This window comes from Aptenodytes patagonicus, chromosome 1 (assembly GCF_965638725.1).
Source record: "Aptenodytes patagonicus chromosome 1, bAptPat1.pri.cur, whole genome shotgun sequence".
NCBI lineage: Eukaryota > Metazoa > Chordata > Aves > Sphenisciformes > Spheniscidae > Aptenodytes > Aptenodytes patagonicus.
Window position 1 is genome coordinate 33,395,145 of NC_134949.1, and position 576,716 is coordinate 33,971,860.

At 40.0% G+C, this 576,716-nt stretch overlaps 6 protein-coding genes across 18 annotated transcripts in view; 2 read left to right on the forward strand and 4 right to left on the reverse strand.

The window, feature by feature from the left end:
• Nucleotides 1-25,075: 25,075 nt before the first annotated feature.
• On the forward strand, nt 25,076-360,437 carry IRAK4 (interleukin 1 receptor associated kinase 4). Of its 5 annotated transcripts, none has more exons than XM_076331593.1 (12): nt 345,087-345,138; nt 345,450-345,637; nt 347,272-347,417; nt 347,746-347,943; nt 348,754-348,914; nt 349,619-349,683; nt 349,990-350,104; nt 352,184-352,293; nt 354,803-354,986; nt 355,948-356,010; nt 357,801-357,959; nt 358,053-360,437. In XM_076331593.1, exons 2-12 carry the CDS (start codon nt 345,459-345,461, stop codon nt 358,083-358,085), a joined length of 1,413 nt encoding a protein of 470 aa, XP_076187708.1. In that variant the 5' UTR covers nt 345,087-345,138; nt 345,450-345,458; the 3' UTR covers nt 358,086-360,437. The 5 variants fall into 5 exon arrangements, with proteins under 5 accessions (XP_076187746.1, XP_076187708.1, XP_076187737.1 ...); XM_076331622.1 differs by having other exon boundaries at nt 345,450-345,619; XM_076331613.1 differs by having other exon boundaries at nt 345,096-345,143.
• On the reverse strand, nt 171,125-272,896 carry ADAMTS20 (ADAM metallopeptidase with thrombospondin type 1 motif 20). 5 transcript variants are annotated; one of them, XM_076331527.1, is made up of 39 exons: nt 272,738-272,896; nt 271,986-272,332; nt 258,611-258,773; nt 254,521-254,780; nt 242,400-242,483; nt 241,576-241,700; nt 240,578-240,618; nt 240,157-240,262; nt 238,899-239,045; nt 238,197-238,338; nt 236,719-236,823; nt 226,124-226,269; nt 224,556-224,737; nt 224,323-224,459; nt 223,041-223,158; nt 220,145-220,240; nt 218,719-218,885; nt 218,480-218,609; nt 217,235-217,361; nt 216,374-216,584; nt 215,677-215,841; nt 214,802-214,966; nt 212,976-213,098; nt 211,541-211,648; nt 210,180-210,344; nt 209,669-209,959; nt 209,186-209,347; nt 207,544-207,720; nt 183,387-183,554; nt 182,110-182,283; nt 177,889-178,059; nt 176,999-177,199; nt 176,735-176,864; nt 176,483-176,577; nt 176,290-176,384; nt 175,750-175,883; nt 174,897-174,988; nt 171,946-172,050; nt 171,125-171,289 (listed from the first exon to the last, which is right to left on the reverse strand). In XM_076331527.1, exons 1-39 carry the CDS (start codon nt 272,826-272,828, stop codon nt 171,200-171,202), a joined length of 5,736 nt encoding a protein of 1,911 aa, XP_076187642.1. In that variant the 5' UTR covers nt 272,829-272,896; the 3' UTR covers nt 171,125-171,199. The 5 variants fall into 5 exon arrangements, with proteins under 5 accessions (XP_076187642.1, XP_076187651.1, XP_076187633.1 ...); XM_076331536.1 differs by having other exon boundaries at nt 223,065-223,158; nt 240,157-240,277; XM_076331518.1 differs by having other exon boundaries at nt 240,157-240,277.
• PUS7L (pseudouridine synthase 7 like) lies at nt 332,206-344,893 on the reverse strand. Of its 2 annotated transcripts, none has more exons than XM_076331579.1 (9): nt 344,844-344,893; nt 343,607-344,544; nt 342,760-342,919; nt 340,932-341,127; nt 339,173-339,271; nt 337,551-337,632; nt 335,788-336,065; nt 334,017-334,070; nt 332,206-333,376 (listed from the first exon to the last, which is right to left on the reverse strand). In XM_076331579.1, the coding sequence occupies exons 2-9, from the start codon at nt 344,499-344,501 to the stop codon at nt 333,053-333,055; spliced, it is 2,088 nt and encodes a 695-aa protein (XP_076187694.1). In that variant the 5' UTR covers nt 344,502-344,544; nt 344,844-344,893; the 3' UTR covers nt 332,206-333,052. The 2 variants fall into 2 exon arrangements, with proteins under 2 accessions (XP_076187694.1, XP_076187683.1); XM_076331568.1 differs by having other exon boundaries at nt 344,848-344,868.
• A 4,099-nt stretch (nt 360,438-364,536) lies between the features above and the next one.
• On the reverse strand, nt 364,537-384,193 carry TWF1 (twinfilin actin binding protein 1). Its single transcript, XM_076331644.1, has 9 exons — nt 384,103-384,193; nt 380,759-380,836; nt 378,093-378,271; nt 376,633-376,728; nt 373,986-374,090; nt 370,608-370,733; nt 370,261-370,411; nt 369,713-369,834; nt 364,537-367,716 (listed from the first exon to the last, which is right to left on the reverse strand). The coding sequence occupies exons 1-9, from the start codon at nt 384,125-384,127 to the stop codon at nt 367,546-367,548; spliced, it is 1,053 nt and encodes a 350-aa protein (XP_076187759.1). The 5' UTR covers nt 384,128-384,193; the 3' UTR covers nt 364,537-367,545.
• A 17,404-nt stretch (nt 384,194-401,597) lies between these two features.
• Nucleotides 401,598-576,716, forward strand: part of TMEM117 (transmembrane protein 117) — a 230,294-nt gene continuing 55,175 nt past the window's right edge. The window contains exons 1-5 of one of the 4 annotated variants that reach the window (XM_076331658.1): nt 401,598-401,631; nt 403,643-403,947; nt 435,816-435,948; nt 501,841-501,940; nt 547,594-547,691. In XM_076331658.1, coding sequence (XP_076187773.1) covers nt 403,671-403,947; nt 435,816-435,948; nt 501,841-501,940; nt 547,594-547,691 — 608 coding nt within the window. In that variant the 5' untranslated portion in view covers nt 401,598-401,631; nt 403,643-403,670. Of the gene's footprint in view, nt 401,632-402,027; nt 402,039-403,642; nt 403,948-435,815; nt 435,949-464,114; nt 464,148-490,797; nt 490,860-501,840; nt 501,941-547,593; nt 547,692-576,716 lie in introns of those variants that run through there. The other 3 variants (XM_076331685.1, XM_076331676.1, XM_076331667.1) reach the window with 3 other exon arrangements.
• LOC143155684 (P2Y purinoceptor 1-like) lies at nt 425,007-430,953 on the reverse strand. Its single transcript, XM_076328649.1, has 2 exons — nt 430,884-430,953; nt 425,007-426,028 (listed from the first exon to the last, which is right to left on the reverse strand). Exons 1-2 carry the CDS (start codon nt 430,951-430,953, stop codon nt 425,007-425,009), a joined length of 1,092 nt encoding a protein of 363 aa, XP_076184764.1.

The following is a 576,716-nucleotide window of genomic DNA, read 5'->3' on the forward strand; positions in this document are numbered from 1 at the left end:
TCCCTTCCCTTCACATAAACACGTGGAAAGACAGCAACGTTTGGATAGACATTTTAATCCCAACTTTCCAGCATCTGCTGAAAAACTCACAATTAATTGTAGTGTGCGGGTGCTTGCCCATCTCAATTATCAAGCAATGAGTAGGTAGCAGAGGATGGTAGAGCACTCTCCCGGGGAGTTAAAGATGTCCAAATGAACAATAGGAAGGCTTTCCCACCCCCATCCGTAGCACAGCAGAGTGCAACAAACGTAGCCATGGTTATACTAATCAATACACATTTAATTATTGAACCTTCCTGCCTGATGTTGGCCTATCAGATTAGAGAACTCTTAAAAAAATTTCTTGTCAAAAGCTAGATGGATAAGTTTCCCTCTGGATGGATGGATTGTCCCTAAAACAGGCAGTAATTCAGACAAAGGGACATACATCATTTTTAATTGACGAACGCTGGTCCCTGAACACGATTAATCGAAGCTTAGTGCCAACTAATGAATCTGCAGTGCAACACCATTGTAGCACTTTGGCTTGAAGTTAGTGCTTCTAAACTACCACTTAATTGTTTCAGCTCATATAATTTGGATTTATGAATAAACATGTATTTTCCTTGGGGCTTTTCTAACCCTTTCTTGCTGTGGTGAACAAAGTAAAACTTCTTTTCAATTTTGGTACTTCCGCGGTGTTTTGACTGAAGGACTGCTCGTTTTCTAAATTCTAATAAGAAATTCTCAGGGTAACATCACTGTCACTACGAGGACTCTGTTTGCTGAAATCTGTGATTAAAAGTGCAAATGGAAAATATGATTCAATGTGTTGTTTTTCTTAAACTCCCTGCTGCTTCTACAAGTTCATAATTTAAATCCTGTTAGCTTTATTTGAAAACATTTCTGTCCAGAAATACAGTATACAAGAGCATACAATATTCTTTGCCAGAGAAATGTCTTTATCACAATTTTTAATTAACTTTAATTAATTAACATTAATATTTTGAACAGAAATTCAGATTACCTAGTAGTTGTCTGTTTATTCTTTTGCCACTTTTCTAGGACTTTTTTCTAGCCCTCTTTTCAAATTCAGTATCTGAAAAATAAATTATAATTCAAAAATGGTAAGACTAATTTTAAAGATATAAGCTGTCATGGACTGAGTACGCAAATATTCTTGCTTTGCCCTAAACTGCACGTTGACAGGAGAAGGTACACGCTAACCAGCTAAGCTTGCAAGTCTCAACTTGTGCATTTTAGGCTTTTTTTCTGGATTTTGCTATAAAAAGTAAATGAAGCATTGATTTTGAAAATCTTGTTGTGTAGGCAAAAGCTGGTGATGATTTGGGTCATGTTACTTCCAAGAACATCCAAATCATGCACTGGTAGTTTATAAACATCAACAGAGCCATCTGCAACCTTTGATCCAGGTTGAGAACTTGAAAGCCAAAGGGTTTGGCTCATAAGCAACCTCCTCATAAGCAGCAGGTGAGAAACTGAGCTTCGATGAACTGGGTTTTTAAGTTGATCACTTAACATTACGAATAGAGTCTGGGGGAAAAAAAAAGGTGTGTAAATTTTTTGTACACATACCGCTGAACAGACTTAAATGATGTTTGGCACATCTCTGCTTAGTTTGAAAGCTGAAACTTGGCTTGTGTATTAGAAAAAGCACAAAAAATATGGGTGAGTTCATCAATTCATTTTTCATATGACAGATGTTGGAGATAACCTGTATGTATTAGTCACATTCCTTTATTGAAATGGTATGGATTTGGAAAAAAATTATTTGGCAATAAGTAGAGCCATATGAATCAAAAAACTACATATTGAGATATTTTTGAGTAAGACTGTGGATTTTAAACCGGTGTTTTTTGCTGGGAAGACACGGTAAAAAGGGAAGTACAGGCACAGGAAAAGGTGGTTTTACATAGACCTGAAGATCATTTTGAGGGTCATTAAAGCAGATGTTCAGTCCTGACAGGGTAGGATATCCTAAAAGTAAAATGACTGGTTTCAATTACAAATGCATACTGTGATTCAGTTAAAATTAGACCACGAGAAATCGCAGCTGCTTGAAGTAGGATAGCCAACTGCACTCCAGCCCATCTGCCAACCTCCACTGTTTTCTTTCAGGGATAAAACAAAATATATGTGAGATAAGAGAAGTTATTCAAGATAAGGAATGACACAGTTCCTTTCCTCATCAGTCACGGCCAACACCACTTCACTGTGGCTGTCACGGTGTGTAATATATCCCTCTTTCCATCACGTCCCCAAGTCATAGGTGTGGGGCCTCTCTCACCAGGAGAGATGCGGTTGGCCCCATGGGTACCAGCACTGCAAGGTATTTATTCGCTGTCCTGAATACAGCTGGTGAGACGCCTGCAGCTGTTGTATAATTGTGTTATCTAATATGGGTAAAAAAGAGCATCATCTGGACGCTAGCCCATCCCAAGAGGGGTTTTTTTTTTTAGTTTAACTTTCGTTTGGGGTTTGTTTGGGCCTTTTTTGATTGCTTGTTTTCAATTTTGTTTGGTTTGTTGTTTTTTGTTTTGTTTGGGGTTTTTTCCTGAGTGTGTGGAAGATATCCTAGTCACTTTATTTATAATAATTATCTTCTCAAATGGTTTGTCCTACAAAGACTCCTTAGTCTTACTCTGAGGCATGGATGACTATATATTTCAGGAATTACACTGAAAAAAATATATGTGCTGCATGTCAAAGGAAAACTGTTTTTGTGTTTAATGTTGCAAGGACAGTGTTTGCACAGGAGACAGTGCATTCACAGAGAATGCATTGCCCAGTCTGTTCAGGAGTTGCACTGAATCAGCCCTTGCCTTTGCTTCTTTAAGCAGATGTTGCTTATGGGTGTACGACTGCAGGAAGGGTCACTACCTTTGCAATGCATATTCGATTTTCAAGCTCAGAGTGAGGGGAAAGGCAGTTCTACTGCTTGGGATGGGCCCATCTCAACCAGCTTCAGAGATTTTCATAATCATTACTGAGGAAGCTCAGAGAGTACTCAGGCTTCCTAATGACCACGTTAAAAAAAAAACCCAAAACCCAAACCTACCCACAATACAAAGTGCTCTGAAAGGATTTGGGAAGAGGAGGATTTGTGTTACAGCTGGATACCAGACAACAGTGGTGAAAGGGAAATAGAAAACAGGAGTGACATCAGCATGGGAAGGGCTGAAATTAAAAAGTAGAGAAAAGACTGTGAGAAACATATATATATATATGCATAATTTAAAAGTGAGAAAGTGGAGGAGTCAGCAACATATGGAAAACTGTAGTTTCCATAAATTAATGTGTCTTGGTGGTACTTATTCCAAGAATATTATTAAACATTATGCATTAAAGTACACTTTCATGCATACACAGGTATGAGTATGGAGTGTACAAAAGAATGCAGGAGGGTGTTGCTAGAAACGTCGTCTGAATATTTGGAGAAGCTGCTTTTCTGCTTCTGTGTTCCCCAGTTAGACTTGTGCAAGAGTCCTAGGTGATCCTTCAGGTTTTCTGACATCCCTGTAACTATACCAATGGCAATGGCAGTGTAGCAGGCAGCTGTGTGCTGCCCGTTGGGCAAGTGCATCTGCAGGAGTGTGCAGCTAGCATCCTTCCACTCTCCCCAATGAAGACAAGGTGCTAGCACTCACAGCTCATCAGCAAAAAGCACCCGACCCCCAAAACGCTGGAGAACAAACCTCAAACAGCTGTACAAACAAGGAGCTGACAACCAGTTTCCATAATGGGTGCTGAACTTGGTCGACCTGACCACACAAGCAGGACTACTGAGTTCAACACTGACAGTAAGGGTAGAAGGAGCTATTACTGTCACCCTGGCAAATCTGGCTGAAAATGCCAACTAGTTAGATTTATAGATGCAATTCAAATGTGCTTTTTAGACTCCTTCTCGGTTAACCCCAAATACAAGGAGTTGAAGAAACATTTTCAACTACCCTTTTAAGGACGATTTGACATGAAGGATCAAGGGCATGTCCGGTCTTTGAGAAAAGTGATGGTGTTTTCAAACACAGCTCTGCCTGGGGTAGATAGAGCTTTTCAGTACTTTAGAAAACAACATTAAAACAGCTGGCTATCACTAGGTTAGGGAGAAGCCAGCCACAAAGCTGGTGCAGGCAGAAGGTTCTGCACCGCCGAGGGACCTCAGGATGCGGCCTCCAGTCTTGATTCAGAAGGATACCTGATTAACAGGCAATAGCGTTTACTGTAAACAGCCGTGTGGTTGTCTGGGGGAGCCGCTGTCTGCAAAACTGTCTACAAGAGCTAATGTATTCTTTATATGTTTTGTCTCCAGGTTGTGCAACACATTTTGTGAAACTCATAAAAATCTCTGGACCATACCTGGTGTATCATAAAGGCAGCCACCACAGGATGGGGAATGACAACTAGGCTGCAGGAGCAGGTTTGAGCACTCTGCATGCCTGCCAAGATTTCAAAGAGAAAACAACAGGCAGGCTTTTCAAACTTCTGCCAGCTCCTGCTCTATCAGGTCACTCTATTTATTTTTCCTTTATAATATCTTCAGTAACTTTAATAAAGCTCTTCTTATGACTAACAGCTTGAAGGGATCAGGGTATTAGAGGAAATACAAAGGGAAAGACAACACTAAGTAGGCCCCTCCCTTGTTTCAGTGCTGTCTCTCAAATAAATGTATGCAATCTGTGATCTTTTAAATAATTACCTGGTGTTCCATTACCTACTCCCTCTTTGCAAACCTGTTTTTGTGCTCCTGCAAACCCAGATCCCACCCAAATGCTGCCAGGCTCATTCCAGGGTGTAACAATAGCTGAAATGCTGAAACAGATTGATGTTAAACTTCCATTGATTACTGTAAGGTGATATATTAAGAATTATTGATACTAATACAAATGAGAATCAAGCATAGAAGAAAGTCCAGAGGACAGAGGGGGAAGGTGACTTTGTGACTGTATGCATCCATGTGCGCAGAGTGGTGTGGTACATTAATCTATTCATTTCAAAGCAACTAAACTGGTATTAGTGCTTGTGCTTCTCTGCTGTTTTGAACGAAGATGTCGTAAACCAACACTAGAATAGCTTTCTGTGCTGTATCTCCATGGATACTAATGTTACACGGGAGGTATAGATTTTTCTAGTTAAAGAAAATTACATTTTTTTCTAACTAAGTTTAATCATAAATGTGCAAATGCAAGAGATCCAGTTCATCAAAGGTACCTTTGTGGCTATGGCACATACAGCTCCTCGTAGCTCCTCTGCCCAGGGCTCCTGCTGTACTATGAAAGCACAGTTCCCAAAAACAAATATTCCTGTGTTACAAATGTATGTGCTTGGTATGTGGATGGGAATTTAGGAATAGCCACAGATATCTGCAGAAATTGGAGACAGTGAAATCTCTGTGCAGAACCCCGTAATTGTTTACTCTAGGCCTTACCTTTAGCTTGGCACAATGTGCATGGCAGCACTGACAGGGAATAATTGGTAATAAATGACCTCTCTCTTCTGGCATACATTTTAGCATGATTTTCACCCCGGAGTTGTTTTCAATGTGAGCAAGGCGCATCTCACTGGCTGATGACTCAAATGAACCCGTCCTCCCACTCCTGACCACACACAGTCCAACTCCCAGGACCGTATTGCATTGCTCAAGTTAGTTTGGAGACAAAAAATCAGCTTCAACTATCTATATATTTGTCTGGAAATGGGCCATGTGGCTGCCACAGGGCTCCCAGGGCCACTGTTTCCAGCCTACTGATGGAGGGACAGAGGCCCTGCATTGCCTGCAGCCTGCTAGCAGTGGTGAAGCCAGGGATGGATGTCCCCTCTGGTCTCCATATGCTGAACCCAGGAGACCCAGGGTACAGAAAAGAGAGCAGGGACTGGCTTCATGAGGGCCAAAGCCGGTGCTCTAGGGAAACGTTGGTTGGCACCAGGTGAGTTTTGCTCATGAGGAAGAGCCTTGAGGTCCTGCCCTACGTTCCTCCCACAAAGGGTGGGTGCGTGAGGCCTGCTCTGCATGGTCTCCTCCGCCCCACTTGGCTGGAGGTCAGGAGGAGACACAGCCTCTCAGCGGGGCAGGGTGCCACCGATCCACCGGTGGTAACTTGGGTCAGCAGCACCCGTGTAAGGGCAGTGGTGCATGAAGCAGGACTGGGACCGGCCTCAGCAGCCCTGGTTGAGGCGGGATGCTGAGTGTGCTCGTGTGCACCCGCTCTGGGCGCTTGGGCTCTGCTGGTGGCCATCTCCCTGCTCTGCTGAAGCCAGGGTCCGGCAGCATCCAGGGTCTCCCCCCTCGTTTGTAAACAAGCTGTCACCGACCAATGCAGGGGATGTATTTTTAACGCGTTGGAGGCAGTCTCCTAGCTACAGCTTGAAGAGTTCAGCTGGGCAGGGGCTGGCAGTTCTCAGCCTGCACAAAAGCAAACACCACTGATGAATCCTGGTGTTCAGGCCAAATCCTGCCCCAGGCTTGCTGCTGTGTCCGTCCCCCCCCCGCCTGCCCCTTAGCTTGGCTTTCAGGGTTTGGTAGAAACGTTGCCCAAGTATTCCTGTGGGTTCCTAGAGCGCGGCTGGTGACCAGCGTTGTTTACATCCTCTGCAGAGCTAGAAATGGTCTTTTGTTCAAGTACAGAGATGTACGCTCCCTGCTGCCAGGATAAAAGACCAAATATTGTTTATGTTGTATGTAGTAATCTATCTCACATCTGCCAGAGTCTGGCTTTATGTAAAGATGTGAAAGAGCATTCATTAATTCCTCTTTAAGGGCAAGGCTATTAAAAAGTTATTTTAATTTTGGGCACGAATTCAGAATTTCCACTCTTTCTGAAGTTGCTTGTCTTCCTTAAATTGCTATCTGTCTCAGAACTGTTTATAGATAATAAAATGTCTTTAAAGATTCTCTTTTGTTTTGGAAAAAGCTTGGAGCTAATTTGTCTGGCATCTCCTGGATGTTTCGCAGACACTGCATGGTTGTTGTTGGGCTGTTACTAGGATGACTGGAAGTCAGGCAGGGTTACCTAAGCCTCCAACTTTCTTTGTACTACTGAAACAGGCAACGTAACTGCTGCAAAGTGCAGAGCACCCATGTAACTCAATAAAAGCCAAGCATTAGAGAAGACCGGGCTTTGAGACTGACCAATTCTTGTTTGTGAGCAAAATGTCTAACTGTGCCTTGAATTAATCAATTTAATTTCTTTTTTTCCCCATTTTGCCTTCCTTTTGCTCTTTGGAAAGCCTACATTTGCTCTCTGAGAGCTAAATGACTTTTTCCTACACTTTACTCTGATATGTGCTGCATAGGAACAATGAAACCTCTTGTTCAACTTTCAGGAAAATTCCCCCGGGGCCTGGACTTCTTTTGCTGCTGCCATTGTTTCCATTTGCCATTTACAATTTCATCTTGTACGTGCACAGATCTCGTCAACATTTATTAAAGAGTGGGACAAACTCTGAATTTGCACTATTGCAAAAACGTGGGATGGGTGGAACATAATCACAGACCGGGGGTGATGTACTTGCACCTGTACCATGCAAGGGTTTTGTATGGAACAGGCACCAGTGTTGTAGTCCAAGGAATTTTTCTGAAAATTATTTCCCTCTATGGTTTCACCAACCAATCTTTCTTCTCCAATTGCAAGGAGTTCTACATCTCCAAGATAAAAAGTGCACATTTACAGGTGCAATTTAATCGATTCCCATGTTACTAAAAAAGAAGGAACAGAAGCCCTCTACAACAAAAATTGGACATGCTTATGCACCTTATATAGGGGCTATTCATAAGCTGATGAACAAATGTGTTTGGAGGCTTCTATTTTATATAGCTTAGAAAGAAACAGAGAGTCTTTTCATGTCTTTTATAAGTTTAGGAATTACTATTAACAAAAAAAAAGAACAAAGAAAATTCCTTCCAGAAAGCTTGCATACGTGATTACAGCAAAGCTCTCTTATAGGATAAATGTGGTTATGTCCTCTTCTCTGAGCTGTTTCTTTCTGTTTTGGTGGAAATTAACTGTTATAACTCTTACACTCAAAAAAAGGTATTTTTTCATATGCACTGGAGCAATCCCCAAATTCGTTGGGAACTACTCTAAAGAACACAGTAAGGTCGTGGTGCTCTGGCCTATCTAATACCATATCTAATGCTGTAATCTCATATTCCCCCTTTCCTTGAGTAAGCCTAGCCCTAAGGTGTTTTCCATGGAGTCAGCTGAAGTAGGAAGTAATTTCCCTTGTGACTACGGAGAATTTGAAATCAAGCTTTTTGAGATAAACTGAAGTTTTCTATGACATTCAAATGTCTCTACCTTTCTCTAGACAGAAATGATGGACGAAGGTACTGTAGCTGCCACAAACTAATTTTCAGCCAGGCTGGGTCTTCCGGAATTGCAGTATGTGCACTAGAGTGAAGTAGTGCGTTGCTGGAGTGTCCCGTCCAGCTGGGAGCTGCTGTCGTCGTCAGCAGTGGCGTGTAACCAAGATACATTTGGGAACACTTGAAGCAAGCGATGAATCACGGGCTGTCATGTGTAATTATATGTCACTGGATAACGTAATGTTGGTGTTGGAGTGCATGTGGGCTAGTAAACCTTTGCTGGAATGGATGGACTCTAACAAGACTGTAAGGGCCAAGAGACCCACTTCTTCCCTGTTGAAGTTTTCAGACTGAGGCTGGAGGTGCCCCTGGGGAGCATACTGCTCTTGCCAGCACACAAGTCATTACTGAATGGAAGGAGGAGCATGAATTTTTATGGCCTGTGCTATGAAGGAAGTAAAACTAGAAGATCTAATAGTCCTTTCTGAGTTTCAAATCCATGAAAACATATGTGGTGTCATAAGACCCTCCCTGCTAACAGCAAAGTCTTTTCCCTTTGGTTCAAATGGCAGCAATCAGTTGCTACTTGCTGGCTGTAATGCATTGTTTACTTGTCTCTAGAGGTATGCAACTGATGTATTATTGTGCTTTGTTAATTTTCTTTTCTTTTCATACTGTCACATACTTTTTTCCTGAATTGTTTCTTTCATAGCTTTACTAAGTGCTGCCTCTTCTGGGAAATAACTCTGTGTTTGAGGCTCAGCCCTTCAAGGTGTTGAGAGCTCTGGACCTTCTCCAAGAAAGCTCTTAAGAGAACGGTCAGCTTTAGGTGTACGAGTAGTCTGGGCTAAGAAGCACCGTGTTTTTAGATGGAGCCTCCAGAGCATAGTGGCCGCTTTGCCAGAAGTCAATTGATTTAAACATATATAAAGTCATTATTTTGACAATTATCTATTGAAGGTTCCCTTAGAGCATCCCTGAAGTATTAGGGCAGCCACGGAGTGCTTGTTATTAACACACTATTGATTAGCTATGACTCTAAAGTGGCCTAGGAAAAAAAAAAAAGAGAGGCAAAAAAGTCCTGTTAGATAATTCTGTATTCAGATTTTTTCAGAAGGAAAAATTAAAAGCTCAGACTTCGGGTGTTTATCTCCTTTAAGACGTCCAGAGAAATCCACATTCCAGCTAAGAGATAAAAAGATATAACAAGAACAAGAAGAGGGGAATAAAGAATGTTTGAAAAGAAACAGCAGAGCCGGGACTGATATATTTGAGCAAGAGCTGATGTTAGGAATTTCCATGTAGAATAAGCAAAATAAAATGTCATCTCATGGTTTAAATACTGCCAGATGATTCAATATACTTTTCACAGCATTCTTTTACCATGTGATATTCTCTTATGTTTGTTGAAGTCAGGAAATGAGAAACTGCTTGAAAGGGAAAGGTTAGGCCTCGTGTGATGGTGTAATATATGCCCACAAGCCCATTGTATTAACAGAGCTGCTTAAGATAATTCAGAATGGAAGATGGAGTTCATTTCTACCACAGTATATTCTTACTGTGATCTGCTGACAGAAATCAGTGTATCATACACTTGTTAAATTAAGGTTTATGAGGAATAGAGCCTATGAGGAAATTGTATTTTTTTCTTGGGAAAGTTGACATTTGAAAAAAAGGTTTTAGCTTGAATCAGGATGAAAAATCGAACTCTTACACATGTTCATTGTAGCAATCTATTAACTGAGACATAAAATGTGGATTTGAGTAAATTAAAACATTGTATGTCAATATTTGTAGACTTTTCATTTAGATTCTCTCATTTACATTTTTTACTAGAATTAGTTTGAAGTTCTGAAAGATTATTTGAACCAAAGATGAATTTTTATATTAAAAATGTTGAAATTGGACATTTTGATAATTTTTTAAATAGGCTTTGGGAATAAGTAATTTGAGAAAAATGACTATTTGCAACAGACATTTTTCTTTTCAAAGCACAGGTATTTCCTAAAGGAAAAATATTTTGTCCAAAAAACTCTCAGCCACCCATAATGATGAATTAAGCAATACATGTTTTAATTACCTTGCTGTTTACTTTCTCCGTAGTTTCCCAGACTTTAAGGAAACTATTAAAGCAAGGGTAGAGAGGATTGTCTGTTCTGCTCGCACTCATAAAACTCAAATATTGTGGTCTGGTCCAATGTCAGCCTGGTTCAGATGTTCTCCTGCCTGCCATGTTAGAGGCTCTGTTCATGACCAGAGGCACATACAAGGCATTAACCTATCAGTATCGCACATAGTCTGCACCGTGTGCGGAAGGGGCTCAGACGGGAAGGAAGGATCATTCACTAGCTGCATTTCTTCAATTCACGTGCTTGACTGTCACTTTAGATGGGAAAATCCAGTGAAATTTGGTCAGTTCTGGTTCTGGTTGGTATAAAAAATTGTATCTTTTTAATAAATCTTGTGAAGTTTTCAGTTGTCTCTGGGTTTAGCAACAGTTCTGACCCCCACCTCTAAATTAAAAAGGGTTGAGAGGTGCTGCCTCTTTCTTACTCCTTTGGCTTTAAGATGTAATTCAAGAATTAAATGTTTAACATGCAGTTTACAGGAAGAACTTTAAATGCACATGAATGGGCTCTACTGTTAGCGAACGTGAGGTGGAAAATAGCAATGAATTATAAGTGAAGGGCTTAATAGGATTTTAAAATCAGCAGAGCCTGGCCTAACACATGCAAACATTTTGAGGCAATTCATTTTTTAACAAATCCTGCCAGTATGTTCGTTCATTCACCTTGCTGCTGCGTTGGTGTTGCTATAGCTGCCAAGGCAGAAGCTGGCTTGTGGCTGCTTTTCCTGTGCCTGGCAGCCCTTGCCCGTGGGCACTGCTGCCTGGTGAGGGCCCGCGCAACTCCACGCAGGCAGGCACCCCTGCCCTCTCCCATCATCCTGCCTGGGGAGGGGGCTTGGGTCTTCCCCACGGCGGGATCGCAGGTCCCCCCGTCCTTCTGAAAAGGTCCCTGTGCCACCCCCAGACCCTGCAGGGGAGCTGGGCTGGGGGAGCTGCACTGGGTTCAACCCTTGGGATTTCACAGCCCTCGGTGTGCTACAGGATGGTCTGTTGAAACCTGCTGAATGCGTTTTGGTAAATAACCCTCAGAAAGACCTATACTTCAGTGTGTGCTTTACCTAGCAAAGTATCTCTCCTTTCCCTGAGTATAACCCATGAGCATTGGTACATGGCAAGCAAGCAGATCATGGTTGGAAATGGGGATTTTACCAGTCTGGACTCATCCACGTTTATTTTTTTTACCTCTTCTCTATTGCATTATTCACATCTATGCAAATGTTCTGTTCTGTATTACTGCGTTTATCACATCTTTGCTGCGATTTGGCAAGGATGCGGGGTGTACTTACACTTTCCATACAGATATGAAAAACTTCCATACTAGCTATGAAAAACATAGCTAGTACAAGCTAGCTCAGCTGCTTTCAATGTGAAGGCCCATCCATAACTCAAGAAGACCAACGAGAGGTGTTTCTAAGGGCATTTTAGTTCAACACACTCCATTTTATGTCTCAGAGGGACCTGGAAATGTGCAGTAACGGTCCTGCAACTCTTCCTTTACAGAATCATTTCTGCTACTTGGGGCAGGACACATGGCTTTCTTGTTAGTCTTTGGGTCTCCTACAGGACTAGGACTTCTTCAGGCTTTATACAACCTTCATACATTTAAATCTTTCAAAGGGGTGAAAGGAGAGGAGGAACCATTGTAGACTGTGGTCACCTTTATAACCTTCATTCCAAATACCAGAGAAGATAGCAAAGTCCACAGTTTTTCTGTGCTGAGGATTGTAAATAATTCACTAAAAATCTTGGAAAGAATCATAACCCATTGCATTTTCCAGAGATGACAGAAAAAGGAAGGGACTTTCAAAGGCATGAAGTATGAGCTCATTTCCATGATCTTATGACCATAAAAGAAGAATGCATATGTGAAACTGTTGCATCCAGTTTGTCCTCTGTTGGCTGCCCACTGATTTATGCAAGCACATAAATTACTCAGCATCAGAGGACTGTATATTGTATGGCCTCAAGTCAGCAAGACAAACAAGTACATGCCTAATTTTAAGCAGATGAGTTGTTCCAAGAGAAAGGGCTTTCGTGAAAAATTAGAATTAAGCATTTTCTACAAAGAACTGAAACATATACATTGCTTCCAGATGAGCCTCCTTACAGAATCCAAACATCCTGACATCTGAATATGCTGATGTACCGTACTCCATCCCAACCAGACCCAATACAGTTGACTTTTCAACTGAGAATACCTCAGAATGGTGGAACCATTGTCTCAGGACGGAAGAAGCTGGACTTGCTCACAGGCTTCTGGAGTTTCTGTTCTGGAGGGCAGCAAAGCAGCTCTGGGAACAGAATTTATTCAGTTTTCCAAAGCAGTTGGCTTCTTCAGCCTGTGTTTCAAAAAAATGCCTTTTGAGTATTCCTGTCAAAGTCTTGTATTAAAATTTTATTTCTCCTGTCAAAGGCAATAATTCGTATGGTAGCAAGCCACAAACATTGCCTTACAAACGGCATTGTGAAAATATGTAGACAACATCCTACTTTCCTCAAATCAGGCACGCTAAGGACAACAGCTGCTGCCTTTCTAGCTTGGGGAGCAGGTGTTTGACCACCTACAAGCAGGATGTTTTCTCCTTGTATGAAAATCATGCAGGTTTACTCAGCGATGCCAAAGAATCAAGGCAATGCAGTAGTCAAAAAGTTAAAATACTGACAGTCTTCCTCCTACTGCACAACTTGGTCCAGCGCCATGGAAAAATACATCAAATTAATAAAAACAAAACAGAGAGTTTTGTCCTTGTATGTGCTGTTGAGGCTTTATGAAGCCACCTTTCTTGTTCTGCTGTTTGTTTATTTATTTTATGGCACCCTGGAAAAGTCTATATGGTGAATAATTAACTTGGGAAATCTTGGGAGCCTGGTATCTCTGAAGAAACACAAATGTCTCTGAGCTTCCTCCCAGTTTAATGGATTCTAAGGAAATTGTTGGAGTTGGTCCACTGACTGAACAGTATTGGCCCAAACCCTTAATTTTGAGTAGCATAAAGATATTATTTGGCAAAAAAAAAGTTTTTTAATGAAAGTGGTTAAAAACTTATGACAAGAAAGTCGTAAATTAAATCTCTTGCCTCAGTAAAACAGTAGGAACTGATAGGAAGAACTGCAGGAGAGCAGCAGGAATGGATAGAGGCAGACAGAGTCCAACAGCTGAAGCAAGGAAACATAAAGCATTTTGTAGGCTAGCCTAAGGTGGGAACTGAAACTTGTTTCTCTGTGGCACAGATTGACTGGGGCTTAGGAAGAGGAGCGATGGAGCTGCTTTCACATGTTTTCTAGCTGGGGAGGAAAGATATTCACGAAAGACCCTTAGCTTTTTATTTTGGGAACTGAAGGAAGATCAAAATAGACCATATGCTTAGTGCAGACAGTACCGGTGTTTGATGAAATGGCTGTAAACCTTTCAGAATTTGCTGAGGAAATTAGCAGGAAATGAAAAAAACCTCCTCCAGTTCTATTTTTGCCTTTCATGACATTGTATTAAATTATCCTGTTTTAGTACAGAGAAATCATGGCTTAAGTATTGAAAAAGGCGGTTCTTGAAATATCAAGGAAAAAAGCTTTCTCAAGAGCAGAAAACCTGAAAGAACATTTCATACAGGTGCAGGTGCTCAGAGGAGCTTTTTGTTTCACATAATTAAGTCTGTAAAGATCTCAGCCACTTTGCGTTTAAAATAACTTTTAATATCCAGCACTGAAAGCCAAAGTTCTGGTTTAATGTAAGGTGAATCCAATGTTCCTTAAAATCAAGGGGTTTCTCTTTATCATGGTTAGCAATCTCTAGCTGATATATTTTTGTCTGTATTTGCGTGTTTCAAAAGGTGTGCCACTGCTCTAGCAATCATGGAACTGAAAATAAGAGAAAGCTGAGATTTTGCATGTACTAAGGAAAAAAGTTTAGTTGCCTAAAGTACTCTCCTCACCCCAGCCATGAAGGGGACCCAGTGAACTGGTCTGACATGTGGCATCTGTGACTCAACACTGGCTCTGATTGAAATAAACACAGTTCTTCTAGAAGATGAGTCAGAGGAAAATGGCATCTGGGAAGACTTTTCTCAAGGATAAGACTTGCATCTGCTCAGTGTGACACTTTTCTCCTGACTGCTATTTTGAATGGCCATCTGGTGTGAGTCTGTTCCAGCCACGTACACGTTCTGAGCAGTTTCTCCATCTACCTCCAGTACTTTGGAGGCAGAGGCTCCACAGGCCAGTGTAGATACTATCTGGGAAGCAAGCCGAACCATATTGCACTTGAACATCACTGCATCTCCAAAGCAGCCAAAGGAACTGGCTGAAGAAGTGGTTTCCAAGACACCAGATGCTGTTGCAAACCAGCCATGCAGAGCTTGTTGTTTTCTTTTTGAGAGCTTGTTTCTATCCTCCTGCAATGGGTAGGCACAGAGAGAGGGATGGCCCAAGTAAGTTGCAACTCTACTCTATGAGAGGTGTGCATACTGTGTTTTGCTCTCCAAAAACAAGGTGTCTCTTGTTCATGACAAACATGAAAGCTCTCTCCACATTTTGATGTTTGTATCCCCTCCTCTCCTGAAGTCACTGCAGGAAAGAGGTGTCAAAAGTTGTTAATTCTTGTAATGTGACTTTCTAGCAATATGTTTTTAGCTTCAGAGCAGGAGATTCGCAGTTTCAAAGCTGCCCTTGTATCATGATTCCCTCCTAGTCTCCTAGTCTCTCCTTTCCTTTTTTAGTTCACCATTTCTTTCATCACTCTCTCTCCTGTCTCCACCCTACAGCCTCCTGTTTGTTGTATTTTCTTTAAATAGTAACTTGGAGCACTACAACGCAATATATATTACACCACTATTCTTGAGGATCTTTGTGGATGTGTAACAGGCTTGTGTATCTTCCCAGTGATTTTTTTAAATCCACACTCATCAAACTAGGGAGTAGCTGCTACTGATGTATAATCTGTTCTTCATCTTCTTCCTAATACTGCACCCAAATTCTTTGGCAGCTTGCAAACACTTAGTGCTTGTTTTGGAATGTCTTTGATCACTGAGTTGGGGCCGGGACATGACATTCACAGCTAAGCTGTACCTTCTGCACTTGCCTTTTCTGCATCCACAGTGATGATTTTGATCAGTCTTTAAGTTTGGTTTGGTTGTGTTGCCCTGAAGCTGTTGATCAGAGAGCCTCAGTTCTCTAGTAGCCAGCAGTGTCCCCCACCACTGATGGGGGACAAGAGGAATAGTCCATTTTCTATTAAATGAAAGTCTCCAAGTGCTTCTTGGTATTGCACAATAGATCGCAATCCATGATTTCAGAGCTTGTATGTACAAAATCTTGGAGCAATAGCCTCAGCTGTGCACTCCTGCTTGGTCAGTTTATGTGGGATCAGAAACACAGTAGCTCAAGCTACAGGCTGAATGGAGAACGGGCAGTTAAATACCTGTTTTGCCATTACTCATTCCTCCGCCAGCTTCACTGAACAGGTTTAATTCTGTATTACTCAGAAGAATTACATATGAATAAAATGAGTTTCTGTGGTTTGGGAATCGATTCCCTGGTTTCTCAAAAATCTTCTTAATCAGATACACATTTCTCACATTATTCTAAATTTCTTTAACCCCATTAAAATGAGGTTAAAGCTGACTTATTTCAAATTTTATTAACGTCAGAAAAAAACCCGTCTTAGAATTTTTTCAATCAAAAACTGCTTAATACCAAACTAGGTGAAATAGTTAATTATGTATAAGCTATTTTTTAAAAGTGTTATGCTTCAGCTTTCTTTAAATAGTTTTTTCCACTGTAAAATTAATACATACATTCCCTATGACTTTATGATAAACATTTTTATTTTCCCACTAAAATATGGGAAATTATATTTTTCTTTTCTGCTGTAGCATCCTTTTTTCTTTCTCGTGTGTAGCATTTCCAAATAAATATAGCAGAGCAATCAGTGGATCTTTAGAAAATACACAAAGGGCTAAAACAAACACATCAATGAACCGTAGGCCTGTTGGTCTATTTCCTGCTCCACATGATATTTTTAGCACTCATCAAGCTTTCAAAAGTTAATTGGAAGTCCTAAGTATTTCCCTAATTTCGGATTTCATTCTCCTGATGCAATGAGAAACTAACAACACTGAGAAACAGAAACTCCACTTGGCTTAGCACAGTGGGTTGCACAAATGCATGTATTTAAGTAGGTGGACCCTCAACCTCAATGTATTTAAAATCAGTTTTCTTTTAATGTAATTGCAAACTAGAAACCAAACAGATGCAAACACATGCAGTACAAGATGCAGCAGTTCTGTGAGTGGAAGACTGTTGAGTCCCTCTTTGGGTGTTGGCAGTATTCAGACCTGGAGCTGATGGTATTGTCTCCTTAAGCTATTAAAGGTAACTGATAGCAGCAGTATGGCTCTATAAGGGTCGGGCATCGAAGGAGATGTATCAGATCCCATTAGCCAGGTACACAACGCTGGAGCCTGCAGAAGCTCAGCGGTCCTGAGCCTGCTTTGAAGTTCGGGGGTGCTGTCCTCCTCTGCTCCTATCCGAACCCCATTCTCCAGTTCCTGCCCTCTCCCTTGTTCCCTCCACCACTTCCCCTTTCCTTCCAGCACTCCTCGCAAACCCTTCTGATATGAGGCAGCTTCTTCCTTCTCTTTCAGGGAGCTGGAAGCCATCAGGAAAAGTAGTGGGAACATACGGGAGAGTTTTCTTGCATGTGGTTTGAGTCACTGGGTCACACATCCTTGAGTGCCTGCAGGACTAATTGCAGGGGAACAAATTCTTGTGCCTTTCCACACCGTGATGGAGCACGCTAAACAAACAGAGATTCTTGGGGAAATGCAGGCACCAACCTCTAACATGTGATCTATTATCAGGGGCAAACAGAATTTTCACAATTTTATATTTTAACCAAATTTGGGCAGATTTCCCAAGGAATGACTTAATGCCAAGATCTTATACACACAGCCCTGACATATTTCAGATCCCAGACCCAAATCAGTAAGACATTGGAACTTCTCCGATAAATAATGTTATTTTTAACATGGGTAAAATAGCATTATCTCCTTAATGTCATTCTGAGAAATGGGTGAACCCTTTCAATTGAAACTTCCAAATAAAATTCATCCTGTGGCAAATGTTTTTAGGCTCTGTTCTAACAATTAAAGCTGAGCAAAGTAAGAAGGATTTAAAAACCGTCATCTTAAAATTTTAAGAGTTGGAGATTTTTAATTATAGGCCTTTTTACCTGAATTCCTTGTAGTTACATCTTCTGTTCTTGGTTTTAGAATGATAATCATCCTGTCAAAACTTCTTGATATGAAGAAGGCAAAAGGGTGCTCATACAATAAACACAATAGATGTTTACCCAGTAAGTGGCATAGTTACTCATCTTACAGTGTTTTCACCTTTTCTCCTAGCTGATCTTCCCCTGGCAGCTTAATTCAGAGTACCTACTTAAAGTAGCCCTCAACTACTGAGTTACAAGTAATTCCCGTGCTTCTGCTTGATACTCTGTAGCTGTGGGTTAACCCGTCCCAGCCAGATCCAGTACATCCGTAAATAGGAAATGCTTGAAGAAGCTTAGAAAATTTTAAATAATAGTTTATTCAGGTTGCTGAGAGTTTAAAACTGCATAATCTTGCAGAAGTATATGACTGCATTCCTCACTTTATTCTTGGAAGGCAGCACAGGAAAGAGAGTAGTAGAATTAGCCATCATCTGAAGATTAAAAATTACATTGATCTGAAATATGTGCCATGTAACAAAGGTGACCTTAGTTGTTGGCTAACAAGACACCAGCAAGGTTGAAAACGAAAAGCAGGAACAGGCTGTAAGCAGCATGTGAATTTACAAGAATGCTACCCAGTATGAGTCTCTCCCAAGCAGATGGATGAGAGGTTTACTTCTTCATCAGAGAGCGCCAATGGAGAGAACAATGCGAAAAGCAGCTCAGCTTTACTATAAAACCTTGCCAGAAATGCTTGAATCAGACTGAGTTTGTGCTAAAGTACTTGTGAGGTATCTATCTGTAGTTTCTAGTTACTAATGGTGCTTAGTCACACTCTCTTACACAATTTTACTTAACAGACTTCAAGAACAGCAAAGTGCTCTTTTTTCCCCTATGAATTCCTGCATTGATCATATTTTCACACTTTGTTGTTTTGAACAAGTAGTGCACAGCAGCTACCACTTGCCTTAAATTTTATCAGCTGTCAGAGAGTCTTTGACAACATGAACAGAGAGACTATGTGACACATACTGGAAATTTATAGATTACTGTGCAAAGCTGTCTGGATTTTGAAGGATTTTTGTTAAGAAGGAAAATGTGCCCTCTTCTATCCTTCTATTCCCTCTATTTCCTCCCCACTGTCCTGATCTCTCCATCTCTACTGCTGCTAGTCAGAACTGATCCTCTCACCCTGGAGTGTGTAGCGGTACAGCGATTTTGCTAATGATAGTCACTGCCTGGGAACTGCAAAAGGTGCTTGGAGAGAATCACTGAGAACAAGCAGGTCGCACAACTTGCAAGCCAAAAACCTGAGAACTATGGAGGTCCATACTCAAGTCTGTGTGATCTGGGTAATCCCAGATGACCTCTCCTGGTGACTTTCTTACAGGCTGGTATTCTTCCCAAGTCTTGTCATTTTATCTGTAAGACAGTGGATTGATCAAATGGTAAAAATGCTGGTTTTCAGATGCTTCTGTGCTGTCCAAGTCCAACATCACTGGCATCAGCACGAAGTTCGGTATCCTTAGTGGCGATGTGCTAAACAGTGCATTTTTAGCTACAGGAGAGCAATACATCTATCCAATGGATGACAGATAAGTTTTTGGCATGAATGTGTGCTCCAGATAATAAGAATGAAATGGCCAAAAATTTTGAAATCCTGAGGATGTATCTGGCATTGCATGCAGGCAAAGGGGCTTACCCTGGCCGACTGGTGTTTTGATGACCCTGAAATCTACAGAAAGAGAGACCAGGTTAGTAACACCTATCATGTCATGATTTTACTGAAGCAGCAGCTTTGCAGGTCAATAACTTCAACGAGCTCACCTAATACTCTTGGTAATGTCTGATGTGGTTTACATTGGCCACCAACAAGAAAGAAGGTGGCCATTACAGCCTTACAGATTGAAATTACGAAACTTTTCTAAATTGTGCTAAGTTTCGTATTGTATTTTGTTCAGAGCCCAAAAGAATATATTTGTTGTCATGTCGGGATCAAGCTTAGTAATTCTCAATAATACACTGATCCTGATACTTACTCAACATGATAACAAATCTTACCATCAATACATACTCCTTTTGACAGTAAACTTCCAAAGAAACGTGATTCTTTGTGAAAATATCCCACCAAATTAAGGAAGGAAAACAAGAAAGGAAACCTACCAGCTCTTACTAATGAAAATAGAGTACCTAGAAATGGCATCATGAAGTTAAGAAAGTGTGTGCCCATTGGGTATTCAATAATCTAGGGGTCAAAACAAAATTTCTCTTTGCAAAAAGAACTATTGGACAGTTTTCTGAATGTGAAGTAGCATTTTCTAAATGTGCATGCATTTTTTCTGACTTCTAGCCTTTGGAGGAAGAGTACAATAAATTTTTGTTTTACCTGATCACATGTCGGAAACTTAACCTTCAAAGATGAGATTGAGAGTAGATCAACTACAGTGTGATATACAGCACAAGTAATCAATTTGTTTTGAAAACAGAATGTTCTTTGCATTTTGAAAATAAAGATTTTCCATGTGGTTGTTTCTCAAAGATAAAAAACACAAGCACTGTTTTTAGAATATCAGGAAAAGCAATAATGATGCATGTTCATTCTATTTTGCAAGTTTATCTGTATCTTCTCCAGTATAAATGCTGACTGTATTGTCATGCCAAACTATCAGAGTATACTTGATACCTCATGGCAACAAGTTTAACACGTTACATCTTATTCTTCAATTTTATATGTAAACAAATATAGTACTTTGATTTGGCACCAAAATTCCTCATCAACATTTTCCCCTTTTTTTATTTGCTAGTGGGGATTGCATTTTCCATAAACTTCCATCGTGTTTGAAGATGAGAATCACACTGTTTGACTCATATACGATATTTTTTACAGTACACTGTGAGGCTGATGCATTGCAAGAAATACTGTTGCTAGATAATTGTCAATGTATCATTTTATTAGTGAATATTAGCTGCTTTTTACAGTAAATATGTGGGTAGAAAAATTTAAACCTTGTGCCAAGAACAGATATGTGAACTGTATTAACTACTAAGCCAAGAGTTTAATAACTAGCATGAAAGTTTAAACTGATTTTTAAGTAGTATTTACACATATAATAAAAATGAAAGTCTTCAGTTGTTTACATGAGAATGTCAGGAAGTATCCACAAATCTCAGTCTTTTATATTAAAAAAATAAAACCTCCCTAAAGTATTTAAACAAATGTATAGCATGCAACAACTGCTAAAGTAAGCAGCCCAAAAGCAAGTAGCAGTGAAAAGCAGAAGCCCTGTGTAACACAGCACATAGATTATCGAACACGAGTGATATGCAAGGGTAAAACATTTTTCTTCTGACCACAAAGAAGGCACAATAATACAATACATTCTTAACACGAACAAGTGAATGAGATCAAAGTGCCTTTTGTTAACATTTCTGGCAGATTCAGTATTTGGCAGCCATTGTGTCAGTGTTAAAACTAATCTGTAAGAACAAGGAGGGATCACATTCGTTTGGAGAGACCTCCCATCCTGAGAGCTGTTCGGGCTCTACCTCGCACTAGCAGGACTCTGCTCTGGTGGGCCTGGCGTAGTTCCAGTTTGCTACATGAATCTCAGTCAGTTCAAACCGGGGCTGCCTATAAAGTTAATACAGTTATTTACACTGAATGAGCAAGTATAAGCAGCGCCACCAAGTAAAGCGCTATCTTCTAAACATACCCTCAGAGAGCGGTGGAGAGCCATGGTGGGAGAGAAAGCAGTGGGACAGCTTGGGAGACCTCCACCCACGGTCTGCTCCAGAGGAGAGGCCAAAGCAGATTTTCCTGCACATGGCATCTCTCTCTCAGCTTCTGCAGAAAGAGAGTTTGCTGAGACCAGAGTTCACCTTTCCTATAGATAACAGGCGTATTAGCAGAAGTGAGTCTGCTCCCAGGTTTGTAAAATCAGGGTGAAGATGCCTGAAAGCTTTGCTGCTTCAATGCCTGCTTTCTGCTGTTGTCACTGTGCCCCCTCCCCACCAGCAGCATGGTGGGAGGTTTGGTTTTAGAGCACTGATTGATGGATTTAAAAATACCCCCGCCGTGTAAACACATTTTCTGCCCAGCTATCTGCACGGTTCTCGTACTGCACCTGCCTTGGCCCTTTCCCAGGTCTTTCTACCAGATGCCTCAGACTCCCAGTGCATCAGGTTCAGGGTCTGCAGATGTTGCCCCCTTACTCTGTGAGTTGCCTCTAGCCATGCCCTTTCTCTTCCACCTGGAGGGTCACAGGGCTCAGACCTTTTCTTGATAGGCCAAATCTTACATTTGAAATACAATAACCTATGGTGGGCCAAGAGCTCTGAGGTGGCCCCACCAAGTGGCCAATAACACCTGGTGGAAGTCTCACGTGTTGGCTTTGCCTTGCTCTTATTCCTGGCCTGCAGTGCCTCGCTGGCTCTGGCTTTTCCAGCATCCAGGCCCACTTGGCTGAACTTCCTTTTGCTTAGGTGAAGAAACACCTTTGCTGAGCTGGAACAGGATCATCTCATCCAGCATGTGAAAGCCAGAGCCGTCCTTAATGGGGCAATTAGCCACTGCTCTTGCACAGCACTGGTCCCAGGCTCAGCTGGGGCTTTCCCCTGAACAGAAGTCCTTCATTTAGATTTGCTCCTGTGTCCTCCTCACCCTCCATAAACACCCCAGGTCCTGCAGACACAGCTCCTACCACCATGAGCACACAACCTTCTGCTCCCCCACCATGTGTCTTTCTCTTGGATGCCAATTAAAACCAAAGTTTCTTTTCCCCTCCTGAGTCAGAGAGATCCCTACACCATGAGCAGGAAGGTGGAGTCATGCTGGGAGAGAGGGGCTGACAATGGCAAGCCTTAAAAGTCAGGAAGAGAAGCTCCTGCCCCTCTGCAAGTGAAGGGAACAGGGACCGCTTTCACTTCCCTGTGCTCGGAGTCGCAGCACCTGTGGGTGAATCCAGACTGTCCGTGACATGACTGCATGCCAGAGCCAAGAGGATGGTGAATGTGATCCAGTATAAACAGGGAAGAGGGAAAGGAGGCTGGCAGCTTTCAAAGCGGTGCTGCAAACTGCCAGCGTGCAGGAGTAGGAGGAGTGAGGCAGCCAAATGTGGCGCACAGCCGAGCACCTCTGGGTCCATGAAGCCAGCCAGCTCTGTGGCCAGGCCAGGAGGGATGAGAGATGAACACTGTGAGAACTGGTACAGGCAGCTGCAAGCAGCCAGTGGCTATTTGCAGCCTCTTTGGATTATACGCTACATGGACATCTCTGCGTCCATTTTCCATGTGCCAGCCAGGTGCCCTTGAGCCAGCCTCCTGGTGATCTGACGGCAGGAAACAAGGAGCACTCTATAGCCAAGCACAGACCTGCTGAGCCTAGAGACCTCACAGTGATCCCGGCTACCTCCCCTCGTTCCCATGGCTGAAATCTCTGTAAATATCTGCACACTCTTGTTCCCAGCACCGAGATGAATTCTCAGTTCCCCCCGCCCCCCCTTGCAGGTTTCTTTCATTCACCAGATTAAGTTTAGTTTCATTCACCAGATTAAGTTTAGTAGTGTTTTCCTCAATCCCTACAGTGGCAGGGAAGAATACTGAAAGGAACAGGAAAACACACCTGATCAACACGTGGCTCAGGGGCTGGTGCCATCAGAGGAATTTTGGCTTTTTTGATCACGGGGAGGTTTACACGGCACCGGGCCGGCTGGCGACAGATGGAGTCCAGCTGTCTCACAGGGGGAAAAGGATCATTGCTCATGAATTGGCAAGGCTCATTGAGAGGGCTTTAAACTAGGTTTGAAGGGGGAAGGGGATAAAACCAGGCTCGCTAGAGATGAGCCTAGGGGTGGCGTGCCGATGCTGGGGGTGAAATCGATAGCCCAGCTCAAGTGCATCTACCCCAATGCACACAGCATGGGCGGCAAACAGGAGGAACTGGAAGCCATTGTGCAGTGGGAGAGATATGACTTAGTCGCCATCACAGAAACATGGTGGGGTGACTCTCATGATTGGAGTGCTGCAATGGATGGCTATAGACTCTTCAGAAGGGACAGGCGAGGAAGGAGAGGCAGTGGGGTGGCCCTGTATGTTAGGGAGTGTTTCGATTGTCTAGAGCTCAACGATTGTGATGATGATACGGTCGAGTGTTTATGGGTAAGGATGAGGGGGAAGGCCAACGAGGCAGATATCCTGCTGAGAGTCTGTTATAGACCACCCAACCAGGTTGAAGGGGCGGATGAAGCGTTCTACAAGCGGCTGGCAGAAGTCTCTCAATCGCTAGCCCTTGTTCTCATGGGGGACTTCAACTTCCCGGACATCTGCTGGCAATACAACACGGCAGAGAGGAAGCAGCCTAGGAGGTTCCTGGAGTGTGTGGAAGACAACTTCCTGACACAGCTGGTGAGTGAGCCTACCAGGGGAGGTGCCTCGCTCGACCTGCTGTTTACAAACAGAGAAGGACTGGTGGGAGATGTGGTGGTCGGAGGCCGTCTTGGGCTTAGCGACCATGAAATGGTAGAGTTCTCAATTCTTGGTGAAGTTAGGAGGGGGGCCAGCAAAACCACAACCATGGACTTCTGGAGGGCAGACTTTGGCCTGTTCAGGACGCTGGTTGGGAGAGTCCCGTGGGAGACGGTCCTGAAGGGCAAAGGGGTCCAGGAAGGCTGGACGATCTTCAAGAAGGAAGTCTTAAAGGTGCAGGAGCAGGCTGTCCCTGTACGGCGTAAGAAGAATGGGCGGGGAAGACGACCGGCCTGGCTGAACGGGGAGCTCTTGCTGGGACTCAGGAAAACAAGGAGAGTTTACTGCTTGTGGAAGAAGGGGCAGGCAACTCAAGAAGAGTACAGGGATCTCGTTAGGTCTTGCAGAGAGGAAATGAGAAAGGCAAAAGCCCAGCTAGAACGCAATCTGGCCGCTGTTGTTAGAGACAACAAAAAAAGTTTTTACAAATATATTAATGACAAGAAGAGAGCCAAGGAGAATCTCCATCCTTTATTGGATGCAGGGGGGAACATTGTCACCGAGGATGAGGAAAAGCCTGAGGTACTTAATGCCTTGTTGTGGTTTAACCTCAGCCAGCAACTAAGCACCACCCAGCCACTCACTCACTCCCCCTGCAGTGGGATGGGGGAGAAAATCGGAAGGGTAAAAGTGAGAAAACTCATGGGTTGAGATAAAGACAGTTTAATAGGTAAAGCAAAAGCTGCGCACGCAAGCAAAGCAAAACAAGGAACTCATTCACTACTTCCCATCGGCAGGCAGGTGTTCAGCCATCTCCAGGAAAGCAGGGCTCCATCACGCGTAATGGTTACTTGGGAAGACAAATGCCACCACTCCAAACATCCCCCCCTTCCTTCTTCTTCCTCTAGTCTTATGAGGAGCGGCTGAGGGAGCTGGGGTTGTTTAGCCTGGAGAAAAGGAGGTTGAGGGGAGACCTCATCGCTCTCTACAACTACCTGAAAGGAGGTTGTAGCGAGGTGGGTGTTGGTCTCTTCTCCCAAGTAACTAGTGATAGGACAAAAGGAAATGGCCTCAAGTTGTGCCAGGAGAGGTTTAGATTAGATATCAGGAAAAATTTATTTACTGAAAGAGTGGTGAAACATTGGAACAGGCTGCCCAGGGAAGTGGTTGCGTCACCATCCCTGGAGGTATTTAAAAGACGTGTAGATGAGGCGCTTAGGGACACGGTTTAGTGGGCATGGTGGTGTTGGGTTGACGGTTGGACTCGATGATCTTAGAGGTCTTTTCCAACCTTAATGATTCTATGATTCTAAGTTTCCACCAATGTTTCTGAGGGAAACACTACATTAGCTCCTTTAAACCTGGGATGCCGGGGCTGCCAGAGGAAAGGAGCCCTCACAGTGCAGCGGGTGAATAAAGGAAATACTGGTCTTTGGGAAGAGCTGTCAAGGACTGTGGACCTTGGCTGTCAGCAGTGAGAGCAAGTTGCAGAAAGCAGGACTGGAACCAAGAGGTGATAGAGCGGCCATTTGTTACTTTCGTGGAAAGTAGCAATTTCACTGCACAGCAAGCCACAAGCAGAGATTTTGTGGAGAATATTCCGCCAGTTGTCCCTCCTGGTTTGCTCCTTCCAAGTCTCACAGGAAAGTGAGAGAGCCACGTAAGGAATGATGGCAGTTCTAGCTTCAGCAAGGCTTCATTTCCTGTTCTTCCTCCATCTGCTCCCCCTTGCTGTTGGAAATGCTGCGCAGGACATGTACCAGACGAGAAGGCCCTGGTGTGAAAGTCAGACTGCAGCATGTCAATGCAGTCCTTCCTCAAGGATGGCTGAGTGCCCACTCCTCTGCTATCCAGCAGATGCTCAGGTGATAGTGGCGGAGATCCTGGCCATGGCTGAGATAGCTAGTGAGGGTTCCTCACCTGCAGGAGGCCAGGGGGATAAACAGCCCTAAATAGCAAGAGAAGAGCAATGAATTCATGATGTCTACACAATTTGCCTGCTGGACTGTTTCCATGGCTGTTACCAGGCAAGAACTGTGGAAAGCCGGGGCAGATCAGCCAGAAATGTCAGCAGTAAAGCATTCATGGTGAACCACAGAGGCCTGCAGAATAATAGAAATAAGAAAAAATGCCCCTTCTTATTGATGAAAAGTAATCTGGGTTTAGAGACATTGATCCATAGATGACTAAAGGAAATAGCAAAGAAAAGTACTCTGTCCTCTTCTGTGTCTGTCACAAATGAAAAGAACACGGGGCAAGGACCTTCCAAGTGCCAAATCTCAACTCTTTCTGCATGTAACGACACTCTCATGTCAGCCTTGGCAACCAAAAAATATACAGCAGGAATATTGCCTTTCATTTCCTGCTGTTAGCCTTCATGGCTGTCACTCCCAAATCTGGAGCACCTGTTTAGTTCTTTTTATAGTTGTAGCACTGAAAAGGAGCCAGTCCCTTTGGGAGGATAACTCATAGTTATCACCAGGAAAAAAAAAATGGAGAAAACGTGTCCTTGTTGCTAAGTATCATCCAAACCTTCTGAGAGCACCCCTGTGTGCATGTAGTCTCAAATGGTCAGTCAAGATATTCTCACCAGGGTTGGTTAAGTTGTATGGAGAGGATGAATAATTTGCTCTTAAAATGTCAGCGTCCCCAGTGATTAACAGATGTGATCTGTTGTAGTGCTTTGGTACCAGAGGAGTTTGGGACTGTTAGAGCTTAAATTTAGTGACGATTCAGAGGCATGGAAATGTGAAACGTCATGGAGATGATTCAGTGCTTTCAACAATGCGCTGATCTCAGTGATGGCATTCCCTTTTTCTGCTCCACAGAGAAGACGGCACATGGTATGGAGGGATGGCTAAGGGGAAAATCACTAAGTCGGTCCTCTTAACACATGAAAGAACTAAGGACCTCCCTCTTGCTTAGTGTGGGACCACTACTGAGGTATACAGAATGGAACATCTGCTTAGACCATGGCCAGTTAAAGGAGCTTTACCATAGAGGACAAAGATACTGGGTCTTCAAAGATAAGATTTGCGTGCTTTGGGATTGATTTCCAGGTGCATGAACAGCCAATTCAGAAGAGACCAAGTCCTCATAAACTGGTCTCCTGATGGGTTACATAGGATCTGAATTAGGCTACCAGTATGGCTTAATGCCCAGCTGGTGAGTTGTGGCTACAGGGCTCTGCCTGGGGCCTTGCTGAGACCCATAAGCACAGCTCATAATCAGGGCTCATCAAAGAGGATGACACTGGGGCTTCATTTATCGGACAAATGCATTTAGCCCACGAGCAGACAGGTTGCCCATGATAAAACATCAGCAGATAATTTCAGTGCAAGGTGATGCTGGGTAAAATCAGATATAATCCAAGCTCTGATTATACCCAGAATCAGAGGCTGTGAGTCTGAACCAAAGCATCCTTGAGCTGAAAAACAACAGCCTTGAAAGTCTTTAAGCAGCATGCAGGACATTTTTGTGGTCCTCTGTGCCTCTTCCTTTTGATGTGTATAGAAGGGCTAAAATATTACATGGAAGTTTGATAATCTTGACAGTGTTTTTTTGGCCTGACTGGAAATGCTGAAATGCTTGGGTTTTGACGGACCAGTTTCTCTAAGATTTTGCAGTTGATTTCAACTAGCCCCGGAGGCTGTCGCAATTAAGATGAGGTTCAGGCAAGCCTCCACGCTTGTATCTCCTTTGCCAAATTGACTGCTGGAACCTCTGCTCACATTCCTGGAGTTTCCTACTGAAACTGATTTTTTCACATATGCTCTCTTCATCCATCTCTGCTCTAGGACGCCATTATACCCTCACCTTAGCTCAAGTATGCTGAGTTTCTCTCTTTTTTCAGCCAGAGAAATAGTTTCTGGCCATTTCAGCAAAATGACCTGTTGCTGAAAATTGCTAGTGGAGGTTTCTCCTCATTACCTCAGCTGGTATCAGAAATAATTGAACAACCAGCCTATATGGTAGACGTTCTGTCTTATTCAATCCCTTGGCATGTTCAATACTCTTACAAAAAATAAGTCTCCATGAATAAGACTGTAAATGGTTTTTGTCTGGTTAACATCAGTTTACTCATTTTCATTGCTAATTGATAGATGGAAAGGTGAGTCACAGGAATATGCTGCTGACAGGCAACAGGTCATTTCTCAGAGTAAGTTGGGGCAGTGGAAGCTGATGGTTTGCTGGATGATGCAGATGGTCCTGCTGTGAAGTATGAGGTGAAAACTGGGCTGGCTGAGTGGCAAGCAACTTGAAAAAAGCAGAGAGAAAATAATTTTGGTTGAGGGAGTTTGAAATGTTATAGAGGTAAAAGGCTTTAAAATCCACTTTGTACCTTGTAATTCCAAGCATGCAGTCATCAGTGGTGCCACAGATCAGTTGAGCTAAGTAGACAGAAACAGGGTTCAGGAAAGAAAAATAACAAAAATGGTCCAGCTTGTGAATTCAAGCACAGATTATTTTATTTATCCAGATCAGAACTCTGGAGAGGACAGAATAAATTTGCAAATCACATTAGGAACAGGAAGCATTATTTGAAATGAAAAGAACTGATTTGGCTGCTAATAATCGATACTGAGTACAGTGCAAACAAAAACCACAGAAGAAAAAGAATTCACATAACTTGTATTCACCCCATTTGCAGCCCTGCCTTAAAAGAGAGATTACTCACAGCACTTCTACCTTCCTAACAGGCCTTCATACAAGGGTTATGGTGCCCAGCTTATCTACATAAAATAGCTTTATTTTTAGATGCATTGGATAATTGTCGTCAAGGAGAGCTTTTGATGCTCAGTATCTCTGAAAATCAAGAAAACTTCAGTTGGTGCATGCTTACAATTTGCAAGCCTGCAGTAAGGCTCACAACTTGGGAAAGGCGATGCAGCCGACTTCCGTGATTTTAAACGTGACTCTCATGATTGTTTTTGTTGCTCTTCAAGCACCACTTTGTGGTACTTCTTTCAATCAGCAGAGTGTCTCAGCTTTGTTTTTATCTTTTTTTAGAGAAAGTCCCTGGTGTGGCTGGAAAGAAAAATCTCAAAAATGTGACCCCTAATGTTTCAGAAACCAGACTACACATAAGAAGACTTAAAATGATTATTTTTCTAATCATCTTATTTCAAGGTCAGTATCATGATATGGTGATCATGAAACAAATTTAGGAAGTCTAGAGTTGACACTAACTAAAACATTAACCATAGTTACATCAAAAATTGTTATCCAAAACAGGACAATAAATTATACTACTAAAATGTAAGTACATTCTGTCTTTCAAGAATATGTAACCTAAATTGGACTCTATTTACAATGAAGAAATAAACAGTGAAGCCACAGAAAATACCATTGCTGGCTTTCTTTTTTTGTGTAAAGAGAAGAAATAGAGTAACCAAGTAGATAAATAGCAATAGATAATACATGAAGAGAGCATTTGTTTAGAATCACTTGTATTTTCAGACTTTGTGGTGGGTTGACCCTGGCTGGATGCCAGGTGCCCACCAAGCTGCCCTATCCCTCCCCTCTTCAGCTGGACAGGGGAGAGAAAATATAATGAAAGGCTCGTGGGTCGAGATAAGGACAGGGAGAGATCATTCACCAATTACCATCACGGGTAAAACAGACTTGACTTGGTGAAATTAATTTATTACCAATCAAATCAGAGTAGGGTAATGAAAAAATAAAAACCAAATCTTAAAACATCTTCCCCCCACGCCTCCCTTCTTCCTAGGCTTACCTTTAGTCCCAAATTCTCTACCTCCTCCCCCCACAGAGGCGCAGGGGGATGGGGAATGAGGGTTGTGGTCAGTTCATCACATGTTGTCTCTGCCGCTCCTTCCTCCTCAGAGGGAGGACTCCTCACACTCTTCCCCTGCTCCAGTGTGGGGTCCCTCCCATGGGAGACAGTCCTCCACGAACTTCTCCAACATGAGTCCTTCCCACAGGCTGCAGTTCTTCATGAACTGCTCCAGCGTGGGTCCTTTCCACGGGGTGCAGTCCTTCAGGAACAGACTGCTCCAGCGTGGGTCCCCCACGGGGTCACAAGTCCTGCCAGCAAACCTGCTCCAGCGTGGGCTCCTCTCTCCACAGGGTCACAGGTCCTGCCAGGAGCCTGTTCCAGTGCGGGCTTCCCTCAGGGTCACAGCATCCTTCGGGCATCTACCTGCTCCATTGTGGGGTCCTCCATGGGCTGCAGGTGGATATCTGCTCCAGTGTTAACCTCCATGGGCTGCAGGGGGACAGCCCGCCTCACCATGGTCTTCACCACGGGCTGCAGGGGAATCTCTGCTCCGGCACCTGTAGCACCTCCTCCCCCTCCTTCTTCACTGTCCTTGGTGTCTGCAGAGTTGTTTCTCTCACATATTCACTCCTCTCTCTGGCTGCAGTTGCGTAGGTTTTTTTTTTTTCCCTTCTTAAATATGTTATCCCAGAGGCACTACCACCGTCACTGATGGGCTCGGCCTTGGCCAGTGGCGGGTCCACCCTGGAGCCAACTGGCATTGGCTCTATCGGGCATAGGGGAAGCTTCTAGCAGCTTCTCACAGAAACCACCCCTGTAGCCCCCCCGCTACCAAAACCTTGCCAGGCAAACCCCATACAGACTTCCTTACTTGTTAACTGTTTCAAAGTAAGTAAGTTTGTTGTTGTAAAGTACCCAGATCAATGAATAAGTTAGGTGTGATCTTAAGTGAAATGAAAAAAGTAGATAAAAAATAATGGAAACTGATTTGAGTAACTGCAGCTGCAAAGGCAACGTGTAGAGGAGGGAGATTTTTCTTACTTTAAATGTCAATTAATTGTATCCCAGAGAAGGAAATGGCAAGATGGAAATCTGCAGCTGGAGAAGGTATGAAAGGGATTTTGACTTTGAAGTATGGATTAATTAACTCTAGAATTCTATCTTTACAAATGAGGATAGCGTAAGTGGTGGAAAGCAGAAAAATGAGGAGTCGTGTCATTTTAAACACGTTACTCCAAGTTAGGCTCAGATGTCTGGGCATTAGCGAAGGCAACTCTTCCTGAAAGCAACAACATTTTTGATGAATAAAATGAGAATTTATTTTAAAAATCCTTATAAAGCAACATTTTCTCCCATTTGATGCTGAAGGAGTTGGAACTCTCGAAGCAATCTTGGATCTTTACCTACACACGGAATTAACACATTAGATGTCAGAAATGACATCAACGCTAGTAAATTAAACATGCCAAGCAGTGCTCTCGCGCATGTAGGCCAGCTGGCCAGAAGCGGCCGTGTCTGTGCTACAAGACTCCTCAGCCACCAAACTGGGGCGACCATGCACAAGCTTCCTCCCAAGAACCAGCCTTGGAAAATTTTGTTGCCAAAACTGTGCCTGGGAATCGCCTGACAGAATGAGACAGCCAAAATGTTCACGGGAGGAATATTAGCAGTTCAGCAGTGTGACAGTGATGCTTCGGCGCCCAGGCATGGTTAAATTTGCTTGTATGGACATATGCAGGTTGCCCAAAAGCTACATTCAGAAGCCCAGTCAAAGCACTCAAATGGCTTTAGGCATCTAAAAGAGAGCAATTCAGACTGCCTTCTTTGCAGGGCAATATGTCTTCTGGCTCCGTGTTCAGCTAAAGGAGGGAAACATGCACTCTATGCACTGCCCCATTTCATTGCTTCCTACACCTCAGGAGCCAGAGGGCAGCCCCTGAGAACAGCCTGCCTAAATCTCTCATCGCCCTCTTAACGGGAGATATCACACCGGGTACCTAACTCCATGCACGGCGGGCTGCCTGGCAGCAACCCGCAATAACCGCGGTGCCCCCGGCACCGATGTGGCATGGGAGCCTAATTAGGTAGCAGCAATATGCTTCAGGCAGAAGTCCTCTTTTGCTACTTCTGTAACTTTTTGTATTTGCTTCTGAAAAAGAGATATTGCCCTCTTTCTCTTTCAGATTTTTCATGTGTTGTCTGTTGAAGCAAAAAAAAGACTGCATGATGGTATTCTGTAGTTAAATAATTGCTTGGACATGTATCCCAGTTTTTTCCAACATATAAAAATGCAGACTGAAGGATGCTATGCTCAGCAGAAGGTTATTTTCCTCCAACGACTACTGGCTACTTTGGAGGCAAGGGGTCAGGCACTTGATTAGATGAATTACAACTTAAAGTCCCCTAGTATAAACTATGTCATGCCCCAGGCTTCTCAAAACAAGGCACTCTATTTTAACTCATAATGGGTAGCTGGATTCAGTAAATGGCCTAATCACAGCAACATAAATATTTATGGAAGAATTTTTCTAATTAAGGTATGAGCTTGTTTAGATGTTATCAGTTAGAAACGGCTTTCCCAACAAGAAAATGGCTGTTAGGAGACATTAGGAAATGGTTAAACTCCAAGGGATTAAAAGGTCATTGAAGTGGCAACATGCAGAGTCTATTACGGTTGAAATTTAGCTTGCATTCATGTCTTATATGTCTCCTACATCTGGAATTAAAAGAGCATCTTCCATGCAGAAAAACAAAATGGTAATTTTGTTTATTCTTTGAAAAATAAAGTAACATTACAGAAGATTGCCTAAGCTATGTATTTATGATCATTTTAGAAATTAAATGCTCTCAAAAGAAACATGCTTTTTAATTCTTGTTTCATGCTTTGCTCCATGAAAACCTGTATTTACCTCAGTAGTGATGTTTGCAAAGTGAAGATTTAATAACGGCTGAAGATCTCAGAATTTGTCCCCAGTATCTCAGCTACACAGTGACTTTAGATTTAGAAAAATTCCATCTAGCATAGTTGTCCTTTAGTGCTGTTGTTCTTTGCTGATGTTGTGAGTGCTGATGGTGTAAACATGGATAATAAATTCAGGGTAAGTGACATTTTGGTAACTATGTTTTTCAGGTCTCCTACTACAAGCACTAACTAACAATATGTAGATCACATTCAGAGCCTTGTTATGCCAACATAAATCTTAAGTAACTTCAGTGCCTTCAAGAAAATTGCTCTAGGTTTACTCCAGTATAAGTATCAGTAGAATTCATCCCTTAAAGTAAAATTTGTGAGTTGTCTTGCAGGGAAAGAGCTGTATAAAATTGGCTATGTGAAGTACAGGCAGAACTATTCCCTGGGGAAAAAGTATGTAATCTCTGTGGGACTTCATTATTCTACTAAGTGTGTGTGTTTCTGCCATATGGTATTTCACTGTGAAGGTATAACTCAGAAGGAAAACTCAGAAAAAGAAAAGAGAATGTTCTACAAACCTTCTGCCTTTGAGCAAAATCTATGTATTTTAAAACATTTCAATGAGAAAGTATAAAGTATAGAAATCTAAATGATGTCAACAAGGTTATTAATTATCTCTGTCTACCTTTTTGAAGTCAGCATCTGCAGGAAGTTTAAAGACCAGGCAGAAGGAGTTAAACATTACTGCTTTCCTGAAATAATGAAGTCTGTACTGTTTGGTAGTTGATATTAGCTGCAACCAAACTGGACATAAAACTAGAGTTTCATGTGAAGGCAACTTTGTTCATTTAGAATGCCATCCTAGCCCAAAACATGAAAAATACCTCCTAAACATCACAGCTGTAACTTTGCTTAACGCATCTACACAGCTGAGACCACATGAGCTACTGCTGCAAACCATAAAAAGGCATGTTCAGAGGGTGGTGGCATTCAAATGTTGAATAAATCAGGTTCTAGGCTTTATCCCTCTCCTTTAACTAACCATATCACTGATGAACACTCCCTTCCTATACACAAGTGCAGTGACTTAGAGGATCAGGGGCTGAGGGTGGCAGTTCAAATGGCACAGATCATTGCAAATGCTCCATGGCAAAGAAGAATATTTGGAGGAAAGCAGCATGGTATGGGATGGTGTTGATCTCCTGTTTGATTGAGATGGGTCTGAACATGGCAGAAAAATAAAATGTAAGGAAGCCAAAAGTAGCTGGTTTGGGGGCCTGGGAGTTTGGGGAGCTTGTTGGATGCTGTCCAAGCCCCAGTGGCCTCGGTCACAAGAACCTGTGTGATGCTCATGCTCACGCTGCGGCTCCACAGCCATTAGTTGGAGGCCTATGTGCTGACTGATCTCCCAGAAGTACAAATTTGATCTGGCTCAAGAATGGGCACATGATCACATTTCTGTCAAATTAGCCAGAACACACCACATGGAGCTTACACGGAGTTTATGTTGGCTTTATACCAGCTGGGGGAGGATGGATGACATTCAGTACAGCTTAAGTTAGAGTGGTGTGGACCAGCAATACCTGGTCTGAGCTGAGGTCTGCTTGATACAGATAATCCATTAGCATTTCTGGATGGATTTGAATGGGTGCTATTATGTCCGAATAATGCATTTTGTCTTATGGTTGCAGCATTTCTGATGCAGTAGTAGGAGTTTCAAAGGGTAGATGTACTTCCCTGCTGAACCGCAGTTTCAGTTTTATAGCCGCTCTCCTACAGAGAAGAAATGTGATGATTTGCTTTCCTCTTTCTGAAGGACAGTCTTTCTATGGGTGGAGTGGTACCCAATCATGTATGCTGAAAAATACTATTGAGATACCAAAAGTGAATTGAGCCTGAGGCTCCTATCTCCCTGACATCTCCAGTGATCCCCGATCACAAATGACTGTGTTAATGGGCAGCTGTTGCCCACAGTGCTGGAATTCTACAGATAGGCTTACTGAGTGTCTCTGGGGCCTATGTATAGGGTGAGCAGTGTTTTTCCCTTCACGGAAAATAAAGGTGTTTTAGTTTTCAAAAAGGTTATCCGGGAAAGAGTCAATGTGTTAAAATAATGATGCCTTATTGTCCGAGTGCAACATGAGAAAAGACAAGAGGGCAAATAGTGCTTGAGGGACAACTGTCACAGCACAGGAGTAAAATGTGACGTGATATGCGTGCACTTTGTCATATGGCTGTAAGGCCTACATGGACAGGGTCATGTAACTGCAGCTCCCACCCCTTGACTGGATGTGCAGTCAAGGAGTTATACCTTTCCTTAGGTCCAACTCTCACCCTGGCCAGCAGTTTCTCAGTAGAATTCTTAGAAGTATTGCTGTGCTTCAGGCATTTTTAAATAAAACCAAACTCTGACTAGAGACCATCTCATTTTGCAAGCCCACTTCATTTTCTAGACATATGGTTCCCATAATGTTTTAGTATTATGTAGTGTTCCTGTGAGGGGATGTGACTGGGCACATGGATGGTGGGAGGAGGAGGAGGTTGGGCAGGGAGCCAGTTCAACAGGAGTGAGATAGCTTTTACCGCACTGTGCCCACCATATAAAGAGAGACGGTCCAACAGTAAACAATTTGCCACTGGAAGATTATCATTGGTAGCAGGCACCCCCAAAGCCTCAGACAATACAATTTCCCTGGGTACAATGGAAGCGATCAGTCATCTTTAGGTTGCTCTGGAGCTTTATGACAGTAATTTTCTGGGAGTTGGCAATTATACTCCATTGCAATAATTTATTGCACCTCTAAAAGCACCCAGCCTTCCTTCAGGACACAAATGTGTGGGGCTGTCCCTTCAGGAAGAGAGGGTGCTCCTGTCCACAGCCTCAGCATCAGGAAGCTAGCTTCCTGGAATTCTTGCTTGTATGGTGGGTGAAACCTGATGCCATGTTTGTTCTGACGTCTCCTTGAGACATACTTATTCCTGCCTAAGTCTTTCCAGAAGAATATAAAATGCTAGACCTAGCTTTTCAAAAGAAATGTATGATTTTGAGTGTTTCAAGTTTTGCCCAACTTTTACTCATTTTGAGACAATTATAAAGAGCCTGGCTTTCCAATCTGTATTGTTTCCAAACAACTAGAGGAACCCCACAGACAGAGTTGCCCAGACTTCTTAGTCACGTTTAAATATCTTGGACTCAGTAAACAGCTGCTTTGTCTGAAATTTGACTTCAAAAGCACAAAATATTATTATGAAGAGACAGTAGTGGGAACAGCTAAATGGTGGTCGTCTAAAGTCCTTCTAGGGGTAAAGCATCCTTAGAGGGTTGGTTTCAATATCTATTTATTTTTCAGGAATGGACAGCTTATCTGACAGTGATGTTGCAAGTGAAGATTTAGATTGTGCCCTGAGTAAGAAAGCTGGAAAGCAGCAGCTTTCTCTGCTAAAATGCATTTCAGATGAAACCTGGAGGAGCAAAACAGCAATTGTGCACAAGGCACATATCCCCACATTACATAGCAGCAGAAAATGAGTGAAAACAGGAAAAGCAGACTGATCAAAGAGCAGAACATATGTCAGAGTATTAAATTAAATGCAGCATTTCTATTAGGAGAGCAAAGAGAGAAATCAGGAACAGTGACCTTTTAAAACGTTGACAGAGGTATGGCCCCTTGAAGACAGTGTGTTTGGGTATGATGGTACGGTTTACCTTCATAGAGACTGCACCAGGAACCAAGTCTTCTCCTGCACGATGGAGTATGTATGTAGAAGGAAAGGTGGCAGCTCCATCTCTGTGTAAAGGTGAAGAAGGATGGACATCTCTGATGCTTGGGCACTAGGATGCCTCAGAAAGCCCAGAAACCTACAATTTTGATAGAAGAGGTTTATGTAAATGATGCAGCAGACCTACAGTTATCAAATTAGCCAGTTAGAGCTGTAGCTGCTGAAAGGAAGAGCTGCAGCCCTGATGCAGAGGTAGCCTGTGCTCCTGCATGCTCTATGCTTTACCACATAGCAGATTGGTAAGTCATGAAATTTCAATATTTAAAATCAAGTCCATTTTTTTAAATTTCTTCTCAAAATGTGACATTTTGACTCTCTTATTTAAATTGCAACCAGTTAATTTTAGCAATATGCTTTTTCTCAGGAACCCTTCCCAGAATTTCTATAGGCGCTTAATCCAAGCCTAAGATGAGAGGCTACCAGTGGTAGCTTCTCTTAACTGTAACAGCATGAACTGCTCACTGTAATTCATTACATCATACTTGGGTGTGAAAGAATTCATACTACTAACCTTTCCCCCCAGAATGCAATGCGTATTACACTGATAAAAGCAGTGGAGAGATTTGCACCGCACTGCAATTTCCCAATGCCTTGCTAAACTCCTGAAGATAAGTAGACACCTGGGGGTCCCCCTCCTATGCTGCGAAGGCAAAAGCCCTTCACCAGTTTGTACCCACAGAGACAGCTTCTTCACTTTCAGCAGTTTTTCCATTACCTTGTGGAAGTGCTGAGAGTTTTCAGTGGAGTATGAAGAAACTGACTGCTCTAGAAATTGTTTACTTTTACACGGCAGATAAACCAGGTTGTCGTTTACACCTTCCTAACCTGTGGGGAATAAAGCAGAGGCAGTGATAGTTGAATTCACCAATGTTTTCAAAGTGTTTTGAGATCTTCGTTTTGAAGGAGGTGCTACACAAATGGATAAAAACAAGATCGTTTATGTGATATTACAGGCACATGCAAAATAGGATTTTGTTTTGATGGTAACAGCGATGATGACACAATCCTCTGCCTTGTGTGCTAATTGATCCATCAACAGACTGCACCACACCTCTGCTTTTCCTCCATATGGTGTATTAGTAATTAGGCCATTTGAATCTATTTTATGGAGGTGGCTCAATACCTCTAAGTCAATTAAACTGTTTTAATTATTCAAAGACTTCTTATAGATTCACTTTTTATGAGACTTTTTAAAGAAAAATATCAACTATATGGAAAATAATTTTGAGGATGATGATGCAATTGTTTATGCTTGGATTAACCTGTCAGTTGGTAGAAAGCAAAACAGCACAAGAGGATCAGAGGAAGGGTGTAAGTCTTATGCAGATGCTTTTGTTAGAGAAACTCCCAATCTTCTTAACACGTCAGTCAACTCAGAAATTGGCATGAAAAGCCTTAGCCTCTTTTTTCCTTTTTATTTCTCTCCTGATATCTTAAAACTGGCAATTCAAGGATTGAAACATTTCTGAGCTCTAGGAAAAAAAAAAGGGGAGGGTGGGATAAAAAGGACTAAAAATCGTCCTACAATTAATATGTAAATCAGGCTGATAATGTCTGGCTAAGACAACAGCAACGAGCTATCACAAGCGTGGCTGCTGTAAGCAGCGTGCCACTGCCGTGCCGGCCTTCAGCAGCCTCCCATCAAAGCTAGAAGACTAAAGCCTCAGCAGGGCCAAGGACGCATGTCTGTGCTTGTGTCTCTTCTGCCTATGATGGCTTTGTGTTTGGATAAACGCCTCTTCGAGGGCCTGGCTGTGGTCCTGGGGTGAGCCCTGCTGCAGGAGTTGCTGCCTGACACTGATAAGCTGCAAGGAGGCAGGGACCTGGCCCCCGAGCCCCGGCGGCTTGCAGCACATTCAGCCCTGCTACAGGTGCTGGCTAATTAGCCTTATTAAAGCAACTTCATTTGCCCCTCCAGCAGTTAATATCTCAATTTCAAACCTTCATTACTAGGGGTTAATAACTCAGGCAAAGAAATGCACTTGGGACTTCAATTTGATATAACATGGAGACTGTTTTTTCTTCCCAGTTGAAATAAATATTGTGAATGTGAAATCCTACCAGACACAGCCTAAAGTCACCCAAATCCACTCCTGGGTACTCACATCACTCATGGGTGCTGTGGCGGGGAGATGCCTGAATATCATTTGGGGGGTCGGACTCTTGTGTGGGGTATGCATTTTCCCGTGACTCGAAAGGCCATGTTGTTAGCCCCAGAGAAAGCACATTTAAATGAGAAAGCTCATTTCCCTCAGGGGTTACAGACAATTAGCACCACAACATTTGGATCACATTTCTGACATTTAGAATAACAGTACAGAAGTTGCAGAAACTTCATTTCTCCGTACAACTCATTTGGGTTAGGAAAGTGTTTTAAAATGAAAAAATGTTCACTGAAGAAATTCCTCCTGCCCTGCCAGCTGCGGCAGGCAGAGCCCGGCTGGTCCCTGCTCCCTGCCATCCCTGCCAGTTGTTTGCAGCAAGGACTAGTTTTCTCGGGAAGGCCCTCTAACATCTGGTCTGCATCTCTCAGGACTGGGGACCCGCGGGGCTTTCACAACAAGTTTTGAGCCCTTCACAACAAGGAGTAAACCACTATTGAAACTGCGTTCATTAGCTATTTTCCTTCCACTGGCTCCGTTGCTGGAATCAACTCCAAAACAACAGAAATCAGAGATTTCTTTTTATTATTTTTATTTTCTGGCACAATTATCGCCACTGGTTTAGGCAGGGAACATGTTGTGGAAATTGTCTGCTCCCTGGATCCCACTTCCCTTTTGTTCACTCCCACCGAGTTGGCACGGCTCGCCGGCTGTGGGCTCCCGGGGCTGCAGGGGAACGCCGCGCTGCCGACACTCCCCACACTCCCTCCTGGAGCCTCTGGAGTCGTTTTTGGCCTTTTCAACCCTGGCTTGTTTCTGTCAGTCCAGTCAAGCTGAGGGCAGCGCTCTGATTGCAAAGTTTGCTTTCTGAGTTGGTCTTCGGGAATGCTTAGGGCTTGCAATGTACATCACCTCTGCAAAAAAATGGGGCGTGTGGCAGGTCATCCACATAATTACCCTTTGAAATAGGTTGGAAAATAGCAGGTAATAAATATCGTGAATGTCTGCAGAAGGATCTCATTTAGACTGTACTTTTGGAAATGAACTCCGAACTTTGGTTTGGTGTCTCTTTTTGCAATTGATATTTTGAACAAATCTCTTAGCAGTTTTGTGGCTTATTGGCCCCACGCACATGAGGAATATTTGTGACATGGAGCAGCAAAATATGTCTCCAGCTGAGGTGTCAAGAACATCCAGAACTGGAGAGACTGCTCACAGGGCTCTGCTGATTTATTTATCCTGATTTCTCTTGACAGCCATAGACAAAAATGGATCACAAATAACACCAAAATCGCTACAGTTCCTGAAAGAGAAAGAACCTCCTTTCTTCCCTTATCTCACCCTTGCTGTCTGTCACCACCTAGCAGGTGACATTTCAAGCTGGGAAACAGTCCCGCCTCCCATCTCTCCCCAACTGCAGAAAGCAAATGAGCAACACCTCACCGTGCCACCAGGTCCCAGGTTCTGGGTGGGAAATGGTCTCCTCTCTTCCACAGTATATTGTCACTGCCTGTAATTAGCTCTTACCTTGTTTTTAAACTGCTGCATGCTCCGACAATCTGTTACAATTGGATAACAGATGGGAATAATTTCATGGCTCTATGGTTAACATCTAGCGCTATATGTTGCTTTTTTTGGTGATCAGACCTTTCTTCTTTCATGGTGCTTATCTGTGCTGCAGAGCCTCTGTAAGGAGGAGGAAGCCCCACAGTGAAGGCATGAGCCTTGCCAGCAGCCTGCACTGTGATAGCTGCACCATCACATTTCTAACAATGCAAACAACCTGAAAAAACCAGCCTGTTGTTATCAGATATGTCTGGAGCAGGGACTTGCTGATATTACGTTGCTGGAAGGGATGTATGATCTTGAGGTATCTAGCCCAGCTATGCCCATTGACACTTTGTACCATGAGTAGAGTGGTTTTCCACCAGTTGCCAGCTGATTCCCCAGAGACACGGTCTGTTTCCCAGGTGTCCACTGTCGTGGTTTAACCCCAGATAGCAACTAAGCCCCACACAGCCGCTCACTCACTCCCCCCCAGGTGGGATGGGGGAGAGAATCGGAAGAGTAAAAGTGAGAAAACTCGTGGATTGAAATAAAGACAGTTTAATAAGTAAAGTAAAAGTCACGCACACAAGCAAAGTAAAATAAGGAATTCATTTGCTGCTTCCCTTCAGCAGGCAGGTGTTCAGCCATCTCCAGGAAAGCAGGACTCCATCACACGTAATGGTTACTTGGGAAGACAAACGCCATCACTCCGAACATCCCCCCCTTCCTTCTTCTTCCCCCAGCTTTATATGCTGAGCATGACGTCATATGGTATGGAATATCCCTTTGGTCAGTTGGGGTCAGCTGTCCCGGCTGTGCCCCCTCCCAACTCCTTGTGCACCCCCAGCCTACTCGCTGGTGGGGTGGTGTGAGAAGCAGAAAAGGCCTTGACTCTGTGTAAGCTCTGCTCAGCAGTAGCGAAAACATCCCTGTGTTATCAGCACTGTTTCCAGAACAAATCCCAAACACAGCCCCATACTAGCTTCTATGAAGAAAATTAACTCTATCCCAGCCAAAACCAGCATATCCACAAAAGGAGAGGATGCAAAACAGTTTTTTGAGGTCTGTATATAGCACTGATGTGCATTTATAAGGAAGCTAGCATGTTCCTTGGAGATCCACAAATGGAGAGAGGTTGGAAGCTGTGGGTGCTGACCAAATCTGATAGTCTTTGGATGGAGGGCCCATTCCCCTTGAAGGCAGTGGCAACTCAGTTAGTGATTTCAATGGAAGAAGACCCCTCACTCTATAGATCTTCAGGGGGTATTTCTCATGGTTCAGAGTTGGTGAAGTGCTGCAAATCCTCAAGCATCAAGGCCCTCTGCCTGGTAACTAGGCATTGGGAAGGGGGCGAGGTGGGGTGACCCCAGCTTGCCCACACACTATGACAACGAGACTGGAGCCCTTTCTCCCTTTTGCATTTTTGTTTTTCCCCAGTCTGTTTTGTTAGTACAGATTATAAACAGTTTCATGGCAAGGTCTTACTGCGACAGCTAACGTGTCTGGTACAGAGAGCGGGGTGGCTTCTAAATCCAACTGCATTAGACTATAATGCAGCTGAATACATAATCTGGGAGCCAAAAGAGCCACCAGCATATTTACTTTGTAAGAGTTAGAATGGAATAGTAGAGATAGATAGTCAACTAGAACAAGAGTCTTTAAAAGAAGGTGAGGGGAAAAAATGCTTCTATACGTGCTTCCTGTGCTCATACCAATCAAAGAATATCCATATATATATATGTAGTTTCCAAAGAAAGTCTCATCTGATTAATAAAGGTGAGAACATATTGCACTGCCTGGTACACATATGATCAACCATTCCATTCTGCTGGAAGAGGTAGGTGGGGTTTTTTTGCTCTTACAGATTTATTTTAAATCAGACCAATTACAGTAAAAATTCTTTTCTGAAAATTTCACCCTCCTCTGTGCATAGTAAGGTGATACCATGGTTCACTCTTACTTTATATTACTGCCTCCTCCATTTGTCTTTTAAGATGTAAAGGTATTTCTCAAATTCATAGGCTTTTACATGAAGAGAGCACACTGTTCTCTTCAATATCAACAGCAAAATCTACAGTGTTCCTTTGAATTTCCAGCCATTCAAAAGAGTTTTCAGACATGAAAATAAGAAGATTGAGGTGGCTGGTAATGCAACATTAAAAACAGATTTTAACTCAGAATCTTTATAGGTTTTACTTGATTTCTGGAAATAACACAATGGCGTCTTATGTCAATGTTTCTAGCTGAATCTTTTAATATATAATGTAATTTGCAACCTTTCCATCGTGGGATTCAGCTACTGAAATGGTATGTGGGAGTGTTCTCACTGGGCAGCAAAAAGAGCATGATGGATAATCTCCATCAAGCATATCATTGCTTCCAGGTGTTGGCTCATTTTTGTTACTTACTCGTGGGCTTACCTACCTTCACAGAATGTTTTCCTTCTCAAAATGGCAATTCCCAAAAAAGGAGCTGCCATCCAAGGCACAGCTAGATCTGTTAAGGTGCTTGTGATGCATTGCTTGATTCTGCTTTCCAGGAATAGTCTAGATCTGACTTACAGGAAATTCCTGAGAAAAAGCAACAAAAGTTAGTTTTCTAACTGCAGATCTCTTCGCAAAAGTAATAAATGTATTCCTTCCCTCCCACAATTTTCCTTTAATGCATAAATTAGAAGATATCTTAGCATTATTTTGTAAATATTTTTGATGATATGCCACTTTTTGTGAAACAGAATAACACTGAAGGCCACTGATTCTGAAAATCCATTTCCTGTCTGGGCAACTCTAGTTAAAAGTAGTATCTAAAATTACCATAATTGAAAATTATGAAGAGAATTTTTTTTTTCCAAATTACTCACCATCTATGGATTGACAGCAGTTTGTGAACAGCCTGTGTCCTGATTTTGCAAGTCACCTTCCTCAGTGATGGATGGATATCAAGAAAACATAACCCCCTTAGAAGCATTTAAAATATTTGTTTGTCTTTAAAAAGATATATTTCTAAAAAACGGCATGTTACAAGTCGGAGCTCAAAACAAACTGGTGCTGGACAATTCAAAATAATGCGAGGGAAACTAGGAGTAGAGTTTCTGCTTAAGTGTTTCAAACATTTTGGCACTGCCAAAGCCATTCTGAAAACCAACTAGAACACGTTCATCAGGTTGAATGAAAGCTGATGGGATTCAAGTGCTCTGTGTTCTTGGACAAATTACTCTTCCCAGACCCACAGAAAATAGCTTCTAGATGGTGGTCTTAAAGTCAAAAGATGAATATTTGATTCTGCCTTAGAAATCTGTAGAAAAATGTCTTTAATTAAAAACATGCAAATTATAGAAGTTGCAGATAAGTGTTTCAAACACCAGAAAGGGTTTTATAAACTCCCTGATTTCATATAGCTATATTTTAGCTGAGCGATTACATTTTAATAATAACTCCGTGCAGAAATGTGCTTTGGGCCCATGTCAGGTTATAAAGGTTGTGGACGAAGACACTGGGAGCTTTCACTGTTATATTCAACACTTGCTTATATTCTGGCAGTTTTTTATTAAGATTCCTGGGGTGCGTGGGCACCCACAGCACCTCAGCTGGATACGAAGCGGGAGAGGGACCCTCTGGGTTTGCTCTTGGGTCATCAATGTCACGTGGTTTTTCTTCCCCACCTTTACAGTTATGCTGTCTGTTGTGGATGTTGTAAATGCATGTTGTTACTCATTTTTATCTCCCTCTGGCTTGTGTCAGAGATAATGGCTGGCTGCCTGGCCAACAGCTCCACTTCTCTGGATGTGACAATCCTGAACACCAGGGTCCTGGGACACTTGTGAGCCCCCAGAGCCACAGGCACATTTCTGAAGGCAGGTCTTGGTGACTGGAGTAGCAATGCCGCAGCCCGTGAAGGACAGCAGTTCTATGAAGGATGCATCTCCCAGGGACTGGCCATCAAGCCAAGAATCCTTGGCTTGCAGCAAACTGGGACAGGGGACGTCCCAACCCAAAGGGAGCTCCACAGCTCCCATTGCTTCGTCTCTCAAGCCAGGGGTGGCTGGAGCTGAGAACAGCAATTTAATGCAGCTGGGAGGAGTTAGATGTCCTTTACTGCCAGATAATTAAAGCAATTATTTCTTCTTTCTCCTGGTTTCCTGGAGCCACAGGCCCTAGATGTGTGTCATAACATCCTATCAATCATTCAGGCGTACAGATTTCTGGACAAATGGGACCAGTATGTGTACACGCTCCTCTCTGCTGTACACCGGGGTTAGTTTCTGCGGCAGCCCCGAAATCTGCAGCCCACACTTCTTGTTCTTCCTCTCCTCATCTCACTGAAAACCCCAACACCGGTGTGACATGGACAGGATTTGCAGAGGCAGAAGGACAAAGAGTTGCTGGGAACCGGATCATTTTCATCCCATGCTTAGAGGTAGGTGGGCCAGAGTTGGGCTGGATTTTTTCCGAGGGTGAGGAAGAGGAATGATTTTGAGATGCTAAAGCTCACTGACAGCCCATTAGGCAAAGGTAGCCCTTGCCAGGTCCAGTGATTTTCTTTAAAAGTCTACCAGAGCTCAAAGCAAATTCCCAGACACTTTCTGGCACTGTAAGACACAAACTTTTCTTCAAGCTTGCTTTGAATGTACTAAAGCTATGCCAGTTATAAAAGCTGCTGCTGGAGCTGAAGCAAAGTCTTGGCTTTCACATTTTTCACATCCATAACTGCTTGAGAACAGTGTGACATTCTGTCTTCGGCAAGCGGGAAGAATTTCGGCAGAAGGGAGGCTGACCTGACAGGCGCCCTTGGCAGCCTCTCCCCTGCTGCATGCATCTCAGCAGGCCAGGGGGGCAGAGAGCTGCAGCTTAGGTGAAATTCAGGTGTGGGATGCAGAAGGGCTGGTGAGAGACCGCGTCTTTCACTGTGGCAAAGGACGAGGGTCCCAAAAAGCTAAACTTCATCACCCACAGGCTCTGATTATTTTAGAAACCAGAATTAATTAACAACAGCATCAGCTGATGGTTAATGTCAGAAAAACAGTTCTGATTCCATTGATTATGGTGAGAAAGTAATTGAAGAAAGGATATAAGGGTCTGGTCCTCAATAAATATATTCGTTCCCTTGCTAGAATGACCCTAATGATGCAAACTGCATTAGGAAATTCACCCTCTCATGCATGTCAAGAAGTTTTGCCCATATAAAAGTTGCAAGACCAGACAAGTTGTTTCAAAAATAAAACATCTGGTTTGCATATTTCTTGCAGGGATGCCCTGCTTTATTCAGAAGCAACATAAAACGCATTTTAATACAAAGATTCACCAGTTAAATATGCAAGCCCCAAACAAGGCTTAACTGCTAGAATTCAAGAGCCTTTCTATCCCTGTGAACTCCCCAAATGAATCATAGCCCTAGGATACATTTCGTTGCATGCATATGTTTAGAATGTAGAAAAATTAACCCTTGGGCTGCCATTGCTTTGGCAGGCAAAGGCGTGCTATGTGTGAAGTGGGACTGTGAACATTTTATGCTTGTTTATTACGGTAGTCAGAGTGTTAAAATGAAAACCACTAACTAAGAGCAGAACAATTACAGTGTTATTTCATTTTGTAAAGAATGTGTTACTTGACACAGGAAGTTCAGCTTATAGTGCATAGGATGCAGAAAGCAAGAGATGGGATCTATACAATCAGGATTAGATGAAAGCTTAATGGGGTTCCCAGCCCACAATTAACAGAACTACCCCCCTATTATAGACTTTCTTTTCCAAACCCTCAGGTGAATATGTCCTGTTTCCTTCCCACGTGGTTCTGTGTTTTTCTACAAATGCACCAGCCGGATCTGCTGTGCCCTCCTACTGGTGCTGGTGGCCATCAGCTCGATGCAGTGCGGTTACCCCTTCTCCTTCCTGTGCCCAAACTCCCTGTCACTGCTGGCCCATAGTTCATAGGCCTACAGTCCTTAATATGACCCCAGGTGAGGCACAGGGCATCGTTCCTAGTGGAAAATAATAAACAAGACCATCAAATACTACGGAGCAATTATTTTTTCTTTATCAAAGTTGTCCTTGATGGAAAGAATGCACATTGGGCAGCTGCCAGCATATCAGGAAGAATGAACTGAGACACGTATATCCCCAGACAGACTTCTTACATTGGCTTAAACATTTTCCTTCAGTCTGAAATTCTGTCTTTATTTTCTATGAATTGCTTCTTTATATTTCCAGGGTGTCTAACCATATGTGAACGCCTCCCAGCTCCTGGATACTGTATATACACTGTCATGAAAGCATGGTCAGGGTTTTGTGCTGTTGTCCTAGTCCCTCTGGTTGTGGACTGAAAGATAGTACAGGCCAGATCACAGGCCCTACAAACTCCAACATACCCAAATCATGTCAGATATGGATGTGAGGAGTCCCGAACTGCCACATAGCCAGGGTGGGGAGACAGAAGGCAGTGCCATGAGGTCTCAAGGATATGGGGCCCTTGGTCAGCCTCTGCAGGGACCATAGTCTTATCGCTAACAGACTCTCAGCAACAATATCAGAAAGGAGCCACAGAGCTGGCTTGAGGACATCTTCACCAGAACTGACAAGTACTATTGCTTTAGGTTAAAGAAACTGAAACTAGCCTGTCTCCAGAGGAGAGACAAGAACCTGCTTTTACATGCATCTGCCATGAAATGGGTGTTGGAGGGAAGCCCAAGGGCCTCCACGGAGTGCACCACTCAGGGTGAGAGCTCTTGCCCTGAGATTTGTGTCTCTGTTTTGTCATCTGAGGTCACCAGTCAAAATCTGTTCAGTTACTAATCCTAACAAAACATCTACCCACATGATTTGTGGCTGCCCTGTCTGTGTTTCCAGTTAAGAGCACCTCAACAAAGGCAGTTGGTTTCCTTTGTGGGGATGAGGGGGGCAGGCATGCAGCGGCCTCTTGACTTTTAGCTTATCTACAGGTTCCCATGGCTCCTCACTTGCTGCTCACTTCCCCTAACAAAGCCTGGGACAAGAGGAAGAGGGACAGTTTTCCTCCCTAAATCTGGAAGTCCAGTACCCCTGCTCTGGATGTTTTGTGCTGCTGTGCACAGACACAGTAGTCATGTCTTCCAAGGAGGGTAGGTTGGATTCCCCTGGAGGCAAAAGCCTAGCAGCTTCATCGCAGTGTGGCTTGGAGACCAGCTCTGGAGGATACCTGCAAGCAGGTTTCTGACCAGCTGGGGGAACCTGCTCTCACTCTGGTTTGAAAAAGGACTGGCTGGTGGTAGTGGGGCCAGAAGTTAGGCGAGGAGCCAGACAGCCCGTACCAGCGCTCACGCCTGCGACAGCCTCCTGGGAGCTCTGGCAATGGAGGGAACAGTGAAGTCACGCAGCGTTGCTGACCTCTCTAACCAGAGCACCACTGTCTTCAGTCGCCGCCATGGTGTGATCCCAACAGGTCACCATCCGCTAGTGACACCGACTGGAAATCTTTTGCTGCTGCTTCACATAAACAGTCAGTCTTTTTCTTTCTGTATTTTAGACTCTTATACAGCTACTCAGCACTGTGCCTCCCTTGTAAAATCAATGGTAATGTGGAATAAAGGCAATTCTAGCCCACTTCCCCTCCTAAGGGGAAAAATCTGCTTATTGTTGGGTATTACCTGGAGATATTTGTGCATTCACAGATGCAAATATATGTATGGATATACATACATACACACACACATATTGTGTATGTATACGTGTGTGTGTGTGCTTTATACTCATATGCAGACAAAAAGCATGTATCATGGTATGGATTTATTAGGCATGAAATACAGGTTTATATATCAAATATATATATATGAGTAGTTTACGTTCTTTCTCTTTTCTTTAAAAAACAAAATTAGCTGACGTTGCATGAGTGCTGGGAGTTGTAGAGAGCTAGTTCAATTCACCGAGAGCACCAGGAGCATACCTCAGAAACACTCAAAGCTGCAGCACATTAACAAAATAGTCTGATTTGCGAAGCTGTTGCTCGCAGACATCTGCAGCCATGTCTCTAATAGAGCAGGAAGCACTGCTGTCTGACAATAGCTCTGTTTTCAATTTGGTACCTCCTTCAGAGTTTATAACTCCGAGAAAAAGATGCCCATTGTACTGGAAACAACAAGATTTTCACAATGGCTTGCGCCTTGTCCCATCTTGTATTTGTAGGTGTCAGATTATAGATGTAGAAAGGGTGTTCCTTTTGAGACTTCTGCTTTGAGGAACTGAGTTATGTTGAATTTTTCTCTTCAGAGTTTCAGCTCTTTTTTCCTTCACTTAATGGTCTCTGAATGTTGCAATGATGTTCAGAACTTTTTGTCCTCAGCCATTAGCCCTTTGAAACACACTCTAAGGTAAGAAGTAGGCAAAATAAAACTCAAGTTCCTGTATTTTCCTCCAACCTCCATATTTTCATTACTTTCAGACTTTTCACTCAAAGAGATAATCCTTCTCATTTTCACTATCTGGTCTGTCTTTCTCAGACATAGCTCCAGGAAAAAAAAAGAAAGAAAGAAAAAAAAAGCAGCATGGTAAAGTTCTGCTTAAACCCATGTAGTTGGCTTAGCTAGCGATCTAAATCCGAGATACATTAAACCCCGAGGACATAAAAGTTCTGTTATATATTGCCATGTTTTTTCTAGATGATATAAGGTAAAACCCAGCTCACATCAATTTATGTCCCACTTAGAAGAGCTAAATATTTTCCGTATCACCTTTCTTGGCGACCTCTGCCAGATGGGCTCTAACAGAGCCAACAGCACTTTTCAACGGCTGCTGTCTGTGCCATGCTCCCATAGGCAGGAGCTCATCTAATTCAAATACGGATGTCTAAAAATTAGATTTCTAAATCACAATTAATGACTGTCCACTCCTTTTATAATCAGCAGAGAGAAAAAGACACCTTTGTAGAGAGATGCATCTGACTTAAACACATATTTTGGAGTGAGATTAGCAACAGGTTTTTTTCAGGTGGCTATTTCTGTCCAGCGAAGGCTGCTGGATCACATGTGTTCCTCCACTGATGTGCAGCGTAGGAACACTACACTGGTGTAGGTCCTCTTTGCCTTCCTTCTCTTCCTCTGCTTTGAAACTAAATTATTACTTAAATAAAGGTACACAAAGCCTTCTGTATAAGATGGAAGCTTGGTGGGGTGAATTTGATTCAGCATAATTATAACACTATCTAACCTTAAGCAGGCTTTTAAGAAACTTTTAAAATAATTTGTTTGTTCTTTGTTTTATACCGTTGTTGTTAAACACTACCACTACAAGGGAAACCATGGTATTGTATGCAAATTATTGAAATGCAAATATCCAGGGAACAGAAAAACTCTACTTAAATGTACATTGTTCTTTCCCACTATGTTTAAAATAGAGCATTAGTATAATAATTTTTTTGTTTTGTTTTGTTGATATGTGCCGTTATCTTAATGGTATTTAAATGTGTTTGCGAAATATCCTGGGCGGATATGAGTAGGCAGAGGTCCACTGGCTTCAGCATTGCATTGGCAGGCCAGCATTTGTCCATTTGTATTTACCTGACTTAGCAACAAACTCTGTAAATTTTTAGAAAGAAAACAGAACTGTAGTATAAGGATAGGTCAAAATGAAATGTTAACAGTCTGTTGCAAAGGCAAATGGGACCACTTTGCTGTTTAACCACATTCCTCATTACAAAACATATCTCTACAGACTTTGTGCTAGTAATTAAAAACGTCTGTTTTAGCATTTGATGTGTATTAGGCAAAGTTTCAAGTCATGCAGTCTTCAGCAGAAACGAATGTCCCCCACGATTAAAAAACTCTTTGGATTCCAAGAGAGAAAAGTGGAGAACATTTAATTAGACATGCTTTCATATTGTCTTGTGAATAAAATAAAAAAAATCTCTTATACGGGAAGATATTGCTTTACAATGTGATATGATTGATGTTGCTCATATATATTCGTGCTAGACAGCTATGTAGAAACTATTAAGCACTGAATGCCAGGAACAGATCACGGGCACAGATTTGTCATAACAGTGCATGGATATGCTTCTGAGACAAATGTGTTAATAATTTACAGCTCCCAACCAGTTGGAGTTTGGCTCCTGAGGTCTTTCCTGAGGATGGAATCCCATCTCTGGGAGATGTTTGTGTTATCTCAAGTTGCCTCTTGTCTCCCTATCTACATGTTTTGAAATTTTTTTCCTATTCTTTTCTCTTTGATTTCCAAGCAGCTCCGTTTCACACCAACAACCACTGATATTTCCATTTTTCAAAGCCTATTTTAAAAGCATGGTTGGACCTGCCACATCTCGGGGTAAGGAGAACGCTTTTAGCAATGGGTAACTATAGTCAAGTTGGAAACATGGCAGCGCTTTCCAAACTATGGTCAATAGACCACAGAGGGAAAAGGATGCAATGCAGGAGACTATAGCTAGTGATCCTATGAGACTGTATGATTTAAATCTTTTCTGTATGGTTTGAAACAAAGCATGATGAGGATAGAGGTGCCTAATGATTGGGGAGAAATCTCAGGGCTGACAAACTTCAAAGAAAAGGAAAAGAGAATTAGTAATGAATTAAAGTATTCATTTGCTGTGCATCACTAATATTTTCCTCAAAATGAATCCTGTGCACTCTGTGGTACTTCCTAAGTAAAAAACGTTATTTTAAGCAGTGTATGTGCATTAAACCAGTGTTTACAGGAGCTTATATCTAAGTTGACTTGTATAAAATGAATGCATCTGCAAAATCATTGGAAAGAAACACTCTACATGCACATTCAACTGTGCAATTAAGGGTTTGATACCTTACATATGCATCTTTGAACTTTTATCTTGATTTGTGGGCCTGTTACCACCAGACTCTTTCTTCAGATTAAAGTATTTCAAAGTTAGATGAAGCTACGTTCCTCATGTTACCTTGCTTCCGGTATAATGACACCTTTTTGTTTAAGCCACAGACAATCATACAACCCTTTGCTTGAATAGGAAGTGCATTTCTGCCTAACTGTGCACTTTAAACGTTAATATTCCTTGCACGTTTGATCGTGTTTGGAGATAAATAAAAAGTTTAAACTGCATTGCACATGTCCTCTGGGAAAAGTCAAAGCAAGTTCAGTTTATATATAAAAGTTTAAATCTAAGCTTGTACGTTAACATACTTTGACTTAGCTGAAATGGAAATTATAACTGCCCCATTATCGTAGGTCTGGGTCATGCCAGATATTTAGTAATAGTGCATATCTGAGCTTTATATATCTCTATACAAAATATATCTGATCAGATTTTTTTTTTTCCCAGAGGATATTCCTATCAGTCTTCTCGCAGCCTAATTTGCACTTCCTAGATCAGATTAGCACCAGTGAAGGGACACACTTTAATTTGAATATATCCATAAGCAGGAACACCGTGCCTCGGAAGTTCTCCTGAAAGCCATATTCTCTCTGAGAAGTCTTTTCCCCTTCAGAAGCTATTACTTGAGTCAAATAATATTTCAAAAACCATTTTTAAACCTTTTGGGGCTGTTGTGGTTTAACCTCAGCCGGTAACTGAGCACCACACAGCCGCTCACTCACTCCCCCCGCCCCGGTGGGATGGGGGAGAGAATCGCAAGAGTAAAAGTGAGAAAACTCGTGGATTGAGATAAGAACAGTTTAATAATTGAAATAAAATAAAGTAAAATAGTAATAATAATGATAATGATAAAAATAATAATAGAATATATAAAGCAAGTGATGCACAATGCAATTGCTCACCACCCGCCGACCGATGCCCAGCCAGTCCCTGAGCACAGGCCCCCCCGGGCCAGCTTTCCCCCAGTTTATGTACTGAGCATGACGTCACATGGTATGGAATGTCCCTTTGGCCAGTTTGGGTCAGCTGTCCTGGCTGTGCCCCCTCCCAGCTTCTTGTGCACCTCCAGCCTTCTCAGTCAGTAGAGCAGGGGAAGCTGAAAAGTCCTTGACTAGTGTAAGCACTGCTTAGCAACAACTAAAGCATCGGTGTGTTATCAACATTGTTCTCACCCTAAATCCAAAACACAGCACTGTACCAGCTACTAGGAAGAAAATTAACTCTATCCCAGCCAAAACCAGGACAGGGGCATTTGCAGCCATGGCTGGAACGTGCTGCTCAGGTACTCAATGTAGCTCCAGCAGCTGGCTTTTGGCCAGCTGCAAACAGTGACATTGCATCTTTCCTTTTGCTTCATCAGGTGTGAAACTGCAAGTGCCGACTCAGAGAGGCAGGATGGGGTTAAACTTTGGACTGAGAATCCAGGATGCCCTCTCTGAGAGTAAGGCATGATCCTGAGACAGAAGCCAATCTCTTTTTGCTCTGGATGGGCCACATTTTTTGGGGAAATTTTTACCTAGCCAACAAACTATCAATAACCAAAGAAGCTTCTCCTGCCTCCCTACTTCTTAAATTCTTGTTCCCTGCTTGAGGTACCAAGGACTATTAATCCTTCCAACATCTTTTGAATTGGACCCAAGTTTAGCATGTGCCGGTGCAGCTCAGTGAGGTGCAGGCAATCCCATGGATGTTGTCTGTTGCTGCAAGCCAGTCTCAAATTCCTTAGCAGTTGCAGTGATCCACAGTGAAGTTGTTGCCTCATTGATGATTGTGCCCCATTGTCATGGTGAAGCAATGTTGGAATTTCCCTTGTTAGAACTACATCCACTAAAATGTCTCTATTTGCCTCCTGAAGTAACAAGAGGGATATAAGAAAATAGCATAATAAAAGAGTTTTGTAGTAGATAATAAGTATTTTAATAGCAACAGGAGGGAGAATGAAAGAGTCTAATTATAGTGTGTGCAGGAAATGCATATTTTAAAGTGCTGTAGAAAGATGTGTGGGCAGGGAGCTATCTCAGCTGAGCCTTTGCAGTGTGATATTTCCCCAGTCAGAGGTCCCATGTTAGCTACCGAACACCCGAAGTCAAACACAGGAAATAATCAATCCAAGAAATTCTGGACATTTAAAAGCAGAAAATAATACCTTGGCTACATGTGATCCCAGACTATAGCTCTGTTTCTGAACTGATTTGACGTATCTGGGACAAAAACAGTTTGAACACAGTCAAGTCTAGCAGTTTTATTTGCTTGGGTTTCACAGGTGAGGCCAAAGAAAGAAGGGAGTGACAGAGTGGACCTTTTGGGCTTAATTTTGCCTTTATATATCTCACCTTCATATTGCTCGATTATTTCAAAGAAATCTGGCACTCTTCTTTCAAAGAGAAGTCAACAAGCAAGCCATGGCACTTCAGGAGCCATCCAGAGCCATTTTACGGTTGCAGAGGAGTTACGGGAAAGGATAGGGGCAAGAACTGACCAAACATGAGAGTTATGCGCATGGGTAACATGTTCTGAATTCCTGGAAAAATTGGATGTGCAACTAATGTGTCCAGGCAGACCTCACTGATGTAAACAGCACTCACTCAGGGGATCTGTACAGGTGTCACTGCCCTCAGCACTTCGGGGATCAGACTTCAACAGTGAAAGTGCTTTTGGCTGCTCCTTGGCAAGAACCCTATAAAGTCAATGCCACCCACCTAGGGCACAGAGATCAGCAAGGGAGGCAAAATATATTCATGGCCATTAAAAACATCTGCAAGTGGCTTCCCACGCAGAATCTTGCTTCAGTCCTTCTGTGCGAACATGTCTCAGGAAAAGCTGGAGAACTGGATTTGTCATGCTAGCAGGTGACACAGTAAACCTCTCTGAGACCAGAGCATCACCTCAGATAGATAGAGAAATGACCTCTCTCTCATTTTAATATACACATGGGGAAAAGATGAAATGTTGATGCTGTGAAACTGTTTCGCAGCTCTTAGCTTTCTGTCTTTACAGTTATAAAATTTCACAATGTAACTAAATTCCTGAGGAGGTCATGATGCAGTAATAAAAACCCCTTAAATTGAAGTAGACAAGAACTAAGGCAAGACAGCCATTGGAACAGAATCTTGCTTCTTAAAGTATTTGGCATTCAAAAAAAAAAAAAAAATCAGGGGCTGACTTTCATTTATGCTTTACTACTTTATGTATGTATGACTCCTTTGTTTATGTATTCTTTTTTTTCCCTAGAAAAATCAGCATCAAAGTCATGCCTAGAGGACATATATAAAATTTAAAACCAAAGCAGACAAGAATAAACAAAATCCATGTGTATCTGTGTCAGTCACTTGCAGGATGCTCAGGAGATACTGTCTGTAAATACTCTTTCAGAAGCGGAGTGGGATTTATCCAAAAAGTGGCCAAAAAATATTGCACTTTATAGAGCATTTAGCAAATGGGTATGCTCCAGTACTTCCTGGCATGAGGTTGGCCATTCTTGGGAACCTCAGCCCTTACCTCTGAGGCATTCCTCTGAAAATGCTTCTGGGGCAGAAAAAACAACAGCTACTTTGAGTCCATTTCTGGCTGGAGCCAGCGTGCTGATCCATTCTGGCACTTCTCGGGGCAGGGCAGCCTTTGGAAGCCCTTGCTGCAATGGGGCCCTGCCACTGGCAAGGAGGACCCTGATGCCTGGCACCCCTCCAAGCTGGGTTATTCAAAGTCAGTGCTGTTCCTTTTCTCTAGGTAGTGGTTTCACATGAGACAGGAGGTGGGGAGACAATTTCATGCCTGTGTCTTTGGATCAAAATATCGCTTTAATATAGATCTGCCCAAAAATGTTCCTTACCAAAATGCCGAGAGTGCAATAGCCCAATAAGGCTATTTGCACAGATCGAAGTCTCTGCAGAGAACAGGGATTGGACCCGTAGAATTTATTTTGGATGACTGTATGAAAAATTTACTGACAAAAAGTCTTTTGTATCTGTACATAATGGCTTTCAACCTACATTTACTTTGCTTTTTAGTCTTGAAACATTTGACTGTCTTTAAGGGTAATTATTCTTAAGTAAGTAATAAATAATCTGCAACTCATTGACCAAGAAATGAGTGCTGTTTTGTAGAGAAATTCTTAAAGAGCTCCTGCAGTTACAAAGAAGAGGTTGTATTGCTTTAAAAGAGGGGTAGCATACAGGTATGGCCTGTAAATTTGCCATGTGAAAGCACGCTCAGTCACTCTTCAAATGCAGCTCAGAAAGTTACTGTTCTGCCATTGTCAGGCTTAATTCTGAACTTCACTAAGACAGCTTTATGACACTGTAAATGCACTGAATTAATAGCGGTACAGTGGTGGTACCTCAGCACGACATCAGAGTAAAGGAGTGGAGAGTTACAGGGATTTAAGACCAATTTTACCAGATTAGACCAAAGGTCCATCCATAACAGTGTCCCATGTGTGATAGTTTCCAGTGGCAGATGCTTAGAGAAAAGGTAGACAAACCCAGCAAGTCTGTAGTCATATTTTTTCCTTGTACATTGCCATCATCCAGCAGCCAACTAGCTGGTACTTTCCCAGGAAGACATGGTAGTTTTGTATAAACAGATCTTGTGAGTTTTTACTTCCATGGATATATTTCATCACTTTCTGCACCTATATAGCTTCAAGCATCCAAAATCCAGACTATGAAGTCTTACGTCATCCACTTTGAAGCGTCACTGTCAATGGGAGAATTGTAATTTCTGTCTTGTGAAAATAACATAAGGATATAACACATAGGGAAGTGATAAAATATCTCAAAACTCAGCATTATATTTGATAACAAAACCCAAATTATTTCCTAAAGTAACTTTCTTGGACTGGAGGTGCCTCTTGTCTTTTTTTCCAGTGAAAGAAAGAGGTTAGTGATTTCTAATGCTTCCAAATTTAAGTGAGATGTGACAAAGTAGATCTAGGCATACCAATGATACATATGACATTGGGAGGTGGGGTAGTAGGTCATTGGATCCCTTCTTGCAGGCCCCAAAGATTTGGCAGCTCCTACATCTGATTGCTAACAACAACTGCTGCAGGATGCATTCAGTTCTGGGACATCACATGCTCTCCCAATGTCTCCAATGAGATAGACACACTTCTGGACACTTGTAGCTAGAATTCCTAGCCTATTCACGTGGTAAAAGTGAAGGGCCTGGAGACATCACTCTGGAAGGTGCTAAACCAAGTGCATAAGGCCCAAGAATCTACGAAGTGCCCCAGAGCCCTCTAATCTCACTCCCACCATCCACATAGACGTGTCTCAGAGGCTGGTGGCTACACCAAAGGACAGCAGAAGATATTCAGCTGTTGGGCTTCACCTACATACTGTCCCACAAAGCTGGTTGCTGATTCCTCTGAAGCAAAAGCAGCAGCTGGTTCCCCAGCCTAGGGGTTACTCTCAGCAGAGTCATAAACTGTATTTCAGATAACTCTCTGTGGAACATTCCAAATTTTATAGACACTCAGGATCTATCAACTTTATGACTTCCAGCTGAAAGTCTCATCTGGAGGATATCTTTTCTCCCCAGACAGCTTCCTGGTGATTTCTTGATATTAGATAATTGATAAGCAAATAAGGATGGACAGGATCCTGAGAAAAGACTGTACATCAACTTATTGTAAGTACGCTATTGTGATGGCAAGTGCAGAAAGAGGCACCAGCAGAAGAATGTGAGGAAAGCAGACAACGAGAATACAATGCAGATTTCCAGAGCAGATAATCATAAATCATTCAGTTTAATCAGATGTCTACAAGAAGAAACACTTGGATAGCTGACTTGGATATGAGCATCTACAAAGCTGCTTTGTACCGTGACTAATAGCAATGTATATCAAGTACTACTTCTGCTATACAAGTGCATGCTTGCTTGCTCTGGAAAGGTGACTAAAACCACCAAACATTTTTTCCCTATGACCTAAGCTGGACAAGGGAACAGGTTTTTGGATTTGGAAGAGTGATGCGTTTTTACGCATTTTTTTCCTCCTCCCAATGTAAATGGAAGACAAACCTCATCAGATCAAGAAAGCAAACTGCATAGTGGATGTGATATCAAGAGAAAAAATCTTGCATCTCACACAAAGAACAGAAGCAGTTCTGTATTAGTGTTAAATCTAGTGCTAGGATAACTTTGGTTCATCAGAGAAATTAAGAACAAAGCCTAGTGTTTGAAGGGGCATGTATTCCACCTTCACCTACAAAGCCTGAGAGACAAGTAACACTCAGCTGCACATAAAGCAAGCTGTTGTGAAATCCAGAAATGCGGAGGGAGAAGATTGTAGTGCTCTTTGAGCTTGTCTTAGATATGCAGCTAAACAGACTTCAAGGTTTAATGTCTCAATTTGCACTACTATTGAAATAATATTAAAAAGGGCAAATTAAGAAAAGAACAAGCCTGGAGAAAAATACTGTGACAAACTATTGGTGATGGGGAAATGAGAACTGAAGAATCTGTGCAGACCTCTTCCAGCAGAACACCCTCACGAAATTAAATTCATGCTTCCCTGGCCAAAAGAAGTCAGTGGAATAGGTAGAAAGAAGTATGTCTAAGTTTCCTTAAAGTTATCCCACGTGGTCAGAGATAGAGGACCCCAAAAGCTCTGTCAGATCATGCCTGATACAAGAGGAAAAGAATGAGAGCAGTCAAGACTGGGACATGGTTGTTATACAAGTTGCAACCAATACTATAGTGACTTCTTATAGAAAAAAACTTACTTTTCCCCACAATTGTGAGAAACTAGAAGACAAAATATGTGCAGCCAGTTGTATATTTAAATAACGATGCCTCTTACAGAAAACTAGTGCTGGTTATAAATAAAAAAATCCTGAAAATATGATAATCCTATAGTATGAACGATCAATGTGGTTGGACATTTTTTAGTCCCTTGTTTAACTCCCTTGACAAATATAACTTAACCTATCAACATTTTTAGTTCCCATTTCTGTAATCTTCACAGAAGTCCAGATTCACAGAGTCTAAATTCTACATTTTTTTACTAGCTGGGTTTCAGCCTTCAAAGCTGTTTGGATAAGTAGGAAGGAGAGCTTACGTGGGATGGTAGGCCATGTGAATCTGGAGCGCAGACTTTTTTTAGTCCAAAAACTCAGTGAACATCTTGGAATTTTTGGCCTAATATAGTGTTAAAATATGAAAGTGATGCCTTAGGCTTTTCCTACCTTTACTTGATTGACTGGTTAGAAATTGAACTAATAAAAAAAAGTAGAATAAATATTATTGACACAGTACAGCATAATATTATCAGTACAGTACATTTATGCTGGTTAAACCACTTGAAAACCTGTCACACATCCACCAAAATCAGCTGCCACACTGCATCTTGCCTGCTTAAATTACAGCCCTTGACACAACAAATATTTGTGGGAGGTATCAGAAGAGTTTTTGGTGTGTTTAATAACCTGTGGGCTCAGGCTACACTTGTGTCTGATGAGTGGACCTGACAGCAGGGACTGGGTCTTTCCGACCCTGGGGCTGCTCAGGGGCACCGGCAGGACTGGGCAGTGGGAAGTCTCCAGGCACGAGCTCCCGGGGCTGAGCCCACAGCTGCGGTTCCTGCAGAGAATGAGCGGCAGCATCCCTGGAGAGTGGGATACTCCAGAGAAATGTCAGCCCTCTGTGTGCCAGAAGGAGGTCCTACAGTCCATGCTGCTTGTTTTCAGTGTGGATAGTACAAAACAGATTATGTGGGCCTTGGCTTACTCTAACTTTGCTTTGGAGAGTCAGCTGAGTCAGGATGCTGGCTGTCCTGTCTGGCCTGCTAGGAGAGGTGGGACTTTCATGAGACAAGTCAGCCCCTCTAAGATCTGTTTCCTGCACCGACCCAAAGCCTTGGTTTCTGTGATGAGAATTCACAGGCTTCAGGATGGGTTGTATTAGCACATTTGCAGAATTGGCACATCATAACCATACAGTACAATGGGGCCTTGTTTTATTTCTCCAAAGTGTTTAATTTTTTCACGTTTGAAGATAATTATATAACACATAAGATAGGTATATGACAGTGTATAAGATATAAGATATAAGATAAGTATATACATGTCAGTAAGTACCTTAGAGAACAGAATTTATTCAAAGTGTTTTTAACAGAATGCTATGAATAGCGAGAAAATATTTTTTTTTTTACCTCTGTGCACTTGTTTAAGGAATTTACTGATTTTTTAACATGTATTTTTGTTTTAAGTATGCACTGTATGAGGTTTTACCTGGTCTATGTGAACATACTTCCATTGCATTTTTAGCTTATTGTCTTTAACTGTCTTTGGGATAGTTTTACTTTTGGGTTGTACCCAGAGAAATACTTTTAGACAAAAACTATACATTGGTTGCTTTCTTTTGTCAGTGTGTAGTTTTGCTCGAGCACTGGAGGAACATTTTATTCCCGGTCACTCTCTAAAGGAGATGCATGGCTGTTAAACTCCACGCCGTCTTCTAGCCCCATCAGGAAGACACCGTGTTGTTTTCCTTAGCACTAACAAGCCCTGCCTCCCACTGCTAACACTGATTTGCCTGGAAGAGAAGAGAGGGCGCTCCCTGTGATAACCCAGTGTTAGGCCCTCTGTTCAACAGCTGTGCTAAATGAACCTATACTTGATTACGTATTAAAACCCATCAATCTTGCACAGGGTTTCCAAACCCTCCACAACCTCCTCAGCAGGCATAGTGGCAATCACCGTGTTTAAAGGTCATGGTTAGGAGCTTAATTTAAAGCTCTTATAATAATGCAATTTAATTCTGGAAAATGCCATAGTATCGCTCTCTGAGGACTCCTGTCAGACAGAATACACTTACTGCTTGCTCACGGCTTTGATTTATTTATTCCTTTGAATAACATTTATGTCGTTATCTTTTTAACTTACTAATGTTTCCACTTACTAGGTGGTAGGCAGACTTTCATAGCAGCAGTAAATTTCAAATTAAAAACATCAGTTTCATTTTAATTTCTACTATGGAAAAATGTTGGGTTTTTTTTAAGCAAAAGCAGATAATGCACATGTTGTGTAGCTAAAAAATTGAGATTGACTACCACAAGGTTTTGTCTTGCTTTAAAAAAGACTTTCACATCTAATGAAGCATAAACCCATAATAAATAGATTTGCAACATGTGGTTTATTTTGATAGCAGTAGCAGCAGCTGAATAAAGCTGAAGAGGTGGTTTAGTGGTGTAAGCACCATGCTTGAAACACCTAGACTCTCTGGAACCCCTGGCTTAAATCTCAGCAGGGTTGACTCAGCCCTTCAGCTCCTTAGGCAGACACTGAGTTTCATGCGTCTGCCACGCAGAGAGGTGAGACTTCATGAACTAAGGCCCTGGCTTCTATGCACAAAACTTGCATCGCTTGTTCTGTTCTTAGTGACACTGGTGTTAATTGTTTTTCTCCTTATGCGTATGAGGTTTTCTCGGTGCTGGTGGCTGCTGGGCTCTGCTCTACAGCAGTCTGCAGACTGGCAGGGGTGTATGCAGCCAGCTTCAATCGCCCTGAGATGCCTGCAAGACTTGAAACTCTGGACAACAGAAAACAAAATTGATCCTCAACCCACACTTACCCTTCATAAGACCAGCTTATTAACTGGGGCACAGTGCTATGCAGCCTCAGCAGGGCCGTGAGGTGCTCCCAGAGCCAGGGGAGTGCGAGGCCAATGCCACAGAGCCATCTCGGTGCCTCTGCATGGCTCCTGCATGCTTCTTGCCCATCCAGGGAAGGTGTCCTTCTCCCACAGCAGTCAGAGACCTGAGCTGGCTATGTGCACCTGAGCAGAGCTGAAAGTAGGGTAAGAAACCATTAGGAATCACTGGAAGCAGAAAAGCCCAGTGCATAGGGTTAATCAGAGTTGCTAGGCTTGTCTGTGAGATGCTAGAAGATATCTCTGGCTTATATTATCATTTATCTTAAACCAGAACAGTTGTCCACAGGTGATGGAAAGCTCACTGTACAACACTCAGGCACAACTTTCTTAGAGAGTTTAGGGAAAGCTAGAAGAGTTTGGCACATGTCAGTGGCACATGCCATTTTATCACGTGAAGGGCTTGAATTTTTCCACAAAGAACTTACCTTTCCTACCTCTCTAATGCATGACATGGAAAAGGGAAGGAAAAACATCAGTAAATACATTCACAGCTAATTAATCACAGTGAGGAACATAGGTTATAAAAATGCTGAATTTCTAAAAAGATTGTTCTAACTCTGATGTGACATGCCATAAAAACTATTTTCATTGCATTAATATACTCTGGAGAAAGAGCCAGGTGGCTTTTCATGGGCCTTCAGAAACCTGCCCATTGCAACAGAGCAAAGTGGCAAGTTACAGCACAGCATGGGGGAGAACCAAAATAAGTGGCTCTGGCGCAGCACTGCAACTTCAGCAGACAGCGTTATTTGAAAGTAGGTCATTGCATAAAATTCAGAGTAGCCGAATTGCTCTGGATGGCCTCGGAGGACTGTGGCGGGCCTGATTCAATGCCCTGCTATGGCTCTTTGTTGTCCTATTGTGTCCTATAGCGTTGTCTTATTGGCTTAAAACCAGTGTAACTGTGCAAAGAGTCAGGTCCCATCTTATGATCATCAAAAAGTAAATACTGTTAAAGATACCCTTATTTTACTGTAATAGAATCTACATGGACAATTCAACGATTTCCTTTTTCTTCATACAATATTTAGAGCCTAACCCAAAGTCCAGTGAAATCTGTGTGTCTTCCCATTGACTCCGTGGACTTTGGATCACACCCCTAAAGAGTAGAGAAGTGCATGAATAATAACAGAGAGCCAAGCACATCAAAAACTATCTATCTTCCAAGTAAGTATGTGTTCCCATTTAAATCCCTGAACTCAAATTACAGGGTTTTTAAAGAGCAGTTTTCTTAAAAGCCAGGAACAAAGTATTTATATTAGCTACACTGAAATGAAAAGGGAAACTAACAGAAGAAAGCTACACTATTCATCTGCTATTTAAAATCAAAATGACTGTTATTTTAAAAGCTAATATCTGCCTTAAATGTTCCATCTGATTTAAGTAAAAGTAAAAATACTACATCTTTCAGCATTAAAAAGACATCTTTAAATAAAAGATGTAATAATCATAACACAAAAAGTAAGAAGGAAATGGAGATCTCTGGCTGTACTCAGCTGAGAAGGTGTGGTACAGAGAATAGGAAATCATTTGGTTCTTACTGATTATAGCTCTTTGTATCAAAATACTCGAGGCTGAAATTAGTGCGATCCACAAGAGCAGGTGTTTTGAATTTTAATCTAAGATATAATTAGAGTCTGTAAAAAACACTATGTGATGCAGTAATTGAAAGGGCTAATCATGGGATGCTTTATTTTTAAAAATATTTAAAAATAGATCTACAAGCCATAAAAAAAATTCCTATTCCACAAATCTTTATTTTGACTACATATAAAGCTGCAATCCATTAAGATTTTTATTTGAAAGACTTAAACAATTCACTTGTATCTTTAAAACTGATATGTAATTATCAAGTTCTTCATCTTGCATTTCATGTTGTTTATATAAACATTGTTAAAATTTCTAATGGTTGCACAATCACTCTGTGGGAATAATTGTCAAGGCCAAATATTGGTTTAAATGCCACCTGGATTAAAGGATTATATATAGATGAGCTAAAAGTTTTCCTTTTACTGTTGCTTATTTTTTGCAAATGATATTTCTTCGGACTTCAGGTATCTGATATCTTACTCTAGTGTTTATAGTGAGAGGATGCCAAATTCAGCAGCAATTCTTGTTCATAAAGAAGAGTAGAATACAGTCCTATGGCTTTGCCTGTCACTGTTTTATAGTCAAGGTTGATAACCAAAGGAACTGATGCTGGTAAGAAAGTCATTTGATGGCTCCCATCTTCTTAGCTATTATGTCTGATTTTGAGCTAAAATGGCAATGCAATCAAGCAAGACAGGAATGAATCAATTAGATAGTGATCACAGTGATATGAGTGAGTCCTTAACTTTTTAGTGTGCAAACTGAGACAGCCTTAAAGAATTTGCACGAAATTGATCATGCTAGTCCTCCAAATGTCTGCGGGCTGGTGCAGTGCAATTCAAATGAAGCCAGCTGAAATAAGGCATCTGAAAGGATCAGTTGCTGAAAAATGCTGGCTGATATAATTGTGATGCACTGTTCTCTCTTTACCTGGAAGCTGGGAAAATCAATGTATGTGGAGCACAACTGCCTGTGGGCCCAGTACTGTTTTGGACTGTATGCCATAGCACTCATATTGATGCTACTTTCTCCTACTGAAGAGGCGTAAATAAGAATGAGGCCCATTGTCAACTAATAAGGAGCAAAATCCATATCTGATAATATATATCTATTATTAAAATATTATAAGTATGAATATTAGCAAACCAAAATACTTCAGAAAGTCTGTCTTTTCTGTAGTCCTGTTTGTTAAAGCCAGATATAAGCAATAAAATTTGTAATACATTAAACAGTTATCTCCCAGACAGTCTGAATGCCAGAGAAATGTGTGTTTCATTAGTGCAGTGAAATGTTTCACTTTACCTGCAGTTCAGGTGACAACTTGCCTTCAGGTCTTCAGGACTGAGATAATGCCAGGATTCCTCAGATCCGTTGCCAGTACGTCTCGTGGTGGAGTGGGGTCGGAGGGCCCATGGGCCTGGTAATTAATGCAATGTCAATCCCGCCATGGGGTCTCTGCCAGCAACCTTACAATGGAACCAGACGGCTCGATCTCTGCGAGACTTTCCCTCCGCTGGAGCATGCTGGAAGGGTTTCTTCCTTGTTCAAAGAGAAAACCTTTCATTCTGAAGGTGTTTTGAACTCATTCGAAAGTGCAGATGTTATTTATATGCTGTGTTACAGGAGAAAATATTCCTTTTTTCATGTTTTCTAAACTTATTATTGAGGGGAAAAAAAAAACTGGGCAAGGTTCAAGTTTGCTAAGTGCCAAATTCTTCAAACTTTGTAATTTAAATCATCATCCCACGTACGTATTGGAAAGCCAGATGCTTTGTATCCTTTTTATCTCCTGTTCTATCTGTCAGGCACAAAGATTTCTGTGTGCCGGAGAAAGTGCTGCTTCTCAGCGTGGCATTGCAGAGAGAGAGGCAAAGAGAGATGTTTTCATTAGGTTCCCATTCCCCTGTTCTGATAGCATTTTTGTTTCTGAGCTTCAAGCAAAACTCGTAATAGGAATGCTTTCTATTTTTAGTCTCAAAGGCTTGTTTCTGCTATCACAGTTAGTAGTTACCCATGAGAAATGTGTTAAATGAAATCTCGGTTACTTCAATAGACTTCTTAATGTGATTAATTGCTGAGTGAAGTAGATTTCACCCAGATACATGTGTGTGTGTATCCTCTATAGCATTTTCTTCTGCTTTCATAGTATCCTGTCAATACTAGTCACTGGCTGACTCAGACTCAAGGCATCTGCTGTAATTGTAAGCCTCCAGACCTCCATTTTCATAACCTTAAAGCTTAACTTTGACCAAACACAGCAATACCAAAAAATGTCTGTTTCAATATTGATATACAATTACATCTAGTAGAATGGCCTGCCGAATCTTAATTTTCAAAAGATAAAAGTTAATAAAGCTTGCTGCAGTTTTTAATTACACGAAGCCATACTACCTTCTCCACAGAAGTCATGATTTAAAGAGGAACACAGAACAGACAGTGCTTAGTGAATGAATTTTCAGCCTTGTGTTTAAGCATCGTGATTCCATGAAGAGCTCTGTCCCTTTACATTATCCAAGCCCTGATCTGAGTAGTAAATTGCTGATTTCCTCAGAGAGTTTTCTAATGCTTATAAAAATAATACCTGAGCAATTCATAAGCAATCTTTAACCCCTACCTGTGAACTGTGTTGGCATTATTTGCTCCATTTTATAGGTGCAGTGTTTAAATGTAATATTTTCAAAAGTTCCAAATATTTTTGGGCACTGAGCAGAAAATCTCTGATTTTTCTGAGTACATTTCTGTTCAAGGCAGAGCTCCTAGTGACTGCAGTGGCAGTCACAGTCTGAGAATAATTCTGGTTAGAAGGCACCATCTGATCCACCCCCCTGCTCAAAGCAGGGCCAATTTTGAAGTTATACCCAACTTTGAAATCAGGTCAGGTCTCTCAGGGTCATATCTAGTCAAATCTGGATTATCTTCAAGGATGGAGATTTCAAAACCATTTGAATACTTAACACTGCTGCAAATCAGGACATGGAAACCCAAACCAAAGCCCTCAGAAAAAGGGATTCTGCAAGTTGCTGCCGCAGAGAGAGCATGGATAACACTGAAAAGACAATCTTCTGTGTCTTTCTGAGTGCTGAACATCCTGGTGGTCTCGTGCTGCTGGTAGGTGATGTGTGGTGAAGTCCCCTTTGGCTCATTTCTTTATGCACAGCCCCCCAACATGACAGCCGCTCAGTTTCTCATAAGCAGGAGGAGACTGCACATATCTGCACTTAGTCCAGTGCCCTGAAGGAAATGAATGTCTGTCAACACTTAAGGGCTCTTAGCAAGTCCCAGCTGTCTTTGAACACTTGTAGGCTGTATACCCTGTAATGGAGAATATGAGCCGTCTGTGGGTGACCAAGGAGAACTGAGCTGCTGCCATCTAACAGCAGGCTGCAGTCCTGGACTCTTTTGTGAGCCCTCCTTCCTGCAGGAGCAATGCCATCCACACCTGAGGGACAATGCTGGAGAATATTGTAAGAGCTACTGTGGCCTTGAAATAAGTCATGACCTTGTACAGATAGGTTCCCTACATTTCTTCGTGTGTCCATGGGTTCTGGCTGGCACTGGGGAGGAAGAGAGGAGAGAGCTGGGGAAGAAGGGAAAGGGCAGCACAGACTGTGATAAGCTAACTCCCAAGTGTCTGTGTGTTTTCAAAGTGTGCTTAATTGCAATGTATGAATGAATAGGCAATATTTTAAGTAATTTGCCCTTTTTTTTCTGTGGTCAACACATGAAAAAGAAAATGTGCCAGCCATGGCTGCATGGAGGGCTGGGGAGCTGCATGATGGCTGTGAAGCATGCCCTTGGACCGGTTTCTCAGGAATTGTCTTCTCTGAGAAAGGACCTGGCTGCATCCCACCACAGAATGCTTGGTCACGAGGCTGCAAAGTGGAGCCGTATAGAATCATAGAATCATAGAATCATTGAGGTTGGAAAAGACCTCTAAGATCATCGAGTCCAACCGTCAACCCAACACCACCATGCCCACTAAACCATGTCCCTAAGCGCCTCATCTACACGTCTTTTAAATACTATGCTCCAGCGAGGGAGCTTTGAGTGCACAGCCTCTCATGGTGACACTTCTCCAGCCACAGGACAGTGATGCGGCTTCTCTCTCCATCTGTGATGCCCCGAGTTGGATGCTGCTGAGTTTGCCAGGGCAGGCAGGAGGCCAGGTGTGGTGCTTGAGGTGCCAGTGGGAGGGAGCTCACTGGGAGCACTGCATTCAGGGAGGGAAATCGGGCAGGTCCGAGACACCAGTGGAAAGTTGACAGGGCCACTTGTGTATCCTCTCCTGGCAAAAGACTCCAGCTCTGGGGACCTCCTAGGATGGTTTGCAAAAAGGAGGGTGTAGGAGTGCTGGCTATGCTGGCCTGTGCCATGGTGGCACCTCAGGTGCCACGGCACTTCCAGAGTCTCATGCAAGTGGCTGCCAGCCAGGGTGAAACTGCGCTGGCAGCCAGAGGCACCTCGTGGCAGCCCTGTGTCCACTTCTGCACCCAACTAGGGGTTGGGTTTCCCCTCTTAAATTCAGTGGGAGCTTGGGGTACACAAGGAGTGGAAAATACCAACATTAACTGTCCTAAGGATAGTCTAAGCAAAGAACGGCAAAGAACAAAAGAGTCAGGTGTCATTGATTCACAGAAGAGAGTCAAGAGTGTTATGCATAAAGTAACTGCTCAGCAAAAATTTTGGTTTTGTTTTACTTTTAATATAACATTTCAAAAAAATCCCAAACCTTGAGCTTTCTGTTGGAGAAAAGCAGACCTAATACAGAAGGGTGTGCTACAGGCAGTGGTCCAAGAGCGCACAAGAGATTTGTAAAAGTAATGCTTCAGGAAGCTTGGTCCAAAAGCATGTTCCAGCAAATGATTGCGCTGAAATTAATCACAAAGGAAAGCTACAGGAGCCAGCTAACACTTTAACTCTAGCATAAACTGGCATTGCTTTTTTGGAATGACTAGAGCTGTGCTGATTTATACCAGCTGATGATCTAGTCCACAAACGTTTTCTTATTCCAACTTTAATTATTTCCCAGAGTGCAAGAGTGTCTATGTCTATCTCTGTTCATTTAAGATTTCCAGATGCTAGTCTGGAAGTATGCTTACAGCAAGCATTAAATTGGTCAGTTTGGATGGAGTACAGGCTTCCTGACATCCTCATTGGATACTTTTATTTCAACTTACGAATGTGCTGGTTGATTATGAGAATCTTTTTTTTTCTTTTCTTTTTTGGTATTGAAATTCTCAGTGAACATAAATGAAAAGGGCCTGTTCTCACAATCCATGAGGGCAGGCTATGTTAATGGTAGTTACATGTGTACATTGAATATATTTGTACATGAGGGTGGCTCCTTATATTTAGATTTGCAGTCCTAAGTAAAAAATAGCTCCCTATTTATGAGCTACCAAAACCTTTGATTTCAAACAATTTGAAGTGGCATTTCTCAAGTCCTGTCTTTATGAATACGCCCTCTGAGTCTTTTTCACTGCACCTGTACAAACAGCAACAAAGAGAAAACATATGAGTGTGAAAAGGGCCTTCAGCTTCTCCCACCTACTTAATGAAACTTCCTTGCTTTTTTGCAAGCAAATGAAAGACAATAAATTACGTGAGATGCTTTTTCAATGGCAGCAGGAGGGATAGGAGTGTCCTTATTTGATGCTCTAAGGGGTTAAGACTTATAAATGGTGCCATAAAAAGTCTTTCTGGGATGTGAAAGCTTGCAGAGAATGAGGCAGTTCAGCAAACTCTGTAGTTTAGTTTAAACCAAAGTGTGCTGTGCTTGTCATGTGTCTGATCTGGTTTGTCATGACAAAGAGCCTGCTTAAATTTGTGTAGCTCAACTAGATTTCAGCAGAGAAACACAGATTTATACCAACTCAGATTCTGGATAGAAACCTCTGCATTACCATTAGAATTAGAAGTATTACCAAGAATTGTGCTACTGTCAGAGTCTTTTAATATCCCAGATAGCTGACAGCCTTTTTCACCAAATGAACTTTAAACCAGACAGATACAGATCATTCAATTCGATGCAGTTTGGATTACTACTTTGGACACTGGAGAAGAACTGGTTGTACCAGAAACCTTGGATCAAGAGACCTTGACTTGATTAATTTTAAATTAAATGTAAAGATAAAAACAGGTAGTTCTACTTGAAAGTGAAACTACTGTTGTCACTTTTAAAAATGCAGTTCACTGAACTGGGAGACTCCTGGACTTCAATGTAAAAGAGAGCTGGAGTTTCTGAATGACAAAGGTACAGCATTTCTCTGGGTTCTCTACTGAAATGAAGGGAAGGGATCTAGACCTAGCTGGATGATTACCCAGCTCAAAAATAACCTATTCAGAATGAGTAGACATCCTATAAAGAATGGAAAAAGAGAGTAATGTTCAGCTAACGTGATTAAGTCTTAGAGGTCAGGAAGTGTATGGATAAAATGAGAATTGCCAAAAGACAAGCTAAGTTGGATTTTTCAAACACAGCTAAATCAAATAGAGGTTATTTTAGCCACACAAACAAAAAGATGATTTATAGCCACTGCACAGCGAAGATGGTGATGAAGTTAAGGATAATACAGATATGGCCCCAAGATGAATACTTTGGCTCAGTTTTCAACAGGGATGATGATGTTAAACAAGGCTGTGTTGCTAATGGGAATACGAGAATGGAAATAGAATTAACCACATCTAAGGTGGACACCAAACTCTAAAGAGATTAATGTGACTGAGTCAGCTTGCAGTGGAGGTACATCCTCGAAGAACTATGAAAGAACCGGTTTAAGAAACTGCAAGTCTGCTAACAGAGATTTTGAATGTGTTTATCAGAGATGATAGCTCTTCCTTGAAAAAGCAAGCATTGGATCTAACTTAAGTGAAAAAGAGGAAAAGTCTGGACAACCACAGGTCTGGCTTCAAGAATATGTGAAATTTCAAAATACACATTGGAGAAAAAACAGGTAAGGACATGAAGATGGAAATGAAATGTCACTCACTTTAGCAAGAGTAGATTATGTCTGAATAACCTGACAAATTATTTTTATTACTAAGAGAATGATATGCAACTCAGTTACCAGGAAAGGTTTTGACACAGTGCTGCATAGGAAATTGCTCGTTAAGCTGGAGAAAATTTGGATTAGCAGAAGAATTGTGAGGTGGAAAAAAATGAAAGATCATGTAGAAAAGAGAAATACCAAACTGAAAGGAAGTTACTAGTGGAGTTCTTCCAAGATGTGTCTAGGGACTGATCCTATTTAACATTTTTAACAACTTTGGCAGAAAAAGTAGTACTGTGCTCATGAAATTTTCTGATAATGCAATATGTAGTGCGAGTGTGGAGGAGGACAGTATACAGGAAGAATTGGATAAGCTTCAGGACTGGAATAATAGAAATGGGATGAATTTGAATAACCCAAAAGGTGAGGTCAGGCACTTTAGGAGTCATAATTTTTCCCCAAGCAGGAAGCTTTGAAAAAAGACATGGGAATGGACTATTTGATCACCAGATGACACAATATGTCATGAGACTGTGGAGAATACAAATGTGGTCCTCGAATGTATCAGGTGGAGAATCGCCAGCAAAGATAAGTACCAATGCCATTTTGTGACACAGATCACTTCAACTGGAAATTAGGACATTTCTAACCAGAAGAGCCATACGCTTCGGGAACAGCCATCCATCAACCCAAATATGCTGTTCCAGAACCTTATCAGTTTATGGAAACTGGTACAGCGAGGCAGTTGGGGGAGACTAGAGGCAGCAGTCCGGGAGACCTCTTCTGGATCTGACTTCCTTTATAGCTCATGCAGAGCTCAGACACTCATCTTGGTAGAATCACCCAAAGGCCAGCTTGAGCCTGAATTCTACTTTTGATGAAAAAGTAAGCCCAAATTTGTATGAAATATCAGTAGCTGTTAATCATTTGACTGGCTCAATCCCCAAATACATATTTGTCTCTGCAGTGACAAATGATCCTCATTAATAACGTATCCCCTATCATCATCTGTGACAAATCCTGTTAGCTAGTGACTCTCTTGATTTTCGGGCAACTTCGACAGCGCATCTGGCTGCAGTTAGTAAATTTTATTATTAAATCACATTTTTTCTTTTTGTAGGTAATTTTCACCAGATATCCCCCAAAACATGCTGAATAGGTTCTATGGAATCTTAATCCCTACAATTCTCATGTAGTATTATCAAAATATGAGACATATTTTCAGTAGCTGGGCTTTCCAACTGCTTACAGTCATTTTTGCTCTGCACAGGGGCCTCTGCAGCTCTGACCCATAGACTGGTGAAGGCCAACGGTGAAGGTCTGTGCCCTGTCCCCCACCCCAGGGGCTTGGGAGAGCCTTGTTTGCCAGAATTTTGATTTCTACTAAACTTATTTCTCTGCAGTTCATAATCAAGACAAAAGAGCCCTCACTTGATAAGTCCTCTCTATTTAGCTGTGATGAAGTGCTCAGATGAAGGTTTCTGTTGTGCTCCGCTTAGTGTATGCAGGACTGCTCCGTGAACCTATTAACTTATTATTTAGACACTGGATGGGCACATTTCCAGTAGATGACTGGATGTTCACATTTTTTATTTGCTAAAGATTTCTTTGACCTTGGTGAAAACTGAAAGAGAGGAAATAGCATTCAAGGAGGCAGAACTTAAAATGAAAAACACATGAAACAGGAACTCCCTGAGGAACAGAGGAATGGAGCACTGGCCGAACTTGGGGGTGTTTGCTGTTCAGCAGCCTTGCCAGGACATATGTAGAGCAATATTTGAACTTTAAATTCCCCATGTGCAAAGGAAAAAAAAAAAACCAAACAAACTAAAAAGTTTAACAATGGAGGTTGCATCCCTGAGATGCAAACCTTTTCTTCTTTTAATAACAATTAAAAAAATGTGGGCTATTTGGTGAATTCACTAATGGAAGCTGGGTCCACATATGTCTTTCATTTTAAGATACCAAATTAAATTGCAACTGATTTCTATGGTCACCTTATTTTTTATGAGAGTGAGAGGCTGCTTAGTGAAAGGCATGTATTTATGACTAATTTAAAGTATAGAAGATTTGTTACAGTGGCCCACACCTGTCACAGACATTGATTTATACATGTACTGACTTGCCATGTTTGCCTATGGGTAGCTTAAAATTACAGACCTGGTACACATAAACTACACAATTACAATACCAAAAAATAGCATCAGAAAAAATTAGAATTTTCTACATACCACAGTCCAAAAAACTTTATAGCGTGGGAGCTTTCAGCCTGAGCTCCCACTGCATTTTTGTACAGGCATGTACTTGAGATCCACCTTCTCTGGTATATAAGGCTTATTTAAGAAGAGAAAAAAAAAGAAATACTTTGCTGACTGGAATAGTGAGTATGGTTCTGATTTGCTGCTAACGTAGACTCATCCTTTTGAGGCTCAAACCAATTTCAAGTCAGGAAAGAAAGGTGATGGAAAAACCTTTTTAAAATCTCTGACAGAGCACCCGGAACATGGCTCATGACATTGCAGCAGTATAATGGTGACAGGGTACTGCGGATCCGTTGTCTGCCACTGACTCATGCCCCACAAAGGACCGTCTGCAGAAGACAGTTTGGGAACTGCTGATCTCAATCATAAATATTGCCTGTCTATGGTCTTGAAACAAAAACTTTTCCCTTTCGGTGAATAATTTTAACAGTTTTAATTATTTTAATAATTTTCTGTAAATAATTTTAAATTTAACTTCCTTCAGCTGAAGTAGTTAAGTTTTGCTTCCAGTGGTCCTAGCAGGCTCTAAAAGTGTTCAGCCTTGGCTATTTTCTATCCTATGGGGAGGTAGACCTGTGGATCCCATACTGATGATGATAACATGTGAGGAAGAGGGCAGGGATGGGACAGAGCCAGGACTGGAGAGTAGACATGGCGTGTGCAGCCTGGTGCTGCTGGCAACATCCAGTCTAACATCACGCCCTACTAACTGGAGGGTTGTAACACCATTAATGTCCACGATAAATCCTTGTATGATTGTCCTGGTTTTGTCTGGGATAAAGTTAATTTTCTTCCTAGTAGCTGGTATAGTGCTGTGTTTTGGATTTAGGATGAGAATAGTGTTGATGATAACCCACTGGTGTTTTAGTTGTTGCTTAGTGTTTACACTAGTCAAGGACTTTTCAGCTTCTCATGCCCTGCCAGCGAGAAGCTGGGAGGGGCCACAGCCAGGACAGCTGACCCAAACTGGCCAAAGGGATATTGCATACCATGTGACGTCATGCTCAGTATATTAACTGGGGGGAGTTGGCCGGGGATGGTGACCACTGCTCGGGAACCGGCTGGGCATCGGTTGGCGGGTGGTGAACAATTGCATCGTGCATCACTTACTTCTTTTGTATATTCTTTTATCATCATCATTATTATTATTATTATTATTATTTTCCCTTCCTTTTCTGTCTTATTAAACTGTCTCTATCTCAACCCACAAATTTTACTTCCCCCCCCCCCCCCCAAATGTCTCCCCCATCCCACTGGGGAGGGGGGGAGCGAGCAAACGGCTGTGTGTTGTTTAGCTGCCTGCCGGGTTAAACCACAACAATGATGCAACAGAAACCAATCCCACTTCATTTCTTTGCGGTAGTGGAGTAGAATGTAGAAGATCCATCCCTATCTCCTGCCCCAGCCTCCCTGCTCCCTCCAGACTGTGGATCCCATGGAGACCCTGGAACAAATTGCCCCATTCAGTAGACAACTGGTTGCCTGCCTGGAGACCCACCACCACCAAGCAAAGACAGAAAGTCACTGCTAACACCATCTCCCTGAACTGGTATTTTTTGAGGGGTTTAATACTACACACATCCTGGAGAAGAAAGGTATAAAATAAAACATTGCATGCAAGTAATAAAACAAAACAAAACAGAAAAAACAATCTTTTTCCCCTAAAAAAAATATGACTTCCTATTGTAAAGATGATTGCCATTTTTTCTTATGGATATCAAATGAACTGTCTTTTTACCAAGCTTTATGGAACTAAACAGACTTATGAAACATCCCTGGTTGACTCAAGGTGCAATTCTGGCTTGTACAACTCCCATGATCTGTCCTTTCTGCTTTTCCCATTCCCCTCTCCATTGCCTTCACCCCTGCTTCATGGACATACAAGGCTCTGGAGACTTGGGGTTTCCTTTCCTTTTTCTGCAGTAGCAAACTTATTTTCTTACTCTTCCATCATCTTCCTACATGCAGGGTCACAGGGGAGGAATGCTCAAGGTCTGTGGCAGTTTATTTAGTTCAGTCTTTATGGGAAAAATATCTGGGAATCATTTTTCTGGGTTCAGACAATTACCTGTACATTATTTGCAGTTTTCTTGTTGATATGACATGTGTATAACATTTAGGTTTTTTAGACAGTTACATCATGTTATTTGATATATACATAGCATCTGTAATGTAATTCATAAAACAAGCCGTGGCACCTCACATACTTCGATATTTACTGCACCTCAAAATACAAAGACTTGTCTTTAAAGCCTTGTTTACTTTTGTCTGCATAAAACTTAAGAAAAACCTCACGAGTCTAGATATTAATACAAAACTTAGATGCGAGTAAACATAAAGCAACACCTCTAAGTCTGTATCCACAGTAAAAACTCAGATGTAGCTAAATAAATGAAAAGCAAAACATTTTTTAACATAAATAAAAGTTTCAAATTAAGGAATATGGATATCTTGTTTAACTGAGTGAGGCTGGAAGCCAGCTCGAACTTTAATTTGGATTTTTTCTTTTGTGTCTCTTCAAAATGTTCTTATTATTGAATATCATATGTCTTGCTGTGTTTCTAAATTCATGCACATTTCCTGCTAAGAACATATGGAAAAGAGTAGATGGTTCAGAGTGAAATCTGGATGACATAATAAACCGTGAGAGAGAAACTTGAAGGATTAATACAGATCCAAAGACTGAAACTATGTCTACTGTTAAGAACACACCACCATTTTTTATAGTACAGACTTTTATGAGGCAGAAATAGGAAAATGTAAAAATCAGACTTCTACAGAATGTTAGGATTTTGTATATGGATATTCTGGACGTGACGACAATTTAGAAATGACAATTCTTTAAACATTTCCTCATTTTAGTCAATTTTAAGAGTGGGCAGAGCCTGTCTAAATTTCCAGTGTAATCTTGGCCCATTATCTTCTCTTTCTCTAGAGTCTGGTTTCTTCTCAGCAAATGGACAATTACCGGCACTCCCCCTCGCTAAGGCAGGTGAAAAATGCAATGTGCACAGATTTGCTGCTGACAGCAGTGTCAGGTAGGCTAGTGAACACTGCAGCCATAAGCATGGAATTAATAAGAGAGGTGGTGTTTCTTCTCATTACATTCATGCCTAGAAATACGTTTCTGGCCAGACCCTCAACTAGTAGAAAATTTTGTATTTAAATGTCTGATTTCCAGAGAGATGTAGAGATTAACTCTAAAGGAAGGGGCCACAGCTCGTCTCACTGTGTGTCTGTGCAGAGTTGGGCTCTGCAGAGGGCTGACGTGGGCTCACCGCTCAGCCTTCTTCAGCCAGCCGCGGTCACTAAGAATGCCACCGTCACCTGGGGCTACTGCCAGGCTTGCTTCCAGGAATGCGTAGCATGCAAGCCCACCCTGGTACGGCTGTACTTACACCTACTCTTAACCTGACACACCGGTCACTCCCATGACTGTTTTCTATGATGATGTAGGAAAATCACAAAGGATTCCTCTCAACAAACTAAGGATATTTCCAAGGTATTCTGCAAGATCTGTACCAGTCACCTGTGGCTCCTTAGATGGTCTACGGAGAGAAGGTAATTTGTGAGACCAGTTTTAGACTCCTCTCTTCACGTGCAGTGGTTCACCATCAGGAGGTGCCTGTTTCTCTCAATGACTATCAAGGAAGCATAGGGCTACAAGCCTTGTCCTGATCCAAACCATTCATCTAACTTTCAAACTCCTCAACTAGAAGAGATGAACCTCACTGCAAGTTTTCCTAAAAGTGTAATATGTATTGAACTGAATTAAAATGTGCACCAAAAAAGGCTTTTTAATAGAGTACTTTTAAATTTCCTTACCGAGATTGTTCTCATGGTTGTGAGGGCACCGTGTGGCTGCGCTGTCCTGGCAGAGGACGATGGTAGCACCCACTAAGAAGCCAGCAGCTGGTTGTTCCTGAGAAGCAACTCAGGGAGTGCAAGCCCTGCTAGGAAATGCAATGAGGATTTTCTAAGACAAGCTCCTTCCTCCACTGGAGACAGCACAGGGCTTGGAGAAGACGTGATGTGACTTCTTCCCAAGCAGAGCTGAGGAAGTTGTCTGGGAGGGTGCTGTGGGAAAGGCCCAAGGGAGATCAGGAAGGCACAGAAGAGGTAAGCATTTGTCTGGATCATGGTCTGCCAGGAGCTTGAGGATTAAGGGATTAAAATTTGGATGTGCAGAGTAAGCAGGAGAAGAAAAAGGCTTGAGCTACACAAGGCAATTTGGCAATCTGAGTCCTTCTGTGTGAGGACTAGGAGAGTATGGCAGCACCCCATCCCTTCCTTAGCCCAGCTAAGGAAAAGCCCAGGGCTATGTGAGCAAAGGTCTACCTAGTTTAGAGAGGGAGAAGAGCTATGGATATGTAAAAGAAGGCTTTTTCTCTTTGTCAGGAAGGCTAGACCACCTCATGTGACCATTGCAGGTAAAAGGGAGATGTAATCTGCGTGAGGAGAGAAAAACATGGGCAAGGAGGGAAGCTGAGGCCTTATGTTGAAAGCAAGCTTATGCCTGACAGAAATATCTGTACATGCAAACTTAAATCTGCTCTCAAATGGTAATGAGTGGACATCTACTCAGTTTTCTCTATGTTATGTGCTTTAATGCATGTAATCATGTCACTAGGGGAAAAAAGACTGATGTGGTTATTTCATACTGTTGCTCATGGAGTAAGTGGTGTTTAATAGCTCCTCGCTGTAGGAACAGCAGTTCAACATATGCTGTAAACCCGAGAGATTGAGACTTTTAAAATATTTAACTATTCACTTTTTAAAATGAGAACCAACAAGATATCTTCTTGTAATAAATGCCTTTCTTTCTGTGCACATCCCGGGCTAAGGATAATAAGGCCCCTTACAAGTGAAGGCACTAACAGGCAAAACTTGAAGCTGTTACGAATAATATAGTGGAAAATTTCCCCAGGCAGCTGATCTAATTTTGATTGTCAAAAAAATCTGTGTTCAGCATGAAACCGCCTGTAATTGTAGCCCTAGAGATCTTTTTCACAAGTTATTAAAATGAGTTTTTAGTCACATCATGGTAAAGTTGGCAATAAAGACATTGGAAAGAAGGGAAAAAAAGATCATTCTTATCTGTCCGCCTTCTTAGAGTCCCTCAGTCAAATTTTAACACTGCAGCAATAAAAATATTCTATTATTTCCTGCTGGTCGGCAAAAGGAAGCTGTCCTGCAGAATCTGTTTCCTGGCCATCAGAAAACACTGGCATGGAAACACATCTAAGTTTGCACAAGAGAGGATTGATTAGTATTAATCTTTTTGCAGCTCACTAGTGTTGCCCAAATCCTTTACTGAGTTTTGAGGAGTATTTCATGGAGTTGAAGTATAGAAATAAAGTATTAAAAGGTTGGATGTCTTTAATTACCAGTCTATTTTCCTGAATACAATTATCCATAATTTTAACTTCCATTCCTTGCGCCAGAGCTATGTCAGCATGGACTCAGTCCTCACTGCAGCAAAATGTCTGTTTTCTTAAGTGGTCATTTTGCCTGAGGAGGGTCTAAAGGATTGTATCCTTGAAATTGTTTATCTGTGCTGATTACAGTAGAGAAACAAAAAATAGCCATAAAATCAGAAGTTAATCTTAGCCAGGAAATAAGTAATATTGAGTCACTAAACCTGGCAAAGGTGGCTGTTTAACAGAAGATATTCTGAGCCAATTCCTGTATATACTCCACTGAAGCATAGCCATGGCATTTAATTTAGGTACAAGTGCCAAATTAAACATTTAATTGACTTTTCTTTTACACTAAGTTGTCTTAACTTTGGCTATACATTGCTATAGGTACTGCTATAGATACTATTAAACCGAGTATGAAGCCCAGACAGTGTTAGTTTCTGTGGGAAAAGAGCACCATTTCAATGCTATTCTTTCTGCTGCAATAAAAAATAATAACAAAAAAAATCCCTTACAGTAAACGTCCACATTGAGAACTTACAGAATTTTTGTTTCTTTTCTACATCCAAGGGTGGGAAGTCATACAATATTTGGTTAACTGTCATTGTGGTGAAAATGCTTTCGGGAACATAATTTTCTATCAGGCTATAGACTTTTAAGTCTGTTTTAACGTTTTATTCTTGGATGTGTAAACAAATTCTGAGAAGCAGGCCTCCTAAACCTTTCATTCCTCTGTCATCCTACTAATGCATCACAGAGAAGTTATTCTCAGCTTTCACTGAAGCCATTGTATCTCTAATCCTCTTCAGTCTGGGAAAATAACACCCTGCTTTAATTAAGAGAGCAACGAATGTAAACTGACTTCAGAGAAGAGCTAAACTCTTTCTCCCCTCCCCCGAAAATTCATATGCTGAGTGATGTGCAGCAGAAATCTTTTATACCTGTCCTGGATGACATGTTAGCACTGACTTGCTATGAGAGGATGAGAGTCTGACGTTATGGGTGCAACTCCATTAAGTTCACCATGATTTACACGCACGACCCCGAGAGGAGAATCTGGTCCCTGGTTTCTCCACTGCTTCTCAGCTGTTATCAAAGACAGTACATTTTGCTATTCTGACATCTCAGTAGCATGAAAAAGGATGTTTTCTGAAAAGTGTGTCCACAGGCTTCACTCTGTTTCTGCTTTCCCTGAAGATCTCACAGTATTACAAATAAAATGCTGTTCTTGAAATATCTTTGGGGGATAGGAAAGGGTATATGCACATTTATTAATTCTCTGAATCCTATTTGCAATGGAGTAGCCGCACATTTTCTGAGGCAAAAAGCTGAAGAAAAAGGACACCTAGTAAAGAAACCTTAAGCAGACTTTAGACAGGCAGAATGCAAGTAGAGCATGGCTCGGCCTCTGAAGTTGCTTTCCCTAGTCTTAAAAAATAAACACACAGAAGAGGTCATAACAGCTGTTTCATGTTTCTCCTGCAAGATGCTTCCAGGAGATCATGGTTTCTTTTAGCCCCGTGAGTTTGGTCCAGAAGCATTATGGGCAGCAAGGGCTGTAAGCTGAAGCTGGCGCAGACCATGGCAGATCACTTCTTAGGGATCAGAGTGCAACAAGAAGCACTCTGAGGAAGGGGAGTGTGTGTTCCTTGGCGTATTTACAGATACCACTCTCAGGTGTGGCCTCTCTCATCAGAGATGGACGCTGCCTGAGGAGGTAATTCAGGAAGTAAGCCTGGAAGCATGTGGGTGTGATTCCTGCCCCAGGGAAAAAGTGGAATTGTTTATTCCAGCAGCAGGAAAAGAGCTGGCTCTCCATTAGGGTTAGACCATTTATTTCCAACAAATAGATTATTCACTGAAAAATGCAATTTTTGTTGGCCTGAAAATATCCTTGAATTCAATCCACATCTGCAGAGCTGTTTAAGCTGTTTGTTTTTTTCTTTCTTCAGGGGTAGATGTGTATAAATTTATGTCCTCAGGGCTAGGTGTGAGTTTGTGGAGAGGATGGCCTCCCCAGACACCTAGCGATTTGGATGGTCATCGAGTCTGTGCAAAACTCAGCTTCAGCTCTATCTTCTGCCTGAGGAGATCTGAACGTGTCAGTCCCACTGACCCAGTAATTGATTCCACCACCATGGTCTAGGGTAGGGATTTCTACGGTGAGTACCACCCATAGCACACACGTTGCTTCAAAGTGAGGTGTGCAAAATCTAGCCCAACAACACATGCCCAGAGAAAGGGGTTTTGGGGTATGTACACAAGAAAAATCTCTGGGAGTAGTGATGAAGGAGCTCCTTGGAAATCTCTGCTCTTGCTACAAGCTCGTTTCACAAGTACTGGTCAAGAGAGGATGGGTCCAGAGCTTGTGCCTTTTGGGTATTCACTGAAGAGGCAAGGCGTTTGTAGTCCAGGCCTTGTGCTGGTGGCTTTTTAAGTTGTTTCATACAAAATGACACGGTGACATCAGGATCAGCACAAGTGTTCCCCTCTAGTTTGGGAGCCGGGCGCAATGCTTGGATGGTGGTTCCTGTCTCCCATGCACGGGCAGGATGAAGCGAGCCGGGCGGCAAGGAGGAAGGAGGCTGCTGTCTCACCTCCTCCATCACGGCTCTGTAGGCTCCCTCAGTCTCATCCATGGCTTTTCTTTTCATAAAGATGCCTCAAATGAAGCTGAAACACTTTTTAATTGACATGAAACAACTTTATACTGAAATGAACCCTTATGACATTTTTCTTATTTTTGGTTGATGGGGTTCAAAGTGAAAACCACATAGTTTTGTTTTAGTTCTGAAGTCTGAGCTGTCTAATTTGGGGTTCTGTATTTAATTTCATTTGCTTCAGTAGCCAAACTGAAAAAAAAAATCTTATAACCCTAATCACTGTATGAATTTATTTCCACTAAATGAGCCTTATCCGGACTCCATCATTTTTGTGCCCAGTTGCACTGAGCCAGCAATCAATTGACTGAGCTTGTGTAACAATATTTTTCTGTAAGCTTGTAAGATCTGTGTCCCGTGATTTTGGTTGGTTTCTTGGCTGGATGTTAAGGTATTGTTAAGTTCTGCCTTACTGTTTCTTTCAGATTTCACTGACATAACCAATCCTGGTGTCACCAGAGGGATGCAAGCATGAGTCCCCTCAGTTTAAAAGAGAGGAAAAGTTTCAAACACAATCTTTTGACCTTTAAAGCGTACTACAAAGACTGTCTATTTCCTAAGGCTTTTTGGGAAGAATTGAGGGAATGAATGGGACAGGATATATTTTACTGCTTTGAATTACTAGCTGGCTAAGTTAATTTAATTTTGTTTTCTGTGAGCTCTGTTGTGTTGGACTTGTATTTTAAATAATTGGTAATGTGCCGAAAGCTATGGATAGTCATTGTCCTTTGTATTTTAATTGTACTAAATAAAATAAGAACAATGGGAGCAAAAAAGAACTAGAGGTGAGTCATAAATAAGCATTATTTGGTTTCTAACAGACATGGTTTAGTTTCCAAGTTATAATGGGAGACATAAGCAAGACATTTAAATATGTACTGAACAACTGAGAAACAAATAGACCTAGGTTCGTTACTGTCTGAAATAAAGACTTTTTTTTCCTGAGCCACTAATAAAAATTAATCTTTACTGTTCAAGTGATGTTTATTTTGTTAATAGAATAAACAAAAGAACTAATGACAAATTAGCAGGGTCTCCAATGGAAACTATTGATATGTGACAGCTGGTCAGCTGAACAGAGTAATGTTTTGAGCCAGTTGAGAGAAGCAAGGAAGATCATACTATATTTGACACTAACAGGAAAACAGAGAAAAATCTCAGTGAATCTTCAAAGGAGAACTTGGTTTTGAAATTTTACATTGAGCCAAAGAGCCTCCCGTGATTGGTATGCACAATGCTTGTGCTAAAATAGCACCATTAATTTCCTTTAAGCTTTGCATCTAAAGCCAAATAGGTTATGGGGGTGGGTTTTAAGTGTTTTCTGAAGGAGAAAATACTGACGCTTCCACCTGTCAGTACTGCCATTTTGTGGGCAAATTTCATCTGTTCCCATCTGTCATATTCCTATCTCCCAGCAGCCTAGATGCGTTACAGGATGCTCCGTCTCCCTCAGATGTACTGTTACCCACAGCCAGCTTGCCCTGACCTCTGTAAAAACCCTGTCAAGTCTGACAACAGCCTGCAGTACTGGCATGTTCCCCTGTGTTTGTTCTACTTCTTTTTCTCAGTAATTTGTTGCCCAAATCGTGTACTTCATTGAAGCCCATCCAAGCTGGTACAATTTCATAGAATCATAGAATCATAGAATAGTTTGGGCTGGAAGGGACCTCTAAAGGCCATCTAGTCCAACCCCCCTGCCGTGGGCAGGGACATCTTCAACTAGATCAGGTTGCTCAGAGCCCCCTCCAACCTCACCTTGAATGTTTCCAGGGATGGGGCATCCACCACCTCCCTGGGTAACCTGTGCCAGTGTTTCACCACCCTCAGCGTAAAAAATGTCTTCCTTATATCTAGTCTAAATCTACCACCCTTTAGTTTAAAGCCATTCCCCCTTGTCCTGTCGCAACAGGCCCTGCTAAAAAGTTTGCCACCATCTTTTTTATAAGCCCCCTTTAAGTACTGAAAGGCCGCAATAAGGTCTCCCCAGAACCTTCTCTTCTCTAGGCTGAACAACCCCAACTCTCTCAGCCTTTCTTCATAGGAGAGGTGTTCCATCCCCCTGATCGTTTTCATGGCCCTCCTCTGGACCTGCTCCAACAGGTCCGTGTCTTTCTTATGCTGAGGGCTCCAGAGCTGGACGCAGTACTCCAGGTGGGGTCTCACCAGAGCAGAGTAGAGGGGCAGAATCCCCTCCCTCGACCTGCTGGCCACGCTTCTTTTGATGCAGCCCAGGATACAGCTGGCCGCCTGGGCTGTGAGCGCACATTGCCAGCTCATGTGCAGCTTTTCATCCACCAGTACCCCCAAGTCCTTCTCGGCAGGGCTGCTCTCAATCCCTTCATCCCCCAGCCTGTATTGATACCGGGGGTTGCCCTGACCCAGGTGCAGGACCTTGCACTTGGCCTTGTTGAACCTCATGAGGTTCACACGGGCCCACTTCTCAAGCTTGTCCAGGTCCCTCTGGATGGCATCCTGTCCCTCTGGTGTGTCAACCGCACCACTCAGCTTGGTGTCATCTGCAAAGTTGCTGAGGGTGCACTCGACCCCACTGTCTACGTCATTGATGAAGATATTAAACAGGACCGGTCCCAATACGGACCCCTGCGGGATGCCACTCATCACCAGTCTCCATCTGGACATTGAGCCGTTGACCACTACCTGCTGGATGCGACCATCTAACCAATTCCTCACCCACCGGACAGTCCACCCATCAAATCCATACCTCTCCAGTTTAGAGAGAAGGATGTTGTGGGGGACCGTGTCAAAGGCCTTACAGAGGTCCAGATAGACGACATCCATAGCCCTTCCCATGTCCACTGATGTAGTCACTCCATCACAGAAGGCCACTAGGTTAGTCAGGCAGGACTTGCCCTTGGTGAAGCCATGCTGGCTGTCTCGAATCACCTCCCTGTCCTCCATGTGCCTTACTATAGCTTCCAGGAGGATCTGTTCCATGATCTTCCCAGGCACAGAGGTGAGACTGACTGGCCTGTACTTCCCCGGGTCTTCCTTTTTTCCCTTTTTAAAAATGGGGGTTATGTTTCCCCTTTTCCAGCCAGTGGGAACTTCACCAGACTGCCACGACTTCTCAAATATGATGGATAGTGGCTTAGCAACTTCATCTGCCAGTTCCTTCAGGACCCGCAGATGGATCTCATTGGGTCCCATGGACTTGTGCACCTTCAGGTGCCTTAGATGGTCTCAAACCTGATGTTCTCCCATAGTGGGCGGCTCTTCATTCTCCCAGTCCCCGCCTTTGCCTTCTGCGGCTTGGGCGGTGAGGCTCGAGCACTTGCCGGTGAAGACCGAGGCAAAAAAGTCATTGAGTACCTCCGCCCTCTCCATATCCCGGGTAACCACGTCTCCATTTCGTTCCAGAGAGGGCCCACATTTTTCCTCATCTTCCTTTTATTCGTGACATACCTATACAATCTTTTCTTGTTGCCCTTGACATCCCTGGCCAGATTTAATTCTATCAGGGCTTTAGCTTTCCTAACCTGATCCCTGGCTGTTCGGACAATTTCTCTGTATTCCTCCCAGGCTACTTGTCCTTGCTTCCACCCTCTGTAGGCTTCCTTTTTGTGTTTGAGTTTATCCAGGAGCTCCTTGTTCATCCATGCAGGCCTCCTGGTGTTTTTGCCTGACTTCCTCTTTGTTGGGATGCATCGCTCCTGAGCTTGAAGGAGGTGATCCTTGAATATTTCCCAGCTTTCTTGGGGCCCTCTTCCCTCCAGGGCTTTGTCCCATGGCACTCTACCAAGCAGATCCCTGAAGAGGCCAAAGTCTGCTCTCCTGAAGTCCAGGGTAGTGAGCTTGCTGTGCGCCCTCCTCGGTGTCCTAAGGATCTTGAACTCCACCATTTCGTGCTCACTGCAGCCCAGGCTGCCTTTGAGCTTCACATTCCCCACCAGCCCCTCCTTGTTGGTGAGAACAAGGTCCAGCATAGCACCCCTCCTCGTTGGCTCCTCTACCACTTGGGGAAGTGGTAGAGGATAGATACCACTTGTTATCATCGACACATTCCAGGAACCTCCTGGATTGCTTATGCCCTGCCGTGTTGTCCCTCCAACAGATGTTGGGGTGGTTGAAGTCCCCCATGAGGACCAGGGCTTGTGAGCGTGAGGCTGCTCCTATCTGTCTATAGAGGGCCTCATGCGCTCGGTCTTTCTGGTCAGGTAAGGAATCTGATTTCATAGAGATCAGTTTTGCTGCATTGGCATGGAGGGTCCTTACACATATTTATTGGTTGCTCAGTCACCTATGGAGGAGGGCCTCTAGAAATCCGTGTCTAGCACCTCTGAGAGACTGCTTTGCACTTCCCTAGTGATTTCTATAGCAAACTCTCACATTATTTGTGGTCTCAAATTATTTGTGAATAAAATATGAGGACAAACAATCTATTGTGTGGCAGGAAGTATGTAGTCTGCACAAATGCCCTCAAGTTTTCTGTTGGTTCTTTTCATCGGGAGCACCTGTATATTGCTAAACAGCATATAAATCTTAGGCTATTTGCATTTTATCCCCAAAGACTTCTAATGAGTCTATGTTTTATTTTTATAAACAATTTCTAAGCTGCCTGGAGGCTTATATGTGCTGGCAGACATAATTTTTGGTTGAAATCATCTCACATTTCTTTAAAAAACAAAAAGGAAGTTCCCCATTGATATTCTAAGAATGAATTTTCATCTTTGTTACATGGTTCATCAAACAAATGGTTCCAATTCTTCAGATTTAATGCTAGACAGATGTCGCATTAGACAGATATTACCACACTTTTTGGAATTCTACATGTTAAAGGATATATTTTTGCAGGCTGTGCTGCACATCAGACAAAAACCTTGTCCAAAAAGAAGTAAAATAACACTTGTGAAGCCTTAGTATTCCAAAACCAGAGATGCTATTGCACACTCTTGGCCAAAGTCAAATGAGAAGGCAAGCAGCACACTGGAGCAGCTGGGATTTAAGTTCCTCATTACGAGCTCAGGACTGCAAGTTGATTAGCACACTGGCCCCAATCCAGAAAAGCACTTAGACTGAGAAAGTCTATAGGAGTTGGGTGTTTAATTCCTTCAAACCTATTTTGAAAACCTTGACCTTAAGCATCTACTGCCATAGGTGTATTCACATGTCTAAATTAAGCAGGTTGCTGGCAGGGAGCTTGAAGGCTTATCACCGTGTAGCTTCAAGTCCTATTCACCAGGCTCCTCTTGCTGCGGGGAGTTCCAGCAATGCTGGACACTGCTGACATCTGCCTTGAAGGCAGAAGATCTCTTCAGGATCAGCGAGGTGGCAGAGCCTGATGACAAGCACTGAGCGCTAGGTGACTTTGTGAGAGAAGCAAAGAAGGTAGAAAGCCAGGCAAGTGAAGAGAGGGAACAAGAGTTTCCCAGAGCCAGGACTCACCCTCAGAACTGCACGTAGCCCCCTGCCCATCCTGATACGGTTTTGAGACAAGTACTTTAGCTTCTAAAGCTCACCCACACTCTCCAAGACAAGGATGTTATTTCTTTCTCTTTAACTCCTCTTTTTTTTGTCTTCAATCATCCCTTATTCCATTGTTGTTTCCTCACACGGATGGAGCTCATCAACTCTGATGCCTTCTAAATTACAACCTTTTGCCCCCACACGCCATGTGGTGACCAGTCCTCAAGGAAATGGGACTTTTGCAGCTCTCATGTTTCCCCACATTGGTTTGTTTGATGGCTAGAGATAAAGCCAGGATTGGTGGTATATTAATATAAAATTTTGAAGACGTCTGGTCATGGGCTATAGTTCTGCACATGGAAGTGGTCTTCTCCTACCTGTGAGTGTAGATGCACCCCGAGGGCAAAGGCAAGTGCTCCTCTCTGGTGCAGTGAAATGCACGCAGTGCTGTGGGTCCTTTTAATAGTTTCCTACTTTTCAACTGGAAATATATCCCTTGAGGGTATGTCTAGAGAAGGTAGCTTGGGTATCACGATCTTATATTGCACTCCACTGAAGCTAATATATTCCTTTTCTCCCCAGGACTAATTAACTCAGATATAATTCTGAGCTAGCAGAGATGCATAGCTTCCAACACTTGAGTTAGCTCTTTCACAGGTAGCTCGGGTATCTCTACGAGCTGCTGAATTATGCCAGTGAGACATATTCTGAGATCCTAAGCAATCCTTTTTAAAGAAATACAAAGCAAGGAAACTACAGAATGTAAATGGCGTAAAGTGCTGCATACAGCTGTTGAATTTTGTCTAGATAATTTGATCTGTTCCCAGTCAATTTTAATAAACTAACATCTATTTTTGAATTAGTCTCTTTGTGGCTTACAAAATCTGTTCTAAGCTACAAGATCTTCGTGAAACTGAAAATTAAATAAGAAATACCCACAGGAAACTTGCAGGTTTTTGCTAACATCTTAATTAAATCCCACAGGTTGAGGAAAATTAATTGAAGAATTTTACCACTTTCCCCACTAACTTTTCCTACTCCAGGGATTCAAATAAATGGAGTTTACAAATTCACCCACTGTTCTGCTTTAAAACTTCATGAAACTTTGCTTTTTAGTAGGAAGTTAATTAGGAATAGTTCTTATTTTACCTTTAATGTGGGTAAGACTCCTGAGGCACTGTAAACATTAATTAAGCCCCATAGTACCCTCTGAAGTAGATAGTACTTACCCACAGTTATACTGAAAATAAAGCCTCCCCTCCTCACTTGAACTGATCATACACTCTATCCCAATATCAGCAAACCTACTTTAAATAGTAAGAAGTGAATATGTTGAAAAAAGAGGGAAAAGAGCACTACAAAATATTTTCCTGTGCTTTCATTTTGCCTGGAGACCATTTTTGAAGGCCGTGAAGTTAAGGTATTCGGTGCAATGCTATTTGCAGCCTACTGTTATTTAGGTCTTCACCATACAAAAATTTGTTACCTGTTACATGACATTTTACGTGTCTATATAAAATAAAGCCATACTTCAAAAAAGGAGCTTGGATTTTCTTCAGTTCGCCTGCCAAAAATTATTTTGGATGGTCTAGACATTTTTGGTCAATACCTTACAAGGTGAATTTTTCTGGGACTTGAAAATGTTTGGACCATTCAGGGATTCTTTGAAGACCTGAGTACAACTGTACCTACGTGTCTCTTCTGTTAGTATACTTCAGTAGAAACAGGGATGTAATAGCTTAATACATCTGCATCACATTAATATTGTACTGGAATACTGGTACAGCAGTGCTGTCGTAACATGATACAATAGACAAATCGCAATGGCTGTGAGACTTTCATATGGTTCTGGTGTATGAAAGCCATCAGCGTCAGCTGCAGTTTGTAGGGCTGTTGCTTGTGAGCACTAGGCAACAGCGAATACTGCAGTTGGTGCCTTTGAGTGTTGTAAACTGCTGCATTATCAACTCCAGTGCTGCATTCCCCTGATAAGGAAAACAGATCCAGAAATGAGTAATCACTTTAAACTCCCACTTTTTCCATCCTAAAAGTTGCTTCCCTTAAGTTTCATTGATTTTTGGCATCTCTTAGACAGTAGCCCACAAATCATTTGTTAAAATGCCTGGTATACCTATATGCTTCAGGTCAGTGCCTTTGCTCCTCACAGAACTGATAGATAGGTTTTGTGTAGGATTTTTGTTTTTAGGATTTCTGTAGCTCCAAACACCAACCTGACTGGGCACAGCAGGCCTGGTCCAAACCCCATCAACACAAAAGGAAAGACTCCTTTTGCCTTCAGTGGGTTCTCAGCCCATCTTCTGTTCTGCAAACAGTAATTGCATCTAGACTTACAGGCTGCACCTAAACTGGCAAATCAAATGGGACTTGCGTCTGCATAGGAAAACTCTCTCCCCCTCCCAAAGGGGGTGTCTACATGCACGCTGCCAGGGTGCAGTCCCTGGCCGGCGTTACCCATGTTCCTGGCACAGCTTGGGCCAAAATCAGTCAGGGCTGTTTCTCCTGGGAGTCACTGCACTGCTGTGCCTCAGCCTCTGCCTTGAGTCTGTTCAGTTTCATAACGAGATGTGCTCTGCATGGGGAGCAAATATAGACACAATGAGCACATCATCTGTCAGATACCGAAATCTAGGTGTGAGCGAGGAAGAGGAGGAGCATGGCAAGGTCACTTACTGGACCAGTGGCAGAGTTGGGTACCTGGCTCCAGATCTCAGGAGCCCCAGGCACTGCCCTTGCTGTAAAGTACATAGGTTTATTGTTTCATATTTTATCTGACAGACTGGGGTTTTAGGAACACTTACACATACACTGCAAATAATTTCACCAAAACAAAGCCAGCCAATGGAGGCATTAAAACTCAGATTAGGATTTTTTTTTTTTTTCTGCCGAAAGGGATAGGAATCAAGCTGCAGACTTGGGACACAAACCTCCCACCTCCTGGCTGTGTTCCACCAGTTATTTCTCAGATCTGCTTCATACTACAGTGCAGTAATAAGAAAGCTAAGCATGTGGGCAGGTTAGTAAAAGAAATTAAGTGTAGCCAAGTGAAAAGTGGGAAACAGCTTGAATAGGATAATTTCAGTTACTTTTAACATATCAATAATCAGAAAAATAAGTATGTGCCTGCCTTCAATTATGTATTTATTGCAGTAGATCACACTCACTTACACAAATTATAAATTTTACTCAAACGTCATAGCTTTGGCCCGGGTTCTCTGAAGATTATGGGACTACAAGAATAACCATAAACTGGATAGATCAGAGGTCCAGGAGCCTGTATCCAAGACTGTCAAATAGAAGATGCTTAAGAAAAGGCATAAAAACAGGACAAGCATATAATGAAACTACCCTGGCCCAGTCTTGCAGCTTCAGTGATTTGTGGTGCAGGTGCTTCCTGAGCCAGCAGTAGTTTCTTGCTATTTAATAGTGCAAGATGGGTTTTTCATCCATGAATTCATCCAATTTCTTTGTGAACTTGTGTAAGCTGCTATCATCTACAATGGCCTGTGGTCATAAGGGAATGCGGACTGTCGTCTTTTGTTCAATTTGAATTTACCACCTAGCTTTACCTGGTCCTTTAGTTTTGTTTGACACTCTGTAGATCTTGCACTGGAAAAGACTGTGATTTTTTTTCCCTGTTGGCCTCCTGCATCTTACCACTGCTTTTGGAGAGCTTTTGGAAAGACGGCATAGGCGTTGTCCTGCTCTAATCACCGGGCTCTGCTGCGGGGCTTCGGCCATGTTGCTGCCTCCTTGGAGAGGACCACACCCCAGGGCAGGTGAGAACTGGCATTTCCCACCCCACAGGACCCTCTCCCTGACCTACCACCAGACACATGGGGACAGGGATGCCCATCCTCAAGTGCTGCGTTGCAGCTACCAGCAGCTGCGGCCAGTGGGAACTACCTCCTGGACCAGGCGTTACCACTGCTGCTGGTGCCTCAGGTCAGAAACCCAAACTCCCTCCTCCAGATACCCCATTCCCCAGTCTGCTGTGCTTTTTCCAAAGGGGGAAGCTCTTAATCATCATTGTTGGACAAAATCTGGCATAACTGCTAAGGCTTGGCAGATGCTTTCATGAAATGCATTTTTTCCAAAAGCTCTGAAGGTGGTGGGCTTCCATCAGCGAGGGATAAGCAGTGCTTGGCACAGTGTCTTTGCCATGATCTCTGATACAGCTGCAGGAGTGTTTTGCATTCTGACTGGGAAAAGGTAACCGCTGTACTTTTTCCACCCACATCAGCATTCTTCCCTTTCTGCGTGTGTACTGCTTAGCCACAGAAAATGACAAAAAATCCCCAGTGTGAGAGGATTTAGCGAAAGTAACACCACCAACAGTCTTTTATCTATGCTGACTGAAAGTTAATCCATATATGCAAGAATCTGATGCTTCAGCTTACTGGGAGAGACAGACACATAATAGAATCTCTTGAGCGTTATCGCTTCGCAATAACAGAGCTTTGTCATCTTTTGTCTGACTCTGGCCTATACAGGCCTTTTGGTGAGGTTAAAATTCCTAGCACAAACTACAGGAATCTACCTCAAAGCTGTCGTAGAAAAATGGATTAGATACAGATAAAAAAAATCTAAACAGGCTTTGAGGTCTCAGGGAGCCGTGCTCATTAATTATTTGAAAGTGATGCTATGCACAGGCTGAAAAATCAAGAATCTGGGTAAGGATGGAGTTTTGCACTAAATAATGTATATTTATGTAGAGTTGATGGCTCTTTATCTCTTCTTTCATTGTAAGCCTCATATTTCTTTTTTTATGATACTGGCCAGTTGTAGCTCATCCCAAATTTCTGATCCTTGCTTTTCATTTTGAATCTTGGACCCTACCAAATCCGTATACACAAAGTGAAACCTGGTGAAATTTCAAATAGTCTGTAGTTTCAGAAAGACACAATGCAAAAGGCAATGAGTCACTGAAAATACTCTCTAGGCAAAAGGAAAACACCTTGCTGAGCTCAGGGGCAGACAGGGACCCGGCGAAAGTGCTTATTCTAGCTGTTGCTGTACCTTTGGCAGATGTACTGTGAAAAGGCATGGACTTTGCTGTGTGGTCTGAAAACATAGAACAAACGAATTCCTGCCATTTTCTGAAATTTCTGTAAAGAGAGGGGACCAGTTAGCCTGTCTTGGAAGATAAGAGATTGGAGGGAGGACAGTGGCCAAAAGCTTTCCCTTTTCTTGTCCCCAGTTCAGCAACATCTGTAAAATGTCACTTAAACATTCATTGGAGCAGTCTTCTGATATGCTTAGATACATGCCTGAGATACGTTGCCTTCCTGAGAAAGCATAAACTGAGCAGATTAGAGGGAGAAAATATCTGTGGTTCGTAACTCAGCAGTACTGGAGATTTCTGTCATAAACTACATTCTACTAGTTTCATTTTGACAATTTCTGCCAAAACCTACATTTTTGGCAGTGCCAAAAAGAAATATAGGAAGCCTTAACCAGAGGATTTTGTGTCAAAGAAGATGAACCTACAGATTTTTAAAATCTAGATGAGCAACTCTGTTTAGTTGGAAAGTAACCCTGTGCTGGTTCAAAAACATGTGAAATTTTCAATTCATCTGACCTGAGTTTCAAGTTTGCAGTGAGATCATCTCCTGAAGAACAACAGTGACGCTGGATGTTGCCTGTGGCCTTGCAGCAGCCATGCAGACCTCTGGAGTACACCTGATTATGGAGCAAATGAAGAGGATCTGAAGACCTGAAGGTGTGGTGCTGATGGGCTGGTATGGCCTTTTCCATGACACATGACACTTGCCAGAAAAACGTACTCACTAATTTTTGCACTGTGCTCAGAACTCCTCTTTGAAGCTCTGTCATTTAGGAAAATGGATGGTCTTTGTCTGCAGGAATTTACTCATCCCTGCGCACATTATTCTAGTAGTTAATCACTCTGGCAGCTTAAGTTCAGAGTCTTATTTCTAGAATGAATTTTATCAACATTCAGCTTCTAGGCATTGGATCTTATTATAGCTTTCTCTCCTGCTAGGTTGCAGACCCATCACGCATCAGATTCTGCTGGATACATTACTAAAATTAAGCCTGCTACAATATTTAGCTCATACCTAATTTCAGTCTTCAAGCCCTACCGTGAAGACTGCGGGACTCTGGCAGTACCAGCTTGCTCCTGTCTCACCTGCTCTTTGCAGAGCCTCGCCAGCAAGGCCTGCCTCCTATACTAAGAAGTACAACCCTGAAGGATGGGTTTTTCATAACTACTTTTACATGAACTTAATTTTTATAGAACTTTTCTGTAACCCAGGTGCTGATGCTGTTTTTACCTCCTTGCTGCCCCACACAAATCTTTTATCACTAATGGTTCAAGACATTCTGATTTCAGGTTAGCGGATATATCATAAAATACAGGAGTTGCCTATGTTGCCTGAATCAAACAGTCCCCAGTATGTATTTTATATTAGCTGAGACAAAACTAATTGGCTTTTCTGCATATCTGCACTCTTACTCTCACATCAGCTGTGCCCACAGTGCGCTTTGTGGGAGGCAGTTTCTAAAGCAGCATGTATCAAGCTATCTTTAGTGCCACACTGGCTGCAGCGTTGTTTAATGACTATTAAACCATTTATCTCAGTGTCCAAAGAATGGCAATAAAAAATGAGGTACCCAAAGTGGATGCCAGGAAATAGCTGAAGAAAATTTGATCTGAAAAGTGATAAGAGACACCTCAGAGCAGAAACACTGAGGAGAGAGGTAACAAAGATACTGGGCGGTTATAAAACTTCTTCAGATACCACTCCTTAAGGCAAATACTCTCTGGGAACCAGACTTGTGTCTGGAATATCTGGCCGATGTCCAGCTCTATATGTACAGAAGATATAGCCATTGATTCCCAGTCGTATATTATACATCACGCTTTATCTTTAAGAAGTGGAACAGAATTTATTTAACTCTACGGGTGGGGGAAATTCTAATCATATATTATGAAACCCTATAAAGCTTTTTTAATAACACTTGTAAGAGAGGCACGGAATAAAATAAATATTAATGCTAAGCTTAGCAATACAGAACAGGATCAGTAGTACAAAACTGGATCACCTGGTTCTTCATTGCTTTCTTTTGATTGCTACTACAGCACTTCCTACCTGGGGGCAGGTACAGTCGCTGTCCTTACCTACTTCAGATCTTACCCCTATCAGCTTCTTAGCCTCTCCCTCGCCTTTCGGCACTGATCATTGATCCTACTTTCCTCTGGTGAGACCCACAGCAACAGTGCGTTATAATGCTCCAGCCATGCAGGATCTGACATAGAATTAATGGGAAGTAAAGGATCTTTTGGACCCCTACTATTTGTTGGAGGCCTGCCCTCTTTCTAGGAAAGGTTTTTCCCCCTTTAAAAAAGACACAGATCATCTTTTTCATATTATTTTTCTTTTCTTTCTTCTTAAATGTTAGTGATGGAGAAACAGCCTATTCTTATCAAAATAAATAAAGGCCCAAAACCTGATCTTAAATATCAGCTTGCGTGACTGTGTCATGAATTTGATCTTGGACAGAGTTGGTAATGTTTCAAAATAAAGTAAGTGATGATACATATTTTGATCTTGCATTTTTAAAAGGAATTGAAGCATCTGTCTTGAAAGGGCCTTTTGGCAAGTACAATTAATTTTTCAAATATTAACAATGAGTGCAGCTGGCACTTCTCCAACATGAATAAAATTTCTGAACAACCTTCATTGCCATTCATCTTGAACATTCTTCAGAAAGACTTGGCCTTCCTCTCCAACCCTGCTCTTTAGATATATATCTTTAAGTGCTAAGTGAAGACACAGGACACATTTCTGGGGATGTAGGAGGGGAGATTTATTTTCTGATGGTTTAGTGAAAGACATTGATGGGTTTGTTAGTTCTTATTTCAGTAGCTCCTATGCACAGTACACAGAACTAAACAGAATCCAAGATATTAGAGGCCACCTAGTATTTTCACTCTTATAGATTTGCTATTTTCTCTTTGCTTGCTTCAGCTCTCATACAGTGTTTCTTATATTGTTGAAGTTGTTTCTGTCCTTACAAACCTCAGTGATTCAGTTAATAAGGCAGTGGTCAACATTAACATGTATATAATTACCATCTGCAAGTATTTAAAGTTGCCATGGTACCTTAGCATAGATAATACCATGGTAACTCTAATCAGGCAGAAGGCAAAATTTTATATACCTTAATGGTGACCACTATAATTGGCATTTTTATAACACTTTTTATTTGTAGGTATTTACAGACATGAACTGGTTAATCTCTACAACAGCTTTTTGAGATCAGTATCAGAGTCTTACATGGCTCAGTCCAACATTATATACTTGGGGGCTGGGGAGAGTTGGAAGACAAATACCGTAAAATTGAAGATGTTTTTAAAAGGTGATTGACTAGGACATTAATAAGGAGCACTGTAAGCTGCAAGCTAAAAATCATCACTCTGGTTCAAAATTCCTGCAACTGGCATAGGGATCACGATATTCACGAAAGTAATTGTGCATGTTTTATTTGCCTCTGGGCTCTTTAGCTATTAGGGTACACTTGGGTCTTGTTTCTCGCTTCTCTCTCCTACCAAGAAAGCTTGTAGCTTTGCTCTACAAGTAGAAGCTGAAAGTTTCACCCACACATGCCCCAAGGAGTTGAAGCTATGAGGAAAACAGCTAATATCACAGGTCTCACATAAAGCCACAAGAGCTGGCAACAGTGAGCAAAGCAAGGAGGCTCCTTTTTGCATATTGTCTCCATTTCACAGAAGGACAAAGTTGCACAAATGCCCTCACGTTAGCCAAAACCACTCCACTCCTCCTTTCCCGTGCCCGCCCCTTCCTGGAGGTGGAGTATTGAAGATACTTCTTCTTAGAAGAAGAAAACACTGCTGTTTCCTTGCTTTCCACATCTTCCTCAGCTCTTAATATCTCATACCCTTTTGGGTAGGAACACCACCATTGTAGCATACCTATCTCTACAGAAGAAATTATTTTGAATAAGGCAGAGGGCAGGCAATGTGCCTCCAGTTGTTTTCCCCACAGATCATGCCTAAACAGACTGACTTTCTCTTAAAAACTTTTGTTGATTCAGCCATAAATTTCTTTCTGTAACAACTGAAAATGCAAGGGCTAAATGAAGAGAAACAAAACATTTAAACTGACATAAACAATAGCTGTGATACAAATACAAATGCAATGAAAGCCATAAATTTAGGAAGGGCTGAAACTTATTCAGATGAGACTAATTTATAGAGTGGCTGAAGTGAAATATTCAGCAATATTCAAAACAAAGTTTCTGTAGTACGAGAGAGATGAGAAAATAATCTACCTGGATACTGTTGAAATTCTGTGTTCTTTATGGTGGGAATAATAAGTAGCATCACTAATTTTTGATAGTTGCATCCCAAGAGAAGTCAGAATATCTCTTCAGTGATTTTAACACTTCTAGGAAAACAAACAGTATAGGGGAAAAAAAAAAAATCAAGTTTTTCTTCCTGAATATGGACTTTAAAGAGGCATTCTTCAAAGAGGAATTTATTAATGCTGTGAGTGCTATAGAGTGACACTACTGCCAAGAGAAAATTCTCTGCTCTGATGCTCAGCACAGTTGTTATTACAGCCTTTGCTCTCCCTTGCTGCACAGTGCTCCCCTGGTGTCGCCAGGGCTGGCCTCCTGTGGAGGAGGAGGAGCAGAATACCGGGGCAAGAGAGAGGTTGCATTTTAGTTACAAAAGTCAGGACATATGTGGGGGTCTTTAGTGCTCCAAACCCAGCTCTGGGATGTTTTCCTGTTTTACATGAGACTACCACTGCATAACCCCCACCCCAGCCAGTTTTGACATAGGTCTGCCTCTCCCACCCACCCCAGCTCCTGAGCGAGTGCTTGACCTGCCAGCTTGTATCCCCAGGCTCAGACCCTTTCTAACTAGCAGCTGGAAGATTTTACTGGGGAGATAGTCATGGTTTACCTGTCATGTTCTTCAGATCTTCCCAGCCCATCTACTACTGGCCAGTGTGTGTGTGATAGAGAGGCATGGTTCAAAACGGCTATCCCTCGGGCAGTGGTGGGCTCCTGTGGGATTTTCCCCAGGCACTGTGCCTGCCCGCTGGTCACCCCTGGATAGCATGAGGGTTTGGTTGTCCCCTGGGGCACCCTGTGCTCTGGCGTTGGGAGCATTTGCCCGGAGGGTGGGCATGTGTATTTCCACTCCCCAAGCAGAGCCCAGGGCCCATTGCCTGACTCCAGTCCCCAGCCTGCAGCAGGGATCATGCTGCAGCATCTCGCTATGGCACGCTCATCAAGGTCCTTTGAAGAAGGTCATGAAGACTGGCTTTTGGAAGCCAGAGACACCTGGAAATTGCTGCTGGTTCCTCATATCCTCAGGTGAAGATAAAAGCTTGGAAGGACTGGATCTCCCTTGAAGTGTTCATGAGCTCCTCTGAAGATGGAAGAAATGAAAGAAGCTGAACATGGTGGGATATGTTTTCTGAAGTGCTCTCCTTGCGTAAAGCAAATTTAGATGCAATGAATCAGTCCTTTCCGTGCCTCCAATAACCCTGACACAACATGCCTAAAGTATCGGTTAGGTAGACTAGATTCCACCCTCTGCTTTACTCTGTAAACACTTTGACTTGACTGGCCAAGACCTGTTACTCATTGCCACTGATCACATGAGAAAGAAAACCAAAGTCTGTAAGTGTTCGCAGGATGGAGTCATTAGAGTGGGAGTGAACACGATTTACACGAACTTATGTTCTTCCTGAGAAAATGACATGGACAGATTAAGTGTTGCAATTTACTGTAGATCTGCCACGTTAGTTTAGTGTGTATCTACAGCATCTGTCAAGCTGCTACAGCTTTATTGATCCAGATTATTTTTTCTCCATTAATTTGAGGATTAAAGAGAAAAGGTTTGGATTATGTGATGATTAATCACAGGTTAGATGTTTACAGTTTGAACGCATAGATAGGATTAAAAAAGTTGTGTCTTACATCCCAGTGCAGTATTTCAATCTGAATAAGTTTTTTTTTTTCCCATGTCACTATTTCCACCTGTTCCGGTTAAAAGTAGAGACCTTAATTTTTCTTTTTAAAGCTGATAATGCTGTTGTAATTACAATATGCCAACACTGTGTACATTTGGTCATAACATACCTTAGCATATCCTTCCTTAGCTAGAAGACAGAAGGTACCTGGAGTGTTTTCTGGACTTGAAAAGAATGTATCCTAAATCACGTAGCTAACTGAAAGAAGCTGGAGAAGATAGGTTGTTTAACATCCTCCTTTATTGAAATGCTCTTGGTACTGCTATGTTTTTAATTTCAGGGGGAGCCTAGCTGTTGCATGATTTTTGATGATCTCTGCTTTGATTTGGGTGGGTTTGTCCTTGGGAAGTGTAATTACAAATCTGATATGGATCTGTTCAAACAAGGTAATTCATAGTCTACTTTAGATCCTGCAAAGCTGCCAAATACAGAGATGTCTAAAATTACCCTTTCCTTTTTCTGATCAAGAACATAATAATGTGCAGGTTATTTTGTATACAGACCATTGTCTTCTTCCTTCTGAAGAACCGGATGAGGTATTATAAGAAAATCTTACCTGACAATCACGGTGGTTTATGCATCAGGTTTTAGAAAGCGGTAAAGCTTTCTTCCTTACCAGTGAAAACACTGGGTAAATTAAGGCTCATGATAGTTTTGTTTTGGATACAAATAAATGTTAAAAGTACTCTAAGATTGCCTTTAAAAAAAATCTTTAATCTATTTTGCTGATAAGAACTTTTCATTCTCATTTGAGTATTGGCCAAATTGTGATTTTCTTACTCACACAGTAACAAATGTTTTTTTCCACTATTGGGCCTACTAATATCTACAGGATTACTCATGGTATAAAGCTTTATTCACTGTATAGGTATCTCAGTCCTGCCTGTGGTGTTTATCTGGTTTCACACCTTGAAGTCTTTCCTTTATCTACTCATCTTTGTCTTCTCTCTTTTTTTTCTCTCTCCCTTTACTTTGGGAACATACACATCTATCTGGGGACATTTCAGCAGGTGGATAGCCTGAACCTTGGATGATTAGTGTGGCATTTGTCAGACTTTGTCTTTGATCCCTTTGTTATTTAAAACTAACAAATGTTCTCATATTCCTTAAGAGGGGAGTGGGAATCATTTGAATTTGGTCTTAAATGGATAAACTCCAGCTCCAATTAGAGTATTAAAAAAAGAAAAGGTTGAATTTTAACTATTAGTTTGTTATGACAGGTGGGTCCAAAACTGTAAAACAAATGAGTACCCCATGCGTTGGATTTACATGGCTGATTGACACAGTGCAGTGTCTGCTCTGAAGTCAGAGACCAAAATGAGATTTCCATCTGCAGGGACCGCGCGGCATCTGTCAGAGAGGAGTCCCTGCTGTTGGGTTGCTCTCATCAGCCTCTGCTCACCCTTAATCTACAGCATGGCTTAGCATCGGGTCAGTCAGAGAAGCACCCTGACTGCCAACATTTTCTTTTGCTACACTACAAAATCCCATGAGAATAATCTCAGGCGGCTATTTCAGACTTCATGGGCCAAAGGATCAGAGTACCTCCCTCCTCCACTTCCTTCCCCCAGCGTGAACTTCACCTTAGCTCCCTGCTTCACTGTCCAGCTCTTCCAGCAACAACATCTCTGGGTGATGGCAGCAGTGCAGGATTCACGTATATCTTCCAAGTTTGCTGCTGTGGTTTAGCAGGCTGCCACCAGGGCTACTTTGACATCCGAGTCACGTTTTGGTGTCCCATATGTTCTCCATCTCCTGGCTCCAGCAGCTATACAAACACTATGCAGTTGTTCCTGGGAAAGGGCTGGCAGGTTGAAAACTCAGAAGATAATGAGGTAAGGACTCCTTGCTCTCCAGCAGGCTCAGCCAGCCCCCTGAAGGCTGCACACTCACAGCCCTTGACTTTGGGGCAGACATGACGTCTTGTCAATCAGCTGAGGCAGTTGTCTGTATTCCTGTTACATGCACACCTGCCACAACCAGCAGACCAATGGAATTCTAGTTTCAAGCACTCCTATTGCTCTGAGAAGGAGCTAGTTGATGTACACTAACATCCCAGAGAAAACTATCAGTGTCAGATCTTTGGGGCACAGTCTGTTTTTTTGTTAAACAGGACGATGCACACTGCAAGCTGAGCCTCAGGCATGGCAGGGGGCTGTTTCGCAGTTACCACTGCAGTTTGCACAGTGAGCTGTGGTGGTGGTGGTCTTCCTTGGGTGTGAGCATGAACCCTGGCCTCTTGGAGCACGGCTGCCCGGGATTTTTTCCCCTCTCCTTTCCACCTCTGTCCTTTTCTTCTCCATTGACTGACAAGCAGGTGGAGGAACTCGCGGTATCAATACAGGCTGGGGGATGAAGGGATTGAGAGCAGCCCTGCCGAGAAGGACTTGGGGGTACTGGTGGATGAAAAGCTGGACATGAGCTAGCAATGTGCACGCGCAGCCCAGAAGGCCAATTGTATCCTGGGCTGCATCAAAAGAAGCGTGGCCAGCAGGTCGAGGGAGGCGATTCTGCCCCTCTACTCTGCTCTGGTGAGACCCCACCTGGAGTACTGCGTCCAGCTGTGTACAGGAAAGACATGGACCTGTTGGAGCGGGTCCAGAGGAGGGCCACGAAAATGATCAGGGAGATGGAACACCTCTCCTGTGAAGAAAGGCTGAGAGAGCTGGGGTTGTTCAGCCTGAAGAAGAGAAGGCTCCAGGGAGACCTTATTGCGGCCTTTCAGTACTTAAAGGGGGCTTATAAAAAAGATGGGGACAAACTTCTTAGTAGGGCCTGTTGCGATAGGACAAGGGGTGATGGTTTTAAACTAAAAGAGGGTAGATTTAGACTAGATATAAGGAAGAAATTTTTTATGCTGAGGATGGTGAAACACTGGCACAGGTTGCCCAGAGAGATGGTGGATGCCCCATCCCTGGAAACATTCAAGGTGAGGTTGGAGGGGGCTCTGAGCAACCTGATCTAGTTGAAGATGTCCCTGCTCATTGCAGAGGAGGTTGGACTAGATGGCCTTTAAAGGTCCCTTCCAACCTAACTATTCTATGATCCTATGATTCTATTCCCAAAGAGGCCAGTGCTTGTGTTGCTGTCTGGTATATAACTGTATTTCACATTGGCCACAGACAACTTGGAGTTCCACACAAGATGTTAAGAGGAAGAGCCCTGGCTTATTTATTTATGTGTTTTTAATTTATCTGCTTTTAAAGTCAGCAGAGGGAGAAAGAGGGATCCCTAAAAAGGATAGCTGAGACTGCCGAAGTCAAGTCTCGATGTGAAATTACCCCCAAAAAAGACGACCAGGGAGACAGTTTAATTTCACTAAGGTGGGCAACTACATTTGAGGAGCAGGAATACCATCCTCCTTGCCCTGCTTCACTATGCACAAGAAACCTTTCCGGTCTGTTTAGGAGCAAAAGGGTACACTTAGGGTACCATACGCACTGGGAGCAGTGCCAACTTGGGGGACCTTTGAGTTCTACCAGGGTACTATATAGGGAACCTCCCAAGGTGCTGTATGGGGAACATACCTGCCAGAGGGGCATGAGCACACTATGCCTGCAACGAGGACCTGGGAATTAGGCATTCCTGGCCTCTGCATAGCCCTTCCATTACCATGGCAGCTGCATCTTCTAAATGTAGATAAATATTGACTTGTTCTCAGAAGAATGATAGTTTCACATGATTTTCCAACACTGCATTAATAAGCAACTTGCAATCCAGTTAGACAAACTGTCAGTAGTGCCAGCCAAACAATTTACATGGCAACAGCATGTAACAGATTCTAACACAACAAAATTCTTTACCCAAGATCAACAATGTAATTTATACACAGATCTGACTGCTTTTATAGAAGCATATGAGGTGTATCTGACCATCCAGGTTACTTTATGATTTTCTGATGTTACTGTTTTTTTTTTTTAAAATGAAGGAAATATAAAGCTTTTTGTTCAGTTGACATTTTCCCCCTTCTCTCATTGATAAAAACCCTGCCAATCAAAAAGCAGTGGTAAAGCACTTCCAAGTCTAAAATGAAGATGCAACACAATCAATTCCAGGATGAAATACATAATTATAAAATTATATGAAAGGAGAATGCATAGTACTTGTAAAATTTTTTTGATTGTAAATGTTATACTAAATTAGTATCTTGTCTGCAATACATGGAGGAATTATCTGTTCTAAATACATCTCCTAGGGTATCAACTGTCTCAGCTGGTTGAGGACAATGTCTTGAGGCCTTTTTCAAGCTAAATTCCAACCGAGTTCAAAAGCATCTAGTTGAAATTTGTCTTGTGACATTTGGTTGTATGTTTGTCAGAAGATATGTGCAAACCACCTAACTTAGATAAGATAGGCTCCTTATTTTCCTAAGTCCTAGCTAGTGGGGAAAGACTTAGCTCCTATAGAGTGTGGAAGCTTTCTGAATTGCCCCCGACCTGATCCTCTTGGTAAAAGGAGAAGCCTAGGAGACAACTAAATTAGGTGCTTAAAATTCAGTACAGCTAATAGCCTTGCAATGTGTTCACTCCTTGTAAAACACCTTGCACAGCCAAAGGCCAAATTCTGCAGCTTCCAGCTTCCAACAAATTCTGCAGAATTTCAGCTTGTGCTTCAGTGGCTGTGATCAATGACTCAGAGTGGACTTCAGAGCCAGTAACAGCTCCTGGCTGTGCTGGGGATGAAAAGCCTGCCAAGGGGTATCTGTATTGCATGACCCAGGGTGTGCATGCTGCATATAACATGATAATAAGCCCACCGAGCCCCTCCAATAAAACTGTATTTGTTTGAATTAGCATGCCTTTCAAATATATCTCTTTGCCTCCTGAAGTCAAATTTGAGAGAGTTCACAGTTCATGATCATAATATGCTGTTCTCTGGTCTCCAAGCAAGTGTCTCTGTGCTGGTCTGTTGCGAGATATGCTGAGAGATGAATATGAAACATTACATCCCAGCAAGATCAACTGAAGAAGCATGATCAAGGTCATAGAAATCACTCCAGGAGGTCTGAGCTGAACATCTGACGAAGTATTACAAAAAGTATGTTTTTTTCCAGAAAACACAACAGAAGAATTTAGGTCAGATTACTGAACTGGAAATCAAAGGTCCCAATGATTCCTCAGACTTGGAAAGTCTTGCAGAGACATGATAAAAACAAGAACAAATGCATTAACTTTTAAACTAGGATACCCTATGGGTGAATGCAACACTGGTTTAAGGGGGGGTTGCTGCATGGACATCTGAATGTGCACCATGGTGGCTAGTACTAATGGGAGGTAGCTGAAAAAGCTCAGGCCCACAGTGAATCAGCACTCGACACTCCCACATCTGCAGGTAGAGGAAAAAATGACTCATACCACATCTGATGCTATGTGGAGGGATATGGTTTTGGCTTGGACTCACCTGAACTCTGTGGGTTCCAAGTGAACAAATGCAAGCAAACTTCATGAATGCCTCCATTATTGGTGTGTGGCTTTGACATTTTCTGGAGCCTTGAGACTCCAATTTAGAATGGTTAATTGACATCTTAGTTGCCAAAAATTTCAAAGCAGCATGCTAACTGGATCAGAAATCACCCACTAAAAGGACATTGCTGTCAAAAGAGGAACAGCTAACTTTGATAGAAAGCAGCTAATATAATTAGCTATAATAAAAATCTTCTATAATTAATAGAAGATACCCTGGTGGCAGAAAAGAAGAAAACGTCCTAAAAGGTGTTAGAAGAAGCCTTGTTCATAAGAAGAGAGAGGACATTGAGAAAGGCATCAGACAACTCGTAAAAGAAGGGATCCTTCAAGTCACCGAGAAAAAAAGTTGCCTTTTTCCCCTTTTGCTTAAAATTGTGGGCAGCAGCTGACAACATCAAATCTGCCTGGGAACTCAAGCCAGGAAACTGGGAGACAGCCAAGAAATTCTAAAATGCCATCTTTTAATAAAGTTGAAGAAGTTTAAGTCAGGAGAACTTTAATTTTACTCGTGGAAAATTTATAAACAGCAGAGTCTCAACTGTCATATTCACTGTACATTGTTACTCAGCTTCAGTCTGGAATCATGCAGTGAGCTGAAGCCATGGCAGAAAGAAATAAAATACCTGATTTCCAAGTGTGTTCAGCCTAGTGCAGTCTGTGCTACTTAAAGATCCTCGTGCACGCCGTGAAGCCCAGCTAGCCGGCGTCAACAGGAATTTCTCAGGGGACCACAGGCAGAAGGGGTCTGGGGGTTCACTGGGGACACAAGCCCAAAGATGTCTGCTAAGCAATGATCAACTGAACAAATTTCTACAGGTAGACATGGGTGCAACTCCATCCACTGTCATTGTTTCACCATCCTGTGGCTGCGGATGCACATTACAGAGAGATGTATCTGGTGTCTACAGGGAGATAAAAATGAGATAACGCTACATGACACCAGAAGGAGCTTTTGCTAGCATGGCAGTGCTTATCAAGAAGGGCTTGGGGGGTTGTGTTTGGTAAATAGGAGTGTATTGCTTATCTAAGCTAGTAAAAACCTAAAGGCAGGCATTATCATATTGGCAAATACACATCAAACAGTGGCAAGATAGCTTGGTTTGTTTGTGAGACTGATGAATGTAGCACAGGCGTAAACAATTTACGCTGATAAGCTGCACCTGTACTAAGAGGGATTCTAAACAAGTGTTTTCTAATTTGTACCTTGGCCAAAAGGTGCCTTCCAGGATGATGGGCTTGTTAAATGCTAGAAGAAGTGACTATACCACTGAGGATTTTTGCCTCTTAGAAGCATGGATGGTCTCCTATCACAGATTTGTTCCTTGCCTGGATATTCTTTAACTCTAGTTGTTTTTAAATGTTTTCTTGATATTTATTATATTTCTCATTTCTAGATATTTGCCTGTGAGGGCGCACCACCCCCAGGGGTTTCTGTGCTGATCCGTGTCTGGGCAGCTCCAGCTCCAAAGGCAGAAGCGATGCTGGGAGGAGCGGGGGCCTCGTTGGCACCCTGCAGCAACAGGTTCCCCTCGCTCCCGCTGCCTGTTCGTGGCCTCGTGCGAGGGCCTTTCTCCCTTTGCCCACTTTGCTCCTTCAACATCTGGGTTGTCTGTTTGAAATGGTCTTTCTCTGTGGGGAGTTTCTTGGTGTTACTGAAAAGTGGTAACAAAAATGTGTTACAGACAGCATTGGTCAAATCTGGCAATAAGTGATGTTCACTTTTGCTCAGCCTTAGATTTTCCCCTTGGTTATAACTCTTTCATTTTCCATTTTCATACTAAAATAATTTTTTCAGAGAACTGGATTATCCATGCAATTGAATTAAAAGGACTAGGATCTGGCTTTCAGTTAATCGCTTAATCTTGAAGATGCTTTACTGTCTGCTGGAAAAATATTCTCTTTCAAACAGTACATACTTTCAGACTCTCTTACTGAAAGAGCACCCATAGTTAATCTTCTTATAATTCATACGATGCTTTCTCCATATCTTTTGTACTAATAATAAAAATAAAAAGCTCACTTTTGTACAAAGCCAGATTCTGTTACCTTAAGTGGAGTTATGGAACTTGCCTGCATTTTTTTAAAGGTAGCTTATAATACCTAAAATTATCTAAATCATCTAAATGAAAACCCTCAAATTTGTCAGGATCTGAAGAGCTAGCTAAGCAGCGATCGCTGGATAGGGAAATAAAAGGCTTAAATTTACTTTAGATTATAGATAGGAGCATATTTATAAGCTTGCATAAAAATGGCTTTGGTACGGGAAGAAAGTCAGGGAAGTTGATTCTTGTGGGTTTTGATCCTGCAGCATGCAATTCTCTGTGATCGGGATCAGCCACTTAATGAGACGGAGCATTCCAGGACAAAGCAAGAGTAATTGAAAAAATGCCTTGGGCAGAGCACATCCATGTTTGTTTTTAATAGTAAGAAGTTTTGGTGGCCAACATGAATTAGCAGTTATTGGAGACCTACTTTCACTTTGCACTAGAGTCCATTATTTCATCCTTAACAGTTTATACTTCTGATTTAACAGTTCTTTACAATTAATCCCTTGACTCTGCAAATTCTTCTTCAGCTTTCTTGCCCAGTATAACATAAAATTTTCCTTGGGCTTTGGACACCTTTGAGACAGAGTTAAACACTGACAAACTGAAGATGTTCAGAGTTGGAATTCCCATTTATTTTCACACAGAGCTAGAATCCAGCTCTGGGATCATCGCAGCAGAAAACAGCTTACAGGTCAGATTGCATGTGCATGTGTGTGTGCATGAGTGTGTAAATACCTCCTTGTGAAAAAAAAAGGGGAGGGGGGGACTTTCAGAACAGAATACAGACACAGAAAAGTAGTCTCATATAAAAAGCACAGTAAATTCTGCTAGGAAATTACAGATAGTACACTAGACAGCTAGCCAAAAACAGGGAAAAAAACCCGAACACACCACGTTTCATCAGCCTATATCGAAAAAGGTAATCTACAAATTCATACAAAAATGAATCCAGAAAATATACTGAAAAAAACAACCAGAAGGCAAACCCCAGTCCATCTCCAGTTCTTAATATTGCTCATAAAGCAAAGAATCCAGCACATGAGTTATAGAAGAAAACCATTGTTATTCAATAGCCAAATAGCCAAATTCTTATAAGTATTAATAAAATTTCCAAGTTAAGTTTACTTCATGAGATTCAAAACAGACCCTTAGTATTAGGTGAATTTCAGGAATTTTTGTCTAAAATGGTTGAATCCTTTTTTTGTTACTAGTTTTCTGATAAAAAAGTAGGTTTTATAAACATGAATGTTTTATGGGGGTTCTGGCTGGAAATTTAATAATATGAAATGCTTAGAAAAGCAAAATTATTTTCTTTTTTAAAAAAGTGAATACTGAAGAGTTTCTTTTTTATTTGAAATATTTCATGCAGCACCATGATATATGTTGTGGCAACACAGGGAAGAAAATCAGAATTAATACTTGTCAGGAGTAAATACTAGGAAAGTTGAAAGTAAAACTTAACTTCTGTCTTGTTAAACAGCAGTTCATGGTTTCAGCACTTCCTTCATGATGCGATAGCTATCACCTGGTGCTTTCAAACAGCCTTTACTCATTAGTCAACAAATAATTATTAGCTACACAGAATTTTAATGGTATCCTGTAAACTTTCACCATCTTTGAAGGAGGGTCAGTTTCAAACAATCAAAGCTTACAAAATACCACCATCAGCTTTAAAAGACAATATGTTCTGTTAATATACTCACTGGGGTCCAGATAATTCTTGGTATTTTCAGATGGACACTGAAGTGCTATAGATTTAGTAGAATACTTTTTAGCATAAACTACTCTCACCATAGGGTTTTTTTTTCATGTAGTTATTCATGCTTTCTAAATTTTCAGGTTCAAAAATTGCCACCTGAATGAAATGAGGTTGAAAATATGGCACATAAGCAGTGGAACAAAATCTTGGACATAATCTTGCTTGATTTGGCAGCTCACTGGCCTCGCATAGATCCAGCGTTAGATTTCCTGAAAATTTCATCTTCTCAGAAGTCACGTTTTAGGCATGCACTGGTGCAGTCTGCAATGCATTCATTTACGTTATCTATAACGTATTAACTACCGTATATAAAGAAACAGAAACCATTAGCAATTCCCACTGCAAACATTAGAGCAAGAAATATACTGATTTTGTGCAGAAGTCTGAGTGTGCAAACAGAAGGGCTTCTTTCACACTTGGGCTCAGCTCTGCAACAGGCCCCTAAAGGATAAGAAGGGAAGCAGATAAAATCCTCATGCCTCATCACATCCTAATTTAAGGAAAATAAATAGAGAGTAGCAACTAGGAAATGTAAACTGGACCTACAGTATATGACAGCGGCCACTGTCTTTGGTTTATATATCCACAGTGCGCTGACCAGAGGCACTGGCTGATCCAGCAGATGATCATGCCCAGTTTCTTTCCAGACTGGTTTTTTTTGTGTTTCAGCAGCAAGTTTCTCTGTCACTCCATATTTGCCTCTGTCAAAGGACAGCACCGTGTTACAAAGGCAGATATTGTGTCTCCCTGCTTCTCACCATTACCTACTGGGTTTTGCAAACTCTGTTTATTTCAGATAACGTTCTTCACATTCTTGCATAAGCCATAAGGGCCTTGGGAAGATGAAGATACTTTTATTATTGTTTGTTTGTGGTTATGTTAAAATTATAGGGTCTCATCTCAGAAGTTTAAAGAATTTCCTATATCTGAGGTTATTCAGTCAAACAGAAATTTAAAACTGAACTTCTCTGAACCTTCCCAGGCTCTACATGTATTTAATCCTGAATCTCGTACATGCTCAGAAGAATTCACTGTGTAAATAAGTGTAAGATCAGAAAGGGAATTGTTTCCTTCGGACCCATACCCTGGACCATGCAACATGGTTTGTTATTCAAGTAAACTTCATTCAAAAAGAATCCAGTTAACAGATTTTCAGGAGTCTATTTTGGGAACAACCTTACACCCTTAATGATTGACTACTTTTTTGTTGTCAGTAGTAAATATTTACATGCATTTTCTCACAATATCAACCCAAGACTGCTTTGAGAGGTTACTGGTTTAGTTATCCTGATGTGGAGTGCTGCCATGATTTTCTCGCCTATGTCCACTGACACAAGATACTAAAAACCCTGGCTACTGAAGCAAAAGTTTAAGTTTAAGCTTAAGTTAAGAGTGACTCTACTGAAGCTAGGCACATGCTTGACTACCTTGCTGAACTGGAGCCTAGTAAATACAGTAATTAATGGTGACGTTATATAGCTATTTCAGATCATCAGCTTTATGGACTAAAAGTATAAGGCAGCACCTTGAAACATGTTCTATTTTTGTTGCTTATGTGCTGGTGATTTAATTTCCTTAGCCAGTTATCATGCTCTGTAAGGATAAAAATATCCTTAACATATAGTCAGATTTTAAAATCTAGCAGCATGGCAATGCATGCGGGGCCCAATGCCGTCCCTTTTGTAGGAAGCAATTCTCATGTTGTAAGCAGCTAAGATAAAAGCAACGCATGACTCATTTAGGTAGTGCTGCAGACAGACTCAGGTTAACTACAAAGGGCAGCTCGGCATGTCACCCACGGTCTCCCAGATTCCTTCAGCTGCCTGTCTGCAGCTGGAGAGGCTTTGTAAACTACGGATAAAAATAGAGATAGACAGTATTCCCAGAACATTCTGTAATCTTGAAAAGCACTTTAACAATGCTGGGAGGAAAAAAAATATTGAGAAAAAAGAATGATTTTGACCACAATTATCTCTGGATGATTATTTCACACAGTTTGATATTTGTATTTCACTTAAGCTACCTCTACTCCTTCCCCTTCGAACGATCTCTTTGGGTACAATAGAAATAGTGCCATTTATTTCATGGACCTGGTACGAAACACAAATCTAACTCATTACAGTTTGAATCTCATTCAAGATATTGTTACATGCTAAATTTGCTTAACGCAAGAAATATGATGCCAGCTATAGCGTAGTTTAGCTACATTCCTGTTCAATACAGCATATGCTAACCATACATCAAGCTTTCTATGGGGCTTTGTGGTAAGTACTTACAAATGTACAGTTCTTTAGCTATGCATATTTATTGCTACTATTTTAGCAAGAAATGAATTGAAAGTTCCTTAAGGAAAAGTAGTACTTTTGTCAAGTATCTGATAACGAAACTTTCCAGTTCCTCCTGCAAGATATGTCTCTCCCGCTGTTGTCACTGTTAATTTAGAGCGAACTTGCGTGGGTTGAGCTCTGACTGCGTATTCAGTCAGGCTTATTACACCACAGGGCCGTGAGTCATGACTGGGGCTGATAAAGGCAGATGCTGTACTTTCCTTTCTGTACTGAGATTAGTTTATATTTTAATTATGTTTTGACAGTATAGGTGGCCTTTCATTAACGTTACAGGACTGCAACATCACCCAAAGGTGGAACCAGCACACAGTTTCCATCACATGTGGGTTTCCTTTGATACTGCCCTGGCAGCGTGGGGATGGAACCACATTCTGCATTCAGGTCGTAAAGGAGCAACCCCGTTGGGCTCGACGGGGCTCCGCTTCTGACAGCTGACCGGTACTTCCTCCTTCCCGTTAAGGCATAAAGGGGTGAAAAATGCAATCTAAGCATCTGTGCAGGTTATTCATATGCAGACCATGCTGTGGATAGATGCTGGAGCATTCACTCGCCTCGGCTGCCGGGTGGTGTTGGGTCATCAGATGCAAGAACTGGTAGAAACTTGTTGATATATCACCAGGAAAACGAGAAGCGCGGCAGAGCTGGTGCGATGTGGAGAACTATTTGCTATTACAGACAAGTAACGCTACTTCTTCCTCTAGATCCACAGAGAAAGAAGGTGTGATGCTCAGAAACCTTTCCCTCCCTTGACTACTCCTACTGCAATGTGCCTTCATGTTATTTTTTCTGGGGGTTTCTTTAACCCTAAATGATCGCAGAAGTCCAGCTCCACCCAATCATCCTCGCAGACTGCTGCAAAGAGCTCTAAAAGCAGCTTAGAATTGTTTTCAGAGAGAGGAATGGTTGGCAGTAGATATAGATCCCAGCTTTACAAATCCCAACTAGCTTAATTAATAAAACCCACACAAAAATCTTTTTTTGTTTTCCACATGTTCAATGTAAATATCTGTACCCTTATACTTGTATGGGATTTTCCTGCTGAATAATGCTATTTTTCATCTTCCAATAAACTTGTTAAATATATGAAACATAGACATTTTTGGTAAGGCTCAGGGATTCAGATGGAGATACAACATGAGGAACAAAATTATTTTCCTTTACATTATACTACAATTTAAATTACATTTGATTAGATTTGATTTAGAGCCAAATAATGTGAGTTAAAAATCACATTCAATGCATCACTCATTCAGGTAAATTTTGCTCTTATGAAATAATCTGCCATCTGTTGGATGTGTTATTAATAACTTTGGATTTGGGGTGTGATTTTTAACAATCAGTTGCACTGAGTAAAATCACAGCAGAAATTCCCCGACACAACCTAAACTACAAGATAGACAATGGAAATCTGCATCTAACATTTGTCAAGTTGGACACAGGCCTTCTATTGTCTGGCTGTCTGCACAAAGTTTGTGCTAGGCATGATTCAAAGCCTGTTTGTTATGAACTGGACTATCTGCAAAGCAGATTCTTTTTAAAGTATGCCTTAAAATTTAAATAAGAAATGTGACGGAATTGGAAACAACACTGCGTTTGCATGAAAGGTTTGTAACAATGCAAATTACAGCCCTTTTCAAAGTGCAGCAGTTGCCAATTAAAATAAAAATTCTGTATGTTCAAAAACACCAAATGGTTTTCATTCTGAGAATGAACTGATATGTTAAATGAGAGAGAAATTACACAAACAACCTCTGCTCTCCTGAAATCCTGTAAACCAGCTAATACAGAAGAGCTACAACAGTCTAACCTGAAAAATGCAGCAGGTCGGTGCACTGAAGGCTATACCATGGACCCTTAGCTTCTCCCATCTTGCTCAGTGTTTCTTGTAGGACATTAAAAGACTGTGTGAGAGGGAGCAGTATGTTGGAAAGAACAAATCTTTTAAATTCACGATGATACATATGTAAGAGAAAAATATTTGGAATACCTCTAAGGAAAATAGGAGCTGCATGCTTTTCTTCAGTTGTCAAAAAAGAAAAAGTTGAACAGTAGCCACCTAAAAATGGGGAAAGATTAATTATTACAGAGGGAGTACATAATGCTGAAGGGGGAAAGTATCTGCAGAAAAAATCTGTACAATCACAGAAATAAAACCCCACATAATTAGCATGTGCCTTTACTTGGACTTGACACTTGAGACAACATCAAACTCAAAATTGACATGAGAAATCAAAGGCAATCTTGTTGCCTAACGAAAAGAAATGTGCAAACGAATGACCAGTCAGGTATCAGGAAAAACAGGGAAGATTTTCATCTGTTAATTATGCAAGAGTTATGAACCAATGACAGATGAAAGCTTCAGCGATTTTTTATTCTCTAAAAAAGCTTGTACACTCTTTTCTATACCCACCGTCCCCACACAGAAAACACAGCTAACCCTACTGACAAAATGGGAAGAGAGCCTGCTTCAAAATAACCTGTTGACATATGGAGAATGATGGAAACAAATGCTGCCGAGAAGTAAGCAGACAGAACATCTGAAATGAATCATTTGAAAGCTGAGCATATGTAGGTGGATCTGGCCAAATTAGACTTTGCTAAAGGGGAAAAAAACCCTTTGGGAAAATAAAGGAGAAAGCAGAATGAAATAATTGTTAGGAAAGATAGTACTGTAATACTTACGGGGAATGGGAATACTTCAGTTTACAAAGCAAAAGACAGAATTTATGTAGGCAGAATAAAATCTTCATCTGGGCAAAAAATCTACTAATTCTTTCTCTTGATTTAATTGCAATTCTATTAGATACTTTTTAAAGCATATCCCAGTTAAGCTTAGGCAGCCTGTTTACTATATGTATAGACTTACAAAAGGATTAACAAATAGACATTGTTTGCCAAAAATATAAATTCAAAACATATCGTGTTGTATACAGGAATCATTTAGTCACCTGTGCTGTTAGCTTGACTAGGTGATTGCTCATGAAATGCTGTAGCAGTTCTTGGTTGCATACCATGAGTGACCACCAGAACGGCTGAAACCCCCAATGCCTTCAGCACCAGCGCAACAGTACTGTATTTGACTACAGATAAAAAGATTTTCCTTCTGCAGTAACCTCTGCAATAAGTTGCAAGAAAACTGACCTAATTTTAGTTTCTAAAAATTCCTCGAGTTATTCTGAGAAAAAAATATCGGCTGAGTATATATAGACATGGATATATCAATACACAGATATTTTTGTCTGTGAAAAATTTACTCACAAGGTATCAGCTAATATGAAATTTATCAGAAGGCAAGACACGGGATTTTGTAATGTTTTTGTTCAATGTAACCGAAATGTATCATTTTTTCATGAAGTTTTATGTAGAGATTAGGCCAACTTCAAATGAACTGTGCAGAAATGAACAGAAGCAGCAAATCAGTGCAAATGACACAAATACAGAACCTCCTAAGAATCCAGTTTGAATCACTGCATCTAGTTTCCAAAATGGTGTGCTCTGAAAAGCAATAAGGTTCTCCTTATACTGTTAATTCTCATAAGTACTCTGAAATTTGTTTAGTAAATTCCTTTCATATTGGGCCTAAACATTTATGGTGTCTGCAATGTCTCCAGGAAAGCCATGATCATATCAATGTAATTTCAAAGCGGTTCTGCTTATATCAGGTACATGAAATCTTTCCAAAAAGTTGACTAACAAGTCAAAGTTGAATAAGTATATTATTTTATTTATCTGTTTAAACATTGGTTGGAAAGTGGCTGCCTTCTAAGTTGTTAATAAAAAGTCCTCTGAAAGATATAAAAAAGACACGCAATTTAAAAGTTATCCAAAAACCCAATTATTTTTAACTCTTGCAGGTTGAGATATATAGGCAGCATATGACACCAAACAAAAACCCCTGAAATGAATGGAATTAACTCTCGTTTTCCAGACATGAAGTATCTGCTGCAGCCCTGATCTTTTCTGACATCTTGAAATGTAGAATTTTTATCTAGTGGACTCTTGAACTCTGCTATCTGCCAAGAAGAAACTTGGTCCTTCAAGTTTTCTTTCATTCTAGAATAAGATCTCTAGATGTTATCTAGATAGAATCATATCCCTATCCACCCTTTGGAAATCTGGATAACAGATTTCAGGAAGGTGTCTGGTGCCAATTTTGTTATTACAATGTGAATTATAACCGTCTGAACCATCTGCACCAGTTATAAATCCTAAATATCAGACATTCTTTTTCTTTGAGATTTTTCTTCCACCTGCATCATCTCACAAGCTTAAAGGACATCAGTTTTACTGAGTTCTTCTATGAAATTAAGAAGTTATTCCACACATGCATTAAGTCTCACTTCAAAATACCCAGGACTTGTCATATTGCCTAATTTTTTGGTAAAGTGTGAATCGCAGTTTCACAGCATGTGATAGTTGTAAGAGTTCCCATTTGGACTAGATTTTCCAGGTCTGATGTAGTCTTTGATCCAATAAAAAATAATGTTCCTCTTGGTGGTCTGCAGTGGGATTTTCAGAGACCTCTGCTTCATAGCAGAAGTAGGCTTTGACAAAGCTGCAATTAGACCTTGCTCAGCGTGCTGGTTTTGGCTGGGATAGAGTTAATTTTCTTCACAGTAGCTAGTATGGGGCTGTGTTTTGGATTTGTTCTGGAAACAGTGTTGATAACACAGGGATGTTTTAGTTACTGCTGAGCAGTGCTTACACAGAGTCAAGGCCTTTTCTGCTTCTCACAGCACCCCACCAGTGAGTAGGCTGGGGGTGCACAAGGAGTTGGGAGGGGACACAGCCGGGACAGCTGACCCCAACTGACCAAAGGGATATTCCATACCATATGACGTCATGCTCAGCATATAAAGCTGGGGGAAGAAGAAGGAAGGGGGGGACGTTTGGAGTGATGGCGTTTGTCTTCCCAAGTAACCGTTACGCGTGATGGAGCCCTGCTTTCCTGGAGATGGCTGAACACCTGCCTGCCGATGGGAAGGAGTGAATGAATTCCTGGTTTTGCTTTGCTTGCGTGCACGGCTTTTGCTTTACCTATGAAACTGTCTTTATCTCAGCCCACAAGTTTTCTCACTTTTACTCTTTTGATTCTCTCCCCGATCCCACCTTGGGGGGAGTGAGTGAGCGGCTGTGTGGGGCTTAGTTTCCAGCTGGGGTTAAACCATGACACTCAGCATTGTTTGAAATGATTGATTCAGCATATTTCAAAGCCAGGTTGGCTCCAGTAGGAATGGATATTCACTCTTCACCAAATTCTGTACAAATGCAGCTTTTTTCCACAGAGGATCATTCAGATGATGATAGCTCATTGCCTTGAATAGGTATTATGGTCATTAACTTGTTTCTAAACATCTGCATCACAGCTTTGGTAGATCACAGGAGACAGTGACTACCTAAGTTTGCTGGAATGAACATACTTTCAGATGCACATGATACCAAGGCTTAGGTATTTATTTCCACCTGAAAAATCAGTCCTGTGTGCAAAACTCCATGCAAAATCACTAGCACTGCACAGCCATGTAGAAGCATTTTTGAAATGAGAGGAGTATTTTTGGGAATGAGTGAGCAGTAGACAGCAGTCAGACCAAAGTCAGCTCCATGGTGCAATACTGTGTTCAGAAACAGAGATGACAAATAATCAAAATTTATATATGCTTAAGTAAGTTAATGATGTGTCCTATACTACCACATGGTAGTTTCCAAAACTCCAAATTTACTCTTTTTTAAAAAAAGTGTTCTTTCTTATTTCTTGAACAGGCAACACTGCTTTTCTCTGTCCCAGATGGAGCATTAAGACATGCAACATGGTGTTGGACTGCTTTGAAAAGTACTTTTTAACTTGAACAGTGTGTCTAAAAACTTTAAGCTCCCCTAAAAATGAGGCAAGAATATAAGTCATATCTGTCCAAGGAAATCCTAGCTTGCAAACCAGCTTTGCTTGCAAAATTTTTGTGGGATGATACCCAACGTGCTCACATTGGAATAGAGTTTAGACCAGGGCTGCTCCAAAATACATTAGTGTGGTGAATTCTAAATGACTGTTTGTCAGTTGTATCTGTGGCATTATTTCTGATAAACATGATTTTCCAGCAATATTTACTATTCTTTTACTAACGTGCTAGGTGAGCACCTCATTTTAAGTCTTCAGAGTAAATCTTTATACCTAAAAAATAATTTTCTCTTACCTTTCTCCAGACCTCACCAACAGACATTGAGTTTTCCTCATTCAATATTGTTATTTCTCTTACATACTCATTTGTTTCTTTTGCTATTTTATTATGGCAATACCTCTATATACAGTACATGGCAGCAACACCCTGTTATGATGGCTACTGTAAAAATATACTGTCACAATTCCTAATCTAAAGTGGTTTTGATTTAAAAAGGACAAAGGCAGAGAGTAGGAAGTTATTTAAGCAATAAAGGTAAGCTTCATGCATTGTACACATTTGCATCTGTGGATTGCCAGAGTTTCAATGGCTCCTTGTGGTTGCAAGGAAAGAGATGAAGGACATTACACAAGTAAAAAATATGAAGGGACAGAGAAGGGAATTAGGTGCTGGAGAATGGGAAGCAGAGTGGACAGAGTGAATGAGACTCAGCTGAAAGCTGAGAAGAAACGTCCAACAACCAAGGTCAGTGGCACAAAGACAGAGGTTTTTCATGCCCAGAGGCACTAAACCATGGAGTAGTAATGCAATGCTACGTTTGCAATGCAAATAGAAGGATCTTCCAGGTAACATGAACTGACAAAATGTGCAACGAGTGACTGGTAAGCAGAAACATGTCTGTCTGTTTTCCACACTGTAGTCTCCATATTGATGTAATCCTTTAGCGTTCTCAGTGGAAGTGCAACCATGCAACTGATGCTGTGTGTCCTGCATTCTCACAGTTTGTCTGTATCTCGGTAGGATACTCACCTAAACTTCTTACATTTCTTGCAGTTCTGCTTTTGAGACATTGTGCTGTTAATGTTTCATCCAGGAAATTTTTTTATGAATCTCTCACGTACTTTTCAGCAAATGCTTGTGTACCTTGGCTGGCTTCCTGGAATAGTTTTAAATATGTTCCTTCTGAAGGGCATCTCCTTACCACTTAAAATGTGTCTTATAACAATAAAACTGCAATCTCAACTCTTACCTTCCTAAAGTATGAAACATGCATCTCAATTTATTGATGGGTAAATCCCAAAAAGGCAATTCCAGAAGGCCCAGTGAGCTCTAGAATTATTTAAGAGATCATTAATGTAGCATTGGTCGCTAAGGTCTGCCACCTTACTTTCCAATTAAAATGTGTGTTTCAAATTTGTTCTTCCTGGTTAGACATAACTGAACTACAGTTATTGCATGACAACAACCTGGAAACCTTCCAGCTTTCACTCATCCATTGGAAGACTAATTATATTGTAATGCAAAATGGGCCCCTATAAAGTCTGTCATCATTATCAGAGTCCGTATTTCATATTAAATGTTTAACCCCATTCCATTGTTCATAAAAATCAAACACATGAACAAAATAGCCTGCTGTCCAATGATTCATTCCCTTTTAAATGAACCCATCGAAATGCCAGCATGCAGGTTAGTTCAGCAAACATCCCTTCTGGTGACAGCCAGCCTCCCCCTGATATCTCTGCTTTTACTCATCAAATGCTTTGTTCATTCACAGCTTTTTGGACGCAGTTATTTAAATCACACCAACTCGGTTGCCAGTGGGTTGGCAGCTCATCCACCTTCTTGTAGAGGTCTGCCAGGCTCAATCCAGGGGAGCCTGGAGAGCAGCCCTTGCCAGAGGCTCTGCGATATTAACCGCTGGAGGCTTCTGGGGCCGAGGCATGGAGCAAGAGAAATCCCCTGCAGGCAAATGGTAGGTTGTCCATGAGGTATCCTGTAGGTGGAAGGCAGCTGTATCATGGCCTGTACTGTGATTATGACTGCTTTCACAGCTGTCTGTAAATAGGACTTGAGATATAACCTAAAGATCCCTAGCGGAGATGATCTCTGATGCAGATGCATACAAGTAGACAACCAGAATAATATTACACCTCATTGCAGCCAGGACTTTGGAGCACTCTCAAAATGATCAGACTGACTGCTATGTACTGTCTAGATCACGCTCCCATTTCCCGCTTTATTGAGGAGCATCTGGGAAAATGGCCAGGAACAAGCTGGTTTCTCCAAAAGAGACATTCAAGGAGCTTATTCTGGCTGCCAGCTTCCTCAAGGGCTCCTGAGACACAGGCAGGAAGAGGGCTGAAAGTTGCATACCTTGCTGCAGCCCTCTCCCACATAACACCTTTCCTGAAGGCTCCTCAACCCCCTCTCAGCATCTGTCCAAATGTGCACTCATCACATTCCTGGGTCAGGTGTAGTGCCCCCAGGAAAGATCTGTAGGAGTCCTAAAACTAAACTATTCAGCAGAGGCCTTTTAAAATCCAAATTATATGAAAACAAAAGGGCTGAATCTCAGAAATCCCAAGCCCAAGTAGAAAACATGGAGTTGTTGAGGTTTCAGCCTCCCTTCCAAATCCTTTCCATGGTAGCCCAGTTCATGGGGGAGCTGTGTTTCAGCAGACCCCCACATTGCTCTTGCTCCATTTCCCTGATGGCAGTGACTGTGGGTGCATACGTGTATCCGGTTTGCCTGGCAAGGTTTTGGTAGCGGGGGGGCTACAGGGGTGGTTTCTGTGAGAAGCTGCTAGAAGCTTCCCCTATGCCCGATAGAGCCAATGCCAGTCGGCTCCAGGATGGACCTGCCGCTGGCCAAGACCGAGCCCATCAGTGACGGTGGTAGTGCCTCTGGGATAACATATTTAAGAAGGGGAAAAAAAAACCCAGCAATTGCAGCTGGAGAGAGGAGTGAGACTATGTGAGAGAAATAACTCTGCAGACACCAAGGTCAGGGAAGAAGGAGGGGGAGGCGGTGCTACAGGCGCCAGAGGAGAGATTCCCCTGCAGCCCGTGGTGAAGATCGTGGTGAGGCAGGCTGTCCCCCTGCAGCCCATGGAGGTTAACACTGGAGCAGATATCCACCTGCAGCCTATGGAGGACCCCACAACGGAGCAAGTGGATGTGCCCAGAGCAGGCTGTGACCCCATGGGAAGCCCGCACTGGAACAGGCTCCTGGCAGGACCTGTGGCCCTGTGGAGAGAGAGGAGCCCACGCTGGAGCAGGTTTGCTGGCAGGACTTGTGACCCCGTGGGGGACCCACGCTGGAGCAGTCTATTCCTGAAGGACTGCACCCCGTGGAAAGGACCCACGCTGGAGCAGTTCATGAAGAACTGCAGCCTGTGGGAAGAACTCACATTGGAGAAGTTCGTGGAGAACTGTCTCCTGTGGGAGGGACCCCATGCTGGAGCAGGGGAAGAGTGTGAGGAGTCCTCCCCCCGAGGAGGACGGAGCGGCAGAGACAATGTGTGATGAACTGACCACAACCCCCATTCCCCATCCCCCTGCGCCTCTGTGGCGGGAGGAGGTAGAGAATTTGGGAGTAAAGGTAAGCCTGGGAAGAAGGGAAGGGTGGGGGGAAGGTGTTTTAAGATTTAGTTTTTATTTTCTCATTGCCCTACTCTGATTTGATTGGTAATAAATTAAATTCATTTCCCCCAAGTCGAGTCTGTTTTACCTGCGACTGTAATTGGTGAATGATCTCTCCCTGTCCTTATCTCGACCCACGAGCCTTTCATTATATTTTCTCTCCCCTGTCCAGCTGAAGAGGGGAGGGATAGGGCAGCTTGGTGGGCACCTGGCGTCCAGCCTGAGTCAACCCACCTCAATATGCACAGCCCAGCCGTAGGCAGGAGGAGCCTACCAGACATCAGCTCTCCTGGCCACACCACATGCAGGACATCACCTTTCAGGGGAACTCAGGTAAATGTTAACTTGCAATGAAGTCTGCAGTTACTAATCAATCCCCCACTTTAGATACTCCATTTGTACTTTGTAGGCACACATTTCAGGCCTATTGCAGCTACCAGGATGAAACTTTAAAAAAAAAAAAGTTGCCAAAATCTACCTCTGAATATGCTCAAACCTAAAGAAGTATCATAATTGTAGGTGTTTGTTACAGAGCTAAACCACCTCAATCAAGAATAATTCTTTCTTATGTTGAGACTGTGCTTTCAGAGTTTGCCAGCTGCCTCGTCCTGGGAAAATGCGTCTCCTGGCTAGAAAGGAGTCCCTGGTGCACTTGAGCCCATCAGTGTCTTTGGAAACTATGGCCCAGGTCTCTTACTGGCAGCAGAATGGGATGGAAGTCACGACAGTGGCTGCACCACTGCTCATTTATTCATAGCAGCTCCTTCAAACAGAGACAAGTTAATACATTGTGCTCATGCTAGAAATCTAGGGTTACTTACAGCAAGGTCTAGTAATGCAGACAGGGAAGGACGCACATGTGGATCTCACTAGCAGGAGGAGGTGAGTTTCCTGCAAGCCTAATCAAAGGAAGAGAAATCACACGATGTGATACTTATTACACTTGTGCTCTGTGAAACAAGAAAACACGTACGCTTTGTACTCAGCTTGGAGAATGATGTGTGTGAGCAGAAACAACTGTGCCACAGCTCCTCAGTGTCTGCTCACCAGGACTCTGTTCAACACGAGATGATAACAAGCTAATAGGTATTTCCTGCTTAACAATTACATGAATGAAAAGCAGAGCAGCACATGCCAGACAACAGCAAAATATGGCCAGCTCCCAGCCAGGGAAATACACCCTAGCAACAGGTCATAAACTCATAAACCAAACACAGGAGCAGCAACACTGCTGACCAGAGAGAGACAAAAGCTTGTGTAAGTAACGGAGACACTTGGCGTACCCGTGTGACAGTCAGCCTTCAAGATGGCAAGTACCTCCTCTGCAGCTATCAAACGAACTGACTGAAAACCAAGTGCAGGAAAACACCCAGGGTTTTTTTTTCAGGGAGAAGGATTATTATGAGGCACTCCAAATCCAAATGACTACATATGGGAGAAAACAGCTGTACCAAGAAAAACAAATAGCTTCCTCTCAGCCCCAAACCGACTGGCCCTGCACATGCTGTAATAGCATCCCAGTTCTACCATCATGATTTATTTTTTGTATTTTCACTACATCAAAGAAGTGATTTAAGAGGTAACACTTGCTGGAGTGATTGCTGCCAGAAAATGTACTGCGTCCTCTCCCTTGGACTAACACTAACTGAAGCTGTGGCAGAACCTAAAGCAGTATTTTTGAGAGAGATAAGTCACCTCCCTTATGGCTGTCCAGTGAAAAAGTTTGGGATGTTAAATGTCATTAACTTGTCACTGCTTAAATTCTGCAAAATGGCAGAGGGGAGATGACAGCTAGGAATGGAGGAACAATCACTGCCCTGACACTGCCATGTAGGGAGAAGGGAAAGCTCCATTCTGGGTCTGTGAATAGCTTCAGCTGAAAAAGTTTGAACATTTTATTTCGAGAGACTAAAAATTAACATTTTGATATTTCATTTTGAAATGGCATATTTCCTTTTGAAATCAACCTATATCTTACAGAAAAGAAAAACACATGGAACACATCAGTAGGAAATCCAAGCAGTATTACAAAATGTTGCACTTTGGGTCTGAAAAAAAATAATTACTATACATCTTTGCATTGACAGGCCTGAAATTATACTGGCTATTGAGTTTGCTTGGGAAGAAAAGAAAAAGTCCTGAATATTTTTCACGTTAAGCTCAACTGGAAAAATTCTTTCAACCATTTCCTTCCAATTTAGCTTAAAAGTCCAGTGTTCCCCTGGTTTTAATGGAGACCTGAACAACTGAGTGTAGTGACATGCCATCCAAGGTGTGCAGATTTGGAAGAGAAATGCTGGTTCTCCCCATTTTTTTTGCACCTGATCTTTGCCCAGAAAAAAAAACCAGCAGACCTTACGGCCTCCCAATGCAATGAGGAGCATGCGAGCTCGCCGGCCAAGCCCAGCGACACCACTCAGTCTGGGGAGCTAAACCCTTCGTTCCTGTCCCTCCTGCCCACACTGCCACCTGGGGGTGGTGCCTGAGCTGGGCGGCCCCGTGCAGGGGGTCCATGGGCAAACAGGGGAGCAGACCAAGGTGGGGTCAGCCTCTAGCTTCATTTCCAGGAGCAAACGGAGCGGCAGGTCGCAGCGAGGGGGATCGGCGGCAGTGGGGCACAGAGGGCAGCAAGATTGCAGAGCCACCTTGACCTGCCAGGGCTGCACCGTCCCCCCTGTGTCAGGGGCTCCTGGGCAGGACTGTGTTTGCAAAGTGAGCTTGACAGACCACCACTATCTTTCCTCCCCCCCTCAACAGCTAAAATTACAATGTTAAAAAGGATGATGAAGAAGTAAGGAAAACAGCAAAATAAGCAAGTAAGAGCAACCAAAAACAAGCTGATGTTTTCCGATCAGCCAAAAAGATCCCCAACCGCCAGTTTTTCCTATGCTCTGCCTTCACGTGTCCAGCTCCTCCTCTCATGCTCGCTGGTCAGAAAGGCAGCCAGTGGGGATGTCCCCAGTGGGACGGTGCAAGGACACTGCTGAAGTTACCAAAACTCAACTTTGGAGACCAGAACCCGCCATTGGTTCACTCATAAGCTTATGAGTGGCTGCAGGCATTTCCCAGGTCTCATTTCATTAAAGTCATTCCCCAGGAACTGAACTTAATTACTTCAGTGGGATTCACGTATGTTCTTAAGTATTTTCCTGAATCAGGACCTTAATTGCTCTGTGCCTTTGCTCCCCATCTGCAAGATAGGTTTAATGTTTGCTTTCTCTCGCTCTCTGACTAGATTTACGTTCTTCCAGTCAAAGCCTGTCTTGCGGTCCCTCTCTGCTCAGCACTTTGTCCGATAAGGCTGCAGTTCCACTCGAGCTATTATTGGACCTTGTCACATTTCACACTTACAGAAGCCATGCTCCAAAACCTGGTGGCCTTTGTGTGTTTTTTGTGTCTCTAACAGTAGCAAAATAAGTTGCTTGTTGATTTGGGAGCAAAGCAGCAAGCAGTATTTTTTACTTTAACTCCATCACAAATAGAATAATTACGTGGCACTTTGAGACAATTTGCTAAAGATGCTCACACATTTCAAGAGGGTAAAATTACTTTATCCAAAGCAATTACAAAATAGCTAATTAGTGAAACTGTGAGCTCTTACAAATGTGTTATGTGGAGATGTTGCTTCTAATGTCAGACAACAAGCCTCCAGTTTATGAGTTATTTTCAGGTAATGAAGAAACTCTTCCAATGCAACAAATATGTTGTTTTCAACTGAGACTTTCTTAGCCAAGGTATGCATAGATCCCCAAATTAATAAGTCTGTGTTCCTGCCACGTGCCTTCCCTACAGCCTCATCGCACCGTAACTTTGTCTTTGTCAGGTGAGTAGCAAGGTAATTACTGGAGCAGCTGGACAGCAGCTTCACGTGAGGAAAGGCAGCCAGGACATTAGCACACTTGTCATAAAACAAACCTCGGGTACCTCCCGGGTGAATGCGCTCGCTGCTGCGCTCTCCCCAGAGGAACTTCGCTGCGTACTCCAGGACCAGCGGCCACAGAAAGCAGCTTTGAAAGAGCTTTCTAATTCTGATATAAGGATTAATCACCAATTAATTCTTTCTGCCATCTCCCTGCAAGCTGACAAAAGACCTGTGGGGAAAAAAGCAGTTATCTTGGCCCAGCTGGTTGTTAGGTGGTTTGCCGTGTGAGACAGTGGGATCCGTGAAAACAGAAGAGACTGCAGTTCAGTGATTCATGTTTAGATTCCACTAGCTGATAAAAAATGAACAGATTATGGACAATATGTCTTTCACAAAAACACTTCTTTAAAATTCTATGGGGAGAACAATCTCGTGTGAAGCAAAATGCAATTTCTGGGTTGTTGGAATTTTCCTTTTATTTTCAGACAAAAGGTATCCATTATGTATGAAGTAATTGTTGCAGGCTGTGAAATTAGTCTTAAACATAAGTGATGGACAGGAGAGACATAGCTTTACAGAGTTAATAAAATACAAACCGGAGATAAAGTGAATCCCTGGGTTTTTTTGTTGGAGAGCTGTTAAAGCAATTGCTGGCAGAACATTACACCTCAGTGTAAATCTAGGGACGTTTTGCAATAAATAACTTTTAGAAAAAAATCCAGACTGTGAATTTAGCATAGAATTTTAAACCATCTGTGCATTGTCACTCTAACACTGAGATCTCACTTATTTGTGTATTTTACCCATATGATCTGATGTAAGTGGGAATAGGAAGGAAACACTAAAGACTCCATTAAAATCGGAGATAACGCAGATAAGAATTTCATTCTTTGTAGGCATAAAATTTCTGCCATTTAGCTTTAAAACCACATCCACATTTCGGTTCCTCTTCATCTGTGTCATAAAAGTTAGAATTTATGTTTATAAAGACACAATAGATTGGATATTTTGTACACTAAACCTCACAAAGTGGAAAAATGAACAATTTATTCCTTCTGCCGATAAGACTAGGGAAGAAACTATGCAATATACAGGTGTGTTCTTTCAGTATAACTTATGTTTTACAAGTTCACTTGTTTTTTGGATTGATCTTTCTCTTACAAATGAATGAAACTGTAGCACATCTGTTTCAAAACCAAATGCCTTCATTTGGCCATCTCTTACTCTATGCAGGTCTTTGATAGCACTGTGTTAATGCCATAACTGAAATGCAAGAGCATTATGCAAATCTGATATACAGATATATAACAAACTCCTGTTCTTAATAACTGAGGACTCCAAATGTGACCTCCACATTTCTGAATATCCAAATTATAAGTAGGTGATAGACCTGAGGTGAATTCAGTATATGAAAACAGAATGAGATGAACTAAAACCACGGATTGCAAGGTGTTAGATGTTAGCTCTTACCACTGACATCTCCCTTTGCTGGTTCAGCCATCGCTCCAAGCAGTAATATAATAATGTTGCCTCCATTAAAACAGTTGGTTACCTCGGATAGACTCTGGACTTGCTTACAGTGTATATGCCTTAGACCAAAAGGGAATGATTTTTGCAACCTGCCTGCTGTTTTCATAAAGAAGACCTCAGTCCTTATTTTAAGTGCATCAAACAGCCTTTTTTTAGTATTTAGCTAATAAATTTATTTAAGACTCCTCAGTCATGATACATAAATAGCTACATATTTCCAGATACACTACTAACCACTCTTTTAAAATCTTTTGCAAGGAGCTGACCTTCATACCTTCACAGTTACCGCTGCATTAAGTAGCATAGCTCATTCCTATTGACAGCCATGGCATGATTTCCAAGGAAGACTGGTTGACTGGTGGGCATCAACAGCAAACTATGGTCTGGAGGATTTTCCTCCCCATTTTCTTACTGTCTTGGCAGTTTTTTTAACTAGCTGTTGATAAGAAGCAATAAATCTACTCAAGTGCTGACAGGGATAATCCAGACAATTGTTGCTCTCTGACAGAGGTGGAACAGGTTTTCTTTGGTTTGTTTATTTGTCGAACATAATCTAACACTTACCCCCTTCTGCATGTGAGAAATTTATTATGTGTTCCCCTCTGGCAGATGTTTGAGACAATGTCATCCTACATGAAAGCTGTATATTTGGAGATGCAGCAGAGTCCAGACTTGGTAATCACCATTAATCTCTGTGTCAGCCTGTGTTTTATGTGCCTGCTCCAGCATAATGGATACTCTCTCACCCAGATGGGAGGCCCAGGAGGCATTGTGTGTCTAGGAGTCCTCTTAACCCTAGAACATCACTAAATCACAGAGATGCTATACCTGCTAGGTCTTCCCTGTCAGTCCTGGAAAAGATATAGCATATGCTGGTCTCACTAGGCTACCATTCCTGACACCCTTTCCATAGCTAAGGCCATCTCTTTCCAACCCCTTTTCAGGTGGCCCCATCATGAGACGGGTAGCTGGTAGCTGGAGAAAGCATGTCCCTGTGCCTTAGCCTTGGGCAGCAAGATGCACACCTTGCGTGTTCCCTCCTCAACACCTGTATAAAAGCTGGGATTGACAAAATGCTCAGACTGAATTGTTTATGTTCAATAGATACATCATGGCAATGTGTGTGATCATGGAAGTACAAAAGACTGTATATAACGAGTAAACTTAAAAATTAGTTTAAGATTCTGGAAATTTTGCATACATGAAAGGTAAGTAAAATTGTTCTCTACCATTTCTAAAGGTGTAGATCCATTCTTGTGCTCTTGCGGTCATTATAGTCTCTGATTTGTCAGAATTACACTTGTTACAACATGACCTTATTTGAGTTCATTGCCAAACCTGACCATCTTTGTGTCCTTCTGCTGCTCCATCCTACTTCTGTTTCCCACCACTCACCAAAATGTACTGCCATGGGATGCAAACAGCTGAAAATATTTAAGCAATAGTCCCCAAACTGCAGATGCCTCTGACAAGATAATTAACTACAATGACAGCTGAACGCTGAGGAGAGGCACAAAAATAAAGATGGCAGTCTTTGACTTGTACGTCAAGTAAGAAACATTTGCTGCTTTCATTTCTGAGGATTAGAAAACATTCTCAAATATTTTGGAAAGAAAGGCTGTTATTTCTTGGAGGGTGATATTGTCTCTTCATTCTAGGAGATTGATTGTGCTGGGGGAAATCTCATGGAACGAGAGACTGCCTGATGGTGGGAAGCCATCCAGCCAGTAACACCTCACTGCCAGTTATTTAGGCGCTCTTAAATCTAAAAATGGGATTTCCCCAAGTGCCCTGTTGGCTGCTAACCTCTTCTTTGGTGCCATCAAAGTGTGTAAGTATCTGAGTTTTACCAGCAAAGCCCAGAGAGTCTGAATTTCCTGCCGCTGCACACAAAGAAATTGCCTAGAGTTGTGACAGCGTTGAGGAGCCAGGTGGGTGGCCACCTCAGCCTGATGCCTGTCTGAGGTACATCATGCACATCCTCCCCCACCGTACTGGGCAATCGAGCACCCCCAAACTTGTCTCCCGGGATAGAGGACTGCTCCCTGTCCCCATTGCATAATACCCTGGATTCGAAGGGTTAGAGCATTCACCTCAAGCGTAGGAAACATGAAGATTTATTACTTTGTAATAAAGGCACAAGTACTAATTGGAAGAATCATTAGTATCCAGGTCTCTTGCATCTCTGATAAGAGCTGTCCTCCCAGCTACAGACTCCTGTGGGCTCTGACCCAAGATAGTTATAATGAATGTATAATTAATCCATGCAAAATGAAAGAGGGACTACAACCTGCACAGCTACAGCCCAGCAGTTAGGAGATGGCAAAGAAGGGCAGTGGGGAAGACTGAAAGAAAAGGGAGATTTGAACTTGAGTTCTGCTAAGGAAAGGATGGAAATCTAAATTTTTGGAACAGGAGATGGTGAGAGAGATCTTTTCTGGCTGCGCTTTATAAGAAGGGCTTGGCAAGAGGTCAAACCCCTAGGAGAGGCTGCACATTTGAAAACTGCACTCTGGTGGAGGGATGTGCTTCTCTGCAGTCTGTACTCAGGGATGTGGCTCTCCTGAGCTGCTCTGTCTTCCACAGCACTTCCACTGGAGTGACTAAGAAAGATGACTCCTCCCTGCTCAGCTTGCAAGTGTTTGTGTATTCTGTCTTTGGTGCTAAATCCTCCAGTACGCTGTAAGGAGCCTATGGGTCTAACTTAATCTGTAGATTCCACTGCAAACAGCGTATTTAACAACAAGGTACTGACATACTTCAAATAGCAATGCTGAAGTCTTTTTGAGGAGCTAGCCCAAAACATAATTTCGCTCATTTTTCTGGTAGGAATGTCTAGTTTTCAAATACCAAAGATTTTTAGCTTAGCTTATTCTTTGAACTAGCAATGCTGACATTTCATTTTCCCAGTTAGCTTAAGGTGATGTCTGCAGCATGAATTCTTCCCTTTCTCTAACCATCCAAAGCACCATTGATCCAGTCCTACAAAATTGCACAGTCAGCAGCAAGGCTCAACCCATATGCAAAAGAGTAGGACAATGTGCACACTGTTGTAATAGTTGTTGTCACAGACAAGTCATCTCTTCCTAAGCCAACTTTTTCCACTGTTTTCTTCTACTGCTTTTTTCCTCTCTCTCCTTGGGATGTGATAAAGAAATGAAGAGAGTTAGAGCACTTACTCTCTATAAGCTGCTTTCCTTTCTAGTTTAAAACAAGAACAACTTTATTTTAACTTTCTTTCCAGCTCAGAATAGCAGCCTCAGGCTCCACTACTTTGTCAGGCTGCTCTACAGTGGTCAAAATATCTACTAAAATACACAATTATTTTTTAGTTATTTTAGAGCTTGAACTTTATTTTAATAAGAAGTATTGTTTGGTTCCTGTTTTTCACATAAATCAACTGTTATAAATTCCAAGTTTAGTTTTATTGGGTATTTTTATTTTTCCAAATACCACAGTAAAAGCAGCTCAGATATCAGAAACTGCATTCTGTTTCATCACCTTACAAATGCCAACAGCACATATGGATGTTCCATAAGCTGCTATCACCAAGGCATTCGTCTGTAACGGGTTGCCTTGTAAACACAAGTTGTGTGTATTTTACTTTCTGAAGTCAGGTGAAGTTCTTTCATCTCAATTCAGATGTGATTTACTGTAAATAACTGACGTTGCTAAGAGACAGCTTTCAAAACAAGTCTCAACCACAACAGTGTTAATATTAAAAATCTTAAAGAAAATGTTCATAGTGTGCAGAAGTGATACACTTTATCATCCTCTGGTAAGGCCAAGTAACTTTTTGAGGGAAGCTGACTTGCCAACACTGGCAGGTCAAAGGACAGTAGGTCTGACATGCCCCATAGTGTACCTATTGCACATGCTTGAGTGATCCCTGCACTCGCAGTAGCTGCTTCTCTGTATGTCTAGCAGCGCAGGCTGCTGAAATCCAGGAAATTGGTGCACTTGAGAGGTCTAGGGAAGAATATATTTTTTTGCACATAAAAGTTGTTTTATGTTTTCATTGTCTTCAAAGACAAGATTAATCTCACTACTAATCCAGGGGATGATTTGCTGAAATAAGGTTGTTCAACATGAAGTACGGAAATTAGACACTGAAAATACAATGTGAGAGTATGTCTGCTGGAAGGAGAAAAAAGCCACTGAAACTTCAAGCTGGGGCATTAAATGTTGCTTTTTGGTAAAGAATCTAAAACCAATACTCCCTCATTTCATCCCTTTCTCCTTTTCCAACACATATACAACCTTGCCTGACCTTGGAGGGCAAGAAACACAAGGTAGGGAATAAACTCAAACCTTTGCCTGAGTTAGGGTAACAATGTAGATACTATCCAGGGAGATTCAATCAAGCTTTCTAAAGTTGAATTATTGGAAAAGATGCATGGTGAGTAAGAGAGACAGTCTGATGGGAAAGAGAAGAAATAGGTAAGTCAGCTTTCTAGGTGTCTGTGTGAAAGCCTTCAAGTGATACATGCTTTATCTAACAGCATTATAATATGTATTCACTCAGTTTTCATGTATCCATTTAAATATAATGGAATAATGTACCTTAGTAGTTATTGAATAGACGTGGGTGTGGTTTCCAAAGACACTCATTTTAATTAATCCAAAGGTGCTAATTGGTTCTCAAGAGAATGAGAAATTAACTCATGTCTAGGGGTTTGGGAGGGTATTGAGGAAGCAGAGCACTGAGAACCGAGGGAAGTTTCCTGAAGTCAGGCTATGGGCACTTTGAAACTCAACAATCCTGATATACCTCGGTTCTTTTTGGAAGTTGTTGTTCGTGCTTGACCTACATTGCGAACACAACCCTCTTCACCCTGTTAGTTTCTTCAGAGAGTGTAGAGTTTGTACTTCTAAAAGAAAACAGACATTTTAAAATTAACGTTAGTGTTAGTGACGGGGCCAGGCAGCTAACATGGATGCTGGCCAAGGGAGGGTGCAGCCGCAGCCACGAGATCTGGGGGGAGCAGGTTCCCCTGTCGTGAGAACAAACACAGGGAAAGGGATATATGGAAGATGAAGGGAGCAAAGCAATGAGAAGGAAGAAAATTATAAGAAAGGTATAAAGAGGGAAAATGGGAGGATCAGACCACGTTGTCATTATTTTAATTACACTGACTATAATAATAGTAAAATTAATTGGCAGTACATGCAGCTCATGGAGTTTGGACTGGCTTATCCCTAGAGCCAATGAAGCAGATGAAGAAAAAAGTACATGTAGTTTTAGAGTGCTCAAATCAGACTACACAAAGTGCCTGAAAATACATGAGAGGCTGGAAAATTACACCGGCTTTTGCTGCAGCAAGAAACTTCATTTACAGTGTTGTTCAAGTCAGCTGTGAAAAGACAGGAAGTAAATGAACCCAAGTTGTATAATATTGGACAGACCTGCTCCGAGAGACCTTTCTGAGCTTTGGCAAGCTTTGGTGAGCAGGTACTTCTTGCAGTCTGTTGCCCACAGTTATAGGATGCCAACTACGTAAGTCTTGTGTATCCTTCAGCAAGTGCTCCTCCACCATACGAAATGTTCAGGGTGGTTTTGAATGAACCAGGTTTCATGACAGTAGCAATAGGAATAAAACTAATTGCATCTGTTTGATGGTAGGACCTACTTTGCGATAATTTGCAACAAGCTCCCTAGGGAAGTTTTCCCCTTTGAAGTGCTTCTTACTCCAGGGTTCCCTTTTGAAGTAACTCCCCCTCTCGATTGCTTTTGAAGTGCTACTTTTCCTTTTCTTAGGTCTTCTTTGGGTTCTGCTTTGTTGCACCTTTCACACTGAAGGTTCACAGATGAAGATTAGTGGGTAGAAGGGGAGACTTTTGATTTAGACCAGTTTCTCTCTCACACCATCAAGAGGAAGGCCTCGCTGCAACTCCACAGAAGTAGCCATACAGGGAGGATTAAGAAAGCTACTGCAATTCATTAATCTCTTCACTGGCACCAGCTTCACGTCTAAACTGGCCACCATCCAGACTGAGATGCAGAAATGTCTCCAGCTGTCTGAAATGCCTGTTTTGCATGAGTGCAGAACAAACCTTTTTTTTTTTCCTTTCTCCCACCAGCTTAGACATCCGGCCCTCTCCTCTCCTTCCTTGCATGGTATAAGTCTCCACCTGCCACCTGGAAAGCCCTTAATTCTGAGGGAGTTCATAACGCCATTAGCTGCGATGGACAGTTTGGAAACAACACTTTACGCTGGCAGCGAGACATATCCACCACTAGAAAAGTATCGGCTCCCACACCTTCATCCTGACCTGAGTGTTTGCAAGTGCTGCGAGCAGAGACACAGGAAGCAAAGCTTTAAGGCTGCAGGAGGTTTTTAGATCAGATAAAGCTGAGATAAGAAATGAGATCAGGAGGCGCTCACTAAGTAGGGCTTAGTAGAAACACAAGAGGTCTAGCACTGACCTAAGAGAAGCTTCTCTATCCCCTCAAAGTGCCCTATCAATGCCTCACTACATGCTGCGGCAGTGGCCCACAGTATTTATGTCACGCTGCATTGCACATCCCACCAACTCTCCTCCCAGCCTTTTGGCCCCAGTGGTTTCCCTAATTTGGAAACCACCTTTTTGTCTCCAGGTGAGATGTCCCAGTGTGCAATTTAGAAGCCTGTATGTACTTGCATCTCCCAGAGTAACAACCAGCTATATGAACCGCTGCTTCCCTCCATGACCAGACACTGCTCCTGGCTAACACTGAAGCTGACCTGGGGCTGGAAGCACTTGACACTGCTGCAACCCTGGGGCCAGGGACCAGGGGGCATTTTTGATGTGGCCAGAGATATTCGTGAGGGAGAATTTGGATGCAATTCCTCATTGCTGTGCTCCCTCCCTGCGTCGTATCTGTAAAGAAAGGGCAGGTAAGAAGGCATAGATGCTACAGTGGGATCGATAGTGGGCAGCTGTCTCCTCAAGGCATCATTTCCCTTCCTCTTTCCCCAACCCTGTACAGCAGCACTCCTAAGCCATGCCTCCTTCTTCCTAATGTGGGCATCAGCGTGTGGTACTGACCATCTAACAGGGGTACGGGCGCTGCACCCACAACCACGCACTGTTGTGAGTGACGGGTCTCTTCTGATGCTGGTCCAGAAGGGCAAGGTTAACCATGGAAGTGGACCAACGCTGCTGACATCAGGCGCTTTGCAAGCTGCCCAGCAAACCAGTCTGAAATAGAAATGCATTTGTTAAAGATGAGGGTATAACTGCTCTTTGAACAAGAAGGTGAACAGACCGCCTGGCAAAACAGCAAGTGATTTGGGAATTACTAATAGCACTTTTCTCAAGTAATTTAGGGGAGATGAAATCAGGCTCAGCAGTCTAGATTGTCGGTGTAATAACATGAAAAGTGCATAGCTGGCTAACGTTAATTTAAGAACACTGTGCTGTCCAAAGCAGATTTTTAAAACCTAGAAAATGTTTGTATTTTAACAGGGTCATAATTGAAACAGAAACAAATGTGCCCCATGAGCATATCAGTCCAAAAGAAATGAGAGTGGGAAATTTTCTTGGCTCTGCAGAAAATCAGGTTAAATTAAATCAGAATAGCTGAAAATACTGAAACAAATGGTGAAGAGACAGTTTGAGCATGATTTAAAATTATATGAGATCAGTGGAAATCCCTCTGAAATACTGTCATCCTCATTATCATACGAGTAAAATACTATTTATGGAAATACTGGGGCCTTTCAAACATAGAATGATGCTGACAACACCACATTGTGCCTCAGTGTAGGCAGCCTTCCCTTTTTTGCTATGCTGGTGTCCTCCATAACTCAGAATTGAGAATCTTCCAGTTCATCTTGCTAGCAATCCTATTTAGCACCAATGTAAACTTGCAGATAAGTTGTATCTTTCTACCACCATAATGACTGTTTATTAGGTATTTCTGTGGTTATATGTCATAGAAAGTTTAGTCATTCAGACTCGTGTATTTAAACTCAAGCTTTGGTTTCATGTTATGTTTTTCCCAATACTAGTGCTAGTGTGAGGAGAGTATTCCCTCCCTGTTCCTGTCCCTGTCCCTGTCCCTGCCCCTGCCCCTGTCCCTGTCCCTGTCCCTGTCCCTGTCCCCGTCTCTGTCTTCATGCACCCTCACTAGGCTGAATGAAATGTTTGTGGGTCCACAAGAAGGTCAATGAAGTGATCTGATGGTTTTGGGTTGGGGGGAGGCCAGTCACTCTGGCACTCTGGCACTGTCACCAGAGAAAACTTCATATGAATCCATAGCCTCCGAGATTATTCAACGCTTTCCATCGGCATTTGTAAAGCAGTGATACATGTGTGTATTATGAATGAATTATCTATTGACAGTGAAATGATAACACTTTCTGGGCCACCCAGGGTGAGGTAGAGTTTCAAAAGCATTTTTGCATATCAAAAGCTAACATTGTATCAAGCAGCTTTTCACTGGAAGAAGATCATAAATTGATATCCTAATTAAACTAATTATCAAGTCTTTGGGCTGCAGGAAATCCCCAGTGTGGCATTTACACTTGGTCAAATTCCCAGGGAGAGGATGGGTTCACAGGGCTTTGCCCCGAGTACAGGAGCTTGACGTTAGAGGGATTAGGCTGTTTGGGAGCGCAGTTGCACGTGCCTCAGAGCTGGCACACAGTTTGCTGCACAGCGGGGAAGGCAGGCTTCACTACCCTCTGTCCTATGCCTACCACCACGCTCCTCCCCGCTCCCTTCCCCAGCCATGGTACCCCCCCCGGATGTCCTGCCAAGCCAAATGACCTCACTGACACCTCAGACAACTGTTTACCTCCCTTTCCTCCTTCTGGGATTAGTTTTCTGCTGTTTCAGTGAGTTAAATCAGCTCATGAAAGGCTTCAGCAAGGTCCAGAGCTGGTCCAAGGGACACACAGCTGAGTGGCCAGGGGCAGGCACGGGGATGGGGTATGTGAGGTCAGAGCAGGATCTGCCCTTTGTTTCTTTGCACCTGTTTTCCAAATCTAGCAGGCTTTTTAAAATTGTTTCTAGCGTAGCAGAATAAAACTTGTTTTATTTTTTTGCCTCAGCAGGATAATTTGTGAAATGCTGGGATGTCATCCTGCACCAGGAGCGATGCGCAAAGAGGAATCGCTTTGGGAGTGCTTCGTACCCTGTGCAAGCCTTGGGTACTCAGGGATTTTCCTGCCACCGAGCTGTGAGGACCTCCTCAGAGGTCTCTAACACTGACAGCCAAGTTGTGGGGAGCAGGACCTCACTGGGAAGGCTTAGACAAACTCAGTGGCATGAAATCAAATGACAGGGATGAGTAGCGAACCTAAGCATCAGGATCCACCTACCCACTTGTGGCACCCCCTGATTAGCTGACAAATTGCTCAGAAACCTGCTGTTGGCCCTCTTACATGCTGTCCTTGGTGTTATTAATACAAGTGGTGCTGGAGCAGTAACAGCAATAGGAAGAGTGACCACAAATCTTTCTGAGTCACTGGGTAGGACTCACCACCCCTAATTTGAGCCCGTCTGGGGTTAAGCGCCTGCTCTGCGCCAGTTGCCTCAGCTCCCCCAGGCGACTGGGGGCTGCAGGGCCATGGGCTCTTCCACTAACTGTGGAGGGGGCCTTGGGGAGCAGATCAGACTAGGTATCTGACAGAGGTGCCAGAGACCATTTCCAGCTGATTCTCACATGTGTTCCCATTCTGTCTCTTCAAAACATTTACACTGCAACACAAGCAAGGATAAGGCAGAACAAACTCTGTTTTCTACCTTTTACAATCATTGACACAGAAGCTGAACCAAGTTACGGTCATCACTTGGACATGGGCAGCTAAGCACTAGGTAAAGATAGAGAGTTTCAAAGCAAAACAAAAAGATCTTGGTTCTTTTCCTGATGATGAAATTATTTGAATTTATGAATTCTAGTTATTTCACAAAATGGTTCAAAATGTATTTGTTATTTGTCTCAAGGCATTGTGAATCAGCCAGGAGCTGACACAGACCCTGAGACACATCGCTCATCGTGGCCAGAAAAAGCTGCAGAACAAACAGCAGAGCTCATAAACCATATCCATTGGGCTCTGGCCAAACAGTGACTGTGATAAGGGAGGTGACTGAGTGGGAAAATTAGTTTGATTAACTTTATCAGCAGGAAGGTGAGGAGTGGAAAATCCCTAAACAGGAGAACAAAGGGGCAGAGGTGATAGAGCAGCAGTTTGAAGAGCGAGGCGGCTTTGGGCAAAAAGGAGGAACAAAGGCGCACGCCTTCACAGAGAGGGCTTTTCTCCTCTGCACCATCAGCCAAGGAAAGAGAAAACTAGCTGGAGAAGAGAAGGCTCCAGGGAGAGGGCAGGAGGAGAGTGTCTATGTGCTTCAGGTGAAGGTTGAGGAGAAGGGGTAGGTAAAGGGAGATGAGGATTCCTGGATTTACTGTTGGTTTTCAGCCAAAACATCTCTGGATTTTCCCAGACATGCCCACTTTTCTTCTCTACCCAGAAACTTTGTCAGGAGAAAGAAAGAGCTTTTTGGCCTATTAAAGATGTCTGGCCATGCAAAGAGAAGGAGAAAGAGAAATAATGCTAATGGAGTTGCCAGATTTCCAGAAGTCCCAGACACAGGGCCATTACACATGGCAGATTGACTATGCAGCACATAAAACATGGTGTTGGGATATCCCAGACACACTGGACTTCTTAAATAGGCCCTGTACAGTTATCCTGAACATGCACTCACCACCAGCACAACTCATGCTCCAGAGTATGGAGGCATCATTTGCGTTGTCCTGGGAGGTGTTTGGAGGATCTTCCAAAGGATGCTCCAGAAAGATGCAGAATCCCAGGTCTTGCTCTCTTGAGATCTGTTTCTCCTGTGCAGTCTACAGTCAAGTAGAATTGTGCCAGAGTCCTTCGCAGAGCCTGGGTGCCACCACTTACTTCAAATTGCTTCAAATATCATATTGCATCAAATATCAATCATCTATTATAAGCTAAACTATAAATTAAAACTCTAATGCTAAACTTTTTGGCAAAGAGTGTGTTTGCCTACCAAGGGTGCTATGATGGGACTTAGGATGGACAGAGTATTACGGCCCATTTTTATGAGGAGTAAGAAACACAAATATTGTGCCCAAGAAGTATAAGAGAGAGGCTAAGAAAAAAGAAAATAAATAGTGCCTCAGTGTATCTGCAAGCATGAGAGCACACAAATCGAGCACTCTCTCAGCAGACAGCAGTCTGACAGATAACTAGGAAGGGAAATTGTATTATGGCTTAGCTAATTGCTTTTCATCAAGAAATATTAAATATCTCTTCCTACATATGAGGAGACTGAAGCAAAGAACTGGGAACAGACTCCTCCAAGGTGACCCACTAAGCGAAGCAACAGAGATAAGAATAGACTCTGCCTCCCAAATCTTGACATAGACTGACCTGCAAATATCCATCACTTGTGCAATCACCTTAGCAAGGCTAAGGACACCTCAAGGTCACTGTGGGGAACTAAAGGTGACTTGAAAGATAGTACTGTGACTATTGAGGCACAAGGCTCAGGGATTTTTTCAGGGATTGCCATGAAAAAGGAGATCCCAAGATAAACGTGATTAAAACAAGAGTGGACTGTAGTGTATTAGCACAAGAAACAAATAGAAGAATATGGAACAAATGTGCTGGAGAGCGTGAACCTGTCACAACAACTTAACCTGCTACAGGGGAAAGCGAGGCACCGTCTGAGGTGAACTGCTGCTCTGACTAAGATGTGCTGTGTCTCAAAAGAACCTTTCCCAGGCAGATTCCCCATCTGAGGAGGACACTGATATGTGGCCAGTGATGCTGTTGATTTTTTCAGCCAGTTGCCAGGAAAATATTCTTGTCTTTCACTCTGTACAAATGACCACAACATTGCAACTACCTCACTTCAGTAGTTTTGAAAAGACATTTCACCCCTGAGTAGTTCTTAATTGTCCATGCACATACCTCACGTCTGTCCCAGCTCACGTGTTGTTTTCTACAAACAGAGCTTTTTGGACATAGTCCTGGTTATACGGAGAAAGAAATTTTGTGCTCTGCCGCTGCTGAGAATGACTCCTGGCTTTGGAGACAGCGAGTGCCAGATAATTGGTACAAAGCATGACAGAGTGAACAGTAAAAGCAGGAACACATTCAGGACTAAGACAAAAACTAGCAACAAACAGCCAACAGCAAGCCATAAAGATACAGATGGACACAGTGCTGTCTGCAGTTTACATGTCCGTGGTTCCTCTGGTTGTGTGAAAACATCTGAAGTACATGTAGTTGCTCTCCAGTTTTGACAAAATGGATTTTAGACTCAGAGAAATGCAAAAGCACACCTGAGGAGTGTAAAAGAAAGTACCAGGTTAAGGCTGGACCTTAAGAGACCAAGAACAGCAGAATGACGGAGGCCGTGAGCTCCTCAGGACAAATCAGAAAAGTAAATGACTGGGTGAAGCTGGGGCCTCCATCACCTCACAGAAGAAGGAGACGGGGTTTGGAGTCTCCATACTGCTCATCAGACACAGTGCGCGCTGATCTATGGCCCGGTTCTCTTTCAATAAACAGATTGCTCAGAAAGATTGCGACTGCTTACTGCAGTAAGGCAGTGAGATCATTTATTCCAGCGATGTCATTGCATGCCACCACAAGGATAGCGTTCCTACAGCACAGTCTCTTTGCAATACCATTCTGTTATCAAGCATCATAAATCTTTTTGATGAAGGGCAAGCTATTAAATGTGCAGAGCTTAGCTAGTAATGCACTAAAAGTGTATGGGCGGTGTTCACTGCTTCCTGAGCTCTTTCCCGGGATGCCTGTGTAACCTTTCCTGGTGTCAGCTTTCCTTCAACCTTGCAGTATCTTAGCAGCAAATAAAATATTGCGGAGTGACTTCATTCATTGCCTTTTACCTCTGGGAGTCTACGGTGAATTTATCTCGAGTCTTTAAAGGCTGTGTTCTTGGTGGATGGATGGAGAACAGGTGTACTAAACTCACCCTGTTTTCCTTTATGTGCTTTATCCTACAGCTGAAAGTGTTCAGCTTGGAGCTGTATGTCAACATCTCAAATCACGAAAATCTGACAGGTTGGGAATCACACACGCTCCCAGAATAATCAGTTAGCCATAGTGATTAAGTATGTGCTGCGGCTGGGAAAGGGACTTACAGGGACAGACTTTGGGAAGCACAGATGGTCTTCTAGGAATCACTCAAATTCACAGCATTTCATTTCGGTTAGCAGAGCTAGTGCTGAAGAAGGAAGTAATTTTAATGAAGGCTTTGGCTTCCAAGAATGTGATCAAATAGTGAGTCCAGAGCCTTGGCCCACTGCATCACCTGATTTACTCTAGTTTTGTCCAAGTGAATACACAGTTAGGAATGGAGCCTTACCAAGAAGGATGGCAAAAAATAACTTTAAAATGGTTCTTTTAACCTTTTTCAGCTATCCTTCATTCTTGTGCAAAACCAAATGGATTAATTTAAAGCACTGTCACTTTCTGTTTTAACCTCTTTGGTTTTGCACTGGAATGAAACGGTTACAACTGAAAAGTGGTTTTAGAGGAAATTTCTGCCCCTTAGCTATTATTTGCTGAAGTTTAGCACAGCTTTCCGTCCACACTGCACACAGGAAGCTCTCCCGGCCAGGCTGGCCCTCCACTGATGCTCGGCTCCTGCTCGCTTAGCAGGCATCATGAGAGCAGGCAGCAGCGTCGGGGTTCGGAGGTTTAGGAGTTTATTTGACTCTGAATCAGCAGCTAAGCTGGGGCTTAACCAACAGTGTGACCATCCCTTTAGCTTCCAGTGAGCTACGGACATGTGTCATTAACAGGGATTTGTGTGAGAGTGAGCTGGGCTCTTGCGAATGGAAATGGAAATAAACAACTGTAAGTAAATCTTGGCCAAATGCAAAATAACACAACAGTGCTCAGGAAACCCTTCTTAGAGATCATTTGTTTATTTACTCCCCTCAAAAATTAAAGGAGATGCAATGGGTCCTTCAGAGAATTTTTTCCCAAATTTAGCTCTAAAATTACTTCACCTGAATTAAAAGGGGTCCTTGCCTTCACAGTGGGTCAGCTCTTGCCTGGCTGCCAGTCAACGGGCTGTGTGGCTCTGGAGAGGCAGGAAAGGGAAGGAAAACAAGGATGACTCTAAGCCTCCAGGATCAGCTCAGTCTTCAGTATAAAACAGAGGAGCCTGTTCTCCTCCTGATCCTGCTCAGGTGATCACCAGGGCATGGAAATCACTTATATTTTTCATCTTGAAAATGAGTGAGCTGGCTGTGGAGATGCACTGTATTTGAGGAGCGGCAGAAAGCCATCACTCTTGTGGTATTTAGAGCCCTCTAGATAAATTTGGATTTCTAGATGAATAATTTAGGTTTCTAGATAAAATAATCTAGAGATTCATCTAGAGTAAAATCATCTGTTCATGTCTGCTAATGTCACACACATTTTCCTGACACCTAGAGAGGTGTCATCAGTTTGGACAGTATATTTGCTTTGAAGGGGAACAGTAACAATTTCATTTAGAACTATCCACACTTAATGTAAGAATTAATTACTTACTTAAAAATTTTAAATGGGAGCACTCGTATTGAGTAAAACAAAATCAAAACTAGCATCAGTTCTACTGTCACATGGTTTCAATGAAATGCGTTCATCAGTCATTGAGCACAGCCATTGCCCACCTTCCTATCGTGGTCTTGTTCCTGCAAGGTCACAGGGCAGTATGTAGACTTTGGAAGGTACCTGCAGGGAGCCCTGAGTGATGTGAGCTGTCTTGTTTCTACACCTCCATCTAATTTATAGTCCTTCACTCCACTTCCAGCCTGTGTCTTTAATGCAGCTAAGAGCCGGGACCGCAAATTTTTAAATGAAGGGCATTCAAAAATTATTTTTGTCTCATTTTTTAAAATATTAACAAACTCTATCAATACTTTAAAAATCCATACCCTTTCATTCTTTGCTTCTTGAATGTTAATTTTCAAGAATGCTGAACTAATATGACAGCATTGCAGCTGTGCAAAAGGAAGATGGTTAAAAATAGCTCTAGCGCTATATCTGCAAATAACAACCATTTGCTCATCACCTCCATGTCCAGCATGACAGCGCCAGGCCAACCGCATCATTTCCATGCAAGATGCCTTGTGCAAGTGCACGCTTGTGCTGAATGAGGAATAGAGTCCCAGAGGAAAGGGAATCCCGCAGATGAGGGTAGGAATTGCACCGCGGGAAGATGAGAGGAGTGATTTGTGCAGGAAAGGTGCCAGTGGGAAAGCAGAGATCGGTGCTTGGCAGAGAGCAAAGAGAGACACACAGAGGTGGGGAAGGCGATGTTCACCTACCACAGGCAAGGTCTGACTGGGAAAAGGATGGCCAGAGCTGAGGTGCTGGGGTCTTAGTGTCTGTCCCCATGATAGATCCCCCATGTGCCTCAGGCCTTAGACAACTTTGGGATGTAAAGCTCCCTGTCAAGGTGGCTCAGAGTCTCACAAGTCTGTGACAGGGGAGGGACATGAAATTGGCCCTCCCTAGGCTGAGTCCAGCATCAATAACCACCAGACCATCCTCCCTCTCTACAACAAATGCTAACAGTCATTTCTTGCTTCACAGCACGGTTAAGTAATTGAATTTTTTAGCAGATGTTCACATGCTAGCATCAAGAATGTTCACGTACGTGTAGAAACATATACAGATAACAGAATTGTGTTCATTACATTGCTTGGATATTACATTCTTTTGATGGGCAAATTATTTGGCTTGAGTTTTGTTTTTATGTTTCCTGCCCTTCTTGTTCGCTGCTCAGGGCATGCCAAAGCTACCGCACTGTTTAAAATACTAAAACTTTGAGAGCTGCATGCCTTATATCTAACGATCTAGCTAATGATCTAACAAATAGATCATTAAAAAACCCTACTGTACGCATTTGTGTTAAGGCGATGGAAATTGCAAGCACGATCATTTGCATTTTTTGTTTTGTCTGAATTGAAAGTATTCCCCCTCCTCCCTCCTCCTCTTTAAACACCAAAGAAAAAAACCACATATTATTGTCCAGATATCAGAGAGTAAGGGAAGTTAGCTTCTGGTCAAAACCTGCTTAAAAGATTTATGTCATCAAATACATAAAGATGGAGCTTGGGGCAAGAAAATGATGAGTTGTAGGAAAGGGTTGGTTGTAAGAAAGTGTTAACACATTTATTATAGCTCTAGGGAAAGGTGTATTTTACATTCTTATCAGACCAGCTGTTAAACTATAAAGGCACTAAATTTTGCATCTGGTTTTGAAAGCCCAGACAGAGTCACATGATTGACGCAATACTGAGTTGATCACATCTATTTTTTAACTATAACATGCCTTGTTACATTAGACATCAAACTGAGGAGTCTGGTCATTATGGCCTACACACAGCAGTGGTGTTTTGGCTTGTATTAATTTTGTTGTCAAAGATACAGCTGTTGTAGGAAATATTTTGAATTTTTAGTACCATCTGGTGTGCTGAAAGAAGAAGAAGTGCTTTAAACGTTGGCATAAATCCATTTTCTAAGTGGGTAATATTGGTGCTTTGAGAAAGGGGCTGTCAGAGCAGGAGATGAGAGGACTTGTTAATCGGGGCTGTTTTCATCATTCTATTGCACTACAAACCCTACCCTATGTCGATTAAAACAAACATGTTTATGACTTTTACAGGGTCCTCAGAATGGCTTGTCATTACTAAATACGTTTGCATTATCAAATATTTTTTTCAGGGTTCGACATTTAGCTATGCTGGGAAATGACAGGCTTGGGGATTGCACAAGGCAGAGAGCGGAGGAAGCCGAGACCTTATGCTGAGGCAGTTATAGTAGCTCCCCGTGGGGGTGAGTACCTGCTTGATGGCCCCTCTGTAGTGCTTGTACCTCTGTTTGCTTCTCCACACTGTCGATGCAAGCAAAAATCTTACTGCTTTAGCCTGCTTTTGTTGTGCAGATAGCTGGTCGTGAGATCGACCTTTGTCATACCATTAGCTCAGAGAGAAATAACGAAGTTTCTGTAGAAATGTTAGATAAGTGTCTATATGTAATGTCTCCCACCCAGGAGTCATTTCCTATCATGATGACTTGGGTTAGTGGAGAAGCAGCAACTCTGCTGCAATAGTGCGTTTCTACATGGGTGTCCTGAAATCTTCATTCATGGAGTCTCCAGCGTAACTAGGAGCATTAAGACAATCGTAAAACCACAGAAACTGAAGACGACAAAAATTAAGCAATTTGTTCCAGGACAAAAAATGAAATGAAAAGTCCCACACACAAACATTTTCATACAGTCACCAAAAGTCCTTTTGGAGGCAAAACACAGACCTTGGTATCCGGGTGCTTAAATCTGTGGAGTTGATGTTATAAGTGTCTTTTCAGTAAGGGAGATTTTGCAGTTGCAGGCCGTCAGTGTTGCTCAAATCCTACAGAGTTTTGGGGAAAAGCTGCTGTAAACCCATGGAGGCCAGGAACCATGTGTGTGGAGACTGCAGCTCCACTGTGAGCTGCATGTTTGTCTGTCCTGGGGGACACTCAGAAGCGACGTCACACAGAGCAAGGGGAGTTACTGAGGGCCGACTGCTTTTCTGTCAAAAAAATCAATGTACATTTTTGGGAGAATCATGCAAAAAGTCAGTTTTCCTTCTTTCCACAAACGACTGGTTTTGTACAACATCTCCTTGTTGCACCATTAATCTCACCAAACTATTATATTATTTTTTGCTGAAATACTACTAAAACCTGTTAGTATTATCTCTCACTATTCCACAAACGATTCTTTGTGCAGACAACGGGTTTCCTGAGAGACATCAGCTTATATCCTGCCTCTCTGTGGGATACTTTCTCCTTCACCAATACTGAGCTGTGAGTTAACTTTATTGCGTCTACGGTACTGAAGACCTTTAACACTTAATGGTGAGCATATATTTTATTTTTCCCTTCTATTCCCCACCTTTTACAAAGCCATACTTTGGATACACATCCTTCTTCTCACGCAAATCTCTATGGTGGGGGCAGAGGAGATGTTTTGAATACCACTTTTAATAAACATTAGGACTGGATGCTCTTACTCTCAGTGCTCAGTACAATTTAAAGTCTGCCCAAATGAGAGCTGTATCACCACACCGTAGAGTGGAAATCAAGTCCAGGAACTGAAAACAGGGCTGAGACTCATCATAATTATCTCCCCTTGGAAAAATACTTGGTTTTGCTCTGGCATTTTGTAGCAGCAGGAGACCATCCTGTGATGATATGCCCTTCCACCAACATTATCACTTAATTCCCTTCTTTTTGAAGGTTTTTATAGGGATTGGGTGCAGCTGTTTTTCATCAGTCCCTTCTTATTAGAGTTTCTAAGAATCCTGATTAATTTAGAGCCTGTTTCAGCTGCTGCTTAAGGAGATTGAACATTTTGCCCTCACCCTTCTTGGCCTGCTTTCCCAATAGCTTTTAAAACATTATGATGTGCTGTATTACGAATTTCCTTCTGTTGTTTATGGGCAAATATATGCATAAATTTCTCTCTATTGGAGACATTTGTCTTATTCTCAGGGGCTTAATTGTTTCTTTCTTCTTCCCCATCTTTTAATTTCTTAAAATATGTCTAATTTGTAGCATAGTACAAAAATGCGTGGGAGTACATTTAAGCTCTGAGGAGACTGTTACATAGCCCGATGCTGGAAGGGGTTGAGTAATGCTAAGCTCTGCCTGAAAGCAGGTCACTCACAATACCTTGCAGGACTTTCCATGGTTCTTCCCCAATTGGTTGCCTGTGAGTTTTCAGGGATTTAGCATGAAACAGTTCTTAGGGAAAAGGGTGTCTCCTTTCCCAAATAGTCATTTAGCTATCCTGTAAAGGATTTCGACACCTTTTTGTGTTACTTCCCCGAGGAACAGTTTTGATCTCCCTCTTCTTGGAAGTTGCTGTGGTTCTGCTTGTTGCTGCGGTTGAAACCAAGTCTGAGGACTCCATCGCAGGGCTACCACCTCCCGGGGCTTGAGCTTGGGCACATTCACAATGTTCTGCAAACCTCCTTCTCTTACTCTTGAAGCAAAGGGATTGAGTGGCAGGAAAAGGGACAAGGCACAGGGAGAGACAGGTTGCCAGAGGCAGAGAGACATGAGGGGATGAGAGCATGGCTGCATTGGGTCACCAGCTCCCAAGGGAGACTGGTGAATGCTGTGCTGCATCTGCACTTCTGGTAGCTTTACAAGTATACAGTGACCCTGGGCAAACCAGAGGGTTTGTGACACCGAGAACATAGCTCCAATGTTACGGGGTTAGAAGAGCAGAGGATGGTGCCTTGAAGACCAGGAGGGCTATGGCTGGGTAAAAATGTAAAAGGAAAATCTTTGCAAGTGTTGAAGAGAGGGTTTTAGAAAGCTGGTTGCCTGGAAGCAGGGACATAAATCCTAGGTGAGTCCTCTCTGTAGGCTATGAGCATTTCAAAAGCCTCTTTGCTTTAAATGGCAACTAACTGCCCTACAAATATAAATAAATAAAATATGTAGTTATTTTGTTGATTTCCTGCAGGTAATTATAGGGATAAGGAAAGTCATTTTAGTCTGATAGACTTAAGACTTCTGGTTTGGTCCTGGTTTGGTTTCTTAAACTCATCCCTTAGGTATGTTTCAGAAAATGTCATTTCTTTTCTCCAGAAAGAGCCTCCTGATTGTTTAGTATAGCACGGCCTTGTTCTCGGCATCTTTTACAGATGAGACAAATGCCTCAGAGTTAGCCATCCCATAAAGCCTTTTGAAGCATTATGCCCAGACCTTAAGATGGTTTGAAAGCTAGTTGGCTCCTGGATTGGGCGAATTTTCTCTGAATCCAGGAGCAAGTTCAGTGTTAAAATGCCTGAAGAATTCATTCACCAATAAATTTCAAATGTTGTTTCCTTGTAATAAAGTAAACAATATTTCTGCTGTTGTTTACTCTGCTTTTGGGGCAATGGGAGTTTACAACAATGAATATGAAGGTAGTACAAAACTGTTACACAAAAAGGTTGAAGAAATAGTTTAATTATTAATTATGTGGTGTGATGCAGCCTATAGGCCTCAACCCAGTTGTCTTCTACTTTATAAATGCTGTATATTGTGTAAAACTTCTACCAGCTTATTGGGGGAAAAGGGTTAATTAAGGAGAGAACAGTTTTCTTCTTAGATTGCTGAAAAGGCTATGCAGAACCATCACAAGATTCTTGTTTTATGTACTGTTTACGGTTTCCTTAAGTGATCCATGTAGTTAGTAATATCTTAGTTTTATACAGGGTATCTAATCAGTCTTATACAATGAATGTGTTATACAGAGAATACACATTGCCTCTAAACTAGGGGATAGGATCATGGAGCTTGAAGTTCTGTAACCTTTTAGGCCACATTTGGGGTTTGTAACTTTCAGAAATCTAATTTCAGCCTGCCTTTTCTCCCCAAACAGGAGTTTAGCTCTTTTTTAAAGTGAATGTCCTAAACATCTCAGTGTTACTGCAATTCTTTCATTTTCTCATTGGGTTGCTCCTCCCACTTTCACATTCCTGTGGAGTTTCCACTAAGAGTCGTGGAAACTGAGTAATGCTCAATTTAGAGTTACATTTCCAAACCCATCTTGTTAAAATAGATTAGAAATTTTCTAAAGGAAGCCTGATATTTTCCCCTTTCCAAAGGGAAAATGTGACCCTTGAGGACATTAACGCATTTGTGGCTAGGATGTTCTAGGGAAAAGTCTGCTGTAGGACTTTATTTTCAACAGTAGAGTAGTTCCATGAAAAATCCATTTACATATGGCCATTAATTTTTAAAAAAATTCAGACCTATAATGCTATCACATCTATGCTGTACAATATTTCCTTGTCTAATCTAATTTCATCCTCAGGTAATGATTTGGTGCAAGGTGTCTGAAGTGACTAGTGAAACTCACTTGCTTAGAAAATCCTGGTCTTGGTTTTAATGAGCATTCTACAAAGTTGTAGTGGGGAACTGATGATTTTCAGAAGTCGCTTACAGTTCAGGTTTCCTTGTGAAGAAGGTACACTTCACAAACTAGTGTCCACAAGCACATACTGACCGCAGCCAGTTCCCTTATTTTTGTTTCACTTATTTAGTTGTAGCATCAGAAATTCTTCATTCATACAGCAGAGTAAACCTCTTGAAGAGCCTGGGATGATGATGATGCAATGGGGAAAGCCTACAAAAGATAAAAAAGACACAAGTATGGCTCATTTTACTGGTACAAAAACAAAAAGTTGAGGAGCTTCTGATGGCGAGCTAAGGGAAGAGAGGGGAAGCTTACTGGGCAAGGCAGAGTTTTTGATTGACTGATGTTTCGCTTGACTGAGCAAATGAATAGTTTTTAATAAAAGAATTAGTTATGTTTCTGATAATATCACTGTCCAGTAATTTAGTTAAATTATGTTAGTTAAAAGTTAATTCATAGTTAATTGACTGCTGTTTGCAGCAGGAATATGGTTCAGTTCCAGTCGGGGTGCCCACAGAGAAACGTGGGCAGCAAAAGGGACTTGCAGTGGCACAGCAAACAGCGTGAGGTTTGTACTTAGTTGCCATAACACACTTTCTGCTCCTTACAGGCTTTTGCAGCTAAGGTTGTTAGATGATATTTACAATGCATGATAAACTTTATTTTTCTATCTGAGTAGCTTTGGATTTTCTGCTGCTAAAAACAAAGACAGACAATAGATGCAGGACTAATTTCCTAACTGGATGTTTATTCTCCCTCCATCTTGTTTTACTTTTCTATCAAACCATATTTTGTTTCTGCTAATCTAGAAAATTAAGCTGTAGTAATCTAAGGCTATTTACCCTGAATGAAACTATTCACACGGAGCTTTAATATGCTATAACTTATATAAGTTGACTTCACACCTTTAGCTGATTGATTTATTTAACTTTCCTGAGTGACCCTGTGTAGGCAGCCCAAACTGTTTCATTAGTAAAATGAGGACTGCCCTTGAAGCTGTATCTCTTACAGCTATGCTCAGCCCCTATCCTGCCCTTTTTCATTAGTCTGAAAATTTAAAAGCTTGCAAGGGGCCTGAGGCCAGCTTTAGCTCACTGCTGTGGACTACACTTTAGACCCAGCCTTTCTTTCACCCCCATAGGAGCTTTGCTTCCACCTCCGCTTCTGCAACACCTCGTCCTCCCACCTAAGCAGATTTGCAGTCAGGCCTCCCAGCGCGGGGCACCAGGATGTCTTCTAACATTACCCACGCACCTCCATTTTTCTTCTTTCCCTTTCTGACAATTTTGCTGCTTCTTTATGGTGTTATGTTAATTTGGTATTTTCCCTGCAACCTTTTTCAACAAGGACTCTCTCAGATACATTTCCTACCAACTAACATAGCGTAAACCAAAAGCCCTCATGTAGGAAATGCATGAGTGCCCCCTCTTGTCTGCTCTCAGGTAAAGACAGCTCCCTCACCTTTTCCACGGAGGGAGAGTGGAATAAAGTAATTTTGCTTAATCAGTCCATTTGCATTTCTTTACAGACTGAGATGGAATAAAATAGAGACGTTCGCAGCCTGATAAGTGTAGATGTGTGCACATGCTTGCAGACTGAAAGGCTGTGCTGTTCTTTTTTAGGTGGGGAGGGGGGTTCAGAAGTACAGTCACACATATTATTGAATGAGCATTAAGTTTTCTGCCTACTCCACATTCTTCATTGTTTTCTCTGCAGACAGAGAAATGCTTTTGGTATTGCTTTGATCAGAGAGCATAGATAATAAAATATTCTCCTTTTTCTCAGCCCTGCTTGAACCTTGGGATTCAATTTTCCTTGAAACAGGATCTTCAAAATGGTTACGCTGTGATATGAAGAAGTCTGATTTCCCAGCTAGTCAGACCCATAAATATTAACATTCTCACAGCCCCTCTAGAATAATTTAGGAAAAGAAAATATGTCTATCCTTTTGAAACGTCCTAGGTGATAAGAATGGAAGTGGCAAATGGAGGCCACACAAAAGAACTACCAGGAGGACGGATCCACCCGCGGTTACTGTAGCTGTGCTGTCATCTTCAGGACGTCTGCAGAGCTAGCAGGGCTGCTCGCAGGGTGCTGCGCTGCAGGGTTGGTCTGGACAGAGAAGGCTGCAGGGTAGGATCCATTGGGAAGTGGATCCATGCAACGATCTGTATGTTCAGGGACAGCCCCCAGGTGGGAAACCATCAGCTCCTTGCAGTTACATGAATGTGGAGGGATTGAACATGAAAATCCTAACCTGTGGGTTTACGTATTTCCCCATAAAAAGCCCTGAAAGGTTTTCTTATCTTAAATTGAAGGTCTGCAACACAGCCTGATTTTTTTTTTCCTCTCTTTGCCTTGTTTTCGTTCTCCTGCACAGCTTTTGGTTTGCTGGCTGGAAAGTGACCCCTAGAGACAAAATTAATCTTATTTCAGGAGCTGTGCCTGCAAAACAGGGAGATGACTGTTGAGTTCTGGGTAATATTAAAGAAAAACAAAACACAATGCAGCATTAAAGTCCATGTGAAGGCAGTGCTTGCAAGCAGCGCCACGCTGACAGTTAGAGAGAATAAAGGCTCTAATTTATCCGGGTAACATGCAAGCCAAGTGCTATGTTATCCTGCTAGCACATCTAGATGTCAGGGCTGTGTCTCTACCATCTAATCAATATGGCACTGTGCCTGGCCTAATTAGCTCCATTTCTTTAATTAGGCCAGGCAGGATGCTATGCTGATGTGGCCATGCTGCTTTGGGACCTCGGCGAGTGTCTCTGCAGAGCACAGCACTGCGCCACAGGGGCCTGCCAGCTTGCTGGGTTTTGAGATCCCCCCCCGCGCTGCGCGGGACGCGGTAGGTGTCCTGGTGGTGTTTGTTCAGTGTTCAGCCCTTGCTGAACCCCCGGTAGTTGGTCAATGACTGAGGAGCTTGTGTGCTTTGTTTGTGCTGGAGTCCTCTCCTGGGGAAACGAATGATCCTGTAGCAATTGGTGGGCCCTGCTCTGTGGAAAGCACGTTTCAGGGCTTTGCCTTATTAATCTCCAAATAATTGACTCCTCGGTCACAGTTTCTCTCTCCTGGGTAGGTTCCACTGAGGAGAGAGTTCATGCCTCGCTCCTATTATAATCGAGTTAAAAAGTCAGTCAGCCACGAAACGCAAGTCCAACAGAAACGGGGCTTGATGAGTCCCAGAGGCTGGAGGAAGGACCTCTGTCCCAGGCCTGCCGGCGCCTGGGGCGGGCTGACACCATCTTCCTCCTTGTCCGTCTTGCCCAAGTCACCGGGTGAGGAGATTCACTTATCTCTGATCTAGTCTGGTTTTTCATTCAAGCCCTTCAATGCTAACTTATTATTTTTATTTTCTTTACAGCTTCGGGATATTTTTGCTTTCCTAGGACACTGTTCCCAGATGAGACTACACTGTATTGCCTCGGATTTCTGCCAGAAAGAATTACAGATGTTTCAAAGGAAATGTGCAGAAACCATGCAGCTGAAACAGAATAAATTATGCTTAAAATCAAGGAAATGTCCTAATAAGTGAGAAATGCACCAATTTCTCTGAGAGCTTTTTTCCCTGCCTCTACCACCTGTGTTTATTTTTGTTTTTTACTTTACTATGTGATACAACAGCTGGTTCTTCCACATGAAAAAGACTGCAGTAAGGCCGAAGTTTTAAAGGATTTTTAGAATTTCTGAAATTTTCTAACTTCAGAGCACTTTAGTAAAATGTGCAGACGCATTTCTTTGTCTGTACAACAAGAAAACATGGTTCTGAAGCAGCTGTTAGAATTGCACGCCCTCCCTGACAAACCACAGATCTAGCATTTCACCCAGTCACCAAGCAAAGCCCCAAGTGTTGGCGGAAGTGTTCCACACCTTGAACCAGTGGAGTGAAATGGGTCCCTGCACTCAGCTGGATGACACGACTCATTTTCCATCTGCAACGTGCTGTATTCAGAGAGGAGCATTTCTAATTTTTTGCCTCCCCATAGCTGTATCCCAGATGAATCTGCAAACTTGGGTGGTGTGCCTTGGCTCTTTGCTTTCCAATGAGCTTTTCCCTTACTTAGCAATGCCCGTTGCCTGCACGTACAAGTACTCCAGCAATGTAAAATACTTCTCGTCTGCTAATTTTAGACTATTCTTTTTTTACCAGTTTCCCCTTGGAAACACTCAAACAAAAACCCTACTTGAAAAGCCTGGCCCAAAATCTCAGAAAACCTGGTCCAACAGTAGGTACCAGATTTTTACACCTTCCTTGACAAACCACAGTTATTAATCAAATATCTGATGGGATCTTCACGTAGTCACCTGTTTCAACACTTGCTCATTCCCTTCAAGTCCTTCTGGAGAAAAGGCATTTCCACCGATTTCAGGCAGGAAAATACGTCTTAGATTAAAGTTTATCTGAAGAGACAGAAGATATTTTTCTACACAGTTGTACTGTTTGCTGGATTTTCCTCTTCTGTGTTTGGTTTCTTCAACTTACCATATACTCATACTATCTAACCATACCTGAAGCTCACTGTGTCTTCTGAACTTCCCTGGAGAACTGTGGTAGTCACAGTAATAACATGAGATGAGATCATCTGGCCTGTCATGGAAGAAATATGTAATTCCACAGGAATTTTATTGTAATTTAGCATGCATTTATGTCTGCTTATTTGAAAGTTTATCTGGATAATGAATTGTATCCCTTAGGCATTCCATAATAGTTCTTATTTTAGTAATAGTATATTTTCAGTGCATTTCTAATACCAAAAAGTCCTTGTCAAGCAAAATGATCAAAACTGAATGTAGTTTCCTCAGTGTAATTTAGCCCAAATTTGAATTCCTTTCTAGCTATGTATTTTAATTATGCAAACTAGGGACTCAAAATAATTTTCCAGTGTTAATGGAAAGCACAAGAGATTTTCCCAATGCTGAAAAATGCAAATCTCCTCAGCCTTTGCTTGGCTCCCAGACTTACTGTATTTCAATGCATCTTTGTCCTTAAAGCTCTGTCGTACCACATGCATAGCATCACCTCTCACAAAACCAGGATCTCGCTATCCTGAGTTTGGTTTGTAAATATGTAGTTTGTTTTTTGTAGTTCATGAGTAAGCTATAGCTGTCGTTGTAACGTGTGACCCCTGGTCATCTGGTCTGTGTTTAGAAAGAGGTTGAGCTTCTTTTCACAGAAGACCAATGCATTTGAAACCACTGAGTCAAAATGAGTCATGAGCCTGTTCTCAGTGCTCCCTGTCCATAGCATAACGGTAACCACTGTGCCCAGTTAGGGCTTTTATGCCGCCAAGATCCGCGCATGACCAATGTTACCCCGTGCCACTTCACACACTGCAAACTATTATCTCCCCATGTCCCCCCCGACAGCAGCTGCAATCACGCCTTCCCCATGGCCACATGGATTGTTTTCCTTTGGACTCCAATAATAAGTCAATTAGAGCAGGATTAGCCTCTGGGAAATGAAACCAGTTACTCCCCCTCTCCCAGGATGAGGACCTTAAATGATCTGCCTGAACATTTTGATTTCCTTCATTTGTTTTTCCTGCAATCCAGCAAATCCCTTCTCTTTTAATTAGCTTGCCAGTAGGCATCTATCAAATGTTTCTCCTGTTAACTTACTGCCAGAGGAGTGCTTTGTAGCATCTTGTTAGGGTACAGCCATGTTTGGTGTCTGGTAGGGCTGGAAAGCAAACAAACAACTCCCCCTACCCCCAAAAAATCTCTGCCTGACTCTGTGCTGAGTTTCCACACAGGAACAGGCTCATTTTCCTCGCTGGCTGAAACTCTCATTTCACTCCGCAGGCAATTGGGAAGAATCATGGTGGAGTCCTTTTTTCTAAACACCGGCATGCCAGTGTTTAGACAAGGGGACTACACTTCTGGTCACGGTTTTCATTTCCTGGATTAAGACAGGCAAAAAATGTGGTTTGCCAATATAAATGAGTTTTGGCCTTGTTCTGTGTTAAAAGGTAAGAAAACTCAAAATATCAGCCAGCCTGCTGTGCTTAGAATTCAATGGATCAGCACCAGCTCCTTGCCATCCCATCCAGCCCTTGCCCCAACCCCAGGACAACCCAATCCTCAATCTGTTGGCCAGGCTGGTCTTGAGGGCCGTTGTCCCAATGGAGCATCATTTGTGCTGGAAGGCCCTTGGGGTTATGAATTGCCTGAATTCAGTTTCCCACGAGCCTCCGTACCCCCAGGAGCGGCAGCTGAGACCGGGAGCAGCAGCTACAGGAAAGGCATGGAAAAAGCCAGGGAGGTACTCCAGCTGTGAGCACAGCTGTGCGAGGTCTCCCTGCATCCCCTGCTGCTGTCCCAAGCCACATAGTGGCTTCTCCATGGTGTTTAGGACTTCTGCACTCACGTTAACTATGAGATGCGTGATGCGGGTTTTGCTGCAGGGCCACAACCATCAATAAGCAAGAAGAGGAAGCAGAGCATGACAAAAAAATCTGCTGGCAAATGAGCTTGTTAGGAGCTGTAAGAAAAAAACCTGGAAAGACCCCGGGGCCTGGCTGTGGACCCCTTTTTGGTGATTCCTCTGAGCCCCAGAAAATGCACATCTTGTTTCCAAACAGATCACGGTAACTGTAGTGCTATAAAAACCTGGCTGTAATGTGGGCCCTGATTTATGCAAAAAGCATAGCAGAAGAGTTTTAGATTAAGATAATCACAGCATGGATTTTTGCAAGCAAGGCTGCTGAGAAATCTATTTGTTCTCAAATCTGGAAATACAGCTTCTGATTTTAGCTCTTCTACTTGCTGTCTGCTCCCTGCAAGGAGCTTGCAGATTTAGCTGAATGCTCTGGGTGCTTTGCTTGGTACCGTGCTCTGAATTGCACACTCATGAATCTTCATCTTCTGAACTGCAAAATGTGTCCTATATTTTAAAGTTAATAAAGCAAATATCCGTTGACAAGGAATGAGAGGTTCATGTCAGGTGGAGCCAGTAAGACAGACAAATGTGGAGATGTGCATGCAGAAAATATTCAGGCAGTCACCAAGCACCACTTAATTACTCCGATGATGGCTTTGCGCATGGTGTTCAGCAGCGCTAGCACCCAGCGCGGCTCTCCCCGCAAAAGAGCTCCCAGCCGTCCGGGCTGGACTCGCCGTGCATCGGGCTCTTCTCAGCATCCTCCTCCTGGCAGCGGGGCTGTGATTAACAGCCTGGCCAGGCTGGGCTGGGGGCCTCTTGATAAATCCAGTGCTTTAGAACAAAGCCATCATTCTCCAGAGCAGTTGAATGTGCCGTAATGAACTGAAATAAGGCAGAATGTAAAGGCAGGGAGATACAGGCACTCTGCTGGAAAGCAAAGTCATTAAAAATAATGAGCAGTCTTTCACTTCCTTCTTTTTATTAACTTTCTGCAGAGGACAACCTGGCACTTTATTTTTAACACAGTCTCCACTTCACTAATATCCGTTAGACAGATGGCTAAAATTTTTCCACAACATGCCCCACAATATTTAGAAAAACAGTAAAAAAAAAAAAGCAAAACTGAGCCCCCCCTCCCCAATGCTTCTTCTCTATATTCCTCAGCCAATTATTTTTTTCAATAACCTCTCTGAATTTAACAACACGCTCTGCGGTGATCACATGAAAAGCGGTGCACAAAGGTGTCACGTCCAGCGGCGTTTGAAGCATGTGTATAGAATCATAGAATCATAGAATCATTGAGGTTGGAAAAGACCTCTAAGATCATCGAGTCCAACCGTCAACCCAACACCACCATGTCCACTAAACCATGTCCCTAAGTGCCTCATCTACTTGTCTTTTAAATACCTCCAGGGATGGGGACTCCACCACTTCCCTGGGCAGCCTGTGCCAATGTTTCACCACTCTTTCAGTAAAGAAATTTTTCCTTACATCCAATCTAAACCTCCCCTGGTGCAACTTGAGGCCATTTCCTCTTGTCCTATCGCTTGTTACTTGGGAGAAGAGACCGACACCCACCTCGCTACAACCTCCTTTCAGGTAGTTGTAGAGAGCGATGAGGTCTCCCCTCAGCCTCCTTTTCTCCAGGCTAAACAACCCCAGTTCCCTCAGCCGCTCCTCATAAGACTTGTTCTCCAGACCCCTCACCAGCCTCGTTGCCCTTCTCTGGACACGCTCCAGCACCTCAACGTCCTTCTTGTAGTGAGGGGCCCAAAACTGAACACAGTATTTGAGGTGCGGCCTCACCAGGGCCGAGTCCAGGGGCACGATCACTTCCCTAGTCCTACTGGCCACACTATTGCTGATACAGGCCAGGATGCCATTGGCCTTCTTGGCCGCCTGGGCACACTGCCAGCTCATGTTCAGCCGGCTGTCGACCAACATCCCCAGGTCCTTCTCTGCTGGGCAGCTTTCCAGCCACTCTTCCCCAAGCCTGTAGCGCTGCATGGGGTTGTTGTGGCCGAAGTGCAGGACCCGGCACTTGGCCTTGTTGAACCTCATAGAGTTGGCCTGGGCCCATCGACCCAGCCTGTCCAGGTCCCTCTGCAGAACCTTCCTACCCTTGAGCAGATCAACACTCCCGCCCAACTTGGTGTCGTCTGCAAACTCACTGAGGGTGCACTCAATCCCCTCATCCAGATCATCGATAAAGATATTGAACAAGACCGGCCCCAGTACTGAGCCCTGGGGAACACCGCTCATGACCGGCCGCCAACTGGATGTAACTCCATTCACCACAACTCTCTGGGCCCGGCCATCCAGCCAGTTTTGACCCAGCGCAGAGTCCACCTGTCTAAGCCGTGAGCCGCCAGCTTCTCTAGGAGAATGCTGTGGGAGACAGTGTCAAAGGCCTTACTGAAGTCCAGGTAGACCACATCCACAGCCTTTCCCTCGTCCACTAGGCGGGTCACCTGGTCATAGAAGGAGATCAGGTTGGTCAAGCAGGACCTGCCTTTCATGAATCCGTGCTGGCTAGGCCGGATCCCCTGGTTGTCCCGCTCATGCCTTGTGAGCGCCCTCAAGATGAACCGCTTCATAATCTTCCCCGGCACCGAGGTCAGGCTGACAGGCCTGTAGTTCCCCGGATCCTCCTTCCGGCCCTTCTTGTAGATGGGCATCACATTGGCAAGCCTCCAGTCGTCCGGGACCTCCCCCGTCAACCAGGACTGCTGTTAAATGATGGAGAGCGGCTTGGCGAGCACCTCCGCCAGCTCCCTCAGCACTCTCGGATGGATCCCATCTGGCCCCATAGACTTGTGAGCATCCAGGTGGCATAGCAGGTCATTGACTGCTTCCTCTTGGATTATGGGGGGTTCATCCTGCTCGCCGTCCCTGTCTTCCAGCTTGGGGGGCCGAGTACCCTGAGGATAACTGGTCTGCCTGTTAAAGACTGAGGCAAAGAAGGCATTGAGTACCTCAGCCTTTTCCTCATCCTCGGTGACAATGTTCCCCCCTGCATCCAATAAAGGATGGAGATTCTCCTTGGCTCTCTTCTTGTCATTAATATATTTGTAAAAACTTTTTTTGTTGTCTTTAACGACAGCGGCCAGATTGCGTTCTAGCTGGGCTTTTGCCTTTCTCATTTCTTCTCTGCACGACCTAACGAGATCATTTCTATGATTCTATGACGTGTGTGGTAGAACCCACTGAGCATTGCACAGCTCAGGCTGTTTTTGAAATGGCTGCTCAGGCTCGTCTCCCCGGCCGGTAGAAAGGTCTGCTCACCAGAAACCAGGCTGTTAATTGCTCTAGCAGCTCTCTCTTCCCCTATAACAGCAGAAACCTTCGGCCTCTGCTCAGAACCAGAAGGTCTGATCCTGCCCCCGTTCCCCGGACTAACACCGCCCTCAGGCTCCTCTCCCCAGACCAGCTGCCCAGGCTTGCAATGCGGACACTGCCCTTTGTAGACACTGAGGTACAGAGTACGGTGAAGATTGAGCTTGGTTACAAGTAATGTTAAAATATGCCATGACTATAATCAGACATGTGTCTCAAATTATTGCCCCAGATCTTAAGAGCTGTCGAGTAGGATTTAGGCTTCTAATTTACACTCGTAACTTGTCTTCACTGCAGCTTTAAACTGAATTTTTTATTTATAACTGCTATTCTACCACCCGGGTCGGGGCCCCCTGGGCTCCTAAAACCCAAAGCAGCTCCCCAAGGCCCCTTGGGTGAGATGGGTCCCTGCTGCCCCCCAAACAGGCTCTCAATTTCTGCTGCTTCCCTCCCTGCACCCCCACACGGCACCTTTGCACTTGGATCACAAAAATCTGCAACGAGGCCAGAAATGAAAATTTAAGAAGGGTATGAGATAAACTGAATGTAACATCAAAATAAATAAAGAACGCATTTGCATCAAGCTTGAGAAGGGGGTGGGCGGGGAGGGGGAGGGAACCAGCTGGAGATGGAGAGCAGTATTGCACAGCCCTGCACTACCTGCTGGCTACAGTCCGAAGCACTGGGAAAGCCTCAGAGGTTTGGGTATGGCGGGCAAACGGAGCCATGAGCAGCACATTAGCACTCTCCAGGTCTGTTCAGGCATGTACAGCCCCAGCTGAATTTAGCATCAGCAGACCGAACCAGGCCTGCACCCAAAGAGCATCCTTTACAAGCACCACCACAAGTTGTTGCAGGGCAATTCGGGGACGATGGTCTCATGGTCTAAGTTTGTAAAACTTGCACAGTCTTTGTGATTTCTCTGGTGCAAATGTTCAGAGAAGTGATTGAAATACTGCTCTTGACCTCCAACTTTGGCCCAAAAGCTGAAGTGGAGTAATTGATGGTAACACTCATCCAGAGGATTTCAACTGTTTTTTATGTCGCTTTGACATGTCAGTTCCTCTGTACCTTACAAACCCCGGGTTGTGTCTCACATCAGTTAACTCATGACAAATCACTGGCTACTCTTAGTCTCCCTCTTCTGACACATTTCTGAGCAGACTGTGATTTCTGCTTACTCAAAGCTATTGCTGGCGTTTAGCAGAAGGAGTAAACCATAACGCAGGAGGAAACCGTTTCAAAACCATGGGCTGAGGATGCATCTGCCATGCGCCCTTCTCTGAGGTGCATTTGTGGCTGGGGCTGCTCAGACATCCCTGTCAGTGGCAGGTCTGGGCTAAGCAACCCCCTGCCCAGGTCGCATCCCAGACCCAGGACCCCTCGCACGCCTTCGCTGGCACCACCAAGGTGATGCCAGCTGGAGCATGTGCTGCTGCCTCCCAGCAGGGCAACACACAGGGGATGCCGAGATCTGCATCCCCCTAATGACAGCCTGCAACATTTCTCAGACTGCCCTATGGACCTGGGGTGTCTATTAAGTATTTATAGTCCTTTTGATCTGTTGTTGCCAGAGGAGGCTTTGGAGCCTGGTGGGAGCCTGAAGGATGGAGCTTTTACAGTCACGGCTCAGCTCCTAACAAACCCAAAGCGTGTGCTGGTCGAGGACGGCTCTCAAGTCATTACTTTTCAATCGTTCTCCAACATTAAGCCCATGTATTCCCGCAGAAAAATTCCCAGTACTTGTCCCAATGTTTTGTATAACCTAATCAAGTCAACATGGCATTTTCCTACACAACTGCAGCGCAGGTCCCCATCGTTCACGTTAGCCATGATAGTCTGGATTTACACGGCTGTCACGATGACCTAGCACTGATCACCTGATAACAGAACAAATATTTAAGTCTGGGTTGGTTGCAAATATTTGCACTCAAGCTCTGTTTCCCAGTTGTAACTGATAAAATGCATGCTGTCGTTTCTGTCAAGGAAGGTCTGGTGACTTTTTCAGGTTTCCTTCCAGTGTGATTTCTCTCTGAGTTTGCTATCCATACTCTGGCTAGCTTTATAGCCACCACCAGCAGCAGCAGAATGGACAAGACCATACACCATCAATAGGTCTGCATTTCATATCGGATATTCAGTTTTCCAAGTTAAATATTTTTAGAATTTCCTATTCGTATCTGCATTATACATGCAGTTCTGTGTAAAGATTATGTCTGTCCTGATTGGGACTGAGTCAAATTTCCAAAAAACTTGAACTTTTCATGAACAGCATGAAACAGCAGAGCCTTTGTTTCGGTCAGTTCACTACAGAAGGCCAGAGGAAATTCAATTAAGAGAAAAATATTCTTTGTGTTTGCGTATCATCATATATTAGTCTTCTTCCTCCTATTCTACAAATTGCTGCAGGCTATGCTGGTATACAAGGTATACACCAGCTGAGGATTTGTTTTTGTAAATCCCTTTTGGATTTGCACTCCAGCAGGGCCTGTGCCAGTGACTATCTCTGACAGCCCAGAAGAGATATGAACTGTAACTGATTGTGCCCCTGAGAGCTTTTCTTCCTATTTGTCTATGTGTGTGTGTGCACGAAAGAGAGAGAGAGACTGTCTTTTATCTTTTGCCAAAAGTGTCTTTAATCCAACACTGAGCTTTTCTTCTTCATGCATGTTCCCAAATGCTGTAACATTTTGTGTTTTCAGCATGGGATCAGGAAAGGCAGCTTTCAGAGAACATCTTGCTCCAGAAATTTAAGAAAGCAGCCTTTTTTCTTTAGAAGAGAGGCGTGGGAGGTGACAGAAGTGATGACAGAGCTCAGTTTTGAAGACACGGAGGGAATGGCATCGCCGCACCATGCCAGGCTGTCTGCCGTGCCAAAGAGCTCCGGCAGCAGAGCTCTGCCAGATCCTGCCAAGGCGGTTAGAGAGGTCACAACTGCCCTCCCTCCATCCCTGACCTCCCCTTCCCCTGCCAGAAGTCCCTGTCCCAGTACAGGGTGCCATGGAGCAGAGGGGACTGCATTTCACATCCCATCTGCCAGCCGGTGAGGAGTAGGTTGATCTTTTCACCAGGCTGCAAAGCACAGTGGAGGGATGTGAACTGCTTTCCCCACTGCCATGTCTCCTGCAGAGGCCATGGTGTTTGAAGAGAAGTGCCATTCCTCAGCCCATGCCTGTTCCCCTCGCCATCACTCCCCAGGGCCCAGGGGCTGCAGTTACGTATTGACTTGCAAAAGCGGCTCATACACCCCCCCAGACTGTAGTTGTCCTCCACTTCTGCTCTAATTAGCAATTTCCAGCTCAAGCAGACCTGTGCTGATAGAAACTGATATCAGGAATAACATCTGCTGGAAGTGAATAGACTATGTATCACACTGTCCACAAGGGGGAAAGGAATAATGGTCAAAAAATATTTTGCCACATTTTTGGATAAAGCAGTGACATGGAACTCAGGACATTCATGTCTTTTCCTGATTCTGGTCTAATTTTACTCTATAGCTGTCTTAAAAACTCATAAATTAAGTAATTACAAATCACACATTCTCTTAGTGCCTGTAAGTTAGAAACATAGACTCATAGAATCATAGAATAGTTTGGGTTGGAAGGGACCTTAAAGATCATCTAGTACATAGGACAGCACAGGTTGGAAAGGATCTTGAAAGATCATCTGGTCCAACCTTTTGTGGGAAAGGGAGACTAGATGAGGTTATCTAGCACCCTCTCCAGTTGCATCCTGAAAACCTCCAGTGATGGGGACTCTACCACGTCCCTGGAGAGGTTATTCCAGTGAATGATTGTTCTCACTGTAAAAAATGTCTTCCTTGTATCAAGATGAAACTTTTCCTGGTCCAACTTGTACCCATTGTCCTTTGTCTTCTCTATGTGGCTCCTTGTGAAGAGAGAGCCTCCATCCTCTTTGTAGCTGCCCTTTAAGTACTGGAATACTGTGATGAGGTCTCCCCTGAGCCTTTTCTTCTCCCTTGAGAAAAGAAGGCTCGGGGGGACCTCATCACAGTATTCTCTTCTTAAAGGAGAATAGACCCAACTCCTACAGTCTTTCCTCACAGGGCAGGTTCTACAGCCTCTTGATTGTCTTTGTGGCCCTCCTTTGGGCTCTGTCCACTCTGTCTGCATCTTTTTTGAATTGTGTGGACCAGAACTGGACACAGTACTCCAGGTGCGGCCTGATAACTACTGAGTAGAGTGGGATGATCATGTCTGTATCTCTGCTAGTAATGCCCCTGCAGATGCAGCCCAGGATCCAACGCTGCAAAAGGACGTCCAGGTCCTTTTCAGCAAGGCTGCTCCCCAGCAACACAGATCCTAGCCTGTACTGGACTCTTTGGTGATTTCATCCCAGGTGCAGAACCTTGTACTTATCTTTGTTAAACTTCATACTGTTCTTGCTAGACCACTCTTCCAGATTGTCCAGGTCTGTCTGTAAGATGGTTCTCCCTTCTGACATGTCAACCTCACCACCCAGTTTAGTGTCATCAGCAAACTTGATGAGAGTACTTTCAATCCCATCACCCAGATCGTTTATGAAGAGGTTGAACAGGAGTATTAGGAGTGGTTTCCAGTGTAGAGAAATATTCAGACTTTCATTTTATTCTGAGGCTAAAGAGACCATTTTGTCTCAGTCCCAGGAAGTTTATGGAGCAGACCCCCCCTGGAAGCCATTTCCAAGGACATAAAAGATGGGAAAGTGCTTGAGAACAGCCAGAGTGGGTTTGCCAGAGGTGATGACCAACCTGATAGCCCTCTGTGATGAGGTGGCTGGCAGTTGGACAAGGGGAGAGCAGGACATATAGTTTACTTTGACATTAGCAAGGCTTTCTACAGTATCCTTATAGCCAAACTGCTGAGACATGGGCAAGAGACCTGGACTACAGGATAGGTGGAAATTGGCTAGATGGACAGTGACCAGCAAGACTAAGGATGGTGAGCAGCAGAGCAAAGTCCATCGGCGTCTGGTTAATAGTGGCATCCTCACGGATCAACACTGAAGACAATGCAGTTCAACATCTTTATTAAAAATCTAGACAACAGGATGAGGTACACTCTCAGTGGTTTTGCAGATATTAAGTTCCCCTATATTTGGCACTTGTGAAACCAGCTTTGGCATACTTTGTCCAGTTTTGGTCCTCTCCAGTACAAGAAAGACATTGACAAAATGGAGCAAGTGCAGCGGAGGGCCACCAAGATGGTCAGGGGCTGGAGCACAAGGCATATAAGGAGAGGCTGGGAGAGCTGGGCTTGTTCAGTCCAGAGAAGAGGTGGCTTTGGGGGGACCTTATTGCTATCTACAAAAATTTAATGGGTGTATAGAGAAGAAACCATACTCTTTTTGGTGGTGCATAAGGCAGCAGACACAAATTGCAACACAGAAAATTTTAATTAGTTAGTAAGATATAATTTTTTTCCCAACTATGAGGGTAGTCAAACACTGGAAGAGGGTGCCCAGAGACTGAAATCGCCATTGTTGGAGATGTTCAAAACTCAACTATATGAGGAGATCCTGAGCAACCTGATCTAGTTGGCCTTCTAGTTGGAAAGCCAACTAAGAATGGAGGGGTGGGGCTCTGCATTTTCTGTGGCATTTTTTATTCATAGCTTAGTGATTTTCCCCCCTCATTGCTGTACAGGGCCAAGAACCAGTCCCTGTGGGGCCTGACTAGAAAAACAGTCCTCTGAGGAATTTTTTTCTTCTACAGTTGCATTTTTGTTGCTTCTGCTAATGAAAAAAACACAATGATTGTGTTAAATGCCCTGCAGAAGCCTAAATAAATTTTATCAGTTTTAAAACCTTTATCAACTAACCTTATTTTGTTAAAACATCCGTGTTAAAACAGCTTGAAAAATGATACCAGGTGAGTCTGACAAGAGCTGTTTTCCATAAAACCGTATCAACTGGCATGGCTGATAGCATTCTGCTGCAAAGACAACTCTTTATCAGTAACTCTGATATTTTGCCCAGGATTGATGGTAAGGCCAGAAGCTCACTTTCAGATCACTGTATTTATGCTTTTAAAATAATGGCACATAAATGAGGTTTCTTACAAGCCTCTGGAAACATAAGCCAAAACTTTCCCAGTTGGGTGCCAAAGATTGCACGTTTAAATAATGTCTGCAAAGGCCATGGGAATGGCAGATGCTTAAAATTAAGTCATGTTTATTTATATGTTGAACATGGGTTTAGGCATCTAGCTTCTTATTTAAAAAATTATACAAGTGTGAATAGCTTACTGCCAGACAACCATGGTTATGCTTGTGATCATCCACTTTGCTTATATGTAAAAGCCTGCTAAAAGTGGGTGTAGACAGCAGGAACTCGTTCAGCGTGGCCGTGCCGGCAGGGGAGGGGAGGGTTTCCTCCACTGCCAGGTGTCAAACTCAGCATCAGACAATAGCGGAGGTGTAGAATAATGTACAACATGAAGATGCACCTGCATGGAAATTTGCCACGGAGCAGGTCTGAGATGGAGATTACATGGCATTTGAAGAAAGACAGAGAGGGAGGGAGAAGGAGAGATGGAGAGAGAGGGAATAACCCTTAAAATTAGAATTAAAGTGGGAAAATGATAAGTCCCGCCAAGTCCTACTAAGCTACTGCTGCTGAGGACAGGGCTGTCCGAGTTCAAACCATTTTACTTGCTGCCACTTACACTGCCATCAAAGAGTGCTTTTCCAACTGGCTACATCCCGTCTCCCAGGGTAGGAGCTAAATGTTGCTACAATAAATCCAACTGAATCTTATATGTAGTATTAAAAATTACAAGTGCATTGCAATCAGCCTGTGTTGCTTGTGGCCAAAATCCATAGGAAAGAAATTCACAGCAAATGTCTTTGCAGTGCTGAGGGCGGGAGGTGAGATTTTGAAGATGATCTAAGTACCTGCCTCAGCAGGGCTGATTTTCCTGGGTGGGCTGCCATGCTCACGTGAGTGCACCACTTCTGATAGCCAAACAAGCTTGCTCAGAACAAGCTGGGCGTCTCTGCACAGCCCTACTTTATCACACAAGCTTTGCATTTAACATTGGCTCCTGAACGCATAAATCATTTTTAAGTGGTACTTCTGGCCAGAAATGGAACATATTTAGACACCAAGTTCATATTTAAATCACTGGGAATTAGATGTCTTAAACACCTTTGAAAATCTGGTCCCATGGCTTTCAAGCCACTGAAATGCATTTGTAAGCCTTAGCCAAAGGACTAGTCTGATCTTGCCATCTATTGATAGAAACCCACGGCTACAGCTGGAAATGTATTTTCTTTACAAACTTTTTCAGGCACCTAAAGGGCTGGAGCCATTCAGTCTATGAAAATCAGCTCCTGCCTTCACCAAAATGAAGAGCTAGTATTTACAGCGTATTTCTATTGTCCCTTGACAGGCTAAAAAAAGGCTTTGTCTCCTTTATTGTTTCTAAAGCAGTAGGACCCAGGGAAGCAACTGCTTCTAATAGTGGACAATACATTTACCTGCAAAAGACAAGCAGTTTGTAAAGTGGGGTGCCTGCTCTGTCTCCAGTGCCCAGTTTGAGGGCATGATTTTCAAGAGGTGAGTTCTGCAGTTCAGGCCTCTTTCAGTTTCTCAACTTGGTTGCCCAAAAAAACAAATAGCCAAAACCGTCCATAGTTTAAAAAAAAAAAAGAAAGAAAAAAAAAAGAAGAAAGTCTAATAAACTATCTGGGGGCTAAGGGTAGGGGAGGTGATTTCCAGCCATTCTGTGGTTCTGGAGCCTCAGTTCTTCCCCATCATGTTTGTTCCCGGCCTTGCCTCTGGAGATCATGTACCTGCTCTACAGTGGCCACCTTTCTTATGCTTAATTTACTAAGCCATTTTTTTTCACGCTTAATTCAAAAAGGAAAGAATTTATGGACCATAAGACCTCACACAAAAAAATCACAGAGGGAGGGAAGGGAAGCAGTCTGGCAAAGGGATGGATCAGAAGCAATAAAAGTGCTTTTCCTTCTCCATCATCTAGGGAACTTTTGACTCCTACTGTGGGAGGACTGAAACTCGCTATGTAGTCCTGAAGTTAATTTAAAATATAATCAACAAAATCCTTAAAAGAATGAACGTCTGCCAAATGAGTAAGCCATTAAAATATGCCCAAAGTGTGTTATATAAGCAGAGTTTAATGCAACTGCATGGTAAGAAAATATTTGGAGTCGCTAAGTCTGTATGTACCACAAATCAAAGTGTTATGTAATTAGAATTATTTTGTCACCATCTTGTGGGACAATAGGGTAACATCTGGCATGCTTCTGATTTCAGCTTGTGGGTCCAACATGTGCCGAAGAGAATGGTGAGGAAGTGATTGCTCTAAATATTACACCGGTGTCAGTGCACATGATACTGTAAAATGAGCATTTTAGAACTCCTGCAGTTTTACTGTACTGCTGAGCAAACTTTCCCGTTTGCAGGCCAAATATTTCTCCCAAAGGCTGTATGCAGATTCTTATAAACGTTGGCACAAAAAAGGGGGAAGAGAAATCAGATTGCTAACGTAAACAGTTATGTCTTCTCAGAGAAAGTCTCTGTTTCAGCCATCTGATTTCAAATGGTTTCCTTAAGCCCTAATTTATTACTTCAAGTTCAGAAACTGTGCCTAGTCTGAAGATGCTTGAGAAATACACTCCCTCTCTGCATCGGCCCAAGCAGTTGGTGTCTGATGCAAACTTTTCTGGGTAAATGTGAACCAGATGTTCCCCAGTCCTGACTTGTGAACTTCTGTCCCGGGTTTCTACCCTGAGCCAGTGTGAGTCAGTTGGAGAGCTGCAAAGCGGCAACGGGGCTGTCTGGGTAAGCGCGCCACTCCAGATCCCCGTTCGCAGAGCTGTCGTAGCGCTCCTCCCTCGCTACCCACGTCCACCAAAATACGGAGCACGGTCTTTCCAGGGCCACTGTACAGCACCCAGCACAGCAAAACAGATTTGTAGCGAACAAACACATCGTGTTGTGAGCTTCTAAGAGAGGTGCCACAGCAATCCCCCTGTGCCAGCTCTGCTCATGGACGCCTCGCAGCCAGCCCCCCTGATGCTGCTGCGTTAGCCGAGGACGTCGTATCTGAGAGGTCTGTGATAGAGAAATCTGGAGTCAGATTATGTTTCCCAACTGTTAATAAAATTTCCCCTGGAATAAAAGTAGAGGAGCTGGCGCCACTTTATGTTATTCAAAACCACAAATTTCCTCTCCCTTGCAATCTGCCAGAGTTACAGACTCTTTTGCAACTACTTAAAAATTCAAGATGTTTTCCTCAAGTGAGCATCCCCCTCCTTCAAAACGCACCCAGGGCAAACTGGTGATCCAATTTGTCATTGCTGCTAATGAGGAGAGGGAAGGGTGATAGTGAACCAGCACGACAGCCCTATGCATGGGAGTACATTATCAAGTGTTTCATCCTTGCACCTTCCCTGCCTGGGGATGTTAAAGGTTTCTGCAGCGAAAGGAAATGTTGATATGAATGATGATGCTGCGGCCGAGACGAGGAGCGTAAGCTATGTGTGAGAGGGACGAGGAGGGTCTCTTCACTCTCAGCTTCAGGGCTGCTCCGGGGTCAGTAAATTAAACAGGGCTGGGGCATGGGCCAACCTCTGCCTCACTGGCTGTGGCATTAAATTGTTGCCACATTTCTTGGTGCTGTTTTGGCCTGTACTGCTCTCCAGATGGCATGTGGGCACATTTCGGAGCAGCACGCGCCAGAGGCTCCCTGCAGCAAGCAGGGGCCCCTGCCTCAGAGGAGGAATTTATACCTGTAGACGTATGGAGGTGAACTATGTTGTGCCGCTACTTTGTACGGTAGATGTAGCCATGAAGGCAAGACTTTATTTGCTGCCTGACAAGACCTGTTTAAATTTCTTGTCTGGATTGATAGCCACATTTTCTTGTTAAGAATGACCTTTGACTCTAACGCAGGCACGTAGGGAGCTGGATGGGAAATCATGAAACAGATTATTTCCCAGTTTTTGACAGCATATGTCACCTTGTGTCTTTCATTGTTCAGTGTGTTACTGTCCTCCTGCCCTGAGGCCTCTGGTTGTATAGGCCATTATAAAATAGACCACTGATGTCAGTTGGAGCCTGTTGTTATTCCAGTAATGAACTTGTGAAATGTGTTACAGATAATAAATGCTAAGAACAGTCAAGAACCCTAAACCAGACAATTGGAGATTTGAAGAAGACATCTTTCATATTTGATTTGTCTTACTGTTTCCAGTAGGCTGAAAGACAGGTGGCTCCTGAACTTCAGCAGGAGTCCTGAGCGGGACACAGCAGACACCCCAGCGCCGAGCCTCAGAGATGCCCTGCCATGTCGTGTGAGCCACAGCTGCACACAGGATACCCAGGCTCCTTGATGGCACCTGTGGAAAAAATAGGGCTCGGTTATGAGATTTAGAGAAGGCAGTTCTGGGGAACCAGCTATCCACATTGCCTCCAGGAGATGCTAAGGCACGAGCCCTGCGCTGACCACTGAAGTCCACGTCGGAGGGAAGCAGCTCCCTCCTTTGCGGCTCATGGACGAGTCCTTTCCTGATAACAAAGGATCAGCGCACTATCACTGGAGCAAGGACTGGGTCAACCAGGTGAGTGAGGGAAAGTAAATCACTTCCCAGCCAAACAAGCAGGGGGTTTATATATGCAAGGGAGATTCTTTGACATGCTCTGTAATTCAGCAATTAGGAGCATGCGCTTTTTAGGAAGAAGATCTAGGTTTGAGACTATCATCTGCTAGTTGCAGCTATGTAGGGGTGACAGCCTGTCTCCTGTATGCCAAGAGATCATTTTAATGTCCTCATATCTAATATTCTGATAATTTTAGCTCATACTTGGCATGGCACTGATCACATCATCTAGCTTTGGCTCACATGGTAAAGGCAGTGTGAATTAGCAGCACAGCATACAACTAGACAGACCTTTAAAGAAAATATGACTCAGATTTGCATGAAATTTCTGCTTTCAGAGTAAGTGATTCTTGCGTAGCTATGGGGAATTTAACTGGCAACATTTCTAATAAGACAGAAATTCTGAATAGCAACTCCTGATTAAAAAAAACCCAAAAAACCCACAAGAGTTAGTGTTACACCATTTCTCCTGTATTCCTATTAGTAATAGTATATTTTGAAAAATAACCACATGCTTTGTCCTGGACAAAATGCTAGAGAAAGACACATGGCCAGGAACAAACGTCAAAAAACCCCCACAGCCTGAGGTCTCAAGCATGGGGAACTGAATCCCCACACTAGATCCGTGCACCAGCGCAGAATTACATGCATATTATTGGGATTCAGTGAAGGGCTAGAAATACACGCTGGTATGGTGACTTGTGGGATCAGAGCCAGAAGTCTTTTATTGTACTGAACAGTGGTCACACCAATTCACATAAATTTTTTTGTAACGTACCACATTACAAAAAAACCCAAAAAACTTTGCCAAGCTGCTTCTTATGCTTGTGCCAACCTTCTGCCTTCTGACATGGAAAATGCCACTGGCTTGATGAGGAGTGTGTATGTGGGGGGTGGGTAGAAATATTTAAATACACAGTTGTTTGAATGTGTGTTTCTAGGGCAATGACATTAAAATATGATACCTCACTTTTTTTCAGCAAGTAAAGCAGAAAGAAAAAAATTTGAAGAACTAATTTCTCCAGAAGAAGGTTGTTTTGGTTAGAAAATTCAGGTTCATCCAAAAGATAGGAAACAATGTTTGTGGTGCACGGAACAAAACACACAGAGAGAAAAAAGACACTGCACAGCACGGAATTGCCTGTAGATATATTATTTTAATTAAAATTTTATGATTAAAAGTTTATATATAATTTATTATGGCAGTAACAACACAGCACTGATAACAATGGTGGAATTTTTGTTTGAATATGGGCTAGGTAAGCTTTTCAGGTAGCCAGAAGCTTGTTTTCATTTTAGGGATAAAACCCTCCCTGTCCCTCTGCTTAGACAGGGGTGTGAGTTACTGCTCGAAACAGTGCTCCAGAGTTCACTTCCTTCACTGCTTTGAAAATATTCTGAACGTTGAATTTCATATGAAGCAATGCTGTCGACAGCTGGCCAGGCAAACACATTGCAGGAGGGTGTACTTCCAATCCAAAGAAAATCTCCCTCCTTTATGCCTGTCCATCTGCATTCTCCATAGATCCGTCTCAAAATAATCCCTCTGAGTAAATATTTGGCAGCATAACACCAAAAATATACCCGGCAACATAAGAAAGAGCAGCAATGACTCTCTAATCCTGGCATGGAAGGGAGGACTCTAGAAGTAGAATCTTTTTTTTACTGTTCACTTTCTAGTACTGCCTTTATGTTAGCACACGGGTTGTGTGTTTTCCCTTTGAGGTAACAACTACAAGTTTACTCCTGTTTTTCCCTCCTCTCTCAGAAGTTGCAAGCAGGAATTTAGTTAAGGAACTGGGGACTGTGTTACTTTTCTGGCAAAAGTAGTAATAAACCTGAGACAGAATACAATAATTGCAGGGCAAAAGAATTCTTAGCTAAATACCTTGTAAACCCTGATGAAAGGGGCTACTGGTGGCAGCTTTCTTCGCCCTGAGTTGCAGACCTTCCAGGAACACAAATACTAGCAGGGCTGCTGTTTTCTTTACTGAGGTGTTAAATAAATGTTTTTACAACAAGCTTTTTCTGCAAGACATTTTAAATACAAAGCACTGAAAAGAAACTTTCTGCCCCCTGATTTTACAAGCACAAATTTCAATTTGTTTTCTCTGCAACCACATTTTTAATTATTCCAGCTTCCAGAGGAACATCAAAAAACTCATGGAGAATGATGAACTGACCATGAATATCATTACCATGATCAATGAATGACTGCCAGAGACAACTAAAGTGCAAAAAAAGATTTCATCCCACCAGGTGTAAATATATGCTGCTGCTATGAATCACTCTAGCCTTTTGCATATAGAAAATTCATGAGCTCTTCTTGAGTGTTCCTTGCTTCTGTAAATCGGACTGTAAAATAAGACCATACAGTGATTTCAAAAAGAGTCTTTCAGTATTCATAAATGCGGGGTTTTGCTTTCCAAAACAAAATAGAACGGTGTGCAAGACAGAAATAGCTTGTTTTATTTCAGCTACTCGGGGAGAGAGTAGTTCTCTACCGTTTACAGCACGGGTTCTCCCTGTTGCATGCTTTGTTTAATTATACAAATAAGATTTGAAAAACATATGCGGACAAGAAAATTGTGTTGCAGGAACAGAGATAAAACACACACACACAGATTAAAGAAGGAAACATTTGTTTATTAAAAAGGAAAAGGTTCTGGATGGCAGCACAGAGTCAGACATGAGACAGATGAATGTATGCACAGCTGTTCATGTTTAAAGGCAGAATATAGACATAAATACAGTTAGATCTTTGCTCTGCTCTGCTGCTACAGTATTTTTATACAGTCGATTCAAAGGAATATCTGTCATAACTGAACACAAGGAGAAATTTATCAGAAACAGAACACAGATTGCTTCTCTAAAGCCAGGATAAACAAAGCCCAGAAAAGCCTCTTAAGCTGTGGTATTGCAAAATAAACTTAATTGTGCAAAAGAAAACCACCTTCTGTGGAGGAGAAGATTAAATGTCAGATTCAACTCCAAGTCAGATAGCTCGTTCTTCTGTTTGACTAAAATGCAGGTAATTTTCCCCTGCTATCATCACAGTTACCGCTCTGTCTGAAGGAAACCCAGTACTCTGAAGCAGGAATGCACTTTAAAATCAATACCTTACTTTTTCTATGATCTATTCAGCCTATTTCCAAAGCACACCAGAGAGAGAGGCTGATGAGGCCCCCCTCAAAGGTTTTTTTTTTTAATGCATAGATGCAACGAGACCATCATGAAAAATCAGAAAGGCTCAGGAAAAGATGGCCAAGTACTACAGGAGAGCAAAGCAGGCCTTGCAAGAGACACCATGAGCTGGTCCGTAGGATACGAATGCTTCCCCAGGGTTGCCAGTCTCTAGCCTGGAAGACATTATCTCATATCAGTTTGGCCAAGCTGACCTCCAGTCCTACTTTTACCTGCATTAAGTGAGTGAGATACCACGTAACTGTTCAATACATGAGTAAGTATAAAGGCATTTAAGTGCAGCCTTTGGCATTTCATGTTCAATTTCTAGAAAAGTAGAACTATGGAAGTCTATTGTATCATGAAAGTTAATTTTTGGAAAATATTTTTGCAAAATAGTAATATTTTATTCAGATTGTGAATTTCTCAGGGATCTCATGTGTTACTACAATAAAACTGCAATGACATAAGTGTCCTCCTTGTTACGTGTAACTTTTATTTCAAATAGTCAACAAAACTGAGACGTTGTGCTAAACGTATTCCAGGTTACAGAAGTAGAAGAAAAACCCTAGAGCTTTCCCTCATCTTTTCAAGTATGTCTTGGATATTATAGCCTTTCAGTTAGATAAGAAAAATACATGACCATCTATCAGAAACCTGCATAGACACGTACACGTGCTGAAATCAGTCTCAACTCTTCCCATGAATGTGGGATTGGCTGATTGTACAACACACTTATGCGTGTCCTGGATCAAACGCCTGGGTATATTCTGCTCCTCTTTACAGGGAGAGTGGCACAACAGACCATGCCAGGATGGATTCAGCTACGATGGAGACCTGTTAGTGGACCCACAGCCAGGGTTTCCAGCTCCTGTGCTACCTCCCCAATATCACCTTAGGGGAAATACAGGTAAAAGACATCTAGACGATGTCTTCATCAAGAGAGGTCACCGGTACTGCCATATGGCAGTACACCATTTCATAGCACGCTGAGTGACATTTTGTTAGATAAATGTGAGCAGCAAGGTTTTTTACATCTATTCCATCTTCAGCATTCAATATTCAGATAAGCACTATATGTGTGTATGTGTGTACATACACACAAGCAAGTAAGTGCAGTTGTGTTACCTAATACTTGATGCTATCATTGATGGGATTGAAAGTGTCCTAGAAGACATCTAACAAAGTATTGTTACAATCATCTTTAACTATTACCATTCCTTAATTATTTTTTTTTCCCCTATATGGAATAGCGACAGGACAGTTGAGCACTTCATTCCCTAAGCATCAACCAAAGCTGGAGAGCTGTGTGACTGTGACCAGGCGTGGGCAGCTCAGCACAAGCAGACCCACGAGGTGGAGCTCACAGCCCTCTCACGGAGGACCTCGCTACTCCGGCGGGCATCTCAGCTGCCCAGTGCAATGGAAATCCACAGCACTGTCAATTAAAGGAGATGGAAACATAATACTGCAACTACAACCCATGATTGTCATTTTATTGCATGGACCTTCTAACGTGTCAGCATCATCACGTCTCCAAATTCATCAGAGCTGACCATCAGGCTCATGTTTTCCTTAAATTGCCCTCAGGATGAAAAGTTAGTAAGTTGAAATGGGGTGATTGAGCAAGCCCTTTTTCTCAACAAAATCAAAATCCTAACACAAGGAATTCACAAAATGCCAGAACACACAAGTTCGTTCTCCCTACACCAGGGCTGAAACTCCAAAGCAAGGGTAAAAGAAAGAAAAGATGCAAAAACCTACAATACAATACAGTGCTGTTTTATGCAGAAGCTGACTCTGGGCCACAGGGTTTGCTGTCATTATAGAAAATACATTTTTACTCAAAAATCACTACCATTACCCAATAAAAACATTCTGTGTTGAAAATTGGGTTAAAAGTCACTTTGTTTGGTAGTGGATTTTCAGACTGACTCTGTGGCAGCAGAGCCGAGCACTTCCTAGCCCTTAAGTGGAGTTTCAGGGCTGAAAAGAAAATGGTCCTCCTGGGGATGGAGACAGACTGCAGATCCCCTTCTGCCAAAGCAGTTGTTTAGGGACCATGCTATAAATGAATGGACGTGAGTTTAGCACAAGAAGGAGGAAGATTATTTCAGATTTCTACATTATTTCAGTGAACGATTTACAGAGCAACCCCCCCAGGAAATATATAGGTGAACATGGGGGGACGACTGGAAAGAGCACACAGACATGGAGTTTGTACCGCTGAAGCAGGATTTGCTTCCATGGAAAATATTCCCATGACAATAACCTGCTTGTTTGGCAGTTATTCCAGTATAAGTCAATGTATATTACTGTGAAGAGGTATTAAGAATGTAGTCATTCCGTGCATAAACAAGTTGAAGTGTTTTTGCAACATTTTGTACTAAGTGTTTGATACCAAAAAAAGGCAAAAGTACTCTGGTACCATTCACACAAGCATATTTATTATATAAATATTTTATAAATTACAAGATTTTAATTATAAATGTAAACATTTCTAGGAAAATAATGTTTTATATTCTTATTAATGTTTACAACTAATATAAGGCACATAGTGCAAAAATACATTTCTGATGCAGAGATCACAAAATAATTACCTACATGTGTTATCTAAAAAGTAGCTGCTTACACTTCTGTGGTACAGTATTGTTTTTAATTAATACATATTGCTAATTCATGGCTAACTCTTTGTGGCTAAAAATATGATATAGCTGCCATTTGATCTACCAATTGTACTGGCATGCAAAACAAGTATTTGGTTTACAGAATGCATATTGTCAGAAAAAGCATGTATAGTTATCTGGTACATAATGTATGTTATTACGCATGTAGAAAATTTTATCCTGAATACCTGAGAGTTGGCCCTGAAATGCATTATCTTTATATGCATATATTTCTATAGTTCTGGACTGTAAAGTAATACAAAACAACAAATCAAAGAACTAGATCGTTTTTTTTAAACCTTGTAATTCTTTCATACGCTTGCTTTTCTGGAAGAAATAATTTTAACTAGCAGATGTTAGGACTGTATTTACAAACACTGAAAAATTAAACTGAGTCAAAGATGGACACCAAAACTGCTCTGGGGCTTGATGCTGCCTCTGCCCAGGGTTTTCACTAAGGTTATTGAAAATTACTTTGAATTGGAATATAAGAGGGACACACACTACAGCCTTTACTAATATGCCATTGGCCAGTATAAAGGAGTAAGGTGTATATGGGAAGTGTTTAAGTAAATACATATTCATACAATCACATACAAGATGCTACGGTAAACAGAATACACTGCTTTTACAGTATACTTGAACGAAAGGCAGGGATTTAAAATCAGATTTCCAAGCAATTTGTTTCCTTATTTTCTTTTCCTGTAACCACAACAAAACTAAGCCTAGATGTTTAACACGTGCTATAGAGACTACAGAGGGTAAACCACACTTCTCAGGATTACTGCTAGTATTTGAGCACCACCAAGAATATAATGAAAGGGATGGGGAAAAAAAAATGCTTTTACTGACAGAGAAACACACAGATCTATAGAAACTATCTCAAGTATGTTGATTATATACTTTTCCGCTGTAAGTTGTTGACAGATAATTCCTAAAAGGCTTCACAAAATTGGAAGTATTTGAAATTATTACCTGCCTTATCTATATAGCAATAACTCTTTCCTTTCTATATTTTAGTACCAGTTTATTTCAGTTGATCGAGAAAACCAGTAAAGTATAAATTTTACTGAACACTGCATAAAGAATTGCACTGGTTAGTTGCAGGTAAACTATTACAATTATGGTACAATTTAGAGTGTTACCCATGGTAGTAACCTCAGTGCAATTTACTTGCTAATATATACTGTACATTGAATTAATGCCTCTCCATTAAAACCTGAAGGTTTATGATTGTGATTTATGCACTTGCTAGCCCACAAACAGATAATACATCCCTGAATAAACACTGGAGAAGACAGGAATTCTTAGTAGTGAGCATTACAGTAATAAGCATTACAGAGATGAAAGAATTAAAAGATATATATATATATATATACACAGCACCTACAATTTGCACCTAAATGGCAGATGTCCCTGCTTTGATGCTCTCACCACATTAGAGTTCTCACTGTATCTGAAGTTGGAGACCAATAAGTGTGTTAGGAATACACTTTCCACAAAATCCTCCACATCTTCCATATATTTTAGTACCATCCTGGGAATTACACAAAGAGAACAGTCAATCAAGAAAAGCGATTGAAATCACAGTTGTACAAAAAGCTCCTTGAGGTTTGCACACAATAGACCTTTTGACAAATCGTACCTACAAATACTAAATCAAGAGACAGCATCAAATTAGCAAAACGGGTACAGAGATCCTTTATCAGTACCGCTGTATACTTTCTTTCCCGGCTTACTATCCAATGTTGTCTTAAACTGTGCATGCTTACTGTTCTTGTTCAACTGGTCTTTTGGTTTCCCACGCGAATCAAGTTGGAGGCGAGCAATCCGTAAGGATCCTCTGTAGTAGGGTATCTTTAATAAAATGGTTTTTGGGGGTGCTGTACTTTTTTTTTTAAAGTATTATTAGGCATCTTCAAAACTTTTAAAAAAACTGCTTAATGTAACAATAGGCTCTTAAAAATCAGTAAGAGAACGGTAGGCAGGCAGTGTTGATCTGGATTAGATTCTGGGTGGTGTGATTAAACATAGTTTTTACATTACATTTGGAAGATGACTTAGATGGGTCAGAGACCTTGAGCACTATTTTTGATTTACAACTAGCTTTCACTAGAGAGTCATCACTTGCACCTCTGGAGGCATAATATTCCAAGCCATAAGAGCAGGTAAAGGAAAACAACATCGACTTACGTGGGATTTGTGTATGTCAGCAGTTGCATAGTTGCCCTGAGCAATCCACCTAACTGTACTGGATAATCTCAGACCTGTACCAGCCAAATTAATGCTGAACTGTCCCTAACAAAAAAAAAAAGCAAAAGGTAAAATACAGAGCTGATAAACAGAGTTCAAAACACTAGAACACTTTACATCGGCAGATCTGCACATATCACAGGGTATATCTAGACATTAAGTACTTAAAGGTGTGTACTTAACCTGGGTTAGTTACACTGCATTACACCCTTTTTTTGAACACTCAGGACACAGACACATGACCGAGCTATCCTGCAGTCAGTAGCACCTGTGCATCAGCTGATCTGTAGCATCTGTCTGCAGAGTCTGAATACAGAACTAACATCAGACCATTCGAATTATTTTAGCCTCCTTGCTACATATTAAATTTTAATTTACAAAAAGTACAGACTTGCAACATGCAAGAATGAGGCTGGCTTTCTTGAAAGACTTTTTCTTTTTTTTTTTTTTTTAAAGTGCCTGAACTTTTTGGAAATAACATGGTCAGGACCTACTGCTACCTGGAAATTACAGACTAATCACTTAGCCACCTAATTCTCAAATTTTTGCAAGCACACTGTTCAAGCATCATCATCTTATCTTCCATTTCTTTTTCAGTATACCAAATAACATAATTGAACATAAACATAAGTGGAGGTTAAAATAAATAAATTTATGGCTAAATGGAATGTTTTGCAATACAAACCATTCAAAACAGTTTATTGATTCTAAAATATTTGCCTATGCAAATACATACTCTGAAAACTAGCTTTAAAACAGAGTCAGTTCATATGAGAATAAGAAATATATTAAACCCAACAAACTGCACTGCCTTGGTAAACAAACTGGGGTACATAAAATGATTAAATTGCTTTCACGCAGAAGTGCAGTGTGTTGGAAAGAAGTACTATCTCCACAAAGAGCCTAATGGTCAGTTTAGGCAGCACTAGAATCAGGATACTCCTGCACACCTCCATACAATTCACTGAAGGCCCGAATTTCTGTATTTGGACCTAGTTAAAATTGCCTAAATCCTTAGATCAAAGCTTTAGCAAAAATAACATTTCTATTGCATATGGTAGCTTCTGTATTTTATTGCTTAATATCATCATGGTTTCTGTGGGTATATGTATGTGTGCATGTATAAAAACACAGCATTCAGCCTTTATTCTTGTGATTGACTGAAATTCCTTCATAAAAATTCAGTCTTATATTGTTCAGTATGGCAGATTTGTTTTGAGAGCACTTCTGTGTAAAGTTGCTGTGTTTATAGCACTCTCATACTCAGGATGAGCTAACGTAAGCTCATATGGATAGGGTAGGTTGTTCTTCAAGTGCCCAAGAAGTGGAAGATTTCCATTTAATGAATAAAGCATCTGGAGGAAATTCATACAAATGGTGTGGAACACCTTCCAAAATTAACAGGCCCAAAGTAACTTCACACACAGTGATATCATTTTGCAAAAATAAATGAGAAGTGCTATGTACAATTATAACGACAGCTTAACAGCTCTCTGTCATGTCATGCAGCATACTCAAGGCCAGGAACAGATTTCAAGGACAGAGTGCAGCACCTGAGGCCTTTTTACTGCATTAAAAGTGTTAGTTTCAGTGCAGATCTTACAGATGGAAATGCATGAGTGTAAAACCATGTAAGCAGAATGACTTCCCAACAGAAATTACAGATGGCAAATAGATGTGTATTGTACTGAGCCCAAAGAGTTTGCGGGTTGAAGATATCCAATACTGTAATGAACTCCAACTGTTTTCTTGTCAGGGATTAAGTCTGCCTAACTCAGGTACTTCATTTGTACTTAAATTGTACATAAATTGTCTCTAGCTGCCCTTGAACGCGTCCACCCACATAGCCTGTCTTAAGTTTAAGCACCTAGGATAGATGGACAACAGGGATTCACCTCCATGCAAGTCTGAGCTAGTTGATCTTAACTTCTTTTATAATCGGTGAAAAGAAATATGCACTTCCAGAGGACAGCTGACCTTATCCTAAGGTGTCGAATAGGGTAAGATTAGCTGAACTGTTTTCTAGGGGATCTCATTTCTGCCAATGGACTCCAAAGGCAGCCTAGGTTGACAGGTTCAGACTAGGGCTATATCTGCATTAGCAAGGAGGACACTGCAGTATAAGCAGATCTGTAGAGTGAAAACGTTGGGCCAGAGAGCCCAATGTCTGTATACAGTACACAGATGGGGTTTTTACTTTGGACTAACTCTCATCTAGTCCCGTAGACTGAATCCTCATTAGCAGTTGGGAGTGCATTAAGGCCCTTCTGGATCTCATTGTTTGATTTAGTTTTATCCAGAAGGCATTCTGTTCATGTCTGCCAAGAATGCTCTGTGATGTGAACCAACAGTAAACTGGAACAATACAGAGATTCACTTAAAAAGCACCATCCAATCCAAATTAAAACACGAATGTAGATGCACCAATGGACGTATAAGTTTTAAATTATGCTGCTAAACCAGGATTGGTTTCCTCTGGTAGTCTTCAAAGATATGAAGAGTCAGGAGAGAAACAGAGAAAAGAAAAATTCTGCAGGATTATTGAAAAGGAAAGTCACTGGAGGAGATTGAGAAGGGATTAGGGGAAACAAAGGATACATTGCGTCCAGAGGGAAGGAGAGCAGTATCTGAAATATGTAGAAAGCTGATTATACAAACATGGAGCCTAGAGGGAAAGTGTGGAGTAAACAATTTGAGGGAGAAACAGGAAAAAAAAAAAAATGGTGGAACAGGAGAGAAAGGAGTAAGAATAAAACTACTTATTAATTTAATAGACTAGACAGAATAGGAGATTGTTTTAGAACCTTACAGTTCTAAACCAGTGACACAGATTTTTTTTTTTTTTTCCCCTCTTACATGCACATTTCAAGGGGATAAGAAATCATAACTACCTGTGGGCATCTGGCAGCACTGTAGCAGTCTCCAGCTGTAGCAAACGGAACTGCTCTCCCAAGTATAGTCTGAGCAAAAAGAAAATCTGTGGCTAGAAAACAGAAAATTACTCAACACTGAAACTGCTGCATTAGAAGGTCAGGTGAAAACAGTGTGAAAAAGCATTAACATGGGAGGTTTTTGGTTTGTTTTGGGTGGGGTTTTTTTGTGTGTGGTTTGGCGTTTGGGGTTTTTTGTTTGGTTGGTTTTGTTTGGGTTTTTTTTTTTTTTTAACACAAACTATGTTTTAAATAGTCCATTTTGGTTAATGCAACATCAAAACAACCTATCAGCCCAGTTTCCTTTCCGAGATAGGAGGGGGTTAGGAGGAGGACGGGTGTGCGCTTGGATGCAGCTCCAAGGAAGCTGGTTGTAGGCCACCTTGCCACCCGCAGGCAGAGGCTTGAAAGTGCTGCAAGATTCCCCATCCATTTAGTACAGCTATCAAGGTCTGAGACAGGACTAACTACAGCATAGGAAGACTTTCTCTAGAAAAATATGCCAGGGACTAAAAGGAAATGGAATAATGGGAACAAAACCTTAGAAACTGAAGCTAGTTCACATGTAAAACACAAATCTGCAAGATTCACGCCACTTGACCACTTGGGACAAACTAACAAGGGAAGTAGTGGTGGCTCCTCCTTTTTTTTTTTTTCCTTTGAAATTCCCATTGAATTCCTAAAGGAAATAAGAATTGTTTGTCCAAAAATGGTATAATTGGATCTATAATTAGGTCAAATGATAATTTTGGAATCACGACCAGTGTAAGTTCAAGAGAATGCTCACATTGGCTAAAACTGCCAAAATGCTTACTTTTAATTTGCATGGAGGCTACATCAAATCTTATTTTGCTAAAAACTGTGAAGCCAGCTGCAAGGTAATCATTTCGACAGGCACAGTCTTGCCTTCTGCTTCCATTGAAAGGACATTCATATGGATTCTGCAACCTACAGAATAGCAAAGATTTAGTTTTCCTTTTAGCATTTTTCCATAACATAGCATTGTAGTGAAAAATAATGCATCGCATTATGCTGCATAAAAAATATTAAACAACAGTTACCGAACAGGAAGCTCAGCTATTAATCTTGGCCCAACTGAAACACTACTTTCTACACCATTTCTACTAAAGCCAAGATAGAAAATTTTTTATAATCATTTAGAGCAGTTAACACAATTTCAGCCTGGAAGTATCCACATTTCTGCATTTCTGTATTCATATACCTGGATATTCAAAACAGAAAATCAAGGAAAAAAATTTCTACTCATCTGTTCTCACAAAAGTAAGTATTACTTTATTCTTTTATTTTGGAAGAAATAAATGCACTTCATAAAGTTACAAAATCATTTTTGTACCTGAATCCATATACTTCAGAAAAGTTGTCTGCTTCACTTTTTACCAATGTCAAATATTCTTTGGGATTCTCTAAGTGCATGCCTGAGCAGTAAATCTGCAAGAGAAAGTACAACCCTTTAGCAAAATCTTTATTAGAAAAGTATTATTTCATAAAAATATGCACTCATAAAAGCTCATAAATATTAAGAGTACCTTTATCATCCTTCCCTTAATGTTAAGTAGGTATTCACCATCCTTTCTCATCCCTTTTTTAATCTGGATATCTTTGCAGGTGGTAAAAATTTCACCTTCAAAATGAATGATTAAATCACATTAATATTTCACAAATAGAGCTTAGTTTTAGGACCTACTTTTGCATAATTGTGCTCCGAATAAATTGATAGCTTTTATGTAAATAACCTGGGAAAACATTAAGTTCAGCTGAAAATTGCAGCTGTCACTTACATTCTTCCTCATGGCAGATCTTTCTGGCATCTGGTTTTAAACGTGGCAGGCACAAGTCACTGGATAAGCCACTTTCAGTCATACATTCTACGGTTCTCTCCTTTACCCCCACTCCACAAGACACTGAGCACTAGACGTGGATAGCCATCAAGAGTTAGTTTAGAAGGTAGTAAACAATTAACATAATTATATCAGCAAATTAGTCTTGGCATTCATTTGTGTTTGAGGCAGCTATCAAAAATGAGCTTGCACGTCTGTACTCACCTCGGTCCACTTTCCCACTCTCCAGGTAGCTGCTTGTGAACATCCTTTGATATTACATTTATAAATGTATGGGGATGGCTCTACCGGGCATTCTCGGTACGCTACAGTTCGAAGGCCATGGGCGTGCTCATTTTGAACAGAATGGATTCCAACACAGTACGTGATCCTCTGCCGGTAACCAAACCCACAGCTAGCTGAGCACTGAAATAAAATCCCCAAGCACAGGCATTATTTCTATGAAACTGAACCTTTCTGCAGCGTTGCAGTTACAGATAAGTCGGCTCTGATCCTCGCTTTGGCAAAAGCCTGTAATCCTACGCGTGCCACCTCAGGGCTGGTACATCAGTGTGCAGAAGTGAAGGTCTACAATAGTTACGCACGCAAGGAGATGGGAAGTCCCATGCTGCCCCTTTTCTCAGAGCTCACAGAGGTTCCAGAGCGGTTCCCTCTCAGCTGCCGTACACACACACAGACACGCACACACACAGGTAGTGCAGATGTGCAAGGGAAACAAGGCACTGATCCATCGCTTCACTGAAATCAAAGAAAAGATTTTTGTTTACTTCAGTGAGATCAGCTTGCAAGAGAGTTTCCTGGGAACCAGCAGAGGAATCCTGTGGCAGGGGCAGCTGTCCTCAGCTGGTGTTCATAGGTGTTCATAGGTCCCCGGGGAGCTACCAGTGTACTGGTAACAGTCACTACAATAAATCATGGCTGAGCGGAAGGTTCAGTGTGGAGAAAGTTTAGGCACCCATGTTCAGATGAAAATATAAATATTTTAAATATTATAATTATTTTTTTCTCTGCATAATAATGTACGTTTTACAGTAATATAACATTCTTAAAAGTAAAGTTATATAAAAGATGTGTGAACAGTAAAATTAGTTTACCTGTGACAGTTCTCCTGTAAGCACAACATATTTAGAAGGAGCTATCCTGCAGTTTTTGGCTGATGGAGGCTTTGTGGCAGGATCACAGAAGCTTTCATCCACTTGGAGCTGGTTTTCATCCACACACTTAACTTTCCGGTATATTTCCTTTCTTCTATATGATACTGAGCACTGAGAGTGAGAAAAACAGTCACAGTTTTTGTACTTAAACTAGCCATTAGGAGAACAAAGTTTTTTTACTGATTGCCACACACCAGTAAAACCCAGACAGCAACACCTTTTATGACATCTGCTATCAGTGTCGGACCGAATTATTCACTGAATCAAAATCCTTTACTTTGTTTTCAAAGTTCAGGTACCTCTAATCAGCTGAAAAAACAATAGCGTACAATGACATGACACTGTCATGGGTGAGATGGAGGAGAAAATGAAAACATCGGGCCAAGGTGATAGGTTGAGTGTAAAAGCTCTTCTGTATGAAAAGGGAAGAGCCAAAAAAATATTTCAGTGAAATATGAAAGGAATAAGTTGGTCTTGAAAACAAAACAAAAAGAATCCCTGGAAGCATGTACATTATATTACACTGATAAAAGAAAAGAAAACAAAACTGCCTATTAATGAAGCCAGTGGCAGCTTTGGGCAGCAGTATTTGTTGAGCCTGTGCCTTTGCCCTGAGTGTCCTCAGACCTGTCCCCATGGCAAGCTGGTGGGATGTAGTCATCACATTTCTTCCAGGACAGGATGAGAACCTTGCTGCCACCAGAATCCAGAAAAGTGGAGGTACAGACTAAGTAATACATGTCAACAGCGTGTCCCCAGCTACGGGTGCCTCAACTAACCCGTTTGAACTTGCTGCAATAAAGAAGGAAGGCTCAAATACACAAACTCCAGTCTCAGCAGAGGCAATAATCAATAACACCACCTATTACAGTCAGACCTGAACCTAACTTGATAGTAATTTGGACTCAATAACAGTCAATTAGAATACTCATCAGGGTCTGACACATAGATCAAGCCTATTGTTCAAATATTATTATTATTGACTCAAAGAAGCAACTTGAAGTACAAAAAACAGGTGCTGTACAGTAAAACAGCTCTGCTAGAGGAAGCCTCTAACTTCATCGAGTTGGATCTTGAAAACCTCAGAGGATGGAGACTGCACAAATTCCCCGGGCAGCCCATTTCACTGCCTGAATTGTCCTCATGGAGAAAAAGTTTTTCATAATATCCAGTTTGAACCTCTTCTTAGTAGTAAGGCTTTACCTTACTCCTGTTGCCTCTTGCCTTCCCACCATACGACACTGTGGAGAGCCTGGCTCCATCTTCTTGGTAACTTCCTTGCTGATACTGGAAGGCTGCTGCTAGATCTGCCCAAAGCTGTCTCTTCTCCAGGCTGAACAAACCCAGTTCCTTCAGCCTCTCCTCACAGGGCAAGCGCTTCAGCCCCCAACCTGCTTGGGTGTCCTTTGCTGAATATGCTCTAGTTTGTCAATCTCTTTCTTGCACTGGGGAACCAAAATTGGATGTAGAAGCTAGACGTGATCTAACAAGTGCTGAGAAACAGAAGACGATGATCACTCCCCTTGATCTACTGGCTGCATCCCTGTTTGTACTGCCCAGGAGGCTGCTGGCCGTCCTTGCTGCCAGGACACACAGCTGGCCCATGCTCAGCTGCCCACAAGGATCCCAGGGCCGTTCATCCCCAGCCCGGGCTGCTGCAGGAGTGCTTCCTTCTTGGGGCAGCACTTTGTATTTGTCCTCGTTGCGTCACATGAAGTTCCTGTGGGCCCATTCCTACAGCATGTCTGGGTCCCCTGGATGGCAGCCCTGCCTTCCAGCACACTAAACAGTCTCCCCAGTTTGGCATCATCTGCAAACTTGATGAGCAAGCACTGAGCCCCAAGGAACTGCTCTACAAATTTCACTGACATAAGTACACTGTTGAAAGAAGCTGCAAAATATACACCTGGGCTTACAAACATTTCACCTGAAAGCTCTAAAATTGCAGAGACCCAGATAAACAATCGTTCAGACAAAAAGCTTTAGCTTTTTATTCTCTTCACATGAGCAACAAATTAATAGGCAAAACAACCAGTAATATCACGTTATTGATGTGGAAAAATAACAGTCATTACATCTGAGGAAAAGCCTGTCATCACTCTTTGTAGTGGGGAGTTTTCTGAGGGGAAAAAAAAAATCTGACAGGAATTCACTTGCATTAGGTAGAAGTAAGGTCTTAGGATCTGAAGGAGAAATTTAAGCACTGACTCATGATTAGGGTATTAAGTGCTTATAATCCCCCAGTCTTGCCGAGTGATTGCCTTCTTTCTTGAAAAGGTGAGGTGACAAAGAGGATGGCAGGAAATCAGAGAGCAATGAAAGCAAATCAGCGAGAGGCTTACCTACCCGTTCAGAACATCCACAAGAGACTGTGGCCCAGCAGCGGAAGCCATACATGCATTAAGCCTTTAAAGAAACCTAGTCACTTAGAGAATGAAAATGTTGTGTGGACTTATATCAGGGGATGGCGTGTGGATACAGTTGGCTGGTGTAACTTACAGAAACACCTGATCTTTTAATGGCATGGAGCTGCTCAGAATATTAGGCACATAAGGAATAACCCAGTCATGAAGTAATGGGGACAGGCAGAAGAATCCTTTTCATTATGCTTTATACATTAATCTTGTAGACATTCTTCTCTTTAGTATGAAAATGCATGTTTGGTAGGAGAAGGCTGGCTGCTGCTATCAGCCAGCCTCCCCGCTGCAAGCTGGAGAAATGCTAGATCTGGAAATTTTTAGGAATTGACACACGAGTATTCAGAGCTGAGACAGCTGGGCAAAATATCGTGAGTTCGGTGGAGGTCGTACTGCACCAGGAGTGGAATACAGATGAATAAACACTTGAGCTACTATTAATACTAGATGTACAGGGCTATATCTGAATCTGGTCAGAGAAGGGAACTGAATACAGGAATTTCAAGCAAACAGCAATATCTACGTGGAAGAAGTTATGAACTAGCCGGAAGATGTAGTGAAACGCAACGCATTTGTAGCGGAGAGCTCCGAATACCCAGCTGGAATATACAAATGTTTGACAGGAAAGGAAAATTCACCCTCATTCTCTGACAGTGCATATTTGTGTTAAAAGGACATTCTGAGCCACTTCCACTAATTCCTGATTTTATCAGCTTCATATGAGGTGAGAACACTTGGAAGAAACATATATTGTCAGCTTTCCCTCAATATAGCTTAACAGAGGAATATATATGTCTGAACTGCATGAATATAATCCAGGTTTTGCAGAGCACCAACAAGTGGTTTATATATTAACAGTAGTCACTTCTACACCATTGTGTCCCTGAGACTTCTGAGTCTTCATATTCAAAGTTTTAGGGGGGTTGCCCTAGGAAATTTAACAGTGCAGATTATTAAGATGCCACAACTGCACAAACTGGGTTTTTCTTTAATGTTACAGTAAGAGACAGGCTCTTCTGTACACCGTTTCAGGTATTATACATAATTTTTGGTTTTCTCTCTCTCTTTATATATGTTTGTATGTTTGCATACGTGGCTACAAAAGTTATTAAATTTTTAGCATGTAGAAAATAGTCATCACATCTTTAAAAATGACAGCGTTCTCCTGAAGGTACCTTTAGATTTTCTTAAATATGAAAATACATAACTGGTAGGAGAATGCCGAGTTCTATTTTCTTATCTTGCTTCATATTTGGTAGGAGAATGCTGAGTTTTATTTTGCTTCTTATCTTTTCTAAGTCTTCCATATAGATCTTCTTGAAAACATTGTTGTCCAAAGGTTTTACCTCTGAGGTTTTTACTTCCAGCTGACATTTTATTTTTATTCCTATTCTTAAAAAGTGATTTTTAATGATATTGCATAATGAGGTTCTATTAAACATTTTATGCAATAAAGAGACTTGTATTCAAATTACACAGTTCTATCAACAGGGACCTGCTCAGAGCTCCACCAGAGCTTTTGCCTACAACAGTAGACAAGCAAATCCTGTATAAGAGAGCAAACAAAGCGTCTGACATTTTTTGTCGCTCTTCAGTTTTGCAAGCTTGACCTTCAAAATATCCAGCATACTTGTTATTCTGCAACGTAACAGCTATTCGAAATGTATCCAAATGTGGGGGGGGAAAAAAAAAAGAAAACGTGACATCACTCAGTTACTTCCTACAAGTTGAAAGCCTTACTTACATCTTCCCATTCATCTGCCAACCACTGGTACTGCATGCAGGCAGGCAGCCAGCAATGCCTCTTGCTAGCGGGCCGGGTATCACGATTGCACACTGCTTCACTCACTTGACCCAGGCCCTTCAGCTGACAGGAGATGTCCCTTTGCTGGATCCCCACTCCACAGGATACAGAACACTAAAATTGATCAAAATTAGTTATGTCGGTGTGAGATGAGGCAGTCCCCAGAATGTGGTACAGCTGCCATTATTACAAGTTCTTAGGATATTATTTAAAAATATATTTCACAGTCCCTACCATACTAGTGTTTCATTGTATCTGAAGAAATTTATGTTGAAAATATAAAACTACAATTAAAATCAAAATTTGTAAGAAATACAGAAAATAAATGCATCCGAGTTACCTAGACTGATCTTTCTGCTTATCTTAATTCACAGGAGGAACAATCACTATAGGCATACACAAAGCAAAAGTTTACATTTTTGCAAGATCAAACAGTTGAAGTTCTGAGTTTACATCATTCCTTTAGAGACTGACAGTCTTGTCTGTTGTTTTAAAATGCAAATATTAAAAAACCCTTAGTATTTCAGGTTAGAAAAATGTTGCAAATGGTGCAGTATTTTGAAGATACTTCTCTTTCTTTTGCAGGTAGTGCTAAGGATTTTGAATTCCGAGGAGCTTAAGAAGGTTCAAATCCTTCCTGCCACATGCCTCTCTTCCTCCTTCCTGGCCAAAGTTATTTCACTACAACAGTAAGGCTTGCTGAGATAGACAGCCCCCTTTTACCCCAGTCAGAAGCACAGTTAGGTCCCAAAGCCTACCTAAAGACTCAAGCCTAATCATAAAGTGGATATTGCTCTATCAAGTGTGGCCAAATTGTGGAGAGAGGTAACGTGTCTTTATCAATGTGGGGAATTATATTTTGAAAGAGTGAGTGAAATGCAAAATGTTGCCATGCGCTCAGTTACACACAATTTCACAACAAGGTAAGAGATCTTTTACAAGGCCAAACCAGGGAAGAGGCCAGTATTTCTGCCCACAAGCCCTTTTTCTTGTCCTTCCCCCACAAACCTGGCTTCACTTCAATATTCAGACTATGATAGCAATTACAGTGAAAAGAAAGAAAAAGAAAATATAATGAACTACTTTCTAATTTGTAGATTTCATTGCAATGTGCGTATAAAAAATTTCCTGACAATTATTTCCATTGAAGCAGTGTGTCATGAATATGATCTTGTCTTGTACTCTCAGAGAACATAATTATAGCAGATTTTACCTACCTCTTTCCATCTGCTGGCCTTCCAAGCAGGACATCTTCCAGCTCTACATATTTTGTATGTCCGTGGTTTTTTCAAATGTCTGCAGTTTCCTTCTTCTATTTTAGCTTGGAAGCTATTAAAACAATGCACATCACGAAACTTCAAACCTTTTCCACAGGAAACAGAACACTGAAAAGAGAAGTGTATTTCATTACTTTTCTAAAAATCTCAAAGTAGTAAGAAAACCAGAAGAAGCTGTGGCCTCGCCCAAAATGGACTCTATGATTATAGGAATAATTTCTGTATTATGACACAACATCTACTGTACGTATCTGAAATTTCTGTGTAAGCTCTCTCTTACTGAGCATTACTGATCAGATGCCAAACATCTCTCACCTCTTGTTCATTCATTGATGTCGTCATTGACAAATACCTGAGCTCCACCATCCGTATCCACGCAGGAGACAGCTTGATATTACAATCGCACAAGAACATGCTTTAGCAGCCTTCTGTTACCAGGATGCATATTGCTATTTTCATGTAAGCACGATGCTTATCATAAGCATTAAAGAAAGGAAAATGCAAAATCGTGGTTATGCATGTTTCCAGCTATTAGGCTACGAAGTCATGTTTGCTCTGGCACCTCCCTTCCATGAGCTTTGGGTATCTTGCTGTATGTGACAAAGAGGCAAGAGAAGAGGTATAAAGTAAACACTACAGGTTATGGTGCAGTCCTTGGAGGCATGGCCTTGCCCCGCCGCCCTGGTATTCTGTTTCCTCCAGAAAGTTGCTACGATATACACGACTGGCTCTAGGGCTTCCCTCCCTCCCTCCAACGTAAAACCAACGGGGCTGCAGATACATTTTGTGAAACCCACCCTGGCAGTACGCACTAGCCATGATGTGAGCATATCTGACAGATCGGTCTCTTCTGGAGAAAGGGCCATTCCTCTCCTAAATTGCTGGACTGCTGTGAGACTTTAGTGAGGTTTGAGTTTTGTTCTTCAAATCAGGGCTGTCCTATTCACCTGCAGAGCAGATCTGCACATCCTAGGGAACCTTCAGCCAAACAAAGAACATCTGAAGCACTTCCAAATTAGGTGGCTACTCAGCTGACTTATCTTGGAATGTAAGCACCTAAGTTTTGGGGTTTTTTTTTTTCATCTTGTAATTAAACTTATTTTACATCATCCTATCAAAAAGTTTTGATCAATGGAGACAATTCCTTTTCCGTCTGGAAAGAGAACATAACATGCTTAATTTGTTCTAGGATTTCCTCCGTACTTTATTTTACACTTGGACAAACATTTCCTACACAATCAGGTAGAGAATTAATATTCAAATAAAAATTTGATTTCTAAGTGGATGTGAAAAAAAAAAAAAGGATTTAAATATAGACTTTCTTCAAAAGCACCGAAGATATTTCTCTTCCTTTTATGTTACATGGTCATCTATGTCACCAGCATTACACACTAACTTAACCAAGCACTTTTAAATACATATATCTTCTATTTTCAGGACATGAAGTTCAGATCATACAGCTTTCAGTCCAAACCCTGGCAAATATTTGCCTGAGAACAATCGCAGGAGAGAAGTTTTTAAAATATAGAACACGCAACTATACTAAATTAACCTGCTAGGTAAGAAACATTTTTCACAATACTACACTTTGTTAAACAGAATCTCAGCTGACTCACTTATGCTCAATACCAAAGGGATTCCTATGGGTCCTTAAACACTTATGTGTCCTTAAACATTTATACGTGTAATCTTAAAGGTTTAATTGAAGCTGCCAATGTGTTTAAAATTAAACCTTTGCAGAATAAAGCAATAAATTTAGTTTATCACGGAATACAATGGTAGCATGTTTCTCTTACGCAACTATAATTATTTTTGCAAAAAGATAAGAGTACTGATTTGGCCACAACTTGCCTTTTACATGTCTGCCATACAATTCCAGTAAATAAGAATGTTTGTTTCTAAATTAAATAATTTTGCTCTCAGAAAAACCTTTCAATTTATCATTTTAAAATACTGTTCATGTAGTTTTACAATTTATGTTTCATTAATTTAGAAACTACTTTGAGATAGGAAGATAACAAATTACCTGAAACTTTTATCTATGAATAATGTAGATCAGAAAACAAACTCTGCAAACCGTATCATTATAAAAGTCTTTCAGAAAACTCAGCTCTGAATTCAGAGGACTTAATTATCAAAGCAGGTAAGATAATATGTATGCATGAAAACTAAAATACCGATAGCTTGATAATTGATTCTACTCTCCCTTAAAGCTTTTTTTCAGGAATTTCAACCATAAAATGTAGACATAAAGGATCCCTAAACTCTAGAGATTCTTCCTTTTTATTCTTCCGTAGTATGTAAGTGAGATGCAGCACAGAATTACTTAACCTCCTCCTACAATGTGTTAGGAAAACACCACATGCCCTCCTTCCTCAGTGGCTTTCCCCTGTGAAGCATAAATTAGGCTCCAGAGGGCTGTCAGAGCCCTTCTAGTCCTTGTGGGGACGGCATTCCAGGCTGAGAACTGCAACCAAAGAAGGTGTCCTAAGAAGTCTCCACTTCAGAAGATGAGGCTACCACAGCATAGAATAATCTCACAGCACAGAAGAATCTCACTCCTTAATTTCTCATTGCCCTCAACATTAAGTATTAAGACAACACTTTTCTGCATATATACATATTTGTTTATACAGCTCGTGCAGATATCTTTTATTCAACAAAAATGAGATTAATGGTACAGGGCTAATGGCTGCTAATAGCAATAGAATATGCAAAGAAATCTCTTACCCTGCATCTCCGTCTTCTGAAGATCTTCCAATAATATCTCTACCCACTAGATAAAACGTTATAAATTTACTTCTGCACAGGTTAGATTTGGGTCTGGGGAGGGTTGTTTGGTCTTTTTTTTCCCCCCTTCCTCATTGGTCCAAACTCAACTGAGATACATCTCTTATATTTAAATGGCCTAACTGAATCTTTATAATTTGTGCTATTCTTTTTTCTAAAGAAAAGAATTGAAGATTTGTGTGTTAAGTTAGCCTATTATAAAATATTTTTAATAGTTACAGAGCAATGACTATATAAAGAGATTATTTGCGTTTCTCCTCCATAAAGATGTTCTACTGAATTTTGTAATTAGAGTACAATTATACAGGAATTAAGAGAATCCACATTTGTTTTCAATCATATTAGATGGGAAGCTGAAGAGGGAGTTCAGAAAGGAAAATACCAGTTCGGATGTTAGGAATAACAAAGGCTTTATGAACAGTTATTTCAAATGCTACTTAAACTTTCTTTCACTCAAATACTGTTTAGCTTTGATGACTCAAGCTAGCTGAAACCTATTGTTATCTTAATGTTAAATGCAGAAACACAAATGAAAGATACTTAAAATTTGTAGGTAGAAATTATTTTCAATTATTTAAAAAAAATTTTTGTATTTTAAAAAATTCATTTAATTATAAGGAATAGAATTTAACTTTCCAGTAATGTAACTTTGGATAAGTGATCTGATTTTTTTTTTCTTGCTGTAAGAGACAATAAGTTACAGAATGTTGCCAACTCATACCAAGAAAAAAATCCACATTTAAATAACTTTTTCCAGGGAGTTTTTTCACTCCATGTTAATCTAATGTTATCTTTAGCAACTTAAAAAGACATGTTCAACAGGTTGGGATTATGTTGGAAAATCTTAAATCTTACAAAGTGTAAGTTTTCCAGAAATACAGACACAGCATTTCTGTATATAGATTTGTTATCTTATTCTTTCACATATTCATCAAGTTACAGATCTGATCCTGTGTTTCCATGTATCCAAATCTCCTGTTGAATAGATCTTATATTGACAAAAGAAACTTCACTGTGCAAGAGGTAATTCACTAGTATCCTAATATTACGGGTTTCAGCTTATGAGCTTTCAAAGTTGTTGGGGTTTTTTGTTGTTGTTTTGTGGTTATGTTGTTTTTTTTTTTTACTTAAGTCATGAAAGAACACTGAAGTTTAATTTATTAGGTTAATGTGTGTGTGTTGTTTCACTGAAGGAATGAAAGATCCTGATACTTTTAAAAGCTAACCCCCCCACCAGAGATTACGCAGCTGTAAACCTCTGCTTAAATACGATTGCCCAAACTTAAAAACACATACACTGCCAAACTAAGAAGTACCTCCAAGCAGCTTTGCTTGAATCAGGTGCTTGGGGTACTGCGTCTCCTGGAATTGTGTGGAGCACCTCCTGCCCGCTTCAGCGCGGTTCCACAGGGCCAGATTCTTACATCTGCTGCAGTAAGCATCTCCCACCAACATCAGTGTGAGGAAGAGAAACCTGAATATCTCTAAGGATCAGACCCTTTACAATTTCAATGGGATCTTGATAAAATTTAGGCAACTAATTCCAGGATTGTTATTCTTAAAGCCTTGCATACGTACCAGTTACAGAAGCACCTAGGCTGCCCTGAGCCGCAGTCAAAGACCTTAAAAAGTTCCTTTGGTGCTGAACAGTCTAATTCTACAAGCATGCACAATCCTTTTAACAGACTGACCAACTCAGCGCTTTACATGTCCATAAGGACTATCAGCATCCTGAAAACAGATTTTCCTCTATTTCCACTAACGAGTTAAGAGAAGAAAGCAATTGCTCTAAGAGTACACTGAGCGCACAGCAGGCGAATGAGGCACATTACAAAACACAGTGATAGATGATATTTCTAATGCAATCAAAAAAAGATAAGTGCTCCTGATTTTTTTTTCCAAAAAAAAAGTGCTAACGCACTCACCCTGGATGTAGATGATCCAGGATCATCAATGGAGAGTTCAAGAGGGCACATTATTCTGTAGGTACAGTATTCTTCTGAAACTGGACATATTCTGGCTTCATTCCTTAGATAATATATAAAAATAGTTCTTAAACGGACTGTTTCCTCCCAGAATGCCTTGGCATCAGATGCAGGCAGGCTCAGCTGGTGTTCTTTCCTGGATAGTGACCCACCTTCAGCAAGAGAAATGAAGACTACTCCTGTCCAATACAGCTTTTCTCACTGGCGACTCCTGACAAGTAGATAAGGGTTGCCTGTCCTCCAGCACAGAGAATGAATAGCAAAGAAAGGAAACCAGGTCTCTCAAATGCTGAATCAAAAGCTTTAATCGATATAAAGTGGGGATGCCTCTTTTAACTTTTCTGTAAGGGCAGAGCATAGCTCCTGCTCAGTTCTTTGAATGAAAATTATAGGTTCCATAGAAGACCCCCGAGTGGGACTCTCAAGTGGCTAAAGGCATCTAAATACAGCTTACAGGAAGGCATCTTGCTTTGAGCTCCATCCCCACCATCAGTGTTTTCCTTGGAGAACTGCATATTGCACACACTGAGCTAAGACACCTGCCTGACTAGCTTCCTTTCAGCTTTGTATCATCAGTAAACAGCGTCAAATTCTCACTTGTACAGTAGCAAGGCCTTGTTTTGTGCTCTGGAAGCCACTCGTGTCCTTTTAGTGCATCTAGCTTATAGCGCATTTCTTACAAGGCTGAATTTTGCCCTTCATAAGCCTGTGTTCCTTCTTGGAGCTCCTAACACATTATTACATGCTGTCTGTGGAATATGGTCCTCTCACTGCTTGGTGCCCACTCTGTTCTGTGAGATGCTCTGGTAGTGATCTTCCCAAGGCTTAACTCTCCCGATTGGGGAAAGTACAACTGCACTTAACTCTCTTGCTGCTTGACCTCCTTCTAGTCAAACTTGAACATGGTCAAGAACAAGGTAGTCCTTACGGCTCAACATGTCTATAATGTGGCTTCACTTGTACGACATTCCACACAACTGGAGGCTTACGGAAAGTACATTTTCTGTATATTTTCTGCAGATTGCATGTGTAGGAAAAAAAAAAAATCCATAAGAACTTTAAATCTCAAAAGAAATGCGAACCTTTCTTTAAAAAAATGCAAGTTGAAAAAAACCATCCTGTAACAATTTCACACAGAAATTCTAGCACTTGTCTCAACACTGGCTAAAGTAATATTTCCCATATGTCAGGTTCTTTTTAAAAAAATAAGACTACAGTAAAAAGCTGGACTTGATTACTGTTGTTCAAAGTCATTCCACAATGCTGGTAACTAGGATTCATCTGTTTGGTGTTTTTTCATAGTAATAAAGTTCTGTGAGGATCAGCCTGACACAACTCCTGGTGCTTTCTGTGGCACAGACGGACTCAGACAGGCATGCCATCATCGGTTCCTACCAAATTAAGGCTTTTTCTGCAGCTGACATGCAGAGTTTCACCAAAAGCTTTTTGATTCTTTTGCTATTGTTATTATTTCATTGAAAAGTTGAAGAGCTTGGATTATATGGTGGATTTTGTTCTGAATTTTCTTAACCTTTTCTTTCAAGGGAGCATTTTCTGTAGCTTAGCTGGTAGCTCAGTGGGCTTCTGGATCTGAAAAACAGACCAGTAAATGCAAAGCATATAGTAGTTTCTCTTTGTATTCATATTAGCTATAAAGGGACTTAAAATATAAATGACTGACTAAACAAGTAGTACTGTAACTGTACTGGTTTTGGCTGGGATAGAGTTAATTTTCTTCACAGTAGCTAGTATGGTGCAAGGTTTTGGATTTGTGACTAAGTGTTGGTAACACGTGGATATTTTATTTATTTTTGAACAGCGCTTACACAGAGTCAAGGCCTTTTCTGCTCCTCACGCTGCCCTGCCAGCGAGTAGGCTGGGGGTGCACAAGAGGTTGGGAGGGGACACAGCCAGGACAGCTGACCCCAACTGACTGAAGGGATATCCCAGACCATATGACATTGTGTTCAGCAATAAAAGCTGTGGGGAAGGAGGAAGGGGGATGTTCGTAGTGATGGCGTTTGTCTTCCCAAGTAACCGTTACGCTTGATGGAGCCCTGCTTTCCTGGAGATGGCTGAACACCTGCCTGCCGAAGGGAAGTAGTGAATGAATTCCTTGTGTTGCTTTGCTTGTTGGTGCAGCTTTTGCTTTTTACCTATTAAAATGACTGTCTCAAGCCATGAATTTTCTCACTTTTATCCTTCCCCATATCCCCGCCCCCCATCCCACCAGGGGGGAGTGAGTGAGCGGCTGTGTGGGGCTTAACTGCCACAGCAGTAGCGCTGAAAAAAGATAAAACATATTACAAATGTTAAAACATATATTCTCTCTTTTTTTTTTTGTCAGGCACTTCCATGTCTGGACAGGAAGATCAGTTCAAAAAAAATGACAAATTTATATAATGGATCAGAATAATTACAAACCTACAGGGTTAAACACAGTAGTTGCTTGAGTTGTCTGACAAACTGCATTTTGATGACCTCTGGCCCAAAAGTCTGTCTGGGCTCTTTTAAAACTATGCTAGAAGTAGACTGTGACCACTACTGCACAAGACACTAGTAAAACATTACTTTGAGCATTACTTAGTTGAGAGTTACTTCAACTTTTTGTTTGCCATATTAGAACTAGCTCTTCTTGTGCCTGCCTCTTCCCTATTAGCTGCATCTCCCCAGGGGTCCTTGCGATGCTTGAGCATGACATAGGCATTTTTCAGCTAAAAGTATTCAAAAAGTTGTTCTTTCCTTTAAGTACGTAGACTACTGTCAAGAAGCAACACAGACTCTGTAATTAGGGCCTACTGAATTCTTTGATTCAGTCAGTAAGTCTTCACTAAAACAAGTACAAACACTTGTGCCATTAGCTCAAGCACTCAGGACGGACTGTGGTTACAAGAGACCAAACACTCCATCACTCCTGAGAAGAGTGGATTGAACTCCAAGAGGTATGTGTATGATTTACTGTTACATCTAAGTTACACCTATGTTAACTACAGAAGTTACACTGAAGATATTTTTAAGTCACTTCATTGAGTATAGCTTCGTTTCAAAAGTTCAGTGTTATATCAACATTCCTCTGGTGTTCAGAAAATGTCTTGATTTGATGAAGTCCTCCTTGCAGCTGCAGTCTGTAAGTCTGCTTTGCCACACTTCTAAATGTGCTTTTGCAGCTATAGCAATGAAAAGGAGGAAGGCTAGACTAAGAAGGACTCAAAGACTTCATCCAATCCATCATGCTGCTCAGAGTTTGGATCAGCTACACCTGCACCATTCCTGACAGCAGTTTGTCTTATCTTCAATGACAGGGATGCTACAGCCTCCTTTGCACGCTTTTTTCCACTGTATAACCATCCTTAGAGTTAGAAAAAAAAAAAATCTTAGGATTTAATGACAGTCTCTCTTACTGCTAAATAAGATGGTTACTTCTCATTCTACCCTCAGTACACTCAGAAACACTCACCTCTTTATAACCACTGATTATGTGCTGGAAGAATACCTCATTAAGTCCATTCTTCTATAGACTTGGTCTTGAAAAACACAGCTACCCCAGCCTTTCCTCATTTGTCACTTTGTCCAAGTCTCTTACCATTCATATTGCTGTCCTCTGAACACTCCAACTGTCTGCATGTTTTTTACAAGGAGGTATCCAAGACTGTATGCTGTGTATCAACTGAAGCACTAGAGTTAAATTATGGCACAACAAAAAGCATATACCCAACAAGCATATACCCAGTATTATTATTCTTTGCTTAAGTTCTTTGTGGCCTTCCCACGTTGCAGAGTTCTAGATGACATTTGGAAGATAAGATCTAGAGTCAAAACTACTTTCTGCAGTAATATTTGCAATCATACTGCAAACATCATGGGATCTTTGATGTAAATTAATAATAAACACACTTCCCTCCAAAAGTGTGAACCGTATTCCCACTAGGGCTGCAATGCCACCCTGTGATCCAAACACCACCTAGATGACATTCCTACTGCACAATTTGACTGGATCTCTAAGATCAGTAACATTTTTTTTAAAAATTAAGCAAGACCGTACTTCTAATGACCAAAAGCACAGATGAGTGATGTCTAACTTGTAGAACACTCCAAATAGCCTCCACAGTTACTACAAATTCCTCTGTCTGTTGCCTTTGCATAAGGAAATACAGCACCCCTTGAATCTGTTTGATCTCTTCTGTATCAAAATGTGAAAGGTGAGAAACTAGCACTCCCCATGTTTCAGTAAGATGCAACACAAGCATCATCCCGAAAACACTTTGCAAAGTTCAGTCCACAGCACAGGTTTGGCTCACATGACACTGACAGATGGTCCCCCGAGGTCTATGACACAGGGTAAATCTCCATATTCCTGCTGCTGGACTCCTCAAAACTATTTGCAAAGTGTGCCATGAGGTACTGTAGCACATCTGAAAACCAAACCAGGTATAGACCCATCAATGCATGCTCCAACCACACCTCTCTAAGCCAAACAGGTAATCATGATGTTTAACTGTTGTTCTTTCCCAGGCTTTAGGCAGAGAGAGGTCAAAAATACAGATATTCTTCTGTTCAAGCTCTACAGTGAGACTTCACAGTGCAGGTTTCCAGTTCTGTGCCACAAAAAAAAAAAGCCACAATTTTTAGCTGTTGCAATTACTACCACCTACAAAAATACAAATTTGGATTAACTGTCCAAGACCGAATCTTCCATGAACTTGTTAGAGCTGCCTGAAGTCCTTTCTGATTCCTTGCTAAGCCTGGATGGCCCACAATTCCGCAACCACCTGCCCTCACCTAAATTATTGAGAAGATTTATTACTGCCTCTGAAATGAAGTGTCATCCCCAAATCCTTCTGCATCCAATATAAGCAACAATACTGCTGTGACTTGTAGGGGTATTTTTATGAATAGACATGTAAGTAGGCTCAAGAGTCTCAGAGCCTCTTATTCTAACACATGAAGAAAGCCATCCTTCTTTCTCTGTGACTGGATCCTCCAAGAATACCCTAGCATTTCAATTGCAATACTTAGCACCTGAGTAGTTATAGCTAGATTCTGCAGATAACAATCATGTTTTTCTAGTTAACATTGAGCTAAACTTCACCCAGAAAGTATCACTTCATATCATTTTAATACATAAATCAGTTTTCATCAGTTACAGTACTTATGAGAACACATCCTCTGTATTCCGAGTTTTCAAGTAAAAGTACTGTTCTGAGTTAAACTTATTGACAGCGTTACTTCAAAATCTTCAATTTGAAGACCGTTTTTCCTCCCCAACATTTTCATCTCAATTACTTGTAATGAATAAAAAATTGGTAAATTTGAAGTAGAATACATGATAGATGTTTATAAAGAAAACTAGCATTAAAGGTCAGTTCCCTTATTATCTTGCATGACAGTAAGTTTGCCTTTCAGAAGCCATTCTCTTCAACCCAGAAGCTCAGGAAGGATGACCCTCATGCAAAGTAAGTGCCATTACCTACTGCTCTCAGTGGAATGGAAGCCAGAGAACAATCTTCTCCAAGTATCATCTGCAGCCAGTATCATCATCTAATGCTGAAATTTCTTAACTTCACTCCTCTCAGCAACAAAAGGAGGCAGTAATCATTTTCTCTAAGGTCAGCCCAAGAAGCACTTCCCCATTTTTGGTCTGGCTACATACTCTGGCTGCATAACAGGGTGTGAACCAGGCACACACCAAGTTTCCACCATTCATATGTTGGTTTCCAGGGCTTCCAGGTACGTATCGTGGATGTGAACACCAGTGCTCTCCAAACCGATCCCAGTGTGGGTGTAGGAGACTCTGGAGTGCACTGAAGTACGACCTAACAGCTAGTCTGCATGTGGCAGCTGAGAACAGTGAGAGACAGCAGCGACTCCTTTGAGGTCATCTAACCTGTTCACTGTCCATAGCCATGCCTCTTCTGACAGGACTGAGTACTCTGTGCTCCATAAAAAGGCAGCCTTTGTCGGATTCTTTTTAAGATAATAATTTTGTTTCAACTTTCACCTCAAGGATAACAGAAAACTCCCGAATAATTATTTTCCAAGCGTGCTGAAGCATATCTATTTAATAGGTGGTCATAAATGAGAAACCGCTTATACATACATACATAAAGTAGGAATGAAGAAGGAATAAAGAGGATTAAAGACGTATTTTAGGATTGATGTGGATAATAGGAAGGTAAAACTGCTATGAGAGGATATATACAGCATCTACTAGGAAAGTGTTAAAGTATTCTTCTTAAAAAAAGACATCCTGATTAAAACAAACACAACCCAAACAAACCCTTCCATTATATTAAAGTCAGAACCATCAGGACAGACCTTGAAGGTAAGATGATTTAATGTCTGCAAAAGTCAAACTCTACTGATGATGTTACAGAGGAATTTGACAATATTTAAAGTTGCCACCACACGGTCTGAATTTTTTTGTCCTGTGCATCTGGCAGTAGCCTTAATGAGGGAAACCTCTCAGCAAAACAGCAATCTGTCTGGATGGCAGCAATCTGCCTGGATGGCAGATGAACAACCATACTCTTTACAGCTGTTGGAAAAATCAAAGCTAGAACTCTTGAAATTCCACTTAATGATCACATTCACAGAATTTCATTTATTCATTCTAGTTAGATTTGTGAGTAAGTCTCAAATTGGCCTATCTCTCTGACATCTCAAAGCACTATCCATTACCCCAAGCTTAGCACAACTAAAACAGATGACCAAGTCCTCCCTTGAAAACCCTGTCATGTCTTTCCCCCTCACGATGAACACCACCGTTCTGCTCATCACTGCCTGAAGCCTGGAATCCTTTTTGATGCCAACTACAGAGCATTTGAAAAACAGGCTGTTACCATGCTCAGCTCCCCACCTACCGTGATACTCAGCCAGGCTTCTCTATGCCACGTATTCCCAATCTGTCTACATACATCTCATCACGAGACTGTAAGCTTTTCCAGTCACCAATCTTCGTTTTACGTACCTAGCACACAGCACAATTAGATCTTCAAACAAGCTTTTAGCTATTACAGTAACACAAGAACAGTAGAACTGCCAAAACAGCTGCAACATTATTTTAGCAATTGTAGGATTTGGCTTTTACACTACCTGTATCTTTAGATCCTGGTGGATATTCAGTTATATTCAAGTCCTTTTCAAGGGCATGCTCAGATAATAATTCAGTGCCCAAAGAACCGTATTTCACAGGTGCTACTTCAGGTATCCTCGTTAAAGAAACTTTCAGAAACTTTTTCCTGTAAATGACTGATCATACTTTACATATTATGCAACTACTTTTCCTGCATTTTCTATTTTTTTCTAAAATTTTAAAAGTCTTATTACTCATTTTAAGAAATAAATTAATTTACAACTTACAAGAGACAAGGTTTTGTTTCTAGACAAAGTTCTATCCTTTTTCTTTCAAAAGAAAAATTGTCTGACTTGTTTGGAGGTGACTCCAGTACTCTGCTGCTATAAAGAGTGAAAATTCCTGATGCCAGGTAAAAATCTCAAGCTTTAGGTGGACTGAGAACTGATAAATAAAACAAAAGCCTTTCATAAAAGTTCACTGTAAAGCCTAAAAAATACTAATTGCATAATTCAGAAAGGAAAATCTCAGCTCAAGCAATATTCAAGTCTAAGTTTCATAACAAGGAACCAAATTTGTCTCAAATTTGGACAAGAATAAGTCAACATGGCATACAGGGAGGAGACTACCATCTTCCCATTTTCTGTAAGAGTATAATCCAAGGCATCAGAGAACAATTATGTTGTATTCCATGTTGTGGCAAAGCCATTTCACACAGATTATGGAGATATTAGTGTGGGTGTTGATGGAAGGTTGTGTGGCACAGTGGAAGAGGAGGAAAATAAAACAAAATGAGCAGAACAGTGGCAAAAATACAAGAAAGGCTAGAAAAAGAGGGAAATTCTTCACAGAAAATTAATATCATAACATTATTGGACTCAAACATGAATAGTTGAGTCAAAGTCCAAAATCAGACTCAGTTGTCATGACCTGTCCCCCAGATATTTCTTTCAGGTTTCTTTCTTTCAGGTTTCAGCTTCTCTGGAAGAAGAGCTCACTATTAGACACAAGAGTTAACCCAACAGAGAACCATCTACCAGTGGCAGGCATGCTAACACTGCTACATGACAGCATCAGTGAGATGCAAAAACAAGCCACGTGCTAATTTAAGATATTTTGTATTTCTGTTAATGTCTGCTTGGTATTTTTGAAAATTTAAAAGTAATAATCACAATTTCATGAGTTAATGATTAATATGTTCTCCTTCAACAGTAATGACATATCACATTTGGTATCTCATTTAACACTTCCTTTATAGGTTCTATTTCATCTCTCAATTACAATAAAAAATTGAATTGTATAGTTATTCTTCCTGCCTTAGTTGCTCTTGATTTGAATCCATTGCATCTGGTTACCACCTGAGAATCAGAAAAACCATAGGTATTTCTGCCTCCTTTCAGCAGCCATTTGGCAGGCTCTGCTACCTCATGTGCAGGTCTTAAGTGTCACTGAAGAGTCTGCATGTACCTCTGCTAAGAACTTCACCATCAGCCCTCATTCAAGCAACATTATCACTGTAATTAATGACAGTATATATTAAAACAATGAGAAGTATGGTCAGCTTATTAATTGCTGGGAGGGAGGAAACTGATAAACTACATTGCTCAGACAGCATTCCTGAAACAACATACCTGGTACGTGTACCTAACTCTTATCTTTCAGTTGAATGATATATACAACAGACAGATGGCTGAGGCAAATCACAATTAAAAACACAGGAACAGTGGTAAATTAAAAAAACCAAAAACACAAACCAACCCCAACAGACAATTCTGCCTTACCTCTCCTTCTGAAATCAGTGGCAAACAGGAACAGAGCTAGACCCTCACTAGGTCTTTCTGAAAATCTTAATCTACAAGTATAAATTTGTATCAAATTTACAAGACTGAACAGCAATCCTGCTCATTGCCTTTGATACCTCCTAGAAAGTATTTGGTACAGGCACTTTTACCATTACACCACTGCAGATGTCAAGTTGCTGACTTGGCCAGACTTCACGTCTCATCTTTATTCCACAGTCATATAACACTAGTAACACCTTTAAGCAATTACATGAAGGCAGCAGCACTGGAGACAAACAGTGAGTAAAGTGCAAGCATCAAGAAAGACGGGCAGCAGAAATGGAGATAGGAGACCTCGGGGAAATTCAGTGTGAGCAAAAGAAATGCTGGGGTTTTTTTTCCTGTTTCCAATAAATGGATAAATTTCCTGACACATTTCCCAACTGGAGAACAGCAGATGTATCTGTGTCCATCCAGCAGTTGTGTTCACAAAGCTCCACTAAAAGCAAACAGCAACCCAAAGTGAACCCATTGTTGCTTCCAACAACGAAACACAATTTAACAGACTGCATCACAGGGAGGACAGCCTTCTGCCTCTTGTGAAGCTCAGGAAAACTGAACAAATGCATGGGAATGACATAATCTGCATTCTCACTGAAAAGTAATGTTCACCCCTTGAGAGTGACATTTTATTCATAGGTCTTCACAATAAAAGTTGGACCATATTTTTAACATGATGGAGGATCTCTGGTGTAGAAGCTACATTTGCACAAAGGGGTTTGCACAGAAAAAAGCATTTGTTTATATATTTTTCACCATTTAGAACGTCATTTTATGGATTATTCTTTTTTTATTTTCAGAGATAGGGTCCTTTCAATTAACCAATTACAAAAGTAACTAGAGATAATACAGTCTTACAATGGTAGACCAATTAGTTTTAGCTGATTTTGCAAAAACCTAAACATAAGCAGAAGAAACAATCTTCTGCAATCTCTAATTTATCATTTTTATCATGTTAGCGGCAGCAAAACAGTAGCTCAGAAATTAAAGGAATAACAGATATATGAGCTCTGTGTGTCTGTCTGCTCTATAAAAAGTATCACTTCACTTTTTTCATTTGATTAAAAACTAAGGTTTTGTATTTGAACTTTAAAGAAAACTGGAAATACAAAGCAATATACTGGAATGATACAGTATTGTCAAATTTTTCAGACTTCTTAGAAGCGTACAAAAATATAACTCTTTCTATGGCACTTAACTAAATATCAGCTAAAGAATTAAGAAAAATAACACATTATTTTAAATATTAATTGGGCATGAAAATGTGTTTATATTTTAGATAATAAGAAATACAACATTTTACCTACCTTCACATGTTGAATTCCAGTTTGTTTTTGACCTAAGCCACTCTTCTGTGTATTTTCAATTTACTTACAGATCAATCTTTCCAACATTACAGTCATGTGCATAAATATGAGCATGCATGCAAGCTTCTGAAGGACTGATTCAGCAGGAAATCTAAGTGCCCAATCCTGCTCTCACTGAAGTGAAAGGGCCATAGATAGATGCATGCTAGAACATATACTGATCAATATAGCGGTCTGTCTTAGTGGAGTCGCCCGTCTCCCACAGTTACCAGTTTTCAAAGAAAGGACTAGGAACACCCATAATAGAGAACTACAGAACATTTTGTTCTTTTCCTAACCCATGCCAGGTAACCAAAATATTTGTGTATTAACCATTGCTAATACTTTAATATATGTTTAATAACTTTTAAATTTGGGTCTCAAAACCACTTTGAACCAATATTTATGAGTTGTGACTGGGGTTTTCAAAATTGCCACATATATACAGGCAGCTCAGAATGGTTTTCACACGCATCTGACCACCCATAACCCTTCAGCTTTTCTGAAAGTTCTAACTCTGCAAAAAAGAAATAAATACATCAGTAGCTTCACATTCCTTTCATTCTCATTAAATGGCTGTATGTATTTAGCCATTTAGGAATGGTATTAAGGACCACCTGCTTTTTTTCCCCTTCCATGATATTTTGGTGTTCCATTTTGTTTGGTTTTTCTTTTTTTACTTCGACTTTGATCCCCTCTTACTTGTCCTCTTTCTAAATGGAGGGTCTGAAAGTTCTGCAAACCTCCTCATGCAGAAGTGTTTTAGGAATGTAAAATGTAAAAAATTATGTTATGCCTTTGAGATTAAGAGTTCAGCATTATGTTACAATCCTCAGTTTTCTATGTCTTTTGTAACTGACTAAGTGGGAGCAGGACTGGAACATAAAATTACAGCTCCAGCAAAAGGTTCAACAGCTAATATCTTTAAGATTTATCATCCAAGATCATGTGTCAAGTCCAGTTGTCTAATGGCATCAATTGCTGCTTTTATCAGTAACATGTTTATATATATATATTTTTTTTCTGTTCATGAGCTTCCCTTCATGAAAACTATGCCACTAAAATATCACATGAAGTTCGTTGCAACACACAGATTACTCAATGGTAAAAAACCTCACTTTTGGCAAAAGTAGTTAGTTCCCATCTCCCCCCCCCCCCCCTTTAAAAATTTTTTAAAGGACTTTAAACATTAGCATTCCTTAATAAAGGACACATTAAATATAAACACAAAGCCACACAACATGCATAAAAAAGAGGGGTTAAAATGCAACTGTATTTCACAGACACAAGTCATAGTCATTAAATTAAATTATCACACATACATTATAACTTATTTATTATTTCAAGCTATACAGGCAACATAGCACCAAAATGGAGAAATTTCCTCTAAACTTGATGAACAGTACACAAATATTTGTTTTTGAATTTTGGAAACACGTATTTTCTTTCATTTTTATCAGAATTACCCTAAATGAAATCCACTATCCCAAGTCTGGTTTATGACATTATTTGGGTAGTGACATATGTTATCAGTTATCTCTAAAAAGGCACCCCCCATTTCCAAAGTTTTAAAAAATGAATAGCATATGCTAACATTAAGATTTCAGCCAGTGGAATATTAAATAAATGTGCTGTATTGGTAATGAGGTATTTTGAAGTTCGACATTAGGCAGCAGCAGAAGTAGAGGTAAAAGACTGAAGCTGGTTTTGAAAACCAAGTTCACTGATTCTGAATTCCCTTTTAATATAAAAGATTATCTTTAAAGATATAAATACTTTTTACACATTAGAAAAAGTGAATGAAGGCACTTATCATACATAGCAAGATTTTTTGCATTAAAATGAAAACAAATAAATATTTTACTTATGCAAGTTTGGGCTGCTTCTGCTACTGCAGAAGTCAATGGGATGCCTGGCAGCAACAACACTGGAAGGGGACTGGGATGTCCATTCTTAAAATTAAATTTATATTCATTAAAAGTAATAATAGATTTCTTCCACTAGTGCAAAGACAGAATTACACTGAAATTATTCTGGAGCAACTAAAAAGAAAACTGATGAACTAGGAAATCAGCCACTTTAAAGAATATTACATTATGTGTCCGAAGAGCAGTAAGTAATAGCAGTAAGATATTTCTGACACTTAAAGGTAACTTAGAAGATGAGCTGATCCACTCTTTTTATGCTTATTTTCTCTGAAATCACAAGTAATACCTATTAAATGACAAAAAAATCCTAAGGGGGGGGGGGGGAATCTTTACTTTATCAACATTTCAGACAAACAAAATATAATTATCTTCTGTAATGGTCAAATCTTGCCTGTATCACTGACCATAAAGATACCTCAGCACAATCAGATTTAGTCCGTTCCCAAAGAACTCAGAAAAACTAACATTCTTAAACTGTAGTTTTGTGGGACTTCTTTTTAGTGAAACACTTGTCTGTGATACTCAATTTCTTGACTAACAATAAAGTACAATTGACATGACTAGTTTCTTGTCAGTGTTTTGTTCTTTAAATAGTGTTAGAACAGCGTAAAAGCACTCTGCACAAGTACTGTTCTTGGGAAAGTTGTGTCTGTCCACTTTTAATCTAAGGTCCCTTTAATTACAGAAAGTACCTTTAAAAACTTTAAAGTAATTAAAAGAAGAACTCTACAGTTATTATCTGACTTCACAACTGGTATATGGCAAAATTTTAGGACAAACTCTTCATAAGTATTAACTTTGAAAAGAACTGGATGTATCATAACCTCAGCTCACAATATAAAGGTGAAGTAAGAGCATGAAGCCCAACATACTAAGAAAACAAATGTAAGAAAACAAAGTGCTAATGAGTGCACTACAATTAACTCACACTAGAGAGTATAAATCCTCTTCCATTAGGATGATAAAATTCCAAATGTAGATGTTTTCAAGAAAACCTAACAGAAAATAAAAACCTCAAGATAGACCTTAACTTCGCTATGCTCTGAACCGTAACTGGTAGTGCTTAGCAACAAAGCTGTACAATGACTATATGTGAAACTGTTCAGATGAGGAAACTAGAACACCTCAGAAAGACTTATTGCTTTAGGTAAAGGAGGCAAGAGCAAAGGTGTAACTGTTTGCTTTTGTGGTAATACTTACTACCTTCAAGTTACAGCAGCTTTCTGCGCTGCATCTGCTCAGACAAGACATGCACACAGTAAGCTATATGGTTTCAAATGTGCTGTGAAGATTTACTGATAATAGACTACCACAACAACCTCTAGGTAACACTCAGTTACAATCTGGATTCAGTAATCCAGCTATGTATTCTTTCTAAAGGAATGAGAAAGGATAAGAAGCAAACATATTTCAAGTTATGACATACCTGGTTAAAATGTCTGATAAAATTTAGGTTGCTAGCCACACTCATACAAGAATGAAAGTCCTAATGAAATATAAAGCTTCCAAGGTAACATCATCTGCTACCACCAACTGCCTAAGCAGGAACCTTGCTGTTTGGCTACCTGGCTCTCCAAGGGGTTTGGTAAGCACTGAAAAAACTATGGGGGACCAAAAATAAAATCAAACTCCTAAAAATATCAAAATTCTTGTCACCCAAAAATGCAAACAAACTTTCCTCACTATATGAAGCTGGAAGGTATTGTCTTCCCATTTATGAATAGCCTATTTTATTCTTCCAGTATAATTCTTCCTCACACTCCATAAAACCTTTAAGAAAATATATAAAAAGAAAGGTACACAACACAGTAAAAGCATATATGTATCAGGAATTTTGAGAAACTTACACTTTGTTTTCTATTGTGCAGCAACAACCTAGGAGGCATAGAAAAAGAGACTAGAAAGGAAGATATGACCATTTAACCAAGAGATAAATACCAAAATCTTAAAAGAAACTGAGATAAAAAAGGGGAAGCTTCACATAGTAGTCAAATACAATCCTTGAAGGCACCATAAAAAGCCTCCATTAAGAAAAGCATACTAGATGAGTAAAAGAGTTATCACCTGTTGAACTGCAGAAGGAAGAGTAAAACAAAACATATGTTCACACTACACATTTTGCCCAGGTACCAGGCCAGGGCTTTGGCACTGGAAATCTCCTAACTTGCTACTGTGTGTCAAATTATTTCCCAGCTAAGTTGTCCTGGTTTCAGCAGGGATAGAGTTAATTTCCTTTCTAGTAGCTGGTACAGTGTTTTGGATTTAGGATGAGAACAAAGTTGATAACACACCGGTGTTTTAGTTGTTGCTAGGTAATGCTTACACTAGCCAAGGACTTTTCAGCTTCCCATGCTCTACCGACTGAGAAGGCTGGAGGTGCACAAGAAGCTGGGAGGGGGCACAGCCAAACTGCCCAAAGGGACATTCCATACCATGTGCCATCATGCTCAGTACATAGACTGGGGAAAGCTGGCCGGGGGGGCCGCTGCTCGGGGACTGGCTGGGCATCGGTCGGCGGGTGGTGAGCAATTGTACTGTGCATCACTTGCTTTGTTTATTATTATTATCATCATCATATTATTATCATATTATTTCAATTAAACTGTTTTTATCTCAACCCATGAGTTTCTCACTTGTGCTCTTCCAATTCTCTCCCCCATCCCACCGGGTGGGGGGGGAGTGAGCGAGTGGCTGCGTGGTGCTTAGTTGCTGACTGAGATTAAACCACGACATAAGTACTGCTAAAAATAATACTTTATTCTCTAGTATAGCTACCTTACATTGGTGCTATACATGAAAGCTTTGCAAGATTGTATACGTATCTGCACTACATATCTGAAGATTTGTTGTACCTAAACATCACCACTGATCCAACTAACAGTTGATTTGATTATATTCCCACATAACTTTTTGTCAGGTAACAGATGATAGTTTGGCTAAGAATACCAAAGCATGTGGATATGGGAAATGCTGTTCAAAGGAAGAAAAAGTTTAGTACTGAAAGTAACAAAGCAGCATTTTTGAACTCAATTAAGATAGATTATTCTACAACTCTTCTAGCACAAAATTGTTAAATCCAGTAATTACGGTTTATTTTTAAAGCCTTATGGTATCTTTGCATATTTGTAATACTCTCTCTTTTCATGCTTTAAGTAAAAAACAACTTCTTGTCATCAGGGTCAAAGAACCCGAACCACTCTGATGAAAATTAATACAATAAACCAGAAGTCTTGCTGCATGGACTAAACACAAAAACCCACTAATACACTGTGGAAAGAAGGGATACAATAAAAATCTATGCTAGAACAAAGTACTCTTAGCCAGCTGTCAGAATGCTATGGAATTTTTCTTGACATTATATAGTGTGACATATGGTTTCCATACTTTTTAGCTTGTAATTTATTCATTCTTTCATGAAGTTTTGGATCATTGCCTCAATCCCTTCACCAATGAAACTAGAGTAGTCCAGAAGAAAAATATCCAAGATATATGGGCCAAATTTACTGGTGGTGCAACTCCATTAAAATAAGCAGTTTTATTTACCTCAAGTACTATTTAACTTATAAATACATTATAAATATGTATATATCAAAATATATACATCTGTATTGTAATTTTTGTATCTCAAAAAAGAGGTAGTGTATATTGGCATGTAATACATGCCAATTAGGCAATGAAATCTTGAAATCAAATGTTTCAAACTTTGAAACACTTGAATTTAGGAACATTTGTATAATATTTATCAGTCTCTTTTACATTAAGAATTGACACCAATATTCTTTGAAAACAAGGCAGAGTCCCTCAGGATGCACGGACTGGGTGTAAACCCACTCCATTTCCTTTGGGTTTTGATACAAAGGCAGAAAAAAAGAAAGATGAGCATGATACAGTTCTTACTAAAGAAAATTCCCTTAGAAACTTGCACAAAACTAAGAGGGTGGAAGATGTAAGTTACACTCTAAAAAGATCATTGTCAGAGTCTCTCAATGACCTCCAGATCAAATTAATTCAAGTTACAGGCAAAAGGATGAGTTTCCTAGCCACCCTCCCTGTAAAACTTCAGAGCGTCTTTCTGGCTTGGATATCATGATATGAAAATTCTGGACTGAATTAAAGTTTCAGAGATTCAAAGAATCAAAGCTTCTGAATATGCATAATATTTCTGAGAAAGTGCCCTGGAGTGGTACGAGCCTTTAGAACTTGAGATTTACTTGCCTCACATCCCTTTGGACAGCTGCAGAAGCTGGCAACAGAGGAGTGCGTAGCCTTTAAGCTTTGTAACGGTCAGCTCCGGTAGCCATAGACAGGAACTATAAAGTGTAACAGCCCATAGCTGCTAAAACTGCAGAAAGCATCAACCAGAATTCTGACTTCAAATCATAAACAGAGCCTTCCTTGCAACTGCCCTATTGTGCATTTACAAGATACGTTTTATTTTAATTACATTGTATAAAATGAATCAAAAACTGAAAGAAATGGACTTACAAGGCATATTGCTAAGTCATCTATCCTCAAACATATAGTGATAGCTAGTGGAAGAAGTTAGAATGCCCCAAACTCTTTCTATGGAAGAGAGTATAAAAGACGCTGACACCTGATAAACTAGAACAATCCTACGTGGTGGATCAGGTTCTTGACTCAGGATTCTGAATTAGTCTTAGCTAATTTGACTTTTTCTGAATCTATTTCTGCTGGAATCTAAAATCCAAGAGGAAACTAGCTGGCTATGTAAAAGCTGGAATAATCTGTAAGCGAAGCTTTTAGTTCAGACATGGTTTAGACAAAGCTACATCAGAATGAGGAAAAGTTTTTTTTTTTTTTAAGCAGTTTTGATAAGCATTTCTGAACTGGCTGGGCCAGAGACAGGGCCAATATTCAAGGAGGTCAAGGATTTGTTCCAGGTAAAGCAATTGCTCAGAAATTCCCTTCCTTCTGCTCACCCTCTCCATGTATTACATTTGTGCCATGCATGCCAGAAGTAAAAGACAGCAGAATCTATTATGGCAAGTTACACTACATGTGGGAAGTCTCACATTTCAGTTTCTACTTCAGTTTTGACATTGGAATCTCACTAGTAGATATAAAAGTGTAATGCATTGCTGTCCAGACATATAAATATTACTCAATACTTTTATCAAAAATATAAATAGTGTTTTATCTGGTTCTTGCTGTCTTTATAAAGAAGGGAATAAGTATGGATGTGACATGCTTGATGACTTCAGCCTCCAGAGCGTGTCCAGTCATTAACAGTCCCCTATATTAGACCATATTGTATGCCAGAAAGGCATAAGATAGGCAGAGCCATGATCTTTTGCCAAACTATCACATCACTAGTCAACCACCCATAGCCGAAGGCTAAACAAAGCTGCTTGTGTGAGGCTACAACAGTGTTTCTGTGAATACAGCCTTTACTGCTCTTTCATAATAGTCATCCTCAACGAGTAAGTTTTGCTCTGTTTAAACAGCAACAAAAATTAACTGAAGTTTGTGTGTTGATAGCATTCAAACTAGCTAAATTACTAAAAAGTGACTCATATTTAATATGTGAGCCTGCTTTTATTTCCTGAATCTGCTACGTTTGCTTCTGCACAACACCATATGACAGTGTGATGAAATTAAAACTATTACTGAATAACCATAGAGCTTGCAATCCTATATAAAACGGAGGCCACAAACTCTGATAACTAGACTCCATTCTAAACTTAGTTTTTGAAGGATTAAAATAGCTTTTTATGTCAATTGAGATATAAACCAACATGAAAATCTTTGCAAAGCTAAGCCATATGTAATGTTTACAATACGTTACAATAGCTTACAGGTAACCTATTAATGCAGGACAAACTGCATCACTCAGGGAATGAACAGGCTGTGAATAACTTTCAGTCTAAAAGGAAAATGTTGAGTTCAAAGGCAACAGTGTGCTGAACACCCTGCTTGTCTTCTCAGCACCTGAAGTACATACATTAATTAAGCATTAGCAAGTCACCACTAATTATTTGGTTAATGGCTAAATAAGATACTCTGGTGCCTGTTAAACACAAACCCAAAACTGTTTTGCACAGTGGAAGAAATGTGGTAAATTATTAATTCAAACTTTCATTTTAAAGTCTATTTGCAATAAATTAGAATAGATTATATAAACACTAATACATTATTTAAAGTTGAAATTGGACAATACTTTAAAAAATGTTTCCATGTTAATTCAAAGAACCAAATTACATAATTTTATTAATTAAAAAAAAAAAAAAAAAAAAAAAAAGAACTGTTGTCCTAGCCCATCTCCCAGGGATGTTAATGACAGGTTTTTAACCTATTTCAGTGGAACCAGAACTGGATCCAACCTCCTTTGATTGCCATTATTCTACTTAGAATTGAGCACAATAATAAATATTGTTGTTAAATTCACAGCTTGGGAAATATAATGTACTCTATATTGTAGAGCTTGCTATGATTACTTCAGTATGTTAATAATCTGCTAGTAGCAATTTTAAAGATTAATGGTGATTACTGTAGGCATTTTTACACATTAATAGACAGTGACATGTAGACAATAACATATTATAGTTACATACATAATTATACATAGACAGCTTTAGTCACTGTTTTAAAACCACAAATATAAACTTTTATACACAAATGTACACATAATACGGAGTAAAATGTTTGATGACAGAGTGTAATATACATGTGTGAGTTATTTTATACTTAAATATACTATTAGAAAAAAGTTATGCATGAAAGCTTTTTTTTTTTTACAAATATAAATATGTAGATAATACTACAGTATAAATTACAGCATATACTTTTAAATTTAAACAGAGATCAAATCATAATCCTTCAAAATAGAACAAACTATTAGGTATTGCTATTGGCTATGATGATTTCTGGTAATTTTCAAAATATTCTCTATGATGTTTTACAGAGCACAATACTGTTCCCACTGAAGTAAATGGCTGTTTCCTATTTAATTCAATGACTGCAGGAACAACTGCTTAATAAAACTACACAGACTATATTCCACATGCATTATTATTTCACTGTTATCAAATAAAATAATATAATTTTTAAAAGGCAAGGGGAAATAGAGTGACAGAAAGAACAAGAAAGCGAAAAATATTAGTGAATGCTATCGTACCGATTTCCATGGTCCCCGATGCCATGAAACATCACCAGGGCAAGAATGCACATTACATTGTGCCATATTAGGTGGCTTGTCTAGAATTTCACAGTTTTGATCACCCAACATTTGGCCAGTAGGAAGCTGACAAATCACCAGTCTTGTCTTTATTCCATCTCCACAAGTTTGAGTACACTGAAATACAGAATTTTATATGCAATATTTTTATTAAAAGAGTCCTCACGTACCATTAAACCAAAAAGATATAGCAATAATCAGTACATGTTATTATTTACTATGTCTATTTTCATATTCCCTGGACACTCGATTCAAGAATAAGGACTTACAGTCTAATCTCACACAATGAAAAAACAATTCTCTCACCAAAAAGTTTACCAAACTGCATTTTTACAGTTTATCAAGTAATTTTCTACAAAAAGTCTCAGTTACAGAGAATCTACTCTATCAAGGAGAAGTAACCATTTGTGAGAATAAATGTGCACATATATCTCTCTTTGATATGAGAAGATGGAAATTGGTCCTAAACTAGTTCTCCCTGCCAGAAAAGAGAAAACTCAGACACTGGGCACACTCTCTCATAGTCTAACTTATACAGACTAAGTGCAAAATACTTATAGGATGTGTTTTCTGGGTTTCAGTTTTCCTGTAATTCTGCAATACCAGACAAAAATACCAATTCTCATTTCTAATGAACTATTAAAAACAATCTGATCAAAAGTGAGCATGTTCCAATATTTTATAGCTTTTTACTGTATTTCAGAGGCTTCTAAATTAGACAAAAACTGCAGCATCAGCATTAACTGTATCCCAAGCCTGCAGCTATGGACAGAGAAAACATGACACTTAGACTGGCCTTGAGAACTAAACGGCTAGATCTGGCCAAAATGAGGGGGGAAAAAAAAATAAAAAAAAAGTCACTCAATTTTTCTTCTTTTCCCAGCTCTAGTTATTGATGTATCAAGAATAAGAAAAGAGGGCAGGAATCACAAGAGGTTAGGTTAGAATGAATGTCAAACTAATCAGCTTTAACTCTTTCTGTAGTGTTTGAGCAAGAATGCGTGGTCAAGATATGACATTACATGGCATGGAGAAACTGTTCGTTGTCCAGTAATGTATGTTTCATCAAAACACTCTATCCCAGGCACACCTTTTAGATGCATGATCCTATCTTCATACTTCTATTTGTAACTACAACCCAATAGATACTACTACTTGCAGTTATTCTAGTCAGTACCTATGAAATTTGATGTAATAAATTTTCTTTATAACTTCTTGTGCTCATTTTTTTCTTAGACTAGCCATTACTCTGAGGGCTTTTCCGCATACAGTTAATCTTTTTGTAACAGAAAATAATTTTGTACGTCTCAAGATTCAAGACACTACAGCAACACTCAATTATATGTTGTACATCCTCAGCCTCACATAATACTTCTTTTGGATGTATGTTTAGACTACTCCTATTTACACTGCAGTTCTGGATTTGATCAAAGAACAAAGTTTAGATAAATAGGTTAAAACTCATGCTTTTTAAATAAGTAAAAAAATGGTGTTCAGTTCGATTCACAGTCAAATAATTATGTTACTATTTCTAAGCTTATGTGGTAAGTAATGTTTCCCTTTGAAAATGAAATGATCTTACTTCTCCCCAGTTCCCATAGTTCCATCGTGGGCAGGGTCCAGAATCACAGTGTCTTGACTCTGGAGGTTTTGTTGCCTCATCACAATAACTAGCACTTCTTCCTTCCTCATCTTGACATACTACAACTCGACGGTGAAATCCACCTGCACAAGTACTAGAGCACTACCAAAACATGTAAACATATGTATCACCATTGCATAATCAGAAAAATGTAAAACATATTGGTTAAAACAACTTAAAATTATTATTTTTTAATGTTAACTTTCAAAACTGAAATTTGCAAATAAAAATTACTACTATGTAGAAGTATTTTAAAGTTGAAATCGCAGAAAAAATACATTTTGAATTTAATATATTCTTCATAATAATATTTTTTAAAATAAATGTGCTTCTCTTTTGACCAAATCTGTACTGCGAGAACGTTTCTAGAAATGTCAACACACCTGTAAGAGAACAAATTAGTATCTTAAAAAAAATTCTTACTGCTCCCCAGGGTCCTGTTCTCCACTGATATCCTCCTACAGAGGGACGGTTCCACTGGTTTATATTGTCTTGTGGATGGTGTATTGGAAGGTAACCTATTTCTGGAAAATGGCTTGGATGGTCATGTATTTTCGGAATATGACGATAAACTGGTGGACATGGTGGCATGTTACATTCTTGTTCTTTGGAAGGTTGGCCTTCAGGATCACAGTAATTCTCGTTGATTTGTTGATGATAGTTGACACAGATAACTTGCCTTGTTACTATTCCACTATCACACGTAACTGTGCACTGACCAAAAATTAACCCAACATTTTTAACAGAACGTTGATAATTAATAACCAAAGACATTTATATTTACTTTTGACAATAAGAAATATATACTTTGGTTTTTTTGAGGGATGCAATTTCAATCACATTTGCACAGAATATGAAGTCCCAGTTTCTAACCAGAGACTTTGGCCAATAACGTAAATAGACACATTAAAAAAAAATTACAGTTAATACTTACAGGGGACCAATTTCCAACTTGCCACTCTCCACATGGGGTAAAGCAGCTTGAAATTTCAGCTGGTCGTGGTAAATGAGCACAGAAAGATTCATCTGCTATTCCTCCATAAGCATCTCTACAACTCACATAGCGAGCACGATCACCCTTCCCACAGGATGCAGAGCACTGTCAGAGAACAATCCAAGCTCATCGCACTTTAGGAGACCAAAACAAGATCATGCAAGCATCTAAAATACTAACACAGCTTAGTATCAGCTTGACTTTAGAATTCAATGCTGAGAACCAGATTTCTGTCTCACACTGATAGAGCCATGCATTCAGAAAGGAAAGTGAAATACTGCTGGATGGTTTAGGCCTTAAGAATTCCCATTGGCTTGGAACTGAATTGCATGGCCTTAATTCTTGTGAAGCAATTCAGCGTATCTGAACAGGTAGCATTTCAACTGTAACACGGAATCATTATACAGTTGCAAAGGCAATTTTTTTATTCGTTAACAATGGAAACATTAGAGAGTAACTTCCAGAACATTTTAGTTATTACACAATGATGCAATATTTACATCAACTGATATAATAAAAACTGATATTCACAATCCATTTGCCATTCTATTTTATATTAGAATATTCCATTGAGCCCCTTCTGATGCCTTTATAGCTGAGAAGTTCAAGGTGGATTTAGTGAAGAGTTTCTGAATAGCCTCAGTCTATGCACTCTTTACCGCTATTTAATTTAAATAGTTGTGCAGTGATGTAAGTGTATTATATGCTTTGTTAAGAACCTCAAGGGATTAACAGACACACCCACATTTTTATAGATAATTTTAATTCTCACATCACTGTCAAGTAAAACTAATTTTCAACACTATCAAAATCAAATACTCTTCCATTAAACAAAGTTTGTGTAGAAACCATTTTTTATAATGCTTATTTTACAAATTATGTAAAATTAGACCTTTAAAGACCCAAACTATTTAATATTGCTATTCACATAAAAGATTTAAATCATTTTAGAATGAAAGATGTTCTCCATACTCAGAAACTGATAAATTATTTTAGAAAAACACTTCCTTGCACACTCTCAATCATATGAAAGCTATTTTGCTCAGAACCCCAGCTCCCAGAATCCTGGTTTTTTTTCCCCTCCTCATTTTCCCTGGCTAGATTTGAAGCACACAGAATTTGCTGGGAGTGTCTATCTCCTCCTTAAGAAACAGGTTCTTAAAAAAAAAAAATTAAAATTCCTTTAAAGTTTATCCCAAGCAGATTTCAGTCTGAAAAATATCTTAATGAGAGCTTTATGGAAAAATGGGTGAGGGAATGGAGGACTACTCTGCAAGATGTGACCACATTACATTACATACTGGGGTCCATGATCCATATCTCCATTGGGTCACCTTCCCCACTTGAACTAGAGGAAGCGATGTAGTCCATAATTTTGTATTTTCTGGACAAGAGGGCAATTCACATTCCTGTGGGGATGAGAAAAAAGGTTTCAAAATACACATTTTGGAAGAGCCAAATGTAAAGCAAATGGCTCCCACAGACATAGATCCTACCATTACAATAAACCAGCATTAACAAACAAGTAAATACCATCTTCTAACTTTTCCCTGACATTATTCAAAGGCTTTTCATTGAATTGTTTTGTTTCAAATCGAGAGGCAAAAAAAAGTATTTGATATTAAAACTGTATTAGTAATAGCTAATAATATTTGCACTTTGAGAAAGAACTGTGTTGGGCAACTTGCTGGAGACAAGGGGCATAGACATTACTGTGTCCTGTTTCATAGCCACATGCAGTACAGAAGAACTGAGTGAAGATACTGGCTGTGCTGTCCTGTCCTTTATACCTTCAGCTACTGAGAACACAAAATTGCCCAGTTTCAGTCAACAGCCGAACAGGTACCACAATTCAAAATACAAAGCATACTCAAACCCAGTGTTTTCACATGTAAGTGGAAATAAATTTGTACCAATTATTTGGCTTTTATATTTTGAAATCTTATTCAAGAAGCCATCAGAGGGGTGGTAACTTGTGACTGGTTTACTCTGGACCATAGAATCCTTCTTTTTTCCTTTTCTCCTTGAGACAAGCAGCAGAGTATGCCCTCAAGGAGGTATGTGGTTAACAGCTTAGCTGGATATAAATGAGATGTATTAATCTGGTGGCCAGATCAACATATTAATACATAGCACCTAAGACACCAATTGCTTTTAGTTAACCGTAAACCCACTAACTGTATTAAAAACATTTCTTCTGAAAAGTGATAGATTTAAATTAAGGGAAGTGATGAAGTAAGTAAACTGAGACAAGCAAAAAAGGTAGAGAACCATATTAATATCATATTGAATCATAATTCATGTCTACACAGTTTTGAATTAGTATTATTCCAACAACTGAAGCTTTCTTCAAGTAACCATGTCATTCTTTTAAAAACTATATACAAGCAGAATTTTAGAGAATACCAAGCCAGTTAGGTGCTATTATTAAGCATCATGGCAAGCAGTCTCCTTATAATATTCTACATTTGGAGCTGCCCCCCTCCCCCAAATAATCAAAGGCCTTTGGACCCCTTCAATCATATACCAAATTTTCAAATCTCCAATCTCCAAATTACTGTTCTTTTACTTAATTCCCTAGGCCAAATTTGAAGTTCAGGAAAAAAGCAGATAGTTTCACTATTTTTTTTTTCTCATTTTAGAACTCATTTCCTGCAAGTTTCTTCAAAGAGTCAGTAGACAACACTTGTATTTAACTAAAAAGAAAAAATACCTTTCAGTTGATTGCAAACTTACTTGGCTGTCTCTAGGACGAGTAGCAGCATTACATTCCCTGTCATCATCCAAAATAACTCTGTAAGTCCCAGTAACACATTTGACTGCACGCATCTGGTATCCGCGTCCACATGTTACAGCACACTGTTAAAGTCAATAGTTTCACACACTTGAAACAGCACTATTTATAATCAAATTTCATTTTAAATTCAATTTTCTATTTTAAAACTCTCTCTCTAGAATGAATAGGAATGACTACTGGGATGGTGTTAACCTTCTTCATGGCAGACCATATGATGCTTAAACAGCATCCATAACACACCAATATTTTGGCTATTGCTGAACAGTGCTTGTGTAGGATAAAGGCTTTGTCTTTTTCCCCCCCTCCTACCCCCTGCAGCGAGTAGGCTGGAGGTGGGCAAGAGACTGGGAGGGAACACAGCCAGGATAGCTGACCTGAACTGATCAAAGGGACAATCCATGCTATATAATGTCATGCTCAGCAATAAAAACTGGGGTAGAGGAAGTGGGGGGGAAGGGAGTTAGGGGTAGCTTCCAAATGAATCACCAGCTGCAGCTGTTAAATGTCTTCTCCCTCACTATAGTTTGCAAGAGCACACTCAAAGAAGGCACCTAAAACATTAGATGGCTGAAAATATTATGACATAAATACCATCCTATAAATGTTGTGGTTCAAGCACAAATACTGGTAAAAACCCAGGTTGTGAATAGCTATTACCAGATGGTACAGTGGAAAAACTGCAATGGAAAGCTCTGCTCCAGTGACATGGATTGGTAAATTGCTTGTACAAGCTATTCTAGCAAGGCCATACACAGTGATTTTTTATTCAGAAGAATTATATCATGGGACTGAATTAATTTTTTATTTCATTTTTGCATTTAGCTTATAGGAATGGAAAGCCAGCACCTTGTGGTTAAAAGATTACTCAAAAGGAATTCAACATTATGTTAGACAACAGTGTGGTTATCTCTAACGTGAAAAAATATTACATGAGAAAAGTTCTATACAAAAGAAATGTTTAAGTTAAAAATATACTTAATTTCCAAAGGTATGTTTATTCTGTATTTTACTAACAGGTTATATGTTAAAAAAATAAATAATCAGCTGCTATTCAGTTATGAATTCTCACTAACATCCAGGAAACACTGAATAATCCAACACTTCTGTTGGTTTGAGTAACCTGATCTTATGAAAGCCCCATGAAATTGAGTACCTTATTTTTTAATTAATTCTAATCTGTTTGGTGACAAAAGTTTCCTTCGCAAATTAATTCACTTTTTTCCAGAATTTTGAAGCCACTCTGGTATACGTTAGATGAGCATCATTACACACAGGAACATATTTTTCAACAGCACTTTCACATAAAGAGATAGCAGATCTTTTACCACTGAAGGTCAAAACAAAACATAACAACAAAATACTAAGTCTTTTTGCCTGCTATTATTAGCATATACACTTCTATGATCTTAATTAAAGCTACCACTTAAATATGCCCACACACCTATAAATATTTGGTCTTTTACCTGTCTCATTCATCTGAATGGTTTGCTATCTACATTTTCATTATTCTGGAGATGTAATACATTCATGTGTAAAAGCATCTTTGATATTAAGGCTCAGGGTCAATGACTATTTTAGGCATTTAACTTATATGTGGGTGTTCCTAAATTACAGGTTAGATAGCCAATAGGAGCAAACAAACATGTGAATCAATTCAACTAAAGTAACTGCTTAAGATCCAATTAAAATGTTTAAAAGGTGTTGTTTTGTGATCACTCATAGTCTGAACTAGAAGAGAAGAAGCCAGGAATCCTTATGTACTCACTGATCCCCAAGGTCCTACTTGCCAAGATGCACATTCATGAAGTTCACACGGTGTTATTGAGTCTGGTCTATCATTTGGATTACAGAAATCATCTCTCAGTTGTTCATCATTAAGTTGGCACCATACTTGACGATGCTTCATTCCTTTGCCACATGTCACAGGACACTGTAAAGTTATTAGAGTCATCAGTTTGTAAAGACATGAATCTACATTAATGGCTTCACTTTCTTTTAGTAATCTGTTGGATTTTAAAAGATCACAAAACCACCAAAAATATTCTATGAATGTAATCAGTCCAACAAAAGTAGTTCTTCTATGAACTCTCCATATCCTGTACACATCAACCCAAATGCTAATACAAAGGAATGACTATTAAGTTTCTAAAGCTACAAAAATACGAGAACAATGTACAAATAATTTATTTCCATTAGAATAAAGAATACTTGTTTAAAATATGAGTGCACATATCACAGCTTTCACAGAAAAAAATGTTTAAACTATCCATGATTCTTTTATACCCATATAATTATAATAAAACGGATATAATTCTGTTCTTCAGTTGCCTGGATGGTTCTCATTGCTTCATAAAAAAGGAAGATATGCATATTACTGTAAATAGATTTACTTTAAGTAGCTTCACTACCTGATTTTAACGTAACAAAATTCAGAGAAAAAGGAATTCTAGGTGTGTTTTTCAGAAGTTCTCATGCTGTTTGTACATCTGGGATGTATATCAGCCAAATCCTAGGACTTCAGAATTTTTATTATCGTGTGCCCCAAAATAGCCAGAACAAAAAACCAAAACACTTAAAGCAGCTTATTTTAATATTGATGACCAGGACCAAAGGCATCTTAAGTTTTACATGGTTCATTACCTCGCTCCACTCACTAACAGACCAGCCTGGACATAAGAATTCATTGCAACTCTGTGTTACAACTCTTGGAATTTCCTGGCATTCTCTGTCAGGAAGATGACGACCCAAATTGTTCATACAAAAAGCTTCTCTGGTTCTGACACCTCTTTCACAGCTCCTGGAACACTGCGGTGTATAGACAATATTATGAAACGGGAAACACAACATGATAAAACCAGGTCAAAATACATTATCAGTCTTAAAGGCAAAAGACATTAATGATTGTTAGACAACCGTATCCTACGTTTAATCCACAGACTGCTAATATGTTCACGTGAGATAAATTTGGCACTTCGTTTAGTAGTTCCAAGATAAAACTCTAATGAAGATTAAAGCTGAAATTGTACTTACTCCTTTTCTCCAAAATACTCTTAGAACTAAATTAAGACTGTAAATAAAATACACACCTTTAACCACCAGATCTTCTCTGCTGACTTCCAAAACTAAGCTGCAAACAATTTAGCTACCGTTTCTCACAAAAATATGAGGAAGTTGATGAAATATAAAGATTGGTATTAGCTCCTCCTACAACTCTGCATTTGTCAAACATTATTTTCTCTTAGTTACTTAAACTAAAAGAATGGATATAGAAGTAAAAATTTGATACGAATGTTAACCAGAACTATAATGGTACAATTACAAGTTTTTGAATTTGTACCTCTGACCATTCTGTGTAGTGCCAACTTGTTAACATACAGTCACCATGGCAGGGCTCTCTGGTTGGTGGTTTCTGCTGATCAGCACAGTACTTATCATCCACTGGAGCACTGAGTCCTTTTGAAACAGAGTACTTCATGCAGTGGATCTCTATAGACCGATATCCTGGGCCACACTTTGATGTGCAGTCACTTTTGCCAACATTGTGCCACCTACAAGGATAAACTATAGGTGAATAAAGCACCCAGAGAATGTACCAGGAATTGCCATGTAAACATAGATATGCATTTTAGGGAACAGATATAACTGTAAAATCTATCTCATGACTGGAATTTTCAAAGCAATATAAAAGAATTTGACTCATAGGCTTAAAAACATATTTTTAAATTTAAAGGATCTTTTGTCTTAATCTCCTACATGACTTTGAAAAATGTAAGCTAGAATTCTAACTCTTCATTCTCTGAACACTTCAGCATGGGCTTTCTTGGAGTGCAAAAACACAGGTCTGTTCCAAATTAGTTCCGGTTATGGGTACAATTCTGGTGAAATACGTATTCTGCCCAGCAATACAAGTTTTTGCGCCAGGATATGTAGAACAGATTCACAATCCTAACAAAAGACTTTGTACTTTTCCAAGAAAAATTAGGTAAGTATACTAGTTCTACTGAGATTCAGAGGTCTAAACCTAATGTATAAACCCATTATACAAATATATTTGAGGAAAGGAGAGAGAGACGGGAGGGATGAGGGAAGTAGAGAGGGGTGGAGGGACAAAGGTTAAAGCAATCTGAATTATTTTGTTTCAATCTATCAACAATATGTAAGACCACAATAGCTCCATCAGTTAGGAACCTCTTTTTACCTTAATTCACACTCTGTATTACACTCCTCAAAGACATCTGATACAGTGGGTGTAAGTTCACATCTTTGATCAGACACTACCACATGATCACTTTTACGTATGCATGTCATTCTTCTTCTTCGAATACCTTGAAAAGGAACCAAAAAAGATAATAAAGGGCTAAAATAAGAGTGCCTTTTTACACTAATAGATTCCATTCATCATTTAGAAATTTAACTGAGACACCCCATTAACACTAATCTTTGTATACAGCAGATTCTGTACAAACATGCTGCTCTGTGCAGCTGACTATATTCCAGGTGGAGAACAACCTTGTTCCCGTCACCCCTGCCATCTCCCCGCTGTACTACAGTGATCTCACGAGGATGTCAACTTCCAGAAAACTGCAGAAGTGCAACAGTCCATTTACTCATCAGGTTAAGTATTCCAAATGCATCCCGTCTGTCCTTTGCTAATTACCAAATTACCAAACCACCGTGTTAACTTAGAGGTTGTGATCCTTTTCTTTAAGGAAGCAGAAAATTTGATCACAAGGTACCTAAAAGATCTGGAGTGTGGGAACTATCATAGTTGACAGATGCTCTGCTTTTCTAACACGTGAGTATGTCTACAGCCTGACTCAAAACCAGAAGAAACTCAATCACCTACCTCAAGTACAGGCATTTCTAGCACCTGCTAACACAAATATCTATCAAAATTCTGTGTACATACACTTTATATATACACTTCATACATATTGCGGTTTTATTTTGACACTGGAATGGCCTATAGAATAACAAAATTGTAAATACTTATAAAGAATATCTTCAAATAGCTTCAGGCCAAGTAGCAGATAACCAAAAAAGACGAAAAAATATATATAAAAGATACTAGACGAATCAGTAGTGACCATCTGGAAACATGATAATGGAAGCCTAATACATATTAGTAGATATACAATACTGCTTTCTAAGGATGCATTAGACTTGATTCAACTTTTTTTTTTTTATAAACCACTCCTATGGCTACAAAAGAAAGGAACGCAAATGTAGTTTTGAATATAGAATGGCGTTGCATAAATACTGAAAATAGCAAATCTAAATCAGAAGCCATTCTGCCCTTAAAGGCTCTGTGCACCTAAAGTTTACTGAGAGTGCTGAGTTTTTTTCCTTACAAGTAGGGGTGGAAAAATCTGAGTACTTAAGACTAGTCTCTTCCTAAAAGCCATCAGGTCTTTGGTTCTGGTGAAAAAAAAAATCACAGTACCTTGGCACATCCTGCTGCAGTCTTGCCAGGGTCCGTAAGGATCCCACGTAAACAGATCAGTTCTGTCTTCTATCGGGATATTGAATGAATAATGCACATCAGGGTTGTATAAATTCCCTACACACAAAACCTTAATTGAGATAAAATGATAGCTGTTTTTCAGTGAATTTGAACATAAAGTTATGAACATAATGATCATATAGCAAATTTTCAAATTTATGAAAAAAGTAAACATGCACCTGTAAGGTTAGCTCTTCTTCGATTCTATCAGTGCTGTTAATTCGTTCTATCGTATTGTTTGAACCACTGTACTCAAAAATGGCTCCTTGTATATTGATTTCTCTTTTTGACATGCTTACAACAAAATTCCCATTCAAGATAAAATTTCCATGAATATCAGATAAAGCTATAAGTAAAATAAAATATTGAAAATAAAGCATCTATTTAATTAAAAGATTCTATCTATAAAAATTCTTAATAATATATCTTCTCATCAACACTTATCTTTATTTTAGTCCATGTGTAATACTTCAAAGTTGTATCAAACTGTTTTTAATACATGAATACAAGCCTAACCATCAGTAACTGTCACCTGAGCAGTTATCATGGATTTTCTCTGCATTAACAACACAACTTTAATAATATTTGTTCTGCTGAAAGGTTGACTGCAGTCATCGCTTAAATTTGGTTAGGTTCTGCTACTGTAGAAGAAAACCATTATCATCTATATTTCTGGCCTATTCTACAGCCCACATTCTTGTATTTGCTAGAGCTACTTCTAGTGAAATGGCTTTTAAAAGTTAATTTTAAAGTAAAAATAATTAAGCATTTATAATAATTTAACAACCGATTTATTATAATAATAAGTTAAAAATTAAATTTAAAAATAAAGTTTTTAGTAAAAGCATGCTATTCAGGCATTACTACATTTGAAATGGTAGCTAGCGTGAGGGGGTGAGGGCTGTTTCTGTGTCCTGTGAGATGCATGTGCAACAACAGGGCAACAGGTGGCAAGGAAAATACTTTGAATATGCTGAAGTTTGTTGAGTAGGATGGTAATGGAAGAAGAGACAGAAGGAAAATATGCACCAATATTCTCTCAGGCACCTTCAGATATAACATAAGTACTGTGAAATAGAACCACCAAGATTTTTGGTATAATGCGCTTGTGAATTCTTTGTTCCTCTCACACACTTGCAAATCTATCAACATGCGATCTTTATACTCAGACATGACAGAAAAAGAGAAATGTGAGACAACTGATAAGTCTGCTGAAGGTCAGACTGCTCCATTTATAAACAAAGTGTATGCTTCCAAGATTTAAAACCACAAATACCTGCATTATTCCTGAGTTCACTTGTGGAGTTTTAACTAACATTGCCACAAAGTCAAAAATTGACAAAATGATGCAACGTGCTATAATTCTTATTCTCCAACAAATGAATTTAATCACACATTTAAGAATTAGAAACATAACAGCATCTCACTCATTTTTCCTAAAACTAATACCTACAGAGAGACCTAGGCAAATGATGATACAATGTAATTAGAAATTAGATATTTGCTCTAAAGACTTTGTAAGACTTCTGACAATATACGTCTAGAGCAGACCTCCGGGAAGAGCACAAAAACTATCCATTAATGTTATACACAGGAGGCTTTTACCAAGGTAGTTGTCATCTTCTGGTTTCCCTGAGTAGCTGTGCTGCCGAATATCAATGTTTGTTGCTCCTTTGGGAATATTTACTACAACATTGTAACCTGCAATGTAATTATTCACAAATTTATTATATACAAAAATAGTCAAATACTAGTAAGTGTGAACATACATTTAACTACTTTTATTCACAAAAAACTCTACAGTGCACCAGTGACAACCACTGCTGAATGCCCTCATGTTTTAGAAAGGAAATGTGAATATCTTCATGCATATTAAATTTCTTTGTTAATGGTTTTTGTTTTGTTTTTTAATCACTTGAACTGAACTTATTTTCATAACTCATTAAAATTCTGTTTTAAAAAGCTGTTTCTCACAAATGTTAATCACAAGTTCAAAAGGATTCTTACGTCTAAGAAAAACTCAATATGGCAAACATTGGAAACAAATAAACATACATGTGCAATCTGAAGCATTAATATAATCTTTGCTAACATTCCACTTATTTTGCTGTGTTTAACAGTCTTGCCGGGATTTATCTTTAGTTAGTTGACTCACCTCTGTGGGTAAAAATTTAAATGGCAATATCCTTTTCAATTTTGTAATTCAGTAACTTCCCAGTGCTTTTAATCTATTAAAACTATGCCATGCATTTAAATGAACATTTAATCTAATCACAGGTCCATCACATTTACCAGCTGGGGGCAGCACTGCAATTGCAAATTGACACTGCATGCTCTGGATAAACACACAGCATTTGGTCAATCTGCCAACATACTGGGAAGAAAACCAAAACACACTCAAAAAAGCCCCTCATCTCACACACTGAAGACCTTGTGGTAATAGAATGAAAGACGACAAAATATGGGAGGAAAGTATAAACAAAACTGCATAGCATGTTGTCAAGGATACACAGGAGACTAGATCACATACTAAGGCACTGAGAATGACCATTTTCCAGGAAATCCTCAGATACTCTAGTTTGATGCAATAATAATAGCCAACATAATTATTATGTGTACATAATTAGATTACCATTTCCTAAATTGGGAGCTAAGGAAGTTAGTATTCCATTGTAATGAATTTCTGATGATTGTTTCACTACTGTTTAAAGACTTAATGACAACATTGTAACTGTATGAATACAAGCACGCACCACAGGCTGCTATTGCATAATTCCAAATTCTGCCTCAGCAACACGGCTCATGTCAGTATGGAAGGGGACCGGGTGAAGTTAAAAGATGATCACCAAGTGCACAGATTTTGACATACTTACCTTGTGATGTGTAACTCATAACTCTTTGGAAAAGAACATTTCCTCAGTGTTTTCAGTCATTAGCCTAGGGATGTCATAGGCCTCCCACAGACACTGAAGTTTTAGTGATCGGCTAGCTACAACCTCTTGTTTACATTGCTCCTACCTGAGCTCCTACCTGAGCACAGCTGAGTGATAATCCCAGATGTTTAGCATACTGTCCAGTAGTATAATTCAGTATCATCTTTTATATGCTATAAATCCAACAATTCGAACATAATTTAAATCATTCAACTAAGTCTAAAACCAAAATAATAAACTAAGTTGTTTTTTTTTTTTTTCCTCCAACTTCAGTTAGGAGCAAATAAGTCTATGATGATACAGAGCTGATAAACAGCAGAATGACAGTCTCAACCATATTTGTATATATGGCAGTTTCAGTATAATGGTCACTTGTAGCATATGTATTGGTGATATAATTTATGTGCTACCTATAAGCAAAAAGAGCTTTCACAGTGGTGGAAAACAAGAACACTGACAGTCCTTTACTCAGAATTATCAAAATAATACATTCTTTTCCTTCAGTGTTTTGACCACATGTTCAGAAATCCAATCGCTAAGAATAGTTGATTGCATCTTTCTTCCAACATCTCAGGACAGACACATACCAGAAAAGTTACGTGTAATTTGTATGGGAAGGGTAGCTGTATCCCACCTTTAAGTTTTTTTGGTACTTTTTGCTTGGCACAAGCCCTCTGCTAGGAAAAAAAATCCAGCAGGACACTGGGCATACTTTCCTCTTTGACCAGCAATTCCTTTGTTCTATGAAGACCCTATTTGGCAGCTCTCCAGGTATAATTTTCACTTCATCTGAGGTCTCTTTCAACCAGTGAAGCAGCATGAAGGAGCCTTTGGGAATCTGATATTAGCCTGGAGATTTCTGTCCTTATGTTCTATGCTCTAACTACTGAACTGCACTGCTCCACGCATACAATAGTCTCTCCATACTTCCCAGAAAGGACTACATATAGGAGAACTATCAGTAGCTCCATTAGAGAAACTAAATCAAAGAAATAGAAATTACTGGAGTTATTCAGAAGAGTTTCTCATTCACTACATGCCAATGAAGAAAGAAAGAACATAAACGTTGCTGCCCATGTTCTCTGGAAAGAGAAGGCTCACGTTTCACAGGCTATCTTTTTCACTATAGGAAAAAAGGAACCTCATCAGCTGCTCACACCACAGACTTCTCACTATCTCTTTACACAACCAAAAGGAGATGTTGGAGTAAGTCCTTCAGCTGCATAGTTCCAGATGAAAGAATAAAAAGTGCAAAGCAGGAAGCATTCTTTCTCTTAAAGTACTTTTACCCTCATTGTATCTTTTATTTGTGCCTTTGGTTGTGACCTTAGAGCAGACTGATTTCCACCCACTCCCCCCCCCCCCCCAAATGGGTCAGTGTGTCACAGTGTTTGCCTCTGCATCCTTGAGAGGGCACATGTGACTGAAAATCAGGTATTTTTTGTTGGCAGAGGCCCTAAAGACCATACACTGAAATCCTACTTCCTCAAATGTAAAACAATTTCTAAGCCATAGTGAAATGTACATTGAGTTAAAAAAAAAAGAAAACAAAACCAAAACAAACATACCATAACGAGCACTGTTGAAAGTACCTGCAAGAGTCTTACATGAAGAATTATCACCACCACAGATTCCACATTTGTCTCTCCTTGCCTTGGAATTCAAAACGTGATCACAGCCTGCTTGCTACAAAAAAAAAAAAAAAAAATATATACACAATAGCCCTGTGTCACTCAGCCTAATGGAAAACAATGAAAACAATGTAAGTTTCCCACTCCCCCAAAATATTCTTATTCACTGTATATATCTGGTCTTCCTTGGCAATTCATGAAAAGCCTTTTATGTTTTTGGGAGCTGTGATATAAGGGCAAAACACAATAGTGCTGTTGTACTAAGAATGCACAATCCAGATACACTTAATATGTCAAGAACTGTATAAGAATACATAACAGTATGTAAAGATTTTGTATAAAAATATCAACATAGCATATAAATTTTAAGTTATATTTACATTAAAAAGTCTTGGAATCCTAAAAGCGGTATGTATGTGTACATGGTCATCAATTCTTTTAAAGTCTGTCATTACTGCAAAATAAGCAAAGGAATACACATAGACTATGCTGGTTAAACTAGCATAAGCAAATTTTTGTTTATGTATCTTTACTTAAACTTTTTTTTTTTTAGAATTATGATAAAGAGGACAATTCTCTGGTATTTCCTCTTTCCTCTTGATTCAACATTATAAAAAAGGCTACATTTTCTCCTCATCATGAATTTACTCAGTTTCACTGCAATCAGCAAAACAACCCAGGCTTGACAAAAAAGTCTTGAGTTTACAACACATCAGTTTGCTTCTCCCAACAAAATTTAGGGCACTTCCATAACTGCTATTAAGCAAAGAGTGCTGAAATGATCCCTTTCAGGGAAGGGTCAGTTCCTCCTGACTTCGCAATGAAATAAAAAATACATAATCTAGCTACCCTTGGATTTTTTTTTTTTTACTTCTTTGATAGCAGAAATATGACAGCAATAAACACACAGCATGCTTCTTTCCTCCCTTTATGCCAATTTTGGATCAGTTTCTCTCTGCTTACTTGGACAATATTAATTCTCTCACATATCAGGCTTAGTGAGGAAAGACTGCGGGTCTTCAGATTCAACTGCATGTTCTTCACTTAATTGCCTCAATTTCCAGATCTTTAATTTGGTAGGGATTAAAATTAACTTAAGTAAATTCAAAACATCTTGCTTTACATATTTTCAGTAACATTTATTTGGATGAATATTTAATATCTACTTTACCATCTGTTAAAATTGATTTTAATAATTAATAAGTTTAGATTTAAATACCCTGCATAAGCCTTGAACACAAAGGTCATTGGTTTCTGCTCCACAGGGAGTACCATCAGCAACTCTGTCCTTCAGCTGATAGTAGGAAGTTGTTCCAGAAACTCGGCAAAAAAGTTTACAGCGATCTTTCATAGAAACTGGAAAGAAAATCCAACAGGTTTCTTGTCTGTTTTAAAACTTTAATTAAAGTAACATTTTTATTTCATTAATTGAAAAAAATTATAATTACTTACTACCACTGTATTTTGGAAGCCAGCGAACAGCAGATGTAAGACCATTGATGTTAAAGTGTTTGCCATCAAATTCAGAGCACTGTTGCTCCCGGAAATCTTTTTTGCCTTTTGGACATGAATCAGTATTACATGATCGAAATTTCATCCTGCGGCCAACACAGTACTTTCCTCCATTTCTTGGTCTAACAAAAATAGGTAAATGTAAAACACACTCAGTTTCTAAAATTGCTGTTTTCCATGAAGAGTGGCTTGAGTCACTGATCTAAAGGTGAAAACCTTACACAGCATTCTGCCATCTTTCACTGACTTTCCCCCCTACACTCTTGTCTTCTATTGCACTGTGCATACATTTATACCCATGTGAAGAAAATAAAAAGTCCACGTAAAATACTACTGCTGAGGAAGGTAGTAATCAAGCTACTGATGTTTATTAATGTCTATTACATTTTTATTTCTCTTACACTTATAATTACTTTGCCTGGGAAAAAGCATTATTAATTTTAATGCTTTCATCAACTTAGCTGGAATTACAGCCCTATTTTTACAGAAGCAGCACCTCCCTCAGTAATTTGAAATTATTATTTTACAGAGTGACAAAGAAAGGAGACAGCGTTAGGAGCTGACACACTCTTTTCTGTAGTCCTAATATTTGTTTTAGTTTGGGGATCAAAAGAACTAGGAAGGGAAAATTGTGGAAAACAGCCCATTTACTGTAAAGTCTAAAATAAATTTCCTAACTATTATAAACTCTGCTACACAACACTTCAGTATTAGCAGGGGAAGAAAAAAAAGAATAAATCAATGACATATTGATACTATCAGTTACTACAGACTGACAGAGGCATATCTAATGGGAATCTAGTCTACCACCTCTTACTCAAAGAAAATAAATTAACCTGGGGTTGTCTGACTGAGGTTCATTTATCCCACTGATAATATCAAGATTACACGACTTCCTAGAAAAACGCTGAAACTACCCAGGCTGGAGCTATGGTTCTGCTTCTGGAGAAGTTAAGGGTAAAGTTCTCATTGACTTTTATTACAGAGAATGAAATCACATTGAATTATTTGGTCAATGGAAATTTCTCATTATAAAGGTAAGTTGTAAATGAGACTGCTGTAACCAGTGTAACTTGTGGGCATTACTAGTGGTGATGTTGTAAAAAAAGCCTTAAATCAAAGCAAATCAAGTGTTTCACCAAAAAGATGAGCAGGGAACACACTGATTTCTTTTTGCAGCTTTTAATCCAAAGAAAGCATCTCAATGTTATAAGAAACCACCAGCATTTAGAGTAAAGCTAGAAAAAAAGACCCTACCAAAATAAGTCTTTAGAAATCTCTATAAATATGAATGAAATAGTGGAGACGATTAATCTAAAAGTTCTCTGCGTATTAGAGTCTGTAGACTTATCTCTCTTTTCAAACATGGCTGAGACAAGCATTTTTATTGGTGCTTTGTACTAACTCGCACAACCCACAATACCTTCATTTTGTTTTGAACCAATCCATTATGTTGTAATATCTTCATTATGCACTAATGTAAACCACAATAAAAAAACCCCACATACTCTGGTCTATTACACAGCCTGGTGGTGCTCTTGATTCCACCTCCACAAGTTCTTGAACATGAGCTATAAGGTCCCCATGGTCCCCATTCTCCATCTACAGGACGCGTCTCCATTTCTCTGCTCACACAAATTCCATGGCGGCAGTGCTGCACAGTTGACAAACAAAATAAAATTTCTAAGTCAAGCAAAAGGTTACTGTATATTTTAGGCACAGAAAGAACAAAATCTAAGAGCTCACTGCTCTTAATCTGGGCCTGGACATTTTCTAAAGTGCTGAAATTCCTTTAAGAAATCTTACCCAGTAGTCATATTTTCAAAAATGCTGCCTAGAGTTCTTTTCAGCATCCGGTAGCTTTCATAGAGAGCATATATCTTTAAGTCTTGCCACTTTATTCAAATGCTTATGTAAGAATCTCAAAATCCTGATCTTGAATTCCTGATATGTTTTCATGCACAAACTTCAAAAATAGATTTACAGTCATCTTGCAGGTATGAGATTCTTCCAGTTTAATTTGGAAATTCATGCTGATACAAAAAGTAAAAAGGTATGATAAACCACCAAGAAATTCAGGGTGTTCTGAGCATCCCGAAAGCTAAGACAGCTAGTGGGATTGTTCGGGAAAAGCACACAAATTTTCAGGCATTTAAGACCTTGTTTATGCTAAAGCAAGACGATGCTATAGATTCAAGCTTAAACTCAGACTTTCACACCTATAACAATAGGTGTAAAGTATTTTTTATTTATATTTTACAATAATTTTATATTTACTACTAATGTAACAAATTTACTATTACCATTAAAACTGAATTAATATTTAAAAAATAATAATTCTTAGAGCAAGATACTACATGGCAATGTCTATTGTGTTACTTCAGATTTTATTCCTGCTGAAGAACTACCTATTTTCAACTAAAAACTTAAAGGTGCAATTTTCATTTCATCTGCTGGGATTTACATTATTAAGACGACAAAGATTGCAAGACTATTCCGTTGTGGTCATGTCAGTTATGAGACTTCACCACCCCATATCTGTAAACTATTATAGAAAGTTGTAATTACCAGCTATTTTTTTTCAGAAGAATCAAGTGATCAATCTCTTGCTTCTAATATTTACTATCTAAGTCTGACTCTGCAAATATTTATCCACTTCAGTGGTTACTCAAGAAGTACGTGACTAAAAAGTCTAAATGAGAATCTTATGATTGGTGCATGTGCGACTTTTTCCAAAGAACCTGCAGGAATTACCAGCACTAATCCTATTGATGACTTATGGCAGTTGGAATTCTAATTCACTTGTATGCTTTAGAAAATCCCAAGTGATATATTTGATCACAACATAGTGGAATAGTTTACATACTAAAATAGAATATTTACAAGATACTATAATGTCAGCACTATGTCTCCTGCTGACTTCTATGTAGATAATGCATCCTCAACTTTGTCCTTGACTCCAAATATCCTCTGAAGCATCAAAGACTGCCCACATCTGGAGACAAGACACTGGGCAGGATGGACTACATGGGGTCAGTGCTCATACACAATAGAGAGAATTCTTTATTTTAGAAGACTGTTTGCAGACTCAGGATTAGACTGATCATTAGGAAGGATTCTCCTAGTCGTATTGACAGGGAGTGGCTTATTCCATCTTTCCCTGCAGTACATACATGGATCAGTCACTAGAATAATTGGAACAGATTATATCAACTCAACTGCTTGTTATTTCCGAAGCTTAGGCTTTGCCTCTGCTCTCTGTGACACAAAACAGCTTCGAGTTACTGAAACCCTTCTAGACTTTAAAGTAACTGAAGTCTCCAGTACATAAAACAATTTAAGAACCTCTGATACACAGAAGGTAAAATAATTCAAGGATTCCACCCCTTTTTAAAACTAATTTAAATGTTACACAGAATTTCTCAAGAGTTATTATGACGTTACAAATTTATTGTAGGAACTATCAATTAACACAAATTTTGCTGAACACACAGAAATGATGTGTGCAATCTTTCTGAATATACCTGAATGACACAAAACTCAAATATTGCTCAGTGGTTTTATCACTGCATAAAATAATTCCTAGAAGCATTTTTTTCCTAATTAATATATGCTTTTATTATATTGATACTTATGCTCATATGCTAACATCATTTTGCTCTCAAAATAGGAATGTGTCACAGAATCAGATTCTCCTTTCTGAGTTCTGCCTGAGTTCCTAATCCAACTTGCCAATAAAGTTGCCTGCCTGTATAATTCTTCGTCACACCGACTCTTGCACATGGGCCATATCTTTTAAGCCCTGAATGCCTTCTCTAAGAATATGACTATTCAAGGTGATTTTCAAGACCAAAGCAAACACAGAACAAAAACTAGATCTATCTTGTCATACAACCATTTAAATAATCCAGCAAACCGGCCAGATCATCACTCGCTTGGTGCTAAGACTAATGCTTTAACTTAACACCAAAAAGACACCTTTATTTCACTGCATATCTGCATATGATTTCTCACTGCAGTGCTTACTGTTAGTTTTTATTACTTTTTTCAAGATGCCCTTAGGGTACCTTTGTACCGAAACCTTCTAGTACCTAGTAATAAAAGATAGACTTTTACATAGTGCAGCCATAAGGTAAATATGAGGAAACATTAAGACCTTGCCTTTCCAAGAACTGTCATTAGCATCTTAGGAAATAATTTTTGACTACTATAGGCTGAAGATTCTAAATTCCCTTTCAAAAAATGAATACCGCATCAAAATATGGGACAGTGACCTAAAGTTTAGGTTCTTCTTCCATCCACAAGAACATTTACAATAACTTGAAGGGAGATTTCAGGAAAAGACAGAGTTGTAAAATGAAATTTTATACCCACAACAACATTATTTTGATCCATAAAAATGCAAAGCACATGTTCACATCTGGGATTTTAATAGCTTATTCAACAAACTTGTCTCAACTATTATTCTGCTGCATTCCTACAGAAGCAACATGATGAAGTCACAGTAGAAAACTCTGGCACCAGATGCATTCCAGATGTTCCTCTGCTTGCTTGAATCATTGCTTCACTGAGAATAATTTGATATACAGAACTTTCATAAACTTAAATATAATCACCAACAATTTTTCTTCCTACATTTGCTATGGCAAATATAATGTATGCATCATGTAAAGTGGGTATTGCTCATAATTCCAAACATACTGATTGCAGCAAGTGGCAATTCTGCTCTAGCCAAGGTCAACAGTTGGTTTGGCAGAAATTCTGACTCAAAACAACATGTAATTATTACATCTTCAGAGATAAGAGGGAGGGTTAATGGTTCAAATTTGGGATCAATGAACCTACAGGTACCCAGATTTGTATTTATTAATCACCTGCTTGTAATAAGCAGTTTGACTCTTGCCTATGGATTAAACTATGATTTGATAAACTAATTTCAGGTACTTCCAACTTATCTCATAGCTTATTGAACTTGCTAAATTTCCAGGAAAGCAATTTTGAAAGAAGTTAAAGCGTTAATTGCCAGGCTATGCTCGATTTCAACTGAATCAAGGAGAGCAACAGATACACGCAGAACAGGACTAGAGCTCTTCTGAAATCAAGTACTTCATACACAGCCTGGTACGACTCACAGCAGGAAAAGGACTCCAAGTTCACTCTTACTGCCTATATTTTCCAGGCTACTCCCAGAGATACACATAATTTTTTAAGATCTTGGGGCAAAAATTAAAACACTGATGCTCAGTGTATGAGGACATAGTTTCATGCGTTGGAGCCCCATGTAGCCTTGCAGAAAAGGAGCTCAAGAAAAAAACTTTTCATCTATTTCCAGACACCAACATGTTTCCATGGATGTTGCTGGTAGCTGCTGGTGCTTCTGAAAGGAAAGGTGATTGGACACTGAAGACAAGTATGAGGAGAAAATGAAAAGGACAAAGCATTGCAGAAGTGGACATGATAGTCTGTATTTTGCCTTCCAAATATCCAATTTTATTGTTCTGATTTCTTTTTGTCTTATAAAATAAAATTTCTTCACTCCTGATATCCAGACAGGATATATCCTATATAGGATGACTATATATATATATATATATATATATATAGAATGACTATAAGCTAGTGAATAGCACAGGAAGAGAAAGTTGCAGTGGATTGAATGCGGGAAAGGAAAATGGGCGTAGCTGGTGCCACAAAACAGATAAACACTAAACGCAGTGCTGCAGCACCAGACCAGTTCACTATAAAGCATCTGGCCTGTAGCTGAGGTCTGAGGATAAACTGTCTCAAAGTAGATTCCAATCACACAGAGCTGGGAAAGGAGTATGAATCTTAGAAGCTACATAGATTCAGCACATAACCCCATGAGCAAGAGAGTGAAGACAAGAACACCCACTCAGATGAATGCCACCACTCAGTCCACAGATCTCAGAGCTGTTGTTTCTGGCTGTATTTATGTCTATGGGGTGTTCCCATTCATTCCCTTGACTGCTACAGATCTCCCTCTGCCTCATCTGCTGCAGGTGGATGTAAGGAAACATTTTGCTGCACATTAGACCTATGCCTGCTCTCCATCTTCTTCCTATAATACACATAGTCAAGAAAGCACATTGCTCAGAGAACCAAGACAAGAAGTGGGGCCTAAAGCATATAATAACAGTGAAAACAGAGCAGTTAGTAAAATGAGTATACCAGAGAGAAGAAATAGAGCTTGGAGAAATGTCTAACTGAAGTTGTAACTATGGCATCTCAGGTCTCTATCTCTGTGGCATGGATTCTCAGACAAGGCTACATTTATTACTCAGATGACATTAATTATCTACAAAACCCACAATATTTTAATAATTTTTCAACATTTTCAATTTTTTCCTTGGAAAAATCTACATACTTTATTTCTCCCTTGATATATTCCCCACAGAAAACTTTTAATTTTTCTGAAATCACATTTAATCAGAAAAGTAATTTACAAAAATCCCAGTTTATAGCAAGAATTCTTGGTTTGAGCCCTTAAATACACTTTACTCCATTTTTACAGTTCAAAAGGTCAGATCTGCTGCTGCTTCCCAGATGGTTAACATATTCCCCTATCACCCAACTCTGTTAAAATCCATGAGGTTTTGATACTTACTTTACATATATATACACATATAATGAATTATTCTTTCAGATTAACTATCTTCATGTATTACATTCTGAGGTATTCAAGCAATGCAATGGTTTTTAGAAGAAATCAACACATGGGTAGTAACCTACAACTGAGGAGCAGCAAACATACTTCAGAATCAGAGACTGCTACTTCTTTTAGTGATCAAAAGCAATCCTTTGTTGGTCTGCATCCACATTCTCAATTGTCCCTGTATACCTCTCCTTATGTGGCTGAAATCTTAATTCACTTGATTAGCTATTCTAAATGTTTTTTAGAGACACTAGGCTCAATGTACAATATACATCTACAGTGAATAGAAGTAATAACCATTTCTCTCACACACACACAAGGCACATGCTTTCCAATCAAACTGTTATTTATATCATGTGGATTCCTTCTTGCTGTTAAACAGCTTTTTCCAGACTTCTCTGACATTTGTTTTTTCAGTGGTGCTTAAGTAGCAAACTGCCATTATGTAGAACACTGGGAGAGCTCCGGGACATGGAAAAGTTTGGGTCAGAATCACATAGCTACCTCCTACCCCTCCCTTCTCATGTCCAAAGAATCAGTGGAATACGGGCATATTTGTATACTGCTCAGGAATCCAGGAAGGATCAGAGATCCGAGTGCCTCAAAAAATAATTAAAAAACCCCACTTTATTGGGTATTTTTGCTGTTACTTTCATAGCAAAAAAAGACTTGTTCTGAGAATGCCACTCCTAGAAGATAGATGGTTTCACCATTTTCTTTGATTCTTCTTCGGAGGTGGGTTTTTTGGCTCAGATGAGCATCACCAACTCCAGCAGATGAGTTACCATTACTTGAATATCGTGTAAACTACACTGCTAAAAACTGCATGGCTTCATTATACAGAAGCCATGATTCTGATCCAGGTGTAAGTTGGAGATGGATATGTGTAAGGAGAGTTTGTGTACCAGTTGGCTTGTAACCAATTTGGTAACACATAATGGTATAGATATTTCTTTTCCATACTACTAGCTTACTACTCCTTTTAATTAGGTCCTCCATAAAATGGGATTAAGTATTTTCTGTGAATGACATTAACCACACTGAAAACTGGTACCCTGTAGATTTAGAATTATGAACAAATCCAGTGAATCTAGGGATTCTACCTACTAATATTATTTTGTGTTTGTTTGTTTTTTTAAATCTGAACAAACATTTAGATCTGAACAACATGGCAAAACCTCCAAACTCACTTCTTTGGAATTTCAAAAAGAAAGGAAAAAACCACCCTTCAAAACCTCCTATGAGTGCGAGGAGAAGTCTTTTGTACTATCTCAGAGTACAAATGCAAGTAAATTCCTCACTACAGAAACCCTTGAATAGAGTAGTCTCCCAAAAAAATAAAACAAATGGGTAGTAAAAGAAAACAAAGCAATTGAAAACATAACTTAAACAGATGATACCGAGAGCCTGCTGGTCTGTAGAAATTTCAAAGCACAAAGAAATTTCTGACTGGAATGCAACAAGAAAACCTAAGAGGAAGCAGGGCAAAAAGATCTACTCTAAGTTGTTCACATTTCCGAAATATCCACCAAATTAGCTCCTACCTGGAACGTGATGGCAACAAGAATTATGACAGTTAAGAGAAGGAAACTGAGCCAATTAAAGCATTCCAGTTTCTGTCCTAATGGAAAATAACACTCTCATATCTCGTAATACATAGGGGCCTCCTCTGATACCTTGGTCCTCAATGCAGCATATAAATACTTTCCTTATTGTGATTATGTTTTTTAATTTGTACATATAGTTTATACGATAGCAACAAAAAGTTACAACTGTATATATGAAATTCATTGTGGCATCCACTGAGCAGGCTACGTCCACCTAATCATATGCCATAGTTCTTAATTCTGAAGATAATCCCATGGTAACTTTGATTACAGAGACAACACATGAAAAAGCACTAACCACTTAATATTTTTCATGTCATTGTGCCTCATTACACAATAAAAGTAACATTTTAATAAAAACTTTATGTTCTGGTTATATCATATAACTGAATTTAGGAAGACAATCCAGGAATGTTTACCTTTGTATTTAATAATATCTCTCACAAAAAAACACCAGAAACTTTCAAGAAATAACTAATACAGCCCTATGGTGTGTAGAAATTCACCACTGCAAAGCTAGTAAATGTTTACATATGGCATGTCTAGGTATATTTACTATCATTTTGTCTCTGAAGCACCAATTAGGCCAAAGAACTTAAAGGCTGCATCCTCTGCTTCAGGGAAGGTCTGTGTGATGTTAGAAGAGCTGGCAGAAGCTTAGATTTCCTATGGATCTTTGTGAAGCCAGATAGGCGAACAAAAAGCAACTAAAGTGATGAGACACAACGTGAATATCAATGGAGTGAGAAACTGTTCTTAGACACAGCAGAATCGCTACCTGTAGGCTACTGTCAGACTTAAGCACTCAGAATGTATAAAGAGAGGAGGTGAACAGAAATTTTCAGATGCTACAGTAGAGGCCCAACAAGAAAATATAATTAATTTTTGCAGGTAACTCTAGGATGAGCAAAGTACAGTTTGATCAGCTCAAAGAAATTGGACTAGACAGCAAATTGAAGTAAAAGTGAAAGTTTTCTATTTTAGTAATATTAATCCTAGATAATTAATAATATTAACTCTATAGAATTAATACAGGAAATGTTCAAATTCCCAAGAAAATATTTTCTTTATTTTCTATAAGACACTGAAGTGTTAGGCTGCATTTTCCCTTTAATGTTTTAAGAAAATGCTACCCGTGCCTACTACTAATATTATATATAATATATTAAGAAGTCACTGAGCTCTACAGGTGTGTGCACCATGAGAAACACAATTCTCTTTCAAAATGCGTGCACGCTGACAGATTGCATAAGGCAAGAAGATATTCCATTAGGAAGTGCAGGCACTCAGGAAAAGCTGTTTGCTCATTCACTTGAGAGTCTTTGATATTATTAGATTTCTATCTTCTTGTGTTTTGGGGAAGGAAAGATAAAAGGACTGTTAGAGCAGTCCATAGAGTAAGATCCACTAATCAGACACACAACCTGAAGAAAAACTAAAGATTACTGTGAAAATAAACTCACATGTCAAATCTAAGCTTAAAAAGTTGATACTAAAATTAAATGCCTTAAATGGATCTTTTCTGTATTCATCACAGCCATAATGCTGCAAATGCCAAATATAAGTTTATTTAGCTTGCCTGCAAATATTAATTACAATAACTAGTCACCATGTCTTATTCCTATTAACATCAACAGAAGCTTGCTGACTGAGCTTGAAAGGAGCTGTCCATTAGACAGGAACAGATGACAATTTGTCAGATTAATTGCTGTTCGTTCTTACATCTTTCAGAGGTAATGACTGTAATTAGCTCTTCACTTCCTACAGAAAACTAGTTTCACTGCAGTAATTGCATAAGATAAGTTTTTGTATTCTTATATAAAAGAAGTCCTCTGAAGTTGGCAAATTAGTCAAGTCAATTGAACTAAAGATTACACATGAAGTTTATACAAAAGATGAACTTCCTTTCTGATCAGTGATTGACTGAAGAAAGGGTTAAACATTATAACACCAGCCGCAGGCATAGGATTTAATCAAGCAAAGCTTCCACCACAACCTTCAAATAACTTTTCCTAATCTTGCAAGAGAGAAAGAAACAGTTTCAGACAGTTTACCCACTAAATTGTTATCCACTAAGACAGTATTTTCAAATTCCTCACTACTACTGTCTTACCAAATACAGAAAAAGAAAAAATCTGTAGAGATGAAAAGTTAATGGGGGAATTTAGTAACAACTGAGTGAAATGTAGCAGCCTATTATACACAGAAATTAGACCAGATATTTTTTAATCATCTTTGAACCTACAAAACTATCAGAAGAAAAAATTAACATTGCTCTCACAGCCACTGAAGCTGCCAAAGCACACTACTATTAAAAGCAGCTCAACATAATAAACCAGACGTACTTAAGATAATCACTGTCATATCTGAGCATGTGAAAAATCTCTGAAATATTTATTCTCACAATCCCAACAGGTAAGAAAATAATTCTATTTGCTGGCGGTGAACTGAGACATGGAGAAGCTAAAGACTAGATCAGTGAACAACTCAAGCACCTAATTTCTGTTCACTTCCCAAACTACATACAAATCCAAAACTGAAAACCTCAAATCTTCACTGATAACTCTGGATTCAACTAGCCTCCATCATTACTTTTTCTATCAAGATTCTGCAAGTGCCTTGACTATATCTACTAATTAGATATTCATGACCCTTATGGAAAACCCAAGAAAGGTTGTATCAGAGAATACAGATTAAGACCTGCACTCAAAAACAGCCTGCCGGATGAGGAACTAGTGAGCTGAACTCTCATCACCCAAACACTCTTTACCAAACAAACCAATGAGCAGGGTGTAGGAAGTCCAGCTTGCATTTCTTTTTTTATGTGTCAAAGCATTCAATTCATACCTCATACAGCCAGGTAGAGTTCTACACATTTAGGGTGTAAGTGAGAAGAGAGCTCCTAGTTTTTAGCACTGAACAGATCCAAGTATCCTGAATTATGTTAAAATAGGCAAGACAGAATATCCGGTGAGTTATGTGTGGCTAAGGCACTTACTGGAGTAGATGAAGAGGTACTGAGAGATGCTTTCATAGAATCATAGGATATCTCAAGCAGGAAGTTGGAAGGGACCCATAAGGATCATCGAGTCCAACTCCCTGCTCCTTGCAGGACTACCTAAAACTAAACCATATGACTAGGAGCATCGTCCAGATGCTCCTTAAACTCTGACAGGGTTGGTGCCATGACCGCTTCCCTGAGGAGCCTGTTCCAGTGACCGACCAGCCTCTCAGTGAAGAACCTTTTCCTAACGCCAATCTGAACTTCCCCTGACACAGTTTCATACTGTTCATACTTTGTCTGAAACAGATACAACACAAATATCTACTGGAATCAGGATACTAATCCAAAGACCCTCCCCTTCCAAAGTAGTATAGTGCTGTATCTGAGTCACTCGTACTTAATTCATTTTGGTTCAGTGAAACAGCCTCAGCAAGACAAACTGGGGGAAACACTTTTGGGATGTCTTGTTTCCAGGAAATTCATCTTTGGAACACTACTGATGAGGAAAAAACCCAACTTGTTATAAGTGATGTGAAGTTCTCAAACAGAAGAGATGGCAGCTTTCCCCTGAGGTCTTCCACCTATTTTTAACCAGTGTCGCATCTGTAAACTTTTATCATTATTCTGAACAGACAACCTATGTTATTTATGTCACAACATTACAGGACTAAGAGAAACTGCAGGTAAAAATCAGGTAGATACCGTTTACACAATCAGTATGCTACAGGTGCAGTACTGCCACACAGCAAGCACTGATCATTCTTATCTACATCAACCATTTTGCCATATGCAAGTACCAAGAAATATGTGAAGGCTTACCATTCCCACGCCACAAACTGTTCCATCAGCCAAAGGCATGTGCTGAGTACGACAACCCTTGTGAACACCTTCTGTGCTTGTGCACCATAAGCGTTTGCATTGTTTCTAAAAAGAAAACAAGATTACCTTTGTTGTACCTGTAACACCATTTTAGACATTAGTTGGTATATTTATATTGGTTTCTCATACTATGTGAGTTTAGTGTTTGCTACTAGTAATACAGGTTTGTTTGTTTTTTTTTTTTACAGATAAAACCCAACCAAAAAACCTCAAAATTTAAAAAAAATTGATTTTGCATAAGGCCAGACAGGAATGTGGAGTATTTGCAACTGATCTCATTAGAAGTAATAGATAACTTCATTTTCTAATTCAGTAGATAATTTAATAAAAAAGCATGTAAGATTACGGCTGATACTATGCAGCACAGTGAGTATAATCCCCAGATAAAGACACTAACTGGAATTTTTAAATATACACTGACTAAAAAATTAAGAAGAAAGCCTCCTTTTCAAATTGTTAAGATTCTTAATGGACAAATAACCTTTATGGATCACAAAATTTACAAAGCAGTCTTCAGTAACACCATCTTCAGGTCTTTGAACGCCCCTTTACTTTTCTATAATATTCCCATAAAGCCTGACTCCTCCCAAACAACACTTTACCTCACCAACAGCTCCTCTTAATCCAGTCTGAATCTGATCTTAAATTCTCTCCTTTAAACAGCTCCAACAAGCCATGCAATACTAGTAGAGGTATTTGACAAGTTGGTCCAAAATCTAACTGTGTGACATCTCAACAGTAATGAATGAAGTCATAATGTTATATTTCTATTTATTTTATATTGCAATGGCCACATTAAGTTTTCAAAGTACAACTTAAGTGCATTAATCTACTCAAGTTTTCTTTCCAGATCCCAGTTTTCCTTTACAGAAATTTTTGGTTAAGTATAGAAAATGTACACTCTAACAGCCTTGAAAATATTTTCTAACACTTTGACAAAGTACAGGGAATCTACACTTTGGACCAAACATTTGGAACAAATATTTGAATTAATATATTAATTTTAAAGTTATCAATTTGTAAAAGGTACTAAAAGAAGCACATAAGAAAGACCTGTTAATGTAAGATAGGGGCTATAATGTGAAAACATTTGTAAAAGCGTTGAAATAATTCCCTTTCAGTAGTTGCAGAAAGCCTTAATTTATGTAGCTTTAGATCTTTTGAAGGAATTATAATCACATTTACAGATGTGCAAATCAAAATGAATTAATCCTACTTTTTAATTCTATGTATTTCTAGCACATGGAGCTTCAATACTCTCCAATGTACTCTTTCCCTTTCAACAAAATAGAACCTGAACTCTGACATATTTCAGGATAAAATTCTTCCAAAACCAGAAGTCCTGAGATTTCATTTCTAAACCTACCTTTCAGTAATTTTTTAGTACAGATTGACATGACTCTGTGTTGTTCACTTACCAGATACGGGCACACTTGTGACCCAAGACCAAACATAAGTTCACACTGCTTGTTGACATCATACATTGACCCAGGCAGCTGAGAGGAAAGATCGTATATTCTTCCACTTGGTTTGTCTAGGAGACATTCACCATAACCAGTACTGTTGTAAAAACAGGAACAAAATGTGAATAAATCGCTCCTAATTAATTCATTGGGAGCTTACTCACATAACACACCTGCATATCTCAGTGGACTTACGGGTTTGCATGCCTACCTGCCTATATAATGACTTTAATTAAAATTAATAAAATAAATCAGGTCATTTGATTTTCCTTTATTGGATTTTGCATTATATCCACCAAACAAAGCTTAAGGCTCTTTTTGCTTTATGGCTGTCATTTCCCATTTTCACATTCTTACAGGAAAAAAAATATGGTACTGCCTAAATTATACCTACCACTTATTTTTTAAATAATAATTTCCTAAAATAAAGTTTGGCTGTTCTGACCTAATAAAATCATATAAAAAGACTTTATCAATAACCAACGTCACTATAGTAAAAAAAAAATTCAAAGATTATTTTTCTGGAGGACTGAGGCCCTACAAATCAGTGGTTAAACCTAACAACAACACAAAATTGGTATTTAAGCAACACCTTTAAATATTTCTCAGAAAGACATTAAATTGAAAAAAACAACATAGCATTATATTGATACTTACTCAAGAAATTCAGTGATATATTTTTGACTACATTTTGACCAGGTCCATGGACTTGTATGGTAATTTAAAGTTGGAGCCATCACATGGTATTGATGTTTAATTCCAGCTTCCTTACATTTAAAGCTGTCATCATGAGGCACATTAAATCTAAGAAGCAAAACAGGCAAACTCCAAAACAAATTCAGCAATAATTAATTGAAACTCTTTTTGTTGTAGCAGCAAAATGCTTGAGTTTTGAGTTTGAAAATGCCTTAAAATTTAATGGGACTCACTTAATATGATTATTTGACATTATGGCAATAGATATTTTAAAAATACCTTACAAAATTCCCTCCTTTTCTAAAATGCTCCTAATTATATAATGCTGGGCACAGTAAGAATTTTACAATTACATAGTTCTTTAGCCCACCAGAAAAATTCCAGTGTTTTGGGAGTATGCCACTTTATTTAAACAACACATCTCCTCGACTGAATATACAGGCCTTCACTAGACTGTCCATAACATTCTACCCCGCTATTCACTTCACAATTCTTATAATTCAGTAACAAAAACAAACTACAGAGCACATCAACATCATATTATGCAACTAATACATCGTCTTATTTTATATCTCAGTTTAAGTACCATGACAAATGGCACGTATCTAAATGAACTTCCAGGCACATGAAAATCAACAAGCTAGCTACTGAGCTCTGTAACGTCGTCGTTACCTACACTGTGGCATGCCTCATGGAGCTAGAGTATAGCACCTTTCTGCCATCACTGATGAGGTATGCTTCATAAAATAAAATGCTGTCATCTCCTCTTATTTTTCTGTGTAAAGTATTTCTCTTTGTGTTACTCTATTGTATTCTGAAAGGATCAAACACAAGGAAGAATATTTCTGCGTTATATTAACAATTGTCTTTTCTTAAAGATAAATTCCTATCAGGGCTAGAATGCAGTTGGAGTTAACAGGACTATGTTACACATCTAAGATATCTGTCCCAGTGTCCCAACCAGTTCATATGACAACAGGACAGAACACAGCTGTATGGCCAGTATTTCCCATAATTCAGGATACCAACCAGGTTATAAAATTCACAATTTCTCTACCTCTAGGTGGTGGGCAGAGCTGGCTCACTGCAAGGGGCAAAAATAATGACTCTAAAGGACGTAGCAGACTGCACCCTCTTAGAAACGTAGAGCCCATCACTGGAAATCGGTCATATTCAGAAGGAAATAAAAAAATTTACCTGCTGGGAAATAGGTACTTACACATGTCCAAGCTCATGCGCTATTGTAAAAGCGGCACTCAATCCATTTTCTTCGCTTATAGAACAGCTGCGTAGTGGGTCACACATTGTACCTAGCTCTGCTAAACCTGCAAAATTGAATCCTTATATAAAAGCTTAACAGAATGAGTTCTCATGTAGGAGTGACTCTACAAATGAATACTACGGCACCCGAGTTGAAAGTCATGCCTCAACTATACAGCAAGTTTACACAAAATGATCAACCACCTGGCACCAAGGTACATGCCAGGGCAGAACAGCATTGAGAAGTTGATTTTTTTTGTCTGTGTGACTTAAGTTTTCATCTATTTTCTGATTTATTCCTAACTGAGTTTTCTCCCTACAGTGAAATTGTTATATATTTTCTGTTATAAAATCATACTGATTAAAAAAGAATAACTCACCAAGAGTATCACACTTCTCTCTAGCTCTGCAGATATCTTCCCTTGAAGGAAAAGATTTATTTAAAATTATTACAGAAAATAAAAGAACATTTTTAAAGTATTTCACTGTTACTATATTAATTACAGCAATTGCAAATCAGATTCTCAATTTTTAATCTTACAGTCCATTCAAACAATCTGCATTCTAGTGAAAGAAGTAATTTAAATTCACCAGACTAAGCTCACAGTATTGCTTTCTATCTAGCTTGCGAAGAATAAAAATTCAATACTATGTTATTTCTCTACAATGCAGAAGGTAGATCAAGCACGAAATGCTGCTGAAAAACGTGCAGATTGCAGTATACTTGAAACTACCTTATGTAGTGGACCATCTGCCAAAATAACAACGTAAAATTCAGGACAAATATGAAACAGTTTGAAGTACTGGAGTGTGTCCAACTTGAACACTGGGGGAAGAAAAATAATGAAAAAGAACAGCAAAAGAGAATATATTTCAGTGAATGAACATCAGAACCTTCGCTGAGGCGATCAACATACAGGAAGAGTATATACAAATATTTAAGTGTTTTCCATTTGTAAGCTTTTGGTAGTTCTAATTACTCCTGGGCTATCATGAGCTGACCATCACTGCATCCTTCAGCTGATTCTACTATGTACAACACCCCGTCCCTATCACATATATGTACAACGGTTAAAGACTTCATTTCCTTGTAACAATTTCAGGAAATTAACTCTATACCTGCTGAAACCAGGACACAGGTCTAAGTAATTTCCATCATCTTTAACAAAAGGTTCATCAGCTGGTTAGCTACCAACATAGCACTGTCAGTAATTGCTCATGTATTGATAATCAGTGGTTTGGGACACGCAAGATGGTCTTTATTCACTTCAATTATCTACAAACTGTATCAGTGGAATGGTTAAAAAATGATGTAAAAAAGAAACTGAAGCATTTGTCTCACCTAGCTGAGTAATTATGGCTATTTCAGATACTGTACCTAGTGATAAGAACAGCAGTATCATGATGAGAAGGGTGAGCATCATCCAAAGTGTTTTGTGCTTGCTGCCATAAGCAAAAATTACGAAGAGTGGTAGCTGCATTGAAAGTGATAGCTGGTCCTTCCTAAGCAAGAAATGGCCAAGAAAACCAAATAAGGGTTTTAATATTCATGCACTTGCACTTACTACTTTGTCATTTGTGCCCCTAATCTGCAAAACAATGACTGTGCCTGGAAAGGAAGTCAGCAGCATGCCACATAAGTTCACTCACAGACTTGTTTGTAGGATCAGGTCTTAATTTAGCTACAAGTCATCAGTCATGAGAACCCATTATTTTTATCAGTGTATGTGAGCATGCACCATGTGTTAAATATTAAAAAAAATAGCATGACAAGACATTTATGACAAATAAATATGAAAACGTATTTGAAAAGTGTATACTTGTTACAATCTTAAAATATTACAGTTGTGAGGGCTGAAACCCTCCATCAAAACCCTCTATAAAAGCTGTCATTTCCCTTTCATGTTTCAATGTGTATAACCACACTTTAGGTAGTTATGCCATAAGCTTTCATATACTACCTGATTTATGTCCATTTAGGTCAACAGAAGGTGCTAATAGAGAAGTGGGGAAATACAGGCATTAAATAGAGGGTCCACAGTTAACCTCACATTTGACATTTAGTCTCCTATTTTAAAACAAAATTTTATAGTCAAAGAAAGTATTTTGTATTTAAAACTAAAAAAATTTTAAACTTTGGAAATTCATGTATTTTATTTCTTCTATTAAGAAAGAAATCTTTTTAATATTTGTTTTTCCTACCTGTTCATTGTGAATTACAATTAATTTTACAATAACTATATTTATAAGATTTCCAATACTTGAATCTTTATAGATTGCTGCAACCTAAAGAGAAAACAAGTCAGAAGATTAGAATATTAAACTCATCTGATAAACCATATCTTTTTGTCATGCAAACAAGTTAAAGAAAAACAAGTTGTTACACGTCTCATACATCCACTGTACCTTTCTACCCAAGGATATGGTGACACACCCAAAATAGTTGCCCAGTTTTTAATATCCAAATAGCTATAATTTTATATTCGTTTCCAAACGCTTAGACACCATGTTGAAATGCTAGTGTAAAAAGTATACTTATTATACACTGTAAAACCTGTAGTTTAGTGATAAAATATCAAAGAAAGAACAAAAGTAATGTCACTGCGACTGTCATAGACATAAGCTGGTTTATGTGGATGATTTGTAGAATTAATACCTAAAATATGAGAGGGTTTTAGAAAGGAACTTTGAACCAGTAAGTTTTTGCCCTTGCTTTTAATGGAAGTTGGACCAAGTTGTAAACCTGTATTGAAAATACACAACACATACAAAAGGTTTCTTTACTCACTCATAAAATTTGTATTTACATACCCAAGAGGCATTTTTATATATAATCCTGCAGCCAGATAGTAAAAATCATGAGTCAACTCCATACACCAACACTTTGGAAGTTATTCTTCATAAAAGCAGTAAAAAAGTTTATTAATTCTCAATAATAGCTTCATTCATCCCATCCATATGGATTCTACAATTTGGCTTAAAGCAGTTGTTGAATGACAGCCTTATCTAAACAAGAGCTGCCACCAAACACAGAAGTACTGGCTTTCCTCCCTTCTGGCTTGTGCTAAAGCTGCAAGGCTACCAAAGTAACAGGATCAAGGAACTGATCCAGCTACAGAACAATTTTTTTTTTTTTTTTTTTCTTTTTTTGTATCATGTTATGTTGATCAACATGATCTCATTCCTGGTGCAGCCCCTTCGACACAGGTGCTAACAGAGAAAGGTGCAGAAGAACAGACTTCTTTCAAAAGTAGCCTACACTTGAACCAGCTGAAATTGCTTGTGAAACCACAGCCTTGCTGTGTATGAATCCTATGCACCTGAGACCGAGTCATTCTGCTAAAGTTGGAACTGACAGAGCACTGGCTCTCACTGACTCATACCCTCCCTTCCTCTAAACTGGAGAGAGCACAATGCGCAGCGTTGTCCTTCCTTCTTTTGTTGATATACAAGCTGGTAATAGAGGATTTGATAAGGGCAGGGAAGGAGGCTGAGTTTTGGAATCCATGTGGAGAACACATTTCAGAGTAGCACAGCTATTGTCTGCTTCCTTCCATACAGACTCCATTCTTGGTTCCTAACCAGCAAGCGTCCAATTATTCTGAGGTGGGAATAAGCAGCATCTCAAGCACTCAATGAAGAGTTCAATTAGGCATAGACACATTCAGAATATCTTTATCAAAGAAAAGGTGCCTGTAAAGGCTCAAGCACCATTTAGGCAGAAGGGGTTACCTGAATTTGAATGGAATAAGCTACCATTTTGCTATTATCAAAACCACTTTTAAACTACCACAAACTATCAAGCTCATAATGTGTTCTTACAGTTTGAGATCCACTTTGATAAACCTAGAAAGGCTATTTCTGGATATTTATCCTCCCCTTGAAATATCACAAACAGTCAAGGTATGTTCCTGAATGAACTGTCATCTTAGAATAACATAACAATTATCACATTCATCTCACCTCATGTGAGCTAAATTCCTTCAGTCAATGGAGAAGGAAAAGGATGAACTGTTGTGTAGACATGCCTATCCGAAGATACACATTTAGATATATGTATTTTCATACAAGACTAAGATATTTCATTTCTTCATCCCTTTAGTATGGAGGGAGACGAGATGTCAAATTTTCAGATGTATGAGGCTAGGGGAGATTAATTCCAGCCCAACTATTTCAAGTTTTATTTCTCTTTAGCAAAGAAGAAACAGAAGACAGGTTCATATGGCATTCCAAAATCGTATCAGAGAGGAATCTGAAATGAGATCTGTGAGGATCTTTGGCTTATAATGTGAAGACACTTGTCCCGAGGATTGACTGTCCTACCACTTAAGCTGATATAAAAGCCACTTACAACAGAGAATTTCTAACAGCATAAATCTATACAAGAAGACTACATGCATATAGTGTTAACAGAAAGATCTTTTATGGAACAGGTAACAAAGCCAGACTGCTTCATGTCTAGATTATAATGTTGAAACAGACACTGCTATAGAAATACAGTAAACAGAATCCTAGAATGATTTGGGTTGGAAGAGACCCTTAAAGATCATCTAGTCCAATCCCCCTGGCTACGGGCAGGGACATCTTTCACTAGATCAGGTTGCTCAAAGTCCCATCCAACCTGACCTTCAACTCTTCCAAGGATGGGGCACATCCACAACTTCTCTGGACAACCTGTTCTAGTATATTATCACCCTCATCATAAAAACTTTCTTCCTTATATCGAATCTAAATCTACCCTCTTCCAGTTTAAAACTGTTACCCCTTGTTCTGTCAACTACAGGCCTTAGTAAAAAGTCTCTCTTGATCTTATGAGTCCTCTTTACATACTGAAAGGCTGCAATAAAGTCTCCCTGGAGCCTTCTCTTCTGCAGGCTGAACAACCCTAACTCTCTCAGCCTTTCCTTACAGGAGAGGTGTTCCAGCCCTCTGATCATTTTTGTGGCCCTCCTCTGGACCCGCTCCAACAGGTCCACATCTTTCTTGTACCAGGTGACCCAGAGCTGGACGCAGTACTCCAGGTGGGGCCTCATGAGAGCAGAGTAGAGGGGCAAAATCACCTCCCTCAACCTGCTAGTTATGCTTCTTTTTATGCGGCCCAGGATACAGTTGGCTTTCTGGGCTGCGAGTGCACATTGCTGGCTCATGTCCCATTTTTCATCCACCAGTATCCCCAAGTCCTTCTCCACTGGGCTGCTCTCAATCCATTTATCTCCCAGTCTGTATTGATACTGGGGGTTGCCCCGACCCAGCTACAAGACCTTGCACTTGGCCCTGTTGATCTTCATGAGGTTCACATGGGCCCACTCCTCAAGCCTGTCAAGGTCACTCTGGGTGGCATCCCTTCCCTCAAGCAGATCAACTGAATCACTCAGCTTGGTGTCATCTGCAAACTTGCTGAGGGTGCACTCAATCCCACTGTCTATGTCATTGATGAAGATATTAAACAGTATTGGTCCCAATATGGACTCTTGAGGGACACCACTCGTTACTGGTTTCCACTTGGACATTGAGCCATTGACTATAACTCTTTGGACATGGCCATCCAGCCAATTCCTTATCCATCTAACAGTCCACCCATCAAACCCATATCTCTCCAATTTAGCAGCCAGAATGTTGTGGGGGACCATACCAAAGGCCTTACAGAAGTCCAGGTAGATGACATCTGTAGCTCTTCCCTTGTTCACTGATGCAGTCACTCCATCATAGAAAGCCACTAGATTAGTCAGAAACATCTTTCTATTAACTTGTAAATCAGTCTAGTTAGCATCTTGTTTTGGAACAGAAAGCTCTGAAATTCAGGGAACAGCTGCATTTCACTGTCTTTCAAGTAAAGAGCATGCAGGTCATATGAGGTACTGACACCTGACACAGTGGACAAAAACCAGTACAGGGTTTGTCCAGTTCTACAAGGGTATATATCAGGCAGAATAGGCAAAGGGATTGAGAACTGGATGGGGGGGTTAACTAGGTTCAGCTAACACCAAATAATACCAAGAATGCAACTATCAACCTTCAGTGCAACATTACCCCTCAGTTTCTTAAAGGCCTCCTGTACCATAGTATGTGAGAGACTCATTTCTGATCCAGGGTGATTAGAATGATCTGGGCAAGGAGTCCAAGCTGGAGCCTTCTTGGGATTAAAACTTAACCATAAACAAGAACAAGAAATGCTATTACTGTAGTTGATCGATGTTCCATCGTGTACACTAATAGTCCCTTGAGAAAAAAAATCTGTTATTGTTGTGCAAGTGCTGTCTGTTGAGGTTATCTGCTAACAAAAAACTGAAAACTTAGAGGAGGCAAAGAAACCAACACAAAACCCAGAGTCAGGTGTCCTCCATCCTGCCTGTTGACACAATGTCCATTTAAAATATTTGAGCAAAAGTATTTCTTCAAAACCTATACCTCAGAGGAGATGCATTAGACTAAGTATAAGAAGAGAGAAGAATAGCTCATTGCACACCTGAAGAGAATCTGTGGCAGGACCTTGCAACACCTTATCCATGCACTATCTGAATTATTACTGGGTGTCTCTGTCTGGTGAACAGCTGAGGCCTGAAGTCATGTCACTTAGATGCCCAAGGCCAGCAGTTCTTGCCAAAATCTAAAGCATGCTTTCTCTCATACTAGAGACAGGTAAGCTCCTGCTAAACCTAAAAGTAACACTGCTCTCATTAACCCTACATTTGAGTCAAAGTATGGATCCTTTGTCTCATGGGCACTTTCATGACCTCCAAACATTTAGTTATTACCACTGCTTTCAAAAGATCGAAGAGCAAGACTCTGTGCTGATAATGAGATGCCCTTACCAGTGAAGTAAGGTATATTATGGCTGAACACGTGTGAAGAGAAAAATCCTGAGAGTTGAAAACCACAAATCAAACTTGAAGATTTACCTATGGAACTGTACAGGCTAAAGTTATCAACTGAGACTTGAAATGATAGATCAATGCAGAGAAGTATCAAAGATCTGGAATATGAGATTCTTATTTTTAGCGGAAAAAATAAAGGGATAAGTACTCCCTACTCCTGTATTCTAAGGATACCCCTTTCAATGCTCTCTTATTGGAAGCATTCATGAAAGAGGATGATGAAATGGGATAGGAATTTGATATAATACACCATTTCTTTACAATTTCCAGATCTACTTGCTTTACAGTGATCTAAATCCAGGCTTCACAGAAGTAGGAGATAATAGCCAAGACAAAGGGAAATTAGTTTCAAGAGATTTTTCAGACTCTTAAAACCAGCATCCACACCACAGAACAGTTCAAACCGCACAGTAACAAAGAAAGGAAAAAAAGAAATATATAAATGAAGCTAGTTACCCTTCAGTAGAAGGAGCACAGCTTTTATTTTCATGAAATTCTCAAAGATTAAGTCAGATCTTGTCATCAACACAGCTGTGGCTGCCAGGTGACTGGAAGCAACTTGGTCACAACAAAGTTTAGTTTCTCTCGATATTCCTGTTGTAACTGTCCATTAAACTGGGACTATGAATTGTGGCAAAATGCCCTATTTAGAAAAGGGGCTAGTAAACAAGCAAGTACATCTAGAGGCTGGAAGATAAATAAATGATATATCCAAATCAAATTGGACTTCAGCTCTTTTTTCCTAAATGTTGTATCACAATATCAGGAGAATACATTCATATCCCTTGAAAGAAACATGATATCACTTCTTAGCTCACAGGTCTTTTGCAGGCTCCACTAATCTCTTATTTATCACTGTAGTGCTGAAAGGATGCAAGATATCCAGGATCCGGGAGAATTCACCTTCACCTCTTCCATTGTCATATATTTCATAAGAGCCCAGAATTGTCTGAAGTCATGAGATAAAGAAGTCATCACAGCATTTACTGCTTTACTGAGAGAATGAGAAAGCTGTGTTATTTTTCCTGGTGTTACTCCTATTCTGTTCCATCCATATTTCTGTACAAACCTGTGCTTTCACCAGTGGAACCAATGCCAGCAGAGACTTCTCATGCGAACTTGCACAAGTATACCTACACACCTCAGAATTACCATTTTTCCCCCGCTATGAGTTTTAGGTTATCTCCTGTCCCCTCATCCAGGTTCTCTTCAATCTACCATCCCCTGAGTTAACCAAGTAGAAGTTCCAGATGACTCCCTGTTGTGCTCTAGTGGAGGGAAAAAGAAAGAATACATCCTTTTTTAAAAGGCTGAGTCACCCTGCCAGGAATGCCTGTGCTTTGTCTTATTTCTAACTTGGGACTGAGTTGGTTACAAAGATATCCCTTTAATACTGCAATAACTCCATAAATGGTGACTTAGTCATCATCATCTTCAGCCTTTGGATGAAAATATGCACCAAGGCTACAGTCAGATAAATGCAATCACGTACAGCTCAGATGTCAGAGCATCCTTCCTTTCAGTATCTGAAAGAAGCTACCTGAAAAGATCATTTCACAAGGCACAACCATAGCCAGGCTTCTCTGGCCATTAGAAGCTACTCAGAGAAATACATATGATTGTTGCTTGGCGAAATGTCTCTTTCTTATACACAAGATGAGTCCCTGGTAGCTTAGAGCAAGGCCTTTGTCATAATTAAATAATACCAAGGCTTCACTATAGGGACAGACCTTGAACCTTGTACTACTAAAGAGAAAGTCATAGAGACAAGTACTAGTCTAATCATTAAATATCTAATTAACAACAACCACCACCAGCTAGATAACAAAAGTAGTAAATAGCACTAACACCAGTGAAGTGTAAAGATGGGCAAGTATGTGCCTGCCTACATTCTGCAAAATTTCATAGAAACATAGAATCATTTAGGTTGGAAAAGACCTTTAAGATCATCGAGTCCAACTGTTAACCTAACACTGCCAAGTCCACCACTAAAACCATGTCCCTAAGCACCACATCTTTTAAATACCTCCAGGGATGGTGACTCAACCACCTCCCTGGGCAGCCTGTTCCAATGCTTGACAACCCTTTCAGTGAAGAAATGTTCCCTAATATCCAATCTAAACCTCCCCTGGCACAACTCGAGACAGTTTCCTCTTGTCCTATTGCTTGTTACTTGGAAGAAGAGACAACACCCACCTCGCTACAACCTCCTTTCAGGTAGTTGTAGAGAGTGATAAGGTCTCCCCTCAGCCTCCTTTTCTCCAGGCTAAACAACCCCAGTTCCCTCAGCCGCTCCTCGTAAGACTTGTTCTCCAGACCCCTCACGAGCTTCGTTGCCCTTCTCTGCACATGCTCCAGCACCTCAATGTCCTTCTTGTAGTGAGGGGCCCAAAACTGAACACAGTATTTGAGGTACGGCCTCACCAGTGCCGAGTACAGGGGGACAATCACTTCCCTAGTCCTGCTGGCCACAGTACTTCTGATACAGGCCAGGATGCCATTGGCCTTCTTGACCACCTGGGCACACTGCTGGCTCTCATACCTCTGTATTAGCTGGTGGACCTCAAGATGCAGTGAGGTATAAGGCATTATGACTTTTAATATACAGGCACCCTGGAGCTGGAATACAAGGACAGTCACAATTTAAAAGATAGTAGGGTTTTTTATACCCATATAGATATCTACATGTCAAGATAAGCAACAAGACTAGCTCAGAGAATTTTGTATGAATGATACTTTGAAAATAAATGTTTCCCGCTATGTATATTCACTGGTGTATAACCAAATACCCATTTTCATTTTAACCACGTCAAAGTGCACAAGATCATGTGGTTTTACATATACAGAAGAAGAAACATAAGGTATAGAGCTTAAGCAAGAAACAAATGGCTTTGTGCTGGTTCTCCAGATTTCACTGAATGAGAGATAAAAAGCACTGAACATTCCTGCAGCATTAGTACTAAGACACTGATCTGAGTGGAAAAGGGGTAAAATACAAGCTTAGTAGTCTAAGTAGAAGATGCAAGGAGCAATATACTCATCACTAAATTTTGAATTTAAAAATATTTATTGCCTTTCAGATGCTAGTCATATAAATGAAATGATTAACCTACAAATTACTCAAGTCTATTACCTATTTTAAAATGATGACTATATGGCAGAATCAGTAATGTCATATTCTTAAATGCTAGTATGCATCTATGTTTTCCCAGTGTTATGGAAGGATGAACTGTTAACACTTGTATGGTATGAACTGCAAATAAAGTATAAAAACATTCTTTAAATTTGTCCATATATACTAGGATAAAATCATTTGGCTGTTTTTTAATGATGGGGGCAGCACACTGGTACATGGGATCTTTCCACATTGAAAATATTTCACTATCAATGCTGATGATTAGCTGTCAGAATGGCAAAAAAAAAAAGTATAAACAAGACTACAACTAGAAAAATTTTTTGCTGTTAAGACCTGTTACTTACTGCCTTACATTTTACATCTCGGTGAATTAAGGTAGTCACAAAACATTACTAAAACAATAGTAACTATTTCAAGGTACTTCAACGGCAGCTTGATTTGCACAGATCTGAAAGACTACACAAAGAACAAAACAATGGAGAGTCAAAGCCATTTATGTGCAGTCCAAGTTAGGAACCTGTCTTGATAAAAATTAAAAATACCAGCTTTTAATACCATTTTATAATGGCACTATTTTACCATTATATAATGCCATTTTATGATTCCACAGTCTCACTGCAAGTTAAATGATCTAAATTGATGCTGTCTCAATCCTCTCCTTGAATGCAGGGCTGCCCCCTTCCTATGCTCCAACTCTAGCACTCACATGACTAGGCAGTCAGCCAAGTTCATGATCTGAGCTGATCAACATAGGCCTACCACGGTGGTTTTACATGTCAAGTTTTCTTTGCAGAAAGGCAAGATTACTAAGTTCTTTCTGCAAGCAGACTAAGAACAGACCAAGAAGTTTTTTTACTATCAAACTAACTATATAAGCAGTGCATTTCTTAAAAAGATGTCAATAATCAGGTACCTGATTCAGAAAATGAGGACAGTACCTCAAAATGTATCATGGAACCAGATTTGATGAGGTTTTGGTGCTTTTACAGTAAACTCCAGTGTCTTAAAGAATTATTTCAGTTGTTGAGATCAAGCCTTTGTGTTAGGGACTTCAAACTGTCACAACATAATGTGCCTAAGATAGAATCCTCCAGCTACTAAATCTATTAAGGCATTACCTACTGCCTGCTCTGCTGATGCAACGCTTGGAGGAACAAGAAAGAACATTGCGAGTTAAAACAGAGAAATCTGTGATTGCTTATTTATCATTTCACATTAAATAATGTCATTCTTTATTGTATTTCACTACAAAAGTTTTGATAAAGTCCTATGGCAAAGGTACTCCTTGTACTTTTAAATACATACTTCAATCGGAACTAGTATTTCCAAGACAGTGTAAATACTGTGAATACTCATCTTGGCAAGATTTATGCTATTTTAAAGAAATGAGAAAATGCATTCCAGTTCAATGGAATTACTTGCATGCTGAGAGCTAAGCCTTTTCAGGTTGAATTGGATGAGTGACAAGACACTTAAAACCCTAAAAATATTTAGCAGTATATTTCAGTTCTTATTTTCCACTCATAAAACAGTATCCTATAGCAGCAAGTTTACTTTGGTGGCTTTGTTGATGCTAAAAAAAAAAGGAAGAAAAGAAAAGAAAAAAGGGCCAGGATTTCAAAGGTTCTTCTGGGAGCTAGATGTCTAAGTTTCATTAAAATTTAATGGGATTTATATGCTTAAACTTTTTAGGTTTCTTTAAAATCCATGCCAAAACTGAATATCCTTAAAAGTTTCAGAATGATAAGAGTAGAGTATAACACTTAATTCATTTAAAACACCAGCAACCTGACAATTTCCTATAACAGAAGTTGCTTGACCAGACACAAGTACCAGTTAAATTTAATAATCAAAGCTATATGTATAATGGCAGAAAGGATAAAATTTAATAATTTCATTTCTTCCCTTTATGGGTAATGAAATAAGACTAATAATGGTTCTATTTCAACCACTAATAGGCTGTGGGTCAAGAAATGACCCACCTGCATACTGATGAATTCTAATACAGATTACATAGGAAAGAGTGGTAGTCATTTGTTTTCCTATTCTTCACATTTATTACTAGCTTACTGAAAAATAACTATTATGGGGAAGGAGAAGGAAGAGGAAAAAAAGAGACTGAAGACTGTATCTTCATATGCATTATTTGATTTGTTTGACAAAGCAATATGTATGTCAGTAGAGGGTTGGACCAGATGACTTCCAAAGGTCCCTTACAACTTATAATTTTTCTGTGATTCTATGACATCTCTGGAATGCTTCAAGGAGAGGGGATATGAGCCGGGATATGTATTCTTGGGGGGTGGGGAGGAAATTCTTCTGAAAGAAAATCTTTCAGAATTAAGATCTGATTTTATATTTTTAAGAAAATCTGCATTTATAAAATCTGCATTTATAAAAGCTAAACATTTCTAGAAATGTCTTAAACTTTTGTTTCAAGATTACCTTCAGAAGTAGCAGATGTACATGTGGAATAAGAGCTACCAGAAGATGCCAGCTATACATCTTACTATCTACTGTGGTATTCAAAGATATTAAATTCACATTAAAGATGTAATGTCTTATTGTATGCCATTACCTCAAAGCCAGCAATAACTAGTCTAAGCGCTAGTTTTACAGTATAGACAGGAAAGCGCAAGAATGAAATCACAAGCTTAGCAAAGAACTGGTATTCTTTCACTCATACATGTATATGTCAAATGCTAGATCTTAGAAACAGTTCATATAGACTCTCTTTAGCAGCAATTATACAATGCATATCCTATTTACCTAGTAGAAGTCCAGTTATGTAAGTAAAGAGACACAAGAAACATTGCACTGTAAGGAATAGTGGTTGAACGTACAACATCTACAGAAGCAGGAACAATGTTTGTTCTTAAAAAGAACATCAGGAATTACATTAGCTATAATCACAACAGTGCCTCATGAAAATTATACAATAAATGTTCCATTTCATCTTATTGTAAAGTTTTTTTACAAAACAGCTTCCACTTTAAAATAATGTTTTGACCACTTCATTTTGGTTCTTAGTACAGCTCTGTATTAAAAAAGTAACTTTATAAAAAATGGCATCTTTGGGATCAGTTGTTTCTAATTTGGAATTCTTCTGAGTCTGTACTATAAGTTAAAGAAAAAATCCCCCTTTCAATACTGATTTTTTTTGTAATACGTGAACTTTCAGATCTTCACACCACTGCCAGTAGAAAAATTCAGAAGACTATCAAATTAAAGTATGCTAATCTCCCTTAAAATGTCATTATTTTTCTTATAAACCAATTAAAGAAAATTCCATCTTCTAAATTTAAGTGCCTACATCTGTGTAATAGGTGACAGCACCTCTACTGCCATCAGCTGGAGATCTAGACATTAGAGCAAGCAGAACTCAGTTCAGTTGCCTAGCTACACATTATCTAGTGTCACTTCAGATGCTACAGGTTATCAGACACCTACACAGAACTGGCAGATACGACATGATCTACAGGAGACTTGCACACCTGTGTGAAGCTGCAGCTGAGACCAAGTCAGATGTCCTATGGCATCTTAAATGGCACTAGACTTTTCTATGAAGCAAATTAATTGATCCCAGTGGAAACTAGAGAGCTATTCTGTTCATCCAAAAGTAGATGTCTATAACTGGTCAAGTGCATAGCTCTCTATTAAAGCAGGTATCTCCACAGATACCTATATGCAGATGTCTTAATTTGCAAGCCTAAAGTTAGATGCAGTTTCATATAAATTAAGCTTCTTGAATAGATGGAAGCACAGAAATTTAGAAATAATTACTATGCAGAATATTTTAACATGTTTTTTCCTAAAAAATGGTTCAACAGATGTCATGGTAAACCTTTTCATTTTACAGAGCTTATTGTACTAGATCCTGAATCAATACAAGAATTGACTTTCGGTTCAAGAAAGAATTCACCACAAAGAGCTCAACTAAATGATGCCAACTCAAAGTCTGACCCATATTAATTTGAAATTACTTGAAAAACTAGGATTACTATAACCAAGCATTTTTTCACAATGCCTTTTAACCTCCATCTGCTGTAATTAACCCATATGTTTAACTCACTGAAGCTTAATTCTTCTAATGCAACAACAAATCACGAAATAGGTCACAGCATTTCACCTACACACCTTACTGCATTAAACTGAGAAGATCCATAATCGGAAGTTTTGGCCCTACTTTTTTTATGTTTATGGAATCTTTCTTTTAATACAGAATTCAGTCAAAGCAGAAGACAGGGAAGTTGCAGAAGAGAGAACAGAAATAACTGAAATTGTTAATACTTATGAACTTAAGTTTACTTACTATTGACATCAGTGTTAGTATGTAGTGCTGTAAATTCTGTCCATGGTGACGAACCATTTTGGTGTCAGCTGTAACCATCACTTCTACATATCTTGGATAGGAAAGAAAACGTTTTTTCCTGGAATGTGCATTGCCACCATCCTCTAGAGATAGGTTATTTAAAGCATACTCTAAACTGAGAGACTTCTGTAAAACATTGCTCTCTTCCTTTAAACTGCTGAAGGTTGGATGTAGAACAGTGCTGCTTTTCAACTCTTTTTCTGTAAAGTAAAAGAGATTTGTTGTTGAATGCAGTTTCTAAACTTAAAAAAGAGAAACGGGCAAAAGGCTGCCCAAAATAGACAAAACGAACTTATATTTATGATCTTATTTCCAAGAGAACCAGTGCAAGAATTAAAAATATATTAAACATGGAAGGCTGTAATAGGAACATCAAATTAGATGTCTTGTACATTATTATATAATTCTATCATATATGATTCATTGTTAAAAATTAGTTAAGAGATAGCAATATTGTACAGTTCCTAGAATGCAGTATAATCCAAACAGGCAGGCTGGAGGGAGATAAGCACTACAGCTTAAGCAGTGAAACAAGGAAGCAAGCTAATTAAACAAAATACATTATTTTTACACACAAACCTTTGACACCAACAGAACCAATCAAAACAAACCATAACAAAAGACTAGGCTTGAGTCCTGAATTCAAGTCCCTATTGACTTTTTCATTTATATAACATTATATTTATATAAATATGGCATTCACTTCACAAGCAAGTACTCATCAAAAGCCTTAAGTGACTTCCTTGACAGCTTTGTCAATATTCATTATGTAGGATCAGGTTCTAAAGGAAATATAAAACCTACTCAGATACCTCCAAACTAAGGACTGTAATACTTCCAATTGTGCTGTATAGTCCAGCCACCAGAGGCTTCTGATGCCTGATACATAAAATCCACACATTGATCAGGGAGTCACCTGAGCAATAGCCCACATAAAAACACTGAGAAGCATATCTGAATTCTCACTACTCTCCAGAATTTAAACACCTAACTAGACACTTCAGTCCCCTCAGAACAAACCTCCACTGTCTTTCTGGAAGGTAGATTTCCTCTTAAAAAGTAGTGCTAAAGGATATGTGTCCTAATCCTTTTATTCTAATGACTTAGTGACAACAGCACTGACTCAAGAATTCAGAGATCCCAACTCTGTCACCCTCAACTTGAGAGGATTTAAATCTATGCATTCCGTATTTCAAGGGAAGAGCCCTCATCCGTAAACTTTAAGCTACTTTTGACAGGTCAATAGTCTGTCCTCTTTAAAGTTAGGGCACAATACAGACAGAAAGCAACAGTAGAGGGACAACAGCAAGCACCTTAAAGTTTAATGAGTAATCATCTAAAAGTCAGTCACAAAATATAGCTGTAATAATTACAAAAACTATTAGCACTAACAATAACAAGGGGAGAATTTGGGGACTGGCTTTGAAAAGGAACTTGTTCATGACTACCTACACATATTAGATGTGTTCAGACTGACTGAGTTTCCTTCAGCTAGTTCTCTTCAGTGCATCAATCTCATATGCACACTATCTTTACTAGGTCATGGAAGGTGTCTGAGATTTCAGAGTACTGGCAAAATGGGAAACAGCACCTATATTTAAAGTGGGAGTTTAAAGATGACCTAAATTTATGGACCAGCCAAGACAAATTCAATACCAGAACAAATAAAATTGTTTATAAACACCAGAAATCAACACGTGGATGAGTAATAGCTATCATATTTATCAAAATCATATTATGGCAAACTCAGATGAGCTTCCCTGTATTAAGGAAAAAGGATTTATGGATAGAGGAAATGTGGTGGATGTCCTATCCTGACTTGATTAAGGCTTGTACCAGGGTTTCCAATTAATTTTTCATCAGCACATTAGTTTAGAAGAAACCAGTACAAACTGAGAAAAAGATTAGTTAGACAATTTTAGAAGTAATTATCATGGTCCTATTTCAAGCTAAAAAGATGTACTGAATGCTATGCTTCTCCATCTCCTCTGTCAAGGTTCACTTACTAGAGAAAGAGAAACTCATGATCACAAGAATTGCTAGATATACTCTATTCCTCCTTGAAGGGAGGATGTGAATAACCAGGCAAGACTATCATTAAAGGACACAAATCTCTTCTTTAGAAGGACAGAAATATAACACAAGGTTTTTCTCCATGAACATTTCTGCAGCTTCGCTCCCCCAAAAATGACAGTAATCCCTGGCTCACAATCTTTTGTAGTTGCTCCAATAAATGAAAAGGGGGAAGTTACCATAATTCTTAATGCTGGGAGCCTTTTTCTCACACTAGGTTGCTTATATTATTAGAATTCTCATGTAAGACATAGGAAAAAAAAAAAACACACAACAAACTGAAAGACCTCTACTTTGGTTCAGTACATATTATTCATCATTAATAAAGAATCAGGAACAATAACACTTGCTTGATTTTCAAACAAAGTACTAACTCCTTGTTCTGCAATGACAATCAACAAATAGATAGCATCAGCTTCCTAAAATAGAGCTAAAGAAAAGAAATACCTTTCACTAGAATTTGTTGAATGCAAGATGATCATAATGGTTGCTTTCTGGCCTTAGTATCTACGGAAAAGCAGAATTCTCAACATATTGTTTCTGAGTATAATATGCTTTAAGAATTTTCCAAAATTAAAAACACTAGCCACACAAGCTACACCATTATTTTTGCAGTTTGTTTTCAAACATCTGGACAGATATCCCTTAAGAAAATAAAGTTGAAATTTTATTATTTTCTTTTTCTTCAGATAGTCCTATTTATGCACTCAGCCTTGCTTAAACATTCCTGAAGCGCAAGTACATTCAAAATGCATAAATGCAGATTTCAATCTCATGAAAGGTGTAGAATTCTAATTAGACAGGATGTTTCTAAATGCCAAGCTGCTTTCTCCTATTGCGAATCTCCACCCATTTCTGTGTTCTTTGAAGCCTAGTAAACGAAGCCCATACGCTTCTATCAAAAGCAAAAGAAAAGCATTTTTGTCACTAGCCTTAAAAAAACCCCTGTGTTTCCAACACAATGAAAAATATTTTTAAAATGGCACTAGTATAATAGTAAAGGTTAAGAAGTGCATTGCTCAGGCAGGATCTTCAAAGGCTTCTACATCATTATATCGCAAAGCAGATGGTATCTCAGTGTTTAGAATGAGTCTATGGACACCTACAATTTCAAATAAATCCTCTCTAATCCCACTCTTTTGTCTAGTTTTTGTACTTTGATGGTAGCTGCAGGTGCCTTTCTCGCATCATACTATTTTCTGACTACAAAGATGCATGCATAACTATGAAAAACTACTGAAAGTTTTCTGCCCCACTAAAAAACGTATTAGCTTAAAGTACAGTGCTTTCTACTCACTGCTTCATGGTATTAATAAAGCTTTTTTGTCTTTCATAGTCACTTTCATTGCATATGTTCTCACTCTTAAGTTACTTGCTTAATGATTAACCTATATACTGTGAAGCTATGAAAGTACAACCATTCACTTGTCACATATCCTAATAGTAAGCTTGTAAATTACTCCACTTTCCTTTATTTCAAATAAACCTAAATATTATGAATATGTAGTATGAAGAAATTATTAAAATACTCATAAGGACAAAAATCTACATTAATGGGTAATATTAGATACTTCCATTATTAAGGAAGACATGTCCTGTATTATCTGTTAGACTTGCGATAAGTTCATTATCTTTTGTGAATAAGCAACAACAACTCCTGTGGATCTACTCTTTAAACAGTTATGTATGGGACAATGTAGGTATAAAAAGTAAACCCACAGAGAAGTTCTTGCAATAGCATGAATTTTTTTTTTTTACATGCACATTTTGTCCTACATTTGAATTAGCCACTGGCAGAAAAAAAAAGAATGGCTGCGAAGCCTACATGAAAGAAATGTGGAGGCTCCAATGGAACAATCTGGAGATAAATATTATTTACGAAAATTAAATCTTGCCTTTATTTTTTAAGCATCTGACATTTGAAAAAGTCACATCAAAATTTAAAGTATGACTGTACCTGAAACTTCACAAGGTTTATGGGATTTCTGATACTTTTTTTTAAGTTCTTCATGCCTATATATAAGATGTGGTTTGTTATGCTCATCTTCATGTTCACCTCCATCCGCTTTCATCAGAGGTTCTAAAAAATATTCACCATCATGTGCCTTAAAGGTGCCCATCTGAAAGTAAGAGAAGTAGTTGATTTATTTTCCACTAAAAATACTGATATAAAAATAACTTTCATTGAAATAATAAACTATTTATGATAATATTTGAAATTAATGGAAGTAAGTTTTCACATGAGTCAGAGGAAACTTCAATGGAATCTGGAGATGGAAGCTTGAAGGTAAGGCAAAGAGAAGTTTTGCTTTCAGAGACTTGTCCCACCAGAATAACTCATAACAGACTACCTTGCATATTAACAATGTATCATAGGTAATCACTATACAGAGTTAACGAAACAAAGGAGATCACAAAAGTAAAGAGAATCTAGGTATAACCAAGCAGAACCAGCTGGGAACTGTGCAAAGGGGAGCAGAGGCCATCAAGAAATTCAGGATTTGAGTGTTGTCCAGATTCTAGACTGATTTGTTGTCTTCTGTCCTTTACATAATTTATATAATCTTTTTCTTTTAAAATTGCATTTTGCCCATAGATTAGAAACAGTGTTAACCTGATATTCTTTTTAAAGACTTTGAAACGAGTTCCAGGAATTCAAAGTTGACAGTTTCATTAATGCATTTTTCTCCTTGATTTTTTTCCCTCCCTCTATAGCAGACACAGATGGGTAACTATGTAATGGGAACCAAAGGAACCTGATTAGTAACAAAAGCACTGGCACATATACAAAGAAAAAGAACAAAAATTAAGCTCCTTTCCCCCACCCCCCTGCCCCATAATCCATCCAATTATGAAATCCTAAAATAGAATCTCTTCTTTCTCACTGCACTTCTAACCAAATTCATAGCTTCCTATGACTTAAGTACCTTAGTCTCCTGAAGACTATGAGGAGGGAAAACCATGTAAGAATTTCATCAAATTATTTTCAGACTTTTTGGCAACTTCCTCACTTCAGCCAATCAAGCACCTAGAGTGAGCAGGTGCACTGCATCCTGTTAGCTGTTTTGCCATATTAGTGAGGCATGTTGACCAGTAAGAGAATAGTGATAATCTACATAATGTAGTTTAAGATATTAAGCATTCATGTCAACCTTGAAACTGATGGTTAGAGAGAGAGTGGCAGAGCAAGATATACGAGAAGAGAAGTGAGAATAGTTTTTTCAAGCAACCTACAAATTGTCTTTTAAAAATCTGCTGCAGACTACCTCAGTGTCCAGGGTATTGTACTGGAATTATAATATCCCCTTGAATTTTGGATCCTTCTAGCAGTTATCAGTTTTCTATGTTTAAAAGTCTGTTAGGCTTCAGGCATATGTCAGACTATCTGTAATCGTGCCTGATACATAGCGTACATGTCATCCAAAATTATAGTTATTGTAAACCCACTGTGGTTGGATCCTCTGCACCACCTTTGCTGCCGAATGAAAAAAGACCCAGCTAAATAGTATTTTCCTTTCAAGACTGTTTAAATCTAACTCACAGAAACACTTTTTCCCCTCAGTTTCATTTAAATTCTTTGCAAGTAGTCTTCATCCTGGATTCTTTGTATGTTCAGTTCAGCCTTCTCACATCCAGTGTTTCCAGGGCATGTGATTTGTAGAGGACAGCAGACCGAGCGTACCGAGAACGCTATGTGCCTCCCTGGAAAGGGCCTCATGAAAACAGATATGCCACAGCTTGCAAGTTAGTCCTAAGTAGGTGCAACCTTCTGGGCAAAATGACAGGGACAGACAAGAAGAGCCTGTCCCTCAGGGACAAAGCAGCAAGAACTGATGCTAAGATTCATGTTGATGTTTATTATATAAACTATCAAAGTCCCAATTACCAAACATGATAAATTTGACCCCATACTATTTGTGAACACTAACATGCTAATTATTTCTTTTCTCCTGACATACCATCAACCCTATTTCTAGATAACAGACATTTAGAATGTTAGTTCTAAGCAAAAACTTTATTGCTACTGCTTTATTCCACACATACATTTTACTTCCCTCCTACTCCTTCTAATAGCTAGAGCAAATATTCTGTATTTGTTTCTTCAACAGCTTTTCCAACTAACAGGCTTTCAGATTTTACAAAGAAGTGGTTTCAGCTACAACAAACATACCAGTCATGAGAATAAAAGTACAGAACTAGTAAGGAAAGAGTTTGTGCTATATTTTAAACTAAACTCATCTTCCAGAATGTCAGACTTCCACTAGAAAAGATGAACTACAAGAACAAGGCTATATTTTTCTACCATTTCACATTCAAAAAAACCTAAAAAAAAAATCACTAAGACATGTTTTTGAGTGAGTCTGATCACTTTGAAAATTCCACTCAGACTCCTGACCCCATACTTGCACAACCAAGTGCTACCAGAGGAAAAATCCTATCTAGGAATTCAAAACCATATTTTGCACACAGTATCCTATCCAGTAGATTGGGAAGACTCAACATGAGGCATCACGACTGATCTAAGTCAATCTAGGACTGCTGATACTCCAAAAGAGGTATTCCTGCCTTGCTCCTCTTCCAGCTGTGCACTCCCACACGTCTTCATTTAAGCACTAGCAATGGAAGTCTACACTGTGTACCAACTCCTCTGTGCAGTTAAAAATCTATGCCTCCTACCAAAGAAAGATTTTTTCAACTGAAATAGTAAGGGAGAACCTTGTTTTCTGTTCAGAGAACTGAACGGAGAACCATTTTTCCTGGCAAAAAAGCAACTTCACATCAGCAAGAGCTTACTGTAAAACCAGCCCATCAAGCAACTCAGAACAGTGCTCCAAATCCTGCACATCAAGCTAAGCCTAACAATGAATATACAATATAAAATGCCTGGCAACATCTGTGGCTCAACTTCCATTACTCTATAGTTTAAGTATCTCAATCAGAACTGATACATGTATCTTAACTGAAATCCATAATCCTGTGCTGAAAAAAGACACACTGAAGTCATCTAGGGAGGAAAAAAAAAGGCAGGCAATTCTCCCTCTTTTAAAAGATACTCAGAAGTAGCAGTAGCTGTGCTTATCTTCACAGTAAATGATTAGAGAAATCGCCTAGAAAGCAAAAGAATGAAATCTCCTTTGTTATACCCAAGAAAATACAAATCACACTATAAACTTATAGCCCAAGAAGTTAGGACAGACAGCTGGAAGGGAAGAATCCTATATTATGTTTCATGACCTCAGAATTATTCTTAGCTTTTTGTTTTAAATCAAAAGATTAATACAAGAAGGCACAGTAGTGTCCTTAAGACTGGAAATTCCACCTTTCCAGATACTTGGGCTAACTATTTTAGAAAAATGGAGCTAGGCTTCCTCTTGCTTGCTCACTCTCTGGCCCACTGATTCTTGCACAGTATCCCAGGATCAGCTGTCTATTTATAGATTTTTTTGATCAGCTATTTCTTCCATATCTAATGCAACAAACTTTCATTCTTTCCTCAATGAATTCTCTCCTCTTCAACAATGTATAGATAAACGAGTAATTACTACTACTGACTGGTTAGGAATGCCTCCTACCTGTAGTCTACAATAAATTTTTTGCACATCCCCTATTCAAGTTGAGAAGAATTCATTATATTGTATGTGAGAGAGCAAAGGATAAGAAAATTAAACAGTGCTCTATCTTAAGAAGATTATATGATATCTGTCATTTAAAACCTGAGCAGACATTGAGCTTGAAGCCACCGATTCCAATCCTTTAAATTCTCTATGAAGACTAAAGATGGATTTTGATTAGCTACACATGGTTATCTCCTCATTTTCCTAACACATAGGTCTACAAGAATTCAGTCACCAGCTACACTGTCTGTTTTATGGTCCTTCATTCATGAAAGTGATACTTAATCTGGTGACGGACTGTGCTGATACAAGTGGAGCTATTACTGCGAGCTAGGCACACAAGGAAAAGGGCTGTGAGATCCAAATGAAAAATACTTTTGGTAAAACCAAATAAAACAAAGTCACTTAGATGTAGAGAGGCAGGTTGCTGAAACAGGAGCCCAAGCATTTGCAGGAAATGAAATCAGAAATGAACTGGATTCACTTATCTACAGATGCCTCCCAAATCATGTAACAAGAAATGTGCCTGAAACATTCTATTTCTGTTCTCAGATAAAGAGGTAAAAGTACATTTAAAAGATCTCTTCAGTAGAAGCGGAGTACAAAATTGAAAACAGTCTCTTGCACATCATAAATAAGTTGTCCAAAGAGGGAGTGCTACTCAGGACTATGCATATGCATAGATTTGAGGAAATTTATGAGAAAAGCCACATGAGAAAGATAAATTATTTCTTGGATTTAAAATACTCTGGATGAGTTAGACACTTCATATTAAATCAAGGTTCAATGGATCAACACAGCTACTCACTATATATGGTATGTCTTAGTGGTTTAAAGTGGCTTAAAACTGTATAGTCTTCATCAATGTATTTGCTCTATTCCAAGAGTAGTAGAAATAAATATTGCAGAAGTTATGGTTAAACTATGTCCCATGCCCATATACAAATTACATCCTTGTGTATAATGGCAACTTCATAGAACACATGGAAAACATAAGGGATATATAGCAGGTTTCAGAAACGTGGAATTAATCTTAATATATCCAACAGCAAAATTGGAAAGATTTCAGAAAAATGCTAGAAGAACAACTGAAGTTCTGGAAAACATGACTCTGAACTGGCAGACTCCCTCCCAGGTAAGCTCCACTCCTGCGCTCAAGTATTTTTCATGCCCTCATGGTATGGCTTCTTAACTCAAACTCAAAAACCTGCAAGTAGTTTACAGCAAGAGTACTTTCATGGTCGAAGTAAATTACAAAATCCCTTCCTTTTATATTATCCTCTTCCCCCCTCCCCTCCCTCCTCCTTGTGTTAATTCAAAGCTCTTCTGAATCATGTGAGAAGCCCTTCACCTTTTTCTTCCTGCTCCACTGTTACAATGTTTTCTAATGAAAGACTTAAGAAGCATAGCTTAATTAGCTCACTGAAGAAAAAAGTATTAAGAGGTTATCTGATCACAGTACACTGCCAACATCTGGAAAAAATATTTCTACTATAAGATAATTCAGCCAGAAACACAACAAGAGGTAGTGGTTGCAAGCTCATGTATTAATTAAAACTAGAGCTAATACAATAGAAATAAGAAAATAATAATAAAATAATAAATAATACACCAGCTAAGCAGCAGGAAGAAATATCTAGCAATAAATAAGTGTTTTCTGCTGGAACACCTTTTTAGAAGTGATTGAAAGCAACATTATATTGGAAGTTCTTCGAGAGAAATAGAATAAAATGCTACAAGCTTATTACAGGGGAAAAAAAAATCTTTCATTGTAAGTTTAACTATGATCTAACTACATCTTCTTACAAATTCTGTGATGTTAAGATTTCATGAGCAGATAGTAATCACACCTTGAACAGAACTGATGAGGCATCCACCTATGCTCGGAAGTGTCCCGGTCTGGAAGGGCACCTAATCATGGGTTAAATAAAATTACATAATTCCAGATTGGAATTTAAATTCCATGTAAACTCCTAAAGGGATCTTACCTATTTGTATGTTTAGATCACACCTGATCTAACCATACTGATAACCATAGCACTGGATCCAGTGTCCACACTGCCAAGTTACTTTCATTCAGGAACACACACACAAAAAAGGTTTTTCCCTTTTGCATAATGCATAGGGGAAAGAATATTCTTGCAGGAAGTGTAAAACCTGGCATGAGGTACCCTGAACATCACTTTGTAAGGCTATTCTCAGCAAGAAAGTCTGGCTTAAGCCTAGTAAAAATGGTATTCCAGGAGTTTCTAAATACAAATTTGTAACAACAGACTGGCTAAATAGCAAGAACATGAGAATGTTACGATAACAATCTCAAAGGCAGCTGGAAAGAGCAGGGTTCATGGCAATTAACAAGATTCATTGGAGTAGAAGGGAGAGGGGCAATTTATTTATTTTTACCTTTATAGACAATTCACAGTGAACAAGCTAGACAACTCAATTAAAAATTAAGCATAACTGCTTTTTTCATAAATATATACATGGACATTTCTTAATGGAAAAGCAGCTATTCTGCAATACCTGTTGAAACTAGTGAAACAAAGTGTATATATACACATAAAGGGGTTTTTTTTATTTGGTTGGGTTTTTTGGGAGGGAGGAGGTTGTTGGCTTTGGTTTTTAGGGGGTTTGTTTTTAAATGCATAGACGAACTATCATCAAGCTAAGTATTCCCATAGAACACAGACCTAGGGGATCCATACACTTTAATCTCAGAGGAAACTCCATCATATCATCTTGTCTGTCTCGGTAAATGTCAAGCAAATTTACATTTGCAACTTATCTCTGTTTAAAGAGAACTTCCTAGCTTTGATGTTTTTAAGTACATGCAGAACCACCTTTTTCTCTCACTGGGAGATTGTCCTGGTTTCGGCAGGGATAGAGTTAATTTCCTTTCTAGTAGCTAGTACAGTGTTTTGGATTTAGGATGAGAACAAAGTTGATAAGGCACCCATGTTTTAGTTGTTGCTAGGTAATGCTTACACTAGCCAAGGACTTTTCAGCTTCCCATGCTCTACCGACTGAGAAGGCTGGAGGTGCACAAGAAGCTGGGAGGGGGCACAGCCAAACTGCCCAAAGGGACATTCCATACCATGTGACGTCATGCTCAGTACATAAACTGGGAAAGCTGGCCGGGGGGGCCGCTGCTCGGGGACTGGCTGGGCATCGGTCAGCGGGTGGTGAGCAATTGTACTGTGCATCACTTGTTTTGTGTATTATTATTATTATTATCATATTATTATTATCATTTTATTTCAATTATTAAACTGTTTTTATCTCAACCCACGAGTCTTTCTAACTTGTGCTCTTCCAATTCTCTCCCCCATCCCACCGGGTGGGGGGGAGTGAGCGAGCGGCTGCGTGGTGCTTAATTGCTGACTGAGATTAAACCACGACAGAGCTCCATAAAGCCCTTTCAACCTCATATACACCATCAGGCAGTTATCATTCAAGTACATGCAAGGTACAGCTAGATTTTCACCTGTTTTAGTCAACCACACAGTAAGTCACCTTGAGTACGTTTGTCAATATGTGTATACCCAGAAGGTATGACCTGTTCTCACAGTGTCTGACTTTGCTACCATAAACTTGCCATTTTCTACATGAGGGTACATCTGAAACAGAATGACAACTGAGACTATTGCAGATAAGTTATCTCATGTGGGAAGCATATCTATTCCCCAGGAGTACAAAGTCTCCTGAGATCTATGATAGCCAACTGTTGACTGCCACCTGGGGCTGGAAGCATTAATTTCAGACCAAAAAAACCACCCCGTTTTGCACACCATTTCAGTAATTTAGCTCATCTAGTGACAGCAAAGGGCCATATGTTGCATCCTCTCCCCTCCCCTGACACCCTGTTGTGGTTTAACCCCAGACGGCAACTAAGCACCACACAGCCGCTCGCTCACTCACTCCTCCCCTGTAGGATGGGGGAGAGAATCAAAAGAGTAAAAGTGAGAAAACTCGTGGGCTGAGATAAAGACAGTTTAATAGGTAAAGCAAAAGCCCCACATGCAAGCAAAGCAAAACAAGGAATTCATTCGCTACTTCCCTTCAGCAGGCAGGTGTTCAGCCATCTCCAGGAAAGCAGGGCTCCATCACGCATAATGGTTACTTGGGAAGACAAACGCCATCACTCCAACCGTTCCCCCTTTCCTTCTTCCCCCAGCTTTATATGCTGAGCATGACATCATATGGTGTGGAATATCCCTTCAGTCAGTTGGGGTCAGCTGTCCTGGCTGTGCCCCCTCCCAACTCCTTGTGCACCCCCAGCCTACTCACTGGTGGGGTGCTGTGAGAAGCAGAAAAGGCCTTGACTCTGTGTAAGCACTGCTCAGCAGTAACTAAAACATCCCTGTGTTATCAACACTGTTTCCAGCACAAATCCAAAACACAGCCCCATACTAGCTACTGTGAAGAAAATTAACTCTATCCCAGCCAAAACCAGCACACGTTCCCTATCACTATGTTCATGCACAGTACTTTCTGTGTACTTCCTGGAAGTTTAATGAACATATGCACATATATATAAAGTAAATCCAACCTCCTGTGGCTGCTCACAGCTTTCCAGCAAATTCACCTGTGTCTGATAAACCCAAAATGATGAAAAAGATTGTGGGTCTCCTATAAAGGCAGCAGTTAAGAACAGGCTGCAGCCATCAGAACAATTTATCTGGCAAATAGAATGCGCTCAAGCAGCTGCCAGGAAAGAAGGCTACCAGACACAGGATGTATATGTACCTATATGACAAGTGAAACCAGAACTATTAAGTGGAAGTCATCACATCAGCCAGTCAGCAGCAATAAGACTTAGTTTGCCCAAACAAGAATTGATTGTCTTGAGTTGACATTTTAATATGATTTTTTCCTAGCTTATGATGGAATCTCTACATTAAGATAAAAATCTATAAAAAATAGTATGTGGCTTATGGATGCTCATAGGTTTATAAATGTGACCTGAATGCTGAAAACTAATCCGCCTTTCAGATTTAGAAGGTAACTTTTTTGAAGTGACAGCCCGTACGTTAAAGCATTAAGTTATGTCAAGGTGAACATATCTTCCAGCTGCAAGTGTTAAAGCTTTCTTTGGAAAACCAATGTAGTTTATCTCACTGAAGTTATTAGTACTAAGCAGCACAAAACCGGGGAGCAAATATCTAGAGTCTGTTATCTGCACTAGATCTCCACAAGAAACTAGATGCTGGCTATGCTAGCACTCGCTTCTAGCAAGTTTGTTTTGGTTTTTTTTAACCAAGCAATTAAAAATTACATTTCATTAAGATAAATTCCAGGACTGCCTACTTTTCCTTAAAAGGAACCACTGCACTCATCCATAGTAGCAGACAGAATTGTTTTCAAAATATCTCAGAAAGGTGATCCACTGACCCGTATTAATAAAAAAATAAACACAACCTCTTGTACTGAGGAAATTCTGAAGATCCACACTTAGGCTCATATTCCTGCCATTCTTCAGACAAAAGTAAGCTTGATGTGCAGTAAAGGAGTGTTACCAAGGGGCTTCCTTGAGCTCCCGAGGAAGGAATTTGTCATGTAGACCTTGTTACACTCCAGAAGCTACATTAGAGCAAAGCAGTCCTGCCTTCCTGGACTGCAGAAAGCTGAGAGCTAGCAAATCCATGCAAGAAGAGATTCACGCGTACTTTCCTGCTCCTAACTTCAGCCAGCCAGCAACTATGCAAAGTTGCTCTATACACCAGAGACTGTACACCCAAAAAGATGTATGTTTCCTCCTTTCTTACCTTTCCCTCTCTCACAGTAGAGTCACATAAAACACCTTTGGCACTTAGGCATTCTCCCAGCTCACAAAAACTGGTTTTAACCATCCTCAGGATCAGTCAACACATTCCTGACCTCCGTGAAAGAATATCAGGCTTCTCAAAGGACTAAACAAACTGTTTTTATAGCATTCATTCAGGATTAAAAAAATAATAAAATAAAGCACCTTTCTTCAGACAGGGGCCTGCTAAGAATTGAAGGCTCGTTCTAGTTATAAATGGTGATAGCTCCCTCATTTTAAGATACTTTATTCACTGGTATTTGTTCATATTTGTTCATAAACTTGTAAGCTATATATTCTTGAAAGTTTTGTGGTTTTTTTTTTTTACCTCTTTGATTTTGCTGTCTGGCCAACGTTTGAAAGGTCTCTTTAGTCTACATGTATCCAGGGACTTCCTCAGCAGATCTTGTTTCCCATGTTTGTAGGAAGCTATATTTACCAATGCAGTAAAAAAAATACAGAATTTAGGAAAATAAAGTGAAATAAAGTGTGAAATTTCAAAAATTACTCTAAAGTTGCAAGAAATATGCCTGTATGTGATCAGATGTTCAACCAGGCACCCAGGCCATCACTCCAAATGATCTTCTGCCTTTGACAGCATCCCAAACTTCCCTAACAACAGACTCCCTCCTCGCAATTACTACAGATTCCCTGCTGACCTTCTAACCTCCCTTTGCTATTTGTATCCCTGAACCCAGGGCATGCTCTGAAATGTAACACAACAAAACTGTATACAGGGTGTCAGGAGCCATTAAGCAATGCTCCATGGGTACTCTGGGTTGAACATGCTCTTGGCACACTCAGAAAAAGGCTTAACTGAGGGTGAAAAGGGAAAGCAGAGCTTGAGGGGGAGAACACACTCATCTTGAGAATGCAAAACAGAAAAGAAGGAACTTGGGAAGCAGGAGTGAAGCTGTGAAGCAGTGCAGAGCTTGGGGATAGATGCCTACAGGATAACGTGGACTCAAGTACCTGGTTTAACTTCAGATCACTCAGGCACATCTTCAGAGCAATTTTTAAAATTCCATTGTTAAGTTTCCTGTACCTTTTTATCCAAGTCCATGTCCTTTTTTCCTCCCTAGCTTTTACAGCATTGGTCTACAGCAATTGCCTCATATAGGCAAATCTGGAAGATAAAGTTATACCTAATAGTTCAAAGCAATCTCTTCTATTTTAATTTCCATACACCAAGCTCAAGTTCAGCATTGAAGAAAATGGATCCTACAAAGAGAAGGGATTTTTCTTAAAATAAATTTAATATAGGGCTACCGAGTCACTAGTCTAGTTTCTACTGTCTCACTCACAATAAATAGTATCTTACCTTGGCAGCAGTCCCACTTAAATCTTTGCATGTATTCATGAAGCATGGTACTGTTCAATAAAAGAGCAATAACTGACTAGCTTATTTTCACAGATGCATTTGTTGAATGCACAAAGCTATGAAATTTTAAAAACCTTGAGAAAAAATATCTTTTTACTAACTTTTGAGGGTAGCCCCTCAAAAAAAACTGGGAGTGGGGAATGCATTCAGAGAGGACAAGATCTCACAGGAAAATTCCACCTGGCCTCTATCTCCTTCCTTCTCTCACCTCCAAAAAAGTTGTCTCCCCTGGCAGCCACATGAAGAGTGTAACATTCACTTTGAATCCATGAGGATGAGGAATAGCAGTAGGCTGAAGGCTCTGAGTCAGGTTGGAGGATACTCTGTGCAGATAATAGGCAACCAGCTGGCTATGACCGCCTCTTTGTCCCCACACAATCCCTCCCTGGGGAACTATAAGCATGTCCCACAAGAAGTGCACCAGCACCCATGCAAGGCTCTGCTTCCTCTTCTGAAAACCCCACCAACTGAACTAGTAAGGGGAAAGCAGCCACAACACTGGGTATGCTACCTACCCTCCGCAAGGCTGTGTCTGCCTGGGCAGAAAGTGAAACGAGCAGTGAGAGAAGGTCCTGAGAGCACTGGGACAGCAAGGCCTTTTTGTGATGGCTTAGACTAGACACTCTGTCAGCCAGGCAATGACAGGGGACATGAAGTCCAGCTGGAAGCTGCAGTGAAAGTTCACAAGGCTCATCTAAAAGAGGCAAAGGCTCAGTTTAAAGGCACTCAAGGATGTCTGAGTGGAAGCATACATGGTGCTGACTGTAACATACCAGCCAAGTATGGAGAGAGAGAGACAAGAAAAGCGAGACATTCAAATTTTTACAGAGAAGAGGGTCTTGTGCTGAAGAGTTTGAGAACTGCTACATAATAGGTAGTTGAGACAACTTTTAAGCGCAGCAGGTACACGTTTTTCAGAGAAATTGTTTTCAGCACATGTGGTCCCTTCAAGTAGTGAAAAGTGAGTTTGAAGGGACAGAATTAAAACAGGCAACAAAAGTTACGAAGATAGAAGGTTTTAAAACTTCTCATATTTATTCCGTATAGAGTATGATACTATCCTCAATGCCATGGTATAAGCATCTACTAGAACATGAAACAACATAAAAAAAAAAATATATATGTATTTGTGATTCTTCCTCTTTCCTACTCCCTCTGTAAGTTAGGAGTGCAACCTATCAGGGGCTTTGGTATGGGTTTGAATTGGGTTTTATATAATGCGGACAAGAACCAATGACAGCTGTTTGTAAAGCAAGATATATAGGCAAAACTGTGATGAATACAGAATTACTGTTTTGGAATGCTTCCTTCTCCAGCAATTTCCAAGGACTAGCCCAAGCCTACAGGCCTCAACCCAAAGACAAGGTGGCACATATCCACCAATCCAAGAACAAGCATTAGACAACAGATGTGTCTTTCTCAAGTACCAGTTATTTCTGATCCTCTTTTCCACCATTTGTATCAACTTCTTTTAATGTGCATTACACCCTCCTGCACACATCCAGCTAACTCCACTCTATTTTCTATAGGCTACTAGAAAGAGGCTAGAATATAAAGCTGGATTTTTTCAGTTCCCAGAAATAAAAGTCTTGCACCTTTACTTTCCTGAGTAGCTGCAAAAAAAACCCAAAAAACACCAAACACACAACACACCAAACAAGCAAACATGGAACAACCCCAACTTAAATTCACAGTAATATTTACTTTTTTTTTTTTTTTTTTTTTTTTTTAAGGTGTGCATGTCACTCAGATTTGTCCTCAGCATTTCAATAAACAGCTATGTGGTAAAGCACTAGGTATCAGTCTTCTTGTTTCTAGACACAAAACTAGAAAATTCAGAAATACAGCACGACTGTTTTGATAGACAGCTGTGTGGTACTATTTCTTCATTATTGCTTTGGAAAACATAAGGAACTATCAAGCGATAAGTAAAGAATTTGTTTGCTCAATTCAATTCTTAAGAAGCATTTTATAGTCATACTCCCACTGAAGTCAGTGGGAAGCTTTCATTCACTTTTAACAGAAACATGATTAGAGCACACTGCTGCACACCTATTAGAACATGACACACCTCTACAGCATTGCTGAAAGCAGAGGAAGAAAAAAATATCAACACTAGTTCTTCTCTCATCATCTCAAGCACCACTATTCTTCACTCGTAACCACACAGTATCTATAAAGCTACAAACACATAACTGATGCCAGCTAACAGCATCATTTTATCAAAACAATAGCTCACTGTTTCTGAGGCATGTTTTTTTCCTCTGTTATAATGCTCTTGGTGTCAGGAGTTACATCAACCAATTCTATTACAGGCTAGCAATAGATCCTTTGAAAGTAGCATTTGTATATCCCGCCAAAAAAGTATCATCATGACTGCAAACTGCCGACGCCAAGACATTTCATGACCAACTATTTGGAATGATGCCCGAGAATTTCCAGCTTAGCTCCGCAGCAACGGCATCCCACTACATTTCTTTCAGGGAGGAGAAGAATATGAATGGAGACAGGAGGAAGCAACCCACATGCTTACCAAGCCACCACAGATGCTGAAGACAGCCATGTGCATCTCCTGCGCGTTGACATGCCCACGGTAGAAACAGTGGCGCAAATCGGGGGAGGACTGCTTCTGCGGGGCCCCTACGTGCACCACAGTGTACTGAGCAGCAACGAAGCCTGAATCAGCACTCAGGTTGAGCTGGAAGACCTGCCCGTATGCACTGAGCTGGTAATGTGTTCGGAAAGCAGTGGGCTCCAGTGGTGCTTCCAAGCTCCTTTTCCTCCTGCTGAAGTGATGCGTGTGAGGGAAAGCTTCTCCAAATTCATTCACTCGAACAGGTGTGACGATTTCATAGGAGGAGAGCTGCTTCACTAAGGTCTCTGCAGCAGAAAGCAAGAGACTCAGCCTGATGCAACAGCACAGAAGCAACCTTCACCCGCACCCAAACGGCTCCCGGCACGGCACTCCTCGCGCTAGCCAGGGGTCCAGTGACAGGAGGGGGGCGCGGGGGCCTGCCTCCAGCGCGCCCGGCGAGACCCCGCTCCGGCCGCCCCGGCCCCACCACCCGCCGCCGCAGGGCGCCCCGCGCCCCCCATCCCGCGCGGCAGCCGGTGGGCGCCCCGACGGACGCGCCCCCCAACGGCCGCCACGCTGGCCCGCCGTGAGGAAACGTTCCCCCCTCCCCGCCCGCGGCCGGGTGAGCGGCGGCTGCCCCGCAGGGCACGGCGCCATCCGCAGGGCCAGGACCCGCGGGGTGGCCGCCGCCTTTGTTGCCGCTTGTTTACCTTGTCCCGGGTGGAAGCGGACTCCCCACGACTCGGTGACGAGCAGGGAGAGGGGGCACAGCAGACCCGCCAGCCACCTCGCCACCCGCATGGCTCGCTTCGCGGCGGGCGTGCCCGCAGCGCCCCCGGGCCGCTGCCTCAGCAGCCGCCGGCCTCCTGGGCCGACCCCGCACCGCGCGGCTCCTCCATGCTCCTCGCGCCCCCCCCTCGCTGTCCCGCTGCCTCCGCGCTCCCCTCACACGCCCGCTCCCGCGGGAAGCCGCCCCGCGATCGCGCTCCCTCTCCTCCCAGCCCCTCGCCTCCGCTCCTCCAGCTCGCTCTCCACCGCCGGGGTGGGCGAGGGCGGCTCTTCTCTTCCCTTCCCTTCCCGACCCTTCCTCCTCTTCCTCTTCCTCCGCCTCCCTTGCCCTTGCCCCTGCCCCCGCCGCCGGCGGGGAGGCGAGGAGATGCCCAGCCGCCTTCAGGCGGTGGCCATCCCCGGAGCCGCACTTCAAAGCGGGCCCCGGGGCCCGGCCCGCCCCCGGGGCAGCAGCTGCCCAATGGCGGAGGGCAGCCCCCGCGCGCGGCGGACGCGCGGCACCTCCCCCTCACGCACCGCCCGCCGGGGCCGGGCCCTCGGCACCCCCGGGGTGGGCAGGGGGGGGCCCGGCGCCCCGTCCCGCCGCCTGCCACCCCCTCTCTCCACGTCGCCTGGTGCAGCTGGCATTAGAGCCCGAGAGAAGTGTCATTTAAGAAGAAAAAAGGACTTTTGAGAAGACTGGCGATGTCGAATTCACCCTGAGAAGGGCAAAGGCTGCTCTGTGAAGTTCGGGGGTGTCCTCTCAGGTTCCATGTCGCCCACACGCATCCCACCGATCACCTTCCCCTTCACGTGAGCCCCAGGGTGAAGACATTCCCACATGCAGCTTCTAAGGAAGGAGATCTCAAGGCAGAGTCTGACACCGTCGTGTCGACAGACTGGACTTGTTTTCTTTTAACACTGGGTCCCCTGCTTAGATTATTCTGTCCGGGCAAAGTCTTCATAAAACTGCTTGTACCAGCATTCAGGGAGCCCTGCATCCCTTACATGGAGCCTGCGGATTATCAGCCGTACTGAAAACCGGTTGTTAGGAGGCCGTACTCTGGCAATCGCTGTATGAGTACAATGGTTCCTCTTCAGGAAAAGTAGGCAGTTCTGGAAATTGTTTTAATGAAATGTAATTTTTAGTTGTTTGGTGCACAGATCTAGTTCCTACAGCTGTGATTAAACCTACGTCTTCGGGTGAGGGGGGTGGGGGGCTGGGAATCTGGCCTTGAACTAAAAATTCCCCAAGTTGGAGAACCCATTTAGTTGATGACTAATCACTGTTAAAGACGGGGGAATCATTTTCAGTGTCATCCATCTAAATGAAAACATCTACAATGCAGATGCCTATGGTGAGCCAGGTTTCTAAGCTGGATGGGGTGTAGTCAATACAGGCAGTGAGATCTGTCTATTCAGCCACCAATACTCTCCAGAAAACGTGCAATGTACATACAACTTTTTTCAAAGATTCCTTTTGTCTTCTCTTTATTAAGTGTTTTGTCTCAACGTTTTCTTGTCTGCTTCAACAAAAAGTAAGTCAGATAAAGGGTTTAAACAGAGCTGTTTATACTCTCGGCAAATTACTATGTTCAGTGCATTTGTTCATCGGTGTGCTGGTGGCCAAGATAACGTGAGCAACTTCAGAAGTGATAACCTGCTTATTGTATGGCTGGAGGTGTCAGTGCACAGGTAGAACTGAGCTCATCCAGCCTCTTCTGTTCTTACTGGGGTACAAGAGGAGTCAATGACCACTCTGTCAAAGGCAAAATGGCTTCAAGGATGGCCTTTGAGCTTGAGGTGCTGTTTATGCCTTAAGGCTGTTTTGTGGTCTGACTCACCTGTTAGTTTAGAAATCTTGTAAGGTTGAAATGGAGTTGGAGGACATGCTTTCTTCTCCTGAAATGAGGGAATGAGCTGATCAGGCTTTGAATGAAGATGAGTAGTGCTGGAAGAACCTTCAGCGCTCAAGTCAGATTTCCCCTGTCCAGGATTGTAGAAGGGATGTCTGGATTGTTCCAAAGTGTATTAGTATTCCTGAGAATATTGAGTCTTGTTGGGAGTACTGAGTTGTCTTCTTGAATAACCTGAAGATGGCAGCTCTCAGATGCATATCAAACTGTTTTCTCTATGTGGGTCACTGATAAGCACTGTCATATGACAAGAAATAAATATTTGAAATCTGAAGACTTCTGCAAAGTGACAACAAACAGAAAGCCTGTATTTCCAAATACCTTGAATATCAAAGTAATCCAACAATGAAGCAAGACTTCCAAACTATTTCTTTTAAACTGCTTACACTGGAGAAGACTGATCATGAAATGTAAACAAAACTCCAGTTCTGAGCATTGGGCGGTGAGAAAGAATAGGAGGTGGGTGGGGAGAGTTCCATCCTCACTGTCACACAAGCATGAAGATACAAGTCTTATTTCATATCCCGAGATGTTCCGTTGCAGAAAGCTAACGCATGGGGTGCTCACATAGTAGTGGAACAAAGTTTAAGGACGAATGCTTCAATTTTACCGACTGTTGTAAAATGCATGAAAAATGGGAAAAAATTAAATTCAGAGGAGCAATTTTTGCACATGCCTTTGCGCATCTCCAGCAAATGAGAATTTACCACATTTTTGAATCTCAGTCATTGAAATAGTAGTCAGAGCGCAGCAAGTTATCTCCTTCCTTAGTCAACTTAAACAGTCATCAGTGATGAAGTAAATAGGCACTATTTCATTAAGCGTAACCAAATACCCACTGATCAAGATGTGATGTTTCACTTGTTTATGACTTGCAAAATTATTTTTTCTAAAAATGAACAGAAGCATTAAGCATCAGGGAAGTTAAAGTCAATGTTCTCACTTCAAGCACAAAGCTTCGTTGTATCCCACTTCAAAGCAAATATAAGCAGATGACTCAATTTTTTAACAACTTACATATGCATTTATGTATGTATTTCCAATATTTTAGAAAAGGCAGTGTTTACTTCAAAATGTGAATATTTCTTTTCTTAAATCTCATTTTAATGTGCTTAACTTTCCCTGTATTCTCCATTGGAATGGAATACCAGCTCTTCTACAGTAAACATTGAAGATCCATCTCTGTCTAAAGATTGACTGTTTAGAGCAATTTAAAATTGACAACATTTATTTAGATTGCCAGTGGTGTTCCAGTAGCTCCTGGCAGTGCCATGGGACTACTGCTCAAAATCCAGTGCCAACTGAGCCAATTTTTTCAACTGTTTTTTCAAATTTTCATCCTAAATAAAAAATAAACGTCCAAATGTGAATCTGGTGATTCAGGCAATGTCGGGCATTCAAATCGAACACCTTTTTATACTTAGCAGCCACTATGCTTTCAGAAACCACTGAAGCTGTACAGGTATTAGGCACAAATCTGATTTTCAAATGTAAGATGGGTTAGCTGTGCAGGAGCGAAGGAGAATAAGAGGGGTTTTTTAGGGAGTTCTAGTAGTATTCATGTTACCTGAATGGCTTTGGGCAATAAGCTGCGGTCATTCAACCTGACCTCTACCCATATGGCATCAGTTTGAATCTTGTGAGGAGTAAATATAACCCTGTATATCAAAGGAAGGGGTGTATTTCTATTATGAAGAAATATAAATACATCAGAAAATTCAGAAAGCATGGAAACAGTATGTTTGCTACAAGTTTAAGAGGTAGAAGGGTGGAGACAGGCACAAGGATGAAATGAAGTTGGAGAATTATGGAAGCTGTTTAAAGGAGCAGAACTGCAAAAATACATAATGAAATATTAAAAATAAAAACTGAAATGAGGGGTTGAGCACTGGAACAAGGACACAGAGAGGTTGTGCAGTCTCCATCCTTGTAGATACTCAAAACTCAACTGGACAAGGAAGCCCTGAGCAACCTGAACTAACTTTGAAATTAGCCCTGCTTTGAGCCCGAGGTTGGCCTAGATGATCTCCAGAGGTTCCTTTCAGCCCAGATTATTCTATGTTTCTATGAAACAAAGAAAAAAAGTTCCTGGAGAAAGCTGAAGAGACCGAAGTGGAGAGGAAGAAGAGAATCATTAGACCTACTAAAAGAACAGAGATGTAGGGGAAAAAAAATCAGGAGAAAATAGTCTTAGGCTACAAAGAAACAGAAGAGGAAGAAAGGAGAAGCAACTGAGAATATTTGGTAAGATTTTTCAAGGCTAGAAGTTATAGACTGGTAAAGCTCCAGCTAAGGCAGTGGAACTATGCTGGTTTACATCTGCAAATGCAGTCCTCAGCGATGTAATGTATTCTGACTTCATTAAATCTGCATTGACATTAAAGCTTGCTATTGAACAGTTGCCTTTAAAATGCCTCCTACATTAGTGAAATAAATTAATCTATTTACACTGTTTATTCTTTTCACTTATCTCTTTCAGCGGATATGTTTGGAATGAAGTACGTTGTGCCAATTACTTTGCAAGTGAATGACATACAAGGATATTCTGTGCTCACTGAAACCACTTGCCTTCCTCGTGGTTTCACTAGGATGGCATGGACAAACTGAATTGCAATTATGTCATGATTCTTCAAATATTTGTATTGTACACTTAACATGCTGCAGTAGATAAGGCTCACCAGATAAAAGAGTAGGATTTGTAAAAATGCACATTGAGTAGTTAATGAATTTCTTCCAGCCTACCACAGATTAGCTATTAAATCCTTTAACTTGTTTTTGCCTCCATTTTTTTAAAGTGGTCTTTAGTAAGTGGTTTTTACTGAAAATCACAAAGTGGAAAATGGTAGCAGTATAAAAGCCGGTTGTTCAGAAAAGGCAAAGGCAACATTTAAGTAAGTGAAACTGTTATAAAAAGTAAGACCTATGAATGAATTTTATTTGGAAAAGGAGGCTACATGAAGTATATATTTTACTTCCTTATTATTATATCTTGGCATTTTTCTGTCTTGTGGAATACAATTTAAATCAATCCTTCAGGCTCTTTATTTACTGTTCTTGTCGGGACACTAAACCCATTGCACAAATCTGCCCAGTTTGCAGTCACTTCTCTTATTCATCATCTTGTCTGATGCTTATCCTGAGAAGTCCCAGAGGTTATATTTATACCATATGTATATACACACCATGGAGCCACCTGACCCCTGGCACCAGGTCAAGAGTGGCCTGAGTCCCCGTTGATCAAGGCTAGTGTTGTCTGGAGCAGGTTGGCCTTGCCCAGATGCTGAGCCTTGAAGCGAGCCCAGCTCGATGCCTATGCCATGGCCCTTCCCATCTGCGCCCCGCCATGCCTCCGGCACAACTCCATCTGCAGTTGGCAGCTGAAGCTGGGGCTGTTGGAGGGAGATGTCTGGCTGGACCGCTGCGTGCAGGTGAATCGGTACGCCATGTGCGGTGGCAGCTGGGCTGTTCCTGCATGCCCAGCCACTGCCACTGCAGGCAGCTTTGGCTTTTCTCGTGACACTCGGGGGCCAGCAGCATCATCCATCAAAATGCTATCGGAGACTGCCTTTCAGCAAGGACTCTGGGCGTACTCCAAATAACGTAAAGCCCATGTCGGTCCGATGCTGTTCTCCCCATCCTCCACCCTGCTCTCTCCTCCTTAGCCTTACCCCACACCATCCTGCCCAGTCCTCAGCTTCCCTCCCAGAGTCCCTGTCCACCTGCCAGCCCAACTGCAGCTCCAGGGACTGGTCGGGGAGGGGAAGATCTAGCCATGAGACTCCCACAGTACACAAGGACAGCATATATGTTGCAGCGAAATATAAACATATTGTCACCGACACGAGTAAAATAGAGGCTAAATGACCATAGGGTCCAAATAAAATTATCACTGGTGAAGTATGAAGTAAAAAAAAAAAAAACATCCTGGATAGCACAGTTCTAAGGTCTTCTCTAGTCTTGAAAGCAGGATGGGAAGGTCTGTGAACACTGGAGTAGTGTATAAAGATGGGTGAAGGTGTGAGGACAGCAGGGATGCTCCTGGAGATGTTCTTGGGTGAGCCGGGAAGCTAACCCTGGCATGGTCTCATCCACCCTCGCTGGGTGGAGCTGGAGTGGACTGTTCCTTCAAGCCTGGTCACTCCAGAGGGAGCCCAGGAGCACATTAGTGTGTGTGCAGTGTGGATACTGAGGAGACTAGGGCACAGGGGAGCAATTCAGGGTGGCCCTGTATGTGAACCCATGAACCCACAGAATTTAAAGACAGTGAAGTCAATGAAATTTTATAGAAACCAGTAGAAATCTATAGGCATTTTGAACCATATTATAAATGGATTCAACAGTTTGATATAATAATCTTTTTCATTCTTAGGCTGATTCAAAAGCTCTTCTGAAAAAAGAAGTGGGTTTTTTTCCTACAGTATGTATACATTTACACTATTATAGTTTTTGATCAATGGTGACTTACTCTAAGGTTAATGTCTGCACATTTACTCTTCCCTTAATCAAAGGTAACTGAAAGTTCATTACTTTTATATTATTTAACATGAAGTCTTTTGCCAAGTTTTATCCTGTGAAATAGAGGCTTACATAGAGACTGAAAGGTACTGCATACCATACCATGTAATTGGATCTTTCTTCCCTTAGTTTTTATTGAAATCCTGCATTATTTTTGATACAAATAATTTTGCAGTATTGTCTATGAAATACTAACTTACCGGCAAAAAGTATTATTTACAAACAATTAAATATATGCCAGGCAGTCATAGCTACTAATTTAAGAAGCTTATGATGGATTTAAATGATTTCTTTGTATTATAAGTGAAGACAGGCACTTGATATCATTACAAATCCCCTGGGAAGGAAAGCAAAGAGGGCATATGCCAGCTACAAGGTATTACACCCAGCGTTGTGCAAGCACCGTGGACGTACCGAGACTCAGTGTCACAGGACAGAAGCTGGCAGAACTGCTCTGTGCTTTCTGCTAACCCTTGGGCAGGAATCCCGCTCTGACCTTCACCCCTCTTTGTGTTCCATCAGCACAGTGCACCTGTTGTATCAGCCGGGGGAATTTCAGCTTTCAAGGGCAGGCAAGTGTAGGTCATAGCATACTCTTAGAGAAGAGCGCATAAGAAAAAACCCTCTAACCTGAGATGTACAAGTGACCCCATACAAATAATTCAGAAAAATAAGAATTACTGTACTGTGAAGACAAAGGCATGTGCACTCACTCTGCCAAAAAAACAAGCTTTTTTTTTTTAAGTCACAAGCACACTGCAGCTGTTACTTTGGCTCAAGAGAAAGTATTCCCTACAGTAAAGAGACATAGGGCCCAATTCATCTCTCATATCAACCCTGTTAGTTATGCCAGGGATAATTTGGCTCACATAGCACTCTCCTAGCTACCAGCCTTTTCTAGAGTCCCACTCTGGGTAGTACCCTAAAATTACTCCACAAGAGAATATAAATTTAACACCACAAGACACAAACAACCGTCATAAAATGTGAGCATCAAATTGTTAATAGCAAGTGAAATGGCTCCTTGTGGTTTAACCCCAGACGGCAACTAAGCACCACCCAGCTGCTCGCTCACTCCCCCACAGTGGGATGGGGGAGAGAATCAGAAGAGTAAAAGTGAGAAAACTTGTGGGTTGAGATAAGGACAGTTTAATAGGTAAAGCAAAAGCCGCGCACGCAAACAAAGCAAAACAAGGAATTCATTTGCTACTTCCCATCGGCAGGCAGGTGTTCAGCCATCTCCAGGAAAGCAGGGCTCCATCACGCGTAACGGTTACTTGGGAAGACAAATGCCATCACTCCAAACGTCCCCACCTTCCTTCTTCTTCCCCCAGCTTTATATGCTGAGCATGACGTCATATGGTATGGAATATCCCTTTGGTCAGTTGGGGTCAGCTGTCCCGGCTGTGCCCCCTCCCAACTTCTTGTGCACCCCCAGCCTACTCGCTGGTGGGGTGGGGTGAGAGGCAGAAAAGGCCTTGACTCTGTGTAAGCACTGCTCAGCAGTAACTAAAACATCCCTATGTTATCAACACTGTTTCCAGCCCAAATCCAAAACACAGCCCCATACTAGCTACTGTGAAGAAATTTAACTCTATCCCAAGAGTTAAATTGGGAGCCAAAACCCAACACACTCCTAATTGTGCTAACTCAAATCCTTGTTTACCTAGTGGTATCCTGTGCTGTTTAGAAATGCTAGCTTTAGCAGGAGTGAAACACCTTAAGACCAGAAATTTGTTAAAGTATATGTCCATACAAGTGAGCTGCACAAAGACTAGAAGGATCCAGAAGCATCCAAACCTCATTCTCTTTGCTACGTGAGGCCATATAGAGTGATAAAAAAGATTACTTAGGGCACAACACTAGCATCATGAGACATCCTCATATCACAGTGTTGTGTTTCCGAGGAGGTGTGAGCTTGTTTTGCACTAATTTCACTGTTCTGAAATCGTAGTCATATTATACGAATGTGGGAACATCACAAATTCATGATCTTCATAGTATCTCACTGGGCAAGATATTCTCATTCATTATTAGAATATCATTCATATATTAGAATTCATTACTCTGACTATGCAGTTGCTGAAGACAAAAGGAGAGTGAAATCATATATAGCAGTAACAGGCTATTTCTGGAGAGCGTATACGCTTCATGTCTTGCAAGAAACTTCTAGGAAAAGAGTTGTCAGCTCTCTGCCAGCTGATAGTCACTGAATTAGCACACCAAAAGCTACCATCTTCATTCTGTTTATTCAAATACTTGATTTTTTAATCTTCCTTCATACACTACTTTTCCCACCTGGGAGACTCACAAGAAAAATACCAAACTGACCACCAAGACAACAGATGGATGAGGGCTTCCATGGCAAAGCAATACAAAGCTGTATGTAAAGAACTATGTTTACTGTACCAGGCCTATATAAGCTCAAACATTCAAAGTTATGGGTGGAAGAACCTTGAGCTTCTTTTTTTCAGTGTTTTTTTCTTTGATAAATCATATATTATTTTGACACTTTTTTTGGATCCAGTTTATATAATTCTAAGAAACTTACCAAAACTAATTAATTTCAGTTATATTTTCAATTTGCTTTGGAATCCATTATTCTGTAAGGCTTGGAAATGTTATACCTCTGTCTTTATTAAATCTCCTGATCAGTTTATCTCCTGATAGCCGGATTGTACATGCTGACCTACTAAAAGAACAGAGATGTAGGGGAAAAAAAATCAGGAGAAAATAGTACATGCTGATTGCGGATTGTACATGCTGACTTTGCAGAAAGTAGCGATGCGCTAACTGGATTAATCGATTACATCTTCAAGGAGATTACAGCAAAATTTTTATTTTTATAAATAAATCCAAATTCACTAGATGATTTTGGCTGAATTTAGTTTTAGATTTACAAAACTAATGAAGGAGGAGAGCTGTTTTATCCCAGCCAGCAGTTACAGAATTCATCCAGGAGAAAACCCATGTTTAATCCTATTTCTTCCAAAGGAGATTTGATCTTGTTTCCATTAGCTGTTCAGTAGAGTAAGCTGGGCGTGCTTGTAACCCATTTTCTTGATGATGTTCCACTATACATTACATACTTTCCGTTTCCCTAGCGGAAAATCTGGTACAGTATAGCAGTTGGATCAGCTTTCTGCTGCATGGTTTCATATCTCATTAAGGCAGCAACAGAAAATAAACTCAGGGATCCCGCATCATTCTTGTTGAGGTCTCTAAGCCAGGGCTACCGGGCAGAACTTCTTTCCTTATCGCTGGAGTAATCATCTCCTCTGTTTTACTTTTGGCAGCTTGAAAGAAATGGCATCAAAGTGGAAGCTTTTCCAGTTTTCCCTTTTACATTCTCTGGTCAAGAATTTTGGGGAAAAATTATCTAGATTAGGTCTCAACAAAGGAACTAAAATAAAGATTTGGTTCAGCCACTGAACAAAAAGGTAATAACTTTATACAGCGCCAAGCAGGACCCAAAATATATGCCTTGAATATTTATGCTCCTGAACAGATTTGAAGATAAGACTGCTGAATGGACAGGTCACCAAGTGTACTAAATTTATAAGTTGTGGGAGTTTGGTATAGAAGTACAACGATACTTCCCTCAGTGCTTCAAAAACTGATTTAATAAAAGCTTACAATATTTTCCTGAGGTGCCACTGTTCCACTTCATACAGGACTTATAGAGTCCCTTCCAGCAAGTGAGAGGCACAAAACCGAGGCATTTGGCTAAAACCAGAGTTTTGTGGCTAAAACCAGAGAGTGTTTGTGCTTTCTGTAACCTAGGACACAAACTTTAATATTACTAGCAAAATCCAAATAACTATTAGTGACAATCCTAAGACTTTCCTGCCAAGCAAAGGGTGTTGTGTTGTAGACCCTGTTTGCTAAGCCCTGAAGCAAAACCATCAGGTCATTTGATTTAAGACCTTGGGGAGTCACAAAAATGGACAATATTTGAATAATACAGTACTTTGAATAAAAGTACTTTGAATTTAAGCCAATAAGACACTTTCATTCCCTCTTTTTTCTTCCTAAGACTAGTTCCATCTTCTTTTAAACATTTTCATTTCTAAAACCAGAGAAATATTGAGCTTCTGTATTCAATAATGCATTTGTTACTGAAGAATGAGAAACACTTAGTTCCACTGTAATTTTAACATTACTCTCCCACACATGCATAATGATAAGCTCTTTCATTACACTTTGAGACAATAATGAGCACTTTTATTCAATACTTAATAAAATTATAAGACTTGTTCCCTACTTACAGAATTACCTAGAGGCCTGAAAGGGACTTCAGCGGCATGCAGTCTGCTTACGGGGAAATGTACTTTGCTCACATGTACACTTTCTCCTGAAAACTGCTGCTACAAAGCATGGAACTACAGATAAGTGTATATGGTGAGTTACCTGGAAATTAGCCGTTCTTTAAGACTGGCCACATCAAATCAGTGCTCACAGGTAGAAATTACGTGTGGTTCTGTCATGTTTGCATTCCTGTGAAACTGTTCAGGCAAAAGAGCAGTTACGGTAATTTCTGAATGGCTGCCTGTTTCTGTTTCTAGAATACATGGACAGTCTACATCCTAATTTATACGTAATGAGATTTTATTATTACAGACATTATGCCATCCTCCATGGCTTGGCATCTGATAGCCAATTAACCCTATACAAAACAGGTACAAACTGAGTAAAAAAAGTAAAAGATCTAAAGTAAATTCAGTATTTGAATTTGGTAGGGAACCGAAGTAAATTATGAGTAAGGAAAGCGTAATTCTTAAAACCTGAGTCATCATATTCTGATTTTTTTTCATTCATAATTGCAACATTTTGAACTAGCTAAAAGTAGCAGATTTTTCCCAGGGAAACCCCTAGATTAAAATACAGGTTACAGAAACAGTTACAATCTTGTCACCAGTATGTAAAAACATCAGCTGAATTCCAGCTCTATTCCATACAGCAGGTGGTAGAAGGAAATAGTTCCTTATCTGACACAATGATCCCAAGTCAGCAAGTGGGGGCATCAGTCAGGCTTTTCATCAGAAAGATTAACACTGAATAGAGAAAAACACCATTCCTCCTTAACATGCATTTTAGTGAGTCATTTCACAAATAGTTTAACTAGTTACGGTGACTCAAAAATATATAAGTGAGGGAGCCATCTTAATTCATAGGGTTAAGTCACTATACATATCAGTGTCGCTTGCTTACGTACCTTAGGATTTTTTTTTAATACTCAATCTATAATTTGCTCTTTAAAATGACTGTAAAATGTCCATTACCCTGTGATCCTTCTGTCATTAGACTTAGTGGATCTGTCTGTGCACACTGTCTGTGCCTGCAAATTTCTCTGCTCTCAGATTGCCACGAATGACCATGCTGATTACTTTCCTCTTCCTGCATGCATTGCTCTCCATGCCAGCAATAGGAAAATGTTACTTTAAAATATGCAAGCATATTTCTTTCATGAAGTAATGTCATGTGCTCTGTTATTCCCCTTTTCTAAACAATATTTTCATTTATAGAGTTTATGATTTTTTTCTCCTTTCTTGCAGTTCATTTGCTAAGACACATATTCAGTACATACACCTACAAAAAACCAGATTTTTAAAATGCAGTCGATATACCTGTAAGAGTTCTTTATGTATCATGCATTTTCTAAAAAATACAACTTTGTTTTCAATAATGAAGTTCCTTTAAACTTCTGTTTCTAAAGGATTTTGTTGATAAATGTACTCTTTTTAACAAATATATGCACACACATTGTTCTCACAGCTGACTCGAGGCTGTACACTATGTTTAGTATTAGATGTTTTTTTATACTCATAAATCCTGGCCATTAGATACAGTTTTTCTGATTCTGAAACATTTTGCATCCAATTTTCTCAAAAGCATGCTGGGGAGAATTATGTTCTCTAGTTGCTAAAAGATAATTTTTGATGATACTTTTCCTACAGATTTTAGCAGTCTACTTGGACACTCATAGCTTGCGTTAGTGAATGCCCTAACAATATGCTCTCGTCTGCACTCAGTGATGCATTATATGATACTTCAGGCGTAGTAAAAGACTCACTCAGAAATATGGCAAGCACATTATCTATCTGGAAGTAGAAACTAACCCGTGTTGCTTACATAATACTACTATTATTACTGTATCTTATTCCTCTTTGGAAAATAACTATCTCCTTTTACATTTAGAGAACACCCAGGACCAAACTTTTCTGTGAACTGCACCACACGTGCCTAGTGAACTCAGCCAGCTTTCTCTGGTCTCTCTTCATTGTCATTTACAGGCGGACACCTAACACCTTGCAGAGGGACACTGAACTGTAATTGTCTGTAACTTTACTACAGTGTCTTAGAGTTGAAAACTATTAGCTGCAAGGACTGACTGTGATGGACTGTTTGACCATCAGAAATCTACCTTACTCAGGTCATTCCTTTGAGTAAGTGATAACATAGCTAGAACTTGATCTCTATAACCACAGGAAAAAGCCTACAGGGCAACAGACACATTCCTTGCTTCATGTACTAAATCTGAATGTATTAGGAAGACCTCTTATAGCCTAGTAATTAACAATAAGAACTGTTCGTCACATGTATAGAAGACAGTCCTATCAGTATAGTATTATGGATCGTGTTGCTTCAGCTTTGCTCAACTTACTCCCTCTAGTTTTCCATTTTCTGTTATAAAATCTTCCAGTTTCTAAAAATGCTTCTGCCTATACACTTGCAAGTTACATTGACCACAGACAGTATATCCATTTTTGTATCATAATGTTTTCAGATTCATGTAATGCATTATAATATAAAATAAACCAAAAAACTTCTATGAAAAAAATAAATTATGTTGGATTTCTTTTTAAACTAGAGTATCTGTTAGGTAGTATCATTGTGTTAAATACTCTGGACTTCAGAGTATATACTTGTCGTATAAGTGGATGTCATAAAAATGGAGGCAGCAGCAGAAAGCTTCAAATTTAAATGAAAGAGAAAGGTCCTAAAGTTAGAGAATTAGAAAATGGTGTCCTCTTACAAGAGGTTTAAAACTAAAAGTAGACCAAATGTCACGTATCCAACGCAAGTTCTTTCCAAGAAAACAGCTTGGCAGGAGATTAGAGGGAAGATCACCTTCTCGCAGCGGTTTCCCCAGTGACCTGACAGAAGCCCAGTAAGGTGGATTAACATGAGGGTGGAGGTTGAAAAACAGGCACAGAGCCACTGGCCATCCACGTCAGAGACAAGAGGGCAGGAGGCCAGGCAGGACCACAGGATACTTTCCTTGCCCTTATTAGAAAGCAGAGCGGGCTAAACGTGGCAGACATTTCTTTCCAAATTCTCAGGTACTTGAAACCGATGCATGTTCTTTCTTCTTATTTGGAACTTACTTGATTTGCTGCTGGCAAATATGCAGAAAGGTAAGCTTCTCCTGGTGAAATCCTTTATGCAAAGTAAAGGAGCTATGAGCACTCATGTGAGAAAATACTCAGAAGTATTTTTGCCCTGAAAAACTGCTGGCATTTTGAAAGCTAGCTGTTGTTAGACATCAAGATAGAGGAGTGACATGCAACTGCCTGTACTGGGAGCAGTTGATTCCCTGTCAGACAGTCATGCCAAACCCAAGGACTCTCTGTTCTCCTCTCATATGTTCTGCTGTATGTCCAGAAACGGAGAGGGCAAGCACTCATGTTGGGGGACCTACAGGCTGGTATCACCACAGAGAGCAGCAACCAGAACAAATGCGGTATGGCATATTCCTCTCAGCGGAGGGAAGGGCACTACGGACATTAAGCTGTAGGGCCAACTAAAAGGAGTGACAGTGAGCAACAGCTTCGGGATCCAGCCAGAAGGGGATACGTTGTTTAATCGAGTCTGTTTTAGGTGGCACATAAGAGTCATGACTCACAGCACGATTAAAGAACATGCCTTACATTTCCCTCAGATACTCTGCAGGACTCGTACAGCAATGACAACAGGCTGTCCTCAGCATCCTATAGTAGAAATATTGGCTAAATGATCGTCACATGATGTGAATAAATATAGCTTCCTATATCACTGCTTGGTTTTTTAAATTGTGAACTCTCAATCCCTAAAGACAGCTACATCATATAAAACAGAAATGCAGAGCAAACAGCTCATTCTTTCTGAATGTTGACATTAAACAGCTGCTTTATTGATATCTGCTTTTATCTAGCCTTTTTTAGTGCAGGGAGGGAGATTATCTTGATTGCTATAGCTTTGGTAGTGGCTTGGCTATATCAAAATTTGACCTGCAGGTCAAGTCTGCTCCTGTTAGGATATGCCAAAAAGCACTTTAATAAGAGGAGATGAATGATGAATGTTAGAAATTAAACTTTTCAGCAAATACACTAAACAGCACAAAAGCAAGAATGATTAAATGTGAAACTGCAAGTAACTCTGATGAGAGTGGGCAGTGGGGGAGGACTGCAAGGAGCTCCCACCTCTTTTTGGGCGGCCTGCTAGAGACCCAGGCAATACTGCGTCCCTCCCTCGAGAGCCCAGGTGGTGCTTGCTTTTTGTCTCCTCTAAAGGTTCCCTATCACCTAACCGGACAGACATATCCCGTTTCACTCTCTGCTCGTGCTTCCCAGAGCAAGCAGGAACTATTAATAGGCGTTACTGCAAGCCTCACCCCTTGCTTTGGGTGGTGGGTAGTGGGATGGGAGTTCTGCAACTAACAACAGTGACAATGAGATTGAATTAAGTGTGAAATAATCCTAAAAGCACTCACCTGTTTTTCAGAGTAATAATGAATTTTTGCTTGAAAACAAACAGTATCAAACTTACCAGTTAACATAAGTAGGTATAGTTTCACCGAAGCAGTAAATTTTGATCATTGTTTAAAAATTAACTCTATCCTTGCTGACTACCTTACATTTACTTCTACTATAAATTTTAAAAAAAGAAGTGTTTCAGGCTCTTACAAAGATGTTACATCGGTTATTAGGAAGTAAATGTAATTCTTAAAAAATGTACATCAAGAACTATCTAAAGACATTCTACTGGCTTAAATATTAAATACAGAGGACAAATTTTATTACTTGGAGATTTTTTGAAGGAATGGAAATTGATACCAGTTTCCAAAAATTGGTATTTTAAAAATAATATATTTTAATAAATTTTAAAATACTTTGAAATAGATACAGGGCTTCCTTAAATGTCATTAAACTGACTACAAGTTAAACTGACTACAAAGTTTGTAGTCATATTAATGACATTTATATATATTCATAAAAATGAATATGACGAATGAATTAATATATATTCATAAAAATGAATATGATTAATTTTAGTCTTAGTTATCTGTGTTGAATGAAATGTAAATTACTTGCTACACGTGACAGTATATAAACATTACAATATATTTCAACTGTGATGATGTGTATGATGTTCTCAGTTACAGAGTTCAGGTCTTTTTAATTAAAAATACCTCCTGAAGAGGAGTATCAGTGATGTGGTGCATGTTGGGGTAATGGAGAATGTGTGTTTGGGAACAAGGGCCTACACAATTTTGTTTTTCTATTTTCTTGATCTCTAATATCATTAAAGTATCAGCTAAGTATTTGAGCACTGTGACTCAAAATTCCTGGTGCACCAAAGCGCATGAGAGATTTGCCACTTCTGAGTTCCCAGATATTCCCAGTTCAACAAAGCACTGACCGTGTCTTCCGTGATGCTGCACACCTTGAAACCCACCAGTCTCTGCGGGATTTGGGGATGCGACATTTTTCCATGAAAGCCATAGCGCCTTGCAGTACCAGGTTCAAAGCGTGAGCATTTGTGATGGTGTCCATACATGTCACAGTCATATGAGAGCGTAAGCCACTTTTCAAATCTAATTAAACTTTTTGGGAGGGAGAGCTACCACTATAGCTATTTCTTAAAACAGCATACAGATGTTGCACAGGGCTTGTACAAACCTGTGCTCATGAACAAATTAAAAGCTTTTAAGATCACAGAGAAGTTTTTGAAGTTAAAAATTAGCCATGATTACATACACAATAACCTGTCACTTCTTTTACACTTCTGTAAAATAAAACACTGTCAAGAAGAAATAAACTGTCCTGAAGAAATGCCAGAACATAATTTTACACTTGCTTAAAACGTGCTCCCAAAGCTGCTAAAAGTTGTTTATTAAAGTGCATCTCTTACTTAAAAAGAGCTATTTGTTGTCATTTTGATTGACAATAAAAGGTTATGTAAGACACAAAATTACTTGCAGCGCTGTAGGAAAGATGAAATTATAAAACCTATTTTTTTTACTCATGACCCCCAAATATACTAAAGCTAGTTTTCATGAACATCTAGCAGTGTTAAAATATATTAAGATAAATGCACAACAGCATTCATTGCAAGTCTTCTGCTTTTTTAAGTGTGACTAAATATTTAATTAGTGGAATGTGCTTTATTCTGATCTGCTTGCTTTATTTATTTATTTTCCTGGTTCTCCTGGGGCGAAGTCAAAGACAGCTCAAAGCTTTTTAGCATTGCAAAGCAAAATTGAATTTTGCTGCCTGAAAAGTCAGGAGCAAGCTCACTTGTCTCTCGGGAAAGGGCAAAGGAGGGAAAGGAACGGAGGAAGAATTTCAGTGGAGAGCCAGGGGAAGATCTCCAGAGAGCCAGGGTTACTGCATCAGGTGCTGCCAGTGGCGAACAGGGATCCACGCTGCCATTGGGGACTGCTCATTTGCCGCCTCATAGCTGCCATCTCCTGTGCTCCGATGCCTGGTTTCAGACTCCCTAACATAGGCAGGGTGTATAGGGTTGCTTTTGTCATCCCTGGCAGTGTGTCGTCTTAGGCACCTGTGTTGGTATCTTCAGCTGAGCCTGCAGGAGGTCTGCAATGGATGCTGAGGTTTATGAATGGCTGTAAAAAACCTGCTGTTGACTTGTAAGGCCTTTGAATCATAAGAGAGAGATGGTAGAAACAGGGATCAACCAGCATTCCCCATCCATGTGCTCATGCAAGAGACCAATATGCTAGAGAGACACTGCTGATCTCTGTGACAGAGGATATAACTGTTTAGCTTGATTGGATCCAGTTTGCTGGATAAATACTGAGCCAGCTGCTGCTTGCTCCAAGGGCAGACCCAAACGGCGTCACTCCACACCAGCCTGCCTGGGGTTTGCACAGCCGAGCGGAGTAGAAACCAGGACTGGGAAAAAGTCTCCCCACGGTGAGGAGAGAATTCCTTACAGACATTCCAATTTAAATTGATATTCCTAACAGATCTGGGGTTTTTTTCTGTTTAAAAAAAAAAGTTAGCTTTTTCCAACTTATTTATTATTTTGCACTGTAATAAACCAAGTGCCAGAAGGAGTCATCTGGTATCTTTTTAGGAAAAGTGAGGATGGTGTATACGCAATTTGATCAGCACAGAAGCTGTGAGGGATTAAAGCAAATTCCATTTGGAGAAAACCTATAGAGGATCTAGCTTGTAAATTGTGGAAGTCCCTAGTGCAGTCTGAATTTTCAGAGGTTTATAATTTGCCAAAATCTGGGAGAATGCAAAGGCCAATCCACTATCATATGTACCATGTCTCTGCTCCAAGAAACTTTCTTCTGGGTGAGTAGCATTTTTTCAGCAAGTACAGAACAACTTTGTATATAATCTAATTATCAAAGATGGCTACAATGTTTTTTCGGAAGTTTTTCAAATATAATGAACCCGAAGTCTGGTAAAGTTATGAACAATGACAACAGGATCCTGCAAAGGTTGCCTTGTACAATCTCAATTCTAAGCAATCATAGAAGGCCTACCTACCATAGCTACTTACATTACTGGAAAGTAAGTAAATATGTATTTGATACTTTGGAACTTTATACTAACAGATGCTTTAGGAAAAAAAAAAGACATGGCTGTCTGTATTCTTTTCTTAAACGTGTGCTAGCTGGTTCTTTCCCACTTCTTACAAGAGGACATAAAAGCCAGACCTGTCTCTTTTTTATCTCCACAAACCAAGAGACTGACGTGATCTGTCAAGATCAAGACACTGAAAAGCTGCGTACATCAGTGTCAGTACTCAGTCTGACTGCTGAGATTGACCTTCCTCTGCTAAGACCTTACCAAAGCAACAGAGTAGATGTAGGATGTATGAACAAAATACCATGCTAGTGAGCAAACTTAGGTTGTTATAGCATGTGATGTGGAAAGAACTTGGGAACACAAGCCAAAAAAAAAAAAAAAATTTTTTCATAGTAAAATACCCTTCTTTGAAAATATCCAGCCTCTAACACAAGCAAGCTACGGGAGCACATTTATCCTTGTCTATACAACTGGTAATTAGACTTCTGGCCAAATTCAGTTTTAGAATTTGCAGCCCAAATTTCACCTGTCAGTATGTAAATCTCGTCTGGTTTACAGCAGACACATTCAGCAATACTTGGGCAGTAAACATACTGAATTTCTCTGTAGTAACTTTGTAACACAAAAATTATGATCTACAATCACATTCTGATTTCATTTACACAGAAGTTAGTCTGGATGTCTTTGATTACTAAAAAGAAATTGAATATGCGAGGTCAGCAACGCGTGAAGAATATTTTTCAACTCACTTGCTCAGACTCCAGCTGGATAAACCGGCATAATCTTACTGACTGAAAAGGGTAGAAGCTATGGGTCACCTGTGTCAGTGGCATACAGATACAATTCTCCATAATTTAGGACTGGATCCACAGAGAATATTGTCCTTACTACAATTCTAGACAACAGTTTGTGGAAACAAGACTCTCTGGTGCAGCTAAGCTACCCTGGAGAAAAGACAAGGGGATGAGAGCCAAAATAATTAGATGCTCCTCTTTGAGCTCCTCAAGGCTGAGGCTGAGTGGGGGAACGCTTGGTCCTGAATACAACCTGGAAGAGACTCAGAACTGTTGTGCATTGGACACAGTTAACGGTGCCTGCAAAGGCAGCATTTAAGGGTGCCAAATCACAGCCCTGCTCTAACCATGCTTCCTTTCCACTTCCAGAAAGTTGGAGCAAAAATAGCATAGTGCCAAGACATCCATAGACTGAGAGATACTCACTCTCTAAGGAAAATCCCAAGGGAAGCACACCCTGTGGATGGGCTGGGGCAAAGCAGCCAGAGGATCAAGATTTAGGACTGCTGGCTCTCACAACAGCTGTAGTTTGGAATCCACTGTGTAAAAGATTTAGCATGTCTTATTTGTACCTTATTTATTTCACTGTTACCCTTAAGTTTTTAATATATTCCCATAGCAGGTGCCCATGTATTTTTAGTTATGCAAATGTATGTGTGTGTGTGTGTGTGTGTGTTATATTTTCCATCCCCTTAGGTAAGGAGAATATACTTTATGAAATCGATAACTGAATTTGGATCTTAAACTATTTTTAACAAAGCAGCAGTTCATGGTGGCGATTACTGCACATGCATACTAGAAGCCAAGTGCCAAATACTCCTGCTCAATTTCTCTAACAGCTGAAAGAAACCATTTTTTAAAATATTCTGATAACAGCTGAATGGCTTTCCTTCAAACTTCTGGGTTAAGGTAGATATGTAAGTTTTCAGCCCAAGATAATCAAGAAAAGCCACTGTAAACAAAGACTTAAGATATAAAGTGGTATCTAAACTATAACCGTAGCATCCCCTGAGAGTAAATAAATTACCCAGTTACAACAGTAATAACACTGCATATTTATACAGCAAGTTCCATCCAGAGATTTCAAAATGCTTCAGTGAAATATTAATCATCACAACCTTCCTGATGAACAGTGGTTGTTATCCTCATTTCAGAGATCAAAACACTGTAACACATCATGATTTAAATGACTTGCTAGCTTCACTCAAGAAATCCATAGCAGAGCCATGAAACATGTCCAGATATGAGGACTTCACATTATAAACTGTCAGTCTGAAGTCTTACACTTTAAATGCAGTGTGCTTTTGTACTTGATCTTTGTCCAGAACTTGAAACTTAATTTAAACTCTCAGTTTAAAGTCTTACCATTTGTATGCTATGTGGCCCACAAGAAAATGCTGTTAACGTAGTTGGAGACTTTGTCTGAACATAAGATGAACATACCTTTCCCACAAACGTCTTTAGCTAAATCATCAACGCCTTGTTATTATATCACTTACCACAGTATGCATGGATCTCAGAAATGGTGTTAAAGTGAAGAGGGAGTGAAGTATGTGGCTTTACATTCTTTAGAGAGCTATATTAGTTTGTACTTCCAATCTGAGCGAGACCACTTTCACACCCCTCTTTGAACGCACCAGAGGTTATGTGAGGCATGCACTATGAGGAAGAATGTGCTTCAGCAAGATCCAAAACCGTGATTTTAATGGTTATAATTCTGTGCTCCAGTATGACATAAAGACATAAAGTTAGTTATGTCTTCCACTTCCCTTCCCAATGTAGAAGATAAAAACTGTGGCAAGACAGCTCTTTTAATCCTGAAGTGTTTCTGTTGAAAAATACCCAGGGTAGTCTAATTGTCATGCTTGCTAGACACAAGGAGGAATCATAGCGTGCTACTTTTTTTCTTTCCTGAGTACCAGTGCACTTCTGTTTGCCTAGAAATAGGCATGTGTAATAGAAATGTTCTTGAGTTATCAGACCCTGAGATGTTGTCTTTTATTTAGTGACTTTCAGAACAAATTTGAATTTCCAGTCCTGGAAGCACATTGTCTGAATTCTGTTGTTAGAGTAACTGCTTTCATAAGGAAAGGGAAAACCTTAAGAGATTCTGAAATGCTGAGGACTGAAATGCAGGAGATTAAAACATTGGAAAAATAGACAAACAGGTGGAGCTCTGGTAGAATATCCACCTTTTTAGCACAGCAAGGTTTGCAGCAGGAAACAGTAACTGCAAATAAACTCAGAAAATTGAGTAACTGATAACATTTGCATGTGTTTGATTTACTACATGGCATTATATGCAGTGACTACACAAATCACCATGACTTAAGATGGTACCTCTTAGTAGTCTAACAACCTTCCTCTCTCAATCTTGGTGTAAAAAAGGAATTCTGAAAACTGTGTCAGAAGCTGTTACTGATAAATTTGCGTATCATTGGGTAGACAGGCAAAAACATTTCCTAAGTTTTTCCTACATGCAAGCACTGACAACTAATGAACAACTCATCAGAGGTGACTACAGAGAACGTGCTTACCATATCCCATTAAAAATATCCCAACTGGAAAACTAGTTCTGTATATGAGTACCACAGTCAAAAGATGAATATTTAATTCCACTACAACTCAAAAGGAAGGGCTCCAAATTTGTTGATGAACATGGCACAGTAATAGGCAGTTATAATAGTGCTACCGTCCACACAGGAAAATTTTTTAGGAGAAACCAGTCCAAACCTAAAGAAGATGGGGGCAATATCCTGCTTCCATAGGACTTCCTTATCAAGATTCTGAAGAATGGCTGCTGGGGAATACACAGGAACACAGAGTGTCAGAGAATTTCTTCAGTTTACATGTATTTCTCCCTAGTCTGGTCACTGCAGATTTGAGTTTCTTCCAAAAGGCAAGCTCTCACAAAGTCAACAGATGGTAGAAATGAAGGGTCATCCACCAGTAATTCTAAGTAGAAGACAGGTCTAGTTCTGGATACTATTTGTACCAAATAGTATCAAATTTGGACCACTCTTAGATGTGCTCTTGGATGAATTCTAGCTCTCCAGGAAGGTGACAGATGGTCCTGGGTAGAAGTGACTTCAACTCCGACACCGAGCAAGATCCCAAACTGCCTTTGGGATCACTACACTGCGCAGCACAGTGGATGCGTGGATGACTGATGCCATCGGATGATTACTCACTGGCAGTAACTGACGCATCACCCCTTCGGGAACAGAGGTTTGCTGTTAGAGATTTATAACATAGACATATAAGATGCTTGTCCACTACAGTGATCTCTTCAAGCGCATGACAAGCTTAGGGGGGTCCCCGAGAGGCCCCATGGGGAGGCCTTTTGGCACTGTCTCTTGAGGGCATCTCCAAAGAAGCTGCGCACATCTCTGTTTATAGGCTCAACACAACAGCCCTGCTGGTCTCTGGGGGTCTCCTTGGTTGCGCTGGTAACGTTTGACAATCACTGAACTTCTTTCTTCCCCCCAAACGCAAGGAAGGGGAAATCCCAACATCCTGCAACTGAAAGAAAATAGCAAACTAATTCCGATATGCTCATGAGCACCAAAAGGCCCCTTGTCCGCTGACCCACAGTTCTTGTTATCACCCTTTATGTGATGAAACTATGGGCCCTCTGTGGGCCCTACTATTTTGAATGAAATTTGTCTACAAGGGCATAACGCTTTACTGTTATGTACAGAAAATATAACTATGGCCGTACAGAACAGCAAACAGTAACGTTGCATGCCCTTTCTGGCTGGCAGTTGTTGGCAGAACAAAACTATTTGCAGTCTTTTCCACAGCTGCAAAGTAGCCTTTGTGTATTCATTTCTCCAGGATGTAATGTTATTCAAAATGCACAATTCATTTTTAATTTAAATGATTGTATCTTTTGGACCATTAATTTGACTGTTGAAATATCCCATCGGTTACCTAAGCAATAAGATGTAGCAGGTGTATGCACCTTTTCAGGGGCTAATTTTCAGATTGTTTCAATTTATTCTGTATGTGTACTGCTGTAGAAAGCATGCATGACATTTAAATTATTTCAAATGGCATAAAATTATTTGGCCATAACCTGCAGAACTGTGTGCAAGCCAGAAATGTTGTGATTTATTGAGAGAAAATTGAGGTCACAAATGTTTCTTGAAGGCTGGAACGCTTCAGTTTGAGACTGAGATTCCCTGCCTTCCTATTATCCCAGAACTGTAACATTTGGGAATTCAAAGTGCCTGACGTAGTGTACAACACAATGTGGCATACAAATATCCCGTGTGAAAAAATCCCTCTAACATCAGCCTCTTTACTGCCATCCAGAGGCAGTATAGAACCAATATTAATAATAATTACTTGTAAACACCACCCTAGAGACAGAAAAGGTTTGAAGAATAAAATCAGCCAAGGACTTTCAGCGGATCAGAAAGCAAACAGAAATGATGGAAGGTGTTTCACATAAAGAATTTGCATTCCGACAGTAAATGGCTAAAAAGGCAACGATAAGTTTGAAATAAGATTAAAGGTTGTGTGATATTAAGATTTTACCGGCATGGATTTGGGATTTATACCAGCTTACATGACTGAAGAAAAAAGGGATTATGAAAGGTATTTCAATCATGTGCCAATAAGAGCTTCAGGTCATACCACATGGATCATTTTATTCCTTTACCTTTAAGTATTGCCATCAGTAATATCTGCATACTACCCTACAATATAATGTGTGTTGTTCAGTGTCCCCTCCAAAAGCTTAGCTTGGGGAGAAAAGTCCACTGAGTTGAATTTCTGCCAAAACAGAAGAAAGTTTTACAAAGTAGTAAGACAGTGAAAATACAGTTTTGCCTTGGACATATATTGGAAGCCCATGCGTTTGCAAGGGACATGGCTGCCACTGCTTGACAAATTTCCACATCAGCTGAGCAACAATGATGCACTTGTGGGTGCTTTCTTGGACCATGGCAGATACAAAAAGGTGGTTTATCAGCTCTTTCACACTGTGTTTTTAACCATCTATTTTGAAAACCAGCAAATTTTCAAAAATTTACTTAATTCTCCGTACTTATTGTCTCTTCTCGCCTACGTTGGTTGGTAATTCATTCATACTTTCCAAGCATCCATCTTTCCAAGCAACCAAAAGGACAGCAATAGATAGCTTATAATATTTTTATGTTTCTGCTTGTGAAACTGAACTCACCATTTGCTATTTAGTAACCTATTTACAGAAACTGCTTCTTCACCCGCACAGTTGTCGTAGTTTGACTCTGGTTGGCAACTAAGCACCACACAGCCGCCTGCTCACCCTCCCCCCTGCAGTGGGATGGGGGAGAGAATCGGAAGGGTAAAAGTGAGAAAACTCATGGGTTGAGATAAGAACAGTTTAATACTTGGGGGAAAAAAAAAAATAGTAATGGAAAGTAAAACAAAGAGAGAGAGAGAGAGAGAAACAAACAAGAATGACAATAAACAAACAGAAAAAGGAAAAAAAAGTCATGTAACCGCTCACCACCTGCCGACCGATGCCCAGTCAGTTCCTGAGCAGCGATTGCCACCCCCCAGCCAACTATGGAATATCCCTTTGGCCAGTTTGGGTCAGCTGTCCCGGCTGTGCCCCCTCCCAGCTTCTTGTGCACCTCCTCGCTGGCAGAGCACGGGAAGCTGAAAAGTCCTTGACTTAGTATAAACACTGCTTAGCAACCACTAAAAAATCAGTGTTTTATCACATTATTCTCATACTAAATCCAAAACACAGCACTGTGCCAGCTACTAGGAAGAAAATTAACTCTATCCCAGACAAAACCAGGACAACAGTGCACCCCCTTTCCCAGCTCTGACCTCTGCTTGTGCGGTCCAGCCAGCTCCTACGCTTGTTTTTTAAATCTTTTCACTCTAAAAGACTGACCAGAAATTTCTCCATCCTTCCAGAAGCAGCCTCCACATGGACATAAGCGAGGCTGAAAAGATGAAGTTAGCCTTACACAGGCTTTTTGTACTGGATCAGTTCAGCAATTATTGATTTCACTGATCTTTCCACAGAATTTCATAAACTTTGCTTCTCCTTCCTAACCTACAATATAATATGGCATTAAAGTAGCTTTCTCTGAAGAAGTGGTTCAAATGCACTAAACTGACAATAAAAACAACCAACAATATCATAAACATGGTTTGGGAGTTAAATTAAAGCTAAAACATTGCACAGATGTTCAAGTAAATAACTGTTGCTGTTAGCAAGAAGGTCAGCACTTTTATTTGATAATTCTAAGTTACAGGTTAATAATTTGGACAAAAAAGTATCTCAAAGTTGAAATTAGACTCCATTTTGGTACTGATATTTGCCATATTGCCATATCTCAATCCTAGAAGTGCAAAATACAAATCCAACAGCTTATGGTCATCTAAACCTCAGTTTAAGAGTTCCAGCTCAAATGGGGAGTTGTCCACCCTGTCAGCATGAACCGGGGGCATGAGGGTGCCTGTGAAGAGGCAGGCGTGGGGGGCCTTCACCCATGCCATTGATCATAGAATCATAGAATCATAGAATCATTAAGGTTGGAAGAGACCTTTAAGATCATCGAGTCCAACCATCAATCCAACACCACCGTGCCCACTAATCCATGTCCCTAAGCGCCTCATCTACACGTCTTTTAAATACCTCCAGGGATGGGGACTCAACCACTTCCCTGGGCAGCCTGTTCCAATGTTTAACCACTCTTTCAGTAAAGAAATTTTTCCTCACGTCCAATCTAAACCTCCCCTGGCGCAACTTGAGGCCATTTCCTCTCGTCCTATCGCTTGATGCTTGACAGGTTTGGCAGAGCACGCACATTTCAAGGCAGCACTGAGGAATTGGGGGCTGGACTGACACTCTGTGCCAGAGGAGGCTGAAAACCTTGTAAGTGAGACAAATCCGGAAAAGACATAACCGAACCCCCCAACGAAGTCCACAATGACAGAGGTGTTGCACAGTGCCAGGCTCAGTTTTGGCTATTGAGATGAATCTTGGCTGAAGCTGAACTGCTAGCAGCACCCAGGACCACAAATTTAAAACTATCCTGTTCTGTCTAAAGATGTCTCTCCTGCGAGTGCTGTGCAGACATCCCTTATGTTGTGTAAGGAGCTATTTAAATTGCTGAAGTTACATGCACACTTATATGCTTGTGGGATTGTAGTCCATGATAGTATCTCACTTTTAAATATGTTGGCGTAAGGCATAAGAGTCAGATATAAAAATATCAGCAAATAAATGGGTAAAGAAAATCATATGTACAAAGTCAGTATGTAAGAACCTGTTCTTCAAAGCTTGTATGAACATTAGTTGTTCTCACAGGTTAAATAAAAATTATGGGCAAATTGAGAGTTCAGCATTTAAATGGTTGGCATATAATGTTCAATACATATAGTAACACTTCATTTTAAACTACTGACGGTGAAAGTGTGAGGGGAAGAGTATTTTTGTTTAACTATTTGCCTTTTCCATATTCCTTGTAGTAACAACATACAGGAATAGGAAATGCATACAGCTATGATAATGATATGGTGTAAACCTGTGAAAACAGAGAAACTGATATTACTGAAAATCTCTTTCAGCACATGCTGTTGAGCTTTAATAGTGGCAGCAAAGACTCCTAAACAAGGGTAATCTTTCCTGTCTGATTACTACAATGCTTAGTTATAAGGAGATGACTTAAGGAGTCTTTTGTAGTGTTAGCCTTCATAATATCTACCTCTCCGGGGTTGAGTAAAACCTTTCAGATTTTCCGAAGACAGTTTTGATGCCTTAATTGCTATCTTTTTTTCCTGGGCTAATTAACATCAGTTTGCAAAAATCTCCTGCAAGACATTGTAAAACATCACTTGTTAAAGAGATTGTGGGGCTTGCTCTTGACAAATGTGAAGTGACATTCTGCCGGTGTCTTTTGTAAGATCATATAAAGGAGCTGGTTCATCTACCAGAAAAAGAAAAAAATCCCACCAGGAACCAGTGAAAAAGACAATACTCATCATACAGAGTCGCAGGGCTAAGTAAATGGTTCACACGTCTTGCCCACATGAGATGAAAGGGAATGAATCTGAATTCATTTTACATTTGATCACAGACAAGGAATTCTCCAGATCAAAGTGTGCCATAATAATGGAGGCTAACTAAATGCAACTAGATCCAAAAACATCTGTCAGGGGTTTGATGTCTAAAAATGGAAATCCTTTATATTAATGTATTATTACATAACCACATGAGAACCGAAAGACTCTTGAAGTCTTGTTTTGTTTTTGTGTATTGTGGTTGAGAAAATTCAAGTAACATAGCCCCCCAAATAAATCTAACACATTGAGAGAAAAGAGAGTGAAATATAACAATGAGTCTTCAACCTCTGTTCTCTTTGTGTATGATCGGACACTATTTTAAAAAAGGCTAACGGCAGAAGTGCTGGTGACCTGAATAAAATATATCAGCAGCATAGGAAATGAGTTTGATGGTTGTAATCCAATTTTCAGTGGACAAGGGTGCACATCACAAAAACCTTCTCTACAATTAGCACTAATTGGCAACTTTTTTGGCAGTCTCTTTACAGAGGCCAAAAATTGAATGGACATGGAGATTAAACTGTCCTTTCACTCCTAGAAACACTCTGTTTGAGCAACAGCTGAGATTTATTGGTACGACAATGTGGAAAAAAATGCAGCGTTTCTGACTGTGTTGTACCTGTGCTGGGGATGAGCAGACTTCGTTCTTCAGGGTTGTTAAGGCAACATTTATACGCTAATTAAGTTACAGCAGAAGAGTGAAAACATTTTTTTAACTCTTTAGCCGGAAGTGCTTAAAAGGTAATAAATATTTGAAGGTGTAGTGAAAAAAGTGCAGAAACTTAAGCTCTGCAGAAGTGAACAAAAATGGGTTTGTCTTTTTTGATGGGAGAGGCACGTGTGTGCAGAAGGCAGCGTTGTTTCCTTCCCTTTTTCCTCTGGGATCACTCATTCATTGATGCAATGTTTTAGTGTAGTAGAGACACATCTTTTTGAGCAGTCTGGATGCTCAGAAAGACCGATGCCCTTTCCAAACTGTATTTAGGTTATGAAAACTGAGCTCGATCACATAGTTGGACCCACATTGTTCCACAGTGGAGGAGGCATGTTTTGCTGCAGCCACCCTTGCTTCTGAAAAGCTTTTGGAAGTTGTCAGGCTTTAGAGCAGCTCTTGGCTCTGTAGTAGTTGGGACTTGTACTGGCATAGAAGTGACCCTCATATTTCTGGGTGAGTGAAGCTACAGTGCAGCAGAGACTTTGATCCATTACACTGTAATGCAGTTTGCAAAGAAAATCAGGGGACAGAGCAGAGTCCCATTTCTGATAGGTTACAAAATCTACCCACTCTTGGCTGTAGCTCTCTTTATTGTTGCCATTTCCAAGATACTGTCTTTCTTATCCCCAGGCCTCACAGTTCTCTGCAGTTTCAAAGAAATGCACGCAGCTCTGCTTCTGTTGACATCAGTTTCTGTTCTGCTAGCATTATTTCGATTTATTCTAGAGTTTGGTCTCTGTTTATTGCTGACCTAAAGGAACTTAGATTGCTGTTATGTTGGCGTAGTCTAACAGTACTAATTTCTGGAAACAGCACTTAGTACTTCCTGAGAGCTGTTTATTTTCATGGGGATTGCTGAACTTCACAACTTTTGTGTCATTCAGTTTTGCCACCTCGATCTTTCATCCCTCTGACAGATTAAAATTCTCTTCTGTTCCTGTCTGAAATTGTTAAACTCTAACAGCATATTCAGAGAAGGCCCCAAACATTGTTTGTGCTTCTCCTGAAAGAGTTTATTGTCTTCAGAAGACACGGAATAGTTGAGCCGAGAGGATATCACTAGAAATTCTGCTTCTTCTTGTCAACTGTCAATGTTACCATTGCAGTTTTGCAGAAGAAACAACCCGTCTGGTATGGATTTAAAAGCCTGGAAAGCGATGGCTTGTCAGAAGTGATTGGTTGTCTCTTGCACGTCGGACATGCAGCTCTTCTTGAGGTGTTCACTCTTGTCAGTGATTTGATATTCACTTACATATTATGAAGAAATATATGTAAGTATCATTATAGGCTAGAATCAATGAGATAGCAAGATAGCAAGTGCTATTAATAGCAAGAGATTACATAGTATTAATTTTTGCCAAACAGTATCCTAAGAGGTTGGTTATGAACCAAAGCCTGCATGAGGGACAGGATAACAGAGGGCTGTAACTTGAAAGACAGCAGCTCTCACTGAACAGCCTACAGATCTTTTACATGAAGCAAGATGCAACAGTGTTTGATCTACCCTGACAAAACTTCCCTTTTAACTTTTTTACACTCTCAGGTTTCTTTTAATTATTCTTTTTCAAGAGCTTGTTATTTTACTGGGAGATAGACGAGAAAGGATTTTTCCATATTCTTTATTTGTATTTTTACCAAATTTTTCAAAGAAAAGTGAAAAAAAAAGGATATACAGCTGGCTACAATGAAATGGCAAAATATGCTGCATGCAGTAACAAAAGTTTCCACAGTTTTCACCCTAGTGTTTTCAAATACCGATCCGATTCTGCTGATGCTGTTCACATTCAGTACTTCCTTGCTTCATGTATACTATAGGTAACGAAAATCAGTGGCAATCAGTTCTTCACTCCGAGCAGATCTGCTGAAGTAGAACAGATACAAACTATTAGCAAAGAATAGCATTGCAGATAAAAATGCCTGGAACAGTTTCCAAGCTTTAAACTCCAAGTATGACTCAAACGCCAGTTTCTGGAAGTGGACGTTTGTATTTCTTTGACTGAGTGAGCAATTTTTTATATGCACATTGTTTCAATTTAACAAAAGTTGTTAACTAAATTCTTTATTGCTCCATGGATGAGTATTATATATGCTACTCCAGGCAAGTATAAAAAAGTACTTTAATGAACATTACTTGGTATGCTAACAACAGTTTCCAGACTTCTGGAGGTTTGGGTCATTCTATTTGACAGTGTTTGCAGTGTATTTTTAGTGTCTTCTGACAGTAAATTACCCCATTTATTATTAAAAAATGAGATGAGCTGTTATTTAGAACAGATTATTTTCTTAAATCAAAATGAGCTGTTTTATTAAATTGCTGGATCAGTTAAAAAACGTAAGAAAAAAAAAGGAAGATTTCCTAGCCCTTTTATTTATTAATTTTAACTTGTATCTGACCTCTGTGGCAGTAAATTAATTGTCCTTATATAATGCTCCCGTAAGAGAACATGAGGATGAAAAATTCTGGCTCCACGAATTCACCAGGGATTTTGTCATTTCAGCAAAGCCAGGATTTGACCTAAAATGTCTACTGGCACACAGATGATCCTGTTTTGTCAGGGAGGCTACACTGAGGAATGATGTGGCTTTGCATATGTTGTGCTCTATGTGCATTTGGTCGCCATACTCCACGAGTTCTCCCCTCCTAGAAGGGCGATCGGGGCTAACTGTGTGGGGAAGGGTGAGACGGACCCGAGGAAGCAGCTCTGACAAGACCACAAAACAAAAACACCTCCTTTTGCATAGCTCTGTGCCCAACAGCGTCTGAGGAAAGGAAACAAACCTGAAGCAGTTGCTATTCTCACCTCATGTCTTCAAAACCACAAGGCAGAAATGTCCCGGTCATTTCAAAGGGACCAGACTGGATTTTAACAAGAAGTGAACCAGAAAGACCCATACTGAAAGCATCAGTGTGGAACACACCTGTGACCTACCAGCCACCTTCCAGGTCAACAGTTTGAGGGAGATTTGCTTTGGCTGGAAATCTCCCGGGCCTACCCCTTGGTGACCTTCAGGAGGGGTTTTATTGGGACCATCTCGTTGTAGAAGGGCTGACTGAAGAACGATGCCGAGTCTCCCAGTCACTTCCTACTATCCTGAGCATCTTCCTTCTGGCTCTGCTCTGAGACATTCCTTCTCCAGTCCTTCTGTCTCTCCTCCATCTCCTTCATTTCATCCTCAGCTGCAGTTTCTGTCTCCCACAGGTTGTTCCCAAACTCCCGTACTCCAGCACATGAGACTCTAGACTCTTCCTTCTACCATTCAGGTTCAGAAAATCCCTGTATCCAATTAATTCTCTGTTAATGTTTCTATAAATGGGTGACTAGTGGAGCTTTTTTCTCCACATCTCTGTAATTCAGCAGATAGCATTTTAAAAACAGAAGCTTGGTGAACGAGATGCCAGAATAAGCGATGTTGCAGTTACCAGCGAGCATCCTTGGAAACTTTTGGTGGTTACTGCCAGCAAAATACAAAGTTAGTTCAACACCTGTAGTATTGCTAAGTCATGGCCTTTTCAAAGACATATAAATAGCGGATATTTCAAATACTGAAACAACATCATATAGGGAAATAATTAGGAAGTGCATTATTAGTGTCACATCTCTCACTAATATTCAATTTACATTTTCTGTATTAGCAAGCAAGCAGTTAACCTTTCAAAGGAGCAATACTAACAATAACAATAACAGAGTTCAAATAAATCAAGGAAATTATATATGATGTACTGAACTTGGCTTTAATTCAGGGCTCCAAGCTGCCTAGATAGCTCCTACGCTTGTTAAATTCATGCAGGTTTTGCCCTCAATATGTTTCACATTACTGTCTGAGCATAGCTGAGCTTGCTCTGAAAGTAAAAAATGAGAACTAGTTCATAGTGAAGTCAAAGAGATACCATGCAGCATAAACATCAGAATCTACTTTTGTTTTGGCTGAGCTTCTGTAGGGTCTGATGGCAAGTCAGATCGTTATACAACGGAATTTCAATTTCTGGAAATTGTATAGGCTGGGTCTTTATTCTGGGGTCTTTGAAGGGTTTTGATAGACACTCAGATAAGCACTGACATCACCTACTTATCTGTTACAGCACACTTCACAGAGCAACGAATTCTATCATACAGTCTTTTTCCTGACTTTTATAATGCAGTTCTCTATGTTTAACTTTTTATCAAGGTGAGCTAAATATTTTTTAAGAGAAATTCTTTAAATTTATTGAAAATTTTCACAACACATGCTTTGCCTGAGTCTTTCAGCTCTGGTATTTAATTTATTTATTGAAATCTCAGCAGATTTATTGTGATATCTAGAAATCCTTGCTCTGTAGACCCCTTTACTGTTGTGCAGCGATAGAATAAATTTTCTTCTGGAAACTAAGTGTTTTTTCTTGGTGTCTTATCCTGCCAGTGAATTTAAATAACAAACAAATATGACAGTGAAAATCCAAACGCACTGAATTATTCTTTTCATTAGTATTTCTACAGTAACCTGTATTATGTTTCTTAACAGTTATTATAAAGCCAAAAATACAATACTTAGCTCTTTTTACTCTGAAAGGCTACATTTCATGTAATAAATCCAGTAAAATGACTCATTCCACTAGTAGACTTATGGCTTCTCTTCTAAGGACAAAGTTGTTTATACAGACACACTGCGGTGCAAAACATGCTCAAGAAGCAACTTCTGAGAAGCAAAGAATACACTCTTGAGTAACAATATTTGGGGTTTGCTGATTTAGAAAGAAACCTGATCTTGGCATTTTTTACTGTTTTTCTAACTTAGAACTTTTTTATTTTACTCTTGAAATCTAAAGATTTTCAAGTTTCATTTAATTAATTTGGAAAACATCGTTAGTTTCATTTATCTTTTAAAAATTTCTATTTTGTGTCTTGAAAAATACCTATAATGTATGTGGAGCAGTACGTGATCATATCGCTCGCTATGCTGATAGCTTTCACTTTTAATGGGCCTCCAACCTTCATCTTCTGAAGATGCAATTAACTGAGTTCAAATACTAACATTAAAATTGCTCCTACGTCTGTGATGCGGAGGCCCTCCGTCTGCCTTTCACCTGTACTACAGGCAGTCGTTGGTGCTCTGAGGGTGGCTGGTTTTTAAATCTTCCCCTTAGTAGTTTCTGCCTTTGCAGATTCAGTGACTCAGAATCTGTTCTCAACTCCATCTAATATAACTTAAAAGAATGCACACTCCTGTTATTATTTAGCCTCAGTATGTACTGTTTTCCTAGCATGAAACCAATAGCTTTTGTAATTCCTAGTAGATCAAAGGTTGAATCTACATCTTTAACCTATGTCATTGCACCTCAGTTGTTCTGAAGGATCACTCTGAAATTCAGCATTTATAACAACCTCTGATTCCACTGTTCAGTATCTTCTTACAGCAACGGTGCAAGACCTGATCCTGCAACTATTTCCTATAAGAAATAGTCCTATTTATCCCACTAACTTCATATTTTGCTTGACCTTTTCACCCAATAAGCAGTAACTGGTTGCACAGTCAACTTGAAAAACATTTTAAAGATTTTTATATTTTAGTAAAAGCTACTCTATGACAAAGAAAACAGTAATTTTTTGGAAGGCCACCGATGTTACATATTTTAGAATTTTAAACTCTGAAATACATGCATCATGATCTAGGAAAGATCAGACCTGGTTCTTGATTGTTGGTACTTTTAAGTCAGTTTGGATTTTGTCAGTTAGTGGTTTTGTTTGCCTATTCCTCCCCAGGTACACCAACTATCGCATCTCTTTCTTTTCAAAAGCAAACCTTCCTCCGGTAATGGTGTACGTATGACTTTTGGGACCTGTAGATTCTTCCCGCAGAACAGTGACCGCATCATTAACAGGGGCTGCCTCCTGCCCGGGAGGCAGGAGGAACGGCTCCATTGGCCGCTGTAACACGGCCTGCCCCTGGGGTCCCCAGGGTTTGCGTAACCCAGAAATCAAACTGCCCCCGCAGGACTGTCTCCTTAAGACTCCATCACATTTTAACTAATTCTCCTGTATTTTTCCAGCATGATCTGTAATTGTTAAATACATCATACTGCTTTTGGCTACCCTACCGGCCTGGTCCTCATTACCTACAGGGTGTCAATGTTAACCACAAGACTGGGAGCCTTGGAGTGACTTGAAGGGAGGGAATGCAGAAGCCTGGTGTTTTAAGCTCCTTCTTTACCTAAAGCAGGAGAAAAAGAAAAGATGGTCGCTTCCCTTTGGAACATGCCTCCACATCTCCTTCAGTGTTTTTTTTACGGCATTCTGCTGGTTCAGTATTCTGCAGGTGGTACCCTGATGTTCTTCAGCTCTTTTGTGAATAGCAATCTGCATTTCTTTCATCAGCTTGGAAGCTACTCTCCAGACCTCTTTAGGGAGAGAGAGAAGAAAATCCACTTTCATAATTATATTTCAACCACAAAAACAAGGCACAGCTAGGTATAAGAAGGGTCACATCATCCTTTGAATCTCTGTTCTGGTACCTAAGGAGAATAAAGTAAGGTCCATAGGGTTTTCCTTCTTGGGTAGGGTCTTCTTCTGCTGTGAAAGTAAGTCTTTCATGTCCAGCTTCTTCACACACACCTTTAGTCAGACTCTAGACCCCTTGCCCAGTCACCTCATATTATAGGAGGGGGCATTGAGGAACATTTTGGCTTTATCTTGACCTCTCTCTACTCCACTGACTCTTCTAGCCTTTCTTAGATCTTTTTAATCCCAGCAGCTACGTTTTCTCTTTTCTTCTTCCATTCTATTGACTGTGTTAACAACTTCACTCTAGGCTAGCAGCTCCCAATGTAAGAGACCACTTTTTCCTTAGTCTGCAGGCCAGATTCTCATCTCAGTCATGACGCTGTAAAGGACAATACTCATTTAATGAAGGTTAGAGTCCAATCATCTTCTTAGACTGTCCTTCCAGACCTTACATTCAGCTATTCTGACTGCAGTCCTCCAAAGTGGGACTTCCCTCAACTTCAGAGTTGAAAGCTACCAGCACATTGCAGGCATGGGGTCTCAAACAAATTTCTATTTAAAGGAAAAAGAGAGAAACATTTACTGCTGAAATTTAACCATATTTTAGCTGTGGCAGAAGTTAGAAGTGAAGTTCTGTGTATGCCCAGCATAAACAGGATTCAGAAAAAATCAGGAAGAATTAAGCTTGTTCAGCATTTACCTGCACAGGTCTTCTCTCTATGGAACATTTGTAGCGGTACAATTGAATTCTATGACACGAACACCTCAAAAATAGATCTGACATACTAATTTCCATTGCAGGAATATTTGCCAGGGTCAAATGCACATGACATTTAAGATTTTACTGAGTCAAGCTGATTCAATCACTGGGAGAGCTCAGAAGCAATTTTAAACATCGCATTATAATTTTTATTATAGCATTATAGTTTAATTTAGGCTTTTCTTCTTAAAATCTGACTTTGTACACCTTCAGCCTGTATTCAAGTTTGTAGTCTCTCTTTAAGTGGCTGTTTCCTCCAGAAAGAGTGAAACTGAGGAGAAAGGCTGAATGCAGTTGCCAGACTGGGTTACAACCTACTCATCAATAGATTACATGCCTATAGGAAACTGAATTTACTCAGGTACAATGAGAAGAGGTGCCCACAGTAAGGAGTAGCAACTCTTTCATTTAGTTAAAATAACTTTTCCAAAAATCCTCTTCCGGTATAAGAAGGCTGCAAACAGATTTATTTTTGATCTTGAGAAAGATTAAATTCCTAATAGCTATTGAGAGGAAAATAGAGGATTCCAGTCACATATGAAATTACTTCTGACACAAAATATCTTGTTCTCCAGATGATAATAGAATAAATGAGAATCTATCCATGCCCACAGCTGGATTTGTCTACCAATCTCATTTAAAGTACAAATACATTCCTTGTCTTTCAGAAAAGGATTTAAACACTCTTGCTTCCCTGAACTTTTTAAGTACTTCTATTTCTGAAGATAAGAATTGTTTTGACCATTTTTCTAACACTTTCCTTTATTACTTTCTTTTTTTAAAATAGATATGGTGTAAGATGGAAGATCCCTCACTTGAAGATTTTAGAGTTAATGGATGTGATTTGTCACTTTGCTGCAAATAGTCGAATCATCCCTCCATGCAGGATCTGGAGAACAGCTGATTTTATTTTCTCTTACAAGAACAGAATCTGACATATTCTGAATAAAACTTTTAATAGTCACATCGGAGGTATTAAAGGCGCTTGCAGGTGGCAAACTATTACAACCCGCTAATAAGTGAAATCTGCAGCCCCACTTGGAAACTCCACTTTTGCTAAATGGAAGAAAAAAGCCTGCTGTGCTTGTTGTCTTTTTTTCTTCCTTTCCTGTTAAAATTTTGCCTTGTTGTCCAATAAAGTTGCTCTGAGGCCTGGCCTTCAAGCCTATGGTGTTCTTTACAGCTCCAGCTGCAGTTTTGTGGCAATGTTTCAGCATTGTACAGGATAAAAAGAGTCCTCTGATTCAAGCATGTGGAAAGGAGATACACAATGTAAACCCACAACATATCTACTGCGCACCAAAGGGGGTTGCCACATGATAGCAGCAGTCTGCCAAATCCTCTGAACTTTTGGCACCTAATAATAGGGACGGTGCAATAAAAGAAAATCAAGGAAGGAAATTATTAGGGAGCTTGGAAAAGGGTAGGACTTATGTCACTTTTTGCAGGGCAAACTCTTTATCCCGTTTCATTAATGCAACGATGATTGGATTGATAAAGGCTTAGCTCAGAGTACATCTGTTGGACAATAGCTGCTCTTTATTTATCTCTGTTCTGTGTATCAAAAAGTATAAAGAGAAGTTTACACTCTTCCTACACTCCAACCTCTCACCCCAGTCCCAGAGTCTGGAATTTTCTTTCCCACTGTTTTGTTTCAATTAGAAAGGATATGCTCAAGTATCGCCTTTGTTCCCACTTCAGAGAGATGGTCTCTAGGACCTGCAGTAACCTCCAGCAAGAAAGACAAATTGAGCATAGTAACCCTCAGGGCACTATTGATCCCAAAAGAAAAACATGGGAAAAGCACACATGAAAAACTTTTATGAGTAGTATTTTTTAAAAAGGTGAAGAAAAAAGTAGTTTATATCTTAAAATACAAGTGTATATAACTAGCTGAGTGATAATTGATTTATAAATACATATTTACTAAGTGTATATTATGTTGCTTTACTAACATAATTAATAAAAATTGTCAGACTCGGGCTTATTATTTTATATTTTTAAGAGTTTTTCAAGAAAATATACCTCTTAGGGTGATGAAAGTAACACCACAAAGAATGGTTTGAATACTTACTCTGAACAAACCTCATGTCTTTCTGAGACTAATCCCAAAATAACACAGCACAGAAAATGATTACTACTGGCACTGACTCAACTTACTTCACTAAATTCTGCTCTCAGTTTACACGGTTGCATATCCCATGGATTCCAGGGGAGTCATCTGACTTTTCTGACTTTTTTTAATTTGAAAACTGTTACATGGAAAGCCAATGATGTCAATGGAATCAGCTCAGACTTATTTAAGTGATGGCAGAGTGTGTCGTTATAAATAAAAGCTTTCATCATGTTGCATGAAACTATGATCTCTAATTACCTCACAACACGTGGCTTAATCTCCTTTATTCATTTGTATTTTTATTTTCCATGTCTTCCCTCTGAGAAGTCTTCCAGATACGTGCACAGTAATTTGCACGTCCTGCTCTCCCTTTAGCTCATTCCCTTAGTTCATTTCCTTTCTATGTCACTCCATTCCTGAACATCGGTGTTAATTTTTTCCCCATCCTCTCTTTCTCCTCGTTCAATCTCTTGGGTTTGTTTTTTGCTTTTTTTTAAAAAATCTTTTTTCACATTACCAGGTGAAATGCTTTTCCCCAGAACTCTTCTTTTGTCAACATGACTGTTTCTGCATCAGTTGCAACGTGAGGAGCAAGCATGTCCTCCTGGACCAGAATTATCATGCCACAGCATTTTATTTTGAGAGAATGAAGTTTGAGGAGAGAAAGGACAACATCTGCTAGTTGAGAGGAAGGCATATTATCTATCAAACCACACTAACCAGCCACCCAGCATGTTCTCAGGCACTAGTTCTACCAGGATTGGTCCAGACGGGTTAAACCCAGTTCTACAACGGAGGCAAACAGCAGACGTGTGTGAACTTCAGTAACTTCACTCTCTTCATTGTTTAGAAATACTTTGAGTTAGCCTTATGCCAGTTACTGCAGTTAGATGTGAGAAAGTCAGCTGGAATTAATTGATTTGATTTATCCATTTATGAATAATGTCAAAGAAAACTCATTAACTGTAGTATTCCGCTGGTTCTCTGTAAGGGAAAATCTAGATAGCAACAAGCATATCACCCAGGCAGTTGTGAACTATTTAGAAACCAGCAGAGAGGAAAGAAAATAAAACTATTTTGACAAGAACGTGTGAAAAACTAAATTCAGTCCAATGCTGGAGATTGGAAACAAGACTTACGCACTTTTATGGGAAGAATCATTAACTGTACAAAACCACCAGAAAGGCATTCAATATGTGTGTCACCTTATGGTCTTTTGAGCATAATCTTAGAAATGCAAAGGAATTATTTGCAAATATTTTGCCATGAACAAAGCTCTGCTAAAAGGAAGGTTATTATAGAATAACTTTGCTTATCCATCAAAGCTAGACGTGGATTACCTGTGGCAAGAGGTAAGCTTGTTCCAGCCAGGTAATTCATTCCCACCTTTTCAGCAATTGGGTACTGGAAATTAAGAATCTAATTTCAGCAACCACTCTCCAGTATGTCACTGGTGTTAGGTCAAGTTTCTGACCTCAGTAAATCATATGGATGAAAATTTTACTGATGAAATTTTAAGGTTTCCAACGGTTCAGTACATAGAGTTCTTCTCAGACATAAGGGATGTTTGCTGGAGCATTGCAACCTTTCCTGGGACCCTTTAACAATCCTGCAAGTATCTTTGAGATGCATCATATTTCAGAATGTTATTTCTGTTAAAATTTGTGGCTATGGCTTATATTTTTATTTTTTGAGAAGCCAGAGCCCTGCCTGAACGTATGGCTCCCCTGCACCACCCATCCAGGGTAGGCACTAGAAATTCACCTGATAAAACATTCATTTTTCCCCAGAAATCTCTTATTTGAAGAGAAGAGGCAAACAAAGAATAGAAAAGTACTATCATAATTACATTTTACAGATGGAAAATAGAGAGATTTTAAGTAGGAGTCTTTTCACCAGACATCTTATTTTCAAAAGTCCAATGCTAAGTAGAACCGTGTCACCTTGGAGTCCCTCCATAGCTAATGGAGATAAACAAGCACCATCACAAAGCAGTTCATCTGGCCTGTTTAACTGTCTTATGTTACGAGAAAATGAATCTGTACCTATAAAGAGAGCCCAGTTCAGATTAGCAGTCTGTCAGCGACTCACTCAGATTTAAAAGTCTATCTTTTGATGCCTGTTAGGGCCGATTACTCTTGTCCCTGGTCACTTGACAGGCTATACAGCAAGTCTAAATCAGAGCCACAAACTGAAAACAGATTTCTGTTGTGTCAAGCCAAAGCCTCAACTGTGAGGGCAATCTCTGAATGGCAATTTATAAAAATAAATTATATTCTCTGGGCTAGAGAAAGAAAAAGTGAATATCTAAATAGGCAAGGATGAGGAATGGTTCCCTGATTTATGTCTTTCCATTGCAGAAAGCTGCTTTCCTTTTGTCAGGCTGGCATGTGCGTTGCTTCTTTTGTGCCAAGCAAGAATTTTCAGAGAGTTCAGAACATAAATGAAAGGTCACAGAAGTATAGTTTGCTTGCACTAAATCTTCAAAGCAAAGAGGCTGCTAATCACCAAGGATGAAGTCTAGCATAGCAGAAAAGCTTGAAACAGCTTCTTCAGAGAATGTTTTAACAATCAGACCCTTTTTGGGGAGGGGGGGGGAAGTAAGCGCACAATTGCAACCTTTATCTAATAATCACTACCAGCGGCTGCAATACCACCTTTTCCTCAGAGACGTGATATATCAACATTTAGAGGCAATATCGGAGGGAGAGAACATTAACATTATTCAAAACTGAGCCTGTTCTTTGATTTCCAACATTTATCATTTGTTGAAATAATAAATTGTTAATTTTTTTTTTCTCTTAAGATAATGCAGTTCTTTGTATTTTTTTGCAATGCTTCATATCTGGAACATTTACAAAAAAGAGAGTTAAACATGGAAAGAGTTCAAAAGGCTTTAAGGCCAGCCAACCTGCCCCTCCCCATCCTTTGCTAAGCAGGCTGCATGAGATACATCAAAGCTTCTGTCAATGAATGTGGTAACTGTTACCCCGTGCCGTACATGCTAAGAGAGAGCTAGATCCAAAAAGGAACTTGGGCACTGAAATATGTTAAAACTTCTCAGTCGCTCGCTTCGCCATCACTAGCTTTCAGCATCTGGTCCCCAGGAATCCCAGGGTGGTGAGTTAGGCCCTCGGCCCTCTCGGAGGCAGCGCAGAGGAACATCAAAACACCCGAGGCGGTGCCCCAGTCCCGCCGCTGCCTGGCTCCCTGGCCCTTAGCCCCAGCTGCGCCATGGACACTCCAGAGCCGCCACCCTGGTGTTTCTGACGCAGATATTCTATACGTTCCTAGGGGAGGGGAGTTAGTCTTTTCCTAAGAATTAAAAAAAAAAGCCGTAAGGGGGGTGTTCATGGCCTTCTTTTGTATGGTATCCTGCTGCAGAATCTTTAAAATTATAGGTTATAGCCTTTCAAGAAGGGCATTGGAAAATTTAATTTAATTTCTGCTGAACTACAGAAAAAAATATTAGGGATTTTATAATTTACTATTTTATTGTTTATTGTTTTACTGTATTAATTTTTTATTTTAACGTTGATTACAAAATTTAATTGCAATGAAGTAAAATACGTAACTGAAAACACAGTAAGAGTAAATGATGATGTTTTATTACTGGCAACAGCTTACTTCCTCTGGAACAGATGACTGAAAAGCAGTTGTAAATACCAACTGGAAATTTCTTTATACTGGTTAGAAAGCAACTAATTATTTTTTATAACAACAACAGCAGCTGAATGCCTTTGTGGAGGGGCAGGAAAAGGGAGTACAACTCTCTTCTTAGATATTTAGATGTGCAGCAAATAGTAACAGCTAATTCTCATTTTCCTGATGAAAGTCAGCAGTCAAAGACAATTAGCTCTGCTCAGACTAGACTGAAATGAAAAAGGGTCAGAGAAGAATAACAAGGATCTTCAAAGATGTTGAACAACTTTCCTATGGGAAACAAGTAAGCAGACAAAAACTTTCAGACTGGACATGACCAAGGATTGATATGGAAGTGGACTACAAAACCCTAAGTGGCCTGGAAAAGGTGAATAGGGAATTACTGTTTACTGCTTTTTCTACTACAGAACTATGGGGCCTCAAATGAGGGAGAGAGGCTCACAGCAAACAAGGAGGTCATTCTTCACACCGCTTATAGCTGTGCGAAGCTGTAGAACTTTGTGCGGCAAGATGTTGTTGCTGATAAAAGTCTCCAACTGCTCCAGGGAAAGTGAACAAACGAAACACATCTCAGTTGAGACAAATGAAGAAAAAAGTATCTTTGGCAAAGGATGTCCCTGAGCCACAAATTGTTTGGGGCCAGCAAAATATTCTGGGGAGTTATTACTGCATCCTTAGCTTGTTTCTAACCTCCTTGGGCATCTGCTACTGTTGGAGGTGGGCTACTGGGCTAGATGAGCCTGTGGTCTAACTCGGCATGGCTCCTGCGTTTTTGTGGATGAAAGCTGTAAATTGTTCTTGGCAATAAGAACAGAATCCAGATCTCCTTTACTGCCCTATGAATGTCTTAGCTGCTAAGTGTGGAGCCTTGGTCACTCTTCCTGATCTCAAATGTATATTGAGTTATAGTCCTGACATCTTGAGTGAGCAAAGATCATAGATGAGTGACTATCTTTAAGCATCTAATTCCACATATGGAAGAGAAGGCAGCGTTTAAAAATATCTTGCTCATGTCAGATCTTTACGTGTCTTGCTAAATAGAGTTTAAGATAAATGCAACATTTCTAGAGAACCTCATTCCTAAATTGGAAAGAACTTTTAGTGACAGTGAATTAATGCTATCATCTGCTAGAAAGCACTCTAAGAACTGATTCAATGGAATCAATAGATTTTTTTTATGGCTCTAACTCCAAAGTCACAATGTGATAAAAAGTAGTTGTGTAAGAACTATATTACAGCTGAAAATGTAGTTCCCATAAGATCATTTAATATAATTTCATTATGAATATTAACTGTTGTTTCAGTCACTAACATAATCAGTCACAGTAGGGAAAACATAGACATACTAGTTTTGTTTATCATCAAAACGACTGAAAACATTCTTCCACTGATTTTGGCATCTTGACTATGCTGGTCATTTAAAAAATTAATCTATTTTTCATAATGCTTCTGATACAATTATGAAATGTTTTTATCATGAACTCTATATGACCAGCTTCTGGAATTTTGATTTCTCTTCTGATATAATCTCCTTTCCATACTGCTTTAGTAAAATTAAAAATGCAATAAAAAGTTCTAAAGAGCATTAAAGTTCTTGAAATTTTAGAGAGAGAGCTGCAGAAAAAAAATCTAGTCTATTAGAGACCATTATATGTAAAAGAAAACTAACTCCAGTGAACTCATTCAAAGTCATTCTGCCTGAGAAAGAAAAGGCTTCTTTTTTTCTGAAAGAGGAGCTGCCACCAGTTTTCATTGCCTGTGGTAGCATGGGTACATAGGCAGTGTCTCCAATGCTTTTGCTACCAGTTGGGTATTTCTTAACTAAACTAGGTGGCAGGACATCTCATGCAACAACATTCCTCCTGTAGCTTGAAGAACTGGAAGACAGAGCACATTCCCAGGTGGGAGGCCTGGAAGAGAAAAGCAATCATAGGTATGATGCAGGCAAACACCTGGAGCAGGAGTTCAGGGCACACTTTGGCATCCAAGGCTGATCACGTTTGCAGGAGTTTGCCCTTATCCTCTAAGTTACACAAAAAGATTTTGCAAATTAGAGATGCTGATTAGGGACAACCCCATAGTCTCTCAAAAGACATTACACATATAATCTGAAGAACCTATGCTATAAGAACATATAAATATTCTGAAAATTCATTGTCTTCTTTCATACATTGTGATAAGGAAGGCAATTGTGTGCTTTCACAGTAGATAAAAAGCTACTTTCGGAAGGCATAAACCTGTCTCCTTTCACCATTCTCAATCCATTGACATTTACAGACCAAGGATCCGAGGACACTAAAAAGAAATAATAATGGGGCAAAAATAGTGTAGGGTTACTGTAAGTAAACAGATACAGAAGAAAGATCATTATATTTAATCAACTTTCTGAAGTTTGAGACAAAGAAAATTCATTCAAAGGGAGCATTTTGGAGAGGAAAAAATGGTCTAAGTCCACAATGACTTCAAAATTACCGACATGAGAACAAAATCAAGGCCTAAGCTAAGATCAATCCTCTCAATTAGAGATAAAGGGCAAGCAGAACTTTCTGCCCCAGTGCAGACATCAGCCTTTGAAACATTCAAAACCAAGATATTGTGTCCTATCAAAACGGAGTGCCAACTTACCCCCCCCTTGCAGATCAAGTTGGGCTCCATCTAAACCGATGTGATACATTAAGTGAAAGGGAGCAATGCTTTGCTCTGCTCCAGCATCAGAATACAGCAAAGGCAGTGCAAGAAGCTGAACTGGGAATTAATGACAAGGATCAAAGGAGATGTAGTTGTAATGGTGGAGTCCATGTAGCATCTGAGCTACCATAATGGGTAGTTTTCGTGAGGTCTTAAAGATACAAAAAATATATTAATGTTTGACATCATGAATGTAAACTGACAGAAACTCTCTCCAGCTCTCTGTAGAATTTGAATGTATTTTCCTAGTTTCTGATTTAGAAATCCCTTTTCTTCACAGCTGCCTGCAATATTTGCTCATCATCTCTGCCATCTGATAGTTTTAATCTTTCTGAGATTTTCATGGTTCTCTCTAAAAGAATTCTATTTTTATTCTAATTCCCATTCTATTTCTGCTGGAATAGTTTGTGTGTGCACATCTTTCAGCAGTTTTTCAAGGCTGTTCTTTTGCATCCATAATTAAATCCAAAACTGTTACAAGAAATTGCTCCACAAGCAGGTCACTTCCCACATGTACATCGTAGCTCTGTGGGTGGCTCTTTGAAGTACGTAGTTGCTTTATCATGCAATCTAGAAATCTCATTCCATGTCCTCAGCAGCAGTGTGATATCCCTATATCCCTTTATAATTTCAGCAATATCAGTCCTCTGCTATGTACTCCTACAATATGTTTTTCCTGCAATTTCTGGTTTCAGTATCTTCTCTAGGAACCTTTGTACTGTAAATTGCACAAGCTCAGATGCAAATGTAGCCTTTCAGAGCCAGATCCTAGAATTCAAATTCAGACATAAGAGGCCATACTCCATCGTTGTGGTGCCCAGGTTCTCAGGCTGCTGGGTTCATACTCATTTCCTCGATGGATGCGAGGATGTGAGGACTTCTTACTGGTTCCGCTAACGTATTGCCCTGATAATGGATGCGGTAGGCTGAAACCAAAGCCAGAGGCTGACTTTAGCTACAAAGCAAGACCTTTTATCAGCTACCTATCGCAACACTGGCAGGAAGACAGTGTCAAAAGAGCTTCTATTGAAGCCTGTCTTTGATTTGGGCTTAGCACAGGCTCAAAGTGTGCTCATGCTTTGGCAGGGTGCCCTGGCAGCCTGGTATTAGCTGACTGCCAGGCACTGGAAGCCCACTGCTTTACTTAATGCAGCACCGTTGTCATTGTCATAAAAATAAGGAGGTTTTTGTGCTAGCAAAAAAATCTTAATATGCCATTCCTATTATCTCGGTTTAAGTTTACATGGGAATAGAACTTACTAGCCTTTAACCTACGCCTACTCCATCCACATAATAATGGGTTCACATTAAGTAAATGCCAAAGAAAACTGACTTCTAACATCTTTCTGACCAGATGATGATTTATTTTTTATTCCTAAGTTTACTTCCTAAGTTTTCTTTTGCATTATTTTGTCTCTTTTTAATCCCCTCTGATGATAAAATAGCCCGTTCCCATCATTGCGGCTAACCAAGTCATCAAACCAGTGACCTGTCCTTATTCTGATAGTTCCCATTCCCTTGCTTTTTTTCCCACACTAACCATAAGATAATAAATTTTGTTTGTAATTAAATAATCCCTGAGTGAAATCCATAAGCAATCTTTTGTAGCAGGTATCCTCTCTTCCAGAGGAATATCTTGTTATTAAACTACAGGACTGTGCTCACTCTTGCTGCCATCTATAACTACAATGAATCACGAATCCTTTATTGTCAAGAGTGGCACTGCTTGACAGAGAGATATAGAGGACAAATCCACCCCAGGATAACTAGGAGATGGGGGATCTGGGATTGAATGTTCTCAAGTCGAGGAGGACAAATATACCAGGTCATTTGTTTGTCTTCTGCAATTGCGTTTTTAAACAAAGGAATGGCCGATCCGTAAGTTTTGAAGAAAACATGTAGGCACCTGATGGCAGAAGTTACACAGAGTATAGACAATAAATTCCAGCCTAGCACGTGTCACTTTACAGTCCCAAATCAGGTACCAAAGTACCAAAGGACATGGATCTTCGAAACACCTCTAGCTTTTGCCTTTCATGGACCTCATTTTGAGGTTCTCCTCAGGCAGTGCATAAGGTGCTCCGAGGGCTTGCTCAGGCACCTGGGCTCCATGCTGAGAGCCACATGTCTTAGCATTAGATATTCCTAGGTGAACATCACATTGGCTATGTTAGTTATGAAGCCAGGCCTTAATTTTTTAGATTTGCTCTAGTTTAATCATATAGAAGGTTTTTTTACTGAAATACATTCAAATATAAGAATAGTTATGTTGCACAGTCCAGCACTGCTCACCATCATCTGTATTACTTTTAATAATTAAAAAATGGAAAATAGTATCAAATATTATCAAATTAATGCAAGGCTATCCATCACATAAAAAATACTTTGCATTTACAAACTAATTTGTCAAGCACCAATCAAGTCTGTTCCTTATCTTCTGAGCCACGTATATTAAGATATGCAGCTTACTGTATCACCCACTTTTGAATCAGGGGCTTGCTCAGTTGGCCACCATTTCCTTCTCCTTCAAAAAGTTGCAGTGTTGTCTGCAGAGCTAACTGCATACGAACCAGAGAACTGACTAAAATGATCAGTGACTGTCAGGCTGGTATTCAATATTTTGTCTGTCTTTCCTTTCCTTTTTCTTTCTTTTCACTGGTGACTACTGTTATTTTGACTTTCCTCTTCAAAACGGCCACCTTATGCAAACCAGAGAGTTTGTGGTTTGAGCTCTTCTTAACGCTGAATGGATTGAGGTTTCATGTTGATTCTATATCCCATCTTTTCCTCAGTGTGAAGAGCTTTCTATTACCTTCGTAACATGAGAAGGAAACACAGGCACTAAAAGATTAAATGCTGGGCACTGAGAGGTGTTTCGGCGAGCTGCCAAAGGTCACAGCAGTAATGCTTGGGAACCTGCATCTGCTAAGTCCCAGTCCAAAGCCTTCACTGCACTTCATCCTTTCTGTTTCTCACAGGAGAATAGGATGGGTTTCAAAGAAGGCTACACCAGGGCAACCTGACACCCTGCTGCAGGCTGGGTTATAACCTGGTGTCAGCCTTCCAGTGGTTCAACCACTTGAAATTATTCCTTTCTGGATATTTCAGAAAATCCTTTTGAATGAAAGGTGCTATAGCCCCCAGAAATACGATAGCAGTGCTATTGCTGATTTAAATGAAAATCATTGTGCTGTCAGTGTGTATAGTTACCTGGTTTATTACTTTGAGTTTTGGCCTTCCCTTTCCATTTGTATGAATATCTTTGATCTCAGTTAATACCTTCATTTGGAGATTTAGACAGCTGTAGTGTAAATACAAGGGATGGCATTGTTTTCATAATGATGGGGGTTTCCTCACCTGCTGTTTCATTTTATCTCATAATTCAGTTAAATCAGGTGTTCTTATTTTCTTGAATCACCTTCTGCTTGACAAAGCCACAATTTGGATCAAAAGAGCAAGGGCAGAGTATTTTCACCTTCAGAATTCTGCATTTAGCTCCAAGTGCTCCTGTGAGTCACTTTCATTCAATTATCTCTTGTAATTAAAAGCTCATCTAAACAGATACTGCAGGTGGCTACAAAATTAGTGACCAATGGAAAAATACAGAAATTTCAGAGTATTTGTTTGAATTTATGCCCAAATTGGCAGCAAATGAAAGTCACCATCTCATGACTTCATGTTTCTTTGTCTGAGATAATGACTATATACATTCAGACAAATTAGACTGTGAACCGAGGGCCACATCATAGCATTCAGCTCCATCACCTTTTGTGGACTAATGTGATACTTAACGCTGATGTCCATGACGATTAGATCAGGTTCTCAGACTATCTCTGAATAACAAATGCTTGTTCAATCAAAACAAATTACTCCTTTGGGGCTACTTCTGAAAAGAGAGCATATATGCAAAAGAGTTGTAGCATCCAGTTGCCTCAGGATCTGTTTTATTTGTTTGTTAAAGCTGTGTGACTATCCATGCCAGCATATAACAATCTTGTACAGAAAAAGCTGCGTCAGAAATGTTAAGCTCAAGCATGCAGAGTTAGAAAATGCCACTAAATGCCATTGTGACAATGTGTTAGGAAATAACTTCAATAATATTGCTATATCCTGTGTTTCCATGGGTCTGCAGTCTCACACGAGCGATAGAATAGCCATAAACACTGGACAGGCAGCTATGGAAAGAGTCCTTTGACATTCAGCGTTCAGTGCACAGCTCTAGGCTCCATGCAAGAGTTCAAACCCCACTCTGAAGAGATTTGTTGATTTCCTCACGGGCATTTCATTATATTATAGTACCATCTATGCCTCACAAACAATAAATAATTTTTCACAAAAACTTCAGAAAATGAAAGAATCATTTATCTCCAGATGGGGCAGCAGAAATTAAAGGAAACATTCTCCATCAACTTCAGGTGCCAAATCTGATCCTAACAGTCGAATTTTCACAAAAAGGAGAGCCAAGATATCATTACTTTCAATTTCAGCTCATGGCTCAGCACTTTGCAGATCAGATCCTATGATCTCAAAAAAGCTTTCCTTAAAAGCGAGGACACATTTGTAAAAAGTTTGTGGGTAAATGCCTTGACAAATATTACACAAGAATTCTGTGCTGGAGGCAAGGACAGAATCTAGTCCCACAACACTCAACTGCAGCAATTCCACATTTTACAATTCCGTATTCAACTGCCTGAAACAAAAAACCATTTTTCCTTTCTCTGTAGACCCCTCCATCATAAGTAGAGATCGCAAGACAAAGCCTCTTTCACTACACAATTCTTAGTCTTCCTCAGAACTCTATCCATCCTTCACATTTTCCTGTGGGAAAACTAATTAATAAAGGGCTGTATAATAACAGAGACACAGCAGAAGATTGAATTGAAGTTGCACAGGGAATCTCAGTTTCAGTATTTTTCTTCTTGGTACCATAATATTCTTTTAACGTGCTTTCTAGGTAGTAATTTCCTAGGCTTTTAAGAAAAGCACGCACAAACCCCCAAAATTCTTTGATGTGGAATTGCAAATTATGTCTACACATAACCTCTCTACATACACAGCAAGGTTAAGAGCAGGCTCCAGGCTGGGAAAGCCATGCCTGGTCTGCCCACATTATTGACTGTGGACTCTGTTTTAGCTTGGCTGCGAACATTAAAACTGCTTAGAAAAAGCCAGCCTCAGGGTATCTGCTAGTGGATGGGGCTGTAAGCGTGCTTGGCTCAGAATATTCCTGACCCACACGAACTGGGTAAAAAAGAGCTTGGCTCCACTCTAAAACATCTAGAACATCCAAACCTTCTCCTTCGGGAAGTCTCTGCAGCCAGCTTCGTTTAAGGCTTCCAGGCAGGCCTGATTTGCAGAGGGAGTTCTGAAATATCAGGAACACCTCAAGAAAGTATTCACTATTTTGTCTTGAATTTCTCTCTATTTCTCCCAGGTTTTTGCCCTGGGAACTTACCCTTTATCCTTTAAATTATATCGTATCTAAGGCCCCATAAAATAGTCTTTTGCATATTTCCTGCCAATCTCAATACTAAAAAGTACCACAATAACGTAGTAAATTCTAGTAAACTCTTTCATCTATTGTGCGTGCTAACTGATACAAAAGAAACATCTACGGAATGAAGTTGTATGATGTGCTAATTGTGAACCCCATGAAGCAGCATATTCACTTCAGAGTCCATTAATACAGATTTCTTTTTATTTTTAACTCTATATAACTCTGTTTTTAAATAGGCAATTAAGCCATAAAAAGGGAAAAACTGCAGTAAATTGTGCCCACATTATGATTGCTATTAGGCACTGTCATGCAAATTGTTATACTCCAGTAGAAGAATAATCTGTGTATAGTTGAGATAAGCAGCTCCACATGAACATGGGGATCCAATGCAGACATCTTGCCATGAAGAGCCAGCAAAGAGCTCTGGAAAAGCCCTTCTGCCTCAGATGTTCTGGGGAACCAGAAATGGGGCAGAGAGGTTCTCTGAAATGTGCATGTGTCTCTGTATGTGCAGTCTCTACTGGAATCCGATTCATATGAACTGTATCAATCTGATGTTCTAGAAATAAGGAACGCATATCGAACTATTTTATAGCAAGCATGTGTCAATGTGCTTTTTAAAACACAGAACACAAGGAATGTGACACTTCACTATTTTCACAGTTTCTCCTCCATACACATATCTCTGGAAAGCAGCAACTCTTTTGACTGAACACCTTGTTTCAGTGCGCTTCATGCCTACATGGGTCTCTCTTGTAACCTTTGTGGTCAGACTCCGTGGCATGTAAAATCAAATGCCCTTCCCACACACATACTTTTGGTGAATTTGTCTGTCTGGCTCTGATTTTACCTCAGCATTCCTACACAGCCACATGATGGTCTTTCATCAAGAACCTCAGCACAGTATGCTGTTTTATTCTTTACTCGCTCGTTAAAAATATGACAGTCTGGAAATCTCCTGTTTAATGCCTAAAAGCAGTTTAAATCCTAGAATCAAATTTCTTGTGATGTTTTTACCTGGGATGGACAATTATGCTGATAATAAACTGAATTATGAATTGCTTCACCTGCACAATTTTTCTGTCTGAAAACAGGAATGTTAGAAGACACAGCAAATTGCTCGTATATTACAATGGAGAACATAAAAGGGGCTAGTAAATACCAGTGTTTCAGAAGACAGCTGAAGTTGACAGTAGAAATGCTAATCGGTTCTTTTCATGTATCCTTTCTCAGCATTATAACATTGGAAGAAAATGATGTTAAAAAGTAAAGATTGCATGTGACAAAAGAAAGATCTTTGATATAATATTTTTACAATTCTTTCCTGATGTTAGCTTAAGAGACCACAGCATAAAACATAGCTGTCCCACACAGTAAGGGATTTACCTTCCACATCTGCATTGCTTTAATATATGGGGCAGGAGGGAGAAGTTTTCAAGGATGAAAAGTTTTCACATTCACCTGATTCTCATTTTTCAATTCATTAGAATATTTTATATTCTTAACAGAGTGCCACTTTTTACTGCATTTTAGGAATAGCACTTCATCTGTTTGCTCAACTAAGCTTTAAAAGCACTAAAGACAGACCTGTCCTTTGAAGATGACAAATCACTTCACAGTTCCTGAACAGAATCGGCATCAAAAAGGTCCTCAGAGAAAAAGTATCAGCTGTAGGCCAGCTGCTTTGCCAAAGCCAATATACCAGCCTTCTGCAAGCTTATTTTTCTTACGTTTGTTAAGGTCTTTGTTGTGTAAATGCAAGTAGGACAAGCTCTGGGCACTGCTGGGTCTCTCCTTGTTCTGTCTGACACCCTCAAGCCTGTACTGGAGAGCTCTCAAGGGTTGAAGGGCTGAGCTCAGTAAGAAAATGAGGCGGTGACTTTCTGAACCTATGCCCCTACTGTGAAATTGAACCTCTGTCCTGCAGTTTTACTTTACGCAGCCCTTTCCATACCGGCGAGATGGGAAAGGGATACCAGCACAGCTACGCAAAGCTGAATGGCAGTCCTAGCGCAGGGGCAGGCAGGGGCGGACATTGAAGGAGCATGGCAGGTTCTCTGACTGGAATGGTTAACATTAACAGGTCACATTTTTAGCTTAGTAGGGCACAAGTTATTTGCTGCTCCTATGATGAAGACACTTCTCAGCATGTAAGAGAGAGGAAAGGCTTTAAACGGAAGGTGAAATGAAGAAGTCAGGGTTAACTAAAAGAGTAAAATACCACAAAAATGCATGATGTGGGGAGGACAGAAGGGGGAAGGTTGTGATATAACGTTTTTCTCCTATTTACTGATTAAAAAGTACTAAAAAGCAACTATAAATTAACAGCAGGACACAACCTTTGGCTTCTTTTGAAAACAAGTGGCATAAAATAAAACCTTAGAGTCCATTTGAAGGTGGGAATACTATAATCACACTGGGGCTGCACTTGCAGTGAGATAGACCAAAATCATGCTTTTCCTCCATTAGACTGTCTTTTATTTTAAACTGCCCTTTAATCAGCGTGTTCCTTGACAGCCCACACCCCACTGTACTATATATTCCCTGCAGTATCTCAACTGGCTCCTGTCAGTCAAGCTGACAAGGATCTGACCCCAGGTCCTGATTTCAGCCAGTCACGCCTGTGCCCATAAGAGCGTACTTCCAGACTTGCACAGTCACCCTTCTGTGCCACAGCTGCAAAACTCTCTCTTATCTCGTCTGTTTTGGAATAGGGGTGAAAGCCTGCATAAATTGCAAGGCAGCATCAGATCAAGCCCAGAAGTATATTTTTCTAAGTACTGTTGATTTTGTTACTCCACTCTACCCCAGCTTTTAACAGAACTGCTATTTCAGAAACTGGTTTCCTTCTTTCAAGCAAAGGCAACAGTGGGTCAGTACAAGTCACACTCTGAAGTGATGTACGTGTACAGAGAAATACTGAGTTAAATGGGGCTATGTCAATTTACACGAGCAGATCTAATTGTTTATCTCTTACTGTCTTACTGACTTTCTCCTCCCATATTATTCACTTCCCGATATCATTCATTTACAAGCACTGCTTCTTTCTCAGACCATCTCTCTCTCCCCATTCCTGCCTTTCCCAACGCCACTCCAGAGTATCAATCTTATCAATAGCCCCTTTTGATATAACAGTCATCCCAGCCTCCAAAATCATCTCTTCTTCACACTTCTCTTAGACCAGCTGTTGAAAGCATCCACCCCAAAAGTTTCTTTTTCATCTAGAAAATGATCTTATGCTGTTTTACACACCCTGATACGTACTTCCCCAGCTTGGCTGTGAGAGGCTGAGTAAAAGAGAGGTGGAGGACTCTCAATCTTTAAGAGAGCTTTTCAATTTGATGGAGTATATTGTTTCTTTCCCCTTGGGAGAAACAAATAGATGAGAGTTCATTTACAGTAACATTATAACATATATCATATGCTATTCTGGGAGAACAAGTAACTGGTGGGCTGCTTGAGGCTTTGCTAAAATGCCTGAGTGCGTGTTTATGTGAAAATGTTGTGAAACAGAAAATTACTCTTTGCCTTGGACACACTTGTAGGAGATAAGCACTATCTGTATCAGGTGTCTAGCCAAGAATTAGGGCTTACACCCGGTGTGAGATTGTGAAATCTGCCCTGTAGTTTTCCAGGATTTTTTTGAGTAACACAGTTTAATAATTTGTCAACCATTTAGCTAACAAGCATTATTTGCAAGGTGTAAAAGAAAGTGGCTTTACAAAGGAAGTGTTGGGATTAATCATACAGTCTGGTTGCAGCGTGTATCATATAAATGATGCATGCTGCAACCAGTTTTATGATGGAGAAAATTTTTTGAGTGAGAGGTTCTGTCAGGCAGCCATGCCACGGCCAGAGCCTGTTCCATCGCCCCAGCCAGGAGCAGGGCAGCTGGGGCACTGGGGCAGCCCCAGCCCCAGGCGTCCAGCGCTTCCCTGGGGATGGCCATGGGCAGGCTGGGGGGAGTCCCGGTGGGGGGAGAGTCAGGGCCAGTCAGGGCTGTGGACAGACTCAGCACTGAATCCAAAGCACGTTCTTATTCCTAGCAGGAGGGCTCCATGACTCCTTCCTGAAACTCCTTTCCCACAGGAAAAAAATCATACCTTCGTGGGATGGTTGTCAGCTGGGCTATGTATCCCAGGGAAGATGGTAGATGACTTGACAAGAAATGCCTGGCTTTACGCAGCATCTGATGCATCCACTGGCAGGTTAGGGTGGAGGTAGGTATTGCCTTCCCCAGTCATTTTATCCTGCACTGAGGAAGGAAGGGGGTGAGTGTGCATTGCTCCGGGGGCAATTCCGTGTGTTTTGGCATGTTGGATCAGACCTTTAGGTATAAACTTAGGATTAAAAAAATGCATCCTTAATTGATATAGTTAAGCCCAAACTTATAGCCCAAACTTTGAAAAGTGACATGTTGATTTAGGTGCTTAACTTGATTTTCTATGAGATGTTGTCTCTAAGGCTTGGATTCTCAGCAGTGGTTAGGTATTAACAACATTCCCAAATGTCCTACTTAGCATGTGCAAATCCTTGAGGAGTCTGAATTCCTTCACTAGCTCAGTTCTGCTGCTGGGCACATAGGAACTGAACTAAATATTTCCTTGTTTTCCCATCCCAAACCTCTAATGCTCAGAAGCAAGAAGCAAGATTCTCATTAGGGACAATCTTTCCCATATCTCACCACTAGGACCTGACACACTGAGCATGGGCACGCAGCTGTGTCAGTCTCTTGTTGCAGAATAATCTGGTGACTACAGCACACAGATTCAAAGCCTTTTCCACCTGAATTAGAACTTGACCTTTTGTCTCCCATATTCAAATTTCAAGAAAGTCTTTCTCTTACTACTTTCAGTCAAAAATGACATACTTTGACACTACCTTCATTAACAGTTACTTTTACAGGCTATAACTGTGGTTAACAGGCTGTGATGAAATATGGATTCAAATTTCTGCTTTGAACTGAGCAGAGTACAGATCCAAATGAAGATCTTTCAAAACTCATGAGCATTTTAACAAGGCTAAAAAATAAGCTGGCATGCCTTCTTCAGTGTATTTCTCATACCTTCAACTCAACTTCAGATTACTGGTAACAACAGAATGCATTTTCTGCAGTTATTCTATGATATAGTACATATCTAAGCTATTTAATTATATAACTGTAAATTATATACTGTATAAAGGGGATGAAAAAATGAGAGGAGGTGCAAGCCTATAAGGCAGAGAACTGTAATGGGTAAATCTATTACAGGATAGAAGTAGTGGACACTTGAAGAATTATGATCTACTGGGGAAGAGCTGATGTGGCTTCTGTAAAGCATTGCCTTACAGCCTCCTTGGAGTTCTGCGGAGAGGTTAAGAGCTGCATGGAAATGCTTGCTGCAGTGGAGATGGTGCACTTGAGCTCCCAGAAGGCACTTGACAAAGTCTGTCACCAAGCACCTTTAAGCAGTCACTGCATAAGCTGGAGGGCCCTGGAATGCAGTTCAGTGTGTGCGTTAAGGGGTGGAGCACAGAGGTGACTGAGACTGATGATGATACTGAGTTACTCAGGGTAACAAAGATAAGGGTAGAGTGTGAAGAACTGCAGAAAATCCTTACGATGCTAATGACAGAGGAATACAACGGCAGATGAAATTTGGAGTGTAGACACATGCAAAGTCACTCACAGACAAAACAAATCCCAACTTCACACATAAAATAATGAGCTTTCACCTGACTCCAGGCTGTAATCACCGCTCTGGGGTGGAATCTTGGGGTTACGATATCTAGTTCCAAGAATACATTGCTTCAATGCTTGGGGAAGAAGGGTGTGTCAAAAAGGAAATCACATATTAGGAGAGGTACAGGACAAAACAAACATCACTATGTCAGTGGAGAAATCCATGGTATAAATATGGAGCTGTGTGCAGTTCTAGATCCCTCATCCCCAAAAGGGTATATTAAAAACCAGGAAAAGCTCACTGGAGGACAAGTATGGTAAGTATGGAATAGCTTCCATAGGAGCAGAGACTGCATAGCTGCTCAGCTGCGGTAAGTAACTGATTTAGGGGATACATATGGGAAGCATACAAACGGCTGGGTACCAAGAGGATAGATAGGGATGAAGTCTTTACTATGCCTTGTATTGAAATACGAGAGCCAAGGATCATCAAATGAAGTCAGAAGGAGGCAGTTTAAAAAAAAAACAAAAGGTGGATCTTCATACAACAGGTAGCAAACATGGAACTCTGGGAAGAGGTTGAACATATTCAAGGGAAGATGAGAAATACTTGGGAAAGAAATCCATTGAGAGTTAATAAATAGCAAAACCACTCAGGCTCAGGAAATCACCTGAACTGAAAACAGTTGGAGGATAAATATCATGTATGCTTCCCTTGCTTTACTCTTTCCTACATGTCCACTTATAGGAACTGTTGCAGACAGGATAAGGTACAAGACTGAGCCTTGATCCAAACCATTGCAGTTGTAAAGTGCTAAATACAAATCCAGTTTAATTCTATGTATTTGTTTCTATGCAATATCAATACAAAATCACTAAATGGTTCCTGTTGTGCTTTCACAAGTGAATGGTTTGGCCACATATTATTACAGTTCTTTCTATGCAGAGTTCTGAAATTTGGCTTATGAGCTCAACACAGATATTAATGATTTCAGTAGAGATGTGAATAAAGATGTGAAGGTAAAAAGACAAAGTGCCTTTTGCTGGGGGTGGGAGAGGGTGTCCTGGGTTTTTAAGTGCAGGAACATTCTGAAAGACAGACAGAATCATTTTTTAAAAACAGTCATTTCTAAAGCTAATTAAAAACCTTACTGTTCTAAGCAGGTAGGAGCATTTGTGTATAAGCTGAAAACGCATTTAAACTGCTGTAATATAAGATTGACTTCTGCTGAGCAGAATGAAGTAACTTCAGATGGTGCAAACATCTGACTTAATTGATTCTGCCTTCCTTGCAAACACAACATTCTCAGACAATGTCTATATGAGCAAGCTTTTTGGTGTGTCAGAAGCAGATGAACATACTAGAGCACTGAAGCCTCTGTACTTACACAACGTGCGGTTCAGTGGTTCTACTTTGGGCTAAATGTTGTCTAGGCTCCACAACAGAACACACTCATGTATAAGGTTTGAAGCTGTCCAAATGACCAACCTCTCGATTGGATTCTTGTTCCTCCATTTGGACGCAGTGTGCTTGGCATGCAACTGGAGCTCACTGTCTGGTTTCATTTCCTCTAAAAGGAATCTAGATCTGAACCAATGGGCTGCAAGGCGTGACTGCGGACTGAAAGAAAGGAAAGTGTTAATAGTTTCTCAGCTTGTTCCCTTGAGCTTTTATTATGGGCAGAAGTTCTGCAAGAGAAAGGAAAAGAGGTTTGTGCTCATCAGCTGGATGTAAGAGGTCAAATCACCGGCTGACAGGCACTGACAGTAAGAGAGAAGTTAATGGAGTTTTAATGAGTGAGCTGGGCCAGTAATCACACATCTACCTGGCTTCTGAACTGCCTTTATGATAGGAATGTAATTTTAAGCCATCTCATTCTGAAAGATCTAAAAATTTGTACATTCTCATTGAGGATAATACTAGTTGTCAAATTTGTAATGAATTAAAAGTAACAGGATTTCACAGATTAAGAACATTTGCATTTTTCCCATTCAAATGCCCAATTATCTATCATCTGTGCTGAAAAAATCAACTGGCCATTGAACTTAAAACCCCTTTTGTTAGAAACAGAATCAGAGACCTGTCTTCATTAGTATTAGCAAAGTGCTTTAAGGCTTATCAGAAAAGCATGCTAGCAATAGAAGTACTTAGTAAGATGAGAGATGACTAACACATCAATCTTTTCCTTAAACTCAGATCAGTGCACAATGATTATCTTCTTTTCTAAATGCAGGGGCACAGATGTTTTGCTTATATAGATTATACTTAGGGAGATGAGTATTGCACTCATACAAAACTCTCTGAACTCAACTGTTCATGTACATAATCCTGCAAAATAGCTGCTAAGATTAAGAGAATGCATTACAAATAAATGCCCACGGAAATAAGAAGGATGTTTACCGTATAAACACTCTAATAGCTAACCTGACTTTTTCCCTAGTAGAACTTTTCTACTATAGGAATTTAACCCATGGACACACATAATTAGCTCTTTCACCTTAAAGTTGCTGAAAGAATTTTTTGCTTAAGAAGATTAGTCCTTTTAGTGTTCAATAGAAGTACTGACAAAAGAGCCTAAAATGATTATAGGGGAACTCTTTTAACACCATCTTCTGATCTTTTATTTTAAAATAGCATGCCTTTCAGTCAAAAACCTTTTAATCTGACCTTTTGTATTTTTCCAAATCAAGGCTCAACTTTTAATACTTTATGTATTCAAATCTTGTATGTGATGAGATGGTTTTCAAGGCTGTTTTGAGCCACATCGAAGACGACCACAATAGTCTCTTTAAATGGAACTTCAGTGCTAATTCATTTCTTCTGGTCATTGTAACTGCACGCAGCTTCCTGTCTGCACTGGAGCTCTTTACCATGTCAGTGGTGACAGGACAACTCTTTCTGTGCTGTGCTGTACCAAAATGACTCGAGTTAAAAATAATTTTCCAGAAGAGAGGTATTTTTAAGGGCAGGTGGAAGACAGAAGAGGTGATACTGAAAAGCAAAGACAGGAACAAAGCTGTCTCAGATGGGTCGTGGCAGGGAAATGGATTTTTCAATCAGTTTGGCTGAATACAATAAACTTGAGGTGTAGAGTAAGCACTGTAATAGAGCAAGCATTGTAAGTCGCCTACAGTGGCTCCGTAGCTATTGTTTGCATGACAGTCTATCTTCCCCATATAAAAGCTAAGGGTCAAATTTTGAATTACTTATACAGACTTACGGAGTAATCCTCTTATTTAAGGCAGTGAATTATCTGAATCCTTCATTGCTACACAGTTTTATACCAGCATTGAAATCATGTGAATTGTATTTCTATATTTCTATTTTTCCTACTCCTATAATTCTAGGTCTATTTACCAACCCTGGGAGATTTATCTTACTCAGCTGTTAGCAACAACTGAAAGAAAGACTGATGCCATAAACAGAATTCAATTTATATTATTAATTCTCTTTCAGTAAAAATGAGTAGAGGTTTCCATTTTAGTTTTAAGTCATACTGCCATCTACAGATTGAATAAACAGTTGCAATACTCTGCTTAGGATAACAGGGTAATCCAGGCTGGAAGAGGTCTCTAGTCCAACTGCCTCCACAAAACAGGGTTGCCTCTGAGCTCAGACCAGGTTGCTCAAAGCTTTATCCTGTTGGGTCTTGGAAATCTTTGAAATCTCAGGTGGAGCCTGCACAGCCTCTGGGCAGCCAGTTCCACTGCCTGACTGTCCTCACAGGGGAAAAGTATTTCCTTTTAACCAGTCTGAACCTCTCATTTCAATTTATGCTCATTGTCTCTTGTTCTCCTGCCGTGCACCGCTATGAAGAGCCTGGCTCCATCTTCTTGCTAACCTCCCCATAGGTACTGGGGAGCTGCTGTTGGTTCCCCCCAAAGCCGTCTCTTCTCCAGGTTGAACAAGCCCAGTTCCTTCAGCCTCTCCTCAGATGGCAAGTGCTCCAGTCCCCAAATACCCTGGAGGCCCTTTGCTGAGCTTGCTCCAGTTTTTTGAGGTCTTTCTTGTGCTGGGGATCAAAACTGGACATAGAAGTTAAATGTGGTCTAACACGTGCTGAAAAATGAGACATAATCCCTTCCCTTGATCTACTGGCTGTGTCCCTGCTAACACATCCCAGGAGGCTGCTGGTCACCCTTGCTGCCAATGCACACAGCTGGCGCACGTTCAGCTGCCCACTGGGCTCCCAGGGCCATTCCCACAGAGCTGCTCCCCAGCCTGTCCCTCCCCAGCCTGGGCTGCTGCAGGGGTGCTTCCTTCCCAGCGGTAGCACTTTGCGTTTGCCCTTGCTGAATGCCATAAGGTTCCTGTTGGCCTGTTCCTCCAGCATGTCTAGGTTGCCCTGAATGGCAGCCTGATCCTCCAGAGTATCTGTTTGTTTTCTTAACGTGGTGTCATCTGCAAATTCGATGAGGGTGAACTCTATCCCCTCCTCCAGGTCACTGACAAAGACATTAAACAGGATGGGGCCCAGGAGAGACCCCTGTGGTACTCACTCCAGGTAGGGTATGACCCATTAACCACTACTCTCCGAGCCTCATCCAATCATTTTTTTAGCCATCTGGTTGTACACCTATCCAGACCATAATGTCCTAAGTTGATTTGAAGAATATCGTGGGACAGTGTCAAACGCCTTGCTAAAGTCAAGGTAAATGACATTTTCTCCTCTCCCCTTTCCCACAAATCCACTCTTTTTATTACAGTTAACTGTTGGTTTTTTTATTTACAAAAAAAATATAAAAGCTTTTTTCCAGAGATGGTTCCATTAGTATATTTTTTGCCACCGTCAGGCTTTACAGTAACAGGAATAAAATCTGCATCCTGTAAACAATAAAGCAGGGTTTTGGTTTTATTATAAATGGTTTTGCAGTTATGTTAATTATTCACCTCGTCTTGATGAGCTTACTTGAATAGGCACTAACTAACAGCTATGCACTACTTACTCCTGGAATCCTTAGCATTAATTTAAGTTGGGGGATTCATCAAATGTCTGATAAAATATCAGATGACTTGTCACTGTTGACTCAGGACTTTTACCTTTTAACGCTTGGTGCCTGAACACAACGAAAACACAATATATTTAGTGAACCTCAGTACAGCAACTTTTCAATTAGATACCTGTAGGCTGCAAACTTGTAACATTATTGCTTGAACAGCATTTGTATAAACCATTTAAAAAAAAAATTATGAAATAAAAGATACATTTGTTTGCTGCAAATATTTTTGCAGGGTTTAATTTTGCAAGTCAGATGTCTATGCAAATGTGAAATTCATGCTTGCAGCCCATGGCTTCTTAAAGTTCTGTTAAACCTGCCTAGCGTAACACATAGCTTTATTCCAATGCATCCAAGTGTTTGCATTTAGGGTTTGGAACGTTTTTGGAACATTCCAAAGGGTTTTGGTGGGGTTTTTTCCTAATCAGTATGAATCTCAATCTACAAATTTTTCCCGTTTCTGGCTTGAGCCTGTTATTCTCCCTTATTTTCTTGGCATTATACATAAAATATCACCGTAGTATAATATTCCTGCAATTTTTCATTAACTGGAATCTTAAAAGTCACATTTCATTATTTCTCTCAGACAGACTGTTGCATAACATGAAGGATCAAGGTCAAATGATACATGAAGAGAGACTTTTGATTCATTCAGATGGTTGTCTTCAATTTCAATTCCTTTTTCACTACCTTCCAAAAAATATGACAGATTCTGAACATTTTTCAAAATGGGTCTGTAGCATCCAGGTATATTCAGCTGTAATGGAGACACTCTGAATTTGCACATCTGCAGCTCATCCTTAGAAAGCCTTTCATGGTACCATTGCCCAACTTTATTACTGGGATACTTGATACTATGTCCCACCATTGGAAGAACCACCTTCAAAGAAAAAACCAAAACAACAAACATATTTGAAATAAAGCCCACCAATTCCCCTTTAAATAAATGTGATTACAATTTTAAATGTGTCTAAATCTTGTGTTTTGGGGCCTGAAATAGTAGAACAGCAGCTTCTCTTGTGAAATAAAGCAGTGCAAGGCAGGTATCTTGGATGTAATTAAAGCAGAAAAAATAATCAATGTATCAGGATTCCTAAAACAAACTAGAAATAGACTAACATGAATTTCCTTGCTTGTTGGGAAAGACACAGCAATAAAGATGTTAAGTTGCCTATGTAAGACTTCACAACTACACACCCCGAACCTTCAAAAATTAGAATGTCAGCTGCTCTCGAAAGTTCTTCCCAGTAGACTGAAAAAATTTTCAAAGTATTTACAGTCAGCTTCAAGATAAATATTGCCATACTGCAAATGACACTGTACTTATTTCCATTACAAAGTAAATATTCTTTCCTCCTGTTTGTTATGAGAGTGGAGATTAGTTCACATGTGTTTTCTTTAATGTGCATTCTGGCAAGGAAGAAAACTGCACCAGTTAACTTAATCACATTATTTTTAAAAAGAAAACATTTTAATCAAATAAAGAGATCAACAACTCAGAATTTTTCATACAGACTTACTTGGTTCATAGAGTATTTGTTAGCTGACTCTTCTGGAGCAGTGACTACATGAACCTGACAAGACATTTAAGAAGTTAAGAAAAAACCCTTTTTTAAAAATAAAACATACACTTTATTTTAGGAATTATGCACTATACTCCCAAATTCATAAAGGATTCTAAGGTTATTTGACTACTGCAAGGACAATAATCTATTTCAGGTATGAAAAATAGTACAGATGCTTAATATAAAGTAATCTGTTTACTGGTAAATGGTGTTGCATTAAATATTTACTGATGCTAGCTACCACTAATTAGCAAATTATCACTACAAACTCACATTCTTTGAAGTTAACTGTGCCAATGCAATCTTGTGCTACACCAGCAAAAGCAAAAATACTAAGAAAAATGTTTCATATTAAATAGGAATATATCTATATTAAACTCAGTAACTCAATATTGAATTTGATACCTCTGGTTTTCATTTTTTGATCTACTTGTTTTATTAACATTCACTCTCAAAAATATTGTTGAAGAAAAATTACAATGGAAACAGAAGCCACTCTACAGGGACTGGAGGTTATTCAGTAACCTTCCAAGTGCTCTTGCTTTCAAATTTGTAAGATGTTCACCCAAAAGAAATGAGATACATTCTGCCTATGCGCACACCTGTTTATTATCCAGTAAAACACTGCAAAATCCTATGCTTTATCTGATGATCAGGAGAATGATAGAGTCATAAAATCATTTAGGTTGGAAAAGACCCTTAAGATCATTGAATCCAGCCATAAACCTAGCACTGCCAAGTCCACCACTAAACCATGTCCCTAAGCGCCACATCTACACGTCTTTTAAATACCTCCAGGAATGGTGACTCAACCACTTCCCTGGGCAGCCTGTTCCAATGCTTGACAACCCTTTCGGTGAAGAATTTTTTCCTAATATCCAATCTAAACCTCCCCTGGCGCAACTTGAGGCCATTTCCTCTTGTCCTATTGCAACTTGGGAGGAGACCCAACTGCTTCCACAATAAGAAAAAGGTATGCTAACCCTGAAAGAAATGGCTTCAGAACGGACTTCAGCATGCCAAGACCTGGGACCAGCATACACTCCACTGCTGGCTTCTGCTCATTGGCTCACCTATGGCTCCACGCACAGCACCCAGGGCTGTGCTGTGGGCGAGCAGAAGCACTCCCTTGCCCTTTACTACTTTCCCAAGACGACTGCTGCATTCTTTGAACAGCCAGTAACAGTTTAGACCCACTGTCAATCTTTTAGTTGCCTGAGTAAGTGAAATTGTGCTACACGTGCTTTGACTGTGTAGCTGCAACGAGATTACCAGTTCAGTCTGAGGCCACCTTTCACCATGGGCTTACGTTCATTAATATATATAATGGGAAGGTCTGACCTGGAGAGCAAGACTCAGATCTGCACTGGCTGATAACATAGGCACACCCAGAGTCCACTCTGAAGGCTTTCCCCTGTCAGATCCTAAGAAGAGCATTATATACCATGCAGGCTAAATTCTTACATATATCAATTCTGACATTCTGTTCCTTCTTCTCACTTGAATAAAATGAACAGCCAGAACAGATAAAAGCTGCTAACATACATCTAGCTTATATGCCTATTTATAGTAAATCAAAAAAAGCTACACCACTTTTTTCACCTTTGTCACTAATATTAAATATTTTAATGAACGAACCAAAATAAAATCATTAGAGTATATATGACTATGTATTCAAGTGCATTAAGCTATTTTTTTTTACAAGAACTATTTTGTGAAGACTCACCTTGTCATTCAGGGAAACGCTTTCATCATTTCCTTCTGAGAAGACAAGATCACCCTCAACAACTTTTGAACCATAGATCTTCAGTCTATATGATGCTGCTTCATTCCAAATTTTACTGCAATAAGCATGGACATAGAATATGCGCATGGAATGAGGAATATTGAGCCATCCTTTGGTACAACCTTCATGATTTACACCATAGCGATTTAAAGCTCGTAGCAACATCTTCTCTCTCACTTTAAATTCTGGCAGCATCAAGAGTGCACCCTTTGCATCTTCTGATATAAACAAAAATAACCATGTAAGTAAACCCTGATTTTTCAAATAGTACCTGTCAGGAAAAAATACACTTAAGAACATGAAATAATCAGGTAGGGAAAATGTGTCAGTCTAACCTCTTTATGCTGACTTTTAGGTTATTATTCCCTTTCCTTCAATGTGTCATGTTAGACAAATTTCATCTTAGTTGCCTATCAACACAGTCCCATGAATTCTATTCTACTTCATGCAGTATAAACTAAACTAGCTGCCATTCAGTTCTTCAGCCTAGTTTGCTTTTTTTTTTTTTTTTGGAAACTTACTTCATCACTCCAAAGGTTTTTTTAGATCAGGTAACTGAAAGTAAAAAACAAGCTATAAAAGAACATTAAACCTCTACTTTACATCATTTGAGAACATGTATTTCATAGGGGGTAAAAAACATGTCTTTATTTTAAAGGTACAATTTGCATTGGCCACTGGGAAGTCTGAGCCTCAACCAAGATGAAAATGTATTTAATCAGACTTGTACTACATTATATAAATGTTGTATATTTAAAATTTTATGGTTTACATATTTTCTCATTACAAGTGATTATCTGACGAAGCCTTCTGCATAGCCTTTTACCCTTTCGCTTTCAGGAAAAGGCAAGCAGCTGTTTTCAGAGTCCACATCAATGTCTTTCCATGCATCATACAGCAATGTACAGCACAGAATGATTCACTGTATCTTTTTTGCAAAATGAAAAGTATCTGTGTCTCTTTAAGATATATATCATAGTTGTTCTGTCAATCTACAGTGATAAGCAGGCTAATAGATGTGGAATATTTGAAAAGAACAAATATATTTGAAGTCGAGAGCAACTCCAAATTTTTAGTTTTGGAGAGAAAGTTAAGTTGAATGATAAAAACAATAAACATGACAAACAGAGCATTTTACTCGGCACACTTCTGCCTTTGACATATTTACTTGCTTTTAGTTCAAGACAGAAAGAAGGTAGATCACAGGAAAGCATGGAAGAGACACATAATTAAAGAGATGTAAAAGCAAAGCCCAAAGGTGCAAAAAACAGGAGCTAAGATTGTTACAGAAATCTCAGAAAATTAGATGCCCACAGGTGGTAAGTGCTTAGTATGAGTTGGGTGTCTCATTTCTGTATACTTCCTTTATTAGGGAGGAGAAGTTTATATTCCAAAAGGAGACAGGTGGAAGGAGGCTAAAACTGCTTTGATAAAATTATCTTAGTCTTTTCCAGCATTATGCTACACAGTGTTTGTTTCTGTACTGTCTTGCACCTGAAGTACATTAGTTTTCCACTATTTTGCACATTTAGGGCCTTATCCTCATCTAATTTTTAACTGTGCAACTCTACTGAGTTCGCAGAATAAGCTATTAAGTGGTATAAAGCAGCAGCAAAATAAAAAGTATCTCTCTGTGCAGCAACACCTCATTCACTCACAATACTGACCCTGAATAAATACATAGACAATTTAAGTGGACATACCAGTTTGAAGAAAGTATCTTTTTGTGTTGTTGACAGGGTCATCAGTATCTTCGGGTGTGAAGAATAACTTCACAGCTTTCACCTTTAAAGAACAATAATAATTTATATTCTTTTGTATTTAAATACAACTATTTGTCAGGTAAACAGACAATCATGCATCCAATTCTGTGGTAGCATATTTTGCAACCTCTCAAAATTATACCAGTTCTTTAAGGTCAAAGTAAAATTCTCCCTTTCACAGAAGATGCCATGAACAGCAAACCAATGTGGTTGTGTTCCTTCTCAGATTAAAGAAAGTTTTTAGTCACACAGAAAACACAAGAGAGCTTTCAAAGCTCTATGAGAAATCAGTCACTCTTCTTGAACATCCAGTTAGAACTCCTCCACTTTGTAATGCCATCATTCTATCCTGAACAGGAAGGTTCCTTCTTTCCCTTTTGCGTGTTTCATGCAAAAATTAGACTGAACGCTTTCCACAGTCTCACACAGAGGGACAACAATTTTTTTTTTTATACTGATCTGTATTAGGTTACATGACACTGTGACAGGGAAAACAAAACACTACACTAACCTCTGCTACTTGCAACACCAGTGGAGCCACACAATTTGCTAGCACTTATACCAACCTGTGACATCTGGTTCTTGTCCTCCTCTGTATTGGACTGTGCAAGCACATACTGGCACATTTCTAACATAAACAGTAGTTCCTACATGTTTTAAATTAAAAAGTACCTGAGTTAAGACTAGAGATTTAAATCATTACTCTTCAGGGACTGGCACCTGGTACCAACTGCTAGCATACCAGAATTCGAAATGTCAGATACATCAACAGTAAATTCTATGGGCTGCCTTCAAATCTCAATTCTTCTTATATTTGGAGGATAAGTTTTCCTGACTTTTCTCAGAATCAAAACAAGATTAGAAGAAAAGGATACTCAAGTATTCATTCGACTTTGTAGTGTCCGATTTTGTTTTAGACCTGTGCCAAGTACTATACCATATACATTGAAAAGTATATGATTCATCTCATGAATTATTACTTAAGAAATAAGCTCCCCTTAGCTTACATGGGAGCAATCGCTCAGAACTAAGAGTTTGGGAAAGTAGCCAAGGAATAATGGAAAGCAGCAATCTCTTCTATATAGCAGATAAATTACTGTGGTATTGAAAAAGCAAATCCTTTCATATGATCCTACGTAATATCTTGTGACGTGTTTAAGAAGTATATAGACCCCCAGCGGGATAAAGAGGCTACAAGTTAGGAGACGATCAGGACCATGAATAAACATTGTATAAAGATTGCTTCATTTTAGTGTTCAAACCTTGCACGGAATGCAGCCACTTTCCTGCCAATCACAATCACATACCAATCACAGACAGAAAAATCACCTCCTGAACTATTTAAAGCTGCACCTGCTGTTTTAAAAAAAAATTGTTTCAGTATGAAGATCTTCATGCTTATGTTGTTGTCAAAACTGATCTGGCAATTATTTCCAGCACACATATGGGTTTATCTCACAAATGAAATTGTTCACTGGGAAGGTCAGCTCCAGGGCTAGACATTGCAACAGTAATGTGAAATTAACTTGACAGTAACTACTTAAATTACAAAACGAAAATACCATGTTTTCATTCAGTAAAGCCAATCCTATTTGATCTGTCTGAACATTTTGTCCTTGTCCAAATCGCTGAGGTCCATAGTAATTTACAAAACCTTTTGTCTAGAATGATAAAGAATAAATATGTTAAAAGCATGAAAGTACCAGGTACAATTAGTAAGACTAAGCATACAACACACATACATCTACATTTACATCCAAAATGCATACAAACTGGCTTTTTAATCAGAAATAATATGTAACAAAATCATAACTTATGATTCATTACAATATTTTAGCACCTGATTTAGAAACATCTAACAAGACAACCAAGTTCTATCATTGTCTTCACTTTCATAAAAAAATAGGTAAATGAAACAAAATTATTTCTATATAGTTAATTATTATAAATTCAACCACAGGCCAAGTCAAAGTAATCGAGCTCTTTATATGTGCCAAATTATGAAATCTCTACTCAAGCAAATGCGGCATAGCACAGGTAATGAACAGTAACCACCGTTGGGACATTTTTCCTTAAAAATACTAATCTTTTTTCACATGAGATCATTTGTATTATTATTACAATAGTAAAGAGTGAGCGCTTCTGCTAATTGGCATTTTAAGTCTCCTGATGAATTCTAGGTCACATGTGGGCAGTAAAATCACAGCCATGTGACCCAATGAGAACATCCTTTTCTAGAAAATAGTAAGTATGCATGGAGTAGGCAAGCAAAAAACATATGGTATTTGTTTTGGAACTGGTTATTCAGTTCAAATTATATAACCTTGCTTTGGACATCCTTAGGTCCCATACACAATTTTGTTTTCATGGAAGATGAAAAATCCGTATTTTGGATTAACACATATGCTGGTTTTGCATTCATCATCTGACCAGTAAGCTAAATCTAATAAAGCAAGTGACATAATCATAGGAATTTGTGTTCATTTTCCAAACAGCAAAACAAAAAACCAGTCAGATGGAGCAGAGAGAGAGGGAAAAGCATTAAAGTATCAGTTGAATGCTTTTTTCAATAATAAAATTAATTTCCAAAATACATGTAATGTATTTTCATTCAAGTCTTTATTCCCGGATTAATCTTCTTAAAGTAATTTGTATTATGGTTACTACTTAGAAAGATAGGGCAGGAAAATTACTGCTGTACAAAACACCTCAAGTTTTTCTTTTCCATTATTTTCTTCTACTTTTCTCAGTGATTTAAGAATGTCTGGTGATGGGGTTTTCTTCCGGGAGTAAGGATAACAGCAATCAAAATCCACTGAATTTCAGGGAATCTTCTTTCTTTGGTACGGACATTTCACATGTATTTATGCCATGAAAGTACGCAGTTTTTCACCCGAGCCAACCATGCATGTTCCTCACAAGACCAAAAAAGACAACCAGTTGACATGTGTACTACATTCTTTTACGCTGTCAACTGCCATAGTGAAACACATCACTTCAGTTGGCCTTAGATCTGTGCAGCAATAGCTCATATATCCATACGCATTTGCTACTATATTTCCCATCTGTCTTGCTGCACCACTCTGGGGTCTGCAGTCTGTAACACAGAATGAATTCACTTATGGTCCCTCCTTGGAAGGCAGCTTTACTCCTGTGATTCCTTAAGTAATGCAGGAAAGACATAAAATAGCAAAAAGCATCAAAACTGGGAAATAGTGCCATTACTGTGCTATTACAAGCATTTTGTTTAAAAGTACTTTTTCTTTTTACAGCACAGAATTAAAACTCTGTTCATTATTGGCAACCATGAGGCTTTTTTACCTCAACGTTTTTCATTGCTTCAGATATTCTCTCTTTCAAATCTGCAGAAGAGTCATGACTGTGGTGTTTGAGATCTCTCACAACTATATCAAAGCGATTGCCCTTCAGCTGACCAAGTCTAAGGTGCTGGCATGCTGAATGTATGTTGTGTATTCTCATGCCCTTTTTTTCCATTTTGCTTCCAATTTCTTTCAACCTGCATAAATAATTGGGAGAAATTATGAACCATCCTCTCCTAAAGCTATCCAACTTCTAATCAATGTCTTCTTTACCTTTGCACTAGAATTAAAAACCTTTAAAAAAAAATAAAAAGGGATTTAAAATGGATTATTATGAGAAAACCAAACCAAATGCAGATAGAAGTCTTAAAATTTAGTTATAGTCCAGAAATACTTTCTAAATATTTGCTTCATTTGCACTTATATTCTGCAGCTCACCAGATATTGGAATGAAGCAATTCATTGAACTTTCTCACGGCAACTGAGAAAGTTTTGCATTTTTTATTGAAAAACACGGAATTTAGTCTTCAGTCCTAAAAATCTGCTTTTCATTAAAAAAAAAAAAAAAAAAGAAAAATAAAAAGTAATGTGCTCTAGCAGACTCCAAAACACAATTGCTCTTTCTTGGTCAGCCTTAACAAAAACAAACTCAGCGCACTGATTCTCTGGGTATGCTTGCACATGCTTGTAATTGGAAACACAGCTGACAGTTCAAGTATTTGCCCTTTAAAGTATCCACTCAATCTCTTTGTTCTTGTGTGTAAGTAAGAGTCATTCAAATCAAAGGAAACTTTCAGCATGAAAGCTTATATTCTAAGCCATATTTTAATAACTTTATAAATTATTTATTTATAAAAATTATTTATTTTCCCTGTTATGCTAGTGGCTCGGAAGCATTTAACTATTTTGCTTAATCATTTAAACATTAATGCAGTTTTGCTAATCATCTCTTGAACAACTGGCCTTGCAGCCCAGTTTGCAGTGGAATTTTACTATTGATATATATTTTTGTTAGTAATAAATCCTAAAAACATAAATTCTACTTTCCTTTATTTGCAAAGCGTACTTTGTTGCTATGACCAAAAACCATTAGGAAGTTAAAGCTGAGGAAGAAGTTATGGTTTTGACTCCAGCATTTTTACTGTTACTATGGCAGAACTTAATATATATTTTTTACCCACTGAGCTGGCTACAGAGAGTAACAAAAACAAGGAATGGAAAGGCACATCTTGTATTATTGACACGTTATTCAGAATGTATTTTCTGCCCTCGGGTTTGGTGATACCTTCTTTACTTAGTCTCATGTTTCTAAACGGGACAATACAATGGAAGTTGATACTTAACACTCAAAGACAGCATCTGTCCAAAGTATATTTGTAATGATTTACTTTAGTTTTGTAGCCGTATAAAGCTTTTAAGCTGTTGTCTGTGGACCACAAGACAATACTTTGATAGTATGTGGAAAGCTGTTGCGTCATGTAGTATATAGGCTTCTTCTCGGTTCCAGCTGGTGGATGGTATTTAAGAAATTGTAAAGCGGATCCCATGAGCATGAATTGGAAGGATGCTGTCCCAGAAGATACAGTATATTCGTATTATGAAAAATACAGAGAAAGGCAAGACTTTCCTTTAAATTCCAACACTGGGGGACTTCAGCGCTAAGCTGTATATTCCCTAAAGCCACAAAATATTACAGCCATTTCCACTGTGCTGTAATACAGGAGAAGGGAAGACACATCAATAAGAACATTTCAGAAGATCATACCACGTTGATACTTATTAACACACACAAATATGTGCTAAACTTAATGCACCCAGATTGTTAGTACCTCTCAGGAGTCACCTTCTTCACGACCATAGGTTGGTAAGTAATAGCCTTCTTATCTTTGATGCCAGTGTAACTGAAGTCTGAAGGAAGAACACCAAGTTCAGCAGCCAAGAAGCCGATTGCTTCTAGTGTTTCTAGATTTTCTTTCTGAAGGGTGAAAGCTGAAACAATCATCTCAGAATTATTAGGAATTTGCACTTCTAAATCATACAGGTGTTCTGCCACGACAGATGGGCAGGTTCTTCCCTTCAAACTGTAATAGCATGGGAACTGCAAAGATACAGTCCTCCCACCCCACAAAACTAAAGGAAATGGGACTTCTTCAGTATTGAAAGAGAAAAATAAAGACACAGTAAACAAAACTCTTGGAACAACCAGAAACCCCTGCTGCCTTTAAAAATAGTACCTGATAAAATGCAACACAATTCAATGAACATGTACTGACTTATTGCTAGAAACATTCTCTATATCAGAAACCAACTGCTTTAAGGAATGAGATCATAAATCAAATTTGACCTTACTAACTTGTCCAACATCTAGATGCACCTTCTAAAATCCCCCAATTACTTTCAAGGGAAAGCTAGCACACAAGGAATAACACAGAATTAGTGCTACAGCCAAAAGAACTGAAACCATTATCACTGAACAGTTTATGTAAAATCACTGCAGTAACTTGATTCATCCATCTCCTTCTCCAGCGATGTAACTACACTGCATTAATAATGATTTACTTCAGCATAAACAATGGGTCAACCAGGCCTATATATCACATAAAAATGATTCGGAGTCTCAGTCTTACTAAAGAACACCATAACACCTGACACTTTCACTAAAAGTGTAATATTTACCTGTATAAAGATCTTGTTTTTCCTGGAAACCACCAGCAGACCTTTTTCTGGACCAACTTTTTCCTCGAAATCGTACCATTATTGACATATTTGGCTGATCATTGACATCTGTCACAGTGAAAGACTTTGTTTCTAAAACTTTCCCAAATTTTCTATTGATAAAGTGGTGAACTACTTTTCTGTGCTCTTTGTTTCCATCAGGCTCAAAAGAAAATGTAGAATTTTCTAGCTTTGCATCTAAAAATTTAAAGAAATCACTTGTTTCCTTTTCAGTCACTAACTGACAAAGTTCTCTGTAGTCAGCATTTCCTTTTACAATCACTTCATTGTCTTTTGTAACAGTGACTAGAAAGGGGAATTTCTGCCTAATAGCACCGTGTAAATCAGCTCGATTTTTCTTGTCCAGTATAGGTCCCAGCGAGAACTCCCCAGTGATAGAATCGGCATTATTTTCCAAGTCCCACGCATCCTTCAGATCACAAGCAAATTTATTAAGCAGTTCACTCATGGGTTTGCCTAGTAAGGAATCCAATATACTGGCTTCCTCGAGGCCAGATTTCAGTTCAGGTTCACCCTCGCGCTGGGTTTTGTTAGGGGATGCAGAACAGTCGCCTCCTGCCCAACTCGGGTCACGCTCCGAAGGACTGGGCGCACCACCACCACAGCCCTCGGCACACGGACCAGGAGGCTCCGTTCTCAGCTTTTTGGGTTGCTGCAGGCCCGGGCTACTTTGTTCCAGCGGCGCTTCGCTGGTTTTCTGAAGCGATTCAGCCCGGGTATCCCTAAGGAAGTGTTTGGGCATCTCGATTTCCGTCACCACGAAGTCACTCGGTGAGTTTTTGATAGTACCACAGAAGCCAGTGTGATCAGTCACGTAACTGAAGGAACGAAGCATGGCTCCCCCGCCTTCCCCCGCTCCCAGCCAGAAACCACTACGCCTGCAAGAGGAGAAGACAAAAAACGGGGCGGGGGGGGGGGGGGGAGAGAGAGAAAAAAATATCAGCTACTAAAGAAAAGGCTGCTGAAAGGCAGGCAGGGAGGAAGGGCCGCCGGCACCGCGCCCGCCCCGAACGGCCGTTACGGGCCGGTCCAACGGCACGGCCACGCGGGGCGGGACCCGCGCGCGCCCCCAGCCCCCGCGAGCCGCCGCGAGCCGCCGCCAGGCGCCGCGGCAGGGCCGCCAGGGGGCGCCACGACCCCCCCCGTCCCCACGGGGGAAGGGGCCCAAGGACGGTACCAACTTCTCCAGGCGCGCGGGGAAAGAGAGCAAGGGACACCCCCCCTCCCGGCCAGCCATGGGGCACGCCGGAGGGGGCGGGGCATCTCCCGGGCAGCCTATGGGAAGGCCGCCTGGAAGGAGAGCGCTTCCGCTCTCTCAGTCCCGGTGAGGACAGCGTCGTCAGAGGTGGAATCCCTCCCTCTTAAAGGGGAAGTGATGCAGTGGGAACGCCTGACGTGAAGCAAGGCGCGCGGGGCGGGGCGGGGCGGGTCGTGGGCGCCGCCGGCAGGAAGCGCCGGGGGTCGGCGGTGAGGTGAGGTGAGGTGAGGTGAGGTGAGGTGAGGTGAGGTGAGGTGAGGTGGCTCCCGCCGCCGGTTGGGGGCGGGGGAGGGGGCGCTCGCCTACCGGGGACGGCGGGAGCTGCGTCGCGGGGGGCGGCCTCGGACGGGGCGGGCTGGGCCTCGCTGGGCGGTCGGGAAATGGCTGGCGGAGCTGTGAGGAGGGGAACGGGGCGGCTGCCGTCGGGCAGGGCGCGAAGCGGCTGCGATGTTGGGTCTGACCCGTTAGTGACTTGCCGCAACCCCGGCGAACCTCTTCCGTAACGGCGCCGTTTGTGTCCCTTAGGAGCTGAAGATGAGCAAGCCCGTAACGACTTCAACGTATGTCCGCTGCATTAGCTACGGGCTCATGAGGCGGCTGGCAGATTTCATCGATCCGCAAGAAGGGTGGAAGAAACTAGCAGTTGATATAACTGATCCCTCCGGTGAAAGCAGATACGACCAAATGCATATAAGGTCCTACATAGAAGTCATGTAACGTAATCTTGTTTATTAGCTGTTTAACATAAATACCATCGTCCATCGCATACCGTTGTGCATCCCATTACTGTAACTTGTTGCAGTTTGTGTGCTGACAGGTACTTAAGAACTCATCTTACAGTACTGTTTCCTTAGGGAACTCAAGGTAATTACTCTTAATTGCTCCGTAGTTCAGTTTTCAGACAAGCTATAGCCAAAGAAAATTGACTAAGGAAATTAGAATTAATTAGAGCCACGGACATATGTATTTTTAGCAATACAGCATTGACTGTGTAACTTTCTGTACCCTAGAGACTAGTAAACCTTGACTTCATTGTGCATCTTCACACAAGAACTGCACATGAGACAACTCGTGTTAGGGAAGTGATCGTGCCCCCGTACTCGGCACTGGTGAGGCCGCACCTTGACTACTGTGTTCAGTTTTGGGCCCCTCACTACAAGAAGGACGTCGAGGTGCTGGAGCATGTCCAGAGAAGGGCAACGAAGCTGGTGAGGGGTCTGGAGCACAAGTCTCATGAGGAGCGGCTGAGGGAACTGGGGTTGTTTAGCCTGGAGAAAAGGAGGCTGAGGGGAGACCTCATCGCTCTCTACAACTACCTGACAGGAGGTTGTAGCGAGGTGGGTGTCGGTCTCTTCTCCCAAGTAACAAGCAATAGGACGAGAGGAAATGGCCTCAAGTTGCGCCAGGGGAGGTTTAGATTGGATGTAAGGAAAAATTTCTTTACTGAAAGAGTGGTGAAACATTGGAACAGGCTGCCCAGGGAAGTGGTTGAGTCCCATCCCTGGAGGTATTTCAAAGATGTGCAGATGAGGCGCTTAGGGACATGGTTTAGTGGGCATGGTGGTATTGGGTCGACGGTTGGACTCGATCTGAGAGGTCTTTTCCAACCTTAATAATAAGGATTCTAATAATGAACTGGACTGTAACTCCTAATTCACTGTTCCCAAGAAAATGTCCAGCAAACATGGGGAGCTCGAGGCCTAAAACTAACAAGTTTAATTCAGAAGTAATGTCAGCAGTATTTTATGAACACCTTGTTGCTTGAAGGGCTTGTTGAATGCTTAAGCTATTTCAAAGGTTATGAGATTTTAAATACCCTATGTATCATCTGGGGTTTCTAGTCTTTCTCATGATGTTAGCATTAAATCTTCATTTGTCTTTCTATAATAATAATAAATCAGTTAGAGTAATGGATCTCAATTTCTGCTTACTGCCCATCTCAAGATACTCAAAATGAAGTCTGAATGCCAAATGGATGGAAAACACTTGAATTTTTTTCCATTTGATCTGGCTTTGACTTGCCCTCTGTCTCTCGCTGACATTCTCTTCTCTGTTAGTCCCATGTGCTGATATATTATGGGTCCTGGACGAAATGTTGAAGCCATGTATACATATTTTTCCCTTAGTTTTTCTCATATTTTGCATATTTTTCCCCTGAGTTTGAATTTCTTTAGGTTTTTTAGCTGCATTTTCAGAAGATTTGCAAATAATTGTACAGTTCAGTACATTCAGGCTTTTTTAAATTTTTTTTTTGTCATTTACCTTTAATCTCTTTCCCTTCTTCATGGTTCTTGAGGTCACTGTTTTGTTTTGTTTTTTTAATGTTGGCCTTAATTTATCTTTTAAGGAGATTTGAGGCATTTGTACAAATGGGAAAGAGCCCTACGTGTGAATTACTTTATGACTGGGGAACGACAAACTGTACAGTTGGTGATCTTGTGGATCTGCTGATTAGGAATCAATTTCTAGCACCAGCAAGCCTTTTGCTTCCAGGTAACTGTTACTCTTGTACATTTTGTACTGTGTTGTCAGTTTTCTAAGATACTAAAGAGCTTCACAGTAACTTGAAAATCAGAAAGGATTAGGTCAAAATAACCAAAAGTGAATATATTTTCCATTTTGCATTATTTGTAATAACAATCTAAATAAGAGTTTCAAGTTTAAATAAGAGTCCTGCAGCTTACACATGGTGGCAGAATATAACCTTTTCATGACGCTTACGTGTCATGTATTTACTAATATTAGTAAATACTGGCATTAATGTTACTTGTTTTTTCTGATTCCTAGTGTAGTTAACACTTTTTCTAAATTCCATTTTCAGAAGCTGTAAGGATGGCACAAGAAGTTACATTACCTCTTTCTTCACAGGAAACCTTGCCTATACATGAGAAACAACTGCCTATACAGGAAAAAGGAGTGGCATTTGTAAAGCCTGCTTTAGCTCAGAGTACTGAGAAGCAACATTCAGCTCCTCCCTCCTTAAGTCAAGAAAATAGCAGCTCACAGTCTAGTGACACAGGTGGGCACTTAGTTTGGTAGAATTAAGTACAATCTTTTTTGATGATCTGTCCTTCACCCCATGTGAAATAAATCATAGCAATGCATTAATGACTATATTCCTATCATTGTGCATCTATGGGAAATGGCATCTTGCTTTTGCTTTTGTTCTGTGTGTTTGTGAATTTAGCTTGGATAATGAGATGTCTGAATATGAGATGCACCTTGCCAATCAGACGGTTACTGTGATGGAAAACTTGACTGTTAATTAAATAGCAATTTATTTTGTGCTACACATAATCCTGTTGCCCTTTTTCAGTACTGATTTTGTAGACTGTTTAGCATCTCGTGTTTTAAAGCTGGATTTTTCATGTCAGAAATGACTAAGAATGTTGGAGAAAAGATGACCAAAGAAAGCATTCTAGGAAAGTATATGGTTAGTCCCTTCCTAAAGGTCCACTTTTGGGTTGCTGTCAGAAACATGATGTGTTCTAGATATATTTTTACATCTGATGCAGTGTGGCACTCTCTGATCTGCTGCACATTTAACTTCTATTACCTGTATTACAAGTATTAACAAAAAATAAAATCAGAAGGCTGCTACTGTGCTAGCTGTGAAGAAAATTATGCATAGCTGATTATATATAGTTATCTGCATTTCATTTTTATTTTCCTGGTATCTTCATCACAAAGCTGGAAGTAGGGCTCCACTATGTCAGAATTTGCATGGTAGCAAGTTTTTGGTTTAATAGAACTGAAGCAGAGAATCTATTCAATACACTTGTTCTAAAGTGAAAACATAATTATGCTAAATGGCAAATATGTCTTCCAGATTTCCATAATTTTTGGTTTCATGACTTGGAAAGTATTACAAATAATTTTGATGCACGACCAGAATCAGCTGGAGGTAATAAACTGGGAGAAGGTGGCTTTGGCATTGTGTTCAAAGGCTACATCAATGGCAGAAATGTGGCTGTCAAGAAGCTCATTGCTGTGAGTTGTCCTGGGCATTTTTCTTTTTAATGACTGTGTACTTTATACTATAGACTTTTTATCTGTGGAAAGTGTTGAATGATACACTTCAAAAAGTGTCACCATGTTAAACATTAGTTGGGTTGAGAACCTTATCCTGTAGTCTCATGAGTGGTGTGAGTTGGCACAGTCACCAGAGATGAAGTCTTGCCCTTTCTGTAGCTCTCCTTTGAGTGGCTCAGGCGAGTTGGAATAGCAGAGTGCTCCCACAGTTCCCCTCCCTCCCGTGCGCACAAGAAGTGGCAGAAGGGAAGGGGTGCTAGGGACGTTTCCCTTTCAGAATCAGATGAACAATTCACAAGCTAAATAGGTATTGCCACAGAATTTTAGTCTTCATAACCTATGGTTTGTGTGAATAACTCATTACAAAACTAATAAGCGTTATTAGTGGTAAATGCAGTGAAATAAAACGGGTAAGTTGGTGACTGTGCTGAAACTGCATCTATTTGTCCAATAATATTGTGTTCCAAGGAATTAAAAATCATGTTCTGATACTTTATTTTTGAGTTGAGCAAAAAAAATATTGTAAACAGTTAAGTAGTTGTTACATGTAACTAATCTAAAGAAGGGCTTACAATTCTGATTTTTTTTTTTTTTTTTTTTAATGAACAACTGTGCATTTTAATATGGCCAGTGATACTAACGTCAAATACTTCCTTTTGTAGGTGGTTGATGTCAGTGTTCAGGACTTGAAACAGCAATTTGATCAGGAAATAAAAATGATGGCAAAGTGAGTACAGTGTTATACAATGTCATTATAGTCTTTTATGGGAATCTTAAGTTGGCAGATAACACATTAGCTAGTGTGATCCCTTATTTTTGTCTTTCTAGCATAACAACGATTTTCATGTTAAGTGAGAATGTTTCATATACAACATGACTGTATTTTGTTTGTTTTAAGGCACCACTGCAGAAACCTGGCTATGTGCAGTAGGGCTGAAACAAGTAATTGGGGATCAAGTTCCCTCTGCCTTGTATTTTCCTCAAATGTTGGGAGTCTTTCAGAGCGTATGTGCATAGAATTTTTTTGCTATAGGTGTCAGCATGAGAATCTAGTAGAATTACTTGGTTTCTCAAGTGATGGTGCTCAGCCATGTCTGGTGTACGAATACATGCCCAACGGTTCATTGCTTGACAGACTTGCTTGTCTGGTAAGTAAAATCTTTTCTAGCTTCCAGTTGTCTTACTTAGCTGAAGTATAGATAGCTATGAAATACCTCTGAAACAGTACTGAACTGTAATGGCCAAACGATGTATTACTGCTTACTTCTGTGTTCTAGAAGACAAATATGATAACAAGTGTTCTTCCAATAACGTTTTATACAAATGTTTTAGACTCATTAAAGTGAAAGCAGGCTGACAACACAGTGTCGTGTACTAGTACCTGAAGTAGCACAGGAGCTTGGGCTTGCTACGCCTGTGTGGAGCGGAGCAGAGGGTGCTGCAGTATTGTTCCCAGTTCTGACATTGGCATGTTCACTGCTAGTTCTTGAGATTCTGCACTGTGAAATTGCCCTTTGTTCATTGCCCTTGTGATAGTGGTTATAACACAGTGTTCAGTCTGCATATCTCTTTCTGAAGTGCCTAAATAAATGGGAAGTACATTTTTTTTAATTAGTATTTTGTGTAAATGCAGTGCTTTCTTCTGATTTAATCAAATGACGTATCTTCTAGCCTTGGCCTTTTAATAAATAATAAGTTGCTTTGTTTTTGGTAAGGTGACTCTGTATATGAAGGACAGTTGCTTGTTAGAGTGATACCAACAGTAAGCCAGACTTAATCTAGTAGATGAGTGACCATGTTAGTTTGTTGAAGGAGTTAAAAAATCTGCTTTGTACTAAGCAAATGCAGCTTCTGAGATTGTAATCTGGTGAACATTTTAAACTGGTGCTACTTTAACCCCCCCATGCCCCCAGACCTAAAAAACATCGTTTTGCTTTTTTCTGCACTGATCTTCCTGTTACACTGGCTCAAGCATTTAGTAGTTGGAGAAAAAGCTGGGTTAGGGAACTGATCAGACTGAAGAAATACTCAGTGAAAAAAATCTTTAATTTTCACCTGGAGATGTTTCCTCTGCAAGGCTGCACAAGTACTTCTGCCCCAACAGGAAAGAGGTGGTGGTAGGATGAGAATGAGTAGCAGTGGTTAGAAAAAGGACTGGTTATGTTTGGTAGCACTGCTGTCTCAGGTTGGTTTGGTTGATTTGCTTGCACACACTTACACATTTGCAACTTTTAAATTTTTTTTTAAACTGAATCGGTGCAGAAGAGAGACTAAGTTTTACTTAAGGCAGTGCAAGTTTATCTGTAGAAATGAGCAGTGCTTGACAAGGATGTATATGAAAATGTTCATCCATGTAACTTTGGCCATTATCATCAAGTGAGCTTAAAAGATTGGTGGTAATTGAAAGCTAAAGTAGAAATAACTGAGGCCTTTACAAGGAAGAGACAAACTTATGATATAAATCATAAAGAATTTAAATCAGAATGTATAAATCAGAAAGAATCTTCTTCTGATAAAGTCGAATAGGTGAGGAATGTTTATACTGAATGTGTGTTCTTGCCGATAACTTCATTTTGTGACTTCACTGGATATGTTTTGAGGCTCGGACTCTTGCTTATGTCATCTTGTCTGGGCTTTGAGGAGCAGGTGAGGGAGGTGGTAGAATGATGAGATAATCTTGTCAGCAACCAAGGGAAGATTAGAGTAAGAAGTGGTTTTGAAATATAGGTGTCCTTATTTCTAAGGTCTAGTTAGTAACATGAATTGAGCTAAACTCTTGAGAAGTGGTAAATCCAAAAAACTGGAAGATTGACTTCTCATTGTTAGTAAAAACTGTTGATTGCTTTGAATGATTTGCTTTGGATTAAAAGGCTCTGGTATAGGTGCCACTACAAAGTGGAAGATGCAGTAGATACGGGTAGTTCTTTGCAGTGCAGCTGGCCTTGTAGGGTCAGAGTCGAATATTATCAAGAACACTTTTTGCAATGGGTGAATTAATCTAAGGCAAAATACAGGGGGAAAGAACTGAATGTGACAAATGCATGTGTTTCTGCCCAAGTAAATTAAGAAATGTATGCTATTAGTCTTTTTAATGATTTACTTGAAAACCACAAAATATAGCAAGGAATCGGTTTTGGATTGTGGGGGTTTTGTATGTTTCGTTTTATGTGAGCATATATATATTAGATTTTCACCTTTCTACTTGCTTTTCTCCCTTCTTATTCAAGGATGACACTCCACCAATTTCTTGGAATACAAGATGTAAAATTGTTCAAGGTACAGCAAATGGCATCAACTTTTTGCATGAAAATAACCATATTCACAGAGATATTAAAAGGTAAAAGCTGCTGAGTATCGCTGGCTGCATTTTCCCTTTTTCCTTTTTTTATTTTTTTTTCCTCTTTTCTTTTTCTTATTCCCCCTGTTAAAGTCATTTTAGAGAGAACAAGCTGCAAGAAGCATTGCTTCGGTCAAGGGCACGATCTTTTCTGCATGTGACATCCATCACCATAATCTTGTCTGTGCCCCAAGGACATGACCAGTACAGACTTCTAAAGATAATTATGAGGCTATTGTAATCTGTTACTATCAAATCGTTACTTGAGTGCTGCGAGGACATCCAGAAGTTCTGTTCTTTCACAACTGCTGCTAATGAAAAAGCTGCTGTTAGAGAACATAATGGCTTTTAAATGGGGAATTTTTCAGATGAAAACCCACCTTTTTTTTTTTTTTTCTTTTTCCTAGAACACTTCTTTAGAGTGTCTCCTTTGATTTACTGCTATTTATTCAGAAGACAGTAAAATTACTTCAGTCAGGTTTATGAAGTTCAGGGTTCTTCAAGGATAATTTATGTTCACTTGTTTGTTACACCAGAAATTTTTCCAGGGATATCAGAGCTCATAAAAGGTGGGGGTTTTGTTGTAGGGTTTGGGGGTTTTTTGGTTTTTTTCCCCTTCCTTGCTACAGGTTGTTGTGTTGTTTTTTTTAAATACCAAAGCAGTCCAAATCTTTGAAGAAAAGCCCCAGATGCCTTATTCCTTCTGTAGGTTAAGAAGGAGCAACTGATTGATTGGGTGTCATGGATGAATGTTTCAATAGCTTTTTGGCTTCTGGCAACTCTGCTAAATGTAGGCCACTTTGCTTTGGTGACCTTCCAGCTTGTGAGGAACAAGGTTTTGCTTCAGCTGCCTCATAAAATGTGCTTGCTGCTTTGACAATTTATGTTTCTTCTTTCTTCCCTGCTTAAGCCTCTGTGAATGACTGGAAGGGACGCGTTTTTTACCTTATGGTACTCTACCCTTCTAACCGCTGTGAGTTGATCACATTACAGGATTGGGGTTTGGTTTGTTTTGTTTTTTCTTTTGTTTGGATTCCATTTTGCAACCTCTTGCACTTGCAGTGTGAATAGTTCAATAAATTTGGTTGGTGTTATTAATAGTGTTGCCACTCCCAGGTAAAACTTAGATGAAGAGACATCTAAGAAGGGTTTACTTCAGTCTTCATTTTGCTGTGACGTGTGGAGACAATTCATAACCACACAGGCACTAGAACAGCTTCTCCGTAGGCTAGAGGGGACATGATTGAATGGGTGTTCTTAGATTTGTCCATAGTTTTTTGGCTAGGTTATGCCCAGGAAATAGTTTATTTACCTCTTTCAGCTTGGCAGTTGCAGTATCTTGTTGTGCCCTTTGTGGTGCATCAAAAAAGTGACCACTCTTTGGGCTTGACTCAAGTTGATAAGAAGCTCAGATTTATGAAGTTGTGATCCTGTTCTTCCTTCTTTTAGAAGTTGAGTTTTAAATACAAAACCAGTTGGTGGATGGCACTTTGACTAGTGTTTGGCCTTTTGCAGTGGTCTTATTTAATGCTATTTACAGCAGTTCTAACACCAAGTGATCTGTTGTAACTTACAGCTGTGTTAATTTTGTTGAGAAGGTTTGGTGAACAAGAAGGGGAAATTAGAAATGTAAGTTTCTAGTAAGTGTTACATGTTGTATCTGGCTATGTGGTTTTCTTATGGTTCCATTAAGGGAGTCAGAAAATGAGGACGATTACAGAAATGTTAAATCAAGTATTTTAAAATGGTTCCAAGTGCTACAAGTTTAAAAAACAGTAGAATACTTATGCTGTAACTCATCCCACTGAGTATTTTATTAAAACATTAAGGTCTTTTAGATCAGCTTCATTCTTCGGGGGTTTTTTAAGGGAAGTAAAAGCTGGAGATCAAGTGAAAACATTATTCCAGCATTAATAAGTTTTCTGTTTCTCTTCCAGGAGAAGAATAAGAGTATTAGTATTCATTTGGCATGTGAATTTGTAATGGTTGACATAGTATTAGATAATAGGTATAAAAACCTGCTTTTGTTAGTTCTGAGTAGAGATTTAGACAGTCAAGAATTGTACTGTGATCCAGTACCAGTTGATCAGAGCTAAGTATTCTCTATTATCCTTCTTAAAGAAAGAGTATTCAGATCCAAAACATGGGCATAACATAATTGGTCTCTTAAAAGAAATTTTTGTATTTGTAGGATTTGGGGGTAGGGGGGTGTTTGGTTTTTTCCTTGGGTTTTTTTGGTTTTTTAATGCATGCATGCACAAGAAAAAATGTGGATGGATCCTGGCAGCCAGTTCTTGATTTATTTAGAGCAATTCATTTTTAAATCGAGCAATTTCCAACAAAACTAACTCTCACATTTTTTGTTATATGAATAACGAATAAATATCTTAGATTTCAAGAATCAGTCAAAGTAGGAGTTTGCATTTGGTTATTAAAGAGTTATTAGTCTGTTATAAAACCTAATTACTGTACTGGTTTGGAAAATTCTCTTTTTTCCTCCCTCCCCCAGTGCAAATATCTTATTAACTGATACATATATGCCCAAAATTTCTGACTTTGGACTTGCAAGAGCATCTGTAACATTCACACAAACAATCATGACTGAAAAAATTGTTGGAACAGCAGCCTATATGGCGCCTGAAGCTCTGCGAGGAGAGATAACACCGAAATCTGATATCTTCAGTTTTGGAGTAGTAAGTAGAATGTAGAAGCGCATATATAATATATATATATATATATATATATATATATATATATATATATATATATATGTACACACACACACTATATAAAAGTATATGACTTTTTTTGTAAATGACAAAAGCATACAAAATCAAGAATGTCTGAAATTAAATAACCCACTCTGATCTGTTATTTCTCCTTTTCCCAGTAGGTGTGCTTTTAAAATAGTGTTTCTAAACTTTGATTGGTTTAAAATCATTTGAATATGTGGATTAAAACATTGAATTTGCTAATGGTTACAATAATTATGTTAAAACGTAAATTTGCATGTGAAAAACCAGAGTAAAATAACATTCCAAGTTCTAGCTAAATGTAGTTTGAAGTAATGTGGAACATTGTTTCTTCTTGCATAGTATTGCACAAAAAAGTAAATCAGGCTGGAAAAAAAGAATTTTTTAAAGAAAATGTTCCTAAATTAAGTGTGTTTTAGTATTTTTAAGCACCAAAAGTATGCTGTCCATGTGGGAACTGCCTTAAAGCAGAGTACAAAAAAAGACATGAGCTTAATATTTGGGAGAATAATGAATCCATTCTGAATAGATCCAAGACCCTAATTGCTATTGACAGCTTCCTTCATGGCATTTAGTTTCGTGGGGAGGCAGGCCAGATACTGTTTCTGAATACTTTGGAAATCCTGCCATCTTGCTCTGAAGCAACACAACGTAGGGTGAGGAAAAGCTTGCATTGAAATTCATAAACCACACTGCTAATAACAGTTAATGAAAATAAAGGTAGGAACAACAGCAACAACAATCGATTGTATCGATTTGCTATCTTTGGACAAATAGAGATCCTGTGAGCATTTGTTTGAAAGACTGGGGGTCATGCTCCTTTTTGCAAATGGTATATATGTGCTAAGGATTATTCTATGCTTCATTTTCTCCTCTGATTTTTTTTTTTTCCTCCTCCTAGGTCTTACTAGAAATAATAACGGGTCTTCCTCCAGTAGATGAAAACCGGGAGCCACAGTTACTGGTACATTCCTTTTGCTTTCTCCTCCTCTCCCGCTGCTTCAGGATCACTTTATATCAAATCATAGTCAGTTAACAGGTTCTGAGACAATCACATTAGTCACCAAAATACGTAGTTATGAAAACAGCTCTTGTGTCAATGTTTGTCTTAGAGGTGAGGCTGAAACTTTTATCTCTTGGCTGGTGGAAGATCGTTCAGTCCCCGAGGTCATCTCCTTCTGATCCGATACTGTAATTCTCTTTGTTTTGGTACCGCTTCTTACTGTAATATCATTATGCTTTATCAGCATACTCCTGTTATACCCAGATACCCTAATAGTTCCTCATTCACCAGAACATTTTAAACTCTTCATCTCAGTTGTTTCTTTATGGTTCTTTATACTTCTTACCATTCCTGTATCAATTTTCATCCTCTTCAACTTTACTAATAATTTGCAAATACCTTGCGTTTTTAACCTTAGGGAAGTTTGGAATGTAAGGGCTTTTTTGCAGGGTGAGGGGTGGGTTGAATTTTGTTTTCTTTTTTACTATTCAGTGAGTAATTCAGTCTACTAATTAGGAAACTAATGTCTCAGAGTTCACTCTCTTGAATTAAAAATCTTACAAGGATGTTCTTAATGTAGCCTTTCATTTAGCTTAAAATTAAATTCTGAACTACTTAATCCAAGGTTTTCCTAGAATTTTTTTTTGCATAAAGACTTACTTATTTACTAAGTATGAAATAGCATTGACGTTTGGATTGGGTTTTGTTCCATACTGTTTGATAGCAGATTGCTTTCTTGACAGCTTTAGGAATACCTGTGTACTATTGATAGAATTTTTTTCCTCTAAGCTGTATCTTCTGGAGTGGTATAATACTTAGCCTATTGAGCTCTGTAAGGACCTTGGAGAACTCAGTCCCTGTCAAATTGAATCTTGAGGTGTTGGGGGTTTTCTGAAGCAGGCTTTTTCAGAGATAGGATCTAAAAAGGAATATAAAGTGTGATTTGACTGGTACAGCTTATCCTTCTAATGCACTTTTGGGAGCATAAAGAGAATGGTCAGTGCAAGATAATGTGGCATCCTTAGCTTTGATAATTTTGGGGTAGTTGAATGTTAGTCAGCCATTTCAGACTGACCCATAGAGGAAGGGAGACGACCTGCCTCTACTCACTGACTTTTTATTTCTTACTTCATTTACCATGCTGACTTGTCCGAGGTGTTCCTCAAACAGTGTTTGTCATTACAGATAAGGCATTTCAAGTGTGTTGGAGCTGGAGAGCTTTGGACTAAACCAGTCAGATTTAAAAATTTATTTCAGGCTAGAAGTTTCCTTTAGAATAGATAGAGCAGCCACTGAGACTGGTGACAGAAGGCATTAGTTTACAGAAAGAGGCTTTATAAAGTTGACAAAAAAGAAATGATTCACACTTAAGCTTGCATATTTGTGGCTTATTAACTTTATGTTGATCATGCTTCTCTTAAAAAAGAGACTAAGTATTAAGAAACTGAGTCTTCAACTGGGAGAAAGCTAAAGCTGTATGATGCAGCTTAAAGAAAACTGCTTTATAATTCTGTGTTAATTAGAAATTATTTATAATAAAAATGTATAGTCCATTTATAGTCTTATAGCCTGTTTCGGCAGGTATTGATGCATAATTATGCTGCTGAACCATTGTCACCATTCTTTGTCTACAAAAGCGGTTGAGAAAAGAAATGAACGCTCAAAAGCAAGTTTTCAAAGTGTTAGTGTGGAGTACATCACGTTCAGATGCTTACAATGTTACCTACTCATTGGTTCAAACTCTCTTGTAGTTAAGTATCAAAGATGATATTGAGGATGAGGAAGCAACTATTGAGGATTATGTTGATGAAAAGATGAGTGATTGGGACGCACCTTCAGTTCATAAAATGTATTCAGTTGCTGATCAGTGTCTGAATGAGAAAAAAAACAGAAGGCCAGACATTAAGATGGTACGTAGTCTTTCGAAAGACAAAAGGCTTATTTTGAGCGTGTGGGTGTGGTTACAGTATCTGTTATTTATATTTCTATCTGTTCTCTTGCAGGTCCAACAGCATCTACAAGAGATAAAAACTTGATACGTGTTTCTTCTGATACACAAATGTGTTTGAAATGGAGTAGACACCAGTAGCAAATATTTCATTAGTATTTAGTGCGACGTTATCAGCTTTTCTGCTTTCCGGAACTTTCTGGTCTGCATGTAAGGTGTGCTGTTGGCCTGTCACCACTGCGCTGTTTTCGTTTACTGAGCAGCCTTTTCACATATCCTTAGCCCTTGGGCCCTCAACATGAGAAAACTTTTTTTGTATTAACGAATTGCAGTGCCGGTGCATCTCCTCCACAGCTTTTTAAATGCATTTCCATATTGGAATCTATTTGATTCTTCTGATTTCCAAGTATCAAGTATGTCTGCTGCAAAGGCATGTGACATTAACGGAGTAGAATGGTTTTTTCTGCAAATTGCTTTCTTGTTCAGGTGTACTAGACCTTTTTCTATTGAAGACAACATTTAATAGATACAAATGGCACTTACGTTGTCTTTTGGGGAAAAGACAATAGTAGTACCCATTTAAAACAACCTTTACTTAGTGTTTTAACTTGAGAGTTCATAGTTGTGTGAATGGACTGGTAGTGTTTGTGAATGTGACTATTTTTCAAAGTCTTCTCGGGATTAGTTTTAGTCAAATAAATGCTGCAAGACATATTCTAGGTTGTTTTTTGGTTTCAAGGCTTCACAAGCAAAATAATTATCCTGCAGTGCAAATGCAAAAATACATATGGCTTTCTTCCAGTGAACTTTGTGTGATGACAACCCATTTAATTTTTGTTCGCAGGAAGACTCTTAGCTACTTCGAATATTTTACATTTTAGGAGAAGATTCCATATGGATTATAAATACAGATGGTATGTTTTGTTGAAGGGGCCAGAATAATAATTCTAAGACCAATTCTGCATTTTCCTTAGTCAAATAATGAAGCACTTTCTTAAAAAACATATATATGTATGTTAATAAATAAATATTAAAATACACTTTTAAAAAAGCAACATGGAAAGCTTTCTAAAATAGATACATTGACAGATCAAAGCAGACTAAAAATAGAATGAAAGTGACTAGTTAAGATTGCAGATACTTTGGACTAAGTAGGTATGAAAATACTACCGTTGTAAATGAAAGAGGTTATTTTCATGTAAACCTTTTTTGTACCTCATGAACTTTTTCTTGACAGCTTAGGGGTAGGAAAATAGTCTGGCTTACAGCTAAATTTGAAATTCCATGATTATCAAAGAAAAAGGAAACATTGAGAAATTATCTAACTGCATTCACAGATCTCTCTCTCTCTCTCTCTCTCTCTCTCTCTCTCTCTCTCTCTCTCTCTCTCTCTCTCTCTGTGTGTGTGTGTGTGTGTAGAAAACATGATTTCTAACACTTGTATTTATATCATTAAATCTCTGGCTATTAAGTCATTCTGTATTGCCTTTTAAAACTGATAGTTTAATTTAGAAAAAGGTATCCACCCAAACAGCTTCTAGTTTTACTGAGCATAACTTGTAAAAAGCTGTTAACATAAATAAAAACTCTGCGTTATCATTGCAGGTGATTATTAAAACTTTGAGCCTTGCAAACGAGTCATTTTGCATTGCTTGCATTTCTGATGATAACATTATGCTAACCTCATGGAATAAAGCTGTACAGCTCTGAACCTGGGCCTGTGGAGAAAAAAGCTGCTACAAAGCTAAATCAGAATAAAATTTGCTTAAGCTATTCTTCAGTTTTAAACATCTCCTCCAGCTGTTACCTGAAGGTTATTAGATCAGGTCTGCTTTTTACTATTCCCTGGAGCTAGAATACATCCATAGTCTTGTCCTGAAGTACGTTTGCTGTAGTAACTCCCCAGTCAGCACTGTTCACCTCTGGTGCGGTAGAACAACTTTGTTTATGCACCAGCAGTGATGTTCCAAGTATTAGGAGAATCCTGGGAACTCATATGCTTATAGCTCTTCTCCTGTCATAGTAGACCGTGACTATTTGCAGTGCTGCTGTCAGCACCTAAATTTTGGCAGTGGTTTTCCCTCACTCACTGAAAATGAAGCATGTTAGCCACCGTTTCATAAAAGAAAAAAAAAAAAATTTTGAACTCATTTACTGTTATTCTAGTGAGGAATGAAAATGTGAGGTGTTAGGTAATTAGGTAAAGCTAGCTAACTTACATGGGAACTTTTTAAAAAAAAAAAAATACACAGGGGGCAAAAAAAAGGAACTTCCCCTTTCTTACCCAAGATTTTTTTTTGAGGTCTTCATACAGTAAAATCAGCACCTATAGGCACTGACTTGCTTCATTTATTTCCTGCAAAAACATTAAGCTATCCTCGGATCCACACTTCTTTGTATTAATTACTATAGTAAAGCTTTCCGGGACACAAATCGGTAACTTGAGTCATTCAAGTTCTTTGTGAGTAAAGGCATGATCTAGTTCCATAGAACTGGAGGTGAGAGAAAATTTGGTACGGTTCCTGGTGGGTGAAGAGAGCTCCGCGTGGGAGATCTTCTTGGGATAGAGATAGGGCTGATAGGGCTGGCCTGCACCCTGTCTCGGCGGGGAGGTGCCATGGAGGGCATCCGAGGATCGCTATCCTCGGTGAAAGAGCCAACATTTGCATGGTAAGGATCTAGAGAACTGTAACAGAAAGCAATGTAGTCACCCCCACAAGGAAGTATGGACGAAAAATGGCAAGAGTGAGTTACTGCAATTCCAGCTGAGACTCCAGAAAGAAGCAGCAGGATAAAAGCAAATGCTAATAAGCCATAGAAAATTGCTGTTAAGGAAACCCCCTATGAAGGGCAACAGTCCTCCCCTTGGGTACAGCAGGAGGTAACGGAATGGCTGTTGTGAGTCAGCCCAGAGGTGTCTGCACAGCCCCGGGGCCAGGACACGAGCCATTAGTGGCTGCTGAGGAAAGAGCGCAAGAACAGGACGCGTATGTAGTGATACTGCACTGGAATTTGATGGCTTTGTACAGTTTGCAGCTCACTGACTTCGAAAAGGATGTGAGGTCTTCATTAGTTATTAAGCCTCTATCAAATTTCCTTTGATCAGTTTGTCCAGTTGCCTTTTGAGCCAACACACGTTTTTATCAGCCGTATCATATTATTGAAATGGGAAGAACTGCCTCATCTTGGAGTCTGTTATAGACCACCCAACCAGGATGAAGGGGCGGATGAAGCGTTCTATAAGCGGCTGGCAGAAGTTTCTCAATCGCTAGCCCTTGTTCTCGTGGGGGACTTCAACTTCCCGGATGTCTGCTGGCAATACAACACGGCAGAGAGGAGGCAGTCTAGGAGGTTCCTGGAGTGTGTGGAAGACAACTTCCTGACACAGCTGGTGAGTGAGCCTACCAGGGGAGGTGCCTCGCTCGACCTGCTGTTTACAAACAGAGAAGGACTGGTGGGAGATGTGGTGGTCGGAGGCCGTCTTGGGCTTAGCGACCATGAAATGATAGAATTCTCGCTTCTTGGTGAAGTAAGGAGGGGGGGCAGCAAAACCGCAACCATGGACTTCCGGAGGGCGGACTTTGGCCTGTTCAGGACGCTGGTTGAGAGAGTCCCGTGGGAGACGGTCCTGAAGGGCAAAGGGGTCCAGGAAGGCTGGACGATCTTCAAGAAGGAAGTCTTAAAGGCGCAGGAGCAGGCTGTCCCTGTACGCCGTAAGAAGAATGGGCGGGGAAGATGACCGGCCTGGCTGAACAGGGAGCTCTTGCTGGGACTCAGGAAAAAAAGGAGAGTTTACCGCTTGTGGAAGAAGGGGCAGGCGACTCAAGAAGAGTACAGGGATCTCGTTAGGTCTTGCAGAGAGGAAATGAGAAAGGCAAAAGCCCAGCTAGAACGCAATCTGGCCGCTGTCGTTAAAGACAACAAAAAAAGTTTTTACAAATATATTAATGACAAGAAGAGAGCCAAGGAGAATCTCCATCCTTTATTGGATGCAAGGGGGAACATTGTCACCGAGGATGAGGAAAAGGCTGAGGTACTCAATGCCTTCTTTGCCTCAGTCTTTAACAGGCAGACCAGTTATCCTCAGGGTACTCGGCCCCCCGAGCTGGAAGACGGGGACGGCGAGCAGGATGAACCCTCCGTAATCCAAGAGGAAGCAGTCAATGACCTGCTATGCCACCTGGACGCTCACAAGTCTATGGGGCCGGATGGGATCCACCCGAGAGTGCTGAGGGAGCTGGCGGAGGTGCTCGCCAAGCCGCTCTCCATCATTTATCAGCAGTCCTGGTTAACGGGGGAGGTCCCGGAAGACTGGAGGCTTGCCAATGTGACGCCCATCCACAAGAAGGGCCGGAAGGAGGATCCGGGGAACTACAGGCCTGTCAGCCTGACCTCGGTGCCGGGGAAGATTATGGAGCGGCTCATCTTGAGGGCGCTCACAAGGCATGAGCGGGACAACCAGGGGATCAGGCCTAGCCAGCACGGGTTCATGAAAGGCAGGTCCTGCTTGACCAACCTGATCTCCTTCTATGACCAGGTGACCCGCCTAGTGGATGAGGGAAAGGCTGTGGATGTGGTCTACCTGGACTTCAGCAAGGCCTTTGACACTGTCTCCCACAGCATTCTCCTAGAGAAGCTGGCGGCTCACGGCTTAGACAGGTGGACTCTGCGCTGGGTCAAAAACTGGCTGGACGGCCGGGCCCAGAGAGTTGTGGTGAATGGAGTTCAATCCAGTTGGCGGCCGGTCACGAGCAGTGTTCCCCAGGGCTCAGTACTGGGGCCGGTCTTGTTTAATATCTTTATTGATGATCTGGATGAGGGGATTGAGTGCACCCTCAGTAAGTTTGCAGACGACACCAAGTTGGGCGGGAGTGTTGATCTGCTCGAGGGTAGGAAGGCTCTGCAGAGGGACCTGGACAGGCTGGATCGATGGGCCCAGGCCAACTGTATGAGGTTCAATAAGGACAAGTGCCGGGTCCTGCACTTCGGCCACAACAACCCCATGCAGCGCTACAGGCTTGGGGAAGAGTGGCTGGAAAGCTGCCCAGCAGAGAAGGACCTGGGGGTGTTGGTCGACAGCCGGCTGAACATGAGCCGGCAGTGTGCCCAGGCGGCCAAGAAGGCCAATGGCATCCTGGCCTGTATCAGAAAGAGTGTGGCCAGCAGGAGTAGGGAAGTCATCGTGCCCCTGTACTCGGCCCTGGTGAGGCCGCACCTCGAATACTGTGTTCAGTTTTGGGCCCCTCACTACAAGAAGGATGTTGAGGTGCTGGAGCGTGTCCAGAGAAGGGCAACGAGGCTGGTGAGGGGTCTGGAGAACAAGTCTCATGAGGAGCAGCTGAGGGAACTGGGGTTGTTTAGCCTGGAGAAAAGGAGGCTGAGGGGAGACCTCATCGCTCTCTACAACTACCTGAAAGGAGGTTGTAGCGAGGTGGGTGTTGGTCTTTTCTCCGAAGTAACAAGCGATAGGACGAGAGGAAATGGCCTCAAGTTGCGCCAGGGGAGGTTTAGATTGGATGTAAGGAAAAATTTCTTTACTGAAAGAGTGGTGAAACATTGGAACAGGCTGCCCAGGGAAGTGGTGGAGTCCCCATCCCTGGAGGTATTTAAAAGACGTGTAGATGAGGCGCTTAGGGACATGGTTTAGTGGGCATGGTGGTGTTGGGTTGACGGTTGGACTCGATGATCTTAGAGGTCTTTTCCAACCTCAATGATTCTATGATTCTATGATTCTATCTTTGTACGTGGGCTGGCCAGCTGTTTTATTTAACACCCACCGACCAAAAGGCAAATAAAACTGCTTCTGATACTCCTGGTCGCATAGAGGCCTAGTCTACTCCCTCCTCTTACCTCGCTCCTGCTCCTCATACAGGAGGAGCTTTCTTCCTGTATAGCATTTTACATTAAAACTACTCTTTTAAATCCTAGTTCAACACATCTTCAAATCTCCTTCTTTCAACTGCAAAATTGCTGTATCACCTATTTCCCCATGGGGATGTGTTGGCAGGACAGTTAAAAGAAAAGCCAAACCACTGAATGTTCTTTTCAGCTTGAATTTTGAGGGCAATGGGAAGACTTCAAGCAAACTACTTTCTGTTTAGCAAAAAAAATATTAATGGAGCAATATCATTTGAGCTGTTTAATTATAATACCTCATGCTGAGCAAGTATAGACAACAGATAGAACTGTTAAATTACTAATCAACTACTTCAGCATTTTAAAAGGACAGAAGAACTTTTTGAAGGGGCTTATTATTGAAAGCATAAAAACCTCAAGCGATGAACACACTTGGATCCTGCTATGGAGGCCCCTGTGCTGCTTCTGTAAGGCAAGAAGGAAGTAGCTCTTTCTAACATACCGATTTTTCTCCGATCGCACAAGCCAGAACTCTGTTTCTGCCCACCTCCCTCCTTACCCTGCAATCACTTTTTCCATACCGCTTCCTTGTCCCGGGGGAACTGCCTGTTACTTACACATCATGATGTTAGAATATAGATCTTTGTTAAAGAGATTATGAAATGATTCAGACAACACCAAACTAAAGCATCAATCTTTATTTATAAAGTAAATTACAAAATAGATAAGGTAAATTTAGTTAATTTTAGCATCTGAAGGTGGTTTTCATTGAATACATAGACACTGTAAATCCAAAGTTTCCTTTATCGATGTGTAATAGAGCAATTACTACCTTGATTAGTTTTACAACCCTCTGATAGGAGTGTTTTAAAACATCAAATTCTCCCTACCTTGCAACATAAACATTTCAAAAATAATTACCTGTCATGTTAATTAACAACTATTTAATAGCTGTGAGTTAACTGCAAGCAGCTGCATTGCTTCTGGGCTTTATGAAGGCCAACAACAATTTTGAATGGACCCTTTCAATTAGTAAATGATCAGAGACAGTACAGGAGTAACTTTCATTAATGCCCTCATTTTGTGCTGGCTCTGAACATTCATTAACAGTAGTAGTGTTATGTGAGGCAACTATGCAGATGTAAATGTGCTAGATCTCACGAAAAGATCAGATGCTGCTTATTGCTTTGTCAGGAGAACAGCTACAAGAGGCCTGGAGAGGCAGTTGGCAGTGCAAGACTTCATACAGCTCTCTTTTAGGGGAAAGGTGAGGAGGGAATATGCTCAGGACATGACCCTCTGCTGGCTGGTCAGGGGGTTGTACACCCATGTAGAAGACTTTCAAGTAAGATAACTTACAACGTCTGCTTTGGGCCGAAATGTAAAGCAGGTCATTATAAACTCCCTCGCATAAGCGCTTAACCAGCTCTTGCCATCCTCCAGATTAACCTTTCTACCTCCTACTGTCATCTACCTAGAGCAGGATTGGGGGGGGGGGGGGGAACCCAAAACACAACATGCACATAACCATATCAGGTCAAACTGTTCATTATTTAAAACATTTGGCATTAAAAAGCTGAACTTCTTTACTGGCTCAAATAAGTGTAAAGATATATGTGCACTCTCGGTATGGCTGACACATGGGCAGGAATACTAAATTCAAATGAAAAACCTTCTAGCAGTAATTTTTAACTGCTACACTCAAAGGTTTTCCTTAAAAAAAACCCCAAAACAAAACCCAAAGTGAATGAGGTGTGCTGAAAAGATTCAGAGTTCAACTAAAAATACATTTAATTACAGTGCACAATGAGCCGCACACACATTAGCCATGTTTAAAAAACAGTGATGCTTGCCTGACAGGTAATACATAGAAGACACACTCCAAAGACCAGCTCCTTGCCCTAGAGGGAGAAGGCAAGGGGCAGAAAAAGAACACAGTAGCTAAGGGCAAGCAGGAGATTAGCTGAGGATCAAGAGCTACTGAACTGGACTGATGTAGCGTGCAAGATTAAATGAAAAAAGCTGAAGTGTCAAATTTCTACTGCATATAAAAAACCACAGTAAAACCAACAACTATTGCAATCTTCACATTATATAGTGCAATCTCAGATGTCAATAACAAGCTAGTATCTCCAAACAAAATAATATATAAGGTAAAACAAATTTTATCAGGAACTAGTAGTGTCAAAGCATTATTTCCCTACAAAACTAGGTTAAAATCTATCTTCCACCAGGTAAACACGTGATTCAGCTATATAATGTGTACACCCAGCACCTATGATAATATGCAGTGAACCCAGACTTGCAACTCCCATGTAGCTTTACCAAAAAAAAAAAAAATATTCAAAAACCACAAAGCTTACATACAAGACACTAAAAAGCAAGTCCCCACTGGGGAATATAATCTATCCACTAGTATTTGCCTCATTACACAATTTTAAATATTTAAGGTCATCCAGTACTTGATTTCCACATCTAATTCTTCTTTAATCCACTTATTAAAATCATCTATTTTTCCTCTTCCTATTAAACACATTACTCGTGGTTCAATCAAGTTTAGACTATTCTGGCTGATTTTAGTATTTTGCAGAAGGGAAGGGAAAGGGGGTGTGGGGGGGAAGACAAAATCCTAACCAGGTGCTGCCAGCAGTTATTCAAGACCTAGTTGGATTTTGTTACAGATTTAAGTTACTATTCAAGTTCAAACATTTAGGAAAAGTCATTTGCAGAATACCTTGAAAGTTAAAATTGCAGTTGATACTGCAAACACGCTGGGATCTCAAGAATAACTCACCATTACAAAGCAAGTCTATTTCAATTTTTACTGAATTTACACAGTTTTAGATCCAAGTGCACAGATAATCAATTATTTATTAGAAACTTTAAGCATATTGCTTTGAAAGCAGCTCCATAATCTACTGAGTATGCTAACTCATGCACTTTTAGTCACCTTTTACTTGGTCATTCAGTACTTAATATATAAGGTTTGCGAGTGGTATAGAAGTCTGGAAAAGCTATAGTGGTTTTATGTCAGATTTCTTTAAAAGACAATTCCACAAAACTAGTTATAAATTTGAAATGACCATGCTTTTGCGTGGGAAAATATCCAGCTATTCCTGAACACTTACATTAACTGATGGATAACTGATTTTAGTTTATCTTTTCTCTTAAAAGCAAAACAACAACAAAAGCCAACAATGCATCACGTCAAAACCAGAAGAAAACCTTCTGTTGTACTACTGTCCGTAAAAGCTACAAGGAAAAACAAAGATTTATCTGGGACAATGCTATATAGCCCTCCACCTCTCCTCACATGGTAAGTCTTAGGGGTTTGTTATCTAGGCATACAGCTGCGACTTACCCACAGAATACATGGGCTTAATAGTCTTACGTCTGCAAAGTTTATGATCACCTGTACAGCTATTAAATAATAGATTCTAATTTAAAATAAAGGGGTACTAGCTTAGTTTTCCTCTTCTAGCTTTAAAATAATTAGCTCTTCCACACATCGTAAAACATGGTCAACAGAAATATAATCATGTAACAATATAAAAAGTGTCAAGGTCAGAAGAGTAAAAAGAGCTTTTTTTTTTTTCCCTAGCATCTACGAATGGAATGATTTCAGTTCATGACCAAAAGCCAGAATTTCATTTCTTACTGTAATACTTTATAACAAATGCAAACAAGAGTTTCTAATCACTAGGTGTTTCAGTCTCTGCTGGACCTCTAATCAGTCTTCGTATTCCCCTCTTCCCCGCAGGACCCTTTGGTTTAGCAAAACTTTGTTTGTGAGCGTGTTGTTTTGGATGAACCTCTTCATAAAGAAAGTCAGCAGTTAACTCATCACCATTATCTATTTCAATCTGGGGGAAAAAAAAAAAAAAAAACATTTATCATATTCATCTTAAAGACATATTTAAAAACATTTAGAAATTTTGCTGAAGCTCTAAATACTGTATTAAAATCATACACGCAATAAAGTTCAGGGTCTAGCATGAAATGTTCTCCAACTTGTAGCTAATGCCCTCAGCAACCTTGGATAGTTTTTCTGAGAATCCGCTATACTCTTACCAGTATTAAGTGTGATTTGACTTAATTATTTTTCCTGAAATATAAGCACAACTACACAGTACATATGCCAAGAAACTTCCTCTGTCCCAAGCTTTAGCATAGTGTACATGGAAACAGACTCTTTAGTAGGGCCTGTTGCAGTAAGACAAGGGGTTATGGTTTTAAACTAAAAGAGGGTAGATTCAGACTAGATATAAGGAAGAAATTTTTACGCTGAGGATGGTGAAACACTGGCACAGGTTGCCCAGAGAGGTGGTGGATGCCCCATCCCTGGAAACATTCCAGGTCAGGTTGGATGGGGCTCTGAGCAACCTGACCTAGTTAAAGATGTCCCTGCCCACGGCAGGGGGGTTGGACTAGGTGACCTTTAAAGGTCCCTTCCAACCCAAACTATTCTATGATTCTAATACTAACTAGGAGTACACATTCCATGCGGAAACAAGTGCTTATTTACTCCTCTGTAAAGTAACTTCCTTAATAAAAGATAAGAAAGCAGCACACGATCTTTCAGAACTACAATTTCCTTTCTTTACGCTCCCCTCTGAAATAGAAACTTTTCATTGTCCCAACATAATCTACACATTTTAAGAATGAAAATATTTCACTAGAAGGTGCTTTAAACACTAATTGTAAAAGCAATGTGCGTACATGTTGTTGTCTCTTGAGATAGAAGGGGAGGAGTACAAACAGCTTATATGATTAGCTGGCTACTGCAACTCATCTAGTATTGAAGCCAGGGAAAAGCTAAAAGAAATTGAATGAACAAAAGGGGAGGTTGTTTTGGTTTTTAACATTTAAGCACATAAACCTGAATGGGAAGAAAGGACTGTTCTCAAGCCAAACCCCACTGTTTTGAATTGCAGGAATTTAGAATTCAGAGAAATGCTTTGGCCCTGCTCTGCGGAACATTCAGCACTTCATGGCCTGCCAACCATAGTACTTGAGGGACTTGCCAGCCACGGTATCGCTGTTACAAGTACATGCTTCAGAAATAGGTCTACGGGAATTAGGAGTCACATTGTGCATTTATTTCGTTGTAGAAAGGAAATTTCTGAGAAATAATTACATATAAAAACACATAGTGATAATCTACTTAAGTCATCTCACCACAGTAAAAACGGTTAGTATTAACTCTGCTATTTTTTAGGTAGACATAATCCCCACAGAAACGAAGCCTCAAAGTTCTTCTAAATTTACAGCACAAGTGTTAAGAATGTAACCATAGGTCACATATTCCACAAACGGTCTCTGCTCTGGAGGTGAGAAGCAACCTACTCTTTATGCACAGCAGTAAAATCTATACAACGTGAAAAGATCAGGTTACTTGCAAATCTTTGTTTGCCCTATCAAGGACTCCTAAGATAGCAGTTTAAGTTCCAGAACTGCAGCTTGAAATTATTTTGAAAATCCTTAAATAACCTTGGCTTTAAAGGAATTTAGTGTTCAACAGGAGCAATGTGTTGTGGTCCAAAGTATGACAGGCCTTTTAGTAAGAAATCATGTTACTTCTAAATATTCCTTCAAAGTACTCTCAAATACTCCCTTGATGCACAAGGATATGTTTATTAAAGCTATGGAAGTGTAGAAATTCTGAACCAGAGAAAAGCTTTCATGACTTAACTTTGTATCTGAAGCTTTATCAACAAGTATTTCTTGTTCAGGACAAACTTTAACAGTTATACAACTCTTTTCATTGTTTACAGAAGGTGGTGGCAGAGACGGTTACAGTTAAATATTAAGAAGGGAACAGAGGGATGGAGAAAATACCAGTATACCCAGTGTACTTACCTTTCTAATTATCTGCATCCACAACTGTCTTTCTACAATTTCTAACAGTGGACTTTTGCAACTAGAGTAGAGCATTCGTTCTCGTATACTACAGGTATACCCTGGCATAGAGTAGATGAAAACTGCAGAAAAAACCACACAAATCAGACCATAACTACACTCCATCAAAACCTGTATCATAAAATCATTTACAGCAGCGAGGCACTGCAAATCAACTATGCAGTCTGAAAGGGAAAAATGCAACACCATTCTGGATCTTTTTTGCTTCAGCAAGTGTTTCATTTCAACTGGGGGATCAGAGAATGGCCAGTATCTTTTTGTTTTCACATGACGACTGGTTTATGGGTGTTCATAATCAAAAGGGATAGCTCACTACTTTCTCAACATAACGACTCTCCCGAAGTCAGTTTCACAACCAAATGACTCTGAAATTTATGCTCATGCTGACAGACAGATTACTTTTATGACACATCTTTCTCTCTGCCTCAAAATTACTAAAGTACTTGAAACAAGCCAATGACATTTCATATTGGGAAATTTTCTCATACCTATGGATTCCAAATAGTCTCCTTCATGGGCATGTTTATACAGGAAAAAGTGGTAACGTGCAGCATCCTTTGGAATTCTTTTTGGCAAGTCCTTAAGTTCAGTATGAAGTGTGTTGGCCAAAATAATAGTTTCATTTTTCATATCAATTTGCTGTTAACAAAGCAAACCTGAATATAGTTAATACACAGAAAACAAACCAGAGAACATGACAGGATGGAAAAAAATTGAATTAATCTCATACAGAATGGCAATTTATCAGTGTACGTCATCAATGCACATTGTTTAATGTGAGGGTAATCTATTTTATACTCACTATTAAAAAACAGTTAAAGTATTTTATACTTGCCAGTTGTACGTAATTCAGTTTCTTATTTTTCAATTTCTCCAAAGCCTGAATAGCTTCTTTAGCAATGGGGAATGCTACTCCTTGCAAAGTTTGATGTTTGGTATCTACGCCAACGTCCGTCTGTACCTGGAACACAAGTCAATTGAGATGTAAACAGAAACCTTTGCAAGCGTTCGTTTGGTTTCATGCAATAACTGACAATGCATTGCATATGGTTACACACAGAATTACCAGTAGCTATTCCGAGAATAAACTACCCTAAAACATCATCCCCATATACAGCAGATTTGCATTTTTTAATTTGCAGGTCATGTTTGCTTGCTTACATGAAAACAGTTTCATACCTCTAAAACAGCGAGCTTTGCAGAGCCAACAGAATCATCAGAGGGAAAACTGGCTCAAGTATCAGTGAAGAAGCTCTAAGTTAAACTCTGATATAAAGATACAACAAGCCAGGAGGAAAGAGCTTGATTTTCATATGCTGTGTATACTTTTGAACTGACAATATTGCTTATAAACTTTGTTGTATCTTGAAAAATTTCAGATCAAAACATACAAATGGCATTTCTAGGGAGTCAAAATTTTCGGAGTGAGAGAGAGAAATTGTATCTTACGAGACAAACTGATCTTCTTGAAGGAAAAGCAAAGCAACCTCCCTCCTTCCTGCTTTAATACCCTCCCCCCAGAAGCCTATACCAAAAAGAAAGCAAACCAAACAAACAAATTCTTAATTTTTGACTTCTAGAAGGTCTAACACAAAGTAAAAAAATCCAGGGTAACTGCAGGCTAGACAATTGTTCATAATCCAGTTATGTTAGTCACAAATTATTTGAGAGAAAACAACAGTTACTTTAAAGCCATTTTTCAGGAATTTATGTTTATCTTAACACTCATGCAGTTTCCCTCAAAATGAGCTCTGGCCTCCAATTTTGCCAAGTCTGAACTTACTGTCTAAGTATTAGCTTTTGAAACAAATTTCTTCCTTATATCTAGTCTGAATCTATGCTCTTTTAGTTTAAAACCATCACCCCTTGTCCTATTGCTACAGGCCCTACTAAAAAGTCTGCCGCCATCTTTCTTACAAGCCCCCTTTAAGTACTGAAAGGCCGCAAGGAGCCTTCTCTTCTCCAGGCTGAACAACCCCAACTCTCTCAGCCTTTCCTCATAGGAGAGGTGTTCCATCCCTCTGATCATTTTTGTGGCCCTCCTCTGGACCCGCTCCAACAGGTCCACGTCTTTCCTGTGCTGAGGGCTCCAGAGCTGGACGCAGTACTCCAGGTGGGGTCTCACTCAATAGCAGAGTAGAGGGGCAGAATCACCTCCCTCGACCTGCTGGCCACACTTCTTTCTATGCAGTCCAGGATACAATTGGCCTTCTGGGATACGGTTGGCTTTATCAAAGGGAAGGGGAAACTGAGGAATGACTTAATGACTTTTCTCTGCCTTCCCCACACAATCTGTAGGGATATCAGAATAAACTAGTAGATAGCAGGCAGTGGTTCTTTACATAGTACTTTGTCAAGCTGTGGAATACACTGCCATAGGATCTGTGGCCAACAAAAACTTTATGTGGCTTTAGAAAAACGACAAGACTAGATGATGGATGAAAAACCCATTAAGAACAATTACATAGTAAGACATCATCTCTTGCTCAGGAAGATCCTTTGAATACTCAACGTTTGCAGGTAGGGAAGTTGAATATTGAGTATTCAAACAAAAGAGTATTCAAATGAATTATCATGGCCACCTTGCCCTGCTCTTACACCTTTCCTAGATTTCTGCTGTTGTTCACTCAGGGACTTGACGGCAGACTAGGTGATCCTTTGATCTGACCCAGTGAAATATTTCTTAGAGTAATTATGAAAGAATATACATATGGAAAACTCAATTTATTTTTTTTTTAATCAGAAAGCTTTCAGTTTTCTGAGTCTAATTACAGGCTTCATAATGGTGGAAACAATGAGGAGAAATGACATGTTAATGTATTGCAAGATTCTTCAAACAAAGCCAAAATGGCAGCAATCAGCAGTTTATGTATCTCTGAAAAGCACTGCTATTGCTGCTGAAGTTTCATAATAGCACATAAGGTTTTAGTCTGCATGAATCAGCTGTTAAACACATATAGTACATAAGAGATAATACTAATACCAGAAGTGATCATCGATACCACAGAAGTTTTACATTCATTAGCGTTTGGTTTTTTTAAGCTGTTCAAGTAAAATGCAGTTTTTGATGATGATGAGTGCATTTCTATATTGGATTAATCAAAATCAGACATGGAAAATAACAAAAGACACCACTAAAGAAGAAAAAGTCAATAAACAACAAAGTTGCAGCAGAAGCGTGGTAGAGTGAAAACATTAGAGAAGACACAGAGCTGCATTTAACACCATGGTTTGCTGGCATCCAGCTGCAGAAACAAACCATATTTCAAACACATGTACCATGGCTGTAAAATACAAGCCTAAAGAGCTAGTAAGATCAGCACATGACCTATTTTAATACATGTCTGAACACGAACAGTGATCAAGTGAAGGAAAAATGTGAGAAAAGAATCCTCTGAAACTTTTCAGTCACTAGCTGGCTGGCAATCATCGTATTTGGTTAAAAGCATTTGTTAGAGGTTTTTCTATAAAGCATTTGTAGCAAAAGCAAATCAGTCTCTTAAAAGGACTAGCTACTTGTTTTGGATTTCTATTTTATCTTTATTGGAATTCCATTCACTTCCTCTCAGTCTTAAAGACAAATGCACCAGTACTGGAAGCTAAGTACGTTTCCTCTAGGGATAAGGCTGCTGAAATACTCCTGGCAATAATTCCCTGCAACAGTTGCTATTTTGTGTTTTCTCTACAATTTGTGCCACCATGGGAAGTGTATGTAGGCAATCACAGATGGTTGAGGTTGGAAGGTACCTCCGGAGGTCATCTGGTCCAAGCCTCCTGCTCAGGCAGGGCCACCTAGAGGCAGTTGCCCAGGACCATGCCCAGGTGGCTTTTGAATATCTCCACGATGGAGACTCCACAACCTCTCTGGGAAACCTGTGCCAGTGCTCGGCCACCCTTCACAATGAAGCATATCCAGTGATATTAAAAGCATGTTAAGGGCCAAAGTTGCAACAATTAAGCTCTGCAGTTGCAAGGCGTCTGTCTCAGACACTAGGCCTTGCAAACTCAGCAAGATCATGCCACTTCAACTCTAGCCATCATCATCCTGCAATCTCAACTCATTGAGAGATAAATTTATATCCTCCTCCACCCAAACTTTCTGAAACTGTCCATTTTCTGTTCTGCCCTTTTTTACCCTAGAAAGGCTTTTTCCCTACAATATGTTTGGAACTCTGCACCGTTTCCCACCCATGCTTGAAGACATTGTAGATACCTCATTAATCTTAATTTGTCGAAGTTCCTCTTCTGCTGCAGTCAGAGGCGCAGGGGAGGACTGTGATATCAAATACTTTTTATATCCATTCAGTGAAACGTCATCCTGAAAGCACAATATCAATATTGATCATTTTTGATAATAAAAGTTTTCTTCAAAGATGCTGTATGCAGCATAAAAAAACCAGTTACTTCCCATACAGTTATGGTCATTTTATTTGAATGGATTACAAGTGTAGGTGCATTTGCAAATTCAGCTCTTCTTCCTGTACAGCAGGCTCCACCGGGCTGCTCTTGTACCCAATAGTACCATGAGCAGCATTGCCACAATCAGTCCCTAATTACCTTGCTAATTCAAAAATTAGCATTAATGAAGACTGTGTGCCTGAAGTTCTTCAGCCTCCTTGGACAAAACCTCACAGAATTGCCACAATTCTAATAATTTTTTTTTTAAAAATCTATTTTCTTATAAAATTTGCATGCTCAGACTGGTAGCTTATTGGTAGTTTTCTACCTAAAAAATGGGAGACAGAAATGCTACCTTAGGACAGGGAGTGAGCACATGATACTGCAAACAGTTTAGGATGCAACATCACAGAAGTGATGAATTCTGATAACCACTTTGGGGAATTCATTAATACTCAGTGTCAGCTCTGGCCCTTTCCAAAGAGGTTGATACCAGGGGCAAACACTGTTGTGTTTTTACAATTCACTCAGAAAAGGGCAGGACTTTATGTAAACATATGAATGTGATTTTATACTCAAGCTCTGAGGAGAAAGAGAAAGCTCCGTCTTAGCTCTTCCCGTTCTGAAAGAGACAGACCTTCCCAAATACAATTTCCAGTGCCAATATTCCATTGTGTCTTGTTTCAGAGGTATCGAAGTTAATACATGTGAAGTAGCAGGTGGGAACATAACCAGGTTGCACCAGGATAACAGCTGGTTGCAACTAAACCATCCTCATGTCTAACAAAATAAAGACAGAGTAACCCACTGGATGCTGACGATCAAGATTCTGAGTGAGGTTTGCAACTTGAATACTTTGAAGAAGCTGTGATTTTCACACAGATGAACATTAGAGGCCAGCTACAATTAAGAATCTTATAAAGACACTAAAACCAACAATTTAGAGATATATTAAGCTGTAACATAATGAACTTGGAAAAAGTGAGTTACATTGACTTCCTCCTCTAAATGCCCCAAACACAGTAATAGACAAATGCAATGCTCCTTCCTTACAATTGAGATGGAAGCTCAGACTTGTGTTTATCCCTACAACTCAGAGCCCAAATTCTACATATTACATAGACTGCTAATGGTTTGGTGCAAGTGGCGGTGAGAGATTAGTTGATTGAACGGGCAAGAAAAAAATAACATGTCCTCTACCAGTAAATCCTCTCAGCAACTTGGTTATCTACTTCTCTAGAATACAGCCTCTCCAGAGAGGTTTCTTAGTGTGTTTGTTAGGATAATGAAGCCTCCATCACAGGTTAATGCTGATTATAACAAATTATTTACTTGGTGAGCTGCAGAATTATTAGCCTTATGTCCTTATGGACTTTTCTGTCCACTACAACAGCCCACATCTCTTCCACAGTTTTTTCCTCACTACAGTATCCTCTATTCTTTCCCAAATCTCCAACTCCTTCCCTTCCTTCAGCACCAGCTCCCTGTGGCAATAGCAGCGGTGCTTTGCTTCAGATTTGTGCATACGATGAACTAATTAACAGGCCAAACAGAAAATAACTGCTGCACTCTTTCTGTCTTTGCTGAAGGAGGAAAAAGGGAATGATAATTCAGATCTCTAAGTAATCATCAGTTTTCATGAAAGCTATGAGCATTCTGTATCTTTGAGAACTCTAACTCGTATTTCTTTAAAACTGGCAATGGATTAAAAAGTCAAGACTGTCTGATGTCTGCCTGACAAACAGGCTGACATCACAACCATGTAAGACTTTCTCAAAGAAACCAAGGTAACACAAGAGCCTCAGATTTCCTTACATGCACAGCACTTACAGGCTTTTCAACATCCCTTAGAAGCTTGTTAGATTTCATACATGCACCTTCCAATTATCTTACCATAAGCGAACAGTCAACTATTAGTATTTTCATTGAACAAATTAGTGGCTACTAAAATTCTGTTTCCGTAAGTTAAGGTGGCAGCCATGGACTTCACTTACATTTTATGGTCAAATTCTAAAGAACTGACAGCTAAATATCCTTGGTTTAAGATAAAAACATTTGTTTAAGATGTTAACAGCTTGCAGATAGCTGTTCTAGCCCACTTCTGATTCAGAACCATACATCCAAAATGGCTTGTGTATACAATTGGCCTGAAAGTTACAGTGTTACAGCTTTTTGAGGATTCACGTGCATGCAGTGAAATTAAGAGATGCTCATATTATTCCTAGATTATTTAATTTTCATAGCCATTTGAAGCAAGCACTTCTTAGTCTGAAATTGTTAAATATACTTAGTTACTTGTTCAAATGAGAGCAATTATATTTTAACATTGGAATAATACACATAGCTTTTAACTCTTTTTTTGTTTAATCAAAAAAGAGCAGAAACACCACAAATTCATACCAGTAACATCAGCTACTATATTTAGTAAAGTCAGTGTGCTGACTTTAAAAAGAAAAACATACCTGTACCGTTCCAAATACTTCATCCTTAATATGACCACCTCCAAATTCTTTCTTAAGTGTTGCTCGGGTTGCTGCATACAACATTTTTTGACGAACCTAGCATATCATAAAACAGTGTTGTTTTGGTTTGTTGCTTTTTTTTTTTCCTCTTCGGTGTACACCGAGAATCTAGCACATTGGTGTACCACGTCCATTAACAAACATCTTTCTTGAACAAATATTTTAAGTGTTGGAACTGCATTTTGAAGTTGTAATTCTTAATAAAGAATAAACTCCATGGAATGAGGTCTGGATCACGATACTAACACGCTATTAAATTCTCAAGGGCATGTACTATGTGTTATTATCAAAGTAATTCCAAAACTAAATTGCAGCTTTAGTAAGAGCATGAGCTTTTTTTTAAATGGAAAAAAAAATGTCAACATAATCTTTACTAATTTTAAATGGGAAAAAACACAATTGTTTAGATCTTTTGTCACCAGTCTGTGTACTAATGGATACAACAGATAGAGAAAGAGCAGACTGGAAATAACTCATTGTTATTTTTGATTTGATAGCGACTCCAGATAGTTTTGGTTCAACTACAGAGTGAAAAAATGAAATTTTCGGGGGGCAGAAGATCTAATGATATTTGCTCCCTATCAACTTGTGTCTAACATAGTCACTTATTCCTCTCTCAACAGTCCCATCTTCCCACCTTATTTCACCATCATGCCATCCTCATCATAATGGGTTGACAGTTGGACTCAATGATCTTGGAGGTCTTTTCCAACCTTAATGATTCTATGATTCTATAATACCTCACCTTTTGCAGCTAATCTCTTCTATGCACTCCAACTCTTAGTCTCTTACTATTTCCTAACTGCTAGTGAAAGTAGTAGGAATATGGGAATAGCTTTACTTTCTGTCTTCCCTTATCTCACATTCCCAGAACCTGTACACAGTATCCTAGTTTCTCCTAGAAATCCTTAACTCTAACCTCAGTTCCCTCCAATGTTCTCTAACTACTGACTAAGAAACAGTATATTCTGTGGCAGGTCACAGATCCACGAGTGCCAGCTGGGCAGCTAGCAAGCCAAACAGAATAAACAGCTTGAGCTCACGCTATAATCCTTCTCTCTATGGTAACACCCATTGAGATTTCTGTCCTATATCCCTCCATGAATTTTCATGAAATACCGACAGAAAGATAGACAAACAAACAGGGCAAAAACGTTGTCTTGTCTCCTCCAGTCAGGCTAGAAATAAATTGGATCAGCTACACTCCATCTATACCCACTGATATTGCTCCTCAATCAACTTCAAGAAAGATGTTTTCCCAGTTTTCTTGGGGGAAAGTGAGGGGAAGGTTGGGGAATGCTTCATTCCTCAAATCCTCTTCCTTCATATCTAGGATTCAGATCAAACGGAACTGTTGAAAAATCGTTAACAGTATGAAGCCTCTGATGACTGTTACTTACGGGAGAGTGATCAGGTGACCATGCAATGAAGATCCATTCATATCCTTGAGCATTCTGAGAATCTAATCTGTATAATATATAACATGGTTGCTTGTCTTCAAGAAGAGGAAGGACAAAGGCATCATAATCCTTTTCCCATGATCCAGCTGGCCGCCTAGAGGATCCCACAATAAGCTGCTCTATAACCAATAACCAAAGCTACAGGTTAGCGATAATGCAGTTAATACTGTTTTTCAAAATTAGCAATTACAATAAACAGTTAATCAAATTATGTCCATAAGAATGGAAGCCAAGAACAGTCAGTGTGAAAGTGGGTGAATTCCTACAAAAACTGTGTATGTTCAAACCCTAACTTACTTTAACCCAAATACAAATAGTTGAGAAGTCACGTGCTGGTTGTTGTCAAGTTCTTTGATCTGAAGGGATAAGACTGATGTTAGTGTTTTTAGCATAATGTACACAGAAGGGAAATAAAAACTGCCTTCTGCCAGTTAGTTTATTTTTAAATTGGAATACTTAAATAGAAACAAGATGAGAGTAAGCTTTTAAATTTTGGAATTAGAATTATTGATGCTCTTGCTAGAACATATTAGTATTTGTACTCATTGTAAGGAGTCAGTAACTCGGTTATATAGTGAAAAGAGTTTGGAATGAATATGCTGCACTAATCACTTTAACTTGACTATGTAAGTAGATAAACCTCTTTCTAATACAGCTTTATAACTATGGTCTCTTTAAATGACTGAAGTTGTTTATTATGTATAATTGGCTTAAGTCTGTATAGAATACTTCAGATGAGATTCAATTATGTGAACAGCTGTAGCAACAAGATTTTTCTCTTATTTATAAATTACACACATCTCAGCTTCCAGAGGAAAGTATTAGTACAGTGTCTTTCAAAACATTTATCAGCTTCCCAATAAATAGTAGCCCCAACAACCAAAACAGAAATACCTTGTTTAAATGGGATCCTACAACAGTTTGAGGACCATCATAGTAGCTAGTATACAAAATATCTTTTGAGAGTCTAGGACCTAGCTTCTAAAACTTCAGACAAAAGTACAACAGTAAACAAATGCCTCTACAGCAAAACTTTCATAGCAAGGCACTCTACCACAGCAAGTCACAGAACAGGAACAGCTCAGGGAGACGGTGTTTCGCCCTTCTCTGAGTTAGATGCAAAGTAGCTGAAGTTGTACACCTAGACCAGAGTATTCGGAATGTACTTGCCAGTTCTGAACTCTAGGTGGCTTTATACTCACTTAGATTTAAGATCGAAAAATACAATCAGAGGAACTCTATGGCCCAGCAGCAAACCTCTTTTCTTGCTAACTCAGATTAGCAGAACTCAATTTGACAATCTGTTGACTAAGGACGGTTGCGGAAAGCTCTGGCAGATGAGGCAATTGTCCCTCTTCCAGTATTCTGGGAGTTTGAGAGTTTTATTTTTGAACTGTGGAAAACAGTATCGAAGACTGGATTCTGCTTCTATATACAGACAAAATGCATATATACACACACAAACACATACACACACACACAAAAAAGGGAATGTCTTCCATTTGTATCTTATTTCTAGGCTTCGTTTCATATTAAAAAGTAGCATACACACAAAAGCATATTGTTTTACCTTGCCTAATGGGGAAAAAAAAAAAATTCAATGGTATGCCAGCATTTGCTACCTTGTGCTAGTGAGACTTTACCACAGTGACATGCCCATAATATTATTATTGCCACTTCCTTAAGGAAAGCAATATTAAAATGTCAGAAGACTTCCTAAGAAAAGCAAACACAAAGAAGGTAACAGTAGGTTATTTACCTAACAATAAGAGTATGTATGTGTATGTACATGTACACATATGTACCTTTCTCCAGCTAACAGGTATTTCAGTGTACTGTAAATGAATGAACTCTAGAAAGAGCAAAAATCCCAAGGGGGGCATTTGACATACTTGAAAAGACGGACTAAACCATGAAGTGTCTTATACAGTCAACCAGCATTGCTATTAAAAAGAAAAAACAACTATGCATTCTATCTTGCAATGTTTGCAGCCTTGATCACTTGCCAAGAAGTTCAAAGATCAAACTCAAGTTCTGCAAGAAATTATCTAATATATTTATACATATACGTGACATTTAAGGAACAGTTTTAGCTTTGAAAATTTGTACAAAGTTACAGATTTTAAAAGGTATTTTCTATGTAGCCAGATTACTACTTCAACATCTGCTTTAATAGGACTTTCTACACGCAGCTGATCGCAGTATAAAAGGCAGATAACATTTATACTTCATCTAAAGTGACTAGACAGAGAGATTCTTACACAGCAGCTAATGAGAGTAACCAAAGTGCCAAACCACTACACAGCTGTAGAATTTTTTTTTCCTCTACTCTTTCTTTAGTAAGATAGGAGCAAGCTTATTTATATTATCCATATGAAATACACAGCAGTTCTTGGTAAAATATGAAATTACATTTGGAAGAAAAATTCAAATGCAAAAATAAAGTAGCATCACCAAAGCTTAAATCTTACTTTCTGTATATGAAAGACCTTAGTAACATTAAGTTTTGCAGAGTTTTGTTTTTTAAACAATTGTACATGTAGGTCACTAAAACAACTAGGAAAATATCTAAAACACTCAGAGAAAAAGATTAAAATTTGACTAACCATTGTCAATGACTATTTTTAAAAGCCTGTATTGTCCATTTCTGGCTCCAACAAAGGTGTCTTTAACACTTCCACTAGCTGAAAAAGAGAAAATAAAAGTAACCAAATTAACATATTTCACTTCCCTAGGACAAAGAATATTCACGAAGGTAAGAACAACACTGGAAAAGTGTACAACTGGCCCTTCACTACAAAGTTGGACTGAAAAAGGAACACGGGAATGATGTTCCTTCTATACTGCATACTGTTCCAGCTACCAGCATGCCACAAAAAGATGACAGGCAACACTACAAAACAGCCCTGCTTTCCAGCATACCATATGATTTTCAACATTGTGAAAATTAAAGGTGACATCACATCATCACTCTCAGGTTTCAGAGTTCACACAGCAACACAATAAAAATACGACGCATCTCAAATTACAATAGCTTCATGAAGTCTGCAGGCTTAGTACAAACTTTCAGACAGAAACTTTACACCTGCCAGGAAAATGTTAGAGCTTGTCTGGCAGAAGAGCCAGTCTTTCCTGAGGACACCTCTCTGAAGAGTACCAGTGAAGGCTGCCACCCATTGCTCATCTTTCATATCACCTTATCTCCTTGCAGGTGTCTTGATGACATTGTTCAAACCCTGACCTATTGCCACAGGATAGCTTTATAACAAATTGACAAAGAAGTAACTAAAAATATTTTTAAGTGTCTGTAATTCACATTGTCATTACACCGCAAACATGATAGACTCACTTCCCTAAGCACACTGAAGAACTGTGCTTGAGTGCAAATCAGTTTAATTATACCGTAGACGGGGGGTTGTATAGCATTTATTGAAGAACATTTATTGCAAGCTGGTCCTTCAAGTAATCCCACAGCATACAGCATAGCACCAGCAAAACAAACATCGAGCCAGGAAACAAATAAGAAGGATTATTTATAGTCAGGTTGAGGCCAACTGAACAGATGGTCAGATGGTATCCAGCAACATTATTGCCCATACTCAAAACATTTTAAAGTTATGCCCATCAAAGTGATGTCCAGGCCCATTCTGAAATTCCAAAATGGTGTGGGAAGGGAAGGGGGTGTTAAACAAACTAAACTGCATCAGATTACAAGTCCAACCCCAGCTTCATCCCAGTTAGCATCTTCCCACTAACCAGTGCAGACCCTCACCGTAATTTGCTGCCAGCTTTTCTAACTGTCTCTGCCGATCCTCACCATTCCATTCAGCACACAAACACTGCGCCACTTTCTAGACCTTCCGGTTCCCTCGGGACTTTTTTTTGTCCTCTACTTGCCTATTATCTTTTTGTTCTTTATTCTCTCATTTCAACCCTACACACCAAAATAAGACCAAAATACAGCAGTCCCTGCACCAACACCAGAGCTGTGATAGCTCCTGAAGTAACATTTTGAGACAAGACGTTTGAGAAACAATCTCACTATCAAGTGATCTATGGGGGTTTTTTATAAGGGTTTTAAAATTCACAACAGTGACACTATTTTCTACTTAAACTTTTTGCATAGCAGAAACCTACAGAATTAAAATTTGTGGTTATTTCACAAATATTTTACAGGGAATATTATTTAAAGATTATTTAGAAGACTGTGAACATATTCTAGTGTATTTTCCCACAGCTCCATGCATTCTGTGACTTCCTACGCTATTTATCTGCACTGGCCTGTTTCTAAGTCCAGCCCTTTTAGCAGCTGCCTGGTACATTTCACTGTCCCCATGACTTCATTTCTGTTTCCAGAAAAGAGCAGCTCATGCTGTCAAATCTTGCAATTGTTTATGAGTGACAGTAGCCTGTTTGTAGCTAAAGCCAGCAATGGCACAACAAGTGCCATTCCTCTTCCAAATTGCAGAGGCGGATGCTTTGCTGCAAACAGGACCCCTGATTAGTGCCTGCCAAGGCAGGACCCGTACAGGAAAGCTGCCGAGTTCTCTACAGCTCTCCTCAGAGGACAAAAGATTCTTAAAAACATGAAGGAGAGCAGCAGAAGAGGCTTAGCCACTCTTCTTGCTTGTGGTAAGCAACAGGATATTCTTCTGCTCCTCCCTCCAGCACTGCCAGGGGAGAGAACAAGGGAATGAAGAGCCACTATAACAGTTTTCCCCAGCCTGGAAAAAAAGCTCTAGCACCTCTAGCCTGAGAAGAGTTGAAGAACTTAAAGCAAGAAGCAGCAAGAAAGAGCAAAGATTGGCGTGCAGGGGAAGGAAAAGAAGAGAGGCGAAAGGGTGCAGACCAAATGCAACGAATGGACAAAAAGGGAATAGAAGAGCAGTTAAGAGCTGCCGTGGCTGGGACAAAAGTCACCTTCAACAATAAATATGGGAGAGCAGGCAAAGTACATGGTACTAGTCACCAAACAAGCAGATTGCAGAAATCGAGACAGTAAAACCCGACCCCCCCCCATAATCCTGCAGTATAATCCCTGTTTAGCAACTGTGTGATTCGGGGCGGGGGGGGGGGGGCAATGCTGAGAAACAATACGCTGTCTTCTTCTAATTCCCTCCAAGGCCTGGAAACATGGGGGAAAAAAGGTTCCCCCACACTTTTCCCCTTTGTGGCCTCCAGTGATGGGCTTTTTACTGGGCTTCCCTATTCCGGGGCTCCCGCTTCTCCTCCGGGCTCCCGCTACAACGGACGCGGCAGCGACCCTCGGCATTTCCCGTTCTGTCCAACCCATCCCAAACCCGCTGCGGTGACCCCGAACAGGCGACACCTTCTCCAAAAGCCGGGAGGGGCCGGAGCTGCGGGGGGTGCCCGGGAAGCCCCCACAGCCCCGGGCGTCGGCTCCCACCTCACCGGTCACCCCGCCTCAGCAGGACAACCTGCGCTCAGGGAAGTTACCTGAGCCAAGGCGGGGGAGCCCTCGCCATTTATGGGTTTCTGCAGTGAACAGTCTTCTCAGGCGGGCTCCCTGCCGCTCTGAGGCGGACAGGCGCGGTTAGCCGTGCGGATAAACCCTGCGAGTCTTCGCCTGACTGGGGACGAAGCTCTGGGTTCGACCCAGAGGAGCGGCGGCCGCCCGGGGCCGAAGCCAGCAGCAGTTTCCCCCCGCTCAGCTCGCCTCCCCCGCCATCCCGCGGCGGAAAGGACGGGCTTCTCCAGCAGCGAACAAAGAGCGCGGCAGGGGAGAAAATCCCGCCGGGAACGGCCCGTTAAACGGCCACAACGGCCGCCTCCCCCCGCGCCCCGACCCGCGGGGAAAGGCGCTCCGCCCGCCTCCCGCCCGGCTGGCAGGGGGAGAGGAGGGAAGGGGGCCCGGCTGTCATGAGGGGCAGGTGGGCACGGCGGTGCGGAGGTGGCGGTCCGCGCTCGCGGGGGAGAGCCGCGCGGGTACCTTGGATACCGGTCTGGTGGGACATGTCGCGCCGCGCCCGGAGCAGTGCAGTCTGCCGCGTCCCGGTCCGGCCCGGCCGCGCACACGTGACGCGCCGCCGCCACTCAGCGGCCGGGGGGGAGCGCGGCGCCTTCCGGGCCCCGCCGGCCCGGGCCGGCTCCAGGGCCCCGGCAGCGGGCAGCGGCCGCCGCGCTGCTGCCCCCTACAGCAGAGCCCCCGCTGGGCCGGGCCGGGCCGCGCTCCTCGGGCTCGCCCGGCGCCGCGCCTCCCCTGTGCCCGCTTCCCCCTCGGCGCCCCCGTACGGCTCCTCTGGGTGCTTTAAAACGGGGACGCGGTGCAGCCCTGTCCTCTCCTGTCCTGCCGCCCCCTTCACCTGCCGTCCCAGAGCGTGTGGCGCGACCTGCAGCGGGGCAAGGCCTGCAGCCGGCCCTGCGCCTGCCGTCATCCTCCCTGGCAGAAAGGGACAAGTGCCCCACAGGGTTGGTTGTTGGCTGAAGTTCTGAAAAATAACTGAGGTGAATGTAGTTGATCTTGGGAGTCTGTCACGGAGACCTCCCGCTCTTGCTTGGAGCAGCAGGGAAGGAGCCACAAGGTGGGACACCAGGCAGCTTGTGTGTACTGTGAATTTTGCATTAAACAGTCGCCTGATAAAACAGCCCAGAAATCAGGGGGCAGAGCCCAGAACCACGCTCTTTCAGCTCAAGCCCTTGCCCCTGACAAGGCAGTCTTTGTTAATTTTGCATTATTTGCTACTTGGTGGCACTGCATCAACAGAAATGGTGAAGATTGCTTTTCTTCCAGCATGGATCTGGCAGTTGAGACGCTCGTCTGCCTTGGCAAGGCAGGGATCCAGGCAGGGAAAGGGTGTACCTGCTTCTCAGTGAGCTGCCTATCCATATGCTCAAAGGCTTTTACACCTTTTCAAGCTGTGTTGATAAAGTTTCCCTAAACTTTTTCTTTTAAAGTTCCCAGTGAAGGAGGGTCCTGTGTCATGAATTTAAGCACGCTCTGGAGGTAGGTTTGCTTTTGCTAGTTGTCTCACAGGCACATCTGTTTACAGGTTGAGAATCACCATCCTCTAACAACAAAAAGATGGCTACTCTCTCTTCTTTAAAAATGGCTTCTGCGTCCTGTAGTCAGCGTTTTTAATCTGTGCTGTAGTCCGGATTAGACTATACAGGCAAAATGTGCAGGCAATTGTAGATGTAACAGGGCTGTGGGCACTTAATGTAATGTCCTGATGCTGATGATTCCTTCAGATTCCTGGGAGTTAGCAGGGGTTTTATGGGTCACTATTCAACCTGAGAACATAAGAAATGCTGTAACAGGGCATACCAAATATCTAGCCCAGTGGACCAGGCAAGAGTAGAAGAGTAAAGCAAGCGCATGGTAATCCTTCCCTGGCTCACCTTCCCAGCCTCCAGAGTGCTGCAGCCTAGGAATTTCTGAAGTCAGCTGTGTTGGTAGATGTGGGTGCCTGCGCTTTGTCAGATCCCCAGTTTATCATAGAATCATAGAATCATAGAATCATAGAATCATAGAATCATTGAGGTTGGAAAAGACCTCTAAGATCATCGAGTCCAACCGTCAACCCAACACCACCATGCCCACTAAACCATGTCCCTAAGCGCCTCATCTACACGTCTTTTAAATACCTCCAGGGATGGGGACTCCACCACTTCCCTGGGCAGCCTGTTCCAATGTTTCACCACTCTTTCAGTAAAGAAATTTTTCCTTACATCCAATCTAAACCTCCCCTGCCGCAACTTGAGGCCATTTCCTCTCGTCCTATCGCTTGTTACTTGGGAGAAGAGACCGACACCCACCTCGCTACAACCTCCTTTCAGGTAGTTGTAGAGAGCGATGAGGTCTCCCCTCAGCCTCCTTTTCTCCAGGCTAAACAACCCCAGTTCCCTCAGCCGCTCCTCATAAGACTTGTTCTCCAGACCCCTCACCAGCCTCGTTGCCCTTCTCTGGACACGCTCCAGCACCTCGACGTCCTTCTTGTAGTGAGGGGCCCAAAACTGAACACAGGATTCAAGGTGCGGCCTCACCAGGGCCGAGTACAGGGGCACAATCACTTCCCTACTCCTGCTGGCCACACTATTTCTGATACAGGCCAGGATGCCATTGGCCTTCTTGGCCGCCTGGGCACACTGCCGGCTCATGTTCAGCCGGCTGTCGACCAACACCCCCAGGTCCTTCTCTGCTGGGCAGCTTTCCAGCCACTCTTCCCCAAGCCTGTAGCGCTGCATGGGGTTGTTGTGGCCCAAGTGCAGGACCCGGCACTTGTCCTTGTTGAATCTCATACAGTTGGCCTGGGCCCATCGATCCAGCCTGTCCAGGTCCCTCTGCAGAACCTTCCTACCCTCAAGCAGATCAACACTCCCGCCCAGCTTGGTGTCGTCTGCAAACTTACTGAGGGTGCACTCAATCCCCTCATCCAGATCATCAATAAAGATATTAAACAAGACCGGCCCCAGTACTGAGCCCTGGGGAACACCGCTCGTGACCGGCCGCCAACTGGATGTAACTCCATTCACCACAACTCTCTGGGCCCGGCCGTCCAGCCAGTTTTTGACCCAGCGCAGAGTCCACCTGTCTAAGCCGTGAGCCGCCAGCTTCTCTAGGAGAATGCTGTGGGAGACGGTGTCAAAGGCCTTGCTGAAGTCCAGGTAGACCACATCCACAGCCTTTCCCTCATCCACTAGGCGGGTCACCTGGTCATAGTTTAAAGACATCGGGTGAGGGATTTAGTGTCCTATTTGGGAAATGTGAAATAGCACTGTAACTGTAGTATGTGAGCTGTGCTGTGTAATGCTAGTCCGGCAAATATAAAGTCACTATGGAGACACGTCACTAGATAGTGAGCTGGGACTAACTGTGAGGACTGCAGCAGCCAGGGAAACAGAGAAGCTGCAGTTTATCTTTCTTCTAGCAAGGAGGCTGAAAGAGACAGGGAAAAGACTTCATGTGAAACCAAGAAATGAGAGACAGGAGGTGCCTCCCAGGTACCCAGAGGTCAGCTCTAATTCCTCTATTATAAGCCTCCAGGAGCACAGAGGTTATAAAAAAATAAAGCAACTCTTGGAGAAGAGCTTTTCCAAGAGGAAAGGAGTGCTAGAGATCCAGCCAGAGTGGCAACCAAAGATGTGGTGCTATCACAATTACTTTAAATCATTTGAGCTTGTCTGCCACGAGTCCTATGTTCTTGGTTCCTCCCCTGTGTTGGTGTTAGTGTTTGTAAAGGATGGATTTGCCTGAAAATTTACGAGGGAAAAGGAAGTTTTCCTTGATAGACAGATGTCCTGAAAAGACAGATCAGTTCCTTGATCCACCTAGTCATGCATCCCCAGGAGCACTACTATTGGCACAATGTGGTAACAAGGATGTGTAGCTAAGACTGTGGAACTGTGCTTTCAATGGAAACCCATGCTTAGACTGGAAATATCAGAGCGGTATGAGACTATAACATCTGTCACCATATTAAGATCACCTCAACTATCTGATGTCACATCACATCAATTCCCACCAATCTGTCAGAGGGCTCTTAAGTACAGAAGTGGGATCTTAACATCTGCTTCATATGAAACAAGGCTGGTACACATTGGCATTTCATAGAACCTTTTTGGCAAAAAGACAAACTGAAAGCCTAAAGTATTTTTTTTAAATCTCAATATCACAAATATTTTCCTATATTACAGTGTTTGATGTTTGACAAAGAAGAGACGTTGCACAGAAACAAGCACAAGCAAGTAAGGATTTTATGTCTATTGAAGATGCCTGAACTTCTGAATTTTAGTGTACTTCAGAGTCTTACTAAGATGTTTTTGATGATTAAGGTCCTATCCAAATCATAAGAACGTCAGCATAAGAATAGGGATGTTTATTTGTTAGCATATGCATTAAGTAACTTTTTTCTTTTTATTATATTTTATTCCCTGTACTTGAATTAATTTTTTCCAGTATACATTGTTTTGTATCTAATTAAGGCTGTTTTGGTAGAGAGAGCATATTGCAGTTTCCCAAATTTTAATAAGATTCTTTTAACTGAATAATAAATGACATTTTAAAAAGGGAATTATTAATAGACTTTGGTACAGCATTTTCTATGTGACTTCTGGGTCTTGTTTTCATTTTCAGTGTCTTTATTGTCTTTCCCTATACACTTACTTCTTCATTGATTTAACAATGCTCTATTCACTTATGCTAGTTTGTTAAATGCTGTGGTTATAATCTCTATGGAATCCTCAGTTGATTGTGTTCATAGTTCCGTAATGGTGTGCAAGCATTTTCTCCTGTTATGATGTTGCCAGGAAAGCCTGTTCCAGGTTTGACTATAATTGTCCACCTGACAATGGAAATGCACGTATTTTTTTACACACAGTTTTTATTACTGCAGTTCATACCTATCTTGAGGTGACACTTCATTTTCTTGCTGTGGAGTTCCATTGCCTGTAGATCTCTACCCTGACACTCTTCAAAGCTTCAGTTTAGATTATTCTTTTCCCCTATCAGCATGTTCTTCAAAAAAAATTGTATTCTCATAAGATAATTATAGCATTAGAGAGTTAGTCCATCAGCAAGATGAACTTTCTTCAATATAGCATAAGAAGGAATATCAACTACTTCATTCAGAAATACGCAAAAACTTCATTTCTTCAACTCTGCTTCCAGTAATCTCCATTCCCATACACCCATAGGTAGCTAAACAAAGAAATCAGAAATCACGCCACTCCTAGGGTCAGATTTGCTTGTAACTTTGAGGATATGTGTGAAAGGTGTTCCTAGCAAAATGAACTTTGATTTCTGAGCATGCCAGTGTTACCTGTTTGTAAGTCTCAGTATATGTAGCTCTAATCAACCAACACACTATGTTCAAGTCAAATAAAAAGGTATTTCTTTGTGATGGCTAGAGCTTACGAATAGTCTGCTATTAAGAAGTATTGCTATAAGAACTCATCGCTCTCTTGCTATTGTAACAAGTGATTTTTATTACAGTATGGACAGCTCTCACTTTATGTTCATCAGTAAGTCTTTATAGCAGTATGAATATATCTCTTAATTTCTTTATGCTCTGAGGTATTTCTGTTCATTTCTCATAAATGAGCAAATAAACCATCTAACTGCCGTCTCTTAATATTCATAATCTGAGACACTTTTCTTTCTGGCTGCTTAAGCAGCTGACACAGTAGGCATTGTCTGTGGGTGGCCAGGAACGTGCTAGATAGACAATGATTTTAAACTGAATTACAATATAGTAGATAGCCAAGTTTGAGGTACTGGGGTTTTCCTACCCACTGCCATAGATGAAAATAGATTTGCAGCAATAGGTTTTGCTATCCTAAAAGTTGTAGACAACTGATTCTTGTCATGTTTTGGTATGCTTTGATAATAAGAAGCAAATGTCCTGTGAAATAAACTGAACGAAGCGCAATTGGTGGGAATTCCCATATTTCTTACATCTTTCTGTTCTGTTAAGTGCTTCCAGACATTATTAAGGAGTTGATTCTGCATATGGTTTGTTGATATATTTGTCTATTTCTAGCTCTTACTCTGATCTGGTAAATCTGTAGATAGACACTAGACATGGCATCTTTACATTTTCTATGCACAGCATAACGGGCAATACGATGGTCAAATTGTTTCATACTCTCAGTGATTTTTTAAATTACAAAATTTCTCAAATGTTGTTTGTTCTTTCATTTACTTACCCTAATAGTAGCGATTAACTAACATGTAAATACCACTGCAAAATCACTGTGCAAAATGAAAGTCACCCCTTCAGCCACTCTTTTCAGATTTTCTCTTCTGCCTCCGTGGTGTGCTATTTGAATGCATTTCTGAAGTGCTTTAAACATTGTAACTGGTATCTCTGCGGTTCTCAATTTTGCCTTTTCTCTCCAGTGGGAAAATTATTTTAATTATTTAAAACCTATGTTTGCTTTGTCAGTTATTGATGACAAGTTCCAAGAAGTTTCCGTGTGTGTAGAGCGCACAATAGCTTTTTAGGAATCATCTTACATGATGTTCAAAGTGATTCTTGTCTCAAAGAAAGCAAGAAAAAACTTTTTAAAGACCTGGACAGCTCCCTTAGGCCTTTGGAATAGATTTATAGGTCACAATTTCCATTTTAAGCTATCAGGACTAAGCTAGTGCATGTGTGCCTTCTTTCCAGACCATCCTATGCCTAACCATAAATACCAAGATTTTAAATTTGACTGGATTCTAGGGGAAGACTGCACAGAAAACAGAAGCAGGGCATGATCTGCTCCAGTAGGGTGAGTGGCTAAAGAGACGTACTAATTATTTATAGCAAGGTGTATTACACTGCTGTAGCCCAGATCGAAGATGATAACAAAGCAGGAACTGAAGCCATTATTAGTTATCTTCATTCAATGGGAATGAAGTCTTCTTGCCACCAAGAAGAAGCTCCACTTAAATAACGCTTATATAAAAAATGAACATCTTGTATTGGAAAAAACTCCATGGCAAACATGAGCTGCTGTTTGTGTTCGTGTAAAACCTTCCTCTGGATCTCAATCTAGAAAAATTGTTCCAATATCCATTTATTTTTGAAGAGACTGGGTACATTCAATGTCTTTCAGCAGCCTCTCCTTTCACATTTTCATGTCAATTGGGGCTACCCTACCTTCCACTCCATTGGATTTGCTAGCTATTTCTTGATGAGAAAGAAAATGTGCTTGGGGCTGTTTCAGACCCATTTGGATGATCATACTGACAGCCCAGCACATGGTGACTGTAAAAGGACCCCTTTTGGAAAGTTAGTGAGTCCTGGCAGAGAGCCACGAAACACAATGCTGTCTAGATTTACAGTAGACCTTATCTGCCAAGACTGGTAATTACCTCCTGCAGCTGGGTAGCTTGTCTGGCCAGTAGTCATGTCTGAGCATAGAGCACTATTCGAAGTTTGCATGATCTAATGAGCTGGTAGGTAGTTTTGAGTACTCTGGAAAGTAGTCATTTTCTCGAAGGTTTCCTCACTCAAATATTCCTGTTATTACAAACATTTAAAAAATAATAACAAGGCAGACACAATGATTAGGTGAAAATTTATATTACAAAAATTAGAGATTATACTTCTTTTTTTCCTAACATTACATGGAGGATATCATGACCCTACTGAAATCATTAAGAATTCTTTCACTGACTTTGGTACAGACAGGACCCTACTAGTAGGGAGCATGTGAACTGCTTTTAATGGCAGATGATCTAGGATGATACACCAGTGCAGCAGTAGCATGGATCCAGTAATTTTCCCGGTGAACTCAAAAGGGAGATGCTGGGCAACATTCCTTTCATACCTATTTCCACTTTTTTAATGTTTACTTTAAATGAGTGCATTGAGTCATTGTGAAATACTGTCAGCTGAAACACCAGCACTATGTTGATTATGTGCAATTGTTTATCTTGTTTTCCATCACTACAGAGATGGCGGTTCCTCTGTTGATGAGGTACAGTTAGTACAAACTAATGCCAGATGAAGCAAATGTGACTCTGGCCAAGGCATTGTTTGCACTCTGTGTTGAAGACACAAAGTCCTAAGTCACTTCCTCTCTTAATCAGGGTGTTGCAGAGCCTCTGGGCCTCGCTAAGACTGTTTACCTTGTAGCCTAGGAGTATCAATATTTGAAAATTTCAGTCTTTTTTCTTACATTTCCTTTGAAATTTTGCCTATCCTTCCTGAGATCCCAGGTTCCTGCCTGTTTCTCCATGGCATGTATGGCTGTGAACGTATTAGATCTAATAGAATCATAGAATAGTTTGGGTTGGAAGGGACCTTTAAAGGTCATCTAGTCCAACCCCCCTGCAATGAGCAGGGACATCTTCAACTAGAGCAGGTTGCTCAGAGCCCCCTCCAACCTGACCTTGAATGTTTCCAGGGATGGGGCATCCACCACCTCTCTGGGCAACCTGTGCCAGTGTTTCACCACCCTCAGCGTAAAAAATTTCTTCCTTATATCTACTCTGAGTCTACCCTCTTTCAGTTTAAAACCATAACCCCTTGTCTTATCACAACAGGCCCTACTAAAAAGTCTGTCCCCATCTTTCTTATAAGCCCTCTTTAAGTACTGAAAGGCCTCAAGGAGCCTTCTCTTCTCCAGGCTGAACAACCCCAACTCTCTCAGCCTTTCCTCATAGGAGAGGTGTTCCATCCCTCTGATCATTTTTGTGGCCCTCCTCTGGACCCGCTCCAACAGGTCTGTGTCTTTCCTGTGCTGAGGGCTCCAGAGCTGGATGCAGTACTCCAGGTGGGGTCTCACTCAATTGCAGAGTAGAGGGGCAGAATCACCTCCCTTGACCTGCTGGTCACACTTCTTTTGATGCAGCCCAGGATACGATTGGCTTTCTTGGCTGCAAGCGCACATTGCTGGCTCATGTCCAGCTTTTCATCCACCAGTACCCCCAAGTCCTTCTCGGCAGGGCTGCTCTCAATCCTTTCATCCCCCAGCCTGTATTGATACCGGGGGTTGCCCCAACCCAGGTGCAGGACCTTGCACTTGGCCTTGTTGAACCTCATGAGGTTCACACAGGCCCACTTCTCGATCTTGTCCAGGTCCCTCTGGATGGCATCCTGTCCCTCTGGTGTGTCAACCACACCACTCAGCTTGGTGTCGTCTGCGAACTCGCTGAGGATGCACTCAATCTCACTGTCTATGTCATTGATGAAGATATTAAACAGTACCGGTCCCAATACGGACTCCTGAGGGACACCACTCATCACTGATCTCCATCCGGACATTGAGCCGTTGACCACTACCCTCTGGATGCGACCATCTAACCAATTCCTTATCCACCGAATATCAGGTTCCCTCTAATGGCTCCTTGTATGCTTCTCATTGCTGTTTTATGGCCTTATCTGAATTTCCAAAGTAATTAAGAAAAGGTTCAAACTGTTGTTAGATAATTCCACTTTTTGATGTAGGCATCATAAGGACAGCTAAGACCTTCTGAGAGATGTTGAAGCTGGGATGAAAGAATGGGAGGACCTGGGACAAAGGATTCCTCCTACTCATGGGGTCCCACTTGCGGGAGAGGAATTCAGTCAGATGGGCCTTTCTGCTGAGTCACTTACAAGTGATACCCAGTTTCTACCCATAAATTACTATTAAAAAATAGTAGCAAGAAAACATGGGAAGTTTTATCCCAGAAGTCTCCATAAGGCCAATTAGGGATTTTCTTACTAATTGTTTGCAGAAAGCATTCTGAGATGCGACAATAAAACTCTACCATAGAACCTTACTCTGCAGTGCTTACTGTTGAAATAGACAGAAATGCAGAGGAAGGGTAGGAGAAAGACTTGCAGTGAAACCTGAAGTAGTTGCATTGTTTGCTTCTAGCATTTAAGGCTGCTCTGTTAGTGCTCAGCTCCTTGCACTTAGTTTCCAGCAGAATAAGAACCTCACAGGCACATACAAACCCAGATGTATGCTATGTCTCAGCATAAGCTGGAGGTCTCCAGTACTTCATTTTAGTTCCAGAAGATTCTACAGTGCACTCACTGCTCTTCTTATAAATGAAAGGAAATTTGATAAACAAACAAAGGACATTTTGACTTCACTGTACATTCTTACTTGTTCTCTCGGGCACTTATTCAAAGTGCCTGTCCATTTTCAATGGATTTCCAGCTGCTAAATAAATTATTACATTTATCATTGTAATTTTTTTTCGTAACTATGCTTTTTTACAGTGCATTAGTGTGAGCTAAAAATAACAGGCATTTGTCACAGGCTACTCTTTGGCCATTGAAAAAAATGTCTATTTGCATAATAGAGACTGCATATCCCTATATACGATGAGAAGAAGCTTTAAAGAAAGGTCACAAAGCTTCATCTTCTCATCACTTGTCCAGAACTAAAAATCTGACAGCAAAAAACCTGCTCTCTAGGCATAGTGTATATATGATTCTCTTATTAATTATCTTCAGACTATGAATAGCTCTCTCATGTTTAATATTGGTGCATTTGATTATTTTCAGTGAGATTATAGTTCTGATTCACCAAGTCCTACCATTTGGACAGTCACATTGAAGTTGTTAGCAAGCATAGCTCACTTGTATTCCTGGGGTTTGATCCACTGCTTGGACAAGCCATGCTTTGCACGAGACACCTGTATGTGTCTGCTTCAGCAGGGACAGATTTGCTCCTCAGTTATATTAGTGCAGTGTCTGATTTGCCATAGCCTCTATCGAGACACCCAACACAGCAGCTGGTGCCTCATAGAACTCCCTGCCCTGGCTGTGTTTCTGTTCCCCCGGTCCAGTCAGTTGCGTATGACGACAAGGCACGATCAGCTCTCAGATGCCTTTTAATTGTATTAGGTAACATACTCCAATTTCAGGTATGCAGCGATTTGAAAATAAAGTCATTTAATTGTTTGAGTTATCACACTGTGCTTGAGTTTAAAAGCAGTACTTTCGTCAAGATGCAAAATTTTTATGTCATGTTACACCTATTTTTGTTCTAATAGAAATAGGATCAAGACACAGGGGGTTTATATGATGACACAGTAAAGCATTCAGACTTTTTTTCAGAGGCAATGTTGTTATACTGTAGTTATACAAAGTACAGTTGTTCACTGCACTTTGGAAGAAGATCATGGGATACAATACTTGAAAACACAAGACTTTTTTTTAGTCCTATGTTTTTTCATGAGGTTAAGAAATTACCCCTCATTATTTTTAATCAAATTTTTCTTTAGTATTGAATAAACCAACAAAGCTTAAATTATTTTCCTGTCAGATAATCTGAGGCCTGCTTATATAAAAGAATAAACAAAACATGCGATGTTAAATTTTTCTTACTGGAGTTCAGCAACATTAGAGTATATTTTCCCAAAGACCTTCTGTTACCACTTACTATTTTTCTGAACTTTTGTCTTCCAGCTTTAATCCTACCTTTCTGAAATCTTCTTTTACCACTGCAATAAACTTGGACAGTGTGGTTAAGCAGTATCCGTGGAACGCTGAACTCAGATTCCACTTCTTCTTAATTTGTGTTTTCTCTAATTCTGTATATGCAACTATCAGTGTAGCTGCAAGCTGATTATTCCTTTCTTTTCCTAGTACAGAAGTCACATCTGGTTGTTCTATTAGTTGAAAGCATCCATATGGCCAGCAGATGCACTTAAAAGGTATTTAATTAGTGGTGTAAGTTCACATCACTAGACAGTTCTTCAGCCATTTTATCTAGGCTAGGTGTGTGCTGGTTGTCTGTTGAAATCAGTATGATTATTTGAAGTAGAATGACGCTTACCTGGACTAAATTTGCTCTGGATGAACAGAAGTACTTCATTCAATTGTAAGTTTTGTTTATCATCTGACTGTCATCTTCGAAACTTCCAGTACAGCTTCTGCTTTAACTTTGGTAAGCCCTTTACCTTTTGAGTCCAGGACTGAAGTTCTGTTTCACCGTATATAAAAGGTCACTTAAAGTTCTGGCTCCATAGTTCTCCTACAGCTTTTTGTCCAAGTTCCATTAGTATTGCAAAATTAGATATAAGTATTAAATTCTGCTCAAAATTTTATTTTTGTGGTTTAACCTATCAACAATGATGAAACCACCCCTTCACTTCATCTTGGTAAAGTAAAACTTGCTTGACAAGGATCAAAAAGTATATATTAATCACCCAGATCCCAAGATTCCAGTACCATTTTTAGCCAGAGCATCATTTATATTTGTTAAAATCTATATCCAAGCTCTTTTTTCATTTTTTTCTGCCTTATAGAAACAGCAGGTATAATTTGTTCCTATTCACATTTACATTCGGTTTGAAATGTTTCGGATTGTACCCAACAAGTCAAACAGTCCAGAGGTTTAGCATCAGAGATGTGTGCTTTTGCCATTATTTTTAGTTTCCCTCATCTTAGGTAATTTGCACTCTCTTTCTTGTTTCAGCAATGAAAAACGTTAAATAGAACCAGAAATAAGGTCCTTTATCATTACTTGGAAGCCTATTAGTTCATCTGTGTATTGTGTATAAACGTTGATTTTGTGCCATTCTCATTATTTCATTGAAATGTCAGTAGGTATCTGATCATGTAAATACTTTGAGGAGTTCAGGTATATATGGGTACTGACCTAACCAAACAAACACATGATCTCCTAAAGTGACATCAGAACAGTTTTCCAAAGAGTGTGTTTTGTTACCTCGTATTGTTGCTGGTTGTTCTTGCAGAAACGGAGACGCTAGTTAGGCCAAAATCGCCACTAGATCTGGTGACTACTCTGACTTACAGCGGGGGGGGGGCAGGGGGGAGATTGCATGGCTACACAGCCTGCACCACTGTCTTCCATTTGGTTATTCCGGTTCTTCTCCGTTTCACTTCTTTCGGTAACTGAGACCTGAACTTGCCTTTCCCATATATTTGCCCATGCTTGCTGGCAGCCTGGGAAACCTGTAATTAAGTAGGTCATCCTATTTACCCGTTAAATATTGTTACAACATTAACTTTCTTCTAGTTCCATGAAATTTCCTCAGCATTACAGAAGTTGTTAGGAAACAAATTTAATGATTAACATTGCTATCTATCATGCCTTTCATTTATTTTTCTAATAACTCTTCAACCTGCCATTTAAAAATAAATGTTTAATTTAAGTTGCTGCTGTTTACTATCCTTTCATAGTATTGCTTTAACGGAAAGTATTTCAGTGTTACATAATGTGAAAGCACTGTTTATGTTTTCCAGATATGCAATAGAAACATTTCTGCTGTTCCACATTCTTTTAGACAATTCTATTTTTCACAGCTAGTAGTAAAGCAGTAGTAATATTTGCAGTGTCATTGTCTCTGATTAACTTAACATTCTCACTTTCCATGGGATATATATTTTTGCCTTTTCTGTCTTCTAAGTTCTTAAATTATTTAACTCTTTAGTTACACACTACCTGTTGTCAGCTTTTGTTTTTTCTCCATTTGTCTCATGTTTTAATGTGCTGCTTTCTCTTCTTTTAGACAGTAAGAAACAAGTTGGGGATGCAGATAGTGAATAGATCTTAAGTGGTAGAGCTGAGATGGGTTGCCCTAACCGTGACTGAAATTTCAAAGGGGGAACTCTTTTGTTCCAAGGATGTTGCAAGTGTGCTGGATCTGGCCTAGGATGGAGTTAACTTTCTTCATAGCAGCGATATGGTGCTGTGTTTTGGGTTTGTGACTAAAACAGTTTTGAAAACACACCGATGTTTTGGCTATTGCTGAGCAGTGCTTGCACAGGGCCAAGGCTGTCTCTTTTTCCCACTCTGCCCACGCTCCCATCCCGGCGAGTAGGCTGGGGGTGGGCAAGAAGCTGGGAGAGGACACAGCCGGGACAGCTGACCCCAACTGACCAAAGGGATACTCCATGCCATATGACATCAAGCACAGCAATAAAACAGGGTAGAGGAAAGGGGCGGGATGGGGGTTGGCTTCAAAGCTGGCTATCAGAGACTGACCAGGCATCGGTCTGCTTGTGGGCCTTGATGAGTGATTGCCTTAGCATCACTTGTTTGGGTTTTTTTATCCTCTCTTATTACATTTTATTAATTCTCACTTTTTTCCCTCGCTTATTAAGCCATCTTTATCTTGACCTACGAGTTTCTCTCTTTTTCTCCTATTCTCTCCCCTGTCCTGCTGGGGAAGGAGGCAGGGGGAGTGAGCTAGCAGCTGCACGGGTGCTTACCTGCTGGCAAGGGTCAACCCACAACAGCGGGATGGAAGAAAAATACATTAGGAGCACAGTTGCTGATTAATGGGGTTTTAAGGTTTGAGGGAATGAAGTACTTTTTCCAAGCAGCAAGCCAGGGTAGAGGCATTTGTGCCATGAAAGGAGTGGGAGAACAGGCTGAGAGAGCTGGGACTGTTTAACCTTGAGAAGAGGAGGCTCAAGGGAGAGGATCTTATCGGTGTATCCAAAAGCCTGATAGTAGGGGTAAAGAAGATGAAGCCAGACTCTTCTCAGAGGCAATGGGCACAAATACAGGAAGTTCCATTTAACAGATGAAAAAACCTTTTTACTGTGAGGGTGGTCAAACATTGGAACAGATTGCCCGGAGAGGTTGTGGAGTCTCCAACCTTGGATATACTCAAAACCCAACTGGACGCAACCCTGCTCTGAGCATAGGGCTGGACTAGAGGATCTCCAAAGGTTGCTTCCAGCCTCAGCTATGATGTGATTCTGTGAAATTTCATGGGTTTAAGTGACCCACAGTTTCATGGATCAAGCAGCCAAGCACACAGCAGATATAGATAACATGGGATATCAGAGAACTTTCTCAGGTGAAGTTGTAGCATTTTTTTCCAATCTCCAGAATTACCTTTCAGTCCTGGATACACAGGATTACATAATGAATTGCATTTTCTTTTTTATTTTGTTTTTGAATAGAGTGATTACACGAGTCTTTTTAGTTTGGACCTGCAGCCTTTTGACTGACAAAACTAGCACTTTTGCTTTGGCATAGAAAAGCGAAGAAACCTGTCTCTTAGTACAGCGTCATTATTTTGGAACACACTGTAGCTCAGTGCATGTTCCTGCACCAGAGAGAGTTGTCTGAGGCAGCAGTCTTGTAAGAGAACTTTCCAGTTCCAGACTAACGCGCAGCAGACTGATTCCTCATATTTGAGTGTAAAATGACTCTACAGAAATTGATACTGCAGTATGTGTCCTGGTTTCGGCAGGGATAGAGTTAATTTCCTTCCTAGTAGCTGGTACAGTGCTGTGTTTTGGATTTAGGATGAGAACAAAGTTGATAACGCACCCATGTTTTAGTTGTTGCTAGGTAATGCTTACACTAGTCAAGGACTTTTTAGTTTTCCATGCTCTACTGACTGAGAAGGCTGGAGGTGCACAAGAAGCTGGGAGGGGGCACAGCCAGGACAGCTGACCCCAACTGCCCAAAGGGACATTCCATACCATGTGCCGTCATGCTCAGTACATAGACTGGGGAAAGCTGGCCGGGGGGGCCGCTGCTCGGGGACTGGCTGGGCATCGGTCGGCGGGTGGTGAGCAACTGTACTGTGCATCACTTGCTTTGCGTATTATTATTATTATATTATTATTATTATTATCATTTTATTTCAATTATTAAACTGTTTTTATCTCAACCCACGAGTTTTTCTCACTTGTGCTCTTCCAATTCTCTCCCCCATCCCACCGGGTGGGGGGGAGTGAACGAGCAGCTGTGTGGTGCTCAGTTGCCGACTGAGGTTAAACCACGACAGTATGATATATATACACACGGTTAGTGCAGTACTCACATCTTTCTGCTGGAAACCAAGTGTAAAAGGATAGCCTTTACACAAGCGCTATTTTATAGTAGGAGTGCTGGTAGAATAGTTTCATTCACAAGTATCAAAACTAGCATTTCAAGACGACTCACTGTCCTGATTCAACCTGCTTTTTAGGTTCAACTTACTGGTTTTACTGCTGGTCTGTTCAGTTGCTGACAATTTTGTACATGGAGAGTTTGTTTATATTCTTCTGTTGCTGGCAGTTACTGGTTTTTAGTGAGTGGGCCTGATCAGTCTTGTCTGCTTACATTATTTGTTGATTGTTGCTATTCAGGCACGTATTTCATCAATTAAATCTTGATTGCTTGATTAAAAAAAGGAATAGGAGTGGTCCAGCTTTTTTTTTATATATGAGGGAAATACTACATGTTTTGGAAAAATATTGGCTTTCTCTATGAAAGCAATTGCAACATGAAATTTGGGGGAGGTATATGGCGCACTTATGCTTTTGGTTACTTTAATAGAGAAGTAGATGATTTTCATTTGATTGACTTAGTGGCTTCAAAAACTTGCTCACTGATTTATTATCTGAAAAAATGTGCATGAACACTCGTAGCATGGGTTTCCATCCGAGCTGAAGAGAATTTTTCTTAGTGTGTAGGTGCATGAAGAGTGTGATCTCTTTAGTGGTGGGTGCTGCCTCCTTCTCTGTGGATTCTCATTTGTTGAAGAGAATACTGATTTCTGCAAGCGTGGCAGTGCACACAGAACTGTTGCATGAACAGGCAGTGCTGTACGGCTGTATTTCTGTACTCTCTCGTTGCACATGATTTTTTGTCTCTGAATATTTTAAATTTCTGTTTACTGTAAGGATAGCTTGAGGGGGGTTAGTGTTAAATATAGATTGTTGCATCTTTCTACCTAAAATTGAGGGTCTCACAGGTTATTCCACTGAGGAAGATAATGTGGTGATAATGTCAGATACCTGCAATACAGTTACGTTTATTTACAAAAATATATAAAACTATATTGCCGTAAGTACAGAAGGGATTCACAAGTCTTCATCTGGTGCTTGTTCTGGTTGTGCTGGTCTTTCACAGCATGACTCGCCTAAAGAGCCTTCACATTCCTCAGTGGACCTTGGCCACATTCCTCCGCACCTTGGCCCGAAGCAGCCAAATGTATATCCATGTTTTAAGTTTGATGCCGTATTTCAGCTGCCTGCTCCAATGGAGTTACCTGACTTTTCACAACAATACATTGAGGCTGTGTCTAGCAACATCAAGTTGGTTTCGCCTGTCTTCGGCAATGAGGAGAACTAGAACGTATTGCATTAAGACCCGGTCATAATGCAATGCTAAGAGCATCCTGTAAACGTTTTCCTGGGATGTCAGCAATACCAGCACACTGGCACTAGGGACCACATCCCACATAAAAAGGCTTTGGTTGACAATTCAGCTGAAGTGCAATGTCAACAACTCTGTCAGGCTGCACAGAGGCATTTTGCCCGACACAGTGACAATACCGACTGTGTACACACCATATGACTGTGTACGAGACTGGCTGTGGCCTTCTGATAGCCCCCTCCCATGCGAGCAAAACGGGTATAGACCTCCCTCCCCGCCCAAACATGAGGGTTTTCCCAAATCTTCCCGAGTGCGCTGGCTGTTACTGCCAACCCCGGGCTTTTGCTTTGGGGTAATACGCCTCCAGATTTGACCCCGTATTTCCCGTATTTGTAATTTTCTACAGCTAATTTACTTAATACTGAAGTCTGACCGGTGGGCACCGAGTGTCGCTCCCGTTTCGTTCACGCCCCCTGGCTGGATAAGCCCCCTGGCTCCCAGGCCACCATTTCCCAGGGGGAATAAAGACACCCGCGGTAATAACGCGCACGTTTCGGGTCCTTGCTGGCAGGCTCCGGGGGAGGGACAGGCACGGGCCCCGGGGGCGCCGGGACCCTGCCGCAGCGGCGCCGCCCGCTGCCGCCGCGGCTGCAGCACTGCCGGGGCCGGCGCTCGCCCGGGAGCGGAGCGGAGAGGAGGGGCCCCGCCGCCGCCGCCGCCGCCGCAGCGGCTCCCTCCCCGCGGCGGCCGGGGGGCGGGACGCCGCGGCAGCACCAGCGCCGCTGTCAGCGCCCGAGGGGCTGGGGGGACCCTGCCGGCCGCGGGCAGCTGCGGGGGGCTGCCGGCGCGGAGCAGAGCGGAGCGGAACGGGGCCGCCCGCTGCGGAGAGCCGCACCGCGGCAGGCGCGGAGCCGCGCCGCAGCAGCGCCGCGCCCGCGGCGCCGGATCCCCCGTCGCGGTGAGTGAGGCGGGCGGGCAGCCCCGGTCCGGCGGCGCTGCGGGGGCCCGTGGCCCTGCGCCCCGGCGGGGCGGCGGCGGCCGCAGCTGCGCGGGGTAACGCGGCCGCGGGTGCCCAGGTCTGCGCCGGGGGCAGGGGGAAATGAGTCGATTTAACAGGTTGCGACGGGCGTCTGGTGCGCGGCTTTGTCGGCACCCTCATTTTTGGCGTTGAGGTAGTCAAGAGCAGGCTGTTTATTAGCGATTTAGCACTGCTGCTGTCTCAAATACTGGCTTCTCATGCTCTAAAACGCTTCCTAGGAAGCTGCGTCCTCAGTTGGGTGTCTAATAACTCTCGGGTATCCGGCAGCTGCCAAAATGTCAGGACGTATAGCTGTTTATCTCCAGCCCCATTCGGGCTTTAAGATGGTGCGTACACATAAGGAAATACCAAAACTTTTCTTCCCGTTAACAGGAAGAAAGGAGAACATAAAATAGCTTTGGGCATCCTTATGGCTCTAAAGGCAGTTTAATCTCCCCGAAGTGGTATTTTCTTAGGCTGTTGGGCCAGTGACCCTTGCTTTAAATCACTTTATTCATAAAGTTTTCAAGGGGCTGACACTTCCTTGTGCCAACGTTTTAACTCTAATGTGGGTTTTTTTCTTTTTCATATGTAATCTATGCATAATGGGACATTTTTCATTTTTATTATTTGCTGAATGCATTGCCTGAATCTGCTGAGAGGTTCTTTTATCCTTTTGATTTAATGGGTACAGGATTCCTTGTAATTTTACAAATATAAATCAGATTATGGAGTTAAATAATTTTGAAGGGACGACCTAAAGGGAGACATTGTAGTTCAAGCCGTTTGTAAGTTTGCAAAGTGATACTTAGTCAGAAGTCCAAGCAGGGATGAGTAATTGATTGGGTTTTTTAGGTCTTTTGCTGCGATTTGGGTTTGGGCTTTTTTTTTTTCCTGCAGGGCATATGACATTTGCAAAAATCTGTGCTCTTCAGTTAAGTACACTGTATCCTTCAAGGATCGTGCTGTAACAAACAAGCAATATTATTAGATACTCTTTTTTTTTTCCTTTTCTTCCTACACTCTGTCTTCCTTGAATAATTGCCGTGTTCCACAACACAAAGGCCTTGTATCTTTGTGCATAGAAAGTGGTTCAACAGGATGAAACAACTAATTCGTTGCGAATAAAAGAAAAAGAAATAAAATGGCAAACGACTGAAACGTTAACCATGCTCAGTTGCATTTTTTCATAGCAGTACTTCATAAGTAGGCAAGTTTCAAAATACAGTTTTTGTATTCGTACAAAACAGTCTGTGCTCAGGGCACTCTTATTTTCCGGTTTTGAAAATATGCTTAATTATAGGTGTACTCCCTGAAGTCAATGAAAAGATTCCTACAGACTTGCCTGACCTGCAAGGATTAATTCTAGCAACTTTTCCATCATGTCATTCCTTCATATAAACACAAGTTTCTGATGTTGCTGGGGTATACTCTTGTAAGCTTCCAGGAGATGAGGCAGTAGAAGACCTCACTGGACTTACGGGCTTGTTCCATAAGGAACAACAAGCTTGTTCCTATAAGGAGACAGATTCAGTTTAAGCTTAGCATGAACATTTGTGAAATTGGTGTTGTATTTTTTGGAATGTGGCTGGAAAGGCACTCTGCGTTTCATGTAGCCTGTCATGTTCTCACATGCTGTATTTTCATGCGCCGTTATGGAGCTGTAATTTTGAAGAGCTAGTATAGAAATGTTTGAGACTAAAAATCCTGTGCTATAATGTATATGTTTGGTTGTTGTTTTTACATTGGAATGGGCAGAAATTTCAGTTTTTCTCTGCCTGGATCTAACAGTATCTTTTGATTGAAACTTTCATTGCTAGTCAAGTCTGAAGTGTTAAAAATTACTGAGGACAAGGTTACAGTGATTTGATTTTTGTAATGTGCAGATATCTCCTAAGCTCTGAGAATTCTGGGTATGTATAACATTGTGCATTTGTGTCTTTACATACAGGCAAAGAACAGTTCTGCAGTATCTGAGGATGGATAAAGACTTCCGCTACTACTTCCAGCACCCGTGGTCTCGCTTAGTTGTGGCTTACTTAGTGATCTTCTTTAACTTCTTAATATTTGCTGAGGACCCAGTATCTCACAGTCAGACAGAAGCCAATGTTATTGTTGTTGGTAATTGTTTCTCCTTTGTAACAAATAAATACCCTGAAGGAGGAGGCTGGAGATTTTTGAAGGTGTTTCTGTGGCTGCTTGCCATTCTCACAGGACTGATAGCTGGGAAATTTCTCTTCCATCAGCGCCTGTTTGGTAAGTTACATGATGCACCTACTGACTTCCTCATAATGGCTTTCTGACTTCTCCTTTCAGCTTTCTACTCATTGCAATTTTGTAAGCTTTGCTATTAATCGCTTCAGCTGTTTAGAGCTGTATAGAACTCAGTACATCAAAGCTTACATCATCGTGGAAATTAATGCCATGTCTACTTACGTGAGCATAATTCACAATGATTTCAGTCAAAGAAGGCTAAGAATAGTGAAAGCTGACATGTTTTAAATACTTGAGAGGTCAGTGATTTTCAATACTATAAAAATACTCCTTTGCATCTTCAGACCGATTTTTAAATCTTATTATATCATTTTCTCAGCAGTTTGCAGAAAAGGTATTGCTCCTCGGGGCAGCGACACTACATGTCTTGTCAAAAGTCACATAAGTGGAAGCAGAGGCTGTTGTTAGTATTAGCAGAGCTGTGCTGAAGAGCTCCCATGTGAAAACAGGAATTCTAGAGAAGCAGGACCTGCCTGTCTCTTAGTATAAGTGCGAGTCAGTGAGATGGAAAGGTAGGAAATGGAAAAAAAACATGACAGTAAATGCTTTTGTGCACAAGATGTGACTAAACTGGGGAACTTACTGCACATGGACTGACTGAAAGGAATGGAATGACCCTGGATTAAATTCTGAGACTGAGAACTTACATGTAAATATATAGAGATACAAAAATATCTCTCATTGTCTTAACCGAGTCATGTAGTAAATGTAGAAGATGTTGCATCTGAGGGCTTAAGGCTGTCTCTAAGCTTTAGAGATAAGTAGAAATCATGGAAAAGATTACTTCACTCCTGCCAGCTGCACCGTTCTTTGAAACATCTGATTCTAGGTGTGTCATTGCTGGTCCAGATGGACTAGTCCTATATTCTTATGCTGGTAGGACTGCAGGATGGATGGTTACTGGAACACCTCGAAGCACATGAGCGATAGGCCATTTCCTTAGTCTGTCTCCTTCTATTAAGATAGAAAGAGAGCCACTATTGTTTCCATAAATCAAATGTAAAGCTGTTATGTCAAGGAATGAACAAGCAAAGCCACATTAAGAGACTTCTTTTAATACAGACTTCTCTTGAAGCACTCATTCTGAAAAATAGTTGAGCGTCTTGATGGCTATTTGGTGGCCATTTTACCTTAATTCCTGTGCTTTGGAGCAAGCACTGTCACAATAATGTTTTCCATTCTGGCTTCCACAATTGAGGAATGATTTTTTTAAATTGGAGAAGATTAGGGAAAAGTAATGAAACTGATGATATAATTGGAATATGAGCCCTACAGTGAGAGGATTGAGAGGATAAAGGAAAGATTAGAGGGTGACTTGCTCAAATTTGACTTGAAGGACAGAACCTTCAGTCCAGCAAATGTATTGCAAGGTCCAGTGCTTGGAAATGGCAAATAGCCAGCACTTTTTTTTTTAACTGAAAGGCTAGACAATCAGTGGAACAAGTTGTCGTAGGATGCGGCTTCATCAAGACGTGAATTTTTCTTTTTGTTCTAGTATGACTACAGAGTAATTCTCTGCCTTCTATCTAGGTAGGTTATTATGATAATTCCTTCTGGATTTGTAAGTGTATACTAGAGATAGGACATAGCTTAACTTAAATTTCAAAGTGGCTTGAATCAGCATTGCTGCCAAAAGGAGAAGGTCTGCCCAGCCTTCAGCATCTGCTGCTCTGTGCTTTTGTGCAGTTGCTCAGTGAAACAGGATAGGGAACTTACCCACGTTAGCAGTACCCCTCTTTTATTTCTGTGAGGATCATGTCTCTGATCATACCGATGTTTGTGACAGCACAAAGAAGGGAACAGCACTGGGAGGAAACTAACAGGCAACAGATTCCTACCCCTGATGGCAGTGCTGGCTTATGGATGTTTACAGTTATGGTCTGGGTGAGCAGTATGGATGTAGATACAATCTGATCTGAGGCTAGTTGCTGCATGTTGATTTTCATGGCAATTTGAGGCAGTGTAGATCTGCCGCAGCCCCACCCTCCTAACCCCAGCCACATCGTTTTGGTGCCTTCTTTGAGCCAGCGCTGCTGTTAATGTGATGGAGCAGCGAGCCAGCTCAGGCAGCTGATCCCATGGAAAACCAGTTGCTTCTGCTGTTGTCTACAGCAGCTCCTTGAACTGATGCGATCGCTTGGGTGCCAATGCTGATGCAATGGCCAAGGACTGTGCAGCCAAGATAGCCGGCGGCCACGGCAGCCCAACCTCGTGTTGGCTCGTGTGCAGTGGGACTGCACCCACGCAGTGTGTCGGTGGCAATATGCTGTTGCTTGTGATACGCTGCGAGCAGATGGCAGTCTGTGTGACTGTATTGCTGATTGATGTGGCCATGCTAGCTGTAAACTAGCTAGTGTGGATAGCGATCGCATTGATGAGATGATGATGTGGGTTTACAGCTTGAGCGTATCTCTGGGTCTCCAGATTTGTACAGCCCATGCTGAAATCTTTACTGCCAGTTATTTGCCACTATTTTAATGTTTTCACTGCCTAGAAATCCCTCATTTTATTGAAATCCTCATTGAGTATGCCCTCTGGATCTTCTGGCATCAAGCACTTTTATGAGTTCGCCCCTTGATTGTTCTTAATTTCCCTAGTCTATCTTTCTAAGTAGCTGCTGATTCTGTCCTTTATTTAATCCTTTTTTTTTTCATGCATAATTGTTTGGAGCCATTCTATTTTTTAATCCTCATTCATTTATTTATATTTCTCTGCTAAATTCTGTTCGTAGAGGAGATTGTGACTGGTTGTTTCTTGTGGCCTGTGTATAACTTCCTGCAGTCAGGAAACCGAATAGCATCAGTCAGTCTTCCCTGTCAGATCTTGGCTCACAGTGTATGCTGCAAATTGAAATTGAGAAGGATTAGTCTGCACATTTCACTTCAGATGAAGAGTGGAAAGGATTTTCTTTCTTTATGCCCTTCCTGGTCTTTTGTCCCTTGTCTTCTTTATTTCTTGCTGCTGAGTTTGCATATGAACTAGAAAAATAGTGTAGCTAGAATTATGTTGTAATATAGTTTACCATCTGTGACAGACACTGTCTGATAGCCATGACTGTCATGAACTATAAAAATAATAGAATTAAGTTCAAGCATGTTATGTTTCTAGAATTGGAAGGAGAAGTGCTGGAACCATCGTTTAGGCTTCATCTCTCTGAGTTTTTAGAGAGATAAGGGAGTAGGTAAACTATAATGTTGAGGAGTAGAGATCTCAACTAGAGAACATGGTGGGATGTTTTCTGTTGATAATATTCATTACAACCTTTGAACAGTAACCTCTTCAAGACACTGCTCATGACTTAAAACAAGATTAGAAAACAATTATGTTTCTTGCTCTTCAGTCAAGAAATAACTTACTTCATTTGATAAACATCTCCCGTGATAAATATTTCCAAGGAAAACAGCCTTTATCTAGTACATTCTTTATATCTTTATGGCATGTGGTCAGAACAAATAGAATTTTAAAATTGCCTTTTGGCTGTTGTCCACTATATTCTTTTGATTCATCACTAAGCATATATTCTATTTGGTTAGTATTTGTGTTCTGCCATGCTTTTTATTTTGCAATGGAAAATGAAAGGTCATAGATGAATATTGGAAGTTTGGGGAAATAAAAAATAAAGATATATACCCCTGTTATTTTTTTGTTCTGCATGAGAGAGTGACTTGAGGTGGGGAAAAGTGGTATCTTCTTTGCATTTGCTTAGAGATTTCTTGATTTATTTTCTGCTTTATTAAAAGCAGAAAGAGCTTACAAACTGACCCCATTTGATGACACTATGCATTCAGAAAATGCATTCAAATCTTAAATCCCGACTTAAAAGAAATTCCTGAATAAGCTCTTGCACATTTTTATAAGGCTCTGGGGCACTGTCTGGAAAATAACACAGTATTCAGTGTGTAGAAAGTGTATGTTTTAATCGGCACCTTCTCAGCGAATGCAGTTCTGGACTCCAACCTCAGGCCCAAATTCTGAGTTCAGTGGGGGGTTTTTTGGCCCCAAGTTCAGGCTGTGCATTTTGCATCGATGTATATAAATATGATCTATCATGTAAATTTAAAATCATCTTTCATTTGAATAGACTTTTAGCAGTATGAATAAGTGGGCAGTGTACTTGGAAAAAGAATACCTTAATTTTCTCAGTCTAGCATCTTTCCTTTGACTGTTTTCCATGTGTAATAATCCTTAGCTTATGCTGCATATTAGATACATCAGTTTTTAAAAACATACTTCCTACAAAACATGCATGTGTCTACTTGCCCATTTTTCTGGTTCTAAGTTATTATAAAGATGTATTAAAATCTTATTGGAAGCCTGTTATTACAGAGACTGGATTTTATTCAATTACCAATGAGTGTGCCTGGATTTATATTTGTAAGTTCCTTTCTAAATGATGTGGATGGAAACTAAATACTTAATATGTTATAACAAATCATGGAAAACAAGATACATAGAACTAAAGCCATATTTCTTAAAATAGGACAATCATAATACTGCAAGCAAACCAGAGCAGTTGAATAAATGTTAAATTTAATGGGCTGCTCTCTTACAAATGTTCACAGTATGCTGTTTGTTTGGAATTAAATGGTAATCTGAGCTTCAAAGACACTGGAATGAATAAATAAAGCAGTCATTATAGGAATTGCACTGAGCTGTGGGTACACACTAATGTTGCAAATTTTTTAATGGACAGTAGTGCCATGCTGGGAGCAATTTCATGATAGACAGTTTCAAACAAAACACCCACTGAGGACCTGTTGTCTGAAAGCGTTACTCTTTTTGTCAAACATCTCTGGAAGGCTCTAAAAGATATTGCAAACCTATTATAAACAGACTCTTCAGTGTCTCCTTTTATGCCGAAAGTTAAAGTGTGTATCAACTGAAGGAATGAATGTATGCAAATTGCAAGAGGAAATTAGGCAGAATGGGATTTAGTCAGGGTGATAGTGCACTACATAAGAAAAGTGACTCTGTTAGGCGGCTAACGGACATAGGATAAATTCGTTCAATAGTACGTGTATGGTTAAGTGGTATCCTGATATATTAGGGGTCATGTTAGTATAAAATCTGGGCTGTGGTATTGCTGCTAGTATTGCTGTAGCATATCACTTGCATAGCGGTGCTTGTGCAATAGCTGTTTTGCAAAAAAAAAAAAAAAAAGATGTGATAAGATTTTTGCATGGTGGTTTTTCAGCCAGATTGTTTCCCGTTCTTGTTTGATAGTAGTTACACGAACAGTTGTGCCACCATCTGTAGGAGCAAGTGATGGGCGTATGGCAATACTTGCATCAAATTCTAACCTGATTGATAGAGCATATTCTCTTCTGTTGTCAGCTCTGTATCTTACATTACAATAAGATCTGTCACTTAATACCCAGCAACTTTGTTCCAGCTTTTTCTTTTCCATTGATGGCTTCAGCCTAATAGAAAGCAACTAATGTGATAGCTGGTAAAAAACCACTGTCTTCCAGAGCCTGTTCAGTTCCTTAACAGTTCCTTAACTTCAATAGTTAAGGAACAGTTTAGTTCCTTAACTTCAATAACAATGATCAAGTTAATGCTGTTGAAGGCATTCAAGGTCTACTGTGATTGCTTCACAGTCAATTCACCTCTTTTGTTTCCAGTAAAATGTTGAACCAATACAATGAGATTATTTTGGTCCTACAAAATGTGTGCCAAGGGGCCAGTCTAACAGTTTGCTAATAATAACGCACAAATGACTGTGAGCAAGCATTTTTGAGAGCCAGAATCCTCAACAGGAAAAACATAAAAAGGGAGAAGCTCGCAGCCAGCCACCGAATGAGTGCAGGCTCATCAGTTTCCAGCTCTGGCGTGTTGCCAGTAATTAAGATGTCAGTTTAAAATAAACTTTACATCATTCATGAGAGAGACCACAAGTGACCTTTGAAATATAAATAAAAAGCATGCAAGTGACCTCCTAATTTCTTCTTTTACTCTTGTATTTTTAGAAGAGCCATAACATCTTATTGCTTCCTCTCTTCAGGCTCAGTGAGAAGACTGCCGTCGTCTGCTCTTGGCGTTAGTTGCGGAATCAGTCTGACAGATACATATTACCTCTGGGTAGTAAATTACAGAGTTTGATTGGAGAGGTACAGGCAGTAGCTACAGAAAGATTATTTTCTCTTCAGTGAAAGCTTTGATTGTACTGGAGGCTCATCTCCTGTTCCCCAAGCAGCAGCAAGAGACTGCGAGAAGAGCTACATGTGTCAGATTACCCGTAATGGGAAGGCTCCAGAGAATATTTAGCATCCAGTGACTGAAAACTAAAAATAAGTTCATTGCTACTTAATATTGATGTGTCAGCTCTGTGTTTTGATCTTTTTGACGTGACTTTCAGATTTTTATTTCCATTTGAGACTGGGGGTGCGTTTGGAACGATGCCTGCCATTTACAGGAATAATATGTCTCCGTTCCCCAATTTCCAGAAATAGAAGTGAGTTTATTCCTAGCAGGAGCAGCCTGATGGGCACAGTACAGGTGCAACCTAGTGCAGGGGCAAATTTCTTCCATCCTTATTCCATACAGCAAGGAGATGGAGAGGGTGTTAGTGTGGAACGTCGCCTCGCTGTGTGCCCGATGGAGAGCCCCAAGGAGAACATGATGTCTATGGTCATGCTGTGCCCTTTCAAAGATCCCCTTGGGCTGTCAGAGTGGCGTGAAGGTCCTTCCCGTACCAGGCAACATTTCTCTTTGTGTGATCCTGCTGGGACTCCAAATCAGACAGTGTGACTGCTATACGAAGTTACATATTTCCTTTTTTTAAAAAAAAAATCCAAAAGGAAAAAAACCCAACATTGTGGGCTTTAAAAATCTTTGAATACATTCTCAGGATTTAAGAACTATTTAGCAAATAGTAAATGTGGTTTCTACATTTCTTAAAGATATTTTGCATATGGCAAAATTAAAAAATTTGTAAATGTTCTGACTAGCCAGAATGACTTTTGAGGAGGAGGGATCAGTAATTGTTCCCTACGAGACAGGTAGGGCAGTAACACAGTATTTCTAAATGTGATTCCTGAGACAGATGAGGCACATAACCTTGTTTCAGATGCTGGCAAACAGTTTTCTGCTTTCTTTTTTCTCTTTTTTCATCAGAAGGGGCAGTACGCGGTTCCCCACTGAGTAGCCCCTGCCAGGGGATGGCAGGAACAGCAGAGACTTTCCTGCTTTGAGGATTCACACTCTACCTGGTGCCTCCAGGTGGGAAAGGAGTCTCCCAGGGGCAGACTGGGCATCTGGGTAGAGGTAGCAGCAGAGCCTCAGGGCAAGGTGAACTGAGGCCAGAACAGAACGTGTTGAGTAACTCATTGTAAGAAGCAGTGATCTTGTGAAGCTTTTACAAACAAAGGACTTTTCATCCAAATTTTCTCAAAGCTTGGTTCAGATAAAGCATTATAATTTCCTTTGTTTTCTAAGTAAGGTGAGATGTTCTTACCCGTCTACCATGTTTCACTCCAGAGACAGCTGCATTTTAGTCCTAAGCAGAGTCAATTCCACCATATATTACATAACTACCTTTTAGGAATGCTTTGACATTTAATCCACAAATAGCCCTCACTTGTTATTGCCCAATCACCAGCATGTTATGGTTCCTTGGTGCCATTAGGAAGGCCTCATTAGAACTGACTTCCACGTTGCGTAGTTATGCAGCCGCCCAATCTCTGCAGCACAGCGTAAGAGCAGATGACTACATAGGTGTTTGGAAGCAAGACTCTCTTGAAATTTTCAAGTAAAAATGCTGATGGTAATGTAATGATGGTTACGATGGTATTTTAATGATGACAATGGTAATAAGAAATGTTTGAATGTTTTCCTGTTTGATATAAATGTCCAAAAACATTTAAAATGTTTAAAGTGATGTTCTCCCTTAAGCTCAGCAAAGCAGGAATTTAAGATTTCTGAGATTACATAACCAAAGATGCAGAAAAATAATTTATTAAGACACGAGTTAAAAAGTGCAGGCAACAATCATGTTTTCTTGTTTTCCACATTGCCTTATCTGCCAGTTTCACTTCAAACATAGTAACTTCTGCCTTTTCCTTTGTCTTATGCATCTATCACTTAATTACCTGGAATGATAAAAATTTGTATCTTTTGCATATTCAAATTGACCATTGAATAAGTTATGGCAAAGTAGCTGATTTAGGTGTGATTATCACCTATTTATTTTCATGATTTGTAAGACTTTAGAACATTACAAGCTTTGCGGGTTAAACCAGTGATGCTTCTGGCTCAGTGTCTGACAGTAGCCCACTGTGGGTGCTAAGATAAAGTATAGGAATAGGAAAGACTGTACTGATAACTCCCAGAATAGTTTCTCAGCCTCCAACAGTTTGTTCAGAATTCAAACAAAAATATGTCTATTTTTAGATGCCTTTGACAGTCATTCTGAAGACAAATAATAAAGGTAGTAGTTAGCAGTAGTCTTAGTCTTTGTTCCTGCCTACCTGTTACTAAGAAGCAAGTCCTTCTCAAATTTTCACAGGTACTCATAAACCCCCAAATTTACTGAGTCCTTCATCCTCCTACTCCTGTTAAAGTACTGGGAGACTTGTTGGTTTTGGCCATTTGTCTGAAGTCCGGAGAAACGGAAAATGTAAAAACAAACTGTCAGTTGAAAAGAGGCAGAATCTTCTGTTGAGGTCGTCCTGTCTTTTAAATTGCCTTGAATTCATCTTTCATTTGCCACACTGGGGTGTGGTCTTTTAAAGTGGACAGCTGCTTAGGGCTTTGTAGGCTCACTTATGCGCATGCTAAATAATGTTTTCTATTTCTGGGACACTGATGCAATATGCGTCTACTAAGAAGGACAGTTTCATTTAATACTAAAGCAAAGAAGAAACTAAATCTGTACAAGATTCAAAGTCAAACATACTAAACAAATAATGAAAATGAGATATTATGGCAGAGAGGGCATAAAGAGATAAGGCAGGATGGAGGAAAATGTTCCTAGAGAGTCACAGCAGCATCAATATTTAATTGTAGTTTACTTGAGAGAAAGGGAACAAGGCCTAAAATTTGAGACATCCCCGCTTTAATTAACAAAAACCCACAGGTATCCTAGCTCTCTTGCTAATCTGTGGTCATAGATGTAAGTGACAAAAAATACAGATCTTAATTCACTTTTGACAGTGTAATGTGTTGGAATTTCATGAGGTATGGGAAGTGAAGAAGAAAACTAAAATCTAGTATTTTATCTGGAGCTTCTGTGGAGTTCCTGATCAGCTACTCCAGACAAGAATTTTCCCTGGAACAGTTACCCCATTTGCTGCAGAGCACAGGCTCTTCACTCGCCTTCTCCTGTGGGTAGTGCCCTGGAAATCAGATTGACGCCTGATATAATTACATTACAAGACACAAATTGAGAGTAGGAATTCTCATGTTACTTAAATTGAGGTATATTCAATGTCAGTATATATTCAGTCATTCTTTTTCATTTTTATAGTTACAAACCTTATCCCTCAAGAGACATGCCATAAAGCCATCTCGCACGTCTTGCTGAGGGAAGCAGGTTAAGCCTGTTCTAGCCATTTCCTTGGTGTGACGTATTATGGAAAGGTGAAGTCCTTCAAAGACCGCTTCCTCAGAGATGGAAGAGCATGTCTATTCCTAAGTATGTCAGTGTCTCTTAGGTGTCTGGCGCTATGAAAGGCACTATTTATTTTGTGACCGAATAATTCATATTATTTGAAATTGAACCCCTTTATAACTAGACTTCTCAAGGAGTCTCAGAGGGTATTTTGTGACCATTGTAAATGCCTCAGGACAAAATTTATGTTTATTTTTCAATACCTACAAGATGTATTGAATGTAGTCTAACAAGATATTCCTAAAATAACTACTACTTCAAAACAAGTGAAGACATTTTTGACTCTATTGAAGAGGTTTGAATTCCTTACTCTGAGAGGGAAAGAATCTTCCTCTGAAAGAGCTGGAAATGTTCAGCAGCAAAACTGAGAAAGTGCCCCATAACCTCAAGGAAACAAGTGCCATGTACTGTTTGCTCTGCCTGTTTCTTGTTAAGACACTAGTGTCTCAAGATGGAGAGCTCTTTTTTGGCTATTTGAAGGTTAAGATGCTGCACACTATCATGCTGCACATAAAGCGTTCTGGACCTGAAAGCTGCATCATTGACACGTCTTTATTATTTCTCTTTCTCTTAGATCCTGAACTGTATAAATTATTGTCCATCCAAAAGTTGGACAGTGCACCTTTAGAGGTGGAATGCTTTTCTGTAGTAGTATCACATTTCCCAGGGAACAGCCTTTTGCCATATTAACATATAGAGATGGATGGAAAAGGCTTTCTTCCCAAACAGTTCACCAGCACCTTTCTCCTTCGATTATTTCAATTTTTATCATTCAGACCTGTCTGGTGAATCAAACTCATTTGAGTAGCCTCTTAGCTTAGTTAGTTTGCTGCTTGCAACAGGCTCTGCAGAGTGCTCCAGTGGAGGATTATACTGTGCTTGCTTCCCTTGTGATACTGAAATGTGGGAAAGGCCACGTGCGTGTCTCCTCACCAGCAGGAAGCTTCTACCTGGGGGCTGACCTTAGTTTTTAATGGTTTAAACTGTCTGAGCTGCGTGGTGTCTTTCTTCCTTTACCATCTCTCAGTGAAAATGGCCTTTCTAGTGACTGTTGTCTAAGCTAAAAGAGCTGATGAAATCCAGGCTCTCAAAGTATGCCCAGACATCGCATTCCTTAGTGGTCACTTCTAGGCTTTGTCTGAAGTTTACAGCTAAAAGAGTCAGAATCTCACCTTAGCCCATCAGTCCATCCTCACCTCCCCTTTTCTTTCCCAATTCTTACCAAAATCTTACCCGATCCCAGATGACATAAAACTTAAGACTCTTCAGACATTGTGCAGGCTGAAGTTTTTTATTACGAAAAACTGCAATTATTTCAGCTCTCAGTTAAGGTTTTTATTGCATATGTGAAGAGCTTACAGAGGCAGTCTGTGTGTACCCAGAGGTTATCAGAATGCCTTTCTGGGTGTCAGACTAAATCTTAACTTGGTTGAGGCTCATATAAGGTTGTGTATGAAATATGAATTATTGATCCTTGGATTTCCAGATGCGGTTTGATGTCCTGATACTGATGGTGTGGAATTGGTGTAGATCATATGTTTATGTTTGTATGGTTGTCTTACACCTTTTTTTGTGTCGGACTCTCCTTTTGCCTTCAGACTTCAGACAAGCGTGCAAATGTCTCGCTAGGGATGCATTCTGCCCTAAGTTACTCCAGGAGTGGGTTTTTCCTAATCTTACAGAAACTGTGGCTCTTCAAAATGCATCAGCTCCACCACGGTTTCCACACCTCACCTTCCAGCAAAACTAATTGCTCAGCTGGGATTCGGATTTATCCAGAAAATGAGTGATAACAGATCTGTTATTCTCATGCTGTGGTAATGGTTATAGCATATGACGTCCTGCTGTTGTATAGCAGGGGTGGTTGTTGCAATTACAGTCTGTGCAAACAACTGGCCAGAACCACAGTTATCAGAGGAAAATTAGCTTTGAGAAGCGATTCAGACAGAAATAATTATCTTTCAACAGAGGAGCACCTTCTAGTGGTATTGAATGAGTATGGCAGCTAGTTAAACCGAGTTACTCTCTCTGAATAAGGAGACGTAAATGTGGTAGGTGAAGAATAGTAATGAATATTTCTGTACACTGTTTTTGTGATTAAATTGATAATTCATTTAAAAACAAAGGAAAAAACAAACCTGAGTAGGGAAAGCATATATTTGAAAAAACAACATTTTTCAATTACAGCACCTCCCCCGCCAACCTATTAGCTTACTAGCTTTTTATGCACTTACCATTAAATAGTATTTTTGTGTGTTGTACTGTGGAACATACCCACCCTTTGGCTTTTTTTAGTAATGAAAATTTCATTTCATTATATATCTGATATAGCTCCAAAGGAAATTTGCTATGGAACTGTTATTTTGTCCAAAGTTTCACTGATTGTTAACACAGTTTCTCCATCCAGTTTATTTCTAGTAAGGGTATATTTCTCAGTATAGTATTTGCCATGGTTACTTACTTTTGCAAATAACATAGTATCAAATGATTTAAAATTAAATTTTTCCACAGTTACTAGTAAATACAGTGGATATAGTGGTTTAGCTGATGTTGTGGATTTCTACTCTTTCAGTTTGTATGTAGTAAATAATCCTTTTTGGGCACCATTACGTAGTGTACATAATAAAAATGAATAATGTGCTATTTCTAGAAAGGCAAATTAGGATTAATGAGCAATGCTTAATACTATGTCACTGCAGGAGATTTGTGCATTAGTGGAGGCTATCTGTATGAAACAGATATTCATACTCAGATTTTCATTGGGTTCCTTTGAATTTTGCAACTTTGTGAAAAAATGTCAAATATATAAAGTTTGATTTGCAGGTGGTTGAAAGAAGACATAACTTTAGTTCCACTTTTTAATTCTGTAAACATAATCCCGTGTTATCAAAGTAGAGAACTTGACCTTTTTTCCTGAAACACTTTTTTGACATCTGGAAGCTTCAGCCCAAAGTTGAAACAGGTCTTGCAAACGTTTTAACCAGTGAAAGCTCATTCCATATCACTTGTTTTGGGTGTGCCATTATGAAATGGATTTGTTCAAATAACTAGTATTTTTGCATCCTCTATCCCATGGTAGGAAGGCAAAGGGGTGGTAAGACAACTGGGAACCTGGGGCAAAGTTAATGGAGTTGGGGCTTTGTCTAGTGCTTCTGTAACAGTGGGCATAAAATTCTGCAAAATATTGGAAGTGCCACGCAGTCACCTGTTAGAAGTACAGCTGCCTAACCCTTAGGCTGTTTTGAGTCTGGTAGAATAACAATCAGCTTTCCTGCAGTAAGATCTATGCTGCTTGCAGCACGTACTAATATTGATATAGGGCTCAATTAACTGATTTTATCCCTTTTTGATGCTCAGTCAGGTGTCTGTCTGGACACGTATACAGATGCTGGTTGAGAATTATATAGCTTATGAAACATTAGTTTTGACCAAGTCTGAAAACTCTCAGATCTAAGTATGTGCCCCCGTATTTCATTGTAGGCTAGAGAGCCGTCTTGGTTGCCATTGGAATATACTTTCTCTTGGTCCCACAACATCAATTCTCCACTTGTCTTGTGCATTTGAAACATGAACATGCTCTGTAACCGCTGGGGTTCCTTGTTTGTGAGATTTAGTCACAGTGTCCAAAACAGACAGCATAGTTGCAAATATTTATTGAAGATAAGAAATAAAACAAGACCCATGCTAAATCTGTACGTACTGAAATTAAATCAGAAAGCTGTCTCTGGTCAGGGTTTCTTTTCTTCTGCATACTTTACACTTCCAATTAGAACTGAAGAGAGGGAACCTCCTGCAGGGGAGCTCTCATCCGCTGAGGGGGTCTAGACAAAAAATAGCGTACTCTGTTCTTGACCAGGAGGGAGTCTAGCTCGATTTTTTTAAAATTAAAATGAGCATTGTTTCACTTCCTTTGATACACAAATTCTTTTTGTTAGCACAGCTGCTCTCACCTGTATTTGACTGACCAAGTGACTACCTTTTTGCCTCAAGAAAATGTAAATCTCTTTTTTCTCTCATGCTCTCTGCCAGTCTTTGATGGCTCAGCATGCACATTCCCTCCACTGAGTCCCAGAGGCAGCGTTGCTTGCCTGAGTCCCGTAGAAAATCTCTGGCAGAGCTCGTGGTCAAATCTAAATCTGTTTTGAGTTCCAGTTCAGCACTGGGGTTAGTTGTGGATGGCTGTTTTCTGTCGACCGCCGCTGCATGTGTTTGATAGAAATGAGCATTGCTCATTCAAATCACACTAGAGGTTTATTATGCATATTTGCTATTATTTAAATATATTATTTAAACATATTAAACTATTTACATATAAACATATTAAACTATGTTTATATTTTTAGATGTTTATATTAAAATCAGGTTTGTGATTTACTGTGCCATAATACTGCATTTTGGACCAGTTACTGCAATGACCATTTGTAAACCTGTAGATGCTCCTAGATGGATGAGGATTAAATCTGCTTTGTTTTCTGACTCAAAAAGTGCTTTATAAATGTTTATTTAAAAAGGCTGCATGATAGATAGATTGTAAACAACTCCATTTATTGTTAAAAATAAGCTTGCAAATCAGTTTCAGTGCAGTTTCAGGAGAAAAGAACAGTTTGGATAAAAAACTGAAATAATGATTTTGACAAGTCTTTACAGAGTATCACTGAACTGGTATTGAAAAACAGAGATTACAGCACTGCCCTTCAGGGTTCAACATCAGCATTATATGGCCTACAAATACTGCTATGTTCCTTCTTCCTACTGTGAAATTTGGATTCCAATGAATTCAAAGAAGGAAAATGTAGTTTCTATTAGGCACTACAGATAAGATGATGAAACATTGTAGCTCTAAATGAGAAAAAGGAGGAGGATCATGAAATTGCTTTTATAGGTCTAGCAGTTAAAAAAAAGCAGGTTTCTTAAAAATGCTAGAAATTCTTAAAGAATAAAGAATGCAAAAATATAATTAGTACTTACATGCCCTCTAACCAACTTTTCTTTTGTTATGCAGTAAGGGCATCTAAAGAGAGGAAATTTTTTATCACGTTTGTTTTATAACCTGGGATACAGTCACATAGAATTAAAAAACCTGCACCTCAGGAACAAATGCGTTAGCATTTTCTATTGCTAACGCAGGTTTCTAAGTTGCTTCCCTAGTAAAAATGTTCTAAAACATTATAGGAAATCAATACCTATTTTTACAGGTTTCCTTTTAACTGCATCAGCACAATTGTCTAAACCTGAAGTAATAACATCAGTAAGAGTAAAGTCTATAATTAAAATATATGTTAAATCTGTATAATGGAAATAGATGCAGAAAAATTCTGAATTAAGCCTGCCTACACGCTGTAATTCTGGCATAGCTTTAAGTCTTCCCGTGTTATCTGCCTTTCACAGCTTTTTCACAACAGCAGCTCGAGGTATTGCATCTAGGTAATAGTAACGACATTAATGTAAGGCAAAGAGGGCGATGTGGTGCCTTTATGAATCCCCTGCAACGTTCGGTACAGCAGATGGCACTGACGGTTACCACCCTGCTCTCCATTGCCTTTGGGTAATCCACTACGGAAAAGAAGATGTCAGCCCTTTCCTTGCAGCAGCAAAAGTCCATTTTCCTGTTCTTTTGTGTTAAAAGATGAACATGCATTCTTATGAACATTTGTATTTCTGTTTTTTTTTCTTTGAGAAATAGCAAGCAGTCTTTAAAGACTGTATGGCATTTTAGAGGAAGGCAGAGCGCTATATGTTTCACCTGCATTCGCTCACCTGCGGTTTCTAGTTCACGCCAGGCCCTTGAGACCACCCAAATCAGGTAAGATGGGCTGCCCAGGAAGCCTGATGGAAAGACGTCTGGCTACTGATGTCGGTCTTCTGACTGGCGTTGGCTGGACTGGTGGGAAACCATTGGTTCCCGTTGCCCTAGCACACGATGTACTTTGTGAGGACATCACTTTCCTAGCTAGGTCCGTAGCTGAGACCTTGAATATGTACGTTTTGTGACATTAGGCTGCATTTTACCTTAGACTGCAAAAGCTGAGAACTGCAGTGCTCACTGATTAAGGTTCACCTTTCTCAGCCGGAGGAAGCCTCATCCATGCTGAGTCATGTGAAGAGGAAGAGACTGAGCTGGTAAAGTGGTAAGTTGGGAGAAGGCCTGAAAAGAGAGCTTGGGGGGCTATAGAGGTGGTAGGTCCTTGCATGGGAACCAGCATGTCACATCACCTCTGACTGCGGGCTCCAGGCACAGTGCGGGGAGAGTTGTCAGCCCTGAGACTCGGATGTTTCTCTGAGGCAGGAGCAGAGAAGCTACATTTCCCTGCAAGGCGGATGGGTGGACTTAGCCACATTACCTGCCTCTGCCGTGGTTCCCCCAGCTGTAGAATCAGTCTAGGCATATTTTTTCTTCTGCCTAAAGAGCTTTGGCATCCGCTGATGAAAGCAGTGTACAAAGGTGAAGTATTTTAACTGCCTCGTGGTACTGTTTATCATAGCTTTTTGCCAAGTGAGCTGTTTCTGAGGCGTGGAAAAGAAAAACTTTGGTATCAGAATACATTCATTTATGTATATTGAAGAGAGAACCAAACTTTCAGGAACATTTGAACATTTTTATTTAAAAAAGATAAGCTCATGTCTTAATAAGTGTGAAAATTTCAGGTAGTTTGTGAGATAAAAGTATTACAAAGACAAATGGAGAACAGTGGATGCATAAAGATGGCTTTCCTTAGCAGCTTTGGGACATTTGTAGCAAAATTTACCTCTTCAACTTACAGGTTTTTGTTTTAACAATTTTTGCTTACAAAACAATGCTGAATTTACAGTAGTAAATGAAAAAGTTCTTTCTCTGACCACAGCTGAGCACATACCTAAACAGTCAAATCTTTCAGGCCGTGGTCTATTTTGTATTCATCCAGTATATTACAAAGATGTCTGTCACTGTAATACCCCAGAATCTAGATACGGTAGATGAAAGCTACCCATACCTTGCAGACAGTTTTGTAGGATAATACATTATTACAACATGCAATAATGTGTTCAAACTCATTATAACAGTTGGTCATTTAATTGGATACCATGTCTTCAGATTTTACCCAAACAAAGATCTGTGAGAAACCAGTATTGCAACATACTTGTCACAGTAGATGTTGACTTTGGCTCTTAGCTGTTTGGTTTATTGTTCACTTATTGTGGCAAAATGGAATAAACTTATTTAATTTTATTTGTTTATGTCATTCTATCTGGGGAATATTATAATAAAACATTTTAGGAGCCTGTATTTCCAAATAAAATATGACCAAGTAAATATGAACAGATGTCTTGTGCCTTTTAACTCTTGTTTTGTGGAAAACCTTTGATTTCAGTCAGGACAACATTAGCATTAGTTCAGCCTAGTTGAACAAAAGCACTTTAAAAAAGTGTGTTTAATTGATTATAGAATCACTTAGGAACAGGCAAACAAATGTCTAGAAGCCTTGTCAGCTACGAGGGTGTATTCACAGCTGAGTATCATGAGGAACATGAATAGCTGACAGTAAGAGAGGGAAGGATTTTTCATGAGTTCTGTGTCCTGAAGGTGGTTTTTAAAGATTACTCAGTGCCTTTAGACTCAGCCCAGCACAAGGCATGTTGTGTGAGATGCCCAGGCTGGGGGAGCAGGCGACAGAGGCACTGTGACACAGATACTTTTTGTAGGAATGCCCCCATCTTCTCTATGCCCTTCTGTTCTTCATTATTTGGGGTTGGTTGGGAATAATCTTTTCAGAAGCATAAGGTGGCTTCTTTGCTTTTCTTTCCCCTTTTTCTCCTGTGTGTGCGAGTACCTTAGGACCTCTGCTATAGATGGCTTTATTGGTAGAAAATTAATGAGCTTTATAGGGTTGTGTGGACCGTGTAAGATTGCATCCAGCTACAGAAACAGACATGGAGGCAAGGATTTACTTTTGTAACACAGTTTATTCCATATTTTTCTTTCAGTGGGACACAAAAAGGAGCAATGCAGAAAAATGGGTTTTACTAGAGTTTCAGAGTCCAAACAGTTTGTCCCTTGTTCTGCAGGTGAGCCCAGAACAGTGAACTGAGGAGCTAGGACATCCACCTTACTCAGTCCTACATAAGTGAACTGGAGGAGTCTCCAGCTTGTTCCTGCTTATCCGCAGCAAAGAGTTTAGAGCAGGGCTACCATCCATGCTGCCTGTATCTCTTGCTCATGTTCTTGGGGGTCAGGGAGGATCAAAGGATGTGCTGCAGAAATCAGTATTGTCTTCATACATACTGTTTCATGGCAATTTTTATCTTCTGAGTTGCCTCAGAACTGGATTGTCCCCTGGAAGAGCAGGTCCCTGCCTGTTTGCTTCCCCAGTCCTTCCCTGGTCACTGGCACAGCGCAGCAAGCGCTCCTTGATACTCTCCCAGGCCCATGATGGCAGTTGCTGGCCTTGCTCCATCATGTGTGCCCTGGACCGTGCAGCTCTTTGGTAGGGTGATGCTGACACAAAGTAAAAAAGCATCTCATTTTGCATCTTTCTATGTGAGTATACTGTGTAGTTCAGTCACAATGAGAATATAAAGGTCATTCTTGTTCAGTCAAATGCGTTTTATGTTCTGATTACCTGACCAGAATGAAATTTCTCCCTAGCTTGTTTTTGAGTCAGACTCTCACATTGACTTTAAAGCATTTCCTTACTGTTGTCTTCGTTTTTCTTTTTACACCCTGAAACACAGGCAGAGGGACCCTAGACTTTGCTTGAGAATCTCTGCAATCCACATTCATGCTGCTTGCAAAAGACATTGCATAGGAGTTGTGGAAGGGTTATCTGTGAAGCTTTTAAATTATTGTATTCGTCTTGAGCTCATTGGAGGCTTTCAATCCCATTTTTAATTGAAATTTGAAGTTTTATTCTTGCCAACTTTGGGTACTTGTGAGCACAGGCTGCATTTATAGGTGTTATAAAGGCAGCACTTCAAGAGGAAGCAATTCCAATATCAGGAAGTGACTTTGCTAATGTTTTCCACAGTTTCTTCTGAGCGGAATGCTTCTTTCCTCATTAACAACAAAAGAACATTCTAATGATACTTGCTTAATACGTAACAGTAACATTCACATCTATATATTAGATATTATGCAGTGAGAATAAAATGATCTGTCTGAACAGAAGAACAACTGTTTTGCTATTAAAAATCACTACAAAATTTAGAGAAGGTGCTGGTCTAAGTCATCGTTTCTTCTCCTGAAAAAGCTCACATATTAGAAGTCCGGGCAGGTAAAACCTGACAATCTCTGCTTCCCAGAGGTGTGAAGTTATCTTTTCTAGCCCAGGAGTGCAGTGAGTTTTTATGTTTAATTTTCTGTCCAGAAAAGCATATTTTGATTTCACGTTGAATTTTACCCAGCCAGAACACAGACAAATTAACTTGCTGAAAAGCAATACTGAGGTGGAGAAAGGAGAAAGGAACAGTGTATCTGTACCTTTAAAGATAAATTGAAAGATAAAAATGGCAAGTGTTTGATTTTGGAAATAGCTTACTGTTTACAATCTTGGGTGTAATCCGGCGGCGGCAATGAACTCATTTAGCCCAGAGCTGCACACTTATCTCTCCTGTTCTATCCTTTTTCATGCTGAGAGCACCTTTGTCGCTAAATGGCATTGACATTGTTTCTGTAGGGGTCTGAGATGTTAAGTGTATATTACAGCAGGTAATTGCCGATGGGTGCCCATTCATGGATAAACAAGCTCCCTTTCTTAAGGGGAGCTTAATAATAACCCTGTCATGTTTCCAATAGACAATTCACACGTAAAAAAAAAAGGTAAATATTTGTCTTTTAAAATAAGAGAAAATTAAGGATTAAGAAGTCATCAAAGAAAAAAAGCAGCACTTAGAGTGAGGTGAGTACATAACTCCCCTAAAGAGAATATAGGCATGTAATTTTGCTACGAGATCCTGTGAGATTGCTGGTACATCCGAACACATGTACAATGTTTCAGATTATCAGGACCTGGTTCTTCATTTCATGTCACGGTTATAGACAATTAAAAAAACATTGTTCTAGATATTATATAGACATATACATTTACTCAATACAATTGACACATACAAGAAGAGAGATTTAATGCCGATGTAGAATAGAATTATTTTTACATAGAGACACGTGAGGACAAAATGGTATTAAACCTATGGAAATTAAAGAATTAAGACACCGTACAAAGTATATGAAAAAATTCTTTGTCATAATAACTTCTGAAAAGAAAGTGAATGTGCTCACTGGTATATGGGCTTTTATAATTAACAAGGTAGTATGTGAGACTTGGCAAGAAAGCAGGTCAGCAGGTTGTTGATTATGGAACATGATTTTTTTGCCCATACAATGTGTTGAGAGAACACATATTTAACGACTCTTGAAGGTGGATGTTCTTTGATGACTATGCATTGTGCTGTCTCAATTATTAAAGTGCACTGTAGACTAATTGCCTTAGACTGTCCTGAAACTGTGATGCTAAGACCCTAAATGAACAGGAGGAGACGCACTCCTGTGTAGCAGCATCTCTTACTCTTCTTGCAGCTCAGCCACCTCTGTATTTCAGAACTTTTCCTGTGCACACTTCTCCCTGTTGATGAGTTTAGAGTTCATGGCAGAGCAACACGCCACCCTGAAGTGGAACAGTTATGAGAAACAGCTGTAATTGCCCAGGGTTTGGGGGTCACCACCGGTGTGCCCTGCCTATCGGTTTGGAACCCCTGCTGCCTGGCGACAGACTTAACAAAGCTCTTCAATCCATGCTCGTTTGCTTCACGAGCAGATTCACTGTGTCTCTGACTGTCCTCAGGGACTTTATCTTATTATTTATTTTTTGTTTGTTTGTTTTTGGAAATGTGCTGCACTTTACCTGGGTTAATGAAGTTCCACTGGCAGTGTCAGTGGAACTCTAGTGCAAGCAGCATTAAAGTGAAGTACTTGTAGAAAGCCTCTCTGCAAGTGCTCGAGAAGTTTAGCCGTAAGCATCATGATTGTTACTAATTGCACAGTCCAATCACAGCAACACTTACAAACATATGAAAACATAATTAACAGAAACTATGAGAAGGCTCCTCAACACTGTGTGCTCTTAATCTTACTGTATTTTTTTGGCCAAGAATTAAAGTAGCTACTTAGAACTTTTCTTCATTGTTCATTCCATATCGCGTGTACATACAGGTAAGATGTGCTATTTCACAATAAATTAAGGTATATTTATGACAAGAATATTTTAAATGCCAATTCTGTAAAGCTAGGAGTTGCTAGTGTTTCTTTTCTAGTAGATGTACACATTAAGTTTTACTCTGCATTGCTGTCTGTTCTTGCTTACTCAAGAGATCGCTATACAATACAGGAGACCAAATTTTAAACAGGTCTGATGACACAAAGCCAAACGGGCAGTGGGAGATGCGTGTCTTTGTAGACTGGTGTTTAAGTCATTGTTCTTGGGGACAGAGTGATGTCTGTTACCCGTCCTGTCAGACAACAGCAGCACTGGCATTTGGGATGACATTTTATACTTTTAATTCTTTGATAGAATGTCTTATTTGCTACCGTAAAAATGATTGGGTCAAGGCAACTATTGATGCTGCAGATGATCTCTGTGACTTCATAAATGGCACTTAATGTGCTTGTGTTCCCACAGGGTGGTTGACAATTAATTCTGTAAGTTAGTATCACCATCATCATAACATGATAAGGTATGAAAGAAACAGCAAATACAATCATAGCGGCTGAAATCAGTATCAGAGGTCTAACAAGTCTGTTCCTTCTTTGCTGACGTTTACTGAGTTGTAGTAATGCTTTGAGAGTCAACATATAGCATGTAAAGATGACTGTGACTGGAACTAGGAATCTCAGTACAATCTTGGAGAGTGTGAATGGCACTGCAAACTGTAAAGGTCCTTCAGTGCCATCCAGGGAATCTATGATGTCATGTTGTCTTCCAGCTGCAACTGTGTAGTAGATCTCCGGCACTGATGCAATCACTATGAAGATCCATACCGCAATGGTACAAAACACAGCCTTTTCTTTGTCCCACCATGTTAATGAAGTGATAGGATGGACAGCACCTACATATCTGTCAAAACTGATGAGTGTCAGGAAATAGACACTTCCATAGATATTAATACTAAAACATAGTCTTATGATCTGATAAAGTGCTTGACTGGAATAGGCAGCTAACTTCTGGAGACTAGAACATACTGAAAAAGGTGCCATGAGAGTCCAAGCAAAGTCACACAGTGCCAAATTAAAGAGAAATACGGTATTGGTAGTCCATGTCTTCATGCAGTACACATAATGTCGTAGTGCCAGTATATTGCCTAGAAATCCTGCTAATAAAGTGAAAAGGCAAACCAGAATCAGCAAGTAACAGTACCACTCCAGCTTAGGATTTCTGTTGCAAATGAAAATAGTGCAAGTACCATTCATCATCTTTCCATGGAGTATGCCTGAAGGGAAAAGAGAGACCAACAGCTTTTAAAATAAAAATTGAATTAGATGTATTGAATTTAAAATTCAAAACTTTTAAGTTAAATCCAGCATGTTTGAACTGGCAAAAGAATTCAGAATATGGTATGATGTACAAGCTCTCCTCTATCTGAAAAAAATGTAAGTTCCAAGTAGGTAACACTTAAAGCTTACTCTACAACACCAGCACAGGCAGATCTTCATGAACTTTTATCCAAACCTTTATATTCTTTCCTCTCTAATATTTACTGTAGTGTACGATAGATGAGAGAAAAAAAGCACTCACCCTCAGTAACAGCAGTGTCCCCTTGCCCACTAATGTGTCTGTGTCTTATCTTTGGAAGAAGCAGAGGAGAGGACAGGAGGACAGTAACTGCCCATGCTCGTTCCATCCTTGCTTTGATTGCCTTGAGTATCCGTGTTGGGCCTAGAGGCATGTGTAATGTGGGCAGCTGTGCAGTGGGCTGTGACTGAGATCCAGAACACAGCGTCAAAACAAATCGGGATGAAATCCTGCTTGTGGTAAAGGCCACAGCAACCTTTCCATCTAAAGCGCTGGAGAAACTGCTTTTTTTTCTTTTTCTTTGACTCTCTTTGGTAAATGAATGTCCCAGGCCAAAAACATTGTGCTTATGGTAGGGTTAGAGAGAATTCATTTTGTCTCACTCTTTATGGCCCAGTTTGTATCAATGCCAGATTATTCCAGATATGGAATATCTGGAATATAGATCTGCAGTGTATTTTTCAAAGCAAGGATTTTATGCTTGTAAAGTCTTATGTTTAATCCCAATGATTTTTTACTCCTAATAAAAACGAAATAAAGGCTGGAATATTCTGCCAGAATGAGCTGTCACCAATTTCAGTTTGTCATGTTTCTAGAACCTCTTTCCAAACGATGCAGCAGATGCCAAACTGTAAGGTCTGTCCAAGTAGGAGCTTTGCATGAGGGTCATCCAAATAGCCATTTATAGAGCAGAGTCTGCTAGAGTGCTTGATAGGAAGGCAGGATAAAATTTTGCTCAGTACAAACCATACTTTGAATGGAAGAAAGGACTTTTTCAGAATGTTATTGATTCCTTGAAAATTTTCAAACAGCTTCAACCGTTAAGTTGATGGCAGTGTTTTGTTCGAACGTAATGTATTGCTTTCATGTCAACCTTAGTACAATATGACTTTTCCAAAGGTATGTTCACAGGCACAGGTCAAAATATTAACAAACACGAGCTACAGCGAAGACCTGCTAAATAGAGACTGCATTACTGTGCTTTGCAAATTTATAGTTCAACAAAATTAAGAAGGAAAGTTGTTTCTCTAGAAGCTCAGCAACAAAAGCAATCACATGACTTTCCAGAAAGTGAATATGGATAGAAAGCCATCTGTTCTACTCACAGTGTATTTCACAGGTGGGGAATGTTTGCTCTCCTAAATGTATTTTAAGTATTGAAGCACTGTACTTTAACCTAGGGTAGCTGTACTCTTTCTCTTTCCCTACTCTTCTCCATAGCCTTTGTGAATATAAAAAATTACATGAACTTTGTGAATTTTTTTCTTCAGCTGAATTTTATAAGATATCCCTGTAAATTCTTTAAAAAGTAGCCACCCTAATAGGTACAATACAATTAAGTAACATTTTCTTATAAAGTGTTCAATCAAATAAAAGGGATTTGAATATGTATAGGAAAGTTATCTTTTCCTAAAATCCTCTTGGCTAGAGGTCATGTGTGCTTTAAGTTAAATTGTATTTCCTACCTCTCTGCCTTCCTTTTCAATAATTACAAATAGAGGCACTAAGCACTTGATTCCAAGTTGTTTTGGCAGTATAAATAAGCCCTGAAGTGGCTACAAACAGCATGGCCATAGTTGCGTGATGGAACTGTAAGGCCAGATTCCTGATCTCATCAAGCTCCTGGGAAAGGCCTATAGGTAGGTCTAAATGGAGGGAGGCAGACAGCTGTGCCACCTGCTCCACTTTGCTGTAAGTTGGCTGGATAAAGCCTGGATGTGTAGCCCTGTAACTGCGTTAGGGCAATTACAGACCTGAACTAATAAATCCCCTGTCCCCTTCATCACCTTCAGTTTACTGGACTGCAGAGTTGAGCTATATGAAGTTACTTATGTAGCTGGGGGGGCTGGAACTGCACAGCTGGGTATGGTGCCTTTGGAGCTCAGAGAGTCATTAGAAAATATGTCTGTGTTTGTGTAGCCATTTCCCATGTGTCTACCTTGGGATTAATATTGGGAATTTCTAAAATATTCTTACTGTCTCCTATTAATTCTTTAATATTACGGTAGAGCTTAGAGGCCATAACCAAGACTAGATTCTTGAAACAGTGTGCTTTGCAATTGGTGTGAGCGACTTACAGGGTGGACACAGGGGAACGGGTGCAGAGGTAAAAAGAACCTTTCCTGAGGTAACATAATAAGCAAGAGAAGAACACCGGGAGTTGGTTTGACCCCCAGCTTGGTGCTATAATAAGAACTCCTGGTCTTCCATCAGAAGAATTTGAAGACTCTTCTACAATCAGGACCCAGTTTCACTGCATGTGAGTAGACACAGTCAGCATGCCCTGCTATATCCTGAGGCCACTGGAGCTACCCTGGTGTCCAGTAGATCTGCATACATGCTTTAATAATTTTCAGAAGTGACATGTTTTTTATATCAGACAACAGCAAGTTTTCTGCCTACTGTCTTAGCACCAACAGAATAACTTGAGCTACAGGATGTGATTAGATCATCTTCACAGTACAAGTCCAAAATTTTGCATCTGTAGTTTAAGAAAACTTTCTTTTTCTGAGCATTGCTGTGTTCACTGCTAAGTCCATGTATTCTTAAACAAAGCCAGCCAACACACATACACACATCTTAGCAGTGGCAGAATGAGCAACAGCACCATGACATTATCCTGTGACAGATGAGTTGCATATGTTGTTAGTGCTGACTAAGAACAGACTTGCCAGACTTTGATGAAAGTAGGATTGGGCTTTCAAGGCTAAAAAATACTTCCGATTTATTGAGATTAATTTTTCAGCTGAACAGTTTCAGCCATTGATAGAGATGGCCGTGAACATTAAATGGACAGAAAGAGCAATCACATGATGGGGTATACAAAATTAAAGGAATATCTCTGATTTGATGAAGGGCTTGATATTAGAATACTACACATATGCCCAGGAAAGGGTTGAAGTTTATGGGCTCCATCACTCATAATTAAGACAAGAAAGCATGCTAAATTAATGGGTAAGAATTTTATGTTTCTCCTGTAAGAAGCAGTCTAATGAATCCAACCATCTTATGGGCTGTGGATCTAAAGATGCTAGAAAAGTTTTAATTTTTAAGAAAGTGACCTGTTTGATTTACTCAGTTTTTGTACCTGCTTATTGGGTTGTCTCTTCTCCTGGACCTGAAAGAAATATGGCTTAGATCTGTGACTCTCTGACAATTAATATCTACAAGCTCCTCTGTCATTGTCACCAGCAGCGTCTGCACACTGTTATAGAAAGTCAAGAGGGTTTCAGCTGATGAGCTGATTTACTGCCTGGTTTGTTGCAGGGCCCTAAATCCTGAAGTCTCTACTTCCCTGTGTCCCCCTTTTACCTGTGATGTGGCCTCCAAAGTCTTGGAGTAGACAGAAGACCTTGTTTCAGTCAAAAATTACTTTTTGAGGAAACTTCTTTTGGAGCTAAGAAACACTGTGTCACTGAAAAGAATCTTGACTTGTGTATATAACTAATTGTAGCTCACAGTTTATCACTGGTAGTCATTCATATGGCATTTAACTTGTATTTGCAAAGTTCCATTAGGTTTAGCGTGTTCGCTTATTTAAAAAATATATAATTTTGTATGTGCAAATATATCCTGGAACCATATTCTTCCCTGTTATACCTGTGGGTTTTTTTGACATTTTTCATGAGGTCATAATAAGTGATTAATTTGGCCTGAATTAAAAAAAAGATTAAGCTGAGTTAACAGCTTATTTTATGTAGTTTTATTCCTTATCTACTCTCTTTGCCCCTTGCTCCTTTTTGCTTGTTATTCTTTATAGTAGAAGTCCTGATTTTACATGAACTGTTTTATTTGTTGGGATTACTCTGAGAATTTTGTTTGCCTGTTTGCAACTGTATTTGAATCTAGTACAAATCTATTCCAGTTGCCAGATAGGTTTTCCATATTTCTGACTATTCATACACCAATACATTTCTGTTACATGTGCTCTCAAAGCGTACCCTTTTAGCTCATCTTATCAAATTAATAAAGCATTTTACAGGGAGTCCTAGGTTTAGTTATAAAAATATCAAGCATTATTTGCAATTTTTACTTACCTGTTAGGTAATCATCTCATGCATTCCCTTTTTATGTTCAGCTGAATTGATATGAAAGGATATAATGCAATGTGAGTATTAAGTGGAGCATTTCACATATTTTAGTTCAACTGCATTTAGCATATTACACATACTAGTATGACGGGAACAATAAGTAATATACAGCAGTGTTTGTATACAATTAGGTAAGTAGGTTGTGCTGATATCCAATTCCTTTCTTCTTAATGACTCAATCTGTATTGTGATTAAGCTACTATTTATTTCATTAAAAAACGATGTTCATGTACTTACTTGAGAGTTAATGAAGTCCTATATGGCAAACATAAGCTACAGTAGAAGGATAGTTAAGGTGTAAGAATTTGCCTACCAAAGAAAACATTTGTGAAAAAGTACTTTAAAAAATATGGGATTTATACATATGTGTATGTATTAATCAGTGTGCATAGCTAAATAGGGTAAATTATATTGTTTTGGAGAATACAGGTGCAATTAATACTTAATAAATCTTTCTCTTACCTGTTTTAGAAAGGTTGGAATTATCTATTTTACAGAAGTCTAGATTCCCGGCTGTGCTTTTCTTCTCCATTAATCTGGACCTTCTAAAATCACAACTCTATTTTGCGAGTACTGTTTTAGTCCAAGGTTTTGGTAATATGCCATATGCAGTGGCAGCTCTTCAGAGAGCAGGTGTCAAACTGCAAGGGAGATATCTTTTATCATTAAGCCCCTCCTCTCAGTAAGTCAGGATAAATTGCTATTGCCATAGCAGCCTCTGCTTGCTTTTTAGGGAAGGACAGACCTACTGCACATCCCAGTCTAGACAGGCCTGGGGCTGTTTCCAGCAGTGAAAGAGAAGAGTACAGGGGCTTGGGGCATGTATGTGTGTGTTTGCACTGTCCCTTTCTTCCCCCTTCTTCACTGCCAGAATCCTTGTTATTGCTGCCCTACTACTGGACCGGTCCGTGGACCTGTGTTGCTCTTGCCCCACCACAGAGCTTGGTTCACCCCACCTACCTACCTATCACTTCTACTGCCCCACAGTTCCCACCTCGTTGCAAAATCCCAGCCCTGTCAGATAACTCCCATCCTCCAACTCTGCTTCCTCCAGAGCTCAAATGCTACCTACCGCTTCAGCCCATAGCTCAGGTCTGCTCCAGGTTCTCCAGTCTTCCTGCCCCAGACCTGCACCTCCAGTCTTCAGCAGCACACGCCAGTCCTGGGATCTTCCTGTTTCATTCCCTGAATGAGCACTTCGTATTTCTTACTAATTTCCCCCACATTATACCTTCACCACGTGTCCAGCCCTAATCCATGCTGAAACTGGACTTTTCATCCCACAGATCCCCCTTCCCCAGCCACTCTCCTGAGTATTTTACTGCTCCCAACCTAATCCCATCTCCTTACTAACCTATGCCAGAGCATCAGAGGATCTGTTTCCCTTCTTCCAGCCTAGAGTGCCCATTTCTCCATCCTACAATTACCAAAGGCTTCATGCCCTCAAGTCCATCCAAGTCTATTCAAGAGCTCTGGCTCTTGAATTAAGATGTTACATTTTCCAACCCTTTCCAGTCTCACTGTTACCTTCTCCTCACCAACCCATACTGGAAGCTTAGCACCTCAGTTCCCTCAAGGTTTCTACCCTAGATTTTGCAGTTCAACAACACCTCCCAGAGATTGCCTCCATCCCAGACCATTCCGCTTCTCAGTCTGCTATATCACCTCTCTTGACACTTCCTGTCCAGCTCCTTATCTTCCGTTTTTCCTATTTTGACATCTTCTAGTACCTAACTGCACTATCTCCTCATTAGATGCTGTCCTTCACCTTACTGCTTGAATTATCAGTTGTCTTCCTTACCCCTCTTGGCTTCTGCTGTGGCATTCTCTGCCTTGCAAAAGCAAATTCCCATCTCTTGCACTGGTGAGGCTTTCAGTACCCCAAACAATCGAAGAACATGTTAAAAAATCCACCTGGTTTTACAAAAGAAAAATTATTTCTGGAAAAAAGGTAGACCATCTATGGTAACCCATGATAAAACAATGACACTCTGTTAGTTACAGGGGGATGCAAATATGAGAGATGGTGAGCTACACAAACTATCTACCAAAATCAGTAGAGATTAAAGGAGAGCTGCTAGAGGACAGAAATGTGAACACAAAAGGAGATCAAGATGTCAAGAAGAGTATGAACAACTGGACTGAGGTGCGTGATACTCACCCAGATGAGGAAGAACTAGTACGGCTGAGCTTTAATAAGGAAGTGATCATTAGAAATTCTGGTAAGAACAGCTCAAGAGGCTGTACCAGACTTGTAGAGGTCCAGGAGAAAAAAACTCCAGACAGTGAATAAACAGTGTGCCTAAAGAGTTTAGAGATGAAAGACAAAAATATGATAGGGTATTCTTGCAGAAGCAAGTATAGAGGCTGTTACAGTGCTAAAAACCAGTAGATATCTTTGTTTTAGGAAAGGAGAGGGCTGGACGAGACTGAGAGATTCAGAAGAGGAAAAGAGGGATGAGAGTAGACATAAAGAAGATGTGGAAATTGGATGGAATGAAATTGTATGGGCAGGTGAAAAGGGTAAAGGGCTACAGGAAACAAAGAGGTGAGAGACTCCTGTGTTTATGATAATGAAGAAGACCAAAGAGAAAAAGGTAAGAGGAGAAGGCAGAGAAGGAAAGCTAGTCTAGGAAAAATATGTTTCTGAAGAAAACATGACAAAAGTTTCACCTGTCACCAATAGTGAGAGTAAGCAGAGCTTCTTTTCGAGCGCCAAGACATACCAGTATGCTTTGAAAAAGGCATTCTCTGCAAAATAAAGTATAACACATCACATGATTAACATGTTTAGGTCTAAGAAAAACACACAGTACAAGATTCTACACAGACTCATACTTCGTTTTCCTAGTGAAATTAGGGAAGCATATAATGTATGTCAGGGGATATACTTCTACTTCAAATATTTCACATGAGAAAAGCTTTCTTAGACATGAAAAGGACAATGATGTAAGAGTCAGTAACCTTTTTTTAGCATTTGAAATAAATTGTAATGGTCTGTAATCTTTCTCAGCATCTCTTAACAAATACCATTATTAGTAAGTTATTGTTGCATTCTATTTTTTTTTTCCTTTGGACTTCATATTCAGTGTGTAACATTTGAAAATAGGATACAGAGAAAATGTGCATAAGGAACTGAGATTTTTCTTTATGTATGAATGGTGAAAAAAATATTAAGACTGTAGGAACTTATTTTGTAATATTGCAGTGAGGCATTATAACTCAGCATTTGACAAAGTTTAGTTTAATAAACTGCTTGGTAGTTGATCAGTCTTTCTGATGTTACCTTAATAGTAAAAATGACCACTGTAGCAACTATATTGCTCTTAAACATGTTATATACTATCTGTTGGTAGAAAGCCCTTTTGAAATCCCATCTGGGATGTTAGGTGTTGTTCTTTCTGGGAGTCAAGCATTGAAAAAAATATTCCTACATCTTTCCACCATTATTCACCCACTCCTATTTAGATCATTAATCACTGCAAATAAATAGCCTTTGAAAAAGCAGGAACCATTAAAACCAAGTATAATCTATGAAAAGCAGGATGGGGAGAGTGTTGTATTGCAGTAAGACTTTTGGGGATAGGACAATAAAATCAATCTTGCTCTGACAAATTTGTAATATTAAATTTGTGAAATGGCAAGAACAATCATAGCTCAAATACTCTAGGAATGTTTAGTTCTCTGTGATGCGGTGACAACATTTGGTCTACATATCTGACTAGCAAATGAATAGTAATTACATCATAAGTATGGCTGTAAGCTCTATTCTCTTCTGTGATATGATTTTTTTTTGATGTTACCACTTACAGGTTTAATCAGTTTGTGGCCTTGTTGTGGTATAATGTAGCAAAAGTCTACATTATAAGAAAAAGAATAGTAATATTCTTCACCTTTGTGGATCAAGGACTTGAGCGCAGAGAGTAAATGATTTGTCCACTATTTCACAGGAGGTCTCTGGTAGAATTTGAAACTGATTCTAAGGCTCCTGGCACTTGCCTAGTGCATTTCACACACCCTTCCAATCCATCATCCCAGCTGAGCAGTTCAGCAGTATTGGAGTCTAAAACTTTTTCAGATTTTCCTATGTTGACATTAAATGACTGGCAGACAAGAACATGTGGCAGCCTTGTACTACCTTACAAAATAGAGGAGCAATGAGATTGCACAGTATTGTTATCTCAATTTTACTGAGAGGAGGGGTGATTATTTATTTATTACTAACCATGTATTTTTGTGTACTTTTGGGCTTAAGCTAGAGTTGTCTTTGACTCAAGGGATGGCTTTTCCACTGATACATGGAGTTTCCCTCTAGTCCAGGCAATTTATTTCATCCTCAACTGGTTCTGCAGTCACCCTCTCAGAAAAGCACTTCATCACTTTTTCTCATGAGCCCAAATGTCGCGAATCCCCAATTCTGTACCAAGTTTGTGTTTTTCACAAGCTAGACAAACACATATGATGAGATCACTATTATCATGTCATATGATATTTGACCTGATGCTGTCTATAGTCAGTGGAAAGAGACAGGCAACCATCAAGATTAAATGACTCTCTTGTTACTGATCAAGAAATAACTGGCAGCAAATAATGGATCTCACACAGCCTGAGGTACTTATGACACTTCACAGTTTATAAATAGACTTGTTTCTCAAAAGCACTGTGCAAATGCCACTAACACATGGCTCTTGCCTTGAGGTCTAGACTAATTCCATGAGATTTTCCCTGCTGTGGTATTTGTTTTAGAGTGTTAGGATGTAGCAGCTTCTAGAAGATGGGATAGCTTAGGCAGTTGCCCTTCCAATCCATCAGTTCTTCCCATTTTCACACAGATATGCAGCACTACTGTTCATTGAGCCTCAAGGTCAGCAGGGTGATGGAACTAACTCAAATGGAAAAAAAAAATATGGTAAATTACCTTTTTTCCTAGATGGGTCAGTTCCTCACTCTTGTTTGTTTGTGCATGGCTGCTCAGCTTGCTGTGCCAGCATGAGAGCAGAGTGGGTAGAGATGTTAATGGCTGAAACAGGGAAACAGCAAAGTCTGCTTAACCAGCATTGCAGAATCACATGTAGTGTGTGTAAAACCACAGTCACAGTTTGACCAAGTACCACAGACGTGATGTGGACTCCTTCAGACCTTCAGCTCACTGATTTTGATTGTAAGAGCCCAAATCAGTTTTTCATCAGTTTGTGGGAAGCAACCTTGTAATTTTGTAGGAATAATATCTGTTCATGCTGAACTACAGAAGGGTAGTTTGGCTGCATGATACTAAATCTGCCTTCCCCCCCGCCCCGTATAAGAAGAAATACAGTTTAGTACTCTATTTTGGTTTTGTTATCATGTATTTACTGACTGACTAAAATATGCTTTCTCATAATATTCATACCACAGGTCAGTTGCTCCGTCTGAAAATGTTTCGAGAGGACCACGGGTCTTGGATGACAATGTTCTTCAGTACCATCCTCTTCCTCTTCATTTTTTCTCACATTTATAATCTGTTCCTCATTATGGCAGGGAATATGAGGTAGGTTACAGAGTTTCTTTTTGTCTCTTTTGCTCTAGAATATATTCTACTGGAAGATTTTCATATTATGCTGCTTTATGGTGAACAAGAGTTTACCAAAATGTAAACGTACTAGTATTCACTATCTTTTTTTATTCCTCTGCTTTCTGAATTTAGGTAGAATAGTAATTTAATTGGTTAATTAGCCAAGAGGATTAAAGTATCAGTTATAAAAAGTGGGCTCCTAAACTAATGATATCAACTATTACATCAGGGTACTAATGAACATTATATCTATTTTTTTTAATTTAAAATTATAGCTCAACAAATTTGATTTGAAGTTAGGGCTGAGTAGTTTAAAAGTATAAGCATTACTACTGTGCATACGCAGGAAATTCAGAGTTAAAGTTAAAAGAAATTGAAATATCCGAACTTGAGGAAGCTCACACTCAAAACACAAACATTAAAAGTGTACTATAGTGCTATTTTGGTTATGTATAATAATATTTGCTGATCCAGTTTGCTAAAAATATTCTTAAAAATCTATTTCTTTTTCCCATAAGGTGCTCCAACAGGGCAAAGTTATGGTTGGCTGAGGGATGAACAGCTATCTTTTTATTATGTCTGGAGTTATTTTAAATGGAGCTTTTTATATTAATTTTCTAGCTTAAGAAGACTTGCTTTCTCCTATTACCTCAAAATTAACACCACTTTCACGTGTTGAATTTCCTGAGAAAACCTGCATTATTAGTCATCTAATACATACAAAATGAGTTCATTGGACAAAAATACACAGTCATGTTGTTTATGAAAGGCAAGATAGCATCTGAAGAGTTTCTAGGGAAGAATAAGAAACCAAATGTATATATGAGTTGAAGAACGGTGCAAATAACTGAATGACTTGTTCTTAGCAGAATATCAGAGCCATACCAACAGAGTCTGATGAAGAGTTATTTAATTGGCCCTGGTGTGGTGTGTTACAGATCTTAAGCATGTCAGCAAAAATACGCAGTGTATAAAGTCCTGTCAACAATGTGACATAAACGAGAAGGTGAGTAGGAGGCAGACTGAATGAACGTAAGCACAGACCAGCTGGCTAATCATGAGATTGTGACAGGAAGACTAAATGTATTGATTCGAGCAAGGCAGGTAAAGCAGCAGAATCACCGGGTGTTTTAGGAAACGATCATGGTAATGATGTGGTAAATATGAACAGGTGCCCAATAAGAGGCAGAATAATCATCCCTGAAATGAGGAGGGTGGGAGCATTGCAGGTTTCTGGCTTCCCTATTTACATAGTCATACTATTATTGGTATTATGTTAAGATTTATATTTGGTATTTCTAATGCTCCATAAACTATAACTAGCTGTTAGACAAAGCATTAACATTTTGAAAGCTTGACTCATGTCTGGAAATCAGAGTTCATTTGTCCTTGTCAACATTCCTGCTCCCTGTATCTGTTACAAGCTTCCATTAGCTGCACTGAAGAGATTGTGTGGCAATCAGCATCCACGTTCATGGAAATAGCCTAGTACTAAAATACTTCAAAAACTTAAAATTCCGAATTACAGAGGAAATTCAATGGCCTCATTCCCACGGCACAGTTCAGCCCCTGGCGTCACACAAGATAATATTTTTTCTGATCCTCTACAATTGGTTTTACTCTTCTCCAAGTGTTAAAACTGTTCCAAAACAAATCTCTCCTTATTTGAGCATAAAGCACTACTTAAGGTTACTCTGACTTTTGCAGGAACAGCTTTTTCTGCGTTATTTTCACAGCAGCCTTGACCAGGCGTGCTCTCTAATGGCTGCTGGTCTGTTCTGACTGACTCGTCCTGCTACGCTCCCCAGGGCTCTAAACCTAAACCTGAATAACAGATGAACCTTTCCTACCTCTGGACCATTTTCACATTTATCCTCTCTATTCCACATCTTTTTTGCAGAGAAGGACCAGCTAGACCAAACACCTCATGCCTGAAGCCTGTGCCTCAACCCTGCTGGGCCTTCAGACGGTTACACAGCCTGGGCCTCATGTGGGCCCTGTGCCCAGCTCGGCTTCTGCTTGCTGTTTTCAGGGATGCAAGGCAGTAAGAAATAATAGCTGCAGACCATTCTCCGAAAGCTTTTCAGATGTGTTTCCTCACCAGATGTTCAGCTCTGACTACAAGAGCAGTGACCTAATATACAGTGGGTCAGTGCTGTGAAGTCCCTAAAAGGAAATGTCACTGAAAAGAGAAGAGGGACTTAAAATTTAAAAAGATACATTCCAATCTGTCACAAAATTTTCAGTTCAAATAGTCATACTTTCACCCAGCAAACAGCTCTATAATATATGTTCAAATACCAGCAACTTGTTCAGCTTTTGCTCTTCCCAGCAAACTACAGTCCCTACCGCTACTCTTTTTTAAGGGATACATTCACACTGTTTAGGTTTGCCACACTGAGACACGTGTGAAATGTCTTTAAAAATACTTTAAAAAAAAACCCCAAATCTTGGCAACTGTAAAATACACCTTCTTAAAGATGGTAACATGACAGAACTTTAAAGCACTCCTGGCACAGGTTTCTCGAGCCCTCAACAGGATATCGCTTCTGCTGTGACCATCCACGCTGGCATGCACTTGCAAGATGTACGATTCTCCTACTCGTGAGCGACAAGGGATTTTCATTGATGAGACCAAACATCTGACATAAAGAAACTTGTCAGAATCACTCTTCTGCCAGCACACAGGGCAAGCTGAATCAGAGACAGGGCAAGGAGCAAACACGTGCAAAAAAAAGAATATTTTTCACTCATTCTGAAAATGAGTCCCATCCAGAGAGGGACTGATACAACACGATGTGACGTACTTTGGCCCGGGGATCTGCTCTTCATGCTTCGAGTCTTGTGATGGTTTTGTGCACACGAGCAGAAGTACACCATCTGTCACGTTGTGGTCCGTCACACTTGTGCACAACAGTCCATCACACATGTACACAACGGTCCTCTGCACAGCAAGCCCGGGCAGCCTCGGGAAGAGGCTAGCTGCCATCTAAAGTGTCCCTCTGTGTCAAATCTGTCACTGTCTCTTTTCCTGCTCTCTACTATTCTTTGCCCTCACATGGCTGAAAAAAATCCCTCCTTCCTTTACCCATCTTACAACAGCTGTGCGAGCCTGTTTGGAGGTCTTAATTCCTACTCAGCGCTATTTCCATCAACACAGGCCTGCATATAGTGAATAGAAGTTTTTTTCTATGATTATAGGCAATAAGAAGATAGTGGTTGCTCTCTTGTGGTACTCAGCTTCTGCTTTGTTGGTTTCCCTTCTGCAGAAGTGTCTGTCAACTCCTGTCACTTCATCGTAACATTTTCTTTGGCCAGTGCTCTGAAGAGGGGAAGACAGTTTGCTTGGAAGCTGAACCAGAGCATTGCCAGTGGTCACTGGGTGAGGCTGAGGGGCGTGAACTCGTGGCAGCACATCGTGATCAGAAGTGATGACAAACAGTGGCTGCACAATTTTCAGGCACCACCCTGTCACACAGTTAGGACTACGAATGCACCACAAGGTGGCCGGGTGGCCATCTGGCTGTCTGTCTGTCCGGGGAGGTCACTGCACAGCCCCTCTGTGAACATTATGCGCCACTGGCCATGTCTGGGGTCCCCCGACCCGGTCTTGAACTGTTCATACAGTCCTGAGCAGGAGATCGTTCTCCAAGTATCTTAACGATCTTTGAAGACGTGAATTGGGTCCTTTGAGTGCTTATAATACCTTGTGCTGGACATTATTAATAACACACAGTTAGTTATTGGACAAGACCAATAACATTGGCCAAGGCCAAGGTTTCTGTTAGAAGCAGTAAAATTGAATAAGCAGACGTGCTGTTGAACATTTGCGGCAAACTCAAACCTAGTATATGCGAAAGTAGCTCAGAGCCCAGTGTGCCAAAGTAAAGCCCTCAGAGGATTAAACAAGCAAATTGTTTTGCAAAGGGAAGTTCTAGAAAGCTAGGGTCAGCATCGCCTAGCTTGAAGAATTTCTTAAAACATTTTAAAACCAGGAGTTCATGTAATGAATGGTAACAAGGACAACGTGAGAATAACATAGAATTTTATGATAATGTTTTACGGTATTGCATGGTTTAAAAAAAATAAAGAACAAACCTCATCAGAATCCTCCTCTGTCTGCAGCTTGGAGGAAACTGGAGCAGTGTTGGGCTATTGAATTCTTAGGGCTTTTCCAGTGATTCCCAATTCACAGCATGCATATCCAGTTAGGTGCCAAGCTCCATGGTACTCTCCCATCTGAAGACCTTCCCTAGTCCCTTGTAACGGGTATTCTGTGCTGCCTTGCCAGAGATTTGACTTCTGCCCCTGCCCTGATGGCCTTCATTTTTCAAAATACAGTATGGCAATGGTATTCAAATCTTGGGTAGATAAGTTAACTGTCTGGCAACTTTTGCGTAGTGCCAGTGAGCACACTCAAGTTTTCTGCCCCCTTGCAGAAGATGCTTGGAAGGCTTGTCCCAAGGCACTCCAGTGGAACACGAGATACTTGCCTTGCACTTTGTTTCCTATATTTGGCCATTTCCAGTTACTCTTTTGGAGCTTGAGTTGAAAGACTGAAAAAAGTAGATCAGGATTTCATTAAAAATTAAGGGTTGTAATGTGCTGGTGAGAGCTGTTAGGATTTTGAAAATGATGACTCTAAAATGATCTTGGTTTTCAAAGCACATGCAGGTCTCCCTCAGTCAAAAAGCCAAAAACACTGTAAAGAGAGTAGTTCCCTCCTCATCCTTTTATTCTCTCTTGTGTGGTAGAGTGACCAAACCTATGGATGTTTCCAGCATCCTCTTCTTGCACATGCCCACAGCCACTGCTGGAGGACTAATCAGCATCGTTGTGATCTACTCCATGTTTCAGTACCGTATGTCCCCATTACCATTGGCATCCTGCATGCTGCAAGGCATGCTGGTGTGCAGTTCCAGCACGGTTTCACAGGAAAGGAGGCTTTTTTCTGCATATAAATGTGCTTAGTATAAATCTGCTGTGCAGGGGTGGATGGAAGGTTTCGCAGTTAAAAAAGTGCCTACGTTGTGTCCAGAATTGTGACACTTCTCAACACTTTTCAGATTAAGGGCATGTATTTAATTTGTAATGCTTGTGTCACCTGCCTAGCAGCCTGGAGCCATCTTATATCAGACCACCATCTATTTTAATCATAAACATTACCTATATACATGCGGTTCAGGCCTTAGGTACTCTAATATAAAGTACTGTCCTGACAGCTATCAAGTAACTCTGGCTGTTCCTTGATGTCCCATCGAACTCCCAACCTGGTGAACTCTTGCAACAACGATTAACTTTGTGGTATCTGAACAAGTAGGGTGAAGTGCAGGTGTTGTATGTCTTTTATCAAAGTACCACTGAATACTTTTTTAAGAAGTGAGGGACTTGTGTGTTTGTTAACTAAAATAATTTAGATTCTTGAAGTTCAGCAGTGATTTTGAGCTGTGTAACACCTAACAGATAAAGAACAGAGCTTATTTATTTAAGGATGTATTTGAAACGTAAATGAAAGGAGGAAACTTTTTTTTTTTAATCAAATGGGAAAGACGAGGATTGCAGAGGGATGGAAAAAGCGTTACTGATGTTCATTCCTAGTGCGTTGCGGCAAGGCCCGCGCGGTGGCAGCAAAGGGCGCATTTTAACAGTAGAAAAGCTAAATCCAGTGGAAGTCTGCAGGGATCCTTTCTATCAAACTTTTTCTGTGGATTTTTCTGTGCCACAAGAAATTCACAGTCCTTAATTTATCCTGTCTTTCTTTAAAGGAATTCTGGGTCTTGAACTGTACAGGGGCTGTCCCATGTTTTTGTTGTTTATATGTGACTTTTGTATGCTTAACATGCTGAGATAATCTAAGTCGGTACCTACATTTATTGAAGTTTTTCCAATTGTATGGCTTTTAAGTGGAGAATATATTGCCTAAAGGAAATCCATTCTCTCCTTTGGGAGCCTGCATCAATAAATAATGTTTTGATATTTAAAATTACAACACAGTGATGTATTTTTCACGATATCCAAAAATCAGAGTTGTGACTGCTTGTCTCACAAATGTCAGCTGTCTTGTCTCAGATGAAGTGATTTTCAGTTGACCAAAGGATGTTCAGGTGCATCATTATTCAACATTGTAAAGTGTCATTACAATTGTAGACACAAACCATTTTCTCTTTTGATGCTAATTATCACATTACTATAGCAATAATACAAGTTGTCGGGATTGTCTTCTTTGAGTGCTGAATATGTCAGGAGAGGGTTTGGAGTGAATTTATTACCTGTGCTGTCAAAGGGTTTCAGTTATTCTTCTAAAGCACTTAGGAGAGAGTACATCTTTTTGGTGTACTTTTGTCTTCTCTTATTGCTCGTTTCTTTCACAGAAAAAGTGTGAAATTACAACACAGTTTACAGTAATAGCAGAAATTCCTTAGGAATAAAAAATACTCCTTTAATTAATTTTAATTAAGGTTCATTTTGAAGAGGACTCTGTTTAAGTGATTTAATGAATTGGGACCCAATTACAAACAATCTGCAGTTGACAAATGCATATAAAGAGGGTTTGCATTTTGTTTAACAAGCTGAAACAAGGAAACAGCTATATACGTGTTTAAAAACCACAATAATAGCTTTCTATTCAATACTTCACCTTTATCCAAATTAGTTACTGTTCCTTTTCCTTTTTCCCTAATTGCAGCTACATACAGATTATTGTGTCCCTGGAAATGTGTATGTACTGAAGACTTTACACCACATCTTATCCAGGATTCTGTGTTTTCGTTTGTTTGATTGCTTTTTAATGAGTCAAGGACTAGTCATCATTAGCATAATTTTTAGAGCAAGTTTGAGGAACAAACAGGAATGCGTTTTCCTAACCACTGTTACTGTTCTACAGAACTGCAAGGTCCACAGTGGATCTGTATTAGCCCTCCAAGCTACCTTCATAGCTGTGTCTACCCAGCCATATATTTCATGAGCTTTATGTTGATGTATCCTTTGTATATATCTGTTTTAGTTATATTTTTATACCATAGTCATGCCATAAGGCAAATCCTAAATTGTTGTCGGGGTTTTTTTTTTGTTCAAGCTCTCAGCTAGAAAAAAGGGCTTAATACTTGTCCCTACCCAGTTAGCAAAGACAATTGTGTTATACTGTAAGCTTCAGAAAGTTTAAGCTTTTGTGAACTGGTGGAAGGAAAGATTTCAAATCCGTAAGTCCTCTAAGCCATTCTCAGAGATTAGTCCTTTGGGGCCATCATGAGTCTTTCCCAAACAGTATGTGGAAAACAGGGACTCCCTTAGAATACACATAGGGCTGTGGCAGGCTTACACTATGTAAGTGTATATAGAGGGCAGAAAGTTTAATAGAGTTGTAAGAATTATGGATGTAAAATATTGCACCAAGAATGCAGAAGGCTGCAGTCTTTAAGTGGTCTTCAAGTGAGGCTTTTTATTGCAGGTTGTCATCCCAGCTGGGATCCTAAGGCACAGGTGTCTAGTTAGATCACATCAGCAAAAGAAACCATGTTTTCCAAGTAACTGCGATTGAAGAGTCTCTTGAGCCAGCATTAGTACTTGAAAATTAAAGTTTATTTAAGAATTTCCAAGCTAGTTCAAGGTGTTTCAACCTTTATAGCTAAATGTACTCTCAGTCATACCACCTGGTGAAAAAGTACCTCTTGGTTCCATGTGCTAAATCTGCCATATTGGTTCTATCTTCTGTAAAGTAAACTTCAGCAAGCTTTTCCTTCTCCTAAGCCAGGAAATGGCAAAGCAAAGAAAATGCTTAGTTTGGATGCAATTAAAAGATGATGATTCTGAAATCCCAAACCCTTTAAAGACTAAGAAAGTCGTTCCCTGAACCACACTGTCTGTGTGGACAGAGGGCAAAGTAGAACATCACAGAACAACCAGCATAGAATCGTCATAGATCCCAGGGTGGATGGATGTAGACAGGATACTAAAGAGCTCCCTTATCCATAAAGACATCTCAGGAGTACCTTGTAGTCGGCAGGATCAAAGGCTGCCAAAAAAACTGTGGCACAGTTGGAGCTCTGTTATCATGAATTATCCATAATACAGGTCGATCAGTTTGAGAGCAATGTTAATCACTTTGACAGAATGACTGAAATTAATAGGAGTTTGTGGAGAAAACCAAACTGCAAGAAAAAAAAAATTATCCAAGCCAAACCATTTTCTCATAAACTCTTTTAGGTAGCTTAGAAGCAAAGGCCAAACCACAGAGATACATGTGACACAAATCAGTTCTGGAAGGAGTTCTTTTTCAAGACGTAGGCAGAGGACCCATCTTGGGAGTTACATACCTGTCCTGTGTGCTGCCTGAATTAGTCGCAGGGACTTGTAAGTGTTTAGGTAAGAACTATAGCTGTAGCACTGTTGTAAAACCCCCTTTCTCTAAGAGCTTTTTCCCTGTTGCTAAAATTAATGACTCTGGTTTTAAGGTTGTCACTGATATCAGAGATGCCAGAGGGAAGAACTGTAAGTGCTTAACACAGCCAGACCTGTTAGCTCAGAATAGCAAATACAAAGGATGCTGGAGGCTTTGGTGGGAAAAGCTTGTGAGAGACAAAGGCATGTCCAGCACCAAAGGGGTCATGCTCAAGCCCTGGGTTGGACAGAGGGGCAAGTAGCCCTGTGGCTGTGACACAGCTGTCCTGTGGTGTTGCCATGGTGACACTGATGGGACTTTGGGAATGTCTTAGGGCTGTATAGACTGATTCCCCTTTCCTCCTTTCAAATAAGTATCCTTCCCAGTGCTAGGGATAACTGACTAGGTAAATTGATCATGGCACGATGTAGTTATACCTTCTGCAAAAGTTAATTTAGAGCACTGTTACATATTTTGTATTTGTTTTCCTATTTTTTTTTTTAAATATGCTTTTTTAAAGTAAAAAAAAATTCCACAATTTAAAATATTCAAAATATCAATTAATATGTTTGCATTAATGTGAACTGTATATAAAACAGTTCATGAAGGAAATGTTACCTTGTTCATTTTTGATGGTATAGTAAAGTTGGCCATTTTTAAAGTGTTTTGGTTTACATCACAAATACAATAACAAGGCAGATTTTTCCTCTACCCATCCTGCGGGCACTCACTGACATCTTTTTTCCTTTTTGAAGGCACAGGTAATGGCTATAACATTACTTTTTTATTTCATACCACTCTGGATTGAATTGACATGTAGACACTGAGAGTGTTTTCCCTTAATCACACTATGGCATTGTCACTGTGGCATTGTCCATTAGGATTATGTGAAAATACTGTGCTCCGTCAGCCCTCTTGCCAGTTCAGGAACCATAGCATTGCTACAGCCTACGTGTCTTGTTTTCTTTGACCATGACACACATGAATTTAGTCTCCTGAAGACTGAAAAATGCTTTGCTCTAACCCAGACTGTTGAGTTCCAAAGGGAAAAATAACCTGGGCTAAAGTTAGTGGGTTACCCAGCCGCGAGATTGTGTTTGCAGCTCATGATGTGGGGCCATGTGTCTATGGCTAATCATAATGTAGGAGGCTGGAAGTCCGAAGACACCTCCTGAGGCCTGTTAGGATACAGGCCTGTCAGGATGATCTGGGTAGAGTGTAGTGTCTTCTTGTATAGGAAATCGGGTCCTCAGGTCATCTCTTCTCACCTTAAACTAGGAAATCTGTAAAGCTGTAATCTGGAGCATTACGAGGTTTTTCCTTTGCCAGGGATGAAACTAGAATTGGGGTGGATCTTCTGCAGGGCAGTCTGAGGGGGACTACTGCCGGTTTCCAGTAGCTGAGGGGCTGGTCCATTGTTGTCTCTTTCTTTCTCCCGTTTGCTTTTAGCTCATAGGAGGACATTCAGATAAACACAAATAAAGTTTTAATAAATAGGAATTTAATAATGAGCACTTCCATAAAAAGCAGGTTTTTAAGAAGGACAATGCTTCTTGGCACTTTTCATCCTTCTTCATTTTGGCTGAAAACCCTGAAGATATCAAGTACCTGGAATGGAAAAACACGTAGCACAGCTGCCACCCTAGCAAGACATTTGCTCACTCTAGGTACTGCTGCTGTATTCTCTTTTTTTATCATCCTAACAGAACTGGGGAGAAGAGAGCCCACCTGTCCCTAGCATCTGTGCCAGTAACGAGGTAGGTGGTAGCAGCAGATGGGTAGGCAGCCTATTCCCCAGCCTTGTTAGGCTGCTGGAGTGGAGGGTGCGGTTGTGATTGAGACTGCTGAACATGAAAGCCATGGCAGAGAAGAAAAAGAATTGGAAAGTGCAGGAAGAAATTTTGTAGGCACTCGCTTTCCTCTGGCAGCAGCCGTAGCAGCAGCTGATATGACTCAGACAAATTTGGCCCATGTCGTGCTTTCAGCTCCCACAGGGTAACACCTGGGATAACAGTCTCTTGTAGTGCCCTTCCGATGGTCCTGAGTGCACTTAATGCCTCAAATTCGAATGTGACTACTTGCGTGAGTGAGATTGAGCACCTGAGGTAGTCCTTGCCAGATTGTGGCCCTAATGCTGGTGGTTAAACTGCTCTTGCTAGACAGGGCAATCTAAATCATCTGTTTTCTTCATCGTTTAGTAGTACAAGAGAATATGGAAGAAAATGAAAGACCAGGTTTTCTTTCAGAGAAAATATGGCTTGAGTTCATTTAAACATTCATGATTGCAGTCCCCCCCAAAAGTACATGCATTTGTAAAACATATTTTGTTGTCATCTTGAAAAATCAGAGCACAGAAATTTTTATAGAAATGTCTGAGTTTATCAAGTGATAATACGTCTCCCTGTTGCTTTATCCGATGTTATAACCATCAATCACCCTAAAACTACAACTGTAACAAAAGTAAGTTGTTCATTTAAAAAATATTTACCTGCATTTTTCAGCAGTTGCATGTGTTCTAGGCCTGTTTAAAGGGAATCTGTAAATGTGAGGTAAATAAAAGTGTGCTTTAATGATTAACCTGCAGGATTACTGCAGCTTTTCAAAACGGTATCTGGTTTACAGGTGACACCTATTCATTAATATGTTCATACCTCTACAGATCAGCAGACTAAGAGATGTGCTTGTACATGTGAACTTTTAAATGTTTCATTCAATTTAACAATAATTGACTACTTTTTTCTAATCTAGAAAATTTGTATTTTTCTTTAAAAATTATGATTTTCATAGAAAGTTTTAGCATTTTAGCTGTGAAATGGAAACTGTGAACAGTTTTTGAATTTTTAGAAAAAGTAGGTATATTCCAGTAAAAGAAAAATGGTTGAAAATCTACTTGTTGGATACAAACATTTTGATCTCCTCGGATGTCATGGAGAGATTGGAAATATTCAGTTTACCAGACAGTGAACGGCACAAATTAAGATGGTAGAGCAATAGCGCATCTCATTCCTGTGACTTGCATTATTTTAATTAATACTTACCTGAGTTAATCTAAAATGAAACTAGCAGTATTTTTACTATGGACTTGGACTTGAATCTTTAGCCTTCTCTAAGCAATACTCATAATATGGAGAAACCTTCATCTCTAGTCCCCCAACAAGAAAAAAGACAGTAAATTTGGGAGGGAGGAGAAATTTTCAAGATTTGATAAAGGACATTTAGCATACAAAAAATACTGAGGAGGTTAAAGGCTTTCTTGCTTTATTTAATTTCTTTTTTTGGTTGATTACTCAGATACATTTGCTGTTTCTTCTCCCTGTGAGTCTTCGTGCCAAATCTTGAGTTATTTAGTCAGAATACCCACTGAATGATCCAGGATTTTTGCTTGGTAGTAGCTGCAACACTCTGCTTTCTTTTACTGGTAAACAACAAATAATGTCTTAGAATTTCTTCAGCCTTCTTCACAGAGATACATTTTAAGCCTTTTTGCCACCACACTCATCTACAGGTTTTGAAGTGAATGTTTTTATTTGCTGTGCAGCAACAATATGCAAAGCCTTGAGACGGGACTTACTGCCATTTTTTTGGGTTTTCGTATTTGTGCCAAAACTGTGTATTATGTAGGTTCAGCACCCAAAGGAACTTCACACTTGAATAAGTAGTCAAAACACCAGTTACAGCAAATTGACACAGTTATTATTTTGAATAAAACATTGAATGCTTGCTGTAAAAAGTTAACAATCAGTCCAAAATTCTTCAGGAATTCAAGGATCATTTTGAATAATGTACAAATAACTACTTATGGCTGTACCACATGGCAGAAAAAATTGCTAAATTAATGAAAAGGACTTTTTATAATGGATGTACCCACAGCTTTCTCCATGTTACTATTGTTCAATTAAATTTAGTGTTCAAGCGTTATAATTAACATGAAATTTTCAGTATTATTCAGACAAAATGCGGTTACATCCACTGAGATATTTACCTTGTCCATTCTGTAGGGATATTCTGTGAAAGGAGGAATGGGCAGTACATTTAAGAGTGTCTTGGTTGTGTTTGTGTGTGTTTGTGAATGGGTGCCTATATAGAAGTAGAGACTGAGGAATTTTAGCGATATATGGCTATTTGTGAAAAAATGAAAAGGCTCTTTCATAGTCTAAAGTTGTATGCTTTTGGCTAAAGGCATTACTGGCAGTCTCTTATTTCAAGATTTTTTATCTTTTTTTTTTTAAACTAAGTAAAAATTTTAATGCAATTCACCAATCTAGGAATGAATGAGCTTTAAAATAGCTGAGCACAAAATTCCAAAAATCCATGCTGAAATGGTATTCGTATACGCATGCAAAAAGATTAATGTAAGTTAGGATACAAACATTTTCCGATGCAAAAAATGTTTATGCAAAGATTTCGTACAGAAAATTCTTGAGTGCTGTACAGAGAGATTAGAAATATTTTGCCTCTTACCAATGCTCACCTAGCAAAGTGTAGGTTGGGAATTTATTTTTAGAGACATTTTTACTGTAAAAGAATCAGCAAGACTGTGATGGAGAGCACCGCTGGTTGTAAAAGTTATAATGAAACATTGAAAATGACATGGTTAGAAGCTATCTAAATGGAAGCAACCTATAAAAAGAATTGTGATAAAATGGCTTTCAGTGACACATGCTCTGAAAAGTAGAGTAAAGATACACTTCTTTCAGGTGACCCATTGCAATACCTCCAGTCTATCTGACACATAATGGTAACTGAGAACATAAATTGATACTAGGTAACAGCAGCATTTGACACCTACAATTAGTTCTCCAGTGATGAATAAATGGTAATAGAATCAAAAGAACCTTTTTCTAGCCTTAAAATGCTTATGAGGCTAAGAAAGAGAATATTCCTTTAGCACTTAGCTGTCTGAAGTAACAGGAGGATGACACCCTGCTCTGTATAAAGCCCAGTGCGGGAACTTGCACAGGGCTTTTGTTCTTGTCTTAGAGGAGTGAAGGCCAGTACCGTGCAAACTCCCCAACACCTCCCCGTACAGCAGGTCCACTCCTGAGCAGTGTGGCAGCAGTGGGGGAAACCTGCACTTTTGGTTCTGTGACACCAGCTGTTAGTGACCTGCGTGTACTGTGCTTCTTGGGCTTAGTACTGAGGCTTGCAAGACTGGCTCAGGGACAGAAAAAAAGAAACGTTACATTATAGACTTCAGAAACGTGTGTCACAAAAGCCTGGAAGTTTCCAGGGCTGAAAATATTCCTCTTAGTCTCTGGTCATATGTAGCAACATGAAGCACTTGAGGTCGCAAAGGCATCTTTCAGTCTTTTTCAGAGTTATATTGCTGATAATTAAAAATGGCTTTCTCACAAAATTTACCCACTAGAAGCATTCCATGCTGAAATGGTTTTCATATATGTGTGCAAACAGGTGAATGTAAGTTAGGATGGAAAAAATGCGGCAAAAAATTCCTGCCAGTAAGTTGAAACTAAAATTCAGTAAGCTAGAGCATAACACTACCACAACCAATCCATCTATGATCAGTTCTTGTGACTCAGAAACATCCATCTTTTTAGATATTTCAGTTTTGTTGGTTTTCTTTTTTTTTCAAGTAAGAATTGTCTGCCTCCTCCAAGAATTGGAGAGTAAATGCTCAATTTTCATATTGGCAGGGTTGAGGAGGAAAACTGTGTTTTTAATCTATTGCTGGAAGCATCCTGTGTCCAGGACAGGCCATACCCCAGGATATTTCCACACAGTGGATAGTAAGATCCAGGTTCTCCCTGTTCTGCTTTGCCTTATGTTGCAGCTGCATAAATGAAGTGATTCACAGGCAGTAAATAAGCAGAGTGCATACAGTGTCAGAGAGATTGCTTGAATTCTGTAGCGATGAACATCATTGCACATGATTGTATGTGCCCATCTGGTATTACTGGTTCCAGCTGCTTTTCATTTTAAAATGAGAACAGAGTGAAAATGGCTGTAAATAAATAAAACTTTTTTGTTTACCACAAACTTATGCTCAGGATTTATACATTAAAAATTACAGTAAGCTGGGATAGAAAATTTAAAATGCTGCTAGGACCTCTGTGATTCTTAACCTAGGTTTTCCAATTCCACCTTTCCTCTCAGTAAATTTTTAAATTTTTTCCTTTTTTCAAAGGAAAAACACAGTGGTTGGGGAATGGGGAGGCTCCATGTCTCTTGAGGGTGCCCTGGGAATGTCTAAGGATCTGGTTGGAGATCCCTAAGTCCCAGTGGGAGGCTTGAGATCACCAGAGTCGTTGTTCATTTTAAAGCAAACTCCATGGCATTTGAACCAGCCTATATTACGGTTGCTACCTTCTACCTAGATTCTATTCTAGAGGTTACAGACTGACCTGAGAATTGCATGAGTGTCTGTAATACCGTGTGTCGTGGTTTAACCCGGCAGGCTGCTAAACACCACACAGCCGCTCGCTCACTCCCCCACAGTAGGATGGGGGAGAGAATTGGAAAAAAGGTAAAACTCGTGGGTTGAGATAAAGACAATTTAATAGGACAGAAAAGGAAGGGAAAATAATAATAATGATAAAAGAATGTACAAAACAAGTGATGCACAATGCAATTGCTCACCACCCGCTGACCGATGCCCAGCCAGTTCCCGAGCAGCCACCGCCCCCGCCGTGGCCAGCTCCCCCCAGTTTATATACTGAGCATGACGTCATACAGTATGGAATATCCTTTTGGCCAGTTTGGGTCAGCTGTCCTGGTTGTGTCCCCTCCCAGCTTCTTGTGCACCTCCAGCCTCCTCGCTGGCAGGGCAATATGAGAAGCTGAAAAGTCCTTAGTGTAAGCCCTGCTCAGCAGCAACTAGAACATCGGTGCGTTAGCAACATTATTCTCATGCTAAATCCAAACCACAGCACTGTACCAGCTACTAGGAAGGAAATTAATGCTATCCCAGCTGAAACCAGGACACCATGATAAATCAGGAGTGTTTCTACTGAAGTGAAGGGATCAAGATTTGTATCTTAAAATGACCCTAACAATCGAGGAAAAGGAAAAGTCCTGGAAGTAAAATTCAAAAATATGCAAATTATAGAATCAAATAATAAATCAAAAGGAATATTTTGTTTGTTTAAGGGCTTGGATACTCTTGCAAGCATGTCATCCTTCCAGCTCTATGCAAGAGCTGCAAACAGCCTCAGAATAGCATAGGACCAGGAAAAAGGAAATGGTGCCTCAGTAGAGCTCCTTGTTCTCCACAGAGAGGAGGAAACCCCACCATTTTTTATCAAAAAGAGGTTGAGGAAATAAGTAATGCTGGCAGCAGTGCTGCATGTCTTTATAGAGCATGGTTTAGGGTGGTCAGCAGGATGCTTATTCCACAAGTATGCCACTTTCCAAAGAAAATTTCTTGAGACAAAGAAACTGAGCAAAGAAAGTCATGCTCAGACTTTGAGCGGTTGGCCCATATTCATGATACTTCTTCTTGCCTTATGACGCTTACAGGCAAAACTGTGTAGTTGTCAGGGTTATTCAGGGTTTTACTATTAACTTTAACAGTAACAGGCTTCCTCTCTAGATGGAAGGTTACTGCCTGTCACCCTCCTTTGCTGGATTAACATCAGTATAGTTCCACATTAATCTAATTTATATTATTTATTATATTTTATATTATTATTTATATTTAATACTAATTTATATTTGCATGAAATCACAAATTATACCTTGCTAACATTTTGATTTCTCTGTTCAGTTCTTAATTTTAACCTTTATTTTCATTATCCTTTGTATCATTATAAAGTGAGCATGTTTTTTGTTAATGGAAACTTTACATGTAGTTGAACATATATATGTGTGGAGCTGGTGAAGAACAGTGTAGTATCAACTGTGAATGTCTCTATCTATTGACTTATGCCAAGAGATAGGGGATTTTAAAGAGAGTCCTATTTGGAGGCAAAGTTTTGAGTTTTCTCAGCTGTTTTTTTTTCTGAAGAGACAGTGAATTTGAAGGAATAGTGCATGCTGTGAAGCGAGGCTATCCACTATCACGTGTTAGAGGAAGACTGGGCTGGGAAAAGAAGGGCAGGGAAGGGACTTTGCCTTGTCCAAAGCACTGGTCAGACTTCAGGCTTACAGAAGGAGTAAGGGCACACTGCTGAAGATGGTTCATGGCAAAATAGTTTAAACAGATCTTTATTTTGTAAAGATCTGCAATTGTCTGGTGTTTTTTAGAAAGAAAAGTGACTGTGGTTAAAAAATTCTACTTGTATGTAAATCATCTCGTCCATTAAAGGTTAACAAAGAAGCTGAGTGCATCTTGTTACAGAGAATGCAGTTGTGAAGGAGTATTTAAGTAACACACCAAGTACATCAGGTTTCAGTAGGTTTTTGGAGGCTATGGTTTAAGAGGTCTTAAGCCTACAAAACCTAGGTCTCGAGAAGGGAGGAGTAAGAAAAGCAAGTGTCCATCAGACAGTGACCCAGCACTTCCCTAAGCCAGTTGGATTAGGAAAATACGTGATAAACTGCTTCTATGTTTGCAACCGATCTGAGAAGAGAGCCTGGACTTCACATTTTATCTAACAGCCTACCTTTTCAGGTCAGCCCAGATCTGCCGCTGTTTGCTGGTGCTTTCTGATTCAAAACAGACAGTGTAGATTGCACACAAAAGTAAAAAGTAGTGAAAGGTAGAAAACCATTCTTTCTGTTGAGGAGGTTGTTTGGGTCCTAATAAAAATGTTGAATCAGTTTTTACTTTCTTCAGACTGGTGTCCTGATCTCTACTTTTCAGGCTGGGAAATTCAATAAGAAAAATACATTTTGTTTGTTGGATGTTAGAGAAATGCTGTTTTGGGGGTGGGGTGGGTGGGTCATCATGATAAGGAAAACCAGGTAGATAGGTCACAGGTAGCAATGTCTGTAGTCTCTCTAGCGAAGCTGTGGATTCATTTTGTACTGGTATAAAGCTGGTGGTTCATCCAGGGATTTTTTGCTTCGGTGTATGGAAAACTATATTGAAATTATAAAATCAGAATTAAGGCAGCTAGAGGGCACTGTGGCTAAACATTTGTAATCTGCCTTTTAACGAGATCTGATTTACTTGCCAGAAGTAAGTTATAATTCGGAATTAACAATAGCTTTAAAGTTACACCTCATGTCTTTTATCATTTCTAGAATTCATCAAAATTACTATAAAAAAGCATTTGAAAGATGTGCTGTTTCCATCTTTCATGAGCTTTTGAATGAAGAGCCAAAAATATACAGAACAGGGTATTATTGAATTCCCACAAAAGAATATATTGACTATAAACTATATACATATTTACAGTACCATCTGCACATTTTCAGATGTTGAAATCTTCTATCCATTACTCACATTTGTCTAATTAATAAATAATTGTTAAAGGAAGTTGTTATCTATATGTTGTACTAGGATCTTTGTGTATGTAGATAAGTGACAGATGAGATATTCCTATATAAATCAAAAGTTGCTTCTCTGATCAGGGATTCAGTGCAGTGCATAAAACATTACTTTGTGAGTAATACCCTGAATGTTTGGGAAACTGAGTAAAACAAAAATAGGTTTCTGTAACCTGATCAGTTCCTTCACACATAACTAGCAGTATTTCATCTGTGAAATGAATCTCATGGAAATTTTACCGAAGAAAGATTCCAGACTTTGACTTACTGAGAATGGCAGCTGCTGAACATGCAAGGTTGGATTTAGGGTCAGATTTTGTTGTATAGATTTCCTCAAGGAATGCCTTAGCCCTCCTGTGACCTAATTTAAACCAGTAGAACAACCTATTGTGAATTGGTACTCATGTGAGCAAAGTACACCGAGTCTGTCCATAAGCAAACCGCTATGAATTAATAAGTCAGGTGCCAGATAACTCACTCTAAATCACAAGGTAATCTTTGCTGGATATGTGATACATGCATAGCTAATGGAGAAAAAAGATAGGCTTTACAAAATCTGTCTTTAAATGTATACAGATAAGTATATGGAGAGACTAAAGGCTATGGTGCAATTTAAAATAAGTGCTAGCTTTTGTTTCCTGTATAAAAATGGTGATAATCAAATGAAATATTACATTATTTTTCATGATTCCAGAGTTATTCGCTTAATGTTTCATCAGGATGCAAGCTGGCTATGTGTAGGGTTCTTTAATGCAAAGTTTACAACTGACATGGCTGAATGCTTTTATCTACATAAATCACATACCAATTAACTACTGTTATTTAATTACACCATCTATTTGATGGAATCATTTATTAATCCCACCTAATTTGGTGTGTGCTGGTAACTGTTCATAATTGTGCAGCTGGGATTAGTTTCATGCTGTGTGTTGCAGCTGCACCATGATTCAACTCCTCTTTTGTCTCTGTTTTATTCAGGAAGGTGACAATATAGGTAACAACTGAGCCAGTTATCAGTCTTGAGTTTATTGGTGGATCGAGTGCATGCTCAAGGCAAAGATAAAAGGATTTCTGTCCTTAGGGAATGGGATTTTTCCTTTTCAGGCTGCTTATGATTGAGCCTGTTGTTCCTGATTTTTGGCCTTGTTATTTTCCAGTGTCGTTGAAAAATACGTGTCTGCACCTTTGCAGCAGCACTAAGTATATCCTGTAGAACATCTGAATTTGCAGTAGGCTAGCAAACAATAAATATAGATATTGAATTTTTGTCACCCTACCAGTAGCTATTCTACTTCTGTGAATATTGCACAAAGTCTACTTTTAAAAATGTTAATCGGAACCTACTGTGCTGACTTAAACAAATGGTTGCGCTAAGTGTATTAAATTCATTATTTGTAAGATTTGTTACCAGCTTAACCTTCAGTACTTTTAATTAAAGGCAACTGATTTTTATCAGTTTGGTTGTTCTTTACTTTCAAGGAGAAAACTGCTATAATAAACCACCAAAGAGAAATGAAAGTTTATTGGGGTAGGTATGAAAAGAATCAAATTGACCTGCTAGAATCCTTAGATTACAGGGAAACTACCCAAGATCATTGATTCCTCTCACTGAGACTCAGAGTCTCAACGTGAAAGTAAACTCTCTACATTAACGCTTTGTCAATTCTGAGGTATGTTTGAGGCAACCGAACATACAATGGACCACTTTTATCTCTTTTCCCTTCCTCTGTCCAACAGGAGACTTGTTTGAGTCCCTTCTGTCTTGAGGTATAAAGATCAAGGTTAGAGTAACTCAGGGATTCAATACAGTGCGTGTTTTAAGGAGTCCTCCTAGCAGTTCATTCTGCAAAACACCTATTTTATAAGTGTAATTTTGTATAATCTCAGAAGTCCACAGAGAACTGGTTTTCCTTTATTATTTAGGAAAATTAATGTAAACCAGGAGAAGTATTGCTCTGCACCGACATTTTGTGACTGCTTAAACTGTAATACATATACATGTAATGAAACCTGAAAACTGCTTTTATTCTGATCAGTTGATAATCCTTTAAGCCCAGTGAGCAGTTTTGGTCCCCATAATAATTCTTTGTCGTTGTTGACAATGTACTGTACATCTAGGTATTATAAGACCAAACATAGAGAGATATCTTCTCTTGCACCTGTTCTTCCCTTGTTCATGCGTCATAGTCAAATAGATGGTTAGAAAGGCAGGATGGATCCAAGTCTGATTTATACTGACAAAAGTCTTTCACAGATAAATGAAGACGGGCAGGGATTGATTGTCAGGCTGTATTTTTACTAATGAAATGTTAGAAGAGGATGGTGTGTATCCAGTTCCCTGCTTCTCGTGTACCTGGCATTTATGTGGGTACAAGTGGGTACAAATGTACTCATTGACTATTCTTAACCTCTCCCTTAACCTGCTCTTAGGGATGAGCTTACTGCTCAGTCCTCTGAGCTTTGTCTGTGAAGATGATATTTACCCTTTATTCAGTCTGCCTGCCTGTATACTGGGGGGCATTAAATACCATCTAGTTTTGAACAGTAATGAGTTGGTTCAGATGTATTACCCCAGAGGCTTCTGCACTCTGTTGGTAACACGCACTAGGATATACGCGCTCTGCCATCTCATGGAGGAGAATCTGCAGCTCTAAAATCTTCTTGATCTGAAGAACTAAATATGTCAATGGACAGTGAATCTGCTGCTTCCTTTGGTAAGCTGTTCTGAGAACTGTTGTGCTGCTTTTCTGGTGTGAAAGTTTCCAGCTCTGACTCCTGATGGTTTTATACCTTTCCATAATAGATTAAAGAGTCTTTCTGTCCCCAATGCTTTCTTTTTTTTTTTCCCATGAAGATATGTGTATTCTGTGACCAGGTCACCTCTCAGTCCTATTTTAATCAGTTAAACGGGTAAGTTTTAGAACTCACTGTATGTCTTTTCTCCAGTCTTTTTTTGACACAGATTTTCAACGTGATTTAAAAATGTAGACTCCAGAACTGTGTGCAGCATTCTGGTATCAGTCTTACCAATGCTGTGTATAAAGTAAAATGATTTCTGTTCTTCTGCATAGTGCTTCTGTTACTGATGCAAATTAGCTGCACATTTCCCTAGATCTTTTGGCCTGCATCTCTCATCTGGTGAAGTCTGTCATTCACATTCACCCCTCAATTAGCTAACATTGCTCCTGGTATGAGCAGTGTATTAGCCCATTCTAATGTACGCTTTGATTTCTCTCTCACAACCTGTGGGTATTTGGAAAAGCACTGAAAAAAGCCCTGATAAATACTGCTTTACACAGAATTTTTTAATAAAAAGACCAGTTGCTACTAATAGTCATGTTTCACTGTTTCTTTTCTGAACTGCTCCCCCTATAGAGGCAATTGACCCTATGGTGTCCCGTGCCCGTTGCTGTTTATTCCTTTAGACATTTTTGAGTACAGTGCTGCACTTGGAAGTACCCAGGACAACCTACTTCTTAGAGCTTATACTGAAGGTTATGTTGGCAGCATCTAAGGCAATTGCCACATTGATAACAAACTACATTACTCCAGAACAACTTTCCGCAGCCTGTGCTGACAACCTGAGGGAAACAATGAGATATCTTGACATCACATATATGAGGAGGTAGATGCAAAATATGACACTTAGCATTACCCCTAGTCACACAGAAGAAGTATTGGAGCCATCAGACATACTGAAAGAAAAGGTGTTTGGGGCACCTGGAACCCTTAGTATTTCAATTACTTCCATCAGTGCTCATCCAACAGTTGAGTTTGCATTGGTGAATGCCAGGATACACCTCACACTGTGCAACTTTATTCCTTTCTTCTGTTTTTTCTATGGCCAGAGGGACTTCCAGTTTAAACTTCTTCTGGCCTCTGTAACAGAGGTGCCTGTGTTTTGAAGGAGAATGAGTGTCGTCTGTGTACTGCTAGAGTACATGGTATGTCATGAGCTATGCCTGGAGCTTTAGAAAAGAGGTGGGAGATGGAAGTAGAGAAAATAACGAACCTGGCAGGCTGCATAGATGAGTGCCATGGAGGCAGAGCATAGCAGTTGACTCCTTGTGACTCACTTCAATATATGGTAGAGCAAATGCTGAAATTAGTGCATTGCAAGTCAAATGCTTTCAGTGCCCAGCAGCTGACTGTCTTGCAAGAACACTGTGTGGCATGGACAGGAGATAGCAATAAGGTTTGTGTAGAAGGGGCTGAGTCAAAGTGCAGCCCGTAACGCAAAGCTCAGGGAGCATGTTTGAATCCTGTATACTGGCACGGCACATGCTAGTAAGGAACTATAGAGGTGGTAGTCACTTTTGGATTAAAAGTATTCCTGTTACGATGGTTTGTTTCACATAAAATTGTGCCTCCTTCATCCCTTGAGTTTCTGGCCATCACAGTTTTTACCTAAGGCCTTTTGAAGCTGTTTACAGTTATGGGAAATTACCTTGTTCCTTCCTGAGAGCATTTGTTATTCAATAGCAGCTGTTTGTTGGGGGGTTTTAATTTTTTGTTTCTTGGTTTATAGTAGACAGTACTGTTATTTGTTTGCTGCATTAGTAAACAAAAGTGGCTATCACTAAACTCATTGAAAATTCAGTATTCTGTCAGGTTCCTGATTGTCCTAAAACGTACTTATGATTAACAGTTCATTGGTTTTAACATCCAGTATTTATTGACATTCCTCCAAGTATCTTCATAAGATCTGTGGTAGTCTTACCTTCTGGTCTGAAATCTCATGGAATAGCGTTGCCACTAAGAAACAGGGCAGCTAGGGCTCTGGATTTTAGGCATTTTTGGATGTCTCTGATAAAAGGTGTTAGTGAGGTACTGGCAAATAGATAGTAACGTTAAAAAGGTATATAATTCATTCTAGATGAGGTAGTGGAAACAGTACAAAAGATACACCTTCAGAAGAAGAATGTAAAATTTCATCTCTAACATTACACTAGACAGGCTGGCAGATTCACAGATGGAGTATACTTTGAAAGAACAGTAAATGATACTGAAATGCAGAGTAGCGCTTTCCAAAACTTCTGAAAGGGTTCTGGAGAGTTGGGCCACGTAGTTCCTGGATTTTTTTCCATTTTACCAAGCATGCTTTGGAGAGTGAGTGTGTTGCTATAGTTGAAAAAGTTTTGTGGTGCGTAGTTTGAAAGTCAAACTAACTTAAAATTTCAATATAAACATAAACTTTTGTGCACTTTTGCAGGTACTCCTTTATAATGTGCTTGGGGGAAACTGGGAAACCATAGATGCAGAAGTCTGATATCCGTACTGGACAAGCTGGTAGGATCAATGAACTGTAAGCAAATATGCTGCTTTAAAGATGACTCTAAGAGAATCCTTCTGCAGGGGGAGGTCATGCCTTACAAAAATCTGTCAAGAGTCCTTAAGGCATCACTGAATATGTAGACTAATAAATCCAGCTGGTATAACTTACTTGAATTTCCAAGTCTTTCGACATGACTCTCATCTAAGTCTTTGAAGAACCTTGGTCAGGATTAGAGTGAAGATGTGTTCAGAGTTGAACAGCTTGTTAAAAGCCAGGAAGCAAAGGGTAGAAATAAATGGCCAGTTTTAAGAATAAAGGGAGATTATTAGTCATGTGTTAAAGGGTCTGTGCTGGTGCCTGTACTGGTTGGTATTTGCAGAAGTATACTGGAAAGGAGGGTAAGGAGCGGAATGGCAAAGGTTTTGATGGTACTGCATTATTCAAAGCAAAAAATGAAAGCTCATTGCAGAGAGCTACAGAAGGATCTCACAACACCAAGTTAGTAGATGACAGTGTGGCAGATGACAAGCTATTGCCTCTCAGGGAACAGGGCTTGGAGTTAATATAGGTAGTTGTATAAAAATGTCAGTGCAAAGGTGAACAGAGGGCAAGGGAGAGAATGTAAGGAATTACTAGGAAAAGAGAAGAGAACAACGAACTGAGTTTAGAACAAGGAACAGAAATCTGCTACCTTTCATACCTGTAATGCTCCTGCATCTTGAATAATATACACGGTTCTGTTCCCCCTTCAGAAAATAATGCAAAGAACTCAAGAATACATAAAGAAGGACAACAAGGATGGTCAAAGGAACACCTTCCATATAAGAAGCTGTTAAGTAGACTAGAGTCTATTAAAAGGTCTATAAAATCATGGGTGGCACAGAGAAAATTAACTAAGAACAATTTTTCACTGTATCTCATGCTATAAAATTTAGGAATTATCAAATAATATCAAGTGGTAGGATGAAAACAAAAGGAGGTACTTTTTTACACAACACATGCTGTGGAACTCATTGCCACAGAATATTGCAGATGTCTGTGTAGATGCAAAAGTGATTCATAAACTCATGGAACAAAAGTATATTGGAGTTTTACGCACAATGATGTCACCTTTGGCTGAGAAAGCCCTTGAGCCTCAGCTTGCTGACAGCTGGGAGTCTGTGATGGGGAAGTATCACCTATAGTGTTTCCCTATTGTAATCCTTTCCTTGGTCATCTGTCAGAGGTGAAATATTGGGACAGACAGATGTTTGATCTGGCAAAGTACAGCCATTATTATATTCCTATGTTCTAGTTGCGTATGTTTCTTAAATGTTAGATCATAATAAAAGAGATATTTCAAAAAGTGTCATGTTCATATTAAGCTGTATGAAATACCTACTGAAGAGCATTACAGATCACATCCCCAACATGTCCATTCTACCATTCTCTGAACAGAAAATTCATGCTTTTTGAGGCTTCCTCTAAGTAATCTCATGAAAGATAGAAATTATCTGCCAGATACATGACCTGCTGATAAGGTCATGAGTGATGACCTTAGAAAACTGGACATGCTTTGGCACTGAAAGGAAACTTAGCAACAAAGTGGGGAAAAAAGTGAAAAGTGAAAAAAGTTAAGTTTCCTCTTTGATGACTCATGTATACACTCTTGCAAGTGGGAAGATTGGTTGGAAATGCTGGCCTGTGTTTATTTACCCGTCTGAGATTCTGGTCTTGTGTCCAATTCTATTTGGAATTCTGTTTGTGTACTATTCTATTTGGAATAGTAGCATTTGATTCAGTATATATTATTTAAGAGTTACAGCAAGTATAGGGCCTTCGTGTCAAACTGTTGTGGTTTAACCTCAGCTGGCAACTAAGCACCACGCAGCCGCTCGCTCACTCCCCGCCAGTGGGATGGGGGAGAGAATCAGAAAAGTGAGAAAACTTGTGGGTTGAGATAAAGACAGTTTAATAGGTAAAGCAAAAGCCGTGCACGCAAGCAAAGCAAAACCAGGAATTCATTCACTCCTTCCCATCGTCAGGCAGGTGTTCAGCCATCTCCAGGAAAGCAGGGCTCCATCACGCGTAACGGTTACTTGGGAAGACAAATGCCATCACTCCGAATGTCCCCCCTTCCTTCTTCTTCCCCCAGCTTTATATACTGAGCATGACGTCACATGGTATGGAATGTCCCTTTGGTCAGTTGGGGTCAGCTGTCCCGGCTGTGCCCCCTCCCAGCTTCTTGTGCACCTCCAGCCCTCCCAGACGGTAGAGCATGGGAAGCTGAAAAGTCCTTGACTAGTGTAAGCACTACCTAGCAACAACTGAAACATCGGTGTGTTATCAACATTGTTCTCACCCTAAATCCAAAACACAGCCCTGTACCAGCTACTAAGAAGGAAATTAACTCTATCCTTGCCAAAACCAGGACACAAACATAACTAAATATCCATCAGAGAATGAATATTTTCTCATTCTCACAATGCTGCTCAACACATAGGAAGGATTATAATGCAAAAGCTTAACAATGTTGCAAAAGAGTAAGTGAGATTATGAATTACTAAAGTATTGTGTGAGAAGTACATGAAAGATTGGTGAATGCTACATAACCATGCTTCGGTTCTACCAGCAAGCTTATGAGTTGACTTCTATCAGACTGTTTACTAGTGTTTTATTATAAAATCTTGTCCTTTCCTTTAAAAGAGGCTGCGGATGAAAGAAACTTGCAAAACATGGACATGAGAAAATGAAAATGGAAATGTATTTTGAAAGCCTTTTGTGGTACAGCAGAGGTAACATTGTAAATTCCTTGGGGTACACCGTGTGTTGCAGTTCTCTCCAAATCCTTCTGTTTGTTAACAATCTATACCGAAGACAAACTGCTTATTTCATTCAGTCAGCCTCCAGCTCATTCACTTCATACAGCATCTATCAGACACTGGACTGAATATATTCCGTCAAATGTTTTCCCTACAGTCCTAAAATATTAGCTAAATAAGCCATCAGTAACCTGACCCTAAAGAGTGACATCTTGTTATAAATATCCAAAGAAGGAAACATTTGAAAGCTTGACAGGATAAATCAGCTCCTCTCAGTCTCTCTGACACCCACGCTTACACATGCGCATGTGTCATGCAACATATTAAACATTCAAACACTTAAATTAGTTCAGTATCTGTCCTCATATTTGCAATTTTAATACTGTTTATCACCACAAGTGTACACATGTTATGGTTTCCTTTTTACAAATCATGTAGATAACACATTTTCGTTGCACATCACTAGTATAATTTTGTTTTTGTCAGCAGACTGCTAAATGGCAGTGAAGTGTCTGCAGTGTGCATAAAGCAGCATCTTGTAATAGACTGCAGGTCCCATGTGAGAACTTACAATGAATACATTTAAAGTTACAGCAGCAGTATAGCCTGAAAAATTGCCAGCAATCATTTGATTGTGATGTGTGCATGTATTTCTTTTTGACGTGCCTGTTTGCATGTCAGTGTAAATCTTCCATTAAGATCAGTGACAGTATTATGAACTCCAGTTAGTGGCCCAATCTTTTACTTAACTAAATGATACTAGTTCACAGAGAGAATATCAATAGCTCTGCTTCTTCTGTAGAGCATGTAGAAAACTTGATGGTCTTTAAAGGCAGCATTTCAGTATCGCTAGTAATGTGTACCTGTGCATTCAGAAACCAGTTGCTAAATCTCAAGGATTTCCTGTGCAGGAATAGGATGCAGGACAATAGATTAAATTTTAGCTACACTTGTATAATATAAACAGAGAGGATTAGTAAAATATTACAGCAGTGCAGATGAAATAAATGTGTTGTTGATTTTTGTTCACTTATACTAGAAAGTCAGGAAGCTTTTTGCATGACACTTTTCTTAAAAAACGCAGGTTTTAGAACTGAGGCATATGGGAAGCATCTCTCTCTACTGCCATAAATTCTACTGGCTTATGTCCTGTATAATTCATAGACTTTTAAAGTCAGGACATTTCAAAGGTTAATTATTTTAACAGCTAAACATTTCTACCTTGTTTCTACTTTGTGTTGTTTAACTTAATCTTTCCACCATTTAATGTTGTTACTCGCTTTTTGGCTGGATTAAAGAGCTCTCTGCTATCAATAATCTCCCACGTAGGTACTTGTATAGTGTAATCAGGTCCCCTCTTAATCTTTGCTTTGATCAGACAGACGGATTCTTAAGTCTATCATTGGAAGGCGGGATTTACAGTCCTTTGATTATCTAGTGGTTCCTGTATAAGTATTTTTCCCTTTTTCTGGTGTTTTCCATTAGAGCATCAGAACCAGAAACAGAACTCTGAATATTTGGACATGCTGTCCAAAAATACCTCCATACCTAGGAGTAATACCATCATTGCACTCTTGATAGGTATTTCTCGGCTTATATTCCCAGGGATGTTTTTATCCATAAACTGTAGTACTGCATTGGGACCTTGTGTTTTGTTAGCTGTAATGGTGCTCATAGTGTGCTTTCTCGGATGATATCCCTCTTGTTTTGCAGATTAGCACTATTTTATTGAATATTAAAATGCAATTTGAATGAACACAACGTAATAGATGATCCAGATTACATAATTGTGCCTATGATTTGTGGTATAACTCTGCATCATCTGTGATTTTATTAACAGTAAACTTGTAGTGTTTGCAGATCAGTGACAACTGATCTTGTAGGACCCCAGGACAAGTATGTACAGAACTGCATCTTATAATGCAGAAGAATTCACTGCCTCTTCTTTCAGATCTTAGTTTTAAAGAATTGGTTTGTTTTAGCGTTCAGACAGCATGATGGTTTGGAAGGGTGTCCTGGTTTCGGCAGGGATAGAGTTAATTTCCTTTCTAGTAGCTGGTACAGTGTTTTGGATTTAGGATGAGAACAAAGTTGATAACGCACCCATGTTTTAGTTGTTGCTAGGTAATGCTTACACTAGCCAAGGACTTTTTAGTTTCCCATGCTCTACCGACTGAGAAGGCTGGAGGTGCACAAGAAGCTGGGAGGGGGCACAGCCAAACTGCCCAAAGGGACATTCCATACCATGTGCCGTCATGCTCAGTACATAAACTGGGGAAAGCTGGCCGGGGGGGCCGCTGCTCGGGGACTGGCTGGGCATCAGTCATCGGTGGTGAGCAATTGCACTGTGCATCACTTGCTTTGTGTATTATTATTTTTATCATATTATTATTATCATTTTATTTCAATTATTAAACTGTTTTTATCTCAAACCCTTCATGCCCCATGTTGGGCGCCAAAAAGGACTGTCGTGGGGTTGTATTCTGTTGCTGCTACACATGCTGTACATGTTTGAAAGGTGGCTTCTAGTTGGTAGGTCTTTTAAATCGGAATTTTTGAGAAGACTCACCTACATGAGTATTTTGAGAATACTCACCTACGTGGAGTCTATCATATGGTGAAATGGCACTTTTCAGGATGTTAATGATAATCAGTGGAGTGAAATGATGATGAGTGAAAAGTCTTTGTCAGCCATTTCAAAATATGGATACTATTTCTTTTGTTAAAAAGTTTATTCGGCTGTTTATGCATGAAATAACATTTTAAAAGAGAATCAAATCCTATAGGCAGTATCCTTGCAGGTTGGTTGTGGAAGGTGCTGTCTTTCTCGGCTCCTCAAAAACTCACCTTTCCCATTACTGAAATCAATGGAGGTATGTAAATTTTTGTCAGCTAAGGATCTGGCTTAGCTTATGTAGTAAGTTTTAAATTCACTGACTAGGTTGCCAATCAGATGTTTTGATGCCATCCTTTCAAGAAAAAAAAAAATTGTTGCTCTGGAGATATGTCTCTGCTTTATCCTTCTTCCTCCCACTACCTCCAAAAATACTCCGCTCGCTCTCCTGGAGCGGCTGAAGTTTCACAGAACATTAGGAGGAAAACAGAGCTGTGCTCTCCTGGGCGCTGCAGTGATGATGATACCCTTTTTCTGAGCGGTACGCTCCACTGCTCTAATCTTTCTTCTCCCAGTCAGTTTTTTTCAAACTCAGATGCCCTTACTGCAAAGAATATTTTCTGCCCTGAACAACTGTTAAACTTGTTTCCAGACATGTATTTTAACAATTTCGACTTAGGCACCTGGCAACCCATTGTTAGGGACCAATTTCTCCATGATGTCAGGCCGAACTCACAGTGACAATTAAGTGATTTTACTGTTACCGTGGTACAGGAAAAGCTTTATTGGGAATTTTGTTTTCCTTTCCGTGGAACACCAGCGACTGCTGAAGACTGCAGGCATGAAATACTTGTCTTATGAGAGTGTTTTCTTCTTGCTACCATCTGTGAAAAATTGAAGCTTTAAACATTTGTCTCATGCATTTATGTGTGGGAGGTGTGATACTTTCAGTTTAATAAATGAGTCCTAGCTTGTTTACAATATATCAGAATTGACTATAATTTGGACGGTGTGCATCTGTTCTGGAAAATGTCTAGTGTACTTACTTTATAATGGAGTGTGATTATGTTTATACTTGATTTCTCCTGCACAATGAACTATAATTAAAATTTAATTTGTAATCCTTTGGTAATACAGTATGAAGCTGCTGTCAATTAATTGGAAGCAATTTATTCATTAGATAGAAATGAAAGTACTGCAGGAACAATGAGCATAGATAGCAGGACATTGACAACATCTGTGGGAGACCGACAAGTGTAGTTCAAGTCTCCAGGCCACAGATTTCCTTCAGCAGTACTAGTAATCCATTTGCTACAAAAAGATGTGTCTGTACCTGTTTTGTAAGTCTGGTTTTGCTTTGTAAAATCCTCCTTGGAGTTTGACTTCATTTGTGTGTGAGTTGCCATTTTCTATTTAGAAATCTGCTTCATACTGATGAGCATGGTTTGGTTTGGCCATTGCCCTGCCATTTAGGGAGGCGGGCACTTGAGAGGGGATTCAGGGAAGGAGCAGGGACAGGCTAGCCATTGAGTATTTCTTGATAACTCGGTTACTTCGGGAAACATTTTTTTCTTTCCTGGCTAGAGGTGAGTTTTCCAGCCTGGAAAATGGAAGAAGAGATTCAAAGAGGGGAAGGAGCAGAGTCTGAGAAGCAGAGCCCTCCACCACCACCTCCTGAAAGTTAGGCAGGAAAGTTGAATGAAAGTAGCCAGACTACAGAGCTGCATGTCTTAGGACCAGACAAGGCACAAATTCTTCAGATAGAACAATTTGCTCACCACCTCAAGACAGGAGGGGATTTAAGATGTTTCTTACGTACTTGAGTAGCAAAGGACTTCGTATGACTCACTTGGCATGCATTAAATCTAGCTAATTTCTAGTAGACCTAATTAATTGGTCTACTCTGGCCTGTGTTAGCTTCAGGGGACCACTTTAATTGACACAGTCAAGAAGTACTCTGGTTAGTCTTGTTCCTTATTGTTACTTATTTGATGGAGTCTCTTCTTCTGCTTCCCCAAATCTGTTTGCATCTCCCAGAAGACCAGCTCTTAGGCTGGTTGCCCATCCTGCTGTGTTTGTGCATCATGAGCTCAACATAGCACGGGTAAGCCCTACCACTCCTGAACAGTTGGCTCTTATTGTGACACCCACTATGAAAATTTACCTTCTGATACGGTATATATTTTGTGAGCTTGGATATCGAAACCTTTTTTCTTTTGAGAGCCTACATCTAGTCTGAAATAGCTTTGCCCAGTTTATTTTGCCAGGTCAAAATTCACCCTTGCATGGAAAAGGAAAAAGCATGGAGTGTAATCTCTTTCACAGTTAGATATAATCTAAGTGACAAGAATAGGCTCTGTGCTAAGTAGGACTAACTTCTAACCTTCTCAAAAGGATAAGATAAACACAGACTCATCTTGCTTCCAGTTAGGCAAGAGGAACCTCTGCAGCCTATATCTATGTTAGCAAGTTGTGTGGCAAAACAGGAGTGGATCTGTAAAGCAAAAAAACTGGTGCTGAGGGCCGAGCATCCTCACTATATGCAATCTGGGGTGTGTGAGGGAGTTACTTCAGCCTAGCTCTAGTCCGGTCCTGGTGTGAGCACCAGTGCCACTGCAGGAGCATAGGAGATGGGATTCGAGTAGGAAGCTGGGACCTCAGTAGTGTGCAGCCTTCCCTTTCATTTTCATATTTTTCATATTTCTTTCTATATTCCTCACCACTGGGAGGCAGCTTATGTCCAGGATCCAAACCAGCACTATTCTGCAAAGCAACCCAGGAAATGGTTTGTATTTTGGACAAACAGATGCTTTGTAGAGAGATGTAGAACAGCATCTGATCAGGTGAAATGAAAGCTCCAGTTTTGTTCTGTCTCAGGATAAACAGGGAAACACATTACTTCCAGGCCACTAGGCTGGTTGTAATAATTTCCTTTTGTGCGATTTCTCTGAAGTCCAGGTCATCACTATGATGAGACGTCCGGAAACCAGTGATGCTCTGGATGCAATACTGTAAAGGAGAAGTATGGGCTAAACTGAGATAACCGAATTTTAATTCCTGTATGCTTACAGTGTGTATTTTTTATCAAAGAATCTTTTGCTCATTAGGTGCACCAAGATATGATTGCCTAATGGGTATTTTATACCAAAGGCCATTACAACTTCAGAGGGACTGCCTTGTACTGCAGTTCTTTTGGGGAAAAAAGTTCTTCAGAAAGGAGAGTTGCTGGTGAAATTTGCTATGGTTAAAATATGCACAGTGTGTTAAAAAAAAGTTCTGGAGCTGCCTGCACTTCAGACAAACAGTGGTGAGTTGCTCTGTGAGGTTTTCCAAAGTGTCCTTGGATGAAATAGTGTTGTACCAGGAGGAACATTAAGACATAAATAAATTATTTGTCAGTGTTGTTGCCAGCATATACATAAATAAAACACTGTTGCTGTATGTCTGTTTTCACTAGGACCCAGCATCAACAAAAAGCTTCTGTGGTGATACTTTTTTTCCCACCCCAGTTGAAACCTATGTAGAGGATCTTCTGAAAGTAACATGCCAACATATTTCTTATAGCTGTTTACACACATCATATAAGTTAATTTTTGTTTAGTTTTATGACCTGCAGATATCTATAAACTCATAAGAATATAAGAAAGGCTGTAATGTGTCAGACTGTTCGTCTAACTTTTAGAAACATCCTATTTCTGACAGCGGTCAGATGTCTGGGAAAGGAGCACAGGAGAAGGATACAGTGATGCTTCTCCCAGTGTACTCTCAGTTTCCGCCAGTGCAGTGCTTAGGAGTTTTCTGACCTAGATGATGTACCTATACATTAGTAGCCCTTAATGGGCTTTCTTCAATGAATTTATAAGATCACTTTTTCAAATTACCTGCATTTTTTGCTACTACACTACCCAGCAAGAAGTACTCTAGGCTTACATTATGCACTCTGTGGAAGATACTTGCTTCTTTTAACATCCTGATAATTTCATTAGCTATTTCCTAGTTTTTGTGTTAGGGGACAGAATGAATAATATTCTCTGTTCATATTGTTTCTCCTTTTATATTTGGGTCCTGTGTGTATGTCTTCTGCTGATGTTTACTTTCTTTTCTCTGAAATGCCCAATTTAAGCTTCAAAAATGGCATTATCTTCAGTGGTAGCCAACAAACAGAAATGGGGACTAATTTGTTAAAAAGAAAAAAAAGCAGGGCGAGAACAAAGGCCATCTTGAATTAATGACACTATTGTTCATGTAGGGTCATCACCAGGTGAAATTTCACTTTGCAGTGAAGGAAGACTCGCATGAGAGAGTGCAAATGAAACGGAATTTACTTTCTGAGACATACAAAAGAAAAATAAAAAAACCACCATAAAAGGAAATTCATACACTTTAGGTAGATGAATTCCATGAATTGTCACGGTCTGCATTTCCTTCCCTTTGTTACATCTGCATGCAGGTAACTCCCTTAGAATTTCTCATTGCTCCTTATGTATTAGTGCAGACACCTTGTAAAAGAAAACTAACTTTCTGCTTACTGCCGTTGAAAAAAGAGTTGTTATTACAACCAGAAAGTAGTGAAGTGGAGCAGAGAGAATGATTTTTTTGCATAATATCTCCTATATTCAGCCTTTGTTTCATCATGACTAAAATGGCATTTTTCTATCTGCTGGACAACAGTGCTGTTTTGGCTCAGGAAGGAATGCTCCTATTGAAAACAGTGCCTCAAAGAATATTTTGTCTGCTTTTCATCTATTGTACCGGCATTTCTAACTCTTAATATACAAAGGTGACATATACTTAGGATTGTTGCTTCTTTTCAAGACACTTAAAAAACATTTTGTCAGTCTGTGTGTGTCAATAGAAAGGGTGCTATTAAGCCTGTGGGACCAAAATTTGACCTATTTTTTATGGTTTGCATAGTGGAGATGTGTACACTGAAAGCTTTCCCCCCCTGCTTATATCATCACAGAGCATTCATTTTAAAGAATTTGATCTTGCTGTCTGCAGGTGAAACCAGTTAAAGACAACAAGAAACCTTCATGAATAAATGACTTGAACTACAGTACAAGGCAGCAAAATTCAGGGGTAACACTGTGCTGCTGTTGCCATGTTGAAACTGAAATAAACTGGAATAGTTCAGAGAGTGATAGAGTAAAAATATGCTATTATCTTTTATTAGCTTGGTGATGTGTTCTGCTGAGATCAGTGGTTGCTCTGTGCAAGCACATCAGATGACTGAGTTTCATAACAAAGTATTAATTTTGCATGGTATGTCCTCTCTTCAGAAGTTTTGCAGTGTGACTTGAAGAGCTTTATTCTATCTACTGCTCAGTAATGAAGGCTTTGAAAGAGATAATCTGATTAAAAATGCTGCCATTCCAAGGATATCTTCCTGCCTGTGGACCACTGAGAAAAAGAAAAGAAACAGCATGGTGAAGCTGGGATAGGAGACAATATCTGTCTGTGGGTTTATAAATTCAGGAGAGAGAACAGGAGAAGGGAAGGTATGCTTATTTCTATTTGTGGACATTGTTGAGACTCTTACTCGTGTTTTATGTACTTACAGTTTTGGCATCAGCAGTTGCAAAACTGGAGTAAAGCTAGAAAGCTTCTTGAGAAGCCACTTCAGACACTGGGAACTAGGAGAGTGATAAATGAGCAAGGCCAAGAGCAAAGAGAGGCGAAATGGAAATAGCAAAGTATAAATATTTCCAAATGGGGTTTCCTGTCATAGAACTTCCTCATACATCCTTCTAGATACGCATGGAAATCCATGTACAAAATACCTCATTTTCTGCCTTTAATTTCTTCCATTTTGACTTCACCATTGCAGCAGAAAAAGAATGAGGTTAGCTCTGCTTATGGCTTCTTACCAAGACTTCAATAATGAGACCTTATAGTGTCTTAAAGTAATTCTAACCCCTTAATAAATAAACTGACTTTGTTATAATAACAGTAATGCTCTTTAGCACTTACGTAATTTTTTTAATCTACAAGGAGATTTGCATTCATTGTGTAGTTATATCTTCTGTCAGCTGCTAAATCTACTGGAGAAAATGTGGCAGAGAACTTAAGTGATATGTCTGTATTTACAAAAGTTACCGTTTCCATCGGTGGGTTGAAACTCTTGAACTACTGGTTTTCAGCACTCCTGCAGTATTTCATTAAAAATGTTTCCACATTGCCATTCTTGAAGTCTTTCCCCAAATTTGTTCTGCATATGTTTCTGATTTCCCTGCGGCAGATTTTTCTTGACATCTGCTGTCAAGATAACTGTAGCTAGACTTAGGTGGAAAATGCTCTGGCTCTTCAAGTGTGCTGCTTGACCAAAGACTGGTAGTACAGACAGACCCAGCAGGGAAACAAACAAACAAACAAACAAACAAACAACCCTCATAAATTTGTATTACAACTGGATAAAGCTGTTAAGTCAGAATTTTCTACAGAAAATGTGTTTTCTGCCAAATTGAAAATTTCGACAGCGTTTGCGTTACTTTTTTTCACTTTTAAGGAAAGGTGGTGTAAAATGTTGGCTTTTAAAAGAGTTTTCCATTACTCTTTGCATGAATCTAAATCACGGTGGTGTTTTATGGGATTATAGGAAGTATGGTCTGGATAACTCGTGTCTTCGTACTTCCCTGTCTCCAATGTTCAACAGCCAGGCTGTACCTCTCGTGATGTACTGTATCTTCTCTGGTAGAGGGATAGTCCACAGCAGAGTGTAGGAGATGTGTGTGCATGTGTCTACATTTTGGAACTGAAAGTGTTCAGAATTCATCTTTCCTCAGAAAGTTTTCCTGTATCAACTTTCTGCCCCAATTTCAGAGAAAAATGAGTATTGAAACAATGAATTTATCAAAAAATTGAGTTCCTTTTTTTGTCAGCTTAAACATGCATATAAAGTTAACCTTTTCCAACTAATTCAGGATTTTTTTCAGCCACCTACTTGTTCTTCATTTAAATAAAAGATAAAAAATAATATCCTTGGGAACCTTGGAATAAAGTACAGAGTATTTTACATATTTGGCCTATATAATATGGACCAGGAATAGTACAATTTTCAGATTAATTAAGTATATGTAATTGCAAATACAGTATGATGTTATGATTGATGCTGCATTCTTTTAAGTTTTTCAAGTTTAACAATTATAAACATTGGTGTACTTCCCATTAGTCATTCAGGTTCTGCAAAAGAATATTCAGGGTCTGTATCCTTCGAAATAGTGAGAAGAAGCCTTTTGTAGGCAAAAATAACATCAAAGCAGCTGTAGGAAGATATAGCAGGGCATACACTGGCTTGTTAAAAGTAGACACAACCAGGAAACTGGGGTCAAGTTCAGCCCCTTAAGCACTTCAGCAGGAGGACTAGTCATCTTTGAGCTATAGACCATTTATAAAATCAGACTTTTAAAGTGCTATCAGATCTGCCATATAGGTGACATATATAATCTATCAGTGATCTCAGGCAGATACTTTTTCCCTACTAACCAGTAACTACAGAATGTAAAACCATCCTTACCATGAGACACTATGACAAATTCCTAGGGAGATAACAAATAGAAAGTATCTGCTATACTCGGCAGGAACAAAGGCTTAATATTCTTAACCTGCTGCAAGCAATGCAAACGGTTCATTAACACAGTTGCTTATATGAGGCATGTCTGTATTGTGTTCTTTATTAGGTTTTTACTGTCAGTGGCTCTGAAGCTAGGCATTTGTGTAAATAAAAATGTGGAAAAGAACTCTGGGTTACCTTTTTTGGGTTACCAAAAAAATTGAACATGTGTGCTTGCAACCTTAGAAAGCCAACTGTATCCTGGGCAGCATAAAAAGCAGCAGGGCCAGCAGGTCGAGGGAGGTGATTGTCCCCCTCTACTCCGCTCTCATGAGGCCCCACCTGGAGTACTGCGTCCAGCTCTGGGGTCCCCAGCACAAGACACACATGGACCTGTTGGAGCGGCTCCAGAGGACGGCCACAAAAATGATCAGAGGGATGGAACACCTCTCCTATGAAGAAAGGCTGAGAGAGTTGGGGTTGTTCAGCCTGGAGAAGAGAAGGCTCCAGGGACGCCTTACTACAGCCTTTCAATATGTAAAGAGGGCTTATAAGAAAGATGGAGAAAGACTTTTTACCAAGGCCTGTAGTGACAGGAAAAAGGTTAACGATTTTAAACTGAAAGAGATTGGGTATAAGGAAATTTTTTTTTATGATGATGGTGGTGAGACACCGGAACAGGTTGCCCAGAGAAGTTGTGGATGTGCCCCATCCTTGGAAGAGCTAACAGTCAGGTTGGACAGAGCTTTGAGCAACCTGGTCTAGTGAAAGATGTCCCTGCCTATTGCAGGGGGGTTGGACTAGATGGTCTTTAAAGGTCCCTTCCAACCCAAACCATTCTATGATTCTGTGATTCTCTGAAGTGTTCCCAAATGCCCAGTTACATCTGACCTTTGGTTTAGTTTTGCTCTTTTATTTTGGATGGAGAAACCCAGGGCAGTCATTTATTGGAAGTTAAAAAGTGTGTTATCCCAAAGATACATAAATTCTTTTCTGTCATCAGAGTTAGTTTGGAATTGATAGAAATGTAAGCAACAACCTGAACTGTGCTGAGATAAACACATGAAATTCTACATCCCATCCCATTAGAACTGCACCTTTGTGCTAATCCGTACAGACCCAGCTGCTTTCTTTTTTCTGTAGCCTTAGGACTCATTTGAAATGCCATCTGTTAAATTGCAAAACTATGTTCAGTGCTTTATGAGAGCGAAATTCTGTCTACTAGGAGTTAAAGTAAATTATTTCTATTTATGTTTGTAACCTTGAAATGTAAGTGGAAATGTCAATCCTTCTGATTTTGGCATTCTCTCAAGTAAGGAAAGTGATTCTCGCAGCATAATCTTATTTATCTCTTGTCAGCTCCAGGTGGTTTCCTTGGTCTGTATCTGGGATATTCATTCTTAACAGAATTATTTCCTCCTCAGCCAGGCAGATTTGCAGTGTCAGCATCCCTTAGTTCACACTCCAGTACTGTAATCCACAATCTAAGCAGACAAGATGAACGTTGGCATAAGGAGAAATAATAGAAAACCAAAAGACTGAGTTGACAGAACTAAGCAAGTAAATAAAAGGTGTAGATAAAGATTCAGGAATGGGAATGTAAGGGAACAAGATCATTTCTCCCCCACTTATGTATTAATACCAGACAGAAATTTGTATATGCTGCCAATCACTGTAAAATGCTATGAAATAGGGGAAATAAAAATGCTGTAATGTGTCTGCTGTTTCTAGGTCTGAGTCAAAAAAGCTCAGAAGTATATGTGTTTAGTTCTGAACTGCGAGGAATTACCGTAAATTAAATGTGCCCTTAAGTGCTTTGCTGATGATGCTGTTTCAGCGGAGAAAATTCAAACATGTAATAGGCACAAATCTGTAGATATTTCATTCTTCATTTTACAGCAGTTTTCTTAAGTGTTATTATTTGAGCCTTCTATTATATGTTAATGCTAGTATTTGGTGAAATCAATCTCTGTGCAATTTAACAACAAGGTGATATGCACTGTTAATGACCATCATCTATCTCATCTTGAGATTCTTGTTTTATTTCCTTTCTGGATAATCACTATCATTAATGTATCTTAATGAAATGAGATATATGTGAAAGGCAGGGTCAGCTCATCAGTGGATGCAAATCAGTGCAGTCCAGTTGACACCTATGAGCTCACATCTATTTACAGCTTTCCATAACCTTGTGCAGAGTTTCAGAATTACAGTTAAATACTTGATGTTCTTTTTGCTTTTAAGTTTAACTCACAAAGCTAACAGGTAGCTGTAGTTCAATTAATAAATGCAAAATACATTTGTATATCAATGAATCAAGTGAGTTTTATTTTGAAACTGGCAATTCCAAATAGAACTACAGCTATACCTAACTATTTGTTGAATGATGTATTTGACATCTACTTTTAGTAGTGAATCAACCAGGAACAGATACTGTTTCACACTGATCTCTTGCATTTACTTACTCGTCTACTTCATGAATTAATTTTAAAAGTAATTACTGAAAACTTGTGATAAACTTGCACTGGTATTCTGAATTTTGCCATTTTTAGTTTTACTCTTGGTGGAGGTTCAGAAATAGGTTATTTAGTATCTGGTTGACTAGGCGAAAGCTTTTAGAATTGCACATGTTGTCACATCCCACCTGTGGGAAGGGGAGAGTGACTAAGGTTCACAAATCCCCTCGGTGTGGATTAAGGTGAGATAACACTCAAGGTCCAAACACGAACATCAACTTTAATGGCATGAACACTTCTATAAGCATCATCCCTCTATGTCTTAATAAGTCATATAAGCTAAGCGGCTTTATGAGGAGTTGAGGTAGGCCTTGTGTTACTTAGCAGCATCAAGGGCAAAGAACGAGAAGGAGGAAGGGGGGGGGGAGAGAGAGAAGGAGCTGGGAAGCAATAGAGAGGGAGAGAGAGATCACCGATCCTGGATCCAGCGTCGGACCTGCCAACGGGGGGTGTCGGTGTGGAGAGCGCCCCGAGGAGGCTCGTGTGTGCCCCTATTTATTGGCCCCAGTCCAAGGTTTCTAGAATCTTCTCTCACCCCGGTTTCAGGAGTGGTTGAGACATTAGTCAGCCAAGGAGAGTGGCACCGGGCCCCTCCCCATGGCTGGCTTCTGGAGCTTTCTCTTGGGGCATTGTCTGTGCTCGCAGCACAGTCACTTGGGCCTTGTCCCTTACACATGTGAATTTAGAAGCCCGTGTTCAACCTTAGCCCTTTTTGTTAGAACACAGTTAAAAAGATGGTTAGTTGAGAATTTCAAAATATTATAAAACATAGCTGAGATTTTGAACTCCCTGTCTGCAAACTTTACATAGTCTTCTAAGCAATTTGTGATTTAGGAGACAGTAATACTTAATTATTAAACTTATATTTTGTTGTGGAAGGAATTAGATTTTAAATATTATTGAAACCTGTAACCTGATAGTTCTAAGAAAGCATCTTAAACTTTGAACTTATTGATTACATTGATTTGAAGCTGTTAAATTGAGCTTCTAGAGTTATTGACTATTACCAGTTTGAAAGTAAATGATTCCCAATGGGACCTATTTTGAGGCTGGAATGGATCCAAGATACAAGCCCTCTGACTGAGTATACACATAAATCCCTAATCTCATTGAGCAGGTTATTTTAGGGAAGCCTGGCAGATTAGTAACATGATGCCTTGCAATTCCGTTAATGAAATCCTGTCAGAATAAATTAATGAATAACATACTGATATTTTAGGCTTATTTTATGGCAATGTAAGGCAGTTGTTGAAGAACTCATTGCGCAAACCATTTTAAGTGTTGTTGATGTTAAATAGTAACCCATGCAGTTACTACGTTACTTGATCTTTCATTTTGACAGTAGCATTGATTTGGTGAAAAGCAGAAATTACAAAACTCTTTTCCGATAAACATGGCTGTATATGACTAAGGTTACAGTCCTACTAGCACATGAACAGTGTGAGTTCTGTACAAGATTGGCTTAAAGGAACTTGTGTTTTGATTTGAGATTTTAAGAAACATTCATTTTGATTTATAATAGTCTTTCTGTCCAAGGATGTTATAACAAAAGCCTATTTGGATTATATCAACCAGGAATGAACTTAAATGCCTCCGTGCAGAAGTGCATCATTTCTGTATCTACCTATATTAATTTTTATTTATTAATACAATTTAATATTGAGAATTGTAAAAGGAATGAAAATGCACTGTAGTCAACATCATTAAAGAACATCATACAACATCATACATCAGGAAGAGGGGAGGGACCAATACTATTGAACATGAGTGACTTGGTCTTGTTTCCAGAAAGAACTGAAATAAAATCAGGCTCAGAATATCTCACACACGCTGATGTTTGAACTTAAATGTGAACATTATTCAGGTATTTAAATGTGTGCTTGCCCCTTTTTTGGTTTAACTTTACAAATCCACCCTTAGCGTGGAGTCTTTTTAGATTACCATGGGAGTCATCTTTATATTGCTCAAAACTCTGAGAATGTTAACTAAACAGAAAGAGTTGGACCTCAGGAGAGGAGATAATGAATAGCAGATCTTAAGCATGTTTGTTTCTAGAACCTGTAAACAAACGAAGTAAATAGCCAAGGCTCTGAAAACCGGTGATAATGATATCTGCTACTAGTATTTGCATTTGCTGTTTGGACTCTGGTGAATCTATTTTATGCTGCTTTAGAATCATAGAATCATAGAATCATTGAGGTTGGAAAAGACCTCTAAGATCATCGAGTCCAACCGTCGACCCAACACCACCATGCCCACTAAACCATGTCCCTAAGTGCCTCATCTACTCGTCTTTTAAATACCTCCAGGGATGGGGACTCCACCACTTCCCTGGGCAGCCTGTTCCAATGTTTCACCACTCTTTCAGTAAAGAAATTTTTCCTTACATCCAATCTAAACCTCCCCTGGTGCAACTTGAGGCCGTTTCCTCTTGTCCTATCGCTAGTTACTTGGGAGAAGAGACCGACACCCACCTCGCTACAACCTCCTGTCAGGTAGTTGTAGAGAGCGATGAGGTCTCCCCTCAGCCTCCTTTTCTCCAGGCTAAACAGTCCCAGTTCCCTCAGTCGCTCCTCATAAGACTTGTTCTCCAGACCCCTCACCAGCCTCGTTGCCCTTCTCTGGACACGCTCCAGCACCTCAACGTCCCTCTTGTAGTGAGGGGCCCAAAACTGAACACAGTATTCGAGGTGCGGCCTTACCAGGGCCGAGTACATATATATTCTTTTCCATTAATTTTTTTGTTACCAGTGTTTCTCCTCCCATCAGAAGAACTTGATTCTAGGAAGCTCTTCTCCAATGAAAAGTTGAATCCTCATCTGCTTTAGTAAGAAGGAGCTGTTTTAAACGAGAGCAAGTCAGCTTACACCACCTACATTCTCAGAGGCAGCTTCACTTCGCTACTTCACACTTTTACCTTCAGGATCTTAGTTTTTCAAAAATTCTGAGATGGGGGCTAGAAGTGTAGCAGATTGGTGTCCCATTATGGTGAAACTGTTGCCCCCACCTGCAGAGCCCATATTCCTCTTCTTGACTGAAATGGCAGTTTGATCTGGGAAATTAGCAATCCGTTATGCTAACCTCTTTTAGTTTTGATCTGTTATCCCAGCACTGACCTTTAAGAAATTCTTTCACCTTGTTCCCCTAAAATTCCATTTTTCAAGTTCTCAGCTTCCTGTTTAATGCATTCATGACTGAAATTGAGATTTTTTTTTTTAACCATAAATCAGAATTGGGCTGAGTGAGGATATTTGATGTTTCTAGTTGCAGAAAGGAGAGAAACATCCACATTATGTCTCTCTTAACAATGCCTCTAAAAATCAATGCAAAAAAGGGAAAAATTCTTTGATAACATTTGTTAGGCATATGTGTGTAGTGAACTTGTAAATGTGTTAGGAAAAGAGTAGCATCCCAGGTCATTCTGTGACTTCGACCTGTCCTTGCTACTTGTTTCCTTTGTAAGGTTTGATTTTGTTCAGGGACTAAGTTTGCAAGGACTGTAGAACTAATTGTTTCAGGGAAGTCAGGTGGCTTCTTAATGTTTTCATCCAAATTGCAGCAAGTATCATAAAGCTTTTCACACCTCAGAAACAATTTTGGTGGGATTGAGGTCAGCTATAATAATCTATTTTTCTTTGTTGACTTTGAAGAAGGAGGAAAGTAGGCGAAATGGAAAGAGGGAAGTGCTTCACTTTCTTCACAGTTTTGTAAAAAGGATAGGTAACAGCTTTTTCCTTCATCCTATAAGAAAGGAGCAGCCAATATTAATAACAAAACCCACATAAACTCCCCCTCCTCCTACCTCTGATGAAACAAATTAATTAATCAAAAGAATTATCCAAAAGCAAAAATTTAAGGAGAACTTTAATTTTGCTCGTTAAGAAGAACAATGAATCCTTATATCGCAGAGATCCATCCAAACACAAACCTCTGTGTTCAGCTCTTACCTGTGTTATAGATATGGAAGTGCTTACACAGGTACGTGCACAGTACCTGCATAACACTGTAGATGGTTTCAACAGAATCAGCACGTTCATAAATGAGTACTTGTACCAGCAAAACACTCTTCTGCTACTGCACGACTCCTGATAGAGCAATGCTAGCTTTTATTTTGTGCATGGCAAGTGTAACGTTATGATATACACTGCAATGAATTTCACATCATTTTTTTAAAACCTTGTCCAGATGGGTTAGTGTTGGAACTTGGATATACAAAAAGGAGTTTCTTCCCTGAAATAAGGAGATACAAATACAACATCATACAGATTCCATAAGAAAATTCATGAGAATTAAAAAACCAAACAAACCCAAAACCTTAAGAATAACTTGAAGCACAAAAAGCATGCTATGTGGTTTGAGACTATTTGGTTTATACAAGAGTAGGTAATGAGGAACTTGAATGAAGCCTGTAATTACTGAGATGGAAGATAAGATTTCTGGTAATAGAATGTTTAGTTTAGCAAAGGTGTAAAAGATGCAGTGGTTGAAAGCAGAGTGTGGACAAATTCAGAGTAGGAATAAAGTGCAGATATTTCACAGTGAGATTAAGTAACCATTGGAAAAATTTGGTGATGTGTACATTCTCTGTTTGTATGCTTAGGGTACTGAAATCGAGACTTTCTAATGGACTTAACCTCATATAGAGAGAGTCCATTTCTGTTAAGAATTACTATATAGAATTTTATGACCTGGATTATGCACATCAGAGTGGATTATTATGTTTTACACTTTACAGCCTTAAAATCTGTGAATTCACAAGTAACTACTCTGTTAACCATCACATACCTTATTTTTTAATTGAAAATCAAATATTCTAGCCAAAACACTGTAAACAGGTAATTTAAAAGTTGAAACAGGAAAGAAATTCATCTCAAATGGACAGCATGCAGGTAAGGGCAAAACTATGTAAGCAGCGTCTGCAAGGAAGTATTAGTCAGAGCCTGAAAATCATACTGCAAAACTCAAGGTGAATGACCATTCCTTTTTCTCCAGTTATAAACTTATCAACTGTGAGTAGTTTCACTCCATTAAGAAAAGACTGATGGGTGAGACTAGAGGCCACACAAAGTCTGAAATTACAAATATACAAGAGTTCCTCTCTTTCAATATCACTTCTCTTTTTGGCACTTGCCACGCTAGTGTTTCATGGCTCTCATTCCAGTAAACAGTAGTCACTTACTCACTCAGCCTGCCTTAAACATAAATTTCTTTCTGCAGCCATGGGCATCAGCTCTTGAAAGAACTACCTATTAATAACCAAGGCCTCTCTGTTGTGGCAAAAATCTCTTTCCAGTAAGAAAGCTCACTATAGTGCCTCCATTGCTCAAGAGAAGAGAGATTGATGACAAAATTTTTCATTACCATTTTTTTCTTATTTCTGATGTCCTCTGTTTCAGGTCAGATTCTTTTGCTTTATTGCAGCCCTGGCCAGAAGAACTTCAGGATGAAGTATGTTGAATACGGACCCTACTTTTGCCTTACACTTCATATATATTTTATTCAAGCTGACCATAGTGCTTATAATTATTTGAAAGTGTCTCAGAAAAAGTATTCAAGAACTCTTAACAGAACAATGAGTTTTTATCTTACAACAGTAAGAATGCAAAGTGTCAGCATTCCAGATTTGGCCTGTCAAACACGTGTCATCGTATATTCCTTCCCTTTCTCATCTTTTGGGGAATTTATCTCCAGACTATCCGTGGGAACAAATGCTCCCAGTAACTTAAAAGCCATTCCACTTTCTAGTCTCTCTCTGCCCTGGAGGTCATCTGAGAATATTGAAAGCTAATATTTGTTCCAAATTGGCACTGCTGGTGGCATCAAGAAAATGGTATTCTCTTGATTACTTTCTCTCTTGAAGGAGTTAAAACACTGAATATCTCTACAGTCCATTCAGCTTTTAGAGAAATAGGATCAACTTCTTAGTCCCATTCCAAAAGCAATCTTTTCTGTCTTCATTGTTTTGAAATGAACTGTTTGCTTTTGTTTAATGAAGAGACACTTCTGCTACAAAATTTTCGTAAGGGAAACATGACCTTTTTTATGAAAACAAGTCCCTGATAAGGGAATGCATCCAAAGCGTAGCTGTTTTGTATCTTGCCTGTCTGGCCAAACCATTTGGGGTTTCTTTACTTCCACATTGACTCGAAGAACAATCGTCTTATGTTGTGACTAGATAAAATCTTGCTACTCATGTTCCTCATTTAATGTCATCCCTGTAAATAGTAATTATTGAATCACTGATTTCAATGGGAAAAGATTTGCTCCTCATGTTAAGCAGATGAAAAGGCTTTAAAACTAGATTCTATATACTTGAAAGTGTCAGCAATTAAAAGGTAATAGAGAAAAATAAAGCAGCACACTGCTACATAGCTTAAGTTTAATGAACATCTATTTTGCAGGCAAAAAGGCTCATTTCTACATTTTCTATAAATAGATTTTCATTTGAGGTTTCAGTTTTGTCTCATGATAGTCATATAACATTTTGTGAGAAATGGAAATGCTGATAACTAAATCTTACCTGAAAGACACACAGAGAGATGCATGTGATGATAAGCCGACTGTTAGGACTGCAGTAAACAAAGGGCAATAAGAAAAAGGATATAAAACCCTCAGAAAACTTCTGTTGGTGAGGCTGTTCCTCTTCCAGACTGAAGGCATGATACCAGCAGAGTTCATGTACTTATTTTCCAAACCTTAACTTATTCCTCTGTCTGGAAAAAGCCATATGGCTAGTGCTGTCTTCCCACAGGTACTTTTGCATAACAAGGCAGCACTGTACTTGTTGTTACAGCCAGCCATACTAGTTACAGTATGGATACGGGGCTGTGCCAGACATTGTCAAGCCTGCAAAAGATTAGAGAGAACACGGGGTGAAACAGTATGTTGGAAAAGTAATGGAAATGTATCATATCCACAGCACATTAAGAACCCAACTCTCCTGTGGAGGAGACCCCTATGTTCCTCATCTGTGGCGTGGTTTCTTTCACTCCTGAGTGGTCTGCTTGTAAGAAAGAATTCTCTTAGCCTTAAAAGTGCTTCCCAACAATGTGGTGAATTAATGCCTAAGTCTTGTTTTCCTTTAAGGAAACAGAAAAAAGAAATATTTAAAAAATTGCTAATTACTCTCTATTTCAGCAGTCTAGTTAAAGACCAAAGCCAGCCCGGTGAAGATGCCTTCTTAACTATCCGAATGTATAGCTGTTTCTTCATCATTCTATTAGTAAATCCTTGTTTAACAAGAAATCTTTGTAGGCTTTTCAGTCCAAAACCAGTTAACACATTTGTTTTTACTTTGCACTGTGTTTTTCTTTATGTAACAACATGATTACTGCCAAGATGCATGTAGTTCATCTGAAATTTTCAAAAATTGAATGCACTTTTTCATCAGTTCAGAACACTTATCAGAAAAAAACCTTAAAACTAAGCAAAATGGTACATTTCTGCCAAAAATGAGATAACTTTCACTTCAAATTTAGATGAGCAGAGTGTTTGTCTTCATCTTTTCAAATATGATCAGTTGAAATACATTTAAAGTCATTAAATCAGCAGAGCACAGAGTAAACTTTTCTTTTGGAGTGCTTGCTGCTATCAGTCTTCCTGAAATGGGTCATCCACTCTGCAAAAGAGGGCAGGGTTATTTATACTGTTATCTTAATAAAACTCTAAGCAGTTTCCCAAGTGGCATCTCCAGCGTAGCAGCAGCTATCCTTTGTGCTCTCCTCGCCTCTGAGTCTGAAACTTCAGCAGCACTCTGGGCTGTGCTCTACTTTTGGGGGAAGATCTCGACTTCCCTCAACCTGATCAGGTTGAAATCAGCCCTGCCTTGAGCAAGAGTTTGGATTAGGTGATCTCCGGAGGTTCCTTCCAACCTAAATTATTCTATGTTTTCCTGAGAAATATAAAAATATGAAAATATGTAAAATTCATTCTTTTGCACTGTTACTTGCCTGTTTTTTATTTGGAATAAAGAATCACCTATAGAACAGTTGGATTCTGGTCAGTACAGAAAAGGATAAAAAGCCATCAGCTTTATGTGCTGGCAAATGACTACCCTCTAGTATAACGGGAAATGTGAAAACTGGATGTGAAAAAGTGGAACTGGATTCCTGCAAGGGGCAAATCTCCTGCCGGCTCTGAGATACAACCTTTGGGGAAATTAAAGAAATGACTCAGTGTAATGCACAGTGTGCCTGTACAACCAGTAAATTAAAAGGGACAGGGTCACAGTCCATTCTTTTTTCTCTTATCCAGCAGAGGATTTTGGTTTCATTTGCAGTACAGAACAAGAAATGGAATTTCAGTTTACAAGCTGCGTCCAGCTTCTGGAGCCCTCAGCATAAGAAAGACACGGACCTGTTGGAGTGGGTCCAGAGGAGGGTCACAAAAATCATCAGGGGGATGGAACACCTCTCCTATGAAGAAAGGCTGAGAGAATTGGGGTTGTTCAGCCTGGAGAAGAGAAGGCTTCGGGGAGACCTTATTGCAGTCTATCAGTACTTAAAGGGGGCTTATAAAAAAGATGGCGGCAAACTTTTTAGCAGGGCCTGTTGCGACAGGACAAGGGGGAATGGCTTTAAATTAAAGGGGGGTAGATTTAGGCTAGATATAAGGAAGAAATTTTTTATTATGAGGGTGGTGAAACACTGGCACAGGTTGCCCAGAGAGGTGGTGGATGCCCCATCCCTGGAAACATTCAAGGTCAGGTTGGGCGGGGCTCTGAGCAACCTGATCTAGTTGAAGATGTCCCTGCCCACGGCAGGGGGGTTGGACTAGATGGCCTTTAGAGGTCCCTTCCAGCCCAAACTATTCTATGATTCTATAAGTGTGACACACTACTGACTGAACAGCCTTCAAACGAAGACAAAAGGTTCTTTAAACATTACAGGAGATAAACTCACAAACATGGGGATACTTCTTTGTTAGGTTTTTCATAGATCATCTGTTTGTTCTGTTAATGTTGACATTTCTCATTAAGTTGATACATTTATCATAAATATATGATATTGTGAAGGATTCTGCTTCATCAATTTTGAACTGAAGACCTAAAGCTTGTAAACGTCCCAGACAGTGGCCATAAGTGGATGATACAAGGTTGATCTATAAATAGGAATTCAGTACTTGTAACTAGATTAAGGTGAGTTGAACAAAATGTGAAAATGGAATTTTATGGAGCTGTTGGTATTGGTTTTGTAAATAAGTGATGTTAGCAAAAGAAGATCACTTATTTTTTTTGAAATCTCTAATTGTATTTATTTTAACAGTATGTTATTGAAAGCTAAATATGATGAATGTAGGTGCTGGACATCTCTGAAAATCCTACTAGAAGTTTTGCATTATGATTCATATTTGAAATGTTGCTTTAGTAATATTTAAAATAATATTAAAATGAAATCAAAGTACTACTTTATCAGTTGTGAACCCTGTTTGCTACTAGAAAGTCAGCATGAACATAATATGTTGTGGAAGGTTGACCTTGGCTGGCTGCCAGACCCCCACCCAGTCACTCTCTCACTCCCCCTCCTCAGCAGGACAGGGGAAGAAAATAAGATGGACAAGCTCGTGGGTTGAGGTAAAGATAGTTTAATAAGAAAAGCAAAAGCCACGCGTGGAAGGGAAACAAAAAAGAGGAAATTTATTCACTACTTCCCACCAGCAGGCAGATGTCCAGCGACTTCCTGGGAAGCAGGGCCTCAGTATGCATAGCAGTTGCTTCAGAAGACAAACGCCATAACCACGAATGTCCCTCCCTCCTCCTTTCCCCCCCACTTTTATTGCTGAGTAAGCATGACGTCATATGGTATGGAATATCCCTTCGGTCAGTTGGGGTCAGCTGTCCCGGCTGTGTCCCCTCCCAACCTCTTGCCCATCTCCAGCCTACTGGCCTTTTGAGTGGTGGGTTGGAGAGACAGCCCTGATGCTGTGCGAGCACCGCTCAGCAATAGCCAAAACATTGGTGTGTTATCAACACCATTGTAGCTACACGTGCAAAGCACAGCACTATACGGGCTGCTATAAAGAAAGTTAAGTCCATCCCAACCAGACCCAATACATATATCAAAAGGAGATGTGCAGTATTATATCTGATTTAATGCTGTGACCTGTCTTTAGATATGACTATCTTTTTTGTTCACATGTGAGCATTTGAAAAAGGCATTTGAAAAAACACAGTGGGCATTATATCTGACATATAGCTAGTAAAATATTTATTTTGAAAAAGAATAAAAGTTTAAAGAAAGATGTATTTAAATTCTGATTACAAAATGGGATTTAAAAGTCCTGAAATATGATAATTTAATCATACTCTACGTCTAGCCAGTAGTTTCTATTGGTTAGGTCTCTCAGTATTTTACTGTCTTCTACCTTCATAGTGGTCTGTCCATTACTGCTTGAAAGTGAGCTGTTTATTATCTTTATCTTCTTCTTTAGAAGACAAAATATTGTTGTTCAAGGCTTAAAAGATATGTTTTTAACTGAAGAATTGCATTCTGTCTTGTCTGCTTCAGAGCAGGCACTTGTAACCGTTCTCACATCCTCAACTGGTTTCAGAATGCAGGGAGAATTTTTGCCGTGGTTGTTCCTGAGCAGAGAGAAGGGTTTATAAGTGCTCTGCAGCGCCATCCAGCAACCTTCTATTTCTTCCATTCATCAATGTAAAATATCAGTTTAATTACAAAATCTCCCACATAATCAATAAGTAAACTAAGGAAATGCTTACCGTAAAATACATTGGCATTGTTCCTGAAGCTTTGCCTGCATCCAATGTAAAGATCTCAAGGTACTCTTATTAATGACACTATTTGCTTCAGCTAGTAACATGTGGGAGATAACTTTCAGACAGTATAAAACTATTTCTGGATCAGATTATCATTGAACAGTAGCTGTTTGAAATGTTTTCCACAATGAGCATCAGACAAAGATAGAATATTTACTCCATGGTTTATTTAATTCTGGTTATATCTGTCCTGCTAACCACCTGTTCAATTTTATATTTAATTTACTATTTTAATGAAATCTTAATTGCGGTTTACTCATTCTTGTAAAGGTTTCTTACTGACAATGTTTTATCATGTAATCTTTTACACTATTTGGAAATGTCTTTTTCAACCTTATGTCTAAATAAAAGGTAAGTTTTTGTGGTTAGAATGGTATTTTCCCAAACTGCATATTTTATCTTTAGTATTTCACTGGTTTTAGTTGCAGTTTGGAATGTGCGTAGACTTCCAAGGACATTTTATGGACCTTAGACCTTCGGTCTAATAATCTAAACCATCCCAGTCTTAAAACATAAAAATCCATATTTTGTCATATCTCATAGTTTAAGAATCCAATAAAGATAAGTTTAAAGTTAACCAACTACTTTTACATTTAACTGAACTGAAATCTCCAGAAGATGATTCATGTGATTCAGAGATGTTCTTGCAGGTTAACGTCGGTAGGCAGCATTAGTGTGTTATCAACACTCTTTTGGTCACAAATGTAAAAGCACCATACGAGCTGCTATAAAGAAAATTAACTCCATCCCAGCCAGACCCAGTGTAGATGTCTAACATAAGTCAGATGAATTACATCTGTAAAGTGCTTATTCTTCTCCATTGACTGTGGAGAGAAATGGACTCTTCTAGGGGATCCTAGAATTACTAGCTGAAATTGAGACTTTTTTTTTTAAGTCTGTAGTTGAGATGTAACCCAGTATTTGTAACTAACTGACCTTTAAAATATAGCCAAAACCATCAAAGTTTAGTGTCTGGGTATTAAAAATGCATGTGCATACATCTCTCTCTCCATTGTTTGATGATGTGCTAGTCCTTTACTTGGGAAAAATTAGGAGAATATTCTTTCTGCGGATGAAGTTCACACCACAATTTGTGTCTTTTCTCCATTTGTGTGTCTTAAAGTTGTACTACAAGTGATAGTGCCTGAGCAAACACTTGCAGTGTGTGGTTCTGACATGTCTGTCTTCTGATAACTCATTTTCAAGTAATTAAAAGAAGACTGTATTGTAAAATGGACAGTCTGCAATAGAGTTATGTTGATTTGAGAATAAAATCCTCAAACAACTTCTGACAATTTTCCACCTTTATTTCAATGATAATTTTATTTAAAATGCTGAGTAGTGTAAGGACCAGAAAATATAGCAGTCAGTACAATACAGAGCAAATTTATAGCAGATCCAGTGTTGGACTCTTTCAGATTATATCAGCCATTGGATGGTCAATTAGTCATGATAAAGGTGTTTCCTTTGTCAGTCAAGGAGTGGAAGAACAAGCTGTCTTCTTCCCTGTGTTTTCCATGTGAAATTCTCTGCCGTGATTATATGCCAGCTCTTGTCAGATGACTGGCCGTAGACCCAGTTGTTCTTTATATACCATTTTCAAGTAATATAGTAAAGAAGCAATCTCCTCGATTTGTTAATTTGTACATTGCATGAAGTCTAGTTCTTTTCCATCTGCTCTGCAATCTGCTGCTGTTATTACATTATGAGAGAAGCCAACCAAATCCTCAGACCAGCTCCTGAGTTGTCATGCCACATTTTCCTTCCATTTCTTCTCAAAGATGCCTGTGAGCATGGTAGGTCATTGTTTCTTAACAGCTCCAACAGTTTCTGTATCTGAGTCTGGTTTTATAGACTGTGGCAAGACTGATATACACCAGTCATCTTTAACAGATACGAAACCAAACATACATAAGAGAAAGATATTTCCTGTTCTTTTGCACCTGTAAGTAGCTTTAAAGAATAACTTTTTTTCATATGAGAGTTTCCTAATTCATTTTGATTTATCGACAGAGTATTGGCTATGTGTATGCAGACTGTAGAACTTGGATGATGTTTTAGAGCAAACCATTTGCAGAGGAAGTGCTTCAGAAGGTTCTTATTTAGGGCTCATTTGTGGCTGTATCAAATTGTAGTACTCATTCTCCATCTGAATAAACTCTTGGGTTTTCGGCCTGAATTATTGTTTCTGCCGACATGGTTCTTTGAAAAGCCTAGTAAGGCTGACATGCTAATACCATTTTTGATCTTCACAAGACCCCTGTGCAGTTATTTGTGCCATTGCATACTGATGTTCCAGGCTGGTGTATGCTCTCAATTCCTTGAACAAACTGCAGTTTCAGTCTCCTTTTATCTGCACACACCCTAATACAGCAAAGCATTTGTAAGCAGCTATAAGCACTAAAATAACATTACAGAAAGCTTGGACCTATTCCTTTGTTTGAAATTAAGTTTTTAACTGAGTGCTTTTCAAGGAAGGAAGCATCTCTCTGTTTTTGCTCTTGCAGTGAGACTTGCTCTACAATGCTGAGATTCGAGACAGTTGAATCTTTGCAAAAGGAGTAGCAAAATACAGCTGAATCTAAACACTTTTCCTAAAAACATTTGAGGATCGTGACCGCATCGGTTCCATTCTGGGCTCTGACCTTTCTTCCTTTTCAAATATTTTGTACCTGAAATGTATTTTTGCATTTCTGTGTATACTCATCTTGTCATTTCCCTTCTGTCAACTTTGTCAGTCCAGTTTCCCAGTTCTCCTACCCTTCTTCCTTCTTTTAAGTATTTTTTAATATTCTGCTTCCCCTATTGCTTATGATTTTCTCTGGTTTTGGCTGATTGACGGTCTCCCTGTGGCCCTTGCCAAGTTCGGCATTCAATAACTTGGCATGCTGAGGGATCCTAGCACCCACTGGTGGAATCCATGGAGTAGGTATGAGAGCCGTTAGTGTTCATGAAGAAGCAACTGAGCAGAGATTCTCCAAGGGCCTTTGCTCCACTTTTTTTAGGCTTTGCCTATATACAGCACAAAGATCCTATAGGAAACAGAGTTTATATTTTAATTTAACTTTACTCATAGCATTTTGACTTGTTCTGTCGCTCAGTGTCAAAAAAAGTAACATATTCTGCATAAGCAGTGTATGTCTGTGTGTATGGTTAACTTTTGTATTACTTATATTAATATAAAATACTTACATTTGTCTTATTTTGTGGAGGATATTTAACAAATACTAAACTATGTAATGATGTGGAGTTAAAAATGAAGTGCTGTCTTCCTTCTTCAAACTGTTCAGGGTGATGTGTAGCAGCATATACTCTATTTTATTGAACTCTAATGACAGGATAGGAAGAGGAAAATCTTGGCTGTTTGCATAGAAGTATTCTGTGCCAAATCCTTGGCTGCTTTAGCGCTGTGTTAAATGGATGAGGTCTTGACATAATCGAAAGAGACCACTTGAACTAGAAATCCGGAGCAGTCAATTGTAAAGTGCACTCATTCCCTAGTGCCCTTTTAAATTTTGTTCAGACGTTTAAGTAATGTTAGCTTTGCTTTTGATAAAGGATTTAAGTTTAAATAAATAAGTTTAAATAAATGTAACTTAAAATAAACAATCTTTAAGCATAAATAAGGCCTTGAGCAATCTGATCTAATGCCAGTTAGCCCTGTTTAGCATGAGAAGTTGGACGAGTTCATCCCTTGAGATTCCTTCCAACCTAATTGTTTTCTGTGATTTTACCTGCTTTATTTAATTATTACTAGCTGCTTATTTGATGGATCTGTCAATAATCTAATACTTAAGAAATCTTCATCTGTTGTAGTTTAACCCAACAGGCAGCTAAACACCACACAGCCGTTCGCTCACTCCCCCCGCCCCAGTGGGATGGGGGAGGGAATCGGGGGGGGGGGAAAAAAGAGTAATATTTGTGGGTTGAGATAAAGACAGTTTAACAAGACAGAAAAGGAAGTCAAAATAATAATAATAATAAAATATTTAAATATATATATATATAAAAATATATATATAAATATATATAAAATAATAATAATGATAAAAGAATATACAAAATAAGTGATGCACAGTGCAATTCTGTGAATTGCAATTGGTGAATTGTTATTGTTATTGTTATTGTTATTGTGAATTGTTATTCATGTATGAACCAATAATTGCAATTGGTGAATGGAGTTACATCCAGTTGGCGGCCGGTCACGAGCGGTGTTCCCCAGGGCTCGGTACTGGGGCCGGTCTTGTTTAATATCTTTATTGATGATCTGGATGAGGGGATTGAGTGCACCCTCAGTAAGTTTGCAGACGACACCAAGTTGGGCGGGAGTGTTGATCTGCTCGAGGGTAGGAAGGCTCTGCAGAGGGATCTGGACAGGCTGGATCGATGGGCCCAGGCCAACTGTATGAGGTTCAACAAGGCCAAGTGCCGGGTCCTGCACTTCGGCCACAACAACCCCATGCAGCGCTACAGGCTTGGGGAAGAGTGGCTGGAAAGCTGCCCAGCAGAGAAGGACCTGGGGGTGTTGGTCGACAGCCGGCTGAACATGAGCCGGCAGTGTGCCCAGGCGGCCAAGAAGGCCAATGGCATCCTGGCCTGTATCAGAAATAGTGTGGCCAGTAGGAGTAGGGAAGTGATCGTGCCCCTGTACTCGGCCCTGGTGAGGCCGCACCTCGAATACTGTGTTCAGTTTTGGGCCCCTCACTACAAGAAGGACGTTGAGGTGCTGGAGCGTGTCCAGAGAAGGGCAACGAGGCTGGTGAGGGGTCTGGAGAACAAGTCTTATGAGGAGCGGCTGAGGGAACTGGGACTGTTCAGCCTGGAGAAAAGGAGGCTGAGGGGAGACCTCATCGCTCTCTACAACTACCTGAAAGGAGGTTGTAGCGAGGTGGGTGTTGGTCTTTTCTCCGAAGTAACAAGCGATAGGACGAGAGGAAATGGCCTCAAGTTGCGCCAGGGGAGGTTTAGATTGGATGTAAGGAAAAATTTCTTTACTGAAAGAGTGGTGAAACATTGGAACAGGCTGCCCAGGGAAGTGGTGGAGTCCCCATCCCTGGAGGTATTTAAAAGACGTGTAGATGAGGCGCTTAGGGACATGGTTTAGTGGGCATGGTGGTGTTGGGTTGACGGTTGGACTCGATGATCTTAGAGGTCTTTTCCAACCTCAATGATTCTATGATTCTATGATTCTAATTGCTCACCACCTGCCAACTGATGCCCAGCCAGTTCCCGAGGAGCGGTCACCGCCCCCCGGCCAACTCCCCCCATTTTATATACTGAGCATGACGTCACATGGTATGGAATATCCCTTTGGGCAGTTGGGGTCAGCTGTCCTGGCTGTGCCCCCTCCCAGCTTCTCGCTGGCAGGGCATGAGAAGCTGAAAATTCCTTGGCTAGTGTAAGCACTACTCAGCAACAACTAAAACATCGGTGTGTTATCAACATTATTCTCATCGTAAATCCGAAACACAGCACTGTACCAGCTACTAGAAAGAAAATTAACTCTATCCCAGCTGAAACCGGGACAAACTTCCATGAAGTCCAATCTCCTTTCTACTCATTCAGCAAACATCCCATGAGCTCCAAGGCAGGTATGACTTAGTCACTCTTCCTTTTTTAGAAAATTTATACTTCTGCAATGCAAAGTAGCAGGACTCTGCCCCACCATCCATCCATTCAGTGTGAGATGTTATCACTGCCTGTTCTTGTTCCTGACTCATTCATTTCAAATATTACTTGTCTTTAAAGAGAATAATTCAAAGAAATACTTATTTTAAAAAAAATCATTTTAGTTGAATCACCTGTTCTACAACCTTGACACTTTAGTATTTTTTACAATTTGAACAATCATGACGCAAAGTCCCAGATTGATTTGGATAATTTAAAATAGTCATTACAGGACCTACACAGTCATTCTCTCACAACTTTGCTTACATACTGTGGACTTGGTTCATAAGAAAACATAAGAAGTTTCTTGTGAAACAGTAATATTTAAATAGAAAATGGAAAATTGGTAAATTGATTTTGACACTATTCAGACGTAATTAAGCCTTAAATTACCTTACTGTTGAAAGATGAATGTTTTCATTATCTGTAGTTAAACTTTGAATCCTCTAAAGGAGTATCTGACCTTATTCTGTATTGTAGTTTGAGGTAGAAATAAATTTTTCTGGAAGAAAAAACTTACACAATAAATGTTAATCCAAAGTGATTTGGACATGAAGCATTTTTTCAGTCTCCCAAGAATTTTTGCCGATTAGAAGGATTTCATGTCCCAAACCAGCAAAAGAAATGAAAATAATGAAAATGCTTATGATACGCAGATTTGGAAAGAAAGCTGGAATGATCATAGAAACAGGTTAAAAAAAATCAAGCTAAATATTTCTACGTATAAGTAACTTAATTTTTAAATCAAACCACAAGATTATGTTCAGTTTGAGAACTGGCAAGTTTTTTGCATTTTGTAAATATGTTCATATTTTCATATTTTTATTTTTTTCCCCCAATCTATTAAAAGCAGTGTGTTCCTTCAAGTGATCACAGACTATGCATGACCTACCATTTTATAATGATAGTAAAATGCTCCATACCATTTTTTACTTCTGATAACTTTGAAGAAAGAGACAGAGGTGCCATCAGCACTGGCAGTACAAGCACACAAGCCAAAACGAATATCTTCATATCTTACATAAAAGGTAATGTGAATGGATTTGAAATTGTCATTTAAAGCCTGTGTGTCAGGGAGATCACCTTCTAGCCTATAAAGGATGTCTTCTCTGCTTCAGATACTCTGACATGTCTCTGCAGCAAAACTCTGGAAACAAAAATGTCAAAATTAAAACTTACCACACTGTACTGATGTAGTAAAAAAAAAAAATCATTTTAGCCTATTTAGCAGCAATTACACTCCACCACACATTTACATACTTTGATGCAAATTGTAAGGTGAGTCATATGTCAGTCTCCACTGCTTTAAAAATGGGCATCCATATGCAGGTTGCATTCATCTGTATTTCCAATTACTTCTCAAATTCAAACTCCATCTAAGAGGTTCAAATACTGGTCCAACATTTGCTGTAGTGAAGCATCTCACCTTGTTCCAGTCACAAATATATAGGTTCTTCAATGTCTTCCAATGTTCAGTAAAACACTAGAAGTCCCCTGGTCCATACTGAAAGGACAATCCTTTGGCCGCTTGTCACTCAGCTGCAGGGTATCAGTGGTTCCTGAAAATAGTGTTGAAAGAAGGCACATGGTCCTTGCTTCACCCAATCACTACAGTAGACCCTTGAAATTCAAACTAATATTAGTCTTTATAAAGCCTTAAAACATTGTCATTAAATAAAGAAAAAAATCTACTTTGTTTATAATAAATTATTAAAAAAGTAAACTCATAAGAAATTTTCACAATTTTATTTTACATTATGGGCTTAAAATTTTTTTCAGAGCCAGCTCAAATTCTTTTCAGTTATGATTGCTGAGAATCTGTCAGCAGAGATTCTGTACCGGTGTTTCTTTGTTCCCTCAGTTCCAATTCATCAACTTAGAACATGTTGCTTGTAGTTTTCTGGCATTTAATTATTGTAATTTATTAAAAAAATCTGTTTATCAATGGTTCAGGGAAGTTTAATAAGTTAAAGAATGATTAATATGTAAAGTTGCATTATCTGCTAATACTTAGAAGATTCTACTAAAATTTGCTAAAATACATTTCTGCTTTTGCTTTCGCAGTTGGGCTGCTACTTACAAGCAGAGTCCATTCAGTGTTTTGTACCAACTGCAAATCGTTCTAATTTCCCCTTTCTGAATAGCAATAATACTGCAGTTACTCATTTATTCAGCATTACAATAATGCATTTAAACTTCTCTGCTATCCCTAAAACTGAAATGGATAGACAGTACAAAGTTTTTGCTGGAACTCACAGAAGTTTTAAATGTTATCAAAGCACTTGGTCAAAGTGGTGAAGTTCCAGCTACATCATTTAATTTTGTTTATATTCTGGCAATGATATGAGCAGTTCTCTTTTTTTTTTTCCTAAAGTGAATCATTTTTTTCTTGCAACTGCCAGCTCTGAGAATACTGCTGCACATCTGTCTTTATCCCTTCTTAGCTGTACTGAAATGTCAGCACCAGGAATGGATGTGTGTAAGCCATGTCCCATTCTGAAGAGTTCAGCCAGCGCAGCATTGTTCAAAGCCATTCTTACCAGTATCTCGCCAAGTTTAAAAACAAAGCAAGTATTTATTTAAAAGAAAATGTTTTACTGCGTCTCTCTCTTGCTAAATTACTAACCTAACTTAACCTTCCCAAACAAATTGCCTGTTATATGCCTTAGTTTCTGCTAGTTATTTTCAAATTTCTTAATGTTATTTTCAAATTTTAGTAGCTATTTTTTAAATGTCACTCACCAAACAAATTATCTGTATTTTAAGATAAGCAAATCTACAACATTTAACAAAATGTTAAATGTAAAAAGCCCCCAAAAAACAGTTTACAACATTTTTCTAAATTTTAGAAACTCTGAGCATACATTTTTCTTCAGTGCACATGTGTATAATTTAGCTTGCTGTTTAGCAACTTGTTGAAAATCAGCACTCGTTATCCTTCTCAGGATGCTTACGGCAAGGACTGAGACTGCAAACGTGTATGTCTGCAGACTGTGTTACAGTGTGATGAGTCAGGATCCTCTTTAAATGCTCAAAATGCGTATACCCAAGGCCACTTGTCCTATTTTTGTCCCTGGGCACCTGTGCTAGCATTTTGGACCTTTTTAGTGTAAAATTATTTTGATATCATAGTATATAGGCAAATGGAGTGAATCAAATACGGCATGTAATGTACCAGCTCGTACTACAGTCTTGTGGATTAGTTGCAGAATTTTACTACCTATTAAAAGAGATGCTAAAAAGTGACACAGTTCTCTTAACTTGTCACAGTTCTCTTAACTTGTTTGATTGTCCACTAAAACAATTTTCAATAAACTTTGCAGTAAGTAAATATCTTAATCCTCTCCTGTAGTATCAAACAGACATGTAAGAGGCAACCCTTTGTTTCTTTGCTTCAATAAAAACAACTTATGCGGTGGTTATAGAATTTAAGTGGAAGCATAAACAGCTACACATATAAACAGCTGCAGTGCTTGTGTCTGTGTGAGTGTGTGGTGGGGGCTGGTAACACAGCCAGGGTGTGGATGTTTATGTGAGCATAAACATGCTCACATATTTAGGTGAGCATTCATCTATTAGCACAACAGTATTAGAAGTGTTTCAGGCAACCTGTCCTTTGCTGAGTGGTGTAACCTTTATTTGCTGCAGAAAGATGCTAAAAGCACTCTGCAGCCTTTGTTTTTCTCTTGTCTGACTAAACAAAATATACATGTGATGATACACATTGCACAAGAATAGCAAAAATCCTGGAAAATTTGGAAAAGATATGGATATAATAAATTTGAAAAATCAATTTGTTGAATTCTTTTGTCAGGCACTTTTTATGCTTTTTCCCAGACTATCCTGTCCATAGGAAGTGCTTTATAGTGGAGTCTGTAGGGGTTGTACAGCATTTTCATCAAAGCACTTACATAATGATGGAGAAAGTTGCTCATCTGAGAGGGGAGAAATCTGGGTTCAGTTCCCGACTCAGCCACTGGTTGTCTCTGATTTGATTTATGTCATTTAAGGTTTGACATAAAAATTGTAGGTGTAGCAAATCCTGTCATTTAAACTCGCTGGGAGTATGTACCAGCACTCACCAAAGTTTACCTTTAGCCCGGGGAGGCAGCATTCCTCCCATAGTGGAGGTCCTTAACACTTCTGAATTTGCAGATCCCTAAGATTTTCCCATTAAAGATGCAGACTCTCACATCCCCTGGCAGTAGCCCTGCCATTATGTTACCTTTTGCAAATCCTTTAGAAGTAAGCTGTTGGCCCTTAGTGATGCCGTACGTGAAAATCATCTAAATTAACGTCCTGCTCTGAGTTGCTGTCAAATCCATTGATTATGGAGACAGCCTAGGAAGACTAGCATCATTAGGCAAAAGTTAATCTGCATGAATACCACTTGGTCCCTAAAGAGAAGTCCAGACTCTATGGGGCATCAAGCGCTTGAGGGTTGTTGGCATAGGATCCACAAAAACCCACAGAGGGAACAAGAAACTCCTACAATTAGCAACAAAGAAGATATATTAAGGACAGGAATATATTTTAAATCTTGTCCCAACTTGCTTGAGGCACCTTAATTAGGACTGTACTGGTGAGCTAATCCAAACTCCTATCCTGACCAGTGGCACCCATTCCACTTCTCTAAAATGTCTGTCCTATATGTGAAAGACGATACATGTACAAGACATGGCATATACAGCTTCAGTTACCCCTCACCTACAGGAGGCTGAAACACACATTTCTCATCCTCTTGGAGAGTGCCATATGCAAAAATCCTACTGTCCTAACAGGAGTTGGTCATCATCTTTTCTTATGGAGAGTGAGGCGCAATTCTCTAACTTTGAAAGGCATTGAACCAGTGTCCCTTGGAATAGGGATTGGATCTCATGTGTTCCCTACAGTTTAAGTTACGTGCATACATCTCTTCTACATTAACAGACAGAAATGCAATTGCTGCATTTTTCAATGAGGCCTGTCTTATAGGCAAGCTTGCAAAACACTTCACAGATGGAGCTCCGCAGGCAAACCAAGTGGAGGAATAACTGCTTTATGGATATCAATCAATATAGGATGTGAGCTAGAAGCCAAATGGCTTACTCCTGTGGAGAGTGAGCAGCTCCTGTACATGCCTAGCAGCAGAACTTCAAATGGCTTGGGAGCTTTAAAAGCCAAGTCCCCAGAATAAGTTAGGCAGCCCTCAGGCCTGTAGACTGATGAGCAGAGGTTTTCAGAATTGCAGTTCTGTTGCCTGATTTCAAAAAAACATGTACAAAAAAGTTACCACCCAGCAATGCTCAGTTACAGCATGAATCCATCAGTCTCAGGTGTTCTGCACTGTGCTGTGGATCTGTCTTGCTATGGCCAAGCTGTTTTTGCATCCTAGTTTTGTTGTGTCTTGGAGATTAGCCTGCTGAGCCTCTTGTGGCTGTTATCTCTTTGAGTCTTGTCAAGAAAAATCCCTGGTTCAGTGCCTCTTAATTCTCCCTGTTCCGGTGTCATAGAAAAAGTTTCATCTGTACCTCTAAAGTGTGCACTGGGGATGGTTAGGGACTGTATGACTAGTTGTTGTCCTCTCTGTAGTGTTTGTAGGTAGCTATGCATTATGCCATTCTCATTATGATATGCCAATTTATAGGACAGCAGGTCTTGTTGTCTCTGTGCATCTTCCAGTTCCCTGTGGCTCTGACTTCAGTTCCTAGCAGTAGAGGGATAGCTTTTCAGCTGAGCAAAGTGCTACCAAGTGTCTCATTTACCATTCTGTTGTTTTAGAGTGACAAATATGGATCAGGAACTGTATCTGCAGTCTTTTATGTATGTTTTCAGTTATGCTGACACTCTTTGCCTCTGCTAAATTAAGAGTAATGGAAGCTTGTGGTGCCACATCTAAACACATATTTCTTTGCAGCCTGTGTGAACCCCTGCGCTGTCACTTGTTGGCCATTGTCAAGGCATTTCATTTTGTCAGGTGCACCAAGGAAGATGAGTCCCATATAGATAATCAGCTATTTAGGGGGAATGCCAGATAACAAAACTGCCTCAGAAAAGCACGTATCAGACTGCAGAACATGTACAGACTTTTTATCACTCAACGTAAAAGATATCTAGGCCTCCCTCCTTTTCGAAGAGCCTTAAGTTACCACCCTCTATGGGTGCGGTTCTTGTAGACTCTGTACAGAACATGCCCTGTGTGCTATGTGCCAGCCCAGTGCCTTAGACAATCTAGAGTGTATAAAGAGCCAGCTGAAGTGTAGTTAAGATGCATCAAGGTTGCTAAAATAGCATTAAAAGGCAACTAAAACCTCCCCAAAGTGTCTATGCTCTCATTGTAGTCCATGGAGACCTAGGGTTCAGTTCAGATGCGTCTGGGTTGTCAGATGTGTTACAGGCCTTACAAGAGATCCAGATCTCTTTGGATTATCATCTGGAGACCAGGATATGTCACAGCACCTGGAATTATTTAGTCACATAGGTTTAGCAATGCCTTTTGATATGTGAACATACTGTTTTGACATGCTAGCCATCCTGCAGTAACATAAGGCAAACAAATACTTCACCCAGCATGTCTACAGTAGCATAAGGACGAATCATGCTCTAATCTTCATTTACTATTCTGACTAGGTTCCATTGAGAGTTTGGATCCCTGGTTTACACTTAAATGTAAGTGTCTAAATTCAAGCTATATCCCAGTTATAGATTCCTGTGATGGTCAAGAAAACACTATCTCAGAACTGAGTTTCAGCCATGACTTTTATTCCAGTGCCTAGAACAATGTTGATAGCACCACAGTGGCTTGTACATCTTTATCCAACTTAAAATTAAAAACGTTCCATTTGCTTTCAAACTGTTCATCATTTTGGCAGCTGCCAAAGTGTCATCCTTCTTTGAAAAAATGCTCTGATATCTTCCTTTGAACAATTTCTCCGGGCTAGTGCTGTTGTTTCCCTCTTTGTCTGTTTTGTGCACACTCTGCTGCTAACTCCAGAAAAGTGATCAAATACATTGGGCTTGTACATCTTTTTAGTCACTCGCTGTTATTAACTTACCTTTTGCAACAACATGGATGTAGGCAGCACCTTATGATGGGGTTTTTTGGACTCTATTTTAGAACTATGTGTCTCAAGTCTCTTTTGTCTTTTGGTTCCTCTGTTTTGTCCTATTCTGTCAAAATTGTGGTCTACCTTCCATAGTCTTTGGCCTGTAAAGAGCAATTTCCCTGGCTTTGCAGCCTTCAGTTTTACTGTCAAAGGTTAATAGTGGGTTTGTCCCAAATCCCAATCGCAAACTTGTCCTTTATAACATTCACAAGTATTGGCTCCTCAGCCTTTAATTATTTTCACTTATCCTGTCTGTTTCTGAGGAGCTTTTTACTGTTATGAGCTTTAACTGTTGTGTTTTTCCACTCAGTGGGGTTTTTTTTTGTATCAGAAATAGTGTGGCCAGCAGGAGTAGGGAAGTCCCCCTGTACTCGGCACTAGTGAGGCCGCACCTCAAATACTGCGTTCAGTTTTGGGCCCCTCACTACAAGAAGGACGTCGAGGTGCTGGAGCGTGCCCAAAGCAGGGCAACGAAGCTGGTGAAGGGTCTGGAGAACAAGTCTCATGAGGAGTGGCTGAGGGAACTAGGGTTGTTTAGCCTGGAGAAAAGGAGGCTGAGGGGAGACCTCATCGCTCTCTGCAACCACCTGACAGGAGGTTGTAGCGAGGTGGGTGTCGGTCTCTTCTCCCAAGTAACTAGCGATAGGATGAGAGGAAACAGCCTCAAGTTGTGCCAGGGGAGGTTTAGATTGGATATTAGGAAAAATTTCTTCACTGAAAGGGTTATCAAGCATTGGAACAGGCTGCCCAGGGAAGTGGTTGCATCACCATCCCTGGAGGTTTTAAAAGACGTGTAGATGTGGTGCTTAGGGACATGGTTTAGTGGTGGACTTGGCAGTGCTAGGTTAATGGTTGGACTGGATGATCTTAAAGGTCTTTTCCAACCTAAACAATTCTATAATTCTGTGATTCTTAGATTGTGCTATTCATGCAATATGAATGTACCTTGCTACAGAATACAAGTATGGCAAAGCAAACAGAAGCCTTTTGACAAGCTATAGAAAATCTGGGCTGACCATGACAGTTAACTGGAACCCAACAGCTATTAGCTCTCCTGCAAGGTGCAGACATGGGTCCTAGCCAGGAAACAGAGTAACCAATTAATGAGAACTGCTCTAATCACTAGCTAAAGCTAGAAAAAAGTGAGGATTTTTCTACAATAGAATTAATTTTACTTTTGGTACTGTTAAATTATATATCCTGGTAACATCATCAGGCAAGCATGGCTTTTTTGAAAATGTCAACTACTCTCATTTATATTTAACTAAAACCTGAAAATTAAAAATGGAGGGTTTTTTCATTTTTAACAGCCAAAAAGCCATATTTTAAAAAAGTTGATTTCTCTTTGTGTTTTGAAATTAAAATAATACTGCAGAGAGCATAAAAGACACAGGATGTAATGCTAATAGTTAATAAAATAGCAGTGTTTTTCATTACTATTTCTAATAAGATAATGACAGTGCTAAAAATATTTTCCCTGTTCCATAAAAAGTTGTAGCTGTATTTTAATCAGTAAATGGACTTAAAATATGCACAGATGATGTTCTTAAGAGTTTCTTTACAATAATATGCTATTTTCACTCTAACTGAAGGTCTGTCAATTTGCACATTTAATTTAGGCATTCATTACTTACAGACTACGGTGCACAATTTATACTAGGCTTCTTGGATGCTTTCATGTTTCAGATGTTCATGTTTCAAATTACAAAAAGGACTGTTAGGATGATCTGGTGCTTTCAAGGCCTTTCTATCTATTTAAGTATTGTATCCAGCTCATCCAACCTTATTATAAGCCTTCAGGTACTTTTAAGATTCATAAAAACAAGTGACTACATGAAGAATTTCAATTTCCATTAAAAAAATAGCTTATGTCTGGTTTGATATCTCTTCTACTTGTTAATACCTATATTCAGTGATCAGTGACCTCTCAGCCTTTTTGGATAACCCATCTTGTGTACATCAGCGTGCCATGGGTGGCTGTGGCAGGCCCACTATATGGGACCTTATATATATAGGAGTTACCCAAAGGGCCCGTTTTTCAGGAGTGTTGTGCAAGTGTTCATTTAGTTTCTGTACACCTGTAATCGTGTATAATGCATATGAGAAATGGCAATAAAAAGGGTGAGAACTGTGGGGTTTTTGTATGTGTTTCACACTGATGAAAAAGATAAAGATATGGTTTGCTTTTGGGGGCCAGTCCTTACAACTGACATTTATTGTCATGCCTTCTTTGTTAATGAGACACATTCTTAAGGAAGTCAGACTTGATAATTTTTCGCCTTCACAGATGCTACAAGAATGGCATACCCAAGATGCAGGAAAAGAAGGAATTCCAAATGTTTCCCAGTTATAAAGACGTTGGGAGAATATATCTGGGAGGGGTGTGCTTGCCTGTTCTCATAGTCTTCCCGAGGTATCTGCTGTTGCCCTGTCTTGGAGACAGGGCCTTGGAACAGGGGGACTTCAGGCAGACCCAGTGTAGCTGTTCTTGTGTGAGCCAGCATTTATACGCTGTTCAACAGATGAAAAAAAAGGGATGGTGTTTTTGTTAGTGACATATTAGCTGAAAGGTCATGACATGTATAATGAAAAGAGCCATTAGTGTATGCCATTTTACATGTGTCATGAAACTATTCAATGACATTAATATTTCTATTCTAGAACGTATTAACTTGTATCTAAGAAGTGATACAGTGCTGTGCATGGATTTGTGCTAGCAAGATCCTCTATCCTGATCAAATATTTAGATTTTAATAGGACTGCCCCAGAAAGTAGGATTAGCTTGCGCTGATCCAGTTGCGGGATATGGTCTGTTAGCTCCTAGACATTACAACATTTGGTGTATAATAATGGTAAGATTTGAATAATGAATAGCGCAATGTTCAAGTAAGTTGTTACATGCAACTGGGTGAGTTGTGCACACCCTCAAATAGGATAACATTATAAAAGCAATGTTTACAGGTATCTTGAAAGCAAAGATATCACTTCGGAAGTTAAAATATAATTACTATCATTATTCAATGTGTTAGCTCTTGAGGAGAGTCATCTCTTCTTAAACACTATAAAAGTCTTTTAGCAAAGGATATGAGCATATTAAAAGCTATGATTTTTTTCACAAAGGTTTTAATCCAGCACAAGTAACTTTACCTTCTTAATTGTCCTTATAGCATCTTGATGAACTTGAAAGTAGAGGTCAAATTATTGCGTGAGGTTTTAAATCCTATCTGTTGCATTATTTAAGCAGAATGGAAATGCTTCTTTTGGATTTAAGTAAAATATATCTGTGAAAATACATTGTATAAATCAGGAAACAGCGACATCGCACTGAAATTCTGGAAAGCTTGCTTGCACTGTTGTGTTGAAAAAACGTGGTTGTATAACTGGTAGAGTGAAAAGTCAAATGGCTCAATTAACTTTTTAAAGAGAACTTCAAGATTTTCATTTTTCTTCATAAAGATTTTGCAAAGTCACCGATTCCAAGAATGTTGCAATTCCATTTGTACAAAGGAAGAGGTAAAAAGTATAAAATAGTTTATAATTCCAGAAGCCTTACATAATCCTAAAGCCTTTGCCTATCATTATTTTAGCACCTTCAAAAGAGACATGGGCTGTAAAATCCGATTCACATTTCCGTTTCTAATTGGAATTGACACATCCTGGTTCAGTTCTATGTCAAGACTCAGATCTAGCAGAAAAAGTGATTATGAACAAAATGGGAAATCTTTAACTGCTAATCATAAATTTTGTCACTAAAGCAAGTTCTTTATAACTGCATTAAGCAAACGTGTATAGCTTACAGCCTGTGTTCTTGTTTCCACAGTGCATACATTATAACAGACTTCATGGGCATCAGGAATGAAAATTTTATGAAGGTAGCTGCAGTTGGGACTTGGATGGGAGATTTTGTCACAGCGTGGATGGTAAGAAACGCAATATTACATTTTAAAAGAAAAAGAATATGTTTCTTGGTTTCAAGGGAAAGAGGAGAGGAGAAGAGAGAAAACTCAATTTCTTGAAGTATTCAAGTATTTCAACCCAGACAAGTAGAAAGTTAACAAAGGTGAACTAGCATAATGGCAGGGTATTTAATTAGCTGGGAGTCCAGAAGAGTTTCTGTTAAAACGTATCAGAGCAGTATTTAATTTCTTCTGCTGTGAGTGGGAATTTTGCCATTGACTTCTGTGAGGACAGCATGGTGGCCCTTTGCTGTGAAATAACATCATGACTTGCTCTCTGGTGAAACAGTGAGTAACAGTTAGAGATAAACAAGTCTAATGAAAAGGATTAAAAAAGAAGAAAAATTAACTGAAAGATGTGACAAAGAGCAATGGAGATGAGAGAAAGAAAGCAAGCCAGTTACATCCCAGAATTTGAAGGTAGCCTGTTTGATGTGAAACTATCAGATTAAGTTTGTCTCTAATTTAGGATTAAGAAGAATGAAGTTTTCATTTGCATTATAATTGTTATAAATGTTCTCTCCTGAGATATGGGCAACCCAAAGATCAGCTTAGTGAAAAAAAAAAACAGAAAATGACAGCTAACTGGGAACAAAATCAAGCATGTGCACATGTTTTTATTGTTCAGGAAAAGCATTTCTTAAACACAAGTGATAAAAAGTGATTTTTTTTTTGTAAGATTAGGTTTTTATGATTAGTGTAGGTAAGAATTTTAACAATTGTGACTGTGACGTTAATTTAAATTGGGGAAGGAAGTCCATGATTTTTAAGGTTGCAGAATTGGTTTTAATTAATCTATTTTTTTTTTCCTAATGATTCATTGATACCTCTGTTTGTTTACTCAAAAGACTCAACATAATTTTAGAGGAATTCATTAACACAGGGAACATTGCTGATGGTGAATGTTTATCACATATCACATAAAAAGATCTCAGCACTGTATGTAGCTAGTGACTGCAATAATCTCTGGCATGAGCAAAGAAACAAGCCAAGGTGGATAAATTTTAGGACTGTGGTATGTGTTAGGAGAAAACACTATAGGAATAGTTTCAAGCAGGAATGACTGTAAGATGCTAAGGCTATAGTCTATAAAACTGTAGGAATAGTCTTCGAAGGGTCATCCGAGTTTCTGTCAATTTGTCTTCTATCCTCCACTTATTTGGGACATGCTGTACAACAGACAGAAGAAAAAAAAAGCATCAAGGATTTTTTCAGCATATTGTTCAGTGTGTGTCAGTGGTTTGTCTGAGACAAATTATGCTCTGTGAAATGGGGGCCATGAAAAGCCAGTACAGAGCAAATCATCTGTACATGCATTACAGTAAGGACATTGCAGAATTGGTGCATTGACTGATATTTACAATTAATGTGGATTTCTTGTGAATCAGTAATAAAATTCTTGGCTACTTCTGAATACCTTTAGCTTGACCCTTTTTTTTTTATGGGCTTCCACAGCTTTATCCCACTATGGAAGGAAAGATGATGCATAAGCTAAGCTGAATTGAGTGGGGTCATGTTCATCATACATACATGACTCAGAGCTCCAGTGATAGATTACATACAAGTTGCACTACTTAAAGTAATGTTCCTTTTTTTCAGTCCCTTTTTTTCTCATTTCCTTGAAAAAAACTGTTACTTGCAGCACTATATAAAGCATGGAAATGGCTGGATTCAAGAGGTCTGAGAATCCCGATCCTTTTCTGTGTACTCAAAGCCCTCTCAGGTCTTTTCAGCAATGGAGGCACAATTGGATTGTGCCACAGCAGATTCCAATGGTGGATGGAGTTATCACTGAAGAATGGGAGAGAGACTGGGAGAGACTGCAGAGGCAGTTTGGAAAGGGGAGGCTGTTTGTAAACTAGGCTGGTTCTGTTAGCTTTCAGGAAGAGCAGAGGGCATGGGATTGGAATGTCAATGTGTTTTAGGACACACTTTGATTGCACGAGGAGAATTAAGAGGTGTGGTGATTGGTGTTTAGATCTTCAGAGCAAAACAGAATAGCGAGATCGCTTCTGCAATGCAAATCTCTAGGCAAAGTGTATGAATCAGTCAGTGGAAATTCCAGTGTTTAAGGGCAGCTAAGCTTAGGAACATCAAAAAAAGCTACAATGTCAGGTAGAGAGGCATTAGTAACAGAAGAGCGCAGACATGCACGTTGGTACATGTGCATGTACATTGGTACAAACCTCCCACACAGCCTAACTTTAGCAATCCTATTCTATATGAACAGAAATTATCATGTTGTTTATAATATTCGAAGTTGCTTGACTTTCTGCATGTCAAGCCCAGCGTGGAATTGACATCAAACTGACATGAGTCTTCTGTGAGATTATTATATTTTATGAAGTTCTCCAATCCTGTTTGGAAACAGGAAGGAAAAAACAAACCTGTAAAGGAACCTTTGCACATCTTCCTATTCACAGCAGTGCTTATATTTTCTAATGTTTAAGAAGTTTCTGTAAAGAAGCCACCCATCCTTAGACTACAAATGAGAAGATGAAAAAGCCAATGTAGCCTTCACTTCAGTGTATTTTAACCATACTGGAATTAAGATCTTATTCCCTATTTAATTGGAAACTTTGGAAATAAGCAGGAATAAAGCAGAACAGATGGGATTCCATTTTAAAAATGAGTAATCAATAAACAGTAATATTGCCCTAGTACAGTGAGGAGAGGCTTATAAAATCAGCAAAGTGATTGAAATGGGAAAATATGTTTTGGATTGCTGTTCGTTTTAGATTTAAAAGGCAGAAGTGAGCCTTCCCCCTCAACACTTCCTAGCTCACTGACTAGTTTGGTGACAGGGTCTGACTCAATTCCTAATAAAATCAGCAATATTCTTTCCACTGTGTGTAATGAGAATGGGGCCATGCTATGGGTGCACAGGAGCTTCTCCTTTGTACCTCTGGACAGGAACTTCTGCTACTAATAATCATCTTTACTGAAATCTGTAGTAAGTGTTAGATGTTCGAAATAAGTCTGTGAAGGATGTTCTAAGTAAGTCTGTGAAGAGGGGAATGGGTTCAATACACTAACCATCTCTCTGCACTTTTTCCTCTTTGAAGCCAGGGAAGTATATTCTGCACCTGCTTTGACATACTCTCCTGCTCTCATAAAATGTGCATTCTGTTCTCATGGAGAGTGCTTTTGAGGCAGACACCACAGGATTTGGCACAGTAGGGTAACTTTGGAAAAAAGGTTGGATTCCACCCAGACAAGCCTATAAACTAGCAATTATGGCCACCTTCTGAGAGAGTGCAAGCAGGCTGAGGAAGGAGCTGATTCCAGGGCAGAATCTCTGATGATTAGAGTCAGGTGGCCTCTGTAAAAATGAGCAACCTGCTGCAGCTGTGTTTTTGTGAGGGACACAGTCCTGAGCATGTGTGGTAAGGCATGCTCAGAGTATACCTACAGGAGTGGATGGCACTGAACATTGACGCAGAGGGCAGAGTACAACGAGCCTCCTCTGTTCTTTACAGCCTCCTGGTGAGGTGGAAGAGCCTGCTTTCCACCTTCTTTCCAGGCACTGTTGGCTTTTAGACTGTCAAAACTGTTGTTCTCCACTTTGGGTGATGGCTCTTTGGGCTCTCCAAAGTTTACATATTGGCCCTGCACTATAAATGATACTCGTACCACATTGAGAGATTTGCTTACCAACTGCCATTGCCGTTTACATTAAAGACATATCCCTGCCTACAAGCCCTACAAACGTGTGAAAGAGTCTAAACAGTACAAGTTTGTTACATCTTCCTTAGACCTTGCTTGCTAGGATTATCAGAAGCCGAAGCAGCCAACTTCAGCCAGAGGCTGGCACTAATCTCTATGAATGTATTGGGGGCTGATTCTCTTGACAAGGGATCCTGTTCCCATTTACCTTCCTTCTGAAAGGTCATTTAATTGAGATTCTCTTTTCCCTTGTTAATTGCTAGAGGGAACGGAGAACATTTGAGAGATCACTGAGCAGCAGAGACTCTGCTGGCTCACATCATCAGAAACAATTATAAACTCAAGGGATGGTTTAGTTTATTATTCATCAAACTAGTATTTACGAAATCCATACAAGCATGTTCTTTTTAACAAGGAGAAGCCAAGACTTCTCTCAGCACTGTGCTTTAGCACAGTACTTGGCACAATGTCTTAGAGTGTAAGCTGAATCATTGTCACAATTCCTGACTGTTCTTTCTGACACCTTCACTTGACTTCAGTTTGACTCCTCCCTCGCTTGGGACCATGAAGACTCCCAGGACCATTTCTGTCTTTCATCATCTTAGCAGAGGAATAAGTAGGAAGTTAGGAAGTAGTACTTCGATCGTAGTCTGGATGGAAGGGTGATAGGTCACCACTTGTTCCACTGACCCATTATCCAGCACTGACATAGACACATCCTATCCACTTAGATGGATGGATATGGAGGTAGAGACCTTCTACCTAAGACTTCTGGTCAGGACATAGTATTGGGATTTCAAAAGGTTGTTACTGAGTGATGAATCCACACCTACCTTTCCTCATTAGTGGAACTGGATAATGACCCCCATACACACAAGTTGCCTGGGCCTCTGTGAAGTTTCTCAGGCAAAAGAGTCACATCATTAGGTGATCATACCTACACATCACGACATATAACTTGTGGTGGCATGCTGCTCCCTTTGATAAAGCTTATCTGTTCTTCTGCGAGAAGGATTTTCTGTTCTCTGAGATTTTCAGTGTGTCCTGTTTTTGGCAGGGATAGAGTTAATTTCCTTCTTAGTAGCTGGTACAGTGCTGTGTTTTGGATTTAGGATGAGAATAATGTTGATAACACACCGATGTTTTAGTTGTTGCTAAGTAGTGCTTACACTAGTCAAGGACTTTTCAGCTTCCCCCGCTCTACTGACTGAGAAGGCTGGAGATGCACAAGAAGCTGGGAGGGGGCACAGCCAGGACAGCTGACCCCAACTGCCCAAAGGGACATTCCATACCATGTGATGTCATGCTCAGTAGATAAACTGGGGGAAAGCTGGCCGGGGGGGCCGCTGCTCAGGGCCTGGCTGGGCATCGGTCGGCGGGTGGTGAGCAATTGCATCGTGCATCACTTGCTTTGTATATTATTATTATTATTTATTATTATTATTATAATATTATATTTCAATTATTAAACTGTTTTTATCTCAACCCATGAGTTTTCTCAGTTCTACTCTTCCGATTCTCTCCCCCACCCCACCAGGGATTGGGGGAGTGAGTGAGCGGCTGTGTGGTGCTCAGTTGCCGACTGAGGTTAAACCACGACACAGTGCTAGCTGAAAAAGTTCCAGGAAATGTACTTCTCTGGCCAAATGGACCAGGTTTTCAGTCTTATAATTCCAGAGGACAAATCTCACACCATTATGTGTTCTGGCTTTGCTAGTTGTGAAAGAAATAGATTTTGTTCTGTTCCTTTCATTCACATTTCTCTATTAGGCATTTCTTATCTTCATTCTCTGGTGAAGGAGGCTTCTGTATTTTCCCATTTTGTGAGACTAACATGTCTTACATGGCTGGTCACAGTGTAGCTAGTAGAGGGGCCTGTGGCTGGTTTATAAAGAATGCTCTAGAGTGCTGAAGCCTGTCCATGTGGTCCTTGATGCTATTAAATAGCTGACAGGTTTAAGTGAATGGTTGCTGCCGTGCCAGCACACAGTAAATCTGTAGACTCCTAAACCAGAACTTCCTTCTGTCATGTGTACCATGTTAGAACTCAGGATACATCTGTAAGAACGTAACAGTTGTACCCAGCCAGACCAAAAATCCGTCCAACTTAGTATCCTGCCTCAAACTGTGACTATGAGCAGAAGCCTACCAGGAGAGTAAGAACAAGCCAAGCATATATGGTAGAGTCCTCTAATACTCTCTCCAACTGCACAAAGTTTTGTGTATATAATAACTCTTGATGGATGTCTCTTCCCTGTTCTTGCCCAATCTCACCTTTAGCCCAAGTACTTTTTTTAGCATCCATAGAATTATTTGGCAACAAGTTCCAGAGGTCACTGTATAGGGAATCACCTCCTTTAATTTGTTTTAACTTGTTTCTTACTAACCTAATTTGATGCCTTTAGTTCTTTACTGAAGAGACAACAAACACTTCATCCCCATACGCTTTCTCCCTAATATTTATGATTTTGTAGAGATATATCATGTTTACTCTAATTTATTGCTTCTTCAGGCTGATGATCTCTAGCCTAGTAAGTTGTTTCTCATACTCAAGCTGATCCATGTATTTGATTATCTTTATTGCCATTCTTTGCAATTTCTCCAGTTTTGCTATGTCCTTCATAGGGGGATCACAACTGCCCACAGTATTCAAGGTGTGAATGAACTATGGCTTTTACAGAGATATAATGATGTTCCCTGATTTTCTATTCCTTTCCTAATAGTTCCTAACATTCGTGGCAGGGAGGTGTTGACAATATGGGGCACTGAGAGCATGTTTTCATGGTACTATATTATCATAACCTCAAGATCTTGCTCCTGAGCTATAATGGTCAGCTGAGGGCCAATCGTTTCATAAATGATCCTAGAATTGTTTTGCCCCCTGTGCATCATTTTGCATTCATCTACAAAGAATTTCATTTGCCATTTTATTGCCTAGGGACTTACTTCCATAAGGACCTTTCGCAATTCTTCACAGTCAGCAAGCCATCATCCTTATTACTGTGCATAACAATATCATTATAAAGCCTTCTCACCTCACTGCTCACCCATTTTACCGGGTTGCTTAGGAATATGATGAACGACTGCATCCCCTGCACAAATCCCTGTGGAACTCCTTTAATGACCTCCCTCCATTGCAAGAGCTGTCTGGCTAACCTACTTACCTTCTGTTCCCTATCTTTTAACCAGTTATTTATCAACATAAAGACCTTCCCTAAAGCTCTGACTGTTGGGTTTCCATAGAAGCCTTTGATGAGGGATTTTTCAAAAGCCTTTTAGAAAATTCAGGTTAGGCTATTTTAACCACATCTCCTTTATCCATGTGCTTTGTTGACCTCATTCAGTAATGCTGTTCTGAAATATCCCCATTCCTGATATTTACAGAGCCAGCCACTTAGCACTCCTTTCACAGCCTCGGTGTTTCCTGCTGCCATTAAAGAGATATTCAATGTTGGGTGGCCCTGAAAGTGCTGTTTGCATGAAAGACAAAAAGTCCCAGCTCAGGAGCTATGGATGTGTGGAGCAGTATGGAGCCATCTTCATGTGGCTTATCAGTGAAAGACAGTGAGCTTATTTCCTAGCAGTTAAACTTTGTATATTCATTTTACTTCACTTTCATTAATTTTCTCTGTCCTTTTCCCTCAATGCCCCTTTGTCTTATGGCCTGGGCACCATTTTGCAGGTGAACAAAAATTAAGGTGAGAATATTTTGTTTTGTATGTTCTTGCACATAGCAGAAGGGTCAACAGAGCCTGAACATGGCTGTTAATGTTATCCTGAAGACAGAAACATCTCTGCTTGTGGTAAGACCTATATTCTGAATATGTGCATGGATTACATGTTTCAGAGAATGTCAACCATAGATACACAACCTCTCTTTCCTGAAAACTTACATAGTCTATGGATCTCTTAGGCTGAACAGGGAGGGTCTTAACAAGTTTTTGTTATTTTCAGTTAGGTGGAATTTTTCAATCATAATTTTGGACACAGGAACCTGTGTCTGCTAAAGTCATTCTTTGAATCTGGGCTCCTCTTGACCTTCTTGCTGAGAAATACCTTTTTTTTCCCTCCCTGCTGTACAGGCAGTAGACACAATCTAATTGCTGTAGTTTGGGATAGAAGTGTTCAACTGCCCCAAATGTATACTTGCTTAGCTCTTCATTTTGACCTTGTAAATGCTGGTGTGGTCTTGCTTTATAAATTTGAAGCATAATGGTCTAATATACTATACAGTGTAGGGTGAAGTAATGTAGTACATGCATTACACTTTAATAAAACCATCACTTGATGTTATCTTCTGGTAGATACCTGATACCTGTAGATTATGCTCTGCCTGCTTTCTTCTTTATTCATTTTTGTAATAAGAATAATGTTTACTTATTGCCGTTAAAACATTTTTGATGGCTTGCAAGCTATTGGCAAGAGTTTTAACAGTATTTGGAGATATTTACTTTTGACTGTTGCCACTGTGATCCTGAAAAATTTATTTATTTGTATTTTATTTGCATTTATTTGTAGAATAGGAGAACAAGCTATTGAATGATTTTGAAGTGCTTCCCTTGTGACCATTAAGAAAGAAGATTATTCTTGTCCTCATTTGCTCTGAAACATAACTATCTATGTTGACATCCTAGAGGAATGAAGGATTCATTGCCACTGTGCAGAAACTAGGTTGATTTACCTCTTTATTTTTATTTCATCTCATCATGTGTATGTGTTGTTAGGGCATGTTCAAACAAAGTGAGCAACCCTGGTGCAGCAAATACTATCATGTTGCTGAAAATAGCAGGCACACTAAACTATTGCAGTGCAAATAGATAGATAATAAAATACTAATGTGACTAAAAAATGAAATCTTCTTTAGTACAGGGAAGGACACCAGTATAAAAAATATGCTGAAAGAAAATGTAACATCATTAAAAATAATAAAGTTTCTGGGGTTTTGTATGTAACTTTTTAACTAAAAGAATAGCCATAACTGTTCACTCTTAAATTTATGTGAGTCTTAAAAAGTAATTCTTCTGTTCAGGAAATTATTTTCAGGAAAGCATAGTGTATTGTTTTATTTGCAAGCAGTGAAGAATCCACCATTTTGATGCACATTCCAAGGTAGTTTGGAGAGTCAGGAGTCTTGAATGACTGACACCTTTTCTAACTCATGTCTCTGTCAAGGATTGGGCATGACAATTCAGATTATGATCAGTGTCAATCTTCTTGATTGTTTGTATTCTACTGGCATATCAAATGACAAAATAAAACTGTAATTGAATTTGCAGAGACATCTGAAATACTGTATAGCTAACGACTCTGCTGTACTTCAGTAGTGAAAATGAAATTAAACTATGAAGCATGAAGTGGAAAGAGCAAAGCAGATGACACGTTACTAAACTCATTTGCCAGGACTGCACAGGAATATGACTAATAACATCATTGGTGGCAACATGTTTCTTTCCATTCAGGGAAGCAGACGCAATGCCAGTTGCCCTTTTTGTTCTTCTGTGCTTCTGGTTTTGTTTTTCTTTCCTCATCTTAAGGGCCAGTCCAGTTGCAGAGCCATTCTGTAACTAGTTGTTCTATCTCCAGGTGATAAACCACATGTAGATTCATTGACACAATGGCTGTTCGTATACCCAGTCATGAGAGACCTGCTAATTTTGTATTTTCAGTTTTGTAGGGCATGAATGTGCTCACACCCTGCTCTGCTTCATGGCTGGTACTTAGTTATATAAGGTGGAGCGTGCCTTGTGTCATCTGAGTTCATCCAATCATCCCATCAAGTCAGATTGCACTATTATTTATTCATTGATTGATGGTGTAGCCAGCTGTTCATATGCTCTAGATTATAATTATCCGCCTTTTCAAGCTTGATCTTTTTTTGTATTCCCTTGTTAGCTTGTCATTTGAATTCTGACCAGGCATTGCCAGAGGTGTTACTTCATCCCTGTATGTTTCCCAGCTGGTGAGTTCCTTCAGCTCATCATCACAGCAGGCATCTTTGTTGATAACCATTTTCTGGGCTTTAAAACATGCGCTTGGTATATCTAGCAGTAAAAGCCTCAGGATTTTCTTCTGAAGAAGGCCACAGCCAGCTCTACCTCAGAGCTCAAGAGTAAGAATTGGAATCCCCAAAGTTGGGCCCCAAAATGTATTCTAGAGTTTCTCCAAAGCAGCTGCTGACAGCTTTCTAAGACAAGCAAAAATAGTTCTAGGAGTTCTTTCAAATAGGTGGGAAATTTCCCCCACTAATTTTTTTTTTTTTAAGGAGTGTGAACTCATACACACATTTTTGTGACCTTTTATGCACATTTCTGTACTGTCTGGATCCCTATCTCAGAAAGTTCTGTCAGATCTTCTGCTTCTGGACCAGGCAGTGCGGTTGATAATGAATGGTCTTACCACAAGAACAGAGCTGTTTCATGCTGGCTAGAGAGATTCTGTTCATCATTATCAGAAAAGCAGCCCAGCTTCTCAGCTCTGTTCTCAGTCAGGTTCTTCACCCCATTTTCAGATCTCAGTCCTGATGATGGGGAGTTTTCTACTGGAGCTAAAAGACTGCAGATGGTCAGTCAAGGTTCACCTGGTAGCAATCTCAACCCAGTAATCTTTAGTGGGTGAGCAATGACTTTCTTCTACCCTACTGTACTTAGTGTTCTGGTGAAACTAATTAAAATGCTCTCCGTTGGAAGGATCTAGTTCTCAGGGTGACTTGAACTGGGTGCTGAAGTCTCCTGTGGGCCCAGTGTTTCAGCCTTGTGACTTGTTCACTGCTGCAACTTTTGATGGAAGTATCTTTCTTGGATACTTCTTCTGCAAAGTATATTAGATACCAGCATGCATGGATGTTTCTCTTCTCCATTAGGGGTATTCTTCCCAGATATGATACCTCTACAAAACAATCTTAAATTCTTTGCACTTTCAGTTTCCAGTTTCTACCACAGTCAAAGAAATTAACGTACTTGTTATTCCCCCCTTCATATCCCCCTTCCCCATATCTTTGGGCTGAGCCATCAAGATGGATGTCTCTTTTTTAAGTTGACAATGCCAGAAATCCCCACAATGTTTTTGAAAAGTTGACAAATCCAAAAAGTTAGACCCTGCTTGCTGAGACTGACCGTGGTAACAGACCATGGTGACAGCAAACTGCCTCTTACAAGATTGCTGTGGAGCTTCTTTCCATCGTTGGAGCACATTTCAATTACAGCTCAAGCTACATTCCAGCTGGAAATTGTCTCTGCTCCTAGCAATGGCCAAATGACCATGAAGAATCATAGAATCATTGAGGTTGGAAAAGACCTCTAAGATCATTGAGTCCAATCATTGACCCAACACCACCACTCACTAAACCATGTCCCTAAGTGCCTCATCTACTCGTCTTTTAAATACCTCCAGGGATGGGGATGCAACCACTTCCCTGGGCAGCCTGTTCCAATGTTTCACCACTCTTTCAGTAAAGAAATTTTTCCTCACATCCAATCTAAACCTCCCCTACCGCAACTTGAGGCCATTTCCTCTCGTCCTATCGCTAGTTACTTGGGAGAAGAGACCAACACCCACCTCGCTACATCCTCCTGTCAGGTAGTTGTAGAGAGCGATGAGGTCTCCCCTCAGCCTCCTTTTCTGCAGGCTAAACAACCCCAGTTCCCTCAGCCGCTCCTCATAAGACTTGTTCTCCAGACCCCTCACCAGCCTTGTTGCCCTTCTCTGCACACGCTCCAGCACCTTGGCGTCCCTCTTGTAGTGAGGGGCCCAAAACTGAACACAGTATTCGAGGTGCGGCCTCACCAGTGCCGAGTACAGGGGCACGATCACTTCCCTACTCCTGCTGGCCACACTATTTCTGATACAGGCCAGGATGCCATTGGCCTTCTTGGCTGCCTGGGCACACTGCCGGCTCATGCTCAGCCGGCTGTCGACCAGCACCCCCAGGTCCTTTTCCACTGTGCAGCTTTCCAGCCACTCTTCCCCAAGCCTGTAGCGCTGCATGGGGTTGTTGTGGCCGAAGTGCAGGACCCGGCACTTGTCCTTGTTGAACCTCATACAGTTGGCCTGGGCCCATCGATCCAGCCTGTCCAGGTCCCTCTGCAGAGCCTTCCTACCCTCGAGCAGATCAACACTCCCGCCCAACTTGGTGTCGTCTGCAAACTTACTGAGGGTGCACTCAATCCCCTCATCCAGATCATTGATAAAGATATTGAACAAGACCGGCCCCAAAACTGAGCCCTGGGGAACACCGCTCGTGACCGGCCGCCAACTGGATGTAACTCCATTCACCACAACTCTCTGGGCCCGGCCACCCAGCCAGTTTTTGACCCAGCACAGAGTCCACCTGTCTAAGCCGTGAGCCGCCAGCTTCTCTAGGAGAATGCTGTGGGAGACAGTGTCAAAGGCCTTGCTGAAGTCCAGGTAGACCACATCCACAGCTTTTCCCTCATCCACTAGGCAGGTCACCTGGTCATAGAAGGATATCAGGTTGGTCAAGCAGGACCTGCCTCTCATGAATCCGTGCTGGCTGGGCCTGATCCCCTGGTTGTCCCACACATGCCTTGTGAGCACCCTCAAGATGAACCGCTTCATAATCTTCCCCGGCACCGAGGTCAGGCTGACAGGCCTGTAGTTCCCCGGATCCTCCTTCCGGCCCTTCTTGTAGATGGGCGTCACATTGGCAAGCCTCCAGTCGCCCGGGACCTCCCCCGTTAACCAGGACTGCTGATAAATAATGGAGAGTGGCTTGGCGAGCACCTCTGCCAGCTCCCTCGGCACTCTTGGGCGGATCCCATCTGGCCCCACAGACTTGTGAGCATCCAGGTGGCGTAGCAGGTCATTGACTGCTTCCTCTTGGATTATGGGGGGTTCATCCTGCTCGCCGTCCCTGTCTTCCAGCTCAGGGGGCCAAGTACCCTGGGGAGAACTGGTCTGCCTGTTAAAGACTGAGGCAAAGAAGGCATTGAGTACCTCAGCCTTTTCCTCATCCTTGGTGACAATGTTCCCCCCCGCATCCAATAAGGGATGGAGATTAGAGCTATCGTTATTCTTTCATAAAGCTGTATGCCATATACAGGTGCCCATAATTGATGTGGTAGTTAATTGTGTAGTCTCACTGTTTCTGTATGTGCTACTTTACTGCCCAGCCTCAACCACAGTCCAAGTAAACAAACAACTGAGGGTAAAAAGAGATTTTCTGGTAACTGGAGATCTTTAAGAGGCATAGGCCTTGTGTTCATTCATTTTTCACGCTTATTCTTCCCTCTCCTAGAACTGTTTCATCTAGTGTTTGCAGATAATGTAGATGTTATTTAAACAATACCTATTTTTGGTGTCCTGCAGGCAAAGAGAAAGTAAATGGAGCTCTACTGAACAGCAGTATGCCCCTTCAGAAGTATCTGCTCTTTTGCACTGCCATGCTCATGTAGCAATGTTATGAGTTCACGTATGAACTGAATGCTTTGAATAGTCATGTGGTTGGTTATTAACCCGTTTTTACTCTTTAGACGCTGCAGTTGTTTATACAAAAACGACACTTAGTCCAACAAGATTTACTTGTTCTAAGGAGGACCTAATAGAAGGCCAGAAATAATAGTAAGTAGAGAGGATTGTAGTTATCCTCCAGAAATGGAAATAATTTTCCATTAGTTTCCTGGTTGTTGGAAAAGAGGAAGAGATATATTTTTAGTGTTAGTTTTCTAATTAGCCTAAGTTAAGACAACATATACGTTATCTATATGTACGCTGTTCTTCCGTAGTTCTGGGGGTAGGGTCATGGAAAAATCCAAGTACAAAGTTCAAATGAATTCAGGAATTCAGTATTGGATAATACCACTCATTCATCCTATTTACTGTTCTGCATCCTGCACTGATCAGCGTGAGATACTCACAGTGAAAGTTAGTGTGGTGCCCTCATAGACTCTCTGGGAGGGTGAGGAAGACAGGAAGTAAAAGTGGGTGGAAAGGTACATTTTCCATGAAGCCTTCAACAACTAGAGCCCCAGCTACTGTCAATGGGGGCCACTGCAGAGCTTGTTTGCTCCAGCTGCCTAGCTGAGCTTTTCATGATTGTCCTGGTTTCGGCAGGGATAGAGTTAATTTCCTTTCTAGTAGCTGGTACAGTGTTTTGGATTTAGGATGAGAACAAAGTTGATAACGCACCCATGTTTTAGTTGTTGCTAGGTAATGCTTACACTAGTCAAGGACTTTTTAGTTTTCCATGCTCTACCGACTGAGAAGGCTGGAGGTGCACAAGAAGCTGGGAGGGGGCACAGCCAAACTGCCCAAAGGAACATTCCATACCATGTGATGTCATGCTCAGTAGATAAACTGGGGGAAAGCTGGCCGGGGGGGCCGCTGCTCGGGGATTGGCTGGGCATCGGTTGGCGGGTGGTGAGCAATTGTACTGTGCATCACTTGCTTTGCGTATTATTATTATCATATTATTATTATTATTATCATTTTATTTCAATTATTAAACTCTTTTTATCTCAACCCACGAGTTTTTTTCTCACTTGTGCTCTTCCAATTCTCTCCCCCATCCCACCGGGTGGGGGGGAGTGAGCGAGTGGCTGCGTGGTGCTTAGTTGCCGACTGAGATTAAACCACGACAATGATCAAAGCAAGGAAAAAGTTTCCTCCTGGGAAGGGACAGAGGCAAAAATTAAATCGGGTAGAAACAAGGTGTATCTGTTCTTCACTGGGGTGAAGTAAGTGGAGCACAGGCAGAATGGAGGAGGCTCAGGAGGTGCAGGAAAGTGAAACAGATGTTTACTGTTTAGATGCTACAGGTTTTGTATTGAATGCCCTGACACACGCACTGCATGCCTCCTGAGAATTTGGAACTCTGTCTGATTGGAAAAATGAAGTGAAATCTCTTTTCTTTTTTGATGACATTTATTGTGTGATTTTCTGATATTATAAAATTGAAACCAGTGCTATCTCTTGTGAGGAATTCTGGGGTAACTTTTAGTGCATGACAAGATTCCATGTTTGTTAATGCATTGTAGTTGATTTCACTATTAAAACACAGAAAGCCTATTTCTTACTTAATTGTTGTAGTGCTCCCTTATACCCTCCAAAAACCCTTAAAACCTAAATAATGCAAAAAGTAGATTCCTCAGGCAGATGAGCATTCTGCCAAAAGTGGTCAAAAAATCCATGGCACCTTGCCCAGGGAGCCTCTGTGGGCACAGCATGCCTCACTGATTTCACTAGCCAGTGATGGTTCTGTGATGGCTTTTTCCGTGTTGCACGTATGCCTGTGCGTGGGGCGTGAGGAACTGGACTATTCCAGACAAAGGGGGAATGCGAGCTAGCAGGCCGAGAACTATCCACCTAGACAATGGTATAGCGGTGTGCTTAGAAGTGAAGGTGACTGTCTTCTGACTGCGATGAACATGAAACCAAGGCCTGATACGTGCTTCCTTTTTATCTCAGACTTATCTGTGCATTTTATTCTGACAATAAAGTTTCTTTTAATTCCAGAACAGTGATGATATCTGTGCTGAAATCTCTAGTGTTCTGAGATACTTTAAAAATGCATGAAGGGCCATGTCAAATATTAATGGGAGCTATTCTGTTCTCCAAATGTTGTAGGTGAAAGATATGGCTCCATCTTTTTCAAAAGACAAGATGTAAAGGAGAAGATACATTTTCCTGCAATTCAAATCTTGTCCAGTTGATTTGTTTTGTAGCTTCGATTAGCCATAGTGTTATAAATCAGTGAGACTCTGGGTCCTATATTTTCTTTTCCTCTTTGTCATACTCTCCTTTGCTCTTTTTCATGTAGAACTGTATTTGCTTCTCGACGGTATTTATGCAGCAGATCTTGATACATCCTGGTTACATGTATTTAGAAACTCAAGTCAGAGTACCATATAAATTAAAGTAACTATGCAGCAATTTTGCATTCTGACATGATGTACTCCTTAGAAATGGTGTGAATGAGTGGGTGTCAGAAGTGCTGCAGAAGCGGGACTCTAGAAATAACATGTTCTTACTGAAGATCTTTGAGTACAGATGGCAAATGTGTAAACTGTTGGAGTCTCTAAGATGGACACTTCCTCTCTGGAACAGTCTGGTTCTGTATGAGATTGCAAGCACAAACCTTTTTCACTGACTGGCAGAAGAAAAAAATTTTCTTGCTGGAACTGAAACTGAAGCCATTACCTCAATAAATCTGCCAAGATGTGCAATGAGAAGCTCTATAATGGAATGGGAAGAGGTTGTTTGATAAGTATTATAAAAGAAATATTGAACTGACCATGCAAATTCAGCTGAAGATCTTTAGTGGATTAAATATATGGTGAAATAAGACCTTCTGTATCCACAGGGAGAGATTAGCAGCAGATGGCAGTGGTACACAGCAAAGCATTTCTTTAATTCTGAATTCCTTCAGGGTCTGTATGATGAACTGTTAGAAACTCTGTAAAGGGAAAAGAGGAAAGAAGGGTGTTTTATTATGAAAAAGCATATCACAGCACTCTTGCCTAACAAAATTATGTATAAAATCCATACTTCTCTACAAGGGAGAGCATGGTTGAAACTGGCAAACTAAGAAAGAGGAGACTATTGCTAGTCTTAAACTGCATTATTTTGAGGGATGGGTGTTCAGCTGAGAAACTTTATTACGAGATTGGAAGAAGCTGCAGATGCATCTGGTGTCTCTTTCCCTTCTATAGACTTATGTCTTCTCTTTTTACACTTTTCATTTCACATTCCCTAGAGTGTAATCATCATAACTGAAATAAATGATAAATTCCTATGGTCTGGATTTCATCTCTGATGCTGTTTTGTAGAGAAAATATATTTAGACTATGGTCAGAAAGAAATGGTTTAAATGTCCAGGTTACCAGAATACCATTCATTTTGTGTTGAATTATGCCTAAAAATAAAAGAAGGTTCTTCTCACAACAGCTACAGTACCTTAAAAATGGTATCCTATGTTGCCATAGGTCAACTCACACATTCTGAAGATCAATACAATATATAAGAAGAGCAATTAAGCAAGTGCTTGTGTAAGTACAGCACAGAATTAGTTTTCCTGTGTGGTACTGCATAATATATGAATTTGTTGTAATATGGTGTGAGAAGTCTTCTCTTAATCCACCCTGCTAAGAATCCTGCATCAAATTGAGTGAGGATTCCTGACTGGTAAGTGAAATCACTAACTCCACCCTGTATGTATGGAAGATGACAGTAAAGCTGAGCCTAAAATGGAGAAGTCTTAGGAACTGTCAAACTTAGACTTATGATACTCTAGCCAGAAGGTCAGTTTTTCGATATCCATACTTGTGATTGTGTTCAAGAAACACTGAAAATTCAACATATTCAAACAGTTTCTACAGAAAAAAATCAGATAGGTCTGCTTCCAAAAGCTCTTTGTTGCCAAAACCAAAGTCTAACTTTGGTGCAATTCTGCTGACTGCAGCAGACTTAAAATACACAATTGCTTCTTAAAAACTGAGATATTAAAATAAAAAGTTTTAATGGATTTGAATTAAAATTCATTATAAAACTTCATTTAATAAAAGGCACTCGGTAAGATGAGTCTAATCTTGTCTTGATCTTGGTCTCTTTTTATTGTTATTTAACATTACTTGAAATGGGAACTTGAAGTACTTTTTTAAATGGATAGAAAGATTGTCGAGTTTCACTTAAACTTTTGTAAGTACCTTTAAAACCTCCATTAAAAAGCTATTTTTGTAATTTCTTACAGTACTATGCTTCTCCAAATCACAAAAGAAATCACTGCCTCCTACACTGGCAGTAATAAAAAAGGGTTTGCATTTTGCAGACATTAGGGATTGATCTTTATGGCAACTTGTGGAGATAGGTATGCTAATATCCCCCTGTTTTACAATAGAGAACTGAAGCAAGGAAAAGGGAAGAGATTAAGCTTTTTGAGGCCAAATTAATCAGGCGTTACCCACAGCTTCCAATAACGTTACACTGACATTTATATTAGTGTAAATGATGACAAAAAGATTTATTTTGGGCAGCAGATTCTCAGTCCTTATATCTTGCAGCTGAAAATGCTTTGATGCTTGTCTGGGTCATGTAGGGAATTGGTGACGGAGCTGAGACAAGAGCCTGCTCTCACCTTTGTATTTGTCCCATCCTGTTCTCCTCAAATCTTTAAGTGAAATTGTTTTCTCTATCTCCATTGATGGCAGCGTTCCAATGTATCTAACAGGTATCTGTCTCTGCAAAGATACTGAATAATTTCTTTTATGGAAAATGGAAATGGCATATATGTGCACTGGGGATACATAAAGGTAAGGAGCTGCTCTGGGTTTTTATTCTAGCTGGTATATAAGCATATTATAAGGTTTCTCCTCACCTGTATGTAGGTGAAGGGATGCTTCCAAGTGGTGGATGCCCTGGACTATGCTTCCCTTTCTCTTGGCTTCAACTGTGTATGAACCACAGAATGCATGTTTTTTCTATGAAGGTTTGTTCTGTGCCCATTTCTGGAGACCTCTGTCCTGTCTTCTCTTCTGCTTTGCCTTCCTTTTATGTTTGTGTAACTCTAGCAAAGTGATGGAGTTTGTACTAATGTCTGATTGTGGAGAATCAGGGTGCGTATTCCAGTTCTCTTAACTTGAAATTAGGTGGATCTTTGCTTATATTTTTGGCTCATCATATGATGCCACAAAAACTAGTTTTACCACCCAACACCCCAATTTTATAGTAAAGAAACAACCTAAGTAGAGTTATTAGACAACATAATTACTTCATAATGGACAGAGTGCTGTCAGAAGGCTTATCAGAATGAGGACAAATCATGTAGGTGTGATAACATCAGTGTACCGCTGGCAAAGGTGCAGCACTAGTGCAAGGTACAGCTCAAGTTACCAATGCTTAACTGTTGCATTAGGCAGGCCCATAATTTTCAAGATTGCAAGCATGTTTTGCACGTGCTTCTTTGTACCTCTCATAGGCCTCCAGAATATCCATAGCAGATGAGGAACAGGCTTTTTACCTGTATGGCTTTACACCATCTAACAATAAAGTCCCAACTTATCCATTTGCCACATGGTCTTCACTATAGGAGAAGTGGGAAGTGGGGATATCTGTGTTTTGCTTGGGTTAATACTTGACCCAGGGAATGAAGGTAGGATTTGTGCGACCAAATGGTGGTTTGGTCATAGAAGTGGTATGATTTACATTTGGACAGCTACAGATTTTGACCTTTAAATCTGAGCTGATTTTCTGGGCTATATTAATAATCAACGGAGAGAAAAAGGCCTGATAAGTCATTGGAGTATAGTTGACATCTGAAATGATGCAAACGAATCACATTGTAAAACTACTTACTTCTCTCCACTGGTAATAAAGGAATTGTAGGGTGACTCAGATTTAGATGTTTACATTCAAGATATTAAAATTATGTGTCTGGATACAGGGGGTACAGACATACCAGAAGTTGTCCCACAAACTAGCAGAGTTAAAGCATAGCAATGTTTACTGTTAAACATCCCTTGGGAACTAAGGAAGGTAAAGGAATACTTCAGAGTGGCAAGGCTCTCCTGGTAAAACATTAAAAGAACTTCATATAAAGTCTGAGGCTAATGCAGCAGTGAATAAATTAAACTATAATGCAAATAAAACATAAAGAATTCACATACAACAGCAGCGTGAAATTGAGGATTGTATGGACGGTAATGGGAACAAGCATGACTGTGTATCCTCCAGAACTTTAAATTTTACCTTGAAGTTAGCAAGACTGTTAAGAAGAAATGTTATTTAAGTTATCTGAATTTCAAGACTCATTTCAAAGAATGTCTCTGGGCATTTATAGATAAAAATGTGTATGTGTGTGCGCGCACAGATTCAGTACTGTGCCTGAGAGACAGCCTTTTTGTGTTCTTTCATTACTAATACAAAACAGCCTTTAATCTTTATGAGGCAACTGAATATAATTAACACCAAAGTGCCCTAATCTTGTATAAGGCAAACAAATACACCTTATTTATTACTAAGCTGGACTGTGACCACAGAAAGCCTCATCTCGTTGATTTTTCCTGACTCTCCTATCCTGCCATGATTTCCAGGCATCATCTTCTTATTGGCACGACCAAAGCCAAACTGGGCCTATACCGCCTACAACGTTTATTCATGCTTTGCTAACCTAGTATTTATATTGATTTAACTTATTTCCATGGTTATCTTATGCTATTTAGTAGACTAAGGGCTATTAAATGAGTTGAGGTAGCATGAAAAGCCTGAATCCGCCACATGATGCTCCAAGCCAGATACTTGGGAATGACTTCAGAACAGATGCCAACACTGGTTGATTATTCCTCTGTGAGGGCATACCTCTGGCTTCTTGTCAGGTCAGCTGAACATCTTCTTTCACCTTTGGAAAGGCATAGAGATTTGGGAGCTGAAGATCTGGTATGGTGAGAGCTGCATGCCACTCTAACGTTGAAGGTTAAGTGCTGCTGCTTTGTTGGGTTATTGAAGGCTTGTTTGGTACTCAGTGGAATGAAGCCTTGTATTGCTAGAATGAAACCCGAATTACTAACAAGTATTGCAAAATTGCAGTTATTTGACAAGAAGGGATAACACGAGGGTACTGAGAACTTAGCTGTAATGTGGGTTTTGTATTAAAAGCTCTGAAATCCAGCCATTGAATGATGCTGTCATAATCTGTTACCTCAGAAATTAGCTTTTTCCTCTTAGGATGCTTTTTTTTAACTCATCCCCTGTCATTCGTTTCAAACTGTAGCTGCAAAAAGATTGTCTTTTTCTACCTTTCTGTCTGTGTGTCAGTATTCTGGGATATTCCTAGTGGTTCCCAAATATCTTTTATTTCAAATTCTGCCTGTCTCCCTTCCTGCCATCCTCCTTTCTGTACACCACACAGCGATATCTTAAACTCTTCAGATTTCTTTCCGCCTTTGCCATTTGTTCATTCTAAGTCTCTTGCCCAGTATTTTTAGACTGAACAGCCTCTGTTCAGTTACACATTGGACTCCAGTTCTTTCACATGGAATTAAAAATCTGCCCACTTAATTTATGATGACTTAATCTATTGTACTTCTATCTTCTGTGTTCCGTTTTCTCTGACACCTCTATGCTGTATAAAAGGCACTGATTGTGTCTTTCACTGGCTGTTTTTTTTTGCAAGCTGTGCAATGGTAAGGGTATGCTGTAATAATAATTATAAACATTAGTGCTGGTTGAATTTTTTAGCATTAGCATAATTGCTTTGCTCTCTTCTTCTGTCATAGGCAATGGAGTAAGTTCTGCACCCCCGTGCATGTTGTTATCTCTGTTGCAATGATGTAGTTTGTTTTGGTGCTCAGAGGGGACAGAGTACAAGCCTACAGCTCTCACTGGCACTGAGGACCGTGCTTGCTGTGCAGTACTGATGCATATTCTTTGATGTCTATGTGCTCCTCTTCAGCCCAGGAGAGACCTCTCTGTCAAATGTGTCAATAAAATGTAAATGGTTGAATATCTTTCATTGAGGTTTTAATCAAAGTGGCCCACAAGACTGTATAAAAGTAACTGAAATTGGGAGATTGACAGGAATACAGCAGGGGCATGACCACAGCAATGCACTAGCCAGTATTAATGGCTATAATTTCACAACACTATTAAAGGAAATTACAGAAGACACAGTGGGGTGAATTAACCCTAGCTGTAACTGTTGTCTTTTACAGAGTTGCCTGAGGTGGGACTTGGTGAATGTGGTCCTTTCTCTGCAATTAAACTACATCTTTACACCTGCTATTAGTAATGATGCACAGATGCCGACTGAAATACATTAACTGTAACGCTCTAATGTAGGGCAGACTTGTCAGAGAAAACTCAGATTGGCGTTGGATATTGTGATTCATGAAAAAAAATTAATTGCTATAAATATAATGCATTTCAGAATTAAGTGTACAATCGCTACAAATGATCAGTTCATTTTTGGAAGAGGAGCAGAGTGAATCACTTGTATTTAAATAAAAACAAATTCTAAAACATCATAGTAGCACACGAAAAAGGTACTCACTTCATTGCGTTAGCTTGCGTACTATTCACAAATGACATTACCAGGCAGCGAAACAGCATGGCTCCCTTACAGAAGCACTCAGTTTGCCATCCATGTGGCTATAGCTTGTGATCATCTATGCAAAGTGTCCTATCAGCAATAGTACTGATAAAGTCAGAAAAACCCTTTCATTGTAGCCACAGGTTAAAAGTACTGATGAAGTTAAAGCCACGATATTTCTAAGAGAAAAGAGAAGGCTGAATTAGTTTATACTAATACAACTGCACCCTTATCAAAATTGGTTTGACTACATGAGAATGATCATCCCCTAACTGATACGGTTGTATTGGTATAAAAAGCGGTGTATAGATGAAGCCCACACACCAGGGAATGAGGAGGAGCCCCTTAAAAGTTTTAAGAAAGCTCCCACTCCTTCTAGGCTGTAGCACTACTAGCTGCTCCTCCAGTTTCAGTTCACTTATAAACGTTGAATCCAGCCCCCAGCATCATTTCACTGAGGTCACTTGAGAGAAAAATTGAATTATTCATTGTGTTTTTAAAAGTTTTTGAACTTCAAATGTTGAAGAGTTCACAGCCTATTCTATATAAAATACTGAATGACTTCAGAGAGCAATGTTGATTTTGCTCTTGGGGCTCTGCTGCTGTCCATAAAGCATTCAGGCAATGTTCTTGTAGTTTATGATGTCAGAAGTGTAATCCCTTGAGTGAATTATATATATTTGTATTCATGCCAGGTCATCTTATTACCCTAAGGTTTATAGACATTCTGGTTGCTTCCACCAGCTGACAGGTTTTTAAAGTCTGGGCAGCACTTTTCTTCAGTAGCACCCATATCTCAGGTAAGGGTAAAGTCCCAGGCCTTAAGTGTGACATCATGATAGTATGAGAAGAGTGTTAAAAGTTCAGGCCCATTCCATCTGATCCTAATAAATATTTATGACAGCCTGCGCCCTTTTTCTTTCAGATGCTAACAACTCTTGTTAAAGCGGGTATAATTTTTCTGAGACTGAATCTTCCTGTCCTTTTTCAAAAATACTCAAGAGGAAAGTTTTCTGTCCATCTCAAGCACTATACTTTTTAAAATACAGCACTTTTAAGCAGACTGCTTTGAATTTCCTATCGCTGTTGAGCAGTTCCCCAATGTGAAAGAAAAAGCACTTTATAGGAGAAGGAGTGAGAAGTGTCTTTGCTGGTGGTAAGCACCATTGTCTTTCTAGGGAAAGAACTTAAATTGTAATTACCAATAATTCGAATTCAGCAAACAGGGAATTGGGAAGAATGACTTGAAACTCAGTTTTCAATGATTTTCATTGATCTCAATATAAAATACATTCGTGATAGAGTAAATAGGCAGTCTTCTAGACTTTTTTCCTAGTCTAGGAGCAACACAATAAGAACAATTATGAAAGTATATTACTCATCTTACTATTTATGTCTATTTTGTATTTACATCTGCCAATGATTATACACTGATGGCTGGTATCCAATCCATCCATCCATTTTGCAGGGTTTGGTTGGGCGGGGAGGAAACTTATTGGGGAAGGTAAGCTAAAGGTCTGAGAATTGCAGCTGGTGAGATTTAGTCATTTCCCTCTCTTCTGAGCGGTAGTGCTCTCACCGAGATTTAGCTTCTGTAAGGTTAGGTCTTCTGCATTGCTGAGCTTCTTCCCTTGGCTGACAGTTTCATTGTTCTGGGGGAACATAGCTGTCAGAGAAGGTCATTGCTGCAGAGGGGATGGCCGTCTCTCAAGTACCTAAGGCCAGTCCCACAGAGAGTTTTGAGGACCGTGGCAATGACCTTCACCTGGATTCTGAAATCATGGGGGAGTTTGCACAGCAACCGGCGTGCCAGGACGATGTGTTCATAGTGGCTTGTGTTGCTAAGCAGACTGGCAGCTGCTTTTTGTAGCAGTGGGAGTTTTTTCACAATATATGGTTTTCGTTCTTGGGTACAATGAGATGCAGTAATCAAGCCTGGAGGTCATATGTGCGGATCCTTGCTGCCAAGTCTATGTCTGATAGATGCTGGAGAGAAGTATGTTTTTCAGTACTTCATCCAACAAAATGTTGATGTTTAGTAAGGTGGCAGATTTTCTTCATTTCTTTGTTGTCTTCATTGTGAGTGAAGAGGAAGAAGTAGTGATTTGACAGGACGTAGGAGCAGTTCTTGCACCCTGTGCATCCCGTATATCCTCACGATACACGGTTTCCATGCGTACAGATTGAGGTTCATGTGTTCCCCAGTTTGCTCATAGGGTGGCAGTTGTTGACTAGATGATTAAGAATGTCCTGTTAAGAACTACAGTTCAAAATTAGCTCTATATTCCTGTCTGTGTAAGTAAGGAACAATAGCCTGTCTGTAGTCTGATTGCTTTCCTTGCTTCTCCAGTGTTTTCTTTAGCTTTTAATTTGCTTGAAAATAACAACAAAAAAGTATTTCCATTGAACTAATTGGTGCTTTAAGAAAAAAATGTGCATATCCCTTTCCTAAATGTAATAAGAGGAGACTTGGTGCTCACAAGTGTGTCTGACAGCTAGACTAACTACTTTGTACAAACAGTTTTCATGTCATACTCTTGAAATATTTTTACATAGAGCAGCTAACAAGACCTTGAAGGATTACTCAAAATCATGTTTCTGTTGAGCATGTATTGCCACACACAGGCACTGAAAAAAAGGAATAAAACCCACTACTATCACCACTAATGTTACTGTAGTATTTTGTGGATGTTCCTGCACTGGCCTATGTAGGTGGCAATAAGCAAATCACTTATTTTTAAGTATTTGTGCACCTTACTGACTTTTATAGGCAGCCTAGCAACCCTTCATTCATCATACATGTTAAAAACCAGGAGACAACTTTTTGTGAAGAATGCTGGTCAGAAAGGGCTTGGAAATTGGAAGCAAGGAATCTGTCTCCTGCTACTGCGTTCAGCAAGCCACCTTGATAACAAGCACTTAACTGCAGCACCTATGTGCAAAGCGTCCCCACCTTTGTGCCTCTCTCTAGACAGTGGAGAGAGACTGCTACCAGTCTCTGTTCAGAGGGCAGTTCAGTCTTTCCAAGAGCTGAGTGTCCTCTGAAGGTGTCTGCCTTTTTGTCTTGATATAGGGTCGTCAAACACAGCAGTTAAACTTCTAAAGTTATGTGAGAGAAATTAAGGCTCTTGTGTGCATTATTGGTAAGTAGGAAAACATTCAAGACATACTGAAGTAATTTTCTTTCTAAAAGAAGAGAATGCTGAGCATGCCCAAGAAGAGAATTAGCATGCACATCCCCTTACACTGTCTGCCAGGGATGCACTACAGGACAGGGCTGAACCCAGAAAAATAAATAGATGCTTTGTACTTTTTTCTTTTCTTCTGATGTTAATCGCAGTCATTGCATTCTGTTTGGCTTCTGAGGTTAATCTGTCAGAAGCTAAGTAATTTAAATGCATGTATGGAAAAGAAACACTATTCTTTTTCACATCATATATTCCTTGTGCTTATACTGGTTGTTATTAAATTATTTGAGAGCTTAAATCCCCTTTGTGCTGTACAGATGTTGCAGTTTATTAGGATATCTCCATGTGTTGGTAGAATTAAGGAATGCTCAGATTTCACATGCTGATTTTTTACACTAGCCAGACCCAACTTAAAAAAGAAAATCTTTTATTGTTGATCCAAATAGTGCTTTCATCCTTTCTACTGAGTGGAAACCATGTTGTCATCCCTCGCAGAATTACAATCTTTTTTGTTATACCAGGGCAATTCTAGTTTAGTATTTTGCCTTGAGGTGACTAAGGAAAACCCTGACTGTTTGAGAGTAGATAGATGTCTGTTACAGTAGTAGGTGCCTACCTTCCTCCCTCCTTCCCTCCCTTCTTCCAGAGCTAGTACAAAGAATCACATTGGCTACTTGTCCCTTCACCAGTAGCAAGGTAGCTCTACGCAAGTCGGAGTCCCATAATAGTCCCGTAGCCTACTGAGGACTGGAATGAGCAACCGCCTACCAGAAGTGCTGCAAAGCAAAGGGGGTTGCTGTGGTTCCACAGGGGCCATCAGACTGGCAAACTGGATCCATGATCAATTCTTTCTGTAAGATGAAGGAAAGCCTGTTGTCCCGATTGTGCAGTGGGGTCGTCCAGAGCAAGTCTTCCAACAGTGAAACAGCTTCTGTTCGTTCTCTGGTGGTACAGAATAATACTGGGCATATTTATTTCCCACTTCTCTAAGTTCAATTATAGGGTTTTATTTTAATGTAAATGGAAACTTAGAAAGGAGTCCAAGATTTGGCTTGTGTTGATAAGATGAACTTAATTGTTGTACTTACAATTTTACTGAATTTACAAATCTGTGCAGTTAACCTTCTCAGAAAAAGTATTTCTAGATGAGGTCTAGCAGAGGTTGTCCATGTTGGTCTTAAAATAGACAAATGCACAGTATTTTGATTGTATTAAAAATGTCTGGAAAAATTGTTAGTCTGACAGGGAAGCTTCTAGGGCTGCTCCCAGGCTTAATTTAGTCCAAGAATGTAACAGTTTGGGGGGAAAAAAAAAGCTATTAAAAAAACTAAAATAAAAAGTTCATATTTAATCTGCTAGAAATTATTAATATTTATTTAGAACCTGTTGAGATGTACTGTTTATTAGTACAGAAGAAGCAGACAGCTGGTAGAGTCTTTTTTCATCATTCAATATAGACACATTAAAGATAAAATGAAGTCTGAGACATGAACCAAAACATTATTTTAATACTACTAATAATTACTGCCTGCGTTACTAACTAAAAGGTGTTACAAGTAACGCAGGTAGCATTTTTCCCTTTAATCTGGTAATATGCCACAAGTATATTTTGAAAAACAGGAATATGGAAGTAAGAAAACCTAGCCAGAACACAGCTGTGTGTATTGAATGAGAGTTATCAAAGTCACCTCATCGCATCTTGGTATCATGTTATATTTCCGCTGCATTCATTTGGCTTGTCTAGAAAAGTAAAGCTTGGAGACAATTAACTATAACTACTGAGGGGTTCAGTAGAGTCCAGAAGAATAATAAAACTGTGTTTAAGTCAATAGTTTAAAGGAAACAGCTGTGCAAGAACAGTGACTTTTGAAACAGAGTGTATCTTGACAGAAGCTCAGATCCCATATATTTCAGCCTTGTTCATTTGTCAACATAAAGGCAAGATAAAGTCTTGTGGGATTAAGTAAACTCCATAGCTAAAAATATAGTTTGACACTTCTTGTAGACACATGACAAGTCTACACAAAGAATATATTGGTATTCTTTTCAGCTATAAAAGAATATGTTTTTAACAGAGGGTGAATACTTTTATTGAATTTAGATTCAAGCAGTGTAGCATTAGTACCTTCAAAAAATTTTAACCAGATGTTGTTACATTTTTCTTCTTCTCAAGTTTTACAAATACAGATGGCAAGGAAGTCATGTGTGAAATATTTCTAAATAGAACCCTTAATTAATGTTTAGAAACTATTTTGCAGTTGGTATAATTTCTAAAGCTGTTTATCTAATTTCTTAAACTGTGTGCCATAATTAGAATTTAATAATTTTCTTAATTTTTTTCAGTGAATGCAGAATTTTTGTCATTTTAAGTTCTGTATTTTGTATGTACTTTCCAGCAACTTTATAGCATACCTGTTCCTAAATTGACCATACCATCCACACTGATGCTAACTGTGCTATGTGCATTACATACTGTTCATGAGGAACAAGTGACAGACACCAAGAGTGTCAGATCTGTAATTTAGGTCAAACAGTTCTGGTGAGAGTGTAATAAACTATGACAGGAAAGTCTGCCTGCCTTGTGAAGCACCAGAATGCAAGAAAAACAAGAAAGTCTTTAGGCTAAACTCTGTTCTCTTTTAGGTGAGTATGAAATAATGATCCTTCTTGCCATACATTTACATTGATGGGCTTGTCCTAAAGTTTACAGCTGTGTAATGGAGAGCAGAATTTAGCCCTTTCATCCTTTTTCATAGTAACTTTCCACTGATTTTGGCAAGACGAAGATCCTGAGTCAGAGCTGCTGTTAACCTTCAGAAATGAGCAGAAGATATTTTGGGATCCCTTGTGAATCATAAACTCCTCCGTCTTTGTTTTGGGTTGGCAAACCCATTTCTGTTGCCATGTGTAGAACAGCTGAGGTTTTTCTTCCATGTCAAACATCACAAGGTTAACTTTGCAAAGGGCAGTTCCACAGAAATATATTACAGTTTTCATGCATGGGCAGCCTCTTGGATTTTTGTGGGAAGTGTCTTATACCAGCTCCAGTAGGTATCTGGATGGTCCCAAGCCATACTTCCATTATTTACTGTATTTGCAGCATCTTGTTATTAACATCCCAACAAACAGAAGAAAAGAAGAAGTCCTTGGCAAGCCGTAACTACACCTCATCAATCCAGGTGTGTGAACCTCACTGCTTCTAGAGGAGTGAGATATCTACAATGAAGTCTGCATGTTTATAGCTGGAGCTACAGGTGTAACAGGTCACACCCTTTGCCTGGCTGATCGATGGGAAATTGGTGTGGCGATGATGTCTGGAGGAAGTGGGCAAACAACATTGATGTTTAACAGTCTGAACACTAAGAGCTGAGTCAAAGTTTGAAGAGCTTTAGGAGCAGAAAGGTACAAATGTGGTTTGAAGCTTTTACTGTCCTGTCATGCCCGGGTCTCAGACTAGGGGTCTGGGCCAAGAAGTACTGTTATCTTAGAAACTTATTTAAAATGCAAGTCACATTAGGCTGTTTTTTACACAGAAGACAAATGTCATGTGTCTGCAAAGACAACTCCAGAAAAAATAAAGCATGTCCAAAATGTGCCCATAACTTGATATTTACTGTGATGAAAAAATGCTGAAATCTCCAGTATAGCAAACAGACGCAGCTGTCTGAGCAAGTTCATTTGAACTCAAATCGCTAAAGTTAAATGGGTTTTGTTCATTTGCCTTCCTTAACATTTCTGTGTGGTTGGTACCATTCGTCTGGTTATTTTTTTGTATCCTACAGGAGCTACAAAGCAGCATGTTCTTATTGTCATGATGATGTTGGGGTCAAACAAAAGTGTGGAAATGAAGACGGCCATGGCCATGCAGAACTTTCTTAAGTGGCCTCTTCAGCCTTTTTTTACAATCCTTCAGCTGGATATTATAACCACACACACAACTCAGCAGAATGGCTCACATGAACCCTCTCCATGTGTTTCAGTGCAAAGTCAGCGGTTTAAAATGCTGCCAAAAGCTTCATTATTTTGATCTGAGGAAGCTAACTACAGATTTTAAATTCCCCAACTTTATTCATAAGTGGAAAAGGTCACAAAACTATATAAGCCATAGGAATCTGCTGCTAGCCATGTTCCAACTGACAACTAAATCTATTCCTAATATTTATTGGTGGGTTTCTAATTTATAGTGCAATTAATGAGAAGGGAGTGTAGTCAGAAACCACAGGACTTATTTTCAAGCTGGAATTTTGTTGCTATCACACTGCTAACAAGAAAGAAAAAAAAATCTTTGCAAGTTACTTATCTATAAAACTTCTAAAAAACTGCTAAAATAATTGTCATTGATGGATTTTCTCTGAAGTTGAACACATTTGTACAATGTATGCTAATAAAAATACTGCAAAAATTAAAAAGCCAGAAACTTCTTGGATTGGAAAAATATAAAGAATCTAGAATGTGAAAGAAGACAGAGGCTGAAAAAAAGGTAATTTGGAGATTCATTCATAGCAATTCAGGATTTCTCACTCAAAAATTTAAATTAAAAAACTTCACACTCAAACTAATCAAATAGTTAAGCGACGGTTACAAAACCAAGAACGAGCAGAAGCAGAATGTATTTTAACTCCATTTCAGTATCTTCCCACAGCAGAATGAGTATTGTATAAGGATTTAGTAACAGCAACCGTACGTATGCTGTCTGTGCTGCTTGCGCATTCTGCTGTAAAATAGTATGGATGTGTACATACCATATATTTAGGATGTCATATAAGAATTTTGGCACATAAATGCCCTTCATAAATAACACCCTTCAGAAATATCCTTTTCAGTGCTCAAATGAGAACTTTTGTGATGCTATAGCTAAAACCACATATGTAAATATGCCTTACTTGTTTCGCTTGGCTATGCACTTAAACCTGATATTAATTCTTCTGATTGAAGCAGTTCATTGTTTGCTTTTGTAACACTCCTGTAGCAACATAGCGTCTTCAGCTCTACTTCATTCTCCTTTCTAGAAGCACTTTCTCACCACCCATTTTTGTTTCCTAGCATTTTGAAATTATTTTGTTACTAATAATTGCAGTGGAGCTGTGACAGTGTAGAGACAATGCAGATTACCAGAAAGTTGGCATACTTTGAGCTTTCTCATTGACTCCCAAAGAACGCTTTTAGATGATTTTGTGTAACCACAAGAATCAATGGAGAAAATCCCTCTGGAGTGATGGAAGACAAAATTAATCCCTGAGCTTGTACAAAAAAAGTCCTGAACCTTGACATCATTTGGTTTTTTAGCAGATAATATTATTTCATTATAGGAATGGGAAGATACCCAGTGAGACTAGTGTGAGGATGGCATGCTATTGGGAGGCAGGTGGCAAGAAGGAGGGTCATTCAGTAAGAGAGTGGTAGATAGTCCACTATAATAGACTTCCCTGCTTTAGAGACTGGGACAAGAGCTTGAGCCTGGCATTGTTCACTGCATTTGACTTTGCAGTCTGTAAACTGCTGCTCATACAAAAGTCTTTGTGGAACTGGGACATAAGTTCATTTGCTGCATTCTAACATTGCTGCACTGCGGACCAAAGGTGCTCAAAGACTCATATAGTCTCTTCACATATTTATCAAATGAGATATTAAAGCTTATAAATTACTAAACAATTATTCCATTGTTTCTCTAGCAGACATCAAAGAGAATCACATGACAGCTCTGGACTCTGTGTATTTTTAAGATGTCTTAATTACTCATGAAAGTGAAAAATCTAGAGACTACTCTAATTAGGAGTAGTTTCATAATTAAGAACTTTAGGTAGTATCTATTTTCTGACTGTCTCTCAAGCACATGATAACACTGGGGTCTTAGACCTGAACTTTCTGCTCCCAGAAGTTGCGTCTTTAGTCTGTCTTGGCTTGGTTCTTGTCCTGTGGGTTGATCCCCTGTATTATGTGAATGGCTGTTTGGATTCTCTTTCGAACACTTCAGGAGCGAATGGTCGATCTGAGATGTCCTAGGAGGTATTCTAATACCTAGTTTAAAGCAGTAACTTTCTCTAATCTAAGGATAGTCTACCTGTCAGTGTCAACCTTCATTTCTGTTGAAGTGTAAACAAGTACTTTTAAGATCTGAACTGGATCTCCATTCTTTTGCAACTATACATGAGTATGTCCATTTACTAAGCTTATTTCAACCTCATGCTCTCATTTTTAGTATTTTATCATTGCCAGACTTCTCTCTCCCTGTCTTCCATCAAGGTCGTTCTCTTTTTAGAACTTGTTTCAGTCATCTCTGACTGTCTATTTTCTTTTTTCATTTTCCCATCAAAAATGATCAGATTTTTCAAAGCTGATAAGGGTCTTTATTAAACTTTGGTTTTCTGTGCATAGGATTCAGGAGGTCCTATTACAAACTAAAAATGCCTGTATATACTGTATTTTTACATGAGAAATACTTCATACTAGACCTAAGGTCATACCAATTTTAGCTAATCTAGAGCTGTAATCATATTTAATTCTTCATCTGTTATAAAATATTTTTGCCAATATACACAATATACACAATTTTAATAAAAGTGTTTACAGATATTACTGGTTTTCAAGCATATATAGATTTATGTTTATATGCTTATATAAATAAACCTAAAAAATTCTGTTCCAATTTTTCAGCCAACTGACATGGACATTTTCTTGAGATTCCAATTTGACAAGATGAATCAGGGAATCTATATTCCAGTTTTATGTATTATATGTATACTGAGCATCACCACTTATATTTGTCATTTACGCTTGAAGTTTTACTACATTAGGTCTGCCAGACAGTAGTTAAGCCAGCAGTATACCTCCTAGGTTAATATGTACCTAGGTTAAAATGCAAGCACATCAGCACTAGCTTAGGTTTTCCATGGACTGTCTTTCAAACTGGAGGTGGAATGGAGTTGTCAGGTACAATGTCACAGTGCTCTCATACAATCAGGCTACTCAGTCCTGGGCTGAGTAATTTTAAAATGCATTTTTCTGAGCAAGGACTTATGATTAACAATGAGAACTCAGAGGCATTGAAACTGGAGTCTAGGGACTGGTTCAAAGATGACCTGTCATAGTCAAGGCAGGGAAGATGAGACTTTAGTAAAGCAGAAAGTATATATTTGATATAGAGGTGATATAACTTAAATATAAAGTAAATTAACTGTAAATATGTATTTACCTATTGCAATAGTGGATATCCAGTAAATATAGTATCTTTATCTTTTCCCAGATAAAGTGAATTTTGTTGTCTCATACCCCTTGAGAATATGCAGTTATTGTTTGAGAACACTAGTAATGTAACTGAATTTTTGCCTTCTCTTTACCGTTATAAGGCAAAGGTATCTTATTTTTTTTAAGTCCTGTTTATGCTTAGTCATTGGAGAGCTTTTTGTTTCTCATTTATCAATAAAAATTTCTAAAAGGTATTAAGACAATGTGATCTCGCTCTGGAGAGGGAACTTACATTTTCCCAAATTATGATGTTTCCCTCCTTGTGCTAAGAGAGCAAGGCAAAGAGCTGGAGCTCAGCCAAATGGTCTACTCAGAAAAGCCAAAATGAGAATGCTCCTGGGTTATGTTAATATCATAAGGGAAACATATATAAATATAGACAGGATGAATGAAATAAAGGTGATTTTAAATTGTACATTATAGCTAATTCAAGCATGTAAATATAATCTGCATTCAATTTCCTGAGAACTCTGGGGAAGAAAGCAGAATTACTATGTCCAAAACAAAAATTACCAAACACTTGATCTGGCTGAAGAAAAGGGGTGACTTAACAAAACAGTCAGAAAAGAAGGGATGAGTAGAATACTAAAACTAGTATTTTATTTTTTTAGTTAGAGGCAAAAAGGTCAAAGCTTAAAGCAAAATCAGGCAGTCCTGTTATATATTCTCCATGGCACTATGCTAAATGTAAAACAGCTTACCAGCTTCATTGGAAGCTGCTTACCAACATTGTTAGTACAGAATTTTGCAATGATTGGAGAACTTTCATTATTGCTTTGTAAAGAAAGAAAGAATTTAAGATACTGATTATAAACCCTTCAAAAGTTATGGAATGAGAAACAGCCAAAGCCTAAGAAAGATGCTGAGAAGTCAACTGGTTTTCAACTAAATACCAGCCAGACAATTTTCAACAGAAGGTGCACGATCTTATGCAAAACACTGATTAAAATGCTTAATCAAGTAAGCCGAGATGACAAACAAGACCAGCTGTAGAGCAAAGATTGTACCATATCAGCTGTGCACACAGTATGGCTCAGCCTTGAGAAATGTCCACATGAGAAGTAATAATTGACCAAAAATTGTGGTTCAAAAAAGAATCTGATAAAAAAATCTGCTTTCAGCCATGTTGATAAAGCAGCATTTTTTAGTGTAACATCTGAACTTTTAAGAAAATCAACATTCCCTTTCATGTAAAGTTGGTCTCCTTGAGATTTTTCTCCTTTGTTCTTTTTTAAAGAATATGTTGGTTTTCTCTACAGTGTGTCTTATGAATATGTATAAGGTAAAAGTACGTTTTAATGAGTGACCATTAGCTGACTTCATATGGCTTTGTGTGTAGACAGTAGATAAAGAATAAACATGTCGAACAAATGGCAAATAACTGTGCAACCATGATCTAATGTTATTTGCTTTCTTCTAAATGGCATCAATCCTGCTCCCCATGGGATGAATGTTTGCAGATGGATAGTCATGCCTATGAAGCCAGGAAAGAAAACTTGAAAAAATCTTGATTCTTTGTTAATATAAGATAGACTCAATTTCAAATAAAAATATAGCATGGGCACAGACTTTATAATATAGAAGGCTGAATAACAACTGTATATTAAGGATTATGTTCTCAAGTGTGCTTAAAAATGGAACAAATTTCCTTCCATTCTCTTTGAATGTTCTGTTTGCCCAGAGGTCCTGGCATTTTTTCACTCCTTATTGAACTAAAGTGACAAAAATACAAAGTTCTGCCTATGCTCAGGTAACTAAGCATTTTGGTTAAAGACTGCTATTTTCTATAGCCAAGGGGATGTGAGAAAGCAATGTTACTACCAATCATTTCTAGCCATCCTTGACTTCCCAGCCTGCAAAACCAGGTATCTACTTACTGTCAAATTTGCTGTGGAACATCTTTTAGCACAAGTCCGGAAGGAAGTGTAAAATCCTGTCTCTAGAGTTAGAGCAATTTCTCTCAGCTCTCATCTTGCTGCACCTCCTTTTCCAAAACACCCTCTAGCAACCCAACTAGAACTTAAGAATTCTTCACAAACCATTATCCCCTGTGTGTCTTCAATATTCTTCCCAAACAAGGAGCGGTATGAAACATTTTCAGTTGTATCCATTAATGTTTAATAACCAGCTTTCCCTTTTGGTGTTTATTATACAAAAAGATATCAATATTCTCAGTTGTTAAAAATTGTAATATTTTGTCTTGACTCTGCAGTAGCAGGACTTTTGTCTGAAAGGCAAAGTTTGGAGTTTTGTGTGACTATAAGAGTGTCTTACCTTCCACTTCATTTCAAGGCATCATATTTGGTGAGAAGCCTTTGAAAACACAAATCTTAAAACCTGAATGCAAATAAAAGGAAACTTAATTATATTATCTTTCTTAATTTGGTATATCTGAGCTGAGCCAATCACATCATTTCAAGGGAATAGCAATATCACTATGCTTGAAACACTAAAGGCCTCCAATATTACAGTTCTTTAACAGAGACAACTTAAGTGATGATCTCAATTTTCTGAATAATTGATCCCAAAAGTTCCCTATTCAGGGAATAGGGACATACTTCATTTTGTGTTCCTCTTTCAGCACTGAGAATACCTTGAATAATCCTGATTCAGTTTAAAAGTAATCATCATTTCTCTGCTTTCTGAAAAGACACTACATTCCTTTTGTGCATTTTTGATGGGTATTTTTACATTTTAATTATGATTTGAGGTGTTAAAAATTTGACTGTCTGAATGTTCTTAAAGAACACAATCTGACGCAAAAAATAGTTGGTTGACTTTTTCAAAGCAAAATATTTGTTATTCAGAATAGCAAGTGACTTTGCAACAGAGTCTGGAGTTTTTCCTCTGTTGAAGTGGAGCCAGTACTAACCACCTTCCACTGAGTACTTTCCATGTAACACTCTTTATTCTGGAATTAAGACCAAAGTAGTTATTTTTAAAGGGGAGTGGACAAAACTGTGACCGTGCTTGCACCTCAAGTACAGAATTGCCCAGGAAATGTGGACCAATAGAAGGATTTCTAAATTGTTGATGGATTATGTTCTTAATGTGGTTGTAGCTTCACTATAAAAGGATAATCAAAAACAATTAATGACGGTGCCCATAAATCTGGCAAAGGATCGGGAGCTGAGCAGAAAATTCTTTTAGTGGTATAATCCCCTGTAGCATGATAAAGAAAATATTGTAAAGAGCCATGGGAAGGTTTTTCAGAAGTACTTCATGAACTTTTGCAGTTTGTTTTCTGTTAACAGTTTTCATTTTCAAGTTAGTATTTCTAGAAACTATGAGAAACTTGTTTTGTGGAGAATTGTTCTCATTCTCTACTTAGAGTGAAAACATAGTCATATAGTAGCTGTGTTTGCTATGAGTGCAGACTAGGAAAGGCCACGTAAAGGAAGTTTCAAGTTCCCATTTACTTATTCTGAAGCTACAGCTTCTCTGTGCCAGTCACTGTAAAGAAGTGAAATGGATTGAAACCACTCTGAGCTGTCAGTACATCACAGCTCTGAATCAACTGGGAAAGCAGCACGGTGTCAGCAGCATGGAGGTGGATTTTTGTTTAATTAGGCTCTTTATTCTGGCAAGAGGAAGCAGGCAGGTGTCTCAGCAGAGTGGCCCGTGTGCCTTCCACATGTCGCTGGGGACCTCCCAGTGTTCAGACGGTTCTCCTGTGGCTTACGTGCCTGGGTGTGAGACAGTGGTGAAAGGCAGAGGGCAAACATCAGAGCTTCATTTTTACCAGGTTCTGCATGATGTAGACACCAACAGAGATTTTTGAAAGATGTGCTTATGCTGCTTATGTTTACTCTAGCTAACTTATGCTGTTAATCTGGAACACATTGTGTAAAGTGAAAATAATTCCCAACAATCAAGTGGCAAAACACACCCATTATATCTCACATTCACTCAGCCTTCTCCACAAGAAAATACTTCCTCAATAGTCACTAAGTGGAAGTTAAATAGAGAAGGAAACAGCAATCCCCCCAAATTATTCATTCAAAATTTGCTATTGTCACAAATTGTTGTCGCAAATGTTTCTTCTTCTTTCAGTCCCTCACCTGCCATAGAGTCACCCTAACAATACGTCCTCACTGCAAGTGTTGTCTATACATTTGTTGAGCTTCTCTCATCCATTAGCTCACCAAATATAATTAAAAAGTATTAGTGGGAAAGGGAAAGGCAGGTGAAAAGCCACCAAGTGACATATGTGTTGTCATTTATGGACACCAACTTTTTTCTGAAGAGCAAGAACTTCAAAACTACAGTTGTCGGAACAGCAAATGATGACCTTCTGACATCAAAACACAGACTACACAGAAGCTGCATTGACAGTTTACAAGTCTAACAGTGAGTCTCTGAGGGTATCATGAGAGAAATACAAATGATGCTGCTGCCCAAGAGTAATAGTTAATGGCCCATTCAGAAAGCTGTCTGCATCTGTTACAGCACATGAATACATGCAAGTCTTACTGAGAAAGTTGTTAGATGGAGATGTTGAAAGAAGATAGGCCCGAAATTAAATTTGATCAGTAGAAACCTTTGTCCTGTGAACGTCTTGCATGGCACTCCTTCATGTCTTGGGAATTGACATGTGACTTTCTTTAAATATGTGCCTAAGCTGGTAGCATGCTCCACAGCAGGTACTCTGGTAAGCTTCCTGTTTGCAATGTCCAAACGAACTGTGTATTTGGTTTGCGTGGCAAGGTTTTGGTAGCAGAGGGGCTACAGGGGTGGCTTCTGTGAGAAGCTGCTAGAAGCTTCCCCTATGTCCAATAGAGCCAGTGCCAGACAGCTCCAAGACGGACCTGCTGCTGGTCAAGGCTGAGCCCATCAGTGATGGTGGTAGCACCTCTGGGATAACATATTTAAGAAGGGGAAAAAAAACCTGCGCAAGTACAGCCAAAGAGAGGAGTGAGAATATGTGAGAGGAACAGCCCTGCAGACACCAAGTTCAGTGAAGGAGGGGGAGGCGGTGCTACAGGCATCAGAGCAGAGATTCCCCTGCAGCCCGTGGTGAAGACCATGGTGAGGCGGGCTGTCCCCCTGCAGCCCATGGAGGTTAACGCTGGAGCAGATATCCACCTGCAGGCTGTGGAGGACCCCATGCCCGAAGGAGGCTGTGATCCCATGGAAAGCCCACGCTGGAGTAGGCTCCTGGCAGGACCTGTGGCCCTGTGGAGAGAGAGGAGCCCACACTGGAGCAGGTTTGCTGGCAGGACTTGTGACCCCATGGGGGACCCACGCTGGAGCAGTTCATGAAGAACTGCAGCCTGTGGGTAGGACTCACATTGGAGAAGTTCATGGAGGACTGTCTCCCGTGGGAGGGACCCCACGCTGGAGCAGGAGAAAAGTGTGAGGATTCCTTCCCCTGAGGAGGAAGGAGCAGCAGAGACAATGTGTGATGAACTGGCTGCAAGCCCTGTTCCCCTTCCTCCTGCGCCACTGGGAGGGAGGAGGTAGAGAATTTGGGAGTAAAATTAAGCCTGGGAAGAAGGGAGGGGTTGGGGGAAGGTGTTTTAAGATTTGGTTTTATTTTTCATTACCCTACTCTGATTTTGATTGACAATAAATTAAATTAATTTCCCCGAGTCGAGTCTGTTTTGCCCGTGACGGTAACTGGTGAATGGTCTCTCCCTGTCCTTATCTCGACCCACGAGCCTTTCGTTGTATTTTCTCTCCCTTGTCCAGCTGAGGAGGGGAGTGATAGAGTGGCTTTGGTGGGCACCTGGCATCCAGCCAGGGTCAACCCACCACAAACTGTGTTTAAAGACATAAGTATTCCTTGTGGATATATCCAGAACTGTTGGAAATCTAGCCAGAACAGCTCAGCATCTATGTCATAGCTAAGCCAGGTCAAACCAGATTTTTTCCCAGTTTTTCATTGCTGCTGCTGATAGTGACCTTTCTGAGCTCTGTGTCCGTTATGAGATTGGTCAATTGAACTTGTCTGTGACTTGCAGGCACATTCAAACATCAAAATTTTGCTTAGGTTAAGGCAGTCTCAGGGAATGAATCACACCTTAATGACTATGTGCCACCATTTCGTGTATAGTTTCATATACGCTAAAACAAAGACTCCTATGTTTATGTGATGTGACTATACAGCTGGGAGCCTGGAACCTGTATGTTGCTGTAGTTTGGAGGTAAATGGGGAAATGCTCTCATTCCTGCAATATCCCAAGATATTATAGATCCCACCCTAACTTAAAAACTACTACTTGCATTTTGCATAAAAGTTCCCTTTCAGCGTGATCACGTTTTGAACCTTCTGTCCTTTTGTCCTGGTTTCAGCAGGGACAGAGTTAATTGTCTTCCTAGTAGCTGGTACAGTGCTGTGTTTTGGATTTAGGATGAGAATAATGTTGATAACACACTGATGTTTACTTGTTGCTAGGTAATGCTTACACTAGTCAAGGACTTTTCAGTTTCCCATGCTCTACCGACTGGGAGGGCTGGAGATGCACAAGAAGCTGGGAGGGGGCACAGCCAAACTGCCCAAAGGGACATTCCATACCATGTGCCGTCATGCTCAGTAGATAAACTGGGGAAAGCTGGCCGGCGGGGCCGCTGCTCGGGGCCTGGCTGGGCATCGGTTGGCGAGTGGTGAGCAATTGCATTGTGCATCACTTGCTTTGTATATTCTTTTTTTAAGGATTATTATTATTATTATTATATTGTATTTCAATTATTAAACTGTTTTTATCTCAACCCACGAGTTTTCTCACTTTTACTCTTCCGATTCTCTCCCCCATCCCACCGGGTGTCGGGGGGGAGTGAGCGAGTGGCTGTGTGGTGCTCAGTTGCCGGCTGAGGTTAAACCACAACACCTTTCCATCAAGGTCGTGGAGGCTACCTATATGCTAATCACGTGCTGGCTCAATTCTTTCTTCAGTGCTTTGCTTTGTGGCTAGGTGTACAAGATTCATAGGCTGAAACAAAAGACAAATTGCGAAAGACTCTGATTCTGTAGCTGCAGGAGGTGGGGAGTCCTGGAGGCCAATTCTTAGCCTAGGCGCTTTTGCATTAAAGTCAGTGGATAAAGCCTATAACGCTGGTTAAACTTAAAGAACTGGGAGATCAGAGAATAAAAGTGGGCACTCCCATTTGATTGCTTTAATCAATGGTCCACTGTACAAAGTAAAACAATGCATCTATGGCATCGTTCCCTAGAAAGCTCTGCATTTTTAATCTCAAAAATACAGAAACGCATCCTGTGGAAACCTGAGTCAAGGACCTAGTCAAGTACCTCTGGTATTTGCATTGGCTGACCCTGTTCACTGGATTGGATCACCCTTTTGTGATATGACTCATCCATGCTCTACAATCCTTTGGCTGTGCATACTCCTCTCCAGGACCTGCCCAAGGACCTTGGATTCTATAAGTTTGTTTGTCTGAATCAGCCTGCTGAGGGCAAAAGCCTAATTTTTAGGCATAGGATGTGTGAATATGGCCCTTTGCCTATCACGAACCCTCATCCCTTATGAGCCATCACGTATTTCATTGACTGAGTTAATGACACTTTGATGAGAAACACTAAGAAATGTAGGAAACTAGGCTGGGATTCATGTTACCAGACTTCCAGTGTCAGCAGTGTGAACATCTGAGCAGGTCCTGTTTTAGAGTGAAGAGAATAGGTACATCTTTACAACAGAACCTATTTTGAAATGAATTGCACCCCAGAAATGCCTTTTTCTTTTCACTGACTATAAAAAGAATCTACATTGGTCTAGATGCATATGGCATATGTGCACCAGACATGGCGTGACTTCTACCGCTGGCCTTTTACCAAAACCACCAAGGTCCCTAAAAGAGTAAAGCAAGCTTTCCTGCCGTGTCAGCCTAAGATGGAACTGAGTTGAACGCCTTAAATAAAAATCATGCTGTGGCTTTATGTCTCACACTTTGTCTGTAATACATGATATTACCCAGACCTCTGCTTCTGCATTTGTAACACTAATAAGGAAGCAGTAAAGCAAGAAAAAAAGTCTTCTGAAACATGGTGTCAAGGTTATATAAACAGCAAGTGCTTGCCACATGTCAGCCAGTATATTTTGTTGCATACATACAGTGATTTGTGTGCACAGTAGGGACTTGAAACATGGTAGGAAATGAGATGGTGCAGCTTAGAATTTTTTTGCAGAAGCCCTACTTCAATTGTACAATTGTTCCTAAACAGTTATTTATATTTATGAAGTGTCAGGGAATTTCCAGTTAAAAGAAAATTATTCTTCTTCTTTGTTTGTTTTAGATGTTTGGGGTTTTTTTAAAACAAAATTTATTCAGGAATTATTTCTGCTGGTATTGAAATACGAAGTATAATTTCCAGAATAACTTGAATAGACCTAAAATAATTGCAGACCAGATTTCTCCCTAACTCACCTTTTGATATCTAAAGAAGTTTTTCACCACAAATTGATTGTGGGCTAGACACTGGCTTTATGGAGCATTCTGTCCTAACTCAATTTGGAAATTGAAAGGAAGTGCTGGCAGGGACGACTTTTCTAAAGTTGCTCCTAAAGTGTATATATTTTTAGTCGTTCTTGTCATCTTGTTGAGTTGTTATCCCTGCATGGATTGTGACTATGGCAGAAACTGCTATGGTAATATTCAAAAACCAAATCAAGATCTGCTGGCTAAAAAAGAAGAGGCTTTCTGCTTCCTCAACAGGTGAAGAAATAAATTTGCATGGATCAATAAAGACGGCAATAATTAATATAAGCCCCCTCAGTGTTTGTACAAAAGAAGTTCTTTAACTGGTTTTGGTGGAAATCCAGATGTGAGACGGTGCATGTGTGCAAATACTGTGGATCAGGAAAACGGTTTTCTCCCTAACGTCCAGATGAAAGAAGCATAAAAGCATTTTCCATATAGGTTACTTTTGTACATCAAGTGAACAGCTCTGCAGTTTTTAAATACCTCAAAGAAGATGAAGACAAAAATGATGGATAGAAGCTTTTAATGACTGAATACTAAATGTTTCCCTGGTTCAGTATATGATTACCATGATGTAGTATAGTACTTGAAGACTGAGATATGATAAAGAATAGATGTGTAGTTAGTGGGACACCTATATATAGCTCTTACCTAAAAGCATATAACAGCAAAGCGAAGGGAGTGTATACACTCAGCGGTATACATTAGCTCTCATTGACTTCACACTCTGACTTCAGGAAACATAATTACTTTAACCTGATTTAGCCCCACTCTCTAGAAAAAAACCACGTACTTTTCAGAAACACATAAGCGGTGTTGAGTCTTTGCAAAAGGTATCAGTGGGTTCTTTTGATGAGGAACGCTGTGCTGCATGAAACCACGTGCATGCACCTGCCCTGGGAAACTGCCCTCGGACCTGCCCCGACACCATGGCATCCTTACAATTTCTGAAAACTTTTAGAATTTATGATACTCATTCTTATCAATTAAATTCCTCACTTGCAGGACTGAAAATAATGTTTCTTGTGGAAAGAGTTCGGGGAGAGTGGAAAAGTGCTACTTGTGAACTATTTAAAGGCTGAGTTTCAAATTAAATTAATTTAGTGCTACTTATGAAGAGGTTTATGATTTAAAATAAGATATTTTGAAATTGTAAAATGATAAAAACAGAAAAAAATAACACTTATAATACTTGAGTCATGTACTTGACAGTGGTAGAAAGATGTATTTTGCCAAATGCAGAGTTATTCAGGCTACTCCATTTTCCAGCAATAGCACCATGATGTCTTGTCCTCCTGGCTGAGCAGTTGTGTATGAACAATTTCTTTACTGATATGAGATGTTGGAGTCCTACTGTCCACTAGACCTTTCACTGCTCATTGCTGTATCAAAATAATAAAAAAGATTTCAGAGTTCACCGCTTGGTTTGTATTCCCAAGCTTTTCTTGTGGATCTTGGCTTCTTCTACATTCTGTTAAATTCTGGAGGGCTACTCTTACCCTGTTTTGATGATTTATCCAAGTGTGAATAAAGCAATGAAAATCCGTCACTGAGGGTTGGCCTCTACTTAATGAATGTTACATTGCATCCTAGAGAGCTTGTCCAGAGTCCATTTCTCTTTCAAGATACAGTTTCTGCAGTTTCTTATGTGGAGAAGTGCTGCTATGAAACGATTTGATGGACTTTTATACTTCTAGGTTTCTAAAATGCAATTTGGTAGATGAAAATAACTTGGCCAGCAGCCCATGCCACATTAGTTTTCCAGGAATGATCAGTTTGCGCTCTGAAGAAGACAGCATAGTTCCTAATAGTGAAGAATTTGGAAGATACTTTGAAGGCATGACCAAAGTATTAGGTCATTTTCTTCTTTTTTTTAAAGAAAGTTTCACTTGCAATTAGCTTATTAATAGAAAAGATACCTAGCCTTACCTGAAACTCCCACTGCAGACGTTGCCTCTGCTGGGAAGGATCCTGTGATTGACAACGTAGCATCGTTTGACATGACTGTCTAGGGAGAAGACATCTAAAGTATGTGCTGAGCATCCTGAGCAATACGCTCAAAGAGCAACTTCACGTAAGGAGCAAATGATCCTTAAGGTGTCTTACTGTTCCACTTAGTATATCTCAGGTATCTTAGGTATCTTACTGTTTTGTTGGGGTTTTTTGAGTTTTTATAATTTTGCTTTCTGCACTTGTTTGTGTAAGTTATTTGCTCTGACCATGAAAGAATCCCAGCTTCTTTCATCTATATGATCTGACATAATTTTTCAAATTATTGTAGTATATCAGATCAAAAGGAACGATTTAATGTTCTGTAACAAAAAAATGTGAATTGTAACATTTTGCTATTAATTTAATGATAGTAATATTCCTTTTTAAAAGCATTATAAGTTTTCTTCATAGTTAATGTGAAGTGAATAATATGAATAGTCAATAAAGTCATATTTTTATTTAGCAAAATGAAATTTAAGATTCTGTAATATATACAAGGCATACTAATTTTTTATGAAAATATTTTGCTGTGACATGTGTGTAACTTAAAAAGTCAGACAAATGTGCACTTTAATACAGTGTAACGATTTCTCTCATGAGACATTAAATAAAATGAAAGAGTCATTATAGGTAGGGGCCATTCCTTCCTGAATTAAAGCAGTGTAATTAATTGATTAAAGTATATCACATCTCTTAGTTCAAGAAAAAAATACATTACTTAATTACTTTGTAAGTGGCTTTCCCTGTTTTATCTTGATTATGTAGGATGCATGCATACATAGAATTACTGGAGTGATCAATTATTTTTTATTCCTGAGTATCTGCAGTGTTTTCAAATATAGTCCAGTAAAAAAGAGAGAAATGTTTGCTGGCCAGTAATTGCATTGTGAAATACAAAGAGAGAGAAAAAATATGCACTCACGCATCTCTTTATACTAAGTTGTGCAAATTAAATTAAAATTTATATTTTTTTCTTTTTCTAAAAACTTCATTCTAACAGCAGCAATGAGGTTTTGATGTTCCTATCTAAAACTTATTTGCGCTATGACAGTGTTGAGTGCTTTTCTCCCGTGAGCCGTTTTCCACAGTGACTGTCCTTGACCAAACCAGAAAATGAATTTGATTTCTTTAATGCAAAAGGTAATTGGATTTCTCTTTATAGAATGCATCCCTTTAATGACTATCTCTGCTTCAGCCAATTTAGCTGCAACCGACCTGACATTGATCTGGTGGTATGACTTTAAATAAATGCCAAAGCTGGGAGATGAAAGACCAACTGTCTGATATCAGAAAGAACATTTCCTGCCTCATCTTGCCATTTTCCTCAGAAAATGTCTCCTTCTTGAATGTCATTCTTATGAAACATGTTACTCCAATAATTGGTCATAGAGCAGCAGATTGCGTCCTTCTACGAAATATAATAAGTATTTCCCAGAAAGTGTCTGGAGAAAATATTTTTAAAATTGAATAAAACCTCTCGAAATATCTGTTCTTTGCAGATATTCATTACTATGTAGACTCTTCCTAAGAGAAAAGGGTATTACTAAAGTAGTGGATTAAGTCTTTACAGAGGTCTTGTCCAGCATTAAATATTTATCAAAATATTTATTTAGATAATAGGGATCTTATAAAAAAGTATCATAGCATGCTGATCTGAGAAAAGATTTACCTACATAAAACTATTAGTAAAGATGGTATTTCGGGATATAACCTGTTCTTTCTTCAGGCTAGGCTTAACGGAATCATAAAATCCTAGAACGTGTTTTTCTATTTATTTAACATATTCATTATCCTTTGGACCCAGCCCTTCAGGCTAATATGCTGAGCACTTTTAACCCCAAATGGACTTGGAACCAAAATTTAGAAGTTGAATGTAATTTATATGTAGTTTTAATTTAATCATGGTCCATGTGTTCTTTTCGATAAACACTGTTAATGTCGTTGATTGAAAGTGGTAGCTCACACTCTGGATGGTAAACTGTGTTTTAAAAACTCTGTATATCAAAATAAATGTGGTGGAAAATAAAAGCAAGAAATCTTGGCTTCAATTGAAGTTATTTCCTTCTGAAATCTTATTAAGAGTTATTTTCAGACTAATCAAAACAGTTCCTAATTTTCCACTGTGTACTGATACCAATGACAGTAAGAATTTGTTTTACTTATCTGTATTTGAAACAGGTGCTCACCCCTCTTTCCTTTATCTGTTCAATTATTTCTTAATCTTTACATATGGGTAGGTTTTCCACTCTTCTGGATCTTTTGCACAACGGAGAGTTTACTGTAATGTAACTTTCGGTGCTTTTTAGTACAGTTAACTTGAAGTAAATGGATATGAAAACACAGCTTCCCAAAAGTGCAAGCGCCTGAGGGGTATTCACCTCCCTCATTTAGCTGAAAGTCATTTTTAATACTTTTGTGTTCCACCCAGAAGTAGTGCATGCATATGAGTCTCTGGACAGAGAAACAGATGGTCTCTTTGGATAGGAATTATGAAAATAAGAATAAATATTTCATACTTTTTAAATTTCGTGCAAGTTTTAAGGGATTTTTGTGTCTCTAGTCCCAAGTGTGCTTTTCTTACTGATACCAGGAAGCAAGAGGAGATTATAAATGGCATATAGTGCTTAATTCACAGGCTTGCACTCCTTGGCTGCAGTTCTGATTTCAAGAGTGGAAATTCTGCTGATGCTGCTCTCAGGGAAGTGGGTCTCCTCTCCCAGGCTGGAATGGAAAGCCTCGTAGCCATAGGGGAACGTAGCTTATGTACTGTAGGTTGCTGTAACTTTTAGACTAGGTCCTCTTCTTATCTTTGGATCTCCACAGGTTTCCTTGTTTCTCAAGGAGTTGCATGCACTTCTAGGGGCAGAATAGGTAGGCCAATATACTTTATCTTGATTGCAGGTAACACTTAGAGATACTATTTTTCTATGGTCTAACTATTAAAATTATCAGAACTGAAGCAGGCGTGTCATACATAAAATAAAGTGTTCATAAAATCTGTGTTAGCACTTTTGTGACACCAGTTTAACTGTGTATTATTTCTTCTTTCCCTGTAGGTCACTGATATGATGCTTCAGGACAAACCCTACCCAGACTGGGGAAAGTCTGCCAGAGCTTTCTGGAAGAAAGGAAACATTAGGATCATTTTATTCTGGTAGGAAAATAGTAAAATCAAATTATTGTAAATTAACCTTTTATAGAACATACAAAAATATATTTTCTAATTGTCTGTGGCAGGAAGAGATATAAACGGAATGCATAGTTGGAAAAAAGTTAAACTTGGTCTAACAAAAAATTAAACATTACAAAAGCTGTACATGAGTGAACAATTCCTAATCAAAATAGTTGATGTAAAAACATAATTTTAAAATTGATTTATACTGTTTCTTTTGTATCTTTGATGCTGTTTATAACTGAGTTGCAAAATTTTTGCTATATGTGATAATATTTAGATGTCCCATTGTCAGTCCTTGTAATTAAGGTAAGTAAAGTGAGTGTCCTTTTATAACCTTGAAATTAATTATAGTAATTCTTTGAATTAACACATGAATGGGATTTCAAATGGTGAGTCGGCCTCAGATTATTAAGAAAAATATTTAAAAATCAATGGGAAAAATTGCGAGTGGTAAGCATTTATTTGACCCTAAATATAGCCTCTTCCAGGTAAATTGTTAACTGTTAAAACAGAAAACAAATTGTGGCATGAAAAATGGAAGATGGAAAATGTATAGTCTAAGAGGCGGTCTGAAGACCTTATAGCTGAAGATGAAACAAACTGCAAAGATTTTTTTCAACTACATCAGAAGCAGAAAACCTCATGAAAATATCAGCAGACCTGCTGTTTTTTAAAGAGTTGATTTAGAAGGAATTGTTACAGAGAAGTTGAAAGATTTATTTACATGGATTCTGCTACAGAAAATGCAATGAAATATCTATATTTTTAAACTAGTAAAAATGAGATATTATATTAAATTGAGGCAATTAAAGGAAATAATAAGAGAAATTTAAAGACTAAAAAGAAAGCAGAATCAGATGGCTGATTGACTACAAACAAGGTTTATAAGAACTGAAGGGGCTGAGCTGATGCAAATTTTATTAGCACTTAATTGCCTATTGAAAAACTGAATGTTAAAATTTGGCTTTTGGTTTGGTTTTGTTGCTTTTTTTCAACAGACTAGAATTATCCTACTGGCCTGTAAGTCTGAGTTCAGTATTAGCTAAATGGATTGAATACATCATCAGTAATAGAATTATGAGTAAATCTCTAGATTAAATTTTGCTAAAAGAAGCCAGGGTAGCTTTGCTGAAAGAAAACCTTCTGTGATCTGTTAGAACTCTTTGAACACGTCATCAAAATAATGGATGAGGAAGAAATGCTTGATCTAGTTTATTTGGACTTTCAAAAGGCTTTTGACAAAGTTCTTTACTAAAGGCAGTTAAGAAAACTAGTAACCCCCATGGAGTGTGCTGAACATTTAGGAATCATCTCAGAAATGTGCAATGAAAGGTATAAATAAAATAATAATTTTCTGCTACGTTGATAAAATGGGGGAGTCCCATTATTTAATATTGGAAGTAGTATTCATTATTTGTATAAATCATATTTATTAGGGACATGACAGAATTTAAAGATTAAATGAGTAATTTGACAAATGCTAGCATGGAAGCGGGATCTTAGAAAGCTAGGGGAAAAAAATAACATGATTGAAAAGTTTGAGTTATGGAGCAGAGTGGGTGGGGGGGCTCAAACAGCTCCTTGTCATCATTGCGGGACGTGCAAAGGAAGATTCTGTCTCAGTGTGCCGGGGTGGGCAAAAAGGTAAAGCAGATGAATAAAAACATGCTTAGATAGGTAACAAGCGGGCTAGCAATGATTACAGCGTCATTTGGTTAAGTCAGCAAAAAGCTCAGTCTAGAACATCATTGATTTTTTTTACCCTTGTCTGAAGAATAGCCTTGTCTGAAAGACTGGAAAGGAGATTAATTAAGAGTCAAGAAAAAATTAATTACACAAAAAGACTGGAAGAATGGAAAAAAGGGTTAAAAGCAAGGTGACATGATAGGGAGATTTCAAATTTACATGCCAGACAGGGAGAACAATAGAACACTATTAAAAGTACTTAAATATTGTTGCGAGAGATGTTTCGACTTCTTGCAGTCTGAAATGTTATAAATCCGTATTTTCTTTCAAATACTATTCACATTAGCAAATCCTACCAAAAGTTTAAAATGGAGATAAAGTAAAAAATGATGGTTCTTTTCATGCATGATTTTCATACTAAAGAGTATGCTTAATGGGGATTTCAAAACCTGAAGGCTGACATAAGTGCTTTTATTTTTAGCTTTAAGCAGTGAAATAAAATAGCCCTGGGCAACAGTCTACATTCTGTAGAGACATTATTTAGATAGTGCACGTTAGACATCAGTAAAAGTAACCTTTTTTTTTCCTAATAAGGAGGAAAAATAGAGGAGGGAGTTAAATTATTGATAATGTTATGTATGATAATGTGGGGCAGTTGCATTTCATTTATTGTTGCTTAAGCAGTGTGATGTGAGCAGCCTCATTTCTGAAATGTCCTAAATGAAGCTTCCTCAATAGTATGCCCTACACAGATACTGGTATGCCAAAATCCATTTATTCAGGACATTTCCTGGTGGCACACCTGTTTAGCAGAGATACTGTAATACAGTGCATTGTATTTTAATTATTCCAAATACTAGATACGTGATGCACAGTTTAAAGTGGTTGATGAAACAAAAATTTTAGATACACACTGGACTTGTTTTTCTGTTAACATCTTTTTTTTTTCAGTTTTACTTTGTAAAATTAGAAAACGTCTATAAACGTACCAAAGACAGATGGATTGTCATGGGAATGAAGGCACCATCCACTTGTTTATAAGGGTTGATCATGTGACTGCTTTGTGTTTCTCATTTGGAAATGTTTTCAGCTCTCCAGTGCAACTAATTAGCAAAGGTTTTGATTTAGCTTATCATCTCCTGTTTTAAATCATTCCCTGGAAACTTTGTCAGCAACTGGTTGTTGGTTGCTCCTGAGGATTTTGGCTGCCTTTCGAATGTCTTCACAATATAATTCTTCCACAAACAGCTCAGCTAGCTCAAAAATGGCCATTTGCTATTTGCTTTTGTCTAGCCCATCACTAAGGAGTTCATTTAAGTGCTTTCTACTTTTTTTTACAGTGGTAGGTTGGGGGTTTTTTGATAGAAAGGTCTCCATTTTGGTCATTTCCAGCTCTGCTAAATGGCTACTTCCACCACCCAGAGGCCCCTTTGTGTAACGCTGTTACAGTCTGTGTGATATTGCATAGGAATACAATGCAAATACAAACACACTTTCTTACAGATTTAGGAAAGCATATCGTCAAGATGGCTTTTTAGAAAGCAATGAAGTATCTGGAACCCTGGTGGAATTACTGGGATGATGCAGATGTGTTTATGGGTTACAAAAGAAAGATACCCACAGGGACTTAAATATCCACACCATCTGGCAGTCAGATGCGGCTGCGGTAGACAGACAACTGTCTCCAGTGCTCTGTGGTGACTGTCACTATTGCGATGTTATAAGCGCGAACGGAAATAGGCTGATTTATATTTTTGGCTATGTTGATAATTTGGCTGTTTTAGGAGAGACAAATTATGTATGACATGAGAGGATTGGCATTTGAGAGAAGCAACAAGAAAAAAAGGTTGTTAAATTAAGCAAAATAAAGATCTTGGACAAGACTGACGACAAGCCAATAGCAGTAGCTAGTGATCAGTTAAATAAATAGGACAGTATAGAAGAGTAGTTGTTTTTATTGTTGGATATTAGAGGAAGCAGAGAGAGAAGTACAATGTGAGAAGACTGGTTATTTTGCAAATAATTTTTTATTCCCCCGGAACACTGGATAAGTCCAACCTATACTAAAGGTCTCTTTTTTTTTAATAAGGAAACCACTTGTTAAGACAGAAGAAAGACAAATAAATACATTAAAAATGAACTACAGGTGGAAGAGAATAACGTTAAGAGAGTTCATGAAAAATTACTTAAAACTAATTTAGTAAATGGTTATGGGATATCTGTTTTTATAATATTTATAGTATTTTTCCAAGTGAACAAAACTGTGCAATATTGAGCTTTCTAGGTGGTACCCCGAGGTTTGCTGAGTGCATTATGCTCTTACACATCTGCACAGGAGCGAGCTCTCACAAGCAGTACATACAGGTGGCATTGCTAAAGGCGGTGCATGCTAATGCCACAGTATGTGCTCAGGTTATGTAGCTGTCGCCCGTATTAACATACAGGTCTCTGCCACCAAGGCCTGTGGTTAACCTCTGCCTAGTTTGTGCCTGAAATCACTGCCTCTTCATTACAATGTCTTCCGCAGTGGCCCGCCACATCCTGTGAAGAATCAAGCGTAGCAGTTAGAATAAAATCACCAGGACACCTCTGGGCTGTGAGTGTGGTTTGGTTAACAGAGGCAAGACCTGAATACTCTCTCTTAACAAACTGTTCCAATATTGATTGTCCTCAAAACTTTCCTAACAGAGGATGGGGGGGATTATAATGAGCAAGACATAAAGAGTTCTTCGTGTGAATTTTTACCTATAGGGAAGAAGAGAACACCAACAAAAAGAAACAAGATTACTGTGTATTGGGTTTGCGTGGCAAGGTTTTGGTAGTGGGGGGCTACAGGGGTGGTTTCCGTGAGAAGCTGCTAGAAGCTTCCCTTATGTCTGATAGAGCCAATGCCAGTCGGCTTCAAGACGGACCCGCTGCTGACCAAGGCCGAGCCCATCAGTGACGGTGGTAGTGCCTCTGGGCGCTATAAACATATTTAGAGAAGGGAGAAAAAAAAAATCACAGCAATTGCAGCTTGAGAGAGGAATGAGAATATGTGAGAGGAACAACTCTGTAGACACCAAGGACAGTGAAGAAGGAGGGGGAGGAGGTGCTACAGGCACCGGAGCAAAGATTTCCCTGCAGCCCGTGGTGAAGACCATGGTGAGGCAGGCTGTCCCCCTGCAGCCCATGGAGGTTAATGGGGGGGCAGATATCCACCTGCAGCCCATGGAGGACCCCATGCTGGCGTAGGTGGATGCCCAAAGGAGGCTGTGACCCTGTGGGAAGCCCGCCCTGGAGGAGGCTCCTGGCAGGACCTGTGGACCCATGAAGAGAGGAGCCCACACTGGAGCAGGTTTGCTGGCAGGACTTGTGACCCCGTGGGGGACCCACGCTGGAGCAGTCTGTTCCTGAAGGACTGCACCCTGTGGAAAGGACCCACACTGGAGCAGTTTGTGAAGAACTGCAGCCCGTGGGAAGGACTCATGTTGGAGAAGTTCATGGAGAACTGTCTCCCGTGGGAGGGACCCCACGCTGGAGCAGGGGAAGAGTGTGAGGATTCCTCCCCCTGAGGAGGAAGGAGCAGCAGAGACAATGTGTGATGAACTGGCTGCAAGCCCTGTTCCCCATCCCCCTGTGTCACTGAGGGGGAGGAGGTAGAGAATTTGGGAGTAAAATTAAGCCTGGGAAGAAGGGAGGGGTTGGGGGAAGGTGTTTTAAGATTTGGTTTTATTTTTCATTACCCTACTCCGATTTCATTGGCAATAAATTAAGTTAATTTCCCCAAGTTGAGTCTGTTTTGCCCGTGACGGTAATTGGTGAGTGATTTCTCCCTGTCATTACCTTGACCCATGAGCCTTTCATTATATTTTCTCTCCCCTGTCCAGCTGAGGAGGGGAGTGATAGAGTGGCTTTGGTGGGCACCTGGCGTCCAGCCTGGGTCAACCCACCACATACTGGAAGAGAGGAAAAGAGCTGCTGAGGTTTGTGCAACTAGGGAAGAGAAAATTGATATTCAAAGGTAGATTATCAAAATGGGGGAGTGTAGCAATAACAGTGGATTGTGCAGCTGAATATTGATTGCAGACAGGATGACAGAATAATATATACAAGCTGAACGTTTGAATATGCAAGTAGCAGACTGGAATCCATTTCCGTGGTGTCCCTGGCTAGACATTCATTGTACATGTACACAATGATCAGTCTTCATTGGTGCAATAATGTGTCTTTGACATAGGACTCCTGTCTGAAATAATACAAAGCACATACCAACGTGGAAAAGAATAAAGTAATATGGAGAATTGTAAATTTGTGATTCCCTGTGTTTGCTGTGTTTGACTTTGCAAACTAAATAATCTTCTTTTAGTATGTATTTTCATAAGCTCTCTCTAGCTTTCTATAATAAAAAACAAAACTACACATGCTCAGAAGTGTATGTTAGTAATCACAGTACTTTGATTCAGCAAGTTAGTAATATAGGTTTAAAAGCTTTTTTTCAAATTAATTGTTCAGAATTGCTACAGAGCACCACTTCACGTACATACGTTATATTTGTAGAGGATTATGTTAAACATGGCTTTGTGCAGGATTCTTAATTGGACAATATTTTGTACCCTGGAAGTAGTCGAAGCTTCCTTATGAGATAGATAGCCACGTCTCCCCCACAGAAATAAACCATAGTTTCTTTAAAGATTTTCTATTATGCACCTATTTGAGTGTTTGGTTTGAGAAGTTATATTTCCTTATTCTATGCTTTCATAGTCAAGATGATAAATGCATACTGGACAATTATGCTCTTTTCACATATATGAATGTAGTTTACACATTTGTTTCAAAAGACAGCTTCTTAAAACATCCGTTCTTTTCATTATAGGCTGCACTGAGGAAAACTAATTAGACATTATAGCTTTGTCAACCTAAATTATATATTATCCCAAATGAAACAAACCTTTCATTAAGATTGAGTAAAGGTTTTTGTGATGCAGACCCACAAATACAACTGCATGAAACAACAAGATAATTATGTATATAATATACATGCATATAGATACACATACATTATTCTCTCCCTATTTTGGAGGGTTTTAAGCTCATCCATTCATTCTTTCATATTTAAATAATTTGTCTTGGGAAAAGATACTGACTACTGAACTGAAACCTGGAATCATCTAGAAGGAGAGGCAGATTTCCTGGTAAATAGTATAAATAGTATAGATAGTATACATAGTATAGATAGTATAAATAGTATAAATAGTATAAATGTAAAGAACATAAAAATATTTGACAATATTATTGCTTCTAGTAAATCTTTTATTCTCATGCTATAACCAAAGTAAGTAACTTCAATTTGGAATCTGGATAAGCAAGACAATAAAAAAATGCCTTACTATTTCCTTTTTTGTCTCAACACAAAATATTCACTAAGGTCCTCCATAGAGAATTTATACTGAGTAATCTGACTACTAATCTGGGCAGACATTGTTAAATATATTCTGAGAGGATAAAACTGTCCATGAATAGTAATTGTTTCATTTAGTCTGTCACTCAAGAAGTAACACGATTACCATTTGTCGAGAGATGACTAAAATATTTTTGATAGCATTTATTTAATTTCTGTGCTGGGTATTATTGGTAAACGATGCTGTAAGATTGCAATTAATTAACATGAAAAAATGTTGAAAATAAATCATCATAATCCAGACCACTGGACTTTCTTTCATACAAATGGTAGTTGTTTAAGATTTCTACCTATTTTTGGTTTTCATTTAACCATCCGATACTATATTATATGAAAATATTGTATTATCTAAAATATTTATACATAAGTGTTTTGTTCAAACCTAAGTTTGATCCCCTACAAACTCTCTGGTTCATGTCCTAAGGAACATTTTTCCATTTTGATAGCAAAGTGCTTTTACACTGTCTAGTATGGAAAAGTGACAGCGGTCAAGTCTCACCAGAATGGTTCAAGCTTGACAACCACATGAGTCAGACCCATTTTTGGGACCTCATTCTCTGATGCCTTCCCCTCACTTCTCAGTGCATGAAGACCACAGTGTCAGTAATTCAGTGTTCTCCCATCAGTTTGCTCTCCCCAATAAGCACTTGTTTTCAGCTGGAAACGTTACTCAGTCCTCCTCTAAGATGCTTCTGCCTCCTCACTGATTTCCAGTGCAAGCAATAACTCCGATCCCTGGCAGAGCACATCTGGGAAGTGCAGTCAGTCCATGGGCCACCCATGTGGCCACATGGAGCATGTTATTCAAGGACTAATAATGCACTTCAAGAGAGGTGGATGCTTTGCATGACATTACTTCTATATGAGCAGAGAGAATGTATCTGTATGTGAGGGAGTGTGTGTGAAAGTCTCCCATCTGTCTCACCTATCAAGGAAGAAATTCATATTTTGCCTATGCCAGTCTATATTTGGAAAGGCTGTATAATGCATTTCCCCCACTCTGTGATAGGAAGAATGGTGAGACAAATCATTCCTCATCTCACTTTTCTTCTCAGAAGGAAAAACGTTCAAGGGAGACAAAAATCAAGCTTAGGGAGCTGTGAGATCTCAGATTTAAAAAAAAATACTATCATTGTGAGATCACTTTAGCATGAAGATTAAGTTTGTTACTTGTCTTGTTCAAGTTACATAAAGTGGTCCCATCCTATTTATTTTTTTCTGATGGAGACTCCTACGGATCAAACAAAAACATATGTTGTTTCTTACGTGTATTTGCATGAATAAGAGAAGGGTTGGCAGAGAGGGAGAGTGAGTGTAGCGTGGCAGCTTTCCTCTCACACGTGTGCGCATCCACATCCACACACACAACCACACACTCAAGACAGCAGCAGAGGTGAGGGAGGGAGCTCCTAACACCCCTGCACAAACACCGTTCCCCTGGGAAGTTCTAGTGTGGAAGTATTTCATGTCCTGGGTGGTCAAAAAAGATTCATAGAGCAATCTGGCTGAAAGATAGTTATACTGAAGAGAGAAAAGGATCATCCAGTAGCTACAGTGGGGTTCAGGATGGGCCCATAGACTTGAGTTTCACCTTTGATTTGGCTTTAAATTCCTTGAACTTCTGTAGTACATATGTCTTTTACAGCATATCTTTTCAGTTCCTCAGCCTGTTTAAGCTTTTTGAGTTATATTTGGTATCTACTTGCAATTCAATAGCTGATAGCCTGTTAGAAAAAGAGGCTGTTTTTATTCCTACATAATTGCTAGATCCCTAAGTATAGCCCTCGTAATTGGATGGATATGGCAACCCATCTTCACCTCTTTTAAAAAGCACGTTTTATTCTATCCCTGTTAGTGAGCAAGAGGTATATCATGAACAGTTACTAAAAATATTTTATCCAATGTGTAGCTTTAATAAAACTTCTTAAAGTGCAGTGTCTGCAATGTTTCAGTAATAACGGTCCTTCCAAATGAAAATACTTTCACAAAATCACATTCTGTGCCAAAGACTGGAAAGCTCTAATTCTTAGACGAAGATTTTCTGTAGGTTTCAAAAGTTCTTTTCTTTGAAATAGGCAGATGCAATCCTCAGTTCAGGCACAGGGCCAGTGTGGAAGGCATGTTGCAGCAAGTCCTCTTTTAGCACCTTCTCTCCGCTTTCCACAGAGTTTTTGCTGAGCAGGAGACACCTCTGCCTCCACTCAGGCCCCATGGAAGATTTTCCAGGAGAAGAGCAGAATCACTGATGTGGCTGCTTGTTCTGTCAGTGCCCTCTTTCTGATTAAGTGCTTTCCCTTCCTTCCTTTTCCACAGTATAAATCCATTTGTTACTAGCAAAACCATCTTTTTCTATCTTTAGCAATCACAGCTAGCCTAGGCCTCCTTCTAGGTCCACTCTAGAAGTAGGATGAGTATAGCTGTCAGATAATATGCATTATGTGATCATGTAGGCAGAAAAAAAAATGCTGAAAGTTGAATTATAACAATATATAATCAGATAATTGTGACAGCCACCCCAAGATAGAAGTTCTGAGTATTGCAATTAGATCAGCATGCACACTGTGGACTACTATTCATACAGCAGAAGGGTACATTTCAGATGGTCGAGGTAGAAATTCATTGTCCTGCATCCTTGCTTCAGTGTGCAGAGGCCTGGTAAAATCATAGCCCAAAATGTGTTCTGGTCGACTTGAACTCAAGTCTCTTTGGGGAAGCTTTAAAGAATCCACCACACAAAGATGTGCTGCATGGAGAAGATGCAGCCTCAGCCAGTGGTTTTGTGCAAGACGTGCACTGTGAAAGCCCACAGAGTTCAATGGAGATCAGAAAAAGAGTGCTTCAGCTGCTCTTGCTCACAGCTGGAGTTCAGACTTTGTCATGGCTGGATTCCAAAAATCAATTCAGTTTTGTAAAAGAAATGTGGTGATTAAAGCAATTAAATTATTTCCCTTCCTTGAATGCTGGAGTACTTTTTTTAAACTGTATTTCTCCATAATGGCATGTTTAAATTTGTGCCTTAGAATTTGCTGATGTACTTAGCTGAACTCCTGACTCATCATCTTTCTCATATTCCCGTATTTCCCATAAATATTGAGTATTTACACATTCTGGACTGGAAAGCCCATAGGAATACACAAAACTGCAAACTTTTTTTATCATGGCAAAGACTGTAAGAAATGGTGATCATATCAAGTGTTCTTTGGCTCTCAGATCCACGTGAAGAAGCCATTCTGAAACTGATTTGTTCCCAGTGAAAATCAGTTTGGAAACTACCTGGTTTTAGGGCCTGTGGATTTCATGTGTAACTGGAAGCACTAACACAGTGAAACTGTTCCACTGACGTTAACGGGATTGTTTAACAGTGGGGACTAAGAATGCTCTCCCTGGGGACACGTGGGATGAGTTATAAGTCTTCCACTGGTTTCAGGAGGATGTAGCAGTTGTCATCCATTGAGCATCTAATTAAAAAAGTTTTATTCCTCTTGATTTCCTGGTAGTCCTTGATGACATGACTTCTGTGTCTTGGACATCAACAGAATTTTGCAAATAGAATTTAGCAAAATTCTCTTCACCTTATCATCCTGTTCTGGTGGTGCAAACAGGCAAACAAACATCAATAGACTAACAATGACAGGAACACAACTATAAATATGAATGTACATATGATTAATTAGTCCATGTATAAAACCTTCATTTAGATGTAAAGAGCATTTCTTTTGTTTCTTACTTGCTTTTCTACTTTAAAAAAGTCAGTAGCTTTGTAAAATTAAAAGAATTTGCTGTCAGCTATCTTAATCAAGACATTCAACTTTAAAATATCTTTTTTAGGCTGATAACATAATGAGAATATTGTGGCTATATTTTTATTTCACATAATTGCATGTTGTCTGTCTGTGATTGTGACAGTAGAAAAAGCAACGCCTAAAACAAAGAATAGATTAAATTGCCAATAAAATCACCACAAAAGGTTGTTAACAAAAGGTGCCCTGCAGGGCTCTTGGTTTCGTAATGTATGTTTTGATACTTTAGCATCTTTTCTGGATTTTTTTTTTTAACAACACAAAAAAATCACGTTAAGTCCTTACAATAACAGATAGCAGTTAAATTTCAGACCATGAGTATTTGAGGTACTTTGTCTAGCAGGAAGTTCTCCTGATGATTATAATGAATTTGTCATACTGACTAATCATTAATTAAAGAATATCTTACAATTGGGAAGGTAGAGGACAAAGGCCAAGAAATTGTCAAAATATTACATTAAAATGGAGGAGGTTTTCATTTCAGTTTCATGTCTTGCTATGGCAGTTTTAGTTTATTCAAAGATATGCTGAAAATAAAAAAAAAGATATTATTATTTTAAAGATACTACATACCGCTTTCTCCCCATGCTGAACAAACATTCTCTTTGAGATTGTGCAACTGTGTTAGCTCCAGTGCAAGGTCCTGGGCCTTTCTGCTTTTTCATACATTGGGGAACTGCATGATGTGTAAAATATGCAGGATATTTTTTTCTTTTTCTTTTCTTTCTTGTTCTGGTTGGTTAGTTACTTTTAATTAGGTGGTTTGGTTTTAATTTTTATTTGAATTTATACGTAATTGTTGGAATTTTAAATAGTGAAGTGCCCTAAGGTATCTCTACTGTAAACTGAAACAAATACTAAATTTATAACTTTTAGTAAATTAATTTCCTATAAACAACCCCCCATGGCCATTGTTTCAGAATGAACCGCTATTAAAAATGCTCTCATTTGGGCCCTCCATTGTGCCAGCATTGCACAGTCCAAGAGCAAGTGAACTCTCTGCCCCAGGGAGGTTACTGTCTGGAATTCCAATTTTAAAAAGAAGCATGGCACAGAGATATGCTAAATACCTCATCTATAAATGCATATTTGCTGCTCACAGAAGTAGCGTGTCAGTAAAAAAACGGCCCTTGACACATGCTCAGCTTCCAGTTATTTGCATGCTTTGACCTGACCTCATTTATTGAAATATTCAAGGCCCATTGGCATAGTGCAGGAAACAGAGGCCTTGAGCAAGGAAATAGTGTGAGGCATGTTTTCAATGATGGTAAACAAGCTGGAAATATCTTATTTGACTTTTAAATGATATATTGAGTTGAAAGAGTTGGAATTTAGGTGGAAAACAATCATCTTTAAATTGGATAAATTTCACATGGAGAACCTGGAGGAAGACAGCGCATGCAATGGCAATGTCATTTTTAGTGCATTAGTTCTCAGGATGAAACTTCTTTCAAAGGCAGGCCCAGATTTCTTGTCTAAGCTTCTCTGCAGTATTCTGTCACATGAAGTCTAACATACTCATGCTTCTAAACTTTATAAATGAAGTATAATATGAATTTAAGTGTTTCCCAAAAATTCTTCTAATGTCTGATACAAGCTTGACCAAGTTGCATGAACATACCTCTGTTATAAGGGAATGGATTATGAATGTAGCCATTTTTCATTCAAACTGTGATACGATTGATTTTAGTTTTAATGCCTTAAGTACTAAGGGTTTAAGATTGTCTGCAGTTTTCAGGTTAACCCAGAAGCCAGGCAGTGCTTATGAAGATCTTCAGGACTGTTTCCGCAGGGTGGCTTACTTAAGATTTGAGCTGCCACAATTTAATCATACTTATCTTTAATAACTTGAATAGGAAAAGTTTTGGTTCATAGTAGAATAATTTACACCTTACAACATTATCTTGGTTTGAATAAGATCTTAAAAACATTTAGCTTTTCCCCTTGTTGAATTGAGAAAATTATCTGAACTTCTTTATTTTTATGGAATGTAAAAAAATTTGTACTTTCTCCCAAAGCAAATTAATTTACAAGATGCAAGCACAGACAAAAGCATCTGGTGTGTGATAATAATATTTCAAAGAAAGATTGTGTTATGTTTCAGAAAGGTGGGGCTTTGTCCTTAGTATTAAACTTCTGTTTAAAGTGTTGTTTAGCAGAGTTTTTCAACCCATTGTATAATTTCCAGCTCTTCCTACCTGAAAGATTTCTGTGAAGCAGTATTTTGGTATCTTCAGTTAGAAGTACTTCTTTCTTCTTGTGCCACAAGATATTTCAGTGACTACAATATATTTTGGCCGGTTTCAAGAAGCACACACTCTCTTTTAATCTATACACAACCTCAATTAGTGTTCAGGTCAGTAAGTGGGAAGACATTATGGAATCAATCATTTTGGGTTAAGGAGTACACATACTGCAAGTGTACTAATGGAATGGAAATAATGCCTGGAACATCTCCAGAACAGTCACAGTCTCAATGGAGCAATTAAATATGTATAAAGAATGTTTGCAGTGAAGTTCAAACACATCAGCCTGAGGCTTATGTTTTTGGTTTAATTTATTCACAACCTTTCTGTGTACTGCTGCTTGATGGTCCAAAAACACTTCTGCACACTGCCTCCTGCATCGTCTATGTATCCACTGACTGACAGATACAGTGACAGTTGCTATTTCTAATCGCCATCTCAGGAGCAAGGAGTAGATTCTGTAGTAGAAAATTGCAGTGTTAGTATTCAGGTTAACAGTTTTATTCATTAATAGATTTGACATCATTCACGGTATGGGAAATAGTCTTCAGAATTAATTCAGACAGTGTTTGAGTATTTAACAAAACTTCTTAGCCTGAATACGCTGGCATTATTAGGTCTTCAAATTAGAGTATTGCATGATATGGCCTGGATTCCATGTCTTCGTATCACTGCTTTTATCCTTCATGAAAGAGATGCTTGCGCTATAGCTAGAGGCTGCTTTTTTATATCATCATGAATGCCAGAGCTCTTTAAAAAGTTAGTAGTTATATTTCCCGATAATTATCATTCTTTGCAAAATGTATAAAAGAACACATGCTATTTTCAGGGTCAGTGATTCTTTGTTCTCTCTATTATTTTCAGTAATAAATAAAACCAAACTATTTGGGGCTTTGTGAAGACAGTTTGTTTCTTTTGATGGGTCTCAGTTCTAAGATTTGCCACTGATCAGAGAGCACCAGCATATTAGCTGGTTCATCTGTTATCAATTCATACACTATGAGTAAGTGGGATTGTCATATAACAAAGCTTAGAGCTATTGGCAAAGCAACTGAGCAAAGACAGCCTTTTGAAAGGATTACTGGTAATGTAATTACTTGTGGAAGATGTATGGATATCTCCCGTATGAAAACACCAGCGTCTTAGTATGTTCTTTAAGCAATAACGTTAGTGGAATGAGAACTTGTGTTCCAGTAATGGCATACGCTACTGGTGGATAATGGCACGGTGAAGCAAAGGCATCTGTGTAAAGTAAACACTGAGCTAAAGCCAGAAACATGCTTTTGTTTCTTTAACTAGTTTCAAGGCTCTTATTGAAGCAAAACTTACTTTCTAGTGACACTGTAATTATTTTATTAAATGCAATGGAGTTGTGGGGCCTCAAAGCTCCCAATAGATTTTCTTCTGGTCTGGAGAAAAATCTCTGTTTATAGCCATACTTAAATCTATAACTGCTAATAATGTCAACAACGCTTATGAAAAATGTGGTGTTAATATGATCCCTATTACTGGAGGTGCCAGCGATATGTCATGGGAGTGCCCCCAAATCATATCATTTTCTAGAGAAGCAGAATTAATTTAGGACCTTCAATTCAGGCATAGGGTAAGCAATCTGGGTGATGTTGCAAAATTAAGGAAACCTCTGTGCTTGTCAACAGTTGTGGTCGATGGCTTTTGATATTCACTTTAACCATCAAGATGATTGACTTTTCCTAGTGAAAAAGAACATCCGCATAAGTATATTGAAATAAGCACCTGACCTTCATCTTTTTTAAATCAATGGTAAAAGCCCAGTAGTCTTCAGTGAAACTCTAATACTTTTTTAGATATTGGCAGCTTTTTTTCAGTTAGTTGTAGGGGACATTTTTCCCTGCAGTCTTTAATAAGCTCCATGGCATCCACACAAGTAGATTTCTGAAGCATACAATGACAGGTATGCTGTTTGATTAGTTGAGTTTTAAACACTTTCTTTCCTCACCTTTGATAATATTTCCCTCTTGCAACTTCTATATTTCTTTCTTCACAGTGTTGATTCATATTTTCCCATTATTCAATAAGCAAAATTCTGGTGCTGGGTGTATGTTTCTCTCTGTGTTTTTTTTTGTTTCCACTTCATCAGGCTCCTTTTTCCATCCATTTATTAAGTTTTGCTGTTGGCTTGTTTTTCTTAAAGGCTTATTTTTCCTATTTTGAGTAGTAATAATAATATTCTTAAGATTTATATCCTTATGATTTTTGTATCAGAAACCGGATCGGGTTATTTCTTATGATATGTGGGCAAATAATCTGGCTTTATGGCTGTCAGAAAAAAATTGCATGCTTACCTTTTGTAGCATGGCGTTCTAAACTGTAATGTGTCTTGTGACAGCAGGTTATGCCTCACAATAGCAAGATCAGATTAATAAAGGAAGCTGACACTAAGATCTAGGTATGTGTACTCAGAAAGTGATGCATATGAAAAATGCTTTACCCTTCCAGGAAAATGAGTCATAGCCAAAAGATTCATACCTTAACCATCTGAATTTACTATCCTATATTTATATTTTAAGCATCTAAATGTATAAAAATGTCCCTTGAATTTGACCAAATGAGATTTGTGGCTAGTGGTACTCCAGAAAATCAGGCCATTTAAATATCATTCCCTGGCTACGGATTTAGGATCCTAGCTTAAGACACAAGATAAAGTTGTATCATAAGTTTTTTCCATGGACCATGTGAAAATTTCACATATTTTAACTATCTACCTGTCAAGCCATCTTAGTATGTTCATTTTTGTGTTTTCTGATCAGTTTGGAAATGGAGAGAGGTTAAACAATTTTAGGATACTTGAAGCACTACTTTGTAACACCATTATTCAATTTACCTCCTCAGTTTTATCATTTTGATTTTTAAGATCATTCATGCTATTTGGATATCTGCAGTGAGGTGACTTGCTGTGGCTGAGGTAATTCCCAGCACAAGGACAAAACCAGAGCTGCTTGAAGTCAGAGAGGCAGGATTCAACTTCGGTGTATCTCCCTGAATGAGTAGAAAGAGAAAGAAGATATTATTATCCCATTTGCAAAGTCTGATTGTATGGATGTGGTATAGATGATGCCATCTAAGGTCTGGGCTTTGGATTGTTTCAGGAACCTTTTGGCTTCATGACACAGCTATGCTCATTAGGACATCTGCTGCCTATAGAGCTCAGTTTTATCATTCTCTTTGCAACATGAGCAAAGTAGATGAGCATTAATAATACTCTGCTTTGGCAGCAGGTGTGACTATATTCTAAAACAACCTAAAAATGAAAGAAGTATTTCAATTTGCTACATTTTATTAAATTTTTCAGTAATAAATCAACTAAAACTAAACAATCACTAGCAGGCCTTGGGTTACAAAAAGAACAGGCTTAACAAATCATTGCTCTGTAATACAAAGTGCAATAACATCAGTAGAAAGCTCTTGGAGATGTTTTTAAACGTTTCATTTTTAAAGAGCTCCTAGGGCAGAGCTATTTTGAATGAAATTGATGGCAAGGTCCAAGGTGGGACAATCTGTCAACACAACAGGCACATATCACCAGCATAGTATGGTAAGCAGGAGCTGAGATTTTAAGCAGCTCTCATCTGTGATAAGGTAATAGTTCATTCCAAACTTCTTGACATCATGAGCTGTTCTGTTATCATCTTTCTAAAAAAGATTTGAGGACATTTGTCCACATGGTAAGTCCAGCTAGAAAATAGTCTTGAGACTTCAAACTGAACCATTAAAACCTTTTTTTTTTCCTTAAGAAACAAGTGAGCTATACACTGTCTTTGAATTATGCCTTGTAACCAAAAACCTTCATATGCTCAGTTCTTCCCATTTGAGTAAAGCAACAGAGCCTTTGCTAGTGTCATTCATTACAGAGCCACGTCTTGTCTTTTAAACAATTTGATGCAAATGTAATTCCAGAAATCTAAATAGAATTAAACATGTTTTGTCCCAGCATTTAGATTTATGCAAATTCAGGGAAACTATCATTTGATTGACAGAGAAATCGGTAACAGCATTAGTCAGTGGAAGCATTGTTTAGATTTATTCTATGATGCAGCATTTTCTCAAGAACTTGTGGGCTATAGAAGATCCCACACTGAATGCAGCTACGGACATCTTGCTTTGCGGGGAGCTGCCTGCAGAGGAGATGTTGTGGCATTCTGCAATTACTGTTCATAGCACAACCAGTGGTTACCCCAGTCCTGTATAATCCATCTCTGAAGCCACCTTTAAATGTTGAATGATGTGCATATATAAGCAGTCATTGGTTATAGGGTTTGTGAACACTTTTCAAACTCAAAACACAGCTGGTCTAGTATAGTATTTCACAATATTTGGGGAGTTTTAAATGTAAAGCTCATTCCTCCCTAAATAGAGCATCAAAATACCCCCACCACAAAGTGAAGACCTGCTTTAACTTAGTGAAGGTAGCCACTGCCTCAGATGAAATAGATTTCCTTTTTTGAGTAGACATTGATGGGGTTATCAACCCAGAAATCTCTGTGATAGATTGCCAGTAATGGTTGAAAAGGCCCAGGAATGACTGTAAGTCACATTCGTCTTTCAAGGCCTCCTAGCTAGAGATGACAGTTATTTTCAAGGCTTCCAGGAAGAACATAAAGCCAAAAAACTCAGTGAAGAACTGGACAAATTCATTTAATATCATCTCTGTACAACGATTGAATGACCGAGGAGAAAACTGAAGACAATACTAACAAAGTTGATCAAAACGACTAAACAAAGCTTTCTGAGAGACTATACCCAGTCCCAGAAGCTGTCCTCCATTTTACAGCCTTTGTGAAATGGATGTAGTTATTTGCTCTGCAGAGGTCTAAAAATTTGGCTGATTCTAGTCTCTCCAGTGGTTGTTGAACAAAGAAGCCAAGTGCATCCATCTATTCCAAATGCTGATTTGTTTCAAAGTCTCATCAACAATACAAAGGTTCCCTGTTTTGACAGAAAGGGAGGCACTGCAAAATATAGCCCTTCCAAAAGTATTCCTCTAGCTGCTCTCTGTAGGTGCTTGCTGGAGACTGATTGAGCAATCATATAAGTGATGGGGAGACAGCCTGTAGGCTTTTATGCTTGTCAAACACGTTGAAGTATTTTACAGGAAGGAAAGGATCATATAGCTGTAACACTGGAGGGGACTCAATCAGCGTTGGGCAAAGTGTTTAACAGAATATTAAACACAGAATATATATTTAATAAAATTTAGGTCAGCACAATTTCTATTAAACTCAGGGTCTCTTTAGCACTACCTAAGCTATTTTGAGCTCGATATAATCATGGAGGCAAAGCAAAAGTTGATGTAGTATGTGGGTCTCTGGAAGGTAAACCGGGAGGATACGTAACCTGACCTAAATGTGGCCCCTTCTTCTGACAGCTCACCTATTCCTTGGGCAAGAGAAAAGGGCTGTCCCCAGCTTGTAGCCTGGCTCTGGTGAAAGAACTACCTTGTTGGATAAGCGTTAAGAGGTGGGATGTTGATTTAATATTTTCTGCAAGATGGTTCTAACCCTAAAGGAGATCCACAAGAGAAGACTGCGGGAGAAGCAACAAATGCCACTCATTATACCCCAGAAGAAATGAAAACTGATGCCTTTTTCCACTTTCTGTCAATCCCCACTGCCTGAACTCTGCAGTGTCATCTAGCACTGGGCTGTGCCCCTGCCTTAGATCCCGCTAAGTGTCCTTAGTTATTTGCATGAATCCTAGATCACCAAAACACTGTCAAATCTTAGGCCAGGCAGGCCATATTACGGGTTACGGACCACATTGAAATTCATGCAGAACTGAAGTCAGGTCAAGTGGACAGGTCAGGAGGAAGAAGCAGGTCTAAGACCAAACAGGGAAGAGACAGAAAATGACAGCAAAACACAAGAGTTCTAACTGCCAGGTAAGAACATCAGCTAACAGCAAATGGCAGGAAAGCTGCTTTTTTTTTTAATGTACGATTACATGGGACTGAGCTGGCAAATTCTGAGCATCTTCACATCTGAGTCTTACTTGTTAGGACACTAGAAGTTGAAGAGACCAAGGCTGGAAAGTAAAGGATGACAAATTATTTCAGGAGGAGAGGGACCTTTGCTTACACTTTGTTGGGAATCCTGCAACAAAACTTTTTTTTTTTTTTTTGAGAAAACTGAAACATTCAGAAATGCATCATGTTTGATTAAACTTTCATTGAGACATGTGCCTCATCTGTGGGAAGGAATTTCTGATCAAAACTAGTGAGAGACTCAGTCTCCTCAGAGTAGCCAGTAGCCTGGTGATCAAATCCACAGGGATGAATGCTAATCTGAGCCCCTGCACTTCTCAATGTGGAGGAGGTGTGGGGAGAAGCCTCAGTCTGGGTTTACAGCACCTTTGCTGAGTTCCCTGAATATTGCTGTTTCTTCCAGGATTTATCTGTTTTCTGATTCCTGTTTACCATAACAAGCTGGAAAAGAGTGCAGATTAGTCTCAGGATAGAACACAGAGCTTTTTCTGAAATACTGAAAAGTTCCTGTTTGAGGGGGATAACCATTTCCTGACAAGCTCAAAGTTTAACCAAATATGTCTCTGGGCATCTTACTGAATTCAGCCATAACAATTCTCAAGTTCTCTTGTGCTTCTTGCTTCTCAGAAGTTCCTCATCTTCATCTATCACTGAAAAAGGGGAATATTCATATTGTCACAGAACTGGGCATATAATTATCAGAGTAGCACTGGCCTTCAGCATGTATTCTGGTGAGTCTCTTTATTAGCTTCTTTTTGCTCATTCTTCTTTCTAACCCTTTTCTGTTGATAGGTTAACTTTTCAGGAGATCAAAATCACAGTAATTCGGATGTTATTTTTCTTTGTCTTCTAAGAAGACGTGTCAGCCTTATACTGGAACTGGCTCAACTTGTGCAATAACATGCCTGTTAACTTTTATTTCCTGAGTGACTTTTGAGTTGGTATCAATTCTTCTTGAATCATCTGCAAAAAGTATTACACATTACAATTACTTTAAATGTCAAGTGAAGTTTTGAGTGCTTGCATTTGCAAAGTCTTAGTTGGAGCAACAGTGCCAGCTGAAATTCAGAAGTCCTATGCACAAAAAAATCCCTTCTGTTTTGATTGCGTAGATTTTTTTCAGCAGGATTTGTAATACTTTTTTTGGTTTGAGGCTAGTGCCATTGCTGTTCACTTTTTTCTATAGGCAAATAGGGTTGCTTGTCGGATGATAAGATCGTTTCCTTCATAAATGTTAATGTTGTATAACTTACATGCTTGGCTACTAGGATTCTTTTATTGGAGGGAAAATATCATAGGATCACAGGATGATTCAGGCTGGAGTTCAGGATCTCAGGAGGTCTCTAGTCTCCTACTCAAAGCAGAGTTAGCTCTGAGTTGAGACCAGGTTGCTCAGAGCTTTACCCAGTTGGGTCTCAAAAACCTGCAGGGATGGAGACTGCACGGCCTCTCTGGGCAGCCTCTTCCACTGCTTGACGGTCCTCATTGGAAACAGTTTTTCCTTATATCCAGTCTGAATCTCTCTTGTTTCAACATATGCATTGTCTCTTGTCATCCTGTCATTCACTGCTGTGAAGAGGCTGGCTCCATCTTCGTGCTAACCTCCCCAGAGGAACTGGGGGGCAGCTGTTAGGTGCTCCCAAAGCCACCCTTTCTCCAGGCTGGACTTGCTCATGTCCCTCCGCCTCTCCTCACAGGACGTGTTCTTCAGCCCCCAACAGGCTTGGGGACCTCCACTTTAGTTTATTGGTGCTTTTTATGTACTGGGGAGCCAAAAACTGGTTGTGATATTCTGGATGTGGTCTAACAGGTGCAGAGTAGAGGGAAATAATAATTTCCCTTGGTGTACTGGCCAAGCCTCTGTTAGTACTGCCCCAGACACTGTTGGGACCTCCTTGCTGCCAGCACACATGCCTAGCTCATGCTCAGCTTGCTGTCTACTAATGCCCTTTTCTTACTAAGGTAAGATTGATATTCTTTGGAAGATTTTTGACATAAAAATGCATTGCTCAGGAGGCAAGATTAAAGCTTTTTGGATTTTTTTTTTGTGTTGGAGTTGTTTTGGAAATACATTTAATCAAAATATAATCAACTTGGTAGATGAAAGAGCCTGCATTTATTTAAAGTGCTTTGGAAAAAAAACATTAAAAAGCAGTTCAAAACAATTCTAATTATATTTTACTTTGACAGGGTTTGCACAAATGTAATTGTAAAAGGCACATCTTGATGAATGAGAAGTTATATTCAATAGATACCATGGTGTATGAAACCTAAAATAATGAGAAATTTCTTACTCCATTAAACTACTATATAGCTAAAATATATAGCTAATCTACTCCAGAACATAGAAAGCTATTAAACTATTATGATTAGCTTATTCTAAATTTGAACTGTATTTTTGAATTTTGGTTGTGGATATAATATGTTGTCTGAAAAGCCATGAGAATATAAGTGTATACTATACAGCCCTCCCACCTACTCTTATCAAAAGCTTTGTTTAAGAGCAGCAACATGACAGCATCTGGGCAAGGACAATGTGTTCCATATGTTCTACATAGATAAAATCAGACTCTGTTTTTATCCTTAATGCTTTGTAACTCATGATCACAAAGGCAGCGGGAAATTTTATGGGTTTTGTTCTTGTTTTTTCCAAAAACTTGCAAGGATAATTTTAAGATTCTCCAACATCAAAATGCTTTGCAAAGTCATTTCAGCTTTCTAAAATCTGTTTTAAAAAGCAAATAAACTCCAACTTTTCAGTGGCATTTTTCATTTGACAGTTTCTAAATAGAACTTTTCCATTGTTTTATTCAAAGATGAGTTTTGACAGCTCCTAAATACAATGTATTTGTTTTTCAATTCAAGCAGGCTTTTCACTATTTTCGTGAAAGAAATTAAAACATTGAAAACTTACTTCAGTTTTGAGATTCAGCTGTGGATTCAGGTGCTTGATATTTACATCTTGATTATGGCTATTGACATGCCAGCTCCTACTACAGCTGATGGAGCTCTGACCGATGCAGATGACGGTCATTCAGCTCTCCCTAAGTAGAAAATTGCATTTAGTCACCTGAATCATTTTCTGGACTCCACCGACTGAATAAAGGTGGGATTAAGGTGCCTAAACATAGGCATTGACTACAAGCTGAAATGTATTATGGTATTGAAAAAGTGCACAGGCCTGGTAGACATGACACAGGACTCAGAGGAGACCTTCTACTGCAGGGTCTGGAGGCCAACCAAGGTACTCCACAGTGCCCCAAATCACACTAAACACATACGTTTAGGCAACCAAATCTCACACTGCACCTCTGTTGACTGTAATGAGAGATTAGATACGTTAGCTCACATGTAGATTTCTACAAAAAAACACCTATGGTTAAGTTTCTGGCTGAATCTGAATTCCTTATAAAATGTTTTAATTGTACTGAACTAAACCATATGTAAAAATACTTTGTGTTAAAAAAATTAATGATCAGTTGTTCACTTGGCTCTAGCCAAAATGTAGCAGACTTCACATGTGATTTGGGAAAAACTTTGAATAATTTAAATGCAGAAAATAAATATGAGTCTATAATATCCTGAAGAAAATATTCAGTGTTGTCTATGTAGTAAAACTTTGATCAGGGCTAAAGTTTCATTAATTATGAAATAAATGGTGACTACAAACAAAGCTAGTAAATTCAATAATTGGGAAATAATTAAGTTATTTATTAATGAAAGAATTGGTTTATTAATTCATTGATTTTTACCACCTTTCTGACTTACATGTTGTTAATTGGGTCTTCTGAAAATCAATCAGTTTGTCTTAAATCGACTATCTAGAAATCCAAATAACCCAGATCATAGGTAGGCTTGAAAATGTGGTGTTAAATCCATACTTATGCTCTTGCTTGTTTCTAAAACTGGAATTTAATAACATGTTTCAACTCAGGAAAATCAAGGAGGTGTTGGGATATACCTCTAGCTCCTGCTATAGATCTAAAAAGCCTAATTTTAGGCTCTTAGAGTAGCATTTCAATTACCATCTAAATGCATTTGAAATGGCAGTTGCCTTCTAAATGTAAAGATGTATGTTTTTTCCATTTCAAAAGCTTTTCCCATTCTACATTGCAATAAATTTAAGACTACTGAGTACTTCATAATAACTGAGAAAAGGAGGCCAAGAATGTTTTCTTCTCATATCCAGTTTCTGGGGATGCTGGAAACATGGAAAAACAAAGTTTCTGTTCTGTATGTTTTGGAATACGATCCCATGTCTTCCCCCCAAGGTGAACAGCAAGCCTTTACCTCACTCTTACCAGGACTGAGAATAACATAAAGACTTAATAACTAGCTACTAAGACACTCAGCTAGGGTGTGGGAAATCTGTGTCCAGAGAGTTGTACTAATGTTGACTTGTTTATACAAAGTAGAGCAGCTCCAACTAGAGAGGCTGAACAAATAGTCCTGTGTAGCATCCAAAAGCCTGTTTATTACGGCATTCAGCTGATCTGTTTAAGACTGGTATTCAAATGCCTGGTCTGAACCACACAGAACAGGTATTTGCCCCTGGTCTGTTTGCCTCATCTCGTGCAGCTGAGATGCTGCCCTAACTCCTGGCTCCTCGACCGCAGCGAGGTGCAGGAATTATGCCCAGTTCTGACACAGCTTCCCTCACGTTACAGAAATCAGCCCTTTCACAGGAAAATTCCATGTATTGATGAACTGCCCTTGTCTGAATAGAAACCATTTTCACTGAAAAATTGCCAGGCAGGTCTATCCTAAGGCACATTCGATGCTCTGAAAACATTTTTGAAAATCTTGTTTCTGTTGTTTCTTGAGCCAGCTGTCTTCTACCTCCCATTCTGTTGATAGAGTAAGTGGTGTATCCATCTGAAAGTAAAACAGAAAAAAGGCTTCCCTTTACCTTATATAGAATCGGGGGTGGGGGGTGGGGTGGTGTGTCAAAATGCTTCCTACTGGAGTTAGGCAATTAACTTCTAACTTTGGAAGTTGCACATGGAGTAGAGTTCCTTGGATATAACTCCTGTGAGTCCTATACTACCTGTGTATGATAGGTGTTGATTGAAAATGTTTCTTACAAGCAAGACCACGAACCTTCTTAAACTGTTTTTCCTTTTCTGTGTCACAGATAGGAAATGGCATTTGAAACTTAAAGCTTATGGCTGATGAGTTTAATTTAAATGAGCTGCTGTCTGAAATAGATAACACTTTCATTTTAATAAATTAATGGTGTGGCAAAAGGAAACTCAAAGATGATTCTACCTATAATAAAAAAATGCTCTCTAGAATTCTAATATTTCACCATGTGGTTACATTGCCTAATCTTACTCATTTTATTACATGAAACATAGTAAAATGTTTCCTCTGTGCATTAACATAAATGTAATTTCAGACTTTATACAAATCTTTGTGCAAAAATCCCAAATAGCTCTGGAATCGTATTGATACACTCTACTAAAATTGCAACTGTCACAGTCAAAGGATAGAAGTAAAGCAAGGTTTGTGGGAGAGGTAATATCCTTTCTTTGACAAACTGATATAACTGGAAAAAATAAACTAGTGCTGTTTACATTCACAAAAATGTTTTTCATTTTCAGTATAATTCAGTATTTTACACATTCAGTAAAATGAATGTATAAAAATGCAGAATAAACAATTCCAGTTTTGCCAAACTCAGAGCATCCTTTATACTCTGCGGTGTCTGGTTTCTTCAGCTCACCAGGCAGAACGATGACAAGCATAGACTAGAAGACTTAACTGGGAATGCAGGGTTCTCAAAATGTGCGGTATCTGCTATTGTTAAGCATTTATGAGCCAGTCCCAACATAGAGTTCCCTTTGCTGTTCCCTATTTCAAACAGAGAGTATTTCAGAACTTGCAATTTCAGAACAGATATTTTGGAACTGGCAGTTACTGGCAAATAATACTGAATTACTTACCCTTTGCTTCCTACTGTAGGATAGAAGTCAGAAATACACTATTGTGATGGCAAGTTTTTTACAAAGATAATGAAATTCAAAGTTTGAATCAAAAACCATTTTCTTCTAATTGGTATTTAACTTCAGATAATTAAGTCTTTTTGATGGTAATCTACATTAATATACTTTCTCCCACTTATTTATGCCTGCGGAGCATGCCATGGGGGGAGTGGCGCTCTGAAATCTGGCAGTAGTATTATTCCATATCTCTACCACGTATTTGTCCCCATCAGGGGAACAAGCATGGTATTTTAACAAAAGAGATCCAGTGTAATTAATTTTCCAAATATTCCTAGATATTTATTGCGTGTGACTTCTTCTAGGCTATGTCTGTATTAGCAGCTCACTTCAGCAGCACACTTCTGAAGTGGATCTCCCAGTCATCTCTCCACAGCCCTTTGGCTCACGGCATGGATTGATCTTGGGATGCACGAGTGGGATTTCTTCCGGGTGCAACTGAAGTGGAAGCTGCCCTCCAGGATCTCACCTAGCGAGCTGCAGTTATGGATGGGTGCTCAGTTCAGCCCGCAAGACGCAAACACTGTGAATATGGGGTCCTCAGCACCAATTGTGTCACTCTGTGGCACCGCACTACCCCGTTGCACTGCAATAGCTGCTGGTAAAGGCAGAGCTCTCAAGCCCCTGAGCTCTCTCCTTTCAGAGCACTGTCCCGCCGGGGCAGAAGAGCGGTGGCCAGCTGGAGTCTTGAATCCATGCTGCTCCAGAGAACCCAGATGCTTTTCACCAGCAGAGCATCTGTCCCTTACACTTGCTTAATTGCAGAAGTGGTGCTGACACCAAGCAACAGGCAGACTAAATATTTTATTTTAAATGGTTTTAGAGTTGCTATTTTTGACAGATTTAATAACAGAACCCTTCTTAATTAAAACAAGTGAAATAAAAAGTGTTGGCATTTGCATATGAACATCTGCAGTAGCATTGTTCTTTATAGTTATTGTACACTGTGGGACAGTATGTTTGGCCAGTGCTGATTCTGGGATTAAAAATTATGGAGAGTATTTAACTTGATGGATGATCTTTCTTTCCTGAGGACTGGAAAGCATTTTTAAATATCAAGAGCAGTAAAATTTGTTCCTCCCTTTCTATATATGTTTTCACAGGGTGTTTTTAACTATTTTGGCACATTCATGAAAAATTGACATTATAAACCACTGCAACAGAAAACATAAATAGTAATTTATAAAACATTGATTAGGATTGCATTTCTGTTTCCTACAGCACCATCTGAAGCTGAAAGTTTTGATGAATGCTGATTAACTGCTAGGTGGTTTTATTTAGAGTTTAAATATGCCTAGACTATATGCTAGTTAATTTTCTTTATTTAGTAAGTTCACATATATATTATATATTTTATTAAGTATATGTGCTCATTTCCTTAATGAACAATAATAAGAATACAGAATTTATGATCTCGTTTCTTTATTAATGTGTCCTTCTGTCTAAAATGTACATAGCATTAAGCAATACCTGGAGTGCTTATTAGCAATGTTTAACAGTTTTTAAATAACCTGGCTTAGTGGAAATTATGTGTGAAAGTGTGATGAAAAGTTCTCAAAATGCTTTGTCATACAAATCTAAGAGCTACTTTTGACTAAGCCCAGGTAGGGTTTTTTCTCAAAAAAGTGTAGTCAAAGGGCAAGACACTGCTTTTTGCCTCTTGGAAAAGACAAAATGAAGATGAGGAAAATAGCCAAAGTTTGTCTTTCATCTCTTCAGTCATTCTTAGCAGAACCGTTGCTATCTGATCATCAAAGCTGTAGCTTCATAAAAGATTTGGCAGAGGGTCATGCAAGACAAAAAGATTCCAAATAGCTCTAACAATGAGCAGCTCAAAGTTGCTGGTAAATTGAAGGTAGTATTATCTTCCCCTTATGTATGGTTGTGCAAAGAACTGTATTTGATATTTGAGCAGTGAAAAACTTCACTTTCACTATGTGATGGTTTGAGAAATGAGGTCCCATCACAGCCCAGAATTTGTTTTCAGTACACTTTGCCCTGCTGATTTAGACATGAAGAATCAGGAGACTCAGACTGGAAACAATTCTCGTTTCCAACATGCAAAAGGATGAGTCAGGGCCTCGTGGACTCTGCCTAGGGAATTCCTGATATGGTAGGTAGGACACGCAAAACAGCAGCCAGGACCTAAGATCACTGCAGTACATTGTTTCTTCTCTCAGCCAAGACTTCTGAGAACGTCAGTAACGTTATGCTTGGCATACTGATTTAATGAAGCAGCATGGACAAGCCAGCCTTCCAGTTTGAACTGCCTTTGTCACGGCCCATAATGTTACAGAGCGATTAGAATATGTGCACTTGCATGGGCGGTTTACAGATATAGCCAGGAAAACCTTTTACCAGGAGGGCTGGTGGCAGTGCTGTTATTTTGGAATTAAAACAAAACTAAATGATGTGGCCCTCCCCCCCCCTGAAATAAAGCCAGAAAGTCTTAGGTTTGCATCAACACTTGACATCGGTTGTAGTATACTGCAAAGCATGGGTATTCCCTTCCTCTCCCTTCCTGGCTTAGTCTCTCACAGCTCTTCCTCCAGAGCCCAACTTTGTGTTTCAGAGAAGTCCATCTGCCCCTTTGGCACATAGTGCTCTCTCAAGACAAGGACTGCAGAGGCATGGGATGGCGCTAGTGGCATTTCGGATGGCAGTGGTGGGATTTCCCTTTGGGCAGACAGACTGCAAACCCCGGTATGGCAGGCAGTCTGCACACTAAGCTGCACAGGCTCAATTGTGACATTCCCTGCCACACTCTTCGAAAAAGAGTTTCCAAATTGCTGGCTTCTGATGGGAGAAGGTCTTTATTTCTTGCTAGTTATGGATCTAGAGAATTACTGATGTATCTGAATGCAGTTACACATTCAGAGAACAACTGCATTGCAGATCCCAGGAATAAGTGGCTTTTTCTTTTCTCCACAGATAAATTTGGGCTCATCCCATTCATACAGAACTTGCAGTTCATAAGCTCAGGATTGTGCGGGTGCAAGACAAAGGGAGAAGAGTTACGGACCAGTCAGCCAGGGCAAGGACAACGTCTGCAGTAAGATGAGGGCACTGACAAAACAGCACTGTAAGGGAGTCTGCAGAGTCTTGACAGTTTTCAGTGCCAGACTGAGGTTACAAAACTCCTTTGGGAATTAACTTGTTAACACAGTTATGTCCAGCATTCAGTGTGGCAGCTCCTGCTCCTCATATCCCAGGAAGTTGAGTATCTCAAATTGTCCCTACCACCTGGAAATGGAAACAAGCCCAGGCTGGCTTGGAGGCAATGGGAAAAGTCATCTTTACTTCTGCCACTGTTGAGTGATGTCACCCGTGAAGTAGCCCAGAGTGTAGGAATGGAAACATCTACTGGGGAAAGATTCTGGCAAAGAATCTACAAAAAAATTTAGGTCCTCACAGCACTGGATGGATTACGCAGTCCACTGGGTTTTGTGGTTTTTGCTTTTTCTCACTGAACATTTAGGATTTATCTTAGACTTCTGGAAGAGCATTTTAGGAAATCCCACCCTATCCTCAATATTTTGGAGTGGATGAAGGCAGGTAGCCCTGGCACTTTAACTTTAGAGTATTGTCTGCTGAAGAAGGGCACAGTTCTGCTCACCCAAATACACACTATTCTCATTTTGTTTTCTAGGCAATGTGTTGGCCTCAACTGGCCACATTTTGCTTCTGTTACTTTTCCTTGCTGTGATGTTGCATTGGCTTTGTGTCCTTGGTGTTTGTGTCCAGGTTATTTTTTTCATTACACTTTGTAAGTATGTCTTGTTTATTTAATGTACCTGTGTTTCTCATTTAA

Excerpts from the sequence above, each read along its gene's own strand:
- ADAMTS20 (XM_076331518.1), bottom strand. The coding sequence starts at position 272,828 with ATGCGGGTGGCGAGGTGGCTGGCGGGTCTGCTGTGCCCCCTCTCCCTG. Across the intron at positions 218,610-218,718 it reads AAGAAGAGCTAACCTTACAG|GTTTTGTGTGTAGGGAATTT; the intron begins GTGCATGTTTAC and ends ATCTCAATTAAG. Across the intron at positions 207,721-209,185 it reads ACTATGGGAACTGGGGAGAA|TGTACTCAAACTTGTGGAGA; the intron begins GTAAGATCATTT and ends TCTGTATTTCAG.
- PUS7L (XM_076331579.1), bottom strand. The coding sequence starts at position 344,501 with ATGCTTCGTTCCTTCAGTTACGTGACTGATCACACTGGCTTCTGTGGT. Across the intron at positions 339,272-340,931 it reads AAGCAATGAAAAACGTTGAG|ACAAAAGGTTTTGTAAATTA; the intron begins GTAAAAAAGCCT and ends TTATCATTCTAG. Across the intron at positions 337,633-339,172 it reads CTTTACTGAATGAAAACATG|GTGAAAGCTGTGAAGTTATT; the intron begins GTATTTTCGTTT and ends TGTTCTTTAAAG.
- IRAK4 (XM_076331593.1), top strand. The coding sequence starts at position 345,459 with ATGAGCAAGCCCGTAACGACTTCAACGTATGTCCGCTGCATTAGCTAC. Across the intron at positions 356,011-357,800 it reads ACCGGGAGCCACAGTTACTG|TTAAGTATCAAAGATGATAT; the intron begins GTACATTCCTTT and ends ACTCTCTTGTAG. Across the intron at positions 357,960-358,052 it reads GAAGGCCAGACATTAAGATG|GTCCAACAGCATCTACAAGA; the intron begins GTACGTAGTCTT and ends GTTCTCTTGCAG.
- TWF1 (XM_076331644.1), bottom strand. The coding sequence starts at position 384,127 with ATGTCCCACCAGACCGGTATCCAAG. Across the intron at positions 376,729-378,092 it reads GGTCACCTGATCACTCTCCC|GTTCGTCAAAAAATGTTGTA; the intron begins GTAAGTAACAGT and ends ATGATATGCTAG. Across the intron at positions 367,717-369,712 it reads GGATGCAGATAATTAGAAAG|ATTGAAATAGATAATGGTGA; the intron begins GTAAGTACACTG and ends TTTTTCCCCCAG.
- LOC143155684 (XM_076328649.1), bottom strand. The coding sequence starts at position 430,953 with ATGGAGAAGAAAAGCACAGCCGGGAATCTAGACTTCTGTAAAATAGAT. Across the intron at positions 426,029-430,883 it reads TTCCAACCTTTCTAAAACAG|GCATACTCCATGGAAAGATG; the intron begins GTAAGAGAAAGA and ends TTTTCCCTTCAG.